We start from the raw sequence: 576,716 nt of genomic DNA, 5'->3' as shown, positions 1-576,716 counted from the left end.
GCTGCAACATTGAAGGACGTCGGGACCAAAATGGAGCTACCTTCCTCAGGGGTGAAGCATGCTACAGGAGGTGCTTTCTCTCCCTTCTAGACCTGAGTAAAGATCTCATCCAAGAGATTCTAAGCCATATCTGTCAGCTTTGGACAGTCTTTCCCTCTTTTAACTCTAGACAATAGTTCTGTCCTTTTAAAGGACACTAGAACACTTAATTATCTTCTGATTTCATTTTGCTACATTTTACAATTTTCAAGTTTTCCTTTCCTTAGTCTTCAGCAACTGAAATAATAACACATGACTAAAAGGCTTAAGAATAAACCATCACCTCCAGTAAAAGATAACAAACCTCCAATGCAGAATCTGACCTCATCTAAGAGAATTCTGTTTTAATTTTCAATTATCTTCTTTACCTTACAGACAATACTTTGTAAGGTGAGACACCTACAAACACTGTGCTTTATAACCACTATGTCATTTATTTAAAGTTTCCTACGAAGTGTTAGTAAACCTGGACCCAAATACAGTTTAGAAAAGCTACAGAGAAAGGATTACATTCTTATCCCAAGGACTTTTCAACCTTAAAGGCTTTAGTCAATGGTCTTGAATTCATAGGACCCTAAAAGTAACCAAATATCTCAAAACATCTGCACTATGACCCAAGAAAGCATCAAAAAAGAAAACAGACACAAGGAGCCCTTCAGTGTGATCCTGCTGTGCTTTATATCTTAAAGACAACGTGGTTCAAACTTCTGGTGCGATTCAATGTCAGTCATCGTGTAGAAGGAAAAACCAGTGCTGAAGTGAGAAAGATAACCCAACCCCCTCCCATCCTGCTCAACTAAGACACAGCTCTGTATCACTATTTTGGTAGAACTTTGACCAAAAACCTTGCTAAAGAACCTAAGCAGGCAAAGGATCTAATTCTACTGCTTTCCAAAGGCAGAGTCCATGGTTGCTTGGCCCCACGTGCTTGGGCAGATCATCACGGTGAGGGGAGGAGCTTCCTCACCTCACATTCACAGTGGGCAGAAAGCTGAGAGTGAAGAGGAGACTGTGTAGATGTAAGAAACACAGAACCAGTGCAAAGAAGAAAGCCAAGAGGTCAGAGCTAAGAGCTAAAACCTTACCCTTCCTCCTGCGGTGGTCCTACCTCTCCGAAAGAGAGCTACTTCCTGTGTTAAAGTCTTTATATAGACTTTCTGTTCTGCCTTCTCATTGGTTGCAAACCCAGCCACATGACCGCCTCGTCACTGCCTGTCTGTACAGACCTCCAGGTCTTCTATGGTTGGTATTGAGATTAAAGGCATGTGTATCCAATGCTGGCTGTATCCCTGAACACACAGAGACTTACCTAGCTCTGCCTACCAAATGCTGGGATTACAAGCGTATGCCACCACCGCCCGGCTTTCCTATGGCTTGCTAATAGCTCTGACCCCTGGGCAACTTTATTTACTAACATACAAATAACATTTTAATACAAATAAAATATCACCATAAGACTGTGGACTGGATATAATCTCCAAAGATACATTTTTATCTCTTTCCTCCACTAGGTCTCACTTCTTAAAGTTTCTAGAGCATCCTAAAATAGCACTACCAGTTAGCACTGGAGCCAGCGAAAGATATGTCATATTGAAACCATAACATACATTTTGCTCTTTGGGGACTTTTTTGCCTCACCTGAATAAAACAAAAACAAAACAAAAGGGAGACTCTTCATCTAAGATATTGGAGAGCTCATCCCATGACTCTCCAATATCTTAGGGCAAACCCTATCAAACAAATCCTTCTTTAATTTAGAACAAATTTATCCCATATGAAGTACCTCTCAACTCATTTCATTCTGAAAACCAAGTGGAAGGTGCCTGGAGTTTCGACAATTTCTCTTTAGTCCAGAGAATGAATTTGCTGACATTTCTGTTAGAAAGCTATGTTTTGCTAGAATACATTTCAAGACTTTATTTAGCAACTCTAGAATGTAACTAGACTGTGATGATCCAACTCAAGGAGGAAAAAAAATGTACTGTAATAGCAATGTGATAAGAGAATGATTTGCTCCATTCTTACACCAGGTACTGATGTCACCAGATATACTCATGGGACCCTGTGAAGCAGGCCAGGTATGATCACAGAGAGTCATTAGGAAGTGACCCTTCTCTACAGTTTCCCCAGAGACTGGAAAAACACCTTACATAGGATAGGCTGTTGGCAATTATTGGAAAATGACTAAATAAGTGAGCAAGTGAATAAGTCTGTTTCAACTTCTTCATTTCACACTTAAGACGCTTAGAAGCTGAAGGACTCAACTTAGGAAAGCAAGCACTAAAAGTCAGAATCTCTAGATCCTCCCCTGAGTCCCAGTGCCATTTCATTCACATCGTTTGCTCGTTTCTTCAGCTTTTAACATGTAGAAAATTTAAAAACCTGCATTGACTTGCCTCAAAAGCCTACACACACAGCTTTCTATATGGGCCTAATTATAGAAATCACCCAGCATGTTTATTAAAACCAAAAGTGCCAAGGCTTCTACCTGAAGATCCTAGTTCTGCATCTGCCCCAGGGCAAGTACAATCACCACAGGACAGAGGTACAATGTCCCTTGCCTGTCACAAGTTCAGCCCACTCAAAGCAGAGAGAGAAGAGGGTGAGGAGACTCCTGTCTGCTCAGCTGGAGACAGGAATACAGGAGGCTTTGTTTATTGAGTGTGTGTCAAAGGACACTGAAGAGGGGAGTCAGGAAGGTGATTTTGAGGGCAGAAAACACCTGGGAGGGACAGCACTTGCCTTTGATTTATTAATTAGATGTGGAGAAAGTCAGCTACCCAAGAGGTCCTGCAGCTGCAGAAGCTTCCCTCCACTTTCAATGAGAAGGGAACAGATGACCCAAAGGCATGCTAATACAGGGCTTTTCTTCCCCTAGAAAGTCTACCCTAGTACCGCAATCAGTAAGTACCCAGCCACTTCTGAGAGCTCTGTGTCCTGTACACAGGCTTGTCCTACGCACAGAGGATCAGGAAAGGTCGAAAGAGAAATATCTGCTTGCTGAGTGAATGAATGGAGAATTTCCTATTTGACCATGAGCACTGCTATAAGAGAATTCTTTTGATAATGATGTTTAATAAAATTTTGATTACTTTTTACCAAGAATCTATATTATCTGCAAAAAAAAAAAAATCAGACTAAATTGCTGTTTAATCTGGTCACTGAAGGGGAAAGGACCCCAGTAATAAAGAAACAGTAAATAAAAGTGAGTTCAAATCGTCTAGTTATTTAACATTTCTAAAACACCACTGATCCTCCTTTCTTTGGACTGTGTTAGCTTAGTGAGTGTATTAAGAGTTTCAACCCGATTGTGTTGCCAAAGTATTTAGAGGAGTTGCAGTAGTAGTACTCCCAACGTGCTTCCTTTTCAACCTCATGCACACTTCAGCAAATCCCCCAACAAGAGTTCTTAACGACGCTAGCCTGCCATGACTGGAAAGTAAATACAGAGCTGCATACAATTTAGGAAGACGTCAGTCTAAAATAAATGTAAAGTCCTGACCCTTAAAAAGATAATGTCATCAGGAAATTTACTTACCCCAAGAGCTCATTTCCTGACAATGCCGGACAACTGAGATTGAGCTATTTATAGCGGTGATTTACCTGGAGATAAACACGGGATAAAGTTCAGCTCATTTCGTGTGAGAACAAGTGTTTCTATGAGGAAGGAAAAGACAAAGAAAGGACTAAAGTCATGTGTCTAAAATCTCACACTTTTTAGAACTTAGGTATGCTCTGTAAGTCATGTCCACTGTGAGTCTGATAAACATTTAGAGGAAAAGATCAAATTCACTGTTAAGTAGCAGTTGCCATATCTGGCATTTTTGCTCAGTGAAAAAGGCGTCAAATATATCCTTTGAGTACAACAGATTTGAAAAGGGGGAAATTAAGATAGCTAAATGCTAAGCCCCATGTTCAGAAAGTTCAGAGAAAATGCAGAGATGATCACAAAGGCTGAGATCCTCAAGAGGAGAATAGAGTAAGCATGGAGAAACCTAAAAAGCAGAATTTATTTCACTGTCCAACACTAAGTCGTACTAAGAACAAAGAAAATAAATTTAAATCAATGGAAAAGTATTTTTAATTCTAAATTCTTTGAGAAGTGATTCCAATTTCCATTTTTCAAAGGTGAGGGTGACCTGCTTACAAAGGTGTGTGATACTTATCTATAGTACCATCTGTGTCAAAAAGGAGTGTGTCAGCTCTGAAACTGGTACCCAGACACTTGAGCACACATAGCACCGAGTACTGTGGGACCCTGAAATCCTGGACTGAGAAGGGGTTCGGTATTCTCCTGATTTAAAATTTCTATTGCATAAGAAATTGAATCCCAGATATTTATCCTGGCTCACACAGTGACTGTGGTAACTAGACAGGATTAGAATTCGATACAGTATATCTCAATCTGCTGTCCACATCCTGTCCCACAAATGGATGCTCATTAGCACTTAAATTAATAGGACTTGATGACACTTTGCAATTAAAGTACATCTTCCATTAACAAAAAAGACTACAGATTATTTTATCCAATCCTCCAAGCAATGATTTCCTCTGCACAGATGAGGAAACAAAAAATTATTTAAAGAGTTACTTGCTCAAAAGTCACACAGTAAATATTAAATTGGACTCAAATTTTGGAACACTGTGTTCTTTTCACTAATCTACCAATTATAATAGAAATAAATTGCATATATACACACAAAAAAATAATGTTTTTAGGAACAATGCTAAATTTCAGGGTCCATTGCAAGATGATCAAAAACACACAAAATATATAAGGTTTTGCATCATATTCAAATTAGAATTTTTAAAACTGCTTACCTGATATATTTGCCTTGACATCATAGATTACTTTTAATACTGTCCTTGCCCTGAAATATTTGACCTATATTCATGGAAAATGAAACAAGGCTATAAGGATTGATTTTTAGATCTCTTTATTCAAAGTAAAAGATGAGCTAAAATCAAATGTCTGTGTGTCTAACATTTATGCTTGCGATGACAGTCTAGCAAGTGTCAACCATGGGATGTGTATTAGCATTATGGAAGATCAGCAGGTACTGGGTGAAAAGGCCATCATCAATAAGACAGTCCCCTACAACAACAAGCAGCTTGAGAAATGCGTTGTTTTGGATGCTGCCCAGCTCTCATTGAGGTAGGAGTTGCTATAAAGAGTATTCCTTATTTTTTCTAAAACGTATAAAATTATTTCTCAGTATCAAATTCCAGAGTGCCTTCTTCCTTTTCACAAAGTAAACTTATTTTCCCATGCGGTAGAAATGATCTAGATAGAAATCAGTAGCCTGGCTTTCTGTTCCAGGCAGTATGCAGCTCGATTAAGGACAAAGTCTTTTTTTTTTTTTTTTTCGAGGCAGGGTTTCTCTGTGTAGCTTCTTCCAAGTGCTGGGATTAAAGGCGTATGCCACCACCGCCCGACAAGGACAAAGTCTTAACCAGATACCTAACTCCAGTTGGAGAACTATCACTTCCGAGCTCTGTGGCTTTCATGTTCAGCTTCATTATGCCTCACATCCCTCACCTGTTAAGCAGAGATAGCAATGACTGGACCTATCGTGTATAATTATTCTTGAGGTTATATTAATATTTATAAAGCAGCTAGAAAACTTTGGGCATTAAGTAACTGTTGGGTAAATATGTTTCAGTGAAGCAAGTTATATGATTTTTGATAAATTGTCCAACTGTCTGAACCTAGAACACATTCTCTATCCTGTGAAGTGATTGCATGACCTCTAGACTCAGAGAATTTTAAATCTTGATGAGTCTAATGTTTGAAACTACTGAATACCACTTTTTCTGAATAGCTTGGCAAATTGTGCTTGTTTTGTCTTCAGATTTCGAGTCGCTAGAAAAGAAACCTGTCAGGAGAATAGAGAAGTAAGAATAAGAATACTGTGACAAATAATTAAATCTGAGACCCTGACTCCAAAACAACTTTAAAAAATGTTTTAACGTCTTTAACTAGAGCCTCAGAACTCTTAGGATAGTATGGGTCGTGGGTACCACACCAATTACACACCTGATACTTAAAAACAAAATGAAGCAGAACACCTTGGTTCCTTCAGGTCTTCCAACCAGCACACTAATTGTGTTGGTTACCTTTTTTGCTGTGTCAGAACACCAGCCACAAACAGCTCTAAGAGGGGAAAGGGTTATTTCAGCTCACAGTTTCAAAAGATTCAGCCCCATGTGTTGAGAAAAGCAGGATAGAACCCAGTGGCTCACATCATGGTGAGCCAGTAGGCGAGAAAGGTAATGAGTGTTCTCTCTGGTGTTCTCCTTTTCCCGTTAGTCGGTCCAGGACCGTGGGCCATGGGGGTCAGCACATTCAGGGCAGGTCTTTTCCGCCTCAGTTAATCCTCAGGAAACTGCTTCACAGATAAACACAGGGGTGTGCCTGGATCTTCTAGTGACTCTAAATCTAGCACCCTGACCATGAAGGTTAACTGTAACGCTGATGAGGAATTTTTCCTTAACAACCAGGTATCAGTGTAAACCTATATAAATGTATTTATATAGCTTTATACGTTTACATAGGCTTATATATTTATTTAGGTTTACATAGCCACTAGGGTAACCTTGTTGAGTCATTATCAGTGAACCTCACATTTGTGGCTGCCATTTTTAAAGATGCTATTCCATGCAGAGACATGGGCAACGAGCTTCTAGTCTCTAACCCAGATGAGCATACTTAGAGGCAGGTACAGGCTTCTCTGTGGTGTTAATCATTTCTGATACACAGGTTCAGCACATAATTCCCTGGACACTATCTAACGAGGGATGCACAGCACACTTCCATGGCTCAAGCCTAAAAGAATTTCTCCGTATATTTTGTGCCCCTCTTGCTAGCAGGAAGACAGCATGACAATAATTTAAATAAATGAATATCTATTCTTTATATTTTGAAGGTTAAATGAATTAATATCTGTAAATCATTTCAAAGATCATGCTATTACCTTTGTAATTAGGGAAATTGAGTTGTTAATATCATTATGAGTAATTATTATTACTTGGCCCAAGTTAGGAGAAGAGTACCAAAGAGGCTAGAAAATATTATGAATGCCCTATTAAATAAATAATAAATAAATGTCTATGTGATGTCAACATTGACTTGAGGAAAGACAATGGCTCTGAGATGTGGTGTCAGGTCTGATTTAGGGGTGTCCTGTTAATGTCCCAGTGCTGTGTGGTGGAGTTACAGGAAGATGGGGGGATGATGGAGGTCCCACTTACTAAAGCGTCTTTAACTTGTCCCTGAAAATGGAAAGACAAGGAAGAGAACATAGCAGCACTCAAAACAACATCCAGGACTTGATCACCTGTCGATTAGGGCCAAGGACAGGAAAGTAATATCAGAACATATTGTGTTTCTTTTAGTGGATGTTGGGTGTTCAGCAAAATGGGCCATCATTCAAAATAGAGCATCAACCAGTCTCAGTAAATTGGCAAATCCCAAGGTCTTTTTAAAGTAAAAATTTCTGAATTAAGTGACGAATACAGAACTGTAGACAAAAATTCAAAACAGTCTTAGTAAATAAGAAACACAGGGGTTGGGGATTTAGCTCAGTGGTAAAGCACTTGCCTAGCAAGCGCAAGGCCCTGGGTTCGGTCCCCAGCTCTGGAAAAAAATTTAAAAAAATTAAAAAAAAAAAAAAAAGAAACACAGAGCCAAATACAGGGGTAATAGCCAAAGAAATCGGAGAATTAGCAAAGAGCCTCTGACTACCCTTTAGCTTACCACCAAGCTGTAGTTTCCCACATGAGAGAGCTTCTTCCTGCCTAACCTGCGCTTTTATTGCCTTCCTGTTCTGCCTTCTCATTGGCTCTAAGCCCAGCCACATGACTTCCTCGTCACTCCCTGTCTATACAGACCTCCAGGTCTCTGTGGTTGGTACTGGGATTAAAGACTTGTGTCACCACCCTTGCCTGTGTCCTTGACCACACAGAGACTCTGCTTGCCATGTGATCAGATTAAGGGTGTGGGCTACCACCGCCTGACTTCTGTTTATGGCTCACTATGACCTCTGATCTCCAGGAAAACTTTATTTATTAACATACAAATAAAATCACATTTCAGCACAATTAAAATATCACCACATTTCCCCCTTTTATTCTAATAAAAAGAAAAAAGAGAAAAAAGTTATAACTAATATAAGAAAAACTATATGCAATAAGTACAATAACTATATACAATATATACAAGAAATAAATACCTCAACAATGTCTAATCCATTTGCATTTGACAAACTCAGAGAAAATATTCCATTATCTATACTATTTTGGTAAGTCCAAAATGTACCTGATTCATTTTTTATCCTAACTTATATTACTAACAGAGAACTATCTTATAATGTCTTTCAAATTTATACACTTACACCTCTTTAGTGAGTTTCTTTTCTGAAATTCTTAACAAGGAAAACCAACGACAACTATCTAATCTTCAACTAACTATAACTATAACTATCTAATTTTCAACTAACTATAACTATAACCATAACTATCTAATCTTCAACTCCCTCAGAGACCCAAGAAGGAAATAATATTACCTAATAAAACAGGAAATGCAAACAAGCGACTTCCAAAAAAATGTGAATTGACAGAAACAGCCAGCTGCCTGGACAATCACCCGAGGTTTCTCCTCAACGTTGGGGCATCATCTACAGCCTATAGGCTTAGCGTATCTGACAGACTCATTTGTGAAGTAGGATGTACACAAGGTCTACAGTTTGACCTCACATTGGCTGAGAGCAGTCCATGTACCAGATAAACCTGAATTCCACTAGTGTCCTGTCATGATTCAGGATTTTAAATTCTGGAAATTGTTGATGTGTCTAAATAATACAAGCATCTGTGTGTTTATTTGGGTCTGAGTGGCTGCGGGCCCGGGCAGGACCAGGAAAACTCCAGCTACACAAAACCAAATTCTGGTACCCTGAATAGACAAACTCCAAAACAAAGACATATTTCCAAAAGATCTGTTGACAAACTTGGTGCCACCTGCCTAAACTAATATTGGATAAGGATCTCTTGATATAAACCATCTGGAAATTCCTCATGACTTCAACAGAACCGTCTGGTTTTGGTCATCGAGCATTCTCTGCAAACTATTCTTCTGTACTACACAAAGAGGAAGTTTCCAGCCACAACATTTAATTAGTACCTAATTAGGAGCATCACCTCGACAAGTGATGCAGGTTCTGGCCCCGTGTTTATACCTGGATGTGAGTAAACAGTTCCAGTGAGTCTTGGCCGTGTGACAGCTCTCAGCTGGCATTGGCACCAGAGAGCCCAGAGAGGTGCTGAGGCTGTTTGGCAAGCGGACACTAGTAAACATTCAGTGCAGTTGGAGAATTCCAATCCCAGCGAGGAAACCACTGAAGAGAGTTGCGGGAGTGACTACAGTGACTGCTCAGGTGTGTGTGCTTCTAGCCTCCATCATCGCCCCAGCCACTTGCAAGGTGAATCCGCCCCTTTCACACACAACCGAGGTACCCACTGCTCCACGAGTGTCTTTAAGAATATCATTCACCCAGAGAGGGTCAGTTTTACTGCCAAAAATCAAATACTCATTTGATGCAAGAAAAATCCTTGATGAACTGTAATTAATAAATCAACTGGCCCCTGGGGAGCAATCTGTCTCCTGCCTCGACATCAAGAAAAGAATATCACATTGATACATGTAAATACAGCTGAGACTGTTCAAACTTTTTATTAAATTTACTTTTAACTGGTACATAAAAGCATAAAGAAATTGTTCTTGCCATGTTTCAGTACATGTGCACATGCATAATGTTTAGATCAGGTTAAACTGACAAATCTTTATCGATTCTCTGGAATAGGAATATTCAAAATCCTTTCTTTTAATCTTTCTTAATATATAATTGCTAATTTTTTAAAAAAAAGAGTGTAATGATTTTTAGAAAAGAGAAGCCAGGTAGCTGAGCTACCTGTACTTTCTAACTCAGTGGCCAAGGATGTGACCTTGGACTGGCCATGAGCCTTTCTGGACCAGGTTTTATCACCTATAAATGAAGGGATTAGCCCCACTGCTTCTGTGAGCTCTCTGAGTTCTGAGATGCGATGCAGTGCTGGGTGTTTATAGAGCATATTCCTTCTGTGGAATTCAGAGTCTCTCAAGACACTCTCATTAGTATTCTTAATATTGCTGGGAGGCAGGCAGGTGGCAAGGTTTATTATCCCCATTTTTTTAAAAAAGAGACAATGAGACACTTTGCTGACACAGCACCCTTGACCAAGTAAGGACTAAAAGTTAGGTGCCCTCATACTAATCAAGAACTCTGTTAAACCACTTTGCTACTAAACTAAGTGGAAATTCTCTGATGAATAAAATATTCTGGGCTCTTCGGGGGATGGGATATAGTTTGATCATCTTGCAAAGATGTAATGGCTTAAAACAATGATTTCCAAATTACAGCCCATATAATATTCTAGGTAGCTTTCTCAGTTCTCTTTGACTTACCTCTATGCATATTTTCTCCTTTCTGATATACATATCAAAAATTTGATTTTAAAGTGGAATGGTAAAGCATATGAGGGAAAGCAAGAATATTTTGAGTTACTAATTAAATTTACAATGGACAGTTTTCAGAGATAATCCACGCAATTAATGTTGCTATGGAGAAATTGTACCTAAAGCTCCAAACATACACAGCACTGTGATATGATATGATCACTTCAAACATAACCCACAAGGTTTTCAGTAATAATACTTATCAAGGACCATAATGTATGTGAGATTTTTACCCTACCTACAAGCTAGTCAGTTGGTGTAACCTGCCACAATTTGATGACTGCTGGCAGAAGGTAAGATACTAAACAAGACAGCAGACAAAGGCACGTGCCACCAAGCACAATGACTTGAGTTCAGGCCCAGGAACCTACATGGTGAAAGTAGATAACCAACTCTTCTAAAAGTTTTCTTCCAACATCACTCACATGCTACGGCATGTTCACACATGAAAGACAGGGGGAGATGGGGGCCTTTTGGGTTGGAGTCAAAGAATCATTTTGCTGACAGTAATAGCGATGACCAGAGTATCACTATTTTTCTCTATTTCTCAAGCCCCCTTTTCCCACAAGGTGACCCAAAGGGGCCTATCTTAGTGCTGAGTTCCTATCTCTGTATCTCTGCAGAACACTTAACCTGGCATTTACAAAGCTATGGGTTCTCTCCCCAGCACCATCAAGCGGAATAGAGGGGAGGGAAGCTCTGCATATGTGAAGTGTTACATTAGAGAGAGTGATGCTGAGCTCCAGGATCCTGAATCATTTATTGTAATGCACAGTAAACACTCTGCCCTTTTCTCCTGAGGAATATACTGAGTCTATTTCTAATGCAGTTTTCTCCAGCCCTATCCCTGAAAAGATAGTTCAGAACAAAAGCTGTCAGTGTCTCCCTAAAGAGGGAGAAAAGTGTAGAGATCCTTGGAGAAAACATCCCAACCATATACTTCAATTTTATTGGGCTGTCTAGTGTCTAATATTCTAACTATTCTTAAGGACTTGTATTGGAACTTGCTGTTTTCATTGTTGTTGTTGCTATAACAAAACGCTTGAGGCACAGCCATGCATGATGGTGCACATCTCTAAACTCAGCACTCAGGAGGCGGAGGCAGGAGGTTTCTGTGAGCTCAAGTCTAGCCTAGTCAACATAGCAAGTTCCACCCCAGCCAGTGCTGTGTAGTGAAACCCTGTTTCACAACAATTAATCACAAAACACTTGAGAGAGGCTAGCTTTATGAAATAGCTCTCAGTTTTGGATACTGATAGTCGAAGATCAACGGCCTCATTGATTTGGCCTCTGGTTCATGAATCCTAGCGCCATGGTAGAGGTATGTATGTAAGAAAGACCACATCACCAAACAGGAAGGCAGAGGGAGAGACTTGGGGCTTGGGCTTAGCTTTGACCACAATTTGTGTCTCATCTCCTGAGAGAACAAGGCTTCCACAGACTACCTTCATCACATACATCCCCCAACCTCTCGCTAGACTCTGCCTCTTAAAGTTTCTGTTACCTCCCAGCTAACAAAACAATTGGCCAGGCTCCCAATTCACAGAACCTTGGAAGTACACCCCACCACCAGCCACAGCAGAGCTGAAAGTCAAGAGAACCTACTGAGTCGGAGTGAGACAGTTTCCTCAACAACACTTTTTGGATGACTCCGTATTTCATCCTGCCTCTAAGGGTACAATCAATTCAAAACAGATAGACAACTTCTTTGGCTCACACTTCCCTGGCTGACTTTAATTCCCATCTCATTACAATGGAAGCCCCAGGTATGCTGTAGAAGCCTGGGTGCAGTGGCAGAGTCAGTGGGTGACAGACAGCAAAGTCCTGGAAGTGCTCCTGACCACCAAGGATAAGACTTGCTCTTGGTTGTCAGAGTTTCCTGCCTCAGCTCTCTCTATGAAATAGAGTCACTAAGGCCTACATCATATGGATTGGAGAAGGTTAAAAATATTCACATATAGAAAGTGTGTAAAACAGTGCCCAGCACATAGACAACCAATAAAGATTTGGCTAATGGACAATTTTCCTTGTATGAAAAGTTCATTCATCAGCAAACATCTTACTGGATGTCTTAGCAAATCGGCCCACTTAACAGTGCTATTTCTGAAAGACAAATGATGTAAAGCAGCCCAGATAATGAATGGCACGCTTTTTTAGAAGGTAAAAGGTCTTGCATTTATTCTTATCAACAGGAAGAAGGAAGAAAAGAAGAAATCTATTCTAGTTCCCGCACTGAAAAAGAACACTGCTCTAGCATCATTTGAAGCATTGGGCATTCCTCATTGGTTACTAAGGGAGCATCCTTTCCTGGCTTATGGTTTAATGTGAACAGCTAGCTTTGTTTCTACAAGATTTTGAGACTGAGATGGGTAGACTTGATCTTCTGCTCTGCACATAGAAACTTTGTTTTTTGTGGAAACAGAAATTGTTAATTCAAGGGGAAATACAAAGGCCTTGCAAGTGGTACAATCACAAGTGCCTTTCCACACAAAGGAATAGAGCATAGAGCAAGAAATAAATACGTAGGAATGAGATTTTAAATGTTTTAAAATATTTAAAAGGAGTCCTCCAAAAACAATAACTGCACCTCACACGCAATCAGTTTTGCTGTTCTAATCTCAGCTCATGACACTAAATCATCAAAGATTATTTTTAACTTGTTTTGTAATGGTTTTAGAAAACCTTCATGTAGCTCCCTCCCCTAACACCTAACAGAACAAAGGTTTTCTACATCCTTATTGGGCAAAGGTAGCAGATATATGGGTCATTGGTTTATGTTAACCCAACCCAACGTTTCCTAAAAGAAAATGAAAAGATTTATAGAATGGTAATCACCTACTTTCCAAAAACATTTTCTTTATTTTTACTTTTTAAAACATTTTTAAGTAAAAATAGAACTACCTCACTTCCCCCTCCCTTTTGTCCCTCCCCATCGCCCATGAACCCTCCTTCAAACCTCTCAAGGTGATAGCCTCTTTTTCTCTGATGATTTCTGTTACATACATACACATGTATGTGTGCATATGCACAAATATATATAAATACAATCTCACCATATTCATAACATATTCCCCGTAATACCTTCTAAGTACAACATTTGTGTGTGACTAAGGCATGATGCAGGTTGAGTGACTTGGCCAGATGGGGAGGCCTATAATCCCAGCACTTGGAAGTTCAAGGTCATCGGTGGTTACATAAAGAACTCGAAGCCAGCCTGATTTCTATAAGACCCTGTCTCAAGAAACTAGGGTGGCTTTGATAACAGTAACCTCCAGAAAGAGCAGCAGCAGCCTGCCCTTCCAGAAAAGACTCTCCTTTCCATGCCAGATGGAAGAATGACTGAGTCTAGTAGCTGTCCCTCCACCTAGTCTTCCTCCTCTCTACTCCCACCTCTCTTCTCTCCTATCTCTCCTCTTCCTCCTGCCACTCATCGCTCTAAGTACACACTTCAGCCCCTGTTTTTACTCCCTCTTTATGTAAACTCCTTCAAGTTTACATTCCCAGGGTGTCCTCCCTTCACCTTAAGTAAATGTTAATATGCATAATATGTAACAACCCCCTACTACCACACATACACTAAATTTTATCAAACCATGAACAATATCTTTATGGTAAATGTCCCCTAACTTTGGGCCCATGTGAGATTCCGGTATTCATCCATTTACAAGAAAGTGAATTGTCCTTGCAGTAGTTCAAATGCCCATATCCCTTTAATGATGCCACCATATTTTTGTTTTTGTAATGAGAAATACCAGTGACGCCATCTCTGCAACTGGGAGAAAGCAGGAAGCTCTAGGGTTTTCTTGCACTTTAATGTGGGTGAGCCATGATCTACTTGTTAAAATTCTTGGATTGCTAATAAAAGTCATAATCTACCAAATGGTGGTAATTTGGATGAAACAAGCATATCAATCATTGAGGAATGGGCTCATGGCTCTTTATCTGGGCAGAATCATTAAGTAGAATTTATGATATATAATGTATACTATTAAGCAGCTTCCATTAAACTTGCCTGCCAAACTCATCCTATGTAGAGGGAGGCTTCTAACCACAAGATGTATGCAAGAGCGCCACCTATAGTAAAGCTTCCACATTTACCTTAAAAATTCTAAAACTCCAGAAAATGGCTAGGTTTTCGAACCAGTAAGATTGAGGAAAATAAAAATATCAAAAAAAAAAAAAAAAAATGAGACGCAGGCTTTAGTTCATAAGTCTAACCTATGGAATCTATCTAAAATAAAAATATGATGTTTTGTGAGACATGACTTTCTCTGGCTGAGGAAAAAATGCTCTCATCATTCAGATAATTCAAACCATTAGTGTAGTACTTGTTAGTTAAATGATATTTCAAAGAAAAACGGTGACAATTATTGTCATTTTCTCAGCACTCTCCAGTTTTCTTCTGGATGATTTTTGTTTTAGCAATTTGATTTCCTGAGGCCCGAAAACAAGAATTACTTAAAGCACAAATGAATAAAGGCCTTCACAATTTGTTTTTATTTGTTTTTCTTTTTGGTTTTTCTTTTCTGAAAACCTACCATCCAGTTGACTCATTGCAGCATAGATGTAAGACAAACAGAGAAGCCTGGCGGCTGATATTGCGCCTGTGAAGCGTCCTTTAGGACTTCCTTCCACGGGAATTTAGTCTTAAATACTTGTTACTTTGACCTGAAAGCTAATTATGAGGGAGTTGAGCCAAAAATCTGAGATGAATAAAAAGAAATTTCATTGGTTTCACAGAGATGGTTGCCAGAAACAGCTTACAAATCATGAGCCTACGCAAAGATGAGAAGTCGAATCTAAATTATTATTCGGCTGGGTCCTTAAATCAATGGAGAGCAGAAAATGATTACTGTGGATCTTTAATTTTCAGCTGGAAAAAGTCAACATGGTGGCAAGTTCAACGTTGTTTTACGGCAGGTCGTCCGGCGAGCCCTTGGCTTTTTCGTTTCCAAGGAGGGCTGGTGTGCTGGGAGTTTGTGAACTGTAAAATCGGTCTTTCCTGCAGATGAAGCAGTGTGGCCCTCTAGCCTGTGCCAGTCACAGGACGGCACTAGAAGACACTGGCCTTGGGCACCCCGCGTCCTGTCACCCTCAGGTCTTTGGGCTTCGGTGGCCTGTTTCTCATTCTGTGGAGGCTGGCCGTAAGCAGACTCAGGGCCTCCAACCACATGCCCAGCACGTTCCTCACTGATGCCCTCTGTTCGCACGGCACCAGGAGCCAGGACAGCAGCAGCCGCCTTCCCGCCAGGCACTGCGCGGAGGCTTCATCTCGGCCCTGGGAGGCCCACTTCTCAGGATGAGAGGATAATTCACTCGCTATAGCCCATTCAATCTTCAGCCTCTCGGCTGACGCTGCCAACGGAAGTGCCAATTAATGCCAATTACAATGGTGACTTTTCTGATATGGGCACCTACTCATATAGGCCATCAAACAGCCATCATATATTAATGACTGTCAGTCATTACCAATATTGGCGAAGTTTGAACTAGTGACCTAGAGAGAACTGCTCTTTATCCCACTTCCAACTCCCTGAACCGTCCAATTCCCCTCCCCCTTTCTTGGCCAATGTTCTTAATTATAGTTTTGTACCTGAATAATGAATGTGCTACATTTTGACAGTGACAATTGCTGGAAGTGTGACAGCAGAGGCACCGTTCCTGCCTGCCATTTAGCAGCCCTGTCACAGCCTTCAGGCCAGGAAGGTCCGGCTCAGGTCCTTCAAGGGGCACTATTATTTCCTTCCTCGTTTAATCAAAAGCATTTCTTTATTTGTCTTTACGACTCCTAAGAAATAAGGAGAGCATTTCTATGCAGACAACGTGTCACAAACTTCTGGGTAGTGGCTGCCACTGGACCCTGATCCTCTGCTCATTATTTCCTGTAGCCCTAAGAGACGGAAAACTCCCTGTACAATTAAATATGCTGTGAATTGCTCTGGAAGCATAACTTCGGTTTCGAAGGAGTAAAGCAAATGAAACACAACAAACATTCCCAATGAGGAAAAAGAGTCAAAATCCTTTGGAAAGGCACACCCCGTCTGTCTCTTTTGAAGCCGTGTTAACCTTACCGGCGGTGTAGACTTCTCCGTGGCCAGTTGCTGCCTGCAACAGTCTAACCGGGATAGTAACATTTTTCTGAGATCCTCCACCCTCAGAAAAGGCAGCAGGGTACAACAGTTTGGGATACGATCTGTATTACTTCAAGATGTGGGGAGAGAGAGAGAATTTAGGGAAAAATTTTACTTAACACCCAACTTTGCCTTCCATGAACCAGAAAAAAAAAAAAAGACCCAAGATTCCTTTTGAATTAATTAATTCTAGGGGCTGGAGAGCCGGTTCTTTCAGAGGACCCAGGATTTATTCCAGCACACACATGGTGGCTCACAAACTTCCAAGGGACCTGAGATCTTCCAACTTCTGAGAGTACCAGGGTGCATATGGTACACATACACACAAACACGAAGCGCATATATATATGTATATATATATGTGTATATATATATATATATATATATATGAAAATTTTAAAAGAATTTTAGTCTAGAACACTGATTTAGAGATGAAATAAACTTCCCTGGTCTCCTAGAAGAACAATGGCAAAATTAAGATTAAATCTTAAAACATGGTGGTGTTTTCACAGTTGAAAACTACCCTGTCTGCACATTCTGCATACCCAGCTCCTGCAATGGGCATCCTGGGAAGGAAATGGGTCTGGCACCATCCTACAGATAAGGAAAGGCTGGGGGAACAGGGCTGGAGACATACTCAGGATCAGAAGGGTAACACGGAGTCAGAATTGAAACCCGGTACCAGCTGCCTCCAACGAGCCTAAAGATTCAGCACATCACAAAACTTCTGATCCCTCAGAGACTCTACAAAGTAATTCACAGTTCCTCAGGCCAATTCAAAGTGGTAAACAGAATCCTCAGAAGTCCAGGAATCTCTGAAGTGGCAAGCTAGCTCACATTACCAAAGAGTAAGCCATGAGAGGTCACATCCAGTACAAAGTAAAAGGGGCAGAAAACACACTTGTTTCCACTATGGCTCAGTGATACTAATGCCGCACAAAAAAAAAAAAAAAAAAAAAAAAAAAAAATGTGACTGGGATGTAAAAAATAAAATAAAATAAATTTAAAAAAATCAGAACACAACAAGGGTAACCCGGGTACCCGAAAGGATGAAGTGAGGCAGGAGTTCTGGAAGTTCAAGGCCCTCCTAGACTACGTGGTGAGACTCTATATCAAAGAAAGGTGGTGTGATACAGGACATGGTCTTCCTTTAAAACTCGGTGAATATGAGTTGCTAGGTGGGCCAGCTGAGAAGACACAAATAAAGCACCACGATGTAATTAATATTACCAGTGAGCACTCACTGAGATTTTTCCATGCATTGTGTGTTCTTCCATCCTCAAAGTGGGTACTAATAGCCCATTTGGTGGATGAATAAACTGAGGCTCAACCAAGTTTAGAAAGTTGTCCAAATGTACCAAGCTGGAGCCAGAATCCGAGACCAGGGCTGTGGAATTTCAAAAGCTCTTTACATTGCCATGCCTCTCAACATGGTCTTTGCTCACGTAGCTTTCTGTATCAATTGGTTTTGGGGAGGTACTTCTAAATAGACCTAACAGACGAAAGAATCTGTCCATGACTCAGGAAAAGGATACAAGGGGAAACTATTTTTAAACTATGGGCCTCAGGAGAGAATTTTAAACATAGGCTAAGGTGACCGTATCACGAAGACTTATGTGAAAAGACTAAAAAAGAAATAGCACCAAGAGATCAGGAAGAGAAGATCAATGTACACAGCAAATAGATGGCACAAATCTAGAGAAACTAACAAATGCAATCTTTCTTTATCCTTGTTTTCTCTTTCAAAATAGCTTCTGCACCTGCTTGCCTACAACGCAGAAAAAACTCCTCAGAAATACCTGGTTCCTGGTTTGCTTGGGTTTGGGTGTTTTGTTTTGGTTTTTTTTTTTCTATGTATATGTGTGTGATATGCATGTGTGTATATGAGTGATCATATGTATAGACACATGTGTGCATAAGTGCCCAAGTGTACCTCTGGAGGCCTGGGGTTGGTGGCGGGAATCTTCTTTGATTATTTTTTACTTTATTCATTGAGGCAGGGTCTCTCAATCAAGCCCAGAGCTAGTGATAGCCAACTCACTCTGGGATCTCCTGTCTTTGCCTTGAAGTACTAGAACTACAGGTGAGCCAGCACATCCCCCATTCATGTGGACTCTGGGCATCTGAACTCTGGTCCTCTTACCTGGGCCCAAGCACTTGAATCGCAAAGCCGTCTGCCGCGATCCTACTTCCTCGGCTTTAAGAAACGCGTGTTGAGCCGTTCTACCATGCTGGGTTGGTTAGATAACGTTTCCTCCCCATGAAATGCTGAACACTGAAGAATCCCTCCACGTAGTCTATAAACTCATAAGAAGTGTTACAAATGATGCTGGAGATAAAATTTTCCAAAAAAATGAAACTCTAGCCCTGAATGAAACAGATCTCCATTCTGGATCAAACATAAGGAAACTACCTTGGAAGATGAGAAATCTCAAGGTCACAGTAAGAAATCACTCAGGACCCTGGGGAAACCAAACAGATTGGGGGATGGAATGTCAAGCCACGAAAGATTAACAAAAATAATAAAATGTCCGTGATTCAGGAAATCTGACTAGGAACGAATGTGCACACTCAGAGGAATGTCCTCTCGCACTTCTCTGAAACACAGGCATTACTTGTGGTGCAGCTGAAATCAAACAGCTCTGACAGCACCGCAGGCTGACAAAGGATGCAACTTCAAGAAGGAGTTAGGAACCCTTTCAAAATGGTAAAAATATAAATGTTCTACTCCCGGAGCCAGGCAGGAAAACAAACACAAAATACACGAAAAAGAACAGAAGGATTGGATTTCTAAAATAAGTAAATAAATAAATAAACAGCAAGAAATATAAGAATATTGAGAAAGAAAAACAAGAGTAAATAAGTATCAAACAAACCAAATTTAGAATAAAAGTTAAGGCTTGTGGACTGAGTGGTGTGTATGAAACTTCCCTGCGGACCTATGGTAGGGGAACTAGCAAACCCCCACCTCGTTTTTTTTTAACTTACTTACTTTTTATTTATTTATTTACTTGCCCACCATGTTTGGTTCTGTCTTAGGTCTCTGGGCAACCCCATCTCTTAAGAGACTGGAGTTCTTTCAAATCTTGTCAGAAAGCTTTTTCTTCCCTGGCTTACATTTTTTTCTTCTTTCTCTGACTCCATTTGGAATGCTACTTATTTGAACTTTAAAACAGTTTGTATGCAAGATGTTGTTTTGTGTAAAGACGGGGAAAGATTGACAAATCCTAACCAAACAGGGGAGTATCATAAATATTTTGCTTCACTATTGCAGCTTTCTCCATATGCCTGGAATAAAACGTTTCCAATCAAGCTTCGCTTCTGCACAAAGCTTACCGACAAAACACATCTTTATTTGTATGTAACATGTGTAAACGTAATTAGCTTTTTAGAAGAAACAATTGAAATAGGACATTTGTGGAGGGGAACTGGGTTTTCTTTTCTTTCTTTCTTTTTTTTTTTTTCAAATGAAATCTGAAACCACATCAAGTATTGACAGACTGATGGCTGGGTCGCTTGCCAAAAGCTGGTTAGGAAGTCGGTATGAAGGCCACTAATTTCATTCTGTTTTATTTCAACAGGACCTTGAAACAAAGAACGCAGCCTTTAAATAGATGGTGAGGAGCGATGGGTTATTAACTATTTTACTATCCATTCTGTGTGTTAGGGGAAAAAAAAAACAGAGACTTCATTGTACCAGAAATTATTTTATAAAAGAAAAATGGCTGAGACAAGGGAAAAAAATCTTTGCATCAGTGACTAATGTTCATTGTTCCAACATTTCTTGCATTTGCCTCTCCACTTCCCCAGCATTATAATTTGAAATGAATCAGTGGCGGTTTGGGTTGAAGTGGATGTGGGAGGCAAGGAATTCTCTGGAATATTTCTGTACTTTGCTTATTTCAGTAGCTTTTCTACAACATCATCTTTCGTGTCGAGTACTTTAGTAGTCTTTCTTGGATACTGCCTTCTGCTTTGCCGTGTTAACAATGGAATCACATGGAGGCAGACGGTTCTCCTACAACAACCACTTGTAAATTGTTCTTTGATTAAAAAAAAAAATCAAGTTTCGTGAAGAGAAGTGGAAGCAGCTAAAAACTTTTTTGTGATTGTGTTTATTACAATAAATGGCTGAATAAACACTCAGAACTGGGCTGAGGTCTGTGGTAGGCTTGAGAATCACGCAGTAGAATTACAATTTAAAATCTGAACACAATCTCCAAACTTGTACTTAAGTCTGAAAAAAAATTGCTTTTTTGAACTAATAATTTATTTTAAAATGTGTTTTATGCTACACAGAGGAGGGATAAATATAGTAAATGAGTGAAAGGAAATTAATTGAAATAATTAATTTGCTGAGAAGGCAAAAGAGAAATTCTAAAATGTCTCTTAAATAGGCACAAATTCAAAACATAATCAAGAATGAGACATTAATATCAACTGGACCCTCAAATTCCCATTAGTCTCGAGTTGCCATACATTCCCTAGTACTTGAGTTACCACCAGCATGGGCAGTGCCAGCAGCCACCTGCAGAATAAAAGTCAATGTTTCCATGACAGTTTGGATAAGTCAAGATTTAGATCAACCCCAGGATAGAACCCAGACTGCATATGCTTCCTCTTTGGCTACAGAAAGTTTTCTCCATTAAAAGGACGCTTTTCAAAACCACCTGTCAGTGGACGTGTTACCTGGCCCTACACACTTCCAAAACTCATATATTGAAACTGTGATCCCAGTGTGATGGCATTTGGAGGTGGGGTCTTCGGGAGTTCATTAGGTCATGAAGTTAGAGCCTGCATGATGGGATTTTTGTCCTGTTTCTCTCTCTCTCTCCTCTGTCTCTGCCTCTGTCTCTCTCTGCCTCTGTCTCTGTGTGTGTGTCTGTCTCTGTCTGTCTCTGTCTCTCTCTGTCTGTCTCTGTCTCTATCTCTCTCTCTCTCCTCTCCTCTCCTCTCTTCTCCTCCCTCCTCCCAATTCTACTTCCATGAGAGGACACAGACAGGCCCTCAGAAGAAGAAGCACTGGGTTAGTCTCTCATTTCCATTGCAGCTTCAAGAAACGTAAGAAACAAAGGTAAGTGGCTTGTCACCCCAGCCCTAGTTTTGTTGTGACAGTAGCCCCAAGTAAGCTATTTGACTTATTAGTGTTGGCTAATTTCTTATTTAATTACAGCATTTTCCCCTACCAACACTTTTCAAACAAGTAGCTGGAACCTCTCTCTTCACAATAGCTAGCTAGCTCTAGGAGCATCTGAAGTCGGAGTGTTCTGTAAGCTAAAGCTTTATGATCTTCCCTTCTCTTTACTAGGCTCAAAGTTGCAACCTCTCAAGATAGGAAAGGGTACATAAGGAGATGCTTGAAACTATGAGTAATACTAAAATGTATTTATGCTCCACTTTTTCCTGCTACATAACTAGCAGGCAGATAATGTGCAGCATGAATCCATCGGAGAAAGGGATGACTTCTGGCTTATGTGGGATGGGATGGTGAGAAATTTCATCATGCTACTCAGAATGATGGTCAATTTAGAATTCAGGGATTGTTTATTTCTCGGATTTTCTATTTGATCGTTTTGAACAACAGGTAGCTGAGAGGATGAAAAACAAAACCGCAGGTGAGTAAAGACTGTTGTACCTCACGACAGTTCCTCTTACATAACTATGCTACCACACTGAGCAACTGCTACACTTGAAGGGCTCCTGGCATAACCTTTGCCATGTTCAGGGGGTGGGTACATCTTGTGGTTCTTGCTTTTTATGCTAATCCCAATGAAGTCTCACACTTTCCTGGCTCTCTCAGTTCCCTGGTTTCCTCACTCACTTTACAAAGCTAGATTCCATACTAGCTCAGGCAAATGTGTCCGTCTGATGCCTCAGTATCAACACAAAGAACAGCCCAACAAGATCTCCATATGCAAATTCCACCATCTTATGCTCTGGCTCTCTCCAGGGGGCCACTAAACTCTCTTTGCTTGCAAGATACATATTCAGAAGAACCCAAGAGTACCCCATGACCAGCTTTTCTAGTCTGTAATGCTAGAGGCCGGGCATGGTAGAATCCATGGATCTGAGATACACAAGATAATTTCTCTTCTTATTCCTTTCCTATAACCAGTTATCAACCAGAATGCATGTTTTTATACAGGAACTTTAATCAACTAATCATCTAAAATATTCTTGCATACAAAAAATATACATGTGGTGGGGGACACATTTATTAAAAATTTTAAAGGATCTCAATGTTAAGCAATCCCTACTCTCTTGGGAAATGTACTCACAGTGAACAGTCCCCATGCCAGTGACTATAATCCATAATCACTGCTGCTAATCTCTTAAACTCTTTGTTTGTTGAACATTAACTTCACAAAAGAATATTACATTGAAACTGCAGCTTCATGATTTTAATGTATGAGACATTAGCTTACATATCTTGCTTTTCAGAAATTCTGATTAAATGTTTTAATTTAAAAGGAAAATAATATTTAATGTAATATCTAGCCTAAAGTGTCCCTGAAGCTTCAATTGCAAACAATCATAATAAAGAATGTTCTTGTTTAATCTACAAAATAAGTACATTTGATTTTAATTACTTGGATAATGACCAAGCAAGTACATCAGGCACATCCCTTCCAAGAGATAATGAAAGGCACAGAGGAGCAAACAATATTCCTGCGAACAGACCATCACATTCTGACTCTGAGGATGACTCCACTAATGAAAATCTGTCTTTGCAAATGACTCATCTTCTGAAGACTGTTCTGGAGATGTTGGAAATCAGAATGATGCATGTGAAAATGAAATTAATCAATATGAAGATGGGGAACAGCGGTCTATCACAGAAGGGCTGTTTGATAATAATGAGATTGAGGAAACAGTCAGTGGTAGAGGAGCAAATGAAAGCTCAGGAAACGTCAATGATAATAACAAGGAAGTAACGAAGTCTTGAATTTCAAGAGGAAGATTTAGTCAACAAAGACAAATTATGCATATAAATGACAAAGACACAAAACTACAGTTTCTCTTAAGTACCCACGCACCAAGTTTCGGGTGCTACAAGAACACTAATGTGTTAAACAGAAAGAAGGACCTGCCTGGAGGCTACAGAGTCCCATCAGCAGCGAAGTTGTGGGAGTGTCCAGTTTGGCTGAAGCAACAGAACATGTGAAGGCTGCAGAGGGAGATAAAACCAGAAAGTTCGACTGAATTTCCAAAAGGCATTTGGGAATGTCAGTGTGAATTCTTCTCTTTAATTACCCTTGCTTGCTTCTGACCACACTTTTCCAAGCCCACAGGTTCCTGCCTAGATCCACTCCAGTCTGTCCTGACAGTGTGAGAGTTCTTTGTGTATCTTTAGTAGCTGTAAATCCAGTCTTTAGAGTGTTGTTTTGTTTTGTTTTTGTCTTGATTCTATGGTGCTTATCAATTTCAATTCTCTCATAAGTACTATTAACGGCACCATTCATGGTGAATCTCAACTTCAATTCCATCAGAAATGCTATTATTTATAGACCATGGGTGAATTCATACAGCCACATAGTGATATCCAGAGAAGTGATGGTCCCCTTGGGCTTCTGAAGGGCAGATGCCTTTGGCTGTTTTGAATGGTGTCTAGAAGATTCCTTGATGCTACGCAAATACTCTGCTCTCCATATTATACACACTCCCTTTTCTCACTACAGAACTCCCCATCCTAAATGAATTTCAAGGCAAGGCTGGTGAGTATAGCAACTTATTACTGAATTCACAAATGCCCTCTAAACACTAGGAACACCTGTCAATAACTCACACATCTTCAGCTTTTCTTCTAGCACAGACGAGGTTTTTATTTGTTTTGCTTTTGATTTTCTACAGATTCAACACATCACATTTAAATGCTGTTTCTTTTTTTCCTGAAACTTGCCAATAATGTTTCCTAAGGCTAGACCACACTCAACTCAAATTCTAGCATTTAATAATCCTAAGCTTTTAAGGAAGCTGAAGAAAAATGCATCAACTATCTACAAAAGAATAGTGACAACCATTATCACATGCAAATATTACTTTAATTCTATTATTTTAATTCAATTGTTAAAAATACATCAAAGGGATCTTTTTAAGTGAAAATTGAAACATTATAATTAGATTTAGCATTTAAATCATGTGTTAGATTTCCTGGGCTTTTTTCTGTGAACCTGTAAAAGCAGGTAGCAGTGTGTCAAACAATGAAGGCGAGGCAGAGGTGGTTCAGTGGGGGAAAGCACTTGCTGTTCAAGGCTGCTGACCTGAGTTCCGGCCCTGAACCCATGGAAAAAAATGAGTGCAGTAGCACATCTGTAATCCAAGCTCTCCTACTGCAAGATAGAGGCAGAGTTGCTGCAAAAAAAGCCTCCGCTGCAAGCAGCTGAGGGCACACACTGCTCTGCCAGAGGAGCAGAGTTTGGTTCCCAAGACTCAAGCTGGGCAGATCACAAACATCAGGAACATTAGACCCAAGGGGATCCAATGCTTCTGGTCTCTGGGCACCTGCACTCACTTCATGTACTCATGCAGACACACAGATACACAATTACTTCATATACCCATGCAGATACACAGACGCACACTCACTTCATATACCCACACAGACACACACTCACTTCATATACCCACACAGACACACAGACACACACTCACTTCATATACCCACACAGACACACACTCACTTCATATACCCACACAGACACACAGACACACACTCACTTCATATACCCACATAAACACACACTCACTTCATATACCCACACAGACACATACACACTTCATATACCCACACAGACACACAGACACACACTCACTTCATATACCCACACAGACACACACTCACTTCATATACCCACACAGACACACACTCACTTCATATACCCACACAGACACACAGACACACACTCACTTCATATACCCACACAGACACACACTTACTTCATATCCCACGTAGATACACAGACACACACTCACTTCATATACCCACACAGACACACAGACACACACTCACTCCATATACCCACATAAACACACACTCACTTCATATACCCACACAGACACATACACACTTCATATACCCACACAGACACACAGACACACACTCACTTCATATACCCACACAGACACACACTCACTTCATATACCCACACAGACACACACTCACTTCATATACCCACACAGACACACAGACACACACTCACTTCATATACCCACACAGACACACACTTACTTCATATCCCACGCAGATACACAGACACACACTCACTTCATATACCTACACATATATACAGACACACACTCACTTCATATACCCACACAGACACACACTCACTTCATATGCCCACACAGACACACACTCACTTCATATGCCCACACAGACACACAGACACACATTCACTTCATATACCCACACAGACACACACTCACTTCATATACCCACACAGACACACACTCACTTCATACACCCACACAGACACACACTCACTTCATACACCCACACAGACACACACTCACTTCATACACCCACACAGACACACACTCACTTCATATACCCACACAGACACACACTCACTTCATACACCCACACAGACACACACTCACTTCATATACCCACACAGACACACACTCACTTCATACACCCACACAGACACACACTCACTTCATACACCCACACAGACACACACTCACTTCATATACCCACACAGACACACACTCACTTCATATACCCACACAGACACACACTCACTTCATACACCCACACAGACACACACTCACTTCATACACCCACACAGACACACACTCACTTCATACACCCACACAGACACACACTCACTTCATACACCCACACAGACACACACTCACTTCATATACCCACACAGACACACACTCACTTCATATACCCACACAGACACACACTCACTTCATATACCCACACAGACACACACTCACTTCATATACCCACACAGACACACACTCACTTCATATACCCACACAGACACACACTCACTTCATATACCCACACAGACACACACTCACTTCATATACCCACACAGACACACACTCACTTCATATACCCACACAGACACACAGACACACACTCACTTCATATACCCACACAGACACACACTTACTTCATATCCCACGCAGATACACAGACACACACTCACTTCATATACCTACACATATATACAGACACACACTCACTTCATATACCCACACAGACACACACTCACTTCATATACCCACACAGACACACACTCACTTCATATGCCCACACAGACACACAGACACACATTCACTTCATATACCCACACAGACACACACTCACTTCATATACCCACACAGACACACACTCACTTCATACACCCACACAGACACACACTCACTTCATACACCCACACAGACACACACTCACTTCATACACCCACACAGACACACACTCACTTCATATACCCACACAGACACACACTCACTTCATACACCCACACAGACACACACTCACTTCATATACCCACACAGACACACACTCACTTCATACACCCACACAGACACACACTCACTTCATACACCCACACAGACACACACTCACTTCATATACCCACACAGACACACACTCACTTCATATACCCACACAGACACACACTCACTTCATACACCCACACAGACACACACTCACTTCATATACCCACACAGACACACATTCACTTCATACACCCACACAGACACACACTCACTTCATATACCCACACAGACACACACTCACTTCATATACCCACACAGACACACACTCACTTCATATACCCACACAGACACACACTCACTTCATATACCCACACAGACACACACTCACTTCATATACCCACACAGACACACACTCACTTCATATACCCACACAGACACACACTCACTTCATATACCCACACAGACACACACTCACTTCATATACCCACACAGACACACAGACACACACTCACTTCATATACCCACACAGACACACACTTACTTCATATCCCACGCAGATACACAGACACACACTCACTTCATATACCTACACATATATACAGACACACACTCACTTCATATACCCACACAGACACACACTCACTTCATACACCCACACAGACACACAGACACACATTCACTTCATATACCCACACAGACACACACGCACTTCATATACCCACACAGACACACACTCACTTCATACACCCACACAGACACACACTCACTTCATACACCCACACAGACACACACTCACTTCATACACCCACACAGACACACACTCACTTCATATACCCACACAGACACACACTCACTTCATACACCCACACAGACACACACTCACTTCATATACCCACACAGACACACACTCACTTCATACACCCACACAGACACACACTCACTTCATACACCCACACAGACACACACTCACTTCATATGCCCACACAGACACACACTCACTTCATATACCCACACAGACACACACTCACTTCATACACCCACACACACACTCACTTCATATACCCACACAGACACACATTCACTTCATACACCCACACAGATACACACTCACTTCATATACCCACACAGACACACACTCACTTCATATACCCACACAGACACACACTCACTTCATATACCCACACAGACACACACTCACTTCATATACCCACACAGACACACACTCACTTCATATACCCACACAGACACACACTCACTTCATATACCCACACAGACACACACTCACTTCATATACCCACACAGACACACACTCACTTCATATACCCACACAGACACACACTCACTTCATATACCCACACAGACACACACTCACTTCATATACCCACACAGACACACACTCACTTCATATACCCACACAGACACACACTCACTTCATATACCCACACAGACACACACTCACTTCATATACCCACACAGACACACACTCACTTCATATACCCACACAGACACACACTCACTTCATATACCCACACAGACACACACTCACTTCATATACCCACACAGACACACACTCACTTCATATACCCACACAGACACACATTCACTTCATATACCCACACAGACACACACTCACTTCATATACCCACACAGACACACATTCACTTCATACACCCACACAGACACACAGACACACACTCACTTCATATACCCACACAGACACACACTCACTTCATATACCCACACAGACACACACTCACTTCATATACCCACACAGACACACACTCACTTCATATACCCACACAGACACACACTCACTTCATATACCCACACAGACACACACTCACTTCATATACCCACACAGACACACACTCACTTCATATACCCACACAGACACACAGACACACACTCACTTCATATACCCACACAGACACACACTTACTTCATATCCCACGCAGATACACAGACACACACTCACTTCATATACCTACACATATATACAGACACACACTCACTTCATATACCCACACAGACACACACTCACTTCATACACCCACACAGACACACAGACACACATTCACTTCATATACCCACACAGACACACACGCACTTCATATACCCACACAGACACACACTCACTTCATACACCCACACAGACACACACTCACTTCATACACCCACACAGACACACACTCACTTCATACACCCACACAGACACACACTCACTTCATATACCCACACAGACACACACTCACTTCATACACCCACACAGACACACACTCACTTCATATACCCACACAGACACACACTCACTTCATACACCCACACAGACACACACTCACTTCATACACCCACACAGACACACACTCACTTCATATGCCCACACAGACACACACTCACTTCATATACCCACACAGACACACACTCACTTCATACACCCACACACACACTCACTTCATATACCCACACAGACACACATTCACTTCATACACCCACACAGATACACACTCACTTCATATACCCACACAGACACACACTCACTTCATATACCCACACAGACACACACTCACTTCATATACCCACACAGACACACACTCACTTCATATACCCACACAGACACACACTCACTTCATATACCCACACAGACACACACTCACTTCATATACCCACACAGACACACACTCACTTCATATACCCACACAGACACACACTCACTTCATATACCCACACAGACACACACTCACTTCATATACCCACACAGACACACACTCACTTCATATACCCACACAGACACACACTCACTTCATATACCCACACAGACACACACTCACTTCATATACCCACACAGACACACACTCACTTCATATACCCACACAGACACACACTCACTTCATATACCCACACAGACACACACTCACTTCATATACCCACACAGACACACACTCACTTCATATACCCACACAGACACACACTCACTTCATATACCCACACAGACACACATTCACTTCATATACCCACACAGACACACACTCACTTCATATACCCACACAGACACACATTCACTTCATACACCCACACAGACACACAGACACACACTCACTTCATATACCCACACAGACACACACTCACTTCATATACCCACACAGACACACACTCACTTCATATACCCACACAGACACACACTCACTTCATATACCCACACAGACACACACTCACTTCATATACCCACACAGACACACATTCACTTCATATACCCACACAGACACACAGATATATAGTTTTTAAAAAGGAAAAAAAGGAGAGGTGGGGGTCAGAGACAGGAGAACTGGCCTTAAGTTCACGGGCCAACTAGCCTGTAGTACACAGCACAGCATCAAGAAGAGAGACCCTGACTCAAAACAAAGAGAGAAGAACCCATTGGGAAGATGTTGTTCTCTGACCTCCGCATACGCATCACAGTGTGCATGTACCTGCATACGTACTGCATACATACACGCATATACACTTGCTCAAGAAAATTCCAAATATTTCACAGAGGAAGCATGACCAAAGGAGAAAATGAATGAGTAAAGTGATACAAAATAATACAATAGCTAAGAATATTTTTAAACAATATCTATGTGTGTAAATTGTTAAAATACAGAAAGGTAAGTCAGAGTCAGATATTTTGCATGCTGTTAAGAGTTTAAAATTGATATTACATCCATTTGTTATTGAAGCATTTAAGAAAGGTTACTTTCCTTTTCCATTTTATTTGACTTTATATTGTTTTAGCACTTACCTTAATTGCTCATTAGTACATAACAAAACAGTTAAAAGAAAAATAAAATTAAAAGGATTTATCAAATTCCTACCATTTGCCAAGCGTTGAGTGGAAAAATGTGAACAACATGAAATGTTCCAGGAAATAAGTAATGCAAAGAAATGTGGCAGGTAGGTCTCTGGGAAAGGAAATGCAAGTGAAAATGATGTGGGCATGCGTCCACGGGGAAGATCTACCCCTGGCATTGTGCTGTGTAGCCTGTATCCTTTCCCCTAACATAGAAACCACAGAGAACACTTAAACTTAATCTTAACTTCAAAGCAGCTGGAGTGTTAGTCCACCATCAACAGATCGACAAGCTGGGAGGAGCCTATGGTAGATTGAGCCATGGAGATGCAGCATCCCACCCTGCAGTAGTGATGATCTGTCCAGTCCTCCCTCCAGGGCAGTAGCCCAGGCACAAAAGGGATTTTCTCACTGTGGCTGTCATCAAATTTCTCCAGTGTTTTGTGCTTCATCAGTCACAGAGTACACTGGATGTTTAATAAGCAAAATAAGGGAACCAGCACATTTTTAATACACAAATCATCAATTCATATCAAAGCTTACATTTTTTTCCTCAAACACAGAAGCTCACAAACATTGGCAGACTTGACACAGTTGTGAGGTCTCCAGGGAACGTGCACTTTGACACCTCCATAACCCTAAACTCCCCTCTAACGCTATCCCTCACACCCCTCGTTACAAACCATTTGCTTCAGAAATAAAATAGAAGGTCCCTCATGCAATCCCTGCTTTCTTAGTAATTTATACTATTGCCTTTGCCTGGAGTGTCTCTCAACTTCCACTGTCCAATGTCCAAACCCACCAGAGCATTTTCTTCATAAAGTATGCCATGCTTCTGCACACACACACACACACACACACACACACACACACACACACACACACCACTTACAACCATACAAAGTAATCACTTGCACATTTACAAGTAAAAAGTGCTTTGTTGTATTGCAGGTCTCACTCTGCGCCCAGCACTGTGTGTAGTATCTTGTGTGTGCCTTTGAATTACTTGAGTGCTTTTTCTGCTTTTTGGTGGTACTTAAAATCTTGATATTAATATGGGCTCTATGTTTTCATTTTTGTCACCTTTGAAGGCAAAAATAAAATATCATTGACTGGACTGAACAGGAAGCCTGATACGTGGCAAACTTTTAATAATTCTTTTCGATTATTGAATGCATGCCTTGTAATTTCTTTTTGTCTTCACCATACATTATATGTAAAATTGTTCTGCAGGGGAAAAATATGTTTAGAAATCCCTATAATCTTTTGTCTTTGCTATTATCCTAGATTTTCTGGCATGAAAACTTCTTCTTTATGAGGCTGCAAGGTCAATTTTAAAACCTCATTTTGTACCCCCAAAAAGCATGAGAAGCCAGGATCTTCCACCAAAAAAAAAAAATGCCTTCCTTATGAGGACATTTGGGGATTTTTTAAACCTATCATACATACCTATTGCAAATGATTATTTAAGTGTCATAATGTAAGACCCATGAGAGCCACTGACCAATCAGCAGACATGAGTGAAATTGTGAGGGAGCCCAGAGAAGCAGTCAAACAGCTTTAGGCTTCACGGGACACTAATTAATCATTTTGGCTAGAAAGCCCCTCTCCCCATGGAGCATAATGGCTTCCAAGGAAGGTTTGGATGAAACATTTCACCAGATGGATTCAGTACCTACATTAAGACTCTGCCACCCACACCCTTATGGATTCATTTATTTCTCCATAAAATATTTGATAGTGTGTTGAGATAGCGGAGTCTGTACTAACAATGGACTAAAGAATACATTTTGTGACAATCCACTCTCAATTTTTCATAAGTCACTATGAATTAAAATGGAGGCTCATAATTAAAATTATGTCACCAAGTAAGTATCAAGCAATGTGGACCAAATCAAACTTAAGGTTTTTAATGTTATTCTTTTTGACTAATGCAGACAGGCACCAGGATGGGCATGCCTCATTAATCCTGCAGAAACCCAGCGCCCATCTTGCATTGCTTTGCTCACATTTTAGAAAGAAAATATCTGCTTAACCCCTAAGCCACACAGAAACCAATTTTTAAACCATACATTCCCTTTAGTCATTATAATCAAATTGAAGATTCCAGAACCAGCTTTGGCATCTTTGGTGTGCCTACAAACAGCCAAATATTATCCCATTGCAGGGATCAGGAAAACAAAGACCAGACAAATGAAATAACAAGAACAGTATACAAATCTGCCTCCTCTACATCAAAAGCCCAGGCTCCCTCCAGGATTCCTTTTCACCCTACAACACCACACTTCCTCAGCATGTCCCTTGCAAGTTATATGCATACTTGCATAAGAAATATTCTGAGTATAGAAAAGGGGGGTTTTAAATAAAAAGATTTTTAAAACTTGATAATAAACGGATTTTTAAAAACAATCTTCTGCTAAGAACAGACAATGACTTTAAAAAAAGACTCAGGCATAAAATATTAGTTTTGCTTTTACTTTAAAATTAATAATGATCAGCTTTACTTGCAAGGCTTTATAGCAAAGGTTAAAATAAATGTTGATAAATTAAGACTATTAACGCAGACTGGTAATAGTCTAAATAGCAATTTACTGGCATTGCCACCTTACACTTTAATGAAATGAAAATTTGAATTGATTGTATAAGGAAAGGATCTCTTGTTTATTCTAATCTTAATATTATGGTTGATAATTTCTCCAGCAGTCCTGATGAAAACGTACCTGGTCTAACGACGCCACAGGAAACTAATGATTGTAATGAATCTACTGTCGTTGAAGTGCAAAGGCACGGGCTCATAAATCTTTTTAAAATTACTAAAAGCAAACAAGTGATCAGGATTAACAAATTATTAGTTTATCATTGTTTATATGTGTTCTGCTTTATATTTATTATGTTCCCCTGGAGAAATGGTCAAAATACCTTTTAAATATTTGCATCCAATTTTATCCTCGCTCTCTCTACTCCACAGAAGCCTTCAAAGACTGAATTCCAACATCCTTTGTTTAACTGTCATCTGTAGAGGTGTATTTATCCTTTTGTTTCCCACTCACCAAACCTACAACAGCCAACTGATTAGAGAGAGTAGTATTGTCCTTTTAATATCATATTTTGCCGACTTTTAGCCCTTTACAACTTCGGAACTGACTATTCAAATGGAAAATATGCATTCAAATGGAAAATTTTTTAAGTACCTGTTTCAAAAATGTGTCCAAAAATCAAAATTGCATGGATAGCTTATTTTACTACATAGTTTGTGCTCTCTAAGTAAAGTAAAACATTCAGTAAATTACTCAAGGAGTCCTAGCATCCCATCACCTGTGAAGGAAGTGAAACTAAGCAAAATAAAATGAATGCACTTCACTCCAAGATAACTGCAGTCATTTAGATAACCACCTTTATTGTAGACTTTTTCATTAATTTATAGTAGAAACACAGCCAAGTTTTTGTGATCAGAAACTAAATCCATGCATGATGCTTTGGGATAACTAAAAGGAAGAGGTCACCAATCTACTCCAAATGGCAACCAGAATATTTTTATGATTTGAATGTATTTTATATGATTTTTTTTTTTTACAGAATTGAATATGTCTGAGAGTTTAACTACTATCATATTTCCTATTATTATAGGATGAAAAGCACTGAGATACACTCTTCTCTGGTCAACTCAACTTTGATCACTGTAACGAAAGAGACTTACTAAATAGTATTTTTTAAAAAATGTCTCTGAAAGTGGGGACACATACTCCTCATGGAGCAATATGGCATTCTAAAATCTGAATTCTGCTGCCAAATACTCTTAGCCTTGAATCCCAACCATGCCGTTATTAGATGTGTGCTGCTGCCTGAGTCGTTTAACATCTTTGTGCCTCAGCTCCACTTCATCAGTAGGGACAATCAGAGAAGCTTCAGAGGTGAAACTAAGGGGCATATATAAGGAGTTGGGTGACATGTTAATGTTACCACTCCTTGTTCCTAAAGATACAAACATGTGTACCTACACTAAAGATTCCAAACTGAAATAGGAGCCTGTGTGTCTTCCTAATCTTACTGATCTTATAACTAATCTTACTGAATCATATAACTGAACCCATTGAAAGTCCAGTTAATTGGATATCCCACAATAGTCGAAGTTAATGTCTTTTGCAGAATGACACAGCCATAGTGTTAGCTGAGAATTTTAGCCAAAATGTGGATATTCCTACTGTAACCCACAATTGGGGCCTGACCTGTTTCCACTATTAATGGGTTACCATTTGTCGTTTTTCATTCTCGAATTTTCTGTTTGGCTGTTTTTCCTAGATCAACACAATCTTCACTTGCAGTATGACTTTATCTGGGTCTGATTTATTTATTCAACAAAAATGTATCAATGTTTATTATGTTTGTACAAAATCCTAAATACTATTGACATTAATTATCAATGACACATAGTCCTGACCCTTAAGGGAGGAAAAAAATGTATCAGTACAATGGCAGTCCTTCGTAGTATTTGCCCATCTTGGGCATGGGCTCGTTCTCTACTAAAAGCTATTTCCATTCATGACGGGGCCTGAACAGATAGTCAGAGCCTAGTGACTCAACTCCTCTAGACAGAATACATGAATAGGGACAGAAACCTGAAACAAGATTGACCAACCAGATATGCCTTTTTCGGAGAATGTGAAGCTAGGATTCAAAGACAGCTTCTATGGTGGTTAGGAATACATCTTGTCTAAGTTTTGAGTTGCCCCATAGAAATAAAAGGACCAAAAATCTGGCTTGCTGAATATGCACAATGAATCTGGCACACACACAAAGAAAAAATTACACACACACACACACACACACACACACACACACACACACACACACACACAAATGCTGGGTTTGTGATCTCTTATTACTTCTTAGTTCAAGTTCCTCAGTGAACTTAAGTATATTTCCAATCCCCTTTTCTTTCCCTCAGGTAGACTTATAACAGATATTTTTCTTAACAGAGGTAAACATGGTTACTGATACTTCCAACCAAGAAGATATGTAAAAACACATATTCACATTACTAATGACAGTAGAATGACAAAATTGCTATAATAAAGGCTTGTAGGTGTGATGATATTATGTTCCCCAATATTTTGTGCACCCTAATAAATTTATCTGGCATCATAGAACAGAATAGCCACTAGACAGATATAGAGGCCAGAAAATGGTGGCACTCACACCTTTAATCCTAGCATTCCAGAGGCAGTGATCCATCTGGATCTCTGTGAGTTCAAAGCCACACTGGAAACAGTTAAGCATGATGACTCACGTCTTTAATCCCAGGAATGATGGCAGAAAGCAGAAAGGTATTCAAGGCATGAGGATGAGGAACTAGGCCTGGTTAAGCTTTTTGGCTTTAGAGCAGCAGTTCAGCTGAGATCCATTCTGGATGAGGACTCAGAGGCTTCCAGTCTGAGGAAACAGGATCAGCTGAGGAACTGGCGAGGTGAGGTTAGCTGTGGCTGGTTCTGTTTCTCTGAACTTTCAGCATTCAACCCAATACCTGGCTCTAGGTTTGTTTTTATTGCTAAGACCTTTTAAGATTCATGCTACATGTAGGGACAAGCATTGGGAGGCAGAGACTACAGTCAACAGTGTGGCACATTTGAGATGCTATGGTTACTGTTTCCTACAGAGGCATAATTGGATGTCAGAGCTTTTCTCCTTGTCTTAGTCATTTTTCTGTTGATATGGTAAAACACCATGATCAAGGCAACTTATGAAAGGAGGAGTTTCACTGGACTGACAGTTCCAGAGGGTTGGGGTTTGTGATGTTGGAGCAGCAAACACATGGCAGCAGGCACATGGCAGTGAACACATGGAGCAGCTCCTATGAGTTCGCATCCACAGGCAGGAAGCAGAGAGCACACTGGGGGTGGCATGTGTATTTGGAACCTCAAAGTCTGTCCCCAGTTGTGCATGTTCATACCTCCTAATCCTTCCCAAATAGTTCCACCAACTGGGGACCAAATATTCAAATGTATGAGCCTTATTTAAACCACCACACTTGAGGTCCCACATCTACTTAGGAATCAGCCTCATGCAAAGGACTAGTTCCAAGGCCTTGCCTTGTCATACCCTGTCACAATAGTTTTTTGTTGTTGTTGTTTTGTTTTGTTTCTGAAGCTGAGGACCGAACCCAGGCAAGCGTTCTGCCACTGAGCTAAATCCCCAACCCCTGTCACAATAGTTTTAACACCAACTGAGCTACTAAGGTTTTTAAGCAACACAATTTAGGTCACCAGTTCTGTATTTCAGCTGCTTGTTCAAAATCGTATAGTCTTTAACATCGTTGGAGCAGAAGTATTCTGATTTTAAATACCATAATTTCCCCAGCCTTCTGGGGGCAGTATGAAGCTCCAACAGGGAAGACAAGTGGCTCTAGGGATACTGATTGCCTGCAAGCTCAAATCTAAACTCTAACATAACTTTCACATCCCTCCACAGCCTTGTTTCAGTCATACCCACCCTGTCACAGTGTTCATAGCCCACCCCCCTGTGTTCATCTTTCCCTTAACCCAGCTGTCTGATGAAATGATCTTCAGCGCACTGCTTGCCTCCATCACACCTTCTCCATCTCTCCAGGGGAAGGCTGTGTCTCCCACTCCGCCCTTCTTCGCACGTAAGCCATCCTTCTTAACTAGTGGTTAGCCATTGGTTCTTACCCAGCATCTCTAGAGTCACCGTTACCAACTTATGAAGAGGCAGGCTTAGTGAGAAAGAAAGTACAGACAGTTGGAAGTGTGACTGAAGAGCAAGCCAGCCCCCAAATGACAAGGTGCCGGAAACCGTTCTGTTAGGAATGTGTTCCTCTCAATCCAGCTGTGCTGGGTGTTCTATTAATGCAAAAATGTTGAAGTAACCTAAGCATAAACTTATACGGCACACATTTCCCCCGTGGCAAGATGAACTAAGCCCCAAAAGAAGGAAAGAAAGGAGAGGGAAGGTCAGAGAAGGGGATATCCAGATAGACACTTGGTGGGACCTGAGACTCTTGCATTTAATTGATTAAAAATGCAGCAACAGACACCACCATCACTGATATCACTGGAATTCCATTTCATTCTCTCAACGAATTTGCTGCAACTAAAGGTGGAAATGTTATTTCAATTGATTTTTAATCTGTGACAAAGTACATTTCCTTTTGCCTTCTACCGATGGCACTGAGAAGGTGCTGGCTTATTGTATTAACAGATGAGAAAGTCCAATGTAGCCATTTTGTAAAGTGATTTGATAATGCAGTACAAGTCAATTCAGCTTTTGGTCAGTTAGTGGGAGATGCTAAATACCCGTCACTGAGCTCCTCAGGCGCAGCTGCAATGTGAAGGAGGATCAGGGCTTCTGAGCGCGAAGAGAAATGCCAGTTCAGCACTGAGGCTCTGTGTCACTAAATACCAATCCCACTGTTGAATCTGCACTTGGTTTCTCCATCTGCAAGATTAACAGAAGTCTGCTCACTCCCAAGACAGCACAGAAGGACAAACACCTAGCTCAGTGCATCAAAAATAAGAAATTGTCTTGTTTTATAATAAGCAAAGTGAATATGATCAATACCATGATGAGAACGACTTAATAAACAAATATATATGGTTATATTTGACTCCCTAAAAAGAGCATCTCAAAATATCTATAGAAGCAAACACACATCATCATCTGAGATACTCATGAGGTTGGTTTTCATTTTACTGCCTATTTTGGAATCTGTGTTACAGTTTCTGGTTTTAACAGTTGCAATTAGCAACCTTTTTCCTATGACTATAAAAATCTGGTCTCATTACAGCAACAAAAACAATGATAATAACATTAGGAAGTAAAACATGTGTTTTTCTTGCATGATCTCATTTAATTCACACGCTTAAGAAAACAGGGAGTCGAAAAATTTCAATGTGCAATTCAATCATCATCCCACAGTCCACAGAACCACAAAACTGGAGCCCACATCTGATGATCTGCTCCACTTGGACCCAGTGTTCCTGACATTGGTGAGCTTTCGCTTTGGTCTAGAGTTGTTAGTGAACACGAATCTCAGCTTGACTTTTATGGAGCAACATCTAAAAAGTACAAAGTGGAGCACACAGAACCGCACCAGCCCTTCTTACACACCAGTCTGCTACGTTCAAATCTCAGTATGAGCAAGTCCCCCAGCAGCCTGGGTCTTCCTGTTCAGCTCTTATTCTTAGGAGATCTCTTTCAGACCTTTGCACTGTAAATGGATACCAACTGCTGGCTATGGGCAAATGGGATTTGAAAAAAGAAAAGAAAAGAAAAAAAACCAAGATTATGGAAGCAGTTATCAGACAGAATTCCATGTGAAACACAATTTGAAAGAGAAAATTTGCATGTAGCAATCATCTGTACATGACTATAGCTTTATCTTTTATTATGTTACTTATTGTAATTGATTAGCTATAGTGTAACAGTATTTAAATTCAGGAACATTCTGTAAATAATTTCCCTTTTTTATTAAGTCTCTCTAAGCTTTTTGTTTCCGCCAGCACACTCCATGTCAGTTAACAACTATACTCTTTACATAATTCTGAAATATTGAACTGTATGCTAAATAAGTAAAATATTTTAAGATAATGCCCTGAGGAAATAGTATTTCATATTGTAACTCAATATGCCCTAAGGTAATTATTCTGATATCAATATGCAAAATAGCTGTAAGTTGTATTACTCTATATTTCTTCTTGTTTTGCTTCTTTGTAGCGAGCAATAAATTTAAGAGTGGAGAGAAAAAAAATGAAAGTAAAAGTTTGCAGTTGATTTTCTTAACAAGATTATTTGCCTAGGGAGAGAGAAATTTCACTTGGTCCTTTCCTAATTATTCATGTAAATTAAATTCCACAAGTGAAGAAAAATTCATAAAAGTCGTACTTACTCATCTGAGAGGGAAATATGGCATATGAATGGGGCCCATAACCTCGGAAGGTGAAATGTAGAAAATATCACAAGCAACTCCCACATTAAGTTAAGTGAACCAAAAAAAAAGGGAGATTCTTGGTGTGAAAGAGACTTCAAGGACATCCTCCCTAATCGCCTCTTAATGGTCTCCAGTCTGTGACACAGGAAACAAATCAAGAATTCAGAGAACATGGAATTATTAATCACTTGAATTTGATACCAAATGTAAGCACTGCTGGACATGTTTTAAATGTTAAAAAAAAAACTTTTAAATGTAATGTTTAAAAAGGCAATACCAACTGCAATTTAATTTTCTAAGACATTGGTAATGTCACATGCTAGAAGAATGGCACATTCTCGTGTATTTTTCTGAAGTCTACATTGTCTTTTCCTAAGCCTAAAATATATTAGGACGAAATTAAAAGCACAGTACCACAGGCTTAGATACTGCCAGGCGTTCGATATTCGAAGTGAACTCAAATCACTCAGAAACACACGTATGGAGTGCTAAATAATGCAACGGTGTTTTTATTCAGATATAAACAGTTTAATCAATCCTTTCACAAAAGACGTAACCACTAACTGGGAAATATGTCTACCAATCAGGAGACAATCTTTGAGATCTCTTTGGGAAAGCTTAAAACCATGAGAAAAAAAAAGAATAAACCAGAGATAGTGACTAGTGGACCATGGAGGGGAAAGACAGAGCAAAAGCTGAATGAGACTGTGACAATAGCTGAAAGAACCGAAACCGGGCTGACATCCATCAGGAGCTCAAAGAAAGAGCCAGCTAGTGGAGGAATGTTAAAGAGACAACTCACAGAAAGGGGTTTCCGCAGAGTGGATCTCATGTCTCACCTTGCTTGTATCTGCACACCAGACTGTGTTCTTAGCTAGTCTTTATGTACTTGTAATGGTTGATGTTGATTGTCAACTTGACAGCATTGAGAAATTTCCTAAGAGATTAGACCAATGGGTGTATCTGGGACAGTATCACCGAACTAGGGCTCTGGCCGAGGGAATGACAATGCATCATAGATTCAATTTATTTATTTATTTATTCAGGTTTTCCGAGACAGGGTTTCTCTGTGTAGCTTTGGTGCCTGTTCCGGATCTCGCTCTGTAGACCAGACTGGCCTCGAACTCACAGAGATCCGCCTGCCTCTGCCTCCCGAGTCCTGGGATTAAAGGCGTGTGCCACCACTGCCCAGCTAAATTCAAATTTTGGAAAGGGCCAGCAAGATGGCTCAGCAAGTTAAGGCACTTGCCACCAAGCCTGACAACATGAATTCGATCCCCAAGACCCACATGATAGGTGGAAAAAACTGACTCCCACAAATTGTTGTCCTTTGATACACACACACACACACACACACACACACACACACACACACACACACACACTTACTCACTCATGCACACAGCACAACAGATACACAAAATAAACAGAAATTAATTAAAATTTTGAATATGCTATTTGGAGGCAGTGGAAGCATAGAAGGTGGACCTGGCCAGAGCAAGTAAGGCACTAGGGCAATGTCCTGAGAATGTTATATCTTACCCTGACCCTTTCTTGTTGTTAATGTTCACTCTGCTTGCTATCTACCTCTGTCACACTCACCACAATGATGCTTTGCCTACCTAGAAACAACCAGTGACCATGAACTGGACTCTCGGAAACCATGAGCCAAAATAAATCCTTTCTCCCTTAAGTTGGGTCTGTCAGATGTTTTTCTAGAATGGTGAGAAAAGTTGAGTAATAGAAACCCACTATAAGTAGCAGGAAAAGTAAGAAAGGAAGTAAGAAACATCTTAAAGACAATGTAAATGTGAATGTAAACAGACTTGGTGCAAGAAAAGTTCAAAGAAGGATAAGACAAAAATCACTCAACATTTCAAAACTCATGGTGCAGAAGAAAGTCAAGAGAAACTTGAGTAAAGAAAACATCATGATTCTGAGGTTCCATCAGAAAATTCATTTAGAATTTTAGCAAATATGATCTGAAGTCTGACTCCAAGAAGGAGGTCAGAGATGCAAAGGAGAGATAACAGTCTTCTAAGTGGATATATTCACAAAGGATGTGACTTTAAAGAAGACTATGAATAATGTAAGTCAATATGTGTGTTACAACATATAAAGAGAAATAACTGAGCATAAAAGAAGAAAGAGAGAACATCATAAGATCATTATAGCATTTTCTTTTATTGTTTTATTAATAAAAATAATCAGGAGTCAGATATTAGGGTAAAACTTGATAGACCCACAGAAAACAATTGGCAACCTCTACTCTCCATGCTTCCCCAATTGGAAAGAGCCTGCCCATCTCCTTGGGTTCTCCACATTCCTCTTGTGTGTCTGCCCATCTCTCTCTGAGTCCACTACAGAACTCTGTGGTCCACTTCTGCCCGCTGAATGTGGACCCCACCCTCCAAACCAAAGCCTGACTCCATTGGCAGTCTAGAAGCAACATTACAAATTTCCTGCAACAGATCATAGACATTTAATGGGTAAGAATGGTTGATTCCCAGGCTGAGCCAAGTGTCCCTGTATAAGCCCCAGGTTTCACTGGACTTGCCTGGACTGAATCTACCAGATTGAACTCAATCCTCAGGGGAGTCTTTGCCCCAGAGGAGATGGGAATGGGGGGTGGACTGGGGGAAAGGCGGGGGGGGGGGGGGGGGGGGGGGGGGGGGGGGGGGGGGGGGGGGGGACGGGACAGGAATCCGTGGCTGATATATAAAAAAAAAAATGATTGATTCCTTTTCTTTTCCAAATTATCAATCTAGACTGGCTGGACTAATAAATTCTTCCCAAGAACTAATACTGATCTAGGGGAGTATATATTTCCTGTATATAGTTCAAGCATACTGAAATGAATAATTTCTAAGTAAAGAGATGTTTTCTAGTAATGTCTAAAGCAACAATTGCTATTATCAGCCATCTTTCAACCATGAGTGAAGTCACCATGGAACAGAAGAGAGAAGATAAAAAAAAGTTCTTAAGAAAGCAATACCACAGCTCTGGCCTGCTCTGTTTAAAGTCCACCTTCCTTTGGACTCCTTATATTATATAAAATTACTTTTGCCTAAAATCATTTCCTGAAAAACAAAGTCTTCCTGACAGACCAAGATAAAATCCCTTTGAAAGAATTTAAATATTATGGGCAAGTTTGAAAAAAAATAGTCTTTCACTATTAGGAAGATAGTATTCTAGTCTATCACTGACTATTGACGCTATCCATACTCTGAAGGAACGGCATTTATCTACCCTATCACATGTGACTTGCCTATGCCTATTGGAACAGGACCATACAACCTGCCTGAAATGTGTGTGGACTGTCAGATGTGGTCACAAAGTGCTCATGCTACATCTAAGCAGATACTTTGGGACACTGAAGTGGCCAGAGGTTCCCCTATCCTTTCCATCCACCAGGTTCTTTATCATAGCTACCTCCACGTGGATTCTGAATGAGAAGACAGAGATCCTAACAGATGGAAAATAGAGAACTGGAGGAGCAACAAACAACCCACGATTGATAATAGGTTATGCAAATCAAAAATAAACATTTGTTATTTTAAATAACTAAGACATTTTTTGCTCCAGTAAAGCTGAATGTTAAGCCTCTTCAAGGACATAGTTTAGATTACTTATTCTAAATGTCAGACTCCAAAGGATTAAGTAATAAAAGTTGTGAAGAAAAGGGACAGATACTCCTCCATGTAGATTGTAGAATGCCCCAGAATGTGTCACTCACAATAACAATGAGGAAAGAAAAGCCAAACTTTTCTTGGTTTCATGAGAGAGTTATAGGATGATAAACTAAATTCCAAAGACTGGCATTTCCCCTCCAGTGAAAGACTCACATGCCTTCATATGCAACATGGAACAGGAGGAAGAGACAATGGCTGCAGAAATGGGGTGAAGAGGGTTCCAGAAAGGACCTTCACTTACTGACAATGGCAAAGAGAGATGCAAAGCTTACGCTGAGGAAACCCAGGAGGAAAGCCTCTCACTGTTCTACCTACTTCAACTTCCTGCTTGAAACATTGATATAAGAGTTCTGACAGAAGCCGGGCGGTGGTGGTGCACGCCTTTAATCCCAGCACTCGGGAGGCAGAGCCAGGAGGATCTCGATGAGTTCAAGGCCAGCCTGGACTACCAAGTGAGTTCCAGGAAAGGCGCAAAGCTACACAGAGAAACCCTGTCTCGAAAAATCCAAAAAAAAAAAAAAAAAAAGAGTTCTGACAGAAGGTGCCAATGGGATTCCTAAGCCATGGAAAGCGATCTTTGAGCAAGAAGAAACAATGCAAGAGAATGTTCAAAGGACAGAAATAAGGAGCTTAAGAAATCGCAGTTATCAAAAGAGGGAAGCAGATCACACAAACCAAGAGGAAGCAGCTTGAAAGTAAACCCAGACAAGAGCCCAGAGCAGTAACTGATGGGTGCTCAGGAGTCCCTAAAGACAGTAAGTGGACCAAGAATGAGGTGTCCATCAGAAACTCTGCAGTAAGACAGGCCAGTAAGTTGGCAAAATCCACTAGTGTGTTATGTTTGAACTTTAACAAGACTCATGACAAAGTCTTTCATGATGTTCAGATATACAAGATAGAGCCATAAAAATAGAGAGGAAAACTTCAACAAATAGACTACAGGAAAGTCAAAGGCTAATCACACCCCTATTCTAAAGAGCTTCCAATGGAGGGATTTGTATGGAAAAGGCTATTCAAATAAGATTTAAAAAGAAAAAAAAAGAGTGTGATTACTGTAGGTGAACTTAGTAGCAACCACAATAATTTAAGTAGCACTTAAATACATTTCAGTTGTGGTACTTAGTTTTTTCGGGGTTTGGTTGTTTGTTTGTTTGTTTGTTTGAGTCCTCACATAATCTTTAAAGGAGGAATAGTTCTGTTTCTACAAACAAGGAAACAGGTTTAGGAAGGTTAAGTAAGTAAACTGCTCAAAATAATACACTTAGCAGTAGGTAAAAGAGTGACTGTAGAGTTGGGTCTGAGTGCGACAGTTGTCCTCTTAAATGTTGCACGCTGGCCTTGAGATGATGCGTGGAGTGTACACTAAGACAGTGAACCACGCAGCCCTGCAGGGAGATCAGTGAAGAGTCGATCCGGTTGATCTGATCAGTGCAGAGAAGATGCAGGAAGGAGGAGTCAGTAACATACCAGGCAGTAGGGATGAAGGCAGGACCGAGCTGAACTAGAGGGCACGAGAGATGATGCTGGGATGAGTTAGTTGTGGAAATGGAGGAAAGATGGACTTGTTTGAACGGGGGTCAATGAAGCAGCTGAAGAGGCGATACAACTTGATTTTCATCTCCCAAAGACAATTAAAATCGCCCGTCTTTGTAAAGTCCTCTCAGTCTCTTCGGCACCTTCACTATCGCTGGTAAAGATAAACAGCCTGGCTTATGAGACTCTAAAGGCACTCATGCAGTGCATATTTCCTCAACTCTCCCCTTTCCCAACTCTTAGTAACCTTAGTGCTCCCAACAAATTCTTAATTAAACATTCGGGTTTCATCACAAATGTCAAATTGTCATTTGATCAGCAAGGCAAAGTGTTAAGTTTAATATTTTTAATATATACTCAACTTATTTCTCTCACCTCTACTATTGCCACATTTAAACAAGAGTAATTTATGTAAACTTTTAAAAATAAACATACTGATATGTGTTATTGTCAAATATTATAATAAGCCTAACCATAGTAATTTTTCCAAACTTAATGTAGAACACTATGTGCTATTTAAGTAACAAATCTGGAATTTGGGGAAGCAATTTAAACTTTATAAGAGTAAACAAAAAAGTTCAAAAGCAATAGAGCCTTTTAAGTTTCTGTGGTTAATACACACAAATATTAATACAGCTAAGTAATCCAAACTGGCAGCATAAATGTGGCACAAAATCATCATCCTTATATGCATTATAATGAGTGTGTGTACTTCACAGAAATGTGAGGAACACACAGTGCAGGGAAAATGCTGTTTTTCTCTAAACCTGATAGTTGGTCACCCAGTAAGTCACGAGAATCTAAAGTTTTCCGTCATTTATAGCAGTCTCCTGCCTAAAATGTAAAATCATTGGCTTACACAGTGAATCATTATAAATCTCTCACAAGCTTTTAAACCAATCAGTCAAGCTTAGAATGCAGTGATTTGGAGAATCATAGCTCTGAGGCTTTGGGGCCTCACTGTGCAAGGGTAATAAATGTAAATGATTTTGTAACTTGTAGAAACACAGGTTAGTTCTCTCTTTACCTCCCAAAGAGCAACTGAGTTTGACTAAGGAGGTTTACTGTGATCCCAGGGAAAAGAAATCTATTATGTCACTTTCTTTCCTGAATCCTAGGGAAAAGAATAACATAAAAAGCAGTTAATCTGTTAAGCACACAAAGCCTAGTATATAGAAAAATGCCACTCAAAAAGCCCCGATTCTCTGTGTAATTTGCAGCCTTCCCAGTGAGAAATGAGCCTTTCTAAAGCACAATTCAGTAAGTGGTACCACTTACTCAATTTGCCCTCATTTTGGCAAGAGAATCTTCACAACAGAGAATGCATATCTGATGTCATCACAATTCTAAAACAGAAACGAAATCTATTTTTTTGCAGTCCACATGAAATTATGTTCAAATTTTGAAAATAAATCTTATGCAGCGTTTGAACAATTTCTTTCAGTTGGAAACATAACTTCATGAAGAAAGCAAAGTGATTTACTGAGAGGAGTAGAGACATTCAAAATATATACATATTATCATAGTGTTAATAAATGTCTAACTATATACAATAAAATGAAAATGATGCAAAGTGCGTCCTCATTCAACTTACAGTTTTTTCTCATTAGAGTCTTGCTAAAATTTCTTAAGCTAAAACAGATAATAAAGTATTCCTCTTTCAGGTACGCTCTGGGTTTGCACTGTTCTGCTGTTTTATTTCTGTTGACGGTCTTCAAATCAATGGTCATGTGTCCATGCCTGCATCTCAAGGTCATAGTGTCAGACTGCTTAGTGTTTGTTTTCTTTGTCAATGTTCAAGTTTTGAACAAATTCCTCAAGCAGGCTTATTAAATTCTTCTGCTCAAGAAGTCTGCTCTCTCTGGCTCATCTGAGCCTTCTGCATTCTTCACATTTTTGCAAAACTAGACAAATTTAAGATCCTATTAGCAGAACTCAAAGCTGACATCCAAATGGCAAGCAAGGTGGAGAGCTCATGTTCTTGATACCCACGGAGGGGAGGGATGCAAACAGCATGAAAAAATACCTCTCAGGCAGGCTTGGTAGTGCACACCTTTAATCCCAACATTCAGAAGGCACAGACAGGTGGCTCTCTGTAAGTTAGAAGCCACCCTACATGGTGAATTCCAGGTCAGCAAGACATACACAGTGAGACTCTGTTGCAAAAGAATAAAGAATGCCTCTCCATTGTGCATTCTACTCCTCTTCTCTGTCTAGAGGAGGGTCCTGTTTACCATGTCATGCTCAGCATTGTGTGAGCTATGCTGGCAAGTACAAAGACCTGGAAACTGCATATTTATTGTTCTATTTAAGTAATGATATCCATTTCACCTAGGAAGAGAACGCTTGAAAATGTGCTATGAATCAACTGGAAAAAGCCACTGTAAAGCAATGTACAGCTGAAACTGGGATGTAGAGATGTGTGGTGGAGAAAGAGGAAGTGTAAGTACATACCATTCTTTCTGACTTACACATTTTTCTTTTTGTTTTTTCATCTGCTTGTTGTCTTTGTTTAGGTTATTTTGTTTGTTTGAATGACTGTTAACTTAGGGCAAAGGAGCATACTAGACAAGCACTCTACCTCTGCTCCAATCTTGATTTCATTAAAAAATGAGGTCATAAGAGGTTATAGATAAAAACAATGGGATGCATGTCTTGGTTAGGGTTACCGTTGCTGTGATGAAACACCATGACCAAAGCAACTTGGGGAGAAAAGGATTTATTCAGCTTATCCTTCCACCTTACAGTTCATCATCAAAGGAAGCCAGGACAGGAATTCAAACAGGACAGGAACTTGGAGGCAGGAGTTGATGCAGAAGCCTTGGAGGAGTGCTGCTTACTGGCTTGCTCCTCATGGCCTGCTCAGCCTGCTTTCATATAGAACCCAGGACCACCAGTTTGGAGATGGCACCATCCATAATGGACTGGGCCCTCCCCCATGAATCACTAATTAAGAAAATGCCCTACAGGCTTGTCTACAGCCAGATCTTATGGAGGCATTTTCTCCATTGAGGTTCCCTCCTCTTAGATCACTCAACTGTGTCAAGCTGACATAAAACTAGCCAGCACAGTAAGCTTATAAGATATTGTAGCATGCCTTTTCCTGTAACGCCTCCCCACCCTCAAAAGATCATTTACCTGTTTCTGGGATATTGAAAATATTTTTTAAAGTAAAAGCCATAATCAAATGATAGCTACAAGAACATCACAGTTGTTCAGCATCTCCGTCTTGCTTCTGCTCTCTGGTGTGTAGACATATGCTAAACAAACTGCAGTGTTTACTACACATGCTACACAGCACTTCAGTCGACAGCAGACTGGATTTACAATAGAAGTCCCATAAGATTATAATGGAGCTGAAAATTCTCAGTGGCCAAGTGACGCTACAGCCATTCTAACATCACTGTGCTCCGTATTTCTCACACATTTGTGGAAATCTTTCCACCAACAGGCCTATAGCACACTGCCAGTTACACACAAGACTAGCACAGACACTTACATTCAGTGCATCATTAGTAAATGGCTACCACTCACTGGTTCACATGTTTGCTATATTATATTTTTATCCTTATTTTAGAGCACATCTCTGGTCAGCGGCTTCATGTGTCTGTTTGCCATGTCTCCTGACTGCATCATTTTCTCTTGGGCTGAATTTAATCTCACATTGCTTTGTTCATCTAGCCCCAGAAGCAAAGCAAAGGCTTTGTAGCCCTGGCACGCAGAAGGCTATATGGGTTAGGTTTGTGTAAGTACACTGTACGATGTTCACAAAACGACTTGGTTGCCTCAAGACACACTTCACAGAACATTTCCTCTCCATTAAGCAACACAGGCCTGTACTTGTATTATTATTAAACATTATATATATATAAAACTAAATATCACACTAAGGCTTTATGTCTATGAATTGAGCTTTATATTTTTTGGTCAAGTTTCAAACCATGATTACATACAATAATTCAGTTAACTAGTTAATTTGTTAATTTAATTTGTTAACATTAATTATTGTTCATATAAAGCTAAAAATTCAATCTTGAAAAAACTAAGTTTAAATATAATATTCCAGATCTGATATTTCAACAGAAACATGCATCAGGTAATAAATAGCTCCCTTTGATCATTGTTTTTAAAGCCTCTTGAACCATGCTCTGATTAGTTCTATTTAATATTTAACATCTGGTTAGTCAATTTCAATCTGCAGAGAACACTGCTGGAAAAATCCTATGCTGACTAAATACATTTATAATACTACAAAGCTGACATGTAATTGATTTTAGTTCCCATAAAAAGATTATGTTAACTTTCCTTAATCTATATATTTATATTTTGTGCAGTCTGTAGAACTCACACTAGGGATGCTAAATTTTTATTTCCTATCAATATTTTATGTAAAATTGATAGGGTTATATTTTAGTCTAACTACCACTTTTTAATTTTTTCCCTTGGAAAGGAAGTAACATACTGAAAAATATTGCTGCACAGTGGTGGCACTAATACAACAGAGGTTTCCTGGCCAGCTGCAACCCTTCGAATCAATGGGAGAGGTACAGCAGCTTTTCTTATATGCCCTCAGACCCAGACAGGTTTTTAGTTTTGTTTTAAATTAAGTGTTCTTTGTTTTTTTGTTTTTTACATTTTTGAGACAGGGTTTCTTTGTGTAGCCCTGGCTGTCCTGGAACTCGCTCTGTAGACCAGGCTGACCTCAAACTCAGAGATCTGCCTGCTACTGCCTACCAAGTTCTAGGATTAAAAGGGTGCACCACCACCACCCTGCTTTAAATTAAGTTTCTATTTCTCCAAAGTCTAGTATATTTTGTTATTATTGTTGCTGTTAATATTATCTAAATAGGATGTTTATTTTTATTGTGTATGTTGTTTGTGTGCTGTGTGTCTGTGTGTATGCATGTGTTGTTGTAGTTGTTGTTGTTGTTTTGTGTGTATGTGTGTTTACACATACCATGGCATACATGTGGAGGTCAAAGAACAACTTCCAGGAGTTAATTCTCTCATTTTACAATGAGGAGTTAAATTCATGTCATTATACTTGGGAGCAGACCCCTTTATCCACTGTGCCGTCTCACCAGCTCTAAGAGAAAGTTTTGAACCAAACGATCTGGATCAAAGATGATAGTGACTTGGACTAGGGGTGAACAAAAGGAATTAAAAAGAGGCTGAACCAAGAGTGAACGATAAAGTAAATAATAGCCTCTGGATAGCACTATGAACTCAAAAGTTCTAAAAAATACATAAACTATTTTGGTAAAGTGGTTGGATTCTGCATACATATTTTAACCTTGGTCCTAAAATATTTGGTCAGAGGGAAAACATGGTCTAAAATGAGGGGGGCTGACTCCAAGTACTCTGAGCAGATAGAGAGGTTGGACTTGAGAAGTTCCTCGGTTAAGCAGCCTGGGAAGGCAGTTGACTCATGGGAGCCACTGACAACTGTGAGAACTGTTAAGCTGGCACAGGCATGAAATCTCTCCCCCTTCAAAATTCTACCAGCATGCCTATGAGGAATGCAGGTCAGCACATCCAGGAAGCATGTAAATGGCTAATCAATTTAGGTACTTGAAGGATAAAGTCACCTAAATTACTATGACTGTCCATTCGAGTCATAGTCAGCTATTGCATAACAGGTCCTCAGAAACCTCAAGTCAGGAGCACAGGGACTGAGGCCACAAGAGCTCGGTGGCTAGGGGCACTTGCCACCAAGTCTGATGACCTGACTCCTTTTCCCAGGCCCCACATGGTAGAAAGAGAGAACTGACTCCTATAAGTTGTACTGTTACAGCTGCAAATGTACTATAGCATGCATGTACTCACCACTCATATTCATATAAATAAACTATAAATAAATGCAAGCAAAAACTTGTAAAGAATAAAACAGTCATTTGTTTATAATTGGCAGACTGAAGATTGTATATTTTAACATTATGCATTATTTTAAATGTACATATGTTATAAAATACTAAATCAAGCTAATTAGGGAATGTTATTATCTCGTATTACTATTTTTGTGTTGAGAACACTTACAATCCATTTTCTTAGAAATCTGCAAGAATACAAAGGGAGCAGGCATTTTTATACTTATATTCTTTCTGATATCTTAGGGGAATTTTCTGGAAGTATATAAAATGGCAAATACATTTGTAGTAACTCTATTCCATTTTTAACAGTATTTATTGAGCATTTGTGATGGGATGGCTTCCAAGGGGCATACAAATTAAATAGAAACCCCATAAATCTTGTAAAATATAAAATATTACAGCTCTCAAGATACCTATAGTCTAAAGGGGAAATACACACAAAATAGGAGAAATGCTTCAAAAGCAGTACTGTTTAAACTTAAATGTACATAAGAATTTCTGCATCTAACCCCAGAGAATTTTTGGTAGACATAAAAAAAGACCTAACATTTCAACAAGATTCCATATGATTTTAATGAAGATGCTCTGTAACTCCAAACAATAGGACTAACTTTCAAATGTACCCAGAGAAATTTATCCTTAATAGTTTATAGTATTTTACATCTAACTCAAACTTAAGATGCAGGCATTCTGTCCTATAACATCAAACTCTAAAGACTGGTTCCACTGAAGTCTAACCCTCTTAAATACATCTATATATTCTCAGAATGTAAACTTTCAGCCTCTTTTAAAATGTTGAAATATAAATAATATTATTTTGTTTAATTCAAGTATAATTACATTAATTCCTGCTTCCTTCTCCTCTATCCTAGCACTCCCATGGACCTCCTTGCCTCCAAAAATCTACAGTCTACTCTTCTTGAATTATTGTTGTTACATATACGTATGTCTTAGTTATGGTTTCTATTGCTGTGAAGAGATAGCATGGCCATGACAAATCTTATAAATGGAAACATTTAGTTGGGGCTGGCTTACAGTTTCAGAGGTTTAGCCCATTATCATCATAGTGGGACATGGCAGTGTGCAAGAAGACATGGTGCTGGAGAAGGAGCTGAGAGTTCTACATCTTGATCCACGGGCAACACAAGGAGATACTATGTACTGGGTATAGCTTGAGCATATGAGACCTCAAAGTCTACCCCCACAGTGACATACTTCCTCCAACAAGGCCACACATCCTAATGGTACCACTCCATATCGGTCAAGCATTTCAAACATAGGAGTCTATGGGGGCCATACCTATTCAAACCACCACAGTGTATAAATGAATACATCTATAAGTACAACCCTGTGAGTCCAGTTAGTGTTGTTTACATGTATATATTTTTCCAGAGCTGACCACTTACTGTTGCATATCCAATTGAGGGGTTTGTGTTAAAGTTTGTGTTAAGGATGTGTTAATTAGGACTGGGCATCCCATGAGCAGTTGTTCTCTGCATCTGAACTAGTTATAGCTTTCTGCAACGGTCTCCTACTTCTGCAAGAAGAAACTTATCTGATGATAATTGAGATCTACATTTATCTGTGAGTATAAGAAGAAATATTTAGAATACAGTTGGGAAATTATTCTGATTTAGGAAACTGGCAGTCATAGGTTCTCCTTTTGGGTCTATGACCTCTCCGACTACAGGTGATAGGCTAGTTTTTACAGTACCAGGCATAATCCCCCGCCCCCGTGTTGAGTGAGGCTTAGATCCAGTTAGATGGCTGTTGGTAACAGCTGAGATACAAGTGCCACTACTTCACCACCGTGGAAATGTTGCCAATCCAGTCATTGTTGTAGTGAATCTGGCTTGGACTACCATGAATATACTTTTCCCTTGTCAGCCTGCATAGTACCTTCTGATACTGTGAGAGTCCCTCCTCAGGAATGGAGCTTCCAGATCAGTTGCAGCTCAATTACTCCAAGTCCAGTGTCAAACGCATGTTATGTCCTCAGCAATAGGGTCTTACCTTCTGATTCTGAGAGACAGCCAAAGGCAATGGCAATAGCCTGTATTGTCCAGGGGAATCTCTTGGACTCCCTGACCAACAACTCAAGAGGAGGTTTCTCATGTACGGGGCTGGGATTTTTGTCTGATAGTCATTGACTTTTCAGGGGAGCATTATCACCCCAAGTGGTGGAACTTCTTTCAAATATATACATATATATGCTATGTAAATGTGTATTTTGTATAGTTTTAGGTGAATATACAATAATGACTCCCTATGCCTTGTTCAAGCATCCTTAGTGTTATGTATCCCTCCTCCCTCCCTCCCCCGTTAAAGCCCCTCACTTTTCCTATTTCTCTCCTCACAGCACCTGTGTCCTACTGTCACCTACACTTGATTCCCCCATTTACTCTCTTATTTTCCTGGCTTCTGTAGTTACTCTAGGGTATGTGCTCACATCTACAAGTTTGGAGCTGTGAACCACAAATGAGAGAGAACACGCAAAGTTTGTCCTTCTGGGTCTGGGTTACATCACTCAGCACACTACACTCTAGTTCTATCCAGTCACATGCAAATTCCATGATTTCATTTTTCTTTATAGACAGATAGTATCCTGATATATATATATAGATAGATAGATAGATAGATAGATAGATAGATAGATAGAAAGATCCTTATATAGATATATCCTTATATATATATAATTTATATTACCCAGTCATCAGTTGCAGGATTTGGTTGTTTCCATTTCCTAGCTGTTGTGAGTAGAGTGGCAATGAGCATGGTTGACCAAGTATCTGTAGAGTAGAATGTTGAGTCCTTTGGGCAGCTCCACCTCTTTGATCCTAACTTCTGTGCATATTGCTTTCTGAATAGATTTTGTGAGGATGTAAGCCTCCTTCCCTCATCACTCTGTCCAAGAGAGAAAGAAAGGGTGGGAGAAGCAATGTGTTAATAAATAGAATAGACTTTGTTAGAGTTTGGAGATAAAATAGTTGAGGCAAAGATTATTAGACACTGTGAAAATAATTTTAATTTCAAATTCAGCCTTAGATATCGCATATCCTATTTGCACCCACAAATCAGAAACTTTACTGCCTTGAAGCTATGTTATAATTGCATGATACAATGTGTGTAAAGCTGAAATGAATGATACACAAAATCAGTATTTCATAGAGACACTGAAATATCATCAGCTCATTCTCTGGAATTAAAAATGGGTACTGTGATTTCTTAGTCCTAAAGAACAGATGACATTTTTAGACCATTTTATCCTTCAGATTCTCTGATTATATGGGTAGTTATTGCTGTTTGCCTAGAACTTTTCTCTAAGGCTCCCTAAAATAACGTATTTACATATGATATGAGCTCAGCTCATAACTTGCAGTAGTAAGCAATTCATTTAAAATTTTGGGACCTGGGAGACTGAGCAGGAAGCCAGAGGAGCCGTATGCTATGGAACTGCTAAATCAACAAAGGATAATTTCAGAACCTTGTCAGAGGACTCTGTACATACAATACCCATTCCAGACTAATTTACAGCACCCATGGCAGGGCAAGAAAGATCTCCAGGTGCCTCTCTGCGATATGGAGACTACCTCACCCTGATCCAAGAAGTAATATAGAGTTACACTGTACATAAAAATATAAACACGCCAACTACATAATCAAATTCAGTTGCACAGAATGATCTGTAATGATGTGCTAATGTGTTCTTATTCTTAAAGTTGTTACACAGACCCAAACAAAGAGGGAATCTTAGGAAGAGCTGCAGAGAGGAGGGAAGATTGAAATCAGGGAGAGAATAGCCATGGATTTGGAAAGAGAAATGGAGGGTAAGAGTGGAAGTTGATGAAACATTGGTGAAAAATGACAGGGATATTAACCTAATTGGAGCTCTATGCCCATCTGTGTGCCCCTGACAATGAAGACAGATAGTCTGGATAGACTCAAGTGGCTCATGAGAAATGTTAAGTGCAATTTCAAGCACATGATTAGGAGATGGATGGTGATTGTTTGGGAGCTTGGGGAAGATTCGATTCAAAATAAAAAAAATAGGATAACTTAATTTTGAAGAGAAAGTTGAGTTGTATTATGAAGGCAGAAAATCAACTATGCACTCTCCTCTATAAGTCTGATGAAGAATGAATGATACATGGTTGCGTATGGCACTAGTAGAGCCCATCATGTACTGGCAGTTACGAGTAGCTTTGCATGCATTCATTTACTTCTTCCCCTTTTCAGCCTGTTTATGCAAGTATCAATACTGTACACATTTTATAGATGAGCAAGTTAAGGTACAGGGAACTCAAAGCATGTGTCCAAGTTACAGAGGAACTGTGATTTGAACTCAAACACTATGGCTTGTGTGTGTGTGTGAGAGTATATGTTGGGTATATGTAAGTTGTGCATATGTACATGTGTGGTGCATTTGGGGGTAAATATGTATGTCACAGTACACATGAGGCCAGAACTTGACATCAGAAGTCCTGCTCCATAATTCTCTACCTTATACCCTTGAGATGAGTCTCTCACTGAACCTGGAGCTAAACTGGTGGTCAATAAGCCCCAGAGATCCCCCTACCTCTGACTGTGCTTAGGTTACAGGCACGTACAGCCATGCATGGCTTTTCACGTGTGTGCTTGGTCTTTGATCTCAGGTCCTCAAGCTTGAATAGCAACCCCCAACCCCCAAGCCCTCCTGTGAACTTTTCATTTTAGTTTTGTTTTTTGTTTTTTGTTTTTTGGTTTTTTTTTGTTTTTTTGTTTTTTTTGATGCAGAGTCTCACTCTGTAACCCCAGGCTAGCCTGGCCGGCACCGGCACACCAGCCAGCACTATGACTCCAGTCCTGTCTCTTAGCTATTATAACTCACCAGAGTTCTCGGGGATATAAAGAGAGAGAATAAATATTTCTAACAAGAAGAGTAAGGGGGTGTGGTCAAACGAATTAAAAAAAAAAGACAGTGAAGATGACTCCAAAGTCCCCAGTGTAAAAACTATGAAGGCTTGATAGTGTGTTCAATATCTATTTAAGTTTTTAAGATGTATTAGTGACACAATAACAGACAGAAATGATGAAGCACTTGCCAATCAATACATGAAAATAATTTCTTTTAATGATAGAAAATTTCCCCATTGGGGAAAAATAAATGAGTTGGTTGTGTCCCTTAGTAACTAGATTTAAAGTGTAGTGGCTATTTTTCACGAGAGATAATACTCTGTATTTATGTAACACCTTTCTCTGAAGGAGCTCAAAGCATTTCACCACAACACATTACCTTATTCATCCACATAGCATCCCCATTTAGGAAAGGAAGTGTCAAGTGTAATGACCACAGTTTTACAGATGGGAACACTAAGACAAACGGAGCCAGTGACTTACCAAGATCACAGAAAGACCCTGTAGCAGAATTCAGTCTGGGTGTGGTTTCTGTTGAAATTCAAAATCCATTCCACCCGTTCTCAATGAGAGGTCACAAATTTATCTCCACTACCAGCATTACTATACTTATAAATTAGCATGCTTAGGGTCGAGTTATCACCTAGTATAACCTGAGAAGTGTGTGTGTTATGGACTCGGTAATTTTTAGTTGAATAAGCCTATCAAGTCTAAAAATTAATGATTTCTTCCTTTAAAAAAAAAAGTCAAGACTTTATCCTTATTTAGATACTCATTAGGTTTTAACCAGAAGGAAATTTGGGTATGTATTGGAAGTCTTGACAAAATGCTGCCCTTTTTTAGAGAAAGACTGCCATTTAGAGGTTGCAAACTCTCAGTAAATGATGAAAAAGAGATAAGATGAAGTCTGTGTGACATACACACATAACAGTAAGGAGACAAGTGATTCCAAAGAAAGTATGTGTTTTCTTCCATTAATAAGAGAGCCAACAACCGTCCTTCAATCTTAGCAATTTTTAAACTTAAAATTACGATACTGCTTACTCTTAGATTAACAAAGATATCTGTGTCGTTATTTTTTAGTTGATCTCATTACAAATTGAGTGTAAATTCAGGTCTTAAAAGAGGGCACAAAAAGGAAGGTATGAAGTTGATCGAAAAATGAACTAGTAGAAGACTGAGGAATTGACTCCATCAGTAAAGGGCTCGCCTTGCAAGTATGAGAACCCTAATTGGATCCCCATCATCCATGTAAGAGTTGGATATGGTCACAAATTTCTGGAGTTCCAATACTTAGAGAAATGGGAGGAGGAAGATACTGGAAGCTCGTTGGCCAGCTAGCCCAGAGAATCATCAGAGAGTTCCAGGTTTGGTGAGACACTGCCATGGAAAAAATAAGGTGAAGAGCATCGGAGAAAAATCCCCAAGGTCAATTTCTGGGCTCCACAGGTACACAAAGGTATGTGTGTGGTGATATTGTGTTCCCCAATATATTGTGCACCCCAATAAACTTATCTGGGGTCATTGAACAGAACAGCCACTAGATGTAGAGACCAGAAAATGATGGCACACACTCCTTTACTCCTAGCATTTTGAAGGCAAAAATCCATCCAGATCTCTGCGAGTTCAAAGCCACACTGGAAACAGCCAGGCATGGTGACACACACCTTTAATCCCAGGAAGTGATGGCAGGAAGCAGAAAAGTATATAAGGTGTGAGGATCAGGAACTAGAGCCTGGTTAAGCTTTTAGGCTTTTAGCAGCAGTTCAGCTGAGATCCATTCAGATGAGGACTCAGAGGCTTCCAGTCTGAGAAAACAGGATCAGCTGAGTAATTGGCAAGGTGAGGTGGCTGTGGCTTGTTCTGCTTCTCAGACCTTCCAGCATTCACCCCAATACCTGGCTTCAGGTTTGTTTTCATTAATGAGACCTTTTAAGATTCATGCTACATATGTGTATCCATGCCCCCAAACACACACACACACACACACACACACACACACACACACACACACACACACACACACATACACACACACACAAACTAATAGAATATACTCACATTCAGAATCATTTAACGGAATCCTTATGCACACCGTGGGTGATGAACACACTATATAGGGCAAGGTGAACTACACCCAGCAAGATGACTAAGATCAAAGGCTCAAACAACTCAAGACACCTATGCATTTTATTTTCCTCCTTAAATTGCACATGCTCTGCCCTTAAAATATGTTTAGGAATTCTGCCACAGGTTGGCAGGATATTGCAGTGCTAACATGAACTACAATTGGTTTTGCAATGACAATCTGTGGAGAGAATAAAGATGAAAAACAAATAATGCACAGCAATATGCCAAAAGCTGTATCAAATCAGGTTCATCATAGTCCCCAAAGTCCAAGGATTATTTGAGGAGCTCAGTTGTATTTCATGTTTACAGCACTCTCTATAATAAGCATGGTCTCTGCATAAAATCTTTGCTGTAAGGCTGCCCTAAAGCTAGCATCCATGGACAATAACATCTTCTAGTTAAGATAAAGATTTAAGGAATGGATGAAGACTTTCTGAGTGGTTCAAATTATTGTTATATGCTTTGAGTTTTCAAAAATGCCAAACTTCATGGTTTCAAATTTGATATTAACCAAAAAAAAGGTAGTTCTTTGAAAATAGCATAAATGGTGTGATGTAAGTTCACTTGCTTATCCAATAAATATGTGCTGAACACTTGCTAGATGTTACATATTGTTGAGATCTATAGGGATAAAACACTAGGTTAAAAGAAGTTCCTACTTTCCTGCAGTCCACACTACAGAGGAAGAAGTTGGAAAATAATTAACAATTAAGTAAGTTAATGAATATAATAAGTGATGTACCTGGTGGTGAGAATGCCTAGGGATTAAAACAATTTCTAGGTTGTTGGAGTGCCACAAATGATATGTAAAGGGAGAAGATTATGTCTTTGCACAGTCTGAACTTAAATCAAGACAAACCTGAAAAAAAAAATGATTTACATTCTATCTTGAACTTATAACTTAGACCTCCGAGAAGTTCTACTATAAAAAAGCTGAGCCAAGTACCTTTGCTCACTCTATGAGCATGCACTGAGGACCTGATATGTACAAAGCTGTATTTTCAGGAGTGTGGGTGCCGAGAGTCAGGTTTTTCCCCCTCAGGGAAACTGTAACTTCCACAAGGGTGGCCCAAAATTAATTTGAGCAGTTTGAGTGACATCTCTGCTACAAGAAAATTGGAAAACTGAGTGAGCCATCTCATCTAAAGGACTCCAAGTAAGTTTCGTAGAAGAAATGGCATCCAAAGGAGACCATGGAGAATGACAAGGATTCGGGGAAAAAGAACAAAATGAACAGAGGCACAGATGAGGGGGTGCTGGGACCTCAGTGGAGCTGTTAGCTCAGAAGCAGGTAGAGATGCTGCTAAACAAATAGTCCAGGACACACCCAGAAAGCACGTGAGTGAAGAGATTTCAATTTGATCCATAGGTAATTATCATCCATTGAATGCTTTGAAGAAAAATTCCACAGCTTTCTTTGTCGTTGGTGTGAAGCTGAACCACTGAGATTTCTTCACTGAAATATTAGACTTCCATTAATACTTTACATCTCCCTGCTTACGGTTGAAAATACAAACACATGAAAATAGACAGGTCGCCAATGCTACTGAATGCTTTTGAACTAAGGGAAGATGTTAAGGAACATGAATGAATAAGTGGTCCCTGGCATCAAGTGGAGGCTGAAATAGTCAAACAGAGTGAAAGCTCTTGCATCAGTCTCATGGGAGATGAAAAGGATCTAACCTAAGACAGTGGAAGGAAATGGAAACAGAGAATGACAGAGAGAGATATTCTTTTTAACCTGACAACCAGTTGTTCTCGTTTCTAAAGAAGTTTTTGAAACTAGCCGATGTACAAGTAAACACTTCAACATTTCTGTAATCAATTCAAATGTAAATATGCTCCTTGTAAAATAAATATAGTGTTCCACTTAATGGGTCACACACTGGTAGACTCTGTTTAGAATGAAAATATAAAGCCTCTGGCCAATTATCTGCACCTATAGAGAATAAGTTGCTGAAATCAGACCGTCGCACAGAGCTTAATTATGTAGTCCAAGTGTTACTGAGTAATAAGAATTAGGAGGAGCCACTGAATAAATAACAAATACTAAGTTAACCAATCTTAGCATCTTTGACTTTCTAATCACAGAAAAAAATAGTCATGATCAAAGACTTCATCGGACTTTCCATTTGACCACACACAACTTTTTCACAATCAAAAATCATTCTTCCTGTCTGGTTTTGAGTGTCCAGAACAGGTACTTTTGAAGTCCCGAAACAAGAGTTTTCCAAAAGCTAAGGGTTTTCAATACCACAGAGTTCTGCTCAAATTACTCCTGTGACTTATCTGTCTGCATCTCTTAAAATAATGCCACTGCTACCTTTTCGACTTTCAAAGACTGGTAGAGTCTGATGTGGTCAGCAGTAGTTGTGTGCCTAGCTGTGTTTGTCTTCTCACATGTCCTAAATGAGTCTTCGTCTTCCTTAGTCACTGTAACTGGTTTCTTCTGGGCGAGCTCCAGGTTTTGCTTCTAGCTACTGATCTCGAAGGATCCAGAGTCTAACCCAAACTTCAAGTCTGGTTTGGATCTGGATATTTCCTTTTATTCATTTAATAACCTGGACATGTGTATGATTTATTATCACTGATGCAAAGTAGATCTCTGACTCCAAAGAGGAGAGACTGTTTACTCAGAGCTCATTTTGAAAGTGTTCATGGCCCAGGAGCATGGGTTCAAGTTGCCCTGGATGATCTGTTCCAGTGTGGAAACAGTTACATGAACATTTTAAAGTCACAGAACAAAAGGAAGTCATATATCCAGGCATTTAACAGATACATTGGTAGGGCCATCAAGAAGGCAAGTTACAACAAAGTCGGGAAACTGCTGGTACAGGTTTTAGGTGCTTTCTGATGCCTTTCCTAACTTTGGGTTGGTGAAAGCTAATATGTAAATCAGTCTCAGAGATGTGTTAAGTCTTGATTACTTTCAGAGCACCAGAATTCATAGTTAGCTGATAGTTGAGGAGATACCTGGGTGAAATCACTCTAGAGTGCCATTCGGATGAGTTTAAGACTCCAAAGAAACCAGAAGAGCTCCACACCATTAACATAATACTTTTGTTTACATTATAGGAGACTACGAATGAGTAGACATACTGATTTCAATCTGCCCTGCCTACGATAAATTTCGATACTCATTTTCTTCTCTTTGAGTCAAAAATGTTCTTAAACAGCCACTACTGCCCAACCCATCCCATTTTTTTTTTCCTTTTACTCAATATACACTGATCTGAATAGTCAGCTATCCTGGCATTTCACACTATTTGAGGGCATAGCAAATAAACTCGCCTCTGTGGAAGGCAGAACACATTTTACTACAAAGGAATCCATTTGGTCTCTGTTTAGGAACCACACACTAGCTCAATAGTAAAGCTCCTTCCTTTCTCCCAGGAAGACTGACCCTGAACTGACATGGAAAGCCTAGGCGGGATATTTAAATCTTAAGTGAGTGGTCAGTTAAGTGTCCGCAGAGGTAAAAGGACAGAGAGCATATTTGGTTTGCTAATGGAATCTATTTACTTCAAGGAAAGTGACAAAAACATCAATCAAACAGGAAGAAGCTGTTAAGGCTGTTAACGCCCTTTCAGATGAACAATGATTTCCACGGGGATTTAAATAAATATTCATGAAAAGGACCAATGACAGAAATTTCACCAAAACTACACCATGGTAAGGTTCCCACACAGTTTTTGCAGACTTGGCTCTTAGCTTCTTAGGAGTGGTGGGAGATTGGGGCTGCGCTCCCGCACTGCAGAATGTGCGGGTTGATGCTTTGGTTTGCTTGCTTGCTTGCTTGCTTGTTGTTTGGTCTTCTAGTTTCAATCCAAGTTGTTTAAATTTGTGCCCTTGTGTATCTCTAATTCTATGCTATCTCCAAAATTCTGTAACATCTTACCAATCATTAAATCATAAAAATGCACTATTGTGAATGCTGGGGCATCATTTGGAATGTATCTTGATTTAAAGAACTGCAGAAGTTTAAAAAATTAAAAAAATCAATGTAAAGCCATAATTTGAAATTATATGCAAACTATACAGAGCAATGTTTTAATTAAGTAAGTCAAGTATTAGCTGGTGTTCTCATGTGTGCCACCGCCTACAGCCACATATGCCTAAATTTCATGGTAATACTCCAAAATAAAAGCCATCAGTAAAGTCTAGTTCAAAAGTCCAATAAGGTATTGGAGAGATGGCTCGCGTTAGGAGAACCTACTGCTCTTACACAGGACTCCAGTTCAGTTCCCAGCATCCATATCCAACATCTCCCATCTGCCCATAACTCCAGCTCCAGGGGATCCAACGCCCTCTTCTGACCTCTGAAGTTATCTACAAACACATATACAGATACACAAACCATCACACAACTAAAATTCTTTAATCTTAAAAATCCAATAAATAACTATTGATCTATAACTATATTTTTAGGCTAGGTTTAGATGATATTCAAAACATAGAAACAGAGTCCCTTTCTTTAATGGTTTTTACTTTCTATGTATGGGTATTTTGCCTGTGGGTATATCTGCAGTGCCTGCAGAGGCCATAAAGGGTGTCATCTCCCCTGGGACTGGAGTTATAGAAGGTTGTAAGCTGTCATGTGGGAGCTAGGAACTGACCCAGGTCCTCTGAGAGAGTAACAAGTGTTGTTAACCACTGAGCCATCTCTCCAGCCTCTCCTTTCTCTCTTTCTCTCTTTCTCTCTTTCTTTTTGTTGTTTTTGTTTTATTTTGTTTTTCGAGACAGGGTTTCTCTGTGTAGTTTTGGTGCCTGCCCTGGATCTCGTACTGTAGCCCAGGCTGAAATTCACAGAGATCCACCCACGGCCCGGCTCAGCCTCTCCTTTCTTAAACATGCCTACAGTTAAGATAGAAAGACAACTGTGTGTGTGTGTGTGTGTGTGTGTGTGTGTGTGTGTGTGTGTGTGTGTGTGCAAATGCACCTCAGGAAGCTAGAATTACAGGAGATTGTGGCCCATCCAATGCATGTTCCGGAAATTAAACATAGGTCTGTTAGGATAAGAGTGGGAGCTCTTACCCACTGAACGTCCAATCTTGAAGAATTTGTAAACAATATAGGACAGCTCTGAGTAAACATTAAAAAACATAAAAAAAGAAACCAAATGCAGGCCGTGTCATGTTTCTAATGAAGTGAGACTTTCATTGGGTTGGGAAGTATTGAGAGAGGTCAGATTGTAAAGGAAATTGAAAATCAAGAATTAGTTAATGAGGTATTAGAAAGCTTGGGATCCACACCACATGACTGACATAATAAAAGTAGAACTTTAAGATTAGTCAAAGAGAAGTCTCCAGTGTGGACAAGACTGATGATGTCAGAAACACAGCTCTCACCTCAGAGGGAATAAGGGGCTGTTTATTCTGCAGCCAAATATGAGTGAGCACAGCCCAGGAATATAGATTCATTTTTCTCTAGGTTCCATGTTCCAACATGGGAACAGTTTCATGAAAATTTTATATTAACAGAACATAGAAACCAATGCACTTTCCAAATACATTGATGGCAATGCCATGTAGGAGGGCCAGAGTAAAGCAGAGAAACCTTTGTTACAGGCCTCAGACACTGTCTGATGATAGGCTTAGCCTTTTAGTTGGTGGAGGCTAGTGACCGGTTAGTATTCCAAGAGATTTCATGTGATAGTCCCAGGATGTTAGGTAAGACACAGAAGTGGGAAATGAAGGACTTTCAGGGGAACTGAAAATAGTGTAAGATAAGTCATTACACTCTGGAAGTACAAAATCCCAACCTCTCCACAGTCCCTGCCGTCCTTATCAGTCACTATGTCTTTACACTGGATTAACTGTATCTTCTCTTTGGAAACTTTAGCTCACCAGGTGAAAGAGACAGAGGTTATTTCAGAAGTAATGTGTCGACTTGGTGTCGAGAAAAAAACCCTAATGGATCAGTGATAGCAATGCAGAGGAAGGGGAGTAACCAAAACAGGACACTGCGTAGGAAAAACAGATTTCTTTTTCAGATTCAGAAATGGTATTTGAAAGGACAGGAAACTATGACAAGCATAAATTGTTTGTCAACATGAAGGCATCGTTCACACAAGGAAGAAAGGAGGCAAAAATGAAATAATAGGAATTGAAATCATGTCTTGGAGATGCAGATTAAGATGCCAGTGAGGTGTAAAAGGAGAGATTCCAGAGTGAGATCCTGAATGATGCTTCTCAGGGTTTGGGAAGGGACTGATGAGGAATCAAATTATACGATGGGTCTTCATTTTAGTTCTCTACTAAAGAGTAAAGTTTCACCTCAAAAAAAAAAAAAAACCTTCATAAAAATTAGTCTTGATAAGATTCATAGTCATCTAATTGAGTCCCTTCTAACTGCCAGTCACCGTGGTAGATACTTTCACATACATTATCACATTTAATTCTCACAGCAACTGCGTGAAGTTGTTTATCTAGAAATTCTAATTAATTATATTGTAATGAAAATGCAACTGCCAAATATTAATCAAGTATTCATTGAATTAATTAGACATATATTGTTTGATTTCTAATCCTATACTGCTCCACTGCCCAGATTCCAATTTTCCTCTTAATAGACATTAATAGCACGAAATAACAAAAAGAGGAGTTCAATGTCAAATAGCACACATGAGTAAAATGCCTTAGTGAAAACTTAAATGTACTGGGGAACGGAAGAACCAACTTGCAAACTAAGTTCAATCTGAGGCAAACCAGTAAATCTTGAGGCTGAGTTATTTCATCTGTCATATGGTATGAACACTTCTCACTATAAATGTGAGTTTATCTGTGGAATCCACTCTCTTTCCAAAGAGAAAAATGATGAAATAATGTACAACAAAACCCGCAAAGGGTTTAACCTAACAGTTAGCTTTAAATGTCTCTTTACCAATTAACCCAAGCGTTACTGCAGTGTGGGCTTAAAGTCCATGGCCAGACTTCATTCTCAAGGAACTAATGAAAAAACAACCAACAGAGGGTTAGTTGTATCTCTGTCCTTGGATCCGGTCTGTTTTTCCTAGTCCTTATCTTGCTTCTTGATCTGATATAACTCCTTTCTTTATCTCAGCCTCGTCGGTTAACCTCCATCTTGATATTGACCTGATAACCTTAGAGCGGTTGCAGTCTTCCTAGCTACAATTGCCTAACATTAAAATTCTTTTCCCCCCTCTCTGGACAATACAGTTACTAATTATAATTCATTGCTATTTCTGTTCTACTTCAATCTAATGAGTCTGTGCAGGGCAAGAACTATAAAAGCTTTACTTCACCCTGTGACTATTCCAATATGAATTCATATAAATGGCCCCTAAAATACCTTTCACCTTGATGCAGCTGAGGTGAGAAAGTCTAGAGAGCTCTGTGGATGTGAGTGTATAAGGAATCGTAGCAAAGGCTCTCCTCCAGCACTCCCAGTGTCCAGCCAATGCTACCTGCATCCTCTTTCATTACAAGTCTCTCCCTGTCCCTCCAACTTTCTAAGAGCTGGCCACTTCTGAAGGTTGCCTCAGCCATGCCGTTTAGAATGGATTGAACTGAACAGAAATTTTAATTAGTGACATTTTGAAGTAGACCTCTGATAGCCTTAAATCTTATGAACCCTTCTTCTACCATCCCTGTATGGACTACTATTTAGGGAATCACCACCTATGGCAACAGGCATAGATCTTACAAATAATAAACATGTCATGAAATCATCGTATTTATATGTCAGTTATAAGTAATTTCTTATGATCAATCTAATATTTTTCATTCAAAATTCTCAACAATCTTAAGAAGTGGACATCATCAGCCCCACTTAGAGCCAAAAGAAACAGAAACTCCAACTGATAAATAAAGACTCTAAAGCCAAATACCTGTGGCAGTGGTAGCATCCAATTTAAAATAACTGCCAAAATGCCTCTATACCCCTATACTCACAGAATTAAATTTGGGGGGCACATAGTTATTGAAGACTCCATGAATATAACTATAGATAAGGAATATAAACTAAGATTCAACACAAGATTACCATTATCTACAAATAATAACTAAACAAATTTTGAAAACTAAATCTTCTATGAATGCAGCCCTCCATCTCTATCAAAGACAAGATAGAAAAAAAGACATGCAAACACGTCACAAAATTAGCTTAAAAATAAAAAAGAAAATCCTAACAACTTAATTTTCAAATGTAGGAATATCTTCCCTACAAAACTAGTTGGTTTATCCTCTTGTTTTCGTTGCTATTTCCTTGTGGTTTTGCATTTTGTTTTCCAAGACTGGATTTTACTAGAGACCCCAGGCTTGTCTCAAAACAGGGATTCTCCTGTAGACTTCCGAGTTCTGGGATTACAGTCCATGTGCTACCACTGTTCACCTCTTTGTTTTTTCTTTTAAATGGATAATATCAAGAGCCCGAAATAAAAATAACCAGTAAAGAATAAGGGAATCTTATTTTGTTAGGTTGTCTTTCTAGCAGAGCATGTAAGATGGTACAATGTGTAGAAGTCCATAGCCTGGGAAGCAGCTGGCATTGCTGAAGGGCTGCTCTGACTCTGTGTTGTTATCCCCTGACTGTTCCTGTCTTAGTTTGGGTTTCTATTACTGTGAAAAAAACACTGTGACCAAAAACCAGTTGGGGAAGAAAGGGTTTATCTGGCTTATACTTCCATCATAGGAGGAAGTCAGGACAGGAACTCAAAGGAGGCAGGAACCTGGAGGCAGGAACTGATGCATGGGCCATGGAGGGGTGCTGCTTATTGGCTTGCTCCTCATGGCTTGCTCAGCCTGCTTTCTTATAGAACCTAGGACCACCAGCCCAGGGTGGTACCACCCACAATGAGCTGGGCCCTTCCCCATCAATCACTAATTAAGAAAATGTCCTACAACCAGATCTTATGGGGCGTTTTCTTAATTGAGGTTCCCTTCTTTCATATAACTCTACCTTATGTCAAGGTGACAAACTATCTAACTTAGGCCCTAATAAAAGAAAAATTAAAAAAAAAAACTAGCCTGCACAGTGAGTGCAACCGTGAAGCAAGGGTTGGGCAAAAGGACTGAGTAACTTATTTCTCCCATCATGGAAGAAAACAGAATCAGAAAGAGAGCTCTCAAGGCTAGAATATGTGAAAGACTCATGCCTACTAAGATTAACAAAATGTAATGTTGTATAAGGTCTTAAGTCAGTAGAGTGCAGGGCCAGTGTTCAGCAAGCTAGAGTGAGACATTTAACCCATTTAACAGAGTGATGAAGAGCACGAGGGCTCTTTCTCTCAAAGCTACATGGCCTAACATGAAGATAGACTACCCATATACACATTCCAATCCTAAGAAACCAGTTTCTATTCATTCACTGAGTTTTCTCTCTCTTTTGAAAATCATATGGATAAATTAGATATACATTAAAAATAGCCATGAACATTTTAAAATTAATGATAAATTTTCTAATTTAAAATCCTGCATTTTAAACTTCTTCTTCAGAGGAAGTAGCTCTGTAATTCTCACTTCATATTTTTCTACTTTATTGTCAAGTCATAAACATATTTTCATGTTTATAATCATCCCCAAATATAATCATCTGCAGAACTTTCAAGCTAGAAAATGGATTTATTCTAAATATTTAACTGAACAGTTGAATATTCAACCAAAAGCATTTTGTTTTTTTCCTTTTGTTCAACTCTCAATTCCAAGAAAGAAATTGGTAGCAGGCATTAGTCGTTTTTACCTGCTATTACATATTGGCCCTTGTGCAGAAAATTTTAGGAACAGAGCCCTCCTTCCTTTTAGAATACCAACTTATCAGCTCTTTAGCCTGTTTGGTTCAAGCAAGATCCACCCTTGTGTGGGAGTTGAGTAGTGGCTCTACTAAAGTACTTGAATAGGCAAAGGAAATCATGTGACATGTCAGTCCAAGTGAGCCACGGTCTTGTGAAAGGTTACTACATCTCCTATACATGGAGCTAGTAGATTACAACATTGAATTCATGCCACAGACAAGGCCCTAGCTGGGATTTTAAACAAGAGAGAAGACCAAAGTTTGGACAAGGGGTGTGGGAAAGTAGGAAATTTTAAAAAAAGGTATTTTCTTCAAATCCTTGAATGTAGTGTGCTTGAGTTTTCAAATATTTGAACCAATAACTCCCCTTTGAGATGCATCCAATTTAAGTTAGCCTTCTATTACTAAAATATCTATGAAAACAGACATGACAACAATAAGAAAAGTCATCTACATGTACAAACATAGGTTTTAGGAATGTGTGCTAACTTTCTCTGTTAATATATATATTTTACCCAGAAATAAACTATGATAAAAACTAATTTTGGAGTTATGCCATTACGAGGCTAATTCAATGACTAGAAATAGCCTACGCAGTTAGCTGGGTTCCAAGGAATGACCCAAACTCAACCACACTACAGCTCTTTATTGTTGCCTGTGGGTACAAAGCTGTCCACCCTGCCTTCCATATCTGTAAGGACAGTTAATGACTATTTCAGCTTATTATAAATCCCAGGATAAGTTACAGTGTTTGAGACCCTGCTGTCTAGTTGGAAACATCTTTAAAATAATTATTTATTTTTGAAATTATAATATAATTATATAATTCCCCACTGTCTTTTCTCCTTCCAATCCTTCCCATGCATTCCCTCTTGCTCTCTCTCTAGTTTATGGTGTGTGTGTGTGTGTGTGTGTGTGTGTGTGTGTGTGTGTGTGTTCCTAAATATATACATACAATCTGCTCATACTGTCTAGTGTTACTTGTATGTATATGACCTCCGCACTGACCACTTGGTATTAGATATCTAGTTGGGGTTCTTCCCTGAGGAAGACCATCTTTTCCACTCTCAGTTTTGTTGATCTTATGCAAGGAGACAAGGGCTTAGGGAAGCTCTCTCATAAGCCTTTCTGAGAATTATTTCTCCACCTAGCCTCTCCCCTTGAAGAAAATTATTGCCTTTATTATTATTTCTAGGTGTCTAGGATCAAACCTAGGTCTCTGCATATACCAAGAAAGCTCTACACTAAGTCCAGATGACAATTTTAGTTCAGAGCAAAGGTTGGCCCAAGAAAAGCATCCAATTGGCTCCAGTTCAGAGTTTTACTGCAATGAGTTTGTGAGCTCTTACTCTTTTACACATGCCTTAAAAACATATGTGGAGGGTGGAGCGATTGCTCAGTGGTTAGGAGCACTTGTTGTTCTTCCAGGGGACCCAGGTTCAATTCCCAGCACGCATATAGCCATTCACAACCACCTGCAACTCTAGTTCCAGGAATCTAATACCCTCTTCTGGCCTCCTTGGGCACTAGGCATGCATGTGGTACACAGATATTCAGGCAGGCAAAACACAGATACCTTTAAAATTTTTTAAATGTGTCCTTAAAATGTATTATACATAAATACATCAACTTACATATAATTTGAATTTGTCTTGTGCCTATAAACTATGACGAAAGCCCTATAGGTATGGCCGTTTTGATGGATGAAGCACCTACCCAGGATTTATGTAAAGCTACCCTGGGTGCTCCGTGAGTGGACAGAGCTGGCCCAACTATGTTCAGCAAATCAGCAACATGACGGGAACATGCTCTCAGATCCTTGGACTCCTCCATATTTTCCTCCTTCAGACACACTTTCCTCTTTGACTTTCATATTCATAGCACTTGAGAACATCTATCAAATCCTAGGAAAACTACATGTTGATGATCAGAGATAGAAAGAGAATGTCAGGCTGGGACCAACTGGAAGGAAATTGATGAAGTTTGGTGAACCAGTCATTTTGGAGCCTGGTAAGTGACAAGTGAGAGGAGAGGTAGATAGGGCTGCACTAAACCAGGAAAAAAAGACACTGAACTCATAGCCTTGTTTTAACTGTTTTATTTACAATCATTCCTTCCCAGATATGAGAAGGACAGAGCCTTGATGGGAAAACATCTGTGGGGGAAAAAAATTCAGGATTTGGTTAGAAATTAAAATCATAGCCGTTTATTCTCATTATTGAAACAAATGATGAGAATAAATGACAAGAGTTCATCTTTTCCTATTTTACTAAACAATATGCAGTGTCAGTATTGTGAGGTACAGATTCTGAAAATCTGGACGACAGAAAAGTAGGTACTATACCCACATAATTAAGGCCAGTGAAGTTGAAATCAATGAAACTGTTGCTTGAAGTGTGTTGCTCATGACCAGCAACTGGGGTCATTCGGCATGCTCCCCTACTTAACTCAAACAAAACAAAAGCATCCAGAGAAAACAATGGCCAGGTTCTCACACGTCTTGATGTATCATGCAATGGCCAGGTTCTCACACCTCTTGATGTATCACACAGATCAAATTCAAGAACAAATCTCCCATAAAGAGCTTGGATGAGCACCATGGGATATCTAGTAAAACTGACTTGAGGAACCCCGAGGCGGCCCATTTAACTGACTAATTGTTAACTGGTAGGAGGTAGGTGATTACAGGCAGTAGAACTGGGCCCACCTTCTGCATGAATGAAGCCAGCACGTGGAAGTCATAGTCATATTTACATTTATAATGTACAGAATTTCTATATCATTGACCTCAAGCTGATAAACAAAATTACAAAGTTCATTTTGACTCCTCAGTCTTGGCCAATATCATCAGTCTTTCCATTGGATTTTCATATTAAAGAGGAAAAAAAGTGAGAGCAAGTGTTTATAGCCAAGAATAAATATAACAATAATAAAGGAAATAGAAAAAAAGGGGGGGAAGTAACCTTGGCGCAGTTCCTTGCATTTTTCCACCTTTCTCACATGGCTGGTTTCCAGGTTCTTCCATTTCAAAGAAAACACCTCATCGAAGAACACGTAATTGCACGCTGTTTCCAGTCTTTAAATGTGGGAAATGAAGCCTTCTCACATTCACATCATCAGCTGTGCCCCAGGAAACCTTCCATTCTTTCCAAATTAGTTTTTGTATCATTAAACCAATCAGCATTAGGTGCTTAGGATTATTTTCTGGAATAAACCCTGAATCATTACCTACATCATGTAAGTAATAAAGTCAAATAATGACATCATTAGATAGCATCTGAGCACTGACCCCAAATGACCAGGACCTAAAGGAAACGGGGACATTCCTAATAAGAATCAGCCAGAACGTCTAATGAAAATCAAACCTCAAGCCTAATAAGAAACAATGCACTTTGCCTCTCCTTCAAATTCACATTTGATTGGCTTTTCATGTGAATCGTTGTTTGAAGCAGAGCCCCCGCTGGCTAAAATTTTCAGAGCTAACTCTAAGATGAGTAACTCCCAGGTGGTTCTCTGGACCATTTGATCTGGGACAAGAACCACTCATTCATACAGTACGAATTTGTTGGACATTTACCATAACCATGTGTTCCAACTTGACTGTTTTTTATTCAACATTTATTGAGTCTCTAGCACAAATAAATGATGGTGCTAGGCTTGGAAAGCAAACAAGCACATAAGAAACATCACAGGGGTGTAGTCATTATATTCCAGGCATGATGCACTAATTATCAACAATGTAACACTCCATGAAGCTCTATGAGGAGGTGTACTTTTGCTGCATTTTATAAATATGGAAAACAAGATCCATACATATTAAGAAACTTACCCAAGGTCATACCACTAGGGAGAGGAAGAGATGAAAAAATATTCAACTTATCTCCATTTCAAATAAAGCACCACATTCAATTTAGTTCATTTGCAACTGCTGATAATCAATAGTTTTTTTAACCTACAAGATGACAATGACATCCCTGTGCCCCATCTCCAGAGGAGCTCAAGGGATGCTAGGGAAGATAAAACACAAAGCACAAAGGTCTACAATAAAGAATGATTCGAAGTAAGGTGGTGCTTCCCATCACCATGGAGGTGTGCCCAGGCAAATCCAGACACTCCTAGCCACCATTTAATGGCAGTAAATGTAAACCCAACTCACCTCACCTTCTCCATCAACCTGAAACCTATCCACAGGTAAAATAAATAAACATGTAATGTGCTTGTTGGTCTGGAACTGTGACTATAATCATTTCTGTTAAGACTCTCATAGGCAAGAAAAAAAAGAAATACAGAAGTATAGAAAAGCAAGAGATTTGCCAGTACTGGCCTTGCCACAGAAGGAGATACAAATAGCCTGGACAGAGACACAAGGTTGTAAGTCAAAGAAGGCCAAGGCCAAGTGCATATAGGATGCCAGATCATCTGCTTGCTTGCTTGCTTGCTTGCTTGCTTGCTTGCTTGCTTGGTTTTTGTTTGCAGGCAGGGGGTTGTTTTGATATTTTGTTGTTGTTTTGTTGTTGTAGTTTTGAGACAGAGTCTCACTATATATCCCTAGTTGGTCTAGAACTCTCTACATAGACCAAGACAGCTTTGAACTTGCAGTGATCCCTCTGCTTCCCGAATGCCAGGATTACAGGTGAGTGCAGTAGCTTCAGATAGACTTTTTGCAATATTCCTTTATACGAATTATTTCAAAACTGTATCATATGATTTATGCTCTACATAGTTCTTTGCAGATCTAAAAAAATATAATTTGAGCATGCATATGCTTTGAATATACATGTATTGTTTTTAAAAGACAGAATCTTTTCTATCTTCTGTTACACACTACAGGAACTCTAAACTCTTGAAGCATTTCCCATCTAATCGGCACCCTCTGTATGCTGCTAGTAACTCAACATGTGTGAGCCTTGAGGAAGGTCAGAAACTGATTTACCTCTGAGTATGTGGTAAATATGTAAAAGTTGATAGAACTGGTTGATTAACACCATTTGCACAGAGAATTAATCTTTTGCTTCCAAGACTATCAGTCCCTTGAAAGCAAGGACCACAGCTTTGAATTTCAATTTTTTCACAACTTAATGACACACAATAAAAATGAGGTTGCTTGGCTGCTTTATTTAGATCCCCAATAGTATTTGTAACTACTAAAGAAATAAACCCAGTGAAAAATTGTGTCTGTGGCCTTGATGTTTGTGACCACAGAAGGGCTGAGTGGCAGGGAACACTGTTTTGTCAGTCACCCATTACAAATATTCTACATAGTATTAGGCTTTGGCGGGGCCCAAACTGACCGATGTGAAATACTTCATCTCCTTGGACAACACATCCCGTAAATTATGGAAAGAAAATGGTATTTTATGAGAGCCAGGCAACCTCATTTTCTAGGCAGCACACTTCATTCATATTGCTGTTATTAATAAGTCACTTACAGGATTCATAACTGGTGCCACTGTGTGAAGGTACCCGTACATGGACAATCACGCCAGTGAAAAGTAGTATATCTTGGTTCTTTCCAGAGTGGTAACTTTATCAAAACCATGAGAGGTGTCCTTTGAACTTCACTCCAACACTGTGTAATTGGAGTCTACGTTATGTTCACCTGAGTTCCCAGAAGACATTTCAACTTTAAAACTTGCGAAGTCTCCTTTCCACTAATGAATTTCACCTACTAAAGTTAGCAATTCTTCCAAGACTTCTGCGTGTAAAAGTGCCTAGCTGTACTTTTGCGGCTCTCAGACTAGCCAGTCTCTTGCCTGAACTAACATATTTGATCTTTTTAAAATTAGAAGTGGAAGAATACACAGGATGATATGTCACTCTAAAGTGAGCTAGGGCAGATAATTAAGGATTAAAATCTAAATTATCACCTCTCTTGCAAGGTGCAGCCAAAAGCACGGATGCTTTCTCATCTCCTTAGAGAAATATAGATGCAATGTACCAGATAAGGCATTCTGCAGTTTTCATTATAAAGTTAATATTTATCTTACAGCATTGAGTTTATCTTACCAACATATCTCATTCAGAAAAAGAATTTCTTGATTTACCACATTAAAGTAAATATTGCTATGAGATACGTGTTAAATTTTTAATAAAATCCACCCTATCTTGTTTGGATCAAAGAGAGCTGGCTCAGCTGAGATGTAAGCAACACCAAATAAAAATACCTAATTCCAAACAAAACAGAGCACTGGCACACGTGTGGAGCAGCCTGTCCATGACAACTGCAGCGTTATATACCTGGACTCTGAAGCATGTCACAGCTTCAACTAAGCTTTGTGGAAGCCATGATCTCATATCTAAAATGCGAAATTACCTATACTTTTAATTCTCACCCACAGAATTTCGGTTCAGAACTACACAATCCTCATCCCTGAGCTGCACTTGCCCAAAAGGCACCAAAGTTAAACTTAATTCAGTGAGATTTACAAACACTGTCCTTTGCCTTGTGCGGATGCATTTTTAGTATGAAAGATTTATTAGCATGTTGTGTTTTCTCTATGCAAGATAGAGTTAGACATAAAAACCTAGTTTGTTCTTACTCATTCCCTATTCCTTAAGTTAGCAATAAAAAGCCCTATTGCTAGAGAGCAAAAGAAAGCTGATAGAGTGATCCTGATTCTCCTCCTTGCATTAAGGAGAGTGAGGAGTCAGCAAGCCAGAGGATGGATTGCCACATATTTACAAAGAGATTCTCTAGCAGTCTGTAGTTAAATCCCCCGGGGTCCTTTTTCCACTTGGGAATGAGCAGGAGAGAGGCAAAGACAAGACAAAAAAGACAGAAGACTGCCCCCAAATCTTTAGGTTCAGAAGGGATGAGTAGAGGTAAATCCTCAAAATCAGATCATATGAATCATACAGCTAATTGAAAGCATCATGGCCCCATGACCTGGCCGTCATCCTAATGATGGGAAATCTCCATGGCTGAAGGCCAGAGGTTATAGACTCCTAGCAGTTGAATCCCAGGTCTGGCCCAGCAGGCTGACCTTGAAGATGCTGCATGACCTTGCTTGTGCCTGGGTTTTCCTGTCTATAAAATAGAGACAATGATCAAGAGCTATCTTCTAGAGTTGATATTCGGATTCAATTAGTTAACAATTGTTGAATTCTATGGCAGAGTCAATAACAAAATACATGGTACTGTGTATATAGCTGTTGTATATGATGAAATATTGGTTTTGCCAGAATCTTTAATTTATATGACCAGAGAACTAAGATAGATTCAAGCCTTACTTTCTTCCCCAAGTTCATAGTTTGTCCTTCGTCCTATCCCCAACACATTCCTTTCTATTGCAACCAGGTAGCTTTTTTCCCCCTTAATAAACAGAAAATCTAACATTTAGTAAACAGTCTGTATGTGCCAGGCAATTATCTGTTAATTATCTCATTCCATTCTCATAAAAACCAGTGAACTGGGTGCTATTTTTATCCCCACTTGATAGGTGAAGAAATAAACGCATTGAAAGATTAGGTAAATTGTCCAAGTTAACACAGTTATTATGAAGCAAAACCGGTGTTGAAAGCCAGACAGTGTTGAGATTTGTTCCTTTGGGGGGGAAATACGTCATACTCTAAAAATATTCCTAATGAATTCAGATTTTAAAAATCTCATTCAAGTCTCCCTTCTCCAGCAGCTGAGCACAAGTTAACAGACTGATGACTGGACTACAGCCTATGCATCCATGAGACTGGCTGACTGGACTACAGCCTGTGCATCCATGAGACTGGCTGACTGTCACTTTAAGCCAGAGTTTGGAGATGGCTTCTTACAGAAAAAGCATGTAGTTAAAGCTGATTGATATAGCCTTTGTGTGTGCTACCAATGAAATCAAAATCAAATTTGAAAGTGCTTTAAGTTATGAAGTCAAAAGTGTTGAAAGCCTGTGCATTGTTTTGAGTCTACCCTCATGTGAGCATTCACATGTGTGGACTTTCGGTTGCTTGTTAAAAATGAAACAATGTAAGAGAGAGAGATAGAAGGCATAGAGTTATATGGCTGGAGAGCTGGGGTGTATCTGGAAGGAGATGAAGGAGAGGAAACCATGATCAGAGTGTATTATATTTAAAAAGGAAATCTACTTTCAATAAAATAAATAAACAAAACGTAACATAAAGCTTTGCAAAGAAAATCCTTTCCCCCTACTAGTTAATTTAATATTTAATTTAATGCCTAGTCTCATATTTCAAGCTAACATGGTATTATAATAAAGAATAAAAATGAAACTGCAAATCTTACAAAAGAATGGGGATTCCATGAAGTCAACAAAAGTATTGCTCAAATCCCACACGAAAACAGTGAGCGAAGCAGAGTTGAGCCAGTCAGCAACTGAAGAGGCAAAGCAGCATGAACAATGACAACAGAGTCTTCAGAGGTCAAATGTCAAAGAACTGTCCTTGCACAAATGGGAACACCTGTGAATCACTTGACAACAATTGTCTCTTTCATGGCCATGCCATCTCAAACAAGCTCAAGCAACAACCTCTTCTCTGGGGACCACAGGTTGACTATACCTGCAGCTGGGAGGAGGCAGATGAGCTCCTTTCTGGGCATGCAGTCGAAAATAAAATCTATGTTTGACTAGATGTAAGTGCAATCAAACATATTTGTGTAATTATTTTTTTAAGATAAGCCCACACACACACACACTCAAGTCTTCTTGGAGGAGATGGAGAAGCAATCACATTTTGGTCAGCATTTTTAAGTGGAGTCACTTAAAAGTCCTATTTCTCCAGAACCAGTTATGCTCAGATACTGAGGTAGGGCAGACTTCCTCTCTCGCATTCCTCTAAGAGCTTTCAATGGACCCATCTAAGTTATATAAATATTATAACAAGAGTAATTCTGCTATCTGGTGGCAAAACATATAAACAACAGGAGTAAAGAATTGAACTGAGCATCAAAGACTGAGGCTTATTCTTCTAAATTCTTATTACACTTCTGGAAATGGTTTCTTTTCTAATTTTAACAGAAAACAAATGTTGAAGAATTGCTGCTAACAAATAGGGGAAATAACAGAAAGTGAAAGGATAGGATGCTACTAGTTGTGGTGTGTTCAGTACTGTTGGGATATTACTGATCATGGTGTGTTCAATACTGAGATATTACTGATCATAGTGTGTCCAGTGCTGTTGGGATATTACTGATCATAGTGTGTTCAGTACTGTCAGGATATTACTGATCATGGTGTGTTCAATACTGAGATATTACTGATCATAGTGTGTTCAGTGCTGTTGGGATATTACTGATCATAGTGTGTTCAGTACTGTCAGGATATTACTGATCATGGTGTGTTCAATACTGAGATATTACTGATCATAGTGTGTCCAGTGCTGTTGGGATATTACTGATCATAGTGTGTTCAGTACTGTCAGGATATTACTGATCATGGTGTGTTCAATACTGAGATATTACTGATCATAGTGTGTTCAGTGCTGTCGGGATATTACTGATCATGGTGTGTTCAATACTGAGATATTACTGATCATAGTGTGTCTAATGCTGTTGGGATATTACTGATCATAGTGTGTTCAGTACTGTCAGGATATTACTGATCATAGTGTGTTCAATACTGAGATACTACTGATCATAGTGTGTTCAGTGCTGTTGGGGTATTACTGATCATAGTGTGTTCAATACTTTTGAGGACTCTACATTCTACTTAGAGAAAATATTTAGGTCACTAAGACCTTCTATCACCAATAAAGTACAACTTCCAAACACACTCCAGTTGTCACAAGGATAAACTGGGGATTTGGTACTGTAATATAAATTCTTCCTCTGAGACGGAATCAAACATAATGAGTTTCAGAGCAGAAAGAAATAGTAAGGGCCATCTAAACTGATTTCTCATTTTACAGGTGAAAAAAGAGCAATTTGGGATTAAGTGACTGGTGTAAGACCATTTAGCTTGTTAGAGATAAACAAAACCTCTAGAATCTGAGACTCAAATTGATGACCAACAGTTTTCCTTCCTTTCTCTTCACTGAAGAAAATAACGGCAGCGTTGTCACAGAGAAGTTGCATCAAAACTGTTCCCTTTAGAAGTTCTGCTCTCGGAAAAGCCTCAAGTGGCTGTGCCAACAGTACGTTTGACATTGTTCTCCAAACTCAGAAGCAACTTGGACCTTAAACCCAAAAGAGCACCTGGGTCGGCTCTCAGGAATTCAGCTCACGGATCTCATTCCTCTTTTCCTCCAGTAGCCAGGGAGCCATGGTACAAAAGAGCCTACACAATGGGCCTCAAAGGACGGGTGCCAGGCCAGCACCAGCTTCACCTGGGAACTTGTTGGAAATGTACCTTCTTGGGTTGGAGTCCACGTCTAAAAGACAAAAATCTCAGAACGGAGCCCCAAACTGGTTTAACAATCTGTTTGGGTGATTTGGGTGAACATTATAGTTTAAGAGCCATTAATCTATCCAATCAATGTACCAGCTAGCTAGATTATGAGAGGTTTTTTGCCATTTTTAGAAATGCCAACTTGCTTGGCTTGTACATTCTATGAATGAAGTTTTAAAGGACCTGTACAAGCCCTTTCTCACACTAATTGTTCCTATTTGCTAATGGCAGGGCATTCAAAATTGAAGGCGTTTTCACATTATTTTGATTGGTTTTACTTGATTGTCCAAAACAGTAAATTCTCCTACTGATAAAGAAATAATGATCATGAAAGAGAAATGTCCCCAGAACACAGAAGGCAACACAAGAATCATCTACATTTCCTTCTCTTTGTCCCTCTTTCTTTCTTCTCCATCTGTGATCCAGTCTCAGCCAAGCCACAGTCATCTTGTCAATCTACTGATGCTCTTCCCTTTAGTAAATGTTGTTTGCATGACTCCTCACCCTTGTGTTCCCACAACTGCCACATCACCTCCCTTCCCCCCAGATTTAAACTGTCATCATCTACAAGTTTTGGTAGCAAATCCAACTCTGATGTCACCTATCATCAAAAAATCAAGTGGTTATGTTGGGACAGTATGATACAGAAGAAGCAAAACTTAAGCCTGGGAACTTCAGGTGAATTATTTGCTACTAACTAGCTCTCTCAATGAAATAAAAGTGGTTATATTTTTCTATTATGCACATTTCTTACTTGAATCCAGCATTTTGGCCCTCAAAGTCATGTCAAACTTTGATTTTATTGTTGTATAGCTATTCTGCCTACATTAGGGTCACTAAAATATTTCCTGAGCCTGCCTTTTATATTTTCATCCCAGCTTTGTTGGGATTAGCCAGAATCCTAAAACTCTCAGTACATCTGAACTCTTCTTTGAGGTTCCCTTCAAGATCCTGGTCCCATGGTACAAACCAAACATCATTTATTACCATTTTTCCTGTATTTCAATACCTTTGCAAAGTTATATCTTCCCTTATCGCCTAGGACAAGTCGTATACTCAGGGCAGAGAGGAATTTTGTCCTTCTGGTCCTTACATTCCAGAGGAAGAGAGAGTCAGTACACAAAGTAAGTGATCACATGGCATGCATCTAACAACAAAAGTTGAAGAGAAAACCAAGCATGGATGGAGGAGATAGTGTAGAGGGAGCGGCCATGGAGCGTTCTGCAAAGAGAGACATTTTAATATCTCTTGAAGCTCATTCATCTCACCTCGATGTCACATATTTGTCTCACAACATTAAGTTCTTTGTCCCAGCTGATCTCTAAGGTTCCCTAAAAGCCAGCTGCTATTAGATGACTCAGAAAACATATGCTTTTCCATGCACCCTAGAATTTTCTAGAAGTTAACGGTCAACTTAGAAGTTTGTCTTTTCGTTTCCTCAGAATCAGTGATCTCCTGGATATCGAGAAACAACAAGTGGAACCCAGTGTGCACACAGAAGCAGGAAGGCCCGGGATCGCCACACCTGAGAGCGCTTTGTTTCCTAACACACGAAAACACCATGCAAGTCACTGTTAGAAATTTTGTTTTGCCCTTCGGTGCCCTTATCTGCTGGAAGAAAAATATTGGTGTTTATTATTATTATTATAGCTAGCTTCACAATCTAGTAAGAACTCAGCAATAAAATATAAAATGGCCACATGGGTAGAGGAGAAAAATTATGGGAGAAAAGCAGGATGACCCTTGAAAGCATCTTTTGCAAGGAATAGTATTCACCTTTTTGTTCCAGCCTGAACCAGGAAAGACATAATTTATTTACCCAGAGCACCTCACGTCAGATATAATGTCTGCATTTTTCAGGGGACATCTTTTTAATGCCATTTTATGGCTTGGTTCACACAAGAACAGTGAGTTCAAGTAATTTGGCCAAGGTCACATACCAAGAAAATCTAGGTTTGTCTGTTTTAAAACTATAGAATTTATTGTTTTCTTTTTCTTGTGGTCCAGAATCCATTGTTTCTGTCTTTATTTCTCTCCTAATTTATAGAAAAAACAAACAAACAAACAAAAAACTCTTAACATTTAACTACTTCTTCTGCATTTTGGTCACTGTACAGATTGCTTGACAGATAATGTAATTTGTCATTGTAAAATGCCCAGCAAAATGTGGTGTTTTTATCTGAAGGGGCAGACAATGAAATGTTGTACAGATAGTAGGTAAAACAAACAGTAACAACAATGTAACAACACTATACGGATTAAAAACTGTACTTTGAGGTAAAACTTAGTATTCTCACAAGCAAAGCCTGGGGAGTTACTCAGTTTAGTTTAGAGAAAACATCTAGTAACGAATCCGAAAGTTGAGACGTCACCTTGAACTAGTTACTTTTCAACGCTGTGACCCAAATACCTGAGCAATCCACGGGAGGAAAGGCTTATTTGGGCTCAGGGTCGCACAGCGTTCCTCTCCATCATGGCAGGGAAGGCAGGGTATAAAGAAGTGTATCAGTGGCAGTCAGAGCTTGTGGTGGAGGCTGCTCACATCCTGGCCAATCAAGGAGCAGAGAGCAACTTGGGAAGCGGGCTAGGAGTACTCTTCAAAGGGCCTATGACCGGCTTCCACCAGGTGGAGCAAGCTCCTGAAGTTTCCGTGGCACCACCAGGTCTAGAACAAGCATTAAAAAAAAAAAAAAAAAATTGCCGGGCTGTGGTGGCACACGCCTTTAATCCCAGCACTCGGGAGACAGAGGCAGGTGGATCTCTGTGAGTTCGAGGCCAGCCTGGGCTCCAGAGCGAGTTCCAGGAAAAGGCGCAAAGCTACACAGAGAAACCCTGTCTCGAAAAACCAAAAAAAAAAAAAATGTGTCCGCACATTTCAGATTCACTATAACACACTCTAGAACCCACAGGTTGGTTAACTTTGGTATACATTGGTTTTGGGGTGACGGAAAGCTTCTATTATTTTCTATCAATTTAGTATTTTTCTTAATTATGGCTTCTGACTTCTGATTGTTTTATTATGCTAAATTGGAGCACCTGTTCTCCAAATGGATAGACTTCTCTTTTTTATTTTTTTATTAAGAAAATTTTTCATTCATTTTACACACCAATCAAAGATCCCCCTCTTCCCTCCTCCGCCTCCCCATAGCCTCCCCCTCCTACTCACCTCTCTCTCACTCCCCGACCCCAAGAAGGGGAGGCACAATGGATAGACTTCTCTGTCCATTTCTGAATTCTCTCCCTTAGCTTTTCTTCAACAAAAATTTTCTTTTTTTCCTAAGATAATCAATACCCCTTAGTATAAAAATTTAACAAGATATTTGTCAAAACAGAAAATAATGGTAAATAAGGTGCTTGGAACATCTCAGGCAGTGAAGTACCTGTCACAAGCATGGGACCTGAGTTCAGATCATCAACCCTCATGTAAAGCCAAATGTGGTGGCACGCACCTAGAATCCCAATATGTCAGTGCAGAAGCAGGCATACCCCTCAGAGTCCCTTAGCCGATTAGTGAGCTCCAGGTTCAGGGAAAGACCTTGTCTCAGGTGATTAGTTGGAATAGAGATACAGAAAGATTCAACATTGACCCCTGGCCTCAACATGTGTGTGCCCTTATAAGTGCATGCACACCCACATGAATATGTGCACATACCCAAAACACACATTCACACAAACACACAAACAAATTTTTGAAAATAAAATACATAGAAGTGTTATGCCCACATCATGGGGACCACAAAAGGCCACCACAGAGACCACTGAATCCTGTATGAAAAAGCAAAGAGCCTTTATTTTCAAGCTCATAGCTTGGACTCTCTGTCCAGCTCTGCAGCGGTGAGAGCAGAGAGCCCTGAGCCCAGGCAGGATGGGGTTTTTATCATAGCAGAGGTTGGGGTGAGGGGATTTCCAGGGTTCAGGACCCTGATTGGCTGACATTTTATCTAAGGGTATAGGGAATGGTTGAAATGTCGGGTATTTCCCCTTAGATGCAGGCCCTCCCTGGGTGAAGTCAGCTTATGGCTTTTTCTGGATCTGGGTGTTACCTGCCAGTAAGCCTGTTACAGAAGCTGTGTCTGGCCTCAAAGCCTGTCATGGCAGTTGTGTGGTCAAGCTGTTTGGGGTCCCCTACCCACAATAAGTAAAATGAAAAATTAAATTATGCCCATTCGTGAAAACTGAAGATAATGAGATTGGCAGTTCTAATCTTTTCGTCCAAAGTGCAGACAGTATTTTCTTTGTTAAGTTGACTCTTTATCTTAGTGTAATGGATGAAGAAAGGTACACAAAGCGGAGATGTTTTCATGAAGTGAACATACCTGATGTCATGACTTTCTGTGTGCTTTTGGATCTAAGGATTCATCAGGACCTTTACAGCACAACAGTGTTGGAGCTGGGCTCTGCAGCCAGGCTGGGGGTAAACAGACCGACATTGAACTCTGCCCTCCAACTTCCCCTGCTGTGAGTTAGGACACATTAGTTAACCTTTCTGGTCTCCGTTACCTCACCTGATGAACAGACCCATTGAATCAATGTAAGTAATTTACTTAGAATAATTTGAGATGGGAAGAAGAAGCGGTGATTCTCTTTCTGGTTCTTGTACAGTATCTGGGGAACTTTTTCCCTAATAATCATGACACTTCCCATAGTCTACATTCTTCTTCCTGTAACAACTTGCGCTTCCTTAAAGTCCTCAGTGAGATCCTCTTGTGCAGCTAGCTAAAAGGAAAGCAATCACCACTCTCCTCGCCAAAGTGTCTTTGCATTTGAAGTAAGGCTCTTCCACAAGGTAGGAAGACTTGCAGACAACCCCCCCTCCCCGCCGCCACCCCTTTATCTGGTCTCAAGACATCAATACGTGCCCCCCCATGGGTAAGCACTCTGGTATTCCGCTATTTCCAATGCTTTACAAATGTCTGGATTGGTGCTGTTTTCAGACTGTTGTTGATTTGCTCTGATGTTTGGTTTTTGTTTTGTTGTTTTGTTTCATTTTCCCGTAGCCCTGGCTTTGGGCTTACATCTTCCTGCCTTTTCCCGTCCTGCTTAGATTTCCCACATTCCTGTAGGAGTGACTCTCCCTCACTTCTGAACTCACCGTTGCTCTCAGGACCATCCACTGGCCTTAACAATGAAGCCTTTCACAGCTCACAAACCCTCTCCAGCCTGCACAACAACCTGATGAGACACAGCCGTGAGTGCTCTCCCCACTTTACAACTGAGAAAGCGAACCCTCTATCACAAAAACACAATCCCACCTCCGCTCAGAATGGAAGCTTCTCCAGAGTAAACACTTTGCTTTTTTCAGTTTTTCTGACCAGACACACATTTATTCTAATTGATCTACTAAGCAAGTTGTTGTCATAAAAAAATAGAAAGCTTGGAAATGCCTTCTACACATCACTCAGTAAAACACACATGTCCTAATCCAATTTCTTAAACAATATATTGGATGTTTGCTCCGTGGCTAGCACTGTGCTCCATCTTATGTGAGCCCTAAATTCAGGGTACTAAGGAATAGAAGAGCACTGAGTTGCATGGTGGAATCCCCCTGGATGGACTCAGCTTACATGTGTATAGTCACCTCATGATTCCTAAACCCACATTCCTTCTCTTCTGATCAAACAATCTGACAAGAGTAACATAAAAACTGGATAATGAATGCAAGTGCTTCACATGCTTTATGAGAACATTACAGTTATGAAATTGATAAGATGTGCCTCCTGCTCCCATGATCCTACAATCTCGCTGAGAAGTACATGTGGTAAGAAGACAAACCACAGTATAAGATGGCATTGCTAAGTCTTCAGGGGCAAATACGTGCCAACCTGAAGGTAACCCTGTGCTTTGAAATACAGAAGATTAAAAATTTATTCTAAATCCCTGTTTGCTGCCTATTTATAAAGATTTGAGTTGTGGAGATATTAATTTTCCTTGTGGGAATTAATTTTCAACCAGGAATTGGAGTAACTAATTTAGGTTCAAAACGTGCTTAATGCCCTGTCTAACCACAGCAGTACTTTATCCTGGTTCATTTTGTCCTCCCACACCTCTTCCAGTGCAATTGTAAGAGTTATTTCCCCCCACTTCTGACGTAGAAAGAATAGGAGAAAATGGAAGAAAGGTGCTCTTTGATCCCCGTGCACATCAATTACAGGTAATAAATCCCCCTGCGGTGGCACTCAGACAGGATCTCAAAAACACATGGACTTTTCCTATTAGAAAATATAAACCAAGTAGTGACTGTTTGTTGTTTAGATTATTCTGTGAGTAATGTAACCTAAAAAACAAGCTAGCATTGAAGGATGTATCATTTTTAATCTCAGTGCTTTTAGCTGCTTGCCAACACCAGATAGAGTATCTTATTGCAATAATTCAAGGATTTCTCTATTAGTTTCTCTAAGCCCTTAAAGCAAACGAAGCTCTTATGATATAAAACACCTTCTTTCTCTATTTTTTTCCCCTCAGCTCTCAAGCCTAAATGCATTTCAGGGTAGAATTTTAAATGAACTTGATAAATGAAATTCTCTCTAACTGTATTAATTTTTGACACTCTTTTTATGATTCTTTTTAAAAAGGACATAGAAATGGATTGTAGCTCTGGCCTCCATACAGTCATGATGAATAGCAGGCTACAAATAATGCTTTCTTCAAACTTTTCAAAGAGCAATTTAGATTTTTAATCTCTTCAGTGGGTTTACAAATACCCTACACTGATAACTGACCAAGGAGCTGGAAGTGAGATTTCTTAAACAAAGAAAATGAGTCTTCTATTGAAGGAAGCATTTTCATATATTTTCCTCCTTACCGGGTAACCTTTTGTGCCCATCACACACATCTACGCATAGTTTTATCTCTGACCTTGAAGGACGGTATGGCTCTATCGAGGCGTCTTTTAAGATCACAGATGACCTTCAGCTGCTATCACTGAGCTCTGACCTGCCTCGGCGATCTGCTCCCACAAAATACATATGCTGAGCAGTGCTGGTGTGTGCAGTAGGGGTAAGTGAATTATTTACAAAAATTTGAGTTGACACCTTTTATCAAATGTGGAAAGATGAAGACAAAACAGCTGCTATTGCTGTCGTAAGCAATCTGCTGGTGATTGAATAAAAGTGTCAAGAAAATGGCTGCTTGATGGCCTTTTGTTCTCCCTCATCCAGCGTGATGTTAGTTCGAGCTGTCAGTTAGGAATCACGGCGGTGTGATTTATCAATAGACTGAGTGACCTTCTATTTTCGCTCGTGCTAGGACTAGAAGACAGCTCCCTCTACCGCGAAAACACAACACTTCTCACCTTGCCATTTAAGGCCTGTGATTGGCTTGGGTTTGCCAAAAGCCACTCACTCGGAGGATAATTGTGGCTTTTTACATTTTGCCTTGTTTTGATGGCCCCGCCCACTTGCTAAAAATTAGCACATATCCAAAAAGGAAATTTTAAGTATAATTTCTATACCTTCCAGCAAAGTAATTTAGAAAATCAGCATTTGAGATGAAATGCTTCCTCCTGGCTAATTAAACTGCCGAATACGGAAACATTATCTGTGATAGCAAACTGAATCTTTAAACAGTGTTTGACTTGTATTGACATGATTAGCCCATCTGCATTAACTCAAATTATTTTATAATCTCTATAGAGAGAAATATTTGAAGTTATTTTTCTGCCATAATATTAAAACCTCCTCAGGGAAAGACAGCATTATCAATCAAGGTTTGGGGATCCTTGAGAGATAGGAAGCCATAGGGACCTCGCTTTTACAAATGAGCACTCCTATGTTATCCTGTAGGATACTGTACATGTACTTATTAAAAGTTGAGCTTTCAATTTAACAGATATTTGTTTGGTTAGAAACATAAATAATGTAAGTATGTATTATGATAAAATGATAGTCTAGTTTTCATTGAAAAGGAAACATTAAAAACAATTAAGAGAATTCAAGTAGCATAATCTGATTTCCAGTAGCACCTAATCTTAGTGTTCAGATCTAACTTGCTGTAATATGATTCACATTTTCATTCTTTTGAAAAACTGTTACATATACATGATTTCAAATATATTTACTTTTTTTTTTTTTACCTAGGGTTTTTGTTTCATAACGAGTTTTCGTTTTGACTTCTAAATGCTTAAATCAGGTATAAAATAATCATTATATATTGTTTTGTTGGCTGAATCAGGTTCAATCCCTTAAAGTCAGTCAGTGGGACCATGGGGTGCTTCATTCTCTCTTAGATGTACTTTTCATTGCCCTGTACTGAAGGTAGACTCCATGGGAATCTCTGAAAAGGTGTACTTCATGAATCCATGACATTTTCACTGTACCAAGTTTCTCCAGCACCTTCCTTTACTTACACAATCATGCAGCTCCTCCGCTCCAAGTCACAGAAGTCCCACACATGTGTAAACTTGGAGCCTAGTCCTCAGCTCTGGCCTGAGTTTAGCTTTTTTTCTTCTCTGTCCTGACACACACACACTAGGACTTGTTCGTAAGAGCTCTGCAGCAAAGTTGAATAATATGTAAATTTTATGTTGTAATGAATTAGGTCCTAAGATCTTTAAAGGTCAGACACCTGGTATAATACATCACATTTTTTAATATCAACTACAAAATAACTGTAATAAATTTTTCCAGCACCACATCCTCACACGCTGTTACCCACAAGGAAGCACCAAAGGAAATGTGTCATTTGTCAAAACATGCAGGAAAACTGGCATATGTATAGGGCACTTTAAAAGTAAGTCAGATTAGAAATAGCTTTCCACATGGTATTTTTGTGTTTAAACAAAGAAAGACAGACAGGTGCTTACTGGAATCTTCCCCCAATACATTTTTGTAAACAAGATAAAAAGAATTAGTGTTCTAGGATATATGATAAAATGACTTCAGTCAAAGGATGTTGTGGAATTTATAGGCAAAGAGCTTTGATTCTCTTTAGGGAAAAACTTCAACCGGAATGATAATTCATCTCAGCTTGGATGAGCAAGTGGGATACTAAAAAGAATACAGTTATCTGAGTTGTAGAAATTTCAGAGTTGCTATTTAAAAAAGATATTTATTTATTTTACAATGCTATTTGCAAGCTTCAATTACACATCTCTATTATAAGAAATACCTATTACCAACAGAAGGGAAAGAGATTTACCTACAAATAAAACAGACTATGGGGATTTTTTAAAACTGGAAACCCACATTAATATTAGCTCTCATTACTGTCTACCAGCATATCCCTATTCTCTGATGGTGTGCCGTGTTAACTTCAGATACAAATGAAATGAATGTGTTAGGCTTTCTAGACTTTCCAGTGTGGTGGGGGTGGGGGGGGGGTCTCTGTTGTTATCTTTAATGCTACTGAAGATTTGCCTTTAAAATATCATTGTACACGACAGTTATATTATATATGTAATTTTTTTGTTCGGCAAAGCATTTTCTGATACAATTTAAGTTGTATTTGAGGAAATAATCACATAATTATTCATTTAAAGAATATTCGTGTTTTAAATCTGAGCATATTTAGGAAAGGCTGTGATCACTTAAACACCAATTTCATTTTTCCAACATATTCAAAGATGGTTTTATTACCTTATCCATGTGGCATCAGTCAGTAGTCACGAAGCAAAGTAGGATTATTGTCCAGGTCATTAGGAGGCACCCTGTGAGTATAACAATTGAAGTCAGCATAGTTTCAGTGTTTGATGGTTCTGGAAATTTTCCAAAATCCCATGTTCCCAGAATATTCATAACCTTTATAGCCAGACCTGAAATAGACTTCCTAAGCTGGAAGCAATGTGTTCGCATAAATGTCTCCTTTGCCAAGCAAGCTGAACACCCATGTTCTTGATCCCACCAAACCCAATACAGAACTCACTAGACAAACCTAAGGACAATGCCATTTTGGTGTTTTAATTAACTTGTTCAGACTGGCCAAAGGACAGCAAAACAATTTAAAGAAAGATAATGTATAGGAGTCAAAGGAAAACACAGGTTTCAGACCACGGCACACAGTGGCTGAGCGCACTAAGAAAGACAGCAGCAGCGTAGATTGCTTTACCTTTTTGGAAAGTACTGCTGCGCTGTGACTCATTCATTCTCTCAGTTAACAAAGACTTATTTAGTACTTAATTTGCACCTCCCTCTAGGCAGATGACTCTTGGCCCACAGTGACACCCCCATGAGTGTGGTCTGCCTTTCTCCATCCTAGCCCAGCTCCAACCATCCTCTGAGACAACTCATATCGACACTCTTCCTCTTTCCTAGATGTTGGGAGTAACGTAGATGAGTGATGAGGGTGATTTCTGACATTAATCTCAGCCTAACACACACACACACACACACACACACACACACACACACACACACACACACACAAAAGCATGTATACAGACATCTGGAACATGCACCAAAAATGGGGAAAAAAAGATGAAATCATGTGATGCTCATAGTGTAAAGGGGGTGGGGAGCCCCAAACAGAAAGACTAATGATGCATAACTGAACTCATTTGTGGACTCTAAAAGGGCTGATAACATGGAAGTTAAGAATCAAATCGTAGTTACCAGAGTCTATAAGGGTATGTGATAGGTGGGGATTGATAAAGATGGTTCAAACACAAAATTACAGTTACAAGAAACACACTCTGGTGCTCTACAAAATGTAGTTGACAATATTATGTTGTATATCTGTGGCAAGTAACTAGAAAACAGTTTTTATATTCTTTTCATGACAAAGAAACAATAAATAATCAAGGTGATGGTTGTGCTTAGTATTCCAATTTAACCATTCTATAACATGCCCATGTATCAAACATCTCACTGTGCCACATAAATATGAACAAGTACTATGTGTCAGTTAAAAACTTCCTTAAAGTTTTATTGGGATACAGTCATATCCATTTGTGTAGCTGCTTTGACATTACCATAGGCTTGATTACAACAGAGATTGAATGGCTTACAAAGTCAAAATATTAACTTCTAGCCCCTCACAGAAAATTTTTACATATTGTTGGTTTGGGTTATAGATACTTTCACTTTGGCCTTATACCTAAGTATCTTTCATCTCTTCTGAAGATAAAAATACATAATGGGCATAGCCAGGAAAATGTAAATAATTTTATTCTTTTTCAGTGTTTGGAGAATGCACTATAAGATGAATGGTTATTGTCAAATCCAGGTTGATCTTCAGTTGTGGATAAACTGCCTTGAATGGGAGCTATAAAATTATTACTTGTGTCACAAGCATTTATTTTTAGCACTAATTAAATTTTAGTCAGTGTTCCACGAGCCCTTAAGCCATAAGCCCACCCAGCCCTCACCACAGTTCTGAGACATAAAGAATTCTTCTCCCCTTTGACCCACAAAGAAACTGAAGCACAAAGCTGCAAGATAACTGACCCAGCTCAAACACTCACACACTGAAGACAAAATTCAAATCCATGTCTTCCAGGATCTCCCCATGGAAGTGCTAAATGACTCCTTGCAACTAACTCTTATGTCCCCTTCTTTCAAGGAAAATGGTCTCAGTCTGTGGCAGAGGAATTTGTCTTCTCGAGGCCAGTCACTAGTCCAAAGACTTCTGCAGAGCCTGGAAGAAGCAAGTAGGAAAGAGGAAAGATAAATGAGATAGAGGAGGGTGAATCCCAATGTATTAAGAAGATGGGTGTACATTAGAGCCTAATGTACACATTGGGTTCTCCAAAGGAAGAGTGAAACAACAAAATGTGTGTGTGTGTGTGTGTGTGTGTATCTATGTGTGTCTGTGTGTGTCTGTGTATGTGTGTGTCTGTGTGTCTGTGTGTCTGTGTATGTATCTGTGTGTTGTGTGTCTGTGTGTGTGTGTCTGTAGGTGTGTGTCTGTGTGTCTGCATGTGTTTGTGTATCTGTGTGTGTCTGTGTGTGTCTGTGTATGTGTCTGTGTGGTGTGTGTCTGTGTATGTATCTGTGTGTTGTGTGTCTGTGTGTGTGTGTCTGTAGGTGTGTGTCTGTGTGTCTGCGTGTGTTTGTGTATCTGTGTGTGTCTGTGTGTGTCTGTGTATGTGTCTGTGTGTTGTGTGTCTGTGTATATGTGTCTGTATGTTGTGTGTTTGCATGTGTTTGTGTGTCTGTGTATGTGTGTTGTGTGTACATGTCTGTGTGTGTGTCTGTAGGTGTGTGTCTGGGTATATGTGTTTGTGTCTGTATGGTTTGTGTGTCTGTATCTGTATGGTTTGTGTGTGTGTGTGTGTGTGTGTGTGTATGCTCATTCAGAGAAATTTAGTTTAAGTAGTTGACTCAGAACTCTGAATCCTGCAATGTAGACCTTCAGGTTGTAAACCCAGGAAAGAGTAGTTGGGGGGGGGGGGGGGCAGAGGTCTCTCATTCCCAAGGAAGCTCAGTGGTTTTTGCTTAAGGCTTACAACGGATTAAACAAGCCCACCTCATGGTGCAGGACAGTCTGCATTGAAGTTCTAAGCTCAAAGGCTACTGTAAATCTTTGTCTCATCTAAAAATATGTTTAGAGCAGCTCCTAGACTGGTGTTAACCAAGCATGGGTGTCATGGCCAAGCCAAAAGTCCCAAATATTAAAATTTACTGTCACAAGGGGATAGCTAGATGAAGAAGGGACTAAGGAGGTCAGACACAGGAAGATGTAGAGTGAGTTCACAATCTGGCGGGGAGTCCAGATTCAGAGAGCGGAGTGCTGCGGTGGGCTCCTGTGATAGCACAGCATGGGATTCGAACCCTCCAGGCAGCCTGGGGTTGCCCATCACATATCTGCATTATGACGCATAACAGTAGCAAAATTGTGGTTATGAAGGAGCATCGAAATAATTTTATGGTTTTAATTTTAATGTTAGAGTTCCACAACATGAGGAACTGTATTAAAGAGTCTCTGTGTTAGGACGGTTGAGAACCACTGGACTATGTGAACTCTAAGGATCCTTTCCTCCATCTCCTTACAGCCACTCTACAGCATCCCTGCATCGTCAAGGTTTTCTGTCTGTTTGGCTTTGCTTTTCTTATTGTGTATCCTTCCACTCAAAGAATCCACGCAGACCAGTAACTGCTAGATCTGTTTGGGAACAAAAGTAAAACGCAAGCTCCATCACTGCAGGGATTTGTTGTTGTTGTTTCAGCCAGTGCTTTCTTCCTGGTTCTTGGCAGAGAAAGACAAGCTACATTGCTAAGAAAAAGGATACTAGAAATCCACTCAGTCTCCTATAAAGGGTGGAACGGAATCAACAGAGTAAAGCCAGAAAGCTGTAAAATTCCTTAGCATAATGTCTGCCACATGGTAGTATAGGGCAGCTATTATTATCTGTACAAAGAAAAAATAAGAGGAATTAAAATGAATTTTACAGAAAACATAGATATGTGGTTGCCAGATTATAAGGAGGTCTCTGTGTCATGCAGAGATATCTAAACTTTTTCTAAAGACAAGATGAAACTTGGAAAATTTTAAGCAATGAAAAAAAATGGCATGGATTACATTTTAAGATCTTTCCCATAGTGTGAAAAACAAATTGGAATGGAATTATGAAAATTCAGAGCAATAAAGAGCAGGTGGCTGGAGATTGGATAGATGGCTCAGTGGTTAAGTGCACTGGCTGCTCTTCCAGAAGACCCAAGTTCAGTTCCCAGCACCTACACGGCCACTGACAACCATCTGAAACTCCAGTCCCAGGGGATCTGATACCTTCTGGCCTCCATGGACTCCCTTCTCACATGGTGCACAGACAAATACATGCAAGTATAACACACGTAAACTCCAAGTAAAAAATACATGAAACAAACTTTAAAAGCAGGTGACTGATTGGAAAGGGGATCTGAAAGGTGAAAGCTGGCAGAAGTAGCAGAGCAACTCAAGAAAAAATAAAAAGCGCACAAGAAAAGAAAATGCAGCGTGCTGTGGGATGGTCTGTATGTCAAATGTGTTGCTGATTGGTCAATGAATAAATCACTGATTGGTCAGTGGCCGGACAGGAAGTATAGGCGGGACTAACAGAGAGGAGAATTGAGAGAACAGGAAGCTGGGTGAGGGAGACACTGCCAGCCGCCATCAGGACAAGGAAGATGTAAAGTACCGGTAAGCCACAAGCCACGTGGCAAGGTATAGATTAATAGAAATGGATTAATTTAAGCTGTAAGAACAGTTAGCAAGAAGCCTGCCACGGCCATACAGTTTGTAACCAATATAAGTCTCTGTGTTTATTTGGTTGGGTCTGAATGGCTGTGGGACTGGCAGGTGTCAGAGATTTGTCCTGACTGTGGGCCAGGCAGGAAAACTCTAGCTACAGCAGCGTGAGTAGAAAAATCTTACTTACATGTTTACAAATGGTTTACCAAGAAAGCTCATGTAATCTCCTTTTCTAGTGGTGCTATAAAATGAGATAAAGCCACCTTTGTCTGGTAGTTCAAGGCTACCTTGAATTCATGACCTCAACGGAAAAGAAAAAAAGAAAAGAATAGAGTATGTATAAACTTTTAATTGTGTATATATTTTATCTTACATGTTTATATACTGTTGCACAGACTTTCTTCTGATCCCCATTAAATACAATATGATTCTCCACCCAGGATTTTTTCCAATATGTCCTCATTATGTCCCATCAGTTTGTGACATGACATTGCTGCATAGTGACTTCATGACTGTAGGGGAACAATCGGAGTTTACAGCTGGAAAAAAAGTATAATTACAAGCATAAATTATGGCTGCTGTCAAGACAACAGACATTAACACAGAAGCTTCGCACATAGTGCAGAAATAGGTTAGGTCTGTGCTACCTGAAATCATTGTGAACTTTGAGTGTTTTCTCCACCAATAATCCATCCAAAACTTATTTCATCTTTTAAAACAAATAAACTAGGTGAATCACCCTGTATTCCCCTTTTCTAGGTCTTTTCTTCCCTGACACATGCCCCACTGCTATTAAAAGGTGCTGTGAGAGTGTACTAAAAACAATTGAAAGAACTATTAATGTAAGCTACATTGCATTTAATAAAACAAAAATATGAAAACCTATTATTAATAGAAGTCTTTAATCTTGTACAGCATCTGAGAATAATTATTCAGCATTTAGAAAATTCGTCTACTATCTGCAAACTAAAGTCTCAGCCTCATCAATCTTTTAATTGGCAGAGGTCTAGTCATGGGGATTTTAACTAGATATGTTTCTGACTAGAATGATGGGCCCCACACACAGAGATCCACAGCAGAGAGTTGTGTTCAGAGGTGCTTGGCCACTATATTGGAAGGAGATGAGGTAGAGATCCATGGTTATTTGCAGAACTAGTATAGATGAAATCTAAGGTTACCTACCACATAGAGGCTTTCAGATCTATAGAATACTCACACACACACACCTTGAAAACATTGTCACTGCAAAAATGATAAACAACCCATCCCTAAAAACCTTCAAAATTTTCTCTTATGTGTGTATATGTACTAATACCTATATATCTAAAATTAAGTCAATGTAGTGATATGTTTAAACATATGTATGTACATGGTCTGTAGATTCTTGTGTATTTTCTGCATTTATATCAATATTAGAAAGGGCATGCACATATATAAAATAAATTTATGTATTACCAATGTTCTAGAGCCCTTAGGTATATATTACCCTATAAAAATAGTATGAAGAAAATATATTTAGGAGCCTAAATTCCCAATCATGTTAGAAAAGTCCTTCCCTGCTTTCCAGACCCTAAGAACTACACTAGGAAAGTTGCTCTGGTGGGTTCTGATATTAGGAAATACTCATATACATATTATATATTTTCAGTTTGTATAAACATTCATATAAACTCTAGTATGTATTTCATAATTATTAAAGACTTTTGAAAACCAGGACCTAAGTGGATTAGTCTCATCAGGCACAAGAAAATACTTCCCTAGCGTTGAGTAGCAGGTTTATTCCTATATTCCTTTCTTTCACCACTACAGAATCTGCATATGTGATAAACAAGTAGACTCTTTAAAGAGTGATTTGTCATGTTTACCAAAACGTGAGGTCTAATTTCTGTTAAAATATTTTTCAATATTTTTAATGAATTTTAATAAAGGTTTATCAGGCGCTTGTTATGGTGCAGAACTTTTATTAAATTCTGTGATCCATAAAACGTTTTTTTTTTTTTTTGAATGACACATAGTTTAGTTTTTCATTTAGAGGCTATAAAAGTGTTCACAAAAGTTATGTTGGAAAAAAAAGTGATTGAAAGTGCTAAAACACTGTACAGAATATAAAATCCTTTCATAGACTTTTTATGACACATGAAACATGAGTCTTAAAGGTTTAATGTTACTGACTTTTATACAAGGCTTTTTAATTCTTGATTCCAGTTATGGTTCTGCAAATGAACTGTGACATTAAAAGGAATCCGGCTGGAACTGCCTGGGCTTTCTTTCTAGATGAGCTCCGACTGGCCATCAGAGGCTTGCCTGGAGACCCACCCCCGCCCGCTTTTTAGATGAGCTCCAACTGGCCATCAGAGGCTTGCCCTAAGACCCGCCCCGCCCACAGCTGATTAACACTCCCTTGCTTTTGAAGAACAGAGGAGTGAGCCTGCCTGACAGATTCCCTCCTACCTAAACTCAGTATTAATGTTGGGGAGGTCAGTGGATTACTATGAGCAAATATGAAGTGTGAAGGATTGCTATGCCTTCATCCCTGTTCCCTTAACGCTGTACACCATTTACGGCTGGAATTGTGATGCTGCCTTGGTGAAGTGCAGAACCGGTGTTGCTCTCTGTCCCATTAGAATAATGGACAGAGATTCACTTTGACTCTACCTTTGGGGATTTTGAGTGAGCATGCTGACCCGAATCCTGTACAGAAGACAAATGAATGGTTTTTGTTTAAGTATCAGATTAAGCCAAATGAAGTAGCCCATTATTTTTGTAAGTAAAAACAATAGGAACTTTCAATTAATTGGGGCTCATCTTAATTTTCCAAGGTGGTCTAAAAAGGGATATATTTCAAAAGTGGTGGATTATTTTAAGAGGGAAAGAGGGCAATAGATGATAAATGCGATCAATGCAGTGATCCAACATGAGTTTAGGGTTAGACTTCAGAATAACTTGCTGAGTTTAAATTATGCTGAGTAGTACCTGAACACTCCACATCACTTGCAATGTGTAGACTGCATTCTCACTGTTTACTTTCCTAGAAGAATCACACTGTGATCAATTTCTACCTGCTGATATCATGGCATGACGTTCACTCAGGAAAGCAAGTGCTTATGGAAGAAAGCGAGCCCCAATACTTCATATGAAAGAATAAAAACTGTACGATGTTTTTAAAAACAGCATATACCTTACAGACTCCAGACAGCAATATTTGTTCTGCAGCTCATCAAGAGAGCATTCACAGTTATAGCAATAAATGATGTGCCTCCAGTGCTAGAGAAATATAGGCTAAGGAATAATTCTGGGGCTGGAGAGATGGCTCAGAGGTTAAGAGCACTGACTGCTCTTTCTGAGGTCCTGAGTTTAATTCCTAGCAACTATATTGTGGCTCACAACCAACTGGTGCTCTCTTCTAGCCTGCAGGCAAACATACAGGCAGAACACTGTATACATAATAAATAAATAAATAAATCTTTTTAAAAAAGAAATAATAATTCTTCAAACTTCATATGCACAGCTAGTAATCTATGTACCTTTCCAACATTAATCACCAGTGGTATACTCTAAAATGGGGAAATGAGATGCCTGTGCCATACCTGGTAGTCATAGCTCACCTATCCATTTTAATGAAGATTCTTTTTCTTATTTTAAAATCATTTTCATGTGAAAAGGGCTAGCCTGTGATTTCTCAGAATGAATCACAACTTAATATCCTTTGTGCAACGAAAACAATGGTCCAATAAAGTAAATCCTATTTCCTTGTGATCTTTGACCTTCTAATGGGAATCATGTGATTCTAATTTAACAAAAATAACTAGTTTCTTTTTGCATGTTAGTAGTAGCTATTTTAAACTAAAAGTGCATAAATTTTATGGTTCTTTAAAATGTACTTCAGAAGCTATTGAAAGATATATTTTGGTACATTACTATATAGTACATTAAAAACATATTTCATTAACTTACATGATTTTATGTATCATCTATTTGTAGCTTAGTTTATTATAAGCACTGTCTGTGCGACATTAAGACTGCATTTCAGCCAGAAGCTTCTGTGGTAAGGCTATTCATGAAGACACTTTTGCTGTTCTCTTATGTATTCTAAATTAATAAACTTTTACTCAATTGCTAAATGATTTCTATACTATATGATCTTTGAATATTACTTCTCTGTCTATTACCCAAGAGATAAGCAATACAAAATTCAGAGTACTAAGTCCTCTAAAGCCAAGAGCTAACAAGCAAAAATCCTCCCTGACTCTCAAGAAACCATGAGAAATCTGCCCAAAGGGAGAAGACTTGGAAAAAATTTATAGATAGAAATCTCAGCAAGCCAGTGGGTAAAGAAGAGCCATTACCAGTTATAGAAATATTAAAGACATTTTTACAACCATCAAACATCACTAATTTAGAAAGAACAAAATAAGCTAAGGAATTTTAAAACCTGTCTTAAAAGGCTATTTCTGAACAACTGATATTTTCTAAAAATCATACTTTAACCTTTTGGTAGTTGTTGCATATTCTTCTTCTTTGGGATCATTTTTATGTGTCTAATGCTTATTCTGTCTTTATTTTTAAATTAGGAGGAGGAGAATGGTTCTAAGACACGTTTGCTCACACTACAGGTAGTACAGGGAGTGAGGTGATCTCTGTATTCCATTCCCATCAACAAGTACAGCTCAAAGGAGAGCTCCACAGCCCACTGGTTCCTTGGGACATTGCGTGGAGAAGAGCGGCACAAGAGAGACCCCTGAACTGCTTTGGAATCTGCAGGCAGTGCATCACATAACCTAGTGACGTTAACTCACGGATGTTTCTCTGTTTCTTTGCAACTGCAGCACAGTCTGGCTTATATTGGTGATACTGCAGATAAGCCATGATAACTTCACACCGTTCTCAATGTCTTCCTCTTAAGCACTCACCACCTAAACTCAGTCCATTTGCTCCTCTTGCATGACTGTTCCATGTTCAACTCTTCAGTTGCTATGATGGTATTAAGGTAGTAATATAGATTCTGAATGGTGTCCCTTTCCAACTTCTACCCTCACCTATCGGTCTCACCCAACGTCTAGATCGTCCTATGTCTTGAGTCTAACTGTGCCATTCACCTGCTTGGAAGGGTTACACACCTTGTATTTCAATGTCATTTCCTCAAATACCTTCCTGAGTGTTTACCATAGAAACTTCATAGTCTTTGACCACCTCAAATTGCTCACACCTCTTCCTTCATGTCTACTATTAACTCTGACTTGACAGTCTACTTCTCTTTCTCAGCTTGGCAACCCCTTGTGATAAGGCACTTCCTGGCACAAACCTGATGGAGTAAACCACAGCTACCACTCACCCTCTGCTATAACAATAGCAGTGACTGGTGTTTGTTGAGTACTTATTTTCTTATCAGGCACTTAAACACTTCCTACAGAGATTATTCATTTAATTTTCACACACACACACACACACACACACACACATAACCTGTTAAATGGCCACCAAGTCTGCATTTGTTTTATAAATGGGGAAGCAAAACCTTTGGGTGAACAGGTTTTATGCAGCTAGTAAATGATAGAATAATAAAACTGTTTCATTGCTCTCCCACTCCATCCCTGTACCTGCTTGACCATCCCGTTCTCTTATGTTCTCATCCCCCATCCCCTGCCCTCCATTGCCCCACCTCACCCCCAGTTTACTCATGGAGATCTCATCTATTTGCCCTTCTCAGGGTGATCCATGTGTCCCTCTTAGGGTCCTCCTTGTTAGCAAGCTTCTCTGGAGCTATGAGTTGTAGTCTGATTTTCCTTTGCTTTACATCTAGTATCCACTTACGAGTGAGTACATACCATGTTTGTCCTTGTGAGTCTGGGTTACATCACTCAGGATGATATTTTCTAGTTCCATCCATTTGCCTGCAAATTTCATGATATCATTGTTTTTCTCTGCTGAGTAGTACTCCATTGTGTATATGTACCACATTTTTTTTATCCATTCTTCAGTTGAGGAGCATCTAGGTTGTTTCCAGGTTCTGCCTATTACAGATAATGAATGCTGCTATGAACACAGTTGAGCATGTGTCCTTGTGGTATGATTGAGCATTCCTTGGGTATATTCCCAAGAGTGGTATAGCTGGGTCTTGAGGTAGCTTGATTCCCAATTTTCTGAGAAACCACCATACTGATTTCCATGATAGAGGGAGACATCCTGGGGATACGAAGAAATCAGCTGCTAGGAAAGTTCCCAGGAATCCACAAGGATGACCCCAGCTTAGACTACTAGCAATAGTAGAGAGGGTGCCTGAACTGGCTTACCCCAGTAATCAGATCAGTGAATACCCTAACTGTCATCATAGAGCCTTCATCCAGTAACTGATGGAATCAGGTGCAGAGATCCACAGCTCAGCACCAGGCTGAGCTCCAGGAGTCCAGTCAAAGAGAGAGAAGAGGGATTCTATGAGCAAGGGGCATCAAAATCATGATGGTGAAACCTACAGAGATAACCAAACCGAACTAGTGGGAACTCATGAACTTTAGATCAACAGCTGTGGAGCCTGCATGGGACTGGACTAGGTCCTCTGCATAAGCAAGACAGTTGTGTAACTTGATCTGTTTAAGGGGTCCCCTTGGCAGTAGGCTTTTTGGAGCCCATTACCTATGGTGGGACGCCTGGCACAGCCTTGATGCAGGGGGAGGGACTTGGACCTGTCTCAACTGAATATACCAGGCTCTGCTGACTCCCCATGGGAGGCCTTACCTTGTCAGAGGAGGGAATAGGGGGATGGGTTATGGGGGGAAGGATAGGGGGCGGGAAGAAGGAAGAGAGGGGGATCTGTGGTTGGTATGTAAAATGAATAAAAAAGTCTTAATTTTAAAAAGGGGAAAAAAGAACTTAAAACTTTTTGACAGTTTGATTCATGATTTGTGCTTGTAATCACTGTACTTCTTAATCCCCATTCAGATGAAAAATTCCTTGGCCCAGAACACTACCTTCCCCTCCGACTCCTTTCCTACTTTTCTTTTATATACCCAATAACTATCTACATTAGGCACTCTTACCATGCTTCTCCCTCATTGGGAAGACCCTTTCTTATTTGTCCAGTTCACTTTTGCACGTACTTCATTATGTCAGACCTAGTATATCCTTTTCTCGATCCCCGAACTGAATGCATGCCTCTCTCATAGCTTCTCACACACATTTACTTGTGACATGGGTTACCTTGTTCACTAACCATCAGTGAACTATCTTTCTTAACAAGGAGGAGCTACTTGAGTGCTGGCATTATTGTTAGTCTCTACATTGTTTTGTCTCTAACAAAAAATGTCTGTTTTTGCAGACAGCAAATGCTCAACAAATGTGTTTTAATAAGTGAATAGCACAGATTTTATTAATCATAGCTTATCATTATTAAAAAGCTGGTATTCTAAATTGTTAAATAAAGATCATTTTTCCCTTTTTTAACAACTTTCTAATGAAAGATTCAATTTGTGAGTTATATGATCCTATTCAAGACTATACTTCTTAATTCATTATTTATTTCACTTATATATGAGTAAATATATAGAGATATATTGCACTCTTATGTGAATGAGCATGTATATAACAGAAAAATTAAAATTCATAAGAACTACAATGACATTTGCTGCTAAACTTTTTATTTCAAACCTTAAGAACTTAAAATATAACATCTCGAATTTTACTATTTCTCTTATAGTTTCATAAAAACATTCAATATTACATGAAAAATTTAATAATAATAATGGTTAAATAGTACCGCTCGTTATATAGCAAAATCTCAATTTGTTTCTTACTTTAAGTAGTTCATGTATTCTTGTTCAAACCCCACAGAATAGATGTAATTATCATTCTTTATACAGATGAGAAAGCTAAAAAGTTTTGAGATTAAGCAATTTACTTAAAGTCATTTAGCTAGTGCAAGTAGGGGACTAAAATTGTTTACAAACCCCAAGGTGTCTCAACTTTAGGGTACTCCAAAATAACTTCAATGTACTTATATGTCCCATTTTTATTTCTGCCTAGGGAATAGTGCTGCTCACAGTGAGCTGGGATTTCCCACATCAAATAACTTAAGACAATGCCCACAGATATGCCCACTGACCAACCCAATGTAGACAGTCCCTCACTGAGACTCTTCCCAGTTGATTCTAGATTATGTCAAGTTGACAATCATACTACATTAGTAAACACTTACTCCAGTAAGGGCACGCCTCTAATAGTTCCACTCCCTGTGAGTCTATGGGGACCATTTCATTCAAACCACCACACAAGGTATTGACTACATTGTAAGCTAGGTTAGGCAGCAGTGAAACCATCAAACTAGACCACTCCTTGGGTAAAAAGAACAGTTTATTGGGAAAACAAACTGCTGGGCTGTCTCAGAGAGTAGAAGACAACAACCTACATAAAAGCCTTGCCAGTCTTACGGGAAAAACAGCAGCAGGAGAGGGTACAAGGTGGACCACCCTTGGGCTTAGTGTGGGGACTTTGATCTGTGGCAGGCTGTGTAGGTTAATCAGGAACAAGATGCCCTTGCTTGAGGTAATTGACTGTTGCGGGTGGGTAAGTGGTATTGTGGCTTTCCTGGTAAACAGAGTTCAAGACTCCTGAGGAATGCTGAACTTAGGTTTCTGCTTACCCAATAGCAATCCTTCTGTTTACCAGATCAGAGCCCTGCCTGGGTTGGGCCCAGGTTGTCTTTTAGCCCATTGTCAGCATAGCTGCTATTTTGGGGGCCCACTTTGAACCAACATGACACAGAGAGACACAAAGTCTGAGGCTTCTCTGGACAGAAAGGACATGAGTCACCTTGGTCACAAATGAGTGGGTTACAAGGTTTTCACTCAGCAGAATCAAGGCAAGCACAATATTTCTTGGCAGGTCCCATTGTACAAATACTCTCACAGTCTTCATTCATATCTCTGAAAGAAAGCAAAGATACTGATGTACACAAATCACATAAATACTAAGAGATTGATATGCTCTGTCTAAAAAAAATAAACATTTTCTTTTTATCAATAATTTTTTCAGAAACCATTCTAGATAGTATAGTTAATGACACAAATTAGAATAGCAAATGATCTATTGGAAAACTTAATATTCTGTTAAATGAATTATGTTTATGAGGTTGGGACAGAGGTTGGTGGTAGAAGATGTGCTTAATATACTCAAGGCTCTGGGTTCAACATCCAACACCAGAGAATGAGAGGATGGGTAAAGCAAGAAGAGAAGAGAGGGAAGAGTGTTGGTAGAAGTTTCTGTCCCACAAGCCATTCCCAAGCAACCACACAGAGGCTTGATATTAATTGGAAATTCTCGGCCAATAGCTCACGCTTGTTACTAACTAAATCTTACATTTAAATTAACCCATATTTCTTATCTGCCCTCTACTATGTGGCTCATGGCTTGTTACTTCATTTTCTACACATCCTGCTTCCTCTGTGTCTGCTGGTGTCTCCTGACTCCGCCCTTCTTCTTCCCAGCATCCTCCCAGTCTGGCTCTCTCTCCCAGCCTCTTCCTGCCCAGCTATAGGCCAGTCTGTTCTTTATTAACCGATGAGAATAACACACATTCACAGTGTACAGAAGGATTATTCCACAGCAGGAGAGGGAAGAGGGGAAAGGAAGAAGGGAAGGAAGGAAAGAGGGAGGAAGGAGAGATGGAGAAAGGAAGGACGGGAAGGAGGGAAGGGAACGTTCACAGTGAGACATTTGATAGGATCTTAAATAAGGTTCAGAAACATATTGGTAAAGAAACAAATCAAAGAAACATGGCATTTCTCATCTAAGTGCAAGTGACATCACACATGAGAAGATGACATACAACCCTTTGAAAGAGTAAAGGGAAACTGGAGCCAGAGAGATGAGGCACAAAGGGACTTTAAAGGGTGTGTATGCTACATTAGCTTAAATTAACACATTCTCTCATTTTCATCATTAACAGCAAACCAGCAGCATGGGCACCTACTGTCATGAGAGCGTTGGTGTCTGAGACATAGGAACAAATCAATTAGTTGAACATTAGGTTGAGTAGAACCATTAAACCCAAAGTATGACTTGGGAGTTCCCAGATCTCTCTGCTTAATGTACAGTCCTCTGCAAATGAGTTAAATAGCTTGTAAGTTAGCAGTGACTGTCCATTTCACACAACTGACTAGGTTTTAAAACGTAGCCTTGGTTACATAGGGAGTTCATGAATCCACTGGAGGTAAAAAAGTAATAACCTAATAACTCCCTAATTAATAGAGACCCATACGGGAAAGAAAATGATGATATTAAAATAGATCAAGTCAGCAAAAATACTTGAAATTTTTTAGACTTCCTTTGGCAAAAAGTGAACAAATGAATTAAATGATTAGTAAATATGTCTGTGATGCAATGCAGCAATGTAAATAGCAACCCATTGTTTGTAATTAAAGTTCAGCTAAATTATCTTTGGGCACAGTGATAATTTTTTTATACAACAATAAATACCAACAGGGGATTTGTAGAGAAAAATTGCCTAGCGGCATTTTTTAAAGAATTAATGCATATTCAATATTGATCTTGATTTGTGTATGTTAAACTGTGCCTCCTCAAGTAAAATATTCTTGAAGAAGTCAATAACATGCCGTAATTTCATCTGACACTAATAAAATAAGGCAAATGACAATTCATTTTTGTTCACTTGTCTATGACTCTAATGGACGGGTAAATTTTGTTAAAAGAGGAAGCAGCTACTTTGGTGCATAGTAGGCATATTTGTAAGAAGATGGTGATTGATTTTTTGTTGTTGTTGTTGTTGTTCTTGGTCACTTTCTTACTGGAGAAAGTGAAATAATCAATCTCTTGGAATTCCATCCAGAAACGTGTTTTTCTAGTTGTTGAATTATGTTATGAATTCCAGAGGACCGAAGCCACACGAATTAGTGCTTGGTATTGTTCCCTGAGATATAATAACGAATGTTAACTGCAAATAAAGTCCAAGGAAACTAAAAATGTGCAAAACGTTACCATTATAATGACTTTATGTGTAACACAACTAATTCTATATCCTCAAAACTACTGAGATAAGTAACACTAACCCTGCTTTCCTGTACTCAAGGGATGTTAATAAGGAGGACAAAATGGCCAAGCAGTAATGTCGAGATGAGAAGTCTTAGATTCCAGGGAAAACGCACAGCGAATAAGAGCCATGTTCTGTCTAGCCCAATATCACTGTTCATTCCTTACGAGAAGACAATGCATTAAGAACTTAATGTTTGCTCGGTGATATTTACAGTAGCTGCTTTGTAGAAACACAACAATGAATCTAAAGAAAGCTCACCCTGATCTTCTTAAGTGCCTTTTTTCCTACTCTTTATTCAGATTCTACATTTACTCTTAGATTAACTCTTTTTACAATGCTAATAACCCATGTAGGCTACTATAGAAACATTAGTTTAAGGGGATCCACCCAGACTCCAGCAGCTACCATTCAGGAGTTCCTTGGGCAGTGAGAATTCCTCCCTCTGAGGCACAAGATGTGAGAAAATGCTCTGTGACTGCTTTGGGGGCTTGCCCGTGACCTGTACAGAGCTGGCAGAAGCAGAGTGGTGGAAGGTCGGTTGTCAAGAGCTATTTTTAGAATGTTCGTATGTGTCACAAGAGAAGTTAAAAACAAAAAAGGAAGGGCAGCCACTTCATGTTTTGTTGCAGGTTTCTAGAAGAGTATCTAAACTGGCTATCTATCCATATTAGTAAACCTTTTTGTCACCGGATGAAAACATCTATTTTTAAATAGACAATAGAGCTAAACATGAAAACCAGATGCTTTACAGCATCCTTAAGAAAACTTAGAAGAAAAAAGTCTTTGTGACATTAGTCGGGTATAGTGGTGCACAACTCTAATCCCAGCTTTTGGGAGGCAGAGGTAGGTGGAGCTCTGTGAATCCAAGGCCAGCCTGGTCTACAGAGCAAGATCCAGGACAGCCAGAGATGCACAGTGGGATGTGTGGATCCCTGGACCTCCCACAGAAACAGATCATTGGTGAATAGGGCCGGCCCTAGGCCCACGAGCTGTTGGCATGTAACTGCAGCCTATGTGCTTGCTCTGCTGGGAAATGTAGAGCACAGAGCAGCAGTGCTCTCTGCAGGCTACAAGCACAAAGGTTGAGCCTGGCAAGCCTTGAGGTGGCAGACACGGAGGGCAGGGAGATGCACAACAGTCAGGAGCTGGAATGGAACCTGCCCCTGAACAGGTTGCCCTGACTCTGGGCAACAGAAAGGTATCCCAGACAAGTCTCAGCAACGTTCTAGTATTAATGGGGCTTCAAAAGGCAATGACTTGTTGCAATGAGTATTTGTATGCAAAGCTGTCTGGGAAAAAAAAATGTGTGTGTGTGTGTGTGTGTGTGTGTGTAAAAAACACTGCAGTTTCCAATGGCACTATGATGAACAAATATTTGATGGAGAGGTGGGAAAGATAGAGGAATGGCCACAAGTGTTGGGGGGAGGGGGACAAGGGACATGACGAGGACTGATGGACATGTCATTGCCAAGTAGGCTGAAAGGGTGCCGTGTAGCAGCCTGTAGGTAGCATGCACTCTGACTCAGCCCTGAACACACTGCCCAGCAGAATGATTACCCAGGTTCTGAGCAATAACCAGATGTTCAAGATGAAGAATGGTTCATTTTCTGGATTGGACCTCCTCAAAAGACCACTACGCCAGGGCTGCCCCTCGAGGCCACTTTGGTATCCATTGTCCTCTGCCCCAGGCTGGATTGAAGCCAAGAGGTTCTGTGATCCTACAGCAGCCAGGAGCCATGTTGATATCTCTAGCCCAAGTTACGACCAAAGGCCATACAGATGTCCTTGGTCTGGGCATTGCCTAAGGCCATGCTGATATCTGTGAGCAGTGCTTCCACTGGGGGCCATGTTGATGTGATGATGGCCTATGCAGCCACCTGAGGCCATGTTGATGTCTGTAGTCCATGCTGCTGCTGAGGGTCATGTCTGGGTCTGTGATCCTACTGCAGCTGGGGTCTGTATTGATGTCCATGACCCATGTTATCACTGAAAGCCATGCGAATGTCTGTGGTCTGTGCTGAATCCTGAAGCAGTGTTGATGTCTGTGGGCTGTGCTGCTGATGGGGCCATATTGATGTGAATGGCCTACACTGCCACCTGAGGCCATGTTGATGTCCATAGTCTGTTCTGCTACCATGCTGAGGTCCATGGCACATGCTGATGTAGGATACCATGCGGATGTCTGCAGTCCATGCTCCTGCTGACTGTATGGGGTAAGGAAGCTACTTTTGCCATGGTATTGATGGTTGCAAACTCACAGTTGAGAAAAAGGTACATGGAAGGCTTCTGAGACAACCCCTACCTCAACTCCCCACACACACACACAAAAAGTAACAGCCTAGACAGAAAGACATTGAGGAGAACTCTTAAAAATTGTGATAAGGATGTTAAAGTGTAGCTCTCCATAATTGATGGATTCTGTTTGGGTACAGGTGGGGAAGGACTCAGTTTTCTTTAAGGGGCTGGCCACCATGAGTTTGCCCATGCTCCAGTGAGTATATGGGCAGCACAATTTGGATTTGTTTTCTTCTTCTTGTTGTTCTTCTTTTTCTTCTTCTCCTCCTCCTCCCCCCTCCCCTCCCCCTCTCTCTTCCTCTCCCTCTCCTCCTGCTCTTCCTCCTCCTCCTCCTCCTTCTTTTTTCTTCTTTTTTGGTAGGAGGTAGACCTGGGAAGACTGGGAAGTGAGTGTGATGGAGGTTCATGATGTGAAATTCCCAAATAATCAATAAAAATTGTGAATTAAAAGAAAAGAAAAGAATGGGTCAACTGAAACCACTCTGGATGAATATGCTCTGTGAAGGGCACAGGCTTTGACTGGCTGTGTGCTCTCATCTCAGAGCCTAGAGCAGCACCCAGCACATAGCAGACAGTCAATAAATATTTGTTTAATGAATAAATATGATGTCCTGGTGAAAATAAAGGAATACAGTCTTCTAAAAATCTTCAGAAAAAATCTCTATGATTTCAAGTCAGACTGTATTTGACACTAAAAGCATGGACAATGAAAGAAAAAAAAAATGACAAGTTAAACTTCATCACAATTAAAACTATTCATTCTTTGAAAGGCACTGTTAAGTGACAGAAAAGACAAGTCATATTCCTGAAGGAAACATTTGGAAAGTGTACATTTGATAAAGGGATTGCACCTAGAGCAGTGGTTCTCAACCTTCCTGAGGCTGCGACCCTTTAATATGGTTCCTCATGTTGTGGAGACCCCCAACCATAAAATTACTTTGTTGCGTCTTCATAGCTGTAATTTTGCTACTATTATGAATTGTAACGTAAATATCTGATATGCAGGATATCTGATATGTCACCCCCAAAGTGGTCGCCACCTACAAGTTAGGAACTGCTGGTCTAGAGTGATAAGAACTCCTAAAACAATAAGGCATTTAATTTTTAAATAGAATCTTAAACAGAATCTCTAAAAACCACACATTCATCATAAATAAGCATATGAAAAGACATCAAGTATTATTAGTCATGAAGGAAACACAAGCTAAAACCACAGTGAAATAACACTGTGTATATACTAGAATGATTGAAATGTAAAAGGCTGACCCCATGCTAACTAAGCATGGTGGTACATAGGTATAATCCCAGAACTTGGGAGATGAAGATAGGAGAGTCAGTTCAAGGGTAGCCTGAGCTACAAGAGAAACTGTCTCAAAGAACCAAATGAATAATAAATGAACAGGTAGTCATCAGAGAGCCTTCATCCAGTAACTGGCAGAAGCAGATGCAGAGCCCCACAGCCAAGCATGGGCCAGGCTCCAGGAGTCCTGCTGAAGAAAGGGAGGAGGGATTTGAGGTGGGGGAGGGTCGGAGTCATGATGGGGGAACTACAGGGACAGCTGATCTGAGCTCATGGGAGCTCATGGGCCAACAGTTAGGGCGCCTGCATGGAACCAACCTAAGCCCTCTGCATGTGGGTGACAGTTGTGCAGCTTGGTCTGTTTGTAAGGCTCCCAGCAGTGAGACCAGGACCTGTCCCTGGTGCTTAGGTGGCTTTTGGGAACCTGTTCCCCATGCTGCATTACCTCACCCAGCCTTGATGCAGGTGGAGGAGCTTGGTCCCGCCTCACCTTGATGTGCCATGCTTTGTTCAAGCCCATGGGAGGACTCCCCTTTCTGAATGGAGATGGAGAAGTGGATTGGTGGGGATATAGATGAGAGGTGAGGTGAGGGGAAAGAACAGGAGGAGAGGAGGAAAGGGAAACTGTGGTTGGTAAGTAAAATAAATGAAAAATTTGTTAATTAAATAAAAAAATGTTTAAAATTACCAAAAAATAGAATTGTTAAATAAAAAAATTAAGAAAAGAAGAGAAAAAATGAACAAGTAAGTTAAGAGCTGCCAGCCCAACTGTTGGCAAGCATGAGGAGTAAATAGGACTTGTGGACACTGATGGTGGATGTGGAAAACGGCTCAGTTGCTTCAGCAAGCACGCAGTTTCTTAACAACTTAGATGCTTGCCGTGTGACCCAGCCATTGCATTTCTTTTTCTTTCTTTCTTTCTTTTTTTTGGTGTTTGTTTTTTTGTTTTGTTTTGGGTATTTTTTGGTTTTTATTGAACAAGGTCTCACTATGTAGACCTGACTGTCCTGTAACTCACTATATAGACCAGACTGGCCTTGAATTCAGAGAAATCCGCCTGCCTCTGCCTCCCAAGTGCTGGGATTAAAGACATGTGCCACCATACCCGGCCCAGCCATTGCACTTCTTGAAATCAAGTCAAAGGAAATAAAAGCCTATTGAAAGTTTTTTTTTGCACCCCATAAGCCTCTCCACTGATGCAGCAATCCAAATCAAACTGAATTTTAAAAAAGCCCCAGTTTAACGGGTAAAGCATTCTTGGGTGATTCTTCAGCCCCCCAGAGAGAAGACAGGGGACAAGAGACTGAAAAACCACGTGTCTGTTTTCTGGGATGGAGTTTAAACACCCTATGGAAGTGGTCTTGAGCATCTCTAGGGGAGGAGCCATGTTTGGTGGGCTTTGAGGGGGCGGGGTTGGGGAAAGAGATAGGGGAGGAGAGTTAAGGTGATGTGGGGACCTGCCCCACCGGGAACTTAGGTCACCTGTGAAGAGGTGACCTGGAACCGAGGAAAGGCAAGTGTGTACCGCTCGCCCGTTCCCCAGCCTCCCTCTTACCGGGAGACAATCAGAGGCAGCAGAGAGTCAAGTCAAGCAAGAACTCGTTTATTGATAGGCAGTAAGCCTCTTTTATACCAGAAAACCTCAGAAATCTAGGAGGGGGTGAAGGAACCAGCCAATCATTTTAAAGGTCACCCTATTTACAAGTTGTTTATGCCCTGACATCATCTCCTGTTTTTAGTATCTTATCTTAGCATAAATAACTTGAGCTAACTTCCTTTCTCACTATTTGTCTTTAACCTCCGTACAAACAACCCAAGCTAACTTCCTCTTAGCCATCCTTTGTATCTTTTTTTTTGCACAAACAGCTTAAACTAGCTTCCTCTGACACCATTTGTATCCACTCTCTGCACAAACAGCTTAAAGCTTAAGCTCTATTTGTCTAAATTTCTCTTCCACCCTCTTTGTGCCCATGTATGCCCCACAAGGTGGAGCTCCCACCAGAACACCTATGTCTATAGAAAACTGTGCAGAAGCCAAAACCCAAAACAATGCAAATGCCTTCCAATAATTAATGGCCAATCCAAACAGAAGGGCACTCATGACACTTGCAACAACACAATATACTTCTAATAAACAGAACATAAATAAGCTTCAAAATAATTATATTTAATAGAAGACACACAAGGAAGAGTACCAGCTATACAATGCTGTTCATGTAACTGTAGGAAATGCAACCTAATCTTCAGTGACAGATCAGTGATAGCTTAGTGGGACAAGGTGGGTGCAGGATGAGAGTCTGAGATGGAAGAAATGAGGCTAGATTTGGAAAGAGAGCAGGAAAATAAACACGCATGACTGATGTGCTCAGCAGTGGTGACTTCCTGGGCCAGATCTTTTCAAGCAATGCTCATTAAATATACATAGTTTCTTGTTATGTCAATCATGCTCCAATAAAACCATATTTTTTTAAAATAAAGGTTTTTATGACTTGGATATGAGGTGCCCCCTCCCAGAAAGACTATGGGATAAAAGTGTGATTCTCAGTGTGTGGTGCTATTGAGAGTGATCGGTGTGAGGGCATCGACAGTCCACCGATGAATTTATTCCTAGGTGCCCATAAAGATGTGAGGCTTTGGAGGAAGCAAGTTACTAGGAGATTTTGAAAAGTGTATCTTGTCCCTGGATTCTCTGCCTCTACATGTCTCTGTTTCTCAGACACCATCTGATAAGCAGCTTCTCTCCACCACACATTTGCTACTGGCACGTCCTTCAACGGAAGTGCACAGTGATGGAACCAAGAGACCATTGATAAAAACCTCTGGAACTGCGAGACAACAATCTATAGCACAGAGCTTTACAAACTTAAAACTCTGGCTTTCTGTCCTCACAGATTAGCAGATGACTGAATTGTACATCCAGGAATCACTCCCTTATTCATTCTATAAATGCTAACAGGGTCCTTTATGACAGCTTAGGACTAGTCCCAACTGCTGCGGGTAGATTTGAAACAGAAGAAAGGCAGGAAAATTCTCCAAGTACAGTAGCAAAATGGACTTAAACAGAGGTTTACATAGAACTCTGCTACAGTCAGGAAGAAAGAGAGTACACAGGACAGAAAGTGATGCTCAGCAGTTGCCCTTAACTCAGAAACGAGGCAATCAGAGGCTTGCAATCAGAGCACCCAAGAAGGTAAGAGGCCAGACTAGGATGAATACTGAGTTTTAGACCAGTCTGAGCCACATATATGACAAGACCTCTGTCTCAAAAGAAGCAAGAGAGAGCAAGAAAATGAGAAAGAAGATGGAGGGGGAAGGAGGTCGAAGGAATGGGAAAGGGAAAAGAAAGGGGGTTGGGAAGGGAGGGGGAAGAATGATGACAAATAAAAATTTGAGAGAAGATTTCAAAATGTTCAACAAGCCCCAAATGGACACCTTGTTCTTCTCCCAAACCTACTATACCAGCAGACTTCCCAGGTCAGCACACAGCAACTACAATTTTCACGTTTCTCAGAGAAGAGTTCTTGGGGTCATTCTTGACTCTTGACTTTCTCTCCAACCTCTATGTTCCCCTCAAGAAACACCATTGTCTCTCCCTTCCAAGTCAGTCACAGACTAGCATCTTTTTAGCAACACTGGCTCAAAGCTACCTTCCTATGTCACCCAAGAGATGCCCCCACCCCAACTGGCTGCTTCCACTTTTGCCATCCTCTGTAAGCCATTCTTCCTGCAGTATCCAGCATCATTTAAGATGTAAATCAGATCAGGCTAGACCTCTGCTCTCGACTTCAGTTATAGGGAAAATCCAAAACCTTCAAGGTCCAAAGGCTTTTGAAATGAGCTTTTGTCATTCACCTCTGCAACACCCTCCATTGCTAGAGATACTTTGTCATGCTCAATGCTCTATGGCCATGCTGGCCTCCTTGCTGTGCTTAGAACTAGACAGGTATATCCTCATGTCTGGATCTTTGCAATGGCTGTTCTCTCTGCTGAAACTTTTTCTCAAATAATCTACGTGGTGCGGTGGAATGTTACTTTAACTAGGCAAAGATGTGTTGCATTTGTTTACGTTGTGGAATATTACCTTAACTGTGTAAAAATGTGTTACATTTGTTTGTGCTGCATTTGTTTAATTCTGTAAAGATGTGTTGCATTTGTTTCACCTTGCCTGCCTAGGGCACCTGACTGGTCTAATTAAAAAAAACTGAATTGCCAATAGCTAGCAGTAAAGGGATAGGTGGGGCTGGCGGGCAGAGAGAATAAGTAGGAGGAGAGAAGAGAAAATGAGAGAAGAAAAGAGAAAATGAGGGAGAAAAAGAGGGAGACACCCAGGGCTAGCCAGCCAGCAGCCAGCCAGCAGCTAGGCAGCAGACACAGAATAGGACATACAGAAAGAAAGGTAAAAAGACCTGACGCAAAACGTAGATAAAGAGAAACAAATTAAAACAAGAGTTAACATAAGGAAGGCCAAGCATTCATAACTAGTAACAAGTCTCCATATCATGATTTGGGAGCTGGTTGGTGGCCCAAAAGAAAGCCTATTATATTTGGCATTCCAATGTGGGGCCCAAATTTCCACATAGGGTCTGAGAAAGCTGAAGAAAAGAATGGATATAGCTTCTGTAGTGATAGTGTGTCCTCCAATATGTTGTGCACCCTAATAAACTTATCTGGGGTCAGAGAACAGAACAGCCACTAGATAGACATAGAGGCCAGAAAATGATGGCACACACACCTTTAATCCTAGCATTCCAGAGGCAGAGATCCATCCAGATCTCTGTGAGTTCAAAGCCACACTGGAAACAACCAGGCATGGTGGCTCATGCCTTTAATCCTGGGAAGTGATGGCAGGAAGCAGAAAGGTACATAAGGCATGAGGACCAGGAACTAGAGGCTCTTTTAAGCTTTTAGGCTTTTAGCAGCAGTTCAGCTGAGATCCATTCAGATTAGGACTCAGAGGCTTTCAGTTTGAAGAAACAGGATTGGCTGAGAAGTTGGAGAGGTGAGGTTGAATGTGGCTTTTTCTGTTTCTCTGATCTTTCAGCATTCACCCCAATACTTGGCTCTGGGTTTGTTTTTATTAATAAGACCTTTTAAGACTCATGTTACAAGCTTCTTTAATAGGTTCTGCTATACAGTGAGTACTTAAGTAGCACATTAAGTAGAAACAAAAAGCTAAGTAAAAACACCTGCCACAGTATGGGTACCAGCTTCCTAGAGCTAGGGTGGTTGAATGCAGCTCCTGGTTAGATGCAGCTCCCAGTTGAATGCAGCTCTCACACAGAATTGCCTGGCTTAAAGCTTGGCTTTCACAGACCCAAGTGAGATGGAGCCAGCCTCCAGAACAAAGCTGCTTAGCAGTTTAATCTTTGGCTCATGTGGTCAGAAAAGTCTAGAGACATGCAGTAAAAACAGGTCCAGACAGAAAAACAACCTCTAAACAGGTTACAGTGTGTCTAGAAATGTGTATAGGCTTAAGAAAGAAAAGAAAATGGGTATAGACAGTCATAGGAAAAAATAAATAGTTTAAAAATAATAAAGTCAAGTCTTTAAAGCGAGAGTAAAGTAGCTGGGCATGGTGGTGCATGCCTTTAGTCCCAGCACTTGGGAGGCAGAGACAAATAGATCTCGGTGAGTTTGAGGCCAGCCTAGTCTACAGAGTGTGTTCCAGGACAGGCTCCAAAAGTTACAGAGAAACCCTGTCTCAAAAATCCAAAAACCAAAAAACCAAAAAGAGAGAAAGAGAGAGAGAGACAGAGAGAGACAGAGAGAGAGTGTAAAGTAATATAAAGGGGGAAAAGCTGGGAAATACACAGGGAGTCTGGATCCTGTATGATGTTGTGCTGACTTTGAATTTTTTGAATGCTGATGCGCAAAGGATAGCTGCTAAGAGACACTGGAATGTAAACAGGACTGCTGAATTAAACCAGCCTGAATACTTTAGGGATGTCTTAACTTTAAAATAAAATTCAGAAAGTGTATTGCGTTGGGGAAGAGGTTATGCTTCTGTTTCCTCAGGAAACAAAAGGCTGTGGATTCATTCAAGATTAATAGAGATCAGGTTTGATCAGGGGAGACCTCCTGAAAATCTTAGCTATAGACATAAAGAAATAAACCAAGAAAAACTACAAGACAGGTGACGTATATGTTGATCCCCTGACATGGGAACAGTTCTGAGACTGGACAACAAATGTTATAACTGGTTTTCCCAGGGTTTGACCATTATCTCAATTTTCTCAGGATTCCCTAAATATTTATGTCTGTGGGGAGAATTCCCACAGAGCTACACCTGCTTTGGCTCCAGAATGTTAGCACCTAGCCTTAACCCACCTTTTGTTTTTCTTGTTGCCCTCTGGGTGAATCTTTTCTGAGAGTTTCCCAAGGGTATGAAGCCTATGCAAAACTTGGTTGGGAAAAATTCAGCACACTATGATATTCCTTAACTGAGAATTTGCATTTGGCATTGCCTCTTTAGAAGCTTAGTTAGGATGTTTTGGGGATATGGAAATCAACTTGCTAAAGGTGTAAATTGGAGAACAATAATAAAATGCCCTTGGCTAAGGGAGGGTCTGTGAGAGACTTAGTCGCTCTGCAACTGGAAAGGTTAAAATCATCCTTAAGGTGCACTGTGTCTTCTTCCCACAGACCACATGAACCCACACCTGTTCAACAACAATTGTTACCAGACAACAGGAAGCAGTCTAGAAAATATGATGTCCACATTCCCAAGAGGTGTAGTGGGTGGTTTTTAGTCATTTTGTGGGTCATGAAAGTTTGTCATCATTTAGGGGGGATATAGGAATATAGGGGGAAAAGATAACTGTTAATAGTCATCTGTAAAAATCAAACTTGTAGTTATATTAGGTACATTTTAAAGGTTAAACAAATATATTTTAGATAGATAGATGCTCTTCAAACACTTCAGAGACCTACAGAATATGGTATTTAAGATGTTTGATAACCTAAGGCTTTTCATGACAATGAGACACGTCTGCTCCTGGCAGCACCAATCTACTTCATAAAAGGATGATGGGCATCAAAGAACCTCCAAATGGAGTTTGCTTTCAATGTGGCAAAGCTAGCCATTTGGGGAAGAAACTGCTCTTGCCATGACTGCTGACAGTATGCTGTACAAACTGGACAACCAGGACACAAACAAAAAAGACTGCCAAACTTTGCCAAAACAAGGTGGGACAGTCCTTCAAAATTTTTGCTTCATACAAAACTCTGCCAGATATTCTAGGCCTGTAGGCTGAAAATAGATGCCCCAATGTTGCAAAGGAACTTTGGGTGACTGTCCAGATGTTTTGGAAGTTGCTTGCTCTGTACTTTCTGTTTACTCAGGTAATATAACTTTGATGGAGTTGAAGACTAGATAATTATAGTTACAGTTTTTCTTTGTTATGATAGATGGTAAACTAGGTACAAAACTTTGAACCTACCCTAGATAGGATAAATAATGGAGCATTTTCTCTGAATTTACCAAATAGAAACAGACTGGATTTTGTAAATGTAATTCTTACTTGATAATTGTTCTTATTGTATATAGTCTTACTATGTTAAAGCTAAAACTTTTCTTTTTGTTTAGACAAAAAGGCAGAAATGTTGTGGAGTATTACTTTAACTATGTAAAGGTGTGTTACGTTTGTTTATGTTGCATTTGTTTCATTCTGTAAAGATGTGTTGCTGTTTCACCTTGTCTGCCTAAGGCACCTGATTGGCCTAATAAAAAGCCAGGCAATAGAGGGATAGGCAGGGCTGGCAAGCAGAGAGAATAAGTAGGAAAAGACAAGAGAGAATGAGAGAAGAGAAGAGAAGAGAAGAGAAGAGAAGAGAAGAGAAGAGAAGAGAAGAGAAGAGAAGAGAAGAGAAGAGAAAAAAAGTGAGAAAGAGAAGGAGACACCCAGGGCCAGCCAGGCAGCCACCAGCTAGCCAGATACCGAGTAAACAGGGAAGTAAGATAGACAGAATAAAAGAAAGATAAGTAAAAAACATAGATAAAGAGAAACAGAATAAAACAAGAGCTAAGATAAAGCCAAGCATTCTTAACTAATTGCAAGTCTCCACATCATGATTAGAACTGATTAGTGGCCCAAACTAATAACAAGTCTCTACTCATGATTTGGAAGCTGGTTGTTGGCCCAAAAGAAAGACTGCTATCACATGGTGAATTCCCTCATTGTCTTTAGGTCACACTCTGGCACCACCTATTCCCCAAATACTCCAGATGAAACTTCATCCTAACTTTTCCCAAACACAGTCACTTTGCATCCTCAGTTCTCTTTGCCCCACCCTTTCCTCACACCATTTATCAACTCCAAACAAACTGTAAATTACTTATCAATAATGTTCATTGCTAGCCATCTTTTGCCACCAACATGCAAGTTTTAAGAGGGTAGAAATTTTCGTCCTTCCATTGATATATCTTTACATGAAGTGGCTATTACAACATAAAAATTTACTTTTCTTAAGTGAAGGAAAATCTCATTGAAGTGAGAAAAAAAGGAACTACGTTAATTGCAAATACCAAATTTGGTTATCACTGAAACACCCAGAGCATGAAGGATAGAGCTAAAGGTAAGATTAGTCTTGAAGAGGTCCTTCCACGCTCTGTAAATGAATGTTGTCAGCAAGCCACAAACCACCAATAAGACTTACATATGAAGTAGATGTGATTATGTCCATATCAGACCACTCTCACGTATCTAGACAGCTATCCCCAACTTTCAGTGTTCAACAAAATAACATTTTAAAAAATATTTTATGTCACCACAAACCTGATCCTTCCTGAGGACAATAGAAAATGGAATTGCTTAGAACAAAGTCCAGTTGCCTGAATCTAATTCTATTTCTACCAGCAGTTAAAGGACCTTGAGCAAACTACTTACTCTTTTTTTTTTGGTGGGGGAGGGGGAGTCCCTCTGTAATTAAATGAATTATTTTCATGTTTAAAGAATCCAAATAAGCAAAATTCCCAGAGTAAGTACTGTATAAATATTTCATAGTGTTATTTGTTAGGTGTGCTCATCAGCAAAGGTTTTGTTTCTTCAATATTTTCTTCAATGTGTAGATTTAAGTTAATCATGTCTACAAGTCTCTCACAAGTCGTAGAAGAACTTTAATGCTAAAGAATCTAAATACTTCAAACATATTAAATTACAAAAGTATAATTTCATCTTTCCCCAACTAGTTTTCAACCTTATATATTGAGCACCCTTCTATTCCTAAACTATTTGTGGGAATTTTCGTTTATTTTAAACTAGAAAAACTTAAAGATGGTTATCATCAGAATGGACACTTCAAATAAGTGTTCGATTGTGTTTTGCCTTCAAACCCCTGTCTCAGGTTTCCACAAATTCCAATCTAGATGAGTAATATTCATTAAAGTACTCAGTGCTTGTTTTATTATTTATAGTTTAGATGTCTTTCCATTCAAACAAAGAGGCAGATTGTCTTCAAGCTGAGACACCTGGAGAGTGGGTGAAGTACAAAGACCATGATTCAAAAGTCTGCAATGCAGTCAACAAGCAATTACTTTTGCATGTGATAGGAGACTGTCAGCTTCAAACACAGGACATTCTTTGAGAAGATTAGTCCAAATTACATTTTATTACCTTGGCCCACTCGTATGCCCTAAACTTCATCTACTTCTTATTCTAATGGAATTCCAACCGGGACATTAATATATTGTTTATGACATGTTTGGAGTTCCTGTGCCATCAGCATGCATTCATGAGAGAAGCTTCAAACGGTATCAGATAACAGTGAGCTGGATGTTGGATGTTGTACAGCACAGGGATTTTATCATCGTGTTGAGCCAGTGGCAGTGATTAAATTAAACTGTCTGAACAAAGCTTTAGAATGTCAGGCTGTTGAGTGGCAAAATGAAAGACTGACACACTTCAAAGATCAGAAGAAGGGAGAGAGGGATAGAAACAGGGAGGGCTACCTCACTTGTTACTTACAGCATCCGGAAAGAAAAGCAACAGTTAAAAACAATTTCCATTTTACTCAGCTCGAAACTTGTGGTATTATTTCTTCTACCTACCAAATACAGTTTCTCACATTCTTTTCCAAATTACATTCTTACTTGAACTTGGAGCATTGGCTAGATGCAGAGGTAGCTGGAAGGCTTTTATACTCCTATGTTTCTTTATGTGACAAGGCTTTTAAAAATTTTTTTAATTTTAATTTTCTCTAATTGTTGCCAAATGGGCTATTTAAAATAATCTCCCAAAGAAATTAAGATGTTTCCATAACTGACAAGTGTAATTTTTACTTGGAGATAAAACACAAAGTTTTGTTGCTTTTTGTTTGTTTTTTTGTTTTTTACTTCAAGGAAAAAACAAACACTTAATGTGGTGGGATAGAACTAAAATTATTTTTATAAATTGAAATATTGTTAATATCTAAATTCTCTCAAGTTTACTGAAAGTATAAAAGTTACTGAAAATGTACCCAGAGGCATCAGGGGACACAAAGTGATCTTTATTAGGGTCCATATGTTTCTCATCCATAAGATCTTTAAAGCAATAAACTGCTTCAACATGTATTTATTATTATCTTTGCTAGTGAAAAAACAAATGGTTTTGTTAGTATTAGGAAAAACGTTACTTCCTCTCAAACAAAATAAAACTGGGAAGATATCCAGAACAAGCAAATTGAGTTGTAGTGTTATTTCCATTACAAAATCCACATAGCTCAGTTCCACGTTATTAGTTATGGTTCACTTTCTACTTACAACCCCAAGCTAACTGTTCAGAAAGGTTTTTTAAACTTTGATTTATCATGGCAGTTATGAAAGGTAAACCTTAAGCTGCCATTGTTCCTTGAAAATTCATCAGTTTCTGTTTTTAACTTCAATTTTGATTGGTAGGAATTTTGAGAGTTATAAATAATTCACACTTTAAAATAAATGCTGACTTAATAATGCAGCTTCATAATTTAGTTTTGCATTTTAATTTACCACGAAAAATGATGGACTTTCACAAAGATTCAGTGCTCTGTGACAACCACTATATTTTTTGTTACAAAATGCTTTTGCTGGCTATGATAACCCATGTCTCTAATGCCAAAACACAGGAAGTAGATACAGAAGGATCAAGAATTCAAGGTCAGGCATATTTCAGATAACATGCCAGTTCAAGGCCATCCTATGCCTAAACCTTTTCTCAAACAAACAAACAAACAAACAAACAAATAAATAAATAAATAAATAAATAAATAAATAAATAAATAGGAAGCAAAGGGTTAAGCATGCAGTGCATCTCTGTGACCCCAAGTCAAGAGGCAGAGACAGGAGAAACAAGGCAAGTTCAAGAACAAACCTGTTCTACATAGTAGGTTCCAGTTAGTCAGGGCTAGAGAGTAAAACCTCATTTGAAAAAAAGTAAAAAGTCAGACCATTTTCTTAGAACACTCCTCACTCCTGTGAGGGCTGGGGAGGTGGTGACAGTGTAGTGATCTCCCAATTTCCTCTAATGCAAAATACTCCTTCTTGTGGGGAAGCACATTAAAACCCAGAAGGTTCTAAATGGAGACAAAATATTCCATTCTGAGTTTAAAAAGAAAGAAAGAAAGAAAGAAAGAAAGAAAGAAAGAAAGAAAGAAAGAAAGAAAGAAAGAAAGAAAGAAAGAAAGAAAGAAAGAAGGAAGAAAGAAAGAAAGGATGATTGCCTTGGGAGTAGGAACACCTGATCAAGGTCAGTTTGCACTGACAACATTGTAATGCCAATATTGGGGAGAAAATGACAGGAGAACCTCTGGGGCTCACGGCACAGCCATATTAGTTCATTTGTCAAGTTCTCTCACTTCCTCCATAAGTAAGAGACCTTGTCAAAACAAACAAACAAACAAAAGAAGACACTGTCCGGTGTCTGAAAAATAGTACCATAATACCCAAAGCTGTCCTCTGGCCTCCAAATTCATACATACATGTGCGCACGTACCACACACACACACACACACACACACACACATACACACGTACTCTCTGTGAGCAACCATATCAACATGCGTTCTTTACAAAGTTACTTAGTTCTTTAGTCAGTATCCGAGACATTCTAAGTATGATATATAAAACAGAAGCTAAACAAATGAGGGCAATCTGGGTTCTGTACAGGCATAGCAAACAGTAGACTTTCAGTTAATGGTGTAGAGTGATGCTAGAATCAATTTCAAAGTACTCTAATCTAGAAACATGTAAAGAAACTGGGCAGGAGTGGCATACTTTAATCCCAACATTTAGAAGGCAGAGGCAGGCAGATCTCTGTGAGTTCAAGGCCAGCCTGCTATACAAAGCAAATTCCAGGATAGCTAGAGCTGTTATATACAGAGAAACCCTGTCTCAAAGAAACAGGTAGGAAAAAAAATATATAAACAGAGCATAAAATAGTTTTCAATCTACGTTGTGTAAATTTTTTCAGTTGGTTTCATGAGCTATATATTCACAATGTGTATTTTTGGTTACACATTTGAGTTATTTTGAGTATTGTCAATTATATAGAATGTTAATGAGTATACTTATCCAAGGACTTTGAATTTCTATGCTTCTTATAATATAAAAATCCAACCAAGAAATATATGTAGAATTTAAATAACATTAGAAATAAGAGTTACATAAATGTAAATATTTATATTTCTAAACACAGTGAAGTTTTGCATTCTTTTCTGTACTTTATAAAAGTTATTCATGAATTAGACAATGAATCAAATTTCAATGAAGCCAGCTGGGCGGTGGTGGCGCACACCTTTAATCCCAGCACTCAGGAGGTAGAGCCAGGCAGATCTCTGTGAATTCGAGGCCAGCCTGGTCTACAAAGTGAGTTCCAGGAAAGGCGCAAAGCTACATAGAGAAACCCTGTCTTAAAAAAAAAACAAACAAACAAACAAAAAAAAACATTTCAATGAAGTCATGAAAGCAGAAAAATTTAATATTTATTAACTTTCTGGCAAAAAGAAAAACAAAATTCTGAATAAATGCCTAAATTTATGTAAACATTCATTAATCAGGAAATTTCAAGATTAACCCACAATAAATCCTGTTTCAAATAAGAAATTAGGCCCCAGACCCCATCCCTGGGCACCAGCCACTCCAGGGAAGACCTGCCCAACTTGGCCCCAGGTTCTGGCCACCGGGCAGGTTCCCTGCTAGCCCCACCGGGAAGGATCCCCTTCTCCAAGACCCCTGGCAGACCCTGCAGTCTCCACGCCCTGCCCCCACGCCCATCCGCCTTTGCCCCAAGCCTCTTCCTGAGACTTAGAGGCTGGCCCCCAGCTCCCATCTTGCTCCGGACTTCCCTTTTGGAACACTGGTGAGTACCCTTCCTTGCCCCAGACCCCATCCCTGGGCACCAGCCACTCCTGGGAAGACCTGCCCAACTCGGCCCCAGGTTCTGGCCACCGGGCAGGTTCCCTGCTAGCCCCACCGGGAAGGATCCCCTTCTCCAAGACCCCTGGCAGACCCTGCAGTCTCCACGCCCTGCCCCCACGCCCATCCGCCTGAGCCCCAAGCCTCTTTCTGAGACTTAGAGGCCGGCCCCCAGCTCCCATCTTGCTCCAGACTTCCCTTTTACAACACTGGTGAGTGCCCGTCCTTGCCCCAGACCCCATCCCTGGGCACCAGCCACTCCAGGGAAGACCTGCCCAACTCGGCCCCAGGTTCTGGCCACCAGGCAGGTTCCCTGCTAGCCCCACCGGGAAGGATCCCCTTCTCTAAGACCCCTGGCAGACCCTGCAGTCTTCACGCCCTGCCCCCACGCCCATCCGCCTGAGCCCCAAGCCTCTTCCTGAGACTTAGAGGCCGGCCCCCAGCTCCCATCTTGCTCCGGACTTCCCTTTTGGAACACTGACTTCCCTTTTGGAACACTGGTCTGTCTGAACCAAGTGTGCGGATAAGGCCAAGAACGAACCACAAGGAGATGGGCAGACGTCAAGGCAGAAACATATACAACAAAATGAATAGCAATACAGCATCACCAGGCCCTAGCCCTCCTCCAACACCTAGACCTGAACATCAGAAATTGGAAGAAGCAGAAGAAAACAGCCTTATGAATGACATCATGAAGAAGCTAGAGGCTTGTGTAGAGGAAAAGACAAAAAAAATGTGAAGAACGCTGTAAACAACTAGAGGAAAGGGCAAACAAATTAGAAGAAATCAATAAAGTCCTGGAAGAAAACAATAAAATACTGAGAGAAAATCAAGAAAAATCAATGAAACAAATGAAGGAAACAGTCCAAGACCTGAAAAGGGAAATAGAAAAAATGAAGAAGACACAAACAGAGGGAATGCTGGAAATAGAAAATCTGAGAAAACGATTGGGAACTTCAGATGCAAGTATAATCAACAGAATGCAAGAGATGGAAGAGAGGATCTCTAGCGTTGAAGATACAGTAGAAGAAATACATTCATCAGTCAAAGAAAACACTAAAGCCAACAAAGTCATGAACCAAAATGTCCAAGAAATTTGGGACACCATGAAAAGACCAAACCTAAGAATAATAGGGGTCGAAGAAGGAGAAGAATACCAACTCAAGGGCACAGAAAATATATTCAACAAGATCATAGAAGAAAACTTTCCCAACTTAAAGAAGGAAATGCCTATGAAGATACAAGAAGCTTATAGAACACCAAACAGACTAGACCCCCAAAAAAAGTCCCCTCGCCACATAATAGTTAAACAACTAAATGTACAGAATAAAGAAAGAATATTAAGAGCAGCAAAGGAAAAAGGCCAAGTGACATATAAAGGCAAACCCATCAGAATAACACCCGATTTCTCAATGGAGACTTTGAAAGCCAGAAGAACCTGGACAGATGTAATGCAGACACTAAGAGACCATGGATGTCAACCTAGACTAATATACCCAGCAAAACTTTCAATCACCATAGATGGAGTGAACAAGACATTCCATGACAAAGCCAGATTTAAACAATACTTATCCACAAACCCAGCCCTACAGAAAGCACTAGAAGGAAAATTCCAACCTAAGGAAGTCAGATACACCCTCGAAAACACAGGCAACAGATAAAGCCACAGCAGTAAACCCCAACGTATAGAAGTACCCACACATCACCACCAAAAAATAACAGGAATGAACAATCACTGGTCATTAATTTCCCTCAATATCAATGGACTTAATTCACCTATAAAAAGACATAGGCTTACAGAATGGATACGAAAACAGGACCCATCTTTCTGCTGCATACAAGAAACACATCTCAAATTCAAAGATAGACACTACCTAAAAATAAAAGGCTGGGAAAAGACTTTCCAATCAAACGGTCTTAAGAAACAAGCGGGTGTAGCCATCCTGATATCCAGCAAAATAGACTTCAAACTAAAATCAATCAAAAGAGATCAAGAAGGGCATTACATACTCATCACAGGAAAGATCCACCAAGATGAAGTCTCAATTCTGAATATTTATGCCCCAAACACAAGGGCACCCACATATGTAAAAGAAACATTACTAAAGCTTAAATCACATATAAAACCCCACACATTAATAGTGGGAGACCTCAACACCCCACTTTCACCACTGGACAGATCTCCCAAATTGAAACTTAACAGAGAAATAAAGGACTTAACTGATGTCATGACTCAAATGGACTTAATCGATATCTACAGAACATTCCATCCTAACAAAAAAGAATATACCTTCTTCTCAGCACCCCATGGAACCTTCTCTAAAATTGACCACATACTTGGCCACAAAACAAATCTAAACAGATACAAAACAATTGGAATAACCTCCTGTGTTCTATCAGACCACCATGGTCTAAAGTTGGATTTCAACAACAACAAAAACTACAGAAAACCTGCAATCTCATGGAAACTGAATAATACCCAACTGAATCACCAATGGGTTAAGGAAGAAATAAAGAAAGAAATTAAAGACTTCCTAGAGATCAATGAAAATGAAGACACCACATATCCAAATTTATGGGACACTATGAAAGCAGTACTAAGAGGGAAATTCATAGCACTAAATGCCCACATAAATAAGTTGGAGAAATCTCACACTAGAGACTTAACAGCATACCTGAAAGCTCTAGAACAAGAAGAAGCAAAGTCTCCCAGGAAAAATAGACGCCAGGAAATTATCAAAGTGAGAGCTGAAATCAATAAAATAGAAACAAAGAGAACAATACAAAAAATTAATGAAACAAAGAGTTGGTTCTTTGAGAAAATCAACAAGATAGACAAGCCCTTATCCAAACTAACCAAAAGACAGAGAGAGAGCATCCAAATCAACAAAATCAGAAATGAAAAGGGGGACATAACAACAGACATTGAGGAAATCCAGAGAATCATCAGGTCATACTTCAAAAACCTCTATTCGACAAAACTGGAAAACCTAAAAGAAATGGATAACTTTCTGGATAGGTACCACATACCTAAGTTAAATCAAGACCAGATAAACTATTTAAATAGTCCAATAACCCCTAACGAAATAGAAACAGTCATTAAAAGTCTCCCAACCAAAAAAAGCCCAGGACCAGATGGTTTCAGCGCAGAATTCTACCAGATCTTCAAAGAAGAGTTAATACCAATACTCTCTAAATTGTTCCACACAATAGAAACAGAAGGAACATTACCAAACTCCTTCTATGAGGCTACAATTATCCTAATTCCTAAACCAAACAAGGATACAACAAAGAAAGAGAACTACAGACCGATCTCCCTCATGAACATTGATGCAAAAATACTCAATAAAATACTGGCAAACAGACTCCAAGAACACATCAAAACAATTATCCACCATGATCAAGTAGGATTCATTCCAGGGATGCAAGGGTGGTTCAACATACGAAAGTCCGTCAATGTAATACACCATATAAACAAACTCAAAGAAAAAAAACATATGATCATCTCACTGGATGCAGAAAAGGCATTTGACAAAATCCAACACCCCTTCATGATAAAGGTATTGGAGCGATCAGGAATACAGGGAACATACCTAAACATAATAAAGGCAATTTACAGCAAGCCAACAGCCAGCATCAAATTAAATGGAGAGAAACTCAAAGCAATTCCACTAAAATCAGGAACGAGGCAAGGCTGTCCACTCTCCCCATACTTACTCAATATAGTACTTGAAGTTCTAGCCAGAGCAATAAGACAACATAAGGAGATTAAGGGGATACAAATTGGAAAGGAAGAAGTCAAGCTTTCCCTATTTGCAGATGACATGATAGTATACTTGAGCGACCCCAAAGATTTCACCAAGGAACTGATACAGCTTATAAACACCTTCAGCAACATAGCAGGATACAAGATCAACTCAAAAAAATCAGTAGCCCTCCTATATACAATGGACAAAGAAGCGGAGAAGGAAATCAGAGATACATCACCCTTTACTATAGCCACAAATGACATAAAATACCTTGGGGTAACACTAACCAAGCAAGTGAAGGACCTATATGACAAGAACTTTAAGTCCCTGAAAAAAGAAATTGAAGAAGATGTCAGAAAATGGAAAGATCTCCCATGCTCATGGATAGGCAGGACTAACATAGTAAAAATGGCAATCTTACCAAAAGCAATCTACAGATTCAATGCAATCCCCATCAAAATACCAACACAATTCTTCACAGACCTGGAAAAAATAATACTCAACTTCATATGGAAAAACAAAAAACCCAGGATAGCCAAAGGAATCCTGTACAATAACACAACTTCTGGAGGCATCACGATCCCTGACTTCAAGCTCTACTATAGAGCTACAGTAATAAAAACAGCTTGGTACTGGCATAAAAACCGACATGTGGACCAATGGAATCGAATTGAAGACCCTGACATTAATCCGCACACCTATGAACATATAATTTTTGACAAAGAAGCCAAAAGTGCACAATGGAAAAAAGAAAGCATCTTCAACAAATGGTGCTGGCAAAACTGGATATCAACATGTAGAAGGCTGCAAATCGATCCATATCTATCACCGTGCACAAAACTTAAGTCCAAGTGGATCAAGGACCTCAACATAAAACCAGCTACTCTGAACCTGCTAGAAGAGAAAGTAGGAAGTAGTCTTGAACGCATTGGCATAGGAGATCACTTCCTAAATAGAACACCAGTAGCACAGACTCTGAGAGAAACAATCAATCAATGGGACCTCTTGAAACTGAGAAGCTTTTGTAGAGCAAAGGATACGGTCAACAAGGCAAAGCGACAGCCTACAGAATGGGAAAAGATCTTCACCAACCCCACATCTGACAGAGGACTGATATCCAGAATATATAAGGAATTCAAGAAATTAGACATCAAAATGCCCAACAGTCCAATTAAGAAATGGGCTATAGAACTAAACAGAGAATTCTCAACAGAGGAAACTCAAATGGCCGAAAGACATTTAAGGAACTGCTCAACATCCCTAATCATCAGGGAAATACAAATCAAAACAACTCTGAGATACCACCTTACGCCTGTCAGAATGGCTAAGATCAAAAACACTGAAGACACCTTATGCTGGAGAGGATGTGGAGCTAGGGGAACTCTCCTCCACTGCTGGTGGGAATGCAAGCTTGTACAACCACTTTGGAAATCAATATGGCGCTTTCTTAGAAAATTGGGAATCAATCTCCCCCAAGATCCAGCTATACCACTCTTGGGCATATACCCAAGAAATGCTCAACCACACCATAAGAGCACTTGTTCAGCTATGTTCATATCAGCATTGTTTGTAATAGCCAGAACATGGAAACAACCCAGATGCCCTTCAACTGAAGAATGGATAAACAAAATGTGGTACACATACATAATGGAATACTACTCAGCAGAGAAAAACAATGGCATCATGAGGTTTGCAGACAAATGGATGGATCTAGAAAAAATCATCCTGAGTGAGGTAACCCAGACTCAGAAAGACAAACATGGTATGTACTCACTCATAGCAGGATACTAGACATGAAACAAGGATGACTTGTCTGCTACTCACATCACCAGGGAGGCTACCTGGAAAACAGGACCCCAAGAAAGACACAGGGATCACCCAATGACAGAGAAATGGAATGAGATCTACATGAACAGCCTGGACATGAGTGGGGGTAATGAAAGGCGAGGGTTGAGGGAAAGAGAGCTTGGGGGAGCGGGAGATCCCAGCTGGATCAACAACAGAGAGGGAGAACAAGGAATAGGAGACCATGGTAAATGAAGACCACATGAGAATAGGAAGAAGCAAAGTGCAAGAGAGGCCCACAGAAATCCACAAAGATACCCCCACAACAGACTGCTGGCAATGGTCGAGAGACAGCCCGAACTGACCTACTCTGGTGATGGGATGGCCAAACACCCTAATTGTTGTGCTAGAAACCTCATCCAACTACTGAGGGATCTGGATGCAGAGATCCATGACTAGGCCCCGGGTGGATCTCTGGGAGTCCAGTTGGCGAGAATGAGGAGGGTTTATATGAGCGAGAATTGTTGAGACCAGGGTTGGATAAAGCACAGGGACAAATAGCCAAATGAATGGAAACACATGAACTATGAACCAATGGCTGAGGGGTCCCCACTGGATCAGGCCCTCTGAATGGGTGAGACAGTTGATTGGCTTGATCTGTTTGGGAGGCATCCAGGCAGTGGGACCAGATCTTGTGCTCATTGCATGAGTTGGCTGTTTGAAACCTGGGGCCTATGCAGGATTGTTTGGCTCGGCCTGGGAGGAGGGGACTGGACCTGCCTTTACTGAGTCTACCAGGTTGACCTCAGTCTGTGGGGAAGGCTTTGCCCTGGAGGAGATGGGAATGGGGGGGGGTTGGGGGGAAGGTGAGGGGGACGGGAGGGGGGAGAACAAGGGAATCCGTGGCTGATATGTAGAACTGAATTGTATTGCAAAATAAATTAAAAAAAAAAGAAAAGAAATTAAGAGTATAATGTGATTTAACAAAGATGATATTTTTTAAAACCTAAGAAACATAATAGCAATGAGATTGAAGTCTCCCAACCAAAACAGCCCAGGGATGAATGGTTTTAGCTCAGAATTCTACCAGACTCTCAAGGAAGAGTTAACAACAATACTCCTCAAATTATTCTACAAAACAGAAACAGAAAGAACATTACCTAATTCATTTTATGAGGCCACAGTTACCCTGACACCCAAACCACACAAAGACTCAACAAAGAAAGAGAATTACAGACCTTACGAACATAGATGCAAAAATACTCAATAAAATACTTGCAAACCAAATCCAAGAACACATCAAAAAGATCATCCACCATGATTGAGTAGGTCTCATCCAGAAATTCAAGGATAGTTTAATATACAAAAATCAGTAAATATAATCAGTCATATGAACAAACTGAAAGGACAAAAAAAAATAAACAGGATCATCTCATTAGTTGCAAAAATAACCCTTGACAAAATCCAACACCTTTTCATGATTAAAGTCCTGGGAAGATTAGGAATGCAAGGGACATACCTGCACATAATAAAGGTAAGATATGTGAAGCCTACATGCAAAATCAAATTAAATGGATAGACACTCTAATCAATTCCACTCAAATCAGGAAGAAGACAAGATTGTCCACTCTCTCCATATCTATTCACTATAGTACTTAAAGTTTTAGCTAGAGCATTAAGACAACTGAAGAAGATAAAGGAGACATAAATTGGAAAGGAAGAATTCCAAGTATTGATATTTGAAGATGATATGATAGTATGCATATATCCCTAAAAATTCTACCAGGGAACTCCTATTGCTGATAACCACTTTCAGTGAAGTAGCAAGATGTAAGGTAAACTCAGAAAAATCAGTAGCACTCCTATATACAAATGAAAATAGACTGAAAAAGAAATCAGGGAAACATCACCCTTTACAATAGCTTCAAATAATAGAAAATACCTTGGGGTAACTCTAACCAAGCAAGTGAAAGACTTGTATGACAAAACTTCAAGTCTTAGAAGCAAGACATTGAAGAAGATATCAGAAGATGGGCAAAAGGAGAGAATAGAAATGATAGGGTAGATTATTGAATCTACTTTTAAACTAAAAAAGCAACTACTAGTCTTAAATATTTTACATTGGTATGGATTTTTTTATATTGATACAAATTTGAGGTTATTTTTGTTATACTGTATGTATGTTTCTGCTTGTTTAAGGTATTGTACCTATACAGTTCATTTAACAGTGTAATGTAAATTTCTAGTCCTTGAAAGTTATTATTGCCAACTATTTTGGATAATAAAGATATACAGGTTAGTAGTTAGCCACCTATTACAATCAAACATGTAGTCATGTTAGGTATGTTTTCAAGGTCAAATAGAGAGATGTATTTTAGATAGATAGGTGGTCTTCAACCAATTCAGAGAGCTACAGAATATGGCATTTAAGATGTTTTAATAACACAAGGCTTTTCATGACAATGAGACATATGTGCTCCTGGCAGTACCAATCTACTTCTGATGAGATGATGGGCATCAAAGAACCTTCATATGAAGTTTGCTTTCTTTGTGGATAAATTTAGCCACTGGGCAAGAAATTGCCCTTGCCTCAACTGCTGACTGTATGCTGTCCAAGACAAGCAGGACACAGAAGCAAATGACTGCCGAACTTTGCCAAGACGAGGTGGAATAACCCTTCAAAATTCTTGCTTCACAGAAAAGTCTGTCTTATATTCTTGGCCTGTAGGCTGAAGATGGATGCCCCAATATTACAGAGGAACCTTGGGTGAATGTCCAAGCAGTCAGATGTCTCTGTCATTTCTTAATTTTAGAAGTTGTTTGCTCTGCACTTCGTATATCCTTCTCAGGTCTCTGACAGAGTTGAAGATTAGATAGTTATAGTTATATTATCCCTTGTTACCAAATTCAGAGAAGAAACTCACAAAAGAGGTGTAAGTGTGTAAGTTGAGAGACATAAAAGGATAAGTTAGGATAGAAACTAAATTAGGTACAAAACTTTGAACTCACCAAGGTAGGATAGATAATGGAATAGTTTCTCTGAATTTGTCAATAGCAAATGGACTGGACATTCTGAATGTAATTGTTACGTGATAATTGTTCTTATTAAAACTATGTATATAGTTTTAGAGTTAAAATCTTCCCTTTTTATTTAGACAAAAAGAGGAAAGTGTGTGATATTTTGATCACATTCTGACAATAAAGTTTGCTTTGAATTAGAGGGTGGAGCTAGCTACTAGCTGATCAAAATTAACCATAGAGTTTTGGGAGGACTGAGAACAGATAGACAGGAAATAGTAGGGTTGAACTTAGAGAGGACCTCAGTCCTTTTGGATGGAGGAACAGAAGAAATAGGAGGTCACTGGTCGCTTCTACACTGGTTCTCTGATCATTCGGGTTCTTTCCCCAATATCTGACTCCCAATTCTTTATTGATAAAGAATAATTAGATAAATGCAACAATAGTACATAAAATCTTAGCATGTGTGAAAATGTCATCATGAAGCACATTATCCTGTATAATTAATATCCACTAATAAAAATAATGAAGGAAAGTCTCATGTGTCAGAACTCATGAGACACTCTAAAGTGGGACTTTGAAAACAAAGTCAGAGGAAGTGTTTGTGACATTCAAGAAAGGAAAATATAAAGGAACAAATTAAATGAGTGTTCAGCTGAACAATTGAACTCAGGAAAAATCCAAAAGGATCTATGAACGTGCAAAAGAATCCGTGAGGATAAATTCAGAAGTTTAACAAAATAAAACCAGAAAACTTTAGACAAAGACCAGTTGCCTAAACCTAGGCAATTTCTTACCAAGTTTCTTTTTTTTTTTTTTAAGAATGGGGAGGAAAAATGCTAAAATGTTAAAAATCAGAAAGGATCTACAGTCAATGATTAATATTTCAAGTTATAAAGAAATATTCTCAAGAGAAAAATCCAGAAGCCATAGACGAGAAGGAATGGGAGAGAAAGAGGAAGGAGGGAAGGAAGGGAGGGAGGAAGGGGGGATGAAGGAGGGAGGGAGAAAAGAGAGACAAAAAGGAAGAGAGAGAGAAATGATGAATGATTGCATATTTATTTGCAGCTTTTGCTAAGTAAAGATATTTTTGACAAATCTAGAAAATAAACTATAATCTGAGGAAATAGTTATACTATATATGTAGAAAATAAACTAAATAAATCTGAGAAGAAATATAGTCACATAGCTTTAAATATATAATCTCTGTTTGGCTTAGCAGTTCCAATTTTAGTAATTCATCTAATGAACTTTTATAAGTATGGTCAGATAGCCACTGCAGTTAATTTATAATATAGAGAAATAGGAAACAAATTACATTCCTTGGTGAAAGAAAAATCATAACTTAAATATAATGAGAAATAATGTATAATAATTAAGAGTTTAAAGCACAGTAAGAAAAACTTATTGTCCAGTGGGGGGCTGAGGGAGAAGCAGATTACAAAATGGTGTGGAGAGCATGGTCAGAATTATGGCTTTGGGGCACATTATTTGTGTACAGAAGGGCCTGTGGGAAACTGCTCCTCCTGAGACAATGGTTGTCTCTGAGGACTGGGGAATGATCAGGCAGTGTTAGTTTCCTTCCACCCTGTGACCGCCACCACCTCGTGGAATGTCCCACTCCTGGGTCATTTAGTTGCTGGTGGTGAATAACTAATTCCTCTGTCCCCCAGGTTTTCTATAACTGAATGTTAAGTCTTGATTAGACATTCAGATGAGACATTTTTGGTAAAATATTAGCAGTTTTCTCCAGAGGACAGGAGTGTGGTTAGGGAGAATATACTGAAATTTACTTTCTGTGATCCAGGTTCCAATATTATTTGGGTTTTTACTATAAACACCTACATGCACAATCTCTTCTTTAAAAAAGAAATAAACATTTGCACTGTTATAGTAGCAATTTAGTTATAGACAGTCATATAACTTTGGAGAAAAAGGTAAGTGCAAAGTCAATAAGATTTTTTATTTTTATTTAAAAAGGACTATTTGTGTATGTATGTGTACACATGTGCACATGTGTACCTATGTAGACATTTGTTAAGAAAGATGATAAATGTTAGCCAGAGATACCTTGGAGGGTGGGACTATTGATTCTCCATACTGTCTTGGTTTTTGTTTTGTTTAATTTCTGGGCTTTTCCCATGAGTACCTGAAGCTTTGTAATAAAGTGAAATTCATGGCTGTATCATAAAACTAATTATTAGATGCTGAAGTGGTAGAAAGAATTTCTTCTTACCGTTAAATAAAAGAATAGAAAAAAAACCTGCAAAATCAGCAACATGAGAGCAAGATTCTCCACGACAAAGTTCTCTTTGGTGTACATAAAACTTATTTTCAAAGCTATTCATTCCTAGAGAGTGTATCTCCAAGTGCGGTCTCATTAAGCAGACAGAATTTGGCCAAGTTTCTCTGCAGTTGTGCTTAAGGACAGCAGGCAGGGGAGTTAGTCTCACATAACTTTACTAAATAAAAAAAATCACAACTATGACTACATTTCCTTAAAATCAAAGCCACAATCATTACCTGCTACAATAACAATACAGAAAATTATGTTCTTAGAATCTAGGTGTGGTGGCACATGCCTTGAATGCCAGCACTCAGGAGACAGAGGCAGAAGAATCTCTGTGAGTTCAAGGCCATCCTATTCTACATAGCAACTTCCAGGCTAGCCAAGGCTACACAGCAAGACCCTGCCTCAGAGGAAAAAAAGTGTTCTTAGAGTACTTTTGTATTGTATACTTTTTGTACACAGGGTCCATGAAAATAATGTAAATGAAGGCATGCAAATATGTCAAGTATATATAAATTTTGCCCTTTTTATCTTTATTTTGTAGTTTCTTTTAAAATAATTTTCTAATAAGCATTTCTCTGTCAGGCAGAGATATCCAAACCATCCCTACCTGGAAACAGTTCTTGTATTAAAAAAGTTAAAGCAACAGTCAATACTACTCCTGTGTATTTTCTTTTTAAATTTGGAGGGCTAAGATCTTAGAATGAATACATGAATCTTTTTTCTCTTTTTCTTCTTCTCTTTGATTTCCTTTAACAACAGGGCAAGCTTAACTGTGAAGGCTTCACATACAGTTCTCATCACAGGGAAAGTTGCTTATTATTCATGATCGGAGTTACGGTAGGATTGGTGATATCAGCTGCTTGTGTACATGTGAGCTCTAGAGACAGCCATACCCACGTCTGTCTCTCTACTTTTCTTTAGAACCACTAAATAGGTGACATGGTAAATAAAATATGAGTGTTTGTGAAGTCATCATCTAAAAAATATGTTTCTGTTGTCATTGTTACTGCCATTACTAGAGATGGACACCAGGGCTTCGCTCATTTTAGTCACATATTCCACCAGGAGCTGCACCCAGCCCCAGAAAAGAAATTCTTCACTGTCAAATTCAGATTTACCAATACGCTTAAAGAAAAATTGACGTAGCCGTGGTTTAGATTCATTTTATGAACTCCTCAGAGATCAAGTGCACATCCACCCCCTCAAGGATTTGTCTCCTCTCCCATAGCGAAGCTGATAAACACACAGAAAGTGCTGCCTACTCTTTTCTTCCTGACTTCTGCGGGTCGACAGCACACTGCATATCACAGTCTCTCCGCTGATTGGCTGGTTGATAATCAACTTCAGAATGAAAATGCCTAAGCAGATTGTCATTTAGCATAAAAAGAAATGAACAAGTGAATCTTGAAAATCTTATGCTAAGGAAATAAGCCAGACACGACATAACAAATGTCATGTGACTCCACTTAGATGAAATATGTACAATAGGCAAATTCAAAAAGGCAGAACACAGACTAGAAGTTATCAGGAACTTGGGTAGAAAGAACTAATAACTTGCTGGTTTTGGCTATGGAAAGTACATTGGGATGATAATTTGGGAATTATAGTAAAAAAATGTATACCATTGTGACCATAATTAGTATTAACAAGTTATATAGCAAATGGTTAAATGGTGGGACTTGGGGTGGAGCTCAGTTGGTAGGGTGCTTTCCCAGTGTTCATGAAGCCCAGGGTTCAGCCATCATCACTGCATAAACTGGGTACAAGGGCACACACTTGTAAACCCAGTATCAAGGAGGAGGAGGCAGCAGAATCAAAAATTCAAAGTCACCCTTGGCCACATAATGAGTTTGAGATCAGTCTGGACTCCCTAAGATTCTGTCTCAAAAACATTTTTAGAGGTTAAATGGAATAGTTATTTTTTATTGTCTAAATTTTTAATTAAAAAAAACATAAAATTTAAGACACAAGTCACTATCCACAGTCTCCAAATGTAAAAATCTGCAATTTGTTCCATAGCTCATGTGATGACACAGGCTGTCTTGATCTGAACCCATTTGACCTAAGTTAAAGTCAGTCTTCTTTGGGTAGATTCAAAGGAGTGAGGTGGCTGGATTGTGTGTTGGTTTTGGTAAGAAACTACCATACTATTTTCAAAATGTTTGTGACACTTCACATTCATGTATCCATCTTATATGCTTACACGGGATTTTAAAAATTGGAATATATTTGATGCAAATAGTCTGCATAATTCCCAAACATAATGATAATGTGTTTAGTAAACAGTTTGCATAACTCTAGGACAAATTGAGATGAATGAACATGTAGGAAGCAATGAAGATGAATATGCATAAATCAATTCAGAAGAAACTTTTTAATAATTTTAATTTCAGTAAGAAAGTTATAATATTATTACTGGTTATTATGTGAGATCTAACAACACACAAAGACAAATATTTCATCTGAGAATTTAGAAATATTTAATATCTAATTTTACCTGTGTCTACTGGAGCTTATTCTTTTTACTTTATTTTTAATTAATATGTTGCTATATCAAGATAGTATTCTTTCATATAAGTACCACCTACTAGCTAATTGTACCACCAAAGCTCTAAGACACTATTCTTTCAAACAGCCTGCAACAGTCTTGATAAAGAGACTGTCTAGTACAATGTTTATGAATACAAACTCCTCAAGTTGGATTGCCTAGGTTTTAATTCCAGTTCAGTATTTACAATACTCAAGTTATTTAAACTTGTACACATCATTTGTGTCTTTCATAATATGAGTGTTGCTATAATACACTATGCTACTTTAAGATTTTATAAAGATTACATGACCTAACACTCATAAAACTCTTAGCATAGTACCTTGCTGTGCTTGCATAAAATAATCACTCAGTCATTGCCAGTCATTATATTCTACTTATTCTTTCTAATCTACATGAAACTTTAACATAAGCAGACTTGCCTTGATAGCACCTTATTTACAAATTATCATACATTGTCCCAAAAGAAAGAGTACTTTCGATAGCAAACAGGAAACCAGGGAAGCCATCAAATGCCATTTTTACTCATGATATGGTTGAAATGATACTGATTATTCTTTAATCCCTGTATTCCCTGAATTTCACTAAGTTTTTAATAACAAGATATGAAGTGGATGGAGGGGTTATAGTAACATCAGGGAACACCAAGGAGTCATGGAGAAAATCAGTGTGGGAATTATCCCAAGAAGCCATCCAGCTCCAGTGAAAGGAATGGGAAGAACCTTCCCACTGATACTTGAGAACATTAATGACCTAAGCTTTCAAGGATATCAGTTGCAAGGGAAGAGTCCATGTTGTAATAATTCCAAATACCTACCAACTACTTTACTAGACTTTGTCTGCATTATCATTTTCTAGAAAAGTGTGAAATAGTCCATTGGGAATTATTGTCCATTGTAGACACAAAATGGATCTGCATGAATAATGATGGGAGAAGATTGCTTTTTTCCAATGTCCACAAAAATCTTAAACTGTTATTGTGAACTGGAAGAAAATAAGAAAGAGGGCAGGTCCAATATGCTTCTACGTTTGACAGTCTTCTCAGGCTATAGGTTTATATATATGTGTGTCCTGGGCATTTCATCTGTTTCACTTTAATCTTTTGAGAACGGAGCATGACAGGCCAAAGGACACAAGATGAAATGTGGAGATTCTGAGTCTTTACACGTGCTTTCTTCCTCTTTCTGATTCCTCTGCACTATTTATTCTTTATTTTTTGACAGTGTCATATATAATGTATTATAATTATATTTACACCCCCCATTACCCTCTAGTACCTCCCTTTCTTGACTCTGAACCACATTATTCTTCCCACCTAATAGCTACACCATTAGAGAAAATGGCAACCCTTCCTCTAGGAACCATTGGCAATCACTAACTCTTCAAGAAAGGCTGAGGTCTCATAGACACCCCCTCTCCCATGAAGGGAAGTTGGAGGGCCCAGCCTAGTGCAGGTACCCATAGTGGCTGTGTGTTCATAGCTACATCAACAGTGTCATATCTGGAAAACAGTATTTCATAACACACTTTCCTATCTTCTGGCTCTTGAATTCTGTAGCATGAATGTTAAAGAGTCTTATTAATAAAATCAAACCTGAGCCAGGTATTGAGGTGAAGCTGGAAGATCAGAGAGACAGAACAAGCCACAGCTAGCCTCACCTGGCCAACTTCTCAGCTGGTCTTGTTTCCTCAGAGTAGAAGCCTCTGAATCCTCATCCAGAATGGGTCTCAGCTGAATTGCTGCTCAAAAGCCTGAATGCTTAACCAGGCCAAATGCTTAACCAGGTCAAATGCTTCTAGTTTCTGGTCCTCACGCCTTATATACCTTTCTGCCTTCTACCACCACTCCCTGGGATTAAAGGCTGCTTTCTGGGATTAAAGGCATGAGTCACCATGCCTGACTGTTTCCAATGCGGCCTTGAACTCACAGAGATCCAGAGGGATTTCTGCTTCTGGAATGCTAGGATTAAAGGCGTGTGCTAACATTTTCTAGCCTTTGTATCTAGTGGCTGTCTGTTCTCTGACCCCAGATAAGTTTATTAGGGTACACAATATTTTGGGGAACACAATACCACCACAGAATTCTTTCTGTCCTCTCTCTTCTCCAATGTTCCCTGGGGCTTCTGGGATGGATATTATTGACATGGATATCCCATTAAGGCTGAGAACCCAACAGCCGCTTATTCTCAGCACTTTGACCAGCTATGAATTGCTTGTAAGTGGTAACTCTCTGTACTAAGAAGCTTCATTGCCCCAGTCTAAGAACTTCACAGCTTATGGGTATAAACAGACATATTTAGAAGTCAGTTTGACAATATGTTCATTTAGAAAAGCCCATGCATTCCTCACCTATAGGCTTATGACCATGGTAGTGCCAGGTACATATTCCCTCCCATGGGATAAGCCTCAAGTTCAACCACAAAGTGACTAGTTATCACCAACACAATCATGCTATTGCACTAGTCTTAAAGCCAGATTGCTCTCCAGGTCCTATTTGGAAGGCATTGGCTCCAAAGAACTTTCTAGATCTGTACAGACTAGGAATGCAATACCTCCATTGTGGCAGTTCTACATTGATTTGGAATGACTTGTTAGCCTTTATTATTTTCTGAACTTGCTGTGGGATGATCCTTCCGTATGCTGTGAATATGTATTGCTCTCATTGGTTAATAATAAAGCTGTTTGGCCTATGGCAAGGCAGGATAAAGTTAGGCATGACAATCAAACTAAGGACTGGGATGAAGAAGGGCAGAGTTGGGAACGCTAGCGAGCAACCCAAGAAGCTAGATGCCAGAGGACTGGTAAAGCCACACCCATGCTGCAATACATAGATTAATAAAAATGAATTGATTTAAATGTAAGAGCTAGTTAGCAATAAGCCTGAGCTATCTACCGACTGAGCATTCTGTAATTAATATAAATTTCTGTGTGTTTATTTGGGACTAGCAGTCAGGACAAAAATCTCTGCCTCCCTTTGCATGAACTCATCAAGAACAAATAAAACATCTACTCACTTTTGTATCCACAGTGCAATGTGCACTCAATAAATACTGGTTAAGTCAAAAATGCAAGAAAGCGGGGGAAACAACTCTTTTCCAGTCCTCTCTGCCCCTCTTCCTTGTTTTGCTTTGACTCCTGGTCCCTTGTCCGTTTGGAATAAAGGAGCTAATGTGAGGTCCAGAGGAAAAACACTCAAGAAAAAAAAAAAAGTCTTCTAAAAGCCAGTTCTGGTCCAGTCTATAAGGAGAACCTTGAGTTTCTACTTCCTTGGATAAGTTGACAGAATCAGGAAAGTAGAGTGTCCATGAAAAATCTCTAACTGGGAAAGAAGCTAAAGTACTGTCAACATCTTTGTTCTCTCTTTAAGTCATACAAGCGGAGAGATAAGTAGATGTATAGACTGAATGCTTGTGTCTCTCAGTTTTATGTGGAATCCCTAAACCAATATTATGGCACCAGGAGCTGGGGGCTTTGGGACATGATTAAATCTTGAGAGGGAACCCTCCTGAGCAGAATGAGTGTCCTTGTAAATGACCCTGTGAGCTTCCTCACCCCTGCTACGTGAGGAAGCACAGAATAAGCCAGCTGTGTGCAACCCAGAAAGGAAGGAACCTTGCCAGAACTCAATGGTGCCGCCAATCATCCTGATCACAGGGCTTCCAGCCTCCAGAACTGAGAGAAATAAATGTCTAGGAGAAATAAATATCGAAGAGAAATAAATGTCCGGGAGAAATAAATACCAGCGATGCTATAGCATCCTGTTATAGCAGAGAACATACAGAAATGAAAGCCCAAACTGCAGACGTTCAATTAAAGCTCACATTGACTGAGGGCAGAGCTGTCCTTTCCTGCCACACTGCGCAGGTGTGAACTGGGAATAAGGAAGGAAAGAGCTTTTGAGCAGAGAGGAGGCTTGGAGCTCTGGGTGAACTCCTCTCCTTGCCCGCTAAGCAAGCCATCTGTGAGACCCGTCTGTGGAAATGTGTGCGTGAAACGGCAGGGAAGCTGTCCTCCCTTCTTATCATTGGTACTGTTGTTAAAAATAGCTTTAGGTCATCTAGCATATTTATGGAAGGAGCTGGTCTCAGATTAGAGATAAGCAAATACCACTATATTCCATTTATGGAAATCAGAGCTCAGCAGTTAAATGCCACTAAAAGAGACGATTTTCTAGCTCGATAGAACTAAGGAATTCTGAGCTTTTAAACTTGGTTTTTATCAGATGGAAGGAAGTAACATTAGAGAATGGGGAGATTAAATGTCAAGACTAAAGCGGTATCTACACAGAGCAATCAAATCTGCCTAAGTGGAGTGAGTGCAGCCTATTGTGCAGCCACTATGATGGAGCTGAGTGGTGATCAATGATGTCAAAGGGCTTGCGATCTGACTCAGTCTCCCAGAAATAATAGGCCAACCCTATAGTGATACAGTAACTTTTGTTTTAATCTCAAATTGTCTTTAGTATTTCTTTCCCTAAAGACACGAAATTCTGTTAAAACAGACGAATCTCTAGAAAATTAAAATTTTAGTTAAAATAGTATTTCTACACGTTACAGATGCTGTCAATGACTGCTTAAACATATTCATTATGATGCACATTTTTGTTTTAATTACTGCCTTTTCCTATGTTGTGCGTTTTTCTACAAGTATATAGTTTTATCGTGTTTGCCAAATTGCCTAATAAACAAGATGCTGGCTTTGGCTGAATTTGTTCATCATTTCAAAGCATGATGTGCATATAATTCACACCATAACATAACAGTAGGAACAAATGTCTGACAACTAATAATAACATGTGGGACCATAATTATGAATTGACTGCTTAATAGCATAAACTGTCCCTCCTATACGGGATCCACCCCCTTTTCGGAGACAGAGTCCAATTATATAACACAGGAAGGCTTTAAACTTTCAATCTTCTTTCCTCTTCCTCCTGAGTGTTGGCATTAAATATCTGCACCACAATGCCTGGCTTCTTCTTACACCCTTTATATGAGCTTGGAATTTAAATTAATCTTACTGCCTCTATGGTGATCATTAATTTTTTTTCTCTCGTCCACATCATCTTGTTTAACCTGTTTTCTCACTTTCCTACGTGCTTGCAATGGAAATTCATAGTAAAAGCTGGCAGTTTTCAAAGGCTTTGCCCTTGAGTAACTGCGCCATTTTCTTCACAGATCTTGTCCATCCACCTTCCTCAATGCCTTAAGGTAGCTGCTTGTTATTAAGGCCATTTCTAGGTAAGATGAGAACACTGATGCTAACTAAAATTTAGCTGTATATTCAAGTTCATAGAGCAAATACTCTCTTCCCTTCCCATCATACAAAATAGACTTCTCTGACTTCTTGACATTGAACTTGGCCAAAGGATCTACTGACTTTATGGAATGTTAACATCTGTCATGAACAGCAATTGTAAATATGCTCCATCATTTGGCTTGTTTCTTGCATTTTGGTGATCCGTCATGAGAACATATTTCAAGTGGATGTTAACCCTCCAGTGCAAGCCACGTAACAAAATCCCCGGGGGCTAAGCATGGAAATCACTGATCCCAGGAGTATTTAGACAGAGAATAAATGTAGGTTAAATCTCTAGCTTAGAATCTGGCATGTAGCCAAGACAAGCTGCTACCAATGTGTAGACCTGTGAACAAAAACCATGATTATTTTTGGCACTAAATTTGAAGGTATGTTGTCGCTATGGATTCAATGTTTGTGCTCCCCCAGACGCCAAGATCATATGCTGATGTCTTAATCCTCAATATGATGTTGATGATCCTTCAGAGGTAGTGAGGCCATCAGCATGGGGTCCTGGTGAAGGGCATTAGTGCACTTACAAGTAGAGATACAAGAGATTCTTGTCTACACCTCATCTTTCTGTATACAGTCAGAAAGCATCCACCCACTAACCAAGAAGGCCCCCAAACAGAAACATAATTATCCTGCACCCTAAAATTATGCTTCCTAGCCTTCAGTATTATGAGAAATAAATTTCTGCACTTTAATCTGCCCAGTCACTGGTATCTTGTTATAGCAGCCCAAGCTGACCAAAGCATTTTAGTGCAACCTTATTGTGAATATTATTGCAATATATAGACAGATTACTTTAGAGGTGGAATTCAAATTCATGTCTATTGAGTGTCAGATGTGTTTAATTTTGGTTTGGTTTGGTTTGGTTTTTGAGACAGGGTTTCTCTGCATAGCCCTGGCCCTCCTGAAACTCACTCTGTAGACCACCAGGCTGGCTTCAAATTCAGAGATCCACTTGCCTCTGCCACCTAAGTGCTAGAATTAAAGGCTTGTGCCACCACACCCAGCTAGGAGTGTTTAATTATTAATGCTGCCTGACTATGAAATGGTAGAAAATGGAGTAGCTCCAAAGTCTGAAGACGGTAGTCCTAACTTATGTCAAAGGCCAAGAGAAGGAATATCAAAACAGTGTTGAGGGGAGCCTGGCCCTCAGGTGCATGTGGAGAAAGGTCATCCACATGACCAGAGGTAGTGGCCACCGCGTCCCCCTCCTCCTCCTCCTCCTCCTCCTCCTCCTCCTCCTCCTCCTCCTCCTTCTCCTCCTTCTACTTCTCCCCCTCCTCCTCCTCCTCTACCCCTTCCTTCTTTCTGCTTTGCCACAGCACACTTCTCTGTCAGCAAGGAGAAGGTAGAGAACCAGTACATGGGCTGGTCCTAGGAAAATATTCTCCATTTTAAAAAAATACCAGAGTAGCTGTTTTACATGTATTTTCCTCATCTTTTACTCGAAAGACTAGAAATCACCTCTGCATGCATTTCCAGTGTTTGCAAGGATCTAGAAAACAGCTTAGGAGTCTAGGGGTTAGGATTTAACATGTGCTTAACTGCAAGTGGATTCCCTTTGATGGCAACATCACTTTCTGATGGAACAGGGAGTCAGAAATTCACAATAGTGGATTTCATTAAAGAACATTCTTGGCACTTTTTATGGAAAAAAGTTATTAACATCTGTCTTTTGGCAAAATTCCAAGGCAAGCAATTAACTCATACCTGTTCCTGCTCCTCCCATGATTTCAAATGTCATTCTTCTTACTTTCTTCCTTGAAACAATATGAGGTTACTGTGAAAGCCTAATTCAATTCCAAAAGTCATTGAGCCATGGGCTCCCTTTTCTTAACACCAGAGCGTTCAGAGTTTAATTAACCAATCATTATAAAGCAATCGTATGAAAGGAAATACAGTATTTGTAATATTGGCATCAACCGATACTATAATACTTAAAGTCCACAAGATCATTAAAGGTAAACTAGAGTTGTTAATTGTGGTGACATATTGTGGACCCTAATGAAATTTGCCTAGAGATCAGAGAACAGAACAAGCCACTAGATTTAATATAGAAGCCGGGCAGTAGTGGCACACACCTTTAATCCTAGCACTCGGGAGGCAGAGCTCTGTCTGGATCTCTATGAGTTCAAAGCCACCCTGGACTACATAAGATTGACTCAGTCTAGGAGGAAAACAGAGTCAGACAGTGGTGGCACACACCTTTAATCCCAACACTTGAGATCTCATACCTTTGCTTGGGAAGCACACACGCCTTTAATCCCAGTGTGGCTGGGTGGAGAAAGGTATCTAAGGTGTGAGGAGACAGGAACTAAAGGCTTTTCAGCAGAAGCGTCCCTTTCAGCTAGAAGCTTTTCAGGCTAAGGAGTCCTAGAGGTAAGAGTGTAACATGAATCTTAAATGGTCTTATTAATAAAAATCTCAGTGCCAGCTATTGGGGTAAATTCTGAAAGATCAGAAAGACAGAACAAGCCACAGTCAACCTCACCTCGCCAACTTCTCAGCCGATCCTGTTTCCTCAAACTGGAAGCCTCTGAATGGATCTCAGCTGAACTGCTACTAAAAGCCTAAAAGCTTAACAGCTTCTAGTTCCTGGTCCTCACGTTTTATATACCTTTCTGCTTCCTGCCATCACTTCCTGGGATTAAACGTGAGTGTGTCACCATGCCTGACTGTTTCCAGTGTGGCCTTGAACTCACAGAGATCCTGATGGATCTCTGCCTCCCAAGTGATAGGACTAAAGGTGTGTGCCACCATTTTCTGGCCTCTATGTCTACCTAGTGGCTGTTCTGTTCTCTGATCCCAGATAAGTTTATTGGGGTGCACAATATATTGGGGGACATAATACCACCACACAAGAGTTGGCTTGTTCCTTTGTCTCTCTCATCTTCAGGCAAATTTTATTAGGGTACACAATATATCACCACAGTCGATCTTGATACAGAGGATGTTTTGGAGCCTCTCTCTAGGCAACTCTTGCTGCTAAGTCTCCATTTCTGGTTCACTTGCTAGAAAAGCCACTTTAGAGGAAGGATCAGTGTGGCCAGTTTCATTTTGTTTGGATATTTTTAGTGTATTAAATTACTCAGCTACATTTATTAGAATATCTTAAATCATGGCCTCCTTCAGGTTGAAAGTGCTTCTGTAATTCATTTTATTAGACAAGAGTCTTCAGAAAAACAGAGATGAGGGGGGGAGAGGGAGAGGCAGGAGCTGGTGCTGGAGTCTTCAGTCGGATGGCCATCCCAAAGTTCTTCACTTTTGTGGGGCATGCCATCTTTTCTCTCAAGGTTGTTTGCTGGTTGGATGAGGCCCACTCACATAAAGGATGATCAGCTTTATCTAGAGGCTTCTCATGGGAAGTAAAATCCTGTAAAACAAGGCCTAAACTTCTGTTTGATTACGTATCTGGATGCTAATCCAGCCTAGTCAAGTGATGCCTTCAATTTCATGACCACTAGAACAAGATCATTACAGTCAAGGAGATGCTCTGGGCAATCAAAAGACACATGGAAAGAAAAAGAATCCATCCTTAAAAAACATTTATTTATAAATAAGACACAGCCAGGACAACATTTAATCTAGGCAGCCAATGGCTCAGTCAAGTTGATACATGAAGTCCACCACACACCTGGCAAAAGTGGTGTTTATGTGTGATCAAGTGAAGGAGCTTTTGACCACTGGAAGAATAGTGTGTCGATTTTAACCCAGGGAGATCTGTATTTGCAAAAGCAATCTATTAACAATCTAAAAATGAGAATGCCTTATTAAATTTTATTAAAAATCTTTGCACTATTTTAATGGGATTTAAAAAAAATCTAATCACGGTTTTCTATAAGCATTGTATGTCTGCAATTACAAGCCAGTGTCTTTGTAAGTTATTTCACCTATGGCAGCCCACTCAACCACACACTGAAGAAAACCTTAGAATCGTTTCTTTGGAATATTTAGCTCCAAAAGGAAGAAGAGTCCATATTTCTAAAGTAACATCATATGTATCATATATTATATTCAGTTACAGAGAAAAGTTGAGCTATCACAAGACAACTACTGACCACCCTGGTTTTAGCCTACCACGTATCTCCTCTGGTTAGGGAAGCACTGGGAAAGGCAGGACCCCAGAGATCCAACAGCCATGAAAATATGAAATGGGAATTGTTGTTTTCCCACCTGCACAGCAGCTGAACATGAATCTACTGCTGTTTTAGCCAGTAACTGAGACTCTGCTGTTCCTGTCCCAGTTCTCAGGCAGTGGCCCAGAGGGACTTCTACATCCTGCTGGATCCACCTCCTGCCACTGCCGGTGAATGTAGTTTTTAAACTAAATCTCTATTGTTTTATATACCAATAAAGACTTGGGAGTCAGATGCTGGGGTGAAAACCTGCTAGCTCAGAGAGGCTGAGGATCAACTAGCTGGCCTTCCCTCTTTGCTGGCATCTCAGAAAGAGTGTCTTTTCTGTTGCTCCAAACCAAAAAGGACTGCCACACTCAAAGTCCCTCCCTTCTACTTCCTAGGCATCTCTCTATCCATTCTTCAGAATCCCCCTGACTCTATGATTACTTTCTGTCAAGGAGTTGCTGGCTCCACCTCCTGACCCAAGATGGCTTTTATTTAACACAAATGCGAACTGGGGGTTCAGAGTGTGATCATATATCCAGCAACAGAGAATAATGAGGAGTGAATGCCCAAAGCTAGCTGGTCCAGCTGCACATTATTTCTATTCACTCTCCAGATTATTGGTCCTAGGCAAAATGATCCAGCCTTAGATATAGATACGGATGGAGAACATGCCGATTATGATTACACCAAGGCAATCTGAAAAGAAAACAGAAGAAGCAAGTCAGTATCCCTGGTTCCCCTAAATACACGCACATCTGTTAACTTTTCTGCTTGGGTTAAGGATTTCTTGAGTGTGTGGTGCAGCTCCATAGGTAAAATGCTTGCCTAGCACACCCAAGGTTCTGGGTTTCATCCTCAATACAAAAGAGAAAGAAGTGAAGGGGAAGGGAAGGCAGGGAAGAGCAGGAGAGGGAAGGAAGATGAGCCTGTTGGGTATGGTGGTACATGCGTGAAATCCCAGCACTTGGAAGGCAGAGGCATGGGGATTGTGAATTTGAGATCAGCCTAGACCACCTAGAGACATCTTTTCAAAACAAAAATAGATTTCTTGGTGTAAGTTGGTGTCCAAGAAAGGATGTTTGTTTTCCCTCAAAAAGCATATACTTAATTCCTACCCTGGACAAGGTGATGGCATTAAGAGGTGGGGTCTTTGGGAACATGGTTAGGTTAGGAGAACTCCACCTTTACGGTGGGATCAGGGCCCAAGAGAGCTGGTCTGCCCTTTCCACTACTATGTGAAGATGCAGACAAGAGAATCTGCTGGCAGTTTGGTAAATTATAGTCTCCATTTTAATCTCAGAATTCTGATTCAGTAGGTACGGATGGAGTCTGTGGTTTCCACAAGTCCTTTACTGCCTTCAGAACTAGACTCCACTCAGGAAAGGATTCCATGGCTTGATCTGTGCTCCCACTCTCAGCTTCTTTTTAAGATGAAGACAAGTTGGTTTGCTTTACATTACATCTCCAAACCCAAATTTCCTCCCAACTGTTAACCTTCCGTTTCCACTTTTAAATGTCATAAGCACATGGGTTCAGAAACTTCCTTCCAACTTTGCTTCTGGTCCAGTTTGTCTTGACTTGTTAACCTCTTTTTTTGACAATTTATATAGGCTCAAAAACTTCAGAAAACCTGTCACAGCCAAGTTTTTTATTAACCCAAGTGAATGTTTATAATTGTCTCTTCCTTGGCATTCCCCGGGACAGTGGAAGTTAGCCTCCTCTTGACCTTGCCGGCATCCTAAGCCTTTATTGGCCTTTATTCTCCTCTCCCAACACAGTACTGTCCTGAGCCTTCCTTAGAAGAAACTCTGATTCTGGAAACTTGGATGACTTTTTCATCCAAGTTAATTCATACATGTTAATTCCTCTGAGACTCTAAAAGTCTTTCACAGATACACATCGCGCCAAATGTCCTAGAGGCAGGCCACCAAACTTCTGTCAAGCACACAAGTGGCAAATGTGTTTTCTGTTTTTGTGTGTCCACAAACATGAAGCTTTCACCATGCTCAATTTGTCATTGTTTATTTTGACTTAAGCTTTTTATTTGCTTGCTCGTGGTTTTTGTGGGTCACCTTGGGGTATACTTTCTCGTTTGGATTGTTCCTGTGTGTATTTTCTTATACCTCGGATGTAAATTCCTATGACAATGCTGTCTTCTTTGCAGATACAATGGGTGTTTTAACACACACTTACTATGAACTATTGTTAAACCCCAACTTGTTTCATCCCTGTGAGACAGGTCCCACTGCCATTGGATCCCTTAAACTGATATAAAAGTTAATTTGTCTGAGATCACAAACAGGTCACCCAACAAGGTCACACAACTAATTAATTGGTCAGCCTGCTGTAGCCAAGGTTAAAATTCAGACAGTTTCACTCCAGAAAACTAGCTCAAGGGCACTACCATATTGTGTGTCTTAGGGGTTCTATTGCTGTGATGAAATCCCCAAACTGAAAGTAGTTTGGGTGTGTATTTCACTTATACTGCCGTATAACAGTTCGTCATCAAAAGCAACTAGAACTCAAGCAGGACAAGAACCTGGAGGCAGGAGTTGATGTAGAGGCAGCTGACTGGCTTGCTCTCATAGTTTGCTCAGCCTGCCTACTTATAGAACCCAGGACCCACCCATGATGGGCTGGGTCCTCTCTTATCACTAATTAAGAAAAGGCCTTACAGGCTTTCTTTCCACCATATGCTGTGGAGGCTCAGATGACTCTGGTTTGTGTCAAGTTGACATAAAACTGGCCAGCATGTTGTGTTATCTTAAGTTCAGAAAATAACAGCACTCAACAAGTACTTGTTGAATAAACAGAATTTAGTATACAGGCTAACTGTGCTGGTATTTCTGCACCATACATACATTCTTAGAATGCCATGAGAGAGTTTAAAAGGACACAAGAAACAGCCAGGTAAACACAACAGACCGTACAAACAAAACAATACAAAACGAGAGCGCTATTTAGCTCCTAGAATGCAAAGTCCTCATGTACCTGGCTAGCCAGAGGGACACCTCCGATGATGAATGAGAGAAAGAGAGGGGGGAAAAAAAAGTGGAATCCAAACCAGCGGGCAGTTTTCCACGTCATTATAGCAGTATTTTGTAACAATTTCTTTGGCAACTGACAGCAGGCATTTAAATCAGCTATTTCCTCCTCAGAATTCCTCTCCAAAGAATAATAATGGCCTCTGCAAGTCTGAAGGAAATGTAGCCCTGATTCGGATACAATCTTATCTGGGAAATTGCCATGGTATTCGTCACAGCTGTCATCGAGCTGAGCCCATTATAGGTGTGCTGAGTGTAGAGAGCCACGGGGTTGTGTGCTCTGACGCCCCCGTACACTTTCTTCCTGGGCGTAAGCAGGAGGACCAAAACCATTCATCCAAGTGGGGACCGAATATCAGCGCTAGAAAGCAGAAGAGAATCATCCATTCATCCCGCCTAAAGAAGCCACTCGGGTTGTAGGTGTGTGAAGACACCTGCCGAGCGAGTCGGATGTGATAGTGTTGCTTCAGCTGAATAGTGATTTGCTATCCCTTCTGGGGATGTGCGGAGAACCCTAACGCGGGAAATCTAACCTCTTCATGACAAGAGATCTCAAAAACTGGAGCCCAGACACGAAAAGTGACTAACGAGCATTTCACAGGCAACAGGGCTTGGAGCTCTTCCTAAAATGTGACTCTGCAAGGGAGTGTTCCAGCAAATCCACTGTAATGTTTCCTGAAGGTTTCACTTTTATTTTGCTTCTTAAACCCACAATTTCCTATTAGAAACAAAAACAAACAAACAAAAAAAGGAACAACAAAAAACAGCAGACACAAAACCAGTCTTTTGCCAGTATACAAGAAGGGAATTTCCTCAGAAATTCCATTGTTCTGGAAACTTGCTTACTATACCATGTGACTGACTGCATTATTCCCTGATAATTGTTGACTCACCTTAATTCCTACCAAGATAGAATGGCTTTTCCATACATACATAGCACAACGCTTTCTAAGCTAGAAACCCTGGGAGTGGAGATAACTTCACACAAGTAGCAAGCCGTTAGAGGTCATTGCAGACGTGACCGCCTCCTTCCTCCTCATGGCACCAGAAGACACTTCCTATGCTCCCAAAGACGGAGAACTGCTAGAGTGTTCTAGAGTTTTGTTTTTGTTTCATTGGGCATGAAGTAGTGGGGCAAGACTGGGAGGGGGTCCCTGAAGCAACAACATGACGTGGCCAACATCACACAACATCACACAGTTTTATCAACAATTTTACCTTTGCCCATTTGCTCATCCCAGTCTCCCTTCTCTTGAATAATCTGTCTCCAAGAAGGAACCACACACTTCCACTCCCACTACTGTTGCCTGAATTGGGGCAAATACCCAAATTTTCATGGACTATGCAGGTGGTTGGCTACACTTCATCACTTCCCATGTTTGCTTGCTGGCTTCTCTTTTCTCTTCTTCTGCTAGCAGCATACCCTTTAACGTTGGAAAGCCAGTTCTAAAACAAACAGTTACAAAAACAAAAATAAGAGTCTGGGTCCTCGAGATGGCTCAGTTGGTTAAGGCCCTTGCTGCAAGCCAAGTAATCTAATTTCAGTCTCCAGAAATGCAGAAGGGGAACGCCAGCACACCACAAAGCTTCTCTCTGTTCCTTGTCACAAACTAGAGTTAGTTGAGAAGGAGGAACCTCACTCAACTGAAGAATTCCCTCCATCTGACTGGCCTGTGTGCGAGCCTATGGGACAGTCTCAATTGCTAGTTGACATTGGAGGGCCCAGTCTGCTGTGGGTGGTGTCATTCCTAGACAAGTATGCCCGGGTTAAGGAAGAAAGGTAGCCGAGGAAGCCAGAGAAATAAACAAGTCAGGAAGTAGCATCCTCCATGGTCTCTGTTTCACTCCCTGCCACCTGATTCTTGCCTTGGGCTTCTGCCTTGGCTTCCCTTGACAGTACACTGTAATCTGTAAGTCAAAATAAAACCCTTCCTTCCTCTCTGAAATTGGCTTTGGTCGTGATGTTTATCACAGTAACCAAAACCAAACTAGAACATCCTCTGTCCTCCGTGTGCACACTCTCTTCCCTCCCTCTCTCCCTCCCTCCCTCCCTCCCTCCCTCCCTCTTCCCCCCCCATTCATTCTCTCTCTCTCTCACATACCACACACAGCATTCATGAACACCTACATAATAATAAGCAAATAAAATTGTAAAATGAAATAAAGAAGGAACCTTGGAAGACATTTTTCATTTACAACCTAATGGTATGTCAAGTTATGGTGATACTCCCTAGCTCTCTTCGCTGTGTTTCACTTTGAAGCATTTTACTCTTTGTAGGTCCCTACAATAAAAATTTGTCTTTGGCTGTACATAAACCACAGTAAGGGTAAAATTTCTGTGCAACTCAAGGGTTTGGTTAAGTGTTCTGAATATAAAAGTTCTTTAAAAATTATTATTGAGAAACATGGGCCTGCTGTTAAGACTGAGTGGGAGAAGACCCATACGCCTGCCTGGAGCTCTCCAAGCTGGGTGGGGAGGACAAAACACGGGCACCGTGCTGTTATGGTGAGCAAATATATGGTGAGATATGGAAGAGAGAAAGACAGAATGGTTCATGTCCTGTGGAGAGAGGCAGATCTGAAGAGGTGAAGGCCGTGAGGAGCAGGCCGATGTGGGGGCCTGCTTGCCACCCGGGGTCATGGTGAAGTCCGGACCCAGGCTGCTGCCAAGGGCCATGTCTGGGTCTGTGGCCATGCTTCAGCTGCAGTGAGGATTGATGCCCATGGCTCTGGTTACCAAAGGCTGAGAAGATAGGGTTGCACAGAATTGGTCCTGCTCCTCACTGGCTGAAACACTAGGGAGAACTGGCCCTGCCGCTCACTGCCTGTAGCACTTGGGAGAGTGAGTCCTACACCTCACCCGGGCAGCACAATAGACCTGACCTTATTGGTGGGGGTGGAAGTGAACTGGCCCTGAGGGCATGGGAGTGGGAGAGCTGGTCCCACACCCCTTGTCTGCCATGTGACAGGCTGGAGAGCTGACCCAGCCCCTCTCCAACTGCAGCACTCAGGAGAGCAGACCTGCACCTCACACAGTGGAGCTGGCCCTGGCGTGTGGGTGTGGGTGAGCTGGCCCCAAAGGAGTGAGAGCAGGAGCTGGCCCTGTCCCCTGTTGCTTACTGCATAGGGTGAGCTAGCTGGGGCATTGCTGGAGAGCTCACCCTGGTGGTGAGAATAAGGGTGAGCTGGTAGGCTGACCAGCCCAGCAACTGCCCAGGCCCAGAAAAAGGACTATGAGTTGGCCCACCCCAACATCCACCCCATCTATGATCTGCTGAAGCATATGAAGGGGATGGTCCTGCAGAATATAAGCTGCAGGATCTCCATGGTATAACGGGATATCCAAGAGGAGTCCCAATGAGGGCTAAGTATTGATAGTATAGCAAAAACCAGAGGCCTCGACCAGACCAATGACTCGCTGCAATGAACGCTTGCAAATAAAGATTTATGGACTAAAGGGTGTACTGTGTGACTCACTGCTTCACACTACAGCTTCCACAATGAGATTTTGTTCTATTCTTTTCAATTTTATTTTATATTTATCTTGGGGTGAGGTTGCAAGGGTAGAGGGCACATACGAAAGGATGGGGAGATGAAGGGGATCGAGATGCATGATGTGAAATCTACAAAGAATCAAAAAAAGTTAAATTGGAAAAAAGTTATTATTGGTAAGTTACAATGATATAAACATGCAGGATTTTAAAACTAACATTATTAATACAGTAAGAAAAAAAAACTGTATGCAGCATTTAATTTTCATGTTGCATTTGCCCAGCAGACATAGTTCTTATTTCACTTTTTAAAATTAAAAAAAAATCTCATTTTGAGGTTATAACCAGTTTTATCATTGCTCTTTTAAAATCAAGCTATTGTTGCTTGTGTATATTATTAATGTAGTTGCTTATATAATTATATATCACCATTAAGATTATTTCAATTGTGTGTGTAATTCTATGCATGTACAATATAAAAGTAGCTCAAAATTCATTGAAAAGCCCTTTTAATTTAAAGGTCTACATTAAAGAGAACATGACACTTCGTCTAAAGGCAATGCTATTCCTTCACTTACATCTCAATTGAGATGTGTAGACATACAGATGCTTAAATAAACAGAGACTAATTTAAAGTTTTTCTTTTTAATTTTAAGCTTAATGTGATTAAGTTGGTTATAGAATAATCAGTTGTCTTATAATCATATTCTACTGTTCAAACTGAAATGAAATACATCTTCCTTTATTAAAAAAAAAAAAAGGTCTGCAGAGTTGATTAGAGGGCAAAGTAGTCTCGATTACAAGAGCTTTTTCTGCCATCTAGTGGAAAAATGAAATCTAAGAAGATGAGTAATTTACATTTTAAAATTCTATTGTGTTTAGGACAGGCTTGTTTGAAACATCAAGAAAGCAAAACAGTGTGCTGTCACTCAGATTTGCTCTGTGAGTGGACCACATGTGGGTAAACCTAACCATCCCTGAACTGCAAAAGGGATAACTTCAAGAAAAATATGGCGGTTGCTTCTGGCTTTCTCTAAAATTCCCACCCTAACTCCTGACTTCACAGAAGATATTAGCACCCATTATTTTAAGTAATTGATTGTCACTTGTCAAAATAACCAGAGTCCCAGGTCTCTCCTCTTCCTTGGCATGCTCTGACCCTGTAAACAGTGGCATGAATGGTTCAGAGGGAGGTGCCTTGAGAGGTTCTGTCTCCAACAGTGGCTTCCGAACTTTAAAACCTGACACACAGTCAGGCCCAGTGGTGCTGAGCAGTAATTCTAAGTAGCCAGGAGGTAGAGACAAGAATATGGCAAGTCCAAGGTCTGCCTAGATTACAGAGTAAATACAAAATAGTCTGGGCAGCTTAGTGAGACCCTGTACCCGTTTAAAAACAAAAAGTCAGTGCTGAGGATATAGTTCAGTGATAGAATGTTTGCCTCCCATTTAGGAGTCTGTAATGTAAATCCATAGGACCACAAGGGGTAGTGGTAGGAGGGGGGACAAAAGGAAAGAGAAATAGAGACAAAAGAGAAGGAAAAACCTTGTAGCTCATACTAAAACACATATTTAATATTGCAACCTAACTACACAGGCATTTGTGCATGTGTGAGTATGTGTATCAGGCTCAGAGTTCCAAATTAATGTTACGGCCTGGCCAGAAGGCTCAGAGGGTAAAGGTGCTTGCTGCCAAACCTGACGACCTGAGTTCAGCTCCTAGGACCCACGTGGTAGAAGGCAAGAACTGACTCCTGAGAGTTGTCCTCTGGCTTCCACACTCGTGCCATGGCAATGCATATACAATAAATCACACATGTATATACAATAAATCAATTAGTAAATAAAGGTCTTTTAAAAAGCTCCTCGCAGAAGCCATGGACTATCATACAGAAAAAAAAAGTGCTGTGAGAGGGATATCTCCTTGCAGGTTGTTGGTCATGGGGAGCTGAAGAAACCCCCAAAGTAATCTAGGTGTTTACCATTGTTCTTGGTTGTTTGCCAGAATATGATGGTAAGACCTGAAGATATAAACCACTTTCTCAAAAGACTTGCAGAAATCAAGTTGATAGTAATATGGAATCCTCCTCCCTCATAGTTAGCTCTCATGAGTCAAATGTGCTAAGAAAGTCACCAGGGAGAAAAGTTGTCAACAGTCCTACCCAGCGATAAATCCTGGAGACTACGGTAATGAGCAACGGTAGGATATGCCCAACGGTGCAATATGGCACTACCTTTGGCGTAACCAACAGCTCTCTGGTTGGACTTAAGTACTGCTCAGTCAGCCTTATAGTGCCTTATCAATATCTGCTCATGCCTGGTACTACACACCTAACCAACAACTTGTGGCTGGAGAGGAAACAGACCCAAGAGAAGAATTCACTACCACCACTTCACTAAATTTATATATTATCCAACTTCCTTATTGGAGAGATGCTTTATTGGTTTAGAGTATTTCCTGCTCTTCTGGGGGACCCAAGTTTGGATTCCAGCACCCATATCTGGCAGCTTACCTATAACTCCAACTCTAAGGAATCTGACACCTTCTTCTGCTCTTTCTGGACACCCCTCCACACACAGCATACATTCACATACACATGCACACATAAATAAAAATAAAACTTTAAAAAATAGATGTTTTTCCCTTATAATTACAAATAAGTGAAGCTTTTACTCATCAAAGAAGCTTCATTTTGAGGCAGACAGGAACTATTGCAGAAATCTACAACTGGTCAAAGCACAGCCAATAAGTGACACTGAAGTGACTGTTCTCAAATGGGCCTGCTATAATACAACTCCTACACACAAGGTTCACATTGAGGAAGAGGGGACAGAAAGATTGTAAGAGCCAGAGACCAGGAAGACTCCTGCAAAATAGTGTCTTCTGGACATGCAGGGATGTTGCACCCATAAACTGTCAACAATATGGTTGCCTGTACAAAACCTGCACAAGACCACCAATTAACCTCCCAACATGATGGAGCCATACCCTCAGTTGAAGAGCTATAGGTAGTTGATGGAAGCAGAGGGAGAGTCATTGTTCTTAAGGCATGAGCCCTCTGATCAGTTGCCTGTGCTCTAGTGGTCAGCCTATGTATACATGCCCAACATTAATTGGACTGAGTATATATTACAAAATATATCTGCCAGGTATATTTTAATACCTTTAATCCCAGTACTTGGAAGACAAATGCAGGTGGATCTCTGTGAATTCCTGGCCAGCCTGGTCTACACATAAAGTTCCAAGTCATTCAGGGATACATAGCAAGACTCTGTCTCAGAAATATACATATACATAAATAATATATAACAATAATTACAGAAAAAGGGAATATGAATTTGAGATGGAGAAACGAGAGGGATGAAGAGTTAGAGAAGGGAAGGGAAGAAAAATTAACAAAAATTTTATAAATTAGATGAGTGGACACTATGATATTTTATATTCTATTCTGTTTTTGTTTTTCTGTTTCACTTATTTGGTATAACTTACATCATTTTAGATTGAACTCACAATCCACAAATGGCCCTACAACCTGAAAAGCACTAGTAGGAATGTTTCTTGAGCAGCCCCAAGTACCTGCCTATAAGTAGTCTTTTTTTCTGTCCCACTAGCTCCCAAGTAATGATATGGAGCCGTCTTATTAATCATGAAAGTGTGGCCTATAACTTAGGCTTGTTCCTAACTAGTTCTTATAACTTAAATTAATCCATTTATATTAATTTATGTTCTGCCACATGACTTGTGGTTGTTACCTCTCCTTCTGCACATCTTGCTGGCTATGTATCCTCTGGCATCTCCACCTTTCTTCTTCCCAGAGCTCTCTTTGTCCGGAAGTCAGGGCTATATCTCCTGCCTAGCTATTAGCCATTTAGCCTTTTATTAAACCAATCACAGTGACATATCTTTACACAGTGTAATCAAGTATCTTGCAAGTTTGCCTTTCTTCTTTTAAGAATATATAATTGAAGGGGGTGTTTGCAGGATATTTAATCACACTATGTGAAGATGTGTTGTAGCTGGAGTTTTCCTGTGTCCCACCCAGTCCACAGATGCTCAGACCCAAGTAAACACACAGAGACTTATATCAGGCCTACCACTGACTAGCTCTTACATTTAAACTCAGCCCATTTCTGTTAATCTATATGTTGCCACTTATTCTGTGGCTTTACCTGTGTGCCATTACATGCTGCTCCCTGGATAGCTGGCTGGTGTGTCTTCCTCAGTTCTGTTTTTCCTTCCCAGAATTCTCCTTCTCTGCTTATTCCACCTATACTTCCTGCCTGGCTACTGGTCAATCAGCATTTTATTAAAGCAGTGTACAAATGCATTATTCCCCAGCAATGTGTCACTGTTTTACCTCATCTGCCTAAGGCACCTTCTGATTGGTTTAATGAAGAGCTAAATGGCCAATAGATAGGCAGGAGATAGCTGGGACTTCCAGGCAGAGATATAACTCTGGGAAGAATCTGAGATGGAGAGGGATTCACCAGTAAGACACAGAGGAAGTCAGATATATAGTACTGAGGAGAGGTATGAGCCACATGGCATAACATAGAATAATATAAACAGGTATTTAAGTTATAAGAGCTAGTTGAGAACAAGCCTAAGTTAAGGCTAAGCTTTCATAATTAACAAGAAGTCTCCATGTCATTATTTGGGAGTTGGAGGTCCAAAGAAAGACTTGTTACATTTGGCACCAAATGTGGGGCCTGTTGTGGTGATATTTTATCTGTGTTCCCCAATAAAATTTACCCAAAGATCAGAGGGAAAAGCCAACCACTATATGGAAGTCAGGCAATGGTAGCACATGCCTTTAAACCTATCACTTGGGAAGCAGGGATCTTTCTCGATCTCTGTGAGTTCAAGGCTACACTGGGGAACAGAGTCAAACATGGTGACATATGCCTTTAATCTCAGCACCAACCATAGAGGTCTGGAGGTCTGTACAGACAGACAGGAAGTGACAGAACTGGGCAGGAAGAGGAAGTGATGTAGCTGGGTTGAGAGAACAAATGAGAGAACAGAACAGAGAGGCATATAGGTGTGGGTAGATAGGAAGTAGCTCACCTTTGGAAGCTATGGAGTTGGTGAGGTGAGGTTAACTGTGGCTTTCCCTATTTCCCTGATCTCTTAGGTTTTCATTCCTATATCTGGCTCAGTGTTTTTTATTTAATAAGTCCATTTAGAAATTTGTCTACAATTGTCGCTCCAGATTCAGATGGAATAAGACTTTAGTTTACAATGTGTGTAAAAATGTATGTAGGCTTGGAAGAGAGAGGAAAATGAATATAGACAGTTATGCAAAGAAATAGTTTTTAAAAATGAAGTCTTTAAAGAGACAGTAAAAGTAATATAGTAAGCCATGTAAAGATGGATATTACACAGAGAATCTGGATTATGTTGTCTGGGATTTTTAACTGCAGAGAGACATTTGATTGTAAAGGCTGCTGAGTTAAATCAATATGTATATTTTAAAGGTATCTTGATTTCAAAATTTATGTCTAAGAATACGTTGCTTTGGAAAAGGGGTTCTGCTTTTGTTTCCACAGAAGATGAGAACCTACAGATTGCTTCCAGGCTAATGTAGTTTGATCAAGGAAGACCCCCTGAGAGGTCTCCAGATGATCCAACATCCAGAACAGCTTCAAGGCAAGAGAATACAGCATTGCAGACTATTCCAGTCAGGACTTGACCATAATTCTTAATTTTCTCAGGATCCCCATAAGAATACAGTGCCCTCAATCAGCAGGAAGTAGCCTAGAACACTATACCCACATTCCCAAACGTTAATGCAGCTATGTATGTTACCTTTTAAAGGTTGTGCGTTTTCAGAACAAAAGGACCACACACCAATGAAGACAAGACAAATAGCCCAGGTGATCTAGCTTCTCAGCATGCCTCTGTTGCAGTTTCCTCAAAAATCTGCATCCAGAACAACTTTAAAGGAGCTAGATAAGATGGTTCAGTCTCATAGACTACTGCATCCAGGACTTCAGATAAGCCCTATATTTTCCCTTCACACAGAGACGGGACAACAAATGATACAGCTAGCTCTCCCAAGACTTGACCATTATCCCAGTTCTCTCAGTGTCCCCTAAAGATGCCATTTACCCTGACAACAGGAAGTAATTTTAAGAACATGACATTTCCAAGAAGTGAAATAGGTGGTTTTTGGTCATTTGGTGGGTTATGGATGTTTATCATCATTTAGGAGGGTTGGTTGAAAGTTCTTATTGTGACCAGGGAAAAAACTAAGCAAAGGAGGTTAGATTCAGGGATCTCTTTTTGCAAAGAAAAAAATGGGGGATTTAGGAATAATAGGATAAAAAGGTAGATTATTGAATCTACTTTTAAACTAAAAAGAAATTACTAGTCTCAAATATTTTACATTGGTATGAATTTTTGTATATTGATGCAAATTTAAGTTTATTTTTGCTATAACATACTGCATATATGTTTCTACTCTTATTTAAAGTTTTGTACCTATGCAGCTCATTTAAAAATGTAAAGTTCTAGTCCTTGGAAGCTATTATTACAAATTCTTTAAAATAATTAGAAAATGCAGGTTAGTATTAGTTGTCTATAAGAATCAAACTTTTAGTCATATTAGGTATGTTTTCAAGGTTAAACAGATATATTTTTGATAGATAGTTGGTCTTCAAACATTTCAGAGATCTACAGAATATAACATTTAAAATGCTTAATGACACAAGGCTTTTCATGAAAGTGAGATATGTCTGCTCCTTGCAACACCAATCAACTTTACAGAAGATGATGGGCATAGAAGAATCTTCATATGGAGTTTGTTTTCAATGTGGCAAACTAGGCACTGGACAGGAAACTGCCTTTGCCTTGACTGCTGACGTATGCTGTCCAAATTAGACAAGCAAAACACAAAGGAAGTCAACTGCCAAACTTTGTCAAGACAAGGTAGGACAGTCCTTCAAAATTCCTGCTTCACAGAAGAGTCTGTCAGATATTCTAGGTCTGTAAGCCAAAGATGGATGCCCCAACATTGCAGAGGCACCTTGGGTGACTGTCTAGGCAGGCAGCTGTTCTCTGTTATTTCTATAGTTTTGGAAGTTGCTTGTTCTTCATTTCCTGTTTACTCAGGTAATATTTTATCCTTTTCAGGTCTCTGACAGGGTTGATAGTTATAGTTTTACAGTTTTCCTTGTTACCAAATTAAAAAAAAACTCACAAAAGAGACATAATTTTATAAAGTTGAGAGACATAAAAGTTTAAATTGTTTATCTACGAAAATGTTTTAAGGTCTAAAAAGATATTTTAGGTTGGTAATGCAAGTTATGATAGAAAGCAGTTTAGGTATAAAACTTTAGACTCACCAAGATAGAATAGATAATATAGTACTTTCTCTAAATTTGCCAAATACAAATAGACTGGACATTGTAAGTGCAATTCTTACCTAATGATTGGTCTTTGTGTATATAGTTTTACTGTGTTAGAGTTAAAACCTTTCCTTTTTATCTAGACAAAAAGGGGGAAATATTGTGGGATATTTGATCACATTGTGTGAAGATTTGTTGATGTTTTACCTTATCTGCCTAAAGCACCTTCTGATTAGTTTAATTAAAAAGTTGAGTGGCCAGTAGCTAGGCAGGAGAGGATAGGGGGACTTCTGGACAGAGATAGGAACTCTGGGAAGAATCTGAGAGGCAGAGATTTTGCCAGGAAGATATAGAGGAAGTCAGACATATGGTACTGAAGAGAGGTAACTAGCCACATAGCAGAATGTAGATTAATATAAATAAGTTAATCTAAGTTTTAAGAGCTAATTAGTAACAAGCCTAAGCTAAAATCAAGTTAGTAACTAGCCTAAGCTAAAGTCAAGCTTTCATAATTAGCAAGAAGTCTCTCTGTCATTATTTGGGCTGGCAGTCCAAAGAAAACCTGTTGTGGGGGTGGGGGTGGGGTTGGAAGACAGCTCAAAGGTTAAGAGCACTTCCTGCTCCTGCAGAGAGCTGGGATTCAGTTCCTTGTACCACATAGCAGTTCATAACCATCTGTAACTCCAGTTCCAAGTGATCTAATGCCCTCTTCTGCCTTCTAAAGGCACTGCATGCATGTGATGCACAAATGTACATGTAGGCAAAACACACACACACATAAAAATTAAAAAAATGATAGTAAGTCTGAAATTGTATCAAAATGTAAGGTTAAAAATTGCATTAGAGATTGGCTAGTTACGCAAAGTTGTGACATATTCTCAGCTTAGGGTATTTTATAATATCTGAGGCCTATTTGCTGTTATTATCAACATCCTCCTCTCTCTCTCCAGAAGGTTCAGAGTCATCTTCACAAGAATCACCCATCCACACCAAGTCAGCCATGGAGTTCTGTCCATTCTCTTCCAGCCACATCTCATGTTCTTGTTCTTCCTTTTCATCTCCACCTCTTTTGTCTCTGTCCATCTTTTCCCCTGGAAAATCATTGTAGCCTCCATTTTGCTCTCTCTGACCCTATTTTCCCCCTTTAATCTGTTCTTCCCACAGCTGCCAAGAATCCTCCTCCTTCTCACAGGTCTGATTCCATCATTCATCACAGACTTTGTCTAACATATAGAGATCATGCCACTAAGTTGGCATTCAAGACTGCTGTGGGATGTCTTTCTGTATGCTCACGAGTAGGTGTTGCTCCCATTGGCTAATAAATAAAGCTGCATTGGCCTATGGCAGGGCAAAATGGAGCCAGATGGGAAAATTCAAGAGAGATAGTGAGAGAAGAAAGGAGAGCAGGGAAAGATGCGAGCCGCTGCTGAAGAAGCAACAAGATGTCAGCAGACTGGTGATGCCAAGGCAACGTGGCAACATAGAGATTTATAGAAATAGGTTGATTTAAGATGAAAGAGCTAGCTAGCTAGAAGCTGAAGCCATAGACCATATAGTTTGTAATTAATATAAGCCTCTGAGTAATTATTTTATAAGCAGCTGTGGGACTTCGGGTTGGAGAGACTCGTTGGGACTGCTGGGCAAGATAGGACCAGAAAAATTTTCCATTTACACAAGACCCTCTTCATTTTGTTCTTCATTAGACTTTCAGTTTAAAAATTAAATTTTAGCACTTGGGAGGCCAGGCTGGTCTATGTGGTTAATCACAGGCCAGACAGAGCTACATAGTAAGATCCTGTCTCAAATGATGATGATGATGGAGATGATGATGATGATGGCAAATTATAGGATCTTGACCTTGTGAGATGGATTAGTATGTAAGGTGCTTGCTACTCAATCCTGACAACCTGAACATCATCTATAGGACCCATATGATGGAAGGACTCCCATAAATTGTCCTCTGACCTCTACATGTAATCTGACCATACACACACACACACACACACACACACACACACACACACACACAGAGAGACAGAGACAGAGAGACAGAGAGAGAGATAGACAGACAGACAGACAGACACAGAGAGAGAGAGAGAGAGAGAGAGAGAGAGAGAGAGAGAGAGAGAGAGAGAGAGAGAGAGAGAGATATAAACAAATTACTTTAGAGGCTTTCACTTTTAGGTTATGAACAGCAAGAACTTTATCATTGTCATTGTTTCTCTTCACTTTTCTTGTCTTTTTTTCTTTTTTATGTACTGAATTTGCCCCAGTCAATGTTTAATATTTTTTGAAGGTCACCAAAGGAACCTTCTTCCTACCTTTCATCTTTCTGCCTATGGACATTCTCTGAATGCCAACTCAACTGCAATTCCCTTGCAAGACACCCTTGGATTCCTAGTGGCATGAATTCTTAGCTTGTTAACTGGAACTCGATTTTTTTATCCAATGCTTATACCAACTGGTCCAATTTGAACTATTTCAACACATCTGTCTTGACTCACTTGACTGTGAGCACCAAAAGGATAGGGACATATATTGGATATATTTTTATTTAAGTGTGTATGCATACAGATGTATATCAAGCATGTAAGAGTTAGAGGTCAATGTTAAATATCTTCCTTTTTGGATTTCCATCTTATTTTTTGAGAGTGCATCTCTCACTGAACCTGGAGTTCACCAATTCAACCAGATCAGGTTCTAGCTAGAGTCAGTTGTCTGGCTAGGGAAACCTAAGAATCCTCTTAACCTAGCCTTATCAGCTCTAGGATTACAGACTCCAGCTGTTGTGCTCAGCTTTCTAATGTTAGTGTTGGATGTCAAACTCCGGCCCCCATATTTTGCACAGCAAGTGCTTTACCCACTGAACTACTCCACAGCCCCCACATTGGACATACTGCTAGTCTGTGGTATGGTGCTGACAATACATTCTTTTACTTGGACACACTTGTTGGGCATATAGTTTTTGAATACACAGAATCAGAGCTTGGTAACAATTATTTCTAATACAGAAAATATAGAGAAGTCTTAGATGGCTGTCATGGATTATATGCATGAGTTTCAGAGCTGGGATCCAACAAACTTTCTAGTTTGAAGTACCAGTAAGTATTTTTTATGCTGTGTGTTATATAATGCTGAAAATACCAAAAACTAAAAAAACAAAAAACAAACAAACAAAAAAAAATTGTGTAATAAGAGCCCTGACAATGGCCACTCTCCATGTTTCTATGTGGTCAATCCTTCCTTCTTTTCCTATTCTCCCTCCTCAGACTGCATGGATCTCTCTTCATGAGCTCCTTTTGAGCATAGAGTCCCTCTTATTCATTTGTATACTCAGCAATTAACATACCATCTGCATATAGCAGATGTAAATAAGTATTTGTTGACTCGCCTTGAGAAACAATTATAGAGGATAAAAAAGAAGTACTAGATATTATGTCTATGTTTAAGGAGCGTACACAGCATTTAAGGAAGTAATTACATGAATATTCTGATTATGATGTTTTACACTTAATAGACATTGAATATATCTTTGTTGAATTAATGAAATTAGAGCCAATTTCTATTTCCAGAAAAAAAGTTAAATGTTTATAAAGAAACACAAATAATTTCCTATCCCCTAGGGGCATATAATCAAGTGTGAAACAATAAAAATACTTACAAGGCCGGGCGGTGGTGGCGCACGCCTTTAATCCCAGCACTCGGGAGGCAGAGCCAGGCGGATCTCTGTGAGTTCGAGGCCAGCCTGGGCTACCAAGTGAGTCCCAGGAAAGGCGCAAAGCTACACAGAGAAACCCTGTCTCGAAAAACCAAAAAAAAAAAAAAAATACTTACAAATTCTTAACATTACTCAGAGAGCTGTGTTTTCTGCCAAAGTCATAGACAAACCCCAGTAAAGTGAGGTGGTAAAAAACATCCCAAAGGTAGAGGGTTTTTCAGGAACTGTGAACAGTCTAAGATCTCCCCTCTTTGGAAGGTGAACACTAACCAGTCACATTTTCAAAGACTGATGAAAATCGAGACTCCTGCATCAAAGACAAAGCATGTCATTACAGCCCAGCCAACACCATGAGCTTCTTGGCTATATTTTCTCTTCATCTTCCAGTCTAATAGAAGTGTTTAAAATCAGCCCCGAGATTTTGCCCCTGTTATGAGTTATGTAATAGCTCAGAACTCTCTAGCCAGGGAAACCCCAATTCTCTAAGGGAGGCTCTGCTGGATAGTTTTATGTCAACTTGGCACAAGCTAACACATTTAACTTTTTTTTTTTTTCTGGAAATGGAAATCGGCTCTAATTTCATTAATTCAGCAAAAATACATTCAATGTCTATGAAGTGTAAAACATAATCAGAATATTCATCTGAGAGAATGGAACCTCAATTAAGAAAATGTCTCTATAAGATCTGCCTGTAGGCAAGCCTGTAGGCATTTTTTTAATTAATGATTCATAAGGGAGGGCCCAGCCCATTGTGGGTGCAGCCACCCCTGGACTGGTGGTCACAAGTTCTCTAAGAAAGCAGGCTGAGGCAGCCACAGTGAGCAAACCAGTAAGCAGCTCCCTTCCATGGCTTCTACATCAGCTCCTGCCTCCAGGTTCCTGCCCTGACTTCCTTCAATGATGAACACACAGTGCTGTGAAAATGTAAGCCAAACAAATCCTTTCCTCCCCAATTTGCTTTTTGGTCATGGTGTTTCACCACAACAGGAGAAACCCTAAGACAAGATGGTACCAGGAGTGGGTTATTGCTGTGACAGACCTGACCATGTGTCTTTTGGGAGGATTGTGGAAGGACTTTGGAACTTTGGGCTAGAAAAGCCATTGAGGGTTGAGAACTCAATGAGTTGTTCTGTGGAGCTTGGATGATAAAACTGTTGAGGACAATCCAGATGATGGAGGCCTGGCTTGTGAAGTTTCAGAGAGAAGCTTAAAAACTCTATTGGGGCCCTTTATTATTTTGAATTAAGATGCTGTAGTTCTGGTCAGCTAGAGCTGAAGACTTAGCCATGATTAACATGAGACCAGCAACGCTGAAGGGACAACTTTACTGGGACAACTATGCTGGTTAGCTGTAGCTGAGAAATTAGCAGTGATTAAGAAGAGACCAGCATCACTTAGGTGAAATCTTCTGGGGAGTGTTTCCTGAGAGTCAGCACACAAAAGCCATGTCCCAGAGGCAGCTAAGGTTGTACCTTGTGCTGGTAGGAGAATTTGGTAGGGTAAGAGTCACCCAGGTGGTCCTGGTTTTAAAGGCATGAAGGGGTCATGGAGAGCCGCTGAGGCTTGGCACTGTGAGAGGCACAGCTTTATTGGTGAAGGTACAGCTTTAGTAGTAGCTGAAGGCCCAGGATTGAAGGGGTCATGAAGAGAAGTGGAGGCTTGGCACCATGAAGAGAGCCTAGGACAGGCTATTGGTGAAAGCGCAGCCCAGTTGCAGCAGAAGACCCCAGAATTTTGGAGATGCCGGTACCACCAGTACTGAAGCAGTGGTGGAGTGGAGTCAGCCAGAGATTAGAAGACAAACTGTGTGTGCTGCAGAGGGCAGAGCTGGAGAAGTGACCCAAGCCCTTTGGAGGAGTCCAGAAGATCGTGAGTAGATCCCAGACATTGGATATTGCATTATTTACACTGTTGGTTTTGCTTTGAAATGATTGTGATTGTGTCCTAGTTCTTCCCCCCTGAAATAAGAAAGTATTTAACTTAATTTTGATTTTCACAGGAGCCCATAGTTAAGAGATTTTGAATTCTTTTTAAAAAGAGATTTCATTTTTTTTTTTAAAGAGGCTGGATATTTTAAAGAAACTGAACTTTTAATGTGTTTGAATTTGTGAAGACTGTGGGCCTTTTAAAGTTATTGTTTTTAATGTGAGATCTTGGGGATGAATGAGAAAGAAAAGGTTATGGCTTAATGGTGATGTGTTTGTGTGTCAAGTTGACAGGGGGTCAATTGTGCTGGATAGTTTTATGTTAACTTGACACAAGCTAGAGTCAGTAGAGAGGAAGGAACCTCAATTTGAGAAAATGTCTCCAAAAGAATAGGCAGCAGGCAAGGACATTTTCTTAATTAGTGATTGACAGAAGAGGCTCCAGTCCATTGTGAGTTGTGCCATACCTGGGCTGGAGGTCCTGGGTCTTCTAAGAAAGCAGGCTGAACAAGCCATGGGGAGCAAGCCAATAAGCAGCACCCTTCCATGGCCTCTGCATCAGCTCCTGCCTCCAGGTTCCATTTGCTAACTCCCTTTACTGATGAACAGTGCTGTGGAAAGGTAAGTCGAATAACCCTTTTCCTCCCCAACTTGCTTTTTGGTCATGGTACATCATCTCAGCAACAGAAACCCTAAGACAGAAGCGATAGGAAACCTGTCCACTTTTGTTATGAAGGAGGCATTATCCTTAACAGTCTGCCCAGAAAACAGACTTGCCCTGTGCAGTGGTAGAGGACAGTTTCTTGGATGTTTGCTGCACAAGCGTTCACAACATTAAATGCACAACATTAAAAAACCTTCCCCAAACAAATCCACCAGTGGCATTCCTCAGAAGAGAACCAGGGATGAAAGTCCAACAGTCCAACTCACAAGCTGAGTGTGATTTTTTTTCTAACAAAAGGAAGAGATATTCCAAAAAAGAACTCATGCATGTATTTATACCATGGTGTATCTAAGTCTTAGTTTATCTGTAAAATTGGATTATTAATATTTCACAGGATATGAAAACTATGCTATTAATGGATTCTGTGTAGTGGGTGCTAAAGTGTCACTTATTTAATTCCCTTCTGAACATATAGACTGTGATTTATGGAATGTCCTGATATTAAGAGGGAAGAAGAGCGTTTAATCCACGTAGGACTCATAGGCTGAGCACTTGCCATGGGGCATTCACTAAGCTAAACACCAGTCTTGCCTGGGTGAAGCTTATAATTACTTAATGGGAGATGTAGAGGGCAAAATTATCTTGTGTCTTCCATATACTTTTCAGGGAGTATACCTTCAAAGTTTTGCAACTCCATGTGATTAGGAGGCTAGGAGATAACAGCAACATAAAGGAGCAAAAATCTAAAATAAAAACAAGGATCAGCAGACATTTTTCTAGATCAAACTGAAAACATAGTATCAGTAACAGCAACAGGAATATTTCGTGTGAACATTATTGCCTCATTATTTACCAGGTATGTGATATTATTGAACAGTAAATACATATCATGTATATGATAAGTGTAGCAATTTTGAGGATCAAGAACAAAAATTCCCTTGAGGGTAGGCCAGCTTCAAGAGACAAGGACTGAGTTTCCAGAAGCCAGTGTTCCCATGGATCTACATAGGATTGGAGTGGTGTCATGGAGCCTAGGCTGGTCTTGAACTCATTATGTAGCCAAAGATAACCCTGAATGTCTGATCCTCCTGCCTCTACCTTCCAAATGTTGGGATTACACATGTATTCCACCATGCCAGCTCAATTTTTCCTTTTAGTCTATGAAAGCTATACACAATCACATTTGCTTTATTACAGCTTACATATATGCTTCAGATCTCATAGAAATAGAAGTTAATTTTTCTGAGTGAAAAAGTTATAAAAATCATCCCCTGCTCTGGTGATGGGACTTGATAATTTAACCACTCTATTAAATTAGATGCATTAGGATAATATTGGAGAAGACCACTCCAGTTGATTTCCTGGAAGCATTATGGTAATAGCACTTTGTCCCCACCTTATTTCCTGTACAGGGTATTTGTCTAGAATCTACTTACCTGGCTAGCCTGTGAGGAATGGGCAGCAGCGTAGGAGCTGCAGGAAGTGGGCTAACCAGAAAGGGACATGAATTGCACCTGAAGTGGGAAGGTAGGAACAACGGAATGCTGCCAAAGGCAAAAATAGTGCTCTGTCTGGTTTGTATCATTCATGGATCACGAGCCAGGCTGATGTGAAGAACCCACCGTAGACTGGATGGCTTAGGAGTGCTGGGTCCAACAGACCAGTGATACAAGCCACCTAAAAGCACCCTCCACTCACCAGCCTTCCCCTCTTCCATTAGCCTGTGCTGCCTAGCTGGCTGAGCAGAGTTCAGTGGAATCACTAGGAGATGCCTCTTCCCTAGTGAGGAGAAATGTCTGATGAGAAACAGCTTAGTATGGACTGTTGGGTATGTTCCGCATCTGTAAAACAAGGAAGCATGGCACGAAGACAGAGTGCGAGAAGGCATGACATGAGATATTCGGACAAGACAGCATCGTCCTCCACATATTCTCTCACCTTGGCTTCCTAGGTACCCAAGTTAACTGCTGAAAGTCCCCCAGATTCTCAAGGCTTTCTGAACTGAGCAAAGTGACAGGTGACGGTCAAAACATCACATTAACTCTTTCATAGTGAAGTCATGCTGGTGGCTGATGCCTTGCCTGGCCAGGTCCACAGCAGCTTTTCCTAAGAGGCTGGGCCCGAGGTCCCAGCGCAAGAAGTTGAGTGTATAAACAGCTCAGCCCCGAGTCATCTGGGGGACTCTAAAGTGCTTTTGTGTGTGTGCCAAAGTCTCTCCCTTCCTCTTGCTTTCTGAACTCTGTCTTGGTTGGCAAAACCCTTCCCATTTCTGTTAGGTAAAACAGATGAAAGCAGAGATCATGCTTATCCAAGAGCTTAACTGAAACCTTATAGCGCTCTCTCTCCCTGGTTGCCCTCCTCCTGCACAACGTTCTATCAGTGGACTTCCAAGGAAGCTTTCATTTAGCAGCTGTTTGCTCCTCTTTTACACGATGGTTCTCCGTGTTCAACAAGAACAAAGATCACTGATATTCCCGTCGGGTCCATCAGAGGCAACTGAGAACAATGGCTCTTTTTATGTGGAAAAGAGACTTAAAATTTATTCATAATCGTTATTTTTTCTCTCAACACATTCTCCTCCCCACGGGCCCCTTTCTCTAATTAGCTATGCAAGCCTCGACACTAAAACCTGGCTACATATTAATCTCCCGTTTTTATTAGTATGGTGTCTTGATCTTCACTGTGCAAACACAGCATATGCTTGTATTTAAATACATTTTATTTCTGAAAAAGATCCTGTAAAACTGGAACTCCTGAAAACAGGTCTGACAGCATAGAGGAAAATGCGCACTGGATATGCCACCAAATCACTTGGCCACCCCTGAAACTGAGTAGCTATAATAGTTCCAGTCACATGAGACCTAGAATTTCCCATTTAGTTCCTATAATGTGTCAGGCATCATGCTATGGATTTAGCATCCACTTATTGTCTCCTTTTAACTGTCCTAACACTGTGAGCTGTATGTTACCTTCATCCTACAGATTTAGAAAGAATACCCAGAATCCAGTTTCTGTGGCCCTAAAACCAGACCTGTCTAAATGAGACTGTCCTTCTGGCTATAAACACGTAGAAGGGGCACCAAAGATGGCATCATGGGAATGCTGCATTTAAAATGTAAAAAAATCCCATAATGAAGTAACTTTCTGTGCAATCCTCTTTTCAATCTTTTGATAGTATCAAAGCACAACTTGGTTCTGTATTGCTTGTTTTTGTGCGTGTGTGTGCACATGCATCTGGGGGTACTTGTCTGTGCACGTTTATTTGGAGCCAGAAGACATCCTATATCTTCTTCTATTGTACTTTATGAGGCATGGTCTGTCACTGAACCTGAGGATTGCCCTAGACTGGCGGGCCAGCAAGCTCCCAACCCTGGTCCTGCCCCATCTCCACCCTTTAGCAATGGGATTACAGGTGTGTATCATCAACCTGGCTTTCCCATGAGTGCTAGGGATCTGAGCTGTGAATCTCTACTTTTCAAAATGTCCTATCATCTCTTCAGAAACAAGTTAGTTACCACTGCTGCTCTTATTTTTCCTGGAGATAAATCAGATCTTTTGGTTAACAAATGCAGATTAGAATTAAAGAAATCTGAAAATGGCCCATTCCAGTCATATAGCTGTTTCTTGCTGAATGGTATGACACTCAAGTAGGCGTTACTTTAGACTAGTTTGACTGGGTATTTGTATTAAGTCAGATTAATTTAAATATTAAATTTTATGTATTTGTATTACTAGGATACCCCAATGTATCATGTTCAGCAAATTCAAGTGTAAGCTATAACTGTGGCAATAAAAGGCCATTTGCTGGTGGTGGAGTGGGAAGGCAGGCCTCTAAAATATTTAACAGGTGAAAAGTTTTCCAGTATTACTTTCTGAAAGTATAATTACTAGAAAAACCTCTGTAAAGGCTTTCTGATGTAACTCTGCATAGTACACCTGATACACTGCTTTTGGTGGTTATACATGATAACGTGGACTGCTTTCAACACCTGCATTTCTATACTTCCATTTACAAGATACCTCAATACCCACTCTGTTCTAATGGCCATTGTCTTTTAACAGAGTGAGGCTGCCACTTGAGGCTGTGAATTGCACAATTAGTTTTTATTTGTTATTAGAGGTCAATTCACACCTACACTTCCAGCACACAAATGTTTCAGGCTGTTCCTCCCTTGTTCTTTCCATCACTCCCTTTTTTTGAGGTCGGGCAGTGATGGAACCTAGTGCCTGACACAGAAGTTCCCAATGCCCCCTTCTAAAATTTGGGAAAGGACCTTGCTAAAGTGCCCAGGCAGGCTGGAACTTGCCATCCTCCTGCTTCAGTCTCCCAAGTGGCAGGATACAGGCACAGCTTGTCTCTTTATCTTAATTAAAAGACAGTAGTTGTGATCTTCTGAGATGCTACAGAAATGCATGAGCCCATCATCATCCATAGCAGGCTCATTATGGCAGCCTAAGAGAGGTAAGCATCTCTGTTATGGTGACCGTCTCCTTCCAGATCATTAACTACAGCTATGGACACCTGATCCCCAGTGAGTGCACTAAGGTCTGTGGGCGCTCCAGCCAGCTTATCTGGCTTCCCATTTTGGCTCTTCTGTATTTTAAGCTACACCTCGTCTCTTGAGTTATCTGGCACAGGCTGAAGGGGCTACCACTTGCAGTTGCTGGAAGGCTAAAAATTAAACAACTAGATGTGTTGTAACACAAGGCTTTGCCTTGTAAGTAGCAATTTCTCTGTACATTAGTTAAAAAATTCCAACCATATGGTGGATGGATGCAGTTTTAGATGCCCAGTTTTTTTTTTTTTTTTTTTTTTTTTTTTTTGGTTTTTCGAGACAGGGTTTCTCTGTGTAGCTTTGCGCCTTTCCTGGGACTCACTTGGTAGCCCAGGCTGGCCTCAAACTCACAGAGATCCGCCTGGCTCTGCCTCCCGAGTGCTGGGATTAAAGGCGTGCGCCACCACCGCCCGGCCTAGATGCCCAGTTTATCTATTCAGTCTCACATGTATTTACTGAGCATTTACTGTGTGTCAGGCATTGATCAAAATATGAGAGCTACATCAGTGAACAGAATCAAGAAAACCCCTGCCCTCATATGACTTTTTCAGACAGAAGTGGGCGGGAATTAGGTCACTGAACTCTGTACTTGGAAATGGCCATAAATGCCGTACAATGGCAAAGACACAGCTGAGGGCTCTCTGGAGGGTCAGCAAGGATGAAGCTTGATACGTATGCTTTGCTTAAAAGAAAATAAAAAAAAAAAAATTAAAGGGCATTTGACTTCCATTGGTTTCCTACATTTAAAAACCCAGTCAATTAGTGCATTTCTCCCTAACTCTCCACTAAACTCCCTGTCTTTCTGTAATGTTTCTGGGATCTACCCTGATTTGACCACTCAGGATGATGTTGCTATCTTAACACCCTGGTCTCTAGTCTCTCCTTACTTTATATCCTTCCATTTGTGGTATGTGTGCCTCAGAGTGCACACAGCAAGAGGCTGCACAAAGACGTGCACACCATGTTCACAGCATCACTCACAACAGCCCCAGTGCCCGGTGAATGAACAAGGAAAACACAGCATAGACATCAGTTACAATGGATATTGAGACTTAATGGGCAGCTATTATGTGATTCAACTTATAGGAAATGCCTAGAACTAAGTTCATGGACAGAATGCAGAAAATGGTTTGGCAGGGTTAGTGGAAGGGATGGGGGATCACTAATTAGCATGTCGTTTCAGTCTGAGAGGATGACAAAGTTCTAAAGATGGTGAGAGTTACAAAACAATGGCAGGTTCTTCATGTCACTAAGCTGCTCAATTTTAATCACTAAACCCCATAAATTTTACGTTACCTTTCACTACACTAAAGAATGGCCAATGAGACAAGAAATCACGTTAATTATATGTTTGAAACGTATTTGATTCAGTTATTGGGAAATGTTCACATATATTTGGACAACGTACAAATAATTTTTATAACAATCTCCACATAAAGATTATCTTATTTGAAGCATAGGAAAAAACATAATATTACATTTATTTGAATTGTCAACTTAGTTTTAAAACCAAGCCAATACTAATATGATTATCTCCTCTCACTATCAGGAAAAATTAATTCCACTCCAACCCAAAGCTTAATTTAATATGTAATTATAAAATGTAAATATATATAACCTATCTTAAAATTTTTATACAAAGTAAATGTCTTAATATTTATTGACTACCTTCAGAAACAGAACTGGACTCACAAAAGCATATGTTATATCAAAAGGACATGCCAATAAAACCGAAATCATTTTTGTCACCGACAACATGCAAGATACTGCCATTGTATCATTGGTTTCTTTATTTCTTATGAGCTCATTAAAAATACGCTTACATTTAAAAACGAAACACAATATAGTTCCCTATAAACATGAGACACAATATGTTCTCTATAAATATAATCCTTTCTCAATATATTTTCCTACTTTGTTTCACATATAAATAACCTAATCTACAAAACCATAAATAAAACTATCAACTCTATGGTCTAGAAGTAAATACAAGTTGTGGAGTCTGAGAAAGTATTTTTTGATTTTATAAATAACATGCAATATGTGCATCAGCAATCATACAATTCTTACAAGTTCTTACTATCTCCCAACTTGGGAGAGTTGCCTATAGTAGACCTTTCAATTTACTTAGTAAAGATGTCATGCATTTAAAAAGTCAAAATAGCCACAAGTCCACATTTTGTCTGTGGAGATTGGGTCTCACTATGCTGCCTATACAGCCTGAGGTGGCCTGCGGTGAACAATTCCTCTGCCCCAGTTTTCTGGTTGCAGAGAATACACGTCAATGGTTGAGATGAGTTTAAGGGCAGGCAGCAGAGAGGGTAGCTGCTTAATTACTAAATCTCTTAGAAACCACTTCCATTTGTCTGAACTACAAAAAAGGCTACAGAAAAATGAATGCTTGTACATCATGTAAATGTCAGAGAAAATTTAAGAAGCAAAAATTCAGATTAAATCTATATTAAGACTGTGAAAATATTCCACTGAGATTCTGTTACAGGAACAGAACTAATGCCATCATACATTTTTTAAATTTATTTTTGAACCATCATTTTCATGAGTTTAAGCTTTAATGGTAAAAATAATGACACACAATTTTTTTCTGCAAAGTCACACTTAAAATTACTAGTACACATTTCATTAGTTTTTTTAACAAGTGGAACTCCTACTTCAGAAAATATTATGAATCAATTTGTTGAAATACACCACCTATGTACTGATTAAACAGCCACTCAGGATTAAAGAGTTAGCATTCCTATTATTTTTAGGCAATAAAATTAAAAAGGAACTTTGCGTGTTTGCTGTTTTCACTTTATACATTATTATATAGGCCTTTATTTGGGTATAAAAGTTAGAAAGAAAAGCATTCTCAGCTACTCTCATTAGGTTTAAATGGTTCAAAACTACAAATAATGCTAAGCCAAGTCCTGGCATTATTTTTAAAATCTTAAGTTTCTAAAAGTTCTAAGTTTTAGTCAATACTTTTAACTGCCAAAAGACTACTTAAAAAACTAAATATTTTGTTAAAGATATGATTAGAAGATATGCCTTTGATTCTTTTCTAAAAAACAAGATGTGAAACACAAAAAAAGGCAAAATTCACAAATGGCTGTTGAAATCCCATCAACTTTCAGCCTAGTGGAACACATAGTCAGTTATTATGCATAAACAATTCAAAATTAAGGTTTCTAATGGAAATGTCAACAAGTCATAACTACTATTCATCCCCTCTGATGTGTTCCACTAACTTCAACCAGGCGCAACAGCTGTGTACATCTGAGAGATACTGTTTAGAAATTACAGCTAGCAGAGCTATAAATAAGGAATACATAAATAAGAGCACAGCAATGCCATGGAATTGGGGCCATTAACAAGATGGCTGTGATGTAAACATGCCTGCTAGGTTTCCCTTAAACCACTTCCCACTGACTCACACAGCCATGGTTTTAAAACTCTTTTAAAAAGAAAACATTTTCTACGCAGCAAGCAGTAATATCATTGTACATCTCGACTACAATGCAATCTTCAAATTTTCTTTCAGAGCTTGGCATATGTGTTCAGGACTTTCCCGGAAGTCAGCTTGTATTTTCAGCAGCCTAGAACAAGAGAGCAAGACTTGTGATTTCAGAAGCATGCTGAAGACACACGGTGGAGGTAAATCTGTCAGTTTTCAACTATATTGAACAAACAGCTAGCTATTCTCCATATAACTGAATTACTCTTATTGGGAAAACACTGGGATTTTTATTTCTGTTCTATCAACAAGATTATCTTTGGGGGGGGGGCGTGGGGGGCGGCGGCACGCCTTTAATCCCAGCACTCAGGAGGCGGAAGTAGGCGGTCTCTGTGAGTTCGAGGCCAGCCTGGTCTACAGAGCGAGAGTCAGGACAGCCAGGACTGTTATAAAGAGAAAACTTGTGTCAGAAAACCAAAAGAAAATCTTTTAAATTTACTGCTAGACTACAAACAGAAAAAGAGCATGTAAAAACGTACTACTTAAGAGTTAACATATAATCTTCTTTTCCAAAGTCTTCGTTTGTTTGTTTTATTGTAGCACAAAGACGGAATTAAAAATGAGGAAGACTCATTAAGCTACAAAGAAGGCAGAACACCAGCAATAGAACAGTGAACATGTTTTTAACCTCTCTCTCTTCTTCATTTTTTTTGCTAAAAGGCATTACTTGTGGTATTATTTACTTAAAAAAATAAAAATCATTTTTATTGTAAAAAAAAAAAAAAAAAATCACACTTGAACTCCTAGTCCCAAACTCCATACATCTCAATGATACAGTTAGAATGTCCTTTCATTTAGGGTTTTATACATCACTACCAATTACATTTTTATGTACTTATATACGCGCACACATGCACGCACAGACAGATGGGGGATGGGGAGAATAGCATGACAGTTAAAATTAGAAAAACAATTAGTTTTTCATCTTTCATGATTCATCTAACTCTGCCTGCATTTTTGTCCTTCCTCACCACCTAGTGTTACCCTTTCTTGGTCTCCTTTCTAAAGTATACAGTACCCCTTACAGCTGTTATACATGTACGTATTATAAGCTAGGCTCTGCATATGAGGGAGGATGCTCAGGTTTTTCTTTCTAGGAGTGGGTAACCTCACCTCCCAGGTGTGTCTGATCATTCACAAAACCCGATCTGATATGTATTTCTAGAAGGAACCGAACAGTTAAGCATCTACCAGTAACCCAACACTTGGGAGGCTGAGCCAGAAAGAGCTGGAGCTGAAGGTCAGCTTGAGCTCCATGGGGAGGAAAAAACAAGCAAAGACTTAATATCATTTCTTAATGCCAATATGAAAATGATGGACTTGGTTTGTTTGCTTTTCGAGACAGGGTTTCTCTGTGTAGTCCTGGCTATCCTGAACTCACTCTATAGCCCAAGCTAGCCTTGAACTCAGAGATCCGCCTGCCTCTGCCTTGAACGCTGAGATTAAAGGCGTACACCACCACCACCCAGGCCTGAAAATGATGACTTTAATCTTAGAAAAATACATGATATACTTCTATTTGTACTTACTAATTAAAATTTCCTTTTTTGCTATTTCACGAAAATATGGTAAAATGTTGGCAAAAATATAAATAATGCAATAATACAAAAGTTCTTTTTCCTTACAGGCAAAAGAACAGACCTTGTTTTCCTCAGAATGACCAGTGCACAAATATAGTGTGAGCTAGCTTTCCTCTCCTCAGGACTTAGCACACAAAAGAGTTAGAACAGAGTTCAAAATGTTTGGCCGGGTGTGGTGGCACTCTGGAAAGCAGAGGCAGGATGATGTCCATGAGTTCGGGGCCAGCCACAGATACAAAATGAGACTGTCTCAAAAAAAGGGAACATTAAAAAAGCTGGCTTCCATAGTCTTTGTCAGACAGTGCAAGTGAAAAGTGCAGCCAGCTACTTCACTCTCGGTAGCTGGGCTTCGTTACTAGGAGCTTCGGTCTCCTTGGCAGCAGGTCTCCAACAGCAGGAGCAGTGCCTGTCCTACATGACTGGAGGAAGTCATGCCAGTGTAGCCGGAGCCTCCGGTCTACTCTACACAAGGCAAGTATTCACATAACTATCACCTACTCCTACTTTCCAGTTCCTTTCATCCTGCTGTGAAAGCTAAAGCTGAGGTTTTAAAAAGATGACAAAGAAGGTAAATGAACTGAAAAGAAGCTGGGCAAAACCCTGTGCAATGCACTCAGAAGTGCAAATAAAAAAAGAGGACCTATACGCGTCCCACCACGAGAAATGGCTGGAACTGAGGCTCCCAGGAACTAACACTGACAACCGTGAAGCAAGGGAAACTCACATGCTGTGGTAAAACAGAAATGAAGACAGCTACTCTGGGAAAGCTTGGCGCTGTACTCATCTAGGAAGTTGATAACACACACACCCTACAGCCCAGTCACTTTGCGTCTAGGTCTAGATCCAAACCAACTGCACATATGGAAGCAGGAGGAGACGTGGGCTACAATGCTCAGAGGAGCATTTTTACAAGTCTTACATTGAAAACAACTAAATAGGGTAAATGTAATATATTTGTAGAAGAAAACTTATTTGAAGAAAAGAAACACATTACAGTGACATTCATCATAAGTGAACATCACAGACACGACAGTAAATGAAAGAACCCAGTAGAAACAGTCTAAGACTCCACTGAAATGAAGCTTAAAACCTTGACCAAGTCATAGTAGCCTTTTCTAGTTCAGTTAGTGAGACTGGTGGATGTCTACTATAGAACTCAGGAGACTGGAGGGGAAAGCGGGAGGAAGAGAAGAGTGACTGTGGAGGGAACCGGTTTTTCTGAGGTGCTGGTAGAGATCATCATATGGGTATTTAACACCTGGTGTATGGTCAACACCAGGTGTCTTCCACAATCACTTTGCACCTTAGCTTTTGAGAGCAGGTCTTTCAGTGAACCTGAAGTTGATTGATTTGTCCACAACTGGGCAGCAAACCCCGGGAACCTCCATCTCCCTAGCTCTAGGAATACAGCATGCATTCCTGAACCCAGGGCGATCAAATTCCTGTTTGTGCATGTGCGTGGGAAGCACTTCACTGAGGTGCCATCTTCCCAGCCCTCTTAGTATTTACAATCAGCATCTACCCTGTAAATATGTTCACCTTTCTGTGTTAGGTTTCAAAATCAAAGAGTAATAAAATAAAAAACGCTGGGTTGCTTTGAAAAACAACAATCTGGAAAACAAGCAACTTGCATTGCATACTTTATACAGTACTATCATCTCAGAAAAAAAAAAAAAGAAGCCATGTTGCTGTTGGACAAGTTTAACTGTAATCACCTGAAGTTTCAATATTCATGGTTAGTGGGATGCCTGACTATCACACAGCCTTCTCTCCTGCTGTCTTCACACGGGTTGTTTCTGTTTATTTGTATTCAACTATCTAATAAGGACACCAACTGCTGGATTAGAAGCCACCTTAATTCAGGATGAACTCATTGTAATCTGTGACACACACACAGATACTATTTTCAAATATAGTTAGATTTATTAGTATGAAGGATTAGGACGAAGTTTTTGGCAGGAGACACAATTCTACCCAACTCAGAAAAATTCTAAAAATAGTGAGATTCCTAAGAAAAGGTAACATGGTTTGTCAGAATTTCTGTGGTCTGAACTTAGCTTCTGGTCTTGAGACTTTCTCCTGATGGTGTCAAAAGTAAGCTAATGTGATTTAGCTAGATCATTCACAGAGCTTCTTGGTCATTTCTAGATGCCAGGCTGACCAACTCTGCAACTATCCAGGCCCAGAACCAGGGTTATGTGTTGGCCCACCCCAAAATCCACCCCATCTGTGATCTGCTGAAACACAGGGATGGGGGTGGCCTGCAGACCCAGGGCAGCAACGGGATGTCCAGGAAGAGGTCCAGTGAGAGCCCAGACCAATGATTTCTTTGCAATGAATGCCTACATGTAAAGATGTATAGATAAAGGGGTTTTCTATGTGACTCACTGTGTCACAATGCAGTTTCCATGATGAGATTTTCCCTTCTTTTTTCTCTTAATTTTTATTTTGGTTTATTTTAGGAGATGGTTGTTGCAGGGGCAGAGGGCGGATGTGAGGACGGGAGATGCATGGGATTGGGATGCATGATGTGAAAGACACAAGAGTAAGTAAAAAGAACGTTAAGAAAGAAAAACAAAAACAAAAACAGAAACCTAATATGCAAATCTAACCTTCAGTGCTTCAGTACCCTTGCGAAGCTCCTTAATAACAGACGATAAAGCTTCCGGGTTGATTCCTTGTTCACAAAGTCGTACACAAATAGACAGCGTTTCCATATCTAAACCGGTATTCAAAATTCTTGAAATCTCAAGTAGGACTGAAAAAGATACAGACACAATTTTTAAAAAGCATGTTTTAACACTTAAAACAAACAAACAAAACTGCACATAGCACTGTAGATGAAATTCTAAACGGTCTTAGTAAATAAGAAACACAGAGCCAAATACAGAGTTAAAGCCTAAGAGATCAGAGCAATAGCCACGACTCCCTTTAGCTTACCACTCGCTGCCGTCACTTCCCGAGAGAGACCTTCTTCTTGTGTCCTGTCTTCTTATTGCCTTTCTGTTCTGCCTTCTCAACGGCTCTAAACCCAACCATACGACTTCATCACTGCCTGTCTATACAGACCTCCATGTCTCTACGGTTGGTACTGGGATTAAAGGCATGTGTCACCATGTTTGACTGTGTCCTTGAACACACAGAGACTCTGCCTGCCATGTGATCAGATCAAGGGCATGTGCTACCACTGCCAGACTTCTGCTTAATGGCTATGACCTCTGATCTCCAGGCAACTTTATTTATTAACATACAAATAAAATCACATTTCAGCACAAATAAAATATCACCATACAGCACTTCTTTTCTCCTTAACGGAATGAACAGGTTTTATTTAGGCATATTTATGTATATACACATACATGCAATAACAATTAGTAAAAAATAGAGATCATAGATTTGAGTAGAGCAGGGGAGGGAATACGGAAGGCCATGAAAGGAAGAAAGAAGTTATAATTTCAAAAGTTAAAAAAATGAGTTAAAGAATTTGTGGGAAAGCACTTTAACATGATATCTATCACTTGAAAATTAATTCATTCACATACTCTTTAAAGAATTTTAATATTCTTCTCTCATATAATATATTCTGATGATGGTTCCCCTCCCTTTACTCCTCCCAGTACCTGCCCACCTCCCCTCCAATCTGAATCCCACTCCCTTTCCATTCTCATTAGAAAACAAGCAAGCTTCTAAGGGATAATATAATACATATAAACTAACACATCAGGGTTGGACGAAACACACAGAAGGGAAAGAGCACAAGAAAAGGCACAAGCATCAGAGACCCGCTCGTTCACACACTCAGGTATCCCATCAAAAACATAAAATGAAAGCCATGGTATATATACACAGAGGACCCGGTGTAGACCCATGCAGGCCCTGTGCATGCTGCTTCAGTCTCTGTGGGTTCATATGAGCTTTGCTCATGTTGATTTAGAGGGCCTTCCTTGTTTTCGTGCTGTCCTCCATCCCCTCTGGCTCTTAACACTCCTTCTGCCTCTTCTTCAGCAGGGTTCCCTGAGCTTGGAGGGAAGGGATTTGGAGACATCCCCTTTAGGGCTGAGTGTTCCAAGGTCTCTGACTCTCTGTGTAATGGCTGGCTGTGGGTGTCTCTATTTGTTCCCATCTGCTGCAGGAGGAAACTTCTCTGACGATGGCTGAGCAGGGCATTGATCTATCAAGGAATCAACACTTCAGGATTCAGAAACCAGCATTTGCTTCTCAGTTTATTTTTCCACATTTATCGGTTGATTGACTAATGTGGGTTCCCAAAGGCTACAGTGTACAAATAGAGGTCTGAGGGACAACTTATAGAATCAGTTCTCTCCTTCTACCATGTAGGTCCTGGAGATCAAACTCAGGTATCAGGCTTGCTAGCACGGTACCCTTACCTAGTAAACCATCTTATCTTGCAGCCCAGTGTCTTGGTTTTTGAAAACTTAAAAATAGTTGCATTTTCATGGAAATGAAACTTCTTAACCTCCAAGCTATTTTAAGAATTCAGCTGTTCTTACTTCCCCATTGATGGAATACTATGATAACTGTGATATATTTGTATATACTAAATTTTATTTCAAGACAAATTCTAAAAGAATTACTCAGTGACATATACATTTAAAGTTTTAGAACCTTTGATAATAATTTGACAGAGTAATTGCATCTGTTGACTTTATTAATAAAAGCTTGCACACTTTAACTTTACTTTTAATTTTTTATTTTATGTGCATGAGTATTTTGTCTATAGGTACATATGAGCGCCACATACTTAACTTATGGCCTTAACTTCATTTTCTACAGCACTGCATTTCATGGTAGTTCATTAAAGCATCTTTTTGACATTAAAAGCAGCAGCACTGAGAACCTAGTTTATTTAAGCGCTCTTCCGGGAATCCTTTATAGGATTCCTTATAGGACATACAAGCAACAATTCTTTTGACTTTGTTAAATGGTGGTTGATTCCAACATGTGTTAGACTTCAAGTCAACTGATAACATATTACCTGTTGTATACTTTTCCCTTGCATTATGCTTAGGATACTATTTCCCATGCAGAGCAGATTTATCATTATTTTCGTCCGGCACTTGAGAGTTGATTTCTCCCTTCCATAAACATTTAAATATTTGACTCCTTGCTGTGGGATAATGCTTTTTGTACACTGGTTTAATAAAACACTGATTGGCCAGTAGCCAGGCAGGAAATACAGGTGGGATAAGCAGACAAGGAGAATTCTGGGAAGAGGAAGGCTGAGTCAGGAGATGCCAGCCTGCCATCCAGGGAGCAGCATGTAATGACACACAGGTAAAGCCAAGGAACACGTGGCAACATATAGATGAAAAGAAATGGGCTGAGTTTAAGTGTAAGACCTAGTCAGTGGTAGGCATGGGCTAATGGCCGAGCAATTTTAATTAATATAAGCCTCTGTGTGTTTACTTGGGTCTGAGCAGCTGTGGACCAGGTGGGACACAGGAAAACTTCCAGTTACAATTCCTGGAGTTGTAGTTAGAAAAGATCCTTTTCCCAGAAATAAGCCAGTTGCCACAATGTAATTTGTTGAATGACATATCCTTTTGTCATTATACTGCAATTGCTGCCTTTACCACATAACAAGTTCTCAGATCTCTACAACCTGGTTGTGTCCTAGCCCTATCATTAATTACTAATTTTTTTTTTTTTTTTTTTTTTTGGTTTTTCAAGACAGGGTTCTCTGTGTAGCTTTGCGCCTTTCCTGGAACTCACTTGGTAGCCCAGGCTGGCCTCGAACTCACAGACATCCGCCTGGCTCTGCCTCCCGAGTGCTGGGATTAAAGGCGTGCGCCACCACCACCCGGCCCATTAATTACTAATTTTATATTGCACACAGTAGGTTAAATATTCTTTTGCCACTTTCATGTAAGAAAAAGCCTTTTTATTCTCAGGGTGAAGTCAAGTATTTTCATCAATTTCCAAAACAAATTTATTGGGCTTTCTGCTTGAACTGCATGAAGTCATGGATTATTTTGGGAAAAATGGACAAGTTAACAATACTTAGTCATGTGCTGGAGAGATGGCTCAGAGGTTAAGATGGCTGCTCTTCCAGGGGTCCTGAATTCAATTCCCAGCAACCACATGGTGGCTCACAACCATCTATAATGGGATTTAATGCCCTCTTCTGGCATAAAGGCATACATGCAGATAGAGCACTTGTATACATAAAATAAATAAACAATACTTAGTCACTAATTTAATTCAGCTTTAAGTACTGAAAACTGTCACAGTATTCATACTAACATGAAACTTTTCGCACTATTATTTATTTTCATGTCTCATAGTTCAATGTGGATCTTAAAAGTATACTTTCCATGTCAGTATTAAAGTTTTTGAAGCCAGGCAGTGGTGGCACACACCTTTAATCTCAGCACTCGGGAGGCAGAGGCAGGCGGATCTCTGTGAGTTTGAGGCCAGCCTGGACTACAAAGTGAGCTCCAGGAAAGGTGCAAAGCTACACAGAGAAACCCTGTCTTGAAAAATAAAAAAAATTAAAAAAAAATAGTTTTTGAATATGGAGTACAGTTCTGAATCTCCAGTTTAAATTCTAATGCCTATAGGGTTTTTTCTTTCTTTCTGCTAATGGTTTGAATTTTTCTCATCATAACTCATATTTTCTTGTTTTATATACCCAGTAGTAGCCAGATATTGTAAAATTTACCTTGTTGATACTGGACATATTTATCTTCCTATAAATATTCTTGAGTTTACAGTAAATATAGTTACCTGGAAACCAATCCTTTCAGGTCTGAATCCTCAGATCAGTTGTAGTGAACAGCTGATTATGCTAAGGTAAGTCCCTTTCAAGTATTCCATGACTGTTTCACAAATTGTGTTTTCCATTTTGGCTTATAGGATGGCACTGTCCTTAGCTCTGTGGGAGCATCGTGTTGTGGTCCTCTAATATTTTGGGTGTTTTGTTCCCAGTTTTCTGGGAGTGAATGTGTTAACTAGCCAATGCTCTTTGATCTATGCTACTGACCTCCAGAATTCCCTCTGCAGCTCTCTCAAGTATCCTCTCTCTCTTCCTTTCAGTTTGTGTTAACTCTTCCTGCATTGCTCTCCTCCATCTTCCAAACTCCTTAGCTCAACCCAATTGTCCACCGGGTCCCCCTGGTATGTCTGTGCAATGAGACCTGTGAAGATAATGACTTGGGGTGACAGAACTACATTTCGTGTATTTCCTGTCTCTTAATCACAATCTTAGCCAGGCAGTGGTGGCATATGCCTTTAATCCCAGCACTCGGGAGGCAGAGCCAGCTGTTCGAGGCCAGCCTGATCTACAGAGCAAGATCCAGGACAGGGACCAAAACTACAGAGAAACCCTATCTCAAAAAAAAAAAAAAAAAAAAATCACAATCTTCAGATGACTAATATTCAGTCTCTTGCAAATCTCTGTATGTTTTACATGGGTTTTTGTTTTGTCTAAGTAGGAGTGTATGCTCAGCATGTTACTCCATTTTGGCGAGAAGTACTCATTTTCATTTTTTCAGGGTTGATAGTTCAATTTCTAATATTTTGCTCTTTTACTCATGTTACCTGATGACTTCAGCAACTGTACTTTGACTTTAATTTCCTCCACAATCATTTGTTCTTGTTTTCTGACTGAATGCTTATTTATAATGAGTTCCTATTCTTGTCTATTGTTCCTGCCTTCACATAATTTAGGTTCTATTTTCCAGTGTTCTTGTTTATTGGAGATTGCTCTGTGACTTCTGAAGTATAGCAAACAGTCAGGAGTGTACTCTCTGGAGCCAGACCACCTGAGTTCAAATTCTAGTTCTATTACTATAATGAGTTAATCTCACCTTGCTTTTACTTTACCATTCTATAAACAACAGGCACCAGTACTTATTTTATAGGGTTAGTATAAGTATTAAGGCTACATTTAGAATGGTGCCTAACACATAGTAGGACTCAGTAAGAGCTTAGCTATTACCTATTATGGCTTTCTCTTTTTTCATCTACCCAAGGTACTTTTTGACTTTTGGATGAGAATTCATCTCCTATGGAAAGCTTGTCCTGCTCACAAGCTCTGTGATACTCCTCTTACCCTGGCCTCAAGCTCTCTGGACAAAGCTTTATAGAAGCTTCTTGGCTCAAGACTCAGAGAACACATGGATAATGCTTCTTCATCTCCACGATGGCAGATGGTGCATTTCTGCCTGGCTCTATCCTCAAAACTCTGCTGCGGTTCCCTTCTGCTGTCTTATGAGGTAAAATCTTTGTTTTTCATCAATGAAGACTTCCTTTTCTTGTTTTTGTGTATGATTGTATTTAATAATTATACTTCAACATTACTTCCTAATTTTTATATCCCTAAGTACATGGAATTTCTTTACTTTAACTCTGATTGTCTACTTAACCTTGGAGATTCCAAGGTTACTTTTGATACATTGAGATAAGGAGACATATAAATGCAGTAAGGCCCTATTAAAGAATTCAGAAGTTAGCTGGGCGGGTAGTGCACACCTTTAATCCAGCACTCAGGCTAGAAGCGGGCAGATCTCTGTGAGTTCAAGGCCAGCCTGTTTGAGTTCCAGGACAGCCAGGACTGTTAATATAGAGAAACCTTGTCTCAGAAAACAAACAAATGAACAAAAATTCCTCACAAGTTTGAGAAGCTATTGGCAGATATAAAATTGGAGTTTGTATTTGAGAGATTTTGGTATCTGGTCAACTTGGTCTCCCCACCCTGCTCCCTTATACACAATGTGCTCTTTTCCTAGGAGATAATGCAGCGAGAAGGCACTCTTGCCAGGATAGCTAGCGTTCAGAACTACAAACATTACATCCCTGTTCTCTAGATCAGGCAGACTCAGGTAATCTGTTATGGCAAGATAAAACAAAGACTGGTTCCCACTCTATGTAAAGTAAAAGAACAGTATTACAAGGTACTCAACCGATTTTGAAGACAGTATTTCAGAAAGACTTGCCTGAAGAAGTAACAACCTGAGACTTCAAGTGTGAGAAGAACATGAGGCAGGAGGAGGTGTGATGGTCCTAGACTGGAGGGAACTTTATCAATTCACTGATGCTAAGAGCCAGTGTCAAGGCAATGTTAGGAAGGGACAAACGAGCAGAAAACAGGAGACATGTAAACCCAGTAAGGCCTACTAAAGAATTCAGAAGTTTGAGATGCTATTGGTAGATACAAAATAGGAATTTGTATTTGAGTTTTTAAATATGGGTTTGATTTTTGAATAGGTCATGTATGATATGGAACCAATCTATATTGCTGTAATTTTGGTAAAAGACTGGTAAATGGGATAGCCTGAAAAAAAAAATAGTCAAGTTGTCAAACATCAAATTAGTGATGTATTTTAATGCCTTTGTGAATGAAGAATAGGAGGCAGGAGAGACACAAGAAAATCAGGGTGACTCCAGGATTCCTTCTCAAAATGGGCAACAAGACAGATGGCATCGGTGTCATGAATAGTTTGATGGCGCCCAACACCTTTCTTTAGTAAGCTTTTGGAAGCTTACTACCTGATATATAAAGTTGCATCTCCATTGAAGCCTCTGGAAAGAAAGATCACCAAAACTACAATTACCAGTAGTAAAATGAAAATGTAAGGAGTTATACTGAAAAGGAAGGAAAGGGTAGTTGAAAGGTCTAGCGATTTTAAGAGGAAATGTTGGAAGTAAATGCTGAGCATGTAACAGGGATGTGAGTATCTTATCCCACAGCTCTTACACTATGTCAGGGTTGGGGTAAATCAGGTTCCTTTCAGAGTATGCAGACAAACTACAAAGCCCACTTGCATAATCTAGCTTTAACAAAGTCTACTCAATTAACGACTGTAATGAAAACTTCACAGGTTGAGTCCTGCTACCTTGGCAAACCAGACATCAAAAGCTTAAATCATTGTTAGGTAACAGAAAGGAGGGAGAAGATAAGGAGAAATAGATAGATTAGATCTTGAAGAAAAAGGCTCCAAAATGCTTGAAAATTTCATTTTGACTCTCATACATTGATTTAAATGAATAAAATATCACACATACTCTCCCTCCATTGAAAACAAAAACACCTCTGGTCTTTACTTTTATGTGTTCTTATATTCTGTAATTTTTATTTTATATCAAGTTCTCTCAGAAAAGATGGTGATGATATAACCAATGCAAAAGCTTAGTTCTCACAGCTAGTCCCACCAAAGAGTCTTCCTTTCAGAGAAAACTGGTTGGAAAAAAGGCCTTATCTTCAGATATTATTCAAAATACACACTGATGCAAGGGGTGTGCACTAGAGACCCAGCATTCCGAGGACATTCCAGAGGCAGAAAGAGAAGGATCAGGCATTTGAGGTCACTCTAGACTACACAGCAAGATCCTGTCTCAGAACACATTCCCAAACCCACAATGGCACCCACAGCAAGACAGTAATGTTACACAGATAAACTCCTTGGGTCTATAAATTCACTTTATAAAACAGTAAGCTGTGGAACACATAGGATGTGTTGGATATGGTATTTATAACAGAATTTTCAAAAAAGGAGCAATGTTAACAAACACCAACTAGGTGAAAAAAATAAATGTAAAGCTTCTAACAGTTTCATTCTTTAAAAATGAAAGCCCTGACCAGTGCCGGGCATTCTAAGAATGTATCAGAAGGGGCAAGATAAGATGGCCAGCATTTAGTGAAGGAAACACAAGGCAGTAGGGTTGACATCACCTGGTGACAACAGGGTTATCTTTTTTGGTTGTTTTTTGGAGACAGGGTTTCTCTGTGTAGCTTTGTTGCCTGTCCTGGATCTAGCTCTGTAGACCAGGCTGGCCTCAAACTCAACAGAGATCCACCTGGCTCTGCCTCTCCTGAGTGCTGGGACTAAAGGCGTGCACCACCACCGCCCGGCTCAATAGGGTTATCTTTTAAGAAAGATGCTGAGGGGGTAACCCCTGGAAACCACCAAGGCCACTGCCAATACTGACATATCACACCCCATGTGCGTGGAAACGACTAAAATGAAGGCGAAGATACTTGCAAACGGGATGTCAGCTAATGGAAAAAGAAACAAACAAACAACAACAACAAACCCTGATCATTTCTGATACACACTTTACCTGGTTGTCTAATTTTAAAGGCCCACAATAGCCCTCGGAGCTACAGCTTCATTTCACAAAGAAGATCAACTACGGTCTATAAAGCAAAGTGTGGGGTCCAAGAGGCACGAAGCTGCGGAACCAGGGCGCAGAGAAGGCAACTTATCTTTGGGCACGTGTGTGCGGACACACCCACAGCAGCGGCCACCCGTGTCACCCGGTCACCCGGTCTACGAGACACGACTGGGAAAGGATGCCGGGAAGATGTGCGGGACACCAACAAACAGCTCCCGACTGAAACGCCCGGGCCCAGGGACTGAGCGATGATTGAGGGTCCACGACTCCTTTCGCCGGGCAGGGGGGACACTTCAGTCGCCAGCCTCCCAAGCGCATGCCTGGGGGGGGGGGGGGGACAGGGGCGGGTCGCGTGGCCCCGGGCTGGGCGCGCAACGGGCCGCCGCGAGGCCAGAACGCCGGCGCGCGCGCGCGCCAAACTACGCCTCCGCGGAGGGGCCAGAGCTCCCGGGGAAGGGGCCGCCAGCTCCGAGGTCGCCGCGGGTCCCCTTCCCCGACCCCTCCGTAGCAGGACGGCGCTGGGGTCGCCGCGGGGAACCGCCGGGTCCGTCCCTCCCTCCTGACGCCTCCATCTGGGGGGGAGGGGGCTCGGCACCGGGAAGGCGCAGGCCGGGCGAAAGCGAGCGCCCAGCGGACTCACCGTCCATGGTCTCCCGCACGGCGTTGAGGTTGGTCGAGGCCGCCGCGCCCGCGCCGCCGCCGCCGCTAGCCATGGAGAAGAAGAGCAAGCCCAGGCCGGTGGGAGAGGGCCGGACCCGGAAACGGAGCGCCCGCCTCTCGGCCCCGCACTCCCACCGCGCGGCCGCGCTCACGCCGGCCGAGCCCCGCCCACGCCGGCCGGGCCCCGCCCACGCCGGCCAGGCCCCGCCCACGCCGGCCAGGCCCCGCCCCCTGGCGCAGGGCGCCGACGCCGGGCGGCGTTGATTTGAATTTGGAGCCCTCGTTCCCCAGCGCGGAACTTAGAGCGAGGAGTTGGCGTTCGAATTCGCCCCGCCGCCTCGACGCCATTGGCTGGTTCGCGGACGGCGGCGGCACGCCATTGGCCCGTCGCCTCGCCCCGCCCCGTGCCCTGGTTGGCCGGAGACAGCGCGGAGGGAGTTAAAGAGTCGGCGCCTGCGGGTGGGCTCAGCAGGGCAAGCTCGAACTCCGTCGTCGCCCGCCGGTGTAGCTGCGTCCTCCGTGGCCCCAGGCCTTGACCTCCCCCTGGACCTGGGCACCCCTGGTCTCCTGGCTCCCGACGTGCCTGTGCGCTCGCCTAGAGGTGAAGAAGGGGAGCAGGGACAGGGGGCACCTGGAAACTGAGTGGTCGCTGGAAGTGACGTCTCTGCTGTTCGCTGGGGGAGCCGGCTCAACTTGGATCTTTCAGAAGTAAATTCTGTTTTCTTTCTTTTTCCTCTGGCTATAACCCTCTTTGGAAGGAATGCATTGTGGTTTCGTAACCTGCAGGGGGTGGAGGTCTTCGGGAAAACCAGTTAAATCCCCACCTGGACCCTGTCAATCACCCTGCTCTAGTGAGGGCTAACGTGCGTGCCAGGAGTAATTGCAGTTCTGTGTAGAATTACTGGGCTATCCAGAGGATGTTCATACTATTTAATCTTCAGATCACGAATAAAGAAAACTACAAATAGAATCCGTTTGGTTGGAAAGGTACTACTTGTGCTTAGTGTAATTTACTTACCTCTAATTGGGCCAGAATTCTTAGTTGACTGCTGTGTAAGTAACTTCGCTGCATGTGTTCCCTCCTCTGAAAAATGATAGCACTAATGTTTTACCTCTCCAGCTTACAAGGTTAGTTTCAGGATCATCTAAGGAAACGTACAGGATGCTCTCTTGTAAACTATAAAATAACCCCAAAAGGAGTAGGTTTGGAGTCAACTCTTTGTGAAATGTTAGATATATTTTGTCAGGATTAATATCTATGATACTCAATAATTTTAATATGTATACTTCTGATGATTTCTTTTTTAGTTTGCTTCCTGGGCTATGGGAGATGTAAGCGAATTAAAAATGCAAATAACACCGGAAACTCCAGGAAGGATCCCCATTTTAAATCCCTTTGAAAGTCCTAGTGATTATTCTAATCTCCATGAACAAACCCTTGCCAGTCCTTCTGTCTTTAAATCCACAAAACTACCAGTAAGTTTTTCTCACCTAATGTTTACAAGGGATTTTAAATGGAAGTAATTGCAAATGACTTTAAATGTAAATGTCTTACAGAAGAAACTATGTCACCTAATTTTCTAATAGTTCTTTCAACAAACATGATGTGAATGCTTTTATTCCTCAGAGTGGACGAGTTAGGAGCACCTGGTGCAAACTCTCCAGGAACTTCCACACCAACACAGAAGCAACTAACTTTTTACTCAGGAACCAGACAGGCTTTGCGAGTCACCTGGTCCCAGTTGAACTGCTCACATGGACCTCAGATCAAAAGACCCAGCCAAGGACAATTTGGGGACAAATATGGCCATGTTCTAATAAGAGATTATAGACACTGAAATTTGAAATCATGCTATTTTTCTGTCATGAATTATTGAGATCCCTATTTCCTTTTTCCCAGCCATTTAAAAACACCGAGCACGCCTTTAATCCCAGCACTTGGGAGGCAGAGGCAGGCGGATCTCTGTGAGTTCGAGGCAGAGCTCTGTGAGTTTGAGGCCAGCCTGGGCTACAGAGTGAGTTCCAGGAAAGACTTAAGAGCTACACAGAGAAACCCTGCCTTGAAAAACAAAACAAAACAAAAACAAAAACAAAACACCACCGAGCCCTACTAAAGCCTGCAGATTGTTATAAAAGGGAGTCGACTTCTGTGCTATCAGAGTAAATTTGACAAAATGAGCAATTTCAAAATCATGAAATACATACTCTGATTACTATGGTTCAGAAAGATGGTGCAGAAGAAAATGTGCTCTTTAGGAAATTAGAGAAGGCTTCATCACTTTAGCTGTTTTTACTGTTACTTGCTAAACTGGCAAATTTCTTTTAATTCGCTAGCCACACTTACCTAGAAAAACTGTAAGACTAGGTGTCCTGGCTACTTTTATTTCAGCTCGACACAATCTGCAGTTTCAGAGAGCCTCAGCTGAGAAAATGCCTCCATAAGATTGGGCAGCAGCCAAACCAGTTGGACATTTTTTTTTTTTTCTTTTCGAGACAGAGTTTCTCTGTGTTGTTTTGGTTCCTGTCCTGGATCTCACTCTGTAGACCAGGTTGGCCTCAAACTCACAGAAATCCGCCTGGCTCTGCCTCCCAAGTGCTAGGATCAAAGGCGTGCGCGCACCACTGCCCAGTCTGTTCGACATTTTTTAAATTAATAATTGATATGGGAGGGAGGGCCCAGTCCATTGTGGGTGGTTCCATCCCTGGGTTAGTGGTCTTGGGTTCTCTAAGAAAACAGACTTAGCAAGCCAGTAAGCAGCAGCCCTCCATGTCTTCTTCATCAGCTCCTGCTTCCAGGTTTCTGCTCTGTTTCAGTTCCTGTCCTGACTTCCTTTGAGAGTGAACAGTGATGTGGAAGTGTAAGCTGAATAAACGATTTCCTCCCCCACTAACTTTTGGTCATGGTGTTTCATCATAGCAATAGTAACCCTAACTAAGACACCAGGTGACTGTTTCTGCTGCATTTTATGTCAGCTTGGACAGTGAGAAGGTGTGCAGGAGCCATATACAGTTCACATGGTGTCGTACCATTAATTTGGCCTCCCAACATTAATTGATTTATGATAAAATTTAGCTATTTTTAGTCTTAATCAAAAGTGAAAATGGAGGCTGAGAAGATAGCTCAGTTGGTAGCATGCATGCCATTTGCCATTCAAGCACCAGGACACAAGTTGGATCCCTGGAATCTATGTAAAAATGCCACTAGTGATGACTATTTCTAGTCCTACTGTAGGGGAAGTAAGTACAGGCAGATCCTTGGGGCTTACTGCCTAGCCAGCCTAAATTGTTAAGTTGATATCCCAAGGTCAATGACAGACCCTGTCTCAAAAGCCGAGAGGGATAATGCCCCAGATTGACCTCAGCCTCCTTGTGCAAGTGTTGTACATGTGCACTCACACACACTTGTACCCACACAAACATGGATGTGGATATATACACAATAGTAAAATAATGATTTCAATGCAGTTTTTTGTTTGTTTGTTTTTTGGTATTTTGGTTTTTCGAGACAAAGTTTCTCTGTAACAGCCTTGGCTGTCCTAGAACTACCTCTGTAGACCAGGCTGGCCTCGAACTCACAGAGATTCGCCTGCCTCTGCCTCCCAAGTGCTGGAATTAAAGGCGTGCACCATCACTGCCCAGCATCAATTAAGTTGTAATTGAGCTTCAAAGCCAGAAAATATAGCATCCTCTCCCCCAATATATTTGTAATTACAGTTTCTAATTTGAGTAAGTTTAGGATCAGTTGGATAGTTAAATATGGGAGAAGCCCTGGATGCCATTCTTAAATATTTTGAGGATCAGTTATTTCATGAACTGTTGGAGCTTCTGGTATAGCTAAGACTTGTAGTTCATTCATAGTGACAATAAAGGCTTTCAACCTTTGATAATTAAAGTTTTTGTTTACTTATGGACATAGTTTCTCCCTCATGAGTGCTAATTGTGGTATTTCTATACCTTTGTTACCCTGATTCCTAAAATATTGTGCCATTTTTTTAAGTTACTCAGAAGATTTTGATATTTTTAAGGGATAACGTGCAACAGATTGACTTTAGTGTGATTTGGTTACCATTTGCCATTTAATTTAGAGTGATTAAACTCAGATTTGAAAATAGAAGCTTTAAAAGATTTTTAAGTTACAGCCATCTACAGTTTTGAAGGTAGCATTGGGTAGAATTTTGATGAACTATTTTAATTTGTTTTAACATATATGTTTACTTTTATTAGACTCCAGGGGAATTTAGGTGGTCGATCGATCAGCTGGCTATAATAAATCCTGTAGAAATAGCCCCAGAGGAGATTCATCGTCAGGCCTCCTACCTAAGTCGTTCTCGGTAAGTGTTTCTTTCTTGTACTCAAGTGTAATAACAGACTATTAAGTAAAGAGTAAGAACTTCTAAAAGCTGATTATTCATATATGTAAATATGTCAAGAAAGAAAACAATTAATGTGGATTTTTTTCTTTTCCAAGTGAGTGAATTTAAAGAATTATGCCTAGAAAGATATTCCAATCTGAATAGGAATCCTTTTCTTGTACAGCTAACACACACACATACACATAGCCCCATCCCCCCCCCACTCCCCACCTCCACCCCTACCCCCTCCCCCGAATATAAACACTGCCTCCCCAGCACTTGGTTAGATGGAAAAGCACTTTAACCTTGTATGTTTCTCTGTAGTGTGGCTTCTGAGGTATTTGGTTGGTGTCTCAGGATAACAAAAGATTCTGTTCAGTTGCCTGTCTGGAGAAGTCTAAAATCTCCTAACAAGTTAAGACTCACCTAATGCCATAGCATTTATTGTCAACAGAGAGCTTTATAGGCATCATTCAGTTTTAACACAGTTCATCAAGGAATCTTAATTCTTTTTTGAAAAAAAAAAATATTATTTATTTATTGCAATGCCTGTGTGTGTGAGTGTGCACATGCCATGGTGTCAGTGTGGAGGTCAGAGGGCAGTTTTTGGGAGTTGATCTCTCATTCCACCTTGGAGTCCAGAGGTGGATTTCAGGTGGTGAGATGTACTATGACAAGTGCTTTTACCCACGGAGCTGTCTGGTGGGCCTGTAGATTCTGTGTCCTTTGATTCTTCATGTCACCAGCATAGTCCACGCTTCTCTTGGGTAAACACTAGTTGGTTTGTGCTCTTCGTGATGCTCAGTGTAGTGGTGACATGCACTTTGCTGGTAGACCAGAGCTAGGTTTTTAATTAACAGATTGCTAGGCAATAATATTACTCTTAGTTTAAAGAACCTTTGTTTTATAGTCTAACTGTTTTCTTTGCTTTTTTTTTTCTTTCATTACAAATAGATTTTTTTCTCACATAATGTATTCTGATTATGTTTTTCCCTCCCTTTACTCCTTCTAGTTCCTTCCCCACCTCCCCTCCCATCTGGATCCCACTCGCTTTCGATTCTCATTAGAAAACGGGCTTCTCAGGGATAATAATAAAACATAATAAGGGAAACAAAACTTAACACATCAGGGTTGGACGAAACAAACAGAAGAGAAAGAGCACAAGAAAAGGCACAAGCATCAGAGACCCGCTCGTTCACACACTCGGGAATCCCATCAAAAACGCTAAACTGGAAGCCATGGTGTAAGCTCAGAGGACCTGGTATAGACTGGTGCGGGCCCTGTGCATGCTGCTTCAGTCTCTGTGGGTTCATCCGAGCTTTGCTCATGTTGAGTTAGAGGGCCTTGTTTTCTTGCTGTCCTCCATCCCCTCTGGTTCTTACACTCTTTCTGTCTCCTCTTCTGCAGCATTCTCTGGCCCTAAGGGGAGGGATTTGAGGGAGACATCCCATTTAGGGCTGAGTGTTCCAAGGTCTCTCACTCTCTACTTGATGTCTGGCTGTGGGTCTCTGTATTTGTTCCCATCTAATGCAGGAGGAAGCTTCTCAGATAATGGCTCAGTAAGGTTTATAGTCTATTTGTTTAATATGTGAAAAAGAATCACATACATGGCTTCTCCAGTGTTTACTTTTCTGTCCTAAGATAGTTGTATTGTTTGTCCAAAGCAATGGGGTCCTTTCCGCTTTGACTTCAGAATTCATTCACAGAAATGCACGTGTTGAGATGTTCTTCCAAACAGTTCTACCCCTCTACTCCCTTTTTCTCTGCTTGATCTTCTGATGACCATTTACTCGTAGTTAGTTTTTAAAAAAATCAAGTGAATTCATGAGTAATTTTTTTGTCCCCCACAAGCTATATACTGTAATTTTTGCCTTATCTCTTCAATATATTGAATTATAGACAACTGTGATATCATCAGTCAAAAGATACGTCCTGAGCTCCATGAGGCACTGCATATTCTTCCTGCCCTGAAGAGCTAACTGGACAATTAGACCACAGTGGCAATATATTTTACAATAATCAGGGGTGTGTTATCTGGCTGAGTTTAGAAAGAATTTTGGTATATTTCAGTAGATAGATTGGCTATAGAAGGGAAAAGTGAGAATCTATTCTAATAATAGCTCACTGATGTAATTCACTGAATGCTTATAAGGCTTCTACCAAAGGGAGTGAAAACGCTCTCGACAGAGTATGTTGACTCATTCTTAGAAAAAGCAGTGGCCCCTGATACCTCTTAACTAACCAGAGCCATCTCAGGCCTTCCTTCTATTATGCTATAGCACACACAGAAATATTAGCACAGACGAGCACATCAGTATTCAGAGCACTGGCCAACTGTCTGCATCGTTGGTGTGCAGTAGTGTGCTAGCCAGGGTACTTTGCCCTATCCGACACCTTCGGGTTTTCGGTTCCACCAGTTAACTGATTCCAACAATCAGCTGAATATTTCAGGCTCCAGCTCCTCTGATGAAGTAGCTGGTTTTGAAATGGGATAAAGCTGGATCGGAACTTACTGTAAACTAAAATTAACACGTGTACGGTCATTTTGACACGGTTGTGATGTGGCATACGATAGTGACAGTAACTTATTGTCCAAGCCAGGACTTGCGGGTGACCATCATAGTTTATTTTCTCATCATTTCCTTACTTGAAAAATTCACCCAGCTTCAATTTCTGAAATGCATACACTCTCATACAAACTTCCCATTTTTCTTTCCTTTAATGCAGGAGCAGACATGTACATGAACAGTTACAGAGGAAAATAATTTGAAATTGTTTTTTAAATTTTACTTACCAATTTTTGCATGGATTGCAATAATTCTTTCTAGGAACAAAATAAAGAAGTGGTCTTACAAGGCTAATTGCCACATCCTTGGCAAGTGATGCCTTGTGCTTGAGACCCAACATTTTGTATTAAATTTTATAGCAGAGAAATTTGTGTTGTAGTTCTGTATAGTATTAGAACAAAAAAAGCATTTATTTGGACAAATTTTTATATTGTTACTATATTTCAGAATTAATATTTTTACTTGTCTATTCAGAACAGTAGCTTGTTAATTTCCTTTCAGAATAAAAGTTTATCCAAAAAATACTATGATGAAATTGCCATACTTGAAAAAAGAGACTTTGAACAATTGTTAGCTTTTCTATGAAATGAAATACTTCATTTTGTTGCTTAAAACACTTTATTTAAATTATGTTGTTGGTAGTAACTTGATATATCAGCATAAGCCTTTTAAAAGAAAGTTTTATCCCATTTAAACTTCAAGTGAGAGGAAAGAGAGCCTGCTAGCTAATGGTGAATTTCAGAATACTGCCATTAACTAATTGGTGCAAGATGCCAATTGTTCTTTGAAAATGAGTTTAAAATTTGTCAGTTTTCAATGAAGAGAAATTATTTCTTTGAACGGTTCTTTTTAATGTTCAATAAGCTGAAGTAATGGCCTGGTTATTTTTCTTCTTTATCTCTGTATAGAACAGATAAAGATGTGGAAGACAAAAGACAAAAGGCCATTGAAGAGGTAACCACACTCTTACAGTCATTAAGCCAGCCAGGAATGGATTCTGCCTGCGCGCCATCTCCTTTAGGAAGACTTGAAATTCAGCACTGTCACAGCTCCCCTCTGGTCCTTAGTACGCCTCTTTGGTCCTCAGTACTCCCCTTTGGTCCTTAGTACTCTCTCTGGTCCTCAGTGCTCCCCTCGTCCTCAGTGCTCCCCTCTGGTCCTCAGTGCTCCCCTCTGGTCCTCAGTACTCCCCTCTGGTCCTCAGTACTCCCCTCTGGTCTTTAGTACTCCCCTCTGGTCCTCAGTACTCTCCTCTGGCCCTCAGTACTCCCCTCTGGTTCTTAGTACTCTCCTCTGGTCCTTAGTACTCTCCTCTGGCCCTCAGTACTCCCCTCTGGTTCTTTTTGGTTTTTCGAGACAGGGTTTCTCTGTGTAGCTTTGCGCCTTTTCCTGGAACTCACTTGGTAGCCCAGGCTGGCCTCGAACTCACAGAGATCCGCCTGGCTCTGCCTCCCGAGTGCTGGGATTAAAGGCGTGCGCCACCACCGCCCGGCCCCCTCTGGTTCTTAATGCTCCCCTCTGGTCCTCAGTACTCCCCTTTGGTCCTTAGTACTCTCTCTGGTCCTCAATGCTCCCCTCTGGTCCTAAGTGCTCCCCTCTGGTCCTAAATGCTCCCCTCTGGTCCTCAGTACTCCCTTCTGGTCTTTAGTACTCTCCTCTGGCCCTCAGTATTCCCTTCTGGTCCTCAGTGCTCCCCTCTGGTCCTCAGTGCTCTCTTCTGGTCCTCATTACTCCCCTCTGGTCCTCATTACTCCCCTCTGGTCCTCAGTACTCTCCTCTGGTCCTCAGTCCTCCCCTCTGGTCCCCAGTCCTCCCCTCTGGTCCTCAGTACTCCCCTCTGGTCCTCAGTACTCCCCTCTGGTCCTCAGTACTCCCCTCTGGTCCTTAGTACTCTCCTCTGGTCCCCAGTGCTCCCCTCTGGTCCTCATTACTCCCCTCTGGTCCTCAGTGCTCCCCTCTGGTCCCCAGTCCTCCCCTCTGGTCCTCAGTACTCCCCTCTGGTCCCTAGTGCTCCCCTCTGGTCCTCAGTACTCCCCTCTGGTCCCCAGTGCTCCCCTCTGGTCCCCAGTCCTCCCCTCTGGTCCTCAGTACTCCCCTCTGGTCACCAGTCCTCCCCTCTGGTCCTTAGTGCTCCCCTCTGGTCCCTAGTGCTCCCCTCTGGTCCCTAGTGCTCCCCTCTGGTCCCCAGTGCTCCCCTCTGGTCCCCAGTGCTCTGCTCCCCATCTATTTCTGCACCATCCTGAGCTCTTTACAAGACCCGTGGTTTCCAGCTGTCTTGGGGTCTTGGTACTCCTTTGCTCTCCGAGTCGTTTGCTTCTCTGCCTAGACGAATCTGGTTTTGGCCGGTGTTGTTCTGTGTTCATTTCATTCTCGGCCTAGCACAGTGTGTCTTCTTGTGCTATCAGAATAGTGATTAGCACAGACTTCTGATTCAAGTTGGAGTTCATGTCAAGGAAGCCGAGTGGTTTTAGTCCTCCACCTTCACCATGACTTTGTCTTTTGTTGTTAATACTTAAGGATTTTTAGGATTTAGAATATAGTTCATAAAATGGCTTACTGCTAAGTACAAAGGTAAGGTTTTTGTTTTGTTTTTTAGTAAAATCAATGAAGCCACACTTTTGACTTTTTGATTTTTTTTCTTGCTGAATTCCTTCTCCTAGAATATAAGGGTCACCTAGCTCTTTCTTCAGAAAGGCTTTGTGTCATGGTGACATTTTTGAGCTTTCCTTTTTCCCTCTCATCTCCACTACACATTTCTGTCCTTAGCAATACTTGGCTCTTCTGTGCCCCAAAAGATTTGTATTAATGGCCTGTTCCGGAGTCAGGTGACTGGCCCTCCTTGATTTTGCTAACACAGGTATTGTGTGTCCCTTGTGCTTCAGATTACAGCTTATTTTAGGAAATGGTCTGTTGTTTATTCCTGACAGACCTTGCGTCCCTCTTCATCTCTGCCTTTAATTCCCCCATTTCGCTATCACTTAATTCTTCTCCAGCTGAATAGCTCAGGGCCTTTCTAATTTCCAGTGTTTTGGGAAATATCTTGTCTTTTAGAATCTTGGAAGCTGTTTCAAGGAAAGCTCGGCAGGAAAAACATAGGGAATAAAATCAGAGTGAAGGTCAGGATTACTGTTATCTATAAAGTGTATTTTATATGTACATGTCGAAAGCAAACCTGTTGAATGTAAAGAGAAAACAAAAGCTGTCATTCTGGACTCAACCAGTCCCTGAAAGGAGCTGCTGCAGCCTTCCCTGTGGAGTTGGGATGAATTTGATATACACAGTAGCATCCTTTAAACGTTAGACACGCAGGTTCAGCCTCTTTTGCTTTTTATCTTGTTTTTTTTTTTTTATTTTTTCTTGATCTTTCTTAGATTTTTTAGAAATAATCACCTGTACAGATTTTTGTATTTTAGTAAGAATACATAAACATGTCTTGTTGACAGATGTTAAGATCTGTTTGTTCATTGTCTTTACATCAGTATTGTAGTCTGTTTCTGTGTTTTGTGTACTTGTAGTGGACTGGTAAGCCGGAGGCTTTGTGGATTTTCAGTCTGAGTGGGTTTTGCCATATTGCCTTCCTAAGAGACTGAACCATTTATGCTCCTTGTTTATCATGATGCTGCTTGTTTTTTTCCTCTGCAATACTGATTATTACCAAACTTTCAAATGTCTCTGCGCTACTTACTATTTAAATGCCATCATATCTGGGTTCTAGTTACTTTTTAAAGGTGTGACACTTCATAAGCCTCTGGGTCCTTTATAGTTCTTCGGCATCTTCCCTATAGCGTTCCATCTTTCCCATTCCCTTCTACTTCACATGTTTTCCTTACAGACTCATCACTGCTTTAGTTAAGAAAGTTAACTGTCTATCTGTAGCCGAGTAAAAAGGAAATGTTTTACCCTGGAAATAAAGGAAAGGGAAAAATACTTCATTAGGAGCAAAAGACATAGCTATAGATAGACAGATAGAAGATGGATAGACAGACCGACAGATGATTGATAAATAGATAGATAGATGATTGATAGATAGATGATTGATTGATTGATAGATAGATAGATAGATAGATAGATAGATAGATAGATAGATAGAGTTGGTTTTTTGTTCATTTGAGTAGAATGGATAGCAACATAGAGGTACATGTGTAACAACTGGCTCTCTCTTTGTAGACATAGTATGGTTTCTGTGATTGCTGCTACCCTAATGTAAATACTCCAACTATAGCCAGCTTCCAGCTACTCTTACGCTATCTCTGAATGGAAAAAGGGTAGTTGCACACCCCAGTGAGACAAATTCTACCACATATATATACAAAGTGTTCTTAACTTCAAGAACATAAATACTGGCAAATGTAAAATAATTTAGAAGTAATACTTTTTTAAAGATTCCGTGTAATTTATTTAATTGTGAATTTATGTGATTTTATTTTAGTATTGGCTTTAACAAAGGTTATCCAAATTCCTGAAAATTTGGTAATCAGATCTTGAGCTAGTACAGGCTAAGTCCATCACACCATTTACTTATATGTGCACCTTTCTCTCCAGTTATTCCTTTCCTCCTAACGTACATTTGTCACCAACCCCAAAACAAATTGGCAGAGAAATGAAAAGTAATTTACCTATGAATTTACCCTTAGCTTAATTTATAAGTTTCAAACTTAAATGGTTGATTTAAAGTATTAAGACTTCACCATATGTGTATTTTATATTTCTTCCCCTTTAATGCTGGTCAGTTATGTTGACTATGAACATTTTAAAATAAATATAAGTTAGTGTATATGACACACTAGATGGGTATTTGAAAACATGAAGGGGCCCTTTACCGTGTGTGGGGAGTTCACGCCTAATCGGACAATTTGAATTTTCCCAGTTTTTCACTAAAGATGTCATTGTACCCTCTCCTTGGACTGAGCATGACGGGAAACAGCCTTTAGAGCTTCATCCCAGTAAATGTGAGTACTCAACGTGCAAAAACCAGGGTTTGTATGTAAATGTGAGTATTCAGCATGCATCCCCAAAACGAGTACTGGCTTTGGTTAGGAGCCTGCTTAAAATTCAGTTTCTACATGACTAGATTAACTCCTTGTCGAGTAAAGATCAAAACTTAATTGAAAAACATTTGGGTTTTCTGTTGTTTTTTGCTGTTCTCTTCAGAAAACATTTTTGTCTTCATGACCATTGTGAATACTAATTCTAAGGATGCCTAGAGCGGCCTCATCAGTGTAGATAGTTGGTTTTAAATACAGAGTTGAATTATGAGTGCCATTGTCAGTCATGTGGGAAGGTCTGTTAAATAAAATCCTTAAGTCACTGGGGTTTTTGATAACTTGCCTGTTCCTTGCAAAGACAGAGGAAGGCTGATGATGAACTGACTTGGGGGCAGCATATTACGGCTGTTAATCTGTAAACTTTACAGAGAAATTTAAAGGCAAGCCACAATCCTTCCAAGTTCCCTTTCCCACCAGGCAGTGGTTGTCTTATCTTTGCTCCCTTTGTGTTTTGAGCAGTGTAGTGTAGATGTGCTCTTAGTACAAGAAAACATTCCTTAGGAAACCACAGGAGTGGTTGATACACAGGGATGAATACTTGCTCAACAAGGACAGTACTAAATGTGTTCACTAATTCCTTAGAGCTAGGAGGTAAGGGTGTGGGAGCCCATTCTCCGGTTCCTCGTGGCTTTACCCAGCAGGTCCGCATAGAGGATGATTAGGACCACGGGCCTGAGTGCATGTGTCTGAGATGGTCTGCACTTGGCTGTGCTGGGGGAGGAGGTCATTTGCTCCACCCCTTGGCGTCTCTATAAAAACCCTGGGGCAGAGACAGTCGGGCCCGTTGGAATAGGTTCCAGGCCCTCTCGAGGTTATCCTTTATTTTCTATTTGTTTATCTCTGCAAGATTCTCTGCAATAAATCCTTCTCATATTTCCTGCTGCTCATACTCAAGAAAACTCTGGGGAGCTGTGGGGTTGGTGGGTAAACACCCCACATAGGGGCAATTGTTGGCCTCTGCTACAGGTGAGAAAACATAAGTTTAGGAAGGTTTGAGCACTGACTCAAGATTGCTGAGATGATAAAAGTGATAAAGCCTGGATTAAAACCAGGTATCGCCCAGGGTTGGAGATTTAGCTCAGTGGTAGAGCGTTTGCCTAGCAAGCACAAGGCCCTGGGTTCGGTCCTCAGCTCTGAAAAAAAAAAACAAAAAACAAAAACAAAACCAGGTATCTCACATCATACAGTATGTCGTCAGCCATTACAAACTAAAGTGGTGTGGAATAGTGAATGGAGACTTGAGTTGTAAATGTTCAGGTACTATTAACCAGAGGAGTAGTCGTGGTTATTCGGTCTTTTTTGATTCTGGTTTTCTGTTGGGGAAATGAAAGGATTGAGCTAGAGAATTATCCTCACAACTTTGAAATTCTGCGTTCATGCTGACATTTTGATAAATACTAGTCTCTCCCCCTTTCCCCATTTTTTTTGTTATTAGATTTTTACAGATGAATAAACCTCTGTTTAATCTTATTTTTTAATATAATTTATATTCTGAGAAACCTTTTGCTAAAGTGAGGCAGTATCAGGAAAATGCAGAGCAACATTATACAGGTGACTTATAAGGTGACTCAGATGATGGTAGCATAATGCAGCAGTGAACAGGCGCACCGCAGAGCTGTGCTGTTGAAGTGATGGAAGCAATGCTGTGACAGGCTCTCGGAGGGCCACATCCCTGCACGGATTACAGGAAGTTAGGTGAGAAGAGACTGCTCCAAAGTCTCTAAATTTTAAAGTTGTGTTCATATATATGCTTGTGCATAGGGTGTGTGTGTGGGGGGGGTGGTGTTTGCACATTTGTATCTTCAAAGATGTTTTCATCACATCACCCTTGGAAAACAGAAATAGTGTGTCCTTCCAAAGAGAGTAGATTTATTTCATGTCCAGAATAATAAAGAGGAAATTTCCCTCTATAGCAGATTTGCTTATGACTCAAGATAGAAGAACGGGATTTCTTTCTTTCTTTTCTTTTTTCCTTTTCTTTCTTTCTTTCTTCCTTCCTTCCTTCCTTCCTTCTCTACTTTTTGTTTTCTTTTTTTGAATGAGGTCTCATGTTCAAGGCTTGATCTTTTGATCTTTCTGCCTCTACTGTTTGAATGCTGGGGTTACTGTTGATAGGCCACCATACCTAGAGGATGCCATGCTGGGGATCAAACCCAGGGCCATACATGCTAGGTAAACACAAGGAATGCCATGCTGGGGGTCAAACCCAGGGCCATACATGCTAGGTAAACACAAGGAATGCCATGCTGGGGGTCAAACCCAGGGCCATACATGCTAGGTAAACACAAGGAATGCCATGCTGGGGGTCAAACCCAGGGCCATACATGCTAGGTAAACACAAGGGATGCCATGCTGGGGACCAACCCAGGGCTGTACATGCTAGGTAAACACAGGGATGCCATGCTGGGGACCAACCCGGGGCCGTACATGCTAGGTAAACAAGTTTTATTTTGACTCAGTTTTGGATGTTTCAGTCTCAGTTGATTAGCCTTTTTGCTTTGGCCCTGTAGCAGCACAGTGCATCATGGTAGGAGTGCATGATGCAGGAAACCTGTTCTGATCATGACCATGTATGGAAGAGAGGAAAGAGGGGGACTATGGTCCCATTGGCCCTTTCAAGGGGATACCCTGTTGGCTGGGAAGTCGTTCAGCAAAACCCCACCCCTTAAGATGTATGTATTTGTAAATAACACTAAGCTGAGGATAAAGCCTTTACTACGTGGGCCACTGGGAGACATTCTAGATCCCAGTGATAGCATCCGTTGTCTGTCAAGCACGCACCATGTGTGACAGGGCTATTCTATGGTACCTCCTTCACGTGTGGGGTCCAGATGAATGGGAAGCCTCTGTGTCAGAATGCCTGGTTCTTAGGCAATGGTCTCCCTGTTATTTTGGCAGAGTTTGGAAATTTTAGGAGGTGGGCCCTGAGAGGAAGTAGGTCACTGGGGCGAGTACTTGGGAGTATTTTGTCCCGCCCCTCCCCTCTCCCTTTTCTGCTGTGTGAACTGCTGTGATGAAATGTGCACTCGAGTAAATCATTCCTGGTCTCATCGCCATAGTGAGGACAGCACTGAAACAGATGCCCCAGTGCTAGAAAAGGAACAGGTGCTGAGGGTTTGTACGGCACTAAGGCATCTGGATTTCCTTCTGAACACTTGTGGGTTTCATAGCAGAAGAGAGCATTAGAACCCCAAACTGCATTTGTTTTCCCCATGTGGACAGTATTTAACAGCAGACCTTTATTCAGTCTTTGGCCCACTCTTCCATGCCTGTTCTCATTTAGTATTGGTCAACTCAATAATCCTACACTAACTAGATCTGGTGATTGTTAAGTTATAAAATAGAAGATTCAAAAACATGAGCATTCTTTTCAGACAGGGTCTCTCTTTGTAGCCCTGGCTGTCCTGGAACTCTCTATGTAGACCACCTGGTCCTTGAACTCACAGAGATCCTCTTGCCCCTGGCTCCGAAGTTCTAGGATTAAAGGTGTGCATTACCATTCCCTGCAACATGTATTGCTGACTCCTGATAAAAACTGAGTATAATTTTATTTATCACATTTCAGATTTTATTTGGTCAAAATAATCCAATATTTTAATTGAATTTATCTAAACCCATATTGGGAAAATTAAATGCAGAATCTGTTTGAGATATATTGGCCTTACTTGCTCATTCAACAATATATGTACATATCAAAATATCACATTGTATACCAAAACCACATGCAATCATTTGTCATCAAAAATTAGTAATTACGCTGGGCAGTGGTGGCATACGCCTTTAATCCCAGCACTCACAGAGGCAGAGGCAGGCAGATCTTCGTGAGTTCGAGGCCAGCTTGGGCTACAGAGTGAGTTCCAGGAAAGGTGCAAAGCTACACAGAGAAACCCTGTCTTGAAAAACCAAAAATAAAAATAAAGAAATAAATTAGTAATTACATGGTACCTTATTTGTTATGGTAATCTTTTAGTTTTATTCTTATTTTCATTAAATAATCCAACAGAAACATACCAAAATTATTAGTGCAGATATTTATCTTTAAAATCGGAAAGCCTCCAGTGTGTGAAGTTTTACCCTAAATAAATAAATGTAAAATTATGATTTTCTATTTAACCTGTTTTATAGGCCTTAATAGCAACAGTGACTCTCCTGTTGGGCAGAAACTGATACGTCCCTCAGAGAAGTGCAATGGTGGGTATGAGCAGGGCCTAAAAAGACTTGTTGCATACTAAGCTGCTTTGACTCAAACTTCGTTCACATAGTATCGCTTTACCTTCAAACGTAGACACTGTTTGCTTTGTGAATGAGCTGTATGCCAAGAGAAATGACTTTTAAAAACTGGTATTTTAGAAATGGCAATCATGTGTTGCTTTCCTGTTTAAAGTGTGTGTGATTTGTGAATTGATTTCTGGTTTGGGAAAGATTTAAAGAAAACAAATGATTTGTTAACTGAGAAATCCCCTAGTGTCTGCTGGTATCCTATGCAGTTCCAAGTACCAGTCTCAGAGGCAGGAGCTAACTTCCACCATTAGCAGGTTCCAATCAGGAAGGTGGCATGCGATGTAATAGAATGCACCAGCAGAATGCCTGTTTCCTGGAGCATGCTGGGAGGTGGTGGTTGGCAGTCACATGCCTTCACTGATGTGTGCATACTTACATCTGTTTGCTTGTTTCCAGCTTCGTGTCAGACTCTGCTGTCTCTTCCTGTGGATTTTAATTTGGAAGCCATATTGGGTAAATACTGTGACTACCCTTTAATAACACCAATGGAAGCTTTTTGTTTGGTTGGCTGTTTGTAAACGGCAGTGCAATGGTGTCTTTCTTTAAACAGGAAACTGTCCTGCATTTTCCTATCTCTTAAATGTGGCCTGAGTTAGTGTTTTTATCATAGTGAAGTTTACTGTGGGCATGAAAGATAAACATCTTACTGGTGCAGATACACTGCTTATGACCAGTCAGTCGGGTGTGGTGGCACACTTCTGGCAGTCAGCAGGCTGAGACAGAAGGATTGCCACAAGTTCAAATCCAGCCTGGGTCCATAGTAAGACCCTGACTCACAACACCAGTAACAGCAAATAAATAAACACTCCAAAAATAAAGAATAACATTTTAAACATTACACATACATGTATTAGAAAAAATTGAAACATGTTTCATGACTTTTGGGGTATTACAAGTGGAGTTACTTCTTACAGTGCTCAGCTTTCTCTTTGTTATTATTATATGCAGGAGACTATTTTAGAACTGATGACTCTGCAGACCAATCTCCTGGCAACCTCAGTTCCTCATCTCTCAGAAGAAAGCTCTTTTTGGATGTGAATGGGAGCATCTCTGACTCCTTACCTTTAGCTTCTCCTGGAAGTCTCAGCAGTGCTCGAGAATCTCTTGAGGTGTTTTATCCAATAGATTTCTCTCCATATAACCTAGGAGCCCTATGTAGATGGCATTTACTGTGAGAAGTGTGCTAGCAAGTGACTGGTTAGTGTGTTGTAGATAGACCTGGATGTAGGTAGATATTCAAGTCACACCCAGGCATATATATCACCCTTGGTTATTATAGTTCGTGAGCATTTTCAAAGTTCATAGGTAGGATTTCAGTCAGACTTCAGTTTTGTTTTTAAGGTAGACAGGGCGAGCAAATTGATCATTGTTTTAAAGAATCACAACCTGGGTTACTTACTGAATTAACCAAAGATTAGCAGTGTAACCACTGAGTTTTCATTGATGGAGAAAATAAATAGTTTAGATATTTTCACAGGTGGCTATTTGGTATGAAATATAATGATTTGTTGAAACCCAATTCATTATACTTTGACATTTTATTTCAAGATTTTTCTAGCCGTCTTAGTTGTCTTTGTTCCAAGATGCCTTTCATTGGTTGGTTCTTATGAATTTCTAGTTTGTAAGTATGTTGTGAAGAAGACAAGGAATATGCAATATAACTGTGACAAAGAGAAGTTAAACATATCTGCTGATTAGTGACTTGATTTTTATTTTCTAATTTAATTTTTGTTGTTTAATCACAGGGACAGTTTTCTTCTAGCCCCATTAAGAATGGTGCAAGAAAATACAGCTTGGGGAGCATAACTAGCCCATCGGCTATTTCTCCACCCACTTTCTCACCAATTGCACTTCAAGTAGGAAAGACCCCACTCTCAGGTATGTCTCAGAATGATATACATAGCTAAAGTTTGTATTGCCCACATGTATTGTTAAAAAGGCTCTTTTAGCAGTTAGGAATGAGTACTTTGATATTAATTTGTAGAAATTTTATTTTTTAAAAAAAAGTAAAAGGAAGAGAGTAAGTCAGATGTGTAGCTTATGCTATCAGTTCCAATACTTGGGAGGCAGAGGCAGAAGGATCATAAATTCAAGGCCATGCTGGGAATGTGACGGTTCCTAGCTAGCCCGAGCTGTCTAGTAAGGCTGTGGTGTTTTGCACAGAGCAGCCCCTATAGGCTCATGCATTCCAATGCTTCGTCACCAGGGAGTGGAGTTCTTTGAAAGGATTGGAAGGGTTAGGAGTTATGGTCTTGATGGAGGTTTGAAAAGCCTGTGCCAGGCCCAGTTTCTCTTTCTTCCTGGGCCTGCTGACCAGGATGTAGCTCTACAGCTCCAGCACCCTGCATGACACCGTGCTGATAACAGAGTGACTCTCTGAAAGTCTGAACAAGCCCCCAATTAAATATTTTCTTCCACAAGAGCTGTAGTGGTCATGGTGTTTCTTCACAGCACTAAAACAAAGACCCTGTCTCAAAAATAAAATAAAATAAAAAGGTGGCCAGAGGAACAGGGAGTTTGCTGTTATGTAAGATTGTGTCTCCTAGTAACGTCAGAAGCAGCATCCATGAAGTCTCACCATCATGGCTGCCTAAACATGACCTGAACAAGGACAACACCAGTAGATATGCTAATGTGGTGAGCTCTAAAAATATACATATCACAGTAACATACATGGTGAGCAGGTGGAACTTATGCATTTGGGAACACACATGAATGTCACACAAAGAAAAAGTAGCCATGGATTTGAATGAAGCAGTGGAGAGAGCTACATAGGAGTGTTTGTAAGAAAGAATGGGCGGGGGAATTATATAGTACCCCAAATTAACAACAACAAAAAGATAACCGTGTTATATAAACTACAATAGATGTCGGGCTCCTCACACACACACACACACACACAGAACACTCTTTACTTCATAAACTATATCCTTGTCAAGTAAATATGCCATATTTAGAAAGAGAAAGGCTGGTGTTATAGTTGAGTGTAGAATACTTGTCTATGCTATGTAATGGCTACATTTAATTCTTTGCAGTGCAAAAAAGGTTGGAGAGGTAATTTACCCTCAAAGTCTAGAATTCCATAGAACTTTCCTAATCTAGTCATTTTAATAAGCAGCATTTACTTCACTCTATCAAAGAGATGGCAGTTTCAGAGATAAGTTGATTTATATGCCTTCTTACTTACAGTAATAGATTTAACAATCAGGTAGTCAAATCATAAAATATACTTGGTTAAGGTTTTTTTAAATAAATATGTTCAGAAATGTATACTTACCAATTTTTGATTTTAAGTTAATGTTTTTTAGGAAATCAATATATAGTAAAACTTTGGAAAATTATATACTTTGCTTTTGTATATGTGGATATAGGTATGTAGATAAACAAATTTGTACATATTTATCCATGGTTCTTTATTTTTTCACAAAGCATTTATTTCAGATATTTTCACAGGTCATTCAAATCATTCAAATTATTGTTACCTCAAGAACATGCTTTTGAACCATTTCATACATGTATCATTCTATTTGTCTTAGTTTTGTTTTGTTTTTTGTGGTCCTGGGGCTGAAACCCTTAGGTTAATTTCCCAGAAGTAGAATTCATCAAAAGTGATAGATGTTTAGAAGGCTTTCCCCTCTGTTATGCTGGGGATTGAACATAGGTCTTCCACATGGTAAACAAGTGTTCTACCACTGAGCTGTGTCCTCTACCCATATTTTTAAGGCTTTTGATGGATTTTACTTACTTTTTTCATAAAACGTTATATCAATTGAAGTTTTCATTGCAAACAATGTTAAGTGAAAACATTTTTATCATTTTGATTATTGTTAGACTCCTTACTATTACAAATACTACTTTGCAGTTTTGTTTGTTTTGGTATTGTTACAAGCGTGTTACATAAAACCAACACATTTGCCAAGCACAGTTGTTACATTGTAGCTTCTTAATGCCAACTTGTAAGGGATCTTCTTTGCTTATGAACAACTTTGGTATAATGCAGTATACTTATGAAGAAATATTTCACAAGAAATAAAATATTTTAGTTTAAATTTGGAAAGAGCCATGGAAACAAGTTTTGAAATTGAGTGTTGAGGCAAACACTGGCTTTTGCTGTTATTTTTTAACAATAAAATTTCACAACTGTTACAGGAATCCTTTCTTTCTTTTTTTTTTTTCTGACATGAAAGTGATTACCATTTTAAAATGACCTTTCTGTTTTTGTGTTTTTACGATGTGATTTTCCCTCCACTTCTTCAGAACAGAGGAAGTTTACATTTCATTCTCCTGAAGCTTCATCTGGAGCCGGTTCTACCGGGATCACTAATCCGAGCATCAGGAGTCCGTACATAGATGGCTGCTCACCAATTAAAAATTGGTCTCCTGGGAGACTCAGAGGTGGTCCTCAGTACTTGTCCTCACTGATTCGGATCCCTTTTACTCTTGAGACTCACAGTGAAGATGAAGAAGACACCGTTCCCTCCACAGATGTCTCTCCACGAGGCACAAATGCGACAGGAGCCCTTCAGCAGTTGAACTGTGAGACTTTGGCATGTAGCGAGCCTTTGGGTGTCACCGCCATGTCCGTTACACAAAGTCAGTCTAGTACTTCTGAGAAAGAATTGGCGCTGTTGGAGGACATTGAAAGCGAGAGGGAAAACGAGACCGTGGATATGTTCGACCCTATAGACATAGTAAATGAAAGCACGTGGATAAAGGAGCCAGTGAATGATGGGAACTTACCCATGAGTGATTTTGTGAGTGGAATTGCCTTCAGTATTGATAAGTCTCACATGTGCATGTGGCCTCTCGCAGAAAGCAGTGTTCTGCCCTGTGAAAGCAGTAATATCCAGGTAAGGTGTTTGAATATTTATTATAGTTTCTGACTCTGGGTGTTACAACGAGAGAAAGGGAATGGGCTAAATGTAAAGTATTTACACTGTTAGAACGATAAAAAGCTAAATGTGAGGACTATAGCATTTGATATTTTAAAGATTACCAAGAGTGCTGAGCATGAGTGCACACCATTAAGCCTAGCACTTGGGAGGCAGAGGCAGGCAGATTGTTGTGAGTTCAAGGCCAGCCTGCTCTACAAAGCCAGTTCCAGGCCAGCTCGGACTCTATAGTACAAACCTGCCTTTAAAAGAAAAGAAAAAGCAAAACAAAATTACCAGAAGAAACCAGGAGGATTGATTATTCCTATTTCATATTCTTATTAACCACTGCCTGCTTGGAATAGTAAATGTTGAGCAGAAAAGAAACCAGGCTGCTGTTTCTGCTTACAACCTCTCAGGAGACACCTGTTCCCTGGGAATCTGCTGCCAGAAGAATGCAGTTTCTAGCATAGTATTTGTATTCTAAAAATTGAATAGTTTTGTTTTTCCTTAATGTGATTTAGGGGAGAAAGAAAACTTAAGAGCACTTTTATGTGTAACTTTTTATATATACATGAAACGGTAAACATTTTTTCATGTAATCATTTATTTCCAAATTTCTAAGAAAGCTGTGCCTTAGGAGCTAAGTAAATCCCTCAAGTTTATAAAGCAAGTGAATAGCAGAGCCATTATTGACCCTGGCAGCTTTGCATCCCAAGTCCGTGGTCTCTAGTCCAAGTCTGTGCCAAGTCAGGAGCAGCAAACTGTGTGCTGGTTCAGTGTGCTGAGATTCACTGAAGGCTCCCCTCGTGTGTTCTGGTTGACTTTGGGCAGGCTGAGGCCCGAACAACTGAGAAAGAATGGAACCTTGCACTCATTTTAAACTCTCTTTATTGTTTAGGTTAGTATACACAGTTTGGTTTGTATACTACAAAAGTATACAAACTTTTGTACAAAAGTACAAAAATTGGTTTCATCATGGCATCTGCATACAGATTTGCTGATTTATTTTATGTCTGTAGTACCTATCCTGGCTTCTGCATTCTCAGTTTTAGAAAATATTACATTTTCTTTTCCATGTTTTAGCTTCTTAATTCGGTATCCTAAGCACACTAGTCAAGTTTAGCTATAAAGGTATTGTTAACTTTTTTCTCTCTTCCTTTTCACTTTCTCTGTTGGCAAAGCATTTATAGAGGAGTGACAGAATGTTTTTGTTGAAATACACCTTACTATTATCTAGAATTACCAGTTGGAATCTCATATCCTATAATTGTAGTTACCACTTCATCACCTAATTCCTTCATGGGTATTGTACTTCCGCTCCATGATTGTCATACATTTCCTCCTCACATTGAGCTAAAATGTAGGTCTGTTTTATACTGTATGCTGTATCATGCTTACTTTTTGCAGAGATTTTTTTTTTGGTGTAATAAGTTTGTATACATTATTTTTCTACCACACAGTTACCTTTCAAGCATTCAGACACAACTGTGCTTTCTCATAACCTTCCGACTTAGTTCATTGGCTTCTACCCATGGGATACAGCTGTCATCCCACACTATCACTTTGTCCTCATCCTGTGAATTCCCTTACCCACCTGTTTCTGTGTTCTTTTCTGGGTTCTTCTCATTTTTACTGGAACACACTTTCTGGTGGCTTTCTATGGAAGAGTGTGTTTTTTGAAGAAGTCTTTAAAATGTGATGTGATGACTGTTTTGAGCTTAGACCTAATTACCCTTTAGAACTGAAAGGCATTTCTTCGCTATTTTTCAGTTATTGGTGGTAAGAAAGCTGAAACTTTTAATGTGCAATTTTCTGTAAACATTGCTTTTCACCCTTTTTGCTTAGTGGGATCTTTTCCTGGTACACAGTGGTACTCAAATTTCAGATGACTGTCATGGGGTTGCTGGGAAGTCAAACCCAGGTTCTCTAGAAGAGCAGCAAGTGCTGAGCCATCTCTAGGATCCATTTGACACTGATGAAGAGAATTTGTATTTTGGTTTTTGACATTTCATCCTTCACTTCAAAATGCTGCTGATGTTGCCCTCAATTCTAGCAGAGAGTGGCAAGATGATGTGTCTGGCTGGCACATCATAGGCTCTGATGTTGGGAGTGGTCTAGAGAAAGACAGTGAGGCCAGCCACTGCCTGCATGGGGCTGTTAATCCTCTTACTATAGAATAGGACAGGCTCCTTGTATACCTTGCTCTCTCCTGTACTACTGGGTTACTTTTGCCTTGATACATTTATATATTAGAACTGAGTTATGAGCCAGTTATTTGGCAGTGATATCAGAAGGAAGAGTAATTGGCAGACTCTTAGTAAGCAATCTGATATTTACACTTTTCTTTAAATTTTATTTTATTTTACAAAACAATTCAGTTCTACATATCAGCCACAGATTCCTTTGTTCTCCCCCCTCCTGCCCCCCTCCCCTTCCCCCCACCCTACCCCCTATTCCCACCTCCTCCAGGGCAAAGCCTCCCCCGAGGACTGAGATCAACCTGGTAGACTCATTCCAGGCAGGTCCAGTCCCCTCCTCCCAGGCCGAGCCAAGGGACCCTGTATAAGCCCCAGGTTTCAAACAGCCAACTCATGCAATGAGCACAGGACCTGGTCCCACTGCCTGGATGCCTCCCAAACACATCAAGCCAATCGACTATCTCACCCATTCAGAGGGCCTGATCCAGTTGGGGGCCCCTCAGCCATTGGTTCATAGTTCTTGTGTTTCCATTTGTTTGGCTATTTGTCCCTGTGCTTTATCCAACCTTGGTCTCAACAATTCTTGCTCATATAAACCCTCCTCTTTCTCACTAATTGGACTCCCAGAGCTCCACCCGGGGCCTAGCCGTGGATCTCTGCATCCAGTTCCCTCAGTCATTGGATGGGGTTTCTAGCACGACAATTAGGGTGTTTGGCCATCCCATCACCAGTCTGCATTCCCAGTGGGCAATGATGGCATTACTCTGCACTATAGCCATTTGCCCCAATTTAAGTTTAGAAATTACAAGTTTCAGTAATAGCTGAACCTCTGTTAAAAATGTTAATAAAGGTTTTGTTGCATGGTAAAAAAAAAAATTGATATTTACACTTTTGATCAAATATCTGAGTGGTAACAGAACTACGGATTTCCCTTGGGATGTACTGTTAAATTTTATTTTGCTTGTCACAAGGGTTTTGCTTTAATGAAGTGTGACTCCCAGTAACCAGCAAATGGGTATATAGACATGAAAACTGGAATATTTTTCTCGTGATCATGTGTAACAGTATGGCCTTATACACTATTCTAGATGTTGTCAGGGGAGCAGAGAAGTACAGACTTCCCCTTGCTCCTAATTTGTAAGGAAAGGTAAAGGACTAGGCCAGTGCTTTGTGTGTGTGGGGGGGGCGGGGTGGTACTCAGCATTATTACAAGTAAATGGCTCTTGTAAAGTTAGAACTTTAACTTGAGCCTCTGATATTCGTCTCCTTACTGTGTGACACTGAGTTAACCTTTCTGAACTTCACTTCCTCACTTAGAGATGTGCAAAGGACTGAGTTTGCAGTTTTATGACTAGGTGTTTGTGTTTTTCATTCAACAAGATGGACAGTGGCTACCACACACAGACTTGTGGAAGCAGTATCACTGCTGATATTGCTGGGACAGAAAGCTACTGCAAAGAAAATGTCATGCAGTCCTTTGAAGTGGAAATGAAACCTCAAGTTTGTAATATAAAGGTATGGAGAAAACAGCTTGATAAGAATATAGACTGTAATATTTACTAAATGACTTTTCTCAACCTATCTTCTCACCATTCTGTATAGTTTTACCATGCTTATGCTCCCATCTTGTCCTATAATGAAGTAGATGTTTTAGAACCAGACACTCCCAAGTTCCTCACCCTCCCACGGGAGAGAATGAGTTGGAGAGGGAGACCTAGCTCTACTCTAAGACAACATGTAAACTTTATCTGTAAAGGGAAACAGGAAAGGCAAAAACGTTTGCCTCTAAAGTTGATTTTTCTGTCTTTGAAACATTTCAAACAGCTCAAACCTAAATATAAAAATAACTACTATTAGGAAAACAGTACAACTGATTACATATCAAGTTAAAAGCACTTAAAGATTTTGTGTATGTACAGTCATACACAATAATGGTCTCAATATCTTCACTGTTGGATATTTAAAATGTACTTCCAAAGTATTATTGCTCTCCAGTTCTTTCCTGAAGGAGTTCTTAAAATTCAATAGCCATTAAAGATTTTCATTGTTCTAAGGAAAATAAATGTAGGTATTTAAATATGTCAGATATTTGTACTAATATAGTATACTTCTGATGTAAACATTTTATGATGGTTACAATTACACATTCACATTTGAAACCCATCATCTTAGGAACTGGATAGGATAGCCTCTTACTAGCTTATTATTATACAGTATATGATTAACTGTGCAACAAAACCTCTCTCCAAGTAAAGTTCAATAAGAAATTTACCTTTTCCCTTGTTATATGGAATATCAAAATAAGTCTAAGATTAGTACTTTAACAAAGTTGATTCTGATAATCCAGCTCATTTCATTTATCCCTCAAAACCTAAGCTAAAGATTCTTTTGAAACAGAATTTTAAAATACTATCTTTTGTGCTAAGGCTATTGCTCAGTAAGTAGACCACCTGACTAGTATTGACTAACATGTCCAATATCCTGGGTTCAGTCCCAGCACTACCCAAAAAACAGGAAAAAAAAAATCAAAAATCCACCCCAAACAGAAACTCTTATCTTCACTAGCCCCTTCAAACCAGGAAATCTACAAATTTTACAACAGTTCACATAATAGTTGTACTTCTGAACAGTCCTAAACTGAAAAGAAGGTATTTTCTTCTTTTTCACAGCAAGACCACACAGTGCAGAGGTGCTGGATGAAAACTGCAAGTCCATCTCAGTGCAGCAGCCCGTAGTCTCAGGACCAGAGACTACCCACTCAGTAGCCTTGTGTTTTTATGCACGACCTAACATGATGGTGACTGGGGGTAACTGCTTCAAGTAATATGCCTAGCTCCCTCCGGAATGTGAAAAATCAGTCCACACAGGAAATTAGTGATGGGAATAGAAGCTCCAAGTTACTAAAGTACAAGCTTATTTTTTTAACCAATAAATATTTTTGTATTTGCGTTGAGTGGTTTGTTTAACAAAAAATTATGACAGCTGATGGCTTTCTCCTGTCCTACAGGGTCACTGAACCACTTGTTAAGACTTGGAATGAGTCCTGAATTTAGCAATTCTTAGAACATGATAAAACTGTTAAAACTGAATGCACTATATATCTTTACATGAAAACTATGTGAAAGAAATCTTGAGATATAAAACTTACTAAAGAGGCAGAAAAGAAATAAAATTTCTGTGGGGAAACGACTTAGTTTTTGGTATTACCACTCGAGTTAATACTCTTAAGTGTACATGCTAGAAAGGTGCTAAAGAATGGTCCCCATCCTCTCCATTGCCATGTGTGAGGTGAGTATGGGATGCCACAGTAGTCTGTACCACCATTCCTAGGGCATCCCTCAGAGCTCAATCTTGGCCAGAGAGATGAACAGAACATGGGAGAATCAGAATCATCAGGCAACAGTGGAATTCCTCTTGGGCTCAGAACCATGAAGAAACAATTGGGAAAATAGCTAAATAAAATACATTTAAAAATAGGTATTAGGAAAAGATGGATATAATGTGTTTAGAAATATCAAAGACTGTATTTTTGTATTTACTTATTTCATAAAAACTGACATACTCAAAATGATTCATTAGTCCTAGAAAATAAAGATTTACCATTATGTCCTTAGTACATCCTTAGTATGCTTATTGCTTACACACACACATGTGCGCGCTCATGTCTTGACCTGCTTCAACACTAACCAATGTTGTGAAGTTGACTGGCCAATATCATCTTTATCTAAAGACAGCTATTATCCATGAGTTCTGAGTCTGGGACGAGCAGCCTCCCTGGCTACCTTCCAGTTTTCTAAATAATCATTAACTCAAGTAAGTAACTTGTCTCACTACTTGTTCTTGGCTTTATCTGTTAAATGGGAGTAGCAGTCCTAAAGGGCTCCTTCAGTTTGTTTTGAGTCAGTCTCACAATGTAGCCTAGGCTGGCACTGAACTTTGTCTTATTTCAGTCATGAGAATGTGAGGATCAAAGGTGTGTTGTTTTTGGAGTTTCATCTGCAATCCAGTTATCCTCAGTATCCCAGGACTAGTTCTAGGACCTTCCGTGGATTTAAAAAACAGAACAAAACAATGGATGCTAATGTCCCTCATTTAATGACATGATCTTTGCATATAAGGTATGCACATCTTCTCATTCTATCTACTACAATGTAAATACAATGAAAATAGGAGTTTTATTATCTGGGGGAATACCGACTAGTGCACAGATGCATCCCCCCCCCCCCCCCCAAGTACTTTCAATTTGGAGATGCAAAGCCTGGACACTGGGAGACTGACTGTGTTCTGTGTAATCTGCTTGGCTTCATAACTAGCACTAGAGAAAAAAACATTTTAAAGGCTCAAAGCAGAGGCCTTGGGGCATATAGGTTTTTGATCATAATTTGCTCAATTGAGATTAAAGCCTGTACTTACTAAAATCACTAGACAATTAGAATGGTAACAGACATGGGGGCTGCTCCATAGATAAAGTGCTTGCTGTACATGCATGAAAACCTAACCTACATGAGAGGTAAGCATGGCAGCATGTGGCTGTGACCCGAGATTGGGGGGGTGGGGGATGGGACAGGACTGGTTGATTCTAGCCAGTGTAGCTGAAAGTGACAAGCTCTGAAGTTGAGTGAAAGACCCTGCTTCAAAAAAATTAACGTGGAGAAACAACTGAGGAAGACATCCAATGTCCCTGACCTTACAAGTACCCATAGGTGAGAACATGCATGTGCACACATTTAACACACATAAGTGATTGGCTATTACCAAGACAACCTCATTTTCTACTGTAGGTAAAATATGGCAAATAGTTTAACATTTTTAACTTTGTTCTTGCCTGTATTCATGTTTGTATAGTACTTGAGTGTTGGAGGCTAGAAGTAGCATTGGATCCTCTGGAATTGGAGTTACAGATGGCTAAGGGCCATCATGTGGGCACTGAGAGTCAAACCAGGTCCTCCAGAAAAGCAGCTGGTGCTTGCTCTTAACTGCTGAGCCATCTTTCCAGCGCCTGGCAAACAGTTCTTGTCTTGTGTTTTGCAATAGTCTGATCAAATCCAAGGCCTTGTACATACTAGGCAGTCATTAAACCACTGAACTACATGCCCAACTCAACAGCAAAAAAACTGAGTGATTGGTGACTAAAGCTCAAGAATATCTGTTCTACATAGAACTGAAGCTTGTTTCCTTGGAAAACTGATTTTTTTAAAGAACATAACCATCCCTGTTTACATATTGTTTTGAGTGCTTATAAACTACAATTACAGCAGAGTTGTGCTATAGTTATAGTTCAGCCAACAGCCTGAAATGCTGTGTGTGGCCTTTTACAAACAAGGTTTGCTGTCTCCTCCTCTACCGTCAGTCACTGATCCATTTTATTTGGATCAAACACTACTTAAGACTGTCTTCCTTCAGCCATACAGAAGTACTTTACTTGACTGGAAACTAAGCAAAGTTGAATTAAAATTTTCCAGCCAGGCAGTGGTGATGTATGCCTTTAATCCCAGCACTAGGGAGGCAGAGCCAGGCGGATCTCTGTGAGTTCGAGGCCAGCCTGGTCTACAGAGCAAAATCCAGGACAGGCACCAAAACTACAGAAAACCCTGTCTCGGAAAAAAAAACAAAAAAAAAAAGAAAAAAAGTTTTCCTAATGTAATCATTAATCTGGGATTTTCGAGACAAGTAGTCAATCCAGTACACCAAATGAGACTTCATTTGTTCCTTTTGATGTCTTTAATACAATCCTTCCTTTCCTATATAACTGGATATAACTAAAATTCAAAGGCCATTATCTGTTTTTGTAAGAAAGCAGACATTTCCACATCTGTTTTTCCTCTGAGCTGTAATGCCTTGTTTGAGAGAAACATTGGCAACAAAGATTAAGGATAATGATGACTGAACTTACCACCTTTCAACAAAAATCACAATGTTCCCATTCAGGTCAAGATACCTGAGTTTTTGTTTTCTTATAATTCTAAAACATTCACAATTGTTTGAGGACCACTAGTGAAGTACAGGAGGCTTTTCAAAATATATGTGAACACAGTGTTGCAAATAGGCAAATTAAATTGGTAAAAAGATCAAATACAATGACAGCTCAAGATTTAGAAAGGCTTGCTCTTTGATTCTAAAATGTTATTTTCCTCAGAAATTGACAGTTTTCCCCCATATTCAATAAAGTACTAATATAAAATTAATCTGCTCTTCAATGAGCAGATGAGTACTCCATTTAAATGATCATCACAGATCCCTGAGGTCGCTATTCTGTTGCCATTTAAGTGATGGATATTCAAATGAATTTTTCTGCATAATTTGTGTTGTTGCTGAAGCACAGTGTAAGACAGATTCAGTCAGCAACTCAATAAAAATGCAAATTTCTTAAAATTATTGAAATGTACTTAAAAGTAACTAATATGCACACGAGTTTGTAAGTGTGCTTTCAATTTTGTTGTTGAAGGTAATCCGTCTTCGATGTTTTCTGTTGCATGTAGCTACTTCTCAAGTTTCCTCTTCTTCTCCCCTGGCCCACTGAGATCCGTGTCTGAAACATCAGGAGGGGTATTTATTCCTGGTATCTAAAACAGTGTAAACGGGAAAAATAAAGGGATTAGAAGCATCAGAGAAGCAATTTTTACCTCACCTTCCCCCTTTACCACTAGCACTTTCCACTTGAATCAGGTTTTCCAGTGGAGGGATAGAAGGCTGCACTGCACACAGCTATGCACACAAAGTAACCGTGGTTGGGGAGTAACCAGTGGGCTAAGTGAGAGGCTTTTCAGAGGGTACAGATCTGCACATCTGCAATCTCAGCACTTGGAAAGATCACTTCAAATTCAAGGCTAGCCTTGTCTACATAGCAAGAAAACAGAGAAGCTTCAACTTTGACAAGTGTTTACAATGTAACAACTCTTCCTCCGGTCCAATTGACCCTAGTGGCTTTATGTTGCTGCAGAGAGCAAGGATCCAAAGCCAAAAGGTTCAAAACCAGGATCTTTCATGAAGCATCTACACTTAACTTGTATATTATACAACAGGAGTATTAACTTGTATATTATAAAATAGGAGTAAAGAAATGGGCAAGAGGACCCTGATGCCTAGAATCCAATGCCAATACTTGGAATACCTAAGACCTTACCAACTAGATGTTAACTTTTCTACACCATTCAGTTAAGTTTGGTCTTACCTGTGGTTCTACAAGGGCCATGCGGATTTTTTGATGTTGAAGATTTGATGAATCTAATGTAATTTTCACTTTAACTTTATCAAACACATGGAACACTGTACCTTCTATTCTGAGTGAAGGTATCTTGAAAAAAAAAATTATTGACATTACTTCTTAAACTTGAATCTCAATTCTACTTCTAGTTTACCTTCCACGGTAATTTAAAAGTTTAACCACTCCCCAGTTAAGGACGTGAAGTTGGGAGGGAGATGTGATGGGTTCTAGAGGTAGTTGGAGGGGAGAAGTGAGAGGGTAAATAGATCAAGATCTATTTTACTCACGTATGAAATTTTCAAAGAATTAAAAATCCCACAATATTAGTAAGCATCCAGGTATTGAATACAGAAAAAAACCCACATCAATCTAATAGTCTCAAATATAGTCTATTTATGTGCACACTTCATCTTGTCACTAAGGTAGTCCTGATATACATCATTCATCTGAGTGATTTAGCTGTCTGTAGTAAAGGAACACAGCACACCATTTAAATATTCTCTTAAGAAAAGTTTAGTTGATGAGATGTGGATTTTCTGGCATGTATTTTGAGATTTAGGATACAAATATGCTGTGGAATAATCCTTCTGTACACTGTGTAAATTATGCTGTGACTGGTTTAATAAAGAAGCCGACTGACCAACAGCTGGCCAGGATAAGGTTAGGTGGGAAAACCAGACTAAGGACACTGGGAAGAAGGGCGGAGTCAGAGGAATCACAAAGAGGCAGGAGAAAACAGGACATGTGGAAAATGAGGTAACAAGCCATGAGCCACATAGTAGAACTTAGATAAGAAATACGGGTTACTTTAAGTTGTAAGAGCTTGTTCATAACAAGCCTCAGCTATCAACCAAGCATTTATAATTAATAAGGATCTGAGTCGTTATTTGGGAGCAGCTGCCAAACTCTGCCTACATAAATACAGGAAATTCTTAACAATTTATATCTATAGTTTGGAAACTGTCAAGAGAAAATATGCCCCTCTTCCCCAAGAAAACAAGGATCAGCAATACTATACCTCATCATCATAAGTAAGCCGTGGCTTTGGTTTATCTTTTTCTTCAAAAAAAACCGTACCTTCTAAGCCATACTTTGGAATTAACACCACAACTGCATTCTTTCTTACAAAGAGAATATAGGCTTCTTCACTTACTATATCTTTGCTTTTGAAAAACAACTGTAAAATACATACAATCTTGTTAGAAGTCTTATTTTGAAATTTACAAAAATAATTTTGAAAATACTAAATGAACAAAATTTCCCACTCCTAGCACTACAAACAAAAGGCAAATACCTGGGTATGAAAAGCTACTGATGCACGCTGAGCATATTGAGCCATTTTATGCCGGAAATTGAGATTTTTACATATATCTGAAAGCTTGTGTTTATCTGTCAGCTCTGGATAAGTACTATCAGCCCCAATAGCCACAGCCAACAGCCGATGAACAATTATGTCTGCATATCTACATATAGGTAAAATAAGAATGATGGCAAATTAGTTTTACATTTTTTAAATGAAAAGTTAACCATTTTCTATCTCCTTTTACTTTTGTCTGGAAAAAAACAATACCTTCTGATGGGAGAAGTGAAATGTGTGTATATTGGGGAGGCTAAGCCATAGTGATGAAAGTCATTGTCCATTCCAGAACAGAAGTAGACAGCTTGCATCATACAGCGAGTGGCCAATATCCTTAAAAGAGTGTTCAGGTATGGGAAATCAGGGGATTCAGCCCGGTCCAAAGAATCAGCCAAAGACTTAGCTGTGTCAGTCTTAATTTCCAAATTCTGTCAAAAAAAGGAAGAGAAGCACGAAATGAAACATTTCAAAATTAGTAGTAGTATCCTTCCTGCTTCTCTTTACCCTTCTCCCAATCCCTCTGCCTCTCTTTGAGATAGGGGTCACACAGTATAGCTGTGGATGGTCTGGAACCCTCAGAGATTAGCCTGTCTCTACCTCCCAAACACTGGGATTAAAGGCATGCTAACATCTAGAATTAGTATCCTCTCTTTAAAATATAAATACATTAAATAAACATGTTTGTTTGTTACAGATAGTAAGAGTTCATACATTTTATCTGTTAACTAGAGGCACTAAAAATAACTTTAAATAATGGTTGTTTTGTGCAGTACTAAAGCTTGAAAATTCCTGACTTCATTTGAAAGTCCTAAAATATCAAGAATCCTGAAGTTCCAAGGAAGAGAAGGCCCGTGGTGGCATAGTGCCATTTCTTTCTCAGTTCAGTTTAAGCTTGCTAATCTCTGAGGGGGTAGAGAAAATAAAGACGATACGGACACTTTTCAGTATGTCTGGCTCCTCTGCAGATTCTTTCCTTCCACTGAAAGTAGAAGTAAAGGCCAGGAGCAAGCTAGTCAATCAAAGTTCAGTAAGAACAATGTTATGGTGCATCCAACTCAGCTCCTGAATTCTACCTTAACAAGACAAACTGAATCATCCTTCCTCTGCCATATCTTGGTAAGAAATAAGACAAGCTCAGAAAATCCCCAACATGCAGTAATCCTTGGGACTGGGAAGTTAGGCCAGCTCCGATGAATGAGGATCAGGGTAAGTGAACTATAAAATCAGAAACTCCTACCATACTATTCCAATAGTGCAATTCCTTATGTGCTTGCAATAGGAAAAAAGAGCCTATACGTGATCCAAAGAAAACCAAAGTAAGCTAGAGTCACGCCAAGCCTAAGTATGATGAAAGAAAAGCCTAGTAGCCAGACAAAAAGGGGCATAAAGGGCTGAAGGAATATCCCCCCCTTTCCATGTAAGTCATAAATAGCCTCCTTTTGTGTGGATATGATACAAAGAGAGCTGAACTGGGGTGAACTAAAGAAAAAACAAATTACTTGTATATCTCTAAAAGCTATGCATTTCACAGAAGCTATGTGTCTGAAGAGTTTCTATAACTATAATAAAATACCATGACCAAATACAACCTGGGGAGGAAAGGGTTTACTTAAGCGTATAGTTCCATATCACAGGGATGTCAGGTCAGAAGCCCAAGACAAGAACCTGGAAGCAGGAACTTAGGTAGAAGCCATGGAAGGACACTGCTTCCTGGCTGCTCCCCAAGGCTTGCTCAGCCTGTTTTCTTATACTTGCCTAGGAATAGCACATTAACAATGGGCTGAGAAGAACCATCAATCAAGAAAATGCCCCAAAGGCTTGTCAACAGGAGATCTTATGGAGGCATTTTCTCAACTGAGGTTCCTTCACCTCAGATGACTCTAGCTGTGTCAAGTTGACAAAAAAACTAGCCAGTACACCATGTATAAGAGAGATGGAAGAGCATACTATGTCTAGGATACTGTAAATAACTTAAGTTTAAATCATTTGGCTTTAGGACTAGGTGCTCCTTATCAGACATAAAGGACTTTAGTATGTGGCTGGTGTCAATGTATATGTAGGAAGAGATGTGTCCATATCCCAAATCACATTATTTTAATATTAAAAAGAACTACTCGTATATTTTACATCAACTAAACTTTTTTTTAAAAGATTATGTATAGTGTTCTGTATGTATGCCTGGACACCAGAAGAGGGCACTAGATCTCATTAAAGATGGTTGTGAGCCACCATGTGGTTGCTGGGAATTGAACTCTGGACCTCTGGAAGACCAGCCAGTGCTTTAACCTCTGAGCCATCTCTCCAGCCCTCAACTAAACTTGATGAAAACATGAATATTAATTTTTCAGTGTAATGGATAGATTACATACATGTGACTTTTCAATCTTTAAGACTTTACCTTGGACTTGGCTGCCTTAACAAGAATCTCATAATTGGAGGGAGGTGGAGCTGGATGTTTTCGAAGCAGAGCATGTTCAGAAAATTCTTCATGAATCTTTTTTGCAACAGAAATATTTGCAAGTAACATAAATTCTTCCACCATGGAATTTGTTTCTCTGCCAGTTAGAAAAGCATTAGTAAATAAGAGAAGCCGAGACAACTGTCATCACATTTATTCACAAGTTACTTTTCTAGTGATCATGGAAATATTTCCCATGTAAAAACATTCACATGTGGCACATACCTATTTTTAATACCATAGCTGCTATATTAATGGTCTTACCCATGTCTCTCCTGGGTAAATCTAGTATGCTAGAATCATTTCAAACTGTATTGAAGGGAGGAGAGGGGGAAGGAAGCTTCCCTAACTTTAACATAAATATAAAACCAACATTTTTACCTCCTCTTACAAAAAACAGAGCTATGAAAATAAACTTTACTGGGAGAATTAAAAGCTAGGTCACACAATATTATCTAAACTCCCCAAATTTTTTCCAACAAATCACTAATATATTTTCAACAGCCAATTTGGGTGCTTTTCTCAGGTGACACTTTCTGCTATAACTCCATACAACACAGTAACACACACAACACACCCATCTGATTTCTATAACTCCCTACACACAGTAACACACACAACAGACACATCTGATTTCTATAACTCCATACACACAGTAACACACACAACACACCCATCTGATTTCTATAACTCCCTACTCACAGTAACACACACAACAGACACATCTGATTTCTTTAACTCCATACACACAGTAACACACACAACACACCCATCTGATTTCTATAACTCCACACACACAGTAACACACACAACAGACACATCTGATTTCTATAACTCCACCCACAGTAACATACACAGCAGACACATCTGATTTCTATAACTCCACACACACAGTAACACACACAGCAGACACATCTCATTTTTATAACTCCACACACAGTAACACACACCAGACACATCTGATATCTATAACTCCATACCTAGTAACACACACAGCAGACACATCTGATTTCTAGCTGACAGATGTGTAACATTATTTTCTTCACAGAGGTCATTTTTATCACCAGTGTCGAAACTTGAATTCATTTTGACTTCTCGATTCTTATAACAATCTGACCCACCTTTCATTCTCCAGTTACTCCTTCTAAGTTCTAAGCTAGTTTAATAAACGATCTGCATGCTGTATCTACCGTTTTCTTTCTCTGGAATCACTGAACACAGATTGTTAATTTTTGATCACGTTTTAGTTATTAAAATAATCCAATTCTTAACATTTCTAAAGTACATTAACTTTTAAAGTATTAGGAACCCCTCCATATGGGGAAGTCAAATGACTGTTACAACTTCTTTAAGTTGTATAAACAGTAAGATCCAAGGTTAAGATATTAGCTTCAAAACCACTTTTTTAGTAAAGACTTATTAATTTTTCAATTATGTGCAATGTTGCAGTGTGTGTGTGCGCGCGCGTGCGTGCATGCGTATGTGTGTGTGTGTGTGTGTGTGTGTGTGTGTGTGTGTGTGTGTGTGTATACACAAGACTGTAGGCCAGAGGCACTGAATCGCCCTGGAGCTGGAGCTACAGGGTGAAGTGAGCCATCAGATGTGGGTGCTGGGAATCCACCTTGGGTCCTCTCAAAAGGCAGCGATCTCTCCATGCAAAGCCTGTGGTAACTCGACCTCTGTATGCTGTACTAAGTACTTAAGAAATTAATCTGTGCAATCTTTTTATTTCTCTGTAACTATTACTACTCAAGTTCTAACATACATTAAATCAAACCAAGGTAAATTTGAGATTTCTCTACTACCTTATCCCAGTTTTGTATAAAAAAGTTAAGAAGTAAGATCACATTTACTAAGCCAAGAAACTTCACAGCTATCCTAAATGTAACAATTGTTTGGGATATAAATGCTGTGGTGATTAGTATCTACACTAGATATTACATTTAAAATTAATATTTAATATCAATTTAAAAAAACTACATGCCTCAGTTCCTTGGTCTGTAGATCTATTGGATCGTGAGTTTCACTGTCCATGTGGAATCGAACTTCTGGAGAAGACAGAGTCAAAGCCCTGAGTGAAAATAAGAGAAATTAGTCAGATGAGCCAAGGACAGAGAAAACATTTTACAAGCAATGTAGGTAGAGTTTTCCTGCCTGGCCCACAGTCAGGACAAATCTCTCTCACCTGCCAGTCCCACGATGAGAAACAGCATGTGAAGATGCCAGTAAGCCACGAGCCACGTGGCAAGGTATAGATTAATGGAAATGGATTAATTTAAGTTGTAAGAACAGTTGGCAAGAAGCCTGCCACGGCCATACAGTTTGTAACCAATATAAGTCTCTGTGTTTACTTGGTCGGGTCTGAGCGTCTATGGGACTGGCGGGTGAGAGAGATTTGTCCTGACTGTGGGCCAGGCAGGAAAACTCTAGCTACAAATGGCGTCCAACGTGGTGGCAAGAGTTTCCACCTAAAAACTGAGAAAAGATTCTAAAACAGAGCTAAAAACAGCTTCCTAATTCTCTCTCTCAAATGAGCAGCAGCTGCCGGTTTGAGCTACTGGTGGGTTCCTAGCGTGCGCTCGACCTGCAGTATGGCGGGAATGAGGCTTCTGCAAGTGGCACATTAAGCTGCATGGTGGATTTAGTCTTTGCTAGTACAAAACAAAAAAAAGAGGTTTCTGGGCTACACGCTGCTTGGATAAAAGCATAGACCCATGATAGCTCCCAGAGCTGGTGGAAAACTACCACCGCCATGTTGGGAAGCTGAGGTGGGCGGAGCCAGCAGCCACAGCTGCTGCAGTTTAAGGCAATAGATTCACAATAACACAGATTCAGATGTAATAGTTTACAATGTGTGTAAAATATACGTAGGCTTGAAAGAGATAAAAAAGGTGATATATAGAGTTATAGAAACAAATACATAGTTTTAAAAAATAAAGTCTTTAAAGAGACAGTAAAATTAATATAAAAAATAAGCCACGTAAAGATGAATATTACACAGAGAATCTGGATTGTGTTGTCTTTAACTGCAGAAAAACATTTGATCATAAAAGATGTTGAGTTAAACCAATATGTATATTTTAAAGATACCATGACTTCAAAATTTGGATGTAAGGATATGTTACTTTGGAAAGGAGACTCTGCTTTTGTTCCCACAGAAAGCCAAAGGCTATGGATTTATTCCAGATTAAGATACATCAGGTTTGACCAGCCAAGACCCCCTGAAAGATCTCCGATGACACCATGGCCCAGATGATCCAACATCCAGAATGGTTTCAAGGCAACTGGCTCAGATGATACAGCCTCATGGACTACTCCATAATCCTAAAATTTTCTTTGTTTCCCCATAAGATACAGCGCCCCCCTCCAGCAGGAAGTAGTAAGAGAAGCTACGCCCAAATTCCCAAATTATATGTAATTTTACTTTGTTAAGGTTAAAACCTTTCTTTTTGAAAAAAAAATGGGGGAAGTCCTGTTGGATGTTCTGTATGGCAAATGTGTTGCTGATTAGTCAATAAATAAAACACTGATTGGCCATTGGCTAGGCAGGAAGTGTAGGCGGGACAAGGAGGAGAATAAAGCTGGGAAGTGGAAGGCTGAGTCAGAGAGACACTGCCAGCCGCCACGATGAGAAACAGCATGTGAAGATGCCGGTAAGCCACGAGCCATGTGGCAAGGTATAGATTTATAAAAATGGATTAATTTAAGCTGTAAGAACAGTTAGCAAGAAGCCTGCCACGGCCATACAGTTTGTAAGCAAAATAAGCCTCTGTGTTTACTTGGTTGGGTTTGAAAGGCTGTGGGACTGGCAGGTGAGAGAGATTTGTCCTGACTGTGGGCTAGGCAGGAAAACTCTAGCTACAAAGCAATCCCTTTAAAACAGAAAATGAGTATACCAAGTACATAAGCATTTTTCTTTTTATGACCATCTACTAAGTTTGATGTTCTATTGTCATATAAAGCCTAACTCTTACATTTTTATTAAGCTACATAAACTTGCAACTACTTTTTTTAAGTGGCTAAAAGAACAGGCCAACTGGTATTTCATTTTCCATGGGAAACAATATATTGTGATGGGCAATGATGGAGAGGACAAGGCCAGCTCTTCCATAGGTAGGTGAATCAGAGAAGATGCATAGGCAACTGAGTGGAGACTGATAAAATTACTCCCACTCGTACATCATAAAGACTGATAGCTAGTCATATTAGGTTGCTGTGGTCTAAGAATATACTATGCTAAGGCTTTTTATGTGTGGTTCTTAATGAGGGGACTAGTTCTCCTTCGCAGATTTCACAAGGATACATAGAGAAATCTAAAGTGTTTTCAGATATGATGCTACTTTCACCAAGTTCCAAATCAATCTCAAAGTTTGTTTCTTGTTCTGTTTTTCTGGGTTTTTTTCCTTTAGTTTTTTGAGACAGGGTCTTAACTTTAGCTTTGGATAGATTCAGACTTACTACTTAGACCAGGCTGACCTGGATAGAAGTCATAGATCCACCTGCCTCTGCCTCCTGAGTGCAGGGATTAAAGGCGTGTGCTACTATGCATGGCCTGGAAGTAATTTTAATGAGATTGGGCAATCTTGGACAATCATGGGGAAGTTAAAAAAAAACAACAACAAAACCAAATTAATATTAACTTTATACTTAAGTGAAAAGCTTGGGCAGCTTTACTCAAATTTAATAATTCTGTTTTCATGTACATACCTCATCTGTAAAGAGTTTTAAATTTCATATTTAATTATTCAAATATGGTAGTCATTGGCCACAGCTGGCTGCAGAGCATAATTATCTGTGGTCGCAAGGAGTATAGAAGGATGCTCACTTGCATTCAGGAACTTAAGTTAGGCACTCTGCATGACTACACCAGAGGTAGCGTTTGCATTACCAGCAAAAACACTTTTCATAACTGGCACTCTTCAAGATGTAGAGAGAGCCCAGGGACCAACCTCTGAAAGGCTCTTGTACTTGGTTCCCTTACAGCAGTCTTTCAAAATTGAAGCTACTTTTAACTGCTTTCTTTTCTAACAAGTTTGAGCTGACACTCTCTTATACCTGTTATGGTTAGGCAAATGCCATGATATAATCTATTAAATATAGTCTACCAGCTAAGTAATCACCATTCTAACAAAATCCTCTAAAGAAGCCAAATGTTATCTCATATCATAACTGATATTAATCATAATCATAAACTAAGGCCTGTCTTAGTAGATTTTTTAAGAACATACCCCTTTTCAATCCTTCCTTTTTTTAGAATTTTAGCTAGTTTATTTAATCCACGGAGACTAGTGGTGATATCATCGTTCATAGCTGCTGAATCAATTCTCATCTGTGCTTCAGCATACGTAAGAGAAGCCTAAGAAAGAAACCTTAGGTTAACATAATTCTCACAACCGATAAAAGCGTATTTACTATATGAACCATACTGTGAATGTGTGTATCCATGTGTTAGTACTGGACCACACAGGCCACCATGCACGTATGGTGGTCAGAGATGCTAGTCCTTCCTCTTCCTTGGCCGAGACCGGGTCTCATCTTTTATTTTATCTCATATTCTACGCTTTCAAGAAGCCCAAAATAAGTAATGAGAAATCTACAGAGATTCTTAACTTTATACTAGGATTTCTGGTTTAACTGAGGCATTCATTATGTAACATAAGCAAATTTACATTAAAATAAAGGAAAATGGCAGTTTCCTTGATACTTTCATTTTTAGTATATTTTTAGGTAATACTAGAATATTCCTTAATACTTTCCTTTTGGTGTATTTTTAGGTAATATTTGAATAAATCATAAAGCAGATTCTGCCTATTCTCTGAAAAACTTTGCAAAGGTCATTACTTCCCTTTTCACTGGCAAATAAGAGTCTAGACGTATTTTATAGGAGACACTAACCAAAAAAAAAAAAAAAAAAAACGGACCAGAAAATGGGGTGAAAATGGTAACAGATAATCCAAATATGGAAATAGCTGCTTCTGCTTCTATCTAGATGGAAAAACTAATATTTTTTCAGATTAAAAGATAAAAGTAGCTTTATAATTAAAATTCAAAAACATCATAAGGGAGTAACATATTTTTTGGGGGTGGCGTTTTTTCAAGACAAGGTTTCTCTGTGTGGCTTTGGAGCCTATCCTGGATCTCACTCTGTAGACCAGGCTGGCCTTGAACTCACAGAGATCCACCTGCCTCTGTCTCCCAAATGCTGGGATTAAAGGTGTACACCAACACTGCCCAGTCTTAGAAAAATGTTTTATATGTTCATTAATTTCAATTCACAAAATTTTGTTAAAACTATATTTCAGAGGACTATCTTTAAAAGTTGAAATAATTCCCACATCACTATTTGCTTGTTAACAATTCCTTCTACTCGTCATCAGAACACGGTGATACGGACTTAGGAGAAAAAACTGGCTAACTTTCCGAAAACATCATTACAAGAAAAAGAACCCAGCATACTCTGGAGGACTATTAAGCACAAAATGAGAATGAACGTAAGAGAATATGGGGAGAGGTACAAAAATAAGAAAAATCTGGCTACATTGTTTGAACATAATCTCAGGTTAGTCCTACTGGAATCTAACTATAATTTATGGTAGCCAGGATGCACGTGGTAGTTTTTCAAACACTACTATTTTTAAGTAGGAATAGCCTCAATTACTAGAGTTACTGAGTTAGGACATAAAGCCCTTTAGTTGAGGTATGTCAGTTCTAAGTTCCTGAATACAGGACAATCACTACATAATTTCTTAATAACATCAATTAAATAAAGTTTAAATTCTGAAACAAATTAGGGACTGCTACAACACTGAACCTAACTTTTTAAAAAGTACCTAAGAAATTGTTAAAAGCACCAAAAATTTGAAATGTTAGATATAAATCATAACACTAACCTTTGAATTAATTACACTTTTGGTAAATCTTGTTTTTAAGATTTCAGCATTATGATTCATTTCCCAAATACAGGAAAATGCCAACCTTCAGGGAAAAAGAGATGGTATTTGTTTATGGGAATCAATTACTACAGTTAACAAGATACTCATATCAAAAAAAGTACAGAAATACCTGTCAACGTTGGATCTTAAGGAACATAAGTTAGAGCTAAGCAACTCTGGAACCATGTCAATCCTCTGAAAAAGATGGCAACAGATCTTAGATTACTCTATCATATTCAATATGTCTTAATTTCCATCTGCAAATAGCATCAAGTGAGCAGGAAAGGGTGGTATATTCTTGTCCCTTTGACTAGAGAATTAAAAACATGACAAAGTCTGTAGGAAGATACAAGACTGTAATTACAGAAGGCAGTAAGGGTGGCATGCATGCCAGTGGATTGAGGTTTCAGTCCTCTACATGAAGCACCTTCCTGTCATCTCGAAATCTGAAATTTCTGGTCTTTGTAGTTGGTACCTGGTAACTTACAAGCCCTTACCAACTGAGAGTTTTTCCACTACTAAACTCAACTACATGGTACTTTAAGGAAAAGCTTTATGGTCTACTTGGAGCATGATCTACAACAAATTAACTTCCCCCTTCTCCGCATCTCATCATCTGGTCTATGTAAATCTATGAAAACCATACTTGAAAGGATTTTTAATTTTTTGTATATGCAAGTTTTGCTTGCATGTCTGTGCAACACGTGCATGCCTGGTGCCTAAAGAGACCAGAAAAGGACACTGGATCCTCTGGAAATGGAGGTACAGACTGCTCTAAGACATCATGTGGAATTGATTCCAGGTCCTCTGGAAGAGCAGTCAGTCCTTTTAACTTCTGAGCCATCTCCTCAGTCCACCACCACCACTCAAAATCATAAAGAATCAATGCTACATAATGTCTATCAGCTAATTTAAATGTTATTTGGATCACTGGATATCAAAACAAACCTAATTATAATTTTTGTTTTGTGTTTGAGTATGGTATATGTTACAAGTTCATGTATGTAGAGGCCAGATGTTGAAATTAGGCATCTTCTTTGATCACACTCCGCTGTATTTTTTGAGGCAGGGTCTCTCACTGAACCTGGACTTCACTGATTTGGCTATGCTGGCTGGTTAATGATCGTCAGGGATTCGCTTGTTTCCGCCCACCAATGTTAGAGTCTCAGATGTGGTAGTTTCTGTTTGGCTCTAGGGAGCTGAACTCAGGACCTCATGCTTATGTGGTAGTTACTTTACCAACTGAGTCACTGCGCCAGGCCATAAAAGGCATTATTTTCTTCTGATTTAGGACACCTTCACCCATGTATTTCCTGTAGCTAAATATATCATGTATTTACTTCAAACTGTGATTGCTCATTAAACCAAAAGTTCCTGGCTCAGCCTTCAAAAAGATGAGATAGGATAATAAAGAGTTTGAGGCTAGTTCTGGCCTACGCATCAAGACCCCGAGCCCATCAAAACAAAATGCCAAAGTGCTATGATCAGTAAAAGATTTTAAATTTAATACATTTACCTTTTCACAAAGATAAACAGTTGTTCCTCTTCTGGCTGATTCTTGATCCAGTGCATTTCCTGGCCTGATAAAATGGCTAACATCAGCAATATGAACACCAACCTTAAAAAGATTAAAATGAAAGGATGTCAATCTGCATTATTACGAACACAGACATATTGTAGCAATAATTTTATATTCTGGCCTGGATTAAAGAAAACAATGAACCCTAGAACTGAATCACATCTAGCTAAGAGTATTGGGACAATATAGGTACCTCCAAATTTCCATTACTGAGTTCTCTACAATGCAGGGCATCATCTATATCAGTACATCCTGGAGGGTCTACACTGCAAACACACAGATGTCTCAGGTCTTCTCGGTTTTTCATGTCCTAGAAATCCCATGTTAAAAAGAAAAAAATAACTTGAGCAACACAACAGCAACAAAGCTCTTAGGAAACAAATATCCCCATAAAAATAAGTCAGCTTTCCATGTTATGGAGAAACTTGACATATGCTACCAGTTCTACAACCTGGAAGATGTCATCTTTCAGTGAGAAAAGCAAATGATTTCTGAAACACCTCACTGTCGAACATGGTCCAAGAATGGAGTTGAATTATTCTTGGATTAGGCTTTCATGCCCGTCCCAGGTGTTGCGGCTAGTAGTGAGTTTACTTTTATTTATTACAATTGGCTATTATTACTTGCTTATACACCTCAAAGGAAAAAACCTGTTTTTGCCACGTTCAGCTTATCCTTGTGACTGTACACCTTACTTATGTGACTCTACTTAACCCTCAGAGTATAAATTGTCTGATGCTTTGAATAAAGTTGCCTATTGCATTCAAGTTTAGTCTGCCTCATTTTTAGGCTCCATTCTCCCAGATTCCACCACCTAAGAGCAGTAAACACCTAATAATGCTGTAACTAACTAAACGTGAAAGAGCCATGGTTTCTACATTTTTTAAAAAAGCTTTATTTATTTATTATGTATACAGTATTCTGCCTACATGAATGCTGGCAGGCCATAAGAGAACACCAGATTTCATTATGGATGGTTCTAAGCAACCATGTGGTTGTTGGGAATTGAACTCATGACCTTTGAAAGAGCAGCCGGTGCTCTTAACCACTGAGTCATCTCTCCACCTCCACATATATTTTTTTAAAGATTTATTTATTTATGAGGTATACAGTGTTCTGTCTGCATGTATGCCTGCAGGCCAGAAGAGGGCACCAGATCTCATTACGGATGGTTGTAAGCCACCATGTTATTGCTGGGAATTGAACTCAGGACCTTTGGAAGAGCAGCTAGTGCTCTTAACGGCTAAACCATCTCTCCAGCCCAGATTCTACATATTTAAAAACACAGAAATTAACTGCATTCTGGTCTGGTGGCTCAGTCCTGTAACTCTAGGTACTCAGGAGCCTGAGGCAGGAGAAATGAAAGTTCAAGGTCTACTTGGGTTACAGAGTAAGATCCCAGCTAGCCTGGGCAACTTAGTAAGACCCAACTGAAAAGAAAAACCCAAATGTACAATAGGGCTGAGAACTTAGTCCAGTGGCAGAGTGCTTGACTAACCACAAAAGGCCCTATCTTCAATCACCAATACAAACAACATAGAAACCAAACTCCCTAGGATAACGGAGAATCCATAAAGTCACTAGGAATTCTTTTCAACTTACCTTCTCAGTAATGCTCCACGGCATCTTAGGCAGGAAGCTAAGAACAGCCTGGGAGAAAGGCTGGTGAGGAACATCATGCTCAAGCAACAAAACTTCGGTTTCTGTCTCTTTCTCTCCAACATCACCTAAATTTTTAACAAAGTGTCCCTGAAATCAAAAGGTATTATCAGAAAGGCACACTTTGCAACTAATTAATATTTTATTATACTAAATCTTCCAGCACTCTATGTATCACCTCAATATTTCTAAATCTTTCTCTAACATATTAAAAACAACCCTTTGGCCTGGTGGTGGTGGCACACACCTTTAATCCCAGCACTTGGGAGGCAGAGGCAGGCAGATCTCTGAGTTCGAGGCCAGCCTGGTCTACAGAGTGAGTTCCAGGACAGCCAGAGTTCTCAGGCTACACAGAGAAACCCTGTCTTCAGGAAAAATAAACAAACATACAAACAAACAACACCCTTTGGGCCTGGAGAGATGGTTCAGCAGTTAAGAACACTGTTGTTCTTGCAGAGGACCCAGGTTCGACTGCCAGCATCCACATGATGACTCCCAGTATCTGTAACTGCAAATAGATCTGACAGCCCCTGCTAGGACCTCCCTGTACACCAGGCATACACTGGGGTACAGACATACATGCAGGCAAAATGCCCATACACAGGAAAGCAAACAAACAAGAAAGCAAAAAGACTTTCGGTGAATCACAGGTGAAAAGGACAAGATTTTTCAATTGCCTTTGAGAGCCTGGTCCTTAGAGCACAATGCCTATGTTTAGTTCCTGTTAATTTTCAATGTAAAATCTACTTTAAAAGCAATACCTTCAAAATTTGGTTAAAATTTATTTAGGACACAAATGTTTCTTCCATAAAGTTTGTAAGTAAAGGTTGTTTGGCGATTTGAGTAAAAGTAGCCACTTTTACTCCATCACTTACACTAGAATTAGATAAAATTTATCTATGCTACTTATTAGGTAACCATGAAATAGTTGTGTACATTTTCACTAAAAAAATCAACAGTATTTGTCACAAACTCTAATTAAATACACAAAGGTAAAGTTAATATTTTAAGCTTACATTTGGATATCTAGAATTTCTAGGCCAACCATCAATAGCGACAATAATTCTCCGTCCTTCTAATGCAGAAGCCTGTCTGGTTTCTATCCGAATTCGTGGAATTCTCTTATCAGCAGGTGTAAAGAGATGTCTTCTTGACTAGAGAAAATTAAAAAAATTATTTACCATCCTGGGGATCAATCATAGTAGCCCTAGAACATGTTAGACAAGTCCTGTACCACTGAGTTACACCCTAGCAGGGGAAAAGCGACTGTATACAGTCTGGAGACAGGGCAGAGAGAGAGCTTTGAGTTCTAAACAGTGACCACCAGTGTCCAGTCACGGTGACAGGTACTTCACTCACCTCCTTAATGTCAGACTTGGAAAGCATGCCACAATACGGTCTCCAGTTCCTTTTGATGATTCCTACAACTCGACCGGTAGGCCGTAACATTTTTTCACTTACAGCAGTCTTAAGCTGAAATACAAAAACAAAAATCTTCCATTATTTTTCTAAGTAAAATGAAATAATTTTTCTTCCAAATTAGAATATGCACATGGACACTAATGCATTTCAGGTAGCAAATAATGACATGAAATTCAGAACCTTTATGCCTCAAAGTTCTAGACATGAGCATACCAACTGCACAATGCTCATTGTTCCATGATAATAAAGCACTCCATAAATGGTAAGTCAAGAAGCACGCTGCTGAATAAATGGGTCAGAACTTCCTGTTTTTCAATTTAATATAAGGATTTACTGACAAAAACACATGCAACTCTAGGATTATGAGACTGAGACTTAGTACCAGTTTAGATTAATTAGATATATGTAGTTACTAATTAGGTACTATGTAGTTATTATAGTGAACATGTCATGTTGGATCTAATCCATTACAAAATAAAAGCATCTTTGACAGTTCTATCTTATCCTAAATTAAGAGTCAAATAAAGAATGTAAACCACTAGAAATAGATCCTATAAAATTATACCTCTAACAATCCCAAAGGATTGGATTCTGCAAGAATGTTCTAGTAAGACTGCAGGAAATTAAATATAAGTAATGAAAAGAGGAGCTACACGTGCTACATTGAATACAAATGTGTTATCCTCATAAAACGGGTAAGTAGGTCACTTCTAATAGACTTAATAACACATGAGAAATAACTCATCCTACCTGATAAATGTATTAGTAGAAATGCAATAATTAAGCAAGTCCAAATGCAAAGACCTAGAAGCATGTTTTCTAAGAAAATTTTAACATTGCAAAAAAAATTTCAGAAAGTTTTACATTTCTATTTACTTAAACTTCATTAATTCAGATCATATACTGAATGTTAACAGACTTCCACTTTCATACTAAACAACTCTAAGTACTTAAACTCATTTGAGTACAATGTCACTGAAAGAACATGAGTTTGTGGACTTAGAACAGAAATCAACTATGCACATAGCCTGCATAACTTGCATTAAAATTGAGAGTACAGAACTTGAGACTGGAGAGACGGACGGCTCAGTAGTTAAGAGTACTGGCTGCTCTTCCAGAGGACCTGGGTTTGATTCCCCAAATCCACATGGCAGCTCACAACTGTCAGTAATTCCAGTTCCAGGGGATCTGATATCCTTTTCTGGCTTCTGAAGGCAGTGTACACACATGATGTACAGACATCCATGCAGGCAAAATACCCATACATGTGAAATAAAAATGAATAAACCTTTAAAAAAAGTTCTGAACTGTGATTTCACTCAGTAAATATGAAAACAATGGCATGTTAAACATTACAACAATATGGACGAAAACCAAAACTTGCATTCTCTCATACCATGAGTTCTCTCTCCTCATCTTTCTCCACATCATCTTCATTTTGGCCTTCATCTTGTAAAACCACAGAAGATGGTGCCACCCACTGACTCTTGGGCAGAAGTTCCACAGCCACAATGTCTTCATGAATAGCTCTGTTTAGATGTTTAAGTCCTTGTATAAGTATCTGTGTAAAACAATAAGTGGCATGGTATGTGTTGAAATAGATTTAATGACAATAATGAAAAAGTCATCTAATAGAGGGCAATATTCTAACCACTGCATATAATATCTAATTCTCTTAATGGTTTTTCTATTTTAAAATAATAAGCTATGTCAGGCTTATTGGGTAAAATTGTATTACACAAACTTAGTTTATCTGAATTTGGTCCCCAGAACCCATGGTGGAAGGAGAGAACTGACCTCTGAAAGTTATCCTTAATTTCTCCATCACACTTTGGCAGTTCACTCCCAACTCACATATCCACATCATATATACACAATCTTAATCATGTTAAAAATTAAAATAAAGTACTATTCTTTATATACTCTTAATTTTTAAACTTCAAGGAGAAAAAAAATTTCAGGACATATGGGTTTTGTTTATAACTCCACCATAAACAATGGCAATTAAATACTTGGGAAGATCAAACTACTTAAATCTCAAGATCTTGGCTGGTAAAAATGAAAACACAACTACTTTCATGGCTTGGGGTTGAAGACTAAGGAAAATGCAGCAAGTCAAAAGTTAGAGAAATTTGATAAATAAAACACTCTAGAGCTGCTATCATGTGTTTGTGAAGCCTCCTTTTTGTTGTGCATATATTATTTATTACAAGTAGATATATAAAACAGAAATATCTCATTTTATAGTATTTGATAATGATTCTCTTAAAAGGTGAGTTAGTAGAAAACTTTTAAATAATCAGTCTCATAAAAAAGTCATTTATTAGCTGAGCAATGGTGGTGCTCACCTTTAATCTCAGCACTTGGGAGGCAAGCAGGATCTCTGTGAGTTCAAGGCCAGCCTGGTCTACAGGGTGAATTCAAGGACAGTATGGCTAAGCATAGAAACCCTGTCTCAAAAAAACCAAGCCAAATCAAGCCAAGCCAAGCCAAGCCATAAAAAAAAAAAAAAAAGGTCCTTTATTGTACTAGTATTTATTATTCTTTTACCAACTAGGAAGAGAAGAAGGTAAGGTGGAGAAACGGCTCTGTCATAAGGTGTGTCTTAGAAGCATACAGATCTGAATAAGTCCACAGACCACAGAAAAATCGTGGGCACGGTGGTCCACACCTGTCATCCAGCCATAAGCAGGTAGAGACAAAGGATCTCTGGAACTTACTGGCCAGTCAGTCCAGCCTAACTACTGAGCTCTACGTCAAAACAAACTCTATCCACAAGGAAATAGGCCATGCTTCTAAGGATATCACCTGTGGCTGTCTTCTGGCCTCCACTCACAGGTACATACGTGCACATGTTAATTAAAAATAAAAAGTGAGGCAAATTTAAATTATCATACAAAAACTGTAATGAGCACAATGTATTTTAGTGTATAAAGAATTTATACAGGGGCCAGAAAGATGGCTCAGGAGAAATCTTAGGCTTACCACTAAGCCTAAGATTCTGAGTTCAATACCTAAGACCCACTCTTTGCAAAGAGAGAACCAACTCCTGTTCAAGTTTTTTTTCTGACCTCCACACATATTGTGCATGCACATATACATCACAAAAATAAAATTTTAAAAAAACTTTAAAAGGCAAATTTACATACTGTCTTAGTTAGGGTTTCTATTGCTGTGATGAAGCACCATGACCAAAAAGCAAGTTGGGAAGGAAAAGGTCTAGTTGGCTTACACTTCAACATTGCTGTTCATCACTAAAGGAAGTCAGGACAGGAAGTCAAACAGGGCAGGATCCTGGAGGCAGGAGCTGATACAGAAGCCATGGAGGGGAGTTGCTTACTGGTTTGCTTCTCAAGGCTTGCTCAACCCACCTTCTTCTAGAACCCAGGACCACCTGTCAAGGAATGGCACCATCCACCATGGGCTGTGCCCTCCTTTACTGATCACGACTGAAGAAAATATCTGACAGCTGGATCTCATGGAGGCATTTTCTCAACTAAGACTCCCTCCTCTCTGATGACTCTAGCTGATGTCGACACACAAAACCAGCCGGTACACATGCTTACCTCTTTTTCATCATCTTTGTCTCCATGAATCCACACTGTAGCTTCTAAATAATTTTCCCTGCTAGCTCGAAATGTTCCTTGAAGGTATGAACCAGATTTTATGCCTTGTTGGAGCTTACTTAAAGGAAGGTGCTCTGAAAATATTATTTTTCCACTTTCTATTTCATTCTATGAAATAAGCAAATCAAAAGTCTGTTATTTAATGTACTGTTTTCAAGAGCATCATACAAGTTAAAAATCTACTTTATGAAATATACAACTGAATTTAAACTAAGAGGAATATATTTTCAGGGCACTGCTATCTAAAACAACTTGCTGTAATGAAAGTGCTATCTTTTCAATGATGTTCAACATGGTAGTCACTAGGTACAAATTCTCTGAAGAGTTGAAATATGTATAATACAGCTGAGAAAATGGATTTTAAAATTTAAATTACATTTAAACATCAACATGTAACTAGTAACTAGTTATTAGAGAGGGTACTCCAAAAAACGTATTCCAAAAGGCCAGTCCAGCTTGTATCTTCTAGCATTCTTTTAGTTTTGTAAAGGAGTTAAAGACAAACAGGATGGGAGAAAAATTGTTAAAGAAACAGAATGGTTTGGAACCTAGGGCCTATGGTGACACTGTGCGCAGCCTTGGTGTAGGGAGGAGGGGCTTGGACCTGCCTCAACTGATGTACCAGGCTCTGCTAACTCCCCATGGGAGACCTCGCCTTGGAGGAGGTGGAAATAGGGGGTGGGTTGGGGGGAAAGGCTGGGGGGTGGGAGGAGGGAGGACAGGGGAATCTGTGGTTGATATGTAAAATGAATAGAAAATCTCTTAAAAAAAAAAAAAAAGAAAGAAACAGAATGGATATATGTATCTTGTCCTATTAGATACATCTACTTTGGTAACAACAGCTATCATTGTTATCAGGTAATAACACTTGAGTCATGAAAGAGGATATAAAGTGAACTGTTTTTCTTTTTGATAAGGTAGATTAAGCACTTAAAAATATATTTGATAGTCAAAGTGTGAAATTCAATGTGAAGTTCCACAGCTTCAGAATGGTCACTAACTGTACAGAAAGTCATTAAGACTTTGGGTCTTATTAATAATACTGCATATTTTTTATTTGTGAGGTCTTAAGACAACATTTTTAATTAAAACAATAGCTACCATTTACATTTATCATAGCTATGTGCCAAGCCACGAGACAAGAATTACATGAAGCTTCCGACTATACTCCATTCAGCTCTGCTAATAACGGCATAGTTATTGCTATTTAGCTTACATCAAGTCAATTTATTTAGCAACATCATTTCAATAAGCCAATCACAATTATCTTTTCTTGTTTGGTTGTTTATAACCTCACTCTGTTCCTATTCTAGCTTATTGGCATGTTCTAATTTATAAATCTGGAAACTATAAGTCTAATGTCCAAGATGGCTATTTTTATATTTTCTTTTTTTCAAAAACAGAACATACTGAAACATACCATTTCTTCAGACAAACAAGCAAGACGATCTATAAGTTCAGGGTTAGCAGTCAGGCTCTTTACATATTCTTCACCTGAAAAATAAGTTAATGTTTTTAAATTTAAGGGTCCATAATTTTATCTAGGCATGAGAGAACATGGGTGATCTTGTTTTGATAGTACATCTGCCATTTTTTTTTTTTTTTTTTTTTTTTTTTTTTTTTAAATATTTTTTTTTAAGATTTTGTTTATTTATTATGCATACAGTGCTCTGCCTGCATGTATCCCTGCAGGCCAGAAGAGGGCACCAGATCTCATTACAGATGGTTGTGAGCCACCATGTGGTTGCTGGGAATTGAACTCAGGACCTTTGGAAGAGCAGCCAGTGCTCTTAACCTCTGAGCCATCTCTCCAGTCCCACATCTGCCATTTTTTATACATGAAACAAAAGCTAAATCTGTTGATGTGATCATAACTAAAAAGAAGCAATGGGTCTAGTATACATGAATTTTTACTATGTTAACTGCAAATAGTGAGGAAAAATTAACAGCCACTATTTACAACTGCTTATTAGCTCACTAGCTGAGAAATTTAAAATGTAAAAAGAACGTGGGGCAGTAGTGGCGCATGTCTTTAATCCCAGCACTCAGGAGGCAGAGGTAGAAGGATCTCCGTGAGTTCCAGGCCAGCCTTGTCTACAGAATGAGTTACAGGACAGCCAGAGTTGCTGTTATTCAAAGAAACCCTGTCCCGAAAAACCAAAAGTAAATAAATAAACATAGTAAAAAGAAGTCTTTAAAATAAAATGTAGAAAGAAAGATGGCTCAGCAATGAAAATCAGCTGCTGCTCTTGCAGGGGACCCTGTTTCAGTTTCCAGCACCAACACGGCGGCTCATAACCATCCCTAATTGCAGTTCCACAGCTCTGGACACCTACTTCCGACTTCCAGTCAGGGCATGCATGTAATGCACATACATACATGCAGGCAAAAGATGCGCACATTAAAAATTGAAAAATATTTGCTTCAAATGTAAAAAGATCGTAAGAAATTATACAGGACAATGAGATAATGAGTCATGTGAACATTTGGCCTGATACTAATTTTTATATACAGTTGCAAACATGCATAAAAGCGTCTATGTTCAGACCTACATGTGAAAGCTGGTATTCCCTCTTCTACAGCTTTGTCTTTGTTTTTCTTGTCATTTGTTATAAGGATAACTTGTAGCTGACTTTCTGCTGACATTTTCTTCAAATGTTCGTTGTACCATTTTGCTGCTACTCGGATGGCTCTATCATTTCTGTCATTAGCATTCTCCCCCTGTTCTTGCTCTATGTAGGTCTCTCTAAACGTAAAAAAGGAAGAAACCACAAAATACAAGGTAAGCAGCAGAAACAAGGACGTGTAAAAACTTGAGTGGTCTGACAGGCACTGAAGTGAAAAGTCAGTGGGTATACATATTTCACTTGAACTTCTACGGTCAAAATAATTCTGATAAGATCCTTTCAAGTTCTCAAGACAACAATTTTCTGGAGAAGAAATTTATGTTATTAATGGGAAAATATAGAGGTTCAAATAGTTTCATTTCACAAAAAGAAAATGTTAGAATTTAGACTTCACACTGGGGTGTTAAATAATAGTTTCCTGGGTGGGAGGGATTAATAGAACTTTGGAGACCAGATAATAAAACTCTACTCAACAAACCATGGATTAACAGGCAACTGCTAAGCTCTACAGTGTGACCAACTGTCACACTGTATGATCATGTGATTCAATGGCCACTCAATCCATGATCCATGTAGATCATCCATGGTCAACACTAAATACATAGCAAAGACTATGTAGAACCTATAAGGCCACAGCTCTCAAATATAAAAGTACATTTACATACTTCTTTAAGTCTGTTCTTCAAAGCCATATTCTTAGTATTACTTTATTCCCTACCATTAATTGTACTTACTAATGCTTCCAGGGGTGTCCAGCCTTTGGACACTGCAACATAATTCTGTGCATCTACAAATGTGTTGGGCCACATTCGTAACTATTCTGGTGCACAGGGGTCCTCTGGTTACAAATCTGATAAACCTAAGCTTATCTGTAAAAGACATGGTCATAAAATTTGAATTTGGTTTTAACGTGACGGACTTAAGTAACAAAATCTACATGAGATTTGCTTAGTGTTCTAAAGTCTTCCAATCAGTCCCTATATTGCTAATTCCTACTCAAAAGCACTTAACTAATAAACATCCTACTAAGCCTACATTAGCAATCTGATGCGCATGTTCCATACAATCTTGGTCTTCTGGTACTAGAAAACAAGTGGTATCTGTTTCTGGAGTTTAAGGAGGTGCAATGAATAAGCAGCCCACAGGCACTTTTACTGTGTGTGTGTGTGTTTAAGCAATACTTAGTTTCAAGATATAAGAAAGGACTATACCTGACAGGTATGGAAACATTTTGAATTACTACACTTGGGACTAATAGGGGAATGCTATTGGAACACACTTGGCCTATATAGGCCAAACATGCTACCTACATGTACCTACAACCTATAAAATAGTTTTCACACAACAAAAAACTACTCAGTTCAAAATGTTAATAATTTCAAGGTTGAGAAAGTATCATAGACACCCATCATAAATTATTTATGATTATAGGCAATCCCTTTATGTTCTGAGAGCACACATTGAGTTCAAAGGTCATGAACCTAAATTATAATGAAGAATTGTTTTTAGAAATCCAATTCAATAAATCAGCTGTAAGATATGAACCTTTAAAACTTATTAATCATAATTTCATATTTTAAAAATCATTTTCACAAACACACATTTTTAAGCCTATATGTTATTCACATCTTATGATATCGCAGGAGCCTGAATGATAGATCATTTCCAAAGAATCTATCATTCAACTCAATATACACAACTTAAATGGAGTATTTCTGACACAAAAGTACTATTATAGCCAGCAGCTCCCAGTTTAAGGTGTGACCTCACTGACACTGTGATCTTACTTGAGCCCCACTTAGCAATGTTTTCTACACAGCTACGTAACAACCAAACAGCACGTCAAACTACAGACCGTCTTTGATGAGTGACTCCCAGGCACTTCCCTTTAAATTTCGCGAGCTCTACGGTCTTCTGATACTTACTTATGGTGCTCATTAGTGAACGTATAGAAATGCTTCTCCTGGTTATTCGTCACATCCCTGATTCGTTTATATATAGGGGCACTCCGGTTTCTCACTTCCTGCAGGACTGTCTGTAGCACAATTACATTCCTGATAGCAGGGTCCTCCAGAACATCAATCTTAAAAACAAAAACACAAAGTTAATTTTCCCATGTTCTCTTAGAAATTGTTTCTGTCAAAGCCTAAAATTCTGTTACAGTTTAATCCACTGACTCTCCGTTAGGCCAAAGCGTTACTCTGCTGTAGAAAAAGTGACAACCGTCACTTGGGCCCGGTAGGCTTGACAAGAGCACCCGTGCACGGACCGCAAAAGTCTGCAGTATTAAAGCTATGAACAAATAAATATGCTGGCCCACACAGTTTTTGTTCGTAGGCACTTACAAGCTGCCTGGGGGTCGCACTCTGGATGCCACAGAAGCCCAGGTCCCCGGCTTCCAGGCACTTATAATCTAAAGTAGAAGAGACACCAGGAGTTAGCAAATTAACGTGTCTAAAACTACGACTCCAAGAACCGAAAAACGGAAAGAAAAACAACATTAGGGAAAAGTACCTCGGCCTGGATAGCGGGAAGCGAGGGTGGCCACAGTAGGGGCCTCTCCATCCCAAGCCCCGCCTCCTCCCCGGTTCCCTACCTGCCACGCCCCCTTGTCACCACGCGGCGTCCCGCCGGGCCCCGTACCTGGTGCAGCAGCACGTTGGTGTCCGGCAGAAGGTAGTGCGGCCACGGGCAGAGGCTGCTCGCCTGGTCCCGGGGCTGCGACTCCAGGGCCGGGCCCGCGTGCGCCCCGTCGCAGGCCGCGCAGGCCGGGGCCCCGCAGCCGATGTCATCCCGCAGGTAGTGCTCGCGCACGATCTTCACCACGCCGCCCGCGCGGGTCTTCTTTAAGAACGTCTTGGACTTGAGCATCTTGTCTCCCGGCGTAGAATCCGGACCCGGGCGGAACCCAGACGGCTACGGAACTCCAGCGGAAAACACGTCGGATCAGAAACCGAGGCGCCTCAGCGAGCTGCCCCTCGCATTTCCTCTTCTTCCCCGCCGCGAGCAGGGAAATACTCACGTCTCGCGAGAAAATATCAAGTCGGACTGGTAATGTTAGCTCCCTGATGGTCGTCACGATTGGGCGAGAGTAGATCGTTTCCGCCCTCCGCCGGGCGGGGCTCTCCTGCGGACTCCAACTCCCAGCCTGCACCGCTTCGGACTGGCTTCCGGGGAGGGAGGGCCTGGGCACCTGCGCGCCCCGGCTTCTTCCGACTTCTTCAGGGGCAGGGCGGATGGTTGTCTTGGTGACCGCTCCCTAACGGTCTGGTGGCCTGAGATACTCTTACAGGGTTTGCAGCCTGAGCTGCTGACTGAAGACGCCTTTGGTTCCTCCAAGTGTCCGAGGTGAGGCTGGTGTTAGCCTTGTATGCGGCATTACTGACGCTTCAAACAGCTCCCGGGAATCTGTTCCCCTTTCTTTCACGCGTGGTGCAAAGATGCTAAAATGCATCAAGTGTAGAATTTGTAAATCTTAGCCAAAGAGGGAGAAGCCCGTCCCTGGTCCTTTGTAACTCGCGCGAGGATTTGTCTTTGATTTCACCTTTCTTCACCCTTTCCCCTTATAAAGGCTCCTTCCCGATGTAACTTCTGTGCAATCTTATAACGACAAAAACAGAAGGCATTGTCTCCTTGAGTTTGAGGTTCTTGGTATGAATGGGCTTTATCCTTTCTCTTTTACACGGCTGTATTTTCCTGTTTCCTTCGAGTAAGATTCTTGCTCCACTGCCATGGTGGCGCACGTCTTTAATCCCAGCACTCCGGAGGCAGAGGCAGGCGGATCTCTGTGAGTTCAAGGCCAGCCTGGTCTACAAAGCGAGTTCCAGGACAGCCAGGGCTACAGAAAAACCCTGTTTTGAAAAACAAACAACAATAACAACAAAAAAGATACATATATATATATATATATAATGCACACACACATATATATATGTATATATATGTTTAAATTGGTCAAAGGGCTGAGTTCATGATAGAATTTAGTGACCGAAGCCGGGTGGTGGGCACACCTTTAATCCCAGCACTCGGGAGGCAGAGCCAGGTGAATCTCTCTGTGAGTTCGAGGTCAGCCTGGTCTACAGAGTGAGATCCAGGACAGGCACCAAAACTACACAGAGAAACACTGTCTAGAAAAACCAAAAGGAAAAAAAAAAGAATTTAGTGACTCAATATTTGATTTGAGCAGTAATTCATGGTAGTGATCTGGCATAGATTTGAGATCTTTCGGTGCCTAATGGTCTAGGCAGTCTTTAGTATCTCATTAATGCACTATATGCTCGTAATGGTTTTTTGATATATTTAAGTTTATTTCTTTTTACTCTACAGAAGATTGACCCAGAATAATAAAATGTCTCGAAAAATTGCCAAGGAGTCAAAAAAAGTAAACATCTCTAGTTCTCTGGAATCTGAAGATATTAGTTTAGAAACAACCATTCATACAGATGATGTTTCCTCATCAGAAGAACGAGAGGGTAAAGTCAGAATTACCAGGCAGTTAATTGAAAAAAAAGAAATACTTCATAATATTCAGTTACTGAAAATCGAGCTATCCCAAAAAAATATGATGATCGACAATTTGAAAATGGATTATCTTACAAAGGTAAGAACAAATGCAAATTTTATTTTACCTGCCTTATTGTATTTAAAGTGAAGATAAATAAGAAGTTGGTATATAAGTCATGTGTGGTGGCACACACCTTTAATCCCAGTACTCTGGAACCAGAAGCAGGTGGATCTCTGAGTTCTAGGCTAGCTTGGTTTACATAGTGAGGTCCAGGACATCCAGAGCTATGTAAAGAGACACTGTATCAAAAAATATATATATACGTGTAATCAGAACTTAAATGATAACATTACTTTTCCAGTACTGACTTTTTATTCTTTGCATATTAAAAATGGGTGTTTTAAATGTGAACATGGACGGATTACTTTTGTAGGCTTACTTTTTAAAGCGCAGCATTAGTGTAATATGTATTTTCATAGGAGTGATTTGTAGCCGAGTTTTGTGCTTCACCAAATGTGATGTGACTGACAAGTTTGATAAGAAGAATCAAGATCCTGATTGTATTGTTGAATCTGAGTTGTCCTTTCTCTGGAAATCTGATTTCCTTGTTTCCTTCCTACACAGTTACTATGTGTCTGAGAGTTGCTGTATCACAGAAGTCAGGCTTAACCGACCACTGTCTTTAGCAAATGTGTCATGTAGATAAGGATGGTCTGGCTCTTGTATTTCTGCCTTGTGTGCTTATTTAGTCCCAGGGTAGTTCATGGAATACCTGGTAGAGATTAACTAGCCCTAAGAAATAGTGAGCGATTACAAGACACATTTCTTTAGTGTTACTGCTCGTGTTCCTAAGAAAATCATTTCCTCCTGACCGTGAACTGACTTTACTCGTGTTCTTAGCTCTTCCTGCGTTAGCCTCTCTGTCCAGCACTGTTTCTTTTTGTTTCATTTGTACTTTCTTGTTAACTTGTTCTTCTATTTTAGTTCAATGCTGTGTATACTAAAATACTACAGTGGCCTTCTACTAGAAAAAAATATTTATTTTGGGCCAGTGACATGATTTGGTGGGTAAAGATGCTTAACCATGCAAGCCTGGGGACCATCTACGGGCTACATAGTGAAAAGAGAGAGCTAACTCCTGAAAGTTGCTCTGGCACGCACACACTTGCACACATACATAACTTGAGAGTAAAAAGGAAGGGCTGGGGAAATGACTAGTCAGTTATAACACTTCTTACAGATGGCCTGGGTTCGAGTCCCAGAACCCACAGTTCCAGGGGATCCAATGCTGTTTTCTGGCCAGTGAGGGAACCCGACACAAACATGGTACACATACATACACACAGACAAAACATTCAAACACATAAAAATTCAGTAAACCATAAAATAAAAGATTGATTTAAATTTTTATTGTTTATTAATTTTTAAAGTGCTAGGGATCAAATCCAGAGCTTTCAGCCTGCTTCACAAGTGCCCTGCCCACGAGGAAGCTAGAACAGTTTCTTAACGGTGCCTCTCTAGAAAAAGCAGAAAATGCAGTTAGACTCGTCTGTTTTAAAGGAGAAACAAGAAGGGAAAGGAAGGGAAAAGGAAACAATAGACAAACTCAGGACCAGTTAGTTGTGTAGGGGTTTACAGAAAGCACAGCATACTGGAGAACTGGAAGATTTCTCTGGGTTAGAGCCGTGTCTTCCTCAATTAGTCACAGAGGAAGAGTACTCTCTTTAAGAGTACTCGGCTACAGTGTAGAAGTTTTCACAAAGACAGTTACTTGAAAGTGGTGAATGTCTGTTAGCATATTTTAAAGGTAAGCTAAAGGGAGATGTGGAGGTTTGTGACCTATCAAGAAAGGAAATTGGTGGGGAACCTACAGTGGTCCAAGCAAGCATGTCACAAGAGACCCGTTTTCTTTTTTACTCAGAAGCTACAGGGTGAGTGAGTTTAGCAGTTACTCGTTTTGTTTGGGGTGTTTCTGATGTCAGCCATGTGGTAGTAAATGGAAGGTGTGCAGCACTCGGACTAATGACTACCAGTATGAGCAGAGTGCATCCATGAAGCTCCCCTCTGAGTGAACTGCATGTGAATTAAGGACAAAGCCATCTCAATGATAGCCTGGCGCAGACATTTCTGAGACAGTAGCTTCAGCCCAGATTCTTTGAAGACTCTTACTCTGTTTCTTCTAAGTGTTTGTTGTTGTGTTAAGGGAAAGCTGAGTGTGTAAACTGTGTTCCCTCTGTTCAGATTGAAGAGCTGGAGGAAAAACTGAATGACGCCCTTCACCAGAAGCAGCTGCTAACTTTGAGATTAGATAATCAGTTGACTCTTCAAAAGAAAGATACCAAGTAAGACATGTTTTTCACAAAAGCCTAACATCTTTTTATCAACTCAAAGTCATTTTATTCTTGTTTATGTGTGCTGTTATGGGCTATAATAGGAAATTTTAAGTTAGATATGCTTATTATCCTCACATGCAGACCACCAAAGGGCAAGTTGCTTTATAACAGTATACAAATGCTCAGTTAAAATTTAACATTTATTCAACAAATACTGGCCCTCTAAGCAACCCATCAATTATGTAAGGAGCTTTCTGAACTGACCACAACTTGGTATGTAGATGACCTTTTTCTTCCTTCACTTTTCAAACCTTCTGCACTGTCACAGCTGTTTAGTATACTATTACTGTGCCTGTGTATTTTCTCCAGCTAGATATATACCTGTTAACAGTGAACTAAGCCTGGTATAATGGCTCCCACCTTTAATCCCAGCTCTCGGGAGGCAGAGGCAGGCTGATCTCTGTGAGTTCGAGGCCAGCCTGGTCTAGAGAGCTAGTTCCAGGACATCCAGAGCTGCACAAGAAAACCATGTCTCGAAAAACAAAAAAAGGAGTTCAAGCTCATCCTTGGCTACATAGTGAGTTGAAGGCCATGGCTAGTTGAGGCCTTATCTCAAACAAATAGGCAAAGAAATGAAGTAAAAATTTATTGTTTACTCTCAAATGTACCTATGCCAATTATACCTATGTAATTTAATTTAAAGTGATATAAACAATGACATTTTAGTAGAAAAATCTGTGTTGTTTCTATAAAAACAAAAATAAGTTCATTGGAAACACTCAATGAAAGTGAATAGCAAGGTTATAGAAATAGCCCAGCAGTTAAGAGTACTGACTGCTCTTCCAGAGGTCCTGAGTTCAGTTCCCAGCAACCACAGAGTAGCTCACAATCTAATGTACTCTTCTGGTATGCAGGCATACATGCAGACAAAGCACCTGTATACACAGAAAAATGAAGGCATGGTAACTCATGCCTTTAATCCCAGCACTTGGAGAGGCAAAGGCAGGCGGATCTGTATGAGCCAAGTCTGCTCTACAGAGTGAGTTCCAGCCAGCTAGAGCTACATAGCAAGACTTGTCTGAAAATAAACAAATAAATAAATAACAAATCAACCGAGGCAAGATAGGTATAAAGACAAAGCAAAACCATCAATGAGGGGTGTTGATGGCACATGCCTTTAATCCTAGTACTCAGGAGGCAGAGCTAGGTAGATCTCTGTGAGGTCGGGGCCAGCCTGGGCTACAGAATGAGTTCCAGGAAAGGCGCAAAGCTACACAGAGAAATCCTGTCTTGAAAAACCAAAAAAAAAAAAAAATCAATGAACATTATCTCTCAGATTTCTGTCGGTGTCTTTTAAGCTCTCCTCTAGGATAGGGAAGTGGCTCAGAGGTAAAATGATTGCTGAAAGACCTGAGTTTGAATTCCCAGTAAAAACTGAGAGTGGTGGTATGTTCCCAGAACCCCATCATAGCAAGGGTGGAGACAAGTAGATCCCAGGAGTTCACGGGCCAGCCAGTCTAGGATGGTGACCTCTAGGTTCAGTGCATGCTCCTGTTTTTAAAAAGTAAGGTGAAGAAACAGCTGAGAAAGACATTATGACATCAGCTTCTGGCTTCCACACTGCTGGGATGGGTCAGTGGTTGGCTTCGCTGGCTGAATGAATACCTTATGGGGTTCAGTGTTAACTGCATTAAAGAGATATGTCTTGCAGTACCAAGATCAAAGAGAAATGGAAATTAATAACTAGAATCCAAAGCCAATATATAAGGATTAAGACTTTAGCAGATTAAATGTATAATATTGTGATTTGAATTTTTGGTTACTACTTAAGAATGTTGGTCTCTAATAATTTGGAATTATACGTTTACTAATCTATGGATTAGTCACTTCATGTTTAATTAATTAGATAAATCAGCACTCATGATAGCCAAGAATACTATATGGAACTCAGAAAAATCTCAGTGATTTTAAAGCTTGTCATGAATTCTCTCAATGTAGGAAATATCAAGAACTAATGAAACAAGAAATGGAAACCATTTTATTGAGACAGAAACAACTAGAAGAGACAAATTATCAGCTAAGAGAGAAAGCTGGAGATGTCCGTCGAAACCTGCGAGACTTGGAGCTGACAGAAGAGCAGTATGTGAAGCTGAAATCCTTTCCTGAGGACCAGCTCTCCATCCCTGAATATGTGTCTGTAAGTGTCCTGAGGACTAGCTCTCCATCCCTGAATATGTGTCTGTAAGTGTCCTGAGGACCAGCTCTCTGTCCCTGAATATGTTTCTGTAAGTGTCCTGAGGACCAGCTCTCTGTCCCTGAATATGTGTCTGTAAGTGTCCTGAGGACCAGCTCTCTGTCCCTGAATATGTGTCTGTAAGTGTCCTGAGGACCAGCTCTCTGTCCCTGAATATGTGTCTGTAAGTGTCTTGTGTCATCTGTGCAAAACTCAAAAGCTGGCGGGAGTGGCTCATGCTGTAATCTCAATCCTTAGGACATGGGACAGGGGATCAGCTCCTACAGCTATGTAGTGAGTTGGAGGCCATCTTCTACAACAGGAGTCCTTGTTTCAACACACACACACACACACACACACACACACACACACAGAGGGGAAAAAAAAACATAAAGCTCCATCCATTCTCAGACTGCAATGGGCATTTATGTAGAGGCCTTCTTCATATATTTGTTTTTTATTTTTCTGTTTTAAGTTAGCATGCAAGGTAGTGAGTTCCATTTCGATGCATATGTGACATTATGCATTGTTTTCTCTTGTCCTCTCCTGGAGTCTCCCCTAACTGCCTGTCCTCGCTGCAGCTGGTTCCTTTCCTCCCCGTGAGAGGTCCCCTCCTCTGCTCTCCTTTACACATCATCAGGTACCCTCTCTATTTCCTCATGACCCCTTTCCTGGGTTCAGGGATACACACGTCTCATTTTAAATTAGGTTCCACATAGGAGAGAAAACATAGTGTTTGTCTTCTGAGTCGGTCTGGATCAAGAAAAAAGGCAGGAGAAGGAGACTCATGAAGGATAAGCAAGCTTAAAAAAAAGAAAGAGAAAGTGGAGGACTGTTACAGGGGAAGAGAAATGAGGAAGAGGTTAGAACAGGAAATAGATCTCTCAGTTATGAAGAAGTTCAAAACCAAAGTCAGATAAGTGAAGAAGGGGATAGAAACAGAAAGATACGAGTATTTTAAGCACGTACAATCAAAGTAGCACAAAAATAAAGGGAGAGATGGAGAAACATGGAGGGAAAAGAAGAAAAAGAAAATATATGGCCTAATGAATAATATATGCAAACAAAATTAGATGTGTATTTGTAGACTATAAAAACAATTTTTAGTGCTGTAAAGTTAAAAATACTAAAAAGTGCACCAAAGAGGGAAAATCATAATAGTAAAAAAGATTAAAAACGAAAAAGACAGAATAAAAACAAGAAGAATGAAGCATCAGAGCAGCTTCCTGCTGGGCCTCAGAAGTTGGAGATTGCCAGTTATATCCATGGAGACACAATTAGTTATTCATGTGGGCTCTAGGCTTCCCTGAGGCTTACGCTGTTTGGAATACTATACTGGACACTGTAGATGAACAGTCTTGTTAAATAAGAAACACAGAGCCAATGCAGAGATGAAAACCCAAGAGGTCAGAGTTAAAAACCTTACCCTTCACTGCTGCTATTGTCCTCTTCAGCAAGAGAGCTACTTCCTGTCTGTCTTTTTTATAGACTTTCTATTCTGCCTTCTCATTGGTTGTAAACCCAACCACATGACCTCCTAGTCACTGCCTGTCTGTACAGACCTCCAGGTCTTCTATGGTTGGTATTGAGATTAAAGGTGTGTGTCTCCATGCTGGCTGTATCCTTGAACACACAGAGATCCACCTAGCTCTTTCTCCCAAGAGCTGGGATTAAAGGTGTGCACCACCACCGCCCAGTTTCTGCTATGGCTTGCTATTAGCTCTGACCCCCAGGCAACTTTATTTATTAACATACAAATAAAATCACATTTCAGTACAATTAAAATATCACCATAGGACACATGCCAGGTGTCTCCTCCTTGACTGTGGTATCGTTGTGGCCATAGATCCTTGCTGGCCACACTAAACTTTGTAGTCTTTTGGTGTGGCCCGTATTCTAGTTAGTTGGAGATGTCCCCCACAGGTGTTAGTAGTGTGGGAAGCATCCACAGCAGGTCTGTGTGGGAAGAGAACCTGTCTTTGTCCTTGCCTAACCTCTAGACTCTGATCCTGCTGGAAGGATGCGGCTATGGTAATCAGCTGGAACTTCAGGGGTTCTAGGGCTCTGTCTGTAGTATGGAATGGGACATCGGTGGCTTCAGCAGTTGATTGATGCATCTGTTGCCATCAGGTCCAGGGCTGTTGACTCTAGAACTGTTCTTAGCTGTGGCCACTGAGGGCAGCACTGTATTTCTCTGTACACCTCTCTGCCTGAACCTAGCCTCCAGCTGCTTGTACTTTCCTCTGGTCAGCTTCCAGTCACCCTGCTGTCCACTGTTGCCTCCCCCTTGGGCTTTTCCTCCCCCTGGTGTTGGGGCAGACCAAACTGAATCTCCCTGACCTGTGGTTGTTCCAAGTTCTTAGGCCGCTAGGGTAGTTCAGTTTGCAACAGTAGCTTCTGTCTCAAGATGACTGTTGCTTGCCCCCCTAAGTCACATGGAAAGACAACAATGAGATTTCCCTCCACTGCTGACCCACTCCTGTGGGAATGAGTGTCCCACCAAAACTTTGAACTAGATCTGAGGTTCTTGGGGGCTCGTGCTCGTCCTGAGGGGAGAACTGCTGGCATTCATTTGGTGTACCTTTTGAAAGCCACTTCTGGTCACCCACCCTCTCCTACTAGACTAAGCTTGTATGTGTTATATATGTGCACTGTTGCAGGTACACATGGATGTGCATGTGTGTAGAGGCCAGAGGACAGCCTTGGGTGTTTCTCAGACATAGCTTTATTTTTATTCATTTACTCATTTATTTTTGAGACAGGGTCTCAATGGCCTGGAACTTGCCAATTAATTAGAATAGTGAACCCCAGGAATCTGCTTGCCCCACCCTCCCAGCACTGGGTACTAATCATGTGCCACCACACCTGGCCTTGTTATATGGGTTCTGGGTATTGGGCTCAAGTCCTCCTGCTTCTGGGAGACATTGACCAACCCTAGCCCCTCAGCTCACTTCCTACCAGTCTATGCTCCATCTTTTTTCTGTACCTTTCAAGTATTTTTTTATTTCCTTTGTGGATTCCTGAACGCTTTCTCTCTTTGCCATAGCCTTGTTTGTCTTACTCTGGCTCTCCTCCTCTGGCTCATCCAGAGGCAAGTCAAACCTATCTCACCCCAAGGGTGTTGCTTTTGAAACACCCAACAACCCTCATGAAAATGGAGAGTACATTTAAGACCAAAATTGTAGTGACTCCATAGTCCATAAAATGAGTCATTTTCTGGTGGTTTTAATATTCTCTAAGGGGAAAACTATGAGGCTGAACCAGATTAGTATTGTCTGGGATGAATTAGGAATTGTGGGGGGAGAGTGGCATTTTTACGGTTATTAAGGAGTAAAGATGGGGCAGAGTCTTGGTGATAGATTAGTTCAGAATCTAGTATTCCCCTTTTTTTTTTTTGGTTTTTCGAGACAGGGTTTCTTTGTGTAGCTTTGGAGCCTGTCCTGGAACTCACTCTGTAGCCCAGGCTGGCCTCGAACTCACAGAGATCCACCTGCCTCTGCCTCCTGAGTGCTGGGATTAAAGGCGTGCACCACCACCACCTGGCAAGAATCTAGTATTCCTAAACAACCTTGTACTTAAGCCTAATCTTTGGAGTGAGTCTCAAGTCAGTTTGGTATCAGGACAGCCTTCTGGCCTAAAGAGTTTTTGTTTGTATGGGCATATCCATTTTATTTGCAATATTTGAGATTAAACCTTAAGGAAACAATTTAGGCACAAGAAGGGTTGGGTACGATGTACTTGTCTGAAGCCCCACCTACTTAGAAGGCTGAGGCAGGAAGATCTCTTGAACCTAAGGGTTCAAGGTGGCCAGCCTGAGCAATCTAGCAAGACTTTATCTAAAATAAAAATACAAACTTAGAGACACTCTCTATTTGCTTTAAAAGTCACAGTGTCTTCATCATCATCATCTATCAATGAGAATCGAATCGGACAGAGTCATTCTTAGTATCACTAGGAAAATACTTTTCGCTTTGTGAGTTCCCTGAAAGAATGGAGATGAGTGACAGGCCGAGGGCCAGGAGTCCCTAAAGCACACACTGACAGCTGAGGTTTGTGTTGGGTTTGATTTTTACCTAAGAGCCTTCTTTTCCCCATTTGTGAAACAGCTGATACTATACCTGTGTTTCTGTTGTAAAGATTAATGTGAATGTCTAAAACGTGTTCAATGCTTAGGACAGTGCTCACTGTGGCTTTGTGAACGAGCAGTGCTCCCTACTGTCTGCTGGTGTGGGAGTAGTTTTTGGCTCTCAATGGGTTAACGTTTCTGGATCAGTGACTTAAAAGAAAATCAGACATTAGCTTTCTGTCCAGCTTTTGATTGAACTGGTAAGTTAGAGTTTTTCTACCAACACATACTGTCTAAAACAAATACTGTAAGTGCTGTCATTGAAAATTCATTCATAGTAATATAAAGTACATACATTTTGGGGTTTTAGTATTCTTTCACACTTTTGCATGAAATATTATTCTAACTGATTGATGTAGATTTCACTTCCTTAAGGACCAACCTTAGCACTTGGCCGCTTATTAGATAGGGTGTTTTTGCAATACACTCATATGTTAAGGACTTTAGATTACATCCCTATGTAATAAGTAATCCTGAATTGTTCTCTCCTGACTCGTTGATGGCTTCTTAGGTTCTTAGAACCCTGTAGGTTGGATTACTTGGGTGATGACAGGAAAATGAAGAATGGAGAGGTCTGAGTTGAGTGGGAATAGTGATAGGAGAGGTACCTTCTGATTCACTCGCAGGTCCCCTAACACTGCAGGGGAAGCCACATTGTAGATTGTTGCCAAGAGCCTAGGATTAGAGCAAAGAGTAAAATGTATCTCTTCATCAAATTGAGATTTCAGTTGACAGAGCAGTGTATAAAATCCCTGCCTTCACAGAGCTTACCTTGCTGTAGAAGCTAACAAACAGCAACGTAAAGTGTTTTATGTGGAATGTCGCCCAAGTGCTTCGAGAAAGCAAGCAGGGATGTAGAATAAGGAAGTCAGTTAACTTTGTAGGTTACTTTGTTATTATAAATTCAATTTGATTTATTACTGCTGTATCTATGGAGAATGTATTCCCAGTGGGCTAGTATGAATCCTTGGTAGCATATTCTGTTTCCTGTATATGTATATCTGTGGTGAATTTTATATAAGATATTGGCAACAGGGCTAACAAAAACAATTGTACTAACATACCTTAATAAAATTACTTGACAGATTTCCAAATTTTCCAGATGCTATCTTTACCACAATTGAGTGAGAGTGAGTAAAGGGCCGGCCGAAAGTGAAAGCGGCCAGGCCAGGGCAGCCTGCTGCTCCAGGGCAGCCTGCTGCGCGGCAAAGTGGCAGTGCCTGGTTCTCACTGGACTCAAGAGTGCTCATTTTCCTTTGTTTTTAAAGATTCGATTCTATGAGCTTGTAAATCCACTAAGGAAGGAAATCTCCGACCTACAAGTGAAGAAGAATGAACTGTCTGAAGAACTAAGTACGAACAAGGGCCAGCTGAAGCAGCTGACAGAGGTTGGTTTGATTTCTATTACTCTCGGAAAGACATAGCAACTTTCCCACGAGAACTTGTCGATGTTTGTGGGAAGGAGCATGAAAGGGCTAGAAAACGAGCCTAGGGTGCTGACTGCTGCAGCTCTTAGTGAGTCGTAAGTGAGAGACAATTGGAAGTCTTCATCTTAAAAATTGACACGATAAATATGCTTTTAACGTATAATCCGCAGTATAGCATTTTTTGATGTAAGTCATTTTCATAATCAAATTTTTTTGAGATCACAAAACCAGCCATATCTGAATGTTCTTGTGCAAGAAATATGCACAAAGGAGTTTATAATTTCTCTAGCTTTAGTACATAAAATGTAGGCTAGATATGGATGCCAGTAGTAGGAAGAAAAGGAATGTATTTGGCTTTTTTTCACTAGAGACTCATGCGTTCTCCTTTGGCAGGACAGTCTTCACTAAAGTGTCAGGCTGGGACATTCTTGTTTATTCTGCGATCTTGACCAAGTCATTTGACATTTCTTTTCAAATGAAGAAAAACAGTTTGTCCTTTTTTTCACTGGATCACCCATGTTTCTATTTGATAGTAACATGTATCTTCACCAAGTCTTGTACAAATATTTATGTGATGTACTATTTCAAGGGCAGGTTTTTCAGTGCTTTTACCCAAAAGTAAGTCATTAATTTACTATATATTTTCAGTACTGTACTTTGACACTTTGCACAGGAAGGAAAGGTCTAGCCCAGTCCCAGTCTGCTCTCTGTGTCCTGCTGCATAAGCTTGTGGCATCTTCAGCAATAAGGTCTCTTACCATCTCTTCTGGTGGACAAGCAACAGCACCAGCAATTGCCTAGAGTGTTTTGGGACTCTGTGGCCAGCCACTCACTGGGAGGTGACATTGGGATTGTTTAGGAACCAGTGGCTTCTGGATGCAGCTTTATCCATCCACACATGGTGCCTGCAATCAAGTCATTCTGTTGGTTTGAATTGTCTGATAACTTTATCAAGTATCAGTTTCCTTATGGCATTTTTTTATGTCATTAGTTTTTGTTGACTCTCCTCTCACTTCTCCTCCATCCCCCTGCACCATTCCCCTGTCCCTTAAATGTTTCTAACCTTGTACTCTTCCAATTCCCTTTTTCCTTCCATACCACCCCCATGGCCCCTCTCTACTCTCCTTTCCTCTACACACACTCATTCCCATGTAAATGCATGTATGTAAAAGTTAGGAGCTAGTATTTGCACATGAGAGAAAACATACAGTATTGGTCTTTCTGTACATGAGTTCCCTCACTTAATAGTTTCCAGTTCCATTCATTTTCCTGTAAATTTCATTATTTCATTTTCTCTTACAACATAAATAAAATTTCACTATGTATATATTCCATGTTTGTATTATCTAGTCATCAGTTGATAGACATCTAGGCTGATTCCGTTTCCTTGTTATTGTAAATAGCTCACTAATACACTTGTATGTGCAAGTATCTCTGTGGTGAGATATAGAGTACTTCTGGCATATGTTTAGGTGATGTGGAAGTTCTGTTTTTAGCTTTTTAAAAAACTTCCACACTGTTTTCCAAAGTGCTGCCCCAGTTTGCACTCCCACCAACAGTGAATATGGATTCCCCTTCTTCTACATCCTCATCAGCGTTGGATGCCACTTGTTTTCTTCACGATGACCATTCTAACTGGGTTATATAAGATGGACTCTCAAAGTAGTATTAATTTGTATTTCCAGGATTGCTAAGGATGTTGAGCATTTAAAAAAATACTTACTGTCTAATAATGGTAATTTTATTATTAAAGCAAGATAATTTATATCTTTCCTCACTTGCTTTGTGTTGTGATAAACACTATGACCTAAGCAACTTGGGGAGGAAAGAGTTTATTTCATCTTACACATTACAGTTCCTCATCTCAGGAAGCCAGGGCAGAAGCTCAGGTGAGCACCCGAAGGTAGGAACTGAAGCAGGAACTATGGAGCAGTGCTACTTGCTAGTTTGCTCCGAGACTCAGAGTCATCTAATGTTCTTATATAGGCCTAACCCACCTGATGAGAGATGCCATTGCACAGTAGACTGTCAATTAACGATCAAGAAAATGCCCCAGACTATGACACTATGACTATGGCAACTCTTACAAGAAAAACATTTCATTGAGGTGGTGGCTTACAGTTCAGAGGTTCAGTTCATTATCATCATGATGAGGAGTCTGGCCGCATGCAGGCAAATGTGATGATGGAGGAGTAGCTGAGAGTCTTACTAGTAGGCAACAGGAAGTTGACTGAGACACTGGGCAGTATCCTGCACATAGGAAACCTCAAAGCCCACCCCCACAGTGACACACTTTCTCCAACAAGGACATACCCACTCCAACAAAGCCACACCTCCTAATAATGCCACTCCCTGTGAGATTATGGGGGCCAATTACTTCAAACTACCACATGTGTCAATTTGACAACCAAGATTAATTAGAATCTGAATTATGTGATTTTTAAACAAAAAATTCAGACTTATATAAAAAGCAAGTGAGATTATCAACAGGTAAGGACTGGAGAGACTATTGCAATCTATAAGGTAAGGTGTTAAGATCTGGGTTACTGAAGAGTCAGCTGGAGATGCTAGGTTACTGGGATTCAATTACTAATGAGAACTAGTCTTCAGTTCCTAGTTTACTAAAAATTCTAAATGAAATGGCCGGTTTCTCAATTGGATGTTTCTGATTTGTTTCTTCTGTTGCTTGAAATGTTTTCATTTTGGTGCTTTGGTGGCATTTCATATTCTTCTCCTCTTTAGTATGTAGGATCTATTTGTCTGTCTGTCTATCTATCTACCTGTCTATCTATGCAATGAAAACACAGAATTTCCCATCAAATACAAATGTAATAGCAAATCTTTACTTTTCTAGAGATGGATCATTTAAAATTTCTTGGTCACTACAAAAGTAAATGTTCCTTTTTACCTTTTTGAGACAAAATACAGTTTTCTTTTAATTCAGGAAAGAAAGAAAGCTTTTACTCATCTATTGCAAGGAATGAGCCCTCTGTAATGAAAAGACAGATTAACAAAAGAAGAGCACGACAGGCTTGTTTAGCATCAGTTTAATGGGACACAGGCGCCTTCAGAAATGAAGGCCCATAGAACACTGCATTTGTGTGCATAGTCGTGTGTAAGTAGTAGAGGACAAGGGCTGTGGTTTAATGGCAGTAGCCTGGGCAGAGGAGCTGGGAGGGGTGAGGGACACCTGGCCAGGCCTGCTGGTTCAGATTCTCGGCTTCTCTTCCTGACATTCCTTCTCTTTATATGTAGAGCCATACACTCCTGACATAGGCATCTTCAGAGGAGGAGAGGAGAAAGTCAGACTTCCTAGGGCCTGTGGCCTGCTGAGGGTGGTAGGGTAGTGGTGAGGGCGCTTTCCCTTTCCAGGGCCGGCTCCTAGCCAGAAGGTGCAAGGCAGAGATCTTATTCTAGTTTTCTTGAAAGGCGTCTTTGAGTTTCAAATACTCTGTATTCCTACGTACCCTACTCCAAGTTGCCATACAGCAGGCAAAGAAATGGTTTTGGTTTGTGGGGTAGTTTTTTAATTATTATTTTTTATTTATTTAATTTTTTTTTGGTAGCAGACAACCTGAAAAATGCATCAGTGGAACCAGGGGCTCCACTGATGCTAAGTTTTTCTGTTTTTCTGAAGTTGGCAAGTGTGAGGAAAAGGTAGTGCTGCTTGGTTCAACAGTGAGATACATTGCTTTGCTAAATCTGGGGACAAGACTGTGCTGTTAAAGGCTGCAACCATAGTAAACTTACAGAGCTTTAGAAAGATGTGACCCAGAAAAATATTCATTTTTATTCATCATTATTTGAATGATCTCCTCATACAACAATTCAGTAATTATGCAGTGTTCAACTTACTCATACTTAAGGTTGGGTGTTTTAAAGGGAGTGATGTGGATCTTATAAATGCCTAATTTGAAAATTCAATAAAATATGGATTTTGAGAAGTGTAATAGCTACATGGCCTTAGAATTTTAAGGTGTGTCAATGGCGAACTTGAACTTAAGTTCATGTGTAATCTCAGTGTTAATGGAGCGATGAGAGCAGGGCTAATTTAAGAGGTTAACAAATTGCCTGCCTGACTGGAGACCCCAGGAACTGTAAACACATAAACCGAGCCTTATCTGAGCTTATTAAATGAGTATGGGATGAGATTTCATTTAAATCATATGTGTATAAAAAATACAGAATTAAATTCATAAATTTTTCAAAAAGCTAATGATAAGGTTCCAAATTTTTTACTAAATTTTGACACTTTTTTAAAAATTGTAGTAAAGATACATTTCACATTGAGGCAGGCAGGCCAACTATTGGGTTGAACCTGCAGAATTCTCCTGTCTTGTAGCACTGAAGCTCGCCGTAGACACTAATCCCCCTTTGCTCTCCCTGCCCCTGCGAACCACTTTTCTGCTTTGTTTCTATGGTTTTGATTACTTTAGACACTGCATGTGAATGGACTCATGCAGCGTTAATATTTATTTCACTTAGTGTATCATCAGATTCATCCATGTTTTAATATAATTTCCTTTTTGAAGATCTTTAATAATATGAGCACCTGCCACATTTCTTTATTCATCTGCAGTGGACATCTGGGTTGATTAAACTTCTTGACAATATTTGACAGACTTTTAAGAATGGTTATCTTGATTTCTGAGGGAATTGCTTTTCTCATTAGCAGTTGACGGGTAAGAACCAAAATATAGGAAAGAAAAAGATTTCAATGAAAATATAACTAACCATTCTCTGTTAAGTCTAGTGTTATTAAATATTCAATAGTTTAACTTATTACATTGATGAGGAAGAACAAATTACGATTTCAAGCTTTGCAAGATTTGTCTGAGCATGGAGCACAAAATAGCGAGGCAAGTTGAGGGGCTGTTTGAGCTTATGACTTGAAGGCTCTCCTTTTTCATGTAAGCTGTCAGTTTACATATCCAAATTAGCATGTGCAAAATTGACCACATTATTATAGAAAGGTGAAAACATACATACTATTAGCTGACTAATAGTATTTCATTGCTACAATAAATACTTGATATAATCAAATTATAAGAGAAATGCTTTATTTTGACCGCCAGGTTTTTTTTGTTTGTTTGTTTGGTTTTTTTTTGTGTGTGTGTGTGTCAGTCCATGGTTGGTTGGCTCTGTTGTTAAGGGGCCTGGTTTAAGATTACACACCGTGGTTGGGAGTGCATAACAGAGTGAAACAGAGAGGGAAACAGCCAGATCCCACAACCCCTATGAGAACAAATCCCCTGGAGTCCTCCCATGAGAGAGACCCTTAAAGGTTCCCGTCACCTGCCAGTAGCAAACTCAAACCAGACTGTGCCTAATGCATGGTTCTTTGTGCACACTCACAATCCTAACGGTAACAATAACTTAAAAGGATTTTACAGTAAACACCAGTATATATAGGACATAATTCTACCGTTAACATTTCTGCTTGTTTTGTGTTATACATATATGTTATAGGGTATAGAGGTCTTTCCCTCAATTGTATTTAATTTTGTGAGAAAGTTCTAGACTCTTTTCTTCATGTATTGGTAGTGTCTTCATTTTCTGCTGAAGACTATTCCATTGTGTATATTCCTACATGTATTAACTGATAGGCATTTGATATGCTTCCATTTTAGAGACTTATAAATAAAGCTGCTACAATATTTGCACATGGATTTATATATACACATATGTTCTCATTTCTTTTAGGTAAATCTTTAGGTGTGGAATTTTTTGCTTCAAGTATTTTTATTTGATAATTTATTAAAGCTTTTATTTCTAGGCTACTTACTATAAATATGTCATCTTTCATGCCTTTCAGGTAGCTGCTTAGAATAATGCTGCTAATTCCAGTGCATAGGTCACCTCGGTGTGTCTCTGTGTTTGTCTTTCCTTTAAGCATATGTCACATGTTCCTTTTAACTTTCTTTTTTAACAATTCATCAGAGAGTACAATTAGGACAGAACTGATGTTTTTAGTTTAGGAGATGAGCTTCACTAGGCCCAGACTCTCTACTGTGTCCATTTGGTAGCAGGACACATTTCAGTTCTGCTATTCTGACCTTTGTGGTCTAGAGTCTGTCCCATATGTGTATTGATCAGCGGGCCAACAACCTGGGCACATCACCCACGGAATCCAGTTCTCTTTTGGCTGTCTCTGGAATTCCTTCCTCCCTTGACTGCAGGTGTAGCTGTCTTCTGACTCTGCCAGGTAGAGACTGAGGACCTTGCACTCCACTATTGTGTGTCCAGCATGGCATAGAAGGGCCTGCCCTCGTGCTAAACACATTGAGAACAGACAGACAGAGCTGGGAAACCACCCAAGTGCTGGTCTCTTCCACTAGTTGAGGCACCCTCTGGCATGGGACTGGCTTCCGGCTTTCCTGGGCCTCATCCTTGAATCTGCCGTAGTACTAGTGAGACGGAGCTTGTTTGTCCATTACCTTAGGCAGAGTGGTGGTAAGCTTGTCTACACACAAGAAATATACTCTATGGATGAAGAATATTTGGCCTTGAGATCTTTGTAGAAAGAATCTTAGTTTCATTGGAAACTATTTTTCTCATTTGGGGTTTACTGATACGAATGAATGATAGCACATTTTTTTACCATTACATATGAAAGAAAGTACTAGAAGCAGAACTTGAAAAAAGTTATCAGTTGTTTTAGTAGTTTAGACTCCTTGCATTAGTCATTCTTAATCCCTGAGGAAGCAGTGAAGTTGAGAGCATAGAAATGAAAATCAGGTCATTGGGAAGCTGAGCTTAGCAAAGATACAGAAAGACTGGGAGATGATGAGTGGACACAAACAGCTAAGAACAATTAGTGAGCTGGAAAAATATCTAGTAAGTTATTGACTTGAAAGAGAAGGCATTCAAAGGCCGGGCAGCAGTGGCGCATACCTTTAATCCCAGCACTCGGGAGACAGAGGCAGGCGAATCTTTGTGAGTTCGAGGCCAGCCTGGTCTACAGCATGAGTTCCAGGACAGGCACCAAAACTACACAGAGAAACCCTGTCTCGAAAAACCAAAAAAAAAAAAAAAAAGAAGAAGAAGAAGAAGAAGAAGAAGAAGAAGAAGAAGAAGAAGAAGAAGAAGAAGAAGAAGGCATTCAGTAATTCAGTAGTACAAGTTCAAATACAAAGACTTTCCAGCTGAGAAGCACAGGGAAACTTAGAAGCTAAGGCAGAAGCTGAAAACTGGAGACATCTCAGCAACAACAGCTTGGTAGTGATGTCCTAAGAGAAACTTGGACATTTATTTGCTATGTCTCTGAATTTTGAGACTGATAATTAAGGAATTAAACTTTTGTTTTAAAACTGTTCAGCTTGCGAGATCCAAAATGGCCTTAGTGTGTATTTTAACCACATGGTGGCAGTATATACCCAACTATTATCTTTAAGACAAACAAAAAACAGCTTTAGGTTATTTGGAAAATCTTGCTTTTGAACTAGCATGGTACTGACTTGCCTTTTATTTGTATTTCTTATTTCCAGTCATCTGCCTACAACACTAAATGCTATTTTTCCTAATAAAGTTCAGTTGTTCTATAGCTGTGAGAAATATGAAAAACAAAAACCTTTCTTCCATGATATATGTTCTTCAAACCAAAGGTCCTTCTGTTACTACACTAATTTCATAACCATGCCTACCAAAACATTGAGAGATTTTAATGCCACACAATTATAGTAAACATAGCCCTGCCTCATTCAGATAATCAGTTCATTCATGGCAGGTAGGTGAGAAAAGTTCCAGATACTTAATAACATAATTCTTGACCTTTAAAAAAGAAATGACTTCCTAAAATGACAATTTTAATGCTCTTGGGACTTTCTTGTGAATTTGTTTCTAGATCTCTAATTATTTGGAATATGTAGATACTACAGGGCAAAATGTGATTGACTTTTTACTTTAAGTCTGAGATTTCTAAGTGTAGTAGAATTCTAACCTGCTTTGAGCTGTGCTGCATTTATAAACTTGTCTGTGGTACTTAATATATAAGTGCTCATAGGTATCTTTATTATAAATTTCCTTCGTGTGTGTGTGTGTGTGTGTGTGTGTGTGTGTGTGTGTGTGTGTGTGTGTTTATGATTGGTGTGTATGTATAGCACTCAGAGGCCAGAGGGGAATGTTGGGAGTCCTGCTCTATCATTCCATGCATCATGCCTTTAAGGCAGGGTCTTTGACTGAACCTGGAACTTGATTGGCGGCCAGCAAGCCCCAGTGATCCTCCAGCTTCTGCCTCTCATATCACTGAGGTTCAGGGTACACTCACTGTCAGCATTTCACACGCTTGCTGGGGCTTTGAACCCAGGGCCTCATGCTTGCACAGAAGCCCTTCTGTCCAGCGAGTGGTATGCAGTGCAGCTAAGCTGTGTGCAGCTGTTTTACTATTGTAGAGTGAATGCGACATACTTCTTTCCTTCCAAAGGAAGCAGTGTGAACTGTACTGGGTAAGGCCTTAGGGAGTCTACACTTACTAACGCTTTAAGTTCATGAGGATATGGTGAAACACATTTCATGAGAGCTTTGTAACTAGTAAGTTTGTAGCTGGAGAATTCTCTCCAGGTCCCGCCAAGCCCTGGCAGTCCAACAGCCCACTTACAAAATAAACACACAGACGCTTATATTATTTAAACTGTTTGACCTAATGGCTCAGGCTTCTAGCCATCTAGTGCTTACATCTTAAATTAATCCATTTCTATAAATCTATACCTTGCCACGTGGCTCGTTGCTTACCGACATCTTCACATGCTGCTTGTCATGGCGGCGGCTGGCAGTGACTCCCTCCGCCTTCCTGTTCTCTCAGTTCTCCTCTCTGTTAGTCCCACCTATACTTCCTGCCTGGCTACTGGCCAATCAGTATTTTATTTATTGACCAATCAGAGCAACAGATTTGACATACAGACCATCCCACAGCAGAAGTTCAACTATGTTTTGTTAAACTTCCTTGTTTAGAACCTTGAGTACATTTCTTGAGAAAAACCCTGCAAGATTACCTAGAGGCTAATCAGCAGTATCTATAGATGAATAAGACAGCTAATTTAATTTGTATGAAAATGAGGTGTTTCATTAATGATACATACTTGTTTAAGTGTTGTGTTTCAGGGTTTATAAACTGTTTTCTCAGATTCTTTTTATTCTGTTCAGTTTATAAGCTTAAATTTCCTTTATAGGATACATGCTTAAGACACTACCCATCAGACACAATTATCCTAGAGTGTGAAACATATTCACTAGGAAATAACAATATATTTGCCTCTTCATATTAAATTAAATAACTGATTAATCTTTCAAATCATGGACATCCACATGGATTCCAATTTTAGTCTGAGATAGAACTAAAGATCTCATTTTCAATAAAACTCAAGATTCTAGTGAGATAGGTACATGGACTCTGAACATGAATCATTTGAGAATAAAACAGGTTTTGTTTGTTCATTTAATTGATGACATCTTTGCATTTTAAAGTCAAATTTGAGTGCTTTGATTTTTTTTTTTACTTTTGTCTTTGATATAAAAGTAACATTTTAAATATTTTATTATTTAACACATGAGGATAAGATTGGAGTCACACTTTATAATTTGTTATTACTAAATTTCATTTCTGACCTATGCATTTAAAATCTTGCTTTTTTCGAGAACCTGTTGAAATTTCACGCATACTGCAGTGACCTAGCTAGCACGATGTCAGCTTCAAGTCTGCCATCGGATTAGAAGCCTCATTTAACTCTTTGTTTCCTACATGCTGTATGAGGAAAGAGGCTTTTAAAAATTAACATGCCCTTTTCTTTTCCTTACATTTGTTCCTGCTTTATGTCTTAAGTAACCCATCGACACTTTTGAACTTCAATTTGGGGAGCAGGTTGTGAGTAGTTTAATTGATGTTGAGATGAAATTTTGAACCCAGTGGCCAAGAGGATGATCATGATACAGTATCGGGGAAACACCCTCTGGAGAGATCTCATAAATACCTTGGATTAACTCCGATGTCCTATGACCACTTCATTCTGTTGGTCTTGAATGTTCCACCTCTTTCACTAGATATAGAATAATTCATTGGACTCGGCTGTCTTCATAGAGCTCAACTGTAAACCCATCTGGCTAATTAGTTTTTGAACCTGGACAGTGGTAAACTTTCACTTACTTGTATAGCATTTCCCTGGTAATGGTTTAAGTTCTGCATTTCTACACATTTGTAAGCTCAGCTTTCTTTCACACAGAATACAGTGTTTCTTCACCCAGAGTCTGAAAGCATATTTACGATCATTAAAAAATATTTATTATATAATTTATGTGGTGTCTGTGCTTGTGTGTGCAAGTGTGCATACATGGATAGGTCAAAGGACAGCTTATGGGAGGAAGTTCTTTCCTCCCACCACGTGGGTGCTGGGATGGAACTCAGGTGGTCAGGCCTGGCAGCAAGCCTCTTTACCCACTGAGCCACCTCACTGGCCCTTTTTTGTTGTTTTAAATTTTATACTTTAATTTCTTTAATGGTTCAGTTATTAGTAGATGTGTATGTTCAGTGTTGTGGATAGATAATTTGTATTGTCATTGTGAGGTCAGTGTCCAGACTGAGGCAGGAGTATGGTGAGTTTGAGGCCCAACCAGGGCTGCATGATGAAAGTCTGTCAGAAAACCTCAAAGACAAACCTAAACAAACCAACCAAAAATGAATAGGCTTAATGTGAATTCCTTAGTGCCAGAGTTGAAAAAGGATAGGTTAAGTTATGGGAACAGTTGGCAGGAAGACAATATTAATATCAGATAAGGTAGAATTTAAAATTAAAGCCATACAACAGAATAACAAATGTCTTATGATAAAACGTGATGTTGTAGAGAGAAACTTTTATATGGTGAATGGCATGAGATCTTAATAAGACACAATAAGGTTTGGGAAGTTTAATTTGCTTCTGAGAGAACTGGTGTAGATGTGATCAATAAAATAAATGAGGCCTAGGAGAACTAATTCTATCAGTTTTGATATAGCTGTTGTAAAGAGAGCCTAACTGCCCCTGACCAGAGAAAATGGTACTTTTATACATCAGTGGAAAGTTTGCAAGACTACTTTGTATACTTGATCATGTAGGAAACAAATATATTTTTAGGTACAAGTTTTATAGTTTCTATTTTTATCGTAAGTTAATAAAACAAAGACAAAGAATGAAGGGAATTAAACTTCCTTGACAGTTAAGTACATCTTTTGGTTCAAAAAATTTTGGAAAGAAAGCAATGGAAACAAGAATAGTTATGTCAGAGTTCTCAAAGCATATTTAAAATTATACCAGAGAATAATCTATGGCCTTAAAAAAATCTCTTTGCTACTACACAGAAAGACAAACATAAAGATATGCATTCCTCATGTGAGAAAAGTGGAAGAGCCAGGCATGGTTGGGACATGTCTGCCAGGCAGCACTTCCCAAGCTCAAGCCAGTCTCAAAACAGTCTAAAACCAACACAAAACCAAACAATGATGAGAAACAAACTATTGAAAATTAAGTGTGTGTGTGTGTGTGTGTGTGTGTGTGTGTGTGTGTGTGTGTGTGTAACAAGCTTGAAACTGAAAGTGAAGGGTGCCAACAAAATGTAGCTTGTAAGGTAAACAGAAGTGCAGCCCTGAACCCTTTACCATAGGAATCTTATGAAGGTGAGCCAGTGTCCTGCTTGCTAGTCTGGTTACTGCCAGATTCAGAGAGTGATTAGCCCAGCTGGGTTCAAAGTGAATTTCCATCACAACCGTTAAGGCTACTACTCCGAGTACTGAAAAGGATAGAAAATTCTAATGTAATGTAAAAGCAAAACAAAGTAAATTTATAACCTCATTTTATTTGTCCTATGGAAACAAGTTCAAATAAAATGTTCACAAATGCATTCTAACATTATTCATTTATTTTAGGTGTGTGTATGCCTGAATGTGTGTGCCACATGTATGCAGGTACCTGTGAAGGTCAAAAGAGACATCAGATTATCTGGCAATTATGTAACTGGAGTTACACTGAGCCACAGTGAGGGTGCTGGGAACCAAACCAGGGCACTCACTCTTCAAGAGCAATAAACGCTCTGAAAGGTTGAGCCATCTCTCCAGCCTGAGTTCTACCATTATATCAAAATAATTGGAAGGATGGGTTTTGGCTAAGGACCTCCAAGACCAAGTTCTCAGCACAAAGGAGATTTATTTGCCCCAGGAAGACAAAGACAGGAGATAGAGGACAAGGGAGAAGAAGAAGGGAACAAGGGAGAGGGGACAGGAATATCTGTTCCTGAAGGGACAAAGGACTAACTCTGGGTAGAGAGGAGACAGACATACACATAGGCAAATGCTGGTTTATAAAGGTAAAAGGAAAAGCCTGAGCTAGGCTGAGGTGTTTCATTTTAATTGGGTGTGTTAATTAGGTGAGCCAAAGGGGGCTTTTGATTGCTGAATTTCAGTGCTTTGGTAGCTGGGGCTTAGAAGCCAGCCTCAGGAGGAGGAAGTGACCAAATAAGGGAATAGACCTTGGTGGCTAGCTTTAGGAATGTAATCTAATGGCTTTTAGCAGGGCAAAGGGAATAGGGGAGAAGGGCAAGACATGTCAGCGCCATGTTTGCCAAGCTTGAGCTGCGTAGAGTCCCTTCAATCATGATACTTTATAGGATTAGTTAAAGTATATTCCAAACATAGAGAGTAATTGTGTTACAGGTTGAAGGAGAATGGCTATGTGAACATGTTAGTATCTGTAGCAATGGATGGTAGTGTTCAGCTTTTGTACTTGATGAGTCCCCCACCTCCATTTTGAGTGCATTATTTTGCCCATGTGCATCTCTAGCAAGGAAGGTAATGGACTCAATGAAGAAAGCGATCAAATCTGCGCTGGGATGATGGCTCAGCTGTCCCAGCACTTACTGTGCCAGCAAGAGAACCGGAGTCCTGATCCCCAGAACCCATGTCAATGCCAGGTGGGTGTGGTAGCCTCGGAAGCATAAGACAGGTTTCCCCAGCAAGCTGACTAGAGTCTGTGTGTGTCCACTAGTTATGCCTTAACTAAGAGATCTCACTCAAAAGAATAAAGTGGAAGAGCAGTCAACAAAGATTCCAAACATCAGCCTCCTTACCAGTGTGTGTGCACACTCCCACATTCAACCATGCACCTGCACACATTCAAACATACATGTACACATGCATTTGTACCGCATAGACACAAGAAAAGAAAGAAAAAACACCATGAGATCACATTGTTGAGCATGGGAATACCATATCTTAAAAATCTCCCAAAACTCCAGAAGTATTGTTCTGTGATTAATATATTAAGCCAGTTAAGTTATATTCCAGGTTTTTCTTTCTTGATTATTTGGGAGATTCAGAGGAAAGAAATATAATACAGAATTAAGTGTGGGGAACTTATTTTAGTTGATGGCTATGAAAAATAAGTGCTCCAGGATCTCCAAGAGAAGTATGAAAGAGCAGATGTAGTTAAGGGAATGTGAGATACGGTAGGCCAACCAAGAACTCAGTGTAAACGTTAAAGCTTACATAGGCAGCTAAGTGTGGTGTTGGCATGTAAACAGATAAATATAAATAGAAAAAAATTTGTCCTTACATTTTATATGATAGCACAAAATTAATTCCATGTAAGTTAAAAATGTTAGGAGAAAAAAATCACAATTACTTTAACAGTCACTGAGCTTTTTATCTTATAGTCAACATATTTTTAGGAAGTGTAGGAAAGAAATTGTTTCCATTTATAACTGGACTTTAGGATTTCTTTCTTTTTTCAATATAAGAAGAAAATTCAGAAAGATTACCAGTTCTTGTGATTGTTAACATTGGGAATTAAATTTGCTAAGTGCTTAGAATTTATGCTCACTGTTACTTGAACATTACTGTAGTTCTTGGACTGTAGACACCACTAGGTTTTAACTTAAATGTATTTGCAAAGAAGACATGCATAATTAAAATATTTTGATAGCTTTATTTGCTTTGTGATTCTGTGTATTTTCAAATAAGCTTTTAGAAATAATACTCTCAAAAGATGTCCGCAAAAAGTACAAGAATGCTAGTGGAATCCACATTCAAAAAAAAAATAACTTTAAGAATCCCTCATTTCATGTTGTTATTAACAAGCTCTAAGTGAATGTGAATGTGAGACTTACGGGGATCTTGTTGACCTGAAATCTGATGCACTTATTTTGGTAGAAATCAAAGGTGGCTTATCTTTAACACACTTCAGGATATTCATGTCCCAGTGTATGCCAGCCCATAGTCCACCTGAGCAGTCAAGTCATGCTCTGGACTCAGCTGTCACTGCCACCTGCAGCCAGTTACACTCAAGCTGATTAAAGTCAGTTGGTCTGCCTCACGAGCTACAGCTGGTTGGTCATCAATGTATTGCTTATTCCACTTTAGACCATTTCTCTCATTGCAGAAAGTTTTATTGGGTAGCATTGTTCTAGAGGTCAGGGTAAACTCCTTAGCAAGACATAGGAACCCAAAAGCTTTAGACAGAAGGATCAAAAAGATTCCACATATAAAGCTTGATATTTAAAGTATAAATTGGGGAGATATTTGGAACACAGATATAAAATATAATGCCAGTACCATTTTTAAATGCTCTTACAATAAGAACTAGACAAAAATAGATAAAGACATAAAGCGTTTCAGAAGAAGTAAACTCCACATGTTCAGATGCTGCAACTTAAAGATGTCTTAATTTGCTTTCTGTTGCAATGACAAAACACTGACCAAAAACAACTTGGGGAAGAAAGGCTTCATTTGGCTTACACTTTCTCCAGATCTCAGGATAGGAACTGAAGTAGAGACCACAAAGGAGTGCTGCTTACTGGCTTGCTTCCCAGGAGTCTCTCAGTTTGCTTTCTTACACAGCCTGGAACCACCTGCCCAGGGGTAGCAGTGCCCACAGTGAGCTGAGCCCTCCTACATCGAGCATTAATCAAGAAAATAGGCCAGTCTGCTGGGGACAGTTTCCAACTGAAGCTCCACCTCTTCCCAACGACTGCAGTTTGTGTCAAGCCAACAAAAACTAAAGAGCACACTAACGTTTTGAGAAATACAGTTAAAGTAACAATGAGAACTGAGGCTGTAAAAAGACAGAGATCCAGTAACTGAGGTGAATGTAACTAAAACTATAAACCATTTCTGGTGAGAATGTGAACTGATGCAGTCTATTGGACAGATAGCCAGCCACACTGACTAAAATGGAAAACAAGCATCCTTCAAGAGAGGGACTCCACTGTTGTGTCTGTGTGCCATGAAGTACCAGTCTGTAGCATTATGGGTTAACAAGGTTTACTGTGGCATTCTTTGTACAATATGGAGGAGGAAGAGGCCAAAAACAAAGAAAAAGCCATCAATACAATAGCAAGGAAATGGTTGCATAAGCTGTGGTACAGGCTCCACCATGAAATGTTATGCAACCTCAAACATGAATAAACTAGAGAGCATTAGGATTTCCACATGTATGGCTAAATGCTTAAAAAAACTTGCGTGTTCTATTTTGTTGTTGTTGTTGTTGTTGTTCTTAAGGGGAGAAATAACCACCTCTGCCTTTGTGAGTCTAAAGGTATGTGTGGTATCAACATGGAGAGACACCTGTTCGTTGTTCTAAGAATGGGGGTCAGAGGGAAGGAGAAGAATAATTTTCTCTTTTTATTAAATTTTTTTAAATCCTTACCTTAAATTCCATGTACTTGATAACTCTCATATATGTGTATAGTCATTTATTTATGTAAACCATGTTAGTGTCTGTCTAAAGACATTAAATGAAAGACTGAATATATAATTAAGACAGTTTACTAGCAAAACAGAAATGACTCCATGTGCTGATGATAAGTCATCTGTCATTGCTCCATATATTCTCATGTGCTTCAAAAAGTTCCAAACAAAGTAAAGCGAAAACCATGGTGTTTACTCCCATCGATGGATCAACTTAATCCTTTTTTTTTTCCCTACCTATACTTGTTGATACTTGTAGTGCTAGTCTCAATGACTCAAAAGGCACAGTAGGCCTGAAAAGCCATCCTTTGGTTGCATTGATATACTCACATTCTTTGATTGATACATGATACTGTATTAAACTTGGTCTCTTAAATGTTAAGATGAAATTCGAGCTCGGTATGGTGGTACATGCCTATAATTCTAGCTCTCAGTAGGCCAAGGCCACAGGACAGCAAGTTCAAGGCTAGCCTGAGCTATACATTTAGACCTTGTCTCAAGAGGGGAAAGAAATTATGTTTGGATCGGTATCTATTGAAAGCCAGTATTTCGGGTCGGTATCTATTGAAAGCCAGTATTTCGGGTTGGTCTCAATTGTATGCACCCTGGCTATAACATTTGTCATTCAAGGTATCAACGTGATGCTTTTGCCATGCAGATTCTGCCAGAGAAATTACCCAAAGTGAATGAGCTGTTGATCAGTTCCTGTACTCAGTTGTCAGGGCCAGGTAAGATAAGAAGAGTTGACCTAGAGCAGTCACAGACTTGAACTCTTACCATAATCCAGTGTCCACATCTGATGAAAAGTGTCCTTTTTCATCTAGGTTATTTTTCCTTTAAAAATGTCTTCAACTTTAAACTAATAATAAATTTCTTAAAGAACTCACCAAGGACAAAGAGTAGACTCTGGCAGCAGAGCAGACCCTTGGTAGGAAGGGCAGTCTATGCCAGTCAAAGATGAGTTAGGTTCCTTGTTCTTCTCATGATTAATTGTTTCAATTAAAGTATTGATCATGTGACACTCATGGGAATTCTGAGAAATGAATTCTCACTTGCCTGAAACAGTTAAAATGTATTTTGTCCTTCACTGAATGTCTTTCTGATGTAAACTGCTTCTGCCTGGAATCACTAACCTCAGGGCAGTTTGGACGGTGGCATCCTCCCAGCCTCCTTAGTGGCTCTGTCCTGTACAGCCCGGAGAGTACTTCAGTTGTTACCCGTTTATTTGGACACACAGGTTGCCACTTCCTTTTCATTTTGCATGATGCGAGAGACTGCAGATTTGCCCAGATGCCTAGAAATGCATTGTCTCCAGGCTAATCGCCCTTTGGTTGCACAGCTGCTGTTTAAATGTACCTGTTTCGTTTCATCACTGAGTACTTCTCATTTCTCATAGGAACATTTAGACTTGATGTCACTCTACCAAATGATTTTCTGTTAGTTAGGTTTGCTCTTAAAACAGGGTCTATCTATGTAGTCTAGCCTGACCTTGAACTTATTCCTGCCACAGCCTCCCAAGGGCTGGGATTGCAGTTGTGTACCACATTAAAGTGTCAAATGATTTTTTTTTAAATGTGTTCAAGAAATAATCATAGTGATTGTTTTAAGAGGAAGAGTTCAAAATTAACTTTATGTACATGTGATATTTGAAGCCATGAAACCTATAATTAAAATTGAATTTGAGCAATAAATAAAATTAACTTCTGTTGAGTGGTTTTATAGTTACTAAGTTCAAAATAGATCCTTCAAAAAATAACATGAAATTGGGAAAAGGCAAAACTACGTGTGATTTCAAGACCCTAGAGTCTAAATCTGGAATCCTATACAAATCATTCAGCCCTTCTAGGTTTCTTTACCTTGTTTTGTTTCATTTTTAATTTCTTAGGTTTATGTGTTTCATAATGGCGTTTTTATACAAGGGTGTCATTACGTTTTGTTCCTTCATTCCCTAGCACCATGATCCCTCCTCTCTTCCAGCCGGTCCCTTTCTTCCTCAAGTTAGAACCTGCATCTGCTTTCCAGTCACTTGTTATGTTAGCCTGTTTCCCACTCTCTTTGAGCTCATTCTTTACCTCTGATGATCTCTTTTCTAGTTTTGTGACATACACACCCCCACACATATGAATACAGTCACACACACACACACACAATTTCAGTTCTACATATTAAGAAAAAACATGTAATATTTGTCTTTCTAGATATAACTTTATTCAATTAACATTAATTTATAATTATACTCCTCTTGCCATTTTGTGAAATTCCATTGTGTATAAGCATGTGTCCTATTTTCTCTATTTATCTGTGACATCGAAACAGGTTCCGTTTCCTGACTGTTGTGAATAGTGAAGCAATGAACATGAATGTTCAAGTGCCCCTCCGGTGTGTTGTCATGCCCTTGTCTTGAAAATGAGATTTTAGTAGGTTATCGCCAGTGTATTTTTCATCTCTGAAATGCTGAGTATTTAAAAATACCTGCTGTTTGGAATCAAGAAAAATGGATGGCCGGGCGGTGGTGGCACACGCCTTTAATCCCAGCACTTGGGAGGCAGAGGCAGGCGGATCTCTGTGAGTTCGAGGCCAGCCTGGTCTCCAAAGCGAGTTCCAGGAAAGGCGCAAAGCTACACAGAGAAACCCTGTCTTGAAAAACCAAAAAAAAAAAAAAAAAAAAAAAAAAGAAAAATGGATAGAGGGGATGCATCATATTATAATGAAAAATATTATAATGAAAAATCCAGTAGTTGATAACTTAGACAAAGAAAGCACTGTAGGGCAAGACTTTTCTCAGTGTCTTGGGTCAAATAAACAGTAGGGAAATACATAAAGAAAAATGTTTTTCTTCATGACCCCCTACACATAACTCCCTATCCATTCCTATACATGCAATTTCTGCCCAGGTAATATTTCCTTATTGAAGCCTCTTTTTAAAAAGCTCATAAAACATAAAGAAATTGAAATGATACAGCTCAATTTTTCCTGAAGCAAAACTTACCCATTTAAGAACAGATCAAGAAATAGAAATTTCCTTCATACTACCTCTCCAAGACACACACCACAGACACACCACACACACACACACACACACACACACACACACACACACACGCACTACATATACCATATATGTTGCATACAATATTATTGCTTAAGAGGTGATATTTAATCTTGAAATTTGGCTGGAAAACTAGGATTTGTTAGGCACATTAATTTTGAAGTCAGTGTGTCTATGTTTGAGATACCTGTTTTAAATGCTAGGACTGTAGAGTCCATCTTTTACAAACGGTTTACTCTACATATTTCTAGTGCAATGACTAGGGCTACTGGGTATACAGAGTAAGACAGGTCCTTAAGGAGCCCAAGGTCATATGTGGGTACAGGGAAGGAGAGGGTCATAGATAAGACAAAACATACAGTTATAATTACAGATATAATATTTTCTACAAGAGATAGCAAACAACTTAAGTGAAAAAGAATATAACATTAACCCCAGCAGTCAGAAATTTGTTTTCTTCCAGGTACAGAGCTGTCAAGCAGGGACGGTTTTGATACCTCAGACTGTGCTTGTTTTCTCAAGTCGAAAGAGAAATTGATGCTTGGCTATTGATTCACTTACTGTTTGTTATCTAGAAATTTCCAGTTTGAAAGGGGTAATAAATGCAAAGTTTGGGTCTGCTTCTTTATGTATGAAAAGATTTACATTTTTTTTTTGGATCTCTTTCTTTCTTTTTTTTTCCTGAGACAAGGTTTCTCTGTGTTGCTTTGCGCCTTTCCTGGAATTCATTCTGTAGCCCAGGCTGGCCTCAAACTCACAAAGATCCACCTGCCTCTGTCTCCTGAATGCTGGGATTAAAGGCATGCGCCACCACTACCCGGCATCTCTTTCAATCTATATGATGTCCCATCTTGCTTCTTTTCCATAAACATTACTTACAAACCTTCTGTAGTAGGTGCTATGATTATGAGAAACTTTCTCACTCTTTTGCTTATCTTGTGGAAGGCAAAGAATGGCAGCTCATAGCACATGAAATCCACTTTCTAACAGTGAGAGAACATAAAGCAGACATCTTCACTCAAGAGTTGGGGCTCAGTATCTTCCCACATAAGACAGAGAAGAAAGAAGTAGAGGATAAGCCGGGCGGTGGTGGCGCACGCCTTTAATCCCAGCACTCGGGAGGCAGAGCCAGGCGGATCTCTGTGAGTTCGAGGCCAGCCTGGACTACCAAGTGAGTTCCAGGAAAGGCGCAAAGCTACACAGAGAAACCCTGTCTCGAAAAACAAAAAAAAAAAAAAAAAAAAAAAAAAAAAAAAAAAAAAAAAAAAAAGAAGTAGAGGATACAAAATAGTCCAGTGCCTTCTTTTTTTTTTTTTTGCCTTGTCCACAAAATTCTACAGCCGTAAAGTTTGGTTCATTTTTGAGACAATACACTATTTTCCGTTTTCCAGCGCTATGCATTAATCTTCGTTTAATATGGAAATGAGGTCTGCCCGTATCACCCAGGCCGATCTGAACCTTGAAGTCCAGCTGCCTCAGCCTCACAAGTCCTGGGCTCACGAACTGTACCAACATAGCCAGCCCTTCCCTGTGGTTCTCAGAGTAACAAAGCAGATCCCTACCCCACAGCACATAAATTACAACTTTAAGGGGAGATTTTTTTAAACTTTCTATATTAAAAAAAATTTCATACATTATATTCTTCATTTTTTTCTCCTCCTCAATTCCTCCCAGATTCTCCCCAACTGCCTAGCCATCCAACTTTGTCGCCCCCTTAAAAAGTCAACAACAAAAAAACAAAACAAGAAACACATACACCAAATCCCACAAAAATGGACCTCAAAATAAGCAAAAGACCAAAATATTAAAAAAAAAATGCCCAAAGAGGCAAAATGAGACAAAAAGTCTACAAAAATACTATTGAGTTTATTTTTGTTGGTCATCTACTCCCAGGCATGGAGCCTGCCCTGAAGTGTGGTTAATAGACCCAGTGAGACTTCATTGGAATAAAACTCTAATTTCCTTTTCCAGTGGGTATTAATTGCAGATAGCTTCTTGGTTAGGGATGAGAGCCCACCTCCCCATCTCAGTGCTGGGACCCCATCTGGCTTGAACCTGGTCAGGCCCTGTGCGTGACGCGCAGTCTCTGTGACTCCATATGTGCAAATGTCCTGTTGTGTCTGGAAGAGACTATTTGGTTAGAGTCATCCATCACCTCTGACTCTGACAAATCTTTCTGCCTCCTCCTCTGCATAGATATAAGGGGACATTTTTTACTTGAAAAGTCTTAAGAAATTCTTGATATGAAGTATGTGTTTCTACACTGAACTTCTGGCTATGTTTGTTCATGTGGCATTTATCCTGAAAACAAATAATGTGTGTGTGTGTGTGTGTGTGTGTGTGTGTGTATACACGTATGCAAATTCTTCTCCATGACAGGTGTCTGTACATCACATGTTTGAGAGTCACATTCAGATGTGACTGTCCAGACATTTATGCTTTTATCTCCCTTCCCACTGTGTTTTTGTTTTAGATCATTTTCAGTGTTGTGGGTAGAAACTAGGGCTTTGCATGTGCTGGGCATGTGCTGTTTTCCTGAGCTGCACCCCTAGCTCAAGGTCCATAGACTTTTTTTTTTTTTTTACTTCCACCTTCCCAGTAGTACCTGCTTCTTTCTTTGCCTGTGTGCATCATCTGAACACTCACCCCCAGTTCTCAGTTGTGTGCTGCTTTGCCTGTGTGCATCGTCTGAACACTCACCCACGGTTCTCACTTGTGTGCTGCTTTGCCTGTGTGCATCATCTGAACACTCACCCCCAGTTCTCAGTTGTGTGCTGCTTTGCATGTGTGCATCATCTGAACACTCACCCACGGTTCTCAGTTGTGTGCATGTAATCGTAACAAAATTTCCAATGCATATGATTTAATCATTCCTGAAATGTGTGTTCTTCCTCTTCACTACGCTATTCGTTTTCAACCTCTCTCTTGTTGATGACCTTTAATTTTAATTTTCTTTTTATCAAACTAGCCTGAGGCACCTCAGCTTTGTTTGTCTAACTGAGCATTACTGGAGGAAAATCACATTAGCAGCAATAAGCACTTCAAATTCTTTGTTAGCAGCCTCCCGTGGAGCACCTTTATGCTCTGTTTTTTTCTAGTCCTTTCATTTTCCTTGGAAGCTGTTCCTCCCTGTCTACATATCTCCAACTTTTCAGTTCTCATTTTTAGCAGATCACTGGGTGCTTCATTTCACAAAGAAAATGGAAATCCTCAGATGAAAATTCTTACAGTTCTCTGTCAGGAAGCCTATAAACACATACCTGTACCCATTCTGATTTGTTTGTTTTTACTGGTTTTATTGGGAAGAGGCCCATAAAGAGTAGAAAATGCATACCTTTAGGGACTGTCTAGGAATAGTCAGGGTTACTATTGCTGTGATGATGAAACAGGATGACCAAAGTTGGGGAGGGAAAGGGTTAATTTTGCTTATGCTTCCACATTACTGTTCATCATTGAAGGAAGTCAGGACAGGAACTCACCCAGGGCAGAAACCTGGAGGCAGGAGCTGATGCAGAGGCCATGGAAGGGTACTGCTTACTGGCTTGCTCTCCATGGCTTGCTCAGCCTGCTTTCCTATAGAACCCAGGACAACCAGCCCAGGGATGACACCACCCAAAATGGACTGGACCTTCCTCATCAATCACTAAGAAAATGTCCTAGAGGCTTGCCTACAACCCAACCTTATGTAGCCATTTTCTCAACTGAGGTTCTCTCCTCTCAGATGACTCCAATTTGAGTCAAGTTGCATAAAAACTAGCCAGGACAGCAACCAAGTGTGTAATACAACATCATGAAACATAGTAAGGGATAGACTGTGGGCTGTAGTAAATGCTTTTTGATACATTTGTGTACCCACTAAAGAAAAAGAAAAAGACTACCTTGTTGTATATAAAATACCACAAAATGAGATGGGGCTATAGCTCAGTTGGTAGAATACTGGCCTTGTATGCAGGAAGCTCTGGGTTCAGTTCCTAGCATCATGGTAAATGCCTTCTAATCCAAGTGGATTCAGGAGCATCAGAAGTTTAGGCTCACCCTTAGCTAAATAGTGAGTTCATTGCCAGTGAAAGGATATACATGAGACCTTGTCTTAAAATAATAATAATAATAATAATAATAATAATAATAATAATAATAATAATAATGGTGGTGGTGGTGGTGGCGGCTCATGTCTTTGATCCCAGCAGTAGGGAAGCAGAGGCTAGTCTGGTTTACATAGTATATTCCAGGCTAATCAGGACTATGTAATGAGATCTTGTCTCAAAAAAACAAAAAAAAATCACAAAGCAAGGCCATAGTAAGTACTCAGATATGTTTGTTTCAGTCTCCACTTCTCTGTCTTCTGTCCCTACCATTGAATCCTTCAAGAATTTTGCTGCTTTGTCCCTCAGGAGCTCAATACTGTTTGCTGCTTCATCCCCTTAGAGTGCCGTTTCCTGTTGTTTCTGACTCACATCTGCGGACCCTTTGTTTCTTTGATATTCCTTTAGATTTCTTGGACGTCTTATCTTTTGCCCATCCTTTAAATGGTTGTATTCCTCATGTTTATACTCCTCTGGATTATGTCATAGTCTTTGCAGTTATTAAACTACAGATATGTCTGTGATCCTTCAGGAAGTCAAAGCCAAGAGGAAGTAGTATAAACATATTAATGTATAGTTAATGAACACTCATTATGTGTTGTGAATTTTGTAAGCACTTTACATGTATTGTTTGATATAATCTTTACAAGAATTCCATGAGGTAAACACTGATGTTTAGACAAATGTCATACTTTAAGTTACTCACTTCTAAAAACTAAAATCTGGAACCTACCTACCTAATCACAGAACTACACCCTCTCCCAAGACAGTGATATGATTAATGGTGTTTAGAGATGAAGCGTTCTTTGGCAGAACTGAATCTTCTTTTAGGATATAGGTATTTAATTGATGTACAGGATGATCCCTGGGAAGTAACACAGCATCCTCAGCTAAATCCTATAATGAGCTCAGTAGCATTCCATTCTCACAAAGAACCCCAGTGTAGGATCCTGGCCATGATGTTCAACCAAAGCAAAACACTGTTTGCAGGTTTCCCACAATTATGTCTTTCAACCAGCTCTTGATAGAAATTTGGAGGCTGCTGTTTCAGTGTTTTATGTATCTTATGTTTTCAACAGGGAATAAACTGTCTTACTCATCTTTGTATGTACAGTATCTAGCCCAAACCAGTTCATAGAAGTAATTTAATAGTTTTGGATTTAATTTACAAATAATCTTGTGAATTCAAGATGACCTGTCTTTGAGTAACTAACTATTATAAATAATGTGAATATGTTTTAGTTTAATTATAAGGTCATTTCATAGCATATAGAAGAATTCAATACAAAATTTGGTCTCCTATGTTCATTTTGAAATGAGTAATTCTTCCCTTGACTTCTAGACATATGAGGAGGATAGAAAAGGTAACTCTGAACTTCAGATTCGATGTCAGCGCTTAGCCTTGGAATTGGCAGACACCAAACAGTTAGTTCAGCAAGGTGACTACCGTCAAGAGAACTACGACAAAGTCAAGAGGTAAAGGTGGCCATGGGGATTGTCGCTGTTAGTGTTCTCCGCAGTCACCCGAATTTGTACCCCCACATAGTCGTTTCTCCACTTCCTCCTTCAGTGTGTGAAAATATGCAGCGTGGTGGGCATCAGCTGTGGTTTTCTACTGGTGCTTTTTAGTTTGTGGAGAAGTTGCCACCACCCTTTCAGATGTAAGAGAAATGGGACCCCTGTAAAATGCTTTGTGTGAATACTCACTAAGTGTTATTTGATGAATTTCATGTAATGTCAATTTAAGTGTAAGATTAACCAAAGGAGATCAGGTGGCTGTGGTGCACACAGCCATCACTTAGAAGACAAAAGCAGGCAGATCTCTGAGTCCAAGGCCAGCCTGGTCCAGGTCAAGCATAGCCAGCACTACACAGAGACACTGTGTCTCAAAAAACAAAACAACAAGAAAAGATCAACCAAAGGACAATTGTCAACAGTTTAGAGTATGTTAGTACTGTATCTTTGCAGATAGAGTGGATTTATCTTACTTGTTCATTTAGTATATCTGCTTCAGCTAGAATTCTTGAAGTTCAGCAGTCAGTCAATGAATATTAGAATGTTTTAAGTGAATTTACAGAGATTTAGCCAATATATTAGTGCTTCCATTCCCACCTTGACTGGTGTGTGGTATGTAATAGTATTTATCATTATTCTCTAATATGGTAATTATCTGATCTTGAAATTTATGAGAGCTATAGTCAGTGAACTCCTGAATAAAGCTGAATTTTGAAAGAAATATTTTATTTTTATTAACTTTTTATTAGCATAATTAATAATACATAATAATGGGTTTTGTTATGATATTTTCATATATACACACATATATATATATAGATAAAAAACATATTTTGATCATATTCACCCCTTACCACCCTTGTTGTCTCCCTCCCACTCCCACTGAACCTCCTTTTCCCTCCAACTTATTCCCTAAGAAGCATTTTAAAATGAAGTAATTTCAGATGGTAAGATGATACTTACAATTGATATTTTGATTTCATATTTTCCTCTCTATATCTACAGAAATGGTAAATAAAATGAGAAAAATTATAATCATCAGAATAATCCACAGCTCCCTGATTCATTCATCAGTAAATGAAACAAGTGTAGTTGATAATTATCAAGGCTGCATAATAGAATCATGGATATTCATTATAGTGTCTCTATTTTTTAATGTTTCTATTTTTTATAATAAAAAACTAGAAAGAAAAATATAACCTGATTAAAAAGTATAATCACTTCTGTATGTTAAAAATAGGACAGTAAAAAAACGGGGGTGGGGGGAGGGTTTCAACTAAACCTTGGGTTCGTGAATAAGTTAAAAACAAATTGTAGACAAGCCATGTATGGTGGCAACAGACGTGTAATCCCAGCCGGCCTTTGAGAGGCTGAAGTAGGGAGATGATGAGTTCTTGAGTGCAGTGTGGGCTCTCACAAAAGTCCTGGTTCAAATACCAAGCCTGGTACTCTATGTAGCTCACTGGGAGATCACTGTGACCCCGGGTTCGGCCACCAGCACTACACAGAATAAAAAGAGAAGGACAAGCCATGAAAATATAAGGTAGCCTGGGGGATATGCCCCTTGATAAGTTCTCACAAATATATAGACATATAGATATTACATTATCTCTAGAATTCAAGGGCTTCTGAATAACAGATTTATTTCTACGTAAAATTCTATGTGGCAGTTAAAACCATTAACTTACATTGGAGTCACTTTTGTTTCAACAGTTCTACAGCTTCTGGCATAACATCATGTTTCCTTGACCCTTTCTCTAAAGAGCTCTGATTTCTAGTAACAGGAAGTGGTATTTCAAAATTAGTATTTGGGCTGTGATCATTGCTATATCAGCTATTATTCCTTGGCAAGGACAGGAGAGAGGGAAGCCAGAAGAACGTGACACACTGGACGAAATTATATTGATACTTGCAGTTCCAGTTAACACCACAGTAGAAACTGAAGCACCTCCAGGCAACTAAATACAATATAGTATACCTGGGTATAAAAATAAATACTGACAATTATGAGTTATAAGCCATTGATAGAATACGAACCTACAAGGGCGTGCTAACACTAAATGAGGAAAGAAGATCTGAACAGTACCATTTCAACTAATAAACATATGAGTATGTCAGGATGGCTGCTTTATAGCCTCATTAATCATTTTATTCTGAATCATCAATGGAATCTGCAGCCTCGGGTAAAATCTGTCAGAGAATAGGATGTATCTTTCATCTACGTGGCATATTGAAAAACAAGGGAAAAGAAAACAATTCTCCTGTGGCAGTCCAGGAGTCCGTGGAGTAAAGTCCCGAGGCTGTTGTGACTAGGGAAGAGGAGTTCGGAGCAAAAGTATTGCTCTGCTCAGTTTTAAAGATGCCCGTTGAGGGGTTTGGCCCGTTCGTAGTTTTGCTGTTCTGGGAGAGAGCTAGTCCGAAGGAGAAACTTAAAATACCTGGCTTAATCGTAAGCACTGTGTGAAGGAAACAGTGCCCTGAAAGCCTGCCTGTGTGTTGCTGTGCAGTACCAGTTAAAAATTATGATGGATTTTTGACCCTAATAAAGCCTGAAGCTATATTTCATTTCTTTCTTTTTTTTTTTTAACTGTTTAAAAGCTTTAACTTGAAGGTAAGAGTGGAGCCCTGTGAGATGGCTCATGCTTGTAGTCACAGCATGGGAAAACTAAGACAGGAGGATTGCTATGAGTTGTTGGCTAGTGTGAACTGAGTGAGACCATGTCTGAAACGACAACAGCACCAACCAAAACCTAAATGATAGTGAGGAAGAATAAAATTGAACCTTAGAAAGAACTGTGACCTTTACGGCTTAGTGTAGTTTACGCATGTATGTAACACTAACTCTAAATGTGCATTGTTACTGACCTGAACATGGTCTTGAACCTTCAGAATTTGAAAAGTAGACACACAAAAGCCCCACTGTTCTGGTCAGCTTCTTGCCACTCAGCCCCTTTCAACTGTGAAAGAGGTTTCTGTATTTACATGTGTATTTGATTTTATTTTCATAGTGAGCGTGATGCTCTTGAACAGGAAGTACTCGAGGTTAGAAGAAAACATGAAATACTTGAAGCCTCTCACATCGCTCAGGCTAAAGAAAGAAGTGAATTATCAAAAGAGGTAAGCTCCCAAGTTGACTCACTCATGATTATTATACATTAACTGACAAATAGCCCAGGGTAAAATTATGGGAGAAATCACCGTTTTTCTCCTTTTTATGTAGTTACCGGGAAGAGAGGAAAACTTAGCAGGCAGTTTTGCATAAAGAAGGCTAAGTTTTTCACTTTTTAAAGGAGAGTGTTTCTGTGATCCACACAGTGGAAGCCAACCTTGGGAAGTAACACCTCACTCTGGGCGTGTCTCTGAATTTCCATAGGTCACCACCTTGCAGCAGACAGTCACCCTCCTGCAGAAGGATAAGGAGTACCTCAATCGCCAAAACATGGAGCTCAGTGTCCGCTGTGCCCACGAAGAGGACCGCCTGGAAAGGCTGCAAGTGCAGCTGGAAGAGACCAAAAAGGCTAGAGAAGACATGTATGAAAAATACGTGTCATCCAGGCAAGACTCGTTACTTTCCTTGTAATACATGTAAATGAGCACTCTGGGTGAGTGAGAGTTCGTTTGTGGGAACGTGAGCGGTTTGAGGTCTACAGGTCCTTTTCATTTTGTCTCCTTTCTAAGTTTTCTTTTCTAGTTGACCTTTTATAGATATTTTCCAGTCACCACAAAGGCCTATTTTCCTTCTTTTAGTTAAAAAAATTAATTATCATATATTTATTAATATAAAAATCATGGGCTTATAATTTCCTATGTGTACATTTTGTACTGTGTTCATATTCACCACTTCCCATTCACCACTCTCATGTCTCTTCTCCCACTCGTTCCAAGTATCCCCACTTTTACTTCACCCCTTATACATAGTTCCTTAACATAGATTCTACATGTGAGGAAACACGAAAGGGTTTGTTTTTTGAATCTGGCTTTTTTCACTTAATGTGATCTCCAGTTTTACACAGTTTACTGCAAATGCTATAATTTCATTCTCTCTTATTTTCAATGACCAAAATATATATACAAATATACCACTCTTTCTTTATTTTATTATTGTGTGTGTGTGTGGGGTGTGGGGTGGGTGGTATGCCTGTAGCACAGGGCATGTGTGGAGGGGGTTTGAGGACAACTCTGAGGAGTCAGTTCTCTTCTCTGGGATCTAGGGTGCAGATCAAGCTTGCACAACAAGCACTTTTACCCGCTGAGTCATCTCATTGGCCCATCTCATTTTCTTTATCCATTCACCTATTGATGGATGCATAGGCTGAGTCCATATCTTGATCACTGGGAATAGTGTCAGAATAACTACAGATGTACAGCTGTGTATGTAGTATGCTGTCTTAGAATCCAGAGTGGTATAGCTGGATCAGATGGGGGTGTTCCTTTCAGTTTCTTGAGGGAATTCTAGACTGATTCCCACAGTGGCTGCATTAATTTACACTACCACACCTACGTAAGTGTTCCTTGTCTACTCAACTCCCACCCACAATTCTTGCTAGGATTTTTGTCTCTTGGTTTTTCATGACTGGAAAGAGGTAGAATCTTGATACAGTTTTAATTTACAATTCCCTGATGGCCAGGGTGGTTGAGTATCTTTCATATATTTATTGGCCACTTGTACTTCTTTTGAAAACTGCTAGGTTGAATCATTGCTTGGATTTTTTTCTTTAATTTGTATAGTTTTTTTTTTTTTTTTTTTTTTTTTTTTTTTACAGATTCTAGATATTAATTCCCCATCAATTGTATAGATGACAAATTCATCTACTTGGTGGGCTTTCTTTTTACAGTTAATTGTTTCCTTTGCTGTGTAGGAGCTTTTTAATTGCATATGATCCTGTTTGTCAGTTCTTTTTATTTTCTGGATTATTGGAGCTCTTTTCAGAAATCATGGCCTATGTCTATATTTAGAAGCATTTTCACCATATTTTCCTGTAGTAGTTTCAAAGTTCTGTGCCTTACATTAAATCTTTATCAATCTTCAGTTGCTTTCTGTGCCATTAGATAAGAGCCTGGTTTCACTCTACCTGTGAAAATCCAGTTTCCCACCAGCATTTGTTAAAAAGATAAGCCCATTTCTTTTCGGGAGGATATGTGTGTATAATTTCTTTTCTTTCAGTTTTTTAAACTTATTAGTGTGTGTGTGCAGACGCTGTTGGCCTTGTGGCAGTTAGAGGACAACTTTCAGGAGTCCGTCTGTCCTTCTATTGTGAGTTCTAGGGACAGAACTCAGGTCGTGTGCCTTGTATAGTAAGTACCTTTACCTGCTGAGTCCCACTGACAGCCCATAACTTATTTGTTCAACAATATTTTTAATGTCCTATTGCTGGGTGGAAAGAATAATTCAGTGGTTGAGTACTTCTTAACAAACACAAAGCCCTGGGTTTAGTTCTAAGAACTTCAAAGAAAAATGTTCTGTGACCCTGTGGCTAAGATTTCTTATTAGTAGTTTTGGAAAGTCTGAAAGCATCTATAGAAATACCGTTTTGAAGAAAGTCTAAGCATACTTGGGATTTTCCTGATGAAATATGAAAGAAGAATGAGAAGGTACTTATCATATGTTTTCAAATCACGGGTCTTAGGTTCAGGCTCCCTGCATCTCAAGTCTACCTTCTCTCTTCTACTAAATATGTATATACTGTAGAGTTTTTTTTATACTAATAGCCTTCAAAATCCTTGGGCTTTTTATATTCATCAGCATGCCAAAAACTAAAAAAGTTAAAATTTGGTGAGGGAGCGATGGCTCAGCAGTTAAGGGCACTGTTGTGGAATATTATTTTAACTAGGTAAAGATGTGTTACATTTGTTTATGCTGCATTTGTTTAATGATGTAAAGATGTGTTCCATTTGTTTCACCTTGCCTGCCTAAGGCACTGATTGCTCTAATAAAGAGCTGAATGGTCAATAGCTCGGCAGAGAAAGGATAGGCGGGGCTGGCGGGCAGAGGGAATAAATAGGAGAAATTTAGGCTCAAAAAGATGGAGAAAAGAAGAAGAGAATGAGGGAGAAAAAGAGGGAGAGGCCCAGGGTCAGAAGCCAGACACAAGAAGCAGTGAAAGTAAGATATGCAGAAAGAAAGGAGGTAAAAAGCCTGAAGGAGAAAGGTAGATGAAGGGAAACGGGTTAATTTAAGTTAAAAGAGCCAGCCAGAAATGAGCTAAGATAAGGCTGAGCATTCATAACTAAAAAGAAATCTCTGTGTCCTGATTTGGGAGATGGTTGGTGGCCAGAAAGAAAAAGCCTGCTACAGAGCGAGCGCTGGCTGCTCTTCCAGAGAAGCTGGGTTCAGTTTCCAGCACCACATTATGTCTGTAAGGCCAGTCTCCAGGGATCTGACACCATTTTCTGGCCTTTGTGAGTACTGCATGCACATGGTGCACATATATGCAGGCAGAACATCCATCACATAAGAAGAAAGTAAAAACTTTTCAAGTTAAAATTTTGCCTTTCACAGTTCAGCATTTCTGACTTTCCCCAGCCTGTTTATTTTGATGGGTTTGTGCTGTGCTTGCTACTAGTGCCCCATGTAACACTTGGACTTTACCTTTCAAAAAAAGAAAATTCATGTGTGGCTCTGTTTGCTGTGTAGAAAAGGAAATGTTTTCTAAAGTCAGAATGATCTGGGTATTACATTTTTATTCTTTGTCTCAACATGCAACATCTATGTGCATCAGTCTTCAGGCCTCGGCCCTGTGCATTGAAATGACATTGAAGATGCGCACCCAGCAGGATTACTGATATCTATCTTAGTAATTAATGACGCCTATGGAGCAGCAGTGATGTGTCCAGAGCCTGGGTTTTCTAAGCATACTCTAAATGCATGCTCCATATAAAATAATGAACTCTTTCCTGGAGAACAATGGTCTACTTTTTCATGACTATTCTTTTTGTCTTCGCAGAGACCATTATAAAACGGAATATGAGAATAAACTACATGATGAACTGGAACAAATCAAACTGAAAACTAATCTGGAAATCGATCAGCTTCGAAATGCCTCTAGGGAAATGTATGAACGAGAAAACAGGTGAGAGAGAGAGAGAGAGAGAGAGAGAGAGAGAGAGAGAGAGAGAGAGAGAACGTGACTGAGCAAGTTATATTTTTCTTTGTTTGGAGATTGTAAGAATTTTACTGAAATGAAATGCCAATTCATTGGCATGAAAATGAAAATCTGAGATGTCTTTTTTAATAGTTGTAAATACAAATGAGAATGTTAAGTTCTGTAATCTTTGATAACTAATTACAGTAGAGCTTATTCTACTGTAGGTCTTTTTACTGGATAATGTGTCTGTTTCCTGTTACCTTAGTTCAGACCAAAGACAAGAGTAAGAGAACATTTAGAAGGTACTAAGACAGCAGTAGTTCTACCAAGCATTTCTCATGGATCTTTGTAAAAACTGGAATAGTAATATACATTTAATCACTGGTCCTGAAAGATGTTCTATTAGATAACATTGAAGAATAGTTTTATTCATGCAGTTACTTTTGAATGGTTGTGTGCTAGGTTCCTCTAGTAATTGGTGGCATTAGAAGAGTGATGGGGGGGGGTAGGTTGTGGTCAGGATGTAAAATTAATTAATTAATAATTAAAAAGAAGAGTAAATCTACTTATTTCAGTGGCAATTGTTGTCATATATTAATTTTGCAGTTACTGTGACTCTTGAAAGACTTCCTGCCTTCTACCCTGCCCCCTCCTCCCTCCTTCACTTCCTCCCTCCCTCCTTTTGCTGATGTGCTCCTGCTTCCAAGACAAACACTACCAACCAAAGTATCCCCCAGCCCAGATTGGCACAGTGTTTAGGATGGACTCAGCAAGACCTGGTGGGTTAAGGGGTAAGAAGAAACTGAGAATGCAAATTAGAGTTGTGAAAGCATTAGAAACACATAAGGCTTTAATAGAAACACATGATAAATTTAGTTCCATTGGAAGTATCTGTGGGACATACAAACAGAGTAGTGAATTCAAGTGTCCCACCTCATCAAGAGAACAGTCTGTACATGAGAACTGTGGCATAGATAATATTTCTTTTTATAAATAAGTCCTATTTCATTTTCTGGCTCACTTCATTTCTGTTACACATTTTGTAGGTTTTTGTTCATCTAATCTTAAAAATGATGTTATCATTTTACAATACAGTACATTGTAGCTTGAGTTTTTATCTTCAGGTCCCGCCAAGCCCCGGCAGTCCCATAGCCCACTTATAAAATAAACATACAGATGCTTATGTTACTTATAAACTGTATGGCCATGGCAGGCTTCTAGCTAGCTGTTCTTATATCTTAAATTAACCCATATCTACTAGTCTATAAGTTGTCACGTGGCTTGTGGCTTACTGGTACCTTACATCTCGCTTTTCATGGCAGCGCCTGGCAGTGTCTCTCTGACTCAGCCTTCCTGTTCCCAGAATTCTCTTCTCTGCTTGTCCCACCTATACTTCCTGCCTAGCTACTGGTCAACAGTGTTTTATTTATTAACCAATCAGAGCAACACATTTAACATACAGAACATCCCATAGCAGTACATGATTATGCCTAAACAATCCACATTACTACAGATACTTTGCTATGTAATCATTGTGACTGTTTCCTGATTTTTCATCTAAAAACAAAATAAGAACAAACAACATCACCTCTCTAAAATAGTAAAAGTAGGATGGCAAAGTTGTGTAGGAAAATAGGCAATGGTCATTTCTCGAAGAAGGAAAGATGGAGGCAACTTTGCTTATCCCCAGGGCTATTCTGGACCCACGTTCACAATAAAGTGGATGCCATCCATTCAAGCTTCATTTCTGCTCACAAGTCCATCATGTTGGGAAGTCAAAGCAAGCACCATAAGCAACTACTCACATCCAGAGTTAAGAGCACAAAGAGAATAAAGATATGCACTTTTAGTGCTCAGCCTTCTTTCTCCACCCTTAAATAGTTCAGCACCCTAAACTAAGAGTGGTGCCTCCCTTTCTGACAAGGTTACCACATCAATGAAGGCAGTCAGGACAATCTGCCACACTGGCCAACCTGATCTAGACAGCGGCTCCTAGAGACTCTTCCCAAGTGGTTCTAGGCATTGTCAAGTCGACAATTAAAACTAACCATCATACCACCTAACCAGAAAGTTGATGGGACTGGACCTAGGTGCTCCATTCAACCAGAGGGTTTTAGATTGATCCATAGATATTAACCCTGTGATAGTTGCCACCAGATGGCGCCAAACTGCAGCCCAGTCCCGTTGCCGCACAGGGACACTTCAGTAGCCAGTTGTACAAGCTTGCTTTTGTGTTTACTTCCCAGTAATCGGCCCTGTATTTATGTGACTGGATCTTCATTATGGCAAAACTGAAATGTAATTATAACTGCTGTCCCTGTCAGTTCTTCACAAGATAAAATAAATAGAGAGTGCTGTGGAAATCTTATAAATAGATGGGTAAAAGAAAGGTATAAAAAACAAAATTTGGAAAATATTTACATACTTCCTTTTGTTTTGAATCTGTGAGTTAACTTTGCTTTGAAGTTAGGTACATAATGTTGTCCTGTATGTTTTATCAGTATGCTGTTAACATTATGAGCTAAAATGTAGCAACTACACTTGCATGTTTATAGTTACCTTACCTTTCCCTAATAAGCACTTTTAGAAGAGAGTTAAGAGGCTAAGAGTAGAGAAATACCTTGCAAGTTGGGAGACAGAATAAGGGAAACTCAGGTCAGTGTCAAGAATTCTTATGTAAATAACTTCCTTAGTAGGTCTATGTGAAAGCTATGGTCCCTCTTGAGAGTTTAGAAATGACATTTTTCTAAAGCAAGGTGCACACTGCAATACCAATACTCAAGAGGCAGAGATAGGAGCATCACAGGTTCCCAGCTAGCCAGAGCATCTATACCCAAGCCCTTTCTTGAAAAAAAAAAAAAAAAAGAATATTCCATATTGTAAGAGATTTTGAGCAAAACGTCTAAAATCTTGTCTCTACCACTTACAGCACTTGCTAGTGGGGTGAAGGAGCCACTTCATATCCCTGAGTTTAGTTTCCTCTTTTATAAAAATGAGCTAATAGTAATGCTTCAGAGAGTGACCCATGAGGTCTAAATTAGATAGTACATGTGAAAAGTGCATTATAAGTTATAAAATATATGATATGTATGTAAATAGTTATTTTTATACCATTTTTCTATTGTAATAAAAATCATTTTATTTATATGGCAATTTGAATAAAATTATTATTATTAAAAAGGCTAGCTGATAGCATGAAATTATTACCTTAAAGTCCACTATTATAAAATGTAGAGGGTCTACACGTGGCTATTTATTTGTTCCCTAAGCAGTTCTGAGAGGTAGTAAAGGGGAGATAAACTCAGGTGGTTGAATTTCTCCAGAACACAAAGCTACCTTTAATGTGAAATGCTCTCCCAAACACAGCACTGTGGTGATACGGGGTATGAATTTGTTCGAAGCATTCATTAGGCTCTTCCTGCTGCAGCACAGAATCTGGAAAGTCAACAGCTTCACAGTTGTTTGAAAGGAAGTGCAGAGGAGCACAAAGGAGATGGAAAAATGCTTTTAAGTGTAGTCATTAGTGTGGGATCGCTTTGGTAATTTTATTTCCTTCCCTGTCAGTGCTATCGAGATCACAATGTACTGTCTCCCAGAAGTACTTGAGAAGCCCAGTGACAAACATGAAATTTCCATAGAATGTTAGTGATACTAAACAGCTTTAAATCTTGAATTTGGATTTGCTTATGGGGGTCAGGTGAATCTATTGAATCCATCCCAGCAGATGAACTTGGAGCTAGATTACAGAGGTGCCATTCCACATTTTAAAAGTGAGTGTCCTCATTAGTGCTCCAGCTAATAAACCTCTCATTCCTATCTTAGCAGATAATCTCCTTATGGAAAGATTTGACTTTTTCTTCTTCTTTTTTGGTCTTTTCAACTAGATTTTTGTGAAAGTAGGTGGTTTGCAGGTAACTTGGTATCTTGTGAAGTAGCTGTAGATGGGTTTTGTCAAAGCTCTCTTTTGTTATTACCCCGTACTCCTCGGAGTAGTTCCTCTGGGTGCTTCTTGGCATCATTAATACTTAAGTACTTTGGGTGTGTAGGCTGTCCCACATAAGACTGTCAGTTCCGGTTGCACAGGAGTTTACATGTCCATGCTTTGTACATGGTTCTAGGGGCTGTGGTGCTGAGGAAGTAGGATAGGACTAGGTTGTTATAGTAAAGCCTGCACAGACCTTTCTAACTGATCAGGCTGAGTCTAGAGGATGCCACAGAAGTTTCTTAGCTGATCACCCACCCTATTTATTCAGTGTCATTTTTATAGTAACTGCTGCCACTTTTTAAACCTCAGCATCTTGATGGAGCTTAACTGAGAGTTTTGTTTTGTAAATTTCTCATGCATATGGACTTCCCTTGTCTGTGTTCAATTTGATGTGGATTGGATAGTTACCTACTTTTGAGTTCATATAAACGGCCGGAAATGAAAAAAGTCCATGTGAACACTGGCTGACTTAGCCTATTTTTCCTACTATAACAGAATACTGGAGACTAGATAATTTGTAATGAACAGGAATTTATTATCTTATTGCTCTGCAAGCTGGGAAGTTCAGTATCAAGGTGCTAGTATTTGGCAAGGGCCTATTTCCTCCATCCTCACATGGCAGAAGGCCAGAGCACACGTAAGAGAGCAAGAGACAGGCAGACTTACCTGTCTTAACGGCATCAGTTCCACTCAGAAAGGCTTCCCCTTAGAGCCTGCTCATCTCTAAGTCTCTCTTCTTATTACTGGTCAGCACTAATTCAATTTGAACATGACTTTTGGAGGGGACAAACATTCAAACCATAGAACTAATTGTAATAGAAGAATAGGAAATTATAGCATTTTTAGTCAACAGTGATCTTAAAATGTTTGTTCTCTAAAATACATAGTTTTCCTTAAGATAATTTATGAAGCCAGGCTGTGGTGGTACGCGCCTTTAATCCTAGCATTCTGGAAGTAGAGACAGGTGGATCTCTGTGAATTCGAAGCCACTCTGGTCTACAAAGTGAGTTGCCGGACAGCCAGATCTGTTACATAGAGAAACCCTGTCTCAAAAAACAAAACAAAACAAAAAAAGGAAAATTTATTAAATAAGAATTCCTGCTAGGTACAGAATTCCTCTAATTCTAGAACTCAAGAGGCCAAGGTAGAATTGTAAATTATAGGCCAGTCCTAGCCTAGAGATTTCCAAGTTTTCTAACATTTTTTTGTACCGTATTCAGACATAAATTTAGATCCAGCCTGTTGATACTAAGGAATTTTATCTTCTAGAAATGAGGAAATATATTCCAGCCTATTCAGTAATGTGTTTGCACATTTTTTGTTGAGTTTCTAAGCTTCAGTTGTGAAAAATTTTTGGATACACTTACCTGTATTCAATTGTCTACTACACAAGTGACTTTATAGTACATGTTAAACATGCCCATTTTGTTATGATATTATACCCTTGATGTATAGATAAATTATTAGGAACTTAAATTTTGGGCTTTTTGTTGTTGTTGTTATTGTTGTTGGGGTTTTTGTTTTGTTTTTTCAAGACAGGGTTTCTGTGTATAACAGTTCTGGCTGTCCTGGAAGTCTTTGTAGACCAGACTGGTCTTGAACTCACAGAGATTCCCCTGCCTCTGCCTCCTGAGTACTGGGATTAAAGGCATGTGCTACTGCCCCCTGGAAAATTTAACTTTTAAGAGATTTTCATTGAACATTATGATTTATTTTTATCTCCTATTTTATTCAAGCAACTTCTGGTTTATGCAAGTTTCTCTATCCTAATTATTATTATTTTTTTCCTTTCTCCATCCTTCCTTTCAATGTACCTTTCAAAACTAATCTGAAGCAGATAAGAAAATTGTATCTGTTTACCTAGGAGAAGTTAGTAGGCAACAATGTGAAAGAATCATGAAAAACAGTTTGGTGGTGAAATCTTAGCTGTATAAAAATGGTTTTTTTTTATGCAATTGTTTTAAAGGTAGTTAATTTCACCCTATCTGTGGGTTCCCTATCTCCTGATTTAATCAACTGCAGATCAAAACTACTTGGAAACAGATTGTGTTTGTACTAAAGATGTAGACACTTTTCCTTGTCATAATTTCTTAAGCAGTACAGTACAACTCATGTAGTGTTACATTATATTGGGCCTTCTGAGTAATCTAAAGTACACAGGGGGTGCTTGTTGTAAATCATTTGTAAAGTGTATGCCATTTTATATTCAAGATTTTAGCATCCTGGGGTTTGAGTATGCTCAGGCTGGGTTTGGTGGGGTGGATCCAGTAGAGGATGTTCAGGAACCAAGCTCCTGAAGTTTGGCCAGTTGGGCGGCTCCTGACATATTTCAGTGTTACTCTAGTTATATTTTATTACATTCGGTTTGGATTTTTAAAATCTCAGTCCCATTAGTTTATACATGCTATAGAGAGTCTCTGTTAGTTTTTCAAGTTTCTCTTTTGATGAACATTTGAATTCCTGCTATTTGTTCTATAATTATATTTATTACATCTTCTAATGTATTTACCATTTGGAAATGGATTATTCATTAATTATGTGGAAGTTATTGTTTTATCTGTATCAGGGTTGGAGTGCATCTGGTGTTTTGTCAAACCAGTCTAATTTTAAAAGAACATGTATACTGTGGCCCATAGAAACAAATCCATAATATGTTCACAATCCTTTTAAGGATAATTCTGAGTTGGCATCTGTTTGTACTGTGGTGTGGTCATATAATACAAATCTCATAATGTCTAAGTATCCCAAGGAAGAAATGTCTGTGGAAGAAAAGAGACCTGAGAAAGGCAGGATAGAGACTAGATTGATACACGGGCTCCACAATGTACCTTAGGATGTAACCTTGACCTGAGTCTTCGTATTTGAGTCTTGAAACGTATTTTTAAAATGGAGATGATACAACCTATGATTGATAGCATTGTTGTGACAAGTTCTGTTTTAGTTACTTTTCTCATTCATTGTGACCAAACACCTGACAAGAAGCAATTTCAGGGAGGATGTGTTCTGGCTTACAGTTCAAAGGGATCATTTCGTTGTGGGGAGACGATATAACTGGAGGCAGGAGACATGCACTGTACTCACTTTTCAGTTGCTGTGATAAGATGCCATGACAAAAGCAACTGATAGATGAAGAATTTCCATGGGACTTAAAGTTTCTGAGGGTCAGAGTCCATGACCATCATGGCAAGGAGCATAGCAGCAGACATGGTCCTGGAGTGGTAGCTGAGAACTTATATCTTGATCTGCAAGTAGAAAGCAGAGATAGCTAACTAGAAATATGTGGGCCTTCTGAAACCTCACAGCCTGCCCCCAGTGACACACCCCTTCCAATAAGGCCACACCTCCTAATCCTTCCCAAACAGTTCCACCAACTGAGGATCAAGTATTCATACTGAGGAGCCCATGGTGACCATTCTAATTCAAACTACCAGAGCATGGCAGCAAGAGCAAGAGACCTGCTGATCACTGAGGATCTGCATCAGGAAGCAGAGCAAACAGGAAGTGGGGCCAGCCATAAAACCTCAAGACCTGCCCCCAGTGACCCACTTCCTGCAGCAAGGCTCTACCTCCTAAAGGTTCCACAACCTTCCCAAACAGTACAACCATCTAGGGACCAAGTGTTCAAACACAGGAGTTTATGAAGACGTTTCACATCCTAGCACAACAGTTTCTCAATATAAAGTAAAGATATGAACAGCCCTGATGTATGGTGAACACTGTATGCTTACTGTAATGCTGTTGTCAGTGGAAGAATCTAGTCAGTTTAGCTCTCTCTCAGACTTAATTTGAATTATGTCAACTGGTAAATCTTAAAGGAGGTATGTCAGCTGTAGACGAGCTATGGAAGGTATGACAGCTGAGGAAGAACAAATGGACAGGGAAATCTTATGCAGACACATAGCAGAAATACTAACGGTGAAGCCCTGGGCTTCTAGAACTCCTCCTATTCGCTTTGGTCTTCTCTTTCAGAATTGTCTTAGCTATTTGTCCTTGACCGTTTCTCATGTGTCTGCCGCTTTTTAGAAAAACATCCCCTTCATTCTCTGTCCCTTACCACAGTTAAGAATAATTCTCCCCTCTTCCAAGGGCCCTGGAATTTCGTCTAGCTGGATGTTGCAGACTGTCTATGGCCAAGTATACTATTATTCTCTACTAATACCTCTTCTTACTTGATTCTCTGTGGCTTGGCTTTATTTCTGATACTCATCGTGACTAGGAAGGAAGTATGGCTAGGAGTGAGACTCCTCCATCTACTAGCTAAGCACTTGTCTTTAACGAGTATCGCAAATGTAACCTACCTCACATTCCACTACTAAATCACATTTTGAAATAATGAGGCCATTTTTAGAAAGGAAAATTGGAACTAATTTGTGACTTACTGGCTAAAATATGTAGGGCATCTTAGAATAAAAATATATAAATATTTAAGATACTTAGAGAATTGTGTTCTAAAATTTATTTTTCGTGTTTTGTATAGTTAATAATAGAATAGTTTTTAAAGTCAGATGGTTGTCAATCATGATGACATCAAAAAATATTTTGTAATAGCTATTTAAGAAAGCAGTTCTATTTAGAGAATAACATAAAAAATTATTCACACTATTTTTTGACAAAAATGACCTTTATGATTTTTAAAACTATTTTATATGTGGCTCTTAACTTTGGCTGATGAATCACTCTGTAGTGATTGGCATGTTTTATTAAATTTTAAATTGTTACTGAATCGGGGGCTGGAGAGATGGCTCAGAGGTTAAGAGCACTGGCTGCTCTTCCAGATGTCCTGAGTTCAATTCCCAGCAACCACATGGTGGTTCACAACCATCTGTAATGAGATCTGGCGCCCTCTTCTGGCCTGCAGGAAGAAGAGCGTATACATAATAAATAAATAAATCTTTAAAAAAAAAATTGTTACTGAATCACTGTGCAGAAAGGCTGCGCTGAGTGTAGGGACCGCAAGTGTGATCACTAGGCATTTCTATCCAGTGTGTATCACATAGATGTATTCAAACCATTGAATTTTCATTTCTATTAATGATAAACCAACTTCTAGCATCCAGCCCAGCTCTTTACGAGTCATTCTGTGATGTGATGTAAGAAGCCCGGGCTTCAGAGTAGATATTACCTGATGCAAAGTTTGATCCTTTTCAGACTGTGTCCCAAGGCCATTTGTACAAACGCGCTATACTTCAGTGTACTGCAAATGCATCATAAGGGTTTGTAGACGTTATGTGAGCAAATCACTTGTATTATGCCCTATATTTCTCTATATTATAACTCTATTAAGGAAGTAGAATGTTTTTTTAAAGTTAAGTGACTATCTGGAAGAAGCTTAGTTGGTATTTTTCTTGACCCCAGGTTTCATCTGTATTAAGACATAAGGAAAATTGGTTCTAAGAAGTTCGTGCCTGGCTGTATTATCTCCTAAGTACTCAGCGTTGTTCCTTCTCCCACTGGAGTATTCTCCCTGGCTGTCACTAAGGGGAACCTTTTCAACAGTTTCGATTCCTGCTGTCGTCATAAGTGGATGACTTGTGTAATATTGTGGACTCACAGTGCTTAAGCCATGCATTGTCCATCATCTCAGCTTTACTCCATCCAGCCATTCTAATGGAGACACCCTGACTTATGGCCAACTAAAATTCTGCCGCAGAAAATGCTTTTTTGTGGGAGGCTATACCACCCTGACTACAGCCCGTCTCACGTGCTCTGAGGAGCTGAACAGGGCCAGGCCGGGTTAGCACTGGGTGGGAGCATGCCACTCTGTCTCTAGAGCACTGTTCTCCAGTAGCAATCTCTAGTCTGTAATCTGTGTGGCATTCTTTGGGTCCTCTGTCCTTTCTCCCTTGTCCTAATTCATTAGCCTTTCTGTGTTAACTTGCCTTCTTGCACAACTAAGGTTCTAGGACCCGATATTTCAGCTGTCCTTTGCCAGTGTCTCAGACTTCCTTCTTACGTTGATTCCTGTGACTTCTGCTCATACATCTTTTACTTAAAGTATTGCATAAAGTATTAGTAACTGTCCTCAACCTCAATGTGCTTGTGGATATGACACCTGCCTCACTGGATTATGGTAAGGTTAAAATGTGATAAGCATATTCACAGTGTTTAGCCTGCCCTTCAACCCATGAGGGAAAAGCTATGAGGAAAGTATTCAAACATGGGGGCAGTTGTGTTTGCACCTGTGTTACTGCCTACTGTCAGAATATTGTCCCAGCCAGGCAGCTTCATGTAATGTACACTCGGCATCACTAGCCTCTAGGAAGTCCTTAAGATAGTCATCTACACACTGGAAACAAATCTGTGAACCTTTAAAAGATAGATACTTATGCATTTAAAATAACCGAGATGCATGTTTGAATTTTAGAAATCTCCGAGAAGCCAGAGATAACGCTCTTGCTGAAAAGAACCGAGCAGTGACAGCAGAAAAGGATGCTCTAGAAAAGCATGAGCAGCTCCTTGACAGGTAAGAAGGAAATGGAAATGCTAGAATTCTTCAGTGCTTGTTCCCATTGCGTTTTCCTCTTAGAAAAATGTGTTTTCAAGCCAGCTATAGTAGAGCATGCCTATAGCTCCAGCACTGAGGCAGGAAGATGGCTGGAAATTGGAAGCCAGCCTGGACTGCCTCTTGTCTCAAACACCCAGTGTGGGGAGTGTGTGTGTGTGTGTGTGTGTGTGTGTGTGTGTGTGTGTGTGTGTGTATGCGTTTAATAGAACTATGATTTTCATTTCCATTGCAATATAATTGAAATGCATATTTTTATGTAATTGTTAACATATATGGAAACCATGCTCTAGAACAGGTAAGTTACTCCAGAGAGTTCCCTTGACCCTTTGAGTCCATCTTATCTGCTGCCCTTCTAGAGAGCAGCCTTGACTTCTACCACTGTCGTCAGCCGTGTTCTTAAACAAAACGGCAACAGTGGCACACATTAGCTACTCTCTGGCTCTAGTTTCCTTGACTCAGCATTTCTGTTCTATCCATTTTGATATTGATCATTGCTTATTTATATGTCTGAATATACCAGTTTGTTGATGTATTTTCCTGTTGATAAAAGAAAGAATGGGGTTGTTTTCAGTGGCAGCTACCAAAGTCAAGCTACTGTGAACGTTCTTAATCAAGTATTTTGTATATGTATGTGTGAGCACATGTTTTGGGTATGTGTATGTGTGAGCACATGTTTTGGGTATGTGTATATGTGAGCACCAGTTTTGTGTATATATGTGTGAGCACATGTGTTTCTCTTCGGTAGATACCTAGGAGTGGTATTGCCAGTCATTAAGGTATAAATAACATTTTAGTGTAGAGAATTCTGTGAAACTCACTCCAAAGTGGTTATACCGTTGTACACTCCCGAACCATTTGTCAAAATCTCTATCTTCTAGTTTTTGTAGGGAAGGCAGGAGAGAATGTTTTGTCTTCAGTTACTGCACAGATATTTTTATTAGGCCAATGAAAAGGAAATCAATTGTAAGCATGAAGTTAAAACATCATCACAGGCTGAAGAGATGGCTGCTCTTCCAGAGGTCCTGAGTTCAATTTCCTGCAACCACATGGTGGCTCACAACCATCTGTAATGAGATCTGGTGCCCTCTTCTGGCCTGCAGGCATACATGCAAGCAGAACACTATATACATAATAAATAAATATTTAAAAAAAAAGGAAAAGAAAAGAAAAAGCAAAAACATTATCACTTCACTGAGATGCTCTCAATTTTAAATAATTTGACTACATGTGGAATAAGGAACAATTTTTTTCTTTCTGCAACTTTTTATTTTGAAATAATTTTAGATAGAAGAGTTGATGAAATAGTACAGAAAGTTCACATATGCCTTTCACAAAGCAATAAGCCTTTGAAATTAAGCTCAATGTTTCTTTTATTGATAAATGAAGTGATGGGGGAATGTCTTTTTGTACGCTGTGAATATATGTTGCTCTGATTGGCTCATAAATAGAGCTGTTTGACCTAAGGCAAGGCAGCTTAGAGGCAGGCAGGAAATTCAAAGAGAGAGACAGGAAGAAGGCAGGGAGAGATGCCAGCGAGCCGCCCAAGGAGCAACATGTAATGGGATGCAGGAAAAGCCACAGAACATGTGGCAATATATAAATTAATACTTATGGGTTAAGTTAAGATGTAAGAGCTAGCTAGCAAAAGGCTTAAGCCATGGCCATGCAGTTTTAATTAATATAAGCCTCTGTGTGTTTACTTGGGTCTGAGTGGCTTCAGGACCGGGTGGGACACAGGAAAACTTTCTGCCACAATGATGTCCTATAGATTAATTTGTAATTATTTTTTTAAAAGTTCAGGTCTTACTGTTATCCAGACTGGCCTTAAAGTCTTAGCCCTAAATGATCCTCCTGCCTCAGCCTCCCAAGTAGCTGTGACTACGGGGACCCACCACCCTGCCTGGCTTCTAATTTGTAATTTAAGCAATATGAGCAACCAAAATTTGGGCCATGGATATAGTTTAGTGGACCAGCATTGCAGAGCATTTGAAAGACCCTAAGTTGGATCTACAGGCCTAGAAAATCATACAAACAAACAAACAAAACCTCACACTGAAAAATTGATATAAAGCAGAGAAGAGTAATAGAAATTGAACTACAGAATGTGAATCTAGTAGATGTTTTGATTTATTGATTATTGGTAAGCTGAGTGAATTTAATAGGAATACATATAAGAACATGGGCTTATGTCCAGAAAACCCAAGTTAGACTTGACTTCTGGGTTTAGATGATATACGAAAATAGCTGGAGAGGATAGTGTCAGATGGAGAGTAGTTTTGTGATGATCTGCCCTTCAGAATCCTGAGCTTGACACCAGGAAACCTTCAGGAGAAAAATGACCCAAACTAGGAAAATTCAAAGATACCTTTTAGTGGTAAATTAAAACTGTCCACAGATATTTAAATGGTTCATGTGTGAAAACTGGTTTTTATACCTGAAAGAATCTGAAGCAGCAAAATGGAGATTTCTGGACAAATGTCATTAATTAAAAGTAAAGAAACGCTTTCCAATGGGGCTTTTCGAGGTGCTGTACTTGACCAGATGCTTCTCTCCCAATAAGATACTGAGACAAGCTAGCAGGGCTCTGGGCAGAGTGTGTGTGTCCGGATTGAGGCTTCAGATGGGTGTCTTGAGGAATGTGAAGTTCCCATTTGAAAAATCTTAAATGTACTATTTTTTATTAAATGCTTTATGTAATATTCATACATGAAGTCCTTTTTTTAATCCTTTTGTTATCTGTGACAGTTGCTTATAAGAAAGATACACGGAAGCCAGGCAGTGGTGGTGCACGCCTTTAACCCCAGCACTCGGGAGGCAGAGGCAGGCAGAGCTCTGTGAGTTCGAGGCCAGCCTGGTCTACAGAGCGAGATCCAGGACAGGCACCAAAACTACACAGAGAAACCCTGTCTCGAAAAAAAAAAGAAAAGAAAAGAATGCTACATTGGTTAAGTTACCACGTAAAAAGAATGATGAATTCACTCATTTGACCATATTATTTTGAGGATGTTCACATTCACTTTTCTTTCTTTTTTTTTGTTTCTTCCAAAAAACCATAAAAGTTAGGACTATGACTTGAAAAGATACTGCCATCTATGTCCACATCACCATGAATGCTGGCATTTAAGTGGGAATGAAGCAAGTGCTTGAGTTTGTATTCAGTGTGAGGCCTTGGACTTCATCCTAGTACAGCAATAGTACATTAATACATGTATATTATATATATGTGTGTGTGTATAATATATATAATATTATATTATATATATAATATTAAGTATATTATATATATACTTAATTTAGTGAAAGCTTTCAGTGTAGATTCCCAGATGCTTGACCTAATGTACTTTGGCATACTTTTTATTTCTTATTTTGTAATTCTGAGGCGTTGAACCTAGGACCTTGGGTATGCCACATGGACACTTCACCAATAAGGCATACTCCAGGCATATTTTGGGAATGTTATGTTAGTATGTGTAGTAAAACACAAATCTTCATTCTTTGGAGATTGGCTTTTTAATGCCCAGATATGTAATTCTGGCTTCCTTTTTTTCAAAATGAGAATAAACAATGGTTTTTGATCTTTACAATGAGTGTGGCTTTGCTGAATCCAGCATGCAACATGTTCCTGTCATGTATAATTAGTATCCTTTCTTTTTATATGAGGTTTCATCAAATACCTCAATTTATGATTAAACAACCCATGTCATTATATAAAAAAAAAAAAAAAGCATAAGGAAGCCGTATGCCTTTTTCAACCATGAATGAAAAAGGCTTTTTACTTGAAGACTTTAATTTCCTACAAAGAAAAGGACTTTTCTTAGGTATATAAAAGACCTATGTATGTCCCAATTTCTAGCACAATAAAGTTTCTAAAACTAAGTATCAAGTATGCAACACTTGAGAACCTGGCCTGTTGCTTTGAATCTCTGTAGACTCCAAGGGTTCCACCCACCAACAAGAAACTTTAAAAGTCAGTCAGTGGAGCACTAGAAAAGATGGAAACTCTCTACAGAGCCTGGATTTGAAGCTACAATATAAGTATGCAATTTAAAATTAATTTACATTGTAAATATTTTCAGCTATAGTTTATCTTGTTTTAAAAATATGTTCTTGTGCAGCCTTGATATGAGGGTTTATGCCTATGTGTGATATGCCATGTGTGGTTGCTATCCTTGGGAGGCCTGCCCTTTTCTCAAGGGAAAGGAGGAGGAGTGGATCTGGGGGAGGGAAACTGTAGTCGGCATGTAATGTATGAGAGAAGAATAGATAAAAAGGAAGAAAAGCCAAGCAGTGGTCGTGCACACCTTTAATCCCAGCACTCGGGAGGCAGAGGCAAGCGGATTTCTGGGAGTTTGAGGTCAACCTGGTCTACAGAGTGAGTTCTAAGGACAGCCAGGCTACACAGAGAAACCCTGTCTCAAAAGAAACAAAGGGGAAAAAATATTTCCTGGCTGGACATGATGGCATACTCCTATAATCCTAGCACTTTCAAAGTAGAGGCAGGATGAAGAAGAGTCAAGGCTATCCTCAGCTACATCGCAAGTTTGAGGCCCACATGAGGGACAAAAGATACTGTCTCAAAAAGTAAAAGTAATGCATGTTTGAGAGGGTGGCAGGAGAATTTTGTGTTTTGAACATCTCGTTTGCCTGAAAGTATTTTCAAAGGACTACTAATGTGAACGTTTTCAGCCCCCACCCCACTATGTCTCTGATAATGGTAGAGTTCTTGGTGCCGTTTTCCTAGTAGAGATACTAGAGTGTGTGGGAAAGTAGGTGCTAAGAGGGACGCGTTCACATCTTAGTGAACTGGTTCAAAAGCCAGTAGAGCCAGGCATGCCTGCAGTCCAACACTTGGAAGACAGAAGCAAGCTTGTGAGTTTGAGGCCAGCCTGGGACCACAAATTGAACTGTCTCACAAACAAACAGACCCAACTGTTGATGTGGAAACGACTCCCAAGTTTCACAAGAGGAGGATGTTTGATACCCTTTCCTTCTCCTCTTTTCCTGTTTCTGTGTGCTCATCTGTCTTTTAATCTGCTCTACAATTCAGCAAAGAAATGTTTGTGTGGCTTACAAGATGAATTTAGTGGAATGAAGCCTATTGAGACATGAAAGAGAAGTGGTAGTATCATATCCAAACTTTGTTTTGTATAAAATGGATCATTTATTTATATTATTCCTAATTCTCATGGCTTGTAAAGTAATTCATGTGATTTGTTTTAAATGCAAAAATTGCTTATCTGTGTTTCTTCCTAAAGGACCCAATATACATTAACCCTTTGTTAAACATACATTAATGCGTTGTTGAATGAAATATTAGTGTCTGGATTTTGTTTGCTCTTTTACGAAGTTCTCTGTTGCTGGCCAGTCACATTCATCAGTCTCTCGGGATTTATAAGATTTATGTTGTTACTTGCTTCTCTTATTCCTTGCAGTCTTCCTTTGTCTCTCTTAGATCCACCATGTTTGTGTTGACATAGAGGATTCATATTCAAAAGACCAGCCCCCTATTTTTTTCTTAAATTTCCTCGCAGCTCTTAAGTTGCTAATCCATTTGATATATATTTATTTAGATGAACTTAGGTCTTAGTCTGGATTCATGACTTCCTAAGTTAGCATAAGTGATTCAGTTTCCTCCCAGTAAAGGCTTTAGAATCTGTAGTAATACAGTAAATGTGAAAGCATTAGGAAATATGGTGCCTGATGAAGAATATCTGTTCCTTTCAGTCTGAGCATAAGGCCGTGGACAGAAGTGATAAGAACTCTCGTATTCCTAGTACAATCTATGGCATCTATTCTTACACCTCCCCCCACTCCCCTTTTCCTTATGAGGCATGAGTCTAAACTTAAATGCCCCATTCCACCAGAAACAGTGACCTGGGAGGCCACTAATCTTGACAGATAACTTCTTATATTTTTGGTTGTGAGGCTAGCCTTTAACATCTCTCCAGCCCGACAGATAACTTCTTACCTATACCTGGGTTCATAAGCAGCATTAGTTATAAGTTTATATGTCTCCCCACATCCACATCTGAAAAGAACATATCTTGAATATTTTTGTCTAGCAAGTTAAAAGTATGCATGCTCATAGCAATTTGCTATCCTTTCTGTCAGTCTGTTCTCTAAAGGACAGTGATGTGATCCAGATAGTATTGTATCATAAATAGTGATAGCTATTGTTGTTGTTAACCTGAAATTCTGTGAGACAACACATCTTTATGCCGATATAGAAATAGAGTTATCTGTGCATTTGTGATATAAACTGCTGTAGAAGAACATTTCCATGCCATTTCACATTAACCAGATATCTGCCACTCTCAATTTTTTTTTAATTTTATTTTATTTTACAATACAATTCAGTTCTACATATCAGCCACAGATTCCCTTGTTCTCCCCCCTCCCACCCCCCTCCCCTTCCCCCCACCCTACCCCCCATTCCCACCTCCTCCAGGGCAAAGCCTCCCCCGAGGACTGAGATCAACCTGGTAGACTCAGTCCAGGTAGGTCCAGTCCCCTCCTCCCAGGCAGAGCCAAGCGACCCTGTATAAGCCCCAGGTTTCAAATAGCCAACTCATGCACTGAGCACAGGACCCGGTCCCACTGCCTGGATGCCTCCCAAACAGATCAAGCTAATCAACTATCTCACCCATTCAGAGGGCCTGATCTATAGCACTAAATGCCCACATAAAGAAGTTGGAGAAATCTCACACTAGTGACTTAACAGCACACCTGAAAGCTCTAGAACAAGAAGAAGCAAAGTCTCCCAGGAAGAATAGACGCCAGGAAATTATCAAAGTGAGAGCTGAAATCAATAAAATAGAAACAAAGAGAACAACACAAAAAATTAATGAAACAAAGAGTTGGTTCTTGGAGAAAATTAACAAGATAGACAAGCCCTTATCCAAACTAACTAAGACAGAGAGAGAGAGAGAGCATCCAAATCAACAAAATCAGAAATGAAAAGGGGGACATAACAACAGACATTGAGGAAATCCAGAGAATCATCAGGTCATACTTCAAAAACCTCTACTCCACAAAACTGGAAAGTCTAAAAGAGATGGATAATTTTCTGGATAGGTACCACATACCTAACTTAAATCAAGACCAGATAAACTATTTAAATAGTCCAATAACCGCTAAGGAAATAGAAATAGTCATTAAAAGTCTCCCAAGCAAAGAAAGCCCAGGACCAGATGGTTTCAGTGCAGAATTCTACCAGATCTTCAAAGAAGAGTTAATACCAATACTCTCTAAATTGTTCCACACAATAGAAACAGAAGGAACATTACCAAACTCCTTCTATGAGGCTACAATTACCTTGATTCCTAAACCAAACAAGGATACAACAAAGAAAGAGAACTACAGACCAATCTCCCTCATGAACATTGATACTCAATAAAATACTGGCAAACAGACTCCAAGAACACATCAAAACAATTATCCACCATGATCAAGTAGGCAAGGGTGGTTCAACATACGAAAGTCCGTCAATGTAATACACCATATAAACAAACTCAAAGAAAAAAAACCACATGATCATCTCACTAGATTGCAGAAAAGGCGTTTGACAAAACCCAACACCCCTTCATGATAAAGGTCTTGGAACGATCAGGAATACAGGGAACATACCTAAACATAATAAAGGCAATTATAGCAAGCCAACAGCCAACATCAAATTAAATGGAGAGAAACTCAAAGCAGTTCCACTAAAATCAGGAACAAGGCAAGGCTATCCGCTCTCCCCATACTTATTTAATATAGTACTTGAAGTTCTAGCCAGAGCAATAAGACAACATAAGGAGATTAAGGGGATACAAATTGGAAAGGAAGAAGTCAAGCTTTCCCTATTTGCAGATGACATGATAGTATACTTGAGTGACCCCAAAGATATAATAATTATTATTACTATAAAAATATCACACACTGAAATGAACCAGACCGGAAGTCTATATATTGAACTGACCTTGTTTCTACACGGTTAGCATGTTACATTTCTGAAAACCTCCAGTGGAGTATTTGATTGTAAGAGAAGATATGCTTGCTCTTGCTTCTAGTCTTGAGGCAAGGGCTAGGAGTGTATTATATATTAACTTTCATTCTTTCATGAATCCATGTTTTTAGTAAGAACTTATTAACAGATCAAGGATGGCCCCTAGTAATATCAAAGTGTTGAGAATTTCTAACAATTATTGATGATTTTTGTCAAATTCTTTTTAGTTTTTAAAAATCTGAAATTAAAATACAATAATACCATTACCCCCATTCCTCCCTTCAACCTCTCCCAAATTCCCCAACCACACTTGCTTCCTCTCAAATTCATAGCTTCATTTTCTTTGTTATTGTTATATATACATGTAAATGCATAAATGCATGAAGACCACCTGCTCAAGTCCATTTAGTGTTACTTGTATATGTGCTATTACAGGCTGATCACTTTGTGTTGAGTAATCATTTAGGGGGTTTATCCCTGGGGATGACTCTTTCTTCACTCTCAGCATCCCTTAGTTGCCTGTAGTTCTTTCCTTAGGGTTAGAACACCTTGAGCTTTCCCTCTGTTAGCATGTCTTTTATCATCCTTATTTAGGTCTTTAAAATCAGGCCTGTGTGCTAGGGATGTAGCTCAAGCTAAAAACACTTGCCCAGACACAGGAAGCCCTGGGTTAATCCAAAGCCCTGGATGTGGTGGTGCTTTCCTGTAATCTCAGGTCTAAGGAAGGTGGGAGACAGGAAGAACAGATGTTCAAGGTCATCCTTGGCTATCAGGTGCAAGACCAACCTGAGCTACTTGAGACTTTGCAGATGAAATTCTAAACAGTCTTATTAAATAAGAAACATGGAGCCAAATGAGTTAAAAGCCCCAAAGATCAGAGCACTAGCAAAGTCTTTAGCTTATCAGTTGCTGCCATCCTTCCCCTGAGAGAGAGACCTCCTGTGTGACCCATCTTTTTATTGCCTTTCTGTTCTACCTTCTCATTGGTTTTAAACCCAACCACATGATTTTCTCGCCACTGCCTGTCTACACAGACCTCCAGGTCTCTATGGTTCATACTGAGATTAAAGGTTCAGGTCACCACTTGACTGTGTCCTTGAACACACAGAGACTCTGCCTGCCATGTGATCAGATTAAGGGCGTGTGCCACCACTGCTGGACTTCTGCTAAATGGCTTGCTCTTAGCTCTGATCCCCAGGCAACTTTATTTATTAACATACAAATAAAATCACATTTCAGCACAAATAAAATATCACCATAAGACTTAATCTCAAACAATGAATGAATGAAATGAGGCCTGTGCTCTACTGTTTTGTTTTGGTTTATATTTTTTTTTAGTTTTGTATTTCATACATTTTCAACTTTTCACAAAAGTTATATAAGTTGTCTCCAAGTCTTGCTTTTTATCCCAACACATCCCTGAAAACACACACACACACACACACACACACACACACACACACACACACACACACACACACTCATATGCTCCTGTGGTTTATTTCTGAGTAATTTCAGAATAGGCTGCATCTTATGTGCTTACCTCTTTGTGGTGGCCCACAGAGACTTCCTGGTGAGACCTTACTGTAGGACAGAGAATCTGAGCTTGCTTTCCCCAAAAAGGTACGTAAGGAGATGATTTGGCCACAGGCGTGTTTACCACGTGTTTGAAAGGGTCTCCACCTGGCTTTATGGTGTACTTTGATCTTACAAGGGGCATTCTTTTGTCTCTCCCCTTTGGCATATTATAAAAAGTCCTTTTGAATAAAGCTCTGGGCAGCTGAGTATTGACCCAGGACACTCCTGAAGCTATCCTGTGCTCTGTGTTTCTTATTGTCTCCTTCTGTCTTTCTATCTAATATTTCCTCATTCCTCTCTCTTCCACCCAAGAACCCTTCAATAGATGGGAGCAGGTTGGAGCTGGTCTCCCACAGACTCCCAAACTTCTTCAGGGTGTATTTCTTAAGGAATGTTCTTACTTCAGGGTGTATTTCTTAAGAAATGTTCTTATACAACTGCAAAACGTATTTTAATATAAGAGCATTTAATAGCAGTATGCTTATAGTAATGCTTTTTACATGTTTTTGTCAGTTGTCCCAATGTTCTTTCGTAGTACCATTTATTTGTGTTTTTAAACACACAGGGATCAGAAGATAGCCTCTGAAGTGGGTTCTTTCCTTCCTCCGTGTGGGTTCCAGGCATCATGCTCAGTGCCTTTGCTGGCCAAGTCACTCAGTGACCTCAGATTACTATGTGCATGGCACAGGGTCCAGCCCGGTAGCTTGCACTTCTTTACTGCCTCCTCAGCCTTCTTGATTCTCAAATTCTTCTGGAATTTGATTCTTTACCTTCCTCATTTTGTTTTCATAACATTTGATTCCTTTTCATTTAATGTTACAGGTATTCTATTGGACTCTTCTACTCAGCGTTAGTGCCATAAGACTCTACCAACAGTGGTTAAAACTCAGTGGTTCTTTATGTCTCATAACTCTGATTAGCTGCAGAGCAAGCATTTTATCTAGATGCTTATCTGGAACTTTTAAACTCGATGTTTATGAAATATCTTCTCATGTCCAACCCTCTGAATGTACAGTCTCCTGTTGAATTTATTTCTGTAAATGACTCTACTGCCTGGAAGCCAGTTCCATGGGAATCTTAGAGAATAACAGGCCTTTCTCTTTGCTCCAGTATTTAAACATTTGTTGGATTTCAGCCTGTGATGCCTCTGAAATCTTCGCTCCTGTTGCCATCATCCTGAGTCAGCCTGCCTTTGCTTGTTGGTTGCTTTTGTATTATACACATGATCTTCTTGGTTGCTCCATCTCTCCCCAGTCAGTTAATCCTCTTGCTTAGACCTGTTCTTCCTCTCATAGTGTTACATTCTGACATCATCATTTGCCCAGGTACTTGAACAGAACTAGTAATTCGCAACTGCTATTTCTCATGCTCACTTTCCATATCATTGATTCAACCAACAAATCCTTATTGATACCTAATACCATGACCCAGGTACTATGCTACACTATTGTATGCTTAGGGATATGTTAGCAAATGCCCTGGACATTACCACTGCTAAGAGCTAGTTTAAGGATACAAAAACAAACAATCATATAATTGCCTGATTATAATTGTAAAGTTTGGTAATTGCTCCAAATTAAATTGTGTAATAACAAATTATGGTGGCAGTAAAAGGATACCATGATAGGGTAATTCTAATTTTTAAATATATCTAATTGTTTCCTACCTCTTAATCCTGAATAGCACTGCATTAGTCTAGCCTTTATTTTCCTTTTGCTAAACTAATTATCTCTTTAAACTATGGTTCTGCTTTTAGTTTTGGTCTCTCTAGTCCCATCAATCTATATGGATATAAGAATTCCATTTGTGCTGTTCAGCAAACGCCATGCACACTGCTCAGCTTAGCATTTATAGTCCTCTGAAGTCCTTAGATCTTTCCAGTCTCCCCTTCTTCTGACTCCACATGCACCACACTGTCAGTCTCTACCTTTGTCATGCTTTCTATATAGCCTGTTTCTGAAGAATGGCCTTCTCCATATGTGTGTGTCTTCCATTTATCTACCAAGGAAATAAATATCCCTTCTTTTATTAAGACTGAATTCAGTGATAATCTGTCATATCTTAATTTCCATTCAGAAAGATTTGAGAGTCTTCCCTTAGGTTTTTAATACTAGTTATAGCTCTATGCTTATTGACAAGCCCCTCTGAAGTATTGAGCCTTTGAGATCTCTCCTCTATTGGTGAAATTATTAAGGCCACTCCACGTAGATAAAAGGAGATTTATTTAATGGCGTAACTTACAAATTAAGGGATAGGTAGGTCGCGGAGTCTGGGGAAGGTGTATCGCAGTCCAGCGGTGTTCTCTGGAGCTCTGCTTGGTACACCTCTCTAGTCCAGGGTCCCGCAACAGAGAGAGCCCGCCGATCCAGATCTCAGGTCCCCAGGCGCCTCCTTTCGCCCCGCCTTGTAGGCGTGACAGTTGCTGAAGTCTCAATGGGGGTTGGAACTTCCAGATCAAAGCTGGAATGGCTACCCACTACATCTCCCCCTTTTTTTCTAAATAAGAAAGTTCTAACCTAATACAAGACTATATACAAAGGAATGGTTATCAAATATAGTCCAGGAATAATGAGGGATAATGACCTAGATAAGATGGAACTACAACCAATGCAAACAATATCAAGCAAGAAACACATACTATAATCCAGAGAAGTATAGAGCATAGGTAAATGGCATGTTACAAAGATCATTCCAAAAGGTGTCCTATCCTAAAGAACCTGAATCTAATACTTAATATGTTCTATCTACTAGGTTGTAACTATAACTGCTAGTCTTCAATCCCATCAAAGACCTGAGAAGGAATATAATGGTACCTGAGAAATGGTAGATGGATGCAAGCAACTTTCGGGAATCTTGCGAGAGTAGACGGAGACAGCTGGCAGCCTGGACAGTCACCTAATGTTTCTCAGCATTGTTGGTGCATTCAAATTGGCTACAGGCCTAAAGTATCTGACAGACCATTTTCAGAAGCAGGAATTCTGAAAGACCATCTTACCCTGTCTTGGCAGAGTACAGTGGTCGCTTTCCTTGTGTCCCGCTTGTCCAGAAAGGACAGCATTGCATTAGTACTGTCAGCCGTCGAGGCAAGGGCAGTTCTTTGCCCAGTAGGCCATTTTGTGCCAAGAAGACAAACTTCCAAATGGAAATGTCTTAGAAGCCCAACATTCTCTCGGGATCAAATTGGTGCAGCCAGGAGCAATTATGTCTCACATCAACAGAATTCTAAGTTATTTAAATGCCATATTCTCTAGGTCTATGAAGTGTTTGAAGACTACCTGTCCATCTGACCTATGTATCTGTAAATTTGGATAACCTAACTAACGTAACTATAGAGATGACAAGCATAGGTGACTATAAATCTATAAGTCTTATCTACCGAAATAACCTAAGGACTAAGGCTTCACGTAAACAAGGTAAACAGTCTATAAGCAAGTGTATGGTAAAGAACGATGACTTCAAAATTGTGACAATACACAAGATGTTATAACAGAGGTAGGAGTATATAGTACAATATGCAATATGACAATAATCTTAAATATATATCAATATACCGAATATCCTAAACAGAAGTAGAACCTACATAAAGTATGACAGATATAAATTTACATTTGTATCAATATACAAGTTATCTTAGACAGGAATATAAAAATAGTTTACATTTGTATCAACATATAAGAATCCATAACAGTGCAAATTACAGTGCAAATTATTTAAGGCTGCTATTTTACTAAATTTGTTTACTAGTATACATAATAATCTACCATAATACCTTATACCTATCCATTCCATTTCTTCTTTTCATTTTTTTTTTTTAGAATACTGAGTTTAATATTTCCTTCCACCCCCAACCCTATAACCATCATCCATAACCCTGAGAATTATGAAACCTAAGGGAGAAGGGGCGTCGTTTTCTTAGAATTACTTCCTGCTGTTTAGGGGGTGATGTTATTTCTGTTGGGTACTGTGAGAAAGCTCAGATAGTTAAATCTCAGTTAGACTAACTGTAGGTTCTGCAGCAAGTCTTAGAGTAATGGGTAAGATTGTCTGAAATTCTGGTAAGAAGTGTAGTATGATGATGATTACCATGGCATCATTCTGGATTGGGTAGAGTTGTTGTTGGGGCCCCGTCTTCCTTCTGGAGACTTCTGAGATTGCTATTAGAAAAACTTATTTGTTATCAAAATGGAAGGTTTGGATTTAAGGAGGACATAGCATGTAAGAAAGGATTCTGAGAAATCAAGAGTAAGCATGGAGAGAGTTAGAATCTAGAAGACAATGGTCCTTTTTTATTGGTTTCCTTCCATCCCACACCAGAGGGCTCTTCAGATATGGGACTGAAGAATCTCTCAAACTTCCTTTTAGCAATATGCTTGGGTTTAGAGAAGGAGTGAGCCAATTCCATCTCCAAAGTCAGCTTGGCTTATAATTGAATTGGAACCACAACTTTTCTAGATTGATAGAGAGATAGATATTAGACAGTGAGATTTTACCGTGTGTAGATTGGTACCAATAGATTCTTTCTTTCTGCTGTAAACATCCGGATATCCAAGGCCTTATGACTTCTGTAAGATGGGTATTTCCATCATCCTGGAAAGACAAAAACAGAACCCTACCCCAACCTTTGAATGTTAAATTTTTCTTACAACTTGTAGAGATGTCACATTGGTGGATGATCTTTTACTTCTCCTCATCAAGGGGTTTTTCCTGTTCGAATCGAATTTTTATTAATTTTGTTGGTATCCATAGCTTTTCTTCTCCTGCAGAAACAAAGGCAAAACCCCTTCCCCAACGTAGAACATATCCAGGTTTCCATTCTGAGGTCAGCACATCCTTGAAATAAACTGGTTGGTTTAGCTCAGGAGTTTTGTCTGTCGTCCAATGTCTCTCTGCAGCTGTTGTTCCTTTCTCATCAGCATTGAGAAAATTCAAGGTTAATAAAGCACTATGCAATCTATTTCTAGGAGTCATTGTTACGCGTTGCTGTTTATTTAGCATATCTTTTAAAGTTCGATTGGATCTTTCTATGACTGCTTGGCCTGTGGGATTGTGTGGTATACCTGTAACATGCTTTATATTGTAATAAACAAAGAATTGTCTCATTTTATTGGAGACATATGCTGGGGCATTGTCTGTCTTAATTTGTATTTGGTATTCCCATGATGGCCATAACTTCTAATAGGTGTGTAATCACAGAATCAGCCTTTTCAGAACTCATAGGAGTTGCCCACTGAAATCCTGAATAGGTGTCAATGGTATGATGTACATACTTTAATCTTCCAAATTCTGCAAAATGAAACACATCCATCTGCCAAATTTCATTTCTTTGTATACCTTTTGGATTGCTCCCTGCAGGTAATGGAAGTTGGTTATAGATGGAACAAGTAGGACATTTTTTCACAATATCCTTAGCCTGTTGCCAAGTGATGGAGAAATCCTTCTTCAAACCTTTGCTATTTACATGGCATTTCTTATGAAATTCTGAAGCTTCTAGCACATTACCTATTAGTAACTGATCAATCTCATCATTACCTTGTGCTAGAGGTCCTGGCAGACCTGTATGGGATCTGATATGTGTTATATATATAGGATGTTCCCTTTTTCTGATGATTTCCTGCAATTGTATGAATAATGAAGTTAATTCTTTATTATCAGGAATAAATTCAGCAGTTTCAATATGTAAAACAACTCTCTCTGCATATTGAGAGTCAGTGACTATATTGAGGGGTTCTGTGAAGTCCATCAGTACCATAAGAATGGCATACAGTTCTGCCTTTTGTACAGAGCTGTATGGACTTTGTACCACTTTACTTAAGTCTCCTGATTTATATCCTGCTTTCCCTGATTTATTTGCATCAGTATAGAATGTGAGGACTCCAGAAATTGGCTTTTGTCGTACAATGTGAGGAAGGACCCATTCAGTCTTCTTTATGAATTCTATTCTCTTGCTTTTGGGATAGTGGCTGTTAATCTCTCCCAAAAAGTTACTGCAGGCTCTCTGCCAGTATTCATTATCTTTCCATAGTGATGAAATTTCTTCATTAGTTAAAGGTACTACAATTTCTGCTGGGTCCATTCCTGTCAACTGGCGAAGTCTTAGTTTACCTTTTTGAATCAAATCAGAGATCTTTTCTATATAAGTCTTTAATTTCTTATTTGGTTTACGTGGTAGGAATATCCATTCCAATATAATATCTTCCCTCTGCATCAAAATACCTGTTGGGGAGTGTCTGGAGGGGAATATGACAAGAATGCATTTAAGTTCTGGATCCACACGATCCACATGTGCTTCTCGAATTGTCTTTTCTACTAGAGCCAATTCCTTCTCAGCTTCGGCTGATAATTCTCTTGGACTATTTAATTCTTTGTCCCCTTCTAGGGTATTAGCCAAATTTTGTAGTCCATCTTTGGGTATTCCCATGATGCCCAGTAAGTTGGAAATGCTTCCTAATAACTTTTGAAAATCATTAAGAGTCTTCAACCGATCTCTCCTTAGCTGTACCTTTTGGGGTCTAATTTTTTGTAGCTCTATCTTATATCCTAAGTAGTTAATAGAATCTCCTCTTTGTATTTTTTCAGGAGCAATTTGCAGTCCCCAGCGAGGCAAAACTTTTTTTACTTCTTCAAACATGCTTTCTAATGTATCTAACTTTGGATCAGCTAATAGGATATCATCCATATAGTGATAAATTATGGATTGTGGAAACTTTACACGAATTATCTCCAATGGTTTCTGCACAAAGTATTGGCACAAGGTAGGGCTGTTTAACATTCCCTGTGGGAGGACCTTCCATTGATATCTCTTGACTGGCTGAGAATTGTTATAATTAGGTACTGTGAAGGCAAATTTTTCTCTATCATTTTCTTGTAAGGGTATGGTAAAGAAACAGTCTTTTAAGTCAATGACTATTATAGGCCATTCTTTAGGTAGCAGAGAGGGCAAGGGCATCCCAGTCTGTAGGGAGCCCATTGGCTGAATTACTTTATTAATAGCTCTCAGATCTGTCAGCATTCTCCAATTACCAGACTTTTTTTTAATAACAAATACAGGAGAATTCCAAGGGCTGGTAGATTCTTCAATGTGTTGAGCATTTAACTGCTCTTGAACCAGCTGTTCTAAAGCTTGTAGCTTGTCTTTTGTCAAAGGCCATTGTCCAACCCAGACAGGTTTATTAGTTAGCCATTTTAAAGGTAAGGCAGTTGGTACTTCTGAGGGTTCAATAGCAGTTGTGCTCTGTTTGTGAACAGCCTGAATGGTTGGTGCCTGATTTTTATAGCATGTGATGATATTATTCCTAGAAACATGCATTTGTCTGTATTCTTTTTCTGAAAGTGTAGGAATTTTAATCTGGGTATTCCACTGTTGTAACAGATCTCGGCCCCAAAGATTTACTGCTACATTTGCTACATATGGCTTCAGCCTTCCTCTCTGTCCTTCTGGCCCTATGCATTCAACCCATCTCGAACTCTGTTTTATCTGAGATAGGGTGCCAATCCCTAAAAGTTGGACATCTACCTCTTGAAGAGGCCAATTTGGATGCCATGATTTTGGTGTAATTATAGTCACATCTGCACCTGTGTCTACCAGTCCCTCCATAACCAGGCCATTAATTCGAATTCTAAGCTTTGGTCTTTGTTCATTTATGGAAGTCTGCCAAAATATTTGTTTTATAGTGTTCTTTGTAAACTGTGATCCATCCATCAGAGCTGTTTTATCATCCATTGCAGTATCGGTTTTTACATTAAGCATTGGTTTATTCAGTTGTCTTGGAGAGGAATTTCTTCCACAGTGGCTGGGAATGTTCGTACTACATTGGATTTGGGGGCCTGCAAGAGGCCCCCTGAGGCGTTTCCCGCCAGTAAAGGGTTACCTCGTATATCTATTTTTGATCTGCACTCACTGGTCCAATGTCGGCCTTTGCCACACCTTCTACATAATCCGGGAGGTGGTTGGGGTCTCCTGTTTAGGCTATTCCTAAAAGGAATATTACTCCTAGGAGTACCCCACGTACAGTTTTTACTTATATGACCTGGTGTACCACATGTAAAACATTTGGTAACACGGGGCCTTCTTTCACCTCTGGGATTTGTCTCTCCTATCCAAGCCTCATTACTGTAGTTACGAGACTCAACACCATTAGTATACTGAATCCATTCTTCCAAAGGAGCTGATCTGATCTTTAATGGTGTAAGTATTCTTCTGCATTCTGCATTAGCATTGTCGAATGCCAAGGACTCAGTTAATACTTTTCTTAATTCTTTATCTGATACAGCTCTTGTTATAGCTGTGTTCAGTCTTTGTAAAAAATCAGTGAAGGGTTCGTGTGGTCCCTGAAATATCTTTGTGTATACCTCAGTTGGTTTTCCAGGTTCTGGAATTTTTTCCCAAGCGTTTAGAGCTGCTGTACGGCATAGGGATATTGTATGCTCATCATAAATGGCTTGTACATTCCTGTCAGCAAAACATCCCTCACCAAGTATTTGATCTTGGGAGATCACGAAACCTCTGAGTTTACCTTGTTGTTCTAAAATTTTTGCCTCTTCTCTCAACCAGCTTTTCCACTGTAGCTGCTGGCTATATTCTAGAACAGCTGAAATTAACTGATGCCAGTCATCTGGGATGATTCTATGTGAGGTAGACCATGAATTTAACATCTGTTTTACGTACGTGGAGTGTATCCCATATGTAACTACTGCTTCCTTTATATTTTTAAAGTCCCTTGTTGAAATTGGTTGTAATGTATATGTAGTATATGGCTCGGGGTGTGTGTCATCCGCTGGCTTCTCATGGATGATAACAGGATAAGCCATTGTGTGAGAGCCATTTGGAGATGTTACAACCTCTATGGTCTTGCCCTTCTGCTTATTAGGTCCCTTGTCATGTTTACTGAGAGTTTCTTCTAAGGCCTGCAAACGAGCACCTAGGGTCTGTTCTATGGAGTGAGCCTCCTCTCTGGCAAGGGACTCCAGATTCCTCATGGAATCATAGAAGTTTTTATGTTCCTCAGAAACACATGATTCCATGGACCTTATCTTATCAATTAATGATAATCTTTCTTCCTTATATAGTGTCTGGAGAGTTAGTGTTCTGTCCATTAAATATTCACATTTATTATCAATAAGATCAATTTTTGGTACAAGCCTGTTTTGTAAATTCTGATCAGCAGATTCCAGAGAAAGAATCTTTCTCTCTAAGGTCTCATTGCTATCCCTTAAAGCAGATTCCAGAGATAGAATCTTTTTCTGTAAGCCTTCATTGCTCTCGCTTAAAGCCTGTATCAGTCCCAATAATGACTCATCTTTGTTCTTGTTATTAAACCAGTGTTTGAACACTGTGTGGATTATTACAATGAATGCCAAAATGGTACAGGCCAGATATGCCTTAGGAAGGTCGTATATTTCCAGTAAGATGTCATTCATCATACAAGCAAAAAGGTTTTCGAATTCTTGTGAGGTAATGTTGTCAGCCATATTACAAGAATTACTCAAAATTTGTTAGTCAATTTTAAGGTGTAAAATTATCAGGTGCCTTTGCTTACCTTTTGTGGTTTTTTGGGGGGTGTAGTAGCACTTTTCAGCCAGCAGGTGGCGTTGGTACAGCTCCAAAGCAGGGCCTGCTGGTGATCTTGGCTGACTGAAGCTCGCTGGAGTCAAGATGGCGGGAGCCGAAGCTGGCGCCGGCACTCAGGAAGCCGGGGAGTGCCTCTTTCGCTGGTCTCAGGGCTAAGCTAGGGAGCTGAGACCGGACTAGCTGCTCCCTCTTTAGGGAATGGAACCATGTAGGTGTTCCCTGGTTATATGGAACTTTGCAGGCGGGTTTAGGTACCCGCTAGCCGGGGAAGAGGCTGAGGGTGGGAGCCACCCAGGCCTTTGGAATTTGCCCCACGTGAGCGCCAGATATTGGTGAAATTATTAAGGCCACTCCACGTAGATAAAAGGAGATTTATTTAATGGCGTAACTTACAAATTAAGGGATAGGTAGGTCGCGGAGTCTGGGGAAGGTGTATCGCAGTCCAGCGGTGTTCTCTGGAGCTCTGCTTGGTACACCTCTCCAGTCCAGGGTCCCGCAACAGAGAGAGCCCGCCGATCCAGATCTCAGGTCCCCAGGCGCCTCCTTTCGCCCCGCCTTGTAGGCGTGACAGTTGCTGAAGTCTCAATGGGGGTTGGAACTTCCAGATCAAAGCTGGAATGGCTACCCACTACACTCCTCTCCTCTCTTCCCCTCTCCTCTTCCCCTTTCCTCTCCTCCCCTCTCTTTTCCTCTCCTCCTCTCCCCTCCTCCTCTCCTCCTCCTCTCCTGTCCTCCTCATTATTATTTTTTTTTTTTTTTGAAACAAGGCTTTACTGTGTATTGCAGGCTGGCCTCAAACTTGCAACTTGCTCTATACCCCAGGGTAACTTCAATTCATGACCCTCCTGCCTCAAACTGCAAAGTCGCTGCAGGCTTGGGCCACTATGCCCACTGAGGTCAGAGACCTTGTAGCTCCCTTATCTTCCTTCTTTACCAAGCTTTGGATTCACCATCTTTGGATGTAAGTCATTATGTATCAATTTTAATTCTCAGAAGTTTTCTCTATTGATTTTAACTAAACAACTTTGCACACTCGTAACTCAGTCTGAATGCTGAAAAGAGTACCCAAGATTATTAACTCAGTTTTCCCAAATGTAGGTGAATCGCAGTTACCTATGGGTTTGTTTTGTTTTGTTTTTGGAGATGGTGTTGTTTGTTTCTATGTGAGTGGGTTTTTGTTTTGTTTTTGTTGTTTTGAGACAGGGTCTCTTGGAGCAGGAAGCCTAGTCCTGCTACTGCTACAGCTACTTCCCAAGGGCTGAGTTTACAGCACTTACTACCACCACTGTTTCCTGGAGGCTTTTTATGCTTAGCTTGTTTATGTTTCAGAAAACATTCCTTTGCCTATCATCCCCCGCCCCTAGTGAGTGAAGACTTCTGTAGGAAGGGTCAGAATTTATACCCCTTTTAATGTTCTCCAGATTCTCCTGATGTGCCCTTTCCCCACATACACACTTTGGAAACACTGTACTGGACCAGTTTTGAGAAGAGTTTGGTTAACTGCCATTCAAACATTTATGTCAGAAAAGTCAGGACACAAGTCCTGGGCTCTAAAATGTTGAAGAATGAGTCCTGAAGACATACCCGTAGACTTGAATGCAACCCCCCAAAAATCCTAAAGCAGATTATTAAGCAGATATTGAATATTTAGATAAGAAAATATTTTTATGGCCACCATTCTTTAACTCTTTTTTTCTTTTTTAAAGAGATTTTATTATTTTTAATCATGTGTATGTCTGTATGTGGATATGTAAGTGTCATGACCCATGGAGTCTAGAACTGCGTGGTGCTTTGGAGTTAGACTCACAGGTGTTTGTGAGCTGCCTGATGTGAGTACTGGAATTCAAACTCAGATTTTCTGCAAAAGCAGTGCATGCTCCAAATCAGTGAGCCATCTGCCCAGCCCCCAGCATTTGGTAAGTCGTAACAAACTGTTTTTACTTCTTCTTTTTGAAATATTTGGTTGGATCTCCAGGGAAAGATACTTCAATCCTAACAGTGAGTCAAGATTTAAAGTCGGGTGCAGCTACACACCTATAATCCTAGCCCTCCAGAAACTGAGATGGAAATGGGGATGGGGGAGTCAAGGCTAGCCTGAGGTACAATTCAAAGCCAACCTAATGAAACTCTGCCTTCAAAAACAAGCAAAGTGAGAAGAAATATCTCTGTTTGACACATGGAAGATAACAGTTTCAATTAGAGCAGATAAATATAAATTTCCAGAGAAGCTTGACAAGTAGATAAACTTAGAAGAGTACTAGTAGTTCAGTGGCTACAGACTTGTTTTTCAGTCAGTCTGTAGTTCAAATTGGATGTGCTACATCTTGTTTGCACAGTGCACAATAAGGATAGTTCTTTTTCCCACTTCTATACTGTAAACAAACCTGCTTTCAAGACCAGTACCATAAATCTTTTACTTAGCTAGTTTCGAGATTCACTCTTGGCATTCCCAGTAACTGCCAGGGGAACAACTGTAAGTGTGTGTGGTATATTCATGTTTGTGCACATATGTGTGCAGTTTGCTCATTTATATGTACTTGTATGGAAGCCAGAGGTAGACTTCAGTTATCCTTGTCACCTAAGTTTTTGAGACAGGCCTCTCACTGAATCTGGAGTTTACCATTTCAGCTACACTGGCTGGCCAGCGATCCACCAAGATTCACTTGTCTCCCTACCCACCCAGTGCTAGAGTTCTAGGTGCACCATCAAACCTGGCTTTTACATGGGTGCTGGGTATCCAAACTTGGGCTCTTATAATTTATATAGCAAGCATTTTATCCACTAAGCTATCTGTTTTCCCAGCCTCCAAGAACTAGAAATTTGATAAGGCATTTTATGGCATCTTATTCATTATGAAAGCTTGGCCAATAGCTTAGGCTTGTTACTAACTAGCTCGTACAACTTAAACTAACCCATATCTTTTAGTCTATGTTATTTTACATGGCTCCGTACCCTTTATTTTGTAAAGCCCATGCCACTTCCTCTCCATCTGGCTGGTGACTCCACCCTCCTTTTTCCCAGCGTCCTATGTGTCTGGCTGTCCCACCTATATACCTCCTGCCTAGCTAATGGCCATTTAGCTTTTTTTAAACCAGTAAGAAGGCACCTTAGCAAAGACACATCTTCAGAGTGTACAAAAAGATTATTCCACAACTTACTATATCAGAAACTGAGGAAAGCTTCAGGATGATGTCAGAAGTTTCAAAGAATTTTCATCACATCCACTGTCACCAGTATCAAGGTGGAAAGCGAGAATTCTACACTTGAACTGAGATATACAGATTGGCAAACAGTGTACAGAAGAATTTTCTTTAACTTTGTAGCTCTGACTGGTCATGGAACAGACTGTGTATCCCAGGCTGATCTGAAACCCATGCTAGTTCTCCTTCCTCGGTCCCCCAAATGCTGACATTACAGATTACCATAACCCCCACTGTAGAAGAATGCTTTGTGTGTGTACAAGTAGAGGCAGAGGTTAGTTTCAGATGTCCTCAATTGCTTCTCTACCTTGAGACAGCATTGGTTTCTCACTGGAGCTAACTGATTGGTTAGACTAATCTAGCTAGTGAGTTCCAGGGATCTTCCTGTATCTATGCTAAGATTATAGTATATCATTATACCCATGCTGGCCTGGAATTGGATGTACAGCCAATAGTGAGCTTGAATTCCTGATCCTGCTGCCCTCTACTTCCTGAGTGCTGGAATTCTAAGTATATGCCATCATAGTCATCTCAGAAGAAACATTTAAGGGAAATTTTCCATTTATTTGCATGTGTGTCCCACATGTGTATATACACACATACACACGGTATCACTTGGAGATCAGAGGATAATACTCCCAGACCCTGGATTAGGCACAAACCACACCAGAGATGGAGGATGAGGGAGAAGGGGACAAGGGGGGCAGCAGTATTTGTCCCAGAGGGACAAAGGAATGCCTCTGGTGTGGCACATAGGTAAATGGAGGTTTATAAGGTAGAGGTAGGAAACCCTGTGTTAGAATTAGGTGTTTAATTTTAATTGGGCATGCTAATTAGATGAACCAAAGGGGGCTTCTGATTGCTGGACTTTGGTAGTTAGCCTCAGGAGGAGGAAGTGGCCAAATAAGGGAATGGACCTTGGTGACTAGCTTTTGGGATGTAATCTAACACTTTTTAGCATGCAGAGGGAATGGGGCAGAAGGGCAAGGCCTGCCAGAGCCACATGCTCGAGTGGGCCAGTGTCCCTTCAGTAACTCCAGGAATTTGGTTATCCTTCTCCCACATGGGCTCCAGACATCAAACTCAGGTCATCAGGTATGATGGTAATTGCCGTTATCCACTTAGCCATCTCACCAGTCCTAGAAGAAATTCTTAAAGTGCTCCATGAATAGAGCTGGAGAAATGCCTCAGTGTACTTGCTCTTCTGGGGGATCTGAGTTCGGTTCCCAGCACCCACATCAGACACCTCACAGTTGCCTGGGACTCCAGCTGCCTCTCTTGGAACACACACACACACACACACACACACACACACACACACACACACACACACACACACACATACCATACACTTACACAGACATATACACATTCACAAAACGTTTTTAAAAAAAACTTAGAAAGAAAGAAACTCCACCAATACCTTCTATATTACCAGTCCAGTGGAACCTTCTACAATTGCAGAGGTATTCTCTCTGTGCCCTGCCTCATTCCCTCATACTATATTGGGACAAGTATACACCTGGCTAAAAGTGCCTTCATTCAGAGGTACATAGATGGTGATAGATGTGTCAGAGAAAGACAAGTCTAAAAGGTAAGTTTGTGTTTGTTTATTAGTATTCGGGGATTAGATCTAGAGACTCACAGTAATCTTTTTTAATGAAGGAAAGTAACATGGGTAATATAAAAGCTATAACAGATGACAAGAAAATTTTGAAAGATTTATTCAAGGAAACAAAAAAATTAGATTATAATATAGTCACAACTAAAGAAATTTCAAGAAAGCGTAAGATTGGTGAAACCAGTAGCAGGACACGATAACAAGATAGAAAAACCTGGTAATGTTAAAATACATAACACAGAAGGATGATCATGCAATTCTGAAAAATAATGAAAGAGAAATAGTGAGGTGCTGGGGCACAGGAAACCGAATCGGTAAAATGAAGATGTTAGGGACCTAAAATAACAAATAAAAGGACACCGTGAGAACATTAGCCAGAGGAAAGGCATTATACACAGGGATGAAACTGCACATGTCCGTGTACAGAAAGTCAGGTACAACAGGGAAAACAGAAACAGTCAACTAAAGGAGGGAAATACATTGAACTTGCTGCCAAGGAAAACGCTTCTCCGAGTGAGAAGTCAAGGACTGGGTGGTGGGAGATGACAGGAGACAGCAGTTTTGTAACTCCAGCATGAATGTTAAGGGGAGAGGATTGAAGGACCCGGCTGTGTAAGGCCTTTACTAAACATATCTGGGTGTGCTGACTTCCTCCATAGTACACTTTATTATTCTCAGCAGTGTTTATTACCATCCTCTTTGAGCCAAGCACTGTTTCTAGGCACTAGGACTTTGAGTTTGATCAAATGAAAGAGTCTTTGTCTTCTTCCTGACAACAGTCCTGTGGTAGAAATCAGAAAATACACAAATAAGTAGCATATAAACATAAATATTAAACATATATAAAACAGACTGTGATTCAGAGAAGTTTGTACTCTGGGTGATGAGAAGGAACCAGTTAGTGAGGACTTAGGAAGCCAATTACCCTGAAGATCTGCTTGAAACTGTTGCTTTACCAACCAGTGAAGTATCAGAGAACTCATAAATCAAAATGTCAAGGTACGAAAGAACAGGCAGTGAACTTTTAGTATAAAATGAAACCCTAACTGCCATTACTATTTTATTTATAAAAACCATGTAAATTGATAAGGGTAACACATGCTATCAGCGTATTAATTTAATGTAAATAGAGACGAAATAGAAACTGCAGCTAAACGTAGGGAGTCATGGCAAGAGGACATACATGGTGAACTACTGTCTGCCAAATAGTTATGTCCTGGTTATGTTTTCAGTCCATCACAGAATGTGATGGTTAGTCTAGAGTGACCTAAGACAAGGACCTCAAGGAAGAACTCTCTAGATCCTCTTGTCCTACGAGCCTGTCTGTGGGAGGCAATCAGATTGTGTTCATGGCGGTGAGAAGACATCCCCTCTGTGGGTGGCTGAATTCCCTACATGGGGGATTCTGAGCTGTGTGAGTGGAGAGACCGAGCTGAGGACAAGCATCCTGCATGGTAATTCATTGACTGTGACCTGCTCTCTCTCCAACCTGGGTTGCTTCAACCCTTTTTTTGACAGTCTGATGGTTCCCCACCCCTGGAGGTCACAACATTGATGATGGAGTTAGTGCAGACACCTGATCTTTGTAGCACACTACATCCTGGACACAAGTGATCCTCCTGCCTCAGCCTCCAAAGTAGCTGGGAATAAAGGCTTGGGCCACCCCTCCTGGCTGCTCGTGACTATGGATGTACTATGAGTAGCCGCCTTGCCTGCTCTGCAGCCATGCCCTATAACCTGCATAGTTTGCATATAACCAAAGAGAATGGGAAAAAAGCAAGCCCTGATCTTGCAGTAAAAGGCAGCTAGCAAAACAAACAGCAAAGATGTTTTCAAAGAGAAAGACTGAACAAAGCTTTTCTAACAATTATAAATGTGACACTCACTAGGTATCTGTGGGGAAGAAAGACAGCATGAGTAAGAAAGTCCTCTTTCTATATCTGTAAATGACATAAGATCATTAAAAATGACTTAGTTTAAAAGGCAGGATCTAAATAATGCAAGATCTAAAGGTATTCTAAAATTGCTTAATAATATTTGTTTTAAAATCATTATTTAGGGCATTGGAATCCCTTTCAATGACACTGTGTTTGCTCAAGAGGCAGTGTGCGAGACCTAACAGATAGCTCAGGGGTAGAGCACTTGCCTACTCTGTAAGAAACTCTAGATTTGAGCCCCAGACCTGCCAAAAAGCAGAGGGAAGTAGGGCCTTGTCTGCCTAATACACAAGAAAGAAATGTTTAAGTCTCCTAGCGTGAGTGCCAGAGAGGTACCATGATAGCTCACTTGTTTCCAGAGAAGAGAATCACAATTGATAACGTGGCTTGAAGCTAGACATGGTGCACACACCTGTCAGTCAGAAGACATTCATAGGACTGAGACAGGAGGGTAGTGAGTTCAAAGCCAGCATGGGCTATCAGCAAGACCACTCTCAAGAAAGAAAAAAAATCAAAATGCTTTGGGGAAAGGGAATTATCTAGATTATCTATTTATAATTATTTGTTATTATCTAATTATCTGAGTACTAAATACTTTCATGAACTGTTTTACAATTCCTGCTAAATCCAAAATTGATAAAACAAGAAGACATAACTTAGAAAACTGAAACAGCCTGGACTGGTACTATTAATCAATATTTATTTATTATATACAGCTTAAGAGCACATGAAACTTATGCTTGTAGATATATATTTAAGTGTGTGTCTCACAGTTAGCTTAAGAAAACTGTGTTCGTGGTGAGACCCAGATTTCAGATCCCTTCATCTCATAGTCCTCTTTTGGCACGTCTTGGCCCAAGTCCAGCCAAACTCCTTAACAGGAACGTGTGAATCACAGTGGGAATGAGTTGGGTCGATATGAATGCATGAGCACCACAGAAGAAGCCAGGCACATGTGCTCCTGGCAGCCTCTTAGCAGTAACATCATGTTTGAAAGGTAAAGGCAGCACATGGTCTGTGTACACAGTTTTTAAGGTGTTTCTAAGAAATTTAGAGTCATGGTCATTGACTATGAATGTAAACTAAACCAGAGAAGTTGAAGCTGCACTTACAGAGCTCGCCTTATAAACGCTACTGCTCTGTTTCGCTGGAGAAATTTTCATACATTTACATTTGATAAATACCACTACCAAAAAGTTGTATAAAAAATTGAAATGCCAGCTCACTAAATCAACTCATAAAAACTAAAGTTAAAAGTAAGATATTTTCCACGATTATTTTAAAATACGTTATTTACTGGAAGTAAAGTCCAGAGAATTACCACAGATGAAGTGTGAGTATATTTCTCCCACTTGTAAATGAGCTCTTATTTCCTACAGTGTGTATTCTGGTCCACAATGAGTCATTTTCAACATGTTTCAATTTAACTCCTAATACATTTTTAAACTTGGCAGGCATATTTAGATGATCATTACTTCCAGTTTTTAGAGGCTGCTTCTAAATTATACTTCAGTTCTGCAGTCAGCATGAAGAGTTCTTTCAGTAAGAAGGAAACAGCATTGATTGGAACTGTATGTTTTGGAGAAGGAAAAAATACTATTTTTAAATTTTCCTTATACACAAATGCTAAGCGTTATCTGAAAGAGCTGTAGTTGTGTCTTGTACAGTTGTGTTTAGTGGAAGAAGAAATCTAAAAGAAGTATAATTTACCTTGAGTAAGAGTTATTAAATTCTTCACTATGCTTAACAGTAGTTTGTTGTACTATATGAATTAATTTTTTTGGTAATGCTGATGACATTGGAGGTAGTAGTTTAGTTTTTGTTCAGGCTCCGTTTTGGTTACAAAACATAGCACCTGGCCTTTCTGGTCATAAATGTAAATGCTCTGACTGAGGGCGGTGGTGGCGATCGCCTTTAATCTCAGCACTCAGGAGGCGGAGGCAGGAGGATCTCTGAGTTTGAGGCCAGCCTGGGCTACAGAGTGAGATCCAGGACAGGCACCAAAACTACACAGAGAAACCCTGTCTCGAAAAACAAAAAAACAAACAAAAAAGCTATGACTGAGCCCAGTACTCAAGAGGCAGGGGCAGGCAGATCTCTGTGATTATGAGGCCAGTCTGGCCTACACAGTGAGACCCTATCTCAAAAAAAAGTCAATAAGTATGTGGAGGATTATTTTTATATTTCTAACTCAGGGTTATTTTATAATTACCACTTATTGGAGCCATATGAATATTCTAACATAGTCATTTGGCTGACCTATCTACTATTAATTTTTAATATACTTTTTGTTGTGACCTTTATACTGTCTTATTATTTTTAACATTTCAAGTTCATAAAAGTTTAGAGTTGGAAAAAATGTATCATTGAAAATAGATCAAAGCTCATATGAACTCACAGAGACTGAGGCAGCATGCACAGGGCCTGCAGGGGTCTACACCAGGTCCTCTGCATATATATTCTAGCTTCCAGTTTAGAGTTTTATGGGATTCCTAAATGTGGCAACAAGTGCATCTCTGTGTCTGTATCTGTTTCTTGTGCCTTCTCTTGGGCTCTTGCTGTTTGTTTGTTTGTTTAGTCCTATTCAGATGTTAGTTTTTTATTTATCTTATCATAGTATAGTGTGGTGCCTTAGATGTCTATTTCTTTTCTATTAACAGAAAGGGGATGGATTGGGTAGGAGAGGGAGTGGGGAGGAACTGGGAGGAGTAGAGGGAGAGGAACTTTAGTAATATACTATTTAATAAATTATTTATTAACCCTTGAACAAAATAACACCTTAGAAACTTTGACTCCAGTTCATGTGATTTATGGCATATATTTATTATGAATTTAAAGTCACCTTTGGGGCTTGAGAGATGGCTCAGCAGTTAAGAGCACTGACTGTTCTTCCAGGGGTCCTGAGTTCAATCCCCAGCAACCACATGGTGGCCCACAACCACCTGTAATGAGATCTGGTGCCCACTTCTGGCCTTCAGGGACACTTGCAGGCAGAACACTGTATACATAATAAATAAATATTAAAAATAAAAAGTCACCTTTGTAGGCAGAGTTTTCCTGTCCCCACAGCCACTCCTAAATAACCAACCACTTTGCGACTTAATATTAATTATAAATGCTTGCCCAATAGCTCAGCCTTGTTACTAGCTAACTCTTCCAACTTAAATTAATTATATTAATTAATTATATTAATCTACATTCTGCCACTTGGCATTGCCTCTCTTTCATCTTGCACCTCCTGTTTACTCTCTGTGTCTTGCTGACGACTCAGACTCTGCCCTTCTTTTTCCCAGCATTCCCGCTGCCTCAAAAATCCTGCCTAGCCATTGGCCAATCAGCCTTTTATTAACAATGAGAGCAACACATCTTCACAGTGTTCAAAAGACTTTTTCTACAGCACACATTCCATCTTTTAATTTCATTTTTAGAGGGGAGTCTTATGTATCCTCAACTGACCCTGAAATTATTGTACTGCTGAAGATGAACTTGGAGTTCTAATCCTCTTTCCTCTATCTCCCAAGTGCTAGTATAATGGCATGTACCATCTGTTAGACAGTTTTGTGCAGTGCTTGGGATAGAACCAAGGGCTTTGTGCATGCCTGCCATTCATGCCAGCTACATTCCCAGCCCCATCTCCCATAGCTTTTAATGCGTTTGTTACAGAGCTCATGACTGTAATACCAAGAATTCATGAAACAGAGTCAGACCTTTTGAACAGACAGTACTAAGATAAATGTTGAAGCAAGCTATATTGACTTCATTGGCAGCACGCACCTTAACGTCGTGTCTAAAACTCTTCGTTTAAAGTCATCAAGACTAAAGGTACTTCCGGAGAATATATCTCTGACTCCATGAAAGAGTACACCCAGATCATCTTAATCAAATAGTCTGTTCCTGAGTAAGCCTATAAGGAATTCATATACATATAATGAATATAATGAAATGTGAGCCTTGAAATAGCTTATAGAAGTAGCTGACAGGGAAATCAAGCTATGGTAAGTGGCCTCTCACTTGTACAAATGTAATGTTCTGTGTATTAGTGCCTCAAAACATGTTCTTTCTTATTTGTCTTCTGTTGCTGTTAGTTAAATTGTGTACTTGATCTTCAAGTAAGTAAACAGATGGTAAATGAGAAATGCATGTTATGAAATTCACTGGTTGTATATTGTAAATATAGATTTTCGTAAGCCAAAAGAAATAACACTTATAAAACAGAAATTAGATTCTTCAACAAGATACACCAAATCTTTAATTTCTGGAAATTGAAGCTATGAAATGAATGATTTTAAAAGAAAGCAGTGTCTCAGCCAGTTTTCCATTTTGTTAGTTGCTGTGTTCTTTGGAGTCCAATTTAACTAGTAATTCCTCTCTTACTTGAGAAAACTATTCACCATTTACAGCCCACTGAAATATTGAGTGTCTTAGTTAGGGTTTTATTGCTGTGAAGAGACACCATGACCACAACAACTCTTATAAAGGAAAACATTTAATTGTGGCTGGCTTACAGTTCAGAGGTTTAGTCCATTTTCAGTATGGCGGGAAGCATGGTGGCACACAGGCAGACATGGTGCTAGAGAGGTAGCTGAGAGTTCTGCATCTGGATCAGCAGGCAGCGGAAAGAGAGACACTGGGCCTGCCTTGAGCAACTGAAACCTCAAAGCCCACCCCAGGGACACATTTCCTCCAACCAGGCCACACCTCCTAATATGCCACTCCTAGTGAACCTTTTGGGGCTGTTTTCATTCAAACATTTCCTCCAACCAGGCCACACCTCCTAATATGCCACTCCTAGTGAACCTTTTGGGGCTGTTTTCATTCAAACCACCATATTAAGCTTCTACATACATGAAATGTGTTAGCCCTTGTGCTGGCTAGCTTTATGTCAGCTTGACATAAGCTGTAGTCATCAGAGAGTAGGGAGCTTCAATTGAGAAATTACTTCCGTAAGATCCAGCTGCAGACAAGCCAGTCCATTGTGAGAGGTGTGGTGAGATTGTGCTCCCCAAAATATCGTGCACCCTAATAAACTTACCTGGGGTCAGAGAACAGAACAGCCACTAGATATAGAGGCCAGAAAATGGTGGCACACATGCCTTTAAAATCCTAGCATTCCAGAAGCAGAGATCATCTGGATCTCTGTGAATTCAAGACCACACTGGAAATAGGCAGGTGTGGTAACAAGAACCTTTAATCTCAGGAAGTGATGGCAGGAAACAGAAAGGTATATAAGGTGTGAGGACCAGGAACTAGGCTGGTTAAGCTTTCAAGCTTTCCAGAAGCAGTTCAAATGAGAACCATCCAGTCTGAGGAAACAGGATCAGATGAGGAATTGGCAAGGTGAGGTGGCTGTGGCTTGTTCTGCTTCTCTGATCTTCCATCATTCACCCCAATACCCAGCTCAGGTTTGATTTTATTAATAAGACCTGTTAAGATTTGTGCTACAGAGAGGGGTCACCCCTGGGCTGCTAGTGGTCCTAGGTTCTATAAGAAAGCAGGCTAAGCAAGCCATGAGGAGCTAGCCAGTACGCAGCATTTGTCTGTGGCCTCTGTGTCGGCTCCTGCTTCCAGGTTCCTGCCCTGTTTGAGTTTGTCCTGACTTTGATGAACAGTGATGTGGAAGTGTAAGCCAAATCAACCCTTTGCTCCCCAAGTTGCTTTTGGTCATGGTGTTTCATCACAGCAATAGTACCCTAAGAAAGTCCTTATTGCCTTTCTGCATTGGTATGCCAGTTTTTATTTCACTTATTTTAGACAGTATAACACTTACAGGTTATATATTGTACCATTGTAGAGCTAAAGGTTATGAGTTCTTGCCATACATCTTTAATGATAGAAAACATTAGAGTAGTTTTGAATTTAATGGCTCAAATGTTTTCTAAACTTGCAGTGGAATAATAGCTATAGTAATTCTTGGAATTTACTTAGTTATAATTATGAAAAAGTTGTGAATTGTGGAAAGTTGTTTTGACATTTTTTTCTCTTTTTTTGTCCCTTTTTTTGTTTTTTGTTTTTATTTTTTTCAAGACAGGGTTTCTCTGTGTAGACCAGGCTGGCCTCAAACTCAGAGATCTACCTTCCTCTGCCTCCCATATACTAGGATTAAAGGTATGCATCAACACTGCCCAGCTGACATTTTTTTCATTTTATGAATTTTAATTTGTAAAAATTATAATTTATGTTTAAAAACATTTTGTTAATATTTGCAGGTATCACATCATTTGGAATATTCTCCTTTTTAAATGTTTTATTTTTCATTACATGGATATGTGGGGGACAGCAGTATGCATGAGTCAAACACCTCTGGAGACCAGAAGAAGCAGGTAGTTGTAAGCCACCAAGGTGGATGTGGGGAACCAAACTCAGGTCCTTGCAAGAGTAGTATGTGCTCCTAACCACTGAGCACATCTCTAGCCCCCCATGTCGAAGATTCCTTAGTAATGTTAAAAACTAATAAATTTGGGGGTGGGGAGATGGCTCACTGGGGAAAGTATTTGCTGTGAAAACATGAGGACCTGAGTTCAGATCCCCAGCACCCACATAAAAAGCCAGACATGACGGTGCATGCTTGTAACCCTAGGGCCACCAGGACAGAAACGGACATGTCCCAGGGGCTCCATGGCCATCTGGTTTAGCTGAAATGATGAGCTCTGGGTTCAGTGAGAGACCCTGTCTCAAAAAGAATCAGGCAGAGAGCAGTAAAGGAAGAGAGCTGAAGTTGGCCTGTGACTTCCACGTGCACATGGACAGGCAAAGCAATTACACCTGGACAGACAGGTATACATGTACAATACACAAAAAAAATCTACAAAATTTATAAATATGTTTCCATGTCATCATACATGAAGTAGAATTCCATGTAGCTAAATTTACTTTGCTATTTTATGAGCACTCCTTTTCATTTTTTGTTTTGTTTTGGTGGTGGGGATGGAACTTAGAGTTTTCTGTATGCTAGGCAAGCACTTTACCACTGAGCCACATCCCCAGCATCCTTTAACTGTATATACCACAACACAGTAGAAATGAATCATTGTGACTGCCTCTTCCCAGTGAGAAATGAGGCTTTGTAGCTTCAGTCTGTGAACTGTTATCTGCTTCTTTTATTCATTAATGTGTGATGGGCCTAAGGTTACCTTCCTTTCAATTCCAGATGTTTAACATTGCTTGCTTTGTCTCTCTTTATATTAGATGAGAGCCAACATTATGAACTCTACACCTTACTGAGTACATCAAAAGTCGTAAAAGCAACATAAGTCTCCCCATGATTTCAGGGGAGAATGTAGAGAAAAATATGTATGTTATGCTCAGGTTTCTCTTTGTTTGTCTATGGGCAATGGAAAGAACAATAAAGAAGTGGAACTGCTCTGTAGACTTTCCCTAGGATGGATGGGCCAGAAGTGTTGAACTGAATATCCTTTGAACCTTAGTGAACAATACAATATAGAGACTGAAAAATAACATACAGTATGTTATCAAAGAGATGAAATATAATCTCTATACATATTAATGTTTTAAATCAAAATGTTTTATCTGTCTGTGTGTGTGTGTGTGTGTGTGTGTGTGTGTGTGTGTGTGTGTGTGTGTGTGTGTGTGTGTGTCTGGAGGTCAACATTCAGCATCCTTCTCAATCATTGCCCACTTTATATTGGAGTCCACAGATTCAGTTAGACTGACTTGCCATCAAGCCACAGGGATCCTCCCATCTCTACCTTCCTAATGCTGGGATTGCAGACACGCCCTTTCAGCTAGTTCTTAATGGGCTCTGGATCTCAAACCCAGTTCAGCATGCTTGGGCATGATTTTGCTGACAGAGCCATCTCTCAACCCTAAAATGATATATCATAAGGAGCCAGTAGTAGGCTAGGAGTGTCCATGTGTGGTTTTTAACTAATTTTTTTAGATTAGCATACAAAGTAATGGGGTTCTGCATGGTATCTTCATATTTATGTATCAGTATTTTTAAATTCACTCCCTTTACCTACTACCTCTCTCTGCCCGCTCCACCTCTGGCTGCCGTATAGAGGAGTTGGTATAAGAAACAAGCATTTGAACTGTGAATTTTAACATGAAGGTATAGGATAAGAGCATTTCAAAAGCATGATAAGCTTGAATATAGAGGAACAAAGGTAAAGAATTGTCAAGGAAAGAACGGGTTAATCATTAAACTAATTGAGAGTATAAAAGTAAGTAGGAGATAAGCCTGTGACAGCTTGATTTTACTTAGTACTGGAATATCAGGATAATGAATCTATACTCACTTCGGTGAACGGTGAACAGCTGACCTGATGACAGTCACATCCAAGAAAATTACCCTGGCAGTAGTGCCTGGGTGACTCAAAAACGCACGAAAGCCAGGTGATCGGTAACAACCAGGGTGATGGCATCCCGAATAGGGATGAGAAGCCTGATTGCACAATCATCTAGGGTCAGTAGCAGTTGTTCCAATCTGCTCTTGCCATCCCAATCCCGAGAAGAAGATCCCCCCACCAAGACTTTCTCTGTGTAACAGCCCTGACTGTTCTGGAACTCACTATACAATCCAGGTTGACGTCAAACTCTAATCCATCTGCCTCTACCTCCCAAGTGCTGGGATTAAAGGCATGCGTCACTACACCTATGTCTGAGAAAAACATTTCTGATATGTAGAGATCATATTCAGCAGTAGAGTTTAGGCCATGTTTCTAACTTAGGGACTTTTTCTAGCTAAAAAGTCTAAGCATGAGTGCATCTTCCCCTTTCATCTCTCCTAGGACTTCTACTTGAAATGTTAAAGCACTGTTTAAATGTAGAAATACAGTAGACAAGTGGAAATAAATATTTCACTTCTGGAAGAAGGGTCCAGAAAGATTTAAGACTTGTTAACAGACTGGGCAGTGGTGGCACACGCCTTTAATCCCAGCACTGCAGAGGCAGAGGCAGGCGGATCTCTGAGTTCCAGGATAGCCACAACTACACAACAGAGAAACCCTGTCTTGGAAAAAACAAAACAATAAGACATGTCAACAATCCTGAAGTAAATCAGTAATAATAGCTCTGAAACCCCAGAGGAATTTAAGTGATGAGAACTTGCAACTCTCTCTCTCTCTCTCCCTCCCTCCCTCCCTCCCTCCCTCCCTCCCTCCCTCCCTCCCTCTCTCCCTCTCTCCCTCCTCTCTCTCCCTCTCTCAAACACACACAGACACACACACACACTCTCACTCACCTCATCTCTCCTTCTTATGTAAGGAAATTAAGATGCATGGAGCTTGGTTTTTAGAATGCCATGGCTAGAATCTACAAGAAAACTACTAAAACTAATTAGCAAGATACAAGGTAATCATGTAAATTGTAATTGTTTCTCAATATTAACAATAAGGTTTTACAAGGGGAAATTATTTAGGAAAATATTTGAATATAAAACATGTGGATAATGTATGCCTTGCATCTAGAACTCTTGCAACTTAAGTAGGTAATACACTTTGCTGCTTCCAATAATTCAACTTGGCCAAAGGATGTGTGGATGCCTCCTTAAAGAAGAAACACAAGAGCTGATGAAACAGCAATTAAGAGCTCTTGCTACTCTTTGGGACGACCCGAGTTGGGTTGCCAGCACCACATAGGCGGCTCACAACCACCTGAAGCTCCGGTGCCCTCACTTGGTCTCCACATGCACTGACTGCACATGGTGCACACATGCACACTCAGACACACACAAATCCACATAAAATAGAGAGAGAGCTGCAAGTACTCATGGAAATTAGAGTGGAATTTCCCCCCTGAAAAAACCTAAAACTGTAACTACTATATATGACCACATATAGCATTCTTACTGTATGACTTTCCTGTTCTTGGCATCTTTATTTTTGGCATTTCTCTTCTAGTGCTCTCTTGAGATTGATTCACTCTTCTCTGATTTCTTAAGCAGGAAGCCAGGTGACTGATTTTCTAATATATACTGCCTATGCTACAGATTTCCATGTATGCATTATTTTGCTATAATCCTGCACATATTCTTGTTATATTTTTATTTCCAGTTTAAAGTATTTAATAAATTGCCTTGAATCTTCTCCTTTGGTCGCTGTGTTACATAAAAGTGTATTTTAGGGTTGGAGAGATGGTTCAGTGGTTAAGAGCACTGATTGTTCTTCCAGAAGACCCAGGTTTGATTCCCTGCACCTATATTGCCACTCACAACCCTGTCTAACTCCAATCCCTTAGGATTCAGTGACCTTTTCTCTGCCTCCAGAGACACTCCATGCATGTGGTGCACAGACATACATACAGACAGAACACACATATACATAGAAGATAAAATGAAAAAAATAATTTTAAAGTATATTGTAGCTCAGAATTTCCCATCCTTCTACTTCTGTTTCATAATGTAATTCCATATGATTTAAAAGTATATAAGAGTATATGATTTCTTTTAAATTTGTTTGTGATCAAATGGAAATCTATAAGATCTTTCAAAACTGTATTATGGTAGACAGGAAGGTATTAGAAGAAGTCCTTATTAGTTGTATCCTAACCCTTGGTTTTTAAAAAAAAATCATCAAATAAAATGGGTTCACAAAATGAAAAGGACTCTGCATACCCTAAGAATATTAGTAAAAGAAGACAGTTTCTCAGGAAGACATGTGCTGTTTCCTCTCATGTGCAGATTTAAGATTTATGAGTGCAGGAGTGCTTTTGGGGGGTTATAGAAAGGGGACTCGTGTGTGTGTGTGTGTGTGTGTGTGTGTGTGTGTGTGTGTGTGTGTGTGTGTAAAGGGATCATAAGAAGAGGAGCTCTTAAGTGAAGACAGGGTGGGAAAGGAGAGAGTAATGGAATTCATGGGGCATGACAGCAAAGGGAGGGCTGTTTGGAGCAGGCAAGGCACCAGCGAGAGGGAAGTAGGCATGTGGGGGATGCAAACACAGTATCATGCCATAATGTACCATCATTGTGTATACTAAAACCCAAAAATTACACAAAAGAAAGTTAAAATGAGATAGGCATGCTCCCTGCCATGGTTTTGTCCTATTGAAGATGCAGGTTCAACATGCTAAGGAAACAAAAGCTAACAGTTGTAAGGAGTGTAATACAGAAGAGACGTGGGAGGGCTGGGGAGATAGCTCAGTGGTTATGAGCACTCACTGCTATTCCAAAGGTCCTGAGTTCAGTTCCCAGCACCCACATGGCAACTCACAACTGCCTGTGATGCCCTCTTCTGGTGTGCAGATGTACATGCTGACAAAGTACCCATATAAATAAATCAAAAAAAAAAAAAAAGAGACCTGTGAGTAATGACATTCTACATGAGAGTTACGAGAGAAGCAGCAGATGAATCATAGCTAGAAGTGAAGACAGATTGCTGGATATTTCAAAAGAACAAAAAGCATTAGAGATAACTGAAATATAAAAAGAAAAGGGTGATCTTAGAATGACCACATATGTATAGATTTGAAAAAAATTATTCCAAGTAAGTCTGACATCCTGGACTTGTTCAGCATGCTTTCAGTGAGTATCCTAGTGATTCTGAATTAAAATCAGAGATTGATGAACTGTGATTCCCCAGGCCAAATCCTGCCCATCATCTGTTTTGTTTTGTTTTGTTTTTATAGCATTCAGACTAACAATGATCTTTGTATTTTTCAGTTGTTGGGGAGAAATCAAAACAATAATACTTCATAATACTTTAAAATTTTATGAAATGTAAATATCAGTATTTCTAGATAAAGTTTTATTGGAATACTCAAATTTGTATATTATGTATGACTGCTTATGCTACATCTGCAATTGGGTTGTCTCATAATTGAGACTTTATGACCTAGAAGCCTTCAATGTTTACTCTTGGCCTTCTATAGAAAAAGTGTTACTGTGAGCTTCTCAACGGCACCATACAAGTAGCAGGGATCACTGTCCCTCTCCCCTCAGAACAGTCACAGTATGAGTGGTCAGTCACCATTCGTAAATGCTCACCAGATATCAGCACCTCTTTCCCATGCAACTCTTTAACTGTGCACTAGAAAACTATGACTGAGCAGGGAGCTATTCTTCCCAGTGAGGAGAAGATGTTACATTCCACTGGCTAGAAGAGAAACTAAACTCTGCTTCCAAAGTTCTCTAAGAAATTAGACATCATAGTAAGTATATAGAAGGAAACATGTTGACCAAAGTAAAACTTGGAATTATGTGGCCAGAAAAACATTTGAAGTTGCCTTTTAGTTTTCTTATGAGATATTTTTGCTTTTTGTAAAAGCTCTTGGCAAATTTGAATGTTCAGTTTTCTCCCTTTCTTAAGCACTTCGGTAATATGAACTCATTTAATCTTACCCACAACCTAGCAATATTATTGCTGCTGTTATTCTCACTTTATAAAGATAGTCATACAGGTAGTAAAGTAGATTCATCCAGTCCAGCCCTTAGCATTCTTGCTTAATATAGTAACATATAAATATTTAAAATCATGTGACATGCAGCAATACTTAAATCTCATCAACCTCAAAGATAGCATGAGGAGTTTTGAGTTATCTAACGGTTTCTTAAAATGGGCCATCCTTGCTGCTCTTTATTTTTCTCTGATTCAGTTTTTTAGCTGGTGTTGCAATTGAATTTCCATATTTATTCACCAGGAGCTGTTCAAGTCTATTTTTTTTATTAAGAAATGTTTTTATTCATTTTATATACCAATCACAGATCCCCCTCTCCCGTCCTCCCACCCCTCCAGCCTCTCCTCCCCAACCCACTCCCCATTCCCTCCTACAAGAAGGTAAGGCCTCTCATGGGGAGTCAGCAGAGCCTGGTACATTGAGTAGAGGCAGGTCCAAGCCCCACCCCCCAGAGCCTCAAGGCTGTGCGAGGTGTCCCACCATAGGTAGTGGGCTCCAAAAAGCCTGCTCATGCACCAGACATATATCCTGATCTTACTGCTAGGGGGCCCCTTAAGCAGATCAAGTTATATAACTGTCTTGATTATGCAGAGAGCTAGTCCAATCCCGTGGAGAATCCACAGGTGTTAGTCTAAATTTCATGAGTTCCCACTAGTTTGATTTGGTTATCTCTGTAGGTTTCCCCATCATGATCTTGATGCCCCTTGTTCATAGAATCCCTCTTCTCTCTCTTCAAGTGGACTCCCGGAGCTCGGCCTGGTGCCTGGCTGTGGATCTCTGCATCTGCTTCCATCAGTTACTGGAGAAAGGCTCTATGATGACAGTTAGGGTATTCACTGACCTGATTACTAGCATAAGCCAGTTCAGGAACCCTCTCCACTATTGCTAGTAGTCTAAGCTGGGGTTATCCTTGTGGATTTCTGTGAACTTCCCTAGCCCCCGGTTTTTCCCTATCCCCATGATGTCTCCCTCTTTCATGGTATCTCTTTCATTGTTCTCCCACTCCATTCCTGTTCCAGGTCTACCCTCCTGTTCCCTTATGTTCTCATCCCCCATCGCCTACCCTCCATTGCCCACCCCCATGCCCAGTTTACTCATGGAGATCTCATCTATTTCCCTTTCCCAGAGCCATCCATGTGACCCTCTTTGGGTCCTCCTTGTTAGCTAGCTTCTCTGGAGCTGTGGGTTGTACTCTGGTTATCTTTTGCTTTATATCACTTATGAGTGAGTACATACCATGTTTGTCCTTCTGAGTCTGGGTTACCTCACTCAGGATGATTTTTTCTAGTTCCATCCATTTGCCTGCAGATTTCATGAGGCCATTGTTTTTTACTGCTTAGTAGTACTGCATTGTGTGTATGTGCCACTTTTTCTTTATCCATTCTTTGAGGGGCATCTAGGTTGTTTCCAGGTTCTGGCTATTACAAATAATGCTGCTGTGAACATAGTTGAGCATGTGTCCTTGTGTTATGATTGAGCATTCCTTGGGTATATGCCCAAGAGTGGTATAGCTGGGTCATGAGGTAGATTGATTCTCAATTTTCTGAGAAACCGCCATACTGATTTCCAAAGTGGTGTACAAGTTTGCACTCCCACCAACAGTGGAGGAATGTTCCCCTTGCTCCACATCCTCTCCAACATGAGCTGTTATCAGTGTTTTTGATCTTAGCCATTATGACAGGTGTAAGATGGTATCTCAGAGTCGTTTTGATTTGTATTTCCCTGATGAGTAAGGATGTTGAGCAATTCCTTTAATGCCATTTGGCCATTTGAGATTCTTCTGTTGAAAATTCGGTTTAGCTCTGTAGCCAATTTTTTAATTGAATTATTTGGTATTTTGATGTCTAATTTCTTGAATTCTTTATATATTTTGGAGATCACCCTTCTGTTAGATGTGGGGTTGGTGAAGATCTTTTTCTATTCTGTGGGCTGTCATTTCATCTTATTTACTGTGTCCTTTACCTTACAGAAGGTTCTCAGTTTCAGGAGGTCCCATTTATTAACTGTTGCTCTCAGTGTCTGTGCTACTGGTGTTATATTTAGGAAGTAGTTCCCTGTGCCAATGTGCTCAAGAGTACTTCCTACTTTCTCTTCTATCAGGTTCAGTGTAACTGATTTTATATTGAGGTCTTTGATCCACTTGGACTTGAGTTTTGTGCATGGTGATAGATATGGATCTATTTGCAATCTTCTACATGTTGACATCCAGTTATGCCAGCACCATTTGTTGAAAATGCTTTCTTTTTTTTTATTGTACAATTTTGGCTTCTTTTATCAAAATCAGGTGTTCATAGGTGTGTATCAGGGTCTTCAATTCAATTCCACTTGTCTGCATGTCAGTTTTTATGCCAGTACCAAGCTGTTTTTATTACTATAGCTCTGTACGTCAGGGATGGTGATGCCTCCAGAGGTGGCTTTATTGTACGTGATTGTTTTAGCTATCCTGGGTATTTTGTTTTTCCATATGAAGTTGAGTATTGTTCTTTCCATGTCTGTGAAGAACTGTGTTGGGATTTTGATGGGGATTGCAATGAATCTGTAGATTGCTTTTGGTAAGATTGCCATTTTTACTACTGTTTTAATCCTACCTATCCATGAGCATGAGAGATCTTTCCATTTTCTGATATCTTCTTCAATTTCTTTCTCCAGAGACTTAAAGTTCTTGTCCTACAGGTCTTTCACTTGCTTAGAGTTACCCCAAGGTATTTTATATTACTTGTGGCAATTGTAAAGGGTGATGTTTCTCTGATTTCTTTCTCAGCCCATTTATCATTTGTATATAGGAGAGATACTGATTTTTTTGAGTTAATCTTGTATCCTGCCACATTACTGAAGGAGTTTATCAGCTGTAGGAGTTCCCTGGTAGAATTTTGGGGGTCACTTATGTATACTGTCACATCGTCTGCAAATAGCAAAAGTTTGACTTCTTCCTTTCCAATTTATATCCCCTTATCTCCTTATGTTGTCTTATTGCTCTGGCTAGAACTTCAAGTACTATATTGTATGGGGAGAGCAGACAGCCTTGTCTTGTTCCTGATTTTAGTGGAATCACCTTGAGTTTCTCTCCATTTACTTTGATGTTGGCTGTTGGCTTGCTGTAAATTGCCTTTATTATGTTTCGGTATGTTCCTGATCGCTCCAAGACCTTTATCATGAAGGGGTGTTGGATTTCGTTGAAGGATTTTTCAGCATCTAATGAGATGATCATGTTTTTTTTTTCCTTCAGTTTATTTATATGCTGTATTACATTGACAGATATTTTCGTATGTTGAATCATCCTTGCATCTCTGGGATGAAGCCTACTTGATCATGGTGGATAATTTCTTTGATGTGTTCTTGGATTTGGTTTGCCAGTATTTTATTGAGTATTTTTGCATCACTGTTCATGAGAGAGATTGGTCTGTAATTCTCTTTCTTTGTTGCATCATTGTGTGATTTGGGTGTCAGGGCAACTGTAGCCTCATAAAAAGAGTTTGGTAATGTTCCTTCTATTTCTGTTGTGTCGAACAATTTAAAGAGTATTGGTATTAACTCCTCTTTGAAATTCTGGTAGAATTCTATGGCTGAAACCATCTGCTCCTGGCTTTTTTTGGTCAGGAGACCTTTAATGACTGTTTCTATTTCCTTGGGGTTATAGGTCTGTTTAAATTGTTTATCTGGTCTTGATTTAATTTTGGTATGTGGTACCTATGCAGAAAATTGCCCATTTCTTTTATTTTCCAATTTTGTGGAGTACAGATTTTTGAAGTATGACCTGATGATTCTCTAGATTTCCTCATTTTCTGTTGTTATGTCTCCCTTTTCATTTCTGATTTTGTTGATTTGGATGCTCTCTCTCTCTGCCTTTTGGTTAATTTGGATAAGGGCTTGTCTATCTTGTTGATTTTCTTAAAGAACCAACTCTTTGTTTTATTGATTCTTTGTATTGTTCTCTTGGTTTCTATTTCATTGATTTCAGCTCTCAATTTGATTATTTCCTGACATCTATTCCTTCTGGGTGAGTTTGCTTCTTTTTGTTCTAGAGCTTTCAGGTGTGCTGTTAAGTCACTAGTGTGAGATTTCTCCATCTTCTTTATGTGGGCATTTAGTGCTATGAATTTTCCTCTGAGCACTGCTTTCACAGTGTCTCATAAGTTTGGGTATGTAGTACATTGATTTCCATTGAATTCTAGGAATTCTAATTTCTTTATTTCTTCCTTGACCAATTGTTGATTCAGTTGAGTATTGTTCAGTTTCCATTGCGATTGTAGGCTTTCTGTAATTTTTGTTGTTGTTTAAATCTAACTTTAAGCCATAGTGGTGAGATAAAATACAGGAGATTATTCCAATTTTTTTTTATCTATTGAGATTTGTTTTGTGACTGAGTATGTGGTCCATTTTAGAGAAGGTTCCGTGGGTTGCTGAGAAGAAGGTATATTCTTGTTAGGGTGGAATGTTCTATAGATATCTATTAAGTCCATTGAGTCATAACATGTGTTAGATCCCTTATTTCTCTGTTAAGTTTCTGTCTGGCAGATCTGTCCATTGGTATGAATAGAGTGTTGAAGTCTCCCATTAATATGTGATATTTAATGTGTGATCTAAGCTTTAGTAATGTTTCTTTTACATATGTGGGCGCCCTTGTATTTGGAGCATAAATGTTCAGAATTGAGAGTTCATCTTGGTGGATTTTTCCTGTAAGGAATATGTAGTATCCCTCCTGATCTCTTTTGATTGATTTCATTTTGAAGTCTATTTTGTTAGATATTAGGATAGCTACCCCAGCTTGCTTCTTAAGTCCATTTGATGGAAAGTCTTTTCCCAGCCTTTTACTCTGAGGTAGTGTCTGTCTTTGAAGTTGAGGTGCGTTTCTTGTATGCAGCAGAAGGATGGATCCTGTTTTCATATCCATTCTGTTAACCTGTATCTTTTTATAGGCAAATTGAGTCCATTGATATTAAGGGATATTAATCACCAGTGATTGTTAATTCCTGTCATTCTTTTGATGGTAGTGTGTGTGTGTGTGTATTTCCCTTCTTTGGGATTTGTTGTTGTGGGGTTATCTATTGCCTGTGTTTTCATGGGTGCATCTGACTTCCTTAGGTTGGAGTTTTCCTTCTAGTGCTTTCTGTGGGGCTGGATTTGTGGATAGGTATTGTTTAAATCTGGTTTTGTTTTGGAATGTCTTGTTCACTCCGTCTATGGTGATTGAAAGTTTTGCTGGATATAGTAGTCTGGGCGGGCATCCATGATCTCTTAGTGTCTACATTACATCTGTCCAGGACCTTCTTGCTTTCAGAGTCTCCATTGAGAAGTCAGGTGTTATTCTGATGGGTCTGCCTTTATAAGTCATTTGACCTTTTTCCTTTGCTGCTCTTAATATTCTTTCTTTATTTTGTATGTCTAGTGGTTTAATTATTATGTGGCAAGGGGCCTTTATGGGGGAGGGGAGTCTAGTCTATTTGGTGTTCTCTAAGCTTCTTGTATCTTCATAGATATTTCCTTCTTTAAGTTGGGAAAGTTTTCTTCTATGATTTTGTTGAATATATTTTCTGTGCCTTCGAGTTGGTATTCTCCTTCTTCTATCCCTGTTATTCTTAGGTTTGGCCTTTTTATGGTGTCCCAGATTTCCTGGATGTTTTGTGTTATGACTTTTTTGGTTTTGGTATTTTCTTTGACTTACAAATCTATTTCCTCAATTGTATCCTCCTCACCAGAGAGTCTCACTTTCATCTCTTGTATTCTGTTGGTTATGCTTGCATCTGTATTTCCTGTTCATTTACTGAGATTTTCTATTTCCAGCATTCCCTTGGTTTGTTTCTTCTTCATTGTTTCTATTTCAATTTTCAGGTCTTGAACTGTGTTCCTTCACCTGTTTAATTGCTTTTTCATGGTTTTCTTGGCTTTCTTTAATGGATTTATTGATTTCTTCTTTTTTTTTTTTCTTTTCCTCAATTTCTTTAAGGGAATTTTTCATTTCCTCTTCAAAGGCCTCTATTATCTTTAAAAGGTTATTTTTAAGGTCGCTTTCTTCTGCTTCTTCTACATTGTGATATTCAGGTCTTGCTGTTGTAGAACTGCTAGGTTCTGGTGATGCCATATTGCTCTTTATGATGTTGTATGTATTTTTGCACTGGCATCTGCCCATCTCTTCCTCCAATAGGTGCAAGAGGTACCTGTGTCTGAGCGAGCTGCTCTTGGTCCAATTTGTGCTTGCTGTGTCTGTGTCTTAGGGGGCCACTCTGGGTCCAAGCTTAGCTCTTGGTCTAATTGGAACTGGCAGATTCTGTGTCTCAGGGAGCTGCTCTTGGTCCAATCTGAACTGGCTGATTCTGTGTCTCATGGAGCCACTCTTGGTCCTATCAGGGCTCTTGGTCCAATGAGAGCTGGTGGATTCTGTGTCTCAGGAAACCTCTCTTGGTCCAATGAGAGCTGGTGGATTCTGTGTCTCAGGAAGCCTCTCTTGGTCCAGTGAGAGCTGCCAGATTCTGTGTCTCAGGAAGCCACTGGAGGCGCAGGGTAATGGGTAGGTTTGGGGTAGGGCATGGGTCTTGTAGCTTGCAGGGTCCGATGGGGAATTTTGGTGGGGGAGCCTGTCCTTAGGAATCCTCCTTGCTGGCCTGCAACTGGGGCAGCGATGGGTGGGAGTTCCCGGGGACTGGTTGTGTCCCAGGGCCTATGTCCTAGAGGTGGGACCCTGGGTGGGAGAAGAGTCACTCACCTCTTGTTCCAGTGAGAGCTGACAGATTCTGTGTCTCAGGAAGTCAGTGGGGCCGGAGGGGGATGGGTATGTTTGGTGTTGGGTGTGGGTCTTGTAGATTGCAGAGTCCGATGGGGGGTTTTGATGGGATAACCTGCCCGCATGAGTCTTCCCTGCTGGCCGGCAACTAGGACAGACTATTTTTTTTTCCTAGTGTGTTTATGAACTTTGAACTGTAACTGCTAAGTTTTCTTAGTAAAAATTTTTAAAACTTATTTTCAGTGTGGTTGCAAGGTTTATTGTAGACATAAGTATCAGATGTGTATTACATACCAGTGCTTCCACTTTTTATTTTTAATTGAGATTATAGTAATTACATTATTTCCCCTTCCCTTTCCTCCCTCTAAAACATCCCATATGCCCCTCCTATCTTTCAAATTATGGCCTCTTCTTCATTAATTGTTGGTATATACATACATAATATTCCTAGCTACGTAAATACAACCTGCTCAGTCATATAATCTTACTTGTATGTATGTTTTCAGGACTGACCATTTGGTATTGAATAACCAGTTAGTGTGTTCTTCCTTTCTGCTTTTACCAGTGCCTTACTTTTTAAGTGAACATTGTCAACATTCAGAATTCACATCCCATATCATCTTTGCAATCAGCTGTGTCTTTCCTATCCTGTATTCTCCCTTTCAAAATAATGAGTGAATGAATACTCAATGCGAAGGACCAAAAGGACATCAGTAAGAAGTGGCATGCCCTTTTTAAGGATTATTTCAGGGAAGGCCTTTTCTTCTGCTCATGTACAGACTGGGAATGCTCAGAAAGCATGGAGCTGTCTTTGCTCACAGCAAGGGAAATAGCTATTCTCCCTAGTCCTTCTTACTCTAGTCCACCACACTCTACTGACCTGAACCTTCAACTCCTGACCCCAAATGAAGCTTTTCCTCTTCCTATGGAGAGCTTTTGTGTGCTTTGTTCTTTTTCTTTAATCTTTTTGTACAATGTACATATTGATCATATTCTTCCCCCTCCCCCACCTCCTCCTAGATCTTCCCCCATCCCTATCCACTCAACTTCATGTTTTGTCTCTCGATATAGAAAGAGCACAGAAGTGCATGGAGTTCAGTTTGGATGGGAAGCTATTCCTGAGTTTGTGGAGCACCCTTTCCTGTTGTCCTTCTTCACCTTTCAGTTATGTACCTTCACACTTTCATCCCCTACTCTAGTTGTCTCTCTTCATACTTAACATCGCTGGACATTGGATATATATCGTTTTGTATATGCTGTGTGTGTGTGTATGGTTACATGTATATACTATAACTTGAGTTATGATTGCAGTAGCACAGGAAAGAAAACAACAGTGGTTATACACCAACTTTCCTCCATCCTAAAGAACAAAAGAAAGCCAGCGTGGGTGTGAAAGCAGGAAAAGCATATGGAGGCAGATTGGTACAGGCCTGTATTCCCAGCACTTGGGAGGGAGTGGCATGATGATCAGGTATTCAAGGGCATCCTTGGCTACATAGGAAGTTCATGAGACTCTATTTTAAAAAAGAAAAAAAAAACGAGAGACCTCCCCCCAAATACTTGCAAAGTTATTTCTTCAAAATAATGAACTATAGGTTGCTTTAAATGTTTACTTTTAACTCATAATTTTTAGTTCATATAATTATATTAGGTACTTCATTTTCAAGCTCATGTGCCTATAGCCATAAATAGATGATTAGATCCTAGGCATATAAATATTTTTTGTAATGTTATAAGCTGCTTTCATTTGATGAACAGGCAGAAAAAAATAAATATATGGTTAGAGTATATGTATTCACTGAATGCCTAGCTGGCATGGTATATCTACTGTCTCCTTGTTTGAAAGTCACAAGGTAGCACTTTACAGACTAACTGAGAAGTAGTTGCCTAGTCCAGGAATTCTCATATGAGAAATGAAGAGATGAGGAGTGTGACCTACCGAAGTAGTTGAGCTCTTCTCATCACTGTATTTTTATTCTCTTCACTCTTGTTTTTATTGTTTTGTGGGTCCTCACGACAGGGTTCATTATGTTAACTCATTACAGAACTTAGGTTCTATCATATTGCATTGGTCTTTCTTTTGCATTTCTGTTTGTTAAATGTTTCTAGAATGTTGTCATGTCTTTCTACCATCATTATCATTATCCAAACTGTACATTTTTAGCAACTTTAATCTTTCTTATAGCTCAGTCATACCTAACCTGTAATCATTTTTGCTTTCTCTTTTCTTCTTTCCGTATAATTTGTTTTTATCTCACACTGACACGTAACCCTAGGTTAATCATCTTAACTCACTAGCTTTGTCATCCTGTAGAAAAAAAAATTGTCCTTTATCAGATTGGCTTCTGAGGTTTTGTTTTGTAGCCTGTTATTAACCTATTTAGCAATTTAAAATTTACAACACCTGAAAGTCTTAGTTCTTTCAGTAAGGATTCATTATGAATTTCAAGTATATCCACTAATATACTGGATGCTGGCATCCAAATATGAACTAGACAAGAACTCTGTACTCAAGGAAACAAATATTTTCCTTGAGTGTAAGACACCACTGTAGCCATTTTGCTTGTCTTAGCTCATTTAATTGCCCCCAACACAAGTAAAAAAAAACTTTTTTTTTGGTCCCTAGAGATTTTGATTAATTTGGCCTAAAGCAGAGCCATGATATTTCGAATTCTTAGAAATTGTACAGATAATTCAGGTGATCTTCCCAGACTGGACTATATAAAACCACACTCAGGAGTCATCCTTTCCATTTGGAAAGAAATCCCGTGAATGATCCAGGTTACCAAACCTAAGAGGTTTGAAAACCCAGGACTCTCATTTCTAAATCCCCACTGAGGAGTGTTCTCCTGCAGTTCTGAACCATTTCTTGCAAGTTAAGATTTTTTTTTTAAGGACATGACTTTTCTCCAGAAATCAGCACCAGTGACTTCTTTACTCCCTTTGAATCTTACAGGACTTTGTATTCTGTGGTTTGCCTCCACCCTGCTACTATCTGTCACTGCTTCATGCCGTTTGTCAGCAAAGCAGCCTCCAGAGGGGCGTCCTCCTCCTTTCTTTCTCTTTTGATGGAGTCCTAAGGACTGAACCTAAGACTCAGCATTGAGGGGCAGCAGGCAGCCACAGACTGTGCACCACCTGCTGTGTTGTCTTGTTAGGAAAAGACAGGGCAGCCTCACCAAGCTGACTTCAAGTCCTCTAGTCCTCCTGCCTCCTGAGTAACTGGGATAGCAGGGATCGTAGAGAGCCTCATAGGCGCGTGCTGCCGTGCAAAAAAAAAAAGGGGGGGGGTTCTTCTAATGATGGTTTTAGGTGCAGTTCATATATCTCATTCTTTTCTTTGTACACACAAACAGTGAAAAGAGCGTGGGGTGGAGTTTTGAGTGCAGTGAGACACAAATACAGTGCATACTCTTGGCTCAAAGGACAGGTCAGGCTGAATCTTCAGTGTTGTCACGTTTCCCGAAAAGACAAAACGGAAAGCAGCACTGTTAGAAAACGTTTTACTCTGAAAGTTTCTGTCCTGCATGCTCTGGTTTATTTTAAGACAGCATTCCTTTCCTTTATTTCTTTCAGTTAAGTACTTTTATTTTATCAGTTAAGTACATACCTGGAAAACCTACTTTTTGCCTTAACAAAGTTGCCAAATATTACTACATAGTGTTTATTTTATTAATGGCCTTACAATTTTATTTGATCATGATATGATAGATGCATTGAATTACTCTAAACGCATGCTTGAAATTCTCATAAATCCATGGTACAGTTGTTAAACATACTCAGCGTTTTTAACTCAGCAAAAAAATATCTCTCACATTCATTAAAGAATTAGCTTGCAAGCCAAAAATGACAGATGTAGTATTACAGCTGCGAAGCTAACTGGTTGAAGAAATCGCAGTGACAGAAACGTTTGCACAGATATCCACTGCCTTTTACATTCTTTTCTCATGCCCTATGGTAATCATTGTTCCATGCTGATGGGAGTTTTCTCAGTTTTCCGTACTTGATTGCTTTTCAATTTGGAAAAGTCCATAGTGCTGAAGGAAAGACCCATGTGACCAGAGCTTTGTGTATAACTTCATGGGGATATCCTTAAGCTCCTGTAATTGCTGCCCCACTTTTCATTTAAAAGAATTTTGATTTGGTTTCTAGGTATGTATGGACAAAAATACAATATCACATAGTGTTTTCTATTTGAACATCAACATGAAATGAATCTCTAATAAATAGTAATTATTCTTTTGTTTTGGTTTGGGAGGGGTTTTTGTTTTTGTTGTTGTTGTTGTTTGTTTGTTTTTTGTTTTTGAGATGGTATCTCAAATAGCCCAGGCTAGCCTTGAACTCACTATATAGCTGAGAATGACCCTAAACTCTTGACCCTCCTTCCTCTACCTGCTAAGTGTTGTGATTTGTCCTATCAAAATTTGGAGTTGCCATTAGTGAAATTACTTCTAAGTCAAACCCTGAGAGGTAAAACTTCCCCTCTCCCCTACTTTTCCAAGATTTCCCCTTACATTCACTATCATTTCTTTAGGATCTTTCTCATAACATAAATTCTTGTGATTTAGTGACATCCACAAATAGTATCCAAATATGTGTGAAAATGATGAATCAGTCTTCTCCTTTGAAAAGAAGTATATCAGAGGATGGAGAAACAAATAAGAATATTCTCTACCAAAGTTAGAACATTAATGACCCATAAACTTTAAATTATGCTGGTATTGCTCAATAGGGTCTTTAGAGCAACCTGATTCCTTAAAACATGTATTTTGCTTTTGGAAATTCAAACATGATTCAGAAGAAAGCTCATTATAATGTTAGGCAAATAAACTGGGATTGTTTGATGGGAGGGATTCGGCAAGAAATGAGGGAGGAGACTAAATGTCTAATGGTAGAGGAATTAATAGAGTAGAAAGTCATGATACAGATAAAAATAACATTGATAAGAGTACTTAATAACATGGAAAGTTTTGTTTTGCCGTGTGTGTGTGTGTGTGTGTGTGTGTGTGTGTGTGTGTGTGTGTGTGTGTTTTCCTGAGGAATGAATAAACACGAGGCAGATCCTCCACTACTAAGTGGAGGATTTATCCTCAGTACATAAAAAGATTTTTGCAAATTATACAAAGAGAAAGCTAGCAAGCAATATTTAAAGGGTTAATTCATAAAACATACATAGCAAATATTTTCTAGGTAATGAAAATTTTTGTGAAGATAAAAAACCATCATTTATATATTTCCGGTACCATCTTATGTTGATATAACTATTTGAGGAATAAAGTTGGACAGTATACAAAAGGGGTATTTTGTTTGATTGGTTGGGCTGTTTGGGGGAGGTAGGTTGGTTGTTTGGTTTTTAAGACAGGATTTCTCTGTGTAGCCCTGACTGTCTTGGAACTCTCTCTGTAGACCGGCTGGCCTCAAACACAGAGATCCACCTGCCTCTGCCTCCCAAGTGCTGGGATTAAAGGTGACCTCCACCACACCTGGCTAGCATACCAGAGTTCTAAATATGTGATCCAACAATGCTGCTTCATGATGGAAACATTCACTCGTGCACAGCAGGCAGTAATTAGGATGTTCTTTGAAAAAGCATGAATACTCAGCAGCATGTCCAAGCACCATCTAAGTGTTTCTCAGCTTAGAACTAGTCAGTGAGATGGAATTAATCATGACTGTGTTCACACTGTAAACTAATGTGAGCCAAATAAAAAGAATAAACTAATATGAGCCAAATAAAGTAGTCCAAGGAATGTAAAGTGAGGAAAGGGGCTGTAGATAAGAAAGAGTCAAGCCAGGCAGCAGTGGCACACGCCTTTAATCCCAGCACTTAGGAGGCAGAGCCAGGTGGATCTCTGTGAGTTCGAGGCCAGCCTGGTCTGCAGAGCTAGATCCAGGACAGGTACCAAAACTACACAGAGAAACCCCGTCTTGAAAAACCAGAGAGAGAGAGAGAGAGAGAGAGAGAGAGAGAGAGAGAGAGAGAGAGAGAGAGAGAGAGAGAGTCATGGAGACTGGAGTCTGCCCTTCTATACACGATACGTGTGTGTTTGGGGGGTGCTATAGAGGATTACAAAGAAAAGTGGTAACTGGTTGTGCCTACAAGGAGAAATGGAGTTGGAAGTAGTGGGTTTTACCCTAAGACTTGGTTTAATTTGTCACACAATTCAAACGAAATGTGATAAATTACTTGTGCAAAGGAAGAGGGAAATAAATGGAAATGTAAGCAGCAATCATGCTATGAGCAAGATTTTGTTCTCCTCTGATTAGATCTGTTAGCTTCTGCCCATGTCAGCTCCATTTCCTGCAGCTAAAGGCACCAAAGGCTGGAGGTCCAGGGACATTTCTGTGTTGAAGATTGCCTTCAAGTACAGAATGGCTTCCAGAAGCCTTTGCCCCAGTCACTTACAGAATTAGAAGGAACATGCCCGGTAGTGGCCCATCTTAAAGCACTGTAGCAGTGTTCCCTTGTCTGCGGGCACTTTTCCTACAGCTCCTGAGAATCCCTCCCTCATGCTGCCACTGTGCTTAACTTTCGCCAAACTGCCTGGAGTCAGGAGGTCCGGCCTCCCTTTTTTTTTTTTTTTCCCCTTTTTTTTTGTTTTTTTGAGACAAGGTTTCTCTGTGTAGCCCAGGCTGGCCTTGAACTCACAGAGATCTACCTGCCTCTGCCTCCCGAGTGCTGGGATTAAAGGCGTGCGCCACCACCGCCCCGCCTCCCGCCTCCCGCCTTCCACCTCCAGCCTCCCGCCTCCTGCCTCCCGCCTCCCTTTTCTATACTGTTGTCCTGCTGTATTCAGACAAGTGCTCTGCCTCAACCATTTCCTCGTCCTACTTCCAAACAGGAGCAGCTGGTAAATTTCCTAATATGCGGATCATTTCCTGGTTGTGGTGACTACATGAACATTACCACTGAATACAATACATTTTGGGTACTTTGCCATACACTGCTCATCTGCAAACTGAGATTAGGTAGTTGTGTTCCCGAATACATGTCCAATTTTAATGTAGGGGGAGGCATAAATATTTTGTAGACCAAGTTGAAAAGGCAGTCATTTCTCATTTGAATGAAGAACTGAAATGAAATCAGTTTCATAATGGGAAGAATGAGGCTTAGAAGAAGAGCGCTTGAGTTGCCAACAAGGAAGGAAAAGGGCAAGGAAGGAAGGAAAAAGAGAAGGAGAGGTAGGGGAGGCAGAAGGGGCGGGAATAATGACTCCTGGTGCAGTGGCACACCCCTGTAATCTCAGTACTGGGGAAGTAGAGGCAGGAGGATCAGCATGCAAGGTCTTGTTTGCCCTACACAGTGAGAGCCAGCCTAACCTGGAGAAGATCCTATCTCAAAGAGCTGGGGTGGAGAGGCGAAAAGAACAAGAAAAGAAAAGAAAACCAGGGCAAAGGTCTGAAAATAGATGTTACTTAGCATTACGATCTTGTTGCCAGCACTTCCCCCCACCCCCTTTAATTGTGCTGGGCATGTGTGTGTGTGTTTGTGTGCACACCGGCGTCCTGGCACTTCTCAAGGTTAAAGGACAAATTCAAGTGTTGTTCTTCTGGTCCAGGTCTATGGGTTGGGCTTGGTTTTTACTCACATAATACAGTATTAGCTGAGCTGCCTGAGTAGGGAGCTGCAGACATCTGCCTCCCCAGGACTGGGATTGTAAGCTCAGACCACCCACTCAGCTTTGGTTTCCGGGGACTCTAGGAATACGACTGGCCTCCTCATGCTTGTGAGGCAAACACTACTGACCGGCTCTCCCCCAGCCCCAACTTGGAAGACTTTTTTTGAGGTTTAACTTTCTTGTAGCTTCCTATGTAACAGCAGATTTTTGCTTCTTCTTTTTGCTCTTTGTTCTTCTAGCTCTTAAGTTTCTGTTGCAGTGAATATTTCTTTAAACAGTTCACTCTAGGACTTTCTGTTCTTGCTTTGAAGTAGTGTTTAATGTCTCGGTGGCTCTTATGAAAACTAGAACCAGTTACAAAAAATCATAAGGACAAATGTAGCCAGATACCAGGCTCAGGACAGGACGGCTGCGAGGAGAGGTAGAGATTCTGATTGCGCTTCATAGGAAATTTGACCTCTCAAGGTTACTCTGCTCAAGTAGAATGCCAAACATGAAGTTGTTATGTGGACAGTACTGACTTGGTTCAAGTAAGTGTGCAGTGTGAGAGGCGGAGATGAGAGGTCTGAGTCAGCAGTGGAGAACTCAACAGGTTATGTGAGCAAAACAAGTTAAGTGGGAGTCACCTGAAACTGCAGGCCTAACTCTTGACGTCATCAGTTAGTTCCTCGCTGTTAGACCTGCTTTTGTAGCTATTATGTTTGCTCAGCGCTTCTCAGGTCAATTTAGCAAATTAAAATCATCAGGACCATTACAAAGACCTAATGACTGAAGGCGAGTTCTTTCCCTGTTTCAACAATATGAAAATCAATTCGTGTTGAGAATTACCATTTGGTTTTGGAGAAGCTCCGTGCCTAAACTGGACTCGGATTTCTAGGAGACATTTCTTGTTTTCTGTTGTTGAGGTGCCTATATTCCAAGTGTCTGAATGGTATCTGCTGCTTTGTGTTTTCATATAGGGAAGGAACATGAGTGCTGAACTGAATTTTCAGGTGCCAGGTAGTGGATAAGAGCAGGTGGTACTTAGAGCTAGTCTAATCGCCTGTTTGAAGCTGCCATTGGTATCAAAAACACCTAAAGTGGTCTAAACCCAGAAAAGGCCAATTTCTCAGATGAGTCTTTCCAAAACAAATTACCTTAAAGGTCAGTACCTCATTCTCAATTGCTTTTCCATATCTACTTGAGTTACGTGGTTTATATATGTCCTGCAGTTTGGCATTCAGAAAAAGTATTGACATGATGGTTTGGTGTGGGGTGGTTGGCATGGGTTGATTTTTTTTTTCTTTTTTCTTTTTTTTGAGACAGTCTCAAAAAATCCTAGGTTGGCCTTGAACTTGCTATGTAGGCTAGGATGACCTTCAGTTCCCTATCCTCATGCTCCCCAATATGAGATTACAGGTGTGTGACATCATGCTAGATGATTTCATGTGTTTTATGCATTTAAATTTGCAATACAACCTGACCTAAAGAGTAAAGAGACATTTCTATTACAATAAAGGACTGAATTAATAAATTTTTGAGCATGATTAATGTGTATCACTCAAAACCCATTTGAATATCTGTGATAACGTAGACATTGATAAAGGTTAAAAGAAATTGGTGAAACTGTCAGCTCTTTGTTGCTGATGGGATATAAAGTGATGCAACTTTATTGGAAAATAGTTTGACAATTCCTTGAATAGTTAATATGGTTTCCTTTTGACTACAAGATATGAAAGCATATTTATAAAAATTTGCATACAAATATTCATAGTGGCATTACTCATAATAGCCCAAAAGCAGGAACAGCTCAGATGCTCATCAACTGTTAATTGGATAAACAAATATGGTATATCCATAAAGTGGCATGTTCTTCAGCCATAAGAAGAAATGAAGTATTGATTCATGCTACAATATGAGGGAAACTTGAAAACATCAAACACCACTAAATATATGAATCTATTTGAGACCTTCACAGTAAGCAAATTTATTTTAAAAAAAATTAGTAGTTGTCGAAGTCAGAGAAAGAATGGGTAGAGAACGACTCCGAAAGCCACACATTACGAAGCCAGGCATGGAGAGACGCACTTGTCATCCTTAGCACTGGGAAGGAATCAAGAAGATCCCTGAATGTGGAACCTGCTGGCCAGCCAACCTAGCCTGATCAATGAAAGGTCTCAGGGAGACCTGGTCTCATAACACAAGATGGGAAGTTCCCAAGGAATGGTGTGCGTGCTTTACCTTTGACCTTCACACACATGTGCACACACATGTATACACACTACAAATGTTGTATCAGGTGCATAACTTTGTGAATTTATTAAATACTCCTGAATTTTCCTTACCTAAAAGGGTGAGCTTTGTGGTTTAAGAACTATATTTCAACATATAATTTTACCTATATGTGCTTCTCCATATAAAAAAGTATTTGTGTGCATGTTTGTGTACACATGTATTGAGGGCACGATGTACACTTGTGAATGGGTGTGGAGGTCAGAGGTCAGTATCAAGTGTCTTCTTCAGTTGCTCTTAACTTTACTTTTTGAGGCAGGGTCTCTCACTGAACTTGGAACTAATTTAGCTGCACTGTGTAGCAGCACGCACCAGAGATCTTCCTGTCTGTCTCCCCAGTGCTGAGATAATGAATGTGTACCATCGGGGCTTTGTTTGGGGATGCTAGGGATGGGAGCTCAAGTCCTTGTGCTTCTGCAGCAAGCATTTACCTGCGGAACCATCCCTCCAACCCCTAAAACAGTATTTCTAATGGAATTTTAAGAACTTTTCACATACATAATGCTAGGGCTTTCCAAAACAGCGTAAAAACTGACTTTTTCTTAAAGCCTTGCTGTTACAAGGTATAGTATATGCACTGCCTGCAACTTTCTCTAGCCTGCATGTGAGACACTATTTCCAAAGTGCACCAAGACTGAAGTGGCCTTCAGCATGTACATTAAAGGCCGTGTTCTTAGATTACACACACACACACACACACACACACACACACACACACACGGAGGGAGGGAGGGAGGGAGAGAGAGAGAGAAAGAGAGAGAGAAAGAGAAAGAGAAAGTAAGTTGGTCTCTTTTCTGTGTGTTCCCATCAAACCTCGAGATTATCATATTAAACCAGTCATACCACTCTTGGATTTTCATGTTTATTTTCCTGTCTTCCCCAGAAAATTGTAAGTTCCTTAAGAGAAAAAGAACAACCTTTTGTCTAGTGTAGTCCCATTATCTCTTACAGATAATACTAGCTCACTATTTGAGTAAGTGAATTTTAATAACATTTTACTAGATTCGTAGGGGTTCTGTGAAAAAGTATACAGTGTCTGCTTTGCTTTCTCTTAGAACACAATCAACATGGAATATTTTCAAACTTAGAGTATGCTGTAGCATACTTGTATGTTAATTAGAATTATTTTTATTACAGTTATACTTATGAAATAAAGAGAATGGCCCATCTGTGTTGTTAAATATACCATTTGGTAATTGGCACATAAATTCCATATAATATTCAAGTAGGTATTTTTAGTACATAGTCCCATACATATGCCTAACTAAATTATAAAAGCTGATTTCTGATAAAGATAAATTATTAACTGCGCAATCATAACATGGTGGTGTGGAAAGTAGAAGTGAGGTTGGTGCTCCCATAAACCCTCACAGCTCCTCTAGATAGCCATCACGTTCTCTTCTTTCAGATACAGAGAACTCCAGCTAAGTACAGAAAGCAGAATATCTGAATTTCTCCATCAGAGTAAGTTGAAGTCCTTTGAAAGTGAACGTGTTCAACTCCTGCAAGAGGAAACCGCAAGAAATCTCACACAGTGCCAGTTGGAATGTGAAAAATATCAGAAGAAATTGGAGGTACCTTTCTGCAATTTTCCCGTGACATAAGCAGAGTGTGTAAGCTTCCAAAGTATGGTATTTACATAGAGCCTCATTCTTCCTAGAGAACTCTCTCTTATCCTCACAACAAAATGAGGAAATTAAGCCAGGAGGAGTTATCGCCCCTGGAATCCCAGCACATTGGAGGCTGAGACGGGTGACAGGTCTGAGGCCACATACCCAGCCAGAGCTATGTAATGAGACCTTGTTTTAAAAACAGAAAGAAAAGATATCTGAATAGCAGAAATACGTGCACCAAAAATGACTAAAATTGTTTTTTAAAAAAATTTAGAAATGGTTTCTTTAATACTAACCACCAAAAGCTTTCAATTACTGGGAATACTTCTGTAAGAAAGCTGAAGTCGCTATGAAGAAAGCGATAGAAGTATAACGGTGTGTGGGAGACAAAACAGTCCTTCTGAAAGGGGGTCGCTGGGATTTTGTGTTTTCCAGTTTTCATCAAGAAAACTGTTTCTACTATTTTAGCATGTAAAGTTTTACATTTGTTTACTTTTGTGTGCGTGTGTGTGCATGCTTGTGTGCAAGGTAGAGGGCATTTGGAAGTCAGAGGACAGCTTACGGTAATCAGTTCTTCCCCTTCCGCAGTGTGGAACTTGGGAAGCCGAGCCGTCTTACTGGGCCAGCTTTCAGCATGTTTTTTAATCCAGCAAACTAATTCTGTGGTACAAGTGGAAGAACAGATAGAGATTAGTCAATATTTTTTAAGAATTTTCTAAAGAAATGAGAGGAAATATTTATTACATTTTAAACTACATGGTATTTGGATGGCAGCTTAACCTAAGCATTTTACATTTCTAGTTTTTCTCTCTGCATATGAATGTACTTAGTTATGAAAACATATAATTATAGGTCAATACAAAATGGAAGATAATGAAACTGAAAACTGGTCAATTAAAAGCCTCTCCTGGGGCCTGAAGAGAGAGGTGACTCAGTAGGTAACCGTACTGGCCGCTCTTCAGATGCCCTGAGTTCTGTTCTCAGCACCACCTGGTGGCTCCCAACCGTCTCTAACTCCAGTTACAGAGATCCAGTGCCCTCCTTCTTCTGGCCTCTGCTGGCATAGACATACACTTAGGCAGAACACTCATACACAGAAAAATAGAATCCAAGAAAACTTTAAACCTTTCATAATTGAAAATTAATCAAGTATTAAAGCATTTCCCCAAATTATAACGTAAATCAATTCTAAGATTTGTTTCTAATTTATTAAATGTATGGATTTTGTATTTGTTGATCTATCATTCAACACTACTTTAAAAGATCTGTACATTCTAGATGAGCATATTGTTTTTGGAAAACAGTTTGGCACTGTGTATTTGTTAGGCTGTATTTTAAATATATAAAATGCTTCATGAACAGATACTCATCACAGTGTTATTTATAATAGTGAAGAACATAACACTATAAATCTCACTCTGGTCACATTAAAAACAGCTGTGTGTCATAGAATCAAGTGATATTTTAGGATTTCAGAATGGATAAAATATACTTTTTTCAGGGTTGGGGATTTAGCTCAGTGGTAGAGCACTTGCCTAGCAAGCGCAAGGCCCTGGGTTTGGTTCTCAGCTCTGAAGAAAAAAAAAAAAAAAAAATATATATATATATATATATATATATATATATATATATATATACTTTTTTCATAGTAGATGGATAAAGCTCCTCATATAACTACATACACTGACTCTTACCAATTTTATTACTGGGTTGTGAACGTAGTTCAGTGGCAAAGCTATTGCCTAGCAAGCACAATCCCTGACACCAGAAAATAAACATAAAATAATTTTTTTTTTGTTTTTTGTTTTTCGAGACAGGGTTTCTCTGCATAACAGCCCTGGTTGTCCTGGAACTCGCTTTGTAGACTAGGCTGTCCTTGAACTCTCAGTGATCCACCTGCCTCTGCCCCTCAAGTTAAAGGCATGCACCACCATGCCTGGCAAAATAAGTTTTTGAATTTATTATTATTGTGTGTGTGAATGATGTGTGTCTGTGTGAACATCTGTGCCACTGCACATCTGTGAAAGTTGGAGGACAGTTGTGTATGTTCTCTGCCACCTGTACATGGTCACAGGACTGAACTCCTCAGGGCACCAGACTTACTGCAGTAAGTGCCTTTATCTGCCACGCTGTCTGGCAAGCCCCACACTAGCTTTAAAAAAAAAGTTGGTAAATGGACTCAGCAGGTTGTCATATACTTACGTAATAATAATCAAAGAATTTGCATCTCTTGATCCTTCTTAAAGAGGTTTTTAAGAAACCCTTTCTTTGCAAAGACATTTCTGCTATTGCCCTATGTGGGACTTACATTTACTTTTTGATTTGGACTCAAGCCTGTTAGGAAACCAAAAATGCTAAAAGCTTGGACAGTGCAGGCTGAGTAATGGAAAGCTGGAGTGCTCCTTACATTGTTTTTATACAGTTCTGTGCTGACTGCCTCCTAACTGATCTTAGGTAGATTTCACACGGCTGCATCTGTTTGAACTCTAACAAGCAAATATTAATCTTGCCCCTAAATTCGTTTATATTCAGCAGATATAATTATTGACAAAGCATTTTATAACCTTCAGTTAAAAGCACCAGAATTTTTTACTTGGCAATAAATTCATGATTTCCTCATTAGTCCTCTTAGTTGAACTGCTTTTTCTTAACATGTAAATAGCTGAAAGGAGAAAAAGCATACATATATCTCTGCATCATCTCTTTCTTTGAGCTGTGAGCCTGAGGAATTCTTACCTCTTTGAACCTTTGTCATTCTCTTCTTCCACTACTAGGTTTTAACTAAAGAATTTTATAGTCTCCAGTCTTCTTCTGAAAAACGCATTACTGAACTCGAAGCACAGAACTCCGAGCATCAGGCAAGGTTAGACATTTACGAGAAACTGGAAAAAGAGCTTGACGAGATAATAATGCAAACAGCAGAGAGTAAGTCTGCCCCACCCCCTTTACTTGGACCATGGACAGAGGAAAGCTAGCATCCTTTCTAAAAATACCTTGGTATATAGTGATTTAAAATGTAAATGCTGATCATTTGTAAAGAGTGTTCTCTATTTTCTGTATTACTTGGTATAAATTTTCAATAGTTAGACTCAAAAAAGTAAATACGAGCTAGCCAGTGGTGGCACACGCCTTTAATCCCAGCACTCAGGGGGCAGAAGCAGGCAGATCTCAGTGAGTTCGAGACCAGCCTGGTCTACAGAGTGAGTTCCAGGACAGGTACCAAAACTACACAGAGAAACCCTGTCTCGAAAAACCAAAAGAATAAACAGGCTAAATTTGGTAGATTTTATGTGTTTAATTGACTCATTCTATAAGTACTAAATTTTCTTTGTGTCGGGAGCTAGGAATAGAAAGTTTGCAAACATTTTTACCTCAGGACCTGCCATGTCGCTCACTGGTAGAGTGCTCTTCTACTCTGTGCAAGCTTTGGATTTGGTCCCTAGCACGGCAGTGAAAACCAAAGCCCCAGCAACACCAAAAGCTGATAGTGGGCATGGGGACACGGTCCTGTTATCCTCCACTCAGGAAACTGAAGCAGGAAGATGTCCAGTTCTAAGCCAACCTCAGTTATGTATTAATGAAACCTTGGAGATGAGAAATAACTAAAAAGAGAGATGATACATGAATTTTGAAATTCAGTAGTACACTGGATTATAATCTTTGATGTTTAATTTTCATGTGTTTATCCCTCCCATCATACTGTCTTGATTTTTTTTTTTTTGAGACAGAAAGGCTTCAAACTTGTTTAAACTTGTTTTGTATAAAGGATGACCCTGAGCTCCTGAACCTCCTTCCTTTGCCAGCCCAGTTGCTGATGATCAGAGCACACTGCACCTTGCTAATGTCACATGGACTGGATATTGAACTTTGGGCTCTATGCATACAAGCTAAACACTCTAGCAACCGACTTGGTCCGGGTTTGTCCTTTTTGTTCTTGTATGTTTTAATTTTGAGACAGATTTCTCATAGCCCATACTAGCCCAGGCTGATCTTGAACTTGTGATCTTCCTTGCCTTGGCCTCTCAAGAGCTGGGAAAACAGGCCTGTGCCACCATATTCATCTGTCTTGTCTTAAATTTTAAGGGTTGTTTTAAATTAACATTCAAATTAGCAATTACTATAGCTGTACTTATTTCTGTTCAAAATTCAGAATTGGCTTTCTTATAAAAGGGTCTTTAAACTTCGCTTGAGTTGAATTAGAATCTAGGTAAGGTTCTCATTATTTGGGATACACTGCATGGAAGGGTTATATTTTGTTTTGTTTTGTTTTTTGTTTTTTCAGGACAGGGTTTCTCTGTAACAGTCCTGGCTGTCTGGGATCTCACCTTGTAGCCCAGCCTGGCCTTGAACTCACAGAGATTCACCTGCCTCTGCCTCTCGAGTGCTGGGATTAAAGGCGTGAGCCACCAGCACCTAGCTATATTTTTTTTATAGCTGTGTTTTATTTCATTCCTATCATTGCCTTATTTTCCATTGTCACGGTCAGTGTCTGACAACTGCAGGAGATTCCAGAGTTACCTGCAGCTTCTTCACTGGTGTCCAGTGATCTTTGTAAAATACAGACTTGACCCTGTCATAGCCTGCTTAATGTCTCTCTGTCGCTTTACTAAAGCAGCACAAACTACTGGGCAGGATCTGAACACTCATAGTCCCAGTACTCAGTACTTTTAAGGTAAGAGGATCAGAAGTTCAAGGCCAGTGTGGACTACATAGCAAGACCCTCTTTTCAAAACAGCCAAACGCATAGAGTCAGACTCATGTTATCTTTCTAGTTGTCATGTTTCACTCTCCCCTTTCATGTCACACTATCATCTACATGTTCCAGACTCATGTCATTGTCCCACTAGACATAGGTCGTTTTGTCTAAGCAGATTAGTAATGGAAGCGTTTCTCTGTGAAAGAGTATCTACAGAAGAGCCACGGCTACTGTTAAATCTGTGCAGTGAATACTGAATGTGTGCCCCATTAAAAAGAGAACAGGGCAAGGGTGTCTACTTTCTCAGCATAGGAAACTGCATTTGCACATGCTAATGAAATAAGGCCAGAAGGAAGGCATAATCTTATAAAGGTCAGAGCTGGGTTTAACTCAGACTTAGGTACTTAGATGTCCTAGTTAGTTACCAAAAAGGACAAAGTCAAGTACAACACCGTAGACGCTGTTCAGGAAGCTGGAGCAGGCGAAGCTGGAGCAGGCCGACTCCAAGTCTAAGATGGGGAGGAGCAGGGAGGATGAGGGGAGGGAGACCAGAAAGGAAAGGATGGCCTTTACATTTTCAAATGAAATGACTACTACATCTAAGTACCAAAATGTGAAGTCATTGTACACACACACACACACACACACACACACACACACACACACACACACATTTAGAAGCCCTCAACTGGAAAAGTTAACATAAAAATAATTTCCTTGAGTAGTGTCAAAAAAGAACAACCATGAAATACTTAGGAGTCAGCTTACAAACACTAAAAAGACACAAAATACTAAGAGTGTAACACAAATTGCTAGACGGTCTTATTAATAAAAACCCAGAGCCAGATGTTGGGATGAAAATTGAGAGATCGGAGGAATAGAACAAGCCAGCCACAAGTTCTTACTGCTAGGAAATCCTCAGCCCAAGAGAGAGCTGTTTCCTGTATACTCACGCCTATATCCCTTTCTGTCCCTGCCATCTCACTTCTCTCTGCCCAGCTACATCACTTCCTCTTTCCGCCCAGCTCTATCACTTCCTGTCTGTCTGTACAGACCTCCAGACCTCTATGGTTAACTAGTGCTTGGATTAAAGACGTGTGTGCCACCACGTCTATCTCTGTTCCTGGTGTGGGCTTGAACTCACAAAGATCCAGATGAATCTCTGCCTCCCGAATGCTAGGATTAAAAGGGTGTGTTCCCACTGCCTGACCTCTATGTTTACTATAGTGGCTGGCTTTGTCCTCTGACCTCCAGGCAAGCTTTATTTGTTAGAGCACAAATAAAATATCATCACATAAGAAAAATAAGGGACCTCTCCCTTAGTGTCAAGAAATCTATCATGAATTCTGTCCTTATGATCTGATTTTGTCTCAAACACAATTCCAACATGCTCTTTCTATATTTCACTTTATGGAAATTCAAAGACTGTAAAACAAGAGCCAAAGTGAATTTGGAAAAAAAAAAAGGGAGGGGGATTACAAGAGTGGTGTTGTGTGCCTTTAATATTGATTGTGAAGTTACAGTATCTGGCTAGTACACAGTAGTCCTGTAAAGACGCACACACCAGTGAGGCAGAGATTGAACTCGGAAGCAGACCCATGTGCACATGTGTGTTTGCTCCTCAACAAAAACAGCAGAGCAGTGGGTAGGAGAAAAGAAACTGTTCAATAAATGGTGCTAAGCCTTGGCCATCCTTACGCCAGTGAGCCTCAGCGTACCAATACTAACTTGAAATGAGGCTCTGTGGAAGAGCCGAAGCTGCAAGCCTTCTGCAGAAAAGGAAAGGATCATTCCCTCTTGGAATTGGGGAAGATCTTGAAGCTTCAGCCTGAAAGCAGTTGCCATAAGAGAAAAAGAGATGGGTCAGACACCATCAAAATCATTTTAAAAAGATGATTAATAAATGAGTACCCAAGGGCTGGAGAGATGGCTCAGCATTTAAGAGCACCGACTATTCTTCCAAAGGACCCAGGTTCAATTCCCAGCAACCACATGGTGGCTCACAGCCAGGATGAGATCTGGTGCCCTCTTCTGTCCTGCAGGGACACATGCAGACAGAACACTGTATACATAATAAATAAATATTTAAAAATAAATAAATAAATAAATGAGCATCCAAGACATGGACCCTAATAAAGTTATCACTGTTTTATATCTGACAACAGAATGATATCCAAAACAAGATTCCTCGGGGAAAATACCAAATGTAAATCAGACAAAGAACTGTTAGTGTCCATTTGTGGTAGACGGAGAAAGATGTCTGTGTCCCAGTCTCTGGGTTCTGAATATTTTAACTTAGATGGCAAAAGAGACTTTGCAGTTGTGACTGAGTTAAGACTCCACAGCCAAGAGTATCCTGGTTATGTGGTTGAGCTTAGTGCAATCACAAGAGAGAAGGAGAGAGGTGGGGAAAGTAAAGGCTTGGAGAAAATCCAACATACTGTACTGTTTGCTTTGAAACTGGGAGAAGGGACTGGACGGTGGTATAACAGCATCTTTGGAAGTAGAAAATGACAAGGAAACAGGATCTTCCCCAGAGCTCCCTCAAAACCGTCAACATTCTGACTTTAAACCCTGTGGGGTCTGGTGGGCTTACATGTAAGGCCCTGAATTCCATCCCCAGCACTTGGGGTGGAGGGATCTTTGAGAATAAGCAGCTGATCTACTTCTAAGAACTGTGTGATAACAAATTTGTGTTATTTAAGCTATAAAATCTAGCAATCTATATGTAATAGCAGAAATAAGAATTTAATAATTCAATACTCAAAGAGTCCATGCAATTTTGAAAAAAAAAAAAGAGTCCAATTTAAAACATGGAGGGTAGCAAAACGGCTCCACAGACAACCACGCCTGCCACCACTAGTTGGACCCCACAGCTGCAGGTTGTCCTCCAGCATTGCTTACATTAGTTCTATTTCCTCTTCCCTCCCTAAAGTTGGGGTGCCTATGTTTGTGATGTGTACTAAGTCTACATTGTTATCTGATCACTGAGCACCTCTTGTCAGTACTGCTTCCTCCCGCGTTCTCTCTGGAGTGCCTGCCTCATCACCCCAACTCCTGCTCAGCCATCATAGTAGTAGAGTAAGTTCATACTCCATTTCTGGAGTGGATAGTATTAATTTTGTGGAATATTACTATAATTTGTCAGGAATTCTCCTTGTCACAAAACTCTGAGCCATTCTCCCTATTACTGCAATGCCAGCATCTGTAGCACGAATCTTAAAAGGTCTTATTAGTAAAAGCAAACCTGGAGCCAGGTACTGGGGTCAATGCTGGAAGATCAGAGAAGCAGAACAAGCCACAGCTACCCCACCTTGCCAATTCCTCAGCTGATCCTGTTTCCTCAGACTGGAAGGCTGTGTCCTCATATGAATGGGTTTCAGCTAAACTGCTTCTCGAAAGCCTGAAAGCTTAACCAGCTCTAAATTCCTGGTCCTCACACCTTATATACCTTTCTGCTTCCTGCCATCACTTCCTGGGATTAAAGGCATGAGTTACCATGCCTGGCTGTTTCCAGTGTGGCTTTGAACTCACAGAGATCCAGGTGGATCTCTGCCTCTGGAATGCTACGATTAAAGGCATGTGCTACCACTGCCTAACCTCTATGTTTAATATTATAGCTGTTCTGTCTCTGACCCCCAGATAAGTTTATTGGGGTGCACAGTATATCAACCACAAGCATCAACAAGAAGCCATCCTTTATGTCATCTTACATTAATCTATGAGTTTCTTATTCACCATAGAACAAAATCCTTGGTCTAGGAAGATTTTCATTCCATTCACTATTAGAACTAAGCTTCCTTCTCTTTCCAGACTAAATTCAGCCATATTTATCACAATTACTAAAACTGTATACTCCACAAGATTGTGCCTCTGCAAATATAATTCTCTGCTGTGCCTTCTCTGAATATCAGTTTCCACATGTCTTCTAGGAGAAATAGTGGCGCTCAAATACAGTTGCATTGTGCTCTGCTTCTAAGGCATGCTATACAGTCTCTTTAGTATCACTTCCCATGTTGTATAGTACTTTGTTTTTCTAATTGAATCCCTAGAATAGTTACTGTATGAGTTATTAATCATTGAACATTAAACTCAGATTTAGCACTTCTATCAATATCCAACTCTGCTAACTAAATTTACCTCTCTCTGCTCTGAGTTTTGAGCCATTTAAGACAGACAAGAATCGCTGGGTGGTGGTGGTGCACACCTTCAATCCCAGCACTCGGGAGGCAGAGCCAGGCGGATTTCTGTGAGTTCGAGGCCAGCCTGGGCTACCAAGTGAGTTCCAGGAAAGGCGCAAAGCTACACAGAGAAACCCTGTCTCAAAAACCAAAAAAAAAAAAAAAAAAAAAAAGACAGATAAGAATCAAATATGTATCCAGTGATAGCTCTGCTTCTGTTCTAGCATTGTGTTAGAGATTACCTTGGTTATTTTAGTTAGAACCAAAAAGGATAAAACTAATTATTATGGCCTTTGATGACTATTTTTTAGTCCACGTTTTCAATGAAATGTCATTACAGGTCAGCAAGATGCTCAGTGGATAAGGGCACTTGCCACAAAACCTGATCACCTCTGTTCAGTCCTCAGAACCAAATCTTGCAAGTTGTCCTCTGACCTCTACACAAATACATGCACACACACAGAGACACACAAACACACACACACCAAAAAAAAAAACCAATAAAAATGGCATTACTTTTAAACTTTTACCCATTAAGAAGCTGATCCATTAGTTCAAATACCTTATAGGCAGTTCTGTGACAATTGCAATATTTTTTAAGTTACTTTCCCTGAAATTGTTTTACAGTTACAAAATTAATGCCAAACATACCTTTCAGGGATTAGAGATTAGCTCTGAGGGTAGAATTTCAGCCTAGCATTTAGGAAGCTTTGGATTCAATCCTCAGCATCGTGTAAACTCAGCATGGTTGTATATTTCTGATTACAGTACTCAGGAAGTGGAGGCAGGAGGTCAGTATCCCTGGGCCATCCTTGACGTAGTAAGTTCAAGAGAAGCCCAGGCTACATGAGAACATGTCTCAAAAACAAAACAGAACTTACCTTTATTAAATTAATTTTATAATTCTGTTGAATTTTATGATATATAGTTCATGTTAAAAGTCTTTGAATCCTTTAGAATACCATAACTGAGTTATTTTGCTCTATAAGAAAACATAGGCTATCAGGTGATGTAATCCTTTAACATCTCCTGAAAATAAATCAGCAACTCGAAGCAAGAATACACTTTAATATGCTTCACCTCTCTCAAATTATGCATTAGCCCTTATGAATGTTCCTGGGATTCTTAATCTGTTATCATCTTTTACCTTTCACTTCTGCTATGATTTTTAAGGAAAAACACTATTTCACATCACATATTTTAATATTTTTCAGTTGAAAATGAAGATGAAGCTGAAAGGATTCTTTATTCCTATGGCTATGGTGCTAATGTTCCCACAACAGCTAAAAGACGACTAAAGCAAAGGTAAAATCAATACAGATTATCTTATCTACTCCAGCTAAGTGTAATTATATAGTACATTTTGATAATGTACTGAGTTGAATGATAAAGTTACTTGTTCTTAATATTCATAAATATTAAATTGTTCACAAAGTAGGACATGATAATAACCATGAGCTTCATCTATATTTAAGTGAATTTAATGGTTAGGAGATGTGTACATTAAAACTTTCATGGTATTAGATGCAGTAACTTTTTAAAAGCCATTTTATTTTCACATTAATTTCAGATAAATATAAATGCTTTGTAGCAATAATTTTCAAGTTAGAACTAATTAATTATGCTACCTTCAGTTCTTACATCTTGTGTTTATTATTCATCTGCCTATGTATGTATTTTCATATATATAATATATATTATGTGTAACATATTTAGTAAAATAGATATATTAAAGAAGGAAATGGAGAAAGCATATAAACTGTAGTGAAACCTATACAGTTTTTTAGTTACTTGTCTTGTCACTGTGACAAACACCTGACTATGGCTACTTAAGAAGGAGTGGTTTATTTGGGCTCACGTTTCAAGGGTGCACAGTCCATCCTGATGAAGAAGTTGTGCCAGCAGGAGCATGAGGTACCTGGTGACATTGCATCCACAGTAAGGAAGCAGAATGTGATGAATGCTGTCGATGGCTCCATTTCTCCTTTATATTCATTTTAGGACGCCTACTCCTGGAATGGTGCCACCCACGTTTAGGACAGGTCTTCCAACCTCAGTTAATCTAATCTAGATAATCTCTTACAGACATGCTGAGGCTTGTCTCCTCGATGATTCTAGATCCTGTGAGATTGCCAGTTCATATAAAACATGACACCACATGAGATGGTGCACACCTAATCCCCACCTCCAGGCAGGGTGGTCTTAAAACTTGAGCCCCGAGTTCTACCTGAGCCATATAATCCATTCTAGGCCAGTCTGTGGCCTACATAGGAAGAAAAAGAAATGAAGAAAGAAGAGAAGGAGGTGGAAAGGCAGGTAAGGGGAGAGGAAGGAGCTGGAAGGAGAGAGAAAAAGAGCACTCACAGCGAAGGCTTTGTGCAGACCCAGAGAGCTGCTTAGAGGATGTCCTGAGCACACGGTGCAGTCCTGCTTGAAAGCTGTCTCCACTCCACCAGCAGACACCTGCAGCCGTGAGTGCTGCTAGCTCCTGCTCCCTACGTTCATCCTGCTGTATGTACAGAAATGTCCCTGGCTCCCTGGCTCCACTTCTGCCAGACTGGCCGGCCCTCCATAGTGTGGCCCCGCGCCAGCAACCGTATTTGCCTCTCTACTCAAAATGACAGCATACTACATCTCCACTTGTAAACATCTGTTTTCTCTACATCACAGTAACATGTTTCCCTCTTTCAGGAAACATCATTGCCCGTGTAATTTCCTCACCTAGATAGAAGTTCTTCATGGTCAGCAACCACATCTTATTCTCTGACCTTGCCTAGCTCAGTGGAGAATACCTAGTTCAAAAAACATTTTTTATCCGAATGTTCAAGGTTTTAAAACTAATAGTCTATTGTTTTATGAGGGCTAGTTTGGAAATTCAGAAACATGCAACATAAGAAAATCTATCTTATATTTATGAAGATTTTTTCAATTTTTAAAAAAATAGATTTTGGGGTTTTTTGTTGTTTGTTTGTTTGTTTTTCAAGACAGGAGTTCTCTGTAAAAAACTGGCTATCCTGGAACTCACTCTGTAGATCAGACTGGACTTGAACTCAGAGATCTGTCCTGCCTCTGCTTCCTAGGTGCTGGACTAAAGGCGTGCACTACCACCACCCGGCTAAGATTTTTGTTTCTTAAATGTATGTGTGTGTGCGCACACATGTATTTATGCACATGTCTGTGCACGTGAGCTCAGGTCCCTCCAGAGTAGGAAAAGGGGTGTCAGATCTGTGTGTGTATATCTGTGCACGTGTACATCTGACAGACGCCATCAGATCTCCTGAGCCGCAGTTACAGGTGGTTGTCAGCTGCCTGTCGTGGAGCTGGCGACCAAGGGTGGCTCTTTACAGAGTGGTGTCCACTCTTGACCACCTAGCCGTTAGCCCCAGTTCTTGTAGATAGTTTGAAGAGGTGGATGTAACAGCATAAAGAGAATAATTTATGACTATCTAAGGTAGTTTGGGATGCCACTTTAAAGGAAGTAAGAAGGAATGCTTAAGAACTTACATTGTTTATTGATTAAATATTTGAAAAATCTAGATCACAAATAGATGAAGAGAAAGTGTCAGTTTGTAGCTAGAATGATTAATTTTGTTTAGTAGAGGTTTGGGTGCTTCTAAGTTATATATTATTTGAAAACTTGGTTCCTGTCCTATCCCTTCCTGGTGCTCTCAAAGGCTGATGTGACTGATTCAGGATCTTTTGCAATTTTTAAATATATCTGGTTTTTTTAGTACATTGTTCCCTAGAAAAGAATAGAAATGTGGGTAGTTTCATGAGTAAGAGACTTCTCTATTAGCAAAAAAATGTTTGGTAAAATACTCAAACTTGAAGCTTAATGGGAAAGTATATTTTAGCATCTGAATCCTATAGATGTTTCTGTAGGAAAGAGAAGCTCACTCTCTGAATCCTATAGATGTTTCTGTAGGAAAGAGAAGTTCACTCTGAATCCTATAGATGTTTCTGTAGGAAAGAGAAGTTCACTTTCTGAATCCTATAGATGTTTCTATAGGGAAAGAGAAGTTCATTCTCTGAATCCTATAGATGTTTCTGTAGGAAAGAGTTCACTCTGAATCCTATAGATGTTTCTGTAGGAAAGAGAAGCTCACTCTCTGAATCCTATAGATGTTTCTATAGGAAAGACAAGTTCACTCTCTGAATCCTATAGATGTTTCTGTAGGAAAGAGAAGTTCACTCTCTGAATCCTATAGGTGTTTCTATAGAGAAAGAGAAGCTCACTCTCTGAATCCTATAGATGTTTCTGTAGGAAAGAGAAGTTCACTCTCTGAATCCTATAGATGTTTCTATAGGGAGAGAGAAGCTCACTGTTGTAAGCTTCCATAGCCCCAAATGCTGAGCTTGGAAATTAAATCTGATTGTTGCTCTTGCACCTTGTGTTTTAAAGAAGTTTCTAAAGCCAGAAGTTGGTTTGTTTGGTTTGGTTTGGTTTTGAATTCTCAAAGACTTAAAGAATCACAAGTGATTCATAGTCCAAATGATCTTCACTGTCCAAATATTTCTGAAGATTCTATCACTGAGCTATCTGGGAGCCTGAACAAGTGCCTAATGGGTATGCTATTAATACCCCTGCCAGCTGGTGCCAGGCATTCTTCTCCTGGTGAGCCAGAGGGCTATTTTGAGGAAGTGCTTCTCAGGTCATCTAAACTGAGGGAAGAGAGTGTAAGTCTAGACATCCAAGAGGACATGTATGCATCCCTACACCTATTCATTCAACAACTCTTATTGCGGGCCTACTATGTGCACAATTTGAGTATTGGCACCTAATCCATTTTAGGATTTGATGCACTTTTGGAGATTGCACAATCAACATTTGGTTCCTTAAGGGCTATTTATATAGAAAGCAATTGCCTTGTGCCCTCTTGAAATTTATTTAAGATGAGCAATGTAGCCTTTAGAGAATCTATACTTATTAGTCTTTGGCATTTGAAATTAAAGCAATGCAAATTTAAAGTGAGTTATATAAAATGACTCATAGCAGTAAATGGAGTGCTTGCATAATAAAGTTGTCATTATATATCAGCTTATGCAAAAGTATATTAAAAATTCAAAGGAACATATTTCTCAACTGCTATATGATATATCTCATTCATACTTAATTTGATTTAAAATTTTATATATTTAACAGCCAATAATAAATATTTTATGTTAACATTTAATTGATTATAAATATTTTATTTTAAAAATTAGTTAAATTGCTGTTAATCCCATTTTTCAAAATAACCAATCAGAAATTTATACAAACATTAATTTCCTTGCACTTTTTGGACATTATACATTTTTAATAGTTTAGTTTTTAACTTTAGCATTCCATCATGAATATTTACCTATCAGTGAATATTCTTCAAAATATACTAACTGGGGAATAAATAGTAAATAGTTGCAGTGGGAGAGGGCATGAGAAAGGAGAGCTGAGCATGAGAAGAAAGTAAGGTGGCGTGTATGTGTGACATAGCCTGCTGAAATCTGTTACATTGTATTAGCATATACCTTATAACTGAGTTAGAAATCATTTTCATTTTTGTCCATGGGTTTTCGAGACAAGGTTTCTCTGTGTAACATCCCTGACTGTCCTAGAACTCTCTTTGTAGATAAGGCTGGCCTTGAACTCACAGAGATCCACCTGCCTCTGCCTCCCAAGTGCTGGGATTAAAGGTGTGCACCACCATGCCTGGTCAAAAACCATTTTCAGTAACTACCTAAAACTTTGATTTTTTTAGGCTTTTTGTTTTTGAGTGCTATGTTACTGTCAGTAAATAGTAAAGCCCATGAAAAAAATTAATAATTGCCCCTTGCTACCCAAAGAATATTTTAAAAGTTAAATTGAGAAAATGTATATGAAGGTCACTCCACAGTGTTTGGCATAGGGTAAGTGTCCAGTAAACACTGGGTGGTTTATCAGTTAGTACAGTCTTAAGTCAGTTGTACAGTTAGAAAAGCCAGGATTCCAAAATTTCTCCCTGGACACCAATTAAAATAATTCAATTAAAATATTTTTGTTTTAAATTTGTAATGAAGCCTTTTAAAATACATGACGCAGACATGTGCTTTCTTTGATGGGAACTGTTTCTGACGGCACCCTGGTGCCGGTTTCCTGTGAAGTTACAGTGGCAGGGGTTTGTGTTCCTCATTTGAAATATACCTAAAATCTCTGATCAACGTCAAGTGTACAGTAAGGTAACTCACACTTTGAAGTTTCATGTAAGCATAAATAAATTACTAAAATTTTTAAAACTCTTTCTGGTACACAATTGTGGAAAGCCAAAGGGCCTTGTATAATTAGAGTGAATTAAAATAAAATTAACTCCTTGACATGACAAAACTTGAAAATCTGAAGTAATGTTTTTGTTTGAGTAGCAACTATTTGAAAGTAGCAAACAAGATTTTCTGGTTATGTGTATTGCTCATGCTAACGCACTACACGGGTGACACCCAAGCACTATTGTCTTGGTATGTACCTCTTTGATTGGGCTGATCTGGATGCTGGGAGACATTTTTAGAACATTTTTAATTTGTAAAATTTACTGCCTAGTGTAGAATTTTTTTTTAATTCTTTTTTGTGAAAAAAAAATTCTTTTTTGTGGAACTGGAGAAATGGCTTAGAGGTTAAGAGCACTGCCTGTTCTTCCAGAGGGCCTGAGTTCAATTCCCAGCAAATATATGGTGGCTCACAACCATCTGTAATGAGATCTGATGCCTTCTTCTGGCCTGCAGGCATGCATGCAGATAGAATGCTGTATACATAATAAATAAATAAATATTTAAATTCTTTTTTGTATTTTCTTATTTTACTCTACACATGTGAGAGTTTTGCCTACACATACGTGCATGCTGCATATGTGTGCCCGGTCCCTGTGGTGAAAGAGGAGGTGTGGGCTCCCTGGGACTACAGATACGTTTCTAGGGCATTTTGTACCCAAGCTGTAGTACCTTCTTCTGCGTTGATTGTCCTAATTCAAACCAGGACACTCATTAGGATACTGTCCCTGTGTTAACACTAAAGCACTGGCACAGAATCTCCTGGTTTATGTCATAGGATCTTTTTCATTTTGTCACCATATCTGCATAAGAGCATTATGCTAAAACAGATTAGCCAAACCAAATGAGCGGTGTAATGTACTTCACTTGACATTGCCAAGTCCCCATCGTCTTCAGAATGCTGTTTAAAGGTGACTGTTGCATCTCATTGTTTCAAGCATCTCTCATCTCTTAGTAGAAAACACAGAATTATATTTGCATAAAACCCCTCTCATCTGTACTTCTTTGTAGTGGGATTGGACCGTGTTCGTGCTTTTGCAGTCAGTCTCACACAAAGATTGTCCGCGGCTTTAGCAGACATTTGCTGAGAAATTGTTCTTTAGAAAAAACTCTGAAGTATAAGTTCTATGAGAAACAAAAGTATGGAAAACTACACCCAACACACACACACACACACGCACGCACGCACGCACGCACACACACACATATGTATGGATGTATTTGAAGGGTGAGAAAGAAGATGAAAGTGTGGTGGATAATAATCAGGATTTTTTAATTAACTAAACAGAAGTGGAGCTAGTGACCCAAAATAGTTTACAAATATAGTTAAAAGCAACATTTAAACCAACAAATTTAACATTAAGATATTTCATTGGAGCTAGTTGTGGTGGCTCATGCCTTTAATCCCAGCACTCAGAGTCAGAGGCAGGCAGGTATCTGAGTTCAAGGCCAGTCTGATCTACATAGTTTTGTACAGAACTATGTTCCAGGACAGCTATAAAGAGAAACCCTATCTTGAAAACCCAACACTATACGTTTGTTGTATTGACTCACAGAGAAAATGTGATTTTTTTTTAATAAGCTGAATTTTTTTCCTGTACAAAAATATGTCAAATTCCATCACAATGTTAATGTGTAAATTGCATTGCCATACATAAAGTGTGGTTTTTAGAGTGAAAAAAATAGTAATAAAATGAAACTATAAATTCCTTTAAAGCCTATAAAGAAGAAAGTGGTTGAGGTTCCCTCAAATGGAGTGGCGGGTTAAGAGGCATTGAACAGAGTGGAGAAAGACAAAGGCTGGCCGTTCATTGGTAGAAAATGGTCTCAAGTTGTGTTGTAGTGATACTCGCACACCTCTAACTACACTTTAAATTGGGATTTGTTGTGTTAGTTGCATATTATTATGTATTTCGGATGTAATAGGTTTTTTTAAAGAATGATTGTCAGAGAGTGGAGGCTGCTGCTTTTTCATCTTTAATTCCAGATGATGGGCAAACAGCATGCCAGATGTTAATATGTAAAAACAGCAAAGGTGATGGATGATGTGTAGACATGCTGTGAGATCGCTGTATAAACCTTTTTCAGAACTTGTATTTCTTACTTGGGTGAGCAGTTATTACACATAAATGGATACTCTGACGTGAATTTTTTTGTCTTTGGTTGGGAAATATACATACAATGGGACTCATTCTGTTCTGTAGTGTTATTTGGTGGAAATTTAAAAAAAAAAAAAGAATCCCATCTTACCATTGTAGAAAGTTCTGTCCATTTGGAGTCCATGAATTCTATATTCATAGGTTAAATTGATAACTAAACTAATATAGAACATGAAATGCAGAGTAGGTCTTGAGAACATGGTTTCTCAGCATTACTAGTACTTTTTTAAAAAAAAAAAATGTGTTTTCATTGAGTCGTTGGAATTATTTAAAAAGATGAAGCATTTTTCCTTAAAAAATTGTTTCTTAAAAATGGAATGTGATGGACTGTAGAGTGTGATGGTATATGCCTATAATCCTAACACTTGGGTTGACGTAAGGGGATCATGAATTGAGGCTAGCCTAGGCTACAGGCTGAGCCAGCCAAGAGAGGGGGTATGTATTGGGGTACCTCGAATCGCTGGAAGTTCTTTGCCTGTCCTGCGGTTGTTCTTCACATCTATTCTACACATCTCTTCCACCTGCACTTGCATAGGAAACCTGTTCGATTATGTTTTATTTTTAAATTCATAATATTGGCCTTTATAAACACTTGCCAAAATGTAAGCTTATTGTGCCTAATAGTCAACTACTTTCCTTGCTGCTTTGTAACTGGAAACTTTTGTTAAATGATAAAGCTATAAATGGCTCTCTTTTTCTGTCAAGCTAGTACCATAATGTAAGTGTTCGAATCTACTTTGGTCGGGAAGGATTAGAAGCCATGATCGTGGTAATCAGTGTATGACAATTATCATATGAAAATGTTAGGCTGTTTCTTTCAGAGTTCTGGGTTGGCAAAGTATTGCTCTCCTAGTGTTTTGTTTTATTTTCTTACTTTGTATTATCATTTTCTCTGTTCATATATATGTGTTATAAGGAAACGATGAGTGGGTTTTCTAGCACACAATTATCTGTTGAGTGTAGGTAGCATTCTACTTTTGTATGCATGAATGCTTTTCATTTTATTCACCTAGTGTCCATTTGGCAAGAAGAGTTCTTCAGTTAGAAAAACAAAATTCATCCATTTTAAAAGATCTGGAACATCAGAAGGACCAAGTGAGACAGCTTTCACAAGAGGTGAGTGGCTGCGTCGTCGGAAGACATGGGGAACCGTGGCGCTCGCTTGTCTGCACTCTTTGCCAATGCCTACAGTTAATTGCTGGGCACTCCGAAATTAAGCTGGTTGCAAAATTACTTCAAATTTCTGAGATTCACTGAATGTTGAAACTTTAGGGGAGACAACTTAGAGTGGATGGCAAAACAGAACAGAAGGGAGACTGAATGCTAGACACACAAAGCTTTAACTACTGAGAACGTCAACTGGTAAAACAAGTTGGGCAAATTTGACTGACATTAAGTTTCTCACTGACAATTTATTTTTAAATACTTGATTTTTTTATGTTTCTGTTTGATTTAAAAAAAAACAGCCGTTTTGGCTTTACATTACTTTTTACTGAAAAAAAAAATCGTACTATGTATTTTGGTCATGTTTTTCCCTCCCCCAACTCCTCCCAGATCCCCTCCACCTCCCTACTCACCCAACCTTATGTTTTCAGTCTCTTAAAAAAAAAAATGCCAAAGCAAATCAAAATGAAACAAAAGGTCCACAAAAAGATATTGAGTTTGTTTTGTGTTAGCCAATTATTCCTGGCATGGGGCCTGCACTGTGTGGTTGGTATACCCAGTGAGACCCCGTTAGAGAGAACCTCTTTTCCTTTTACCAGTGTGTATCAGTTGCAGATAGTTTCTTGGTTAGGCTAGGGCTGTCTTAGAGTTACTGTTGCTTCAGTGAAGCACCATGACCAAAGCAACGTGGGAAGGAAAACTAGCTACACTAACTAGCTACACTTCAGCATCACTGGTCGTCAGTATCATCATGGAGCAGCGAGACAGCGTGAAGGCAGACATGGTGCTGGAACTGAGCCCTACATCTTGATAAGCAGGCAACAGGAAGTGGTCTGTCTCACTGACATGGCTTAAGCATATATAAGACCTCAGAGCCACCTCCACAGTGACACACTTCCTCCAACAAAAACACACCTCCTAATAGTGCCACTCCCTTTGGGGACCATTTTCTTCCAGATCACCACATTCCATTCCCTGGCCCCCAAAGGTTTATAGTCATATAATGCAAAAATGCATTCAGTCCAACTTCAAAAGTCCCATAGTCTATAACAGTCTCAAACGTATTTAAAAGTCTAAATTCAAAGTCTGAGATTCATGCAGTCTCTTTATTGTAATCCCCTGTAAAATTAAAATAAAAAAACAGATCACGTATTTCCAACATATAATGGCACAAGATATGCATTACCATTCCAAAACACAGGGAAGGGAGCATAGTGAGGAAATACTGGACCAAAGCAACACCAAAAACCAGCGGGGCAAACTCCAAACTCTGTATCTTCATGTCTAATGTCAAAGTGCTCTCCAGATCTCCAACTCCTTTCAGTTTTGTTGACTGCAACACACTTGTCTATCTTAGGCTGGTTCCATTCCCTGTTAGCAGCTCGCCTCAGCAGGTATCCCATGGACCTGGCATCTCCAACATCTTGGGGTCTCCAAAGCAAGTCTCCATTCAAGGACACCCCTGACACCTGCTAGGCCTCAGCAGCTTTCCTTAGTCTTAGGGGCAAATTCCATAGCCCTTTCTTCTGTCTTTAAAGCCAGAACCACATGGCCAAAGCTGCTAAGTTCTGCTGTTGGCTGGGGCTGAACATGGCCCCCTCATTCAATTACATCTTCACCAGCTTTCTGTTTTGGATAATTTCCTTCACTGCAACCTTGGCTGTTCTGGAACTTGCTCTGTAGACCAGGCTGGCCTCAAACTCAGAGATCCACCAGCCTCTGCCTTCAGAGTGCTGAGATTACAGGTGTGCACCACCATACCCAGCTCTTAAGCTTTTCTTTCTTTCTTTCTTTCTTTCTTTCTTTCTTTCTTTCTTTCTTTCTTTCTTTCTTTCTTTCTTTCTTTTTCTTTCTTTCTTTCTCTTTCTTTTTTTTCTAAGCTTTTCTTTAATTACTTTTTATAAGTTGGAAACTTAGCTGGGTGGGATCTTGCCCTGAGGTCACCACTTCCTTTATTCCATTAATCCTTTTCTTAATCCATTTATCGCCTTTAACCAGGATTTAGCTCTATCTACTTCCTGGTGCCCCTTTTTTCAATGTGTACATTTTGTATTTTTATTTGCTCAGCTTGCTCCTTTTTGTTATAAATCTTCATCAGAGTTAACACTAGTAACCACATGACAGTGTATACTAGTCTGTTTTAAGATTTCCTCTGCCAACGGAATTAATCCAAACTCTTCACTTTAGCCTCAGGCAAACTCTTCTGACAAGGCCAAAAAGCAGCCATATTCTTCACCAAAATATCACAAGAACAATTTCTAGGCAACACACTAAAATTCTTTTCCTCTGAAACCTTTCATCCAGCCCCCCAGTTCAAATCACTCTTAGCACCACTGTCTTCCATGCTCCTACCTGTATGGCCTATTAAGCAGCACTTAAAGCATTCCAAAGTCCACATTCCTCCAGACAAAAACATGGTCAGGCCGTTCACAGCAATACCTCAGTCCCTGGTACCAACTTCCGTCTTAGTTAAAGTTTCAATTTAACATGATTTGAAGAGACATCATGACCACAACTCTTACAAAGGAAAAACATTTAATTGGGGTGACTTACACATTCAGAGGTTTAATCTATCATCATCATGGTGTGACAGGGTGGTATGCAGGCAGACATGGCGCAGGCAATAGAAAGTGGTCTGATCTCATTGGGCATGGTTTGAGCATGTATGAGACCTCAAAGCCTACCTCCACAGTGACACACTTCATCCAACAAGATGACACCTACTCTAATGAGGGTGCCACGCCCTTTAGGGGGCCATTTTCTTTTGAACCACCACATACATCATCTAGGTTCAGTACACATCTATGAACTCACACAGAGGCAATGTAAAGTAAATATTGGCGAACATTTGACTATGTGTCCCTTTCTCTTTAATTGAATTGATCTTTGTGTATGTTTAAATTTTAATTTTGGTTGCATTTAACAACTGCCTCACAAAATTCTGCAAATGTACTATTGCTACCAGCCATCTCTAGCACACTCCTACAAACATAAAGGAATGAAATAAGGGAAACGAGCTATGGCGGCTCACATGTAACCTCGGCACTCAGTAGGCAAAGGCAGGAAGATCACTAAGAGTCCGTGGTCACCCTTGGGCACTAGGAGAAACCCATGTCAAGGGAAAAATAGTCATCAAGAGAGGAAGGAAATCCCAGCCCTTGGGAGGCTGAGGCAGGAGCATTTCTGTGTGTTTGAGAGCAGCACTTTAAATGGCAAGGGCCAGGCTCCTCTTGGAGTTTCCTTCCTGCTGGGGTGGTAAATGCCTTGATGGAGAGCATCTTAGGGAGGAGAGTGCTAGTTTGGCTTCCGTGGTACAGTCTGTCATTGAGCAAACCAAAGCAGAAGCTGGGAGGCAGAGGCCACAAGAGAGTGCTGCTCATTGGCTTGCTCCTGGGCTTGTGTTCGACATTTCTCATACAGCCCAGGCCTACCTGCCTACAGATGGTACCTCCCACAGTAGGCTGGACCCCTTTACATCAGTTTTCAATCAAGAAACTGACCACAGATTTGTCTGCAGACCATTTTCATGGAGGCAGCTCCTCAGTTGAGGTTTTCTCTCCTCAGGTGTATCTGATTGACAACCATGATTGGCCATCTCAGAAACATAATGGGACTATCTCAAAAAAAGCCCAATCTCCCAAGGAAAAAAAAGATTGTTTATTTACTTACACATTAGACCACTATATGATATAATGAGATCTTTCTTGTTTTAATTTCATAAGACTTTTTCAAAATAAAGCATTAAAATATTCATATAGCTGTACATGTGTACATTTTTATACTGTAAAAACCACCTTCTTGAGCATTCTGTTAATTTATATGGTCACCTTTTTACTTTTATCCATTTTAATACATGTTCTGGTATCACTATAGTTTTCTTATTTTGCATTTCTCTAATATCTACTGATATTGAACATTTATTCAATTGAGATTCTTTGTCCTCCGTTACTCTTCCTGGAGAAAGTGTCTGTTCACATTTTTGTCTCCCTTATCAGATTGTCTTCTTATTGAGTTTTGAGCATCATTTATGCAGTCTAGATACAGGTCCTTTATCACATACATGGTTTGCAAAACTTTCCTGTCTCAGGGTTATCTTTCTGTCCCCTGATGGTATCTTCTGAAGAGATGCTTAGTGAAGTACAATGTATTGCCACATTCCTCTATAGACAGTTTTTGGTGTTACATCTAAAATATCTTTGTCAAAAGTGTCACAAGGACTTTTGTCTGCACAGTGATAGTTTTAGGCCTATGATCCATTTGTGGTTATTTTTTATGTAAAGTAGTTTTCGAACAGAATGAAATTCACAGATTCTCACAGAAACCAACTGTTCTAGTGCTTGCGAAGATCAGTCATTCCTTTACAAATGAGCTGACGTCTGAACTCTTAATTCCTGGGAAAAAATGGTCTCTACGATTCTGAGATTGCATTGAATCAATAAATAAAGTGGAGAAAAATGGGCTATGGGTGTGGCTCAGATTGCCTTAGCATGGACAGATCCCTAGGTTCAGTCTTACAGCATGGTTTAAAAAACACGAGTGGTGCATGGACAGATCCCTAGGTTCAGTCTTACAGCATGGTTTAAAAAACACGAGTGGTGCATGGACAGATTCCTAGGTTCAGTCTTACAGCATGGTTTAAAAAACGCGAGTGGTGCATGGACAGATCCCTAGGTTCAGTCTTACAGCATGGTTTAAAAAACGCGAGTGGTGCATGGACAGATCCCTAGGTTCAGTCTTACAGCATGGTTTAAAAAACGCGAGTGGCCATGAGTGGAGAAGAGAACTAGGGACCTGACGAGCTAGAGCTGCGGGTACTCTGCCCCATGGACACTGTACGTCTGCTCTTATTTACTAGGTCATTAACGTTAGCACTGTCACCTTTAACTTTGGATTAGGGTCAGCAAGGTATGTTTTCACCAGAAGAATAAAATGTATGCTTACTGTAAGTAGAGCTGTAACTTAATATATTTATTGATATAGTTGTGACCTGCCATCTTGCTGTTTTCTCTATACTGTTTGTTCTTTCTTCTTGTCCTTTTTTCTTCCTAATTTCATTTGCGTTAATACTTTACCATTTCATTTTATTTTATTGTTGCTTATAATTTTGTAATGATTGTAGTTGGTTTAAATAGTATTATATATCCCATCCTTGTCTTGATGTTTTTGTTGTCTTATATTTTATTTGTATGTATATGAACTACACAGTACATTGTTATTATTGTTAAAAAATTTAAAAATCCTATGAAGAGAACTATTAGCATGAGGAAAAGACACTATATTTAATCAAACAGTTAATCATCCCTGTTATTGAGTCTGGGATCTTATCCTTACGTTTATGGACTTTATTGTTATTTTATTTTTAATTAATTGTTTTATATGTTTGGATGTTTTGTCTGCATGTATGTAAGTTCATTATGGAACTGGATCCCCTGAAATTGGAGTTACAGATGTTGTGAGCCACCATGTGGGTTCTGAAAATCAAATCTGGGTCCTCTCCAAGAGAAACAAGGGCTCTTAACTGCTGAGCTACCTCTCCACCCTTCTACACATACACACTTTTTTTTTTCATGTGCATTGGTGTTTTGCCTGCTTGTGTATCTGTGTGAGGGTGTCAGATCACCTGGAACAGGAGTTACAGACAGTTGTGAGTTACCATGTGGGGGCTGGGAATTAAACCTAGGTCCTCTGGAAAAGCAGCAAGTACTCTTAACTTCTGAGCCATCTCTCCAGCCCCAGACACACTTCTCTTTTGAGACAGATTTCTTCCCAGATATTCAAATATTCCCAGACATACTCAAACTCAATATGTGGTCAAAGATGTCCTTGAATTCCCTGTCCCCACTTTCCTAAACTCCTGGAACTTTTGCCTGTAGTTGGTGGTGGTGGTGCTGCTGGTGCTGCTGGTGCTGCTGGTGGTGGTGGTAAAATTCAGATAGCATAAATTCATCATTTCAATGATTTTAAAATTCAGTGAGTAGCCTTTGGCATGTTTACAGTGTTGTATGTCCATCACCACTACCTAATTATCGACCAACTTCATCACCCTAGACTGAAAACTATACTTCCTGAGCTATCATCACCCTCCCATTCTCACCTCTTCCCACCTCTGGTGTGCACTTCATTTCATGTCTGTCCTGCTCCATAGATTTTCCTATGCTATAGATTCCATATAAATGGAATTATACAACCTGTCACCTTTGAATCTTCCACTTGTATAATACCTTCAAGATTCGTTGACAATGAAATCATCTTACATTAATCCAGCCATGTCAAGGTTTTCTGTTTCTCCCATATATATGAATGGATTTACTAGTGTGTTTTACAGGCTGTGGTCTGAGTAATCTAACAGTGGATTCAGGAGTTGTTTAGTCCATGAGACTAGATGTCTTACCATTCTCAATCTGATGGAATCCCAGTGAAGTCCTAGAAGCTGCTGACTCTTAGTATACATTGGAATCTCAAAGTAGATTCTATTGTTAGGGAAGAAGTGCCTCAGCAGCAGAATAGGTGAACTGCCAGCAAGAGTGAGAGCAAGCAGGCAAAAAGCAAAAGCTTCCTTCATGTCCTTTTATATGAACTGCCACCAGAAGTTGTGGCCCAGATTTAGAGTAAGTCTTCCCATCTCAAATGATCCAATTAAGAAAATCCTTCAGTGGCATTCTCAGTTTCTTAGATTTTAGTTGATTCCAAATGTCATCTGGTTGACAAAGAAGATTAGCCATGTTTGCTAGTTAGTGTTGTTATTCTAGCCTCCTTTGTGGGTATGAAATCGCAGATGGCTGTGACCTTGATTTGAAGTGTCACTAATGACAGGCATGTTTTGAGCTCTTCTTGACTATCTCTGCATCCATAGAGAAATGCCTGTCTTAGTCTGTTTTCTATCTGAGGATAGTGCAGATTGGGTAACTTATTTCTAATAAAGGTGTATTTGGCTCATGATTCTGGTGGCTAGGAAATGTAAAATCATGGAGCCACATCTTGTTACTACATGGTGACATGACTAAAGGCATCAGAGGGTAGAAGGGAGCATATTTACTCTCTTGTTTGTCTCTGCCACTCCTGGGGTAAGGACTGCGATATGTTCATGGATGCTCTGTGGTCTCATCACCTCTTGAATGTCCCACCCTTTGTGTGTGCGTGTGTTGTTGTTATTCATGTGTTTGCTGCTATGCTGAGGATAGAACCATGAGCTACACCACCCCTAACCCAGATCCTACCTCTCAGTGCAGTCACAGTGACAAGTTAATCGCAATGAGTTCACAAAGGGCTCTCAACCATAGGAATATGTTTGCAGCTCACTTCTTCTGCTGTTCAGTTGCATCTTTGCAGCTTGGTATTGTCTCTGTTGATTGGCAGGAGTTCTCTGTGTATTCTGGACTACAGACCTTTAGCAGATAAGTGATTGCAAACACTTTCTCCAAGACAGCATGTTGTCTTGCACCTCTTGTGACTTGTTGTACAATTTTTTTTGTTTTGATAAAGTCCAATTTATCATTTTTATGTTTTATGATTCATCATTTGTTTTTAATTCCTAGGTAAAACTCACATGTCATAAAATTAATCATTGTAAAGTGAATCATCTTATATTCATTCAGAGTATGATGCAATCACTTCTATCTAGTTCTAAGACGTTTTTATCACTATATAATAAAGCTTGTACCAACTAAGCAATCAATTCTCCCTCCCCTTCGCCCGCAGCTCTGCCAGCCCTCGGTCTATTTGCAGTCTATTTGCTTCTGTGCATTTACCTATTCAGCATCGTCAGATAAATGGACTCATACAGGAGCTGACCTTTTGTTTCTAGATTCTTTTACTGAATGTATTATTTTCTAGGCCCATCTACACTGTAGCATATACCTTGTACCCTGTGCTATTTTATCAATCAATAATACTCTATTACATGCATTTATACATTTACCATGGGTTGTTTATTCATTCAGTGCTAAACATTTGGGCTTTCCTTGCCATTCAGCTGTTGTGGATTATGCTTCGGGAACAATAAAATGTTTGAATCCCCTTTTCAGTCCAGTGGAAATGGGGTTGCTGGACTCATTTTTGTTTGGGGAAGATGTTTTGCCGAGGTAAAATTTGAAGTTAGCTGGGCCTGGCAGTTCAGGCCTATAGTTTAACTACTCAGGAGAGAATTGTAAGGTAAAGGCCTACTTGGGTTACAGACTCAACAACTTACTAAGACTGTGTCTAAAACATTTAAAGAAATAAGAATGGGACTGGGAATACAAGTTAGTGATAAAGCATGTTCCTAATATGTGCAAGGCCCCAAGTTCAATTCCCATCCAGGAAAGCGGGGAGAAGAAGGAAATTGGGGGAAGTCGGTGAGTGTGAATCTGACTTCTCTATGTCTATGTATCTTATGTAATTTTCAGGATATCTGCCAACACTATGTTCTCCTGACCTTCAAACACATTAAAATTTCAGCCCCTTTAAAATATCTAATCTCTTCTAAAAATTTGTCCTTCAGCTGTGGGCTCCTTTAAAAATCAAAATTAAATACCATCTTCAAGAGGAAGAACCAGGGTACTGTCACAGTCTGAACCAAGCATAACCAAACTCCAACAGTATAAATAACTCAGTGCCAATTATCTGGAATTCACTCATGACCTCCTGGACTCCTGCAAAGGGCTTGGGTCACTTCTCCAGCTCTGCCCTCTGCAGTACACACAGTTTATCTTCTAGGCTCTGGCTGGCTCCAGTGATGCTACTGTTCTTGGTAGTTTTCCCATGGTATTGGCATCTCCAAAATGCTGGGGTCCCTTGCTGCAACTGGGATGCACTTTCAACAATAGCCTGTAGCTAGAGTTTTCCTGCCTGGCCCACAGTCAGGATAAATCTCTCTCACCTGCCAGTCCTACAGCCACTCAGACCCGACCAAGTAAACACAGAGACTTATATTGGTTACAAACTGTATGGCCGTGGCAGGCTTCTTGCTAACTGTTCTTACAGCTTAAATTAATCCATTTCCATTAATCTATACCTTGCCACATGGCTCGTGGCTTACCGGCATCTTCACATGCTGTTTGTCATCATGGCAGCTGGCAGTGTCTCTGACTCAGCCTTCCACTTCCCAGCTTTATTCTCCTCCTTGTCCTGCCTATACTTCCTGCCTAGCCAATGGCCAATCAGTGTTTTATTTATTGACTAATCAGCAACACATTTGCCATACAGAACATCCCACAGCAATAGCCTCTCATAGGCTCTCTTCATGGTGCCAAGCCTCAACTTCTTTCCATGACCCCTACAGTCCTGGGCCTTCAACTGCCTCTGAGGCTGCACCTTCACCAGTGGCCTTTCCTGGCCTCTCATAGTGCCAAGCCTCAGTTGATCTCCATGACCTCTTCATGCCTTCAAAACCAGTACCACCTGGGTGACTCTTGCACATTAGCAAGTCAGGCTGCCAGCATGAGGTACAATCTTGACCACCTCTGAAACACAGCTTTTCTGCTCTCAGGAAGCACTTCCCGGAGGATTTCATCTCCATGATGCTGGTCTCTTCTTAATCATGGCTAATTTCTTAGCTTGAGCCTACTAGCATCAAGTATCTCAGCAAAGCAGAATTTTGCCTTAGTAGTTCTGGTATATTAATCACAACTAATTCTTCAGCCCCAGCGAACCAGAACACAGAAACTTAATTCAAAATAACAAATAGCCCTGGTGGAGTCTTTAAACTTCCCTCTGAAATTTTATAAGCCAGGCCTCCATGTTCTGCACTGCTCTTAACATTCTTACCTTCCAAGTTCCCACAGAACATCCCACAGGGTTATTAACATGCAGTGAGTGACTCTTGTAGCCCAAAGTTTGAAATTCCTTCCACAGTCCTCCCCAAACATGGTCAGGTCTGCCATAGCAATACCCCACTCCTGGTACCAGTTTGTCTTAGTTAGGGTTTCTATTGCTGTGACAAAACACCATGACCAAAAAGAGATTTGGAAAGTAAAGGGGTTTTTTTGGCTTGCACTTCCACATCACTGTTCATCACTGAAGGAAGTTAGGACAGGAACTCAAACAGGGCAGGAACCTGGAGGCAGAAGCTGATACAGAGGCCATGGAGGGGAGCTACTTACTAGTTTGCTTCCCATGGCTTGCTCAGCCCACCTTGTAGAATCCAGGACCAGCAGACCAGGGTTGGCACCATCTACCATGGGCTGGACCCTCTTCCATTGAGCACTAAATGAGCAAAGGTCTTACAGCTGGGTCTCAGGGAGGCATTTCCTCAGCTGAGGCTCCTTCCTCTGGACGACTCTAGCTTGTGTCAAGTTGACACACAAAACCAGCCAGTACAGACATGTTCTCCTGACCACTGTCCCTCACTAAGGTTGTGTGATATTATTTCTTTAGCTGCTTTGCAGACTGTCCTTCTGTCCTTGACCTGGAACAGTTTGATGGTGATGGGTGTGCTGTGGTTTCTTTGTTTGCTGTGCTTGGGTTTGGTTGGCTTTCTTTTATGTAAGTTCAGTAAATTTACCCGTTTGTTTTCTTGTCCTCAGTTTCTTTTGGGAACTCCAGGTAACATGTATGGTTGCTTTAAGTTGTCCTCAGCAGAGCTAATGCTGTACTGTGTATTTTCAGTCTTTGTTCTGCTTTTGATGGTATGTCATTTCTTTTGTAGTGTGGTCCTCTACTGTTCCTTCACAGCCTGTAAATTGCCATTAATCTAATCTAGTATCTTCTCATGTCAAATATTAACTTACAGTTCTCAGAGCCCAATTTGCACCTTTATGGAGCTTGTAAGTCCCTAATTAATATTCTGAAACCAACCTTTGAGGGGGGTCGTAATTTTTTCACTTTACTTTTATTTCTGAAAGTTTTATTCAAATAGAATTTCTCTGTACTTGGCAGTTTCATACATGTTTATAAAGCATTCGAATCACACTCATTCCCCTTACCTGCTCCCATTCCTGCTGATAGTCTTCTTGACAAGAGGCTTCCTACTTTCATATTCATGTGTGTATGTGTGTATGCATGCATATGTATGTGTGAATGTGTGTGTACATGTATAAGTGTGTGTATGTGTGCACGCACGCGCGCGCGCACACACAGGCAAGTGCACTTGTGCATCACACTAAGCATAACCACAGCTGCCTGCATGGGCATGGATGGGGAGCTGCTATCCATTAGGATGTGGGTGACTCACCAGAGACTGACTGAAGATCAAGACACTCCCTGTCCCATTAGCCATCCATTACCCACATCCCACAGCTCCTTGGGAAGGCCCAGGATTCCTGGGCCCCTTCTCCATGACTAAATGTTGTTGGGCGCAGTCTTGTGCAGGCTCTGCACTGATGGCAGCGGCGGCGGCGGCTGCTGGGATTTCCTGAGTGCAGTAGCCACGTCCTGAGCTTCAGAGCAGGTGATAGAACTGTCACCTGTCTCCTTCACTGCTTACATACTCAATTGCTCCTTTCTGAAGGGAAATGGGGTGGAGGGGGGTCAGAGGTCTGAGAGAAGAATCTATTTTCAATTTTAAAAACGTCACTCAAAAGTCTCAGGGCCTTGAGCAGCCATGACTCTGCATTAACAACCTCTGTTCACCTCATGAAGAAGCTTCTCTGACATGTCTTAGAACAGCACCAGCCATGTCTATGTAGACAGTTATCCAAGAGAAAGCTGGCCGAACTATCTGTTTAACAAAACAAAGGCATGTGACCCACTCCAACTGTGCTGGCTACTTTATGTCAACTTGACACAAGCTAAAGTCATCTGAGGGGAGGTAACCTTGATTAAGAAAATGCCTCCTTAAGATCAGGCTGTAGGCCAGCCTGTAGGACATTTCTTAATCAGTGATTAGTAGAGGAGGACCCTCAGCCCATTGTGGCCGGTGCCATCCCTGGGCTGGTGCTCCTAGAGTCAGTAAGAAAGCAGACTGAGCAAGCCAGTAAGCAGCACCTCTCTGTGGCCTGAGCATCAAATTCTGTCTCCAGGTTCCTGCCCTCACTGCTTGAGTTCCTACCCTCACTAATTTTGGGGATGGACTGTTATATGGAACTGTGAGCAAAATAACCCTTTCCTGCCCTAGTTGCTCTTGGTCTTGGTGTTTCATCACAGCAATAGTAGCCCTCCCTAAGACAGCAGCCATGGCCTTTCCCCGGGTCCACAGCACCAGCATCAACTCCCTCCTGGGGAGCAGGCTTCATATCCAGTCAGAACATCTTGTTTCCCCTCATCTAACGGTCTTGCCACTGTTGTAGCAGCAGGCAGATCTTGTCTTACAAGTCACTGTTGTAGCACACAAGGTGTGCTGCTGGACGAGGACAATGATGGCTTTTCTCTGGCTATCTACATAGACTTCTGGCAGTGTGAAAGCTACTCAGCAAGGGAGGGATCATTTCCAGATTGATTTTTTCCATATCCTGCAACCAGAGTGCTGTGTATTCACCAGTAGGATCTTCCCATTTAGGTCTGGTGGGCATCCCACAGCAGTATAATGACCTATCTTATTTGGGGTCCTCTGAGGGCTTCTTAACGAACAACTCACAGGGAAGTATCCCACATCTGGCACTGGGATTTTCATTTACTATCACAGATTCTTGAATCCGCATCATCCACCTATTCAGATGACCTCCATTCAAACACCTTTTTTAATTGCTTTTTTAAACTAGCCCATAGATTCTTAGATTTCCAAATGGCTTCTTCATGCATCCTTAGTTTTGGTTAACCCTCCTCCACCTAATCCCTCCTTTTTCCATTACTCTGCCCCGATCCTTGTTTAAGCTTTGCTACCCCCAGTATTTTCTTTCCACTTTCATGTCACGTGTGTTCTGTGTTCCCACCCTCCCATGTGAAGGCTCCACCTCACGGTCCTTTCCTAGCTTTATAATCTCTATAGAGATTCCAGATTAAACACTGGAATCTAAAGATTGGAAGCTATGATCCACACATGGAAGAAAACACATGGCATTTGTTTTTCTGTGCATGGATTACCTCACTTAGTATATTTTCCAGGTCCATCCATTTTCCTGCAAACTTCTTTACATCTGACTAAAATTCCATTGTATATTGGTACTGTGTTTTTATTTTCCATTCATCTGTTGGTGGGCATCTAGGCTGGTTCAGTTTTTGAGCTTTTGTGAATAGAGCTACAATGACATGGAGTACAAGTATCTCTGTGATACAATATGGACTTCTGTGGGTGTGTGCCCAAGGGTGGTCACCTGGATCATATAGTAGTGCCATTTTTTACTTTTCTGAGAAAACTCTAGACTGATTTCCATTGTGTCTGTGCCAGTTTATACTCTGACCAACATTGTGTACATGCTTCTCTTTCCTAACATCTTCTCCAGCCTTTGTTGTCATTTATTTCCTTCATGGGGTGAGACAAAATCCCATTCCTACCGCGCCAAGTGTGAATCTCAAAGTAGTTTTAGTCTGTGTTTTCCTGATGGCTACGGATGTTAAACATTAGCTATTTGTGTGTCTTCTATTGAGAATTCTCTGTCCATTTCCATAGCCTTTTTTTAAAAAATTTTCTCTTATACAGCACATTCTAACCACAGTTTCCGCTCCCTCCACTCCTTCCAGTACTCTCCCAACCTCTCCTCTCCCCCAGATCTACTCCTCCTCTGTTTCCCTTCAGAAAAGAGCAGGCCTCCCGGGGATATCAACTGGACATGGCATAACAAGTTAATAGTAAGACTAGGTACAAACCCTCATATAAAGACTGGACAAGGCAACCCAGTAGGAGGAAAAGAGTCCTAAGATCAGACAAAAGAGTCAGACACACAGGCCACTCCCACTGTTAGGACGCCCACAAGAACACCAAGCTACACAACCATAACAAATATTCAGAGGACCTAGGTCAGACCCTGGGTTGGCTCCTTGACTGTTGATTCAGTCTCTGAGAGCCACTATGAGCCATGCTTAGTTGATTCTGTGAGCCATGTTCTCATGGTGTCCTCAACCCCTCTGGCTCCTACAATCCATCCTCCCCCTCTTCCTCGGGGTTCCCCGAGCTCTACTTAATGTTTGGCTGTGGATCTCTGCATCTGCTCCCATCAGCTTCTGGGTGAAGCCTCTCTGATTACAGTTGGACTAGGCACTGATCATGACTATAGCAGAATATTACTAGGAATCAGTTCATTGATTTGTTTTTCTTTTTTACCAGTTGTGTTTGGTTCTATCCTAGGTCTCTGGGCTATCCAGCCTCTGATTCCTGGCCATCCAGACAGTGTCAAGCATGGGCTTCCTCTCAGGGTGTAGGCCTCAAGTTGGACCAGTCATTGGTTGGACACTCACACAAGTTCTGTGTCACCATTACCTCAGCATATCTTGCAGACAGGACAAATTGTAGGTTGAAGGTTTTGTGGCTGGGTTGGTGTCCCAGTTCCACCACTGGAAGCCTTGCCTGGTTAGAAAAGATGGCCAGTTCAGGCTCCATATCCCCCCATTAGTAGGAGTCTTCACTAGTAGATTCCAGGGAGTGACTGCTCCCAGCTTTTGTGTGTATTGACATTTGCAGGGCAGGCACACTAAGCCATCTCCCCAGCCTGATGTTTGTTGGTGAAATGTTTAAGGCAGATCAAGATCTGTGTGTTATAGTAATTGTGGATATATATCGTAATACATTTGTCTCAGTCCAAATATTGTAAGAAGAGTAAAGCCTGAATTCTGTGTGAGGTGTCAATGTAGAAAGACCTATTTTCTGTTCAGTTTTGATGTCAATGTAAACTTTCTGTAAAAAGTACAGCCAAACTTAAAGAAATGGCACACCAGCAGTGCTACCTAATCATGACACTGAAGAAGGGAATTGCTTGAGCCCAGGAATTTGAGTCTAACCTAAAACAACACAACAAGGTCCTGTCTTTTCTAAGTAGATAGCCTGAATGGTGGCCCATGCCTATAATCCTAGCACTTGGGAGATAGAAGCAACAGGGGTTCCTCCTTTCGTCTGTGGCAGATTTGAGGCCAGCCTGGGCTTCTGTGACCCTGCCTTTAAGAAGAAACATAAGTAATGTAAAGTCTTGAGAGAAGGGTTTGGGGAGAGATGGCAAATGGAATCTGAGGACCAGATTAGGAAAAGGTTAGGGCTGCCACCAGGAAGGTGGAGGCAGGAGAACCACAAATTGAAAGCAGTCTGGGTAGGACTGTCTAAGAAAGTAAGAGAGAGGTAAATAGAGGCAAGGAGAGAGACAAGGGAAGAAGAGGGCAAAGAGGATGGGGCAGGGGTGTGGGGACTCACTTTCCGGGGAGACAGTCATGGCTAATTCCTGTCGCTGGTGATTTTAAAAATCCTTGCAGCCACTTTCCCCCAGTGCATGTGGAAAGCAACTTTTCCAGAGTCGAAACAAGAGTAACACAACTTCCGGAGTTTGGGAGCTAGTTTTCTCTGTCTGAGTGTATTGTATGTGGCACTTCATCCTCGTGAAGCTGGCATTCGGGATGGCGTGTAACTAGATATGAGTGCTCTATTAAATTGGTGACTCATGACAAGTTTTGAAGAAGAATTTGTGAAACAAAGAGGGTGTCAAGACAAACACAATTCACAGGAACTGTGACACAGCACCAGAACCAGCTTTTAATGAGGTTGTATAATCATTAACCATGGTTACCCTGTCTCTTGTGTTTCGAGGCTGTTCTGCTGTAAACTTTATAAGAAGTAACATTTGCTTTAAAGATGAACGAAGGTGGACGTGTGGCTCAGGTGGTAGAACACTCGCTGCACATGTTCCGATTCCTGTCTCTGATCCCCAGCACCCCGTACACCAGGCATGATGCCATCTGCCTGCAGTCCCAGCACTTGTGGGTGGCAGTGAGAGGATGAGGAGTTCAAGACTATCCTCAGCTACATCCTGAGTTCGAGGCCAGCCTGGGCCGCCCTGCCTTACAATAACTAATAGTTAAAGATCAGCACATGTCCTTATCTTCCATGTGAGTGGTTAATGTACCACAGGGACAAAGCATTCACCATTCCTGCAGTAGCAGGTCTGTGCCAAACCTTGTGAAGTGTTTCAACCAAGAAGTCTTCGAGCAGATATGGTGGCACTTGCCTACAATCCCAGCCCTCGAGGCTAAGACAGGAAAACCATGTGTTCAAAGACTGTCTGGATTATATAGCAAGACAGTTGTTTTTAAGAAAATAAATAAAAACAATAGCAATGCCAAAAAAATAAATCTTGATTATGGTTCATTCTTGAAAAATATCAGTTATCCTAAATCCAAGGCAATACGCTAAGAGCCATTTGCAAAGCACTGTGCAGATTCTCCACATACACACACCCAAACCTGAAATTGCTATACAGTGAGCCATTTTAAAAATGCATTTCTTAGGGCTAGAGAAATGGAGAGTCTTATTGCTCTTGCTGAGGAGCCAGGTTCAATTCCCATCACCTACATGGTGGTTCACAATCATCTGGAACTCCAGTTCCAGAGAACTTGATATCCTCTTCTGACCTCTGCAGACACCAAGCATACATGTGGTGTACATATAAGTAATAATTTAAAAAATGGTTAGACTCCAAACATGAATTTCTCAGGAGGAGCTTTGAAAGAGAAGGAAATTTCTAGCAGTCGAAGTTGAAGTTTTTCTCTCAGTTCTCCGGGACCTTTCCTTCCCATTACATCTGGACTTTGGACTCTTCAAGGCACAGTATCATAAAGACTCTGTGTTTTTCCAGTTTTTCAAGCCCCTCTGGCTCACTGTTTCTCCATTGAGCCTTGAACCTTATCAAGCGCCTGAGCGCTGAAGCCCCATTTTCCTTCTGCCAAATGCATCCACGAGGCACTTCTGAGCATGTGTAGTATTTTACAGCAGAGGAGGTAGTCTATAAGATTTAACCGGAGAGAGAGAGGGAAGCCTTTTGGCGTTTGGAAAATGTACTAAAAACTTCTTAAGGAAATTGTTCTTTTTACAGCAGTCTGCAAGCATTGCAAATTCATATTGTTGAGGATGGATCAGGTCCTGCCTGCTGCTGCCCAGTGTTTTTACTTTATCTTCACAGTACAGATCACATCGGCTTCCCAAAACCAGTTATAGCATGTGTCCACTTATTTTACGATAGCTGCATCATCTGACCTGGTTCTCACTGATCCCTTTTACCAGAGGGTTTTTGGGATCTTTTTTTGTTCTCCCTTCAAATATATTTACTATATTAATATTATATTTTCATCCTCCATCAGTTATGCCCTGCCCTCATGGTCACTAATAACTTCCTAATCACCAGTGTTCTCAGTATCCATCAAATTTGATCTACCTGAGACATGACATTATAGATATTCTAGAAATCATTTCATTTTGCTTTCCAAAGAGGCTATTATAACTCTGACTGTGTAACTCAGATGTCTCTTTAGTCTGCTTAGCTGGTATCCACTTTCTTCTACCGTGTGTGTGTGTGTGTGTGTGTGTGTGTGTGTGTGTGTGTGTGTGTGTCTGTGTCTCTGTGTCTGTGTCTGTGTCTGTGTCAGTCTGTGTGTGTGTGTGTCTGTGTGTCTGTCATGTCTGTGCCTGTGTCTGTGCTGAGACGTATGATGAACAAAGGACAGGAGTTGTCATTTCCTGATAGTGGGTTTCCTGTGTGGGTTCTGGAGAGCAAACTCGGGTCACCCCGCTGGGTGGCAAGCACCTTTACCCTTTCGTTTACTGAACCTTCTCTACTTTCTTCTACCTCTTAAATGGAGTTGATCCTCTCATGTCTGCCCTTTTCTCCACTCTCATACCTCAACAGGGATTCTAAAATATTAATCAAGTTTGTTCCTACCTGTAATCTCAGGATTGGGGTGATGAAAGCAGGCACAGATCACTATGCGCTCTAGACCAGCATGACTAAGTTGTGAGTTGCAGACCAGCCTAGGCTATGGTGTGAGACCTTGCCTGAAACAAACAAACATTAGTGCACATAAGAGTCATCCAAGGTTCTTACGTAAGATACAGGTTTCTAAATGCAATCCTCAGACTATGATCAAGGAGGCGTAGAACGAAGCCTTAAGAATCTCAACCGGGTGGTGGTGGTGCACGCCTTTAATCCCAGCACTCGGGAGGCAGAGCCAGGAGGATCTCTGTGAGTTCGAAGCCAGCCTGGTCTACAAAGTGAGATCCAGGAGAGGCACAAAGCTACACGGAGAAACCCTGTCTCCAAAAACCAAAAAAAAAAAAAAAAACCAAAAAAAAAAAAGAATCTTTATTTTTAACAAGTCCTAATAAAAATGATGCAGGACCACACTTAGAATGGCTAATACTTTACAGTCTCATAAACTTCAGTAAGACCTCTTCCATGCTGGCTATCACATACTTTAACATCTTTCCCTGTGACTTTCTCCTTCATTCCAACATTTTGAGACTTGGGACTAGAACCATGCCTCGTAGTGCTGACCTAGAATCCAACACTTGGGAGGTAGCGGCAGTAACATGGAAAATTTAAGGCTACCCTAGGCTACACGTAGAGACTGTCTCAGAAATTAAAGAAAAACAAAAACTCAAGACCAGAAGCATAGCTGATAATCAGTTAGCAGGCACTTGCTTTTGATGATTAAAGTCCTGGAAGACTTGGAGAAGCATTGGTGAACCGCTGCTGTTCTGAAGCCCATTTGTTTCACCACTACAAGCCTGTCTACACTGTCCCTCGCCTGAGCCTCCAGACCTGCCTGCAGTCCAGCGAGCACCAGGGCACACCTGACACACAGTGTCACCTTCCCTTCCAGATCCTAACAACGAAATCACCAACTGCTTGAGATAGTTAAGTCTCAACATAAAAAAATGGAGCTGGCTTGAACGGGTTGGGGTGGGAGTGGGTGTTGATACTCATCACAATCAGAGCCCTGTTGGGTTTTGATTTAGTTTGGTCAGGATGAGACTCATTGTTTTGTTTTGTTTTGTTGTTTTTGGTTTGTTTGTTTTTTTTGTAACATTTTCCCAAGTGATTGAGAACATAGATTTTTTTTGCCTAATGTTGAACATCAAGTAGATATTTCACATGCAAAGATAAGCAAGTGGCTCAAATGTAACCCAAATCTACATATGTCACATGTAGTAAGTCTACTTAGTAGGACACAGTACAATCCATCCCCATTTCCAGGAGTTCCTGTGAAAAAGAGACTCTACAAGAACGAGATTCTGCATTTAAGGAAAAAATACATGGACCAGGTGTGATGGCACAAGCCTTTGATCCCAGCACTTGGGAGGCAGAAGCACATGGATCTCTGTGAGTTCAAGGCCAGCCTGGTCTACATTGTGAATTCCAGGACAGGTCGGGCTATGTAGAGAGATCCTGTTTCAAAATTTAAAAAGGAAAAAGAGAACAACAAAATGGGATCACATTTATATTTTGTAATCTTAAGAGAAATAATTTTGAATTATCATCCCAGTATAACTTGAATTAGTTTTTGAATGCAAAATATAATTATATTTTAAACAGGTACTGCTTTCCTCTGAATCATATGTACAAGTGTGAAACAAAGGAGGAATAACAATCCTATAAACTGTTGTGTCATGGATTTAATCCTGAGTCATGTGATGTATGGTGCCTGAGTCATTAGTTACTAACGCCTTCCTATAAGGAAAAGCTTACTAACAATAGGCAGCCAGTGATTGTGAAACTTTTTGAATACTTATTACTGTAACTAGAAAAAGGCCTTAAAACTGTATTGGGGAAATTCTTTTTTAATCAGAGGAATTAAATTCTGTTCAATTAACTTTTTCACAAATAAAAATATCCACACTTTTTATTGACAGTTGTATTCTTCTCCCCCGGGGAGTGAAAATAGATTGTGGTGGAGAGGGTGGGGTTGTACTAGCGGGAGTGAACTCGCCTGCACTAAAAGGTAGTATGGACAAGTGTCTATGAGGCCCTAGGGAAAGGAAGAGGAGACTAAAATCCTACACACATTTATAAAGACATATATCCTTAAGACAGTAATGTTGTAGTTTTCTTGAATGTGAGGAAGTCCCAGCATGTAAATTTGATACATGTAAGGCTTTTGGCTCATTTTGCTATTTTAAAAACAAGTACATGTAGTTGCTGTTGTGAAAAGCAAAGTCAACTAAAATGTGTGGGATGGCTGCTATACTCTGTGCAATTAAAGTTAGATTTGGTAAGTTTGAGACTGCTCCTTCTCGACCTGAGTTTTCCTGCAGTTTGTGAATGCCCGGCCTGCCCTCCACCTTTGCCCGCCCTCCTCACAGGCACAGGTAGAAGACAGACAGACTGCACTTTGAAACGCAAAGCCACTTGTCAGTTGAGGTTACTCAGCCAGGGTCAGCTCTGTGAAAACAAAGTCAAGGCAATTATTTGATATAATTGACTAAAGAAACTGGTTATACAGGTTAGTAGAACTTCATTCGGCTGTGTATTTGAATGTTTCTAAAGTAATTTAGTAGGGTAAGATTCCTGTGACATCACAGTGGGTTTTAAAGAATGAACATCAGGACAAAAGAAAAGCACACCAACACCCTCGCTGGGGGGAAAGTGGCCCCTCCAGTAGTTGTCTTCACTGATGAAGCCTTTGCTCTACTCCGCTGCTGTCTACTGCCCAGATTCATCCATTCTTTCCACCCCGCACATTTACACCCATCCCATCTCACTGCTCCCTCCCCTCCATGTCTGGGAGGCTCTCACTTTCTGTTTTCTTGGGTTTTCAATGGTTGTGTGTGTGTGTGTGTGTGTGTGTGTGTGTGTGTGTGTGTGTGTACATGGACAAACATGTCACAGCATAGATGGGGAGGTCACAGAACAAATTTGGAGTTGGCTCTCTTTCCACCTTTGTGTGTGACGTTGGACCCAGGTCACCAGCCTTTTCTGCTAGGACCTTTACTGGCTGAGCTATCTCATTGGCCCACTTACCTGTTTACTTTTACTGGTTGGTTGGTTAGTTTTTCAAAGACAAGGTCTCACTATGTAACTCTGTAGTTCTGCCTGTCCTAGAACTCACTATATTGACCAGGCCGACCTTGAACTCACAGAGTTCCTCTGCCTCCCAAGTGCTGGGATTAAAGGAGTACAACACTACACCTGACTTCTCTTACTGTTTTCATAAAATGAATGGAATGCCCTCCTCAAAAAAAAATTGAAATACCAAAGTAAATTGCATATAAAGCTTAAAATTTACAAGTATGTAGATTTTAAAATAGACTTAAGAAAGAAAATGTAAGCAGGTGTGGTGGTATATTCCTGTGATCCCCCACTCAAGAGGCTGAAGCGAAACCATGGCTCTGTCTTGAAAAGCAGCCCAGCCAGTTCTTTGAGTTGGGAACATAGTTTAGTGGTTAGGGTGTCTGGTTGGCATGTATGTGACCCTGACTTCAATCCTCAGCACTGAAATAAAAGATCAACATTATGGTTCTAAAACATTGTGAGCGCAGTTAATGCCATTGAATTGTATACTTACAAATGGTTTAAATGGGCAGGTCCTGGTGGTTCACACCTTTAGTCCCAGCACTCAGAAGGCAAAGGCAGGCTGATCTCTGAATTCGAGGCCAACCTGGTCTATAACACAAGTTCTAGGAGAGCCAGGCCTGCACAGAGAAACCTTGTCTTGAAAAGAAAACTGGTTTAAATGGTAACTTTTTATGGGTTTGATTTTTGGGGGATTTTGGTTTTTTGTATTTTAACCACAATTTTAATTTTTTTAATTATATAAAATGATTCAGGTGCATGAGTTATATGTTTTAAAAACTAAAGGAGATATGAAGAAATAAAATTATTGAATGATAAATATTTTTAGAAATAAAGTCTAAATGAAAGATTGTTTTATCTAATGAATTTTCATTAAAAGAAAATACATATATGTATGTATGTATGTATGTTTGTCATGTGGTTGCTCAGATAAACAAATAGAAAATGTGGGTGACCAGTCTTCCAGATTGATCTCTATTAGTATTTTACATTTTCCTTTATTGTTTATAATTATTAGTACTATTATTTATAATGACTGTATTGAGTAGTCATTTTTTTAAACCTCTAAATGTATACAGATTTATTTAGCATTTCAGAATAGTTCATGTGCAAAAGTTTGATGCACTCTGGATGTGGTGTGCAGCTCAGTGCAGTCCTGAGGTCCTGGGTATGTGGTGTGCAGCTCAGTGCAGGCCTGAGGTCCTGGGTATGTGTTATTTAGTTCAGTGCAGGCCTGAGGTCCTGGGTATGTGGTGTGCAGCTCAGTGTAGGCATGAGGTCCTGGGTGTGTAGTATGTAGCTATGTGCAGGCATAAGGTCCTGGGTATGTGTTATGTAGTTCAGTGCAGGCCTGAGGTCCTGGGTATGTGGTGTGCAGCTCAGTGTAGGCCTGAGGTCCTGGGTGTGTGTTATGTAGTTCAATGCAGGCCTGAGGTCCTGGGTATGTGGTATGTAGTTCAGTGCAGGCCTGAGGTCCTGGGTATGTGGTATGTAGTTCAGTGCAGGCACAAGGTCCTGAGTTCAGACTCCAGTGCTTAGAAAAGTCCCATTGAGAGGATACTGTGCTGTGACAGTAAAGTGTCAGGGGTAGTTTCAGTGTGTTGTCAAGTTTTCTGCAGTTTAATGACGAGTGTGTTTCTTCAGCTTGACAGAGCCAATTCACTGTTAAACCAGACTCAGCAACCCTACAGATACCTCATAGAGTCTGTGCGGCAAAGGGATTCCAAGATTGATTCACTGATGAAGAGTACAGCTCAACTGGAGAAAGATGTCAGGTAAACCATCTACACATCTTTTATTCAAATAATAAAGGCGTTGTTAATATGCTGCTGCAGATTATTTGAATTGTACAGTTTAAATCATTGAATTATAAACATAGTCTGAAGTTATATAAGGATTCAGACTTCAAAGAAAGGAGCTGTGGAGATGGCTTGTTGGGTAAAGTGTTTGTGCTAGAATGAGGACCTGAGTGTAAATCCAGGACCACAGAAAGCCAGACTCAGTACTCAGTAGTGCACATCTCTAGTCCCAGTGCTTCTAAAGCAAGATGGGGGTGGAGCCAGGAGGATCCCCTGAAACTAACAGACCAGCTATCATGGCAGACGCAACAGAAAAAAAAAAAAAAACCTGTCTTAAAAACGGTGGAAAGCAATGATGGAGTCTTGGCCCTCCACATCACAGCATGGCTCACGCTGTATGCAGCATGGCTCACCTGCACCTGTACTCACACATTACATCATAATAGCTGTTCATATTTCATCTTAGGATCCGAAGTCTTAGCCTGGAAATAATGGTGTGCTCTCTAGCAAAACACTGTGCATACTAAGGGCCCATGAGCCAGCTTGTTCTTGTCCCCTAGATTCCTTACTGAGCATTGGGGCGGTCAGGAGGGAAGGACTGTAAGCACATGTCATTTTACAGTTAAGATGGCTTTTTAAACTGTTGAGTTTAGACTTTTGCTTAGATTTATGTTGACTTTGCCAAGAAAATGCTGGGCTTATCTGCCTCTGATCCTTTACATGAAGTAACCCAAGAATTACCTTGGCGTCAAGAAATAAATTCCTTCCCAACACTTTTTTTTTAAAACTGAATCTGTGTTAGGGGAACAAACATTATGCAAAAGATTTGCTTCCTTTATTAGTCACGCATTCTTTCTTCCTGTCTTTCTTTCTTTTTCTTTTTCTTTTTTTATGTGACAGGGTTTCTCTGTAGCTCTGTAGACCAGGCTGGCCTCCAACTCAGAGATCTGCCTGCCTCTGCCGCCCAAATGCTGGGATTAAGGGCGTGTGCCACCACGCCAAGCTCTGTCATTCACATTTGTTTACCTATTCATTGATGAATCTGGGGTTTATGAGTTTGGTTTTGCATACAAGAGAGAGAGAGAGAGAGAGAGAGAGAGAGAGAGAGAGAGAGAGAGAGAGAGAGAGAGAGAGAGAGAGAGAGAGAGAGAGAGAGAGAGAGAGAGGAGAGAGAGAGATGGGGTTTGTCATGCCTGGCTGCAAGCAGCATTACCTGCTGAGCCCTTTTGCCCTCTTCCTGACACCCATTTCTAGTTTTTTAAAGAAAAATAAGTGATGTTGCATGTTGAGAACAAGGTTTTAACTCATGAGTAGTTGGTTATTTAGCTTAGTTATTAAATTTAAGATTGATATAAAAATTTAATTTTCTGAATAATCATTAAACCACCATAAGTGTGAAACAAGAGAAAATTAGGAAATAGGTTTCCTAAGTTGTACGACTGAAAACATTGAACTCTCATGCTTAATTCTGAAATCTGAGTGTTCTTTTGATGTAAATCATCTCCTACCACACCAAAATCATTGTCCCAGAACTTTACTCTTGCTCTTAATTTTTTGGTGTTATGATAAAATAAAGTCACATATGTATAGTAAACATCAAAATAAATAAGTTTATTTCTAAAACTATTGTAAAGTTTAAAATATTTCTTAAATGTAATTACTAACAAATTGATTCAATTAATTGATTGATTTGACTATAAGTACATGCTGCAAACAACAGAAATTATGTATTTCATCATCTGCTATGCATGTAATTATGTTAGGGAAACTGAGGAAGAAACCTCAGATGGTACTTTTTCTTGTTATATATTTATTATAGTTGAAATTTTTATAATGCTATCATTTTACTTTTATAAACTTGAAGAAAGGCCTAGAGAAGCCAGGCAGTGGTGGCGCACACCTTTAATCCCAGCACTCGGGAGGCAGAGGCAGGTGGATCTCTGTGAGTTCGAGGCCAGCCTGGTCTACAGAGCGAGTTCCAGGAAAGGCTCCAATGCTACACAGAGAAACCCTGTCTTGAAAAAAATAATAAAATAAAATAAAGAAAGGAAGGAAGGAAGAAAGAAAGAAAAGAAAAGAAACTCTAGAGAAAAATACCTCTTTTACATTTGCCTTGAAATAATTTTTAAATACTTATTCTGTTCAGCATTAAAGTGGCTTTTAGGAACCTGTTCCTCATGCTGGATTACTTCCAGCAGCCTTGATGCCTGGGAGAGGAGCTTGGTCCTGCCTCACCTTGATGTGCCATGCTTTGTTCAAGCCCATGGGAAGCCTGCCCCTTTCTGAGTGGAGATGGAGGAGGAGTGGATGGGGAGGGGGGTAGAAGAGAGGGAGGGGAAACTATAAATATTGATGTAAATATTTTATGTATTTAAATAAAATAAATACATAAAATTTACATAAAATAAATGAAAAAAGGTTAATTAAATAAAAAAAAATAATTAAAGTGGCCAGAAATATTTAACCTAGAAAAAATATGTAACTGTTTGAAAAAATTGCATAGCCATCATGTTATACTGCCTCCCTATGCTCTGCCCTGGAGGATGGATAATTTCTCTCTATATAATATATAGCAAAGAAAGAGAAGTGGGTAGTGTAGAATATTTATTACATGTAAGGCTTTGAGATGATAAATATTGAAGCCGGGTAACAGATATATAGGATTATATTTTTTCTTATTTAAAATTCTCCATAATAAATGAAGTAATGAACTTCTTGTTTTACAAAAAGAAAAAAAATCTTAAGGGCATACTGAGCAGGCTGGAAAGATGGCATGGTAGCTGGGAGCGAGTGTTGCTCTTGCAGAGAACACAAGCGAGTTTAGTTCCCAGCATCCACATAGGGTAGCTCCCAGCTGCCTCCACTCCAACTCTAGGGGATCCTACCCTCTCTTCGAGTCTCTGCAGGAATCTGACTCGCATGTTCACATACCCCACACAGACTCATACATATACACAGAACTAACAAACAATACAAGGAAGATCTCTTTTTAAAAAGTAGAGGGAGGTAGCCTGCTGACTCTATCAATAGGCTACATGAGTTATAATGCAGCCCACGGCTTCTCCTCGAATTGGGACAAATTAGTAAAGCTCTCTGCCTATTATCTTGTCAAACTTTTTATAACAATAAAAATTTCCATAGCTGCACTATCTAGTATTATAGCCATTTCCCACATGTTCCTGAAGAACAAATTTCTCTGTGCTATTTAAATTAATTTTTATTTTAATTGTCACATTGGCTAATGGCTATGGTATTGAACTACACAGCCAGCCTCTTCATCTGTGAGAGTAGTGTTGACATACCTAATTCATATAGTTGTCTGAGGATTAAGATGCAATTTTTTAATAAGTATAGCATAGTATCTAAACATTATAAGCACTCATAAGCAATTGCCATTATTGGTATTCATCTAATTCTTGACAAATCTGTTGATAATAACCTTAAAAATGAGAAATAACATTTCATTTTGGATATGGACAAAAAGTAAGACTCCTATAATTATAGCAACAGTAATCATAAGTCAATGTGGAATTAACTATCAGAATATGTATTTGAAACAGGGTCTCATTGTAGCTCTGGCTGTCCTGAAACTGGCTACTTAAACTAGATTCCCTTGAGCTCACAGAACCACCTGCCTTTGCTTTCTGGTGCTGGGATTGAAGGTGTGTACCACCATACTTGGATTACCAAAATAGTGTTTCCTAAGTTCATAGTATATTTTAATAGATTCTGAACTAATATTTGATGGGAGGTGATACCTTGCTTCCAGGTGAAGCAACTGTCATCTACTGTGAAAAATCAAAGTAGTGTAATTGTGGCATTAGAAATTCTGTCCTAAGTTCTGCCCCTGCTCGTGTCTGAGTAGTAAAGTGTGGTGACAACATTGAAAAGCCAGTTACAGGGCTAGAGAGGTGGCTCATGGGGAAGAGTATTTGCTGTGCAGCCCTGAAGACTGGAGTTCAGGTCCCAGCACCCATCTAAAAGAACTGAAAGAGCTAGATGTGACCACACACTCCTGTAATGCAGAAAGGGGGATCCCGGGTGTGCTGGGCTGCCGTCCTAGCTCCAGATTCAGTCCAAGACCATCCCAAGGGAATAAGGCAGAATGATAGAAGAGGAAACCTTATGTCTTCCTGTGACTTCCACGTGGGCATGTACACTGGTCCATATAACACACTTGCACACACACACACACGCACACACACAACAAATTAATTCATAAGTTTAAGCTCATGGTCATCCTCAGCTCTGTCGGAGTTGGAGGCCAACGGGGATACATGAGACCTTATCTTAACAACAAAAGAACTGAGGAAATGTATTGAATTTCTTTTCAAATTAAACAATGCCATCACACTACTGTCAACCCTTGCAAGTTTAAATATTCATACAATTTATTCAGTCAAGCATTCTACTGCTGTGCTCTACCCCCAGACCTATCTACACAGTGCGCTTAGTATCCGGAAAGGTTAGAATCAGTATGGACTGAAATAAAATCACCAGAAGCTGTTGGAAAGCTCACAGTAAGAGGTTGCTAATAACTGCTTTGAATTCCCCTGTCATTAAAGTAGTAATCGAGTCTTAAAGTGGTACGTTAACTCTCCACCATACACAGGAGACAGTCAGTCTGGAAAATCCAGTGTGAGCTCGACTTTGGATCTGAGGGGAGCATAAAAAGAGAATAATTAGCATAAGTTTTCTTTCTCTGCTGTCAGTTCTCAGTTTATTCTTAACTACTAGTTAGAGAAGAAAAGAGTACATTGTCAACTTCTCTTACAAGGCTAAGCCAGAGTATATTGATCCAGGAAGTTAAGGTACAATATATCAGGAATATGTTTTCATATAGCAGGTGAAACAGAGCCATAAACATGAGTGTCTAAGTAATAATTAACAGTGAATTGAACAATTATGGGTGTAATATAACATTCAAGATAGATGTGTTCAGAGGGAAGCTTGTTTCCTATCTTTATGAGTCACCCATGGAAACTTTATATTTTCAAAGTCACTTTCCATTCGTAGAAACTGTGTCTTAGAAAGACAACATTTCTGCTGAGAAAGTACACACCATCAGGACAGTGGAGGTTTGGAAATGCCCGTGCTAACAGTGGTGTCCCTTGTGACTTAGATAGGTTATAGCAAAGACTAAGACTTTGGAAGTATATCCCAGATCTCCCAGTCACAGAATGTGGTTTGAAACATCCGTGTTGCTTGTGTAAACTGCTGTCTTTCAGATGCAACACGGCTATTCTGTTATCCACCCAACTTGGATTCTATAGCACGTGTGGCTGTGGTGCTGTTAAATTGAGGAACACTTGCTTTATTCTTGAAAAGTTAAATACTGTATACAAAGCCTTTCTAGAGAATATCCGGTCAGAATCCTTTAATTACTTCAACATTCCATTCCCATTGCTCTGTATTTTATTTAATGGGTGTGTGTGTGTGTGTGTGTGTGTGTGTGTGTGTGTGTGTGTGTGCGCGTGCGCGCGCTGCACATGAGCAAGTGTTTGTGTATTGTGTATGTATGTACTTACATATGAACATAATGTTTTCACTCCTTGAAAAGACCTAGTTCTGTTTCCCAGACGTTACTTTCATTTTGAGAAGTGTGTATCTTCAGATAAAATACAAATAGCTTCAAATTTGAGCATTTCAGAAACATCTGATGCTTACCATGCCTTAGAGCCTGGCGGAACATGGCGCTCTGTCCTGGACACCGTTTTGTTCTTTTCAACTGCTCAGCTTAGTAGGATCCCTGGCGCCTACCTCTGCATGTCAGTTTGTTTTTCTGCTGAGCTGCTTGCTTTATTGGCATTTAATTACTGTTTTCCTCTGATGCCTGGTTTTCATCTAAGTTAGTAATAGTGTACAGCATTTATGTAGAGTTTTATGTGTTCAGCGCTTTATGTAATCATTCACTAGGTAATTCACATATCCCTTTGACATACGTGAGTAGTTTACACTTTTACAGATGTGAAAACCGAGTTCTGCTTTGCACTGCACAGCTGAGTGAATGGCACAGAAGGAAACAGTCAGAATGCACCGGCCTCTCCTCAGGACAGCTGCTTCGTGGGCAAGCTGACTTAATCGGGAGGAAGTGGGATTTTTTTCTTTTTGAGTCCTTGGACTTGCCAGTTCTTCCAGAACCCTCATTACATTTAAGTTCAAAAAAATTTTCTAAAATTTTTATAATTGGTAACTTTTTGTTAAATATAACTTAAAGTTGTCTTACAACAAAATGCTTCTCATTAACTTCACCCTCACAGATTTTTGTCTCAACATTTGAGGAACTGTGCTATTTTGATTTATTATTGCTTTTCTTAATTCTTACAGAGCCGGTCACATAGATTTTTTACAAATGACATTATATAGAATATTTCATTCGAGTCTTCCTATTAATTTCTGTGCATCAAATAGTAAAATTTCAGATAATATAAAGCAGTCCACAGTTATTTCTTAGAATACTAATATGACCTTACAGTAAACTGTCATAAACAAGAACTTACCAGTGAGTCAAACACAATGTAGACATAGAAATTTAATACTAAACTAAGAATTTGGAGACAAAATTATTTTGCAAATTACAGTAGACTGGTTTATTTAAATTATGTACTTCGTAATTTACTATGGTACAAATTAAAAACTACAGTAAGTCCTAGGGATAAATGCTTCAATTTGACTTCTCATATCTTGTGTTTCAATATGTCCATGTATTTATATCCTTCTTTTCTACCTCCTTTGAACATTTCAGGAGTAAGCAGTCAGTAAAACACTGATTGTGTGCCCAGAGCAGGCAGGGGAGTCGCACTGTCAAACACTCCCCTCGCACAATAACTAAGCCACTTGTTCAGTTAACATCACAGTGTCTGCTCTGCTCTGTATATCGACTACAAATCCCATTCATCTTCAGTTCAGACTATCAAATTTATGTTTATTCATTGTATTTGCTGTCTCTAAACTCATACAACATGGTCACTTTTTAACACTTGGGTTTTTAACAGCAATTTAAATAAAGAAAAGTCAGCCCTGCTTCAGACGAAGAACCAAATGGCATTGGATTTGGAACAACTTCTAAATCACCGTGAGGTACTTTTCCCACCTTGTCATAGTTTGTCCTCTTGAGCGTTTTCCAAATCTATGTTTGAGTGAAGATGATTGGATTCTGCTGTCCTGTGTTCATCAATGACTTCTGTTTGTAACTCACTGTGAGCTATCCATCTTTATAACATTTGATCTGTGATGTACTTTATTTTTAGAGCTAACTGTCATTTCTGGATGCCTTTTTATATCTCAGTCACTGATTTTCACATTATTTAACCACTACCTGCTTTATTTCTTTCTACTATAGGACATTAAGTTTCTCTAGTGTGCGTCTGTCTTACCTATCACTGTATGCCCAGTCTTCATATGCAATATGTATATTGAGCTTTCAAGTTCAAATATTTTGGCGAAGGGGGAGTGTCTCATGAGCTTGAGGCCAGCCTCCATCTCTCCTCCAGCCAAGGATAACTGTGAACTTCTGACCCTCCTACCTTCAGCTCCTAAGTGCTAGGATTATTGGTGTGCACCACCATGTGCAGATTTTAAAGTTCTTTTCTATTTTTAATTGTTGCTCACCAAATGTTTTTAATTCTTTGAAAATGTAATTTGTTAATTTATAAACGTTATTATAAAACACTTTCATAGTATGTATTTTAGTCACATTCATCCGCTTCCCTCGGATTTTCCACACCTCGCTACCCACTAACTTTGTGCTCTCTTTCTCCTTCCCCCACCCCTCCCTTCCTTCCACCCGTCCTCTCTTCTTAAATCCATCCAGTCCAGAGGATGCTAGCTGATTGTTTTGTGGTTTACGTATTATTAGAAGAGATAAACAGGGGCAGGTAGATAGCTCAGGTGTAGCCTGCTTGTCTGGCATGCACAGGGCCTTGGGTCTCATTCCAAGTACGAAATAAAGCTGAGCCCCTATCATTTCAGCCCCCAGCCAAGAGAAGCAAGGTCAGAAATTCAAAGCTGGCTACATAGGAAGTTTGAGGTTAGTATGAGATGCTACCTCAGATGTGTGTGTGTGTGTGTGTGTGTGTGTGTGTGTGTGTGTGTGTGTGTGTGTGTGTGTGTGAACAATATGATTTAACTTTGGGGACATTAATAAACATTAACAAACAAACACTCGCTTGTTTCTTTTGGCAAATACATTGTATTACTACCACCATCAATATGTAAAATAGTCTCACCACCCCCAAAACTCCCTCGTGCCCCCTTTGAGGTGACTTCCTTTCTTTCCCCAGTCCTGTACCTCAATGTCAACTGACCTATTTTCTTTACCTGTGGTTTCACCTTTTTTTTTTAATTTTAATTTTATGTGTATGAATGTTTTGCGTGCATGTATGTCTTTGTACCACGTACATTCCTGGTACCCGCAGAAGTCCAAAAGGGGCATCAGATCCCCTGAAACTGGAGTTACAGATGGTTGTGAGTCACTGTGTAGGTGCTGAGAACCAAACCATGGTCCTCTGGAAGAGCAGCCAATGCTTTCAACCACTGGCTTTTGTTTTTCCAGTTCCTTATTTGTTTATTTTTGAGACAAGGTCTTTTTTTTTTTTTTTAAGATTTATTTATTTATTATGTATACAGTGTTCTGCCTACATGCATGCTTGCAGGCCAGAAGAGGGCACCAGGTCTCATTACGGATGGTTGTGAGCCACCATGTGGTTGCTGGAAATTGAACTCAGGACCTCTGGAAGAACAGGCAGTGCTCTTAACCGCTGAGCCATCTCTCCAGCCCCGTGGTTTCACCTTTTATAGAAAGTCATATAATTTAAATTAGCAACATGTAGCCCTTTTTTTTTCACTTTTTCACTTAACTGAGTGTTTATGTCACATTCTATGACTGCAGCACAGTCCACTAATCCATTCACCAGTTGATCGCTATTTGGGTCATACTATGTATGGTACATTTAATTTTTTAATTACTCTTGTGTTAATATTACAATATAAGATACTAGCTATAAAAAAGATACTAGTTATAATTTTGTAGCTATTTTATGATTTTTGTTGTTGCTTATTTGTTTCATTTTAAAGTATATTATCAAATCTACAAATAAAACCACTTTAGACAGTTGTATGTAGGTATTTGTGCAAAACATGGGCCTCTGTTTTCTCTTAGTACATACTAGAGCACAAATAATGGGTTTCAGGGTAAGCATATGTTGGTAAGAACTGCCAGACTTTTCCTGGGTGAGTGTGCTTTTGCACTTTATATGCAATGATAAGAGTGCCAGTAGCTGGGTATCCTCACTAACAGGTAAGTGTGCTAAGTGCAATGTTTCAGTCCAAATCATTTTTCCAGTATACTATCTTAATCATTGCTTCTTCCAGCCACATTTTTTTAATAATTTATCTAACTTTATTTTTATGTGCATTGGTGTGAAGGTGTCAGATCCCCTGGAACTGGAGTTACAGACAGTTGTGAGTTGCCATGTGGGTCCTGGGAATTGAACCCGGGTCTTCTTGAAGAGCAGCCAGTGCTCTTAACCACTGAGCCATCTCTCCAGCCCCTCCATCCATATTTCTATCATTTTATTTTTCTAAAACAGAAAGTTTCAAAAGAAATCACTGATTTATGAGACTACTAAGGTTGTTGTCTGGTCTGGAAAAAGTTTGTCAACTGTTTGGGAAGAAATGACTGGAAGAATATTGTTGAGAGATTAACTGGGGCTGTTGCTGGAAACAGTTCAAAGATGCGTGTCCTAGAAGTGCTGTGGGGGTGTTGGAAGGTCATCTTCGTGAGAAATAGGGAAGGGGCTGAAGAAACAGCTCAGTTAAGAGCACTTGCTGCTTGGACCCTGGGCTCGGTTCCGAGCGACCAGTGGGAGAGCTCACAGCGGCCTGAAAGTCTGGTTTAAGGAGTTTTAACATCCTTTGGCCCCTATGGGCAATGGCATGCATATGGTGCACAGTCAAGAGGCACACACATGCACATAAATTAAAATCTCATTCAAACAAAGAAATGGCTTTTGGAATAGGTTCTCTTAGAGGTGTCTTTTATATCACCTTCTATAATGGATAAAAGAGTAAAGTGGGGCGATCATGGCAACACTGGCCTTGAGGCAGTGTTCCAGACACTGAGGCGGAGGCTGGGCTAAATAGTGAAACTCACAAAAAATAAAAATAATTACACACACACACAAAGTAAGGGGCAAGAAGGTAGTCCTGAATTGACTTTTTTTTCCCTTACTTTTTAGTATAGGCTCATGTACCCCAGATTCGCCTCAAACTCACTATGTAGGTAAACCTTGAACTTGTGATCCTCCTGCCTCCACCTACCAAGTGCTAAGATTTCAAGGTATGTCTACCAGGCCTGGTGTTTAAGCTGCTGAGACCAAACGCAGGACTTGGTCTGTACCAGGCGAGCTTTCGGCTGAGCTCCATCTCAAGCCGCTGGACTGCAGTTTAGCGATAACCTGGAGATAGATAAGCCCGTCAGGAACAGATGGCAGAGCTAGGTAGAGCAGGGCCTTATTCTTTCTTCGGCCTTTCGCTCTGGGCCATCTCCATCGGTACAGCCATCACTTACGTCCTAGAATTCTGCCTTCCAGTAATTGTTTCTTCACTGTGGACACCTGACTTATTCGGTGTATGTGTTTAAATCTGAATATTTAAGAGATCAAAACCACAGGTTTCTGTTCCATTATAAAGCTGTATAAGACTTTTTCTTTTCAGAATAGCAAGTCTCATCTAAATTCTAAAGGATTATGCTACACTTTGAAAATTATAGAAGCAATTTTATTTCTACATTTTATACATCCGACTTAAAGCCACATTATTCATGAGTCCAAATAATAGCTCAAAAGCTCAAAATAACCCATCCTCCTTCAGCTGTCTTTTCGGGCATTTTGTCACGTGACACAAACCTGACTAGATGTACCCAAGGCTACTGGCTTACTCCATACAACTTCCAGGCCTGGGGATATCATTTCATGTAAATCATGGTTTTAATCAGCTGAATTCCAACAGCTTAAATTAGTGATTCAGATAGAAGACAAATGCACGCTTTAAAGTTCCTCAGATCCTGCTCTGAGTTAGGGCTCCAGCTCCACCTCTTAGGCAGACCACTGAGGTCTCGTGTGGCTCTGTGTGTTGATGTAGCATGAGTTAGATCCAAGTCACACGCTGGCAAATGAAAAAGGCTCCAAGTAGGACAGTACCACATTGTCATTCCTAAAACATCTGGAGTCTGGCCATACAAAGTTGTCCTTTTCTGAGTGAGTGTTATCAAAATGTATCCTGGAGCCAGGCAGTGGTGGCGCATGACTTTAATCCCAGTGTTCGGGAGGCAGAGGTAGGTGGATCTCTGTGAGTTCAAGGCAATGTGATCTCTCTCTGTTTTGTAAGACTAGTTAAGGAATGTAAGCACTGCCATGTATATTCTGTATTTAAATCTTTCCTGCAGTCCACTGGTAGCTCACTGGCCCTGTTGGTACAGATAAAATTGATTGTGGTAAAAGTGAAACAAATCTATCATGTTTACAGATTACATACTGTTGAAATTAAGAGTAAATCCATTTTTTCATTAAAAGAAAGTCCAATCAACTTAGTCCCATTTAGAAAAAAAAAAAAAAAAAAAAAACCTCCTTATGAGTTATGGCTTACATAAGTTCCAGTAAAGTTTTGCCTCTGTAAATGAAGTTATATCATTTCCTTTTTTCTGTCAGAAAATGAAAACTGTAATTCAATGTGCTTCATTTTTGTCTTAGTTGCCAAAAAACTCATAGCTGAATGTCTTATCCAGGTGTTAAAGGACTTTTCCCCTTCTTTTATTTTTGATGCCGTACAGTAAATACCCTTTTCGATTTCCTTTCCAGTAGATTATAATCTGTTTTCCTCTTAAATGCCTTCGCTTGCACTAAGATTGATACTTGATGCACAGATAAAGTAGAAACCTTAAACAGTTCGGTTTTTCAAGAAGAAGAAAAAGGAAACAATTGACTATATGCAGTTCTCTTAGCAGCAGCAGGACTTGGAATCTGGAGGCCGGAAGCACTGTGGGTGAAGGAACTGGGACCTTCTAGACCAGCTGCTCCCAGCTTGTCCCCTGAGTTCGGGATTCACCTCACTGTTCACCCACATCTTTCCATTCACATTTGCCTTAAATGAAGGAGATTTACAATCGCATCTGAAAATTCTAATTCTGTTTTTCTTTATTATTGGGGTGCTTGTTTGTTTGTTGTGGTGCGGGGGTCAAGCTCAGGGCCTCACATGTTAGGCAAGTGCTCTACCACTGAGCTAAGCTACACCCCCAAACCCCTAACTCTTCTCTATCTCCCTCCCTGTTCATTTATTTATTTACTTATTGAAGAGGGCAGATCACAAGTCCTCAGAAATAAACTCTTTAGTTGACCAGATGTCTGTTTTAATACTAGCCCAAACTTAGGATGCTGGTAGGAAAGCCCCTTTCCCATAGCCTTTGGGATTACTGTAAGGACAGTGGTAAGAACCCGCTCGGGAAGCTATTCTTGTATTTCACTGGAACTAGATTGCTGATGATGGATGGCATGAGTCAGAAGTAGGCCGATTTCAAAGCAGAATGGCAGGGCCTGGTAATCGGATTTGGGGACCGATGATGAGGGAGAAATGAGAACTGATGGCCCAGCGTGTGGCTTGATCCTAGGTCTGTGGAAGTAGAAGGAAGAATGAGCGTGGGGAAGAAAGGCAAATCTCTAAGTGGATATATCTGCTTCCAGGTTAAAACATGAGTTCTTAAGTCCAAGAAAGACCTCATTTAGAAACAAAGATTTGAGTCACAACATAGGTTTGTGGGGGGAGGAGGTGTTTGTTTGTTTTGTTTTTTGTTTGGTTGGTTGGTTTTTGGTTTTTCAAGACAGGGTTTCTCTGAGTAACCCTGGCTGTCCTGGAACTCACTTTGTAGACTAGGCTGGTCTCGAACTGGGAGCTCCTCCTGCCTCTGCCTCCCAAGTGCTGGGATTAAAAGCGTGCACCACCACCTCCCAGAACAGCATTTTTTTTAAAACGTGGAACTAGATTAACTCATGAGAGTGTATAGAATGAGAACAAAATAAGTGTGACAGGATCGTGTGGGAAACACGACCGTGCAAGACTGTCCACACAACAAAGAGTGAAGAGTGGCTTGTGACAAGAGCATCAGGAAGAAAGGAAGCTGGGAAAGCGCGGGCAGAGCCACCGGGGCACGGGACTGTTGTCAGCACCAGTGAATAAATACTGTCAGGAGGTCAGGCCAGGCTCTGGACTCTTTCCTGTCTCCCTGGATGTCAGACTCCACTACATCCTCCCTGACAGGATGGACTGAAACTTCTGAAACGGCTGTCCACTCAGGAGTTGTGGAGTGCCAGGGTGTTAGCTGCCCATGGTGGCACATAACCCCAGGAACTGAGGCGGAAGGGTAGAAGAGGCCAGTGCCAGGATGGGCCACATAACTGAGTTTGAGGCCAGTCTGAACTACATAGTACAATCATATCTCAAAAAACAAACAAACAAACAAACAGAAAATTAAGGGGAAAAAATGGTGACCCATGCCTTAGTTCCAGTACACAGGAGGCAGAGAAAGGTAGGCGGCCATGAGTTCAGAACCAGCCTGGTGTACATAGTGAGTTCTACATACTGAGAACCTGTCTCAAACAAACAAAAATCAGAACCAAAAAGAAAAGTGCTCCCTTCTATGAGGCAGCTGGGGCAGTAGAAGCAGCAGCCACATGTGTGCTGACAGCAGCCACCTCACCAAACCATAGCGTCAAGAGTAAATGAAAATCAAGGTGGCTGGGGCACACCTTTAGTCCCAGCACTCAGGAGGCAGAGGCAGGCAGGTTGAGGACATCTAGGACCACACAGAGAAACCCTGTCTTGGGGAGAGGGGGCAATGGTAAACTGTGGAGGCCTCATGAATCTATTAACATCTGCACAATAAAGAAGACTATAAAAAAAAGTTGCCAAACCAAACCAAAAGCAACTGGAAAGCAAAGCAGTAGGGGGCGCGGCGGGGAATGTCATTTGAAACAAAGATTCATGGACTTAACACCAGCCAAGGGAGCCTATGAGGCACACACTTAGAGCCGCTGGGCCTGCAAGTGTAAAGTGTTAGGGACACGGGCCATCTAGACCGCCTCCTCCTCTAACTTGGTATCCTCAGACCAAAGGAGGCCATAGCCAAATCGTCACACCTTCCTTTATCAGCCCCTCTCCTTCCCTCTTTTCCCTACGCCATAAGCTTCTCCTGTTTGCATTGTCCTGACTGAATGCCTCCCTTTCCCAAAGATAACACCTTGGAAAGAAACTGGACTGGACTGGAGCATCTATAAGCTGGGGCAAAGCAGTTCTTTACAGCATTGGTTCTATTGGTTTGCTTATTTTTGATATTTTAAGATCGTTTTATTCTGTAGCGCAGGCTAGCCTTGCAGTTACTATACAGCTAGCTCAGGCTGGCCTCAAATTTGGAGCATTCCTCCTGCCCCAGTATCCGAAGGACTAGAATTACATCAGCATTTGTTTTTAAGACTTGATCTCAGAATTTCTTGTGCATTGTTCAATTTTTTTGAGGTCTCTGAGGAGCTGTTGGTATTTAACATAACATAACATTAAAACTGAGAAATGGTTTTAAAATATATCCATTAGCTGGGGGTTTAGACCCATGGTAGAAGCACATGCCTAGCATTTATGAGCCTCTGAGTTCAATCCCAGCACCATCAAAAGACAACAACAATTTATAATTGGGCTTGGTGGTACATACCTGTAATTAGGTGACCAAAGCAAGGTGGTCACAAATCCAAGACCAACTTGGGCTATAGAGTGAGGTTTAGGCTTGCTTGGACTACATAGTGAAACCTGCGTCAAAGCAACAGGAAATGTACGTAGCGGGGTGTACACACATTTGTACCTGTAAATTCATTAAGCAATTGAAAAGTAAAATACTAAACTCATGTTTATTCATTTTTAAATAATATATCTTTAAGAGAAGTCAGCCAAACATAGGTTTAAAAGTATCCTTGGGCAGTGGTGGCGCACGCCTTTAATCCCAGCACTCAGGAGGCAGAGGCAGAGGCAGGCAGATCTCTGTGAGTTTGAGGCCAGCCTGGTCTCCAAAGCGAGTTCCAGGAAAGGCGCAAAGCTACACAGAGAAACCCTGTCTCCATAAACCAAAAAAGAAAAAGTATTGTTTAGGAGCTGGGTATGGTGGCACACAACTTTAAACACTTGGGAGGCAGATGCAGGCAGATTTCTGTTTGTTCAAGCCCAGCCTGGCCTACCTAGGGAGTTCCAGGACAGCCAGAGCTACATAGTAAGACTGTCTTTTTTTTTTTTTTTGAGCTGAGGATCGAACCCAGGGCCTTGTGCTTGCTAGGCAAGCGCTCTACCACTGAGCTAAATCCCCAACCCTGTAAGACTGTCTTTAAAAAAAACATTGTTCTTTAACGGGGAGTGGTACAGAAGCCTTTGATGCCAGTTGTCAGGAGAGAGAGGAAGCAGGCAGCTTGCTGTGAGTCTGAGGCCAGCCCACTCCATCGCAGCAAGCTTCAGGCTACCCAGGGCTACGTAGTAAGACTCTGCGCTTTGTGTGTAACACTTGTGTAGCAGTTTCAAAAGCCCCAAACGGCAATCGCAATGCTATGAGCAGTGGAAACGGAAAAGCGGAGAAGAAATAGGCAAGCCTTGAGCTCTGGGAGTAAGAGACTGGGATACAACTATGGAGGGGCCAGAGGAAAAGATATTTTGCCTCTTAGCTGGGCATGATGGCACACATCTACCATCCCAGTACCTGAGAGGCTAAAACAGAAGGATTTCAAGTGGGAAGGTAGCCTAGGCTCCGTAGTACAATCCTGTCTCAAAAACGGAAAAAAAAAAAAAATGAAAAGGTATTTTATCTCCCCCAACTGGAATTTAAATTGGTGACAGTAAGGAGCCAAGTACAGACATTGAAGGTCTGAGAGGCAGTGTTAGAGGAGGAGGGACTCACAGCAGCTGATGGCTTCAGGCTTCAGGCCAGCGCATGACCTGTATGCAGCTTTGGAAGAGACCGCCGTCTTCTGTTCTGAAGAGAAGACAGATTATTGGAGATAAAAGGGCTTTGGAGGGCTTGTGGTTTGGGCCCTCCATCTCACTATAACAAATACCTGAGATCATCAACTTAGGAAGAAAAGAGTTAATTTGGGCTCATAGTTTTAGAAGTTGTAGCCCATAAATTCATTCCATTGTGGGAGTAGATTCAAAGCAGAACTGCTCACACCTCATGGCCAGGAAGTGAAAGAGAGAAAGGAGAAAGGTTTGGGGTCCTTCCATCCTCTTCTAAGACACGCTCACTAACCTAAACAACTCTCACTACACCTGGTTTCAAAGACCCTTCCATCTCCCATACCACAAAGCCAAGCTTTTAAACATGTAGACCTTTGAGGGATAATGTCCAAACCATAACAGATAGTAAGAGTTTAAGAAGCTCCCATCGCCACCAGGCAGTGGTTGTACACGCCTTTAATCCCACCAGAGGCAGGCAGATCTCTGTGAGTTCGAGGCCAGCCTGATCTACAGAGTGAGTTCCAGGACAGCCAGGACTGTTATATAGAGAAACCTTATCTCAGAACACAAAGAGGAGGGAGGAGGGAGGAAGGAAGAAGGAGGAAGAAGGATGAAGTGCCCAAGCTCCCATCTAATGATGATTTGTTTTATGTTTTGTTTTGAGACAGGATATCTCTCTCTCTCTCTCTCTCTCTCTCTCTCTCTCTCTCTCTCTCTCTCTCTCTCTCTCTCTCTCTCTCTCTCTCTCCCTCCCTCCCTCCCCCCCCCAGGCTAGCCTAGAACTCTATTATAGCTCAGGGTGGCCTGGTTTTGAGATAGCTTCTAAGTGGAAGGACTACAGGTACCACACTCAGCTGCTTCTTTAAAAACATTTATTTTGTGAAGGGAGCACACAGCATGGATTTGGAGGTCAGAGAACAACTCTCTGGAATTGGTTTTCTCCTACCATGTGAGTCCTGGGGCTCCAACTCAGCTCATCAACCTGGAGTTAAGTGCCTTCACCTGCTAATTCATCTTGCCAGCCCACACCCTGCTTCTGATGAGATTTTTTAATGGAAAAGACACAGTAGTGTATGAGTTTTAAAGAAAAAAGAGGGCTAGAGAGATGGCTCAAAGGTTAAGAGCACCAACTGCTCTTCCAGAGGTCCTGAGTTCAATTCCCAGCACCCACATGGTGACTCACAACCATCTGTAATGAGATCTGGCGCCCTCTTCTGTGTACATAATAAATAAATAAATCTTTAAAAAAAATAGAATTGTTAAATAGCTACATAACGAAGGAATGCTGTATGTTATAGCAGCATAAAAGAATTGCCGTGCTGAAATGTTATGTGTTTATAGTAGTGTTTGTCTGTCATATTTCTCTACCAGCTCTCAGCACCCTAGGTATGATTGTGAAGACAATGGGCAGCTGGTACTGACTACATTCTGCCTTCTACCCTACTTAAACTGTGCACACATTCTCTGCCCTTAATGGAAGGCTGGACCCAATGTATTGACTTCTGTCTGTGGTCCCAACACTTGAGAAATAGAGCAGAAGGACTGGGAGTTGATGACAGCCTTGGCCAGGGAATTTGAGGCTAGCCTGGTCTACAGTGAGTTCCTGTCTGAAACAGAAACTGTAAAAGTAAGATTGTGTCTATATTCTTTATCTCACATATTTAAATGCCTTTTAAAAAATGCTAACAGTCAGATAAACAAGACTTGGGTTCAAGTTAGGTGTGGTTGGCATGGCCTGTAAATCTCAACACTTAAAAGACTAAATCAGAAAGGTCACAAATTCAGGGCCAGTAACACTGCCTAGTGAGACATTCTTTAAAAAAAAAAAAAAAAAAAAACAAAACACTAAAATGGAACATTAAATGAAGACTTAGGTTCCTATCTGAGCTCTACTAACAGCTCCGCAGTCCAGATGATGACCCCATCTCTCTTCAGTTTCCTCACCTACAAAGAAAGATTTTGAGTGGCGTTACAGGAGGATTGTAAATGTTCTTTTCCTTTCCATTTCAAAGCCATTTTAAATGCTATCTTTTGACACTTAGACCTCCAAAACTGGACAAAGGAAGGCTTGGATTTTTTTTTTCCCTGAAACAAGTTGTCATGTAGTCCAGGTAGACCTTCATCATGCTGTTCATCCTTCCAAGGGCTGTGGTTACAGGCATGTCCCCACACTTGGCACAGCCTCCTGCCTGCTAGTATTTCTGTTAGCACTCAGCCCTCTACCATCCCAGTAGGGTGCCACATTCCTCTCGAGTCCTTACCTTCCCACAGTAGTTAGCACGCAGTAAGTATCCATTTGAATGTCTATTAAAGTAATTATGCCTCTTTCCTATCTTTTAATAGTAATTGTACTACCAGCTATCAAAGCTTTAGAAACGGGCATTTAATATGTATCTCATTTCCTCCCCCTCCAAAACTGTTTCTTTCTGACTAGTGGTACCGTTTTAACTGGAAAAGTACAGACTGCCAATCCTAGAACAATTTCAAGTCCTATCTGAAAGCAGCCAATAGAAAGTCATGTCTGCAAGGTCTGTCTAGCATAGAGCTACTCGGAAAACCCAAGACCTGATAACTGGAGCAGCAGCAGCCCCTGCTTATCAAACCTCTGAGGAATACTCAGCATTTCTAGAACATGAGGCATCTGCTTCTACGACCTAGCATGTCTGCTGTCCCTTCCTGTCGCTTCCCCATGGTCACTTCAGTTAGTATTTAACCCGAATGAATCAAGGACTCCTTACTAAGCCCCTAGAATGTACAAAGCCACACTCCCTTGAGAACTGGGCTGACTTCCTTGGCCTAGACAACCCACTTCTTACCGGAGTGCATGTCACCTAGCAGAAGGCAGCAAACCCTGCAGTTAGGCAGCTTTCTCAAAAGTGAAGTCACGGTATAATTATCGTTCTTTGATGGTCTGTTTTTGTTCCTGGAGTCTAACTCATATGTTCTTTGTGATTTCTCGGAAGATTTCAGGGGCATTTCACATCCCAAGTGCCCCTTAGGCAATCCACTTCATAAAGGGTTCCAACAAACTGCATATTTCTATATGTGTGTCACCCTTTTTGGTTCATACCTAACTGTTTGGAAAGTTTCTTAAGAATAGCTTTTTACATTTTTTTTCTTATACACCTAGTCAGTTACTTTCTACATACAACGTGACTAGGAATGGTGGGGGGGGGCACTAAATAGGTAAGCTAATATTTCCTTAAATGAAAACGTAATTGCTTTTCAGGTTTGTACATTTCTAATCAACAGTGGTAGTGTGCTTACAAATTAAATATTAAGTCAGTGGTAAAGCATATGCAAAACATTAAAAATTAACTACAAATGTAAATGAGCCTTAAGGAAAGAATTGCTATAGTGAAAACATAAAACACACACATACAGTTTGTCTGTAAGGTTACTTTGGTTGTGTTTGTCCAGTTTTGTTCTATTTGTTTTGGTTTGGTTATTTGGTTTTGTTGTTGTTTTTGTTGTTTCGGTCTTTTGGCAGGTCTGGGTAGGAGGCTGAGCAGTGTGCATGCACTGGCACTCAGCTACATCCCCAGGCCCAGACAGAGATTTAGAAAGCTTTTTTCCAGGTGAAGCTCTGTGAACTCATAACTGAGGATATTCAAGGGATAAATATATCTTGAACTGTTACAAATTCTTCTTCTATACTGTTTTAAATGCTTTGAAGTCAAGGATATTGTACTAGCTGTCCTACTCAGGGACAGTTATAGACTACTTCTAACCAGGTATACCTGGGGTAAGGAGTCAGCTTAAAAGACAAGACTTTTGCTTATTCCTTCTAAGACTCAAAAGAAGAGAGATCTTTTTGTTCACGGCTGGTGGCACAGCTTGGAACCTCATCTGCTCGAGACTATTGACAAGAGGAACAAGTTCAAGGCCTGCATGGATTGCTGAATGAGTTCGAGGCTAGCCTAAGCTGGTTAGTTAAACATTGCACCACACTGCAAAGTACTTGCCTATGATACATAAAACCCTAGGTTCAATCCCTACCACCACCACAAAATAATGATAATAACCTAACTAAAAAAGATTAACCCCATACACACAAAATAGGCATCTTTTTTTAAACAATATTTGATACTTAGGGGCTTGGGGGATACCTCCATCAGTAAAGTGCTTGCCCCTCAAGCTTGAAAAGCTGAGTTAGGATTCTAGCACTCAAATAAAAAGCCGGATGTATTAGCACATGTTGTAATCCTAGTGCTGAGCACGCAGAGACAGGTCCGTCTCAGGATGCCCTGATTGAAGTATGTTTAATATTTCTATTTTACCATGTAGTCCCTTTGTCTTTGTTCATTGCCTTTAGACCTCACACGAGCTGTGTGATGGGCTTATGCACATTTCGCAGGAGCAACAACTTAATCTCAGTTTTCCATGCTTCGGAGTTAATTCTCCTTGAATTTTGAGTTGCATTGACTTAAATTTGTTTGTAAAAGGACTTCACTATGAATTCCAGGCAGGCATCAAACTTAGCATCCTCCTGCCTCAGTCGTGACGTGCTGGGATTACAGACATTCACCAGCATGCCCAGCCATTTGAATTTCTTGGGGACCATTGTTTACACTGTGGAGAACTTAGCAGATGGAGGTCCGAATTGGTCTGCTGTGGTTCTCCTGCCCTTAGTCTTTCCAACACCTCCTTGACATTCTTAAATACTTCTGTTGTTTCCTGCACATAAAGCTCTCTGGCTTGTGTAGAGCCATAAATTATCTAATCATAAAAATATTTTATCGGTGTAGAAATACGCTTTTGGCTTCTTCTGTCACACTTTCATATTTGTTATGTATTGTAGAGACTTGTCAACTTCTGAGTGTCTTGTTTTGTTTTTAAATGATGAAATAGGTATTTTTCCCATTGCACTTTAGGAGTTTGTTGAATAGTTTCTTTAAAGAGTAAGTACACTTGCCCGGATTTCCTCTTTCGAAGGTTTGTGTGGAGGTGGGGGGACACACACGACATGTGCATCTGTGGAAGTCAAGGGACGATTTTGGAGAGGCACTTTTGCCTTCTACCTCGATGTCTTTTTTCTGCTGTCCTGTGTCCTGCGGGCTAGCTGGCCCTTAGTTTCCTGGCCCTTCTAGATGTTCCTCCCGTCTGGCCACAGGGGTGCTGGGTTTCAGGTGTGCGCTACCACGCCAGGCTTTTCCACATGGCTTAGGAAGATTAAATTCAGGTCGTCAGGCTTGCGTAGCAAACACTTCTGCACACTAAGCCATTTTGTCAGCCCTGGTCTTTGTTAGTAAGAAGTGAGTAAATAGGGGCTGGAGGGATGGCTCCACGGTTAAGAGCACTGGCTGCTCTTCCAGACGTCCTGAGTTCAATTCCCAGAAACCACATGGTGGCTCACAACCGTCTGTAACTTGATCTGGTGTCCTCTTCTGGCCTGCAGGCAGAACACTGTATGCATAATAAATAAATCTTTAAGAAAAAAAGAGAGTAAAAAACCTCTTGTTGTCATTTTTTTTGGGGGGGGGGAGGGTTTCGAGACAGGGTTTCTCTGTGTAGCTTTGCACCTTTTCTGGATCTCACTCTGTAGCCCAGGCTGGCCTTGAACTCACAGAGATCTGCCTGCCCCTGCCTCCCAAGTGCTGGGATTAAAGGTGTGCACCACCACCGAGCTGCCTTGTTATCATTTTTAACCCTCTATTTTTATGACTCCCTTAGAATAATAGTAGCTTATGACAAATCAAAGAATTCTAGGACATAAAGACACACATGCACACTCTCACACACTACAGAGCTAAAAAACTCTAAGTCTCTTGAAATATGCAGTAGCCAGGAGAAAATACTAGCAGTGGCATTAGGTTATGGTCAGAATTAACCATATCTGTGATATTTTGATGTAAACTTAACAGGTCATTGATCTTGTTATTCACATATCAAGAAGCTAACACTAAGAGAAGAATGGAATGTTGGAATACAACTCAGAGACAGTTACATGCCCCGAAGTAAGCTCTGAAATATAGTGCTCACAATGGAGAATCGGGTTTAAAAGCTAACGCTGCTACTGAATGTGAACCACAGAGAAAAAGACATCAAAGAATTATTAGATTATGCCAAAATAGTAAAGGCCAGAAAGTAGAGAAAGTAAATGAATAATGTTTAGGACAGGCCAAGCCAAGTCAGCAACGGCAGCAGATTTCATCAGAAGCTACTTCAATATGTTCACACTTCAGTGTGTCCATGCTTCCTCAGTGTGTCCATACGTCTTACATATAGCATGTTTACTCTTCAATGTGCTCACACCTCAGTGTGTCCATACTTCCTCAGTGTGTCCATATGCCTTACATATAGCATGTTTACTCTCAATGTGTTCACACTTCAATGTGTCTATACGGCTTACATACAGCATGTTTACTCTTCAATATGTTCACACTTCAGTGTGTCCATGCTTCCTCAGTGTGTCCATGCTTCTTACATACAGCATGTTTACTCTTCAATGTGCTCACACTTCGTGTGTCCATACTTCCTCAGTGTGTCCATACGCCTTAAATACAGCATGTTTACTCTTCAATGCGTTCACACTTCAATATGTCTATACTTAAGTGTGTTTATATTCAGGGTTTTCATACTTCAGTGTGTCCATACTTCTTCAGTGTGCTGGACTTCTGCAGTGTGTCTGTATTTGGTGTGTCCACACAAGTTTGTCAGTAGTTCAGTATATTTATACTTTGGTGTGTCCAGCCTTCACTTTATGCATTCTTCTATGTTTTCTTCAGTGTGTTCTTAGTTTGGTGTGTTCACATTTAGTGTTTCCGTACTTCAGTGGGGCCATACTTTGCTCTCCTCAGATTTCAGAGTGCTCATTTTAGCATCCTCTACCACCATCACTGGGGAAGGTGACCCTGAGATCATCCAGGCTCTAGAAAGAAGGTTTCTGGTTAGTTATGTCCTGAAGGCTATGACAAGAGGCCACTCACCTCTCCTTTGCTGTCACTCAACTGAACACTAGAGTTCTCCATGAGCCTTCAGTCATGTCCAGAGTATAGCACCACACAGCATGCTGCTCTGTCATCTCAGAAACATTAGAAGAAGGACGAGCTGGAACTTAATGAACCAGAGGCTCAGACATGTGACTAGGAGATGATGTACAGAAATGAGATGGTTAGGCATTCCTGCTCTCTCCTACGGAAGATGGATGGACAGGGGTGTTTAGAAAAGACAGGACGTAAAGAACAACGAGCAGTTGAAAGGAGGCGGCCTGTCCAGGGCTGGAGCTGCCAGCCATGTTTGACTCCATTTTGCTTTTGTTGGCTGGGGGCGCTGATTTTGGGTGGGTTTAGTAGCTCAGTAGAGAAAATCTAAATTGATATAGTTCATTTGTCTTTATTTTTCAAGCCTGTGCTAGTGACCATATGGTCAGAAGAGATGTCTTTTTTATTTTTATTGACTCGTAAAATTGTCCGTATTTGTGGACTACAGTGTGATAACTCAACACATGTAAACAGTGTGTGGAGAGGGAATATTCTAATTGTGTATGGGTTTGGGTTAAGTAACTTGAAGCTACCCTCAAGCCTGATGCTGTGTCTCAAAAGGCATCTGTATTATTGTATACATAATAGACACTTTGAAGCCAGACAGTCCTGCATTTGGATTCTGTTTTCTCAGTAACTGGATGAATTTGACTAGACTTCTCCAGCCTGCTAATCCTCGTTTTAAAGCCTGAGATCTGTCTACTTCTTTGTCTATAATGGACAAAATTAAATCTTACGTGATAGACAGCACGAAGCCTGGCACCTTGTAAATGTCCAGTGAATGCTAACGAGCCCCTGTCCCTTTGTTCCTCCACCTCCTCTTGCCCACAGCGCTGAGGCACAGCCAGCGCTAAGAGGAAGCTGCCCTACAGTGAGACCAAGGGCGTAGACGGCAGACCGTTAGTGCTGTCTGACAGTTGGTTTGTTATTTCCTTTTGTAGTTTAAGATTCTTACTCAGGTCTTAGAATATGGGATAAATAACTTTTTTGAGATGAGTTATCTCTATTATATAGAGAGATCTACCTGCCCTGTAGACCAGATTGGCCTTGAACTCACAGAGATCACCTACCTCTGCTTCCCGAGTGCTAGGATTAAAGGTGTGCACCACCACACCCAGCCTGGAATAAATGACTTTTAATTTAATTTATAAGGGCAGGATGGGGAACCCAGGGGTGGCACATGCCAGCCTTGTAGCATGGAGCTCTGGAGCCAGGAATAACCTTGGCCTCCTGGTCTCCTGTCTCCACTCCCTAAGTACGGGGATCAAGGAGTATGTTGCCATGGCCAGCCAGCAATCAAATTTCTTTCCTTAAAAGAAAAATAATCAGGGCTGGAGAGATGGCTCAGTGGTTAAGAGCACTGCCTGCTTGCTCTTCCAGAGGTCCTGAGTTCAACTCCCAGCAACCACATGGTGGCTCACAACCATCTCTAGTGGGATCTGATGCCTTCTTCTGGCATAAAGTTGTACATGCAGATAAAGTACTCATATACATAAATAAATAATAAAATCTTTAAAAAAAAGAAAAAGAATCAGACTTCTTTTAATGTGTCCGGTGTTTTAAAATTGGCTATGCTAGTACCTATAAATACAGACGCTCCTAGACTTACAGTGGGATTATATCCCAGTAAATTCACCATTATATGAAAATATACAAAGTGGAAATGCATTTGAAACAGCTCACCAAACCCGATAGCCTAGCCACCTAAATGTGCTAAGCACACCTGTGCAAGTGTCACCCATACTGCCTGTGCTATATCAAAGTATTGATTCGCCGGGCGGTGGTGGCGCACGCCTTTAATCCCAGCACTCGGGAGGCAGAGCCAGGCGGATCTCTGTGAGTTCGAGGCCAGCCTGGGCTACCAAGTGAGTTCCAGGAAAAGGCACAAAGCTACACAGAGAAACCCTGTCTCAAAAAAAAAAAAAAAACAAAAACAAAAACAAAAAAAAACAAAGTATTGATTATCTCATGTGAGGGTGTGTGTGTGTGTGTGTGTGTGTGTGTGTGTGTGTGTGTGTGTGTGTGTGTATAGAGGACAGTGCTCTCTTTCGGCAGTGTGGGTCCCAGAATTGAACTCAGCTTGTTAAGCTCCGTCGCAAGCACCTTTACCCCTTGAGCCATTTCACTGGCTCTCATGTGATGAGTTTAGTACTGTACTGACAGTGCAGAATGGAATGACTCTGGGTCCTGTCTGTGAACACACGTCACTGGAAATACACTGGGCCTGGGCATGTGAATCACACAGCCCAGCTGCTCTGACAGAGTCCCAGCTAACAGCCGGTGCCCACTGTCCCTGAGACCGTGGTGCCTGTCACCAGGCACGGTGCCCACTGTCCCTGAGACCATGGTGCCTGTCACCAGGCACGGTGCCCACTGTCCCTGAGACCATGGTGCCTCGGTGCCCACTGTCCCTGAGACCATGGTGCCTGTCACCAGGCATGGCGCTGCTTGCTCTCAACCCAACACCCGTGAGGCAGCAGTGACAGGAGGATTGTAAACTCTAGGCTAGCCTAGGCTACTTAACTCATTCCAGGCTAGCCTTGTCTACAGAGAGTAGGGGAGGGAGGGAGAGGTGATGGGGAGAAGGAAGAGCAGGTTATACCACATATCGGATTCAAAATTGAACCCAGTGTACCTGAAGTCTTATCCGTTGCACACCGTTGTTAGGTTGAAAACCCTAAGTCCAGCCACTGCAAGCTAAGGGATTTCTATGTACTAAAAACTGATGAACACTTTAAATAAAAGAATTATATAGCATATGAAATCTGTTTCAATAAAGCTTTTGAAAAAAACAGCACTGAAAGCTAGCCTTGAGAGATCACATTCGGGAGTCTGAAGCAGGAGAATTGCTACAAGTTCCAGGCAAGCCTGGACTCTGCAGTGAATGGCAAGCTAGTATGGCTACAATGTGAAATTCTGTCTTGGGGAAAACAAAAAAGGTTGAGGCTGGGGAGATGGCTCAGTAGGTAAGCACGTGTTGCTGTAGCACATGCCGGGGTATAAGGCAAGGACCAACAACCCAGGCCGTGCACATGCACACTCATTCACATTAACCGAACACACGAGCTGATACATAATTGAGAAAGTGATAACTAGTGTAGACGTCAAGTAGTGAAGAGAGACTGTTATGCTACATTAGTTACTTTGCTATTGCTGCAGTAAAACACCATCACCAAAAGCAACTTGGGGAGGAAAGGGTTTATTCTACCTTACAACTCTCAGGTCACACACCAGCATCCAGGCGAGTCAGAGCAGAAATCTGGAGGCAGGAACTAAAGGCCGAGAATGGAAGATGGCTGCTGCTTGCATTGCTCAGCCTGCCTTTTTATACACCCTTCAGCCACCCTGCCCATGGGTGGCACCACCGCTGATGGGCTGGGCCCTCTCACAATCACTAATTTTAAAAAATGCCTCACAGGATTGCCCATAGGACTCACCTCTTCAGTAGTCTCTCTTCTTAAATGACTCTAGCTTGTGGTAAGTTGACACACACACACACACACACACACACACACACACACACACACACACACAACAAAAAACAAAAACCTAGCCGACACACTATATTCTTCTATCTTCTTCACTTTCTTTTAAACTTTTTAATCATTTTGTTATTTTTATATGTGTATGGGTGCTTTACCTGCATGCATGTCTGTGTATCTGGTGCCCATAGAGGCCAGAAGAGGGAGTCAGACCTCCTGAAACTGGAGTTACCAGCCACCATGTGTGTGTTGGGAATTGAACCTGGGTCCTCTGGAAAAGCAGCTGGCATTCTTAACCTTTGAGCCATCTCTCCAGCCCCATCTAATTTTTTTTTAACTTTGTGTTTATTGATTTGGGGGGGGGGGGGGTTGCGGATACCATAGAGAGTGTATGGAACCAGGCGGTGGTGGCGCACGCCTTTAATCCCAGCACTCGGGAGGCAGAGGCAGGCGGATCTCTGTGAGTTCGAGGCCAGCCTGGGCTACAGAATGAGTTCCAGGAAATGCACCAAGACTACACTGAGAAACCCTGTCTCGAAAAACCAGAGAGAGAGAGAGAGAGAGAGAGAGAGAGAGAGTATGGAGGTGACAGGACCATCCTCTCCTTCCACCATGCGGATCCTGGGAATCACAGTCAGGTCCTTAGGCTTGCCAGCAAGTGCCTTTACCCACTGAGCCATCTTACTGGCCTGATTTCTTTTTTCTCCTCTTTTTGTTATTTGCTTATTGCTTAGTTGGTTGGTTGGTTGGTTGGTTGGTTGGTTGGTTGGTTGGTTGGTGTTTGGTGTTTTTGTTTAGGTTTGATTTGGTTTGGTTTTGGTTTTGAGACTGGGTCTCACGATGTAGCCCTGGCTGTAATGCTAATGCCTCCCAAGTTCCGGGATTAATGGCATGCACCACCATGGCCAGCTAGTCCACTTTCTTGCCTTTGAAAATTTCTATAACAAAATGTTTTCCTTTTAAAGGGAGGCATGGCAGTTCACAGCTATAATCCCAGCACTTGGGATACTGAAGCTGAGGCAGAATGATTGCCACACGTTCAAAGCTAGCCTGGGCTTCACTGTGAGTTTGAGATCCTCTGGGATTACCTAGAAAGACCCTGTCTCAAAAAAAATAAAAATAAAAAAGTCAATTAAAAATAAATGATATAATTTAAAATATCTCTTTAAATGAAATTTATGCGAGCTATGTTCTTGACTTAAAGCCAGGTTGGTTTCTACCTTGTATAACCTAAGGCCAAAGATGTACAGAATCGTCTGGCCTGTTGGTCCTGGCATGTTGTTCCTCATATGTGAAAACGCTTCCTTGCACTCCAGGGGAGCACATAGTTTGCATTATGCTTGTCAGAGCTATTTTCATCGAGAAATGCTATCTATGTGTCCCCTTGCCAACATCTTTGCAGAGTTTACAGCTTTGAGCAATGGATTGGCATCAGTCTGCAATACCATGCATGAAGCAGCTGCTCAGCGGCAGTTGAGCTGTGCTAACATGCCACCCCTAACTGCTTAGTAGTAAATGACCAAGATGTGTGCTTTGGGATTCAAAAGAGCAGTTCTCATGGAGAGTGTGTGATCATCGTCACCATCGTCAGAAATGTCATAAGCGGGTCTTTTCCTTTCACTCTGCCATTCTAGATATGCTACTACAGTGAGAGGTGGGGTGTGGGAGGGAGGGGCGAGGGGAAGAGAGAGGAGCAGAGAGGGGGGTCTCCAAAGGTAACTCAGGCTGGCCTCGAATTCTCAATCCTTCTTCCTCTGCCTCTTGAGTACTTAGGATTGCTACCATACCCAGCTTACAATATTAATTTAGTGATGGTTTATTCCTTCTTTTTAATTTAGTGATGGTTTATTCCTTCTCATAATTGTAATCATTTTATGTATTTACATACCAGAAAGACAGAACTTTTTAATTTTTGGAAATGACTTCCTAAATTAATCGTCAACCAAGAATAAGCAAAATTAGACAGAAGGAAGGGACACCAGCTCTGTGGGAAGAAGTCTGCATTCTTCATGCTGGCCCCAGAGTGAGACCTGCTGGAAAGGTCATCTTGCCTACATGAACGGGGATAGATACACACTCTACTGTCTTTTTCAGCTGAACCGTGTCATTCAGATGAACCTTGTCCTTCTGGCAAATAGTCCCTAACAGCAGAAAGAAACCATGTCAGCTGTACTTCATTCATCAGTTAGAGATCAAAATTTAAAAACTATAAGGAGCTAGAAGGAAAGTAATAGCACAAAGTGAAAAAGTCACAACTAACAGATATTAACTCCCTTCCTCACTTTGGGATAGTGGTGAGTAACTGGAACAGAGAAGAGCGTGCAAACTATTACAATTAACTTCTTTCCGAAGATTTGAGAAAGTAATCTTTTCATAACACAGTAGCAAAATGTTGTGATGCTTTCCAAACAAAACAAAACCCTGCAGTTCTCACTACTTGGGAGGCTGGGGCAGAAGCGACAGGGTGAGATCCTGTCCCAAAACTAAAATATTCAGAGACGGGAAATTATTTTATATTTTAAATTTATTTATTTTTATTTCACGTACATTGGTGTTTTGCCATGGGTGTTGGGCCTCAGGAACTGGAGTTACAGACAGTTGTGAGCTGCCATGTGGTTGCTGGGAATTGAACCAGGGTCCTCTGGAAGAACAGTCAGTGCTCTTAACCACTAAGCCATCTCTCCAGCCCCGGGAAATTATTTTAAATAAACGTAATATTAGAAAGGCAGAGGAAACATGAAGGAATCCTGTTAAAACTTAGAACTAAACGACAGAAATAACATTTCAAGGAAAAGGAATTAGATGCCTCCAAGTCCTCCTGAGTTTGGCTCATAAGACACAGAAGTTACACTGTCATAGCAGAGTACATTTTCCCTATAACACTTACTTTATTAATCTGACAATTAATAAAGCAAGCCAGCTGGGGTCATCCACATCTGTAATTCAAGCATCAGGGAGGCAGAGACAGGAGGATCCAGCGTCCATCCCAGCCTGGACTACACGGAGACACCACATCCAGCCTGGGCTGTGTAGTAGAACAAGAACTGGAAAGGCTAGAAAGAAGGTACAGGCTGGGATTGATAGAGTGTCTATTGACAGGTAATAGAAAAGAAATGGTTTGAAGAAGCATAACACTGGGCTGATGGGATGGTTCATACACGCATACACGCACGTGCAGATACACAAAATAAGTGCAAAAAAAAGACTTTAAAGAAAGGATAGAGCTTTCCAATATACCCCATAAATAAATTTCAGAATAATAGTTATGCATCAGTCCTAAAAGCAGTCAGTAGAAAATCCGTCCTATTAACTAAGGTTGGTGTTTAAACCTATAATCCCAACATTCGAAAAGCTAAGGCGAAAGGATCCTGAGGTTAGTCTGTGTTATGTAGAACATTCTAGTTTACCCTGGGCCACACAATAAAACTCGGCCTCAAAAAGAAAAGAAAAAAAAATCTCAAAAAAGAGCATAATTAAGAACCCAGATAAATTTAGGTCCTACAGAAAAAAGGAAAAACAGCCAGGCACTGTGGCATAGGCTTTTACTCCTGGCATTTGTGAGACAGGCAGGATCAGAAGTTAAAGGCCAGCCTTGGATTCACAGTTGAATTTGAGGCAGGCAGACCCTGTCTCAAAAACACAAAACAAAAAGACACCACTTTACACTTTTCCACCTATGAGACTTGGGCTAGCCTGAGGTACTTACTACATAATGAGGCCTTGTCTCAAAAAAAAAAACAAAAAACCAAAAACCAAATAACTGGCATGGCTTTGAGTAATTGATAAAGTATCAGAGAAAAAACCCAGAAGCCAGCAAGATGGACCTAAATTAATGCCCAGGAACCACGTGATGAGACAACTCTGACCTCCACACATAAACCGTGGCACAAGCATGCCTCCAATACACACACCATAAATAAGTGTAATTAAAAAATTAAAAGACGCTTGGCAGTGGTGGCGCACGCCTTTAATCCCAGCACTCGGGAGACAGAGCCAGGCAGATCTTTGTGAGTTCGAGGCCAGCCTGGGCTACAGGGTGAGTTCCAGGAAGGGCGCAAAGCTACACAGAGAAGCCCTGTCTCAAAAACAAAAACAAAATCACACACACACACACAAAAAAAATAATACTCAGTGAATTTTAGCTTACAATTAGGAGAGAATTTCAAGTAGTTTCTGAAAGGGACCTAAGTCCTGCTGTTTTACACTTCATATCTAAAGCTGCAGTTGGAGCAGCTATGATTCTAGCACCAAGATGTAGATTACATCCCAAAACAGTGAAGATGCTCCATCCTGCGACTGAGAGCTACTTTGTTGCTTTCCAATTTCAATTCTTTATGTAAAGTAAATAAGCATATCTGTCTCATTGGGATACAGAGAGTTGCCTTTGCATAAATGCTAAGGGTATATGTATACCAAAGAATTTTTTTAGTAAATGTATGACTTATTATTAGCAAATGTTTGATTGCTTACATACTTCTTACACTCAGGAATCACATTTTAAAAAAGTTCTTGGGGTTGGGCTTGCAAGTAGGAAAAGGTTTAAGAAGCTGTGTCTCTGGGGCAATTAATTAAAGGGGCCAAAGCCGAAAGGGTAAAGAGCGCTGGTGGGTCGGCGGGCGCTGCGGAAAAGTCATGGGCCACAGCTACCAGAGTTAGAAAGAAACCAGGCCTGGGGAGACAGAAAGATGGCAGGAGCAGAGCAGAGAGGAAACAGAAAGAGGAATAGAGAGAGGGTGTCTGGGTGCATGTCCGGCTTTAAGGCTGGGACGCAGCCACCCACTGATGATGTAAGACATCATTAAACCTGGAAGAGTGAGAGCAGGATCCTAACAAAAGCCCTCAAGATACCATTTATATATTCGCAAAAGTTGGGAGGTTATGTTGGAAGTCATTTTTCATGTTTTATTATATCTTAATATTAAAAATATTTATGGCTAGTGAATGTTTTTTCAGAAAAAAAAAATTGCTTTGTTGAAGCTAGGAATGGTGGCCCATGCCTTTAATCCCAGCACTTGGGAGGAAGAGGTAGGTGGATCTCTGTGAGTTCCAGGCTAGCCTGGTCTACATAGTGAGTTCCAGGACAGTCAGAGCTATACAGTGAGACCCTGTCTTGAAAAACAACAGTAACAAAAGACAAAAAAAAAAAAACAATTGTTTTGTTTTTGATAGACTAGGAAGCCATCATTTCCCCCTTTCCCATTAAGTACTGCAAGAGCTCAGTTATACCATGAAGCTGAGGATGTGGCTCTCTTGGTGAAATGTTGCCTCGCTATGCAAAGCACTGGGGTTCCAGTCCCTTCACCACATAAACTGATTACAAACCTGTAATTCCAGCATTCAGGGGGATCCAGAGTCATCCTTGACTACAAAGAAAATTAGAGCAGCCTGGGCTACCAGAGACCTTGTCAAGAAAAATAAAATAAAATAAAATCTGATGTAACTGAATAAGCTTAGCATTAGATCAGTGGCTGGATTCTTTACCACAAATTAAATAACGCTATCTTGAAAACCAAATGAGTCTCCTAAAGGCCCAGATAACTGTATGACTGTACTTGTGTGCAGTCTGTGTGCTTTGGGCAGGAAAGGAGAACGGATTCTAGCACTACAGGTTGCAGCTTCTGCCCTGGCCCAGGAGTCTAGTAAGGCGGCAATGCTCAAACTCCGCAGTCGGTTTTAAAATATCTACTCCAGCTAGGTGGTTCTAAATAGAACTAATGACAGCCAGAAAAGAGAGGCCTGTAGGGACTTGCTCTGACACAGAGCTGACATCTATAAACAGAGCAGGAGCAGGCATCGGGGCATCCTTCTCTTGCCCTAAATTTGTGTGTTGGCATGAAGATAAAGTCATAGGAAAGAATTGCCTAGTCCAGAGCCCACCGTTATTCCACAGATAAATCCGGTAGCAGGCCATCTCCCCGGTGTCTGTGTTTGATGTATCAGTCTAATTAGTAATCAGAGTATCCACTAATGAGAGCCAAAAGCTAGTGAGGAAAAATAATAGGCTTGAGAAGACGTGGTTGCAAATTTTACTCTAAATTCTTCAAAAAGTTCAGCAGAGTCCATTTTTCACTCAAAAGGCAGATTAAAATCGAGGTGACAAGGCTATGAAGGCCAAAGGAGGTGGGGAGGGGCTATCTTGAGTTCAAGGCCATCCTGGGCTACAAAATAAGTGCCAAGCCAGCCATGACTACATAGCATAGCGCTGTCTCAAATTAAGTAAGGAATAAATATTTTGGAAAGGCAACTGGACAGGATGGGGTGTAGCTCAGTGGTAAAGTACTTGGCTGGCATGCACAAGGCCCTGGACTCAATCCCCAGGACTGGAAAAATTAAAAATGGCAACTCATGCCAGCTCCCTTTACCGTTTGTAAACGGCTGCAGAAATACTCCAGCCGAAGCTATATTAAACTTGCTGTTTGAAGTAAACTGTGATTAGTAGTCACGGAAAACCATTCTGTGTTCTATTCTCTACCTTCTTCATTTAGACTTCATAAGGTAAGAGGACGGTTTAAGAGGGAGGACAAACTGACCAGGCTGAGACTGCCTGCCGTGCACAAGGCCTGGGTTTGAGTTCCAGCAGTTAAATAACAATTGTTGCTAACACTCCACTCAACAAATTTGTGCAGAAAACTGCAGTAGAACTCCAGATACATTCCACACCCATTGTGTCACACTCTATCGGTGTGACACACACATATCACGGGGTGCTTTTTTGAAGCTCCAGGTGTGACTGCAATGTGTAGAAAAACTAGCAACCACTAGCCTATAAAAAGTCAGTTGTAGTGCTAAAAGTAATATATACTATATTAAGAGGCATGTGCACGATTGTTGTACGTTCATATTTTGTTTTCTCAATTCTTTTAATATATGTAATATAATTATTCAAATATTTTATCTATTTAAAATAAATGTTTAGTGTCAATCATTATTAGTCTGTCTGCCAAAATCATACTTGCTGTTTTCTTGTTTTCATATATCAACAGGAATTTGCAGCCATGAAGCAGATTATCATTAATATGTGTAGTAAACATTCTGAGAACAACTTACTTACCAAAATGGAATCAAAAAGTGTGACAGAAAATCAAGCATCCAAGATTTTGAACATGCCAAGAGAACATGAAGACAATATATTTATACCCAATCCAACCCTGTTTGTAAGTATAGCTAGAATTTTTTTTTTATTTTTTATTTTTTTGGTTTTTTGAGACAGAGTTTCTCTGTGTAGCTTTGCGCCTTTCCTGGAACTCACTCTGTAGACCAGGCTGGCCTCAAACTCACAGAGATCCACCTGCCTCTGCCTCCCGAGTGCTGGGATTAAAGGCATGTGCCACCACCGCCCGGCTAGAATTTTAAGCTATAGTTCTCATTAAATATATTTTTTGTTCTCCTTCATATTTGTTTTAAATTAATTTGGATGTTGTTAAGCAAAGGTCTTGCAGTGTCTATATTAATCCCTTTCTTAATGTACATTAGCTGAGTATTGGATTTTATGTTTCTAATTAGCATATTGAACTTGCCTAGAAATTATCCTAAATCTACCCCTTTCCTTCTCCCATCGACAGGAACAAATTACAAGGGGCTCAGAAATGTATTCTGCACGATTTTTATCTTTTGTGTGTGCACATGATGTGGGTGTCTGTCCATGTTCACAGGGACCATGTGAGCGGTATGCATGTGAGGGGGTAGAGGACAACTTTGGGTCCCTTGTTTCCTGCTCCTGGCCCTCAGGCTTCCTGGGGTCCTTCAGGCTCTGGCTCCATCTCACCCATGGGATGCTGAGATTCTAGACTTGTATTACTGCATCCAAACTCAGGTCCTCGTGCTTGTGTGGCAAACACTGTACCCTCTGAACCATGTCCCCAGACCACAATGTTTTTGTTTACATGAGAATAAAAAGGATGAAAAGTAGCACCTGCTCCCATTTATTTATACACTATTGTGTTGTATCTTTCATAACAAATAAAACAGTTCATACTAACTGGAGCCAGATATACCAGTATGTGCCTAATATATCAGTCACCTGGGAGGCTTAGGCAGGAGGATTGTAAGTTCTAGACCAGTGTGCTCAACTTGATGAGACCCTATCTGGAAATAACTTTTAAAATAAAATTAAAAGGGTTGGATAACACAGCTGAATTCCCAGAATATGGGAGGTGGAGAAAGGAGGATCAGGAATTCAAGGCCAACCTTAGCTACATCATGAATTGGAGGTCAGCCTGAAATATAGTGAAACCCTGTCTGGAAGAAAGTAATGGAGAAATGTGAAGAAAATATCTAGAAAATATTGAAAATTATGTTTCAACAAATAATACAAAAAGAAAAAAGCAACAGAAAAAGAGTGGCATTATTATTACTTCAACGTGATTTTCCAAAAAGAAACATGAGGTTTAACTTGCAATCCTTCAAGACTCAAAATCAGAAAATTTTTCTTTAATATTCCAGTTCAGTAAGTCCTTGAACTTAATTTTTTTTTTTTTGAAGTCTTCTAGATGCTTGTTAAAAACAAGTTGGGCAGCTGGAGGCACATGCCCTTAATCTCAGCACTTGGAAAGCAGAGGCAAGCAGATAGTTTGAGGCCAGCCTGATCTACAAAGCAAGTTCCACAGAGTTACACAGAGAAACCTTGTGTCAGGGAAGGGGGGAAAAAGCAAGTTGAGTCCAGGAATTGTGACAGTAGCCTTTTCTTTACACACACTCATCAGGCTTCTGGAGATCAGTGATACGGAAGACATTTACGATCATATAATCAAACCCCCTTTCTTTTTCCTCCCATGCTAGGGACTGAACCCCCTTCTTGCACTTGTGCTTGGCAAGGATTCCATCTTGGGTGTTTCGAAAGGTCTCACAGACAGGCTCGCTAGGCTGGCCTCAGACTCACACTCCTGCCTCTGCCTCCAGAGTGCTGGGGTTACAGATGCGTGCCGCCACCCCGCATCAGCTTCCCACTTTAAAATGCCGGCAAGCTTCAGTCTGTGTCCCGCAGAGGACATCTAAGGGAAGGGTCCGTGTTGCAGTAGTGTAGGCCACGCTGACTGTGAGGAAAGCTTGGGAGTCTCAGCAGCCCTGCCCATTGAGCTTCCCATGCCCCATGAACTCGGCGGCTCCGCCTCGCCCGCAGTTGTGCTTACTCGGAGGTTCCATCCTTGCTGTGACTCGCTCAGGCCCTTAGTCACCACACCTTTCTGTGGTCTTTCCACATGTCCCATTTGTTTCGGCCCACACTCGCTGAAGGGGAAGAATGAATTACTTAGCTCTCCCATTTGATTCTCTTTCTAGCTCCTAAAACTACGTTATATACTCCAGTGAGGAACTAAAACCCTGGAAAGTGAAAGAGGCAGTGTGAGCCTAGGAGGCTGAGGCAGGAGGTGAGACCTCCATGAGCTTGAGACCATGGGTTACATAGTGAGTGTCAGGCTGTCTGTCCTGGACTACAGAATGAGAGAACTTGTCTCAAAAAAAAAAAGATTAAATTTGTATTTTTAGTCAGGAATAATATTACAGCCTCTTCCATACATAGTTTAGTAATAAGCCATTTGAAATAAGAAATTTCTGATGAGCAGGGAATGAGGGAACGAGGGGCGAATGGATGATCCCAGACAGTCTCGTGTTTTGTCCATGATCAACCCAGACCAACTGGCAGCTCACTGAAGTTGGGTCTACCTGTGCAGTCTACTTAGAAGTCGGATTTGTGTCCCAGCCTGCAGCATTCTGGAAAACAGTGCAATCCTGTCTACTAAATACAGCCTCTCCCTTCCTTAGAGGCTGTGCTGGTTAAGCACTGCGAGAGCCTTACTGTCCAGCTCTCTTTCTAGATCCCAGGAGCGATCCCCAGACTTATTTTGTCTGCTGTTATCAGTCACTGTTCTAAGTTTAACAAACTTTCTCAATGTCTTATAATCCCCAAGTTATAGATTAGTGTTTTAGATGGCTACTTGTGGACGGCACAGAGGGTTTTGTCTTATCACTTAATCCTCTCCAAGCTCCCCTCTACCTAATGAATTACTTCTCTTAGATTCCCAGTTAATCAGTCATGTGTTTCTGCAGCAGCTTTCAGGGGACCTCACAAAATCTGCAGTAGTTTGTGGGACCTCTTGACACTGCACTACAATTAAAGTGTCTTTATTAATTTGCACTGTTTCTCTATAAAATTATAAATATAATTAGCTTAAGTGAGCACATAATTATGGCAGTGTTCATAGTAATAAAAGGTAATCATTAAGTGTGTCAGTAATGTTCCGGACATAAATAAATGAAAACTGGCTTCATCTGAAAGAAACTCTGTGAGATGTGAATTTAAAATAAGGACTCTGCTGGCAGTGATGGCCTGTGCCCTCAGTCCCAGCACTTGGGAGACAGAGGCAGTGATGGCCTGTGCCCTCAGTCCCAGCACTTGGGAGACAGAGGCAGTGATGGCCTGTACCCTCAGTCCCAGCACTTGGAAGGCAGAGACAACGAGTCTCTTGAGTTTGAAGACAGCCTGGTCTACAGAGAGAGTTGAGGACAGACAGGGCTACACAAGAGACTACTACATTTGTTGTTGTTGTTATATTTCTTTTAAAATGTCTAATTCAGTATCTAACCCATATATAAACAGATAGCTGTTGATCTGTGCTCCATGTTAGACAAATCACTCCATACCAACTAAAAGTTGGTAATGGATTAGAAACTTCTAGTATCTAGAAGTTAAGCTATACTAGCATACTAGTAATAGCACATCACTAGCAGAAATATCTGGAAATGAAGAATTACTCATTTCATGGGAATCCGAAATCAACCTTTCAAAACCAGTTCCTTACTTGGCATTTGTTCATGTTTTGGTAGTGACAAATGAGACTTAGATACTAGGGTAGGTGAGAAATCACATTCACTTCTAATGTAGCTCAAAGTAGCATGAATTATAATTAATATACAACCAAGGGCAGAAATTTGCCAATAGCCAGACATGGTTCATGCCTGTAATTGCAGTAGAGAGCCTGATCACAAGTTCAAGGCCTGCCTAGGTTACACAGCAAAACCTCATCTGAAAAAATCAGTTCACCCACAAAAGACTCTGTATACATGTCTCTGGGTGGTAGAGGTGACTGAACTGAGTGTAGTCCCTCATGCCTGTAATCCCAGCCATTGGGAGGCAGGGCAGGAAGATTGCCACAAGTTCCAGGCCAACCAGGGCTACAGAGGGTCTAAAATAGAAGTAAGTTCAAGTTCATAAAGCTGAATGTGGTGTTTCTGTGCCTTGCTAATTGGGTGGTTACTTAGAGTTGTGAATGTTGCCCATAGTTCTTTCTGGTAAAGAACCATGCTGCCTGGTTAGTTCCGGCCATGTTCTCACCCTACTGTCCTGCATGTTCTTTCAAACCAAACAAAATAAATATAGTAAGGAGCAAGAGCCTATGATGAACCACTGTGCTAAACTGTACTCAAACCACAAAATAGGAGATGGCCCAAACAACTACTACAGCCACCAGGCTGGCCTTAAACTCACTGTGTAGCCCAGGCTGGCCCTGACTCATTGCAGCTCTCCTAGCTTGCCCATCTGAGTGTCAGATTATAGGCAGCACACAGACATTTTCACAGATAATGACAGAATCCTGTGAAGAACTCCATGCTCACATATGAACAATGCCAAGGGAAGTGAATCACTTTGGAAAATGCAGTCTGCCATAACATCCACAAGAAGAGACTCTGGAGAGGGGATTGGATCAGTGGGGGAAAGTGCTTGCCATGAAAGCATAAGGACCCAAATATTGTTCTCCAGAACCTGTGTAAATCCGATTTATAGTCCCAGTGTTCCTACACAAACTGGCAGCCAAAGACAGGAGAATCCACAGAAGCCTTAGGGCCAGAGAGCCTAGCCTGAGCTCCAGCCAGAAATAAAAGAGCCTAGCTCAAATCAAAGTGGGAAGGGAAGGACCAATGTCCAAGGTTGCCCATGGACCTCCACGTATGCCCATACAGAAAGCAATAATTATCATGTTATATTGGTATAACATATGTAGTATATTTTATTATATCTATGTAAGTTTTTGATGTGAATTGAGCTAGAGAGATGGCTCAGCATAAGAACCAAGATTGGGTCTTACTACCCAAGTCAGGTGGCTCACAACTTAATTCTCGCTCCAGAGAACCCTGCACCTCTGGCCTCCACAAGCATGTGCACTCCTGTGCATGTACGTGTTCACACATAGACACACACATACAAACTGGGAAATAATAAAAAATTTTTAAAATGTGAATTGACTTATATCTATCAAAACAATACTAGGCTCAAATAAATTAACTGGCAAATTCTGCCAAACCTTTAAGGATGAAGTTATACCAGTTCTCCACAATCTCTTTCAAAAGTTGGAAACAATTCCCAGTTTGGGGGTCAATAGAATGAGGAAAGTGTTTGCCTGGCATGCATCACACAAATCAATATGGGAGAGATAGCCATATTCAAACCTGGGAAATGGAGACAGGAGTGTCAGAGGTCAAGGTCATTTGGGGCTATGTGTTGGTTTAAAGACAGTCTGGGATATAGGAGACCTTGGAGAAGGAAGAGGTGGGGAGGGAAGGAGGAGAGTTCCCAACCTATTTTACAAAGCCAACCTTAACAATGCTTAGTACCAAAAACTAGCCAAAAATATTATAAGAAAACTATAGACCCTTCTCCTAGATGAAAAAAATATCTAATGATTTTCATAGGCAGTGAAATTATTCTGTACATACTGTAATGACATATACGTATCTTTAGATATTTGCCCAAAGCCAGAGAATTTACACAGTAGTGTCAGTTCGCAGTTCTAAAGGATGCGCCACTGTGGTAAAGGATATGGATAATGGAGAGGAGGTAGCTCAGTTGGGGTAGTGCTTGCCTGGCATCCAGGAAGTCCTGGGTTTGAGCCCCAGCCTTGTGTAAACAGGGCGTGGTGGTGCCTGTGCATAATTGGAACACTTGGGAGACAGAGATAGGCTAGAAGACCACGATGTGCTGCATGAGGACTGTATCTGTGCCTGCCTTTTGGTTTTGCTGTGCACTAAAACCTGTCCTGAACAAAGTCTGTGTAACTGAAGTCAGATTGGAAGACCTGAGACCTGTGCCCAGGAATCCCAGCACTCAGGAAATAGTTCAGGATCATCCTTGTCTACATAGTGAGTTCAAGGGCAGCCAGGGCCTGGGTGTATCCTGACAGTCACCCTCCCCTGAATAGATTAGTAAGTTTCCTGTTGAGGCAGGGAACTTGTATAAGGCCTGTGGACTCCTTACCAGCTCAGCCCCATATGCACCCAAAACTCAGCCTTCCCAATAAAAATCACCTCTGTCTCCATCCAATTCCAGAACCCTTAGAGGAAGGAAAGGCTACACAGTGACAGCCCTCCCTCGGACTCTCCCACCCCAGAGTTCTTCCTCACTGGCCAGGCTCAGTTTCCCTGTTTTGTTTGGGCTTGAGACAGGGTGCTGGGGAGCCAGTGGCTGGGGTGGCTTTAGTGGCCATGAATTGCCTGGTGCCCTACCACCCCAAGGTAAAAGCATGAAAGGATCCCAGCAACCACGTAGGAGCTCATTTCTTACCAAGGACTCAGCAACCCCAAACCTGGGAGTGCCGTGACAGATGCTTGAGAGTTGTGTGAATTAAAGAGAGGTGGGCTGTCTAGCTTACACAAAGTGCCCCAGATATGGTATGTAGTTCTCTACGTCACCTCCTCCTTGTAAGCATTGCATTTAATTTACTCTTTTTTTTTTTTTCTTTTCAGACTAAAAAGGAAGCACAAGAATGGTCCAAGAATCAAAAGATGAAGGCCTAGTGTTTGGTGCTAGAGAAAGCCAGAGCCTAACCCTAACCCAGCCGGTCCTCTCCCTCCACACTGCACGCCCAGCCAGGGCCGCTGCTCTGTGTTGGAGTGGGCCTTGTATCATCGTGTACTCCAGAAGTGCTGTCTCTGTTGGGGGAGAAACATTTGTTTTAATCATGTACTTGACATTTTCAAATATAAGTAACTTAATGTTTATTTTAACTAATGTTAAATTAACAAATTTCAGTAGAATCAACATATAAAGTACAAATAGTTGTATGCTTTATATTTTGGTTTTATGTATTTTATTATAAAATAAATATCCATCCTCTGACTAGATTGTAGAGTTTTCATGAATAGAGAGTTCTTCTTAGAGTAAACTTTCTGAACTACATAAATTCTGAAATCACATGACACAAATACCAAACACCTGACATTCTCTGTTACATGGCTGGGCAGTGGTAGCACACATCCTTAATCCCAGCACTCAAAGCAGTAGTAGGCGAGATTGAGACCAGCCCCGTCTACAGAGTGAGTTCCAGGATAGGCTCCAAAACTACACAAAACAAAACAAAAAAATCATTTGTGGGGCTGTCAAAATGACTTGGTAGATACAAGCCATACAATCTAAGTTCCATGCCGGAAACCCAGACAAAGAGAAGAACTGACTCCCAAAAGCTCCTTTGCCCTCTTCATGTGCACCATGGCACACATACACCAGCATACATACAAACAACACACTGCATACAGCAACACACTCAAGTGTGTAAACTGATAAACGATACTCTTTTCTTTTGTGGGGATGGGTTTCTGTTTGTTTTCAGACAGGGTTTCACTGTGTATCTTTGGCTGTTCTGGAACTCACTATGTAGACCAGGCTAGCCTCAAACTCACTGAGCTCCCAGGGCTGAGATTGAAGATATGTGCTACCACACCACTGGGCTCTTAAAAAAGGGCATTAAAGAATCTGGTGAAGTCCACTGTAGGGCGTCCCCAACATTCTACAATGGGGACAAATGCCATGTGGACACTTTGGGTCAGTTTTGTGTTCCTGGTGTTTTTTCTTATAGTTCATATTCTCATTAACCAGTAAAGTCTGGCAGGAAGTCCACTGTTCTGTTAGTGAAGTAACAGTCTGCTGTGAAGTCTTAACATTGTGAGTCATGGTGCAGGGTCAGCCATGTATCTACAGTGACATTGTGAGTCATGGTGCAGTGTCAGTCATGTGTCTGTGCAGTGACATTGTGAGTCATGGTGCAGTGTCAGCCATGTATCTGTGCAGTGACATTGTGAGTCACAGTGCAGAGTCAGCCATGTATCTGTGCAGTTACATTGTGAGTCACGGTGCAGTGTCAGCCATGTATCTGTGCAGTGACATTGTGAGTCATGGTGCAGGGTCAGCCATGTATCTGTGCAGTGGGAAAGGAAGCAGTGGGATTCATCTGTCTCATACATGTTCCCATAGGTGTGTGGGCATGCCTAAAGTCCCAGCACTTGGGTGGTTGAAAAGGAGAGGTCTGGGCTTGTGTGTAGAGTGAAGGCTCAGCCTCAAGAAGTGTTCAGCCCCAGCACCACAGAGGAGGACCCGAGACAGCGGCAGCGAAAGAACAGGCTGGGCATGGAAGCTGGGGAGTCGAGCTTGGTAGACTAGTGTTCAGCACTGTGTTACATCCCCAGCTGACAATGTACGATTTGCACATAGATGTGTCACAAGGCAAAATTACAACAAATTAAAGGTCCCCCCTACTCCCCCTCAGGTGCTAGAGGTTGAACTCAGGGCCTTGTGCATGCTAGACAGGCATTCAACTGAACTACCTCCCTAGCTTTGGAGTATGGACTTTAATTGACTTTCCTTTTTACTGTAGAGATGGACCCTTTCATTCTATCAAGTAGAGTCAGTGTTCCAATGGACTGAACAGAAAAGGTTGGTTTTATAGACCGAAGGAAACTGAAATAAATATCAAACTGAGAGTGATAACACACTCCTGTAATGCCAGCATTTGGGAGGTAGAGGCAGGAGGCCTCCACCCTGGCCTTCAAAGACCTTGTCTCAAAAAAACAAAACACTCAAAGTAACATAAAGACAGATTGGTCTTATTTCCAAGTTAATTTGGGGGTCACAAGTGCATGTCGGTGATATTGCATCGTGCTCTGCATGTACCTCTAGCATCAAAAGTCAGATGTTTAACTTCCGGTTAGTTACCTTTTTTATCTTGTAAAGAAAGATTAAAGCACAGAGAACAGAAAGCAAAATTTCTCTCAATTTCCTGGAAGATCAAATAACAACATAATTCACGTTGGATACCTAGAACGTTAGTATGATAAACACTAGACTAGCCTTTGGCAGCACCATGTGAATACTGTGTGTGTGAGAGAAGCAGGCAGACAGGGTAGCATGTAGCCCAGGCTGGCCTCAAACCCAAGGCTGTCCTGGAGCTTCTGACCCTCCTTTCTCTTTACTCCTGAGTGTTTTCAGGTGTGGATTGCAAGTGTGTCCACCACACCTGGTTTTTGCAGCGTTGGGGACCACACACAGGGCTTCATTCACACTGGCGAAGCAGTCTACACCTGAGCCACATCCCCAAACCATGCACTTTTTTTTTTAAGTTGGTTTTAGAGCCTAGTAAAGAAGCTTGATCTAAAATGACTTCCTACCTCTTAGACAGTGTCATGATCTCTGACCTCTCAACCCGTACCTCCTGGTGAATATTACAAAATATCACCTAAATGTAAGAACTGTCCCGACCATTCTGAAGCTCATCCCTCCAGCTAGGACCTGTTTTCTGTGGTTTCCACTTTCTTGTGCATTAATACTTCATCTTCGCAGTACCTGTTTGATTAAACAGTGATTCTCAACCTTCCTAATGCTTCGACGACCCATTAATACAGTTCCTCGTGTTGTGGTGACCCCAACCGTAAAATTATTTTTGTTGCTAATTCATAATTGCAGTTTTCCTACTGTTATGTAAATATCTGATTGCAGGGTATCCAATATTCGACTCCTGTGAAGGGGTCAGGACCCCCAGGTTGAGAACTCTTGGATTGGGGGTCTGTTGTTGAGATATTTGTTTCGTTGGTTTGGGTTCTTGCCTCTTTGAGACAGTTTCATGCGTCCCCAGCTGGCCTCCCTTAAACTCTGTGGAATGAGGAGTGGAAAATGACCTTGAACTTCTGATTGCTCCTGCCTCTACCTCCGAGTTCTGGGATCACCAGTGTTCACCACCAAACTCAGTCACCTGGTGGTACGGCTGGAACCCAAGACTATATGACTGCTGCCAGCTGGGCCACACCCCAGCCCTGTCTTCATTTGTTTTATGTTGGGTTGGTTTGTTTGGGGGAGCTTAGTAAAGATATTTTAGTGTAGATTAAAGACATGAGAGCAACAGGGGCCTGGAGAGATGGCCTAGCAGTTAGGAGCACTTGTTCTTACGTGGGACCCAGCTTTGATTCCCCACCCCTATGGGCAGCCCACAACCATCCATAACTCCAGTTCCAGGGGATCCAATGCCTCCGTGGGCACCTGGCATGAATGTGCTGCACAGACAAATGAATATATGAAAAATAAAAAGAAGACATTAGCCCACTCGAGCATGTGGCTCTGGCAGGCCTTGCCCGTTCCCATTCCCTCTGCATGCTAAAAACCTTTAGATTACATCCCGAAAGCTAGTCACCAAGGTCTATTCCCTTATTTGGCCACTTCCTCCTCCTGAGGCTGACTACCAAGGTCCAGCTATCAAAAGCCCCCTTTGGCTCACCTAATTAACATGCCCAATTAAAATTAAGCAACACAGGGTTTCCTCCTCTACCTTATCAACCTCCGTTTGCCTATGGGCCAGGCCCCTCTGTCTCCTCTCTATCCAGAGGCAGTCCTCTGTCCCTCTGGGACAAACATCCCTTCCCCTTTCCCTTGTCCCCTCCCGCTTCTCTCTTGTCCCCTATCACCTTTACCACCACATCCTACCCCATCTTAACACAGACCTCCCCCTTTTCCTCCTCTTAACAATGACACCTGCAAGGTCATTGCTGCTATTTTTCTGCTTGAGTCAGAAAAGCAGCCACTTTAATTTTTCTTCCTGACATAAAGGATCGCTCTGTGAGAACAGGTGTTTGGGTGTGGTCTGTGCCTAACCCGGGATCCAGGAGGAAGCCCCGTGTGGGTGTTCTCCTTCAGAGGGATGCTCAGAAAGAGCAACACTCTCAAGAGCATGGCTGCGTGCTTCTCCAGGAGAGATCGGGCACTATTAACCTCATTTTTTTTTAATTAAAAAAAAAAATTCAGAGTAAGTTGACGGCCCAAGATCAAAAAGTGGAATTCAGGTTCGAGTTGGCTTGCTGCCAAGTATGATGCCCTGCGTTTGATCCCTGGGGCCTGCATGGTAGAAGGAGAAAGCCTACTCCCACAGGCTGTCCTCTGACATGTGTGCATGGCATATGCACACACAAATAAATAGATAAATAAATAAACCAAAGACAAAGCTAGAGCGGGGTTTGATCTGACGGTGAGTCTGGCCAGGCTGCTCGAATGCAGTTCACCACTTCCCAGACCCTGCTCCTTCCAGGCCTCCCACTCCCAATGGCTGGAAGCCATGGGAGGAAGATCTTACTGTTCTGTGAGTCTTTGTTAGTTATTTACCTTTTTTTTTTTTGTTTTTTTTTTTTTTGTTTTTCGAGACAGGGTTTCTCTGTGTAGCTTTGCGCCTTTCCTGGGACTCACTTGGTAGCCCAGGCTGGCCTCGAACTCACAGAGATCCGCCTGCCTCTGCCTCCCGAGTGCTGGGATTAAAGGCGTGCGCCACCACTGCCCGGCGAGTTATTTACTTTTTAAGACAGGCCTCACGCTAACTCAGGCTGGCCTCCACCTTGTGACCTTCTTGTCTTGGGCTAGGATGATACAGGCTTGAGCCATCGGGTCCAGATGTTGACCTTGTAATCCTCCTGTCTCAGTCTCCAGAGTGCTAGGATTGTGGATAAGCACCACCCAACCCAGCTCAAAAACATCTTGACCAGCTTTGGGGAGTTAGGAGTACTTATGGGACCAGGCACAGTAGTGTATTAGTTCAAGACAAATTCACTGGGTAGCAAGCAGACCTAGTTGTACAGATTGGAATGCTGGGCTGCAGTCCAAGCAGACCCAGTTCTACAGAGCTGATGCAGCGTGGTTGAGTGCCTGTCTAGCATGCAGGAAGCGTTGGCTTCTATCACCAGCACCATATAAACCCGGTGTGGTGCAGATCTCTAATCCAAGTGCTTGGGAGCTGGGGCAGGAGGATCAGTTCAAAGTCAGCCTTGGCTACATTAGTTCCAGGCCACTCTGGGCTACACTGGGACTCTGAGGCCAGTCTGGCCTACATAAGAAAAAAAAATGAATGTGGCAGTGATAAAGTGTCTGTTAAGGAATCCATAACTCTTCTGATAGCTCTTCTAGGTTAATTGGATGCCATCAACTCCTACACACACAACCAGTGCTTAACAGAAACTGTGTAAGTGTATTAAATATGAATTAGCTTTACCCTTTTCTCAAAACACTCTGAAAAATTACTTCACAAACCTGGTGTAGTGGTCCATGCCTATAAGCCCAGCTACTGGGGAAGCTCAGAAATGATAGTCTTTGACCTAGCTAGTTAAAGATGTGCCTGGCCAACATGGCAAGACTCCCATCTCAAAAAACAAAGAACAGGGATATCTCAAACCAAAAAGGAGTTTGTTCCTAATCATTTCAAAATGGTAATTTCTTGAAAGAAGAACTGTCATATAGTGACAGAAAAATGTTCCAAATTCAGTGTATATACTGGTGAGGGGGGTTTGATTATTTATTTTATGTACATAGGTATTTTATCTGCTTCTCTGTGTACCACATATGTGCCTGGTGTCCAAGGAGGCCGAAAGAGGAGATTTGAATCCCTGAAACTATAGTTACAGACAGTTGTGAGCTGCCACATGGGTGCCGGCAGCCAAACCTGGGTCCTCTGGACGATCAGCCAGTGCTCTTAACCACTGAGCCATCCCTCCAGCCCCTGGTTAATTTTTGTTTTGTTTTGTTTTGGTTTGGTTTTGTTTTGGTTTTTCGAGACAGGGTTTCTCTGTGTAGCTTTGCTCCTTTCCTGGAACTCACTTGGTAGCCCAGGCTGGCCTCGAACTCACAGAGATCCGCCTGGCTCTGCCTCCCGAGTGCTGGGATTAAAGGCGTGCGCCACCACTGCCCGGCGCCCCTGGTTAATTTTTATTGTCACCTTGACACAAGCTGAAGTCGTCTGGGAAGAGGGAACCTCATTTGAAGAACCACCCCCATCGGATTGGACGATGGACATGTATGTCTGTGGGGAATGGTCTTAATTGATCATTGACGTGGGAGGGACTAGTCATGAAGGAGGCACCAACCCCAGGCAGGTGGGCCTAGGCTGTGTAAGTCAGCTAGCTGAGCAAGTCAGAGAGTAAACCATTAAGCAGAGGCCCTCTGGAGTTCCTGCCTCAAGCTGCCACCTTGAGTTCCTGCCCTCAATTCCCCCAACTTGCTTTTGGTCATGGCGCTTATCATAGCAATGGAAAGTAAACTAGATGTGTGTGTGTGTGTGTGTGTGTGTGTGTGTGTGTGTGTGTGTGTGTGTGTGTAGTGCCTGCATGAATGTGTGCACACGTGAGCACACGTGGAGACCAGAGGTTGATGTCGGGTGTTGTCTTGTATTACCTTATGCCTTAATTTGTTAAGACAGAGTCTCGGCCTGGAGCTCGCTGATTGGACTAGAGCAGCCCTTGGGATCCCCCAGTGCTGGGAATACAGATGTGCGCCACTACACCCAGCTTTTTATGTGGGTCCTGAGGATATCGCCAAGGATTCTGTGTGTACCCAACAAGCACTTACCAAAGGAGCAATCTTCTCAGTCCATGAGGTTTTTACTATGTTGAGGGTGAAGCCGTGGTCTTCTGCATGGCATACACTCTGCCACTGAGCTACACACCGAGGTCATCTGTTGTAATGAACCAGGTTCCTTTCATATTGAAATCCTGAAGCAGAAAACTCCTTGTCACTGTGGCTCAATGAAGTAGAAATCCATGCTTTGAAAAACCATTTCACTTTTATTTAAAAAAAATACTGTCACTGGGGGTGGTGGTGGTGGGACATGCCTATAATCTCAGCACTAGGGAGGCAGAGGCAGGTGAATCTCTGAGTTCGAGGCCAGCCTGGGCTACAGAGAAAGTTCCAGTTCCAGGTCAGTCAGAGCTACATAGAGAAACCCTGTCTCAAAAAACAAAACCAACCAAACAAAACTATACTGTGTTGAGGCTGTCTTGCCCAGTGTGTATAACATCATGAACTCAATTCCCAGCATCACGTAAGTCAAAACACTTCTGCCCAAAAAACTGTTTTCGCTGTTGTTGGTGTCTTTGATACAAGCCAAGGAGAAGACTGAAGCAGGACAATTGCTAAAGCCTAGGATTCTCTTGGCAACATAGTGAGACCTTGTCTATTTAAAATATTTCTTTAATTTTTAACTTTATTTTCAAGAGGCCAAGCCTGGCGGTGTACCCCTCTAAGTCCAGAACATGGTCGATTGGAGACCAGCCTGGTTTCCACAGTGAGTGCCAGGCCTCCAGGCTGGAGACAGTACCGTGGGACTCTGTGTCCAAAAGGAAAACAGCAAACAAAACAAAATGAAAAGCCGCTGTGTCTGAAATACCCAGGATTCTTTTCATTATGATAATAAAACGTGATTTGTACAACTTAGGGAGCTGAGACAGGAAAGACTGTCTCAAAAAAAAAAAAGAGTGGACTCATAACCCTCTATTGATCCTGGATAGGGTACAGAAAAAGATAGTTAGGTTTTGTTTGGTTTGGTTGGTTGATTGGTTTTTGGTTTTTTGAGACAGAGTTTCTCTGTGTAGTCCTGGCTGTCCTGGAACTCTGTAGACCAGGCTGCCCTCGAACTCAGAGATCTGCCTGCCTCTGCCTCCTGAGTGCTGTGATTAAAGGCACGTCCCACTGCCACGGGACAAAAAAAAAGTTTTAATTGCACCCTGCTTTAATTGAATGAATAACTACAGCTTCAAAGAAAGGTCTCCTGCAGCTTGGAAACCCCTGGACAGTACCAGCCAAGTACCCACCAGGAGTCGTCAGGGGGCAGCATTTGCTCTGTTGGAGTCCACAGGCCAGTCCCCAGCTTTAAAGACTCAGAAGGCGATCCTCTGTGTGTCTGTGGAGTCTTCCTTTGTTCCTTCCTTTGTGTCCAGACAGGCTTTAGCTGGGTGGCCCTGCCTGGCCTGGAAATCACTCTGTAGACAAGGATTGCCCAAAATGTGCAGGTGTGCACCTCCATGCCTGGCTTCTCTCTCCTCTTGGACCCAACCTTGAAACATCAGAAGTTTTCAACACCCGCCCCCTGAAGCCTTTTCTCTTTCCATTTTGTAATTAATATGTAAATAGTTTCTGCCCTGTGCCCAGTTACAATATGCCAGTACTCACAAATAATTGTTTCTGATACAAACTGATCCTTGTTTTTTGTTTTGTTTTGTTTTCCGAGACAGGATTTCTCTGTGCAGTTTTGGTGCCTGTCCTGGATCTTGCTCCGTAGACCAGGCTGGCCTCAAACTCGCAGAGATCCGCCTGGCTCTGCCTCCCGAGTGCTGGGATTGAAGGCGTGCGCCACCACTGCTGCCAGGCCAAACTGATCCTTTGAACAGCTGCCTGTCCGGCAGTTCTGCTCGTGCATCCCATCCGGTCCCGTTGCTTCTTAAACTTAACGTGTGCAAAGCTGAACTCCCCAAGTTTGTCTCCTAGTGTCGCCCTTCTCAGTAAACCATACAACCTACCTCTCGCTGTACAGCCTAGGGTCACTCCTGACCCTTCCTGTAGCTCCCCCTTTAGGCCCAGCCCTCAGGACCCAAGTCCCAAGGCCTGTTGGTCTATCTCACAAAATGGTTATTGTTTTTTTTTTTCAAGGATTTATTTATTTTCATTTTTGTATGTTTTATTAGTGTTTTGCCTGGATGCGTGTATATGTACCACATGCCTGCCTGCCACTCACAGAGCTCGTAAGAAGGTGTAGGATCCCCTCGAACTGGAATTACACAAATTGTGAGCAGCCACATGGATGCTGGGAAGCAAAACCAAGTCCTCTGCAAGAGCAACGGTCCCAGCCACAATCTTGTTTTATTTTATTTTATTTATTTTTTTTTTGGTTTTTCGAGACAGGGTTTCCCTGTGTAGCTTTGCGCCTCTCCTGGAACTCACTTGGTAGCCCAGGCTGGCCTTGAACTCACAGAGATCTGCCTGGCTCTGCCTCCTGAGTGCTGGGATTAAAGGTGTGCACCACCACCACCCGGCTATTATTTTATTTTATTTTATTTTTTGGTTTTTCGAGACAGGGTTTCTCGGTAGCTTTGGAGCCTGTCCTGGACTAGCTCTGTAGACCAGACTGGCCTCGAACTCACAGAGATCCACCTGCTTCTGCCTCCTGAGTGCTGGGATTACAGGCGTGCACCACCACCGCCCAGCTGTTTTATTTTTAAAATATGAACGAGTGAGTATTTCCAAATACACAAAGAGTAGAGGGCAATCTGGAGAGACGGGATCACTATCTCAATTACGGTGATGGTTTTGTGGGTGTAAAATCACCAGTGCTCGGTAAACGGTCCTTGTTTGAGGTGGAGGCCTCTGGGGATGAGGAGGGCTCCACACAGGCACACAGGCCCTGTACCACTGGCTCACATCCCCAGACCCTAAATTATAACTTTTTTTTTTCCAACAGAGTCTCATGTAGCCCAGGCTGGCTTAGTTGAGGCTAACCTTGAATTCCGGCCTTCACCTCCCAAATGCTGGAATCACAGGCCTGTGCCACCCCGGCTTAGAGCACACCTTTTAAAAATGTGAACTATTTTACTCAATGAGGATGTTTTTCAAAAGGAGGAGAAAGTATTTGGGGCAATCACAATCCATCAGGTCCTGACAAAGCAAACGATTTGGGTAACTATTACCAGGAATGCTGGAACAATCAGATAAAGGCTATCAGAGACTCGGTGTCACCTGACTTCCAGTCAATCTTATCATCACTGAAAAGGAGCCAACCAGAAATGACTCGGGGTTGGGATACTGTCAACTCGAAACCAGCACCTGCAAGTATCCTTGCAAAATAGTTTAAAACCGGCACAGATCGCCTGGGGGGGGGGGGTGGGCTTTAATCCCAGCACTCGGGAGGCAGAGGCAGGGGGATCTCAAGTCTTCCGGTGAGATGTAACTTCCAGTCTTCAGACAGAACAGGAAACAGAAATGCCGAGTTAGTGGCAGGAGCTCAGTGGTAAAGTGTTGGTTAGCAGGCACAGAGTCCTGAGTTCTAGCCCCTCTGTGCAGAAAGACGTCTGGTCGGTGCTGCTGCTGTAATCCCAGCACTCTGGAAGTGGAGGCAGGAGGATTGGGAGTCCAAGGTCAGCCTGGGATAGATATGAGTTCCTATCTCAAAAAGGAAAGGAAGGGAGATGGTGGCACACGCCTTTAATCCCAGTACTTGGAAGGCAGAGGCAGGCGGATCTCTGTGAGTTCAAGGCCAGCCTGATCTACAGAGCGAGATCCAGGACAGGCACCAAAACTACACAGAGAAACCCTGTCTCGAAAAAAAAAAAAAAAAAAAAAGAATTTACTTGAAAAAACAAAGAAAGAAAAGAAAAGAAAACCAAGCTAAAAAGATACTAAGAGGAGGCAGCTTATTAAATACAGACCATGGAGCATTCTGAGCAGTGATAATGCTAATTTTATTTCGTTATTTCCAGTCTTTTTCCAGTAGGCAGAGCTGTGAGATAATGAGGTTGTTGGTGGAGAGGAGAAAATCACAAGTTCCTAGTAGTGTATCCAGTTCTAATTGGAAATGAAGAGGTTGCAGCTCTTTGGTTTATATGTGCCTCATTTCCTACATGTGAGTTCCCATCACTACCCCAGGCCATAGCACCACACACTCCTCCCTAAACTACCCCAGCAGTTTCTGGTCGCTTTCCTTTCCTGTAACAAAATACCTGAGAGAAGTCCACTCAGAGGAAGAAAGGGTCACTGGGCTCACAGGACTCAGAGCCCTCAGGCCATGGTCAGTTGACACCATTGGCTTTGGGCCTGTGGTGAGCCCAGCACTCTGGTGGGGTCACATGACCTAGCAAAGCTGATCACCTCAACACAGCCGGGAAGCAGTGAGAGGGGCACGATCCCTTCAAGTCCCTCCCTCAGTGTTGTGACTTTTCCTTCTACCAGACCCCACTTCTTAAAGGTGCCGTTGTCCCCTCATGCTGCCACAGGCTGGCGATCAAAGTTTACCACATGCCATTTGGGGACTTGAATTTGATGATTCTGACATGCTACTCTCTGTAGGAGTAGGGCACCTAGGACTTAAAATTTAAGCCATAATTGTCTCCAAGTGTTCTCTCTGGAGCTGTACATGACATTCTCTGCAGCCTATAACATTTCTTTTTCTCTTCTGTGTTTCCTTTGTTTGAGTTTTGTTTACTTGTTTGAGACATGGTTTCATGTGGCTCTTACTAGCCTTGAACTCTCTATACAGCCGAAGATGGCCCCGAACTCCCTGAACCTACGTCCCAAGTGCTGGGATTATAAACACTATGTCACCATGCCTGGCTACTTTTTTTTTCTTTAAGTCTTAACTATTTTTTAACTAGTATTTTTAGGGATGATCTGGGAGAGGAGAAACCCTGACCAGAAAAGATTGTATGGAAAAAATATCTTCAATAAAATTGTATTTATTCTTTGAAAAGTATATATACTTGTAAATAAATATGTATGTATATTGATCATCATTACCCTCTACTCCAGCTCCCCCAGTATCCTCCCAACATGATCTCCCAACATCATATAATCACAGTTTACACTGCCTTTCATTATAAGAAATGAATTTGAAAAAATTGAAAAAATACAGTCGAAGTAATTATAGGATGAACGCCAGTGGGTCATGTTTTAATAAATAAAATTCAAACTTTTTAGCCAGGTAAGGTAGACACACCTGTAATCTCAGTATTTCGGAGGCAGAGGCACAAGGATCACTAGTTTAAGACCAGCCTGGGCTACACAGTTAAAAAAACATCTGTATATGACCAGACAGACGAGCTTGGCTTTTCCCCCAGCTTCGTTTTCCATGGTGTAATTTTTACTGCAATCTTATCATTAAGTTGTACATCAGTGACAACTTTTTCAAATCATTTACTAGTTGGCCAGTGAACTCTTTTTCGGCAACACTGCACAATTCGATTCTCCCCTTCCAAAATTAAAGTGCCGGGGGCCTTCAAGGCTCCTGTGCCAAGGAAGCCTTATCCTTCTAAATAAGTCGATTACCGTCATTGTTCTACCCGTCAGCCAGGGGGCTACACACCTGTGATTCCAGAACTCAGGGGACAGAGGCAGGACCGGTACAAGGGTGTGGACAGTCTGGGCTACAGTGAGACACTGTCTCAAACATCAAAGCCAGGGCACATGAGATGACTCATTGGATCAAGGTGCTTGCGGCCAAGGCTGCTGATGAGCTGGTCTACCTCGACCCTGGAGACCTGAATGGTGGAAGAAGAGAACTCATTTCTAGAAGTTATACTACTGGTTCCTTTCTCAATTGGACACAATCCAGGGTCATCTGGGAAGAAAGTACTTCCTCCATCAGACTGGCCTGTAGGCAAGCCTGTGAGGGTTTCTCTTAATCATCAGTGTGGGAGGGCCCAGCCCGCTGTGGGCAGTGGCACCCCTGGGCATGTGGTTTGGGGTGCTAGAACGAAGCAGGCTGAGCAAGCCATGAAGAAAAAGCAAGCCAGGAATCATGTGTACACCGTTTCTAGCACTTGGGAAGCTGAGGCCAGGGGATATTGATTTCTGGACCAGCCTGAGCTACATAGTGAGAGTCCGTCTCAGTAACACAAACAAACAAACAAACTAATAGGGGTGGTGGGGAACCTACTAATATCAAGAATTTTCAAGTATTACATATATATACATATATGGAGAGAGAGTATAATTTTCTTTTGTTTTTTAAAAAATGCTGTCAGACTGCTTTAAGGGAGCACATTCCAGTCTCTTTGAAGTACTAGCTTGCTAACTACACTCCTGCTCAGACTGTAAAAGACATGCTCTATCATATGGAATAAAGAAATCATGAGCATGCATACCAAATGGACTTTGCAGGGAACAGAGTCTTGCATTTAGGCCATGGTGGCCTCAAACTTCCAAACCTCCTTCCTGTTTTCTGAGTGCAGAATTAGAAGGTGCTGGGCCATCACACTCACCAAAGAATGCTATACACCCACTCCTCTACTTGAGACTGAAGCTGAGCTCCAGAGAATGCAAGATACGTGCTCTGTCTCTGAGCTATAGCCTCCTCCCCTTTGAATTGACAAAGAACATTAGAAATTTGACCACAAAACCTGAGTGTGAGCATGCTTTTAATCCCAGCACTCAGGAGGCAGAGGCAGGCGGATCTCTGTGAGTTCGAGGCCAGCCTGGTCTACAGAGTGAGATCCAGGACAGGCACCAAAACTACACAGAGAAACCCTGTCTCGAAAAAGCAAAAACAAAACAAAACAAAACAAAAAACAAGTGTGTGCTTGGCTGTTATTGGTAGCAGAACACTTGCCTAGTATGTACTTACTGTCATCTGCTTTAGAGGCTCCACCAAAAGAGAGAGAGAGAGAGCCATAAGCTTTGCCATTTTATCTAAATACACTGAACACTTTTCAGTTCACAGAATTTTGGTCAAGCTGAAGCTAAACACAGGACTGTAAAGAGTTTTTGTCATAACTTCCAATAATATTCATAAAACCCTTTTCACATACATATTTCTTTTATTTTTTTAGGGAAGGGACAAGTCCCCATGTCAACCAGGCTGGCCTCAAACTCTTCAAGGCCGAGGATGACGTTGAACACCTGATTCCCGAGCCTCCAGCTCCCAGACACTGAGATTGCCCGCTTGTCCCTCCAGGCCCAGCAGTGGTTGTGATCCTGCCCTGCCGTCCTGGCTTCCTGAGGGCTGGAATTACCTGTGTGTGCTGTCACACTCCCCCCCCCTTTTTTTTTTTTTTCTCCAAACAAGTGTTCACATATTTCTTGGTAAACCAACCTACTAGGCCGAAGGTGGAGGGAAAATCATATTCCCAGTAAAACACGTCCAACTCTCTAAGATAACAGGGACATTTTCAGCTCAATATGGTTGGATGGCAGTGGCCCACAGTAACACCTTTGTGTGGGTGCCCTCTCCCATGCATGCCTGTGGACGAGGCTTGCTCCTCCAGTCGGCTCTTGGAGGTGCGCCTTATGTGACCTCCGCTCTTCATCTGCTTCCATCAGGGGATTCTTGCGGCGGCATCCCTTGGGCCTGAAAGTCTCCTGAGAAGGAGGAATAGGGTCATGTGTCCACAAAACAATGGGAAAGGGATGGGCCTCGGGGCCATTCTAAGTCTAAAGTGTAAACGCCTCACAAATTTACCTTTCGGTTCTTAGTCGGCTCCTTTTTTCTTAGCAGTCGTTCTTTGGCTGAGAGTCTGATTAACAAAAATTTTAGGCCAGTAGACACTTTCCTTAGACTCACTGTTTCTGTTTGAAGCAATGGTTAGTATTCCTAATGAAAAGCTCCAACGAACTAGTATTAAGGGCTAGCCTCTTTGAGAACGCAAGGCGGGAGACAGTCTTTGTTTGGGAGAGAACTTAGCTGGTAGAGGCAGTTTCTTGTCCTAACAAAAAAGTGTATCAAACATAAAGGCCTGTGTTTGTGAACGCTTGACGGCCACCTCCCAAGAGGACAGGTGCTGGTTTCCTAATATGGGGACTCCAGGTTGTCATGGGGAGGTGGAATAAAAGCTTTCACAACGGCCAGCATCCAGCCACGCAGGTGGAGCTGGGCGTCAGTGGGCACAGTGCACTCTGCCCTAGCTGGCAGCTTCTGGACTCCAGGAGACAACCTGCTTTTCAAAACCAAGCCCCTTTCCAGGTCAGCCACTCTGCACTGTCCATCCCTTAAACTCCTCAGTCTCTGTTTTCCCTGAGTTCTTCTGCCCCTTCCGCAGAGAATGCCACCCCCTGCCTTCCCTCTGACTTCCCGTGGTCTCAGGCTGCCCTAGCACACACACAATGGGAGAATAGGAAGGACGAAGAACATGTCTGATCAAAATCAGCCTTTACAAAGCACTGCCTCCAGGATGCACGTTGCCAATGCAACGTTTCATTTCCTACGGTTCAGATGGACAGCCCTTCTCCTGCCTATTACCATGTTGGCTCTTGTTTCCTTCTCTTAGCTCATACGTAGAGCTGAGCCTGGAGCCCAGGAGGCTTCACTCGAGCTGACATCACACGTCTCCACTCTACTACAGCATTGGTTACTTTTCTTATTGGCGTGAAAAAAACCCTGACAAGGGCAGCCTAGGGAAAGGCTTATTTCAGCTCCAGCTTTGAAATTGTCCTTCACAGTGATAGAAAGCACAAAAGCAGCAGGAGCCTGGGCAGCTGCTCACATTGCATCCACAGTCATGAAGAGGGGTGTAGGGATGTTGGCATGCAGTTCACTTTCTCCTTTTTACGCAGCCAAGGTCTTCTCACCTCAAGGAACACAGTCCAGAAACTTCCTCCAAGACGGGTCCAGGGGCTTGTTTCCATGGTGAATCTCCATCCTACCAAACTGACAATCAAGATGCAGCATCACACCCAGCAACCACTTTCTCCCTCATCCTTCTGTTGTTTTGTATTTTGAAATGGGGTCTCATGAATCCCAGGCTGACCTCAAGTTCACTATGTAACTGAGGATGACCTTGAACAGAATCCTGCTGCCTCTATGTCCTGAGTGCTGAGATAACACCTGTTAGATGCCATTCTTAGTTTGGATTTGTTGGTGGTGTTGCTCGTTCTTGCCCAGGCTACCCTGGAACTTACCTGTAGCCTAGGCCAACTTCCAACTCACCTCAGGCTCTTAGTTCTGGAATTGCATACATGAACCACCAGGCCTCATTTAATTCGGATATTTTAATAACCCTCTCTAAGGGATAGTACCTCTAATATGCTGCTAAGTGTGGGATAACCCACAGTTCTTGTACCTGAGAAGTTGAATCAATAGGGTCATGAATTTGAAGCCAGCTTGGATTATAGAGTGAGTTCAAGGCCAACATGAACTATGTAGTGAGACCAAATCCCAATTAATAACAACAGTAAGTATTACCAAATGATAAAACCTTCAAAATATTCACCAAGAAGCTAAAATTAAATTCCTAGCCCATAAATATTGAAAGTTCATAGCATGCTTTGTTTTCTGGATGGTATATGATAGTGCCTTGTCCAGAAAGTCGTTATGTAGCAAACTTGTGGCAAGAAGGCCACTAAACACGTGGAAGTGTGCTCCCCAACAGGGCTGAGACTGTTAGAATACATGCTTAGTCCATACAGAATGCGGGCTCTGGCCAGGCGGTGGTGGCGCATGCCTTTAATCCCAGCACTCGGGAGGCAGAGGCAGGTGGATCTTTGTGAGTTTGAGGCCAGCCTGGTCTACAGAATGAGATCCAGGAAAGGCGCGAAGCTACACAGAGAAACCCTGTCTTGAAAAATCAAAAAAAAAGAAAAGAAAAAAGAAAGAAAGAAAGAAAAGCCAGCGTGCAGGCTCTGCTCTGAACGCTCTAAACGCTGTGTGGACACTTCGAACTACTGGTGTGGGTACAAGAGATGCCAGGACAGAGGTTAAGAGCACTTGCTGCTCTTGCAGAGGACCTGGGTTCAGTTTCCAACACCTACACGGTGCTCAAACCTATTTGTAACTCCAGTTCCTAGAGATCCAATACCCTCTTCTGACCTTGGAGGGCACCAGGCATACAAGTGGGATGCAGACATACATGCAGGCAAAACACCTGTACATACAGAGTAAATTTTTTTCTTTTCTTTTTCTTTTTTTTTCTTTTTTTTTTTTTTTGCCAGCCTTAAAAATGTTTTTTAAGGAAATTTATCTAGTGGTGACAGGGACTGTAGCTTAGTTGGTAGAGTGGTTTGAGGGTATGCATGCAGCCCTGAGTTAGGTCACCAACACTGCCTGTAATACAACTCTTGGTCAGTGGAAGCAAGAGGATCAGATGTTCAGGGTCATCCCCAGTCAGCCTGGCATACAAGAGATCCTGTTTCGAAAATTAATATAAAATCAAGTAATGAAACAAAAAACCTATATAGCCTATTACTCCAGGAATCATGGAGGCAGAGCTTGGAAGACTAACAAAAGTCAGAGGCTCTCCTGGTCAGCATACCAAGTTCTAGGCCAGACAGAGCTACCTAGCAAGACCCTGTCTCAAAAGAAAAAAAAAAAAAAAGAAAGGCTTATGTTGGGCAGATTGGCGGAATTCAGGGACCCCCTCAGGAGTTCAAGGACACTCTGAGGTAAAGAACAAGTTAGATTCCCACCTGTGTGTACATAAGACCCTACCCCTTCCCCCACACACACAGGGAAAAAAAAAAAAAAAACCTCAGACAATAAACGACTTCCACCAAATAATTGAAACATTTAGATAATTCCTATTACCTTTAATGACTAAAAGACAAATTCTATGTTCATTGGATCAAACTCCAGGAGAGAGAAGATTGTGTCTCCTCTGGTGGAGTCCTTGGGGTCAGAGTTAGGACTGAGATTGCTGAGTCAGGTGAGCGGGAGTAGGGGCCATGTTTTCTGTGGCTCTTCTGCAGAATAAACCTCACAACTATGTATTTTAATTGATTGTAGAACAGGCCTAGAGATGTAGCTCATTGGAAGAGTGTGTGCTTAGCATGTACAGGACTCTTGATGGTTCTATCTTCTGCACCATGCACTCACTAGCAGGAAAAAAATAGAGTCAATTTCTGTGTTCTATCAGTTATGTAACGAAAAAAAGCAGAAAAAAAATGTCTATTATATAAGATCTTTAGTCATGGGTTTGTTATTAACTGTTGTTTCAGGGAGAAAAAAGTGAAACAAAATTATGTGATTGTTGGAGCAAACATTTACACAAACAGGCAACCAGAGTTCTCTATATTAATGGTTTTGTTTGTTTTGAAGATAAGTTCTCACCTTTATAGCTCTGGCCAGCCTGGAACTTGCCGTGTAGACCAGGCTGGCCTCCTGAGCACTGAGATTAAAGACATGTACTACCCTGCCTGACCATTTTTAATAGTTCTGTGTGTACGTTGTTTTAGAGGATCAGAGGTCAATGGTTTGGGCAGAATGAAACAGAATTACAAATTGTTACACTTTTTTTTACATCATAGTTGACATTAATTATTTATAAATATTAATATTGTTAATTGTGCATTAATATTAATTAAGTAAATTTTCTTCCAGACAAGGTCTTATATAGTGAAGGCTAGCCTCAAATTCACTGTGTAAGCAAGGTCTTATGAGTGATAGCATTGTAAGCGTGTAAAACTTGTCTGCTTTTCTGATACTAGGGATCCAATCTGCTGCCTGAGCTACATCCCTAACATAAAATTATTTATTTATTTGAATGCTGTGTGTGTGTGTGTGTGTGTGTGTGTGTGTGTGTGTGTGTGTGTATGCGCGCGCGCTTATGCACAAGTATGTACACAGAATCCAGAGGTGGATGTCTGATACTCTGCCACTCTCCCCGTATTTCCTCAGCTATCTCCTCAGGCCCTGTTTCATTTTTTGAGATAGGCTCTCATGAAGCCCAAGCAGGGCTCAAACACATTTTGGAGCTGAGGATGACCTTGAACTCCTGACCCTCTTGGTTCTACCTATTAAGTGATGGAGTTGGAGGCTTGTACTACTCTACCAAATCTTTTATTTACAATTTCTTGTTTTATTGTTTGTTGTTAGAATCTTAATTGGTCTTTTAATAAAAAAAAATTAAAATTAAAAAAAAGAGCTGGTTCCAGATATTGAGGTAAAAGCTGAAAGATCAGAGAAGCAGAGCAAGCCACAGTCACCACCTGGTACCTCACTAATTCTACAAATCCTCTGACTGAAAGCCTCTGATTCCTCACCCGAAGGTTCTCAGTTGAACTCTTTAGTTCCTGTTTCCTCATGCCTTATAATATGCCTTTCTCCACCCAGCCATCACTTCTTGGGATTAAAGGCGTGTGTGCTTCCCAGGACTTGGGTTAAAGGTGTGTGTGCTGGGATTAAAGGCATGTGTGCTTCCCAGCACTGGAAATAAAAAGTGGCACATGCCTTTAATCCCAGCATGTGGGAGGCGGAGGCAGACAGATCTCTGTGAGTTCGAGGCCAGCCTGGTCTACAGAGCAAATTCCAGGACAGGCTCCAAAACTACACAGAAAAACCCTGTCTCAAAAAACCAAAAAAACAAACAAACAAAAAAAAAAAAAAAAAAGGAAATTGTGGCCTTGAACTCACAGAGATCCAGACCAATCTCTGCCTCCTGAGGGATAGGATTAAGGGTGTGTGCCACCACTGCCTGGCCTCTGTCTAATCTAGTGGCTGGCTCTGTCCTCTGATCCTCAAGCAAGCTTTATTAGGGTACAAAATATATCACCACAATTTTTTTTTTGTGTTTGGATGTTTGGCTTGCATGTATGTCCTATGTAGCACGTGTGTGCAGTGCTCTCAGAGGCCAGAGAAGTGATGGATTTCCTGAGACTGTGAGCCACCACGTGGTGTTGGAAACCGAAGCTGGGTACTTCAGAAGATTGGCCAGTGTTCTCAAGTGCTGAGCCGTCATTTGAGACCCTTATTTATTTTTTTAAGATGTATTTATTTTTATTTATGTATATAAATATTTACCTGCGTGTGTAGGTGCTGTGAAGGGGCCTGGTATCTTTGCAGAGGCCAGAAGATGGTGTCAGATTCCTAGGAACTGCAGTTACAGGCAGTTGTGAACCATCTGAGTTCTGGGAACTGAATCTGGGTCCTCTGCAAGAGCAGTAAGTGCTCTCAACTGCGGACCCATCTCTTCAACACCTAATTTTGTTTGTTTTTTAAAGATTTATTTATTATTTTTTTCTTTTGTTTTATCTTCTGAGACAGGGTCTCATTGCGTAGGTCTGCTTGTCTTGGAACTCGCTTTGTGGATCTGCCTCCTCTGCCTCCCTTCCCAATGCTGGGGTTAAAGGTGTGCATCACCATGCCTGACTAAGACTGATTTATTTCTGGTTTATTGTGTTTGGCTGTTTTGGCGGCACGTAGGCTGCGAACCATATTAGATCCCTTGAAACTGGAGTTATAGAAGTCTGTTATTGCCTTGTGGGTGCTTACAATAAACCCCTGTTCTCTACAGAGGCTCTTTTTGTTTGGTTGTTTGGTTGGTTTTTTTTGTTTGTTTGGGTTTTTTGTTTGCTTGTTTGTTTTGGAGACAGGGTTTCTCTGTATAGTTTTGGTGCCTGTCCTGGATCTCGCTCTATAGACCAGGCTGGCCTCGAACTCACAGAGATCCACCTGGCTCTGCCTCCCGAGTGCTGGGATTAAAGGCGTGCACCACCACCGCCCGGCCGGAAATGAATTTTAATAACTAATTAGATAAATCTTTCTTCCATGTTTCTGAGAAAGTAGGAAGGGCCATTTTTCTATCTCCTCATTGACAGGTACACAAATACCTCTGTAACGCGACGTCTTGCTCCAAAGTGAAAAAGTTATTCTGCTGGGTATGGTGGCATCACCTTATACTCTCAGCTCTGGAGACAGAACCAGTGGGATTGCTGTAAATTTGGGGCCAGTCTGGTCTGTTTCAAGTTTCAGTCCCGCCAGGGCTAAGTAGAAACACCTGCTCACAAAAGAAAACAACAACAACAGCAACTAAGTTTCTCTTTTTCAAGTCCCGCTTTACTGAACCTGAACGCTGACTTTGTGCTGAGCTCCACATGGGGGTGAGCTCTTGCTAGTGTCCATGCTGGAGGACAGGAAACGGAGAGAGGCCAAGGGGACAGACCACCCCTCCCGTTCTCATTTACCCCTGCGAGCCAGGCTGCTGAAGGGTCTCATCATTAAAACAATTTGGCCATGGCTAGCTGCGGCGCTTTTTTTTTGTGTCTCACCCCTTTCTGTTCACGCTCTCTTGTCTCCCCAGCCTGGAAGACAGGGCTGTCCTTCAGGGCCCCGTCACGAGCCCAGGTTTTGCTGCCTTTTCCTCCTCCTGGTGATCTGTTTGTTGAGTTTCATGTAAGGAACTGTGTCTGAAGAGTTCTCCAGCTTTCTGCCCATTTCTTTTTCCACAAAAGAACCCTCCAAGTGTGTACGTATGTGTGCATATGTGCATAGTGGATAGATCTGAGAGGAACTGGAGGTCCATGGGGTTGAAATGTGTTTTTGTGCATGAAATTCTCGACAGACTTCATTAAAATATTATATTAAAGTCACGAAGCCCCATATATACAGGCCTACAATTAATTCCAGCACTCGAAAAGTTAAGGCTGGCTGATTTTAAAAGTTCCAGGTCAGCTTCAGCTACATGGTGGAACCTTGTCTCAAAATATGGATATGCTGGCTGGCTGTCCTTTAAGGAGGGGAGGCTAAAATCCTTTTAGATTATGGATTAGCCTATAGAAAAATGTCTGCTGTAAATCAAACAGTGAAGGGGAAGATGAATAGGAATCTCACTTACATAACTTAAGTAAAACATAGCTCTCTGAACAGATGAAGATAGGTTTCTTCTGTATCCCAGAATCTAATCAACATTTATATGTATAATTCAGCTATTATTTGGCTTAAAAGGGCTTATTGAGAAATGTTATCATTTTCACTATTTTCTACAGAGAAAATATTTTCCAGTTTCAAATAACTCTGGACTTTGGAATTATACCTATTTTTATGTTAAAAAAAAACATTTAAGTGGGGAAAAAACATAAAAGCTTAAGTTGTTTATCTAAGAAAATGTTTTAAGGTCTAAAATGATATTTTTTGGATGGTAATACAAGTTATGATAGAAAGTGGTTTAGATATAAAACTTTGGACTCATCAAGATAGGATAATAGATAGATAATGGAGTATTTTCTCTGAATTTGCCTAATACAAATGGACTAGACATTGTGAATATTAAAAAAAATAATAAATATAAAAATTTCATTTAAAGTTTATTATAAAAACATATTGTAAAAAAAATAGCTAAATAAACAAAACTGTGTGTGCAACTGGGCTGCTAGAGTGCTCACCTAGCATGCAGAAAGGATTTGGCACCACAGGGCACACAACTGTCACCCCTCCATTTCAGGAGGCAGAGCAGCCTGGGACACATTCACTCTCTTCTCGATGATTAATTAATTAAAAATAATGTAAAAAGCTTAGCCTGCAATCCCAGTGCTTCGGAGGCAGAAGCAAGAAGATTGATGTAATTTTAAGGCAACTTGGTTTTATATCTCAAAATGAGAACGAGAAAGAGGGAGGGAGGGAGGGAGGGAGAATACCAGCATATTCTATTCCAGGGAAGTCCCTGCGTTCCTGTTACATCTTACTCACCACCTTGTGACTAGATAGTCTAGGACACTGGGGGCAGGGAACAGGATTAAGGTCCATCTGACCTTCACCCAAAACTGTGTCCTCCAATTTAGCACTTTCTTTCCTAAGAAAGGTGGTATTTAAAACTTGTTATCTCTTATCTTCCTTATCTATGTATCAGACCCAGCTTCTCTGGAAGAGAGAGGAGTGAGGGGATGTGCTGAGCCCCTCACGTGGCCACGATTGTAAATACTCTGCCTTTTTCTGTGTGGTAAATGAGATCTCTATGTATCTTGGAATCTTGATATGTTGAAAAAAATGTGTCCTTTACCTTTCCTGGCCCTGAGATTCCTCTCCAGTCCTTGTTCAAACAGAAAGAGCTTGCTTGCTTCTCCCAGAAGACTTCGAAGACTAATTTATTTTAGCAGAAAGTCCTTGTCACTTTGAGAGCTCAGGAAGTATTGGCAAGCTCCAACAGTGAAACTGTATATATTTTTAAGTTCCAAGTATTTTTCTGAACAAATAGGTGAAAGAAATGACTTCTCTAGTTATTTTCCTTTTGTGTTTGTTCAGCTTTTGGGACAAGATCTCACACAAAAAAATTATTTTGGTGTAACTTCACACTTTGCAAAAAGTTGGAAGAACCTCGAAAGCAATGCTTTTCCTTTGCCTTGATCCTCTGTTAGAATCCTGTGGTGCTTTGGTTTCCTTGAGCCTGTAGTGAGCTCTTTACAGATATCATTTCTATTTCTGTTAAAGGTTTCTACTTTTGTAATTTATTAGGTTTTTTACTTATTAGGGTTTTTTTGTTTTGTTTTGTTTTGTTTTTTGCGAGGGGACGGGTAAGCACACATCATGGTGAATTCGCAGACACCAGAGAAGGACTCCGGAATCGGTTCTCTCTGTCCTTTACCTGGGTTCCAGGGATCTGACTAAGGTCATCAAGCTTGCATCAAGGGGTGGCGAATGCCCTTATCCCCTGAGCCATCTCACAAAAGCTGCTGCTGAAAGTTACAATAAACATTTCCTAAAAGGGACATTTTCTTACACAGGCGCGTAGGTGGTTGACATCAGGAAATTAGCATTGGTACAATACTATTATCTAATCAAGATGTTCTTCAGATTTCACCCATTGTCCTATTGATGCCCTCTGTTGCCCAAGAGAGCTCCAGATTATTCATGAAAGAGCCTGCCAAGCCCTCCAATCTCTTCTAATCTAGGACAGTTCCTCGGTCTTCCTTTATCTTCCATGGCTTGTTTTGTAGAGGCTCAGATCAGTTATTTTGTAAACTTTCCCTCAGTCACATATCCCTTTGATGCCTCTCCTCCAGCGTTCACTCTGTCTCCTGAGCTATGTGAATAAAGTCCCTCCCCTTTTTATGCCTTCTTCTAGCCTACCTCTGCATAGAAGGGAGCACATAAGCACCCCCGCACCCCGAGCCTTAGTTCTCCATCCTTGAAGAGGGATAATTATACCTACATCACAGGCTAGGAAGAAGATGAAAGCAAGCGACATATTTGAAAAGAATTCACCCGATGCGTGGCAAGGTCACTCGTTTCTCATGTGCTTTGGTTTCTCAGTTCTTTATTACCAGTGGGTCACACTTACATAAAAGGTGTAATTCCACGTGGCTCGAAAACCCGGGCTCTAGAACTCATGAGACTAGGTTCAGTAATTGGCAATACCATCAAACTGCCCACTACTGCTAACCCTGTGCTCAGTCAAAGCAGCTGAGACATTTCCTGCTGAACCCTTTACCCTTGTCAAGACTGTCGCCATCCTTATTTTCGCCGCTTGTTGATCTGTCCCTGCTATCTACAGGCTCCACTCACATTGTTTTAACCCATCTGCATCTCCGGAGCAGAGCAGTCAAGACCCTAGACATAAAAAGTGAGAGAGCTGGAATCAAATCCCAAATTGATTTTATGGAATAAAAAAACAAAACAAAACCTGTTCTCTCTTACTTCTGCTCATTGTTTTGGTGGTGGTGTTTGTTTTTTGAGACAGTTTCTCTGTGTAGACCTGACTGTCCTGGAACTTGCTCTGTAGACCAGGCTGGCCTCGAACTCAGAGATTCACCTGCTTTTCTGCCTCCCAAGTGCTGGGATTAAAGGCATGCGCCACCACCACTGCTCATTGTAGATCAGGCTGGCTGAGAACTCACAGAGATCTGTCTGCCTCTGCCTCTGGGATTAAAGGCATACACTGGCACACCGGGTGCCTATGCTTGATTTTGTCTTCCCACCAAAATACTTTTCTTCCTAGATAGAATTTTGTGTGAAGTTAGTTAGATATGGTGGCAAGTACCTGGGATCCGGAGAGTGTGGAGTGGAATGCTAGGATCAGAGACTCAAGGTCAACCTCTTCTATTTGGTCATATTGAGGCCAAGCTGAGCTACATGAAACCCGCTCTCAGAAAAACAAACAAACAAACAAACAAACAAACAGAAAACAAAATTAACTGACAAAACTAATAAGATGAATTGTGTGAGCCTCCTGTGTTTTCTTTCAGATCATGAATAAGAATAATAACAGAACCTGTTGTGAGAGATCATGAATAAGAATAATAACAGAACCTCTTGTGAGAGATCATGAATAAGAATAATAACAGAACCTCTTGTGAGAGAAAAATGTTGACGATTCCTTGTAGTTGAAACTCAATCAATCCCTGAGCATACTTTTCCAAATCCCTATAAATAAACTTTATTGGCTTGTGGACTAATTCATCTGTTACCATCTTATCCACAAGAGGAACTAAAGACATTCCGACCCCTAATACCTCTGGCGTTCCCTGGGGCTACAACTCTAAGTCCCATTGCGTGCTTCTAATATAGGTGTTTCCTCTAAAGGAGAAAGAAAATTAAACCTAGCATTTATTAACTGTTGTGGTCACTACATTATTTGACTTTTGCAACAATCTATGCAAAAAGATTCTCTCTGTCTTACAGACGAGAATATTGTGGTTTGGAAAAATTTAAAGTTGAAGCAAAAAGATTCTCTCTGTCTTACAGACGAGAATATTGTGGTTTGGAAAAATTTAAAGTTGAAGCAAATCGTGGCCGAACAAACCTGTTGATTCCCGCTCCCGAAACAGGAAGATCGAGAGTTCAAGGCCAGCCGTGGTCCCACAGTGATCGAGGACAGCATAAATTACATGAGGAAAAGGAAGGGGACGGGGAGGAGCTGGAAAAGGAGATGTTCAACCTTAACCAAACAACACAAGTTCTCAGTGGTGAAACCTACACTCTCAGAATGGTACCTTTTTTTTTTTTTCAGACTCCTTATGCTATAGTATTTCAGGCACTCTACTGTTCTTGACTGTTCATTAGCACCAAATGCACTGAGGAGAAAGCCAGTTGGCTTTTCCACCTACCCAAGTGTGCACTGCCTCACCAGAAGGGAACATTCCCAGGGTGTTTTCAAAGCAAACTAGTTCCTCTACTAGCCTCGGGACAAGGTATTTCTCCTGTCAAGTGTTTGACATATGTACATACTGTTCCGTGAGTCTCGTGGAGATTTAAAAAGCTTGGACAAAAGAAAAAAAATTTAACTCTCTTGAGCCACAAAATTTGCTTCACGATGATGCAGATTTGGTACAGGCGATAAAAAGACACGAAAGGTTTTTGGTGGCGTATTTTTTTTCCCTTGATGGTTTTTCTTTGGTCTTCTTGGTTGTTTAGCGATTCAGTCAGGTTTAACGATATGGATTCTTATTTAAATTCAGACATAATCATCTAGTGCTCTAGTAAATACAGAAGGCCTCCTCCTGTCCTGGGGTGTCATTGGGAGACGCTGTTAGGCTTGCTGAAATGTGCAGGCAAAGCTTTAACGTTGTTAGGAATCTTCTCAGGGCCTCTTACCTAGAGAACTTCAAACTAAACGCAAATTCCGATTTTCCCTAAGCAAAGCCTGTTGGTGTTCATGTAATGTGTGTGTTGGGGGTTTTGTTCCATTGTTTCAAACAAGTGTCCAACAAGCGGCTTTGGGAAAAGGACAGAGCTCTATGAAAAATATAGGCTGACCTCTCTCTTGCAACACTTTGGTTACTAAAAACTGCATTTGTTAAGTTTTCCCCTTCTAAAAAAAAGCTGTTCCTTAGCATAATGTTGGGAATGGACAGTAGGCCTCGATTTGAGCCCTTTGGCGAACGTCTGATCATAGAGCCGCAAATTCGCCCACAGCCATAGCTGTTTACGTAGTCAAGGTGTATTTGTTCTGTTTGAAGATACTTCAAAAATAACAATTGTAAACGAGATTACTGCTTTGATCAGGGAACCTGAATCTTTTGTTTGACCATGAATAATTGGTCTTTGTAATGTTAATGCCTCTTTTAAGGAATGACTATCAGATCTGTAAATGCAACTTAATTACAGGCAAGAAGTCTCCGACGGAATCTGTGAGGGCATTTTATGGAAGGTCTTCTTTACTTTTCCTTTAAATCTAATTAGAGTAGAAAGATATTTTAGTGCAAGCAGAAAAAAAAAAAAGAACTGTAATTATCCCCATTGTCAGGGATGTTCATGGGGGTCAGGAGACATCATACTCAAGGATAGGATTAAAATCTTTAGATTGTTTGGCTTTTCTCATACCACAGGATGGTACAAGCTGACTGCCAGACCATCTGCGTGCTAGCCTGTCTGCTTTAACTAGGCTGGCAGTTAGAAAGTCTGTCTTCCCAAGACTTCACATTGGAAGTTCCAGGTGAGAACCCATGATTTAAACAGTCATGGGTTCCCATCACTCGTCTTAAAAATCAAAACTAACTGAATAATCTGGTCACAGTGTGTGGAATGATGGAAAGGTTTTGCAAACCCTCCTCTGTGGATTTGGAGTTAGCCTGCTGATTTCATTGTTTCTGTGAGCTGTGTGTCGGTACAGGTTAGAGAGATGTTGCTGAGGATGTGAGGAAACTGACTTGCTACACAGCAGATAGAGCAATGTTAGATACGGGGAAGAGTTTCTTAACCACACCCGGGAGGTGGCATTTTATGAAATGTTGTGTGGGGAAGCCTGGGTGCAGAGTGAGGCCTCTTCTGAGAGAGCAAAGTTTCAGCTGTCCACATTGGGTCTTTTTCATCATCTGAAGTCCATCTTGGACACCAATCGGCCATCTACTAGGTACTGCCCATTCCCTTTCACACTGGACAGCATTTTTCTCAATATTGTGTTCACATTTCAACTCACCATTCAAAAGCTCCCCCTAGGGAAAATGGCATCTCTGAGATTTAGATTTCAGCTCTACTGAATAGCCTCACCCACAGTCATTTCGTGTTTTTCTCCCTTTCCTAATTACAGCCGCAATTAGCTTTACAGCATGGCATTCATTCCAAGCAGCAGAGAAGAGAAACAGTCACCTTGTTTACTTGAAGCTGGGAGAGTGTGTGCCTAGCTTTGTTCTCTCCACAGTTTAATCTGAAAACTCTGCTAGGTGTCATCCCACACACTGGTGTGACTGATCCTGTCTCAAAAGCCCTCCCTCACAGAGTTAATTCAGTTGTCATCAAAAACCCTCTTCATTCTATGAGATCAAGGCAAAAGTCGAAATGAGCCATTTTAGACTTAATAAAGGTGGCCTATTTCATTTACATTTATTGAGAGGATAGAGTCTTTTTATATATGAATGATTTTTAAAATCTGTTCATTTATTCTATTAATGTCACAGAGGAAATCTCAAAACTCCTTTGGCTCGTCCTTGCCAATTAGGAGGGCAGAGGGGCCCGTTGTACATGGTTCTTTTGCAGTAACAGAGGAAAGCAAATTATGAAATGGACAAGTTAGTTACGTTTGAAAATAAACTGCATCTCACCCCGGGAAATTAGGTTCTGGGCAATTTTGCATTGCAACATGAACATGTCATTAGTTTTAATTTTCCACAACACAGATTTTAGGGTAATTTGCTTTCATTAGAATAAAGCAGTTTCTCCACTTCTGCAACATTATCGTTCCACAGCACTCCTCACCATTATAGGGCTTTAAAAAATGTTTTTAACCTCCGTTTTCCCCTTAATTTGTAAGAATAGCCTTGATTTTCCTAAAATTGTAAATATTATGGTAAAAGATCTTTGCATCCAGCATGAGGACACCAGGCAAAGGGATCAAAGCCATCTTCCAGCCCAAGCATTCTAAGACCACGGAGGCAAACTATACCTTAAAGGAGCAGAGCGTCCATACGTATTCCTCTACTGTAAAATGCAGTTATTGTAGAGGAAGAGCAATGTTCAGTTACACATTAACCAGTTGGGTCATTTCTTGTAGCAAAGGCAAGGTCTACTGATCAAGTCATATTTCTTATAGACAGGAGGCTCACTACCCAGGGAACCTCAAGAAGGAAGCCACTGCATTATGGGATGTCCCGATCTGTCTAAGCCATCGACATGCTTGGCATGATTTGGACATCATCAAATGTGTATCTTCATTTTTTGGGTAATTTACTGACTTTTTAGCTAATTCTCTGCTGACTCCGATGTGCATCCTATCTAGAATTAATCAGTTGTTCCATATTCACTACGAGATAAGGAAATTATTAAAAGAAAATGAATGGCATAGTCACTTGTGTTACAAAAGTGTCTATAAACTAGGTTCCCGGCATGTTCTGTGGTTTTTCAAACTTAAATAACTTTTCTATGTACCCTTATCTCCTGGGTACTTCCTGTAAGCTTCATGTATTATGCAATCGAGCCCATAAATATAGGTAGAAGTTAACTTGAATGGCTCCAGTGGACTTAAGCACACACATGGAGTTAAAGCTTTATTACCATTTCTGCCATAAACCTCTCCCTTTTCTTTAAGAGATTGACCAAACCATCATAAAAATGTATTATTGCCTGTAGCTTTGTGAAACATGAGCTTCTAAGAAGTGACTTGCCTCCTTAAACATACTGGACTTTGGCTCGGAGTCGCAACACAGTATATGAACATGCTGTTTGTTACACGTCAGGATGGTGTGCGCTTGGATCCTGAGAGTTACGGGGCTGAGACAGCTGCTCTGTTAATTAATCCCACCCACCCACCCCCTACACACACCCCAGTTTTTGTTGTTTTATTTTTACTTTTATTTTTTTATTTATTTTTGAGTCGGGGTCTCATGTAGCCTGGACTGGTCTTGAACTGGATTCATAGCTAAAGGTGACCTTGACCCCATGACCCTCCTGCAGCCACCTCCTGAGTGCTGGGTTTACCGGCATGCACCACCAGCACCTGCCTTCTGTTCTTCTTCTTTCTAAAAATCATTCTGGAAAGCTGACACAGCTCCGTTGATGAAGTGCGCCTGGAGGCAGACACAAAACTATTGAAAACACTTTAGTGAGTGAAGAAGGAAACGGGAAACAGGTTGTTTGGGGGCTGACTGGATGGCTCCGTGGGTAAAGGTGCTTGCCACTAAGCCTGGAGACCTGATTTCCGTCTCTGGGGTCCATGTGGAGGAAGGAGAGAAAGGACTCGCACAAGTTGTTCTCTGACACGTGCACACACACACACACACACACACACCCCTCTACATAAATAAATAAATGTAACGATAACTGGATAACTGAAACTTGCCAGGTGTGGTGGTAAAAATAGCAAGACTCTATTTTGAAGTTCTAAATCGTGTACAGAACTCACTGCTCCTCACTGGATTTTTCTAGTGTTAACATAGACACAACCGTTATGCAACCATTAAAACTGGGAAAATAGGATACTGTAGTTTTATCTGCTGTGACGTCACTTGAGGTTTCCACTTGTTTTGGCAATGGGCTTTGTCTGGCCCAGGGCCCGATGCAGGGCCCCACACTGTGCGTAGCTGCTTTACCACAAGTCTTTCTAACCAAAGTAATTCTGTCATCTACTGTTGCCTTTTTTGTTTGGTTGGTTGGTTGGCTGGTTTTTTCGAGACAGGGCTTCTCTGTGTACCTCTGGCTGTCCCGGAACCTGCTCTGTAGACCAGAGACCTGCCTCTAACTCACAGAGACCTGCCCGCCTCTGCCTCCTGAGTGCTGGAATGAAAAGCGTGCACCACCACCACCCGGCTTACTTTTGCCTTTTTTTTTTTTTTTTTTTTTTTTTTGGTTTTTCGAGACAGGGTTTCTCTGTGTAGCTTTGCGCCTTTCCTGGAACTCACTCTGTCGCCCAGGCTGCCCTCGACTCACAGAGATCCGCCTGCTTCTGCCTCCCGAGTGCTGGGATTAAAGCCATGCGACACCACCACCCGGCTTGCCTTTTTTAACTTGGTATTTTGGAGGGTCTGTGGTGACTTATAGTATCTTACAGAAATACATCTCCAATAGGGGCTGCAGAGATGGCTCAGGACTATGAAGCACTGGTTGCTCTTCTAGAGGACCCAGGTTCAATTCCAACCACCTACATGGCAGCTCACAAGTGTCTGCAACTCCAGTTCCAGGGAACCTAAAGTGCTGCTCTTACAACCTCCAAGGGTACCAGGCATGAGCATGGTGCACAGACATACATGTAGGCAAAACACTCAAACACATAGAAAAGGAAAGAGAAAGACAGACATACACCTGCATCGGTGTTTCTCATGATTTGACTGAGATGGTTTATTAAGATTCATTTTTATTATTAATGATGTATATGGTTGTTTTGTATGTCTGGGGTATGTGTGTGCAAATGAGTACAGTTGCCCTTGGAGTCCAGAAAGGGTGTCGGGTCTCCTGATCGGGAGTTGCCATGGTTGTGAGCCTAGGAACTCAATTAGAGTCCTTTGCAGGAGCTGTGCACCCCCTTAATCATTGAGCCACCCCTCTACCCTCAGATGACACATATACTTTTTTACAATTATGTGTGTGTGTGTGTGTGTGTGTGTGTGTGTGTGTGTGTGTGTGTCCATGCACCCATGTGGAGGTCAGAGAACAACTTTTGGGAGTTGATTCTCTCCTTCCAAGAAGTGAGTTTTGAGACTGAACTCAAGTCATGAGGCTTGGTAGCAAGTGTCTCTACCCACTGAGGCATCTCACCAGCCTGAGGTCATACCTTTTTGGTTAGATCACGAAATGACACTTAATTTTTCTCAGGAGCTATATGATGATAGTCATGTTTTGTTTTGTGGTGTTCACCTTATCACTTGGATAAGTGATGTCTGCTATGGTTTTTCACTGAAAATTGTTTTTCTTTCCTTTGTAGTGAATGGGCCTTGTAGGGGACATGTTGAGCCTGTGGGCTCAGTCAGCTTTGATTTTAGGTGTATGACTGCTTTCCAACCTAAGCCAAGATAGTTCACCATTGACTTGTAAAATGCTTTGTTGGAGGGAAGTGGTTGGTCTAAGACTGGATGTGTTTCTAAGTTCCTCCATGTTGTAGTTTGGGTTCTAAGGCTCCAACAAAGTTTCTGTGTGGAAGGTTTGCTCCCTGACTTCCAGCGCTCTCTAGACTGATTAGAACTTGGGGGAGTGGGTCATTGGGGTCCTGCGGGAGTGGGACATTGAGCAGTAGGTCAATGGGGTCCTACCATTGAAGGGTATATGGAGACCCCAGCCTCTTCTCTCTTTCTGCTTCCTGCTGCCCTAACTGGAGTGGACGTCTCTACTACATACTTTATGTTCGGCCTCACCATAGGCCCAGGAGCACTGAGGTGAAGCATGGGATGAACCCTCTTTTTCGGTCAGAGAAGAGGATGTTGAGACTAGGTCTTTCTTTGTAGCCCTGGCTGACCTGAATCCATGGTGACTGGTGATCCTCTTGTCTCTGCCCCAGAGTGCTGGCGATTCAGGACCGTGCCACCACGCCTGGCTTGGGAATCTCTAAACCGTGAGCCAAACCATTTCTGTTTGTGATCTGTTTGTCTTAGGTGTTTGGGCTCCAGTCCACAGCTATTTTGCTTCTCTCTAGTGTGGGGGAAGCTGGGGAGAGTCTCTTGTTTATTGATCACTTGCCCGTCTTTCTTAAGTACCAATTGAATCACCCTTGCCTCCCCTTCCTCTTCGTCCCCCGCTCCTTTTCCCTCCCCTCTTTTTAAGATGAGGATTTTTGTTACTTTTCACATGAACGTGTAATAACTGTACACTCTCCTTTATCTCCTTATTGGGCTGGTTGTGACACCCAAGGCTTCATACACGCCAGTCAGGTGCTCCATTGACCTTACCCCCTTCTTTTTTAAGACAGGGTCTCACTGGAACTCACAGAGATCCACCTGCCTCTGCCTCCCAAGTGCTGGATTGAAAAACCTGTGTCACCATGCTCCGATTGATTATTTTAAGACTTATTTGTGTGAGTGTGTGTATGTGTGTGTTTCTCATAGGCTAACTTCTGAGAGTCCGTCCTGTTCCAAGGAATGGAACTTGAATCTCCAGGCTTGCTTGGCAAACATTTTACCAGGTGAGTGAGTCATCAGACTGACCCCTCTCTTGAGTTAGAAATGCCATTGAAGTTGACCTTAGTGCATCCAGTCTTTACACAGCATGGACAAGTCAGGAGTGGATAACCGAACTTGGCAGTTTTCAGCCTGTGTTTCTCTCTAAGCCACTCCAGTTTCCTGAGTGGGTCCCCATTCAGCTGTCCTATGTGCTGTTCTGTTTACAGAGGTTTGTGTTCTCCTCAAGGCAGATAAAAGTATCCAAGTCCACTCTTCCCTCATCATGCATTGCTTGCCCCATGGCAGTTACTTTGTATTCTGAGTGTGTGTGTGTGTGTGCGTGTGTGCGTGCGTGCGTGCGTGTGTGTGTGTGTGTGTGTGTGTGTGTGTGTGTGTGTGTGCGTGTGCATGTGCGTGTGCGTGATGCTGTAACTTCAGTGAGACCAAACACGGCTTCTGGAAGAGCCTTGCTGTACTATTGAAAAATCACTTCTTCACAGGGAAATATCTAATCCTCCTTGTAGACGAATTTCTAAATGGTCTTATTAAATAAAAAACATGAAGCCAAATATAGGGGTGAAAGCCTGAGAGATCAGGGAAATAGGGAAAGCCACCAGCCAACTTTACCTCACCAGCTCTGCAGCTTCCAAATGTGCCAACTTCCTGTCTTTATTGCCTTGCTGTTCTGCCCTCTCATTGGCTATCTCATTGGCCCAGCTACTTCACTTCCTTACCACTGTCTGTACAGACCTCCAGGTCTCTATGGTTGGTACTGAGATTAAAGGCGTGTGTCACCACGCTTGGCTCTGTTCCCTAGTATGGCCTTGAACACACAGAGACCCTGCCTGATAAGTGATCAGATTTAAGGGCGTGTGCTGCCTGACTTTGTTTGCTTAAAATGGCTGGCCTTTTCCCCTGATCTCCAGGCAAGCTTTATTAAAACACAAATAAAATCTCACCACATTTCAGCACACCTCCTTCTCTCAATCTATAGACAGTATTGCAGATTCTCCCCATTACATTTCTTTTCTTTTCTTTTTTTTCTTTTGGTTTTTTTTGAGACAGGGTTTCTCTGTGTAGCTTTGTGCCTTTCCTGGAACTCTTTTGGTAGCCCAGGCTGGCCTCGAACTCAGAGATCCGCCTGGCTCCCCATTGCGTTTCTTCAGTCATCTTTGTGTACCTGTCTTTTGTTGACTGTTGTCATTGGCCCCTCAAGGAATTGTGTCTGGAGTTCTCAACCTCAACGATAAAGCTTTGATCGGGGTTAATGATTTAGTTGTTTGGGTAAGGCATCATGGCTCATGCTCGAAATCCCAACCATCTGGAAGCTGAGGCAGGAGGATTACTACAAGTTACAGATCAGTCTGTACACAGGGCGAGACCCTGTCTTTTACAAAAAGAAATAAATCATATTTTCTGAAAATTCTCGAGTGGCGTGAGGGTGATTTTTAGCCTTTTCAAGTCGGAAAGGCCACTAAAGCCCAGCTTGCCCCTTGGGGTGTGACTTTGCTTCACAGTCCTGGGTTTGATCTCTCCAACACAATCACCACGTTGAGTCGTAATGGAAGAACTCTGGCTCTACCTTTTTTCACAATTACAGTGTTAAACCTAATGAAAACTACATTAAGTCTGGAGATAGTGCAGTCTATACTTTGCAAGTTCAAGCATAGTCTAGATTACAAGTAGTGAGCTTCAAGCCAGCTCAGGCTACATGGGAGACCCTGCCCCAAATATTTCCTAACTTTTAAAAGACAAGACTGCCACAGTGTCCCTTCTGACATTTGATTTAACTGTGTGTGTGTGTGTGTACAGACACATGTGTACACGTGCTCTTTTTTCAGACATGCATGGCAGAGACAGAGCTGGGAGATGACTACATCTGTAAATATATCAAACATAGATTCATTAATGTGCTGCTCCTGCCTGGGATTCCTCAGACAGCAGCACTTGGACAAGAGAGAAACAAGGGAAGGGTCTGGACCGCTTGAGGAAAACGATGCCTTTTAGCTGAGACTCAACTGTTTTTGTGGGTTGCTGATGGTTCTCTTCAACTGAACTGTGATGAATATAAATCTGTGGTGTCTAATCCCAGACGGCAGGATCTGATGTTTGAAATAAATCAGTCTTCCTCACTTTTATACTTTTTGTTCTTTTCTTTTTGATTCAAAATTATTTCAAGCCTATGAAAAAAATTCAAGACTATTATTAAAATTCTGTCATGTATCTGTCTTCCAAATTCACCAATTAATACCAATTTGCCTCACTGACTCTATTTCCATGTCCCAGTCCATATAATGAACACACACACACACACACACACACACACACACACACACAAACATACACACACACTCCTACTTAATTTATAAATTAGTTGCAGATTCCATACCCTTTACCTATAAATATTTAAGGGTTATATCCTTAAAATAGAGGAATATTCTTTTTACATATTCAGTTGCATTATCAAGTTCAAACACATAGGATTGCAGCAGTATATATTATACTTACATTTTTATTTCTCCCCCAATAATAATTTTTGACCCCCTTCCGTCTACATGAAACTCAGGACTGACCATTCCTTTAAAAGGGGACATTCTGTAGGTAAGCTCTATCTTTTACCACATTACATATCAGTGGGTGTGTACACACTCATGTGAGAACGTGGTGCACTTGTGTGTACATGACCATGGAGGCCAGAGTTTGACATCAGGTGTTTCCCTCTTCATTGTTTTTTTTTTTTCTTTTTTTTTTTTTGAAGTAGCGTCTCTCCCTGAATATGAGGCTCACTGGTTCAGCAAGACTAGTTAGTGCCCTCAGCCTAGCTTCTCATTTTACCACTGTGTACTCCAGTGTGTGGGGGACAGCGTGGATGTGTATGCCAAAGACAAAGGCTGGCCTTACTCTCCCCCTTACATGTCGGGGGAAGGTGGCTAGCTGAGCATGCTCTTCACTGCTCTGTCATCTGGCCAGCTTACTTGTCCTGATAACTCTGTCCACCTTTGGAGTCTGGAATTACAAGTGACCTGCCACACCCTCCCATCTTACACTTGGCTTGGAGGATCTGAACGCCAGTCCTGACACAGGGACAGCAAGCGCTTTCTTTCCCCAGTAGGGGGCACCTCTCTCGCCCCAGACAGGCCATGCTTTTTACATAGATTCCAGGGACCCAACTCAAGTCCTCATGGGTGTGTGACTTTACCAACCACACTGTCTCCCCAGCCTCATGTTCACGTTCTTTTTTTGTTTGTTTGGTTTTTTGAGACAGGGTTTCTCTGTGTAGCTTTGTGCCTGTCCTGGAAATCGCTTTGTAGACCAGGCTGGCCTCAAACTCACAGAGATCCGCCTACCTCTGCCTCCCAAGTGCTGGGATTAAAGGCGTGTGCTGCCACCACCCAGCTTTCAATTGAATTTTTAAAATTAAACTAATTTTAAGTACTGGGAAAAGAGAACAGGGTCTTAGGAGACAGTGAGTCTTTCAGGATTTCACACAACACCTCTTTAAAGATTAGCTCCACTCTACCTAGCTCTAGGAGCTCAAGCATTTTGTAAAAAAATAATTGGTGTCTTTGGGGGACACGGGCTCTCACATGGCCAGCTCTGGTTCAAAATGACTGTGTAACTAAGGAAATCTCTGAGTTCGAGGCCAGGCTGGTCTACAGAGTGAGTTCCAGAACAGCCAAGGCTACAGAGAGAGAGAAAAACCCTGTCTTGAAAAACAAACAAACAAAACAAAAGTCTAGCTAAGTAGCCACAGGTGGAACTCACTTTGTAATCCAGTGTAATTCAGATGCCTTGCATTCACCATTCTCCTGCCTCAGCCTCTCAAGTAGTGGAATGGTAGATATGTGCTGTTTGAGTGACTTCAAAATCTATTACTTAGTGCTTTCTTTTCCCACCTCAGTGGGTATATGTTTATAAAACCTCTGTTTTTCATTTCCCTATCCTCTAAACCTCATTTACTTCCTGTCAAGATTTTCCCCTCTTCCTTTCCTTTTCCTAAAAAATATTTTTTATTATTATTTCAAATTACACGTGTGTTTGTGTGTGCGTGTGCGTGTGCGTGTGTGTGTGTGTGTGTGTGTGTGTGTGTGCGGGCATGCACGCACGAGCACACATGTCTGTGGAGATCAGAGGCATTCAGTTCCCTGGAGATGGAGTTCCAGGTGGTGGTGCTAACATGGGTGCTTGGAACCAAACTCCGGTCTTCTTCAAGAGCAGCAGATGCTCTTAAGTACGGAGTCACCTCTCCACCCTGTTTTTCTTTGTTGAGACAAGAATCTTCCTGTGTAGACCAGGCCAACCTTAAACTCCAAATCTCCTGCCTCGGCCTAGCAAATGATGTGATTAGTGGCCGGTTAAAACCAAACCCTGATTTTATATGTATTATATATGTATATATATGTTATATATATATCAATATATCATATAGATGTGCTTACATGTGATATGTGTGTATGTGTGTGTGTGTGTGCTACTGTCCTACTGTTGGATATCTAAATTATTTCCAACACTGTATATAAGTATATGTGTATAGTATATATCTTCTAGATGCACCATTATCCACCATTGTTTTAGATGGGGGAGGGGTCTTGCTATGTCACTCTGGATGAGCTCAGGTTGACCTTGAATTTGTACCTATTCTCCCGGCTCTGCCTCTGGGTGCTGGATCTGCATCCGTATGCCCCCAGGTCTGGCTTATCGTCTCCAGGCCCTTCGTTCTTAATTTTTGCCTTCTTCATACATGTTGATAAACTGTCCTCCCCCAAAGCTGTCCACACTTCCAGGACCACAGCAGCGCATGGCATTGTGGCACTGTTAGTCCAGCACTGTTTTTACACATTTCACCTACGGATCAAGTCCATAAGGATGTTTGTTTCCTGTGAACCATGCACAGAGCCGGGAGCATCCCTGGCTGCACCCCCAGCCTGCTGCCATTACTGCTTTTGTCATAGCATGGTTGGCAGCTGGCTCATTGTGATGCTGATGAGGTAGCACCTTGACGTTCTAAAAGATTGTTTGGTGTAAGTGCTTCAGGCCAGGAATTGTCTCTTCATCTTTCCTATCACATTTTGAGTCAGAATTCAAATACTGTACAGTTGAAGCTGCAGTATGTCTGGCCGATAACTTGGTCTAAGGCATCCATATTTGTCATTTTCATCTGCTTAGTATACTAACAAGGTGGAAAAAGCAATCCCAGTCCCTCCAAAAGGTAAACCTCTATTTTTTTTTTTAAAGTACTATCAGTGTTTTAAAACTAGGGTGGATAAATTGCACTGTGTAAGTGTACACTGAAAGCCTTGTGAAGTATCCTGGAGAATGCACTGAAATCCAAAATTAAATAAAATTTCTTTCTTATGAATAAGGGATAAGTGCACAATCAGGATATTAAATTGTTTTCTTAGGAATAATGTCGTTTTAAATTATACAAAAATGAAATCTTTAAGATATTTTAATTACATATCTCTCATCACAAAAGAAGCGAAAGAGCATCTGTTCTCCTGTCTCTAAAGCTCTCGAATCAAAATGATTTGCATTTTGTCTGATCTCAGTGGGAACTTATATTTACTGTGTTACTATCTCAGTAACTTTTTTTAAACGCGTGGCCCCAAGTAGTAATGAAAAACTAAAAAAGTTTAAAGATGTGAAGTGTTCTGGAGGGCAAAATATCTTCTGTGTGTCCATTGATCCAGATTCTAACAGGGAGACACAGTGAATATAAAAGTCACTTTTAATTAAACAATCTTGTCCTAGGGCACCGAGTGCTCACTTGTCAGGAGTCAGTTTTGCTTCTTCTTGTGCCTTTTCTGTGGTCTGGTATCACTTAGCAATTCAACACCCACTGTATGGAAATGGAATATCCTGGGGATATTCTCCGGGTCAAAGTGAGCAAGGTTTGCGTGACTCCCGGTGACGGCTGAACAACTGACTGAGATGTTTCTGTTGTCGAGTGTTCTTGTGAGCACTGCCCTGCAGATGGCTTCTCACTTTCCTCCTCTCCTTCAGAAGCAGTTTATCTGTTTTTTTCAACTGCCTTTTGCAAGCCCCCGCCCCCGTAGCTGGATGCCGGCTCAGCCCCCACACATTCAGGCCTATTTATTCCCGTAAAGATAGTGACACTTGGGGTTTATTCTAAGACTAAATCCTCGCTGCCCTGTGACTAAGGACCTAAGCATTCACACTGCTCCTCTGCTTACCCTCCTAGCCAGCTTGGCTACTCAACGTTTTCCTTTCTTTCCCTCAGAATCCCCTGTTTTGGCACACTGCAGTTCACACACTCCTGCCAGGCCACTAATTGATTTCTGAAACCTGACGTTTGTTTTTTTGTTTTCTCCCATCTTCCCCAGTGGTACAGGACTACTCAGCAGGGAGGAATGCGAAGAACTAGAAAGTTCAGAGTAATTGAGGATCTGTCCATTCACACTGGCTGGCGGCACGCCAGTGTAGAACCTGGAAAATCTGAAAAATATTTATCATGTTTTAACCCTTCTTTGGGAGCGGATGGGGCAAGTTGTCAGCAGTGGTGTTTGTCTTGGTTAAACATGTTCTCCGTATGTTTAGAAGAGCATGGCACACACCTTGGGCAAGGATTACATTCCAATTTCTGCACTATTGTACAGGACTAAGCTAGTTATTTTCTGTGAGATTGCAGGGCGGGGGATTTGAGAGGAACCATTACTTACTTAAAAGTGGCAGCCCTCTTTCCCGAATCTTTATGCCAGAAGTGAAATTTAAGTAAATGCTGCCATATTTGAGCAAAAAGTAGATATTCAAGGATTTTAAAAACTGTAAATGCATCAGCTACGTAAACCAGGCCAAAGCCAGGCTCACCTAGACATTCTTTTTAAAAAAGTGGGAAAATAAAAAGCGACAAGGCTATAAAACTATGTTCTTAAGAGCGTGTCAGATAGTTTTGTGGGCTTTTGTTTCTCCAAAATGGAAAGCCTTGTAAGGAGAAGCATGTTAAAAAGCTAGTGTGAAATTTAGAAGGATTTCCAGTAATATAAATGGGTCTCCTTGCATTAAAAGTCATGACCCACTGAAACTGTGGTGACCGAAAAAGGGGGGGGGGCATCTAGATAGCTTTAAAAGCAAATTAAAATAAAGATAAATACAAGAGGCATTAACTTTAAATTGGATTAAACTGAAAGGGTAAAAGAAGAAACATTCTATTTAGAACTATCAATACCACATTCGGTGGTTTGCTCATATTATGAGCATTAAGCACTAAAAGTCTTCCAAAGATCATCTGTTGTTAAAAAGTTAAATCTGACACCAGTTCTATGACCTGTCTCTGAGCTATGTGATCGCATGATTGGGTTTAATAACAGAGAAAATGAGGCCGGATTTTTAAAGATGAAGGCTGGCCGCAGGAGATTGCTCACTGAGAGTCCTAGGTGCAAAGACACTTAATAAATAACACTCTGGTATCATGAACGCACTTGTCACTGTCCTCTGAAAGCGGCAACCACAACTATAAAAATGAATCAGTACTAACAGGAAGGAAAAGGGAGAAAAGAAATCGAGTTCACAGTATGATTTTATCTTTGCTGAAGAAGAAAAAGGCACGTGTTACTTTCTGTGCGTATTTTTTCACTTACCAATGTGCTAGAAAGGAGACCCATATCTCTGGTACACTCTTTGAGGTACATTTTTTTTTTCCTAAAAACTTTTAAGGCGATGGTTCACTGTGAAGTAATCAGTGTGCTCTCTCTAAGCACCCTGGTATAATGTGCTGTCAACATAGGTACATATGTAGTAATAATAGTACAGACATTTTTTGTCAGTTCATTGTTCCGGCTTCCCAATAAGCCACACAAAGCCATGTACAAGAACATTAAGGATTAAGGAAAATAGTTTCCTTTGGTGATTGCTGGCAAAAATTTTAAAAGTTAAAAACAAAACAAAACAAAAAAAAACCAAAACAACTCACCCTCCATTAAAACAACCTAGCAAATGGGTAGTAATAGATTTGCCTGTAACGTTCCTATTGGATTCCCAGTTTTCAGAGCCGTTGAGTGTCTGTGAATGTTTGTAGCTTCTTCGGTTCCCGTTTCGTAGGAAAAGGTGCCACTGTATTAGGTAGATGGGCTATGATTCTCATCTGAAAATATTAAACTCCATTTTCCCCCTCTGGAGACTACAGGGCTAGCAAAAATAAGCCAAAGATGTAATGTCTATTTAAATACCCGGTTGAGCTGGCTGTTGGTGCTCAAATTAGATTCCACGCTCCGGCTAGAATCAACATGGTTTAAATATTAAAAACTTCATAATTCATACAGCCAACCCCACCTCTTCCCCACGTACGGCGACGGAAGGTAGAAATGTCTGTGAAAACTTGTAGCTACTTAAATACCGCAGGGGGAAGTATGCCCAGGTTGGTATGCAAGGACTTGAAAAAATGCTTGACATTATAGTTTTTATTCAGGCCGTAAGGGATCTGCTAAGGATAGACAGATCCACTGCTAAAAACACAGAAATGAGAACTCCTTTACATGTGCTACTGTACTGCCCCTTGTTTTCCTCTAAAGTACATTTTGTATACTTAAAATTACACACTCATTGGACATGACTGGAAACCTCAGCCCCCCACCTAGCCGTCTTCTGTCCTCAGCTTTCGAGTTTCAGGTCCTTGCACAACACCTAAGACGTGCAATACTTTTTTTCGCCCTAATCCTGGCAGAAAACAGTTCGGAGAGATCTCCCTCCGCGTCTCCACCCTGATTCCCCCTCTTCCTAGATTCCACCCGCTCCTCTCTTTCCCTCCGCCCAGCCCTGTGCTCCGCCGGCCCAATCTGTCAGAGAAGTTGTGTACAAACTGCGCCGCAGCCCTGCGCGCGAAGCTCATGGCCCTCGAGGGGTGCGGTCGGCCCGTCGGAGGCGGGACCTCGCGGCACTTCCTTCCCATTGGCTAGCTGCTGGCCCTGGAGCCTTGCTATTGGCCACCACGCTGCCAGTCGGGTGAGCTGGTCCTGCCTCCCCGGAGTTGGGTGAAATAGAGGCGGGCGTCAAGTGTCAGTAGTCGCGGGGCAGGTACGCGCGCTCGCAGCTTGCTGGTGGAGCTCGGAGGTGGCGGGAGCGGGTTCCGGCGAGCGAGAGAGCTCTGGGGCGGGGCGGGAGAAAGTGGCGGCCAGAGGACCTCGGCGGTGACGCGTGGCCGAGCCCAGGAGTCCCGATCTACGTGCCCGCCTTCGTGAACCGCTGGCCGCCAGCCCAGGGGTCCCCTCCCCCCCGCAAGCGGCCCCGCGCCGAGCCCGCCGTCCCGCGCCAGCCCGGGCGAAGTGGGAATCGCGATCGCCCCGTGCCCCGCGCCTGTAGTCCCCCGATCGCCCATGGCCACGCGGGTGCTGACCATGAGCGCCCGCCTGGGACCCGTGCCCCAGCCGCCGGCCACGCAGGACGAGCCGGTGTTCGCGCAGCTCAAGCCGGTGCTGGGCGCTGCGAACCCGGCCCGCGACGCGGCGCTCTTCCCCGGAGACGACCTGAAACACGCGCACCACCACCCGCCTGCGCAGCCCGCGCCGCCGCCCGCCGCCGGCCCCCGGCTGCCCTCGGAGGAGCTGGTCCAGGTAAGCCAAGCGGCCGGCCTCCCTCCCCGGGCTCGGGCGTGTCCCGCCACTGCGAGGCGCGGGCGACAGGGGCCGCTCCAGGCTGGGGCACGCGGGAGCCCGGTGCCCGGGTGGGCAGCCCCGCCCTGCGCTCCCAGACGGGGCGCCGTGGAGTGGATGGGGGAGCAGGGCGGGGGCCCACCCCGATCTGCCCAGAGGAGGCTAAAGACAGCCGCGCGCTCACGCGCACCTTGTCTGTTTTCTTGCGTGGGGATGAAAGCTTGTATCCACGCTCAACTTGACTTAAAAGGCTTCACCTTGACCGCTCTTTCCCGATGGCGCTGGCTTAAGAAGTCCACCTGCTTGCGTCCTCTGAGATGAAGTAGAAACGCACATTGGAGCACTGGGGTTTCATACCCTAGAAAGGATTGTAGGGCCCTGTTTGGGAAACTAGAGTCAGAAGATCTAAGGTTGTACTAGACCACTGCTTTTTTTTTTTTTCCTTAAAAAGAAACACGCGCACAAAAAGGCCAGGGGTGTTGTTTTCTTGGTGTGCGCGTAAATTTCCTCCCGGAGTCGCGTTGAAAGCTGGCAGTTGGCTCCTACACTTGCCCAGCAGCCGAATTAGAGCAAGCGCCTGTTTCTTTCGCCCACGCACGGGAGTCATATAGCCCAGAAAAAACTTCCCGGGACTTTTAGCTAGTCCAAAGGAAAAAAAAAAATTGGAAACAGACCCACATGCAAACAGCTGGAAGAGCTAAAATCAGAAACCACTAACCGCCGCGGGAGCGCAGTACACGAAAGGGTTTAGTTCGGTTTATTTCAAGACGCTTGGTTTAATAGCCTCTTGCTGTATGCGTATTTGCACCCAGCGCCTATTTCGCGGGGTCTGCCAGTGTCGTCGTGCTTTGAGAGGACAGTGGCATTTGTCAGATGTGACTCACATGGCTAGAGCATGAATCTTTATTTTTAAGTCGTGCATATCCGGGAAATCCTGTCCGTCTTCGTCTACAACCAGATCTTAATGATCTGAGGTCCAAGATGGAATTCTTTTGAAATTTAGGAGCAAAAATAATGACTCCTGTGCACCGTTTGAGGTGCAGTGGTTTATTGTTTTGTGAACTATTTCATTTAGTTGGGTTTTGTTCTTTTTCTAACTTGCTTTTCAATGTCAAGAGAAATTGAGAGGAAAAATTAAGCTTTCGTTTATGTTGGGAGAGAAGAGAACTGGGAAAGGACCGGGCAGGCCGGAAGCTGGATTATGTTATATTTTTAAACAATCAGGGCCTGGGGGATATTTGGTTGTTTCACTTTGGCAGTTTTCTCTCAGGGGATAGCAGGAGGGTAAGGGATGACTGCGCTTTTTACAGAGGAAGGGGGAATGTAGCATTGGCCCACGGAGAGGACATGATAAATGTTTTGCTCATGACTGTGCTGGCAGTTCAGCAGCCTCTCCCCACCCACGGGCGTCTTAGCACCAGTCTACCAAGGGAGTGATTTTCTCCTTGATAATTAAAGATCTGTTTTAGATAGGGATATGAATAGGAACATTTCATTATTACATTAACCAATTACGAATCTGCTGGCTAAAATCAACATTTACATCAAACGTTGAGCCTGTAATTGTTTGGTTTTAGTGGTGGATACGAGGGTTTGCTCCAAACATTGCAATTTTTATTAATCAAAAAAGGCACTGAAATGCCCAGAGAACATTTTATATTAGACAAACCTGAGGTACCTGACTCTGCCCACATAAAAGCCCTTTGAAATATTATTTTTAAGATTTGCAAAGGTCCTAGTTTTCAAATAAAGCATGTTAAATGTAACGGACATGAACAGAATTGAGATAGTTTGGCAATACTCTGATACTATAACAGCAGATTTATCCTTCTTGGGCTGGGGTGAGACTTGATTGCATCAGAAAGGAATATGTTTTGTCTTTGCCCCCCACCCCACCCCGTTGCCTCTCACTCTTGTCCGGGGAGGATTTGGGGAGTGATTTTACTAAAGACAGGTCATACAGACTTTTGGTTAACCAATAATTACACAATTGACAATAAACTCCTATGTTTATAAGCAGCTCTTAGGAGTTGGCCCCAGCACTGGTGGTGTGAGTTTTTAGTAAGCCCTGTTTATTTCCCCTTCCTGAATGAATCCGTAGATTCATTGTATGTTTGTATCTCTCTTTTTTTTTTTTTTTAGACAAGATGTGAAATGGAGAAGTATCTGACCCCTCAGCTCCCTCCAGTTCCAATTCCAGAGCACAAGAAGTATAGACGAGACAGCGCCTCGGTGGTCGACCAGTTCTTCACTGACAGTGAGGGCCTACCTTACAGTATCAACATGAACGTCTTCCTCCCCGACATCACTCACCTGAGAACTGGCCTCTACAAATCCCAGAGACCATGCGTAACCCAGATCAAGACAGAACCTGTTACCATATTCAGCCACCAGAGCGAGACGACCGCCCCTCCTCCAGCCCCGACCCAGGCTCTCCCTGAGTTCACCAGCATATTCAGCTCCCACCAGACCACAGCTCCCGAGGTGAACAATATCTTCATCAAACAAGAACTTCCTACACCAGATATTCATCTCTCTGTCCCTTCCCAGCAGGGCCACCTGTACCAGCTATTGAATACACCGGATCTAGACATGCCCAGTTCCACAAACCAGACAGCAGTAATGGACACCCTTAATGTTTCTATGTCGGCCGCCATGGCAGGCCTTAACACACACACTTCTGCTGTGCCGCAGACTGCGATGAAACAGTTCCAGGGCATGCCCCCTTGCACATACACCATGCCAAGTCAGTTTCTTCCACAGCAGGCCACTTACTTTCCCCCGTCACCACCGAGCTCAGAGCCTGGAAGTCCTGATAGACAAGCTGAGATGCTCCAGAATTTAACTCCACCTCCATCCTATGCTGCTACAATTGCTTCTAAACTGGCAATTCACAACCCGAATTTACCTGCCACTCTGCCGGTTAACTCACCAAATATCCAACCTGTCAGATACAATAGAAGGAGTAACCCTGATCTGGAGAAAAGACGCATTCACTACTGCGACTATCCGGGTACGTGGTCTGTGAGTTTGAAGCATCAGGAGTGTTTGGTGTGGTGTGTGCTCGCATGCTTTCGTGCGCATGCACACGTTTGCACCGTTTTGAACCTTAGGCATGAAAATATATAGCAAGGATGTATTCGACAGTTCAAAAATAAATCACCTAGTTTCTCTTAGTATTCTAGTTCTGCATTTTATGCTGGCCTGTAGTTAGATAATAGTCTATTGCTTGTTTTATGTATTGAAAAAAAAATGGCTAGTCAGACATGATGGCTCATGCCTTTAATCCCAGCAGTGAGGCTGAGGCAGGAAGGGCACACGTTCCAAGTAGCCTGGGCTACGTAATAGCGAGATCCAGTCTCTTAAATAACCGTTTCCAAAAATAATTTTCAATGGCTAGACCATTCTAGCGAATAAGTTAACTTGGATTTCTTTCGCTTTAGTAGTAAATGAAACTTGGATTTCATTTGGTCTAAGAAATTGTGTCATTAAATTCTAACGTCTCCTGGAGATGAAATAGGGTGAGAGACAATAGGGTGGTAATGAAGTCAGAGTGTAGGTACCTCTTGGCAAGCACAAGGCTACTCACAGGCCAGATCTAAGAAAGAAGGGTTCCCCTTAGGGTGTGCTCACTCTCGCATGAGATACGTGACCCAAAATATGATTTGACAGTAATAAATATATCTCCAAGTTGCTGGCGTAAGAGTTTATGATTAATATAGGGCATAATATATTGACTGCATGATGTGACCTGACGTGCTAAATTAAAAAAAAAAATAGGAGTATAGAAAATTATAGCCATCTTGGATAATGACTTAGCACTCTCAGCTCTCTATCCACTAAGTTAAAAAATATACTGGGATGACTCTAAGTCCCTGAAGCTCATGTTATAGTAAAAAGAACCTACTGGAATCCAATCACAAATGTTCCGTTTGTTGCTTGACTGACTTACCCATGTTCTTTGATCCTAAAGTGATACATAGGTCGGATCACCTCTGCCTTCTAATAAGATCATCATGGGGGAGGGTGCCTTGAAAATGCTCAACCGAAGCGCCCAATATTATGTCTAGCACAAGAGATTTCATCTCTAAAGCCAGATTTAAAATCATCAAATGTAAAGGTTTCGAAGGGCCCTGGAAATGACAAGCTGTTCCTCCTCTGTTTCTTTTTTTTAGGCTGCACAAAAGTTTATACAAAGTCGTCTCATTTAAAAGCTCACCTGAGGACTCATACGGGTAGGTAATTTTCTTGTTAATTCTGTGAGTTGTGTAAATAGTGTAAGTGGCATTCATCCCTTTAAAAGCCAACACGTGTTTGATCTTTTCTTTCTTCTGTCAACTTTTATTTTTTAATGGCCTACCTTTTCAGCAAGGGCTTGGCTTAAAATTCAGTTCCCCAAGGAAGCCCGGTTGCAGGAGAGCTGATGTCCCCTCCGTGAGACCTTGCCCTGCCCTGTCACCTCATGTAGAATTAATGACCCCCCAAACGTAAACAACCGTGTTTACTAATGGATTTTAAAACTTTTTAATGGCAATGCTTATTCCTGTCTTGAAAGAAGGAAGAAAATTCTTGGTAAATCATCCTGCTTTAAGCTAAAAACCTTGCCACTTACCGGGCTACGCGCTCTGTTAACACCAGTGGCTTCAAATATGTGTGTTGAGTGTATTTGCTGTGTTTGAGACGGAGGTCTAAAATCTGTAGGGTGTTAAAGTAGGGTGGTCAGAATGAAGGGCAATGGTTGAAACATTGCTCCACACCCAACCTCAGTCCTTTCCTGATAGGTTTGAGAGGCCTCATCTTCAGGCTTGAAGCATCCTCTTGAAGCATGCTTTTAAGTTTAGTCTCTAATTTTATAACGATTTGTCTTGTTAAGTTCATAGTAGTCCTTTGCAGGAGCTATTAATTTTGAAACCTCATATCAAAAAACATGTTTAACGTGAAATTTGGTAGCATACTTTATTAAAGGGCTCCACATACCCGTAATATTTTCAAGTGTCTGGATAACGTTACTATTGTAATTTTCCTTAAAAAAAAAAAAAAAAAAAAAAGCCCTAAAGGAGAAAAACCAGATATAAAAGTGGCTGTAGTTTTTCCTCACATGCACCCTCCTTACCTAGAGTTCAAAGAATAAGTTTGCTAATAAAAGCAGTGACCTAGCAAAATGTATTATTCCATCATTGCTATGGAAACCAAAGTATTCAACAGTTCCTTTGAATGGGTTGTTGGATTAGTGTGAGGACTTGAATCTCCCTAGGCTAGATGTTACTATGGAAATTGAGTTTTGATAAATGAAGTAGTTATCTCTAACTGCTGCATTAAAAAGTAAAAGCCTTTGAACAAAGGTCAGTGCTGAAGCAGAGCCCTGAGAGAGTATGGTTGCAGGCAGTTTGTATGTGTTAGGAAGTAGTGCTTGATATCTGAATGCTAAACACTTACTAAAATCCAAATGGTGCTGGAGATAGTGTGGTAGATACCAGGGCTTTCCGAGAAAAGGCGTCTCTTGCATTTATCGGTGATAGGAATGGATTGCTTGGCCTGAGGTTTTTTTGTTTGCAGGTAATCGTAAACAGAATAATCCAGCATATAGTAAAAAAAAAAAAAAAATCGCCAATCTTAAGTTTCCAAAATACAATTGATAGGAGCCAGAAGATTCCATATACAAATTCTAAAAAAAAAAAACAAAAGCCCAAAACTAAAATATCCATTTTCTGGACTAGTGTTGTGTTAGGGAAACACTGAACTTGGGTTCTTGCCTGAGCTTTCGGTCAAGGGGAAATAGAAGTAGCTTAGAAACATTTGAGCTATTGTTCTCTCTCTCTCTCTCTCTCTCTCTCCCTCCTTCCCTCCCTTTTCTCTTCTCTCTTTCTCCTCTCATCAGAAGTCCTTGAAACTGGAGAGGAAGGAGGGAATGCATTTTCTGAGGTTAAAGTCCCATAATAAAGAAGTGTGCAATAGCATATAACGATGTAATCAACTGCTCATTGCAGGGATGTCGTCCGGCCGTATCTAAATAGCCTTTCCACCCTGTCAGGGTTTACTGCTCTGAATGCTTGGACCTGGCATCCTGGAACCTGACCTGCTGGCAAAGAAATTTAATAGTGGGTAGTTTGAACAATGCCTGCACTAATAAAAAAGCAAATGGAGGCAGAGGATCTAGACCTAGTTAGGGTCCCATGCAGCGACCTTTTCACTTGATTATAAATATTGTGTCCTTAAACATCTAATAAGTAAGACCATGTAATGTAGTTTAATAAAGTTTTGTTTGATAGTCTTTCAAATGCCTTGGGGAGGGTTTGTAGCAGACTCGTTCATCTGGCTAAACCCGTTCTTGGGTAATCATAGAGCATGGAGGCTTTCTCCTCATTTCTAGTTTCTAGACAATGCCTCTTAAAATTACCTGTGCTCGCCACCATTGTCCCTTCCTCCCTCCCTCCTTCCCTCCCTCCGCTCCTGCTCAGTGAGTGGACAGGAAGCCAGCAGAGCTTGTGGGCTGGTTTTTTCTTTTTCCTTCTAATGCCCAGGTCGAGGCAACAGTTTCATTTTTTTTCTGAATAGTATCTCTGATTTAATAGCTTGTCATGCATTTCTTTCTGTCCCGTTTCCTCCTACTTGGGAAACTTGTTAGGGGACTTTAAAAACTATATGGCGGCGCTGTGTATTTGATGGGATAAAAGAAATGCTTTTCTAATGGTCGCTGGCAGAATGTGAAGCACCCCAGCATTTCTGGAAAGTAATTGCAGTTGCTTTTAAATGTCAAGTTACCATATGTCTCATCCGACTTAAGCAACGAGAAGAACAGCCTTCGTCTGCGTTCTGTTTAATGACTTATTTCTGGGGTTCCAGGTAGTGAGTGACTCTAACTTGGGTTACAGAGTGAATCTAACCAAATAGCCTGTCAACAAGCCCAGCTCATGCTTCCTAAACTGGGACGAGTAAAACGCCAGTCTGCTTTTTGAGTCACAAGTACCATAGCATTCACGTTTTCTAAGTTCCTGGACTTGGATTTCTTTGTAGAGAAAATACACAAGAACTTAACACTCTTCTGTGTATGGTCACACAGATTCCCTGAGACATAACTCTCTGTGTTTATCTGTGTAACACTTGTGGGTTCATATAGGCATCCTTTATGTGGGTGAGTGGGTGCTTGTGAGTGTTATTTGTGATACATGTGCACACATTAATATGCTGTTTAGAAATAGTTACGGCCGCTTCTAGGCAACAGTGTCAATAAGTGGTCGTCTATTCCCAAGTCAAAATATTTGTACTTTTAATAGCATTTAAAAGAACATTTCATTGAAATCTTATGCCTTGTGATGTTTACAAGGGAGGGTGCACGTTCCCATCATTCTAAAATTTCTTCTGACAACCTTTCAAAAAACACAATTCTGCCCTCATAAATCACCATGATTGATTAAACTGTCTTCTGTAAACAGCTTACAGTTTCTGTGTTCCTATGCTTAATACTGTCTTCTAAAGACAACTTTCTGCATTCTAGGCTACATTAGCGATGAGCGACACCCCAGACTCCTCCCCAGAATTCCATTGGGAAGATGTAGATCACTTTTCAGCTTTGGCTTTCTGCAGCAAGGTAGAATTAGGAGTTATATTAACAATCTAGAAGCAACACTCAAGAGTCCGTGCACACAGCTTTGCTGGCCAGGGGTTGAAAAAGAAAAGAGGCAGTTAGAATAGAAACTCCCACAAACCAACATAGAGAACAAGAGTGCAATGAACCCTTGAGTATTGTACTCAAGATCTCCTGATTGATGGAGACGGACTGTAGCCTGTCTCTCAGTGTGAGGGACAAATCCCCACTTTGTCCCTTAAACTGCTACAGGAACCACATTATCTAGTGGCATTTATTTGTAAGATGTTTCCATGGTACTTTTAAGTACATAATTTAGGTTCCTGCTTTAGTTTGAAGTGGTTACTAAGGATCCTACGTATAAATGTAGAACCACATCTTTGCTGGGAACTCATTTTCCATCGGCTATATCAGACGTAGTTTTGATGATGTTGAAATCAGAGATGTTTTTATTACAGGCATTTTTTTTCCCCCTGAAAAGAACAACTAGACTACTCTATGGAAAGGAGATGAAAGCCTTTAAAAGAGAGCCAGGAAGGATTTCATGTCAGGCCATAATGGATGATGGAGACCGTACAGTTTGGCTCTAGAATAAATGAATATTAGTTAGATGCATGACCTGTTGTATTGGAATATAATTGCATAAGCAAAATATTTTGTAGCTATAGTATCTAGTGATTTTCATATTTAAAAACAGCACATTGAAAAGCATCACAATTCAGCATTTGGTTTTAGGCATTGGTATTCTTTCAGTGTTTTATTTCACTAAAAGCTTTCTGATATGTATTTTTTTTTTTTTTTTCGAGACAGGGTTTCTCTGTGTAGCTTTGCGCCTTTCCTGGAACTCACTTGGTAGCCCAGGCTGGCCTCGAACTCACAGAGATCCACCTGGCTCTGCCTCCCGAGTGCTGGGATTAAAGGCGTGCGCCACCACCGCCCGGCCCACTGATATGTATTTTTACATTGACTTTCAGGCTTGCTTTTTTTCTTTTAAGTAGTAGCTTAGAGACTTGTTGGTTTAGACCCCAGGAAAGGTATTTATGAGGAAGAAAGCTTAGAAACAATTTCTTTTTAATGACTCATTGGGAAGACTAAACTTTGCTTCGGGGACGAGTTCTTTCATCTGAAAAACATTTACATAGGAAATTGATCAAACATTGTTTCGGGATGATAAAGCGTATCAAAGGTTAAGTATAATTTAATTCAGCAGGCATTTTTGACTGGTTTTGTGAAGAATCCAAAGAATTAATCTCATTTTACCTTTTAGTTTTTAAGCTAGTGGGAGGAGACAGTTCCTACGTAGATGAAACACAATTGTTGGAATTGATAGAAGCAGTCAGCCGCGCGAAGGTCGGAGGAATGCAGACAGCAGTATTTAAAAATATAGATTTTAATTACCCAGGAATTTTCCTTTGCCGGGTATTTTTAGTTCTACCTGGTGGCCTACATCTTTTCTGGTGAAAGATGAGAAACAAAAGTCATGTCCTACTTGAGGGGAAATGGCTTGTCTGCCTGTGTAATTCATATTCATGGATATGTAACAAGTCTGATTAAGGACAAGGTACTGATTCAGAGGCACAAAGTGGCTAGCTTTTTGGCCTAAAAACATCTTCGTGGAATGAATTTCCCTTTGGCAGTAAGGTAAGCTGTTGGGCAGGAGAGCCGGGTGAAGCGCTGGGTGTAGGAAAGGGCATCACCCTGTCGAGTGAGTGGATAAAAACATTTCACTGGCATTTTAGGAGCTGTGGCATGGTCTTTCTGTACACTATGAATATGTGTATGTTTGCTTGTATGTTTGAAGTTAGTTTAGAACCTTACTAAAAAGAAAAGCAATCCAGAATGGCACCTTTCCGTCAGGAGCTTTGAGAATTTGGTACTTGAACTGTTGGTTAGTGCTTGTTTGGGGCTGAGAAGTAGTCAAATGTGGGACCCACGCTGCCTCCCTCAGCCCCCACAGCAAGGTCACCCTCCATTCTACTTTGCTTCAGCAGATGAGTGTGCTCTGGTCCCCAATAAGGCCATTGTTGCTTGTGACCCGTATTGTAGCCTTTCAGAACTACAGGGACTATTTCCAGTTCTATATAAAAAGACATTTGTTTACAGAGAATCTCTATCCTATGTACCTTCAGGATAAGGGATTCCAGTATTTTACCCTGAAGACACTCAAAGCAGAGTTCTGGTCTAAATATAGTCGATTACCCCAGTAGTCCTGAGCCTCACACCGGCCTCCTGCCTTCCTTCATCTTCATTAAGAAAATAAGTACTCAGACCTGGGCCAAACGTTGTTTTCAGAGAGCCAGTGGAGGAGGAATGCAAAACAAAGGGACTGTCAAGAACACAAAATACATCCCACCGTTAACATTCCCCCCTCCCTGCCCAGGGCTTCCTTAAACAACTCAAGTGCATTTGATCCTGGGAACTAAACCACCACTAAACCATGTGCTCGAAGAGCATGGTCTGGACCGCTGAGCCACATCCCTAGGCCAGTCAAAGCCAGCTTATGTAGTGAAGCTATAGAGCGCCGTGGCCATGGTCCCTCAGGTTTTCTGGAGGGAGGGAGTAGAAGGAATTGAATTTAGAAGAGTGATGAATTGAGAAATGTGATCAAAGGGGGGGGGGGGAGTTCCAGAATATCCTTTCCTCAGATGGACCGTTCTGACATCTAGGAAAGATTAGCTTTGGAAGTGAATCTTTCTCTGTTAGAAGTGTAGGAGACTGCTACAAACCGTAATAAAATCTTCTCATGGAAAAGTACTGGCATGGTTGTATTAAAAAAAAAAAAAGTCGACGAGCCTAAATCACTGTCACTTCTCAGATATGATGTAAATACTATTTTCCACGATTCCTTCAGTGGTTTGTTCGCCCCTCTCGGGTCTTAGAAGCAAATCTGACTGGTGAGCCTATTTAAGGAGCGAGCTCCCGCAAGTCTGTGATGGTAGGGAGCACAACTAGTGGTCAGGGACCAAATCTTCTATCAAGCTAGGTAGGCATTTGGTGCAGGTGGTGTCCTCTTGAATTAACGTTAGTTTTAGTTCTGGTGGCTTGGGGCTTTATCTTTATTATACATTGATTAGACTGTCTTTTTTCATCATTGAGAAGGAAACATATATAAATTTACTGTAATAAACCTTAGAGTTACCTCATTTCCTTTGTTACAACAGTCTATGTAGAACTTTCTAGAAAAGGACCTTGGTATGCGACTATTGAATATGTTCAACAGAGCAGAGAAACCTCCCATTCAATTGTAGATTCAGAATGCGGCCCCCCCCCCCCCCCCCCACCGTTTGGTTTTTTTAAAGACAGGATTTCCCTGGTCTTGCCTGTCCTGGAACTCTGTAGACCAAGCTGGCCTCACTCACAAAGATCTGCCTGCCTCTGCCTCCCGGGTTCTGGGATTAAAGGCGTGTGCTACCACTGCCTGCTGAGATCTTCAGAGAAGAAGAGATAACGTAGTTTTTTATTGAGGGTGTTTTTTGAATAGTTGGCGAGACAAGCATTCTTGAACCCAGCAGAAGGAACCTCGTTAAGGTTACTTCTGGATGGGGCTGGAAAGATGGCTCAGTGGTTAAGAGCACTGACTGTTCTTCCAGAGGTCCTGAGTTCAATTCCCAGCAACCACATGGTGGCTCACAACCATCTGTAATGAGATCTGGTGCCCTTTTCTGGCCTGCAGGGACACATGCAGGCAGAATACTGTATACATAATAAATAAATAAATTTTAAAAAAAGGTTACTTCTGGAGATTGACAGTGCTAGTACTGAACAGCTTCCAGGGGCCCCTCAAAAGATGAGGCTCTGTAAAGGGCTAGTCCACAGCACTGTACCCTGACCTCACACAGTCTAGGTTTTAAGGCCTTTTGTGAGTCCATTAGCTACCCTGTTGTCTTCACGAGAGACTGTAGAGTCTGAGTCAATTTGAACAATATGTATGTATTCATTCCTTGCATCATTGAAAGAGTGTAACAGTGTTTGCTAATGGAAGATTTAAGTGGGACATTAAAGAAAGTGGCCGTCCAGGACTCTTAGTGTGGAGCCGATGGGTCAGCTGCTAACTTCTGGAGTCCCTCTGAGAGGGGAAGGAGAGAAGAATTACCTGGCTCTTGAGCAGACCCGTGGAGGCTCCATCAAGCCCCGTCTCTTGCTCTGAGGTGTTTCTGCTGGAGTTCTTAGACAGCCTGCTAATAGCTTTATCAGCATGGGGCACATGCATGTTTAACTTGGACATATTTTCCAGAGATTAGGGCTTCTTCAGCCATCCCTCTAGCTCTAAGGGAGAGGAGAAAATGCACACTGTGAGATAAGGCGGTCGGTTTCCACACCACACAACCGGCCACTGTTTTCACTTTGCCTTTCCATAGTTTGACGCTAGCAGCGGGGAGGACTTGGAAATACAGTGGATGTTGAAAGAGCTTAACTAAGTATTTCAAATTGGTGGTATTGGACGGAGATTCTTTAAAAATCCAATTACTTTTGAAAGCTCTATCCTGTTGAAATATAACTTGGAGGAAGTCAGTTTGCTTTCCCAGAAGTACTGACCGTAGTGTTTCTGGCCGAGGAAGAAAGGCTTAAGTCTGCTTCTAGGCCAGAAATGGGGGTACCAGCTTCCTCTGCGATGTTTTACTTGAACAGTGTTGACACTTGAACAAATCCCATAGAAACTGCCCCAAGTGGGGGATAGTTGTCCTTGCTTTATAGTAAGTCTTGGCCCTGGTAACTGCCCTTCCAGACACTGGTGGTATTCTTGGCTGAATAGGCTGTAGATGCCCATAAATTGAGAGCAAAACCTCAAATGTTTTAGGAACTTTAATGGATACTGTATGTCAACCAATCAGTAAAGTCAACTTTACAAAATATTTTTGCAGTTTATTGCTTTGCAGCCAATAAAAACAGTGAACAAAAAGAGTCCAGTGTCCCCTGCTTCTAAAGTAAACTTGAAAATTTAGTTCTCTGTATGTAATTATTAAATTCAAAAGGCTTGAATGATCCTTCTTAAACTGAGACTCCCGAGGAAGTTTTTTTCCCCCTTGATTTAAACATCAGAATTAGACCTCTCCCCGTGAAATGACAGGAAAGCCATGTTTGTTACTGTGATTTATTTTCACTAGACATTTCTGTGTGAAGTTCTTTCTTCTGTTTGATTGACATCTCTGAGCCAGGCAGTTAAAGTCACCACTAGCGTTAAAATCCTTTCTGTGACTCCAGCATTGTGTGTGAATGTAAATAGAAGAGAAGTGACATTTCTGCTATTTAGAGTGTTAGTGTAACTTTCTAGGTTGAGTTTACTATGAGAGAGCAAGGTACATACTTTTAATTCACCAAATTGGGCTACATGGTGAAATATCCACATAAAAGATGTGTGGGTGCACACGCACACGCACCTGTGATGGAGGAGAAATCTAGAATTGAGATATGTATTTGACTTGACATTTTTGAAACAGCATCTTGCTATATATGCGTAGGCTGGTTCCAAACTCCTAATTCCCCTGCCTCAGCCTCCCCAGTACTGGGATTACAGGAATTTACCACCAAGCCTGGCTGAGATGTGCATTTTAAAAACTGGAATGGTTAGAAACCAAAAGGTGGTTAGTTGTAAGTATGCCTTACATCAGAGGCAGAAGATGGGGGAGCAGAGGGAAGGCTAGGGTGTAAGGCTATCCTGTAAGTGAGGGTGCGATGCCATGGGGCCAGTTTCATTGATTCATGCTGGCCTTTGCTTCTCTGTCTTGTGAGGTATTAAGTAGTTTTGGATGTTAAGTGGCTGGCAAATTTGGGAGAACATTAGGAATCATACAAATTGTACAGTGGGATTGGCTCAAATATCAGCTCACTGTTGGATGCAGAAGGCTGGGGAAATCAGAAGAAATTGGGCCAGGTTTTTAGATGTCAGCCGAGCTCCCCGAGGCCTGGCCTTTTTGTTCCATTTGTTGTAGTCCACAAATTTTTCTATCCTGGACAATTGCCAGATTGTTCATAGAATAAATTTGGTGAAGGCTGAGACACAGGGTATTTCTGAATAGCCCTGGCTGTCCTGGAACTCATGATGTAGACCAGGCTGGCCTCAAACTCAGAGATCCATTGGCCTCTGCCTCCTGAGTGCTGGGATTAAAGGTGTGCACCATCTCATAGACCAATGTTGATAACCTTTGGGGAGCAACACTGGGCACCACAAAGTTCAGTACACTAACAAATGCTAGTGGCCCTTCCTTGTCTAACATGCTGGAGGACACAGGTTCAATCCTCAGCTCTCAAAACAAACAAAAACAAACTGAAGAGGTCTGACCAGACGACGGTGAATGCCTTTAATCGCAGCACTGAGAGGCAGAGGCAGGGGCATCTCTGAGTTTGAAGCCAGCCTGGGCTACAGAGCAAGTTCTAGGACAGCCAGGACTACACAGAAATTCTGTCTTGAAAGAAAAAAAAGTCTCTTACCAATGTGAATTGGGGGCTGGAGAGATGGCTCAGTGGTTAAGAGCACTGGCTGCTCTTCCAGAGGACCTGGGTTCAATTCCCAGCACCCACATGGCAGTTCACAACTGTCTGTAACACCAATGTGAATTGATCAGTACCAGACTCTGATGTCCTTAAAGAATTTATATTAAATATCAAATGCAAAGACATTTAGATAAAGCAATGAAATTTTAAGTTATCTGGTTTGTTTTGCTTCTGTCTGCACAAAGTATGTGCAAATAAATGTGTGTGCTGGTGTGAATATAAAGACAGTAGAGTGAGACGACCAGTGTGTTAGCACACTCCTGTAATCCAAGCATTTGGGAAGTGGAGGCAGAAACTTCAGGAGTTCAAGGTTATCTCCACCTAGGTAATCTGAGACCTGTTTGGTCTACATGAGACACTTCTAAAAAAGAAAAAGGAGTCCACAGCCTGTGTGTGCCAGGCTCTGTGCTGGGAATCTAATTCAGATAAAACTAGGAGCTTCATGGTGAAGGTGTGATCTGAGCAGCTAGCTCCCTCACTGGCATTAGCCATCATTTTTTACAGTAATTAAGGTTTGATTATGGAGAATCCTTATTTGTAAGATGACATCATCCAAAGGCACGTGCTCACTTTAAGGATTTATTGGTTCAGGTTTACCTCAGATAGGGACACCGATCTATTTTGCATTTGCCTAAAAATTTCCATTCTTCAGCCTTCCCTTCACCTCCATCTCAGTATCTTTAGTATGTAGACCAGGCTGGCCCTGGGTGTTGTGAAAGGCGAGGTGGGCCACGCCCAGCCGGTCTTCTGAAAGACGCTTAGATTGCAGGTGGCATCCCCCATGGAAGGACTCAAGAGGACGCTTCTTCGCCCTGTTCCGTTCCCAGTGGGGTGCGGAGTGTGCTGTGCGCCCTGCGCCTGGTCTTGGCCGCAGACCACCTCACCTTGTCTCTTCCTTGTCACAGGTGAGAAGCCCTACAAGTGCACCTGGGAGGGCTGCGACTGGAGGTTCGCGCGGTCGGACGAGCTGACCCGCCACTACAGGAAGCACACGGGTGCCAAGCCGTTCCAGTGCGGGGTGTGCAACCGCAGCTTCTCGCGCTCCGACCACCTGGCGCTGCACATGAAGCGCCACCAGAACTGAGCCCTGCCAACCGCCAGCCCGCCCGCCCGCCCGACGCCTCGCAGTCCGCTCCGCCACCCTTTCCACCGCAGATCTAACTTCATAAAAAAGAGAGAGAGAGAAAAGAAGCAAAAGAACTGGAAATGTATATTTTGTTTATTTGAGGCCACAGGGAATACATTGTATTAATACCAAAGTGTTTGGTTATTTTGAGAACCTGGAAGCTTGCTGTCATGCTCACACTGCTGGCTTTTAGTCCAGCAAACTTCATCTCCAGACAGGCAGCCACATCTCAGTATGGGGAACCGGTGGGGGCGCACAGGGTGCGTATGCTGTTTCTATACAGACTGCACACTCAATCATTTGTGACATTATTTAGCATAAACAAACCAGTTGGCAGGCACCCGGACAGACTGTCAAGATTTTACTTGACGTGGACTCGTTTTTTTCTCAAGATTAGATTATTTCCATAGCGGAGGTACACGGTGGTGTACCTGGCAATTCACAAATAGCCATTGAACAAATGTGTTTTTGTTTTGTTTTTTTTATATGAGTTGCCTATATTTGCTATTCAAAATTTTGTAAATATGCAAATCAGCTTTATAGGTTTATTACAAGTTTTTTAAGGATTGTTTGGGGGGGAATCATACTTCTTTTGAAAATAACTATGAATACACTTAAAGTTAGAATTTGTGGTTAAGATACCTCTCAAAAAAAGTTACCAAATCCATTTCTTTGGGGAGGGAATAATCATTTGAATGAGTAAAATGCAAATTTCACTCTGATTGAAATAAGATTGTTTATTTTAAATATGAAAGATTTTTTTTATATGAATTTAAACTGAAGAGCTTAAAGATAAAGTTACAATACACAGACATTAAAGTTCTTACCATACGCTAAACAGTATCATTTTTAAGTGGGGAAGGACTGTGGCTGTCATATATGTCCTTGTTGAACTTAGAACTCTGTTTTCACTTGTGGAAGCATTGAATTTCTGGTGCAGTGTTCTTGGACTGGGACGTTTGCGTTTGCTCATGCAGTACTGTTGGTTAAATGACAATTTATGTGGATTTTTGCATGTAATATCCAGTGAGACACAGTAATTTTATTGAAATTACAGTGCAGTGTAGTTAGTCTGTTCATACTGACTCGGTGTCTGCCTTTACTATCAGTGATGTTGAAAGCTTACCAATATGCAATATCATAGGAATGTGACGTTGATGCTGTTAACCAAAGGGCAGAAATCAAGCAAAATGCCAAAAGCGGTCTTAATTGAAAATTTTAATTTTTGTTTTTAAAATATTGTTTATCATTATTTATTTTGTGGTAATATAGTAAGTTTTTTTTTTTAGAAAACAATTTTCATAACTTGATAAATTATAGTTTTGTTTGTTAGACAAGTTGCTTCAATGTGTAAATAGGTGACAAACTGATGTAAATAGTTTTGTAAGAGGCTTCCAGATGTTTATACGTGGACACATCTACATCAAAAGCGTAAATGGGCTGCTGTTTTGCTTCTTTGTCCCTTATTTTTGTATTGTGGTCACTTCCTATGCAAATATCGGAGCAAACAGCTGTATAGTTGTAGAATTTTTTGAGAGAATGAGATGTTTATATATTAACGACAATTTTTTTTTTTTTGGAAATAAAAGTGCCTAAAAGATTTATATGGTGCCTTCTTTACCTTCCATAGTAGATTAAGAGCAAATTTTAATCCTAAAACCAGCTCTTTCCGTGGGCCCACAGAGAAAGCCCAGGGACCTGGGTGCACATCAGGTGCATGTCTGTAATCCCAGGCTCTCAGAGGCTGAATTCAGGGACACAGGGAGATCCTGTCTGAAAAGACAAAACAAAACACTTTGAATCATCCCTCCTTTAAGACATAAAAGGATTTATTATGAAATTCAGGCTGGGTGTGTATCTCAGTTGGTAGAGTGGATCGCCTAGCTAGCATACACAAAGCCCTGGGTTCCTACATCAACCAGGCAGTGGAGGTGCCCAGCTGTACTCTCAGCCCAGATGGAGACAAGAGGATCCGAAGTTCAAAGTTACCCTTTGCCACAAAGTTCAAGGCTGTGCTGAGCTACCTGAGATCCTCTCTCAAAACTATGAAAATAGGGCTGGAGAGATGGCTCAGTGGTTAAAGAGCACTGACTACTCTTCCAGAGGACCTGGGTTCAATTCTCAGCACCCACATGGCAGCTCACAACTGTCTGTAATTCCAGTTTCAGGGCACCCAACCCCCATGGCAAAACACCAATGCACATAAAATAAAAATAAATTTAAAAACTATGAAAATAAAAACTATGAAATAAAACTATAAAGGGTACATTTCTGAGTACCTCACACACACTGTGCCAGTTGGAGGTGCTGACTTAAGCTTGTGTTATTTTGAGAGATTGTATTGTCAGGTGAAATTTTGTTTGGAGACAATTCCTCTATGTAGCCCTGGCTTTCCTGGAGCTAGCTATGTAGACAAGGCTGGCCTTGAACACACAGAACCACGTGCCTCTGTCTCCAGGGTGCTGGGATTAAGGGTGTGTGCCACCACACCCATCCAGGAATGGATTTTTGAAGTTGTAATTTATTTCCCCTCAGTGCTGGGGCTCGAACCCACAGCATTGTGGAAGGGCAAGGGTGAGTAGTGGAGAAGTCTGTTGACACCACCAGGGCCAGGTGATCAAGGTCTAGACCAACAGTGAGGAGCCAAGCTGACAGTGTGTCCCCTGATGAAAGGAAAACTTGCCTCTGAGGTCTTAGAACATCTATAGCCTGTGTCATGAGAGGCAACAGGCAGTATCTGTTCATTTGTACACACCTGAATCTGATTTCCACAAATTCCCACCACATCCTCAGGCTTGCTTACTCTTGTTTTCTCTTTCCCAGCATCACTGTGGGAAATGTCATGATGCTCTTTCCTCCCTTCCAGGTTCTGGCACCCAGGTGAGCCCAACAATAAGAATGACAATGAAGAATGTGTTGAAATACGTCACCTATCTTCTAGATGGGGCTGGAATGACATCTCTTGCAGTTCTATCCGGAAATCAGTTTGTCAGATGAAGAAAATATACTTATGAATCAAACTTTTTCCATGGACAAGGATTTAGCTTTGCACCTTTCCTGGGATTAAAGGCATGCGCCACCACCGCCTGGCTACTTTTAATAATAGGCAAAATGGAGGTAGGAGTATAGGAATTTTATTATCATTGTTACAATTTTTTTTTTCTTTTGAGATAGGGTCTCACTATATGGCTCTTGGCTATCCCAAGACTCACTATGTAGGCCAGGCTAGCCTCAAACTCAGATCTGCCTGCCTCTGCCTCCCGAGTGCTGGGATTAAAGGCGTGTGCCACTATGCATACTGTATAAGGCGCTGGATCAAACAGGCCTCGGACATTCTAGGGAAGCAATAGACCAACTATAATACATCCTCTAGCCCCCGGCTGCTGGATTCTTTGGAACAAAGACATGGATATTCACTTGTAATTTATAATTCCATGAATTAGCTACCACCTTATAGCTATGAACCTTGCTCTTGATTTGGTTCCCAGACCTCGCTGGCATTGAAGTTCCCAACACTATGATACAACTTTACCCTGAATGACAAAACAAACTGTTTCCGCTTCTTCCTGTCACTCAACTGTTCCTCTCTCTTCTTCACAGGCCGCTCTTAAGCAGCTCCTGATCCCCCTGCCTCCACCTCCTCAGTGCTAACATTCCATCTACGGCCCCCACACTGCCCCTTTCTCTTTTCCTAGCTACCTGCTTGAATTCTTGTCTGTCATCATTGGCCACAGCCCTGCTGTATTTAGAGACATATGACACTCTAGCATTTGAGTAATTGTTCCAATTTTGATTAGTAGTCTTCCTTAGGGTTTTCTCCTTCAGATTTTTAATTTCTTGTCAGAGACTATTACCCCCTCATTGAAAGAATTTACCCGTTCCTGTATTACTGCTATTCCTGGTTAATAAAGGACATTTAAAAACATAATTACATTTTGGTGCTGTGTGAATTGGCTTAAACCACTGCAGCAATTGAATAAATCTACTGCTGGCCAATTTCCTCTTTGTGTTGTGTGTTGATATAGTCTTTGGTGTTGGATTTTTGATAAGGTAGACGAATGTGAAACTAAGGTTGTAATGCGAGCAAACATGTAATGGCTTGCAGATTTTTAAGCTTTATTAGTCTTGAAGGAAAATATAATTTGCAAAAGACAACTTGCTCAACGTATTTTCAAAGCTACGAGGAATTTAATTGCTGGTCACTGTTGGGAGCACTAAATGATTATCTGGGCTCCAACATATCCCCAGTGTTTCTTCATAAACAAAGCGCACACAGTAGCTGGACACACTTGGAACGGCACATCAGGTCCCAATTGGCTGGGAGGCTGCTATGCGACTTGATTTCAAATCCATCAACCTCTGAGTTTTAACTGTCGGTGGCTCCTTCTCCCTCTCTGGAGGCAAAGTTGGGTTACGTTATCTCCCCTGGTCCTTCCATCCTTCCCTCACAGCTTATAAGAAGGACACCGCTTCATGGCCTCCATTAAGAGACTCAGATAAGCAGGCCCGGCCTGCCTCTACAGAACTGGTTCACTCCAGCTATGACCTGTTTCCTATCTCTAGCTAAGCCTGCTGGAGCTTTTTGGATTGGTTGGAACCGAACCTCCATGAGGGCTTTTCTTCTCCATTATTCGTTCTGTTCTCACCAGGTCCTGTCTTTGGTGAGATGCAGTGCTCCAGTGTAAAACGTATCAGCGGGAGACATGTTTCCCCTTTCCTTTCCATGACTTAGGGCTACAGCTGACGAAATGCGGGACTTACTTCATGAACATTTTCATGGTGAGCATTAAGGAAAAAATGTCTGTGTGTATTGGTGCATGCCTATGATGCCAACACATAGGAAGCAGAGGCAGGAAGGTTCCAGGGTTGTAAAATTTGTATTCATTTATTTGTTCATTCATTTGGTTGTTTGTGTATGGGTTGGGGAGATATGTGTCATGCGGGAGTTGGTTTTCTCCTCTCAAGGTGGATTCCATTCTCTCCTTCCACAGTGAGTTCTGGAGACTGAACTCAGGTCATTAGGCTTGGCACTGAGCACATTTACCCTCCTAGTTATGTCATTGGTGCCAATTCGTGCATGTTTGAGGCCAGCCTGCTCTGTTTAGTGAGTTTCGTGCCAATTGGGTATACTAGTGAAATTAAAAAACAAACAAACAAACAAACAAAACAAAAAACAGTAGGAGGGGTTGTGGGGAAAAAAAAAGAAGAAAAGAGGGTCATTTGGCAGACTCAGCAGGTAGAAGTCACGTGCTGCATGAATCTGACCATGTGAGGCTGAGCAGAAGGAACAGATCCTGGAAGTCCTCTGGCCTCCACACACACACTATAGTATGTGTAAAATAAATTTAAAAAGCTGTTTTTAATGGTGTCCCATATTAGAAAGCTGTAACTACGAAGCAATCAGAACATACAAATGCAAAAAGTGATCGTAGACAGAATAATGGCCAAAGTAAAAGAACATAATGTCACTAATTTAAGAGGGCTCTGTAGAGGACAGTAATTGCAAGCTTGAAAGACCTTTGGGTTGTCCTTCACAAACCAGTGTAAAATAGATGTGTCAGTGTGGGATTTTCAAATTCTGGGCCCAAGATAATGCTCTACTTCCCAGAAAGTGTGAAACATTCCCTGCAAAATCAAGTTGAACTGCTTCAGACTTTCATCTCGGATGCTGGAATTGAGTGGAATGAGGGAATACCATTACTATTCTGAAGAAAAATGGTTAAAACTGACTGAGTCACCTTCCCAGTCTTATACACAGATGTTTAATTAAATCTCCAAATCTCAACCTATTGTCAAAATCAGAGGTCACTCAAAGAATCAATAAATTTTTTTTACATATGTATGTTTTTAAAAATCAGAGGTCAAACTTTTTCTGTAAAAAAAGAGACAAATTGTAAGTGTACTGTGCTTTGTGGACCACATACAGTTTCTGTTACTTATTCTGTTTGTTTCCAACACACATAAATAAGTAAATGTACTTTTTAAAAAAGGTAGATGACATCTGAAGGGATCCAAGGTTGACCTCTGTCCTCTGCACATATCTACCTACACATATGTGTGCACCTGTATGTACACATGCACACACACAGGTTTGTGAATTAAAAAAACAACAAAAGCCAAGCGGTGGTGGACAGCCAGGGCTATACAGGGAAACCCTGTCTTGAAAAATAAAACAAAACAACAATAAAAAGAAAAGAGAACCAATGAAAACAGCCTTCTGCCTTCGCCTCCCGGGTGCAGGACCACAGGTGTGCACCACCTCCTCGGGATGGATCCAAGGGCAGATACACGCTGGGTAAGCATCCTGCCCACTGAGCCACATGTATAACTACTAGGGTAGTTATATAATGGCAGCATCCTTAGAATGACACTCCGAACATCTCCAACTCTCTTTTGGTTGTTGTGAAAATATTCACCAAGTGAGTTTTTTATAAAATTGAAAGAACCCGTGGAGCATTGACGACGATCTTCTGATCAGCATTCAAATTATTTCTTTGTTGAAAAGGCTAAGTTTTCTGCCCTGACATTGTGATGGCTTTGAAATTACTGGCAAAGTGAATAATGTTTGGACCTAAAATGAAATGAATGTTTTGTTCTGAGTTTCTTTTTAAAAACCACTTATGATCCCGGGATGGCATCAGATAAGTTGAGTCTAAAGGAGTAAACATTAGAAATAATGCAAGTTAATCCAGCTCTTTGTGGGTAATAAGAGGGAACGGTACGATGAGGAGTTAGCTGTAAATGGTCAGGCCTTTTTGGTATTTCATGAAGAATTTTTTTCCCTCTGAGAAATGATATTTTAGCAATGTTATCTTTTTCTATTAACATCTTTAGAATTTCTTAGTGTCTAAAGGAAAAAAAAACCCACATCCTCTGTAGGGGTCTCTATGTACAACAGTAAGCAAGGGGATGGTGTCTGTGGCTGCAGGCTTTCGGAGCTTTATAAGAAACAGGACGTGTAGTCTGGATATGATTCAAATGTGACCTCACGAGTCACGTTCAAGTGTTGTCTCCAGTGAGATGATACCAAGAGGCTGTGCAGCCTTTGAGGGGTGTGGCCTGTGGAGTGATGCTTGGCTGCTGGAAGCATGGCCTAAGACATGACTGATAGACGTTTCTTAGTTAGTTTAAGAATGACTAAACTAGTTCGTCGCCAGCCTGTGCCTTCCTCTGCTACCGTAATGCCTTCAGCCATGAGTCCCACAGGAGCCCAACAGAAGCTGTCTCTTGGACTTCCAGAACTGTGAACTAAATAAAATATATAGCTCCTCATGTAACCCTGGCTAGCCTTGAACTTACTATGTAGTTAAGGATATCCTTGGGATTTTGATCCTCCTCATAAATGTACACCATTCTGCCTGCTGTTATATGGTGCTGGGCATAGAACCCAAGGCTTTGTGTGTGGTAGGCAAGCACTCCAAATAAACTTCTTTCCAAATTCCCCAACCCGAAGTATTTTATTATAGCAGCTGAAAATGAACTACTACTGCAAAAGAAACATTATTATAGTAAACATTGAATTCCATTTGTAGCACCAGAACAAAACAAAACAAAACAAAACACAAAGACCCAAAGTAGACAAACACAGCTAAAGACCAAGAAACAATTTTAATGTTTTTATTATTATTTATTCTATTATCATTATTTTATTTTAGACAGGATCTCTGTATGTAACCCCGGCTGTCCTGGGTAAACTATGTAGACTAGGCTGGCTTCAAACTCAGAGATCTTCCTACCTCTGTCTCCCGAGTTTAAGATTAAAGGTGTGTGTCATCATAACCAGCTTCAACAGACAAACTTAAATGGAATTCTGAGGAGGAAAAGAAAACTTCAAACAACCTAAAAGAAGTTAGGAAAATGGGAACAGCAATCAGTGGGGAGGAATAGAAACCAAACGGTAAAACAACTGACCTCAATCTTCCCCAAACGATTCTTACACTAAATGATAATGGAGAGACAAGCCAGCTACAAGGTGACTTTTTTTACTGGTAAGTATTTAAGATTTATTTTTATTTTTATTCGTGTGTGCGTGTGTGTGTGTGTGTGTGTGTGTGTGTGTGTGTGTGCGTGTGCGTGCGCGTGCGCATGCCCCCATAGAGGCTAGAAAAGTTTACTCCTGGAGCTGGAGTAACCGGCAGTTGTGAGCTGCCTGACGTGTCCTGGGAACCACCTGGAAGGACAGTAAATGCTCTTGTGTACAGCACCATCATTCCAGCTCCTGCTGTTAAGTGTTAAAATGCTCAGCTTGTTTGTCTATTTGTGTGTGTGTGTGTGTGTGTGTGTGTGTGTGTGTGTGTGTGTGTGTGTGCGCGCGTGCATTCACGCCATAGCATACTCATAAGGTCGAAGGATGAATTTCAGGCGTTAGGCCCCTCCCACCATGTGTTGTTCCCCTCTTCCCATGGCGTGAGTCAGGCATGACAGTAAGCATCTTTACCTGCTGAGCCATCTTGCTGGCCCTAGTTTATTGTGCGTTCTGTAACACCCCCTCCCCGAGTACCCACTAACTGCCATAGTTCCTCAGTGAGGGGTAAGACCTCTTCCTCCCATGAGCCCTTCTTCCCCAATGCAGGATGAAGCAGTGATAGGCCAGCTCTTGTGAGGGTAAGCACAGCCAAAGTGAGTTCATGAGTGCAGTGACTGTGTCATGTCCACGGGACGCGATTTTGCTGCACTCTTCCCCAACTCCTGACTTTTTTCCGTTCCTTCTGGGATGCTTGCTGAGCCTTGGAGGGAATGATACAGATGTCGTATTTAGGGCCACCCACTCCACAGTCACCTACTGTCTCTACACTGACCCGTTCATTGCGAGTCTGCATTAGCTGCCTCCAACTTGTCAAAGCTTCTCTGATGAAGGCTGAGAGCATCACTAATCTGGGAACAGAAACACAAACTGTTCGTTTTTGGAGGCTGGTGGTTCACTGTCTTTGTAGGGAGCACCGCCTCTGGAGAGCACATTTAATTGCATGGGTATATTGCAAGGATGTGCCCACAGTGCTGGAGGGAAATTGTGGATGCAGTCATCACTGCTAATCTAACCCTCGCACAGGGACAGGGCTTCTGTCAGAGCCAGACACCTGTGGGTCGAAGAGTTGGAGGAGCTGGATGTTGCAGAATCTGGTGTCCCTGTCTCAGATCTTGGACTGATGGTGAACAGAGATAAAAGTGATGGAAACTTTCCTCTGAAAAATCCACTGCTTGCTTCCCTTAACTCTATCCCTATAAGGACTTTATGAAGCACAGCCAACACCCGATTGCCATAGACAACAGTGTATCAAAGATCACCCTACAAACTGCGATTCAGAAAAGTAAAGAGTTGTTAAAACTAACAGAAAAGAGACCTTTTTGCCAAAACACTGGTCCAAATGAATCAGATGCCAGGCAGTGAAATCCGATCTTGTTGGTTTGGTGGTCACAGCCCATGCATCGGAAAAGTGAGCACGTTTTCAGATCTAACAATAATAGTGTGTGCTCTGAATCCCCCTAGTCATTAAACACTGTGCTCTGAATTCCCCTAGTCATTAAACATGAATTACCTGCCTTCCCATGATCCTGCAATGTGTTTACGAGGATGATGATGACGATGATTTAATATTTTAGTCAGGATCTCACTATGTAGCACAGGCTGGTCTTGGATTTACAACCCTACTTGCCTTGGCCTCTGGAATGCTGGGATTATAAGTATGTGCCACCATACCTGACTCCAATATGTTATGCTTTCTTTTTCCGTTTTCATGTGTGTTTGTGTGTTGTGCATGAGCGTGTGCATGCAGGTTTTGTATGTTTATGGGTGCACATGTGTGAGGGTTCATTGGCACATGTGTTCATATGCTAGTCTTGCTTATGAGCTTGCTTTGAGGATTCTCTACATCCTTTTTGGGGCTGCACTTACAGGTGGCTGTTATGCCTACCCAGCATTTACAAGGGTTCTAGAGGATCCGCACTCCAGTCCTCACGCCTGTGTGGCTAGCAAGCCCTTTACCACTGAGCCCACTCTCCAGCCCGATGTGCTTATTGTAGTTAATTTGATAAAGGAAGAAAATGCAAGCTAGTTCAAGTGACTTGTTTTTCCCAGTGGAAATGTAGCAACAGAAAGCCAAATGTTCCAGGCCTTTGATCCCAGCACTTGGGCAGCAGAGGCAGGTGGATCTCTGTGAGTTTGAAGACAGCCTGGTCTGGAGAGTGAGTACCAGGACAACCAGGACTACACAGAGAAACCCTGTCTTGAAAAATTACAAAAAGAGAGAGAGAGAGAGAGAGAGAGAGAGAGAGAGAGAGAGAGAGAGAGAGAGAGACAGAGACAGAGACAGAGACAGAGAGGGAGGGAGGGAAGAAAGGAAGGAAGGAAGGAGAGAAAGAGAGAGACAGACAGACAGACAGACAGACAGCAAAGTGTTCCAACGTCAGCTCCACAATGATGCACACCTCTTACATGTGTGGGCAACTCCCTATCCTTATAGGCCATCCCATCAAAACCAAGGAACTAAGGAGGATGGACCCAAAGTCAGCTTTCAGTTCACGCATGGGTTTCCTCTGTGTTCAGCAACCCTGGCCAGCCTATAGATGTCAGCCCCAAGAAGATGATGGTGAGTGGGTTCATCTGTTTGGAGAAGGAGCTGCAGATCCCCATTGTCCGTAGGGACCCATGGAGGACCTGAGCTGTCAGGCAGAGGAACAGACCCCAGAGCTGGGGAGGCCACCCAGGAAGTACGCTGCCCACCAACTGGGAAACATCTTCATGCGACAGAATGACAGGTATGTTTCTGATGCTCATAACTGGAGAAAAGAGCACACTCAAAGGGGAAGGGAGAGATGTGCCCAGGCCTTTGATCAGCTTCCTGGGTCACAGCTCCTCCTCCCCCACTGGAGACTTCCTGGGGCAGGAAGTGGTGACGTCACCTGCGTTTGTCAGCACTCTTTGGCTCTGAGTCATCACCATTGTTGGCATAGTGATCCCTCAGATTTCCAAGCTTTAACAATGGCCAACTCACATTCGACTTTAATTTACCTATCTCTCCACCTGCCTCCTGCTTTCCACCCTTCTATTATTGAAAGGTACCTTTCAACCGCTTTATTATTCCATTCCCAACTATTTCAGTAGGGATGACGAGGAGTACTTTAAAAATATCACTACACCAGAAACCTCTTTGGACTTGGCTTTGGGAGCTGCATGTTTGGCTCAGCACCTGTCTCTTGGTGGACCACCACCCTTCCATTCAGTGCAAGACTTCTTTTTAGAATGTCCTTCAGGACCCTTGGAGTACCGGCTAAGCTTTGTTGGCATTACCCTGCGTTTAATGAGTTCTTTGTTGGGGGTGGTGAGGTCATAAGAATAGTCGGTAAATGACATTTCCCCTTACCCACAGCCTTGGTGCTGGATATGATCGTGGTTTCCAATTATTAACGGTAACAAGGCCATAGAAAGTTCTCTTTACTTAGATGCATGTGCAGGGGCTGAGGGCTTCCCAACCCAGATCACTAGATATGGAACGGAGGCAGGCAGCAAGGATTATAAACATTTATGGCTTTCAATTTACATATTTAAAACATTTTTGTTATGAAAATTTCAAACAAATAGAAAAGGAGACCGGCATGGTGAACACTTACCCTTTGTATTCAGCTTTAACAATGGCCCACCCACATCCAAGCTTAAGTTACCTGTCCCCCGACCTGCCCCCTGAGTCCTACCCCTCTATTGTATAAAAGCTCATTTCCAACACTTCATTATTCCATTTGTAATTATTTAGGTAGCTATGACAAGGATTATTTTAAAAATCTCACTACAACAGAAAACTACTTCTGCAGTGCAGCACAGAACTACCTCTGTGCTACAAAAAATAATACAACAGCTTTTTCTTTGTTTGTTTCTTCGTTTGGTTGTGAGACAAGATCTCATGCAGCCCAGGCTGACCTCAAAAATGCTATGTAGCTGAGGATGGTCTTGAACTCCTGATTCTCTGCCTCCACTTCCGATTACAGATATACACCACAATTCCTGATTTTACGAATAGCTAGGGATCAAACCCAAGGTCTCATTCATGCTAGACTAGCACTCTACCACTTGGGCTACATTTTCAGCCTAAAATAATACTGTCTTAAGCAGACCATGGTGACACATGCCTGTAATCTCAACACTTAGGAGGCTGAGGCAGCTTGGATTATAGAGGGAGACCCTGTCTCGAACAAACAATCCTTAACATCAATGACATCTTAAGTCTGAACAGATTCTCAGAAACAGTTCAAAACCGGCACTGATTTATCCTTCCCACCCACAACACTGCTCTTGAGAGCAGAGTTCTGGAGAGCAAGGCCAAGCTCACACAATCAACGCTGAGACGTGAAGCTGAGCAGACTTGTCACTGAAAGCCAGGCAGCCCCAGCCCCGGCTTGTTTGCTTGCTTTTAGCCCTGCTACAGCAGTCCTGAATAGCAGGAGGACATCAAAAGGCAGCTGTGCCTGTCTCAGAATAAAACAGCTGAGCTAAACAACCAAATCCAAACAGCTGTACCGCCTTTGGACTTAGCCTTCCTTACATTTGGACTTAGCGTTACATTAAAATTAGATGTTTTCTGTCTCCAGACTTTTTTTTTTCTGGCAGAAAAACAAAAAACAAAAAACAAAAAACAACTGAAGCATTTTCCTTCACCTTTAAATGTTATGTTGAAGTCATTTACACACAGCCTGAAGTAAAATGTTAGTTATTGTGGGAATCTGTGGGAATCTGACTGATTGAGTTGTCTGTTTTAAGCTCTATTGTTCTCATCATTCAATGCTACTTCATTATTTAGGATTTGCCTGTGTGCTCTGAATACCACTTATGATCCAGAAGAGGAGGCCCAGTAGCAAATTTTGTGAATTTTTTTTTTTTTTAAAAACACTAAAACATTATAACGAATGATTGAAACTTTCTTTTTGTCTTGTTGCTGAAGTGTTGGGTGTCGGCTCTGGGTTCCTAAGCTGCTAGGTAAGGGCTCCACCACGGACTTCGATCCCAAGTCCTTTGTGAATTTTATTTTGTGACAGAATCTCACTAAATCTGCAAAGCTAGAGATCCTCCAGTTTCTGCTTCCAGAGCCGCTGAGGTCATGGGTGTGAACCACTACCACCTTTGTATGGGACACTGTAAAGAAGAATTAAAAAACACTCTGTTCTATTTTTTAACAATTTAATTATTCACTTATTTAGGTTTCTGCGACAGGATTTCACTTTGTAGCACAGGTTGGTCCAGAACCTACTGTGTAGCCCAGGCTGGCCTTGAACACATGACAACCCTCTTGCTGTGCTGATGCTGATGAGCTGTAGGCATATGCTCCTACTCATGGCTTGCTTTTCTCTCTCTCTCTCTCTCTCTCTCTCTCTCTCTCTCTCTCTCTCTCTCTACTTTACTCAGTTTTGATTACTAGATAACTATCAAGCCGGGAGTGGTGGCACACGCCTTTAATCCCAACACTGAAAGGCAGAGGCAGGTGGGTTTCTATGAGTTTGGGCCAGCCTAGTTTATGTAGAGATTTCCAAGCCAGCCTGGGCTACATGGTGATTGAACCCAGAACCTCATACAAGCCAGACAAGTGCTCCACCTCCAGCCTATTTAAAGACTATTATTATTATTTTGAGACAGTGTCTTGTTATTTAGCCCTGGCTGGCCTGGTACTTGCTTTGTAGTCCAGGGGGAGCCTTGAGACTGTGGCACTCCGGCGGCCTCTGCCTCCTAGCTACTGAGATTATGGTGTGTGCCACCATGCTGGGTCTTTTTTTTTTTTTTTGAGCCAGGTTCCCACTAAGTCGCCCAGGCTAGCGTCGAACGCTGTGACCCACCACAGTAGTAAGAACTGCAGGATCATTCTGTCTTTTTAGGAAAAAAAAAAAAAAAGCTGATGTCGAAGCCGAGTGTAGTGGCACACACCTGTGATCGACATTTCTAAGGAGGTGGAGGTAGGGGGTCTTGAGTTTTAGGTTGGCCCGGGCAATGTATTCCTTCTCCAAGGAAGTTTATACTATATGCTAACTTTTTATGCTTGTGAGGGATTACATACGTGCTGTACCAAATACAGTCAAGCTGAAGGAAGCAGAGAAAGGTTCTTACAGTGATATTGCTTAGTTTTCAGACGCCAACCTGCTACCCTTTGGCAGCTTCCCCTAGGAAAACCACCGTCCCTGTCCGGCCGCTCCTAAACACCTTTGGCAGATTCGCTGTAATCTGGGCCATACTTTCTTAATCTGTTCTGTTTCCCACATACGTCATAATAGCTTTCCTATGTCATTAAATACTTTCCTTAAAATAGTTTGTCTGGAGACAGGATCTTGCGATGTAGCCCCAGGCTTGGACTGCACCTGAGCACCACCACGTACACCGCAATGAACGGCATTCCACAGAAGGGTTTTTGCCTTTTTCTCTAGTCTACACAAGCGCATTTTGTGTTGGGAGACTGTCTGGAGCCAGCAAGAGCAAGGATTTGACACCAAAGCTTCTCAGTTCTCTGGGATAAAACACCAGTTCTCAACGTTTCTAAAATATTGTGGAGGGATAGTTTCGGGAAAAAATAAGAAAATTATATAATACAAGTATTGTCAATAGAATATTAAATATTTTAGAGAAGAAGGAAATGAGGGTATGTAACCTTTTCTATTATTAGAAGAACTAATGTAAAATTGCCTTATGAAATTGACCTATAAGTTTGTGTTTATTCTCAATGGATAGGATCTCGCTGAGGACTCTTTTTTTTTGGTTTTTCGAGACAGGGTTTCTCTGTGTAGCTTTGCACCTTTCCTGGAACTCACTTGGTAGCCCAGGCTGGCCTCGAACTCACAGAGATCCGCCTGGCTCTGCCTCCCGAGTGCTGGGATTAAAGGCGTGCGCCACCACCGCCCGGCTCGCTGAGGACTCTTGTTTACACCACTTGGGAGTTCATCCAGACAGTCGACATTTTGTTCTCTTCGATGACAGCCAGAAGTGGAAAGGTTAAGCAATCAGCTGAATTTGCTATTTGAGATTAGAGCCCCAAACCCTCAACTGTCCCTCATCTCCCACGTACAAGAAGAAGGCCCAGAAGGGGCTCTCGGATGAGTTTGGTGGCAGATTATGGTCTGCCAGTGAGATTATCGTACACTTCCATGTTCATGAAACAGTGTGTACAAGAAGTCTGTCTGTCATTCCACCCTTCCTGCTGCACAAACACTGATTCACTCTTGTTTTCACTAGGACCAATTCTCTCCAGCAACATCAAGCATCATTGAAACCAGAGGTGGTAGCACATGCATGCCCATAATTCTAGCATTTGAGAAGCAGAGGCAGGAGGATAGCTCCAAGTTTGAAGCTGGCCACATATGAGACTTTGTCTCAAAGAAGAAGACAAAGAAGGAGGAAGAGGGGAAGGAGGAAGAGGAGAAGGAGAAGGCAATGGTAGTGGGCCATGGAGGTACAAGCTTGTAATCCCAGCACTTAGGAGGCCGAGGCAGAAGGGCTGCGGCAAGCTTGAGGTCACCCTGGATTACATAGTGAGATCCAGGCCACTTGGGCTGCAGAGAGAAACAATGTCTTTAAAAGGTGGGATATAATCTCAACAAAACAAAAGTGGGTATAATTAAGCTCACAGAGTCTAAGAATAGAATTTGATGAATGCTAGCCGGGCGGTGGTGGCACACGCCTTTAATCCCAGCACTCAGGAGGCAGAGCCAGGCGGATCTCTGTGAGTTCGAGGCCAGCCTGGTCTCCAAAGCGAGTTCCAGGAAAAGGCGCAAAGCTATACAGAGAAACCCTGTCTCGAAAAACCAAAAAAAAAAAAAAAAGGATTTGATGAATGCTAGTATTGCTGGTGTCATGGATGTGTACCACACCCAGTGTGGAATTTTAACTTCTGTGTACATCATCCCATAATGAAGATAATGAAGCCATCTCCATAATCAAGATAGTGAGCATCTCCACCGCTCCAAAAGCCTCCTCCTGCCCCATCAGAACTCTGTTCTTTAAAGCTCCTGTCCCTTCCCCACTACTCGGCAGGCTGTTTGCTGTCAGTATAATCTCATTTTGATTTTAAAAGATCTTATGTCAACGGCATCGTGATAACTGTGTCCTTCCTCCTGGCTGTTTGTAATCTTTCTTTTTTTTTTTTAGTATTAAGTGATTATTATTATTATTATTATTATTATTATTATTTTAGATTCATACAAATGCAGCGTGGACCCAGTGTTTGTTCATTTTAGTGCTGACTGGGTTGGGTTCAGCGTAGAGCCCACAGTTTTGATTTGTGTGTTTTGTCCCGTCTTCTTGCTGTGATACACGAAGGTTTGTGAGCGCCTGTATACACGTTTTCATGTCAATGCAAGCTTTCTTTGCTCTTGGTGAGACACCCGGGAATAAGATGGTTGCCTCAGTTCCAGTCATTACACAGCAGTGTCAACACGTGGCCAGTTTTCTCGCTTGCGGTCATTCCGCTAGGCACGAAGCAGCATCTCCATGGGGTCGGTGTGCATGTCTCTAATGAGCAGTGGCAGGCTCCTGTTAGCTGCCTGTTAGCCACCATCCTTGATGAAAAATCCATGCAAGTCCTTTGCTCACTTGAAGTATTCTTTGGCCAGGAGTTGGGGTGCACATTTGTAATCCTAGCTCCACAGAGGGTGGGACAGGAGGATCGCTTCTAGTTCAAGGCCAGCCTAGGCTATAGTGTGAGGCCTTGTCTGGAAAAACAAAAACAAGGGGCCAACAGGAGGACTCAGCAGGTGAAGGTGCTTGCCGCCACCTGACAACCGGAGCTCAATCCTCAGCTCAATCCTTGGTAGAAGGAGAGAACGGATTTCACTAGTTTTCCTCTCACCCCACTCCATGCAAGCACACACACACACACACACACACACACACACACACACACACACACACACACACACACACACACACACACACAAAGCAAACAAACAAAATGTAAAATAAATAAACAAGCAACAATAACCAAAATAAGAAAGAAAAGAAGACACTGTTTAAGAAAGCAATCTATTGCATTATGGGTTCTTCATGTGCTCAGATGCAACTCCTTTATTACATATGTACTTTGTAGGGGTTTTTTTTTTCCCCAATCAATCACTTTTTTCACTTTTGATGAATAGATTTGGAAAGCTGCAATTGACTCTAGGTGGCTAGCCAGCACTAGTGAGAAAGCCAGGTCTAGAATGGAAAAAACAAGGCCACTTAATTGATATAATTGACTAAGGTAGCTGTTGACGCTTCCTGCCTCATCAACAGGAGCCTGGGGAGAGGAGAGTCAGTTGGTTTTATTGAGGATGGACCGTATCTGATCAGTCTCAAGGCTAGAGACGACACCGCAGGCAGGCCTCCTGAGCAATCTCATGATGTTGGTATTAACCTCGGGACACACAGCGAGATAAGAAAAGGTAGAGAATGTACCTGGTGAAAGCAGAAGTCCAGAAACTCAGGATTCCTGAAATCCTCTGCAGTCATTTGTGTGACTGGGGATGTCTAGGCGGTAGTTAGTCAGCCAGGGCTGCCTTCACTGGGTGTCCAGGAAGAGGGGCTAATTGCCTTATGGTTCTAGATACTTAAGGTACTGGTCTCTCAACACCTATCTTCACAGGCACACCTTTCCTTGTGTGTTTGTGACCTAAGTGTTTGCCTCTTTAGTGTGGGACCGGGAAATCCAACCTAGGGTCCTGCACTTGCTCATGTTACATACCCCCTCCTCCTGGTTCCATCTCCAGCCTGGTCCTGTTCTGATAAGCATACTGGTTATGGTAGCGAGAGCTCACTCTAACCATCTTCTTTAACTATGATCATCTCTGTAAAGACCTGGTCTCAGGGTAAAGTGCAGAGTCCGTATTTCCAGCACCATGTAAACTGGGTCTGGTGGTCCATGCCTGTACTCTTAACACTCAAGAGGTAGAGGTGGGAGGATCAGGAGTTCAGCATCATTCCTGGCTCCACATAAGTTTGTGGCTAGCATGGACTACAGGAGACCTATCTCAAAAATAAATAAATAACTACATAAGTAAATACCCTAGCTCTAAGGCTGTATGTGGTGATGCACACCTGTGATGCATGGGAGACTGAGATATGAAGACTGGAGGATCGGTCACTTGGAGGCTAGCTTGAGCTACATGGTTAGACAATCCATGTGTATATATATATATATATATATATATATATATATATATATATATATATATATATATAGAGAGAGAGAGAGAGAGAGAGAGAGAGAGAGAGAGAGACTCTGTTTCCAAATATATCAACATTCTGAGGTACTGGGGATTAGCCTTTTAAAACACAGTTTAGCCATAGCAACTCAACCACCTGAAAGGAAGGCTAAACCCCTGGGAGTAATGTGTTTCTAATCCACTCTACACTGGCATGGCATCAGAGTGAGGAGGCTTCTTGGGTGGCCTGAAGAATGAACCGACCTGGTGGCATGTAGATGTGCAGTCTTTTAGTAACTCATTCTGTCCTGGTCCACTCTCCCATACTCTTCCCGGGCAATTGCACAGCTGGGAATATGAGCTCCATTCAGAAGTTAGCAGGCCACCATTACGTATATGGGGTCCCATCATCTTGGCATTCTTCATCTACTAGACTACAGAGTTGTTTGCTGGGACCTGTCTCTGTGCTGTAGGATCAGCATTCTTGGCCTTGGCCCACTAGAGGCTGGCACCTGGACTGTCACTGAGAACTCTTGGTTTGAGTAATGTTTTTGTTTTGTTTTTAGTTCCCCCAAGTAAACTAGGCATGGTGGTGTGCCCCTGCAATCTCAGCACTTGGATGGTGGTGACAAGATTAGAAATTCAAGGCCACCCTCGCCTGCATAGGGAATATAAGGCTACACAGGGCTACATAATGAAACACAATGTCTGTCTCAAGAGCCTCCACAGTTTACTGGACTCCATTTTTCAAAAGTCTTGCTTATATATGGATTCACTCAATGTCCTTTCTGTCCTGAACATTTTGCTCTCTGTCCCTTCTTTCTGGGACCTGTGACTGTGGGCCGCTGTCGAAATCTACTACTTAAGAATTGACCTAATCGGGAAAGCCAAGAAGTGACATGGCAAGAATTATGGACGATAAGGTGTCCAAGCAAGTGGGAATAACTTGGTTCAGTTTTCAGTTTGTGTTTGCACCTTACCCCGGGTAGTCACTTGATAACTCATTGAAGGATTCTTCAAGAGAATTTGAAGTAGCGATGACACTCTCAAACAAATATTTGTAGAATGTCGGGATTTCTGTCAAGTGGTCCCATTGTCTGACATTAGGCCTAGTCTAGCTCAGTCACGGGTAAATCATCCATCTTTGTGAATTGAAAGTCATCCCCTTCTCCTGTCTGCTGAACAACTGATGGAGGTGAGAAGGTGAGCAACACCTTACCACACAGAAAATGCACTGAATAGCAGTAGTTTTCTTTCAGACTCACTGGGACATTTCAAAGAGATCACTTACATTAAGTCCTGAGGAAGGGTTCCAGAGCATCAGCCGTTGCTACCTACTCATCAAATAGAAACTGAATTCCGGTTTTGACAGAAGCACGGTGTAAGGAATGTGGCTGAATCAAAGGCGGCAGTTATGAAAGCAGGATTAGGAATTGCTATTGCTGTGGTAGTAGTGGTTACCATTTACTGTAGCTGTCGTAGCTACATGCTAGGGGCCTTGTCTTTATTGATTCACTGGTCCTTCACAAAGATCTTGCACAAATAGCTCTTGTGGGTCTCATTTCATCAATGAGAAAATAGATGGGTGCTGCGGTAAGGTGTGCGACTCCTCAGTAGCTTTTCACGCATGTCACGTTTTTTCTTCTCTTTTGCCCACTTGGAGAGCTCCATCTCATTTTTTACTTTTAGCTCTAAAGGCACTTCCCTCAAGGATCTTCTAGATAGCCTTCACCCCCAGCCCCAGACAAGCTTAGCCCTTCCTTTGTATGCCTGATACCGGAGTACACGACTGTTCAATGCTTACGCTATTGGGACTATGATACTGATGTGCTACTTCTCATTCCTTAGGACATTTTTATCTTTTTGAAGGTAGGAGCTCTGTCTTGTTTCCCCATGTTCTCAAGACTCATCACGTCACCAGAATCCAATGAATATCTTAAAAATAAGTTTCTGTGGTCAAGGGGATCGAACTCATTGCCTTGTGTGTGCTAAGCAAACATTTTACACACCACATTCCCAGGCCCCTAAATATCTCTTGAAGAAGTGAACAAAAGCAGGAAGGAACCCTGGGGCTGCCTTGGCAAGGGATGATGAACTCCCATCCTAAAAGGGATCTAGACACCAAGTCTGAGTAAATCTTTATTTCTACTGTCTGCACTGAGGGGCTAGGGGATATTTTTGAATGTGAGTGACTACTCTTGGGTTCTGGGTTAAAGCTTGGAGGAAGGGCCAGACCTGGGGATACCAGGGGGTACTGTAAATAAACACATGAAGACAGGTGATGAAGACCTAAATTGGGTTAAGGCAGAAAATGAGTTGGGTTTACCCATTTAACCATGGGAAAGTTTAGGGGGAAGCTAAGTAAACGTGTTATTTGTCAGCCACTTCCCCCAGCTCCCCAAGGAAACCTAGAGCTTAAATTAAAAATTCCAAGCTCCTCAGCTCTTGGTGCCCTTCTGTAAAACAAACCAACAAAAACACACAAACAAAACAAAACAAAGCAGCAACCTTTCCATTGCCCCTGGTGGGTTGCAGGCAATTTCAGGGTGCCCTCGCTTCCGAAGGGACAAGACAAAGTGAGCCTTGAACCCATGGCACTTGGAACAGAGCTCAGCCGATGCGTCCTACCGCTCAGTGTGGGAAGCGCCTCTCAATTTGGCAGTGTTCAGTTTAAGGTCTGTCTGTAATTACGCCTGTCTTCTTAAAACCCACCTCACTGTCCTCATTCAGAAAACAAAGATGAAAGCCACTAGTGTCTCTTTCTGGTGCTGAAATTTGGATGATGGCACTTGTCTCACCAAATGATACCGCGGTACATCTTTAAGATCAGATTTAATCTAACCTAAGTTTAAGTTTAGTTTGTCCCTTCAAGTTTTTTTCCCCCTTTGGTTGGTTTTCCATGACAGGGTCTCATGTAGTCCCGGCTACGCAGATCTTGCTATGTAGCTAAGGGTGATCTTGAACTCCTGATTCTCTGGGATTATAGGCAGGAGTCAACAAGCCTGGCTCCCAGCTAAATTTAATTCTCTCCCTTCTCCTCATGTGCTTTTGCCCACCTATTACAAACCACTTTTACTGGCCTAAAGGTTAAAGCGATTCAATTGTTCCAGGCCTGCATGTGGCTGGATTCTCCAGCAAGACGGGCTTCCTTTGTGTTTCAGACAGATTGTAAGTGGTCCAGGTTAATCTTGAACTCACGTGTGGCCCAAGATGACCTCATTCAGTAAGCTTAATACAGCCTGTAGACTGCGTCACTACAGCCAGCTTGATCTTGGCTTTTTAAGTAAATTGTGTTGAGGTTGAGGCAAAGTGTTGGCTGCTAGTTTAAGGCTATCTTGAGCTACAATATGAGACCCTATCTCAAAAAAATAAAATAAAATAAAAATAAATAAAAATCAAAATCCATGTCTAGGTCCTGTGCCTTAAATCTGGTGGGTGCAGGGAAACCAGTGAAACATTTATATTCCTGACTTAATTCCAGCTGAACTGTTTCAAGTTTCGGGATGTTTAGGAGCTCCACGTGGGCTTCAAAGGCCCTAGAAATTTGGAATTTACAAGTGTTCTAGTCAAATCTCTTGGTACAACCCCATCATGGTAAATTCTGGTAAAGACTGGGAGAAAGACCACGTGCTTTGCCCAGCTCTGTCCTTCAGTCTTATCTATGCATTTTCTCTCCTATCTAGATAGAGCTTCTTGGGGCTTACTCACAGGTTGATTCTGGTAGTCTAGAATTTGCTCTATCTATCAAAAACAAGAATTTCCCATTTGAATTCCTTTATCTTACACTCTTGGAATTGCTATCAACCCCAGAGGTCATTCCAAGGGACAGGAAAAATTCGAAGACTGTCATCAACATCCAAAGGACGAGCAAGGACATCAAGATCAGCATTGCTGGGAACACTGTTGTCCCTGTGAGATACTGAGGTGAGAGCGGAAGGCTGAAGGGGGACACATGAGGGGGGGGACTGCACATGGGAAAGTGGAGAGAATGCGTATGGAAAATAGTGTGTGTGTGTGTGTGGGGGGGCGGATATAGGGTGTGGGAGAGCCACACAGCACATCACCCCGAAACAAGAGGGGTTCATTTAACTCCTTGAACAGCTATGAGTCATCCTTTTGGAAGCCTAATCTGAAGTCAGCAGAGTCCTGCACTCACCAGGCCCTCCATCTAGGGGCATGGGCAGATACTCTTTACAATAGACAGTGATAAACCTAACAATAGAGGGAGGCCCCTGAGAGTAACTTCAGAATATGTTAAAATATGCTAGCACCAGGGACGTTCGTCTGTAACGAGCTAGGGGTTTGGCAGCCCCGGCACTTATTTTTGAACTTAATTTTTTAATGTTATTTATTTATTTATTTATTCATTTATTCATTCATTCATTTGTTGTGTGTGGGGCTGGTGAGCGGTGCACATGGGCCCTGGTGCATAAAATGCGAGTCAAAAGACAACTTGCAGGAATTGGTTCTTTTCCTACTCCAAAGTAGGTATGGGAATCTAACTCAGGGGATGGTTAGGTTTGTCAGCCATAACTTTACCTGCTCAGCCGCCTCACAGGCCCTCTTTTTTTTTTTTTTTTTTAATAGCACAAGATATAACAGCTAAGTGAAAATACATGAGCTAAGCGGAAAGACAATCGCATTCAGCTGTTTTGGAGTGATATTGTTAGTATGGAGCAGATGTTTTCAAGTCGTTCCTGTGAAGGATGTAATAAATCGAGAGAAGCTGGGTGTGGGGACATGTGCCTGTAATCCCAGCACTTACGGGAGCAGAGGCAGGAGGATCAGCAGTTCTAAGTCATCCTCAACTTTACAGTATGTTCACAACCAACCTGGGCTACATGAGATTCTCTTTTAACCTCCCTCCAAAGGAAACACAAGTTTTATGTTTAAGGAGAAGCCGCCTGTGAGCTGATTTAATGGGTAAGTATGTATAATTATTACAACAAATCAAAATTACTTTATAAATATCTAAGGAAAGGGAAACACTAAACACTTGGTTTTGATCATGATATATTATATTGATTTACTGACTTCTGATAGGTCAATTCATATAATTATGCATCTAAAGTTAAAAATAGAGCTTAACAGCCAGGGAAATTGCCCATCTGGTAAAGGGGCTTGCTGAGAGGACTAGCCACCCGACCCTCCAACACCATGTCAGTTGGGAGGAAAGAAGCCGGAGCACGAGGTTGTCCTCTGACCTCCGACCTCCGTGTCTGCACTGTGGCCCGTGAGTGCAGATGACAAAAGAGTGGAAAAGAGTTGCTTGCAGGAGGCGAAACAGGATGAACAAGGTAGTCAGGAGGGTGACTCATGCCTAGAATCCCAGCGCTTGGGAGACAGAGGCAGGAAGATCCAGTTCCAGGCCAGCCTGGACTACAAAGCAAGTTCCAGGCCACCTAAGGATACACAGTGAGATCTTGTCTCCAAAACAGAACAGAATACACAGGGGTAAACATCCCTTGGGCTAAGATGAAATCTGTTCAGATTTCTTCAATTTTTTTTTTTTTTTTAACTGGCTGGAGAGATGGCTCATTTGGCAAAGTGCATGCTGGACAATGTTAGGACACCCTCTCCCAGATCCCGGGTAAAAAGCCAGGTACGATGATAACGTGAGCTTGTAAACCCTAGTTTGGGGGTTGGAAGGACTGAAACATCAGATCCCTGAAGCCCCCTGGCCAGCTAGACTAGCCAAACTAATGAGCTTCGGTTTCCATGAGAGAGCTTATCCCTCCAAAAAAAAAAAAAAAAAAGTGGAAATGGGGTCTGGTGCACCTGTCTTTAATCCCAGCACCCAGGAGGTCGGGGCAGAAGGATCTCTGTGAATTGGAGATTAGTCTGATCTACAAATCGAATTCCAGGCCAGCTAGGGCTCCATCCACAGTGAGACCCTGTCTCAAAAATAACAACAAGGAAGAAACAGTAGCAGCCAACCAACCAATCAGACAAACGAACACATTTGAAAAAGAGAGTGTCTGAAAAAGAAAACATTTTAAACACAGAAAGAGCTGCAATTAGCAACTCGCAGACAGTGTAGTTTAAACCTAGAGCGAAGAAAACAGCCTGCAGGGCAGGCCTTACAGGGAGTGAATGCTGTAGGGAGGCAGCGACACCAGCCTTCTAGAATACTGAAATCTGTGAATGACAGCTAAATCCATTGAAGGTGAAGCAAGCTTTACGTAGTCAATAATCATGCTCACCTGAATGACACCCAGTGCTTAAAATCATTCTATTTCAGTTAAATGGAATGCTGACTCCTCATGTAGCTTCAAATACAATGCTAACTACAGTCCCATTTTTTCTCAGTAAGAGGCATACTGCCATGGAATCCTAAGTCATTCTTTGGATCTTTTCATCACTTTATCTGTGTTGTCTTCCTTTAGTTTAGACACAGAGCTTTATTGAGATCTCAACACTGAGAGTGTATATGTAGTGAGGGGTGGGTGGGTGTGAAACAGGGTCTCCGGAGTTTGAGCTAGCCTTAGCTCCCTGCGTAACTGAGGCTGGCCTTGAAGCTCTGACTCTGCTGCGTCCACCTCTGGAGAGTTCTGGCATTACAGGCTTGTACCATCAGGCCCAGCTCTGTAGTTTCTCATTTTTAACAGTTAGGCTGTGTCTGTGCTTGACAGATTCAACCATTAATGGCTATTTTGTTGTTATTGTTGTTTTTGAGACAGAATTTCTCTGTGTAACAGCCCTGGCTGTCCTGGAACTCACTTTGTAGACCAGGCTGGCCTCCAACTCCAACAGAGATCAGCCTGCCTCTGCCTCTCAAGTGCTGAGATTGAAGGCATGCGCCACCATTGCCTGGCTCATTAACGGATATTTTATAACTAAGACTTCTGTGAATTCAGTATTCCTTTCTCATTTTCTGTTCCCAGTGAAAGCTAGGCATATATATATACCGGGCATTCATAAAGTTCTTGACTGATGACACCCAGGTCTCAATGTGCATAATCAAGTCAATAATCTTGATGTTTTGTAGAAAAGAATTTAAAAAGGCAATTCAATAATCCATAGCTTTTGGATTTCTGAACAGACTTTCTCTGGTAAAACTGAGATCTGAATTCACACTTTTTTAGAGCTCAGTCTTCATACTTAGATTGCAGAAGGCTCATGGACTTTCTGCTCAGGTAGCTGAAGATGGCTGTGGTTCTCCCATTCCTTCTCTGTTTCTGGAAAGAGTCAGTGGGACCCTGGAGTGTCGGTGGCTTGGCCTGGGCAGACCTGTAAGCTAGGGCTCTCTTGCATGCAAACGACAGCACGGGGTGAGCTGGCTGGATGTATTGAAAATTCAATTGCAGGTGCATTTGCAAATTGGATTTTGAGGGGGAAGTTTAAGCAAATCCTTCTGAAAACGAATCCCTCCAAGGAGTGAGAAATAAAGCAACAAGAAGAAAGGTGACAATCAAAAACCTGTTAAGATCTCATTTCCAGAGAAGATCCGGAGTGTCTAATGACATTTATGCTCTCACAGCAAGGTGTTGAACAGTCGTCTCGTGTCAGGTGCTTCGTTTATAAATGCCATGAGGCAACATCTCCATTCCCTAGACTTCAGGGATCTCATTGCCAACCGTTCTCAAAGGCTCGCCTCCCGGCATGTTCTTTGCCCATCTGCATTTCTCTGTAGGAACCCACAGTGAACTATTGGCCTCAATCACTAACACGTGAAGCCCACCACTGCCATTTATTCACTTATTCATGTCACTCATCTTTTATTCAGTTCACAAATTCTTCAAAATGATAGCCAAGGAAAAGCTAAGCCAATCAGCCATTTAAAAGCTTTCGAAGATGGTATTGCAATGAAATTGTGTCTACACCAAAGAAAGACATGTTCTCATTTAATTCACTTTTGGCTCATATTCCTGGATGCCTCCCTAAGGTAGGAGTGAGTGTGTGTGTGTGTGTGTGTGTGTGTGTGTGTGTGTGTGTGTGTTTCTACTGTTACTTCCACTGTTTTCTCTAAGGATTTTTACCCTGTTCTGTTTCATTCTGAATCTGTTTGCTCACTCTTCTTGTATCCACTGATACAAGCAAGACAAGAGAGCAGTAGAAATGAAGACTGAAAACAGCAGAAAGCTAGATCTTACCTTTCAGTCAGACTGTGGATGTGAGGAGAGCGATGGGGGACTATCCCCACGTTGTTACTCTTCAGCTCTGCAGCTGACCTTGTTCATAGGTCAGGTGGCTCAGGGTCCAATACCTTCCTTCCCTTCCAAGGTAAACAGCATGCCTTAAATTGGGAAAACGTGAAATCACCCAGTTTGAACAGATCAACTGGTTTATAAAATAATCTACAGTGGTCTCCTTGTGACTGGGTTTAAACAGGGAGGTTGTGGTTTTGTTTGATTTCTATTGGATTCCATGAATTGTGGTAGTGAAACCTGTTAAAAATAAATGCCATATAGAGATATGTTTTCTGAATGTGCCACTAATGTTTGCAAAACTTGTAGACTCCTGGGTTTCTGATTGGGTGTGTACACAGAGACCCCTCCTATGTAAAGACACACATTCTAAATTTACCTGAGAGCTTCAAGCAGCTCTTAACATCATAAGACAAGAGGAACATTTGTTAATCAGAAAAATTACAACCTATTCATACTTACTGTTTGATTATTCCTTTGCTGACCTCTGAGGTTCCATTGTTGATTGAATTAGTTATAGTAACTTATATTTATTTTAGTAACCAGCTATTATGAATGCAAGCCCTTCTTATCGCCAGATGATTGATAGGCACATTAAGAAGTTGTTCAACAGGTTGCTTAGTTTGAAGAAATGCTTAAATCCTGATAGGTTACTTCTCCCCGCTTCTTTTACCGGCCAAGAGTGAAAATTAGCCCAGATAAGCCCATAGTAACAAAAAATTTATTTTCAAAATACAATGTCATTTCTTTAAGTTTGATTCTGCCGGGAGAAGAGTATATCAGATTCTAGAAGAATCCTTTTGTGGATTTAAATGTATTTTGGTAAGTTGAAACCAATTGCTTTCTGGGTGTTGATCAGAGGAGATATACTGGGAGGGTTATGGTAAAGGCATCTGATGAAGCTGTTTGCTGGTATGACTCATCAGGATTGTGTGTGTGTGTGTGTGTGTGTGTGTGTGTGTGTGTGTGTGCATGTTTTCTTCTTTCTGTTTTGTTTTGGCTTTGCACAAAACCTCCATTTTGGAAAGGCTCTCAAGTGAGTAGAGTGGTATAATTTAGCCTCACTAATGCCGGACATTTTTCCTGCTGGTGTAAATACTGTTTCAATTTTTTTTTCTTTATAAGGAAACATAATCACAGTAGAGTAAGGTAAATTGCCCATGGTTCTCTGATAGGCAAGCGACAGGGTTCTAACGTTCTTTGTCAATCTGGTTTTTGATACATAGGCCCATTAAGTCTCCTCAGCCAGATTTGGTCATCGTTTTGTTTCATTAATGTTTCTTCCTGAGTACACAGGTATTGCAAGGTGCCCAGAAAAGTTCAAGTATCATCACAATGAATAAGTAAAAACAAATGACTGAAATGGTTTGAAAGGAAACTGAATAATGTTGCTAGAAAATTCTGTTGTGTAACCCTTCAGCTTCCAAAGGGTGTCTGGTGGTGTGTAAGGACATTTCAAAAGACCTTGATTTATTTTCTTTTTCTTTTTCTTTTAATGTTTCCATTTTTATTTGATATTTCCAAATGTAAAAAAGTCAAGATTCTTACACCAGTTCGAATGAGACCATCTCAAATGAGACCATGCAAAAGCAAAGACCTCCATATCTGAGAGTAAATTTTTATGTGGAATGGTCCTTTTGCCTCAGTCTCCCAGGTGTTATGATCACAAGGGTGCATCACCATGCCTGGCTTTCATATAGAATGATATAATCTCAAATTAAAAAGAAGTGATTTGTATTGTATGTATGTTTGTGTATGATGTGTGTGTGCCCACTGGAATGCATGTGTGTGCATAGTACCGCACACACGTGAATTTCAGAGGACAACTGTGTGAAGTTGTTTCTGTCATTCTACCTTTCATGGGTTCTGGAAGTAGATCATCAGGTGTGCTTAGCAGGACCTGGTGAGCCACCTCAGTGGCCCCAAATTGTACCATCTTATACACAAAGGGCAGACAACCAAGCAATACAATGATCTGTAAGATGGTTTTTAATTTAAAGAATTGTGAAAGGAGTATGAGGGATGATGACTTCCATATCCCGAGGATGCAAATGGCCAAGATTCTTACAGGCTCCTCTGTGTATGCTATGAACCTTTCATCTGTTGATGAATGGATGGTGTGGACAGGGACAAGATGGTGGAGACTCTGATTATTAATCGAGTCACAGGCTCCTAGTTCTCCCCCCCTCTTCTACCTGTTTCCGTGGAGACAGTTCCCTGTCATTTTCTTGAATTATATTAATATTAAAATACAAGTTTGAATCAGAAAGAATGCAAAGTATCCGAAGAGTAATATTTATATCTTCCATGTGACATTTTCATCACATGGATAAATGCTTAAAAGATTCCTGAGAACACGGAAAATAAGGAAACAGAGTTCAGAAATAAAGTATAGAACTTGTTAGACTGGTTTCTGTTTAAAACTCACTGGATTACAGCTCTTTGTTTTAAATCATCAGAACAGCAATGATTAAATATCAGATTCCTTCGAGTCCCTAGTTCCTGTTGGAAAGTTTTGATGAAAGCTTTGTATTTATGAAGCGATACTTCCCACACAACTTTCCTTCAAGCTGTTGTTTTCCTAGTGTCTGTTTTTTTTTTTTTATTACCTGACAATTATTGAAAGGCTAGATGTCACCGACTTTTCCAAGATTTATTTCTTTATATTGTAATCAACCCTTTCTTTATTTCTTAACACATCACAAGAAGCAAGAAACAGCGTGGCACCTTCAAAGCAGGTGTCAGGAGACATGGCTTCCATGTTTGACTCTGACATGTGACTTTGGATAAATCAATGAATTCATGCCTCTCAGTCTCCCTGGCTGCATAATGGGGATAATAATGTCTCTCTTTCCACCTACTTCACAGGGTGGTGGGTTTTCTTTTCAGTTTAAAGGACTAATTAGTTAATGTTTGTGAACCTCTCTGAGCTCCTTTGATAAAACACAAAGCGCCATTATTTATGACAGTAATAATAGTGTCTTGGACATGTAGGTTTCCTTTCATCCAAAGATTCCAAAGTACTTTACCACTGGGATTGTAACTTTACAGAGGGTTACTGTGTGGTGGCTGGCTCTGGGTTTTCACAGGAGCGTAATCAAGTCTCCTACCGACTTCTTTCATCATTTGCATAGACTTCACAGGACAAAAGAGCAGCTCTCCGCAGAGATCTGGGAAAACCTAGGAGGCCGTGGTGTCCCTTATCACTACTTCTAAATGAGTCTCAGGGATCAAGAATGTGGAAAATCAGTGCTTCCAACCCCCTCGGTCCCAGAACAAGTCCCAAGGTAACTTAGAAATGTCAGTGTTTTCAATTCCCTGACCTATTCCTTGCAGGCTGGGTAATGCTTGGAATATTTAGACAACAGGTAAATGAGATTCAACCGAATTGTACATGCTCCCAGTGTGGGTTACTGGGTGTACCTGCCATATACATGCCCGTGATCTCTCTTTGGCAATCTGGCTAGATTTTCAGTTACAGGACAAAGATGAAATAAGTGCCTACGTCAGAGGCATGTCTAGTTATTAAGAAGGAAAGTGTATCACGCGGTCTCCACCTTCAAAGTATTTACCATCTATTTGAGGAGATGAAATTCAGACACAGGAGCTAGTGAACAGAGAATGGAAGACAAGATTTAATCAAAGGTAAAATGTGCTCAGGACATCGAAAGAAGGTAGTGACAATTATGGGTCCAGACGACAGTTCCGAGAGCTTCATCAAAGAGGTGAATATCAGGATAATGTTTCCTGCAGGACAAGACCGCTATGGACAAAGGACCATGTGCTTGTGTTAGGATGTGGAATGGATGAGACTCAACAGGAAGAGGGGAGCTCTGGTGACCCTGGGAGGGAGGAGGAAGTTCCCACAGTATAGGGACTTCTGTAAGCAGGCAGAGGAGTTTAGACTTAATTCACTTAAAGAACCATTATTATTAAGTCTTAAGTACCCAGGGATATAGTGAAAGCAGTACTCTGGAATCATTCTTTGGCAACTAGATGTAGCAATCACTGAACCAGGAAGGAGAGTTAGAGCCAGGAGCCTGGCTGGAATCGGATCCAGTCATCCGGAGGGAGTGGAATTCTCTCCAGAAGGCTTGGGGTGGAAATGGACAGAACAGGAAAACAGGGTTTCTTAGTGAGTGAGCCCTTACTGTGTGCTGTAGGAGGTATCTCATCCTGTAGCAACCCAAGGTGACATTAACACCAACCTGCATGCATGCCGGTTTTCTGCTGTGCCGATGGCTAAGGTTGTTCTTTCTTGGCCAACAGAGATGGTATAGTAGAGCTGGGACTGAGCAGTAGAAATCCTAAACTATCATTTAAATTTGCCTCATTTTATTAATTTATTTTTTCAGACATGGCTTACTACGTAGCTCAGGCTAGCCTAGAACAGGGGATCCTTGTGCCTCAACACCCTGAGCACTGAGATACAGATGTTTGTCATTACACTGAGCTAAATGATTTTAATGTTTTTATTATACTGACTATTATTATGAGCGTGTGTTGTGCATGTGTGGGTGTGCATGATGTGTGTGGGAGGGCAGTATATGTGTGGAGGTCAGAAGACAGCTTTGTGGAGTTGGGTCTCTCGGGATCCAACTCAGGCCTCCCGGCTTTCTGAACAAACACCCACCATCTCATCGGCCCTGATTCTTTTCATTTTTTCCTTTGAGACAGGGGGGTCCATGTATCTCTGGCCTCAAACTCACCATGTATCGAAAATGACCTTGACCTGATCCTTCTGGTTTTACCTCCCAAGTGCTGGGGTTGCAGGTGTGTGTATCCATGCCTGACAAGATTCGAGATTAATACACGTGACCAGAGAACAGCCATCTTGCCTAGACAGGAAGATGCTGATTCCACTGAGGTTAAAGCAGGTCACCCCACTCCCATCCCCCTTTGTTCCTTAGGACATCTTCCAGCCCTACTGTGCTGCGGTACACCACGGGCCCGCAGAATTCAGTATGAGGAGCACACATTCTCAGTGGAGTGGCCTCACATAAAACATCTTCCTTTGTCACTACAGCAAGGTCCAGGATTAGGAATTCCAGGGTCAGCCAGACTGAGAGCAAGTATCCCCTTTTCTAACACAGACCGGAAGTTAGGATTGGGATAAGCACGAGAGCAGGATATAAAAGACACAGCATGGGAGGCCACCATCAGCCTGCCAGCTCAGCTTTAGGGATGGAGGAATCAAACTGAGAAGGCTTAGGTAGGCTTCAGGCAAATTAGGAGGACTTGATCCTCCCTTCCCCTCGTCTTAGCTGATGTCAGTGTGCCCTGTCCATAATTGAGTTTCTCCGAGTGCCAATGCTGAGCCAGGCATAGTGGTTCATGCCCGTAGTCCCAGAAGTGGGGATGTTTAGGAAGGAGGATTACAGTGAATTTAAGGCCAACCTGGTCTACACTGCTGCATGATGAGTTCTAGGCCAGCCTGGGTTAGGGTGGAGACCCTGCTGCAAAGCAAAACAAAACAAACAGTAGATGATGTTGATGTAGATTTAAAGAGAGAAACTCTCCTGCCGAGGAGGTGCCACAAACAATTCCTGGCGGGAGAAAATTTGTTGTTACCCTGAAGTTCAGAGTTGGAAAGTTTGCTTAGACTCAAGATAAATTCAGGTTCGATTCTAATGAGAAGACAGAGGCCTTCAGTATGAGGAGCACACTGAAGAGGATTCTTGCCACCTGGTCCTGAGGCTTTGCAAAGGGAAGAGGTCCCAACCAAACTCCAGCTGAGGCTAAAATCTAGGATTCCTTAAATGTTGGCTGGCTTAAAAACTCTGCCGCACACGACCAGAGCATTAGGCGCCATTGCTGAAGCTTGCAATTTGACGTAGCAGCCTATACACTGATTACATTTTGGAAGCATTCGGCAGCCAGAGTGGAACAGGAAATCATTACTGGATAAAAAGGGCCACACAGGAGGAAGTTTTTATTGGCAAATAGCAACTTATGTAGTCACAGAATCCTATCATCATAGTACTAGAAAGAGCTAACCCTGGCCTTAGAGAGGCTTCTGCTAAAAGGTGCCCAAAGAGATAACTGTCTTTTAACGGCTGCCCTCGAAAATGGGTTCCAAAAGCCATTGCTGCTATCTTATTAGTTTAAATCCAGTTTTTTTTTTTTTTTTTTTTCTGGTTATCTCCTCTGTGAACATGGAAAACAGTTATCATCTTCCTTTCAAAACCCTTTTCACATTCTAGAAGGCTGTCATTACACCCCCCACAATTGTCTCAGCTTCAGATGGAATCATACATATGTGTATTTCTGACATTGTTGACTCTTTGGGATTGTAAAGGACATCAAGAGTGTCCCATAAATTATCTTACTTAGCCCCGACCAAAGACTGTGAATCCATCATTTTTGGCCCCAATTTGAAGGCTAAGGACGCTGACACAGGGTTCAGAGGTTGACACTTCTTGAATAGTTGGAAAGTTAGAAGAGCCAGGGCTGAGGAACTGCTGTTCTTAATGGGAGCACAGCAGCCAGACTGTCCAGTCAAGCCCTCTAAAGGCTTGCTTTCCTCTCTTCTATGAGCCCTCCTGTCCCCAAGGTCCCCTTTCTGTGCTCACCCAATTTCTTTGACTATTTGCGGTCTCACCATCCTTTGCCGAACTCATTCAAAAATAGGCTGTTTGGGACAGTACGATGGTTCAGTGGGTAGAGCCGACTTGTGCCAAGCGTGGTGACCCGAATTTGACCCTGGGACACACCAGGTGAAGAACTGATTCCAGAGAGTTAGATCCTCTGACATCCATGTGTGTGCTATGGTCTGTGTGCACACCTGTCCCTACAAATAAATAAATGTAATATAATTTAAAATATATACCATCCCTATCATTTGTTTTGTTTTTTTTTGTTGGTTTGTTTGTTTGTTTTTCGAGACAGGGTTTCTCTGTGTAGCTTTGCGCCTTTCCTGGAACTCACTCTGTAGCCCAGGCTGTCCTTGAACTCACAGAGATCCGCCTGGCTCTGCCTCCCGAGTGCTGGGATTAAAGGAGTGCGCCACCACCACCGCCCGGCTCATTTATGTATTTTATAGTATTATGCGTCATACAGTTTTCTGCTCTCTTGCTCTCTTAGAAGTATCTTGCAAGTTGGAACTGTAGCTTTTTAGTGCTGACTTTGTTTTGTTTTGTTTTTGTTTTTGTTTTTTTTTTTTGAGACAGGGTTTCTCTGTGCAGATTTGGTGCCTGTCCTGAATTTCACTCTGTAGTCCAGGCTGGCCTCGAACTTACAGAGATCCACCTGCCTCTGCCTCCTGAGTGCTGGGATTAAAGGCGTGCTGCCGCCGCCGCCGCCGCCGCCGCCGCCGCCGCCACCATTGCCCGGCTTTAGTGTTGATTTAAAAAAATTTTTTTTTTTTTTAAATAGTATGAAACAAAAGCAGTCCTATGAAGAGGAAGACGGGGACTTTCTGGGCCAACCATTTCTCCCCACTCTGTGCTCTGAGTACATTGTGTGCCAGTGAGCCGTCTGCACGGGATCAGAAAAGTTGGGTTAGAATCCTGAGATCTGGGGCCAGAGAGATGGCTCAGCAGCTAAGAGTACTTGGGGACCCGAGTTCAGTTCCCAGCAGCCACATCCATCTGTCACTCCAGCTCCAGGGGATCTGATGCCTCTGGCCATGACAGGCACTTGTACCCACATGTATGTACTATCATGCACACACATGCACACCTATTCACATGAAAATCATATATATATGAAAAATTAAAACCCTGAGATTTGCCAGTTAACCTGTGAAAGTCGCCATTACTTTGAGGCCCCATCTTGGTAAGATGGGATTGATATGAGGATCTTGTGGGGCTCTAGGGAGGACCAGGGAATGCAATTAGGTGACTGCTTTGTACAGATCTGGGCACAGGTGCGAGCTATCACGACGACGACGATGGCTTTTGTAACTATTCTATTTGCTAGTCGTCAATTTTCTTGTGGCATTCAAGCTGATCCATCATCTTCCCTCCCACCTCCTGTCCCCCTGCTTCTCCCAGGCTGCCCCGGGTAGCCATGTCTTCCCCAGTCCCCGACATGGAAACCTTTCTTTCCCCTCTCAGAATCCTTTCTAGCTTCAAGACCTATGTGCACACTTATCCCCACTTGAACACACGACCCTTTTTTTTTTTTTAATTTTATACAGACTTTTCCTCTGTAGCCCAGGCTGGCCTCAGGCCCTTGGCAATCCACCTGCCTTCGGCTTCTGTGTGCTAAGATGGCAGACACGAGCCACTATCGTAGCTTTCATTTTCTCATCCTTCACTTTCATCACCACTGTCCTCCTTGATGAGCCTAGTTCCTGCTCTACAGTAGCCTTCAGTCCCCTCTCCTTTTCTTCCTTCCGCCATCGCCCCTTGCCCTCATGCAGATGGATGTATGTCACAGTGCACACACGGATGTATGTCACAGTGCACACACGGATGTATGTCACAGGGCACACACGGATGTATGCCACAGTGCACACACGGATGTATGCCACAGTGCACACACGGATGTATGTCACAGTGCACACATGGATGTATGCACGGTGCACACACGGATGTATGCCACAGTGCACACACGGATGTATGTCACAGTGCACACATGGAGGTCACAGGGCAACCTCCAGTATTAGTTCTCACCTTCCATCTTGTTTGAAATGGGGACTTTTGTTACCAAGTTCCTCCAAGAGCAAATACAAAACTTCTAATGCTTCAAGGAGTACAGATATTCACAAGTGCATAATAAAACATGGTAATGAGGAGAGTTTATAAAAATGATAGCAGAGAGTTTAGATGGGTATTTTGCAAAAAACGTGAAGCCCATAGGCTTTAAAATGCAATTAACCTAAAAACTATTGTATTTTGCTTACTAGTTACTCCCTAGTCACCGGGCTTCAGGGGCGTTCCTCTAGCCCTGTTTCTGTTGTTTATACTTACAGCCACCTCTTTGCCTCTTCTGCTTGTCTTCCTACCGAGAACACGATTGTTGGCGTTTTTGAGAGGCCAGAGTTAGCCAGGTAATAACTGTTTGAAATTATGACATGGGAAATCCCAAGAACTCAGGGATGGTGGCTTCTCTTGAGGACTTTGACTCAGCACAGTTAGGTTTTCTAAAATGTGCTTTGCTCTAGGTCCTGACTTGGAGCTCAAGTACATGTTCCTTAAGTCCCTTGGAAAGCCGAGTGATAGATTTCCATTTCTAGTATTTCATTCAGCTCCTTTTCAAATGTGGACACACCCCCTCCCTTCCATGATGTCCTGTCCTTGCTTTATGAATCCTCTTCTTTCAAATTGTTCTAGTATCCCAGGCTTCCACATGGCTAATCCTTCCTTTATTTAGATTTGGCACATTCTCCTCCTCAGGCATGTCGATTGCCTCTTGTGCTGTATTTCTGATAGTAAACTCGTCTTCAAGAGGGAAATGTCATGGGATGTGACAGTTAAGACAGGAGGGTTTCCTGCTTGCTCAAGCTGTGATTTCTTCAAGGAAAAACAGACCAAGGATAGTGTCCAGCAAGATTTGACTGCGCAGGGAAGACCCTACCTCGTGAGCAAGGGTTCCAGACTGAATGAAGAAGAGAAAGAGATGAGGACCACCAATGTTCATCTCTCTTTGCTTCCTGGTTGCACATGCCAAGTGAGCAGCTCCAGAGCTGGTACAATCCATCCCCCACTGCATGACAGAGTGCACCCCGACCTTTGAGTGCAGACAATTGCTCCCTTAAGTTGGTTTGGTCAGGTTTTTTTGTTACAACGTTGAAAAAAGTAACTAACATACTTTCCTTCTATTTTCTGGTCCTCTAGAAGCAGTCTCTCATCCAATGTTGAGCTGATTCATTTGGAAGTTACATGCATGTCCTTAGCTAACCGTTGCTGGTGTTGCTGCAGCTAGCCTCTTCAATAATCTACCTACTTCCTGCTCTGGAACAGAAGAATAAGATTTCCCTCTGGCCATTCTCAAACTCCCCCACACCCCGTCTTACCTGCCCTACACTACAATTTCATCTAATCCTCAGCATTTTCCAAATTAGGAGTTCTTAGCCAAGTGAATCTTCTTACACTGTTGTTAGGTAGTAGACAGGATTGTTTCCGCTTTCTTCAGCCACTTAGAAAAAGTCCATGGAGGACATAATTGCATTGCTCTTTATGCTTTACTCTTACAGTGTAGGCCAGGCTGCCCTTACATTCCCTGCTTAGTAGCCCAGGCTGACTTCAGTCTTGCATCAATCTTCCTGCCCCAGCCTTCTGGTGCTGGGATTAAGGCATGCACTCACTGCTATGCCTAGTCTTTGTGTGTGTGGTACGTGTGTGTGTGTGTGTGTGTGTGTGTGTGTGTGTGTGCATGCACACATGCACTCTTGCATGCATGCACTTGTATTCATGTGTATGTGAGGCTGTCATTTCTCTTCTTTGGTCACTTTTTTTTTTTTGGTTTTTTGAGACAAGGTTTCTCTGTGTACCTTTGGACCCTGTCCCGGAACTCACTCTATAGACCAGGCTGGTCTTGAACTCACAGAGATCCGCCTGCCTTTGCTTCCTGAGTGCTGGGATTAAAGGCAAGCACCACCACTGCGGGCTCCTTTGATCACTTTGTTTTGAGACAGCATCTCTCACTGAACCTGTGAGTTTGTTGGGCTCCAGGAAACCTCCTGTCTGTGCCCCTCCGGCACTGGGGTTATATAGAAGTGTGCTGCTGTGACCAGCTTCTTACGTAGTAGGTGCTGGGATCTGAACTCAGGTTGTTATGGTATGTGGCAAGTACTTGACCCACTGAGCCACACGCCCTTCCTGTCCCTTTACTCTGTTCCACACATGCATTCCTGGGTTGCCGCTGCTCTTGTCTTCCATGGGCATCCCCATGAGGACACTCTAAGACTTCCGGGAGTCTGTCCCTTCTTCGACACATCTCTCGAGGATCTCTGAACCTGCCATCCGTGTCTTTCCTTATTCCTAGTACACAACCGTCAAGCTGAGCGTCTCCGCATTTCTTATGTCCCCTTTGGCCTCTTCCCGTGTGCTGATTGCACTGTTTTTGGATCTTCTGTCTCGCCTCACTCGATTTGGTGGGGAGGTCCTCTTGCAGTTTCTTCCAAGCCGAACTCCATGGGTACAAACACATCAGAACATCTCCAAACCTTTACATGATAGCACATTCATCTTTTTCCCCCCTGTTTTTGTAGCTGGGGTCCTCAGTCCAGAGATTCAGCGTCTTTCTCATTAAGAGGGGAAAGCTTCACTCTTCTGCCGGGCAGTGGCAAGGCGGGAAAAGCAGTAGCTTGGTTACCGGGGCAAGAGGCATCTTCTGGCGTGTGTGTGTGTGTGTGCGATGTTGATTTCTTCTAAACAGATTTCTACCGGATTCTGTTTCACTTTTATCTTGGTCCTTCCTTTCTTAGCCCCCACTGCCCCCTCGCTGAGGATAAACCCAGGACTTCTCTCATGTTCGCCAGATGCTTTCCACAGAGTAACACCCTAGGCACATGGTCACTTTTTTTTTTTGGTTTTTCGAGACAGGGTTGCTCTGTGTAGCTTTGCGCCTTTCCTGGATCTCGCTTTGTAGACCAGGCTGGCCTCAAACTCACAAAGATCCGCCTGCCTCTGCCTCCCGAGTGCTGGGATTAAAGGCGTGTGCCATCACCGTCCCGCTGCATGGTTACTTTTGAAGATGAAAGGAAATACTCAGCTTTGCTGGCCAGGGTGAAAAAACGTCATTTGCTACTGGGCTCCCTCAGTTGCTGCTCTTGGGACGGAGCTCTCTAGGACTTGGACCTCTTTCTTCACAATTGGCATTTGTCCTTTTAATGTGATTTCTATCCTTAAATTACCTGCCCCCTGTTTCTACCCGGTTCACTTCACCTTTGGAAATAGTCACGTTTACAAAGCTCTTAATACTGAAATTTTAGGGAATTCAAGAGCAAGGGGAGCCGGGCGGTGGTGGCGCACGCTTTTAATCCCAGCACTCGGGAGGCAGAGGCAGGCGGATCTCTGTGAGTTCGAGGCCAGCCTGGGCTACAAAGTGAGTTCCAGGAAGGGCACAAAGCTACACAGAGAAACCCTGTCTCTAAAAAACCAAAAACCAACCAACCAACCAAACAAAAAAGAGCAAGGGGAGACCAAAACAGGCGTTTAGTCCACCATAGTTAATGATACATTCTCTCCAATTCATTCTGACTTGACATGGTTGTACATAGCTATAATCCTAGCACTTGGAAGGCAGAGGCAGGAAGAGTGATTTGAATCTGAGGCTATCCTGGGCTACATAGTGAGTAGTAGACTAACCAAAGCTATAAAGCAAAGCCCTGTCTCAACAAAACATAACAAAAGTTGACTTAAGCGTGATGATGCATGCCTTTAATCTCAGTGCTCTGGAAGCAGAGGCAGGAAGATGTCTGAATTCAAGGCCATCCTGATCTACAAAGTGAGTTCCAGGACAGTCATGTGTATATAAAGATCTTGTCTCAAAACAAACAACAAACAAAAAAGACAACTCATTAATTTGATTTCTGCTTCTTACTACTGTCCACAGTGTCCTTGGAAGTGTGTTCTACAATCTTGGATGTCTGGAACTCAGTCAAGATTAACTTGGTTGTCTTTCCAAGGTTGACTAATCTAGAACCCCTGCTCCAAGGGCACACACACTTTGATATAAATCTTAGAGTCTGTATGAAAATGAGAACTCCATTTCTTGACTAATTTCTTGTATTTTTCGTAACATAGACCTTCTCACCACCATTATTCTTTCTCTCTGTCTGAGAGAGAGTATAGGCATAATTCAGTCCACATGAGACAATCGCTGCTGCAGAACTGATTGATGTGTAGCTGGGGGGAGGCAGCACATTGGACACCATTAGGCAGGTGCCATGCCTAAACCATGTCACCGGATCCATTACATTTGATGGCATTACTTGAGATTTTTGACTTGTGTATTTTTTCTTACAAAGGCAAAGAGGATGAATATCATAGAATCCCACTGTGACAATCTAGGCTTTCTTTTACTTTTCTCTTGCTCTCTAAACTCCCTAACAGGTAGTAGAGCTTAGATATCTGAGCAAATTAATGTCTGGGATATTGAAGTAATTAAAACACAATGAAGGGGCTAATTGGTAGAGTGCTTGCCTAGCACACATGAGGTACTGGATCCCCAGCACAGCATAAAATGGGGTGTAGCGTTTAATTGCAATCCCAGCACTGGGAAGGTAGAGTCAGGGAAATCAGAAGCTCAAGGTTATCCTTAGGTTGTATAGTGGATTCCAGGATAGCCTGAGCTGCATGAGTCTTGGTCTGAAAAATGGAAGGAAATTAAAAAAAATAAAATAAAGTAAAATACAGGCCAGATGGTGGTGGTGCATGTCTTTAATCCCAGCACCCGGGAGGAAGAGACAGGTGGTGTCTGTGAGTTCGAGGCCAGCCTGGTCTACACAGCGAGTTCCAGGACAGCCAAGGCTACACTGAGAAACCCTGTCTCGAAAAAACCAAAAACCAAACCAGTCAAACAAAAAAATCCTGTGTAGAGGAGCGTACTGTGAGATTGAAGAATTCTGGAAAGAGCCTCCTGTCTGAGGGCACCTCTGAGTGAGGTTCCCTCCCGCTGAACCGGATTAACGAGGAAGTAGAGAACAGTGCCTTGGAACGCACACATAGCCACGTAGACTTGAGTTTAGTGCACTTGCTAATGAGAATTCCTGGCATAAGATACTTCATCTTTAGAAACTCCTGTCCCTCCCTTGTAGGGCAGGAAAAGTTTCGCCTGCCCTGCAGCTCATTGTAAAGATTAAATGTGATAATGTATGGAAAAGAGTAAGGACCATGCCTGGCCCTGAGGATGCTCTTCCAGTCACTGCTTGGTATTTATGGTGTCTTTTTCTTTCAAGACAATAAACATCTGGCATCATCTGCATTCCAGAAGTTCCAATATTTTCTAGCTGCTTGTATGGGACAGTGAGAGAACTTTGACCCACATCTTAAGTATATATTTGGCAGCCCTGGAAAGAGTAGTTGACGATGCAGACTTTATGTTTAACTATTTTTTTTTTTTTTTTTTAGATGATGGGGGTGGGAGTGGGGAATGAGGATCAGGCAAGGCCTACTCTGTAGCCCAGGCTGGCCCCGGGAACTCACAAGGTACCCCAGCCTGGCTTCAAACTCCTGGCAGTTCTCCTACGTCTGCTTCTCAACTCCCAAGTACTTGGATTACAGGCCGGAGCCACCACACACAGCTACAACACAGAAACGTCACAGGATAAAACACGGAGCAGCTGTTAAGAGGGATATAAATATATAAGCTGGTATCTTTCCTCACCCCAAATGCATCCCCCTGCTCAAGAACCACTTGATCCTTAAAAAAAATAAATTTCAGTATCAGGAGGTAGGAGAGGGAAGATTAGGAATTCAAGGTCATCCTTGACTATTTGGAATTAGAGGCCAGTGTCGGGTACCTAGATTAAAAAAAAAAAAATACAAGAAAAAATTCTGTCAATTCTTCTCTTGAAGACCATTAAGAGAAGATGGGGGGGAAAGTTTTTTTTTTTTTTTTTAAGAAAAACACAACTTAGTGCCATAGCTCCTCAGATTAGCTTTATGATGCCAGCGGCTGTCTGTTGTTGGCTGCGTGTATTTTTGTGAAATATCACACACTGAAATGCCGAGCAGGTGCTGGAATGGAGATAAATACACAAGCTGGCATCTTTCCTTCAAGACAGAACAGTGACCAGTATAATTCCATTATGTTGCTCTCCCTTTCAATCTCCCCCTACCCCCCAGCTTCTGAGATGTGGGGAGGGGGGCAGAGGGCCTTAAATGGCTAAATTAGGTAAAGGCAGAAAAGCTGTGCTGGCCTAGTTATCTGTGAACTTCCCTATATGACTCGGCTGCGCAGTAAGGACCTAGAAATACCTGTCCCGTCACTAACCTGCCATTTAAAGCAGTCACAAGCGGCTTACTGTGATTTAATCACCCATTCCCTTCTTCTCACATCAGAGTATGCAGTCACTATCATGGCTTCTTATCAATAAGAGACACCAATAAATGCTTTTGATTCTCCAGTGTTTGGGAAACTCTTGGCATCCAGCTGCCCGAGGACTGAATCCGCAGGCTGCATTCTTGTTACACACTTCCTGGAGGCCACAGGCGCTTGGTGGGCTAGCTGACTGACTCTCACCCAGAAGTGATGTGTTATGCCCTACGTCTTTGCTTCTGGGAACCTTAAGTTCCATCAGATCCAGGCATCTGGACAGTAAGAGACACAGGGAGAGGCAGCTCAGTCCCACAGGCAGCACTGGGGTCTGTCTGCAAGGCCCAACTCAAGAATGGAAAGCTCCTCTCCTCCCTAAGCCCTTCATCCCAGCCCTTAGCAGGACCACAGGGCAGTGAGACGCTTCTGAGGTTGCCTCCGACTTTGATCATGACCTGCATGTCGATTTCACTCTGTGACATCACTTTGTGTATCGGTCTAGGACAAACTGGATGCTTTTCAAAACTCTTAAGTTAGAAGTTAAGGCCAAGGACATAACGTAGAAACCACGTTTCTCTTTGCGTCCTGGAATAGAAAACACCAGCACTTAGTATTTAGTGTGTTTGTGGCTAAAAACAAAATGATACTGAATCAGGGAAAATTTATTCTTTTGTACATGTGTCTGCCACTATGTGTAGTTGAAAAATTTTGTTTTGAAAGAGCTGCTTTTCAATTTTTTTTTTTGCCACCCGCAAACTGGATCATCACAACGCATGCCTGCCTAATTTTGTTGTTTCCCTGGAGTGTGGGTGCATAGGAAGAAGTTTCCCCTCCTTTTCTTTTTGATCACAATTCATAGGATTCAGCCTCTACCCTGCTTTGGGATCTCTTGGTTGGATTCCTTCAGCCGTTCGCCCTGATTATCAATGGAAGCGCTATGGGGTCTGGGGACCTCGCCTTTGTCCTTTCAAGTGTGCTCAGAGTCAGCAGGCTCTTGCATCTCAGAATTTAATTTGGGGGCTGGAAGGACAATTCAGTGCCCCAGTTTTGAAACTTGATGCCCCTTCTAGTCACTGTCTGTCCCTTCGCTCACGCTCCCTCCCTGAACTCTCCCATGACATGAAAAGGAGCCCTGCTCTGAGGGGACAAAATTGCAGTCACAGGACACTCTGTCAGCGTTTCAAGTTCATACTGGGATTCTGTTTTATAAGACCACGTCTTAGTTTCTGTTTTTGTTAGAACCCAGCCCATCACTGAATTATAACAAGTGGGAAAGAAATACTAAGATGAAGTTGGTAACTATAGCACCAGAAAATGCCCGGCAAAAGGCTGAGCAATCGTTACTGTGGCCTGTGCTTTGTTTCCCGGGCATCTTGTTTTGAGGCTACACATGTTTTACTCCTCTTTAAAAAAATAGAATTTATAATGTAGGAAGAAATGATCATTCAAAAACCAAAAATGACTAGGCTACATTTAAGAATTGCTACTATTCTTTTTTTAAAATTTATTTATTTGTATTTTATGTTGATTAGTGTTCTGCCTGCATGGATGTCTGTGAGAGGGTGTGAGATTCCCTAGGACAGGAGTTACAGACACTTGTGAGCTGCCATGTGGGTGCTGGGAATTGAACCCGGGTCCTCTCGAGGAGCAGCCAGTGCTCTTAACTGCAGAGCCATCTGTCCAGCCCAAAACTTGTTACTGTTCTGTGAAAATTTCCTTGTGTGTGTGTGTGCGCGTGCGTGTGCGTGTGCGTGTGCGTGTGCGTGTGTGTGTGTGTGTGTGTGTGTGTGTGTGTGTACGTAGGTGAGAGGACAACTGTGTGGAGTTGGTTCTTTCCTTCCACGTTTACCCCAGACCTGGAACTCAGGTCATCAGGCTTGCGTGGCAAGGGCTGTCCCCCTCTCAACCATCTTCATGCTTCCTCCTAATGATGCTCTAAGCAAGAGCCAAAGAGTTAGACAACCATATCCTGGCTAAACTCTCAGACAGCTGTGAGGAAGACAGCGAATGAAAGAAATCCTTTCCATGGAGAATAGTAGAAAGGGCATACATTGGGGGGCGGGGGCCCGCTTGGCAGGTGAGCCGAGGCATGGATTTCCCCCTTTTCCATGTTAGCCCTCTCTTTACAAGTTAGTGGGGTAAGTAGAAACATGGGGCACTATGTTCCTGCCCCAGCAGTGTGAGCAAGTGGCATGTCCCTGCTTAGGACAGAGTTTCGTCCCAGTAGCCCTCAATTTTCTCATTCCCTGACCGAGATGTAAATTTTCTGTCCTGTGGCTTTCTGGGTATCTGTTTATGCTCACCTTCAGCAGGACAACAAAGAAAGTCAGTTGGGCCCTACTCTCAACCTGTGTTTTTGTGTTCCCGCTCTTGGACCATTTGTTGGTTTCTTTGGAGACAATTTCTCACTGTTATGCCAATTGTTGCAAAGTTATGGATATCAAATCACAACATATAGTTAATATTCAGCATTATCAGAATTTTTTCAAAGCAAAGTGTCAGATACAGAGCTGTGCTGGGAACATGTGACACTGTCTTCCAGGATTCCTCCAACAAAGACTGCTTTAGTGGAGCTAAGAGCTGAAGGGTTCGTAATTAGTGACGGTGTTCTATGCCACAGCCACTGCTTGGAGGAGAATTTTCTAGATTAAAAGCTAGATGAAAAAACTCAGTGTTCAGCGGCAGAGTGTTTTCTTAGTCTGTGTGAGACCTTAGGTTTAATCCCCAGGAGGACAGCAAATAACCAGACAGACAGATAAAACAAAGTAAAGTAAAACAAAACAAAACAAAAAACCCCAGAATTTAAATATAATAGATGCCAAGTACATAAATAAGTGGAATATACTTACTATGAAGAAATTCATACGAATGTCATCCAGCTTGTAATAGCAATAATGCAAAAAAAAAAAAAAAAAAATCAGAGCCATTTTATAAAGAACTTTTGACTTTTGATGTGGGCTGACCCAGAGGGTAAAGGCGCCTGCCTCCAAGCTGGAAGACTGGAGTTCGATCCCCATGTAGTAGGAGAGACCAGACTCCTGAAAGTTTCCTCTGACCTTCACACAGACATTTACTGTGGCTGTAAAATGTAAAAAAATGTAAAATAGAATTTGTGATGGAATTATTATGTAAATAATACCTGAAATATTCAGCTTTTTAAAACTAAATTTGTTCTGTACCATCTTATTTAAAAATATATTTTATATTTTTTCTTTGAATGTGACTTTTGTCTAGTGAGCATTGCTTTTTAATTTTTTTCTTTCTCTCCTTTCTTTTCCTCCCTCCCTCTCTTCCTCCCTTCCTTCTTCCCTTCTGAGCTTCTGAATGTTGGACTCACAGGCACGCGCACCATACTCACCACAACCAAAGGGCTGTTGGTATGTTTCTAAATTCTGAAAGTTGTGTGTGTTTAAGGACTCTGTGGAGGCAAATCTTTGAAGGGGGAAATGTGCTGTCAAATTTCACTTCTGTTTCTTTCTTTCTTTTTAAAATAGTCTCAAAATAGCCCAGCCTGGCCTCAAAGTCTCTCTGTAGCTGATGAGGACCTTGAACTTCTGATCTTCGTACCACTTTTCAAGTGCCAGGATTATTGGCATCTGCCACCACAGCTGGTTTTTTGTGATCAGGGGATGGGACACAGGGCTTAGAGCATTCTGGGTAAGCCCTCTAACGATGGAGCTACACCCCCAGCCCTCTATTTTGTTTATAATAAAAATGTTTCAAAGCTTTGGCTTGCTCCTTTCTTTGTGGAAATACCTCCCCAAACTGGAAAGAAAAGCCATCTGACGGTCTTACTTGAGAGCCTTGACTTTCTTGGATAGTGTTTGCTCATCTGCCGAGTTGGCAAGCTGTCCGAGGGCAGAGGTCCTGCAGACCTTAGTTACTCCTGCATTGCTAGCACTCTCTGTGGCATATGCTTAGACATACGCTGTAGACGGGCTCAATTGTTGACCATGTATGTATATTTTCCCTCTGGAAATAGTGCATTGTGTGCTTTGCTGTAATGGTTGGTGATGAGTATAGACCAAATCGTTTGAGCCACATCTTCTGTCTCTACGCCTTATCGTAAATAGTTTCTTTCAGGCAGTTCTCCCTCTGCCTGTCCCCTCCCATACTGTTTAGTTGGAATGAACCCAAGACTGGGGTCAGAGGTCTTGAGTTCGGGGCTGTTTTGCGAGCCCAGAGGCCCTGGGGAGATAGGATTGGTTTTGTAGGGTCTCGAAGGCAAGTTGGGTTTTAGAAGCTGTGGTGGTTTGAAATCTATACTATACTATATTTTCCACTCATGATATAGTCTCATTGCAGTCCAAGGAACACCTGAACTTTTATTATCTGTACTTAGTAATTCGTGTGTGTGTGTGTGTGTGTGTGTGTGTGTGTGTGTGTGTGTGTGTGTACCGATGATGGATGATGTGGAGGAGGGCACTCATGCTGAGGTGTGAAGCTCAGAAGACAGTTTCACTCTAGAGTTGGTTCTGTCCCCTACCTGACACGGGTTTGGGGTACTGAAGCCAGATCACCAGGCTTGCGCACCAAGAACCTTCACTTGCTGAGTCATTTCCCTCGGATTTTTCTACCCTGCTTAGTGGTAAAGGGTTTGTGTAGCACGCATGAGGCCCTGGGTTAGATCCCAGCACCCCAAAGATCACCTATATAAACATATCAGAGTGCTTTTCTTAGCTGACAGTTGGGGACCACTGTATCTATATCTATATCTATATATATCACCTTGAGATCACTTGTGTCAGGCAGAGATAAAAAGGAAAGGTTTACAGCATGGCTTCCACTCAATGTAGCTCACTTCCTTCTTCAGGTTGTGAAAATTATAAGCCAAATCATTGCCTGTTGGGAATTGCCTATATTTCAAGTGGAGGACAAATCACAGACACCTGTCACTCTGTTCCCGACTCAAAATGACTCAGACATGGATTCACGTCTGGATCCAAGTAGTGTTGCTTATCTTGTGTACTAGGGGGATTCTCCATGGGACTGAGAAGGTGACAGCTGGCACGCTGCTGGATTATCTAGAGGGAAAGAACATAAAAATTGGCCTTGGTAGTCAAGAACTGATAAGGAACCAACGTGCAAGGGCTGATCATTCAACGAACCACCGATAGCCTATGGCAAAAGGGCATTGCTGGGATGATTTAATTATGTGTGATCTGGAAGATAGGGTAGATTTGAAATGACTACGATTTAGTTACATAGAAACGAAAAGAGCTGACAGCACATTGATAAAATGCTAAAATGTTCTTGTGTGTGTAGGGTGTTATGAAATACTGTCTACTGGACATGTCATGACCGTTCCACTCATGAACCACTGCATCTGTGATTACCTGCACCACATTGAGCCAAGACCAGTCAACATTCCATAAGGCACCATTAACACATCCACTGGACTCAGCGGACACACGCAGTGGGGAGACTAGGGGTAGGTATGACTACGGTGCATTATATACTTGTACAGAATTGCCAAAGAATGAAGAAAAGATACTTATTTATTTACTTATTTTGATTTTCAAGACAGGGTGATTTCACTGTGTAATCCTGCCTGTCCTGGAACTGTAGACCAGGCTGGCCTCAAACTCAGAGATCCACCTGCCTCTCCTTCCCAAATTGCTGTGATTGAAGGCATGTGCCACCACTGCCCAGCTAGAAAAAATAGTTTTAAAGAATAAAAGAATGGGCCGGCCCCGCCGGGCGGTGGTGGCTCACGCCTTTCATCCCAGCACTTGGGAGGCAGAGGCAGGCGGATCTCTGTGAGTTCGAGGCCAGCCTGGGCTACAGAGTGAGTTCCAGGAAAGGTGCAAAGCTAGACAGAGAACCTTGTCTCAAACAAACAAACAAACAAACAAACAAACTGCTCCAGGAGACAGCAAACAGAATTATCTGCACTTGTCATTCTTAATGTGAGGTTAGGACATTCAAAATGCTCATTGTTAGGATCTTTCCTTTTTTTTACCTGTTTAGGAAGAATGCTGGTTGGGACTAATTTAGTTCCTGCTTTCCAACTGACTCATTTTTCTTCAGGTACTTAATTTTTCATGCAAAAAAATATTAAAATGTTCTTCTTACAAAACTTCACCTTACAAGGCAGTGTGTGACACACATGAAATTGCCTTTTTTTGAAGTGTCACATCAGACATTCTCAACCCTCTTGTTCTTGATAAATACAAATAATTCCACCTATTTTAAATTTCATGAGAGAGCAAATCACATATCTTGTTCTATAATTTAATGTTTTCACTTGGATTTTTCCTTACCAGTGCTGAGTCTTTCTCTCTCTCTCTCTCTCTCTCTCTCTCTCTCTCTCTCTCTCTCTCTCTCTCTCTCTCTCTGTCTCTCTCTCTGTCTCTCTCTCTCTGTGTCTGTCTCTCTCTCTGGTGGTGTTACCGATTGAACCCAGGGCCTTGTTTATATTGGGTAAATGCTGCACCCCCAGGCCCAACTCTCAACTGTTCTACACTGTTCCACATTAAGTAGTCAACAGCATCCTACTCAAGGTTTTTTGTTTTTAATAGTTCTTCTATCCTCCTCCTTTGATTCCTTCTGCTGCCCCATATGACCATTCTAATTGGCCTCCTGCCCGTGTTTCTTCCAGCGCTTCCATTTCCTCTAGTGAACTGCTTCCGGTTCATCCTGCCTGCTTTGGTCTTGTGTATTGACTGCAGAGGTTAACAGGTGACATGCTGAAGTTTCCCTCACCGCAGATCCTGGAGGACGACAGACCACAGCTGACCTGCAGAGCGGTCTCCATTGAGATTTCCTATGCACTTGAGGGCCAGGGGCAAGGCGATCACGGCAAGGACCTTGGCGCTCCACCGCCGACTAGCTGTCATCTTCAGAAGCAACACCGACGCTGTAATCGGCTAGCGCTGTGGCCTCGCATCCTCTTCACATAGTAGTCAAACTTTGCCAAAGAGCGATGACTGAGTGCTCCGCCCCTGCAGTGTGGACCGTGCCCCACCACAGCTACAACTCTGAAAACGGGTCCTTCGAGGCCGCGTGGTTGTCGCCTTTTGGATGTCTTTGAGGCCTTTCGTCACTTTCCAGGAAGCGCTCCAGACAGCTCATGGATTCCCACTTCACTTTTCCCCTTCCCTGGGTTTCAGCAATATTTCTCCACCAGTCAGCTCTGCTTGGGAAGAAACAAAATTCGACCCAAATCTGGTCAAGCTATGAGACGTCGTCACACGGTTCTAACTCAAGCCCGTTTCTGTGATTTTCCTGGCTTGGCTTTCCACCTTGCATGGGCTTCCTTCTCAGACTGGCAGGAGAGGGCTGAGCCAGTATGCGGTTAGTTTATCTCCCATGCCATCAGAGGGAAGGTGAAGTAGTATTTCTAAGAGTTATTCTGAAAAGATGGTTAAGAATTTAACTGGCTTCCTGTAACACTTTACTTCTCTTTTTTTTGAGATAAGGTCTCACTATGAAGTCTTTGCTGACCTTGACCTCACAAAGACCCACCTGCCTCTGCTTCCTGAGTCTTGAGATTAAAGGTGTGTATCACCATGCCTTGAGTTCTTTGAAATCTCCAGCAGGGATGTTCAGCTTTCCTTGTAGCCCAGGGCCCCAAGAAGATAGGATTATGTTAAAAAAAACAAAAAAACAAAACAAAACAAAAAAACAAAACCCCCCAAAAAACAGTGCCCCAGAACCACAACAGCATTCCTTCGGAACTTTTTTTGTTTTGCTTGTTTGCTTTTGTTTATTTGCTGTTGTTTTGAGACGGTCTCACTTTGCAGCCCTGGCTGTTCTGAATTTGAATAATAAAAATCCATTTCTGCCTCTGCCTCCGAAATGCTGGCATTTCAGGCACATGCCACCACACCCCTTTTGAATTTTTTGTATTTAAAAAATTTATGCCTGGTCCTGTATGAGTCTGGTATATTGCTGTGCTGCAACTAGGAAATATGTTGCATGGCCAACAATAACAACCGAATGGTGGGTGAGTCAACTAAAAGCCTCACAGCCAATTATTTCATATAAAACTTATTTTTAAAACTTCATGACGGGCCCTCATCAAAGAAACTTCTCTTTGCAACAAAGATCATGACAGAAAGCCACAACCTATCAAATTCTCCACACAATGAAGATGTGTGGAGCCTGGTCCCAAATGATACGTCAAAAACCCAACTTCTCCATCTACAGCTCGGGAAGGGAAGACAGTAAGGGCCTGAGGCACTGGCAGTTTGTTGTGAGATTCTGTCCCCTAGAAATGTCAGAGAAAAACCAAAAAGAAAACAAAAAAAAAAAAAAAAGAAAGAAAGAAAAGAAAAAAACGTCGGAGAAGTTATACTCATGAAATCTCACCAACATGGCTGCCTAAACAAGACCCGAATAAGGACAACATTTGGAGTAGGCATGCTGATAGGGAAGGAGAAGGTTTCAACTAGGCTTCAACCTGAGGCAAAAAGCTACTGCCACTAAGGAATGCTGTGAGTGGGAGACATAGCGTTCCCCGGGGAGGAGCACACGGATTGGTTAGCCACTACCAAATGGTCACATATACATTATGCAGACGGACCAGGTTGTATTTATGCGCATTTGTAACAACAATTAAAGACGAGGAGGCCATGAATTTGAAAGCGAGCAAGGTGGGACATACATGGGAGGGTTGGGAAGGAGGGAAGGGAAGGGAGAAATGATGTCACTATATTATAACCTTTTAAAAGAAAAATAGTATTCAAAAAATTACCAGGTGTGGTGGTCCTTTCTTTTAATCCAAGCACGAAGCAAGCTGATCTCTGTGAGTTTGAAAGCAGTCTACTGCTGTATATAGCAAGTTTCAGGACAACACACACACACACACACACACACACACACACACACACACACACACACACACACGTGCGCACCCACAGAGAGAAAGAGAGACCGACAGACAGAGTTAGTGAGTCATGACTGGTTATTTGAGGAACCTTCCCTCTTGAGTTTCTGTGAAAAGGACTTCCTATCTTAGAAGGTGTATCAGCGGTAGGGCTGATGGAAGCCTGATTCCAAGTGCTGCGCTTTCTCCTGCACATCTGCTTTGCACTGTTTTCAGGTGGACATCTAGGTGGGGGCTCCAGCTTCATCTTCATTCTCACGTAGAAAGTGGCAAAGCATGCCCACTCTGTAGGAGAAACCATCATCCCTCGTGGCAGCCATTTCCACTACCTGTGTCTGTAGCTGGAGTTTTCCTGCCTGGCCCACAGTCAGGATGAATCTCTCTCACCTGCCAGTCCCACAGCCACTCAGACCCAACCAAGTAAACACAGAGACTTATACTGGTTACAAACTGTATGGCCGTGTCAGGTTTCTTGCTAACTGTTCTTACAGCTTAAATTAATCCATTTCCATTAATCTATACCTTGCCACGTGGCTCGTGGCTTACCGGCATCTTCACATGCTGTTTGTCATCGTGGCGGCTGGCAGTGTCTCTCTGACTCAGCCTTCCACTTCCCAGCTTTATTCTCCTCCTTGTCCCGCCTACACTTCCTGCCTAGCCAATGGCCAATCAGTGTTTTATTTATTGACTAATCAGCAACACATTTGCCATATAGAACATCTCACAGTACTCCCCCCCCTTTTTTTTTCAAAAAGGAAGGTTTTAACCTTAACAAAGTAAAATTACATATAATTTGGGAATTGGGGCGTAGCTTCTCTTACTACTTCCTGCTGGAGGGGGGTGCTGTATCTTATGGGGATACAAAGAAAATTTTAGAATTATGGAATAGTCCATGAGGGTGTATTGTCTGAGCCAGTTGCCTTCAAATCGTTCTGGATGTTGGATCATCTGGGCCATGGTGTCATCGGAGACCTTTCAGGGGGTCTTGGCTGGTCAAACCTGATGTATCTTAATCTGGAACAAATCCATAGCCTTTGGCTTTCTGTGGGAAAAAAAGCAGAGACTCTTTTCCAAAGCAACATATCCTTATATCCAAATTTTGAAGTCAAGTTACCTTTAAAATATACATTTTGGCATAACTCAACAGCTTTTACAATCAAATGTTTTTCTGCAGTTAAAAATCCCAAAGACAACACAATCCAGATTCTCTATGTAATACTCATCTTTATGTGGCTTTTTTTTATATTAATTTTACTGTCTCTTTAAAGACTTTATTTTTTAAAACTATGTATTTGTTTCTATAACTGTATATATCACCTTTTTTGTCTCTTTCAAGCCTACATATATTTTACACACATTTTAAACTATTACATCTGAATCTGTCTTATTGTGAATCTATTGCTTTAAACTGCAGCAGCTGTGGCTGCTGGCTCCACCCACCTCAGCTTACCAACATGGTGGTGGTAGTTTACCACCAGCTCTGGGAACTATCGTGGGTCTATGCTTTTATCCAAGCAGCGTGTAGTCCAGAAATCTCTTTTTTTGTTTTGTACCAGCAAAGGCTAAATCCACCATGCAGCTTAATGTGCCACTTGCAGAGGCCTCATTCCCGCCAAACTGCAGGTCGAGCGTGCACACCAGAAACCCACAAGGAGCTCAAACCAACAGCTGCCCCTCATTTGAGAGAGACAATTAGGAACTGTTTTTAGCTCTGTTTTAGAATCTTTTTTCTCAGTTTTTAGGTGGAAACTCTTGCCCCACGTTGGGTACCATTTGTAGCTCGAATTTTCCTGCCTGGCCCACAGTCAGGATAAATCTCTCTCACCTGCCAGCCCCACAGTCGTTCAGACCCAACCAAGTAAACACAGAGACTTATACTGGTTACAAACTGTATGGCCGTGGCAGGCTTCTTACTAACTGTTCTTACAACTGTTCTTACAACTGGAAAGAAGGGGTAGGACAGAAAAGACTCCTCACCGACTGTAGAGTCGATGTGAAATGTCAGTGACTAGATCAATCTGACTCCATGATTGCTCCAATGTCAAGGGCAAAAAGTACTGTACAAAGACTTGGAGAATGGAGCTGGGTGGTGGTGTCGAATACCTTTAATCCCAGCACTCAGGAGGCAGAAGCAAGCGGATCTCTTTGAGTTCGAGACCAGCCTGGTCTACAGAGTCTCCAGGACAGGCACCAAAACTACACAGAGAAACCTTGTCTTGAAAAAAAAAAAAGACTTGGAAAATGGGACGGGAAAGTTGGCTCAGCGGTTAAGAGTACATGTTGCTCTTGAAGAGGACCTGGGTTCAATCCCCAGTACCTACATGGTCACAGTCATCTGTAACTCTGAATCTAGATCCAACACCCTCTTCTGACTTCCTTAGGCTCCAGGCACACATGTGTTGCACATAGACACACAGGCAAGACACTCATACATAAGCAAAACACTCATACACATAAAAATAAATAAATCTTTAAAAAAAAAAAAGGCTTGAAGAATACTATCTGACCAACTGTGCCATTTCCTGGGATTGAGAATACATGATGATGTGCTGGTCTTTTGATTATGTTGGCCAATTGAGTTTGGGCTGTAAGGAGTCTGAGATGCACGTGGGATTATGAGGTGATGTCCAACATGACTAGATGAAAGAGGACAGCTCAGAACTCCATGAACTTGATTTGCAGAATCGAGAGTCATCAGCACATGCAGGTTTGAGTGAAAGGATTGTTCCAAGCTAACATGAAGTCAGGGGAGAAGAAAGCAAGATGGCCTTCCAGAGGCTTAGGACCCTGAAGTACTGAGGAAAAGAAGGGGGCCAAGAAAAACTGCCAGAGATCACTAAAATTAAAAAATAGGCATTGCATTTGTTTTGTCTGCGTATGAGGGGGAGAGTCATTGTGGGTGGGTAGGTGTGTGGGTGTGGGGTGAATATCACGTGTGCAAGTGGAGAGATTTTTCAAGACAAGGTTTCTCTGTGTAGTTTTGGTGCCTGTCCTGGAGACTCTGTAGACCAGGCTGGTCTCGAACTCAAAGAGATCCGCTTGCTTCTGCCTCCTGAGTGCTGGGATTAAAGGTATTCGACACCACCACCCAGCTCCATTCTCCAAGTCTTTGTACAGTACTTTTTGCCCTTGACATTGGAGCAATCATGGAGTCAGATTGATCTAGTCACTGACATTTCACATCGACTCTACAGTCGGTGAGGAGTCTTTTCTGTCCTACCCCTTCTTTCCAGTTCTTATCTGTTTCTGTGTGATGCACATCACACTTTGGCCAATCCCTCCCTTCATAACTGTAGGAATCTCATCTATTTTTGTTAAAACTCCTCATTTTCAGTGGAGGACCTTAAACCCAAAGTTCAGGAAATGTTAGATGGTTATTGAGTAGCCTTTGAAGTCTGAACACCAACTAAGGCAGAATTATTACTTTTTTTTTTTAAAGAATTTATTTTTATTTTATGTGCATTAGTGTATGTATGTCTGTGTGAGGGTGTTGGGTGCTTTGGAACTGGAGTTACAGACAGTTGTGAGCTGCCATGTGGGTGCTGGGAATTGAACCCGGGTCCTCTGGGAGAGCATGCAGTGCTCTTAACCGCTGAGCCATCTCTCCAGCCCCAGAATTATTTTCCAATAGTCTTCCCAGCTCTGAGGTGTAATGCTCTTCCTTGACAGACTTGGTTTGCAGTTGAAGTGGGTGGGGCATGTGGGAAAATGCCAGAAATCGTGCCCTGTGGCTGTGAGTGCCAGGTGAGGGCCAGTGTAAACAATTGAAAGCAGGTCAGAGATCCTTATAGGACTGGATGAATCTAGGACGCTAAGGCATGAAGCCAATTAATTGGGTTAGTGTTTGTGTTTGTGAAGAGCATGTCTGGAAAAAGATCTTAGGGTTAATCTCAGGCCCATGAAACATGTTACAGGGTTCACCCAGAAAGGGTGACATGATATATTAGCATCCCAAGAAGTTTGAAGAAAAAAATTAAAGTCCTGGTTATTAAAATGAATGGTCCCTAATGTAGTGGGAGCATGTGGTTTATTGGGGAGGAGACAGGCGACAGAAGTTTACTTTTTTGTCGTTGTTTTGTTTTGCTTTTTGAGACAGGGTTTCTTTGTGTAGCTTTGGAGCCTGTCCTGGATCTCACTCTGTAGACCAGGCTGGCCTCGAACTCACAGAGATCCGCCTGCCTCTGCCTCCCAGGTACCGGGATTAAAAGTATTCACCACCACCACCCAGCCAGAAATTTACGTTTTAGTGTAAGTAGCAATAGAGCAAACTAACAGCTCCTAGTAGTGGGAAGTTGATTTTTTTTCCTGGTTTATTTTTATTGACAACACCCCAAATTTGACTTGTATTTCCACAGATATCCTCAAAGACAAGCCACTCTCTTAGATAAATTGGGAAAAGTTGGTTTCTTTCTTTGCTCTGAATGGTTCTACTAATGATTTTCCCTCCAAGGCTCATAAGGACTGTTACTCTAAACATTTTTTGGTAACTCTGTGTCAAAGCTGTCAATAGGAAATTGGTTTCCTTTCTTTTATATGTTTTCGGCTACATTTACTTATTAGTATTTTATATGTGAGTGTGTATGTGTGGAGGTGTGCACACCATGGAGAACATGTGGGACTCAGAGGACAAGCTTGTGGGAGTTACTCTTCTTTTGGGTTGGGGAGCAGTCAGGTTTGACAGCAAGGACCTTTACCTGCTGAGCCATCTCTGGACCCTGTCTTCTTTGAGAGTGACTTTTTTACCCCCCTGAGAGTGTGAACACAGTCTCCCGCTACTACTAATTATGCCATCGAGTTTTCTGAATCCGGGGAAATTGCAGGGATCAGCACATCCAGAGTGCGATGAATAAGCTCCGCCCTGGGAAAACACCTTCGTGTTCATAGCATCTCCCTGGCCTGGTAAGTATGAGAGTGACCTTTATACAGAGAAAGATTATACAGAGTTTAGTTCAAATATATGAAAATTGATTTCAACATATTAAAATTAAATTCATAATCTATATACTTAAGTTATAAGGTATCAATTCCTGGTTTAGGTTAAAACTTTTAATTTTTGGTCTTTTTTGTTCCATACATTTATATTTATCATTTATCAGATATATATGCATATATATATATGATATAGATGCATATTTGCTTTTGGTGCTGGGCATTGAACTCACGGCCTGGCACATATCTAACAAGTACCTCTTCCACCAAGTTGCATCCCTGGTACTCTTAATTTACCATGTAGGCCTTTGGCTTGCAATCTTTCTGCTTCAGTCTTCCAAGTAGTTGGGATTGCAGGCCTGTGCCACCACACCTGGATGATGCAAAAACAAATCTTAAGAACATTACACAAAACATTTCTATTCGTTTTTGTGAATATATATCAATAACATTCAACTATGAGTTTGACTATGCCATTTCCATACTTGTGGATCATATACTTCGATGATATTCACTCTACTCTTTCCTTTGCTTTATTTAATTTTTTCATATGCATGTAGACCATGCTTTGAACTTGCTATGTAGCTGAGTATGACCTTGAACTTCTGATTCTCTTGCTTCTACTTCTTGAGTTCCTGCACCATCATGCCTGCTTTTTACGCATGCTAGAGATAGAACCCAAGGCTTTATAAAGTGTGCTGGATGAGCTCTCTTCCAGGTGAGATAGAGCCCCAGCCTCACCCATTACCCTTTCTTGTCCCTCTCTCCTCTTCCTAAATATTCCTTTTTATTAGTTCCTTAAGGTCCACTTATGAGGAAAAAACATGGTATTTTTCTTTTTGAGTCTGACACTTTTGCTTATTGTGATGATCCACAGTTCCATCTATTTTTCTTGAAATTTCTTTAACTGTCCTTGTTTATGGCTGAAAAATATCTTGTATACAGACCACTTTTTCTTTCTTTCTTTCTTTTTTTTTTTCTTTGAGACAGGGTTTCTCTGTGTAGCTTTGTGTCTTTCCTGGAACTCACTCTGTAGCCCAGGCTGGTCTCGAACTCACAACTCACAGAGATCCGCCTGGCTCTGCTTCCCGAGTGCTGGGATTAAAGGCCTGCACCACCACTGCCTGGCCACTTTTTCTTTATCTGTTCATCAACTGATCTATAGGTAGGCTACTGTGAACAGTGCAGCAATGAGTACACGTATGTAAGTGTCGGGGATACTCATTTATGATCCTTTTGCATTATGCCCACCATGGCCAGATCATACAGATATTTAATTTAATTTTTTTTTTTGAGGCAGGCCTTTAATCAGCACTTGGGAGGAAGAGGTAGGTGGATCTCTGTGAGTTGGAGGCCAGCCTGGTCTACAAAGTGAGTTCCAAGACAGCCAGAGCTGTTATACAGAGAAACTGTCTTGAAAACAAACAACCCAAAAAAGGAAACAAACAAATAAAAAAAACCAAACCAAAAACAAATAATCAAACACAAAAACAAAACAAACAAAGCAGAAGAAAAATTAACCAACTACTCAGTGGTAGAAGGCCCTGGGTTTGGTCCCCAGCTCCGGGGTGGGTGGGGGGGGGGAGAACATTCAGATTTGTTCTGTTACTGAGTGTGTGTTGACTTGTTGACTGTTTTGTGTGCACTTGAAGAGGCAGTATTCTGTGTGCTCAGAGTATTATATGTAAACACAATGATATAACATAATATATTTGAGCTAAGTTGTCTGAGGTGTTTTATCACGTTTTCTAATACTTGTTTAATCTATTGATTTAAGTGGGGAATGGGTTCTGATTCTGTTCTACTGATTACTGAAAGAGAGGCATGGGAGTCTGTAACCCGAACTGTTGACTTGGCAATTTCTCATTTCCATTTCTGTCAGTTTTTTGCTAATGTAACCTGAACTCTGTTGTTGGTACAGACTCATTTCATTCATTCATTCATTCATTCGTTTGTTTGTTTATTTATTTATTTTTGTTTTTTCGAGACAGCGTTTCTCTGTGTAGCTTAGCCCCTTTCCTGTAACTCACTCCGTAGCCCAGGCTGGCCTCAAACTCACAGAGATCCGCCTGCCTCTGCCTCCTGAGTGCTGGGATCAAAGGCATGCACCACCCCGCCCCCCGACTGACCCATTTCTAAAATGTGTCTGAGCTGGGTGGTGGTGGCACACGCCTTTAATCCCAGCACTCGGGAGGCAGAGCCAGGCAGATCTCTGTGAGTTTGAGGCCAGCCTGGTCTCCAAAGCGAGTTCCAGGAAAGGCACAAAGCTTTCAAGAAACCCTGTCTCAAAAAAACCAAAAACAACAACAACAACAACAAAAAAAAAAAACCCAAAAAAAGAAAAAAATTGGGTCTTTAGGATCATAATGTGTCATTTTTTATCTCTTGTGATGTTTCTTATCCTAACCTCTGCTTTGCTATTAATATACTACTCCAATGTTTTACACTTGAAAGTTTAATATGGCACATATAGTCCTTAGCTGGGAGGTGGTGGCACACACTTTTGATCCCAGCACTTGGGAGGCAGATGGAGGAGGATCTCTGGGTTTGAGGCCAGCCTGGTCTATAGAGTGAGTTCTAGGAAAGGCTCAAAGCTACACAGAGAAACGCTGTCTCGGAAAAAAAAAAAAAAAAAAAAAAAAAAAAAAAGAAAGAAAAGAAAAAACAATTAACCAACCAATCAAGAAAGCAAACCAACAAAGGAGTTCTTGAAACAAATCAATCAGTCTGTGATGATTTTTATCAGTTAACTTATCTCTCCCACCAGAGTACAGTGCAAGCTCCATGAAAATGAAGGCTGCTATTCCATTAATTAAATATTTTATCTTGAAACAATTTCACAGCAAATGGTGATATTGTACACCTGTAATCCCAACAATTAAAGCATTTGAGGCTGGTAGGTCATGAGTTGGAGGCTAGCCTGGGCTATATAGTTACACCACGTTTTGAAAAAAGGAGAAAGTTTCCAGTCATAAGAAGTACAAGAAGTACAACAGAGGGGTTGAGGATTTAGCTCAGTGGTAGAGTGCTTGCCTAGTAAGTGCAAGGCCCTGGCGGTGGTGCACACGCCTTTGATCCCAGCACTCGGGAGGCAGAGCCAGGCGGACCTCTGTGAGTTCGAGGCCAGCCTGGGCTACAGAGTGAGTTCCAGGAAAGGTGCAAAGTTACACAGAGAAACCCTGTCTCGAAAAACCAAAAACCAAAAAACAAAACAACAACAAAAAAAAACCCCAAAAAAACAAACAAACAAAAAAAACCACCAACCAACCAAACAAACCAAAAACAACAGTAGGAACAGTTCCGCATACTTTGTATTCAACTTTGTATTCCCCAAAGAATAACACTTTTACGTAATTATCAAATATCACCAAACCCAGGAAGTTAACATTGATACCATATCAGCTATCACAGAACTTCGTTGGACTTTTACCAGTTTACATACATGTGTGCATGTGTAGATACAGGAGTGTAGTTTGAGGAACTTTTGCCCCATGTGCGGATTCACGGAACCACTGTGAAATTGAACACAGTGTTTCCTCAGGCCGCCTTTGCTACGCTTCAAGTTTGTCCTCAAGTTGTTTCCGTACACCGTGAATTATAAGCTAGCTGTCCACAGACTGCATCAGTTAGCTAAGACAGCCAGTCCCATCGGCCGAGCCTCATTCATCCACAGCCACTGGTCCTTGTCCTGGGAAGGCAGATTCCAGGCACCACCCGATGCCAATGGCTTGGAATGCTGCAAAGCCATTAAGGTACGCAAAAGTGGATTTGTTGTAGTTTCCTCCTTTAATCCCACCACTACAAGGATCTAGGACTGTTCCATCACTACAAAGGCGCCCCCTTTGCCGTCCGATTTTGAGGACCTGTCTGTTTTGTTCTCTCTTGCTGCCCCACCCCCACCCCCCAGGACCTGGTACCAACTGAGTTATTTGTGAATGTACCTGTTTGAGACCAGATATTACAGGGGGATTTCCTAACTTGTTTGAAGACAGGAATATTAATTTGTTTACTAGATTTCAGTTAGTGAAAAGGTATTTGAAGGAAAGAGATATCATACAGTTCCATCTCAAAATGACTGATTTGCAGAAAACACACACACAAAATCTTCAGCTGCTAAATCTCATAGCATACACCACGGACTATTTGAATCCTATAATAGAACTTTGTCAATATACAAAGCTTCAAACGCTTGAGAGGAGGCCTCTATTCTCTCTCTGTCTCTCTTCTCTGTCTCTCTTCTCTCTCTCTCTCTCTCTCTCTCTCTCTCTCTCTCTCTCTCTCTCTCTCTCTCTCTCTCTCTCTCTCCCCGTGTATCACACATGTATGCTTCAATATTTGTGTGAAATAGCATTTTGACACCTTCTAGAATCCAAACTGGCAAATGAAGACTGCTTGGTTGAGTACACTTCACCTGCTTCGGCCTGGTTCTGTTCCTGGTTCCGATGACCAATACTGTCCCAGGGTAAACAGGGACATGACCCTCCAGAAACCTGCTTTCGACTGACGACATTAAAACCTCCCCTAATGGTACCAGGGGGAAATCGACTGATCCTGAAAGATATTTGCACATTGTTGGAGTTTCTTGACCTTAAGATATCTTTTTTGGAAGCATTTAAAGAACTAAAGAAAAGAAATTGCCCTTTAAGTAGACCTCGTGACCGAAGTGGGTGGGAAAGTAATTACTTGGCATTCCAAAGCTTACCTTTGCACAGGATAACTAACTCCATGACAAGCGCTAAAGCAAACACACTGTGAAAATTCCACAATATTCCTTCGCCTTCTCTCTGATAAGAAAGGCTTATGTATTTTTATATCTTGAAAAACCTTTGCTTTGCAGGGTTTGTTTGAACACGTTACTTCTTATGGTGTGTGAGGAGACAGAATCATTTTAGAATCTGTTTACACGGGGTTTCTTGAGGCCTAGCGTTTAGTGCGTTTCGTGTAAGAATCCACAGGTAGGACCTGTTTCTGTAAATGATTTATTTCCATGGATCTGTTCCTTGAATTGATTTGATATTTACTTAAGAAAGTTCTTTCTTTGCTTACCCTGTCGTCTCTCTGAAAGCCCCTGTGAAGTATGAGGCCCTCGCAGGAACGGCCTGATCCCTCCTCACATGGCATTTCTCTGAGGGTCAGGCTTCTTCACAGGGACCTGGGCACCATTTCATAAGGATCTTTCGTCAATGTTTCTTTCTTCTTCTTTCCTTCTTTTTTTTTTTTTTTCTGTGTTTGGTTTGGATGTTGGTGGCTGCAATGGTACCAGAATTGAACCCAGGGCCTCACGCACAGTAGGCAAGTGCTCTATCTCTGAGGCCAAAGAATTTCATTTCTCTTCTTTTTTGCATATAGGCTGTGTCCTGGGAAGGTGCTAACATGTACCCAGTCCACTCTACAATCCCCATAGCAATCACAATAATAATCATAACACTCACCTTGGTGACTAATGTTCTTGATTGTAAACATAAATTGTAAATAAAAGCGTTTGAAGGAAGCTTTGCTAGTTGTAGCGACTTACAAATTTTATCTGTATGAAACAGTGACTGTATGAACACTTAGCGTCAGCCCCACCTTCCAACCTCCCTACAGCTCTCAGTTATGTGAACCTATAGCTGAAATTTACAGACGGTAAACCCAGGGCACCCCGCTTCTCCCTCTGTGTAACAGGAAGCCGAAGGTCTTCAAGTGATTTGTTTCAGCTCAGATCAGACTGTGGGAGTGAGGCAGGGACCTAGCACACTCTTTGGGTCCAATTTCAAGTTGTGTGAAGGAGCCCAGACACAGGGACTTGAACCAACCAGCAAAGAGGAAGGCCCTTGACCCCCTTCTCATCAGCAGTGGGAGCTGTTCTGATCCTTCCTTTACACCACCTTCTCTCTCTATATATACATATACATATATAATATATATCACACACACACATATATATGTGTACACACACACACACATACACATACATACACACATGCACACACACATGTAATGCATCCTTGTGCATAACAAAACTTCCAGAAGCTCCTTGTTAAAAGGGAAGTGTTATTTTTATATGGCGAAGAAACTACAAGCTTTGGGTCACGAGGCCAGAAGATGGCTAAGGAGGAGAGCTTCCGTGGCTCCTAGCCACCGAACTGAACTTGAGTTCAGAGCTCACAGTGCAAGCAACCGCTGCTCAGACCTTCAGGTTTCACCCTCCAGATGGCCTCCAGAGCTAGAGGGAATCATGGCGTTCCACACTTGCTTAGGAAAAACCACACTGCGGCGGGGGGGAAAGCCTGTTCGGTGTCCAGGGGACTTCCAGGGCGGCAGACTGGAGGCTGCATGCATCACTTGCCCGATGAGGCATGCTTTTCTGATGGCTGTTCTGTTTGCCCTTATCAACGGGCCTGTTTGCCCACATGTCGCTTTCAGCCCATGAGAGGCAAGGACTGTTACTGGGGAGGGCAGAGTGCTGCTCATTTTCCTGCATCATGGAAAAATATATGTGCAGGAAACATACCCTTTCAACTGGCTTAAGCCTGCCGGTGAGGCTCATTTCAAGGTACACTATTGTATTCAGACCTTATTGGAGCATGATAAAAATAGCACACTGAGGAGGCTATGTCTATAGACCAAGCCTGAAAGGGAGAGTTGAGGCAATTGTCCAGATAATCCAAGCAAAAACAAAACCAAACAAAATAAAACCGTCCACCGTTGAGAAACACAGGCTTAGGAGCCTGAATGGTTCAGCCTGGTGTTCAACATTGTTCAAATTCATCGGCTCTGCATATATTTACCCTTTTGACATAGATGGGGCTTAAATTGCTGAAGAGTTTTTCTCCCCCAATATTATCTCAAGTACTAACTAAAAAAAAAATGCCTGTGCTTTTAAAACATCCCTCACTGCCCTATTTACCCGTAAGAAAACAAATTCTGTCATAATTTTACGTGCTTAAAAAATCCTAGACAGGTGCATAGAGAAGAGCTGCCTCAGAGGCTGGGAGGGGGGGTTCTTTCTTCGTTTGGCTCTGCATGTGAATGAGCTCCCTCTAACAGGGAACCGAGGGCTGGAGATGGTCTGCCTGCCCACTCCCATGTTTTAGGCCTGTGGCTTTATGCTTGGCTAAGTGCCTGTCATGTGTGTTGGTTGCTGGTACAACAGCTTGGCTCATTTAGGAGAGTAAGGAACCCAGTCTCCTTTGAGATAGCAGCTGGTAATATTCCACTGCAGCCAGCGGGCCTTCACAACTTGGAGATGTTTTCTTGGCCAGGGTCCCCCAAGAACTGGCTTTCCAGGTTGGGGTCATGACTTGTCCCTTGCCCCTGTTCTTTTGCTGTTTTGGGTTTTGGTTTCCCAAGGGTCCCACTGTGTAGCTGAGGTGGGCCTCGAACTTGCAGTCTCCCAGCCTCGGTCTCCTCAGTGCTGTGATTACAATTGTGCATTGCCATGTTTGGAGACCTAGTTCTGGGAAGGGCGTGGCTTCCCTCACCATCCTTCTCTTGCATCTGAGTCCTCCTCTTGCCTCTTTCCCAGTGTATGCAGTCATCAGGAACTACGACTTTTTCTTTCACGGGGCTTTCTTTATTCCAGCCTCTGTTTTCCCATTCCTCAAGGTTGAATTCTTATTTTCTTATTCCTCTTAATAATCCCCTTGCTTTTTTTCAGTCTTGCTCATTTCTAATCCATCCTAAGTAAATGCCAGACAGCCTTCCCTGAAGCTTTGCTTAATTGAATTGTATTTCCTTGCACAAACATCTTCACTAACTCCCTGTGGCCTGAAAGATCTCACTCAAATTCCACAGGCTGGCACTTGAAAGCTTTCGTCAATTTGGTTCTGGTGACTTCCTGGCCTTGTGCGAGCTTCCGGAAGACAGATCTGCTCCCCTGCAGGAAAGGCCTTTCTCCTCTTGCCCTGCACTGCGTCCCAGGTGTCTTCTAGTCTTAGAAGGGGCTTGCCTCTTCTTCCAAGAACCCTTGAGAAATCACTTTAGAGAAAAAGTGACCCATCTTTGAAATGGATTAAAAGCATCTCATAGTTAAAAGACATCTTGGCGGTCGGAGAGCCAGCTCAGTGATTAAGGGTACATGCTGCTCTTGGAGAGGACTGTGTTGGATTCCCGGCACCCAGGTTGGGCCCCTTACAACTGCCTGTAACTCCAGCTATGGGATCTGAGGCTGCTGGTCCCCAAGGGCACCAGCACTCATGTGCACATACCATTCCTTTCATACATACATATAATTAAATAAATAAATAATATATATTTTTAAAAGACATTGGAAGATGCCAAGTCCAACTTCTCACCCTCCAGGACACCTTTGACTCTGGTTGCTCATGGACAGGATGGGGAATGCACAGCAGCTCCTTGCTCTTTTTGATAGTTATCAACAAGAATGGATGCCCTCCACCCTATGAGATAGTCTCTCCCTGCTTGATCTTTGATTGGTCTTGAAGAACAACAAACAAAAATCCAGCCCCCAGCATTTGATGGTTATTATTCTAGCGTGTGGTGATGTATTGTGTCCACCAATATACTGTGTCCCTCACTGAGGATCAGTGGAAAAAACCAGGCACTATAGTAAACATAGAAGTCAGGCCATGGTAGCACACGGCTTGAATCCTATCATTTGGGAGGCAGGGATCTGTCTGGATCTCTGTGAGTTCAAAGCCACACTGGGAACAGAGCCAAGCATGGTGACATATGCCTTTAATCCCAGCACTAACCATAGAGGTCTGGAGGTCTATACAGACAGACAGGAAGTGACAGAGCTGGGCAGGAAGAGGAAGTGATGTGGCTGGACAGAGAGAGCAAATGATATAGCAGAACAGAAAGGCATGTAGGCGTGGGTAGACAGGAAGTAGGTCTCTTTGGAGACTGAGTTGAGGTGAGGTTAGTTTGTGGCTTTTCCTACTCCTCTGATCTCTCAGGTTTTCACGCTTATATCTGGCTCCGGGTTTTTATTTAATAAGACCGTTTAGTAATTCGTGTTACAATAGCTATCTCGCCTTATCTATGATTCTAACTTATAAGTCACAGTTTCTTAGATTTGTTATCTTTTTAAACACACATTTGACATTTTTATTTTGTTTTACACATACAAGTGTTTTGCCTGAATGTATGTCTGTGTACCACTTGTGCACTCGGAAGCCAGAAGAGAGCATAGGATTGATTCCCTGGAACTGACGTTTTACATGGTTGTGAGATACCCCATGGGTGCTAGGAATAGAACCCAAGGCCTCTGGAAGAGGAGCCAGTGATCTTAATAACCATCTTAACCCAGTCTCTTGAATTATTTCTCATATTAAAATATTTTCTAAAAGTGGCACCCAAAATCTCACCACTTGATAGGCAGAGACAGGAGAATTCCAAAATGGAGGTCAGTCTGGGCCACATAAAGGAGAACCCTGTTTTAGGAGGTTATGGCTCTAGACCCAGAGGGAAATGGAAAACTGAGGCAGTTGTCCAGATAATCCAAGCAAAGAGAAGATCAAACAAAATAAAATAAACTAAATAACAGCACTTGTGAGCTGGCGCAGGAGAATTACCCTGAATTCAAGGCCAGCCTGGGTTATATAATGAATTTTAGGCGGCAGAGTAAAGCCCCTGTCTAAAAAATCAAAAACTGCCACCCCCAAAACAGAACAAAAAGTGTTTCTAAGTAAGTCTCTGACGTGGCCATTTTGTCTGTGAGTAGTTCTAAGGTGTAACAATGACCTTAAAATGTAGAGACCAGGCAAAGCCTGGCTTTCACGATGCGCAGCATTCATTTCAGAAAATCCCAGATATTTGTATCACCTAAGGTAGCTCATTACGCTCTGCCGTAGTTATAGTGGGGTTTTGTTTTGTTTCTCTTGGTCAATGAGGAAGGAGGGATACTTTTCTGGGTCTCTGTGTTTTGCTTGTAAACACAGTAGCTCAGCCCCTAGAAAGCCCCTCCTCTGACCCACAGCCTCCTGGTCCTTCAAGGGAGCCCTCCTAGTAACACGTCACTGGATTTGGTCAGAACGAATCTCAGCTTCTGACATTGCTCCCATTATTGCCATCGTCTTCCTCGACTCATATTCCTTCTCCTGGCAGCCCACCCCCCCATCTGGGGAGGAGTGTAAACCACACAGAGGGGGGGGCTCCCCTTCTCTTTTTACCTCCCATCTCCCCTTCCCATCCCTTCCACTCAGCGACCAGGCTCTTTCAGCTCGGTTTCTGCTGTCCATATAGTTCTCGTTATCTTTACTGCTACGTTCCTGCTCTGGATACCACCTTCTAGGGCACACGTTGCTCTACTATCCTACAGTCAAATTCTGCGACTTTGGAGATGCTTAAAAGCCAGCTTTAAATTCTTTTCACAAGGAAAAAGGCAACAGAGGAGTTTGAGATAGATGTAGGAATTGGAACCGAATGAATTTAGTGACATTGGCTTTATAGCTAAGAGTAGTGTAAGAGAGAGTAGGGGTCAGAGATAATCCTGAGACTTCAGGGGGCAGATGGTTGGTGTACCTGGAAAAACTGGAAGGAAGTGTTTTCGGATGGCTCATACACGCGATCATGATCATTACAATTGGAGCTCTTTTGTAAGCTCCTGCTGACCTGGGGTCGCTTCTGGTTGGCCTACATTTCAGCTTCTAGCAGGACAGACACTTGCACGGCCTTGGGATGCTAGAAGTTCTCAATATAAAATTGTCAAGTGAATGAATGCATTATTATAGTTTACTGTGATATGCTTCAAGATATCTTTTCAGGGAGAGGGCAGAGGAAGCTCAAAAACGGTCTGATATCTTATTTTGCTACATAGAATTGGAGCTATAAAGCAGAAGGAAACACCAACGAATCCCCAAAACTGAACAACAAGAGAATGACACTTAAGTACACTGTGGTAGTACCTAAACACAAGGGAAATGACACAGACATACAGAGCCAACCAAGGAAGTATTTACTGAGCATCTACAGTAGATGAGGCTCTGTTCCTTAGGGATGTATTGATCCTGTATCCTGGTTTCTATGGAAGGACTGGCTTAGGCCTATTAGTCCAGCATGCTCTGGTCTGGACAATGTGTTAAGTAATCACCTACCTCTGGGTGATGAAAAAGATTCCAACTCAATACAAGAAAAAGGTTGCTCCAACACTATTCCATGGGAGTCAGAGCCAGCTGTCACTCAGACGCTAACTTGGGCCTTTTATCAGGAAATAAAGTCACAGACACTGCCAAGAAAAAGAAATAAACAAATTTGGCATCTTCTCCTCCAATAATTTCTAGAAATCCGTAAAAGGAAAGCTTGGTGGCTGACAGGAGTCTAACACAAAATCATCTTCAACATGTCATCCTCATGGTTCTTTTTTACATGAAATATAGACCATAGGAATCATCCCTTGGAGCAAGGCATTGTAGTGTCTACCCGTAATTTCACACCCAGAAGGGTGAGGCAGGAGGATTACAAATTAAAGGCCAATCTGAGCTACATAGAGAGATTTTTTTTTTTATTTAAAAAAAACCTTTCTTGGTGTTCAACAAAAGGAGCTAGGGAAGGGACAAGCCCCCTCCCCCCAAAAGCACTGGACAGGTATTGTGGTAGACACCTAATTCTAACACACGAGAAACAGAGGTGGGAGGAACTGGAAGTCATCCTAGGCAACATAATGAGTTTGAGTCCAGCCTGCCCACAAGAGATACTGTCTTGAAACAAACCAACCAACCACAAACAGCACCCCGCCCCCCAAATGGAGGCACTGCTGCCCGGGGAGGAATGGGTTCTACCCAGTATGGATGCCTTTCCTTCCAATGAGCATCGACACCTATGGGTCTGCACACTGCTTGGTTTTCACCTTGGAAGAGGACAGAAAAGATAAGGGAGGTTCTGGGCAAGGCAGATAAAGACCGGCAATTCCCTGGCAGGGAGGAGAATGTTGTATGCCTGTCTGAGAAATTGTAACTGAGAAAGGAGGCATATGATGGAAACGTCACGGAGTCTGATGATATTGAAGATTTCTCTTTACATGAGGTTATAAAGTAGCTGCCACTTGTGGTCAAATAGAAAAAGAAGGTTCAATGATAATAGGGGTGGTGCTGCCCAAGATCAGGGGACCCCAGAGGGGAGTCACAATAGTGGATATCCAGGAGAGCTTACCTGAGGGCCTGAGGGGGAAATCAGAGGAGAGAAAGAACGGGGCTGAAGGAGGACTTCTAAAGAGGTTATGTGTGACTTGCAGAATCACCTTTGTTAATTGATGGGAGCTGCCCAGGTCTTTCAAAACTGTGGGGTGGGGAAGAACCTGGAGATCTCTGTGCATACCCAGTATGTTAACTGTATGGCTATTCTTCACATTATTTCTTTGAGACAGTCTCATGTAACCCAGGCTGGCCTTGAACTTGCTATATACTTGAGGACAACTTTGAACTTCTGATCCTCCTGCCTTCACCTCTCAAATGCTGACATTACAAGTGTGCACCACCATGCCTATATATATGTATATGTACATATATGTATATTCACATATACGTATATGGTTATAAACATTGTGAAGGGTACTGATGAAGTATAGATTATTAAAGCATGCCTGAAATCACAGCATACACACACATAACCCATGATTAGATGCTGAGACAGTTCTCTGTGTGAGTGTGCTAGAGAGTCCTTGAATCTTCAGAAGATGGATGTGGCGGTGTATGCCTCTAATGCCAGCACAGGAAGCTGACGCAGAAGAATCTTGAGTTTCTTGTCAATTTGGGCTACGTAGTTAAGGCCCCCCCCCCCCCCCCCCCCCCCCCCGTCTCCAGGAGTTTTGGAAACAGATGGGTGAGGACACAGGTTCAGGGATGTTCTTAGTTCTGGGTTCATTTTCCTGTGTCTTTACTGCTTCAAATGTTTGCTTCTATAAACTAGTGAATGTTCCTGTAGAAATAGCATACGTTTTCCCCCTTTTCCAGATTTAGTGAGATAAAATTGACAAATGATTATATATACAGGGTACAAGATTCGATGGTTTAACAGAAAATTCTCTCTCTCTCTCTCTCTCTCTCTCTCTCTCTCTTTCTCTCTCTCTCTCTCTCTCTCTCTCTCTCTCTCGCGACAGGGTTTCTCTGTGTAGCTTTGTGCCTGTCCTGGAACTCACTCTGTAGCCCAGGATGGCCTTGAATTCATAGAGATCCACCTAGCTCTGCCTCCCGAGTGCTGGGATTAAAAGCATGTGCCACCACCGCCTGGCAAATTTTCTCTTTTTAAATTTCCCTGAATCCTGGAGACCTAATGTATGGAGTTGTGACTGTGGTTAACGATGCTGTATTGTATGGGGTACTTGACATCTGCTAAGAGAGTAGATCTTAACCTAAATAAAAGACAAAAGGCAAAACTCAAAGGCTATTTCAAGATTGGAATCTGAATAGTTTGCATGTATTTTCTCTTGGAAGTTGAGAATACAAGCAGCAGACACACACCGAGGACATGTTCTTGGTGTTTGCTTTTCTGAGGAGGCTATGGACAAAGGCAAGCTGACTGGTCTCCGAGTGGACCGTGAGTTGATATTCGTGACTAATAATGTGCCTATGTTCTCCCTCATGACCAGCTTCTTCCTCTCCTTTCTGGCTCAGCATGACTTCACTGTATATATCTATATAATGGCTTCTTTCACTTACATTGTTAATTTTACATTGTTAAATTTCAGTAAAAACCACTTTCCCCGTATTCCTATGTATTCAATGATTAGCAATCTATCTTCTATCTATCTATCCATCATCTATCTGTCTATCTTATCTATCATCTGTCTGTCCTATCATCCGTCCACCCATCTGTCTGTCTGTCTGTCTGTCTGTCTCTCTCTCTCTCATCATCATCATCTATCTATTCTATGACCCATTTTCTTCCTTTGTGTGCTATTTCTGCATTTTCACCCGTGGAAACGATGCTGTGATCTGCAGTGCCATAGGGCACACAGTCTCCCTGTCCCAGGAATGACTCTTCTGACAGCAGGCATCTGAGGATCTCTGGGTGTTGTATCCCCATGCTCTCGGCCATGGACTCAACATGGCTTCAGGAGTTGAGCGTATGATCCAGGCACAGTTAGTCATCATTTCCCAGCCACAAGAATGGGCTCAGTGATGGGGCTTGTGGTCCACACAGACCTAATGGTATTCCTGGAGTGTTAGGCTGTGGCTGTTCTTCTGAGAGCCTTACACTTTGTCCTAGAAGGATTTTTCAAATAAGCAATCATAAGAGTAATACTTGAAAAACCATCTTATCTCCACAGGGTGCCTCAGAATGACACTCATAAGGAAATCAGAATGGAACCAAAAGACAGAAGCAGTAGAAAACCAATGCAAGCTGAGTTTTGGTAAGCTCATCGGAGCTCTACTTCAGCCTGTTCTGCACCTGGTCTTCTCATTTGTTGAATCAGTCCTGCACCACTCCATCTATACACATGCAAACACACATCCACAGATGCATGCACACACGACCCCATCTATGCACATGCAAACACACATCCACAGATGCATGCACACACCACCCCATCTATGCACATGCAAACACACATCCACAGATGCATGCACACACCACCCCATCTATGCACGTGCAAACACACATCCATAGATGCATACGTACACATGCACCATTCACTTTTAGGTCTGTTTTCAGTCAGGGTATAGTTACCTAGAGGGAGCCTGTTATTTCCTATTTGCGTGTTCTCGACTCCACCATGAGTTCTTGGGATACAGGAGCCGACATAAACGGAGTGAGTATTTACTTGTACGAGGTCCCATCTTGCAGGCTGTACCTAGGTGCCAAGGGCTGTGTGAAGCAGCTTCTGTTTTCACCTTCAGTTTTTCATGGTACCAGACTGAAGCGTGACCTGAACAAAGCATAACAATTCTTATGTGACTGGTAAATGGAAGATTCAAGGCTTAGTCTTTGTGTCCAGAGTCAAGGCTATATTACAACACACCATTTTGAGACTTTATTTATTTATTTATTTATTTATTTATTTATTTATTTATTTATTTATTTATATTTTTGTGGTGTGTGCTGTGTGTGTGATGCACGCATGTGACTCACACTTGTGAATGTGCAGGTATGCACTTGGAAGGCAGAGCAAGATGTCAGGTGTCTTCCTCTACCCCCCCCCCCCCCCTTATTGGCTTGTGACAAGGTCTCCCACTTAAGCTCCCACTTAAGTGGAAGCTCATTATTTCAGCTAGCCTGGCTGGTGAGCAAGCTCTTAGGACCTGCCTGTCTCTGTCCCCAATGCTGGGGTCCCAAACGTGGAGAGCCACACCCAGTTTTCCCCTTCAAACTCAGGTTCTCATGCTTGAGGCGCAAGCACACTATCACGAACCAACTCTTCAGACCCCCTTTTTGTGACTCTTTATTTCCTTGATCTATTCTAAAAGTCCAAAATGTACTTGTTGTGGAACCAAGAAGCCCCGGGTAGCAAACTTTTTTGAAGATCTAGGTAGCTCGGATCTGAGAGCTTTGTCTAAGGAGGCATCAGAAGACTGAGTTCCAGAGGCTGTAGTAGGCAGGGAACACGGGCTAGGGGTGGAGTTCAGTTTGTAGGGTGCTTGGCTAGCTTGTATAAAAGCCTGGATTGGATCCCTAGCTCCGCACACTACCTGGTATGGCGGCACTCGCGTGCTACGGCAGCACGTCCAGGTGGAAGCAGGAGAATCCCAAGTTTCAGGTCATCTTCGGCTGTTTCGTGAGCTTGAAATACTTGAGATTCTAACTCAAGAACCAACAGAAGAACAGACAGGTCTAAGAAAAGTCTTATGGGGGCTGAGGGGTGTGTGTGTGTGTGTGTGTGTGTGTGTGTGTGTGTGTGTGTGTGTGTGTAAGCATGTGTATAGACATATGAGTGTATGAGTTCCCTGGGTGAACTTGAGAGTTCTTTCTAATGAGAGAGTCTCTGATTTTAGGAAGCCTGGTCTGTCCTTAACTGGGAGCTCAGGAGGGAAAGTGAATGATAGCTGAAGTGGTGGAAATGTCAGCTTAAATATCTTGATATGATATTAAGAAGCCACAGACGGCCTTTAACTGCCTCAGGTATGGGGGAACTGCCGTTCTGGTGGTCAGGATAAAACATGCCTCCTAGAGTGCCTCCTCCTGTGTACGTTCCTCACACACTCTTTTAAGTGAGGTCATTTAACTAACATCCACCAGTCAAACAGTAGAAGATATGCAGGAAGCCCTGGGTTGGCTCCATAGTACTGCTTAAACCAGGCTTTGAGGCACATACTTGTAATCTCAGCGGCACACGCTTTGGAGGTGGAGGCAGGAGGTCAGCAGTTTAGTCATTTTTACCTACACAGTGAGTTTGAAGCCAGTCAGAGCTACATGACACCTTGTGTAAAAAAAAAAAAAAAATTCCAAAGCAGAATTCATTTTTTTTCATTTCAATACTTCCGCTTGTTGGATGTGGTGGCATGTGCCTTTAATCTCAGCGTTTGGGAGACAGAGGCAGGTAGATCTTTGAGTTGGATGACAGCCGAGTGTACATGGTGAGATAGGATCAGTCAGGGCTACATGGCAAGACTCTGTCTTAAAAAACCCTGTTGGGGAATATTATTTTAAGGTGTGTTACTTTTGTTTATGTTGCATTTGTTTAACTCTGTGAAGCTGTGTTACTGTGCCTGTCTAAAACACATGATAGTCTAATAAAGAACTGAACAGCCAACAGCAAGACAGGAGAAGGGATAGGTGGGGCTGGCAGGCAGAGAGAATAAATAGAAGAAGTCTGAGAGAAGAAGGAAGAAGGAGCCAGAGAAGGAGAAAGACCCAGGGGCCAGTCACCCAGATACACAGCAAGCCACGAAGTAAGAATAAGATTTACAGAGAAGTAAGAGAACGGGAAAAGCCCAGAGGCAAAAGGTAGACGGGGGTAATTTTAAGTTAAGGAAAGCTGGCAAGAAACAAGCCAAGCTAAGGCTGGGCATTCATAATTAAGAAAAAGCCTCTGTGTGTGATTTATGTGGGAACTGGGTAGCAGACCCCCCCAAAAGAGTAAAACCCCCCAAAACAAAGCCCCAACCCCCCCAACCAAAAACTAAAATCAAACAAACAAACAAACAAACAAACAAAAGAACTCCCCTTTGCTATCTCCTTCTATCTGGGCTCACAATATTGCTCAGACTTCAGTTGTCTAAGTTGGAAACGTCTGGTTCTTTTTGGCTCTTCCTTTCTTTTCTCTCTCCTTGTGGACTCTGCTCACAGTTCCGCATGCCACCATGATACTGCCAGCCTGGTACTGGGTACGTGGGAGAAGACGGGCTGGCTGGACAGCTGTCACCAAGGCGCTGGCCCCTGGAGCCCTGCAACTGTGATGCCTACCTCTTCTGGAAAAGGAGTTGGGTGGCCAACAGCTAAGATGGAAACTGTTTTGGCAGTCTGTCCTGCCAATAGGCATAATCCTGCCAGAGCAGATAGGCATAGATTCCTGTCCTTTCATCTCAATCACAACATAGTGGAGTAGTTACGGAGAAGAAGGCAAGCACTATGATTTTGTTGTTATTGCTTTTGTTATTATTATTGTACTGGGGACTTAACCAGTATCCTACCTCATGGTACTACGCTATTGAGTTACACTCCTGAGCTCCCTCTCTTTTGGTTTTTGATACATGGTCTTACTATATAAGGAAGGTCTTGAGCTTACTATATACCCCAGGCTGGCCCTGATCTCAAGGTGATCCTCCTGCCTCAGCTTCCTGAGTGCTGGAATTATAAGTGCCTGTACTACAAAGCCTGGCCTGGGCTTGAGAGAGGGTCTCAATAAGTTGTCCAGGCTGCCCTTGAACTCATGGTCCTTCTGCCTCAGTCTCTTGAGTAGCTAGCAGTATAGGCGTGTGTCACTCTGCCCAGTCCTTTTGTACTTCTTAAAGAGTTATTTTGTCATATTCCTATGTGCAAAACTATTTTTCAAAAGTGTTTAAGACAGTCAAAATGGTGCAGACCTGTTATCCTGGGTCCTTGGGCAACTGAGGCAGGAGGTTCGGCATGCTTAGGTTACAGAGCAGCTCTAGGCCAGCTTGGTGCAATTCAGTAAAACCCTGCTTCAAAAAAAAAAAAAAAAAAAAAAAAAAGGAAAGGGAGTGTAGCTCAGTGGTAGTGGCGGTGTCCTCACTTAGCATGTGCAAGGTCTTGGGTTCAATCCCCAGACGTGAAAAAGAAGAGATTGTCACTAAGGCTTTGAATCTGCTAGACTATATCAGGAGTGCACCACACCGGCACACACACGTGTCCTGGAACTTTGAAGCCGGGCAGTCAGGCACACCGACTTCTGCTAGGTATACAGTAGAGCCACAGAAGTTGGAAGTCACAAAAGATTCTTAGTTTTCTTTTTACCGTGTTTTAAAGACAACTTATCTTTTCTGCTCAGTCACAAGAAAGGAGCCAAGAGACCTGAGCTTCCAGTGCTCTGCTCCCAGGCCTCTCGAGTGGTGAAGAGCACTCCTTTCCTCCATGACCGGAGTTCGGTGGATCGCAGGCAAGTGGATTCTACCTGAGCAGACACCTTGTCTGGAGGGCACAGGGTGGATTTCAGTTCTGGCTTGCTCCATGGGTCAAGTGCCTTTGTACAGTACAGAAAATGTCCACAGGCTCTGCTGTTTCCTCTGGGTTTTAGATTCCACCCTGCCGTAAGCAAGTTGGGGGGTTTTGTCTCTACTCAATGTTTCCTCAACATGGAAGAGTAAGTCCTACTTCGAAGGTCAGGTCCCTGGGTGGCAGGCAGTCTTGCCTCTGCCTTAGTCACAGTACGACCTTGAGCGAATCTCTGTAGGTTTGGAAACTGGAGATTTTCTAAGCCCCTCCTACATGGAAAAGACATGGCTGCTGCTGCGCTTGGAAAGCCTGGGATCCAGGAGCTTTAGCTCTGCAGTGGGGTCTGCTTTTAACAGTCTGCCTCTATCTCCTCCTCTTAGTGAAACTCAGTCAATTAGTCAATCCCTCTGCTTTTTCATTTTGCTCTTTTTGTCAAATGGAGATAAGAGATGCCTTAGAAGGGTCTGGGAGCATAAACTAATTAATGGTCATAAAGCCCCAGTGACCACATGCCTGCTAAGTGGTCATGACTCTAAACAGATCTTTGTGGCTTCTCAGCCGCCATTTCCTGAACATCAGACAGCATCTCCGTATCATCTACAACTTTTTTTTTTCTCTCCCTCTCTCTTCCTTCCTTTCTTCCTTTCATCCTCCCCACTGGCCTCCTTTCTCTTCCATCAAAAGAACATCTAGAGTCAATGGATGATGCGTATTAGTAGCAAGGGCCAGAACACTAGCTAGGGGGTGGCTGGAGATAGACCCAAAGTATGAGCTGAGGGAGGAAGTGACTTCAGAGGAAGGACTTCTATGGAACAGAGATCACGGAGTGCAGAGCTCCTGGGAGTTGGTAGGATTAGGCAGTGGCAGAAGTTTAACCCAAGGCTAACAGAGGCATGCTCCGGCTTTGTGTCTGTTGTGATTCTCCTGGTTTGCAGGGGGGTCCTTGTCCTCTCCTCTTGCTTATGCACATGAAGGAAAGGCAAGGTCACAGGCATCAAGAAGTCGGCATACACTTCCTTCAGGGTTCTTGCTGTGGGACTGAAGATCCGGACCAGCTCATCAAAAATATCGATTTAGTATTTTGCTTCTTAATCGAAGCTGTGCTCTGGGTAGTCCAATACTCTAGATCCTGTATAGCATACTTTATAATAGAACAGAGGGAAGTTGAGAGCATGGCTCACTGGGTAAAAGCACCTGATACCCAAGCATGAGGACCTGAGTTCAAATTCCCAGATCCTATGAACTAAAAGCTGGGTGTGGCCTCACATGTCTGCAACCCCAACGTTGGAGGGCAGGGCCAGGTAAAGAAGATCCTGGAGCTTTTGGATAGGCCATCCCATTGGCTTTGGATTCAGTGAGAGACCCTGTCTCAAGAGAGTATAGAGGGGGTAATAGAGCAGAACATTCAGCCTCCTCCTCTGGTTTCCCTATGTGTGAGCGAGGTTGGACACCCCTTCCCCAACACAAAGAAAACATCCATATGGGCTGCTGGCCGTGTCCAGCTTTGGATTCTGCCTTGCAGCCTTTTTGGATCTTCTCAGTGGAAGTTAGCTCCTTCCTAATATCTCTGTGGACTAACACTGTCATACATTAGACACAAAGAACCTTCCAGGCTCTCCAGTAAAGGCCACCCAGTTGTTTTCTGAGCAGGAGCTGCTGGGGGTAGAGTTTCTGTCCAGGGTTAAGGTGTCCCAGGCAGAATGACTCAACCTCTATGCATCTTGAGGAAGGTGTAGAATTTTGGGGTTCTCACGGGCCGTGTGTTCTTCCGTTGTGGCAGGAGCCTGGGCCCTGCTTTCTTGGTAGAGTCTCTGTGTACCTAGCATATGTAGTCGTGGCAGCTTCTCCAGCAGGGGTTTTTTCAGGGACTGGAGGTCTGGCAGCAGAGGGGATGGAGTTGCCATGGGCCCCACCCTTCTAGGCTGCCCAGGGCTCTCTGCACCTCTTGAGATCTCCTTTTATGTGCTCCACAGCTAACTCTCACTTGGGCATGGTATGGTGCCTGTGAAGATCACTGTCTACTTCAGGAAGCCTCTGGCAACAGGTCCAGCTGGTAAGGCAGTTCTGGAACCCCAAACTGGGTGCCCACTGCTTGGTGTCCCTGAGATGTGCTCTGTAGGCAGTATTCAGCTTAGCCTCCTCAAAGGTAGGCAATATACAGCATTCACCTGCAAGCTCTTTACATGTCTAACCAACACTTGGAACATAGTTTCCAATAGCTACTTGGAAAACTGAATTGTACTACTTATTAAGAAAAAGGAATATGGAGAGTTTCAGGATGGTTTTTATTCTGCATTTATTTTATTTTTATTTTTTATTTATTTATTTATTTATTTATTTATTTATTTATTTATTTTTGGTTTTTTGAGACAGGGTTTCTCTGTGTAGCTTTGCACCTTTTCCTGGATCTTGCTCTGTAGACCAGGCTGGCCTCGAACTCACAAAGATCCACCTGCCTCTGCCTCCCGAGTGCTGGGATTAAAGGCGTGCGCCACCACTGCCCGGCCTGCATTTATTTTTTTAATTTTTTTTTTTTTGGTTTTTTGAGACAGGGTTATTCTGCATTTATTATCCAGACAAGTACTACTGTGCATTCTTGATTTAGCACTCTCTATGAAACCAGTGTTTTCCTTCTGACATAAAGGCGCGAGATTGGCTTATTTTGTATCTTAGTTATGCCACCAGAGAAAGCAGATGGCAGCGAGGAAAGGGAAATAAAAGAAATGAAATGAAGTTTGTTTGCACAGGAGAGGCCTAGGACCCCTTGGGATGGAAGGCCATGAAGGACACAGCAGAATGGTGGGGCAATTACTGTGTGAGCTGACCCTTGGGCAGAGTCTATTCTGTTCTCTCCCTCAGATGAGTCTTCTCTGAAAGTCCCTCGCTGGGGAGCAGCTCAAGTCCTTGGCCTCCTTATCTCACCACAGACAACAGACACTACATACAGTAAACAGTGATCTGTCTGCTGATTTGGTTGAACTTTGGCTAATGATGTAGCTGTCAGCAGACCCTTCGGCTGCAATTCTTACCATATAATTTGCTAAGGAATATTTACCTTTGCACTCTATGTAGACTGCACTCCATGTACCCGGACAGTAGAGGTACGCGGCTGTATTTTCATGCTCTTTATGGCAAAAGAGTACACTGACCCCTGAGTCAAGTGTTCTCACCTTAAAGTGGGAAAACATGTGGATTCAAAGAGCTGCGCCATCCCAGATATGTCTTCACTTCACGAAGTTGTCACACAGAGTGTGGTGGCACATGATGGTAAATCCCAGCACGCAAGGGGTAGAGGCAGGAGTATCAGGAAGTCAAGGTCGTCTTCAGCTACAGAGGAAGTTCAAGGCTAGTAGGGCTCCAGGCTCCATGAGACACTGTCTCTGAAAATGAAAACAAAATAAAAAAAGAAGCAGAAGTTGCCATATCACCCCTCTTGGCTCACAAATGAAAATATGGTGGCTGGGAGGTTGGGATAATATGCCAAGACAGGTCTTAACGATTAGCTCAGGGTGATCGTGAACTGTCCATCCTCTTGCCTCAGCCTCCAAAGTGGGCCATCACACCCTGCTAGAAGTGAGCCTTTTTGCTTCAACTTGTATTTTGCTTCATTCTGTGTATCGAATGCATCAGGTCAAGTGGAATTTGTTACAATTCCATTCGGCCTCGGCTGATACTGGAATTTGTCTTACTGTGGTGCCCCACTGTAGCGATGTTGGGCTCTTCCTGTGCTAGAGCCCATGGGACCACTCCTAAAGGGTTTATCTTGGTATAGGAGAGGATTTCTTAGAATGGTTGAATGCAAAATGTGAGACAGCAACCCTTCATTGTCACTATCCTATCGGGAAGGAATGCCTTGTGTTGCAAGTGTGCTGACTAACTGCCTTAAGCAATAAAGACAATTATCTTCCATACAAGTGGATGAGCAGATGGTCAACCATGTCCTTAGAGTCCAAGGCTCGAACTTTCTGCTCTGTCACCCTTAGAGAATTAGCATGCAGGCTTACTGTCTCAAGGTGGCTGTTATGTTACTAGGCAACCACAAAGAGAATAGGTCAGAACTAATGACATTTATCTATCTATCTATCTATCTATCTATCTATCTATCTATCTATCTATCTATCTATCTTTTGGAGGGAAATACATTGTTTTAGAAGCTTCTTTACCTCTTCCCTCCAATCTGGAGACTTCTAACATATTTTCTTTCAGTCATGTAGTTACGCTTGTGTGAAAGGGGACCAGAGAAATCTTATATAGCTCTTTAAACTCTCAGATGAAAATGGACAGAAATAGTAAGTCAACAAAGTTCATTATAATGCTGTTCAGGAATATGTATACAAGCACTTTCAGGGTTATTCTGTATCAATGTTCAATTCTGTTTCATGGTCTTGTCCATCTTCCCAAGTTCCAGGGTAGGTTTCTCTGTGTGGAAGTCAAGAGAATTCACTGGTTGTGGCAAATGCAGCCATGTTGAGAGGAACATGTAAAATTATAGTTTTAATAGACTAGTTGGCATCATAAAGTTAATGGAAATGGGTTCTTTGAGGGGAGAAAGCAGACCAGAGTAGTTAAGATCATGGGCATTTGGAACCAGGTTGTTTTAGGTTTATGTTCTAGCTCCGACATTTCTTAACTATGTAACTTTACCAAGTTACATAAGTTCTCCATGTCTGTTTCCTCATGAGTTCATGAGGATAATGATACCTTCTTCACTGAGTTGTGTTGTGAAGAGTTCCATTTCTAAGCCCCTGAGCTCGGTCTCTCCGGCTCATAGTAAGTGTTCAGTGTTATTTCATCATCAGCACCATCATCATCATCATCATCATCATCATCATCATCATCATTCTCACCATGGTCATGTTACAGACATCATCCAAATGGGAGGTATTTGAATACAGACCTTAGGAACTGAGTTATAGTAAAAAGAAACAGCCAAGTCTGAGATGCAAGAACAGGTTTAGTAGGAAAACATGAGAATGAATTATGTAACACATGTTCCTCAGTGGGAAGGTGGTATTCTTTCTATCGCTGTGGTAAACACCAAGACCAAAAACAACTTGGGAAGGAAAGGGTTTATTTCAACTTACACCTTACAGACCATTGTGAAGGGGATTCAGGGTGGGAATTCAAGGCAGGGACCTGGTGGCAGGAACTGAAGCAGAGGCCATGGAAGAATGCCACTTACTGGCTTTCTCTCTCCATGGTTCATTCAGCTTGCTTTTCTATACATCTTCTGACTACTTGCCCAGAGGTGGTGATGCTCACAGTGGGCTGGGCCCTCCCACATCAATCATTAATTAAGAAAATGCTCCACAGAGTTGCCTGCTACAGGCCAATCTTTATTTATTTAAATTAAAATATAATTATATCATTTTCTCCCTTCTCTTGCCTACCTCCCTTCTTGGTTCCTCTCAAATTCATTGCCTCTCTTAGGTTGTTGTTGTTGTTTTTGAGACAGCTTCTCTGTGTAGCCCTGCCTGGCCTGGAACTCAGAGATCCACCTCCCTCTACTTGCTGGGATTAAAGGTATGTGCTACCATGCCTGGCATCATTGCTTCTTTTTAATTGTTGTTATTACACACACACACACACACACACACACACACACACACACACACACACACACACACACACAAATATAAATACAATGTATTGCATACATTTAGTGGTGCTTGAATATATATGATTTCAAGACTGACCATGTGGTATCAGATAACCCATTAGGGAGCTCATCTCTGAGGAAGACTAATTCTCCTGATCTCAGCATTCTGTAGTTGCCCTGTAGGCAAATCCGATTGAGGCATTTCTTTTTTCAGTTGAGGTTCCCTCTTCTCAGATAATCCTAGCTTGCATGAAAAGCTAACCAGCATGGTGGGCTACCTCAATTAAAGAGACTGCCACTTATATTTAATAATATGAATGACTCATAAATGGAGATTTATTTTTAAACTTGTGCCTTAAACATATCTCCTGGAAGGAGTATGTTGATTCTAGGGTAGGGATATAGAACGGTGCGGGGAAGACATGCTAGACCAAAGTTTCTGAGGAGGAAGAGTGGGGTGGGATTCTTCTGACTGTGAATCTCAGGGTAAGAGTCCCATAGGTCTGTCAGAGCCATTCACTATAAAAGCTCACAGAACACTAGCTTCTCACTTTGATCTTCCCTGACCTGCTTTGACTGAGTATGTGGTGTGTTGTGTATAGGTCTGTGTGTTCTGTGAGTCATTGGGATGCCTATTAGCAGCGCTCATTTATGTATCAGTAGCTCTAGGTTGGGTGGGCACTTGGCTTCACTAGCTTGTGTGAACCTTAATCTATCGGGAGCTGGAATTCAGATGCCATGAGGATGCAAAACAAAACTGAGATGCTTTTCACGTCTCTAGGCTGAACAACAGCTAGCTACCAATAGATGCCATTCGTTGTATCAGACATGCTAGTTGTCTATTCTATGGGTTCCTGTTTCCCTAGGGAAGACATCACGTGGTGGTAAGATTCAACACATAGGCCAGATGCTGTCAGTGACACTAACAACTCAATCCACAAAACAACCCAGGGGGTAGCTTACAATGGTCATTTTCACAGAAGAGGAAACTGAGTCAAGGAACTTACAAATTCATAAAGATGACTGCTTTGGGAAAGAAGTAGCGTGTTCTAAACATGTATGTCTGAACAGTGCTAAGATCTATGATTTCAGAAAGGCTAGGGCAGTTGATTTTCCATTCCTATAGAGATGAGTTCTTGCAGAGGGCTTCATTATAGATTTTCCATGAAGAAATAGAGTTTAACCAAGTGCTAACTTAAATCCTTTGCTCTCAGATAGAGACCTGGGGGGAAAGAGATGAACCACACCCAGGCTTCTTTCTCGCATGTGTTAGCTGACAGCTTGTGCAAGATTTCTCTCTGCTCCAACCATACATACAGCATAAAAAGACTAACAGGTGGGTACACATACCCTACGGCTTATAGGCTGTCATATTCTAAAAGTTCAGACTCAGTGGAGAGGTTCTAACTGAGGGGAGATTATTGAGAAAAAGGCTTCAGGCACGGGGTTTGAGCTTACGAGGGGTAAGTAGATGATGGTGGGACAGGAAATGCTCAGCACTGGCCAAACTATGGCAGCACGAAGAGAATGACGGGCTTCCACCCAGGAGCCGTTCACCTCAAATGGGATGCAGACAGAGAGGTGGGGACACAGATGCAGAAGGAGCTGACATGCTAGCCAAGGAGTGTGGATTCTAGTCCATGAGTGATGAGGAGCCTGTAAATTAAATTAAAATCTGAATACAAATCAGGGCCTGTGGGGATAACAACTCTTACTTCAACTGTATATAGTTCCATGTAAACTCAACTGGGGCTGCTTTTTAAACATTTATTTTTTTGCGGCGGGGGGGGGGGGGGGGGTTCTGGAGAGATAGTTCAGCAGTTAAGAGCACTTGTTGCTCTTGCAGAAGGCCCAGATTCGATTCCCAGCACTTACACAGTGTGGCTCACACCTATTTATAACTCCAGTTCCAGGGGGTCAAATGCCCTCTTCTGACATCCTCAGGTACCAGGCCTGAGTGTGGTTCATAGACATACGTACAGAAAAAAAAAACCACTCATACACATAATTAAATATTTTTATTATTTAAAATTGTGTGTATGTGTGTCATAGAGAGAAAGACACACACACACACACACACACACACACACACACACACACGCACACACACACAGAGCACATATGTGTGCAAACCCTAGGAGGCCAGAGGTGTTGGCTCCTTCCTCCAGGGGAAGCTGCAGTTACAAGCAGTTGTGAGCTACCCAATGTGGGTGCTGGGAATCAAACTCGGGTCCTCCGCAGAAACGCTGTGTACGGTTAGCCACCGAGCTAACTGGGTCTACATTTATCTGCCAGACAGTCAGGACTGCAGGCTGTGGCAAGGTGTTCAGATCCTCATCATTATCTTCTTGACCCTCAGTTGACCCCCAAGAAATACCTTCTTCCCCCCAAGCTGTAAAAGAAGTCTTGATGACAACTATCACTTGTTCTCTGATGTTCATTGTGTATCCAGCAACAGTGATGGGGACACCCCACTGGACAACTCGACCCAGTCCTGCTCTCCCAGAGCTTGCAACAAAATGAGCAATTCATGCAACAGACTCCGAACAATTCCAAGCACAAATCCAGGCAGTACTGAGCACCACAAAGACAGACAGTTGGTGAAAGGTGGCTTTCTGGGAAGCTGGCATTAGAATAGACTTGCATGGCCCTGACTAGAGAAGAGGGCACAGCCATGCTGGAAACTAGGAGAGCATCCCAAGCAGAAGGAGCCTTAAGAGTGAAGACCCCGGGGCAGGAACAAGAGACCAGTGAGGGGGGCGCCCAGGGAGCGTGGGACAGACAAGTGCCACCATGTGGAACTAGTATTTCTGTTTCTGACTCTCAGGTTAAGCTAGCTCATTTGAAGACCATTTAGAGCAAGTACCACTGGGAGCACAGCTTTAGGGAAAATCCTCCTCCTCAAGCTTCGTTCTCTGGGAGGCTGGAGAGACAGCTCAGCAGTGAAGAGCGTGTGTTCTCGCTGAGGACCTGGGTTGGGTCCCTAATACCCACAAGGTGGTTTACAGTCATCCATAACTCAAGTGTCAGGGGAGCCGATGCCTTCTTCTGACCTCCGTGGGAACAAGGCACACACATGATTCATGTAAATACTATGAAGGCAAGCCACTCGTACACAGAAAATAAATAAGTCTTTAAAAAAAACTTAGTTCACTCTGTTTTTATTTTCAGTCTTGCTACATAGCCCAGCCTTAAAAAGAAAGTAATTTCTCAAAAACTTATTATCTCTCACCTGTTTTAGTCTGTCTTTCTTATCACTTCTCTCAATTTTCTCCCTTTGATTTTATTTTATATTTTTTGAGACAGGGTCTCACTATGTAGCTCTAACTGGCCTGGAACTCACTACGTAGACCATGCTGATCTCACAGAGACCACCTGCCTCTTCCTCCCAAGTGCTGAGATTAAAGTTGTGTGCCATACCACTTAGCTTTTGCAACTCCTGAAGAAACAACATCCATTTCTGGGGTATTAACGGCGCTCTGCAAGTGCATGGATCCTTAGGCGGCAGTGAATAGTTTTTCTCCGATTGTTAGTAATTAAAACAAACAAGCAGAGAGACTTATATTATTCTCTCTTGCTGCCAAATTGGATATTGCTCAACTCAAAATTAAATGTACACACACCCATAAAACTAGCCCAACCGGCTATTAGGATTACATAAAGTTCCTTGTGTTCATTAGCAGGCCGCCTTTCATGGATTTATCCTGTTTGGCATATACATCAAAGCAGCAGGCATAAAGACTCCTAAAAAATTTTGGAGCACGTAAAGATGGAAGCATTTTTAAGATTTTTTTTTTTGTTCGTTTTCAGTTTCATTCGAAGAAGTACATAGTGTTTCTATTGTGATAAAAAGCTTAAGGGGCAGAGCATCAATTTTTGATGTTTTGTCAAATTTGGTAGTTAGGTTCAAGTCACCTAAACATGGCAGACATGAATCAGCTTTGTGCATCTTGGAAATTGGGTTGGAACACCAGCCTTGATCTCCTTGGCGATTGGTCCATTCTCTAAAGTGATTAACAGTTTGAGAGCTGGCCATGCTGAACGTTAATACGGACTTTTAGAAGTTCCCCCGGTTTGTGGCTCTGTGGATGTGTGTGTTTGCACTCAGGAGCGGGGTGCGGACCTTCTCTTCTTATTCTTAGCAGTTTTGTTTCAGCTATGAGAACGACTGTCTCAGGATTCCCACGGCATTCCATCTTCTGTACCCAAGAGAACAATGCAGTGACAGATAGCTTAGGGGACTGAGACACAAAGGAATGGCAGGGTCTTACTGAGCAAATGCAGCTCAAGTTCATAGATCTTTGAAGAGTATGTGGGGTAAAAAGTATTTAGTATTGATCAAAGGCATGCCTCTGAAACTCCCCCTTTTCCTGTCTCTTTCTCTCCTTCCTTCCTTCCTTCCTTCCTTCCTTCCTTCCTTCCTTCCTTCCTTCCTTCCTTCCTTCCTTCCTTCCTTCTTTCTTTCTTTCTTTCTTTCTTTCTTTCTTTCTTTCTTTTTTCCTTTGGCCGGGTCTCACGTAGCCCAGGCTGGCCTCAAACTCACCGTGTAGACAAGGATGACTTTGAACTCTTGATCCTCTTACCTCCTCAGTGCTGGGATTACAGGTATGTGTCACTGTGCCTAGTTTTTAAGTGGTGTTGGGAGAATCAAACTTGGGGTTTTAGCTAAGTTAGGTATTAAATAAGCTTCATCTCTAGTCTAAAACACGGTTGTTTTCAAGACAGGGGCTCCTGTAGTCCAGGCTGACCTCAGATGTGATATATAGAAGAGGCTGGTCTTTACCTTCTGATCCTCTTGCCTTTACCTCCCAAATGCTGGGATTACAGGCATGCACTCCCACACCCATCTTGAAACATTTCAATATAAGGCATTTAGAAAAATTAAGACAGAACTCAGACTTATTGTTGTATAATTGCTTGTTGACATTTCTGTCTCTGAGAGTGGGCTGTGAGCTCCTCGGGGAACAGGCTTCTCTATCTTCCTGCCCTGTGGTCCAGCTGGGACCTTGTACAGGTAGTAGATGTGGTGGGACAGCTACATTACCCAGTGCCCCTAACACAGATGCTCCTCCACACGCATTAGCTTATTTACTCATGTGGAGATCTGCTGGGATGGTTGGGATGTGTTTTGTGAGGACACTGAGATGTACAGATGTTGGTGGGTGTGCTGATGATGGCCATCAGCTACTGAGCCGCCGGAATGGTCAGAAACTTCTCTCTTCCTCCTAAATCCATAGTGAAAGCCACTATGCTGACAAGAACTACCTTCCCCATGTACCCACGACTTCGTAAAGAACTGGGAAGTGACACCCAGAAATGGACAATGGCTGTGTCCTACAACTAACCAGTTGGTTTCACCAGCCAGTGAGAGAAGAGAAAGTTACAGCGTGGGTAAGACAAGGAGGAGTTCCCTTTGCCTCAATCTCTCCTAAAGGAAGCCGCACAGAGGGAGAGCCAGGCAGAGATAGTGCGGGATTACTGCAGCCAGAGGAAGTTAGTTTTATACCCACAAGCCTCCAGAGTGATGTCTTTCACCCCACATTTTGTTGGGACGCCTGCTTGAACGCACAGAGCAGAACAAAACCACAAAAGGAAAGGTCTGGACTTGCCTCTGTAGTGGGAGCTGCCCTCCCCATGCCCTCCCCATTACCTGCCCCCCCCCCCCCAGTCTTTGGTGCTTTGGAAGCGCCGGGGTGGAAAGTTTTGCCCACTTTGGCCTCCCCTCACTTTTTCATGTGGGTGTGTGTTGTGTGGCCGACTCTGTCATGAGGAGCGCTGTACCCGCTGTTGAGTCTCAACACGGTGAGACATGTGCCTGTGGTTACAGGCCTGTCCCAGGAGAACTTGTCATACTGGATATGGAAATTGTTAAAGCAAAGTGGGCGGCTAGGTTGTCTTATTTCCATGTGGATGCTTAGGTTGCTTTCCTGGTGGAGAGCTGGACCGCAAGGAGACCATTTGCATGGGTCGCTCACCTGGCAGATCTGGAGACCTCAGTCAAGAGCATCGTCTTCACAGACCGAGGGCATTAAGAAGGAGTATGTCTGTTGAGACCCCACGGAAGGAAGAGAGAGACAGTGGCAAGCTTTCCCTGCACCATCTTGTAGTGCTGCCCCCAGTACTGACGTTCCAGCCTTTTAAGCCAATTTTGTTCAGATTTTCTCCTTTGTGCCTTAGAAGTTCTTCTCTCTCTTTCTCTCCCCTCCCTCTGGCACTTCTCCACCCCCTCCCGTTTTATTTACTTATTATTTATTTATTGAGACAAGGTCTCACTCTGTAGCTCTGGTTGGCCTGGAGCTTGCTATGTAGATGAGGCTAGCCTTGAGCTGACAAGTCCACCTGCTGGGATTGAAGGTGTGGCCACCCCTCGTGCCTGAGTCCCTTTTAGTCCTTTCCAGGGTGGTCCTCTGACTTGTACTCCACCCGTGGTTTTTGAAGCGCTGACTTATTAAGCCTCAGCCCTGGTGTGAGACAAAGCTGCTGAGGAGGAGAAGGTGGCTGACTTTCCGAAAGCCCACATCGGCACCTGCCCTGGAAGGTGTTTTCCTCGGGTGTAATTACATAAGGATTAATGCCAGGCAAACGTCTAAGTTAGGAGATTTAATTTGGCTAAACATTATACAGCATTTCTACTTAATCAGAGGGGTTTATCTCATCCCTTCTGTTTTCTCTTTCTTTTCCTTGTGCTACAACATTTCCAAGAACAGGCAGCCGTGTGCTTTTTGGCTGGTTTCCTTGTTCTGAGCCCACAGGACATCGTGAGACCAGCATTCTTGTGATACTTTGGTAACTTCCACTTCAGGGGAAACGAGGAGGAACTAGATGTATGCAAATATAAAAGCAAACCAGATTTTCACAGGGCTGACTTCATACCTGCCCTCTCCCTGCAAGGAAGTTTCTAGGTCTCCGTTTGGTCCTTTCCAGCACGTAGCAGAGAGTCATTACAGCTCTTTGTTTTTGCGAGCTTGTACCCAGAGGACAAATAGCCTGGTTTGTCTCTTTCTCCCCTGGACCTCTCAGGCCTTTGGGAATCCATTTTTGATTTTTTTGAAATGTACAGAGACACACCTATCACACATGCGATGTTTATAAATCTTCCTCAAAGAGTATGCTTGATCAGCAAAGAAATAGTTGCTAGGCTCCCAGGATGATCTCTAGTTGGCATGACAGAGTCTGTCTTCTCACCTCTTCATGCTGACTCTGTGACCGCCAACATCCTGGATTCTGTTTCTGCATCTTATGATTTTTATCTACAGACAGGCTCATAATACTGTCCTATAAACACCGGAGAACGGGTTTGGAGGAAAGAAACTTGCTTTGTGAAGTTCTTCTTTTGCTTGATGATGAATGAATTGATTAAGAGAGTACATTCCCGGTACTGGGAAAGACAGTACATTTATTTTATGGTTTCTGGTTGTTGGCTATTTTCTTTATTCAAAAAAGAAAACGAAAAAGCCTCTCTCCAGGAGCCCATCTGTTGTTGCATTTCACAGGAATCACATGCACTAGAAAATACAGCTAAACACACTTGGTTCCCACTTTCCCCACCTTTGGACTGATACCAGTCATAAAACCCCGTCTTGTATAGACAATCTGTTAAAGCAAGTTACTAAGAAACCCAAACAGGTGTAAAGGTCACTGTGAGTGTGAGTGAGCTCCCATTTTGCTGTGGTTATAACCAAACCCAAACTGACTGAACTGGTGTTTTATAGTCCACGCTTTACATTATATGACTGTAACTGCTGCCAGCCAAATCCTGCTTCCGCCTCGGGAACTCTCATGCAATGTGGCACAGAATGTCACGTTCTCCTTTTGCTCAGAACCTTGGAGTGTGCAGACAGGTTGTTTTGAACATACCATCTCTCCCAAGGTGTACTTTGAGAATAGATGAGCAAGGGAAAGGAAGCCAAGGGGTCCTTCAGATGAGAAACAGGCCATGGAACAAGCTGGAAGGAACTGGGTTTCCAGAGGGCCCAAGAAAATTTTTTTTTTTTTTTTTTTTTTTTTGGTTTTTTCGAGACAGGGTTTCTCTGTGTAGCTTTGCGCCTTTCCTGGATCTCGCGCTGTAGACCAGGCTGGCCTCGAACTCACAGAGATCCGCCTGCCTCTGCCTCCCGAGTGCTGGGATTAAAGGCGTGCGCCACCACCGCCCGGCTGGGCCCAAGAAAATTTTATGCAATGACAGGAAAGGCTTGCAAGTTGAAAGGCAGAGCAAGTGCGTGTAAGGGACGTGGCTGGACTCCTCCGCCATTTTCTGGGCACCATTTATTCACCATGCGTTTTGTTAAGTTCTTTACAGACATTATCTCATTTAATCCTTGATGGATTTCAGTGAAACAACACCACACTGGCATGAACAAGGCCTGTGACTCGCTCAAGATCAAACAGTAGAGCTGGGAGGTGGTGGCACACGCCTTTAATCCCAGCACTCGGGAGGCAGAGGCAGGTGGATCTCTATGAGTTCGAGGCCAACCTGGTCTCCAAAGCAAGTTCCAGGAAAGGCACAAAGCTACACAGAGAAACCCTGTCTCGAAAAACAAAGCAAAACAAAAAACAAAAACAAAAAAAACAAAACAAAAATCAAACAGTAAGGAATAAGCTGATACAACATTCTAGTTGAGTGACATTTGACTATCAAGACAGCTTGTGCCTGAAGTTACCTTTTCCATTCCCGGTCAGTCCCTGCCTCCCCCCCCCCCCCCCCCCCCCCCCCCCGCCCCCCAGTTTTATGTAATAATGACAGGCAAACAGGGGCATCCGCTTGAATTTAGCTTGTGTTTTCAATGAGAAGGTGAAAGGACTGAGAACTTGGATGCTCTCTATGGACTCAGCTAAGCCAAAGAGCTGTTGTTCTCATCTCAACAGAGAAAAATAATGTGCGCATGCTCCTCTGGCCTCTCTCTGATGCTGAGCAA

General features: G+C 41.1%; 5 protein-coding genes, 2 long non-coding RNA genes and 1 other non-coding gene across 18 annotated transcripts; 4 read left to right on the top strand and 4 right to left on the bottom strand.

The window, feature by feature from the left end:
- The first annotated feature begins 47,409 nt into the window (after nucleotides 1-47,409).
- On the top strand, nucleotides 47,410-75,531 carry LOC128107099 (uncharacterized). Of its 2 annotated transcripts, none has more exons than XR_008216955.1 (6): nucleotides 47,410-47,614; nucleotides 49,623-49,716; nucleotides 61,594-61,737; nucleotides 72,368-72,448; nucleotides 72,646-72,731; nucleotides 75,444-75,531. It is a non-coding gene; the product is annotated as an uncharacterized LOC128107099 (long non-coding RNA). The 2 variants fall into 2 exon arrangements; XR_008216954.1 differs by having other exon boundaries at nucleotides 72,336-72,448.
- Nucleotides 75,532-86,528: 10,997 nt separating this feature from the next.
- Nucleotides 86,529-89,892, bottom strand: LOC128107100 (uncharacterized). 2 transcript variants are annotated; one of them, XR_008216956.1, is made up of 3 exons: nucleotides 89,528-89,892; nucleotides 87,722-87,792; nucleotides 86,529-86,636 (listed from the first exon to the last, which is right to left on the bottom strand). It is a non-coding gene; the product is annotated as an uncharacterized LOC128107100 (long non-coding RNA). The 2 variants fall into 2 exon arrangements; XR_008216957.1 differs by having other exon boundaries at nucleotides 89,545-89,892.
- Nucleotides 89,893-169,590: 79,698 nt separating this feature from the next.
- Mzt1 (mitotic spindle organizing protein 1) lies at nucleotides 169,591-184,882 on the bottom strand. The gene is made up of 3 exons (XM_052732604.1): nucleotides 184,694-184,882; nucleotides 175,530-175,675; nucleotides 169,591-171,419 (listed from the first exon to the last, which is right to left on the bottom strand). The coding sequence occupies exons 1-3, from the start codon at nucleotides 184,764-184,766 to the stop codon at nucleotides 171,399-171,401; spliced, it is 240 nt and encodes a 79-aa protein (XP_052588564.1). The 5' UTR covers nucleotides 184,767-184,882; the 3' UTR covers nucleotides 169,591-171,398.
- A 285-nt stretch (nucleotides 184,883-185,167) lies between these two features.
- Nucleotides 185,168-211,638, top strand: Bora (BORA aurora kinase A activator). The gene is made up of 12 exons (XM_052732603.1): nucleotides 185,168-185,421; nucleotides 186,022-186,189; nucleotides 188,938-189,044; nucleotides 192,541-192,586; nucleotides 196,500-196,581; nucleotides 200,803-200,868; nucleotides 201,355-201,411; nucleotides 201,907-202,067; nucleotides 202,704-202,836; nucleotides 205,216-205,808; nucleotides 209,411-209,545; nucleotides 210,700-211,638. The coding sequence occupies exons 2-12, from the start codon at nucleotides 186,037-186,039 to the stop codon at nucleotides 210,763-210,765; spliced, it is 1,599 nt and encodes a 532-aa protein (XP_052588563.1). The 5' UTR covers nucleotides 185,168-185,421; nucleotides 186,022-186,036; the 3' UTR covers nucleotides 210,766-211,638.
- A 466-nt stretch (nucleotides 211,639-212,104) lies between these two features.
- Dis3 (DIS3 homolog, exosome endoribonuclease and 3'-5' exoribonuclease) lies at nucleotides 212,105-239,881 on the bottom strand. Of its 5 annotated transcripts, none has more exons than XM_052732595.1 (22): nucleotides 239,538-239,681; nucleotides 239,240-239,307; nucleotides 238,820-238,977; nucleotides 236,820-237,013; nucleotides 235,688-235,761; nucleotides 234,208-234,375; nucleotides 232,038-232,202; nucleotides 230,579-230,692; nucleotides 230,236-230,373; nucleotides 229,163-229,309; nucleotides 227,754-227,870; nucleotides 227,498-227,599; nucleotides 226,112-226,176; nucleotides 225,940-226,024; nucleotides 224,278-224,405; nucleotides 221,034-221,120; nucleotides 218,990-219,146; nucleotides 216,805-217,019; nucleotides 216,529-216,697; nucleotides 216,253-216,411; nucleotides 215,202-215,324; nucleotides 212,105-214,593 (listed from the first exon to the last, which is right to left on the bottom strand). In XM_052732595.1, the coding sequence occupies exons 4-22, from the start codon at nucleotides 236,911-236,913 to the stop codon at nucleotides 214,510-214,512; spliced, it is 2,391 nt and encodes a 796-aa protein (XP_052588555.1). In that variant the 5' UTR covers nucleotides 236,914-237,013; nucleotides 238,820-238,977; nucleotides 239,240-239,307; nucleotides 239,538-239,681; the 3' UTR covers nucleotides 212,105-214,509. The 5 variants fall into 5 exon arrangements, with proteins under 5 accessions (XP_052588555.1, XP_052588556.1, XP_052588557.1 ...); XM_052732596.1 differs by lacking the exon at nucleotides 239,538-239,681 and adding an exon at nucleotides 239,409-239,455; XM_052732597.1 differs by lacking the exon at nucleotides 238,820-238,977 and having other exon boundaries at nucleotides 239,538-239,881.
- Nucleotides 239,882-240,109: 228 nt separating this feature from the next.
- On the top strand, nucleotides 240,110-431,614 carry Pibf1 (progesterone immunomodulatory binding factor 1). 5 transcript variants are annotated; one of them, XM_052732600.1, is made up of 19 exons: nucleotides 240,110-240,242; nucleotides 241,221-241,494; nucleotides 243,640-243,740; nucleotides 245,730-245,928; nucleotides 251,359-251,478; nucleotides 275,694-275,827; nucleotides 278,875-278,983; nucleotides 279,240-279,421; nucleotides 282,811-282,936; nucleotides 293,301-293,399; nucleotides 349,697-349,862; nucleotides 352,676-352,826; nucleotides 359,993-360,083; nucleotides 368,224-368,326; nucleotides 390,853-390,983; nucleotides 396,236-396,373; nucleotides 398,003-398,087; nucleotides 398,979-399,036; nucleotides 424,491-424,586. In XM_052732600.1, exons 2-18 carry the CDS (start codon nucleotides 241,243-241,245, stop codon nucleotides 399,024-399,026), a joined length of 2,235 nt encoding a protein of 744 aa, XP_052588560.1. In that variant the 5' UTR covers nucleotides 240,110-240,242; nucleotides 241,221-241,242; the 3' UTR covers nucleotides 399,027-399,036; nucleotides 424,491-424,586. The 5 variants fall into 5 exon arrangements, with proteins under 5 accessions (XP_052588560.1, XP_052588558.1, XP_052588561.1 ...); XM_052732598.1 differs by lacking the exon at nucleotides 398,979-399,036 and adding an exon at nucleotides 431,242-431,614 and having other exon boundaries at nucleotides 240,111-240,242; nucleotides 424,491-424,661; XM_052732601.1 differs by lacking the exon at nucleotides 396,236-396,373 and having other exon boundaries at nucleotides 240,111-240,242; nucleotides 424,491-424,582.
- A 40,834-nt stretch (nucleotides 431,615-472,448) lies between these two features.
- On the top strand, nucleotides 472,449-490,337 carry Klf5 (KLF transcription factor 5). The gene is made up of 4 exons (XM_052732592.1): nucleotides 472,449-473,493; nucleotides 475,675-476,545; nucleotides 477,708-477,767; nucleotides 488,515-490,337. The coding sequence occupies exons 1-4, from the start codon at nucleotides 473,257-473,259 to the stop codon at nucleotides 488,691-488,693; spliced, it is 1,347 nt and encodes a 448-aa protein (XP_052588552.1). The 5' UTR covers nucleotides 472,449-473,256; the 3' UTR covers nucleotides 488,694-490,337.
- Nucleotides 490,338-543,527: 53,190 nt separating this feature from the next.
- LOC128108116 (U1 spliceosomal RNA) lies at nucleotides 543,528-543,688 on the bottom strand. Its single transcript, XR_008217327.1, has one exon. It is a non-coding gene; the product is annotated as a U1 spliceosomal RNA (small nuclear RNA).
- Nucleotides 543,689-576,716: the final 33,028 nt, after the last annotated feature.

The sequence above is a fragment of the Peromyscus californicus genome, unplaced genomic scaffold, assembly GCF_007827085.1.
Source record: "Peromyscus californicus insignis strain IS unplaced genomic scaffold, ASM782708v3 Scaffold_12__1_contigs__length_115047231, whole genome shotgun sequence".
Taxonomy (NCBI): Eukaryota; Metazoa; Chordata; class Mammalia; order Rodentia; family Cricetidae; genus Peromyscus; species Peromyscus californicus.
The sequence above is the reverse complement of the archived record's forward strand: the minus strand, read 5'-3'. Positions and strand labels throughout refer to the sequence as shown.

What these genes read in the sequence shown, in the direction of transcription:
- Pibf1 (XM_052732598.1), top strand. Translation starts at nt 241,243, where the DNA reads ATGTCTCGAAAAATTGCCAAGGAGTCAAAAAAAGTAAACATCTCTAGT. An exon ending in AACTACGACAAAGTCAAGAG is followed by an intron (nt 275,828 to 278,874) that starts GTAAAGGTGGCC and finishes TTATTTTCATAG; the next exon opens with TGAGCGTGATGCTCTTGAAC. An exon ending in TGAGACAGCTTTCACAAGAG is followed by an intron (nt 368,327 to 390,852) that starts GTGAGTGGCTGC and finishes GTGTTTCTTCAG; the next exon opens with CTTGACAGAGCCAATTCACT.
- Klf5 (XM_052732592.1), top strand. Translation starts at nt 473,257, where the DNA reads ATGGCCACGCGGGTGCTGACCATGAGCGCCCGCCTGGGACCCGTGCCC. An exon ending in CCTCGGAGGAGCTGGTCCAG is followed by an intron (nt 473,494 to 475,674) that starts GTAAGCCAAGCG and finishes TTTTTTTTTTAG; the next exon opens with ACAAGATGTGAAATGGAGAA. An exon ending in TCACTACTGCGACTATCCGG is followed by an intron (nt 476,546 to 477,707) that starts GTACGTGGTCTG and finishes TCTTTTTTTTAG; the next exon opens with GCTGCACAAAAGTTTATACA.
- Bora (XM_052732603.1), top strand. Translation starts at nt 186,037, where the DNA reads ATGGGAGATGTAAGCGAATTAAAAATGCAAATAACACCGGAAACTCCA. An exon ending in TCCCTCAGAGAAGTGCAATG is followed by an intron (nt 200,869 to 201,354) that starts GTGGGTATGAGC and finishes GCTTGTTTCCAG; the next exon opens with CTTCGTGTCAGACTCTGCTG. An exon ending in TAATTTGGAAGCCATATTGG is followed by an intron (nt 201,412 to 201,906) that starts GTAAATACTGTG and finishes TATTATATGCAG; the next exon opens with GAGACTATTTTAGAACTGAT.
- Mzt1 (XM_052732604.1), bottom strand. Translation starts at nt 184,766, where the DNA reads ATGGCTAGCGGCGGCGGCGGCGCGGGCGCGGCGGCCTCGACCAACCTC. An exon ending in CGTGCGGGAGACCATGGACG is followed by an intron (nt 175,676 to 184,693) that starts GTGAGTCCGCTG and finishes TATCTTTTTCAG; the next exon opens with TCCTACTTGAGATTTCAAGA. An exon ending in AGGGTACTGAAGCACTGAAG is followed by an intron (nt 171,420 to 175,529) that starts GTTAGATTTGCA and finishes CTCTTGTTCTAG; the next exon opens with GCTGCTGAAAATACAAGCTG.
- Dis3 (XM_052732593.1), bottom strand. Translation starts at nt 239,765, where the DNA reads ATGCTCAAGTCCAAGACGTTCTTAAAGAAGACCCGCGCGGGCGGCGTG. An exon ending in CTTGTTTGTCTGAAGAAATG is followed by an intron (nt 234,376 to 235,687) that starts GTATGTTTCAGT and finishes CTTATTTCATAG; the next exon opens with AATGAAATAGAAAGTGGAAA. An exon ending in TGGCCCTTGTAGAACCACAG is followed by an intron (nt 214,594 to 215,201) that starts GTAAGACCAAAC and finishes ACACTGTTTTAG; the next exon opens with ATACCAGGAATAAATACCCC.